The sequence below is a fragment of the Asterias rubens genome, chromosome 8 (genome assembly GCF_902459465.1).
Source record: "Asterias rubens chromosome 8, eAstRub1.3, whole genome shotgun sequence".
Classification (NCBI taxonomy): Eukaryota; Metazoa; Echinodermata; class Asteroidea; order Forcipulatida; family Asteriidae; genus Asterias; species Asterias rubens.
In genome coordinates, this window is record NC_047069.1 from 8,790,554 (window position 1) to 9,367,269 (window position 576,716).

The 576,716-nt window shown below is 38.3% G+C and overlaps 22 protein-coding genes and 2 long non-coding RNA genes across 43 annotated transcripts in view; 10 read left to right on the top strand and 14 right to left on the bottom strand.

Moving 5' to 3' along the window:
- Positions 1–4,197: 4,197 nt before the first annotated feature.
- On the bottom strand, positions 4,198–8,169 carry LOC117293566 (plexin-C1-like). The gene is made up of 4 exons (XM_033775926.1): positions 8,101–8,169; positions 5,509–5,658; positions 4,747–4,893; positions 4,198–4,278 (listed from the first exon to the last, which is right to left on the bottom strand). The coding sequence occupies exons 1-4, from the start codon at positions 8,167–8,169 to the stop codon at positions 4,198–4,200; spliced, it is 447 nt and encodes a 148-aa protein (XP_033631817.1).
- Positions 8,170–8,325: 156 nt separating this feature from the next.
- Positions 8,326–17,000, top strand: LOC117293660 (E3 ubiquitin-protein ligase RNF14-like). 3 transcript variants are annotated; one of them, XM_033776050.1, is made up of 7 exons: positions 8,326–8,416; positions 9,358–9,566; positions 10,378–10,532; positions 11,259–11,834; positions 12,567–12,795; positions 13,569–13,741; positions 14,746–17,000. In XM_033776050.1, the coding sequence occupies exons 2-7, from the start codon at positions 9,386–9,388 to the stop codon at positions 14,965–14,967; spliced, it is 1,536 nt and encodes a 511-aa protein (XP_033631941.1). In that variant the 5' UTR covers positions 8,326–8,416; positions 9,358–9,385; the 3' UTR covers positions 14,968–17,000. The 3 variants fall into 3 exon arrangements, with proteins under 3 accessions (XP_033631941.1, XP_033631940.1, XP_033631942.1); XM_033776049.1 differs by lacking the exon at positions 8,326–8,416 and adding an exon at positions 8,659–8,770; XM_033776051.1 differs by lacking the exon at positions 8,326–8,416 and having other exon boundaries at positions 9,485–9,566; positions 10,386–10,532.
- An 8,180-nt stretch (positions 17,001–25,180) lies between these two features.
- On the top strand, positions 25,181–26,173 carry LOC117293568 (octopamine receptor 1-like). Its single transcript, XM_033775927.1, has one exon. It carries the CDS (start codon positions 25,181–25,183, stop codon positions 26,171–26,173), a length of 993 nt encoding a protein of 330 aa, XP_033631818.1.
- A 9,318-nt stretch (positions 26,174–35,491) lies between these two features.
- LOC117293835 (macrophage mannose receptor 1-like) lies at positions 35,492–47,996 on the bottom strand. The gene is made up of 12 exons (XM_033776291.1): positions 47,760–47,996; positions 44,463–44,620; positions 42,885–42,988; positions 42,324–42,463; positions 41,605–41,759; positions 41,152–41,258; positions 40,695–40,834; positions 39,989–40,183; positions 37,885–38,184; positions 37,171–37,206; positions 36,607–36,639; positions 35,492–35,621 (listed from the first exon to the last, which is right to left on the bottom strand). The coding sequence occupies exons 1-12, from the start codon at positions 47,812–47,814 to the stop codon at positions 35,512–35,514; spliced, it is 1,533 nt and encodes a 510-aa protein (XP_033632182.1). The 5' UTR covers positions 47,815–47,996; the 3' UTR covers positions 35,492–35,511.
- Positions 47,997–50,516: 2,520 nt separating this feature from the next.
- LOC117293973 lies at positions 50,517–54,087 on the bottom strand. The gene is made up of 2 exons (XR_004519495.1): positions 51,912–54,087; positions 50,517–51,424 (listed from the first exon to the last, which is right to left on the bottom strand). It is a non-coding gene; the product is annotated as an uncharacterized LOC117293973 (long non-coding RNA).
- A 38-nt stretch (positions 54,088–54,125) lies between these two features.
- LOC117293974 (transmembrane protein 131-like) lies at positions 54,126–119,203 on the bottom strand. The gene is made up of 36 exons (XM_033776486.1): positions 118,980–119,203; positions 117,665–117,726; positions 117,291–117,331; positions 91,861–91,947; positions 90,597–90,720; positions 87,645–87,758; positions 87,042–87,164; positions 85,570–85,650; positions 82,812–82,983; positions 81,071–81,189; positions 79,808–80,019; positions 79,208–79,370; positions 78,467–78,637; positions 76,024–76,128; positions 75,240–75,362; positions 74,414–74,605; positions 72,971–73,126; positions 72,361–72,442; positions 71,620–71,737; positions 70,901–71,036; positions 69,255–69,364; positions 68,466–68,532; positions 67,796–67,971; positions 67,090–67,229; positions 66,059–66,254; positions 65,067–65,450; positions 64,180–64,831; positions 63,540–63,718; positions 62,762–62,910; positions 61,956–62,360; positions 61,132–61,258; positions 60,093–60,196; positions 58,350–58,472; positions 57,094–57,230; positions 56,222–56,407; positions 54,126–55,292 (listed from the first exon to the last, which is right to left on the bottom strand). The coding sequence occupies exons 1-36, from the start codon at positions 119,149–119,151 to the stop codon at positions 55,188–55,190; spliced, it is 5,793 nt and encodes a 1,930-aa protein (XP_033632377.1). The 5' UTR covers positions 119,152–119,203; the 3' UTR covers positions 54,126–55,187.
- Positions 119,204–120,144: 941 nt separating this feature from the next.
- On the top strand, positions 120,145–129,103 carry LOC117293426 (ELMO domain-containing protein 2-like). 2 transcript variants are annotated; one of them, XM_033775757.1, is made up of 9 exons: positions 120,145–120,352; positions 121,370–121,578; positions 122,057–122,183; positions 122,947–123,076; positions 124,574–124,682; positions 125,184–125,208; positions 125,553–125,621; positions 125,746–125,879; positions 126,346–129,103. In XM_033775757.1, the coding sequence occupies exons 2-9, from the start codon at positions 121,434–121,436 to the stop codon at positions 126,501–126,503; spliced, it is 897 nt and encodes a 298-aa protein (XP_033631648.1). In that variant the 5' UTR covers positions 120,145–120,352; positions 121,370–121,433; the 3' UTR covers positions 126,504–129,103. The 2 variants fall into 2 exon arrangements, with proteins under 2 accessions (XP_033631648.1, XP_033631647.1); XM_033775756.1 differs by having other exon boundaries at positions 120,146–120,352; positions 121,366–121,578.
- Positions 127,991–133,594, bottom strand: LOC117293427 (RING-box protein 1). The gene is made up of 5 exons (XM_033775758.1): positions 133,488–133,594; positions 132,355–132,433; positions 131,134–131,204; positions 130,060–130,145; positions 127,991–129,170 (listed from the first exon to the last, which is right to left on the bottom strand). Exons 1-5 carry the CDS (start codon positions 133,572–133,574, stop codon positions 129,158–129,160), a joined length of 336 nt encoding a protein of 111 aa, XP_033631649.1. The 5' UTR covers positions 133,575–133,594; the 3' UTR covers positions 127,991–129,157.
- A 974-nt stretch (positions 133,595–134,568) lies between these two features.
- LOC117293804 (putative defense protein 1) lies at positions 134,569–137,040 on the bottom strand. The gene is made up of 4 exons (XM_033776249.1): positions 136,281–137,040; positions 135,736–135,973; positions 135,284–135,351; positions 134,569–135,000 (listed from the first exon to the last, which is right to left on the bottom strand). Exons 1-4 carry the CDS (start codon positions 136,492–136,494, stop codon positions 134,927–134,929), a joined length of 594 nt encoding a protein of 197 aa, XP_033632140.1. The 5' UTR covers positions 136,495–137,040; the 3' UTR covers positions 134,569–134,926.
- Positions 137,041–137,965: 925 nt separating this feature from the next.
- LOC117293880 lies at positions 137,966–150,660 on the bottom strand. Its single transcript, XM_033776355.1, has 16 exons — positions 150,423–150,660; positions 149,093–149,193; positions 148,558–148,758; positions 147,997–148,085; positions 147,387–147,486; positions 146,682–146,803; positions 146,187–146,383; positions 144,197–144,261; positions 143,397–143,503; positions 142,145–142,347; positions 141,705–141,744; positions 141,484–141,535; positions 140,629–140,818; positions 139,608–139,725; positions 138,247–138,337; positions 137,966–138,071 (listed from the first exon to the last, which is right to left on the bottom strand). The coding sequence occupies exons 1-16, from the start codon at positions 150,631–150,633 to the stop codon at positions 137,997–137,999; spliced, it is 1,962 nt and encodes a 653-aa protein (XP_033632246.1). The 5' UTR covers positions 150,634–150,660; the 3' UTR covers positions 137,966–137,996.
- Positions 150,661–151,140: 480 nt separating this feature from the next.
- LOC117294000 lies at positions 151,141–154,510 on the bottom strand. Its single transcript, XR_004519497.1, has 3 exons — positions 154,277–154,510; positions 153,378–153,474; positions 151,141–152,345 (listed from the first exon to the last, which is right to left on the bottom strand). It is a non-coding gene; the product is annotated as an uncharacterized LOC117294000 (long non-coding RNA).
- A 212-nt stretch (positions 154,511–154,722) lies between these two features.
- LOC117293800 (replication factor C subunit 3-like) lies at positions 154,723–161,029 on the top strand. Its single transcript, XM_033776243.1, has 8 exons — positions 154,723–155,016; positions 156,155–156,292; positions 157,047–157,114; positions 157,794–157,891; positions 158,151–158,332; positions 158,527–158,663; positions 159,082–159,250; positions 159,690–161,029. Exons 1-8 carry the CDS (start codon positions 154,930–154,932, stop codon positions 159,879–159,881), a joined length of 1,071 nt encoding a protein of 356 aa, XP_033632134.1. The 5' UTR covers positions 154,723–154,929; the 3' UTR covers positions 159,882–161,029.
- A 5,617-nt stretch (positions 161,030–166,646) lies between these two features.
- LOC117293336 (neuronal PAS domain-containing protein 2-like) lies at positions 166,647–224,894 on the bottom strand. 4 transcript variants are annotated; one of them, XM_033775617.1, is made up of 16 exons: positions 224,824–224,894; positions 209,303–209,385; positions 207,255–207,380; positions 193,922–193,975; positions 192,903–193,051; positions 191,757–191,935; positions 186,630–186,861; positions 185,784–185,946; positions 182,072–182,178; positions 178,142–178,289; positions 175,437–175,657; positions 174,948–175,109; positions 173,629–173,729; positions 172,720–172,999; positions 168,339–168,508; positions 166,647–167,852 (listed from the first exon to the last, which is right to left on the bottom strand). In XM_033775617.1, exons 3-16 carry the CDS (start codon positions 207,299–207,301, stop codon positions 167,268–167,270), a joined length of 2,598 nt encoding a protein of 865 aa, XP_033631508.1. In that variant the 5' UTR covers positions 207,302–207,380; positions 209,303–209,385; positions 224,824–224,894; the 3' UTR covers positions 166,647–167,267. The 4 variants fall into 4 exon arrangements, with proteins under 4 accessions (XP_033631508.1, XP_033631511.1, XP_033631507.1 ...); XM_033775620.1 differs by lacking the exon at positions 224,824–224,894 and adding an exon at positions 213,872–214,054 and having other exon boundaries at positions 209,311–209,385; XM_033775616.1 differs by lacking the exon at positions 224,824–224,894 and adding an exon at positions 213,872–214,054.
- LOC117293337 (histidine--tRNA ligase, cytoplasmic-like) lies at positions 214,221–221,657 on the top strand. 2 transcript variants are annotated; one of them, XM_033775621.1, is made up of 13 exons: positions 214,359–214,443; positions 215,199–215,477; positions 216,043–216,132; positions 216,461–216,676; positions 216,915–217,040; positions 217,409–217,516; positions 217,688–217,786; positions 218,231–218,452; positions 218,980–219,052; positions 219,538–219,647; positions 219,919–220,095; positions 220,711–220,857; positions 221,396–221,657. In XM_033775621.1, exons 2-13 carry the CDS (start codon positions 215,373–215,375, stop codon positions 221,462–221,464), a joined length of 1,542 nt encoding a protein of 513 aa, XP_033631512.1. In that variant the 5' UTR covers positions 214,359–214,443; positions 215,199–215,372; the 3' UTR covers positions 221,465–221,657. The 2 variants fall into 2 exon arrangements, with proteins under 2 accessions (XP_033631513.1, XP_033631512.1); XM_033775622.1 differs by lacking the exon at positions 215,199–215,477 and having other exon boundaries at positions 214,221–214,443.
- A 1,705-nt stretch (positions 224,895–226,599) lies between the features above and the next one.
- LOC117293885 lies at positions 226,600–228,704 on the top strand. Its single transcript, XM_033776360.1, has 2 exons — positions 226,600–226,624; positions 228,015–228,704. The coding sequence occupies exon 2, from the start codon at positions 228,021–228,023 to the stop codon at positions 228,399–228,401; it is 381 nt and encodes a 126-aa protein (XP_033632251.1). The 5' UTR covers positions 226,600–226,624; positions 228,015–228,020; the 3' UTR covers positions 228,402–228,704.
- Positions 228,705–229,987: 1,283 nt separating this feature from the next.
- LOC117293925 (bifunctional epoxide hydrolase 2-like) lies at positions 229,988–249,938 on the bottom strand. Of its 2 annotated transcripts, none has more exons than XM_033776409.1 (20): positions 249,784–249,938; positions 248,488–248,588; positions 247,310–247,394; positions 247,009–247,168; positions 245,837–246,027; positions 244,333–244,455; positions 243,793–243,861; positions 242,286–242,381; positions 240,326–240,404; positions 239,404–239,438; positions 238,753–238,779; positions 238,077–238,162; positions 237,328–237,442; positions 236,507–236,581; positions 235,791–235,842; positions 235,460–235,562; positions 234,424–234,493; positions 234,193–234,273; positions 233,925–233,983; positions 229,988–230,233 (listed from the first exon to the last, which is right to left on the bottom strand). In XM_033776409.1, exons 1-20 carry the CDS (start codon positions 249,799–249,801, stop codon positions 230,143–230,145), a joined length of 1,716 nt encoding a protein of 571 aa, XP_033632300.1. In that variant the 5' UTR covers positions 249,802–249,938; the 3' UTR covers positions 229,988–230,142. The 2 variants fall into 2 exon arrangements, with proteins under 2 accessions (XP_033632300.1, XP_033632301.1); XM_033776410.1 differs by having other exon boundaries at positions 249,779–249,938.
- A 2,238-nt stretch (positions 249,939–252,176) lies between these two features.
- Positions 252,177–260,767, bottom strand: LOC117293927 (transmembrane protein 272-like). 3 transcript variants are annotated; one of them, XM_033776412.1, is made up of 7 exons: positions 260,517–260,767; positions 259,075–259,120; positions 257,836–257,937; positions 256,937–256,993; positions 256,039–256,266; positions 253,553–253,774; positions 252,177–252,217 (listed from the first exon to the last, which is right to left on the bottom strand). In XM_033776412.1, exons 1-6 carry the CDS (start codon positions 260,535–260,537, stop codon positions 253,569–253,571), a joined length of 660 nt encoding a protein of 219 aa, XP_033632303.1. In that variant the 5' UTR covers positions 260,538–260,767; the 3' UTR covers positions 252,177–252,217; positions 253,553–253,568. The 3 variants fall into 3 exon arrangements, with proteins under 3 accessions (XP_033632303.1, XP_033632304.1, XP_033632302.1); XM_033776413.1 differs by lacking the exon at positions 252,177–252,217 and adding an exon at positions 253,151–253,263; XM_033776411.1 differs by lacking the exon at positions 252,177–252,217 and having other exon boundaries at positions 253,151–253,774.
- Positions 260,768–263,425: 2,658 nt separating this feature from the next.
- LOC117293929 (transmembrane protein 272-like) lies at positions 263,426–275,643 on the bottom strand. Its single transcript, XM_033776416.1, has 6 exons — positions 274,288–275,643; positions 268,662–268,719; positions 267,666–267,770; positions 266,937–266,996; positions 264,873–265,094; positions 263,426–264,497 (listed from the first exon to the last, which is right to left on the bottom strand). Exons 1-6 carry the CDS (start codon positions 274,306–274,308, stop codon positions 264,283–264,285), a joined length of 681 nt encoding a protein of 226 aa, XP_033632307.1. The 5' UTR covers positions 274,309–275,643; the 3' UTR covers positions 263,426–264,282.
- Positions 275,644–275,796: 153 nt separating this feature from the next.
- On the bottom strand, positions 275,797–289,992 carry LOC117293928 (transmembrane protein 272-like). Its single transcript, XM_033776414.1, has 6 exons — positions 289,938–289,992; positions 286,639–286,768; positions 281,916–282,026; positions 280,807–280,866; positions 279,651–279,866; positions 275,797–278,606 (listed from the first exon to the last, which is right to left on the bottom strand). Exons 1-6 carry the CDS (start codon positions 289,977–289,979, stop codon positions 278,428–278,430), a joined length of 738 nt encoding a protein of 245 aa, XP_033632305.1. The 5' UTR covers positions 289,980–289,992; the 3' UTR covers positions 275,797–278,427.
- A 162-nt stretch (positions 289,993–290,154) lies between these two features.
- On the top strand, positions 290,155–316,268 carry LOC117293422 (copper-transporting ATPase 1-like). 3 transcript variants are annotated; one of them, XM_033775749.1, is made up of 21 exons: positions 290,155–290,340; positions 295,403–295,736; positions 299,617–300,892; positions 301,890–302,090; positions 303,078–303,247; positions 303,547–303,708; positions 304,196–304,278; positions 304,545–304,698; positions 304,988–305,221; positions 305,656–305,905; positions 306,441–306,565; positions 306,940–307,080; positions 307,797–307,988; positions 308,647–308,829; positions 308,952–309,177; positions 309,693–309,863; positions 310,525–310,667; positions 311,013–311,216; positions 311,827–311,944; positions 312,404–312,506; positions 314,828–316,268. In XM_033775749.1, the coding sequence occupies exons 2-21, from the start codon at positions 295,608–295,610 to the stop codon at positions 315,057–315,059; spliced, it is 4,497 nt and encodes a 1,498-aa protein (XP_033631640.1). In that variant the 5' UTR covers positions 290,155–290,340; positions 295,403–295,607; the 3' UTR covers positions 315,060–316,268. The 3 variants fall into 3 exon arrangements, with proteins under 3 accessions (XP_033631640.1, XP_033631639.1, XP_033631641.1); XM_033775748.1 differs by having other exon boundaries at positions 295,594–295,736; XM_033775750.1 differs by lacking the exons at positions 290,155–290,340; positions 295,403–295,736 and adding an exon at positions 298,634–298,750.
- A 1,684-nt stretch (positions 316,269–317,952) lies between these two features.
- LOC117293832 (proteasome maturation protein-like) lies at positions 317,953–379,530 on the bottom strand. Its single transcript, XM_033776288.1, has 6 exons — positions 379,472–379,530; positions 356,172–356,273; positions 332,156–332,216; positions 329,501–329,602; positions 327,667–327,760; positions 317,953–318,680 (listed from the first exon to the last, which is right to left on the bottom strand). The coding sequence occupies exons 1-6, from the start codon at positions 379,513–379,515 to the stop codon at positions 318,613–318,615; spliced, it is 471 nt and encodes a 156-aa protein (XP_033632179.1). The 5' UTR covers positions 379,516–379,530; the 3' UTR covers positions 317,953–318,612.
- A 16,639-nt stretch (positions 379,531–396,169) lies between these two features.
- Positions 396,170–450,212, top strand: LOC117293569 (hemicentin-1-like). The gene is made up of 42 exons (XM_033775928.1): positions 396,170–396,257; positions 397,271–397,600; positions 399,791–400,069; positions 401,149–401,291; positions 406,141–406,330; positions 411,564–411,890; positions 413,584–413,907; positions 414,724–414,996; positions 415,557–415,835; positions 417,237–417,379; positions 418,031–418,223; positions 419,613–419,942; positions 420,223–420,540; positions 421,024–421,299; positions 422,451–422,786; positions 423,014–423,337; positions 424,030–424,305; positions 424,667–424,809; positions 425,165–425,369; positions 426,268–426,546; positions 426,944–427,086; positions 429,097–429,289; positions 429,650–429,976; positions 430,238–430,564; positions 431,145–431,420; positions 431,860–432,002; positions 432,805–433,009; positions 433,585–433,896; positions 434,602–434,940; positions 435,590–435,898; positions 436,513–436,800; positions 438,346–438,621; positions 438,904–439,028; positions 439,521–439,653; positions 440,566–440,670; positions 441,053–441,163; positions 441,863–442,167; positions 442,966–443,088; positions 443,297–443,367; positions 443,861–444,001; positions 445,352–445,457; positions 445,981–450,212. The coding sequence occupies exons 1-42, from the start codon at positions 396,170–396,172 to the stop codon at positions 446,686–446,688; spliced, it is 10,122 nt and encodes a 3,373-aa protein (XP_033631819.1). The 3' UTR covers positions 446,689–450,212.
- Positions 450,213–452,695: 2,483 nt separating this feature from the next.
- On the top strand, positions 452,696–479,443 carry LOC117293570 (sucrase-isomaltase, intestinal-like). The gene is made up of 25 exons (XM_033775929.1): positions 452,696–452,838; positions 453,496–454,028; positions 455,016–455,270; positions 456,819–456,949; positions 457,486–457,634; positions 458,723–458,894; positions 460,813–460,909; positions 461,353–461,465; positions 461,654–461,779; positions 463,747–463,878; positions 464,552–464,665; positions 465,581–465,697; positions 466,542–466,626; positions 467,097–467,214; positions 468,804–468,937; positions 469,683–469,717; positions 470,295–470,411; positions 471,499–471,647; positions 472,583–472,667; positions 473,995–474,051; positions 474,688–474,818; positions 476,089–476,177; positions 477,176–477,225; positions 477,934–478,086; positions 478,885–479,443. The coding sequence occupies exons 1-25, from the start codon at positions 452,696–452,698 to the stop codon at positions 478,945–478,947; spliced, it is 3,348 nt and encodes a 1,115-aa protein (XP_033631820.1). The 3' UTR covers positions 478,948–479,443.
- Positions 479,444–480,927: 1,484 nt separating this feature from the next.
- LOC117293291 (E3 ubiquitin-protein ligase MYCBP2-like) overlaps positions 480,928–576,716 on the top strand; it is a 119,027-nt gene continuing 23,238 nt past the window's right edge. For 6 of the 8 annotated variants that reach the window (XR_004519415.1, XR_004519416.1, XR_004519412.1 and 3 more), the window contains exons 1-69: positions 480,928–481,212; positions 489,964–490,036; positions 507,202–507,432; positions 508,268–508,421; positions 510,476–510,678; positions 511,300–511,438; positions 512,340–512,449; positions 515,028–515,217; positions 515,794–515,861; positions 516,578–516,731; positions 517,550–517,626; positions 519,124–519,328; positions 520,263–520,430; positions 520,997–521,281; positions 521,642–521,828; positions 522,813–523,093; positions 523,567–523,695; positions 524,770–524,851; positions 526,889–527,003; positions 527,381–527,600; positions 528,918–529,068; positions 530,010–530,302; positions 531,092–531,219; positions 531,634–531,725; positions 532,982–533,116; positions 534,408–534,491; positions 535,595–535,691; positions 536,848–537,040; positions 537,561–537,838; positions 538,519–538,755; positions 540,094–540,186; positions 540,382–540,477; positions 541,287–541,490; positions 542,143–542,271; positions 542,720–542,898; positions 543,427–543,569; positions 544,205–544,305; positions 544,825–545,049; positions 546,552–546,777; positions 548,103–548,218; positions 548,888–549,031; positions 549,894–550,066; positions 550,348–550,492; positions 551,110–551,354; positions 552,185–552,300; positions 554,349–554,440; positions 554,793–554,909; positions 555,307–555,444; positions 556,218–556,553; positions 557,347–557,623; positions 558,477–560,735; positions 561,707–561,835; positions 562,432–562,622; positions 563,033–563,203; positions 563,883–564,203; positions 565,104–565,328; positions 565,797–566,025; positions 566,730–566,896; positions 568,159–568,239; positions 568,369–568,647; positions 569,346–569,753; positions 570,408–570,527; positions 571,118–571,225; positions 571,867–571,995; positions 572,388–572,523; positions 573,110–573,411; positions 573,904–574,011; positions 574,679–574,888; positions 575,536–575,643. Coding sequence is in view for 3 of the 8 variants with exons in the window: in XM_033775534.1 (XP_033631425.1) it covers positions 481,103–481,212; positions 489,964–490,036; positions 507,202–507,432; positions 508,268–508,421; positions 510,476–510,678; positions 511,300–511,438; positions 512,340–512,449; positions 515,028–515,217; positions 515,794–515,861; positions 516,578–516,731; positions 517,550–517,626; positions 519,124–519,328; positions 520,263–520,430; positions 520,997–521,281; positions 521,642–521,828; positions 522,813–523,093; positions 523,567–523,695; positions 524,770–524,851; positions 526,889–527,003; positions 527,381–527,600; positions 528,918–529,068; positions 530,010–530,302; positions 531,092–531,219; positions 531,634–531,725; positions 532,982–533,116; positions 534,408–534,491; positions 535,595–535,691; positions 536,848–537,040; positions 537,561–537,838; positions 538,519–538,755; positions 540,094–540,186; positions 540,382–540,477; positions 541,287–541,490; positions 542,143–542,271; positions 542,720–542,898; positions 543,427–543,569; positions 544,205–544,305; positions 544,825–545,049; positions 546,552–546,777; positions 548,103–548,218; positions 548,888–549,031; positions 549,894–550,066; positions 550,348–550,492; positions 551,110–551,354; positions 552,185–552,300; positions 554,349–554,440; positions 554,793–554,909; positions 555,307–555,444; positions 556,218–556,553; positions 557,347–557,623; positions 558,477–560,735; positions 561,707–561,835; positions 562,432–562,622; positions 563,033–563,203; positions 563,883–564,203; positions 565,104–565,328; positions 565,797–566,025; positions 566,730–566,896; positions 568,159–568,239; positions 568,369–568,647; positions 569,346–569,753; positions 570,408–570,527; positions 571,118–571,225; positions 571,867–571,995; positions 572,388–572,523; positions 573,110–573,411; positions 573,904–574,011; positions 574,679–574,888; positions 575,536–575,643 (13,845 nt within the window). In the remaining 5 variants the exon portion in view is untranslated. The remainder of the gene's footprint in view (positions 481,213–489,963; positions 490,037–507,201; positions 507,433–508,267; positions 508,422–510,475; positions 510,679–511,299; positions 511,439–512,339; positions 512,450–515,027; positions 515,218–515,793; positions 515,862–516,577; positions 516,732–517,549; positions 517,627–519,123; positions 519,329–520,262; positions 520,431–520,996; positions 521,282–521,641; positions 521,829–522,812; positions 523,094–523,566; positions 523,696–524,769; positions 524,852–526,888; positions 527,004–527,380; positions 527,601–528,917; positions 529,069–530,009; positions 530,303–531,091; positions 531,220–531,633; positions 531,726–532,981; positions 533,117–534,407; positions 534,492–535,594; positions 535,692–536,847; positions 537,041–537,560; positions 537,839–538,518; positions 538,756–540,093; positions 540,187–540,381; positions 540,478–541,286; positions 541,491–542,142; positions 542,272–542,719; positions 542,899–543,426; positions 543,570–544,204; positions 544,306–544,824; positions 545,050–546,551; positions 546,778–548,102; positions 548,219–548,887; positions 549,032–549,893; positions 550,067–550,347; positions 550,493–551,109; positions 551,355–552,184; positions 552,301–554,348; positions 554,441–554,792; positions 554,910–555,306; positions 555,445–556,217; positions 556,554–557,346; positions 557,624–558,476; positions 560,736–561,706; positions 561,836–562,431; positions 562,623–563,032; positions 563,204–563,882; positions 564,204–565,103; positions 565,329–565,796; positions 566,026–566,729; positions 566,897–568,158; positions 568,240–568,368; positions 568,648–569,345; positions 569,754–570,407; positions 570,528–571,117; positions 571,226–571,866; positions 571,996–572,387; positions 572,524–573,109; positions 573,412–573,903; positions 574,012–574,678; positions 574,889–575,535; positions 575,644–576,716) is intronic. The other 2 variants (XM_033775535.1, XM_033775536.1) reach the window with 2 other exon arrangements.

The following is a 576,716-nucleotide window of genomic DNA, read 5'->3' on the forward strand; positions in this document are numbered from 1 at the left end:
AAAAACTGTGCCCGGAAGTGCTGGAGGGCATTTCGGACCGCTAGCATTTTCAGGACGTTGATGTGGGTCGAGTGGTGTTCCGGGCCCCACACCCCCGCTATCTGACGGGGGTCGAGGGTCGCCCCCCAACCGTACAGAGACGCGTCGGTGACGACGGTCGCTGACAGTCAGGGCGGGCGGAACACTCGACCACGTGTGAGGTTAGCGTCCTCCACCCACCATTGAAGGTGGGGGGTCAGCCAAGGCGTGGTAGGCACCGGGAGTTTGACCGAATGACGGCTGGGCCGGAAGTAGGAGAGGAGATGGAGCTGGATAGGCCTCATCCTCAGCCTGCAGAAATCTACTAGGTCTACCATGCTGGCCATGAGACCTAGTATTTGAGCCAGGCTACCGCCAGCGCCACCGTAGCCCCAAGGAAAAGGGCTACGCACCGACGAAGGTTCTGTACCCGTTCTGCCGAAGGGCGGGCTAGCCCCCTCTGAAGGTCGATAGCCGCACCGAGAAAGGTGGGCCCTGAGAGGGGATCAGGTGCGATTTCTCGGTGTTTACGAGGAACCCCAGGCTGGACGTGAGGCGCCAAGTAAGTGTCAGCGCCGCGTCCGTTGCCTCCCGTGATCGGCCAACAATTAGCCAATCGTCGAGGTATTGGAAAATCAGCAGTCCTCGCCTCCGAAGTGCTGCCCTGATCGCCCGTACCACGTGGGTGAAAACCCGAGGGGAGGTTGACAGTCCAAAGGGGAGCACCTCAAATTCGTATAGCGTTCCGATGTAGAGGAAGCGCAGAAATTTGCAGTGTTCGGCCCTGATGGGGACGTTGAGGTAAGCGTCCCAATGGTCCAAGCTCGCCCCCCACGCAGGTGTATCGATTGATTCAGGGATTGTCCGCAGCGTTTCCATACGGAAGCGCTTTGGGCTTAAATTTCAGGATTGGCCACCAAGTGTCCGCCTCCTTCTTGGGAACTAAGAAGAAAGTGGACATGAACCCCGTCCATGTCCCCTGGTCGGGGACAACGCATATTGCCCGTTTGAGGAGAAGGGAACTGATCTCCCCTTCGAGGGCACGGCGCTTGAGAGGGTCGGACGGGGTGGGCGTTGGCCGCACCAGCATGTCCGACAGGGGGGATCCTCGTGAACTCGAGTGCGTAGCCGCACTAGATCGTTTCGAGGACCCACCTGTCGGACGCGATCTGAGCCCAGGACCCCAAAAATTCCTGAAGGCGGCCTCCCACGGGTCCGTCAGCAGGAGGTCGCCTTGAGACAGGGAAGTCACTTCCGCCACGCCCCGGGATACCGGGGGGCGGACGCACGAAAACCACGGCCCGACTGGGCCCGCTGTTGGCCTTGGGACGGCGTGCGTGCGTTTGATGGACCTTGGTTCACAAAGGAGGCTTGCCGCCGGTACAGAGGTCTGTGGCTTCTTTAAGTTGATTTTATCTGTGGCCTCCATAGACTCCTGGAATTTCCCTGCAAACAGGTCTCGTCCCGTTAGGGGGAGCGCATCAAGTCGATTGCGAGCCCCGACGGACGGGAGGAACAGAGCATCTAGGACCTTTGCCCTACGGGCAGATGTCGCTAGGGTGGATACTCTCGTAAATTGATCTAGGACAGTGCGCAGGCGATTATTTAGGCAATGGAGGGCCGCCACCATCATGTCCGCTGGGATCGCCGAGTCCTCATCGCCGGCAAGCGTGAGGTACTCGGACAAGAGAAGTAAAAAGGACGATGTGCGCATGCCAAAGCGCGACGCTGAGTCCATCTTCCTGACTACTTCCTCCATCTATTGCGTGGATGGGTGCCTAGTGGGTTGGAAAACCTCGCAAAAGGCCGTCACCAATCGTCGTGGGGAAATCCACCGTGTCGGTGCGTGCCGGGTATTCTGAGCCGTGCGGAGGGGGATGCCCTCCGGCTTCAGAGACCCCGAGGCGGTGCTGGAAGAGTGGGCGGTGTGCTCCGGAACGGAGCCACCTTTCGCCCTCTTCCTCTTGGTCGCTGCCCCGGCACCGGTTTTCTTGGCCTTCCCGGGCATTTGACCTTCGACTGGGTCGACCAACGCACACTGACCGAGGAGGGGGAGCGGGAAGCAACCCCTCTTTGATCGGTGGGTACTCCGGCCGACGCAGCCGACAGAGGCTGCGTAGGCCGGCTGGAGGACTGCAAGCCGGGCGACAGAGTGTTGCCGGCGCAGCCCCCCGAGAGCTCAGACTGTCCTGGGCTAATGGACGTAACCCCAGTACTGACAGCCGAAGCCCTCCCCAGTTTCTTTACGCTACTCATTATTTATCAACGAAATCAAACTATAGTTTATTTCACAACTCACTACAACAACAACAACTATAACTCTACAATCTTTTTTAGTCTTTTTATAAGCACTCTTAGCGAGGATAAGGCGTCTCTATTTTAACATAGACAACGGTGAACTGTGGAACAGATTTATACACAACCTCACCCATTCGCGGCTAAGAGAAAAGAGGACGACTCCGTGACAGGCATGTCGCGGGGCGTTATGGGTAGGACGGTGGAGGGCGCTATTGTGTGTGAAAGTCTTAGCATTTTTGCCTCGCGGCATAGGGAATATGCAAATTAGTAATTCGGCTCTACCGGTAAGTAGAGTGAAGTAGACTGCTGAGTTTCACAGAATGCCTTACATAAAAATAACAAAAAGTCATAGGAATAACTCCATATCAACCAAACACCCCCATCCCAACCCAGATTGTTCATACAATCTTTACTGTTGACATTCTTCATGAGGGACTGAAACTGACAGCACAAAATGCTGAGCAGTGACTCCCATATTAAACTCCCCTTACCCAAACAGGTAATACCATGAACGACATAGATTGCCAATAACAACGACTAATTAATACTTAACTCCCCCTACCCCTTCTCAGACTACACACAACAATCCTTACCTTGCCGAGTTTTTGATCGCTGGCTTCATGAGCATCATAGACCGCCTGAGCAATGACTTCCTTACTGGCCTCCACAGGGCGAGAAGTTATAATATCAAAAATGAAATCCGGACGACGGATGGCATTGGACCAGAACGGATGACGGATGGCATCGGACCAGACTGCAGCAGCTAACTGAAAAAATGAATTAATGTAACGGGAAGTTTGTTACCCAAAAAATCAAAGAGTAAGTTATATTAATTTATTGGCAATACACCAGTAAACGATCGGCTACTCTGTGAATGGGTCAGCAAGTGTGAGTCAGTGTCTGTGAGTCAACATGTAAAAGTCAGCAAGTGTGAGTCAATGAGTTGGTCAGAGAGTGTCTTTCAGTGAATTTATTTTTCCCAAATTAACGCTATTCTTCTTTTAGGGCATGGGTCGTCAAGTGCACCAAAGGGGTTTTCTTGTCAGTAATTTTGACATGGTCTTCATCTCTGGCATGAGAAAGGGTGATAAAAATAAAAGATATCCATCGTGTTTGATAAGGCATTACATGTACACAGGTTTGCTAGAACTCACAAAATAGTACAGACAGTGTTGTCATGTTTTGTGAATCTACATACCCCCTACAACCTCACAAACCCCCCCCACCCAAATTTTACTTTCTTAATTAATAAGCCATTTGCGAGTTAGATTTGAATAATGTCTGGTGTAATGACTTGCTTAGTCACAATGTACTGCTTACATTTGATTTCCTTCGACTAAAGACACATTTGCTATGTCAAATGGTTCGGGGCAAGCGTTTGAATAGCGACCTCCAGATGGGCAAACCCGGGTACCATTGGGCCATGTCGTAGCAACCTAATGTGTATGTATGCCAGGATTTAGTGTTCAACTAAAAAAGGCCAGCATGTCTCACACGTACTCTTCAGTCTCCTGACAATGGCTTGAGCACTCTAGTCCAAATGTTGGACCAATTAAGATTATCAGAACAAGTAAACACTAGTCAATTCTGAAGCCTACTCTGCGGCAGTAAAATTAGCAGAACAAGTTCTCAATCAATCTGACCAGCAAAGTTGACATAATATACATGGTGTTACCACAAGCCGAATATACATTGATACCTCGCCTTGCATTGCCTCAAATCCCATAAAAGATTTAAATGAAGAATCAAAATATTCATCCCCAAAATAGTAAAAATCTGATCCACTTCAATGTGACACTAAAATTAATATACGGTAACAAAAAAATTGTTTCTTACCTGGAGAGTCGCAAACAGTTCCTTGTCAAGTCCTTTTAAGGACACTCAAGGCATGTTATAGATACCTTCTGCGTAGCTCTGGTTTTCAAGGTATTTCTTAAACAATAGCTTCTTCAAGTCAGAGTCCTAAAAGAAAGAAAATCAAACAACCACATCTTCTGAAACTCACCATTTAACTCCCTAAACTAAGTGTCATAGAATGTAATGCACAAAGGACTGCCAACTTCAAAAGGGCTTAAAGAACCATCTTACTGGAGTCTCCCTAAGCCGGCCCTTCGTTACTCGTCAAAATGCTGACTTCATGAGTTTCACAGAATGCCTGACATAAACATAACAAAAAGTCATAGGATTAACTCCATACCAACCAAACACCCCCATCCCAACCCAGATTGTTCGTACAAACAGAATCTTTACCGTCGATATTCTTCATGAGGGACTGAAACTAACAGCACAAATTGCTGAGCAGTGACTCCCATATTAAACTCCCCTTACCCAAACCCACATGGGTCATACAATGAACATAGATTGCCTTTAACAACGACTAACTAATACTAAACTCCCCCTACCCCTTCCCAGACTACACACAATCCTTACCTTGCCGAGTTTCTGATCGCTAGCTTCGTGAGCATCATAGAAAGCCTGAGCAGTGACTTCAATACTGGCCTCCACAGGGCAAGAAGGTCTAATATCAAAAATGAAATCCGGACGACAGATGGCAGCGGACCAGAACGCAGCAGCTAACTGAAAAATAAATTATTGTAAAAGGAAGTTTGTTACCCTAAAAATCAAAGGGTAAGTTCTATTAATTTATTGGCATTATACCAACATGAAACAGCTCCAGTAAACGACCAGCTACTCTGTCAGACTCTGTCAGTGGTAGATTCAGTGAGCATCCGTTAATGAGTTTGAGTCAGCAACCATGAATGGGTCAGGGAGTGTCTGTCAGCAAGTGTGAGTCATCGTCTGTGAGTCAACATGTAAGAGTCAGCGAGTCAATGAGTTGGTCCAGAGAGTGTCTTTCAGTGAATTCAAGTCATCGTGATGAGTCACATACCTGTCAAGTAGCAAAGTCAGAAATAGGGACATTAGCTTGATCTGTGTCTATAGGCACCCACACCCACAGCCTGTGAGTATGTACATGTACAACACAAATCATTTGTGTGAAATGGGCACTGCTTCTCGTAACAAAATATTTTAATGTATTCAGGCATTTGTAACATCCAGAAAATTAAGATCATGGCACTAAGTTATATGGTCAGTTTCGTTAGCAAATTCACATCAAATTTTTAATATTACTTAATTTTCAGAATTAGTGACTGTCCCTATTTTTGACATTGTCAGTGAGAGTGAATAAACATCACCTGTTTCTTTTTCAGACATTGATGCATGCCCCAGAGTCTGCAATATCATTTCTGACTGACTATCAAAGAAGTCGAACAGATACTTGACAGCACGAGGAGCTTGGTCTGCGTTGAGGATGGACTCAAACATGTGATCAATGTACTTCTGGATGGTGGCAAAAGAAGAAACAAATAGTTCGGGGAAATTCCACCGGTACTAACAATACAATGACTACAGTTAAAAAATAATGGTTTCTGGCAAATCTGTTTAAAATAAAACAAAAAAGTAATCATAAAAACAACAATAATAACTTCAACCCCCATTTCCAACCCGAGTTCGATGATATAGACAAATTTGCCACAACGCTGAATAATAACAGGAATAAGCAGTTCTTATATAGAACACATTACAAAATATTGTTTTTAAGCACTTCTGTGATTAAAAAGATGGGGTTTAAATTTAGATATAAGTTGTTGTAAAATCGAATGTCAATGTGGCTTCTAAAGGTTTACTTTTTGACCAATGTTCAAATGTGAGATCTTGATGTTGATCATAAAACAATTAAATTGTTGGAATTGTTGCTAAAAAACAACAATCCCTACAATTTTGGATACTAGGTTTTTGACAATCATTGCCCATTTATAAATACCTCAGACAGTTTTGCTATTCCTATTTGTGGAGAGCGCCTCACGTGGGCGTGTATAAACCTTTGTTAATGACCAGTAAAAAGTGTTGAAACATGGGCGTGACACGCGGGCTTGCACCTGTGCTTATAAATAACACAGTTTCTTCATTCCTATTGGTCGAGAGCAACGGCCGGGACAGTTGTGCCACATCACGCAATACGCGCGACGCAAACAGCATTCCCTTATAAGGAGTTGTTCACCGGAGGGCCTTACATTTCATAGCTGGAGGGGTGTTGTATTGAAAGTAATCATTGAACAATTATAACTTTTGCATTTATTTTACTTTTGTCAAAAAGCGTTGATGTTTTTTGACCGAAAAGGTATTTATGGATGAATGGGAATCAAAGTGTGTTGAATCGGTTTTCAACTAGTGGTTTAAACCCGCCGAGGCCTGGTTCTTGATAACTTACCTCGACTTCGTCTCAGTAAAATTATCAAGAACCAGGACTCGTTGGGCTTAAACCACTAGTTGAAAACCTCTTCACCACATATTGATTCCCTTTAACTATAGCTCCATGCTTACATCATGGAGGAATAAATTAGGAATAATTTATTCCTCCATGCTTACATGCACCAGCACACGAACTCATGCAGACATGCTCTACTGTGAGAGTACTGTATCGTAGCGTCATGACCATGTTGACCAAGAAATGCACTGGTTAAAAGCAAAATGGTCTGTGTCTGTATGCTACTGTGAAAACTCCATTTGGTGGATATCCAACAGATATATAGCATAGAGTAAAGACAGAGAGGTCATAATCATATCGTAGCGTCATACGTTATCGACCCTCATATGTTTTCGGTCCCCAACTTTGATTCACATTTACCGCGAGATTGTGCAAGCTGCACCGGTGACAGAAGCTATGCAGTTTACTCACGGTCTGTATTTTCATCAGGCTTAATCATGCTGAGAATAAAGTTTCCTGTTGTTGGTTATGCTCAAACATTTATAAAATGATTGATTTGTGGTAACAATCACTAGTGCATTGTTATGCCAACATTCAATTGAGTCAAAGAAACATCATCCAACCTCGAAAGTTCAAAACAAAATTACTATCTGCTAGATTGAGTTTCATTCTGGTTTAGTCAGTAGATGGATCACGTGAGGTGGTTACTATTTGGGATTCTATGGTGTGCAAATGTGGGGAAAATATTAAAATATTTTAAGTGAAAATGAAAAAAAAAAAATTATTTTTATTTACTGCATACTGTGATAAATTATGATAAGCGTAATAAATATTAAGTCTACATTAAAGAGAAAATATCATAGATTGGTTTCTTATCTCCTGAAATCAAACATTACTGGTCTGAAATGGGGGAAAACGGACTGTTATGAAGTGTGTGTGCTTCAAGGGGGGTGGGGTGATTTACTTTCATGCCTTATGGTACATGTATCTCTGGATTCTAATATATAGTAGCCATATATAATGCCTTGGGACAAAAAAGTAATTAAATTTGTTAAGTAGTAATTGAATAATATTTTTGATTTATTTTGCACGCCATACTAGCTTCTGAATATTCAATAAAATACCAATCAATGAAAGGTGTGAAAACATATGACGTTGCTCCAATGTCGTGCATGCATAAGCACTGTTAATGGCGGACTGTCTCTCGCAACGTAAAACCAAAACTTTAAAAATTTCAACACACCATGAAGTGTAAGTGTTATTGTTAAAAAATTGGATAGATGATTTGAAAGAAAAAAAATTAGTTTTTGATTGTGAACAGTTTTCCTGTTATTCTACTGAAAACACATGACACCAGGATATCATCCATGGACCACCCACCACCATCCATAGTCAAAATCATCCGACGTACAAGGACCAAAATGGCCAAAATAAATTGGAAAAAAATACCAAAGATATAACTGAAGTAAATAAAAGATAAGACCACACTTTGGTCTTGGGTTTAATAATCTTACCGGGCAATACCATGGGCAACACAAAGCTTTCTGACTCTTTCGACACACACCAGACCGACCATAAGCCATTTTGAGGTGGTTGACACATTACTGCATGCTGCACTAAATTTTTCTATATGCAGCAACAACAGTGCTTGTGTGTCAATCAAAACTTCCGCAAAAAATAAATAAATACCGCCCTCTCTAGACGTTCAGAGTAAATAATTATCGTACAGTGACCTTTTCATCAGCTGGAATGGCGATCTAACGATTTCTAGTTTTTTATTCGGAACTGCGACGAAACTAGAACTCCAGCTTTGGCTACGTCAACATGTTGGTGAGTACGAAAAGCGTTCGTTCTTAATTTGACCGTACCCTATTTCTACCTCCATGATTTGGCGACTGATTCAGCAGCCTATAATATAAGCCGTAGTTTCGAAAAGGATCTTATAAGTTATAAAACGTTGATTGCATTTCGTTGTGTAATCCGTGCATCCTTCCATCCATGGTCACGGTGTAAAATGGTGTAAACGATCCCGTACGTGTAAACTGTGTTGATCCATTACATGGAGGTAGAAATGTTGATCATTCCTGTGATTGTGAACGTGTGACTGAAAAGTCAAAATTAAGTGATAATGATATTGATAGGAGCTGTTCCATCAAGTCAAGAACTAAATATTATCGTAATAAGGTAAGTGATCAGTGATTATACAAATGTTGCACGCTGTGACAAGGTCCACATACAGCAATTCGTACACCGGAACAAAACCCATGGACCCTCGTCACATGGTCACATTATGCAACCATTGTTTTGTTATACCTTTGTAACAATCAACAGTATTATTTCTCTTCTCAAAGTTCTGTTATTGTCGAGTGTCAACTTCAAATATTGTTAAGACGAAGAATGCATAGCTAACGGTGAGAACGATCCAGGTATTGTACAACATACACGGGTAAACAAAAAGGCATGTACCATGGCTAAGGATGCGCGCTACACCTAGCCACCAGGGGATATGCATTTTTGTATCACATCACGTTATTGGTTCTCGACAATTTGTTACCGAGGTACATGTTTCACAAACTTGAGTGTATCTATCCATACACAGCTGGTTGGTGCGCTGTGTAGTTCAACTAAATTTGTTATCATATCTCATCCGGAGGTCAACGTTAATGACCTTATGAATGGCACAAAAAGGAAGTATGAACTTTGCTTAAATCCAATCATATACTGTACTGTATGAAATAAACTTTTCCACTTGATAAAACAAATCATTTCAGAACTAAGAAGTGTTCAGTCAGTCTAAAGATGAGTAATGCTGATGGGGAGGCCCAAGCTGACGAGATAACGGCACTGGCCAGCATCTTTGAGGAGAGGATATTCGTTGCTGATGATAACAATGGCGGACAATTCTCGGCATACTTGGAGTTGCCCAAGGAGTTTTTCATCAAACTAGAGGGACCTCACATACAACAAGCCAATAAATATGGTACATTTTGAAGATGCAATGTCCGAATATTACTCAAAAAACAAAGACTGGGTTAATCCCGGGCTTGCACTCTTGCAATAAGAGTTTCAAAATTAAACCTAGTGTTTTATTTTCATTCTCAAAATATCATTCCTATCCACTATAGGAAAAACACTCTATTATAATAAATCAATATTATATCTCCTAATGAGTCTGCTTACATGAACATTGTAATCACTCTCTACTCTACAGAATAACTATTTCATGATGATTTGTTGGTGCAATACTCTGTAATTTACAGCAAAATGCAACCCAGGGACTAAACCAATGTATTGGTAGTTTGTTGTCAAATGTTGTTTGTGGAGCGGAAACATTATGTGTTATTTGACACCTCAATTTCTGGATGTTTTGTTTTGTTTGAATTGGACTGACCGTCACCTCATATAATCTTAAGGTTTGCGGTAACACCATGTTATGATAAAATGAACTGTTGGTTTCATATTTTTAACAGATTTGAAACCAGCGGATCTTTTCAGAACCACCCCACACTCATTTAGAGATTATATATTAATTAATTAATTAATTAATTAATTAACATTTATTTCATCGTTGCCCATTCATCTTACAGTACATAGATTAACATTACATTCAGTTACACAATAACATGTTTATGGTAAAGTAGGCTATTACAATGTATACGCAATATAAATAATAGATTAACAACAATTTTATATGTTGTTACCGCAGACCTTAATATCATATTTCCATGCAAAGTTTCAAAATCCTACTTGTATAATCTTCATAACAACATTCCATTTATCTGTTTTATTAGGAATCAAGTTGTTGGAAGATTCCGACGGGCATGCTACCCTTTTGAGAATAAGCTACCTGCCGCCTATAGTGCTCAACTTTCAGTATCTATCTGACTACCCCTCACACTCTGCTCCAGCTTTCACTATCTCATGCAAGTGGCTCAGTGTTGCTAAGGTTAGCATGGTGTGCTGTGGCGAAGCGAATAAGAACGCTGGACTCAAGCTCTGTTGTTTGTGATCAGCAGAGTGTTGGTTCGAGTCTCGATCCCGAGACTTGTTTCCTTAACCATTATTACTGCGTCCTTCGGATGGGACGTAAAGCCAACGGTCCTGTGTGTTGTGTAATGCACATAAAAGTGCACAGTGCACTTATTGTAAAGAGAAGGGGTTCGCCCCGGTGTTCCTGGTCTGACCGGCAGCAGATTGCACCACAGCATCATGTAGAGCAAAATACATACATGGTGTTATAAAGGACTACATGTAGGTCTCCTACTTCAAAGTCGTAGCTCCACATACCTTGCAGGACAAAATACTGAGTGCTTTGATACACCCCTAGAGATGTGATAGAATACTACACATAAGAATCTAGTACAGTATTATTCAGTTTTTGAAAGTCTTTCTTCAGTCTTTATCCGACATCTGTGACAAATTTGTAAGGAAATGAGCTTGTGGTGGGAAATCAGAAAATATATTTGAAAACAGTTTCTTGTGTCACAATTACATTAAAAGCTTGATAAATCACTTCTGCGATTCAGCCATCAACATCCCCAAAACAACTGTGCTGAAGGAAAAACATTGATTATTATATATTATTATTTACGAGATGTTCATTATGTACGAGATGTTCATCAATCCAATATGCGTTTTTTTTTCTCCTTCATTTGTTTGCCCAATTTCACAGCTATCTCAGCTTTGTTCTCATCTGGATCAACTCTGGGAGGAAAACCACAGTGAGGCTGGGGAGGTTATCATCTTTCAATGGGTACAGTTTCTCGTAGACGAAAGTCTTCAGCTGCTGAATGTACAATCCCCGCTTTCCCTAGACTTTCACAAGGTGTTGCGATCAAACTCATTGGAAGTTGCAGAGGAGGGTTCCATTGATAACAGCACAGTGCAGCATGCAGCCAATGCTTTTCATGAACCAGTCAAGAGAGCTGTCCTCGCTGAAAATGAGACAGATGTTAGCATCTTAGATACACGTGCCATTCAAGATATTGGCTGTGCAAACCTACTCCTCAGGACATTGATTGAGCACGACAGGGCTGAGCGGCAGAGAGTATTCAATACATCTTTCTACAATTGCCAGGTTTGCTTCAGCGATAAAACTGGCTCGGACTGCATGGATTTTCAAGGATGCAGCCATGTTTACTGCAAGGAGTGTATGAGAGAATATTTTCAAGTGCAAATCGGAGAGGGTAATGTGAAGGGTTTGAACTGTCCAGAAACAAAGTGTAACTCTCCTGCATTGCCATCACAGGTAAACACAATCAACAAAAACAAAATTAAATTCTTTATCCCTGATGCAAAAATTAACATCCATTGAATTGTTTGCAGTACCAGCTGCTAAGAGTTCGAACTGCCTCTAGCCACCGAGCTATCTCGGTGCAATGGTCTGTTGATAAGACATCTGCTCATTATAGCAATGCAAAGGTCGTGGATTGGAATCCAACCCAAGTGTTTTGCCTGTTGATTTTGTTCACAGAACTCGAGGTAAAGTACTGGGGGACTGCATTTATAAACATCGGTGTAAGGGTAAAAACCAAGTTATATTCTTTATCCCCAATGCAAAATTCTTCCAAATTTAACATGTATTAATATTAACAAAGACAAACATATTGAATGTTTAACAAACATTGTTTGTGTTTTTTTAAAGTCAGTTATGTGTAGTGGCAAAACTATTTTTTGTTTTTGCAGAATGAACTTCAAGAGCCCATGCTGATAAGTTGTACGACAAAAAAATGAGAGTCAATTTTATATCTAAATGGTAGTTTTTCTGGCATAAGCCTGAACAAAAATATCTTACACTCCTGTTAAAAAAAATTACTCAAAAGCTTGCTCTACATAATCTTTTCTTTTGGGTACCTTTCTGTTGCAGACATTTGCTGCATTCTTTCAATGGAGGTATAATAATTATTATTGAGTGATGCCCCTTAAAATAAATTTGAACAGGATTATAGTTGTTAATATTATGTGCTATTCCTTTCATTAGGTGCGAGAACTTGTTGGCAAGGAACTCTTTGCAACTTATGACCGTCTGTTGCTTCAGAGAACTTTGGAATGCATGGATGATATCGTCTACTGCCCTCGTGTGTCATGTCAATGTCCAGTAATGAAAGAAAAAGACTCAACCATTTGTGTATGCACTGCTTGTGCCTTTCCATTCTGTGTTAAGTGTAGGATGGCGTACCATGGGATATCACCATGCAGATTAAAAAAAGGTAATTTTAGTTTTTAGTTTAAGTTCGAACAATGCACATACACCCCCCCCCCCCCCCTAGATCAAATGTTACACTGAACAGCAAGCTGGCCCAAGTTTAGTGATTTTAGTGTCAGTCCATGATAAACAAGTGCGGTGTTCTGTGGTTTTTCAACTGTAGCTTGGGGAAGAATTTATGTTGACTTAATTTTGATTTAAGTTTTATAATTATCTTTATATTTTGTTAATGTTGAGAATCAAAAAGTACCCATAAAGACAGATGAAATCAATCTTATCTCACAATTCTTAGTGTTTGTTCACATTAAAACAGTTTTATATGCATGTTATAAATTTCAGGCATATCACAAAACATACACAAAATATCCAAATTTTGAAACAATTTCAAAGAGTTTTTCTTCTTCTTTTCTCTTTCTGATTCCAGTAAATACTTTGAGCTACCAGCCTTGTCAGATTATCTGAAACAGACTAGTAAATGGCATAACCAGATTGCTGAAAAGGGGTTTGTTCATGAACAATTCAGACAGAACTATGGTGTTAATTGGCCAGACATGCCCCCTAGAGAGACATTGGTGCTCCCCTCGTGCCCCCTAACATTTTACCACAATCTTAGTTTCAGCATGGAGGAATTCCTCCATGGTTTCAGGCAGCCTTTTTGTTTTTGTTGCGTTATGGCAGGTCAACACAATACATACTTGATTTTTTCCAACAAGTAATCATTTATATTATTGTTATCTTCAATTGATCCCTGAGGTTTTGTCTAAAACTTTGTTACAGATGAGATTTTGAAGCTTCGTAAGGAGTTTGAGGAAGGTGATGAAGAGACGAGGGCCAGACTTGAACAGCGTTTTGGAAGACGTGTTTTCCGAGATGTTCTTGAGGAATTTGAAAGTCAACGATGGATGGACAAAAACAGTAAAGAGTGTCCAAAGTGCCACACAAACATTGAGGTATTGTTTCTACACTCAATAACTGATTACTTAGCTTATTCCTGGAATAATACAGAATCCTTTACTCACAACTAGGATTTTGTCTCAACTGACATGGCTGTAAATTTTTAACTCAAAGGGAGACCGGTGATTTGAAATTTAAAATCTTGCCCAATAGCCAGAGGCAGTCTTAGACAACGCATTTTCAACACAGGCCAATATTAACTACAATACAAGTTTTTGTGGTGATCAGTTTGGACTTGATGTTCTGAAAATGAAGAGCAAACAATAGGAGACTTTCCAACGCTAGGCGGCAGCAGACATACCGGGTAAATTTCCATTGTTTACGTAGTTCTGAACATGCGCATAGTTCTGAGAACAATGGATTTACCCGGTAAGTCTGCTGCCCTCTATCGTCCCAGAAAGTCTCCCATTGTGTATATTGAAATAAATGATTCTTATCACTTCCATTGGTTTTACAATTGTGAAATGGCAGACATGTTTATAAGTAATCAGGAATAAGTAGTTCTTATAGTGCATTTTACAGTAACCTATCATTGCCCTTTTTATAACATTTGTTTAATCTTTCTCGGCTCTTTGGGGAGTATACAGCCATGGGCTGCTGTGAGGCTCTCTAGTGACTTTTCAAACTCAATATAAACTTCTACCCTCGCAGGTACCCATTTGTTCCCCTGGGTGAGAACAAAACATTATACTTGCGCTAAAGATGAAAACCAAACTGATCTACCCACCACCTTCACTTTGAACAAATGTTCAAACCAATTCCACTTACTAAATACATTTTATGATTTGTTTTGACCGTAATGTGTATAATAAGTAGGGTAGATGGCTTTAGCTTTCGATCCAAAACCAAAACTTCTTTTGAGGCATAAACGAGTACAAACAAATACATAAACACAATTTATATTTTTTATCCCGATGCAAAATCTATTAAATACATTTTGGCAACAGGTGTTTATTTTAACAAAGTAAAGTTTTTTTGGTTTTTTTTTCTCTTTTTACAGAAGATTGATGGCTGCAATAAGATGGCTTGTTCTCAATGTCGCTCATTCTTCTGTTGGATTTGTCTGAAGATTTTGTCCCACGCTATCCCATATAAACACTTCAATGACCCAAAGAGCAAGTGCTTTAACCAGCTCTTTACTGGAACAGTGCCTAATGCAAATAGGGATTTTGACGATGAGTATGAGGATGTTAATGATGTGGATGAATGGTTTCTTGTCTGATACTTCAATATAAATAATTTTGAAAAATACATAATGACGTGTGTACTCAAATCTTATGTTTTTAAATGAACTTAGGGTTGAATAAACCGAAACTGACGAAATTCAGGATTTGAACTTGCATCCTCCAGATTAATGTGCTAGTGCTCTACCAACTGAGCCATTCAGTCGTAAGATTGGCCCCGTTTATTTTTGTTTCAATATATCTTTGTCTGGGGGTGCCAGTCAGAATACAACCTGTAAATGCTGATGGTGCACCAGCACGTTAATTCCGAGTTTGCAGGTTCTAATATCGCTCTAGTCATTTTGTCTTTGTGTAGGGCAAAATTAGTTAGATTTAACCTTGTTGAACCTGCAATTTATGCAGGTACAACAAGGTTAAATCTAATTGGTTTTGGGTTTGGTATGAGTTACTTTGCAGTAATAGAGTGAGAACCAAGTGTGAGTGTCTCACATTGAGCCAATGCAGGATCACCCAAAAAAATCTTAAAATGTGGTCTAGTTGTACTGATATTTGTATTTAATGATATTGGCTTCTTATTTGGCACTCAAATCCATCACCCATCGATACCAACGCCCTCCAATGTTACCCCTGGCCACTGGTTAATTTATTTCATTCCATCTCGGCTCCCTTGGAGCTAATTTAATCACAAAAGCCATCTCACATACCCATTAGTACTCCTGTTTACAGAGAGGGGCACAAACTCATTACTGGGATTGGTGGTTTAGGTAGGGGCACCACTTGACCTAAGCAAAGCATGCAATCGAGTAGTTTTTGTAAAGATAAACCTTCAATTGGAATGAATGAATGGGACTAATTTACACTAAATTAAATACAGCATGTAGGCCAACTGGTCCTCATTGAAAAAAAAAAACTGAATTATCCTGGACTTCTCATTTAGCTTCTATTCAAACTAGATGCTTTATTGTTAAAAACAGGATAGAGTTTGGACTATTACTTTAATCGTGCCATGGTTTCAACAAAAACATAACATGCCTTAGAAATTTGTATTTTTGCTTTTCAATAATTTTGGGAATCGTAAAGAAAATTAAGAAAGAAGAAAAAACAAGAGACACACACGACCGAATAATGCCTTCAAAAATTTGCTTTTTGGGTTTTGTGATTTAACACCTGATTGTATTTTTGTTTTTGAATATTTGGTTTGTAACAACACAATTTATTCAGCCCTTGATACTCGGTTATTGAAAGTAATATTTAACTTGTAATATTTCCATTACAAGTAAAGCAAATGTAGTAGCAGCTTGTGTAAATACAAATGGAATAAAGCTGAATAATTTGAATTTTGTTACATGAAAAATGTGTTTCAAAGGAAGAATTTATCTTGAATAGACATGTAATATTTTTATGTTCCCGTATTTTCTTACAGTGTGAAACAAAAATATTTAGAAATTTAAATCAACTGTTATTTATCAATATAAAAAAAATTGACATTAACACACATTTACGGTTATATTTAATTAACATTTTAACTAAAAAATTTACTTTAAGTTTAATGTAAGCAACATTCAGTAACACAAATTAAATATATAAAGGTTCCATGGTAATAATGTTCATAATATATGAATATTACTTGTAAGCGGTTCTGGATAACTGCTTTCGTGGGTTTTATATGATCGCTTTGTTGGTGGAGAGGTATGTGCATTAAATTGTTTTCTATGAATTATAATGTCTGCAGTTTTATTGTTTTTATGTGAAATTTATTGCACACTTGAGTTTACTTAACATGAAAAGTTCACTTCAATAACGTCAAGTCAACATTAACCAAATAAAGGGGAATTTGTTAAAAGTGTTTTTATATACCTGTTCTTCTTATAATTATGTTATCAATTTAACATTGTGACACGTTACAGCTATTCACATCAGAATGTCTACACAACGTTGATGTTTCTGTTTTAAAGGCAAGGTGACCACTCTTACAGCAGGCAATGCAACATTACTTGGTCTAGAATTACAGCAGCTTTCGATATTATAAAGCATGTTGAGAATCACTTCACTTAAAAGTAATGTGGTTATGGAAAAAAGATCATGACTTATCCCCCAAAATTTAAACATAAGAAGCGTTACTGACAGTAACCTTTCTCAGATTGATTCCATTAATGGACCATTCTTCGTGCATGGCGGAATATTCGGCGGTATCAATGGGTGGGTTCGATAACCTTCCCTGGGTCGACCCCGCAGTGCTCACTCGGGTGCCACAAGAGCTAATCGAACGATCACACACGCCCTCTCGTGGTGATGGCATGCACCTCAGGTCACCCCAAGTGACCCACTCCACAATCAGGGCACTGAACCCGGGTGAGCCCCGTAAAAGCTATTCGAACGTACCGGGGCAGGACCCGGGTTGACCCAGGGAAGCTAAACGAACGCACCCTATGTGACGCAATCATCTTTTGAAATAAATGTTCACATTTTATATTAATTTGGACTGAAACAATCGAACTGTTCTGAAAACCAAAGGATTTCTCTCCCTTTAACTCGAATAAAATAAAGTGTTAGATTGATAAATAATACTTTTTACGTGTACAGTTTACTTGCGTTCAGGCTTGCATTACATCATACAGCAAGGACCAGAATGATGCACATAAAATTATTATAATACGATTTAATGAACGCTTGGATGACAAATTCAATATAGCTCATCTTCTACAGCATTAGTCTTCAATTAGTTTTATTTCCATCAAGGGATATTTTTGTGCTACCGTGATATATCTGCGTCCCCTGGGGGGACGGGGATAGATCAAGACAAAAAAGAATGAACCACGGCTTATATAGGCGTCACTGCTAGGGATAGAGTATTTCAATCAAGACATGCACGTTAATTAAAGTTCAGATTATATGTGGGAGCAATACACATGATGTGTATTTTTCAAGACTCACTCGATTGTTTGTGTTGGGTTTTGTTCTTGTTAATTTCAGTTTTTGAGTTGGGGGTGACAAGGGTTCTTAAAGAGCCAATAAAGGATGATCTCAATAGTCAACTATTACCTTTTTATGGCCAAATGGACATCGCAGATACCGGTTAATAACCATTTTACTCAAAATTTGCTTTTAGTAAAAAATAACTCGAGTCAAAAGTGCACCCGGCCACGCGGCTTTTTCAGCCGAGAGTCAAAAACGGATTATCTATTATAATGACCCTGGACGCCAGTGACGATTTTCCCCTATTGGTTTTGAACACAGTTCCCCAGCTTTGGCATTTCCACACCAAATAGCCGCCCTGACGTCACGATTCCTTTGTCACGCGGGTTTGTTTGACCCCACGTTTTTAAGAAATTTGGCTTGGAGCGTTCTGGAGAAAACCCATTTTTACCATGTTTTAACGTGAGGTAAGAGAGTCGTTATATTTTTTATGTTTCCTGGATGGACTGCAGCTGTTAGAAAACTGTAATATCTATATATTTGAGATCATCCTTTATTGGCTGTTTAAATCCCCGTTACGATTAGGCTGCATGTATTAATTGCTTGTATCAGAAATACTGCAGCATACACCACAACATTACAAGTATCCAAGACTTTTAATTTTGGGGGTTCAAGACTTACTTTGAATAGAAAAAACACCTGCAGGCTGTTCAGGTTAAAATTGTAACATTTACCTCTTAACCGTTTTTACAAGAACAGAAGTGTTCATCAGTCAAAATACGTTTAACATGTTCAAGAACAATTTGAACAAAACTGCCATGACGTTTAAATGTCAAGTAAGGTCTTTGTTTATAACGGAACGGGAATATAAACAAATACACTGAAATGTGACTTTGCCAAAACCTGGCGCAACACTGAGATGGAAGGATAATGAAGCGACATGAGGCGCCGGAGGCCGATTGGTTAAAGTGGGAACCAAACTACATTAAGACTTCATCGTGAGGGGATTTATTGTTTAAGTGCCTCACACCGGAAACCTGTTTTTCTTATGCTTGTGTCTGGATTACCTTTCTTTCTCAATTAATGAAGTAGACGTTATTTATCTCAGGACGGTGTGCAGACGCATTGCAACACGGCAAATATACATACAGGTACATGGTTGTTTTCTTAAAAGCATGGATGCGACATGGGGGAAAAAACAACCTTGGTGAAACTAGATCTTGGAGGACTGTTGTTCTCTGCTCTTGATTTCTGATCGAGGTTGAAACTAGGAACGAGAAAATGTTTTCTTTTCAGACAGAATTGTTTTTGTATAGTTATGGCAAATTCCATTCAGAAAAGGGTCCCCGTTCAATAAGGGAATGTATACGAACACAATGCAGTGCCTATCCTTCTCAGAAAACAGCGCAGTTAGAAAATTAATAACCATTTTTGCAGAACTTGCTACTGAGAAACATGACCTCGTGAGTCAAAATGTGATCAAGGAAGAGAAATTGAATTGGTAGTTGACATGCCAAATGGAATAGACGTTATTCTGACACTAACCAATGACATTTCACATTTCCAACGAGGTAAACTTGACTGCCGTCCTTGAATGGCTGTTACCGCGAATGGGTGACACTTTTTTTGTTTTAGAGAAACACTTACATTTGCAGATCAATTAAAGGAGAGTCTCTTTCGAAGACAATTAAATTGTTAGCCAATGCTGAAATGAAGTCAAGTAGACGGTCAATTATTATAGAAGGTAATAACGATTTCAATTTGGCTGATAGCAGCAGATCGATTTAAAGGAAAAGTACCTTTGGTCTTTGGAACTGTTCGACTGTAGCGATCTTACAATGTACACATTAGTGTACAGAAAAAAACGTGCAAGTTTAATTTATGATGTGCACGCTTGTCTGAAGAACGCAGGAAGAATAATCACTATAAGAAACAAAACAATCTGATATACGTTACTGCATTAACAGATTCATACTTTGGGGATAAAACTTACTATTTTACCATATTACTTTGAAGTGAATTGTGTCTCGATGATGTTGTACTATATATATAAAGCTGCTGTTGTAGGCTTTATCATCATAAACAAAAGTGTTGTTATTGCCATCAACTACATGTACTTTAAGAGTGGTTACCAAACGGATACCTTCCCTTGAAGGTATGTTTTGTATAATTGGTGTGATTTCAGTCCCCAGTTTTAAAATAACCCGTAGTATTTAACATGTTAATTTGAAAGCCTACACTTTTCATATTTGTTGTTTTAATAACACTTTTCGCGAACGTATGCGTCCAGTTCCTTTGTTTTCGATCTGGGCCTAAGGTGTTTTGGGTTTGTTTTAATTTTGTGTGGTGGTGACGGTGTCCTTGTATAATTGACATAGCTGTCTAAATCCGCTTGAGGAGTTCAAGGCTGTACTTGATTTTCAATAGACCCTTCCCATGAAATATGTAAATTGCACCTAGCGCGTGCGCACTAACGTTTTGGTTGGCAAAATGAGGGAACTGCAAAATGTTTTGCACACTGGTAATGGGTGCGTGACGCAGACGCGATAGCGCGCCTGCTTAGTGCACAACTCTATGGCGTTTGCCAACCAACAGGGTCTGTACGCACGCATGCATGAATGTAATTAGCATTTCATCGGAAGGGTCCATTCTATATACGAGGAGTGTACAGAAATCCCCATCAAAACAGTAACCTAAAAACCTCAATGATTCGTTGACAATTTATGGATTGGGAAAGAGGGTTTTTCATACCTTTAAACAATAGCGGGTTGGTTGCCATTATCCATTAATGTCCGATGAACGATGTTTTCGTCTCAAAAACTTCCGGTCAGCCCGCGGTTAGCAAACGATTTGTATTCGTAAAAACACTTTTCATGCACTCAAATATGCTTCGAAGCGCTCGTGGCAGATTTTGACACAGATACACATGAATTGTAAAGCGACATATAAATGGTTGCAACGTTACATAAGTAAAGTACCGTCCCTAAAACTACTGAGCTAAAATCTAAAGATCTTCTAATTATTTACTTCGGTTTTACACAATTCAAAACAATTTTACGGCACAACAAACTGTGAGTGTACGGAAATCCACACCAACATATCAACATATTTATAGACAATGATTTGGATACAACTTGGTTGGTTGATGTGTTCTTTGACAGTTTAAGTATTGGTAACAAAGGTTCTTTTCCAAAGACCAAATGATATCATGCCTTTAAACAAAAATGGGGTTCCATTATCCATTAAAGCCATTTCGGTACAGAAAAAAAAAAGTTCACAGATTTACAAATAATTTACAGGGTTTACAGAAGGTAATGGTAACAGACTTCTCTTGAAATATTGTTCCATGAAATGCTTTACTTTTTGAGAAAACATTAAAACAATATAAATTCTCGTTAGCGAGAATTACGGATTTATTTTAAACACATGTCATGACACGGCGAAACGCGCGGAAACAAGAATGGGTTTTCCCGTTATTTTCTCCCGATTCCGATGACCGATTGAACCTAAATTTTCACAGGTTTGTTATTTTATATATTAGTTGTGATACACGAAGTGTGGGACTTGGACAATACTGCTTACCGAAAGTGTATAACGGCTTTAAATGGGCTAAAATGGCATGAACGATATTTCCGTCTCAGTCTCATTCCGCGCTTAGCCCGCGGTCACCAAACGATTTTTACTCGTATAAAATAAATACAATTTCCAACCAAGCCTAATGCTTCGAAGCGCCATGGGCAGATTTTCAAACATTAAACATTGATTCTAAAGCAACATAAACCAAGTGGAGGCAAAGTAACATTACCATTTTACCCTAACTAAACTAAACTAAAGATTTTCCACCTATTAGCCTACTTCATCCCGTCTGATTACACAAGTCAAAAAGAAATTGCAGCAACATTTTTTAACCATATAATATTCGAGACAAGTCAATTAATTTGTTTCGTTATTATAGGTTTTCTCGGTCAATTTCGGTAAAGGAGCAGCCAATTTAACCACCGAAGCTATTAGTTTTTCGCGCGAAATCGAATGCTACTGAAAAGGGTCATTCGATTTCGTTTTGTGATTAGTCAAATTTAATGTTGCGTCATTCGATTTAACAAAATAATCTTTCAATTTAACAATTCATCAAAGCAGCATTCAAATTCGCAGACGCTTCTTGAGGCGTGTGTGTCACGAAAAAGAATGACGATACGCTAAATTTATCTTACTGCTAAAGGAATTTGACTCGACTCAAAACGAAATTGAATGGCCGATTTCTGAATTTGAAACGCAGTAACAACTGGACAGGCAAAACAGCTTTAATTCGAACGCATGGAAATGAAATTGGCTGCTTATTTGCCGAATTTGACCGAGAAAACCTATATTACCATGAGAAATTATGCGGGAGGCTTGAATCTCCCGTGTGGTCCACGAGGGGGAAATATCTCTCCAACCTACGATTTTTACCCGTGTTTTGTCAATAGTTTTAAAAGGAGAAATGTCACAAACAACTCACCAAATACTATTGTCGGTGATGCCTGCGTTTGGTGGTCTCCCAACTGTTATATCAGCTTTTCAATGTCCTTGTGATTGGCTTCCTGTGATTGGGAAGACAATTTTTACAATGAGGAATGTCACAAACAAACACCAAATGGATTCATGTGTGTGAGAATACAATTAACTGATAATTATAACAGCAGCAAGCATTTGCGGATATTTTTCTTACAAATTAAAGGGACACATTGACTTGGATCGGTCGAGTTGGTCTTTGAAAAGCATTTTTAACAGTTTTTAGCAAAATGCAGATGATTAGAAAGATATTTTAAAAGTAGAATCAGTATCACTCCGTGCATGATTTTCCTTTTACCTCGTCGACTAACACAGTCGGCCATTTGACTCCCATAAATGGCCGACCGTGTAAGTTCGCAAAGTGAATAGAAAACCACGCAATTCCGAGGCAAATTTGTGTGGATCAATGTATTCTACATTTAGATCATCTTACTGACCATATGCATTTTATAACCACCTGTTACAAACGCTTTCCAACGACCAACTCGACCTATCCAAGGCAACGTGTTCCTTTAATTGACAAGTCAAATATCTATGAGTTTAATATTTGAGCATGCTAGCCTACTTTATAAATCAGTTTCATGTGTAGGCCTAATTGAATAAAATTGTGTGTTTTCGCAACAATCCTTTTTCTGCGCTTCCGTTTCGCAGAGATGCAATCAATAAATAAAAACATGCAGAAAAAGAAAACAAAGCCCTGAAACATGGCACAAATGAATTTCAAAATTCAGACGGTTAGTCGCATTTAATCATTTTTTAATTAGTTCTTATTTTTATATAATTTCAAAGGTTTTTGTTCTGGGTATTGAGATGCTTTATAACAGAAAGGGAAAATTACGATGATTGAATAAATTAGGCTGTTGCTCCAACGCAATAGATGCAAAGGAAAGGTTTCATATAAACTATATTCATTGTTTTTGTGTCCTTTGCAACGAAGATAAACGCAGAACAAAACATAACGGTGCCAGTACAATAAGTTATTAAGACGTTACATAACATCCGTGTACTATTTTACTTTACAATTAAGCTGCTTCTGCAAATAGCGCCTACACTTTGTATATAGCAATTACGCGGTAGTAACTAAATTACTTAGCTAATTTATTTGGCCCTTCAGTTTACAGGACAACGAAGACACAAATTTCAATCAATTTACACTTATAACTGTGACAAAGACGATTAGACTTTATATTTTCTATTGGTCAAGTTGTCTCACGGGACGGGGTGCTCCGGTTAAAATAAACTAGGAGCAACACAAAGGACCATGGCCTCCGTGGCCTCCGTGTTATTCCTGGTCCCAATTTCATAGAGCTGCTTAGCACAAAAAATTGCTTAGCATGAAATTTCTTCCAGCGGTAAAAACAGGATTACCTACCAAATTTTCATTTGTTGCATATTGCTTGTTAAAGGTATTCAGCTGTTGTTTGCTTATCGTGAAAATCACGTGGAAATTTGGTTGGTAATCCTGTTTTTTTTTCAAGGCAAAAAATGTCGTGCTGAGCAAATGTTTTTTGCTTAGCAGCTCTATGAAATTGGGCCCAGGTCTGGTGCTGTCCTACAAAGTTAAGAATCGGTTTTATTAATACCAATCATCGCATTCAACTGAACCTTTTCGCGAAATATCCTCATCAGACGAACAAAACCTTGAGAACTTTTAGTTCCAGCTGAGCCTTCTGAGCCTAATGTATACAAATCAAGTCACCAGCATTTTGTTTTGTAAAATGATTGTTTAGTTGTCTGATAGGCCCGATATTTACCCAACTCAAGCAAGACTGGCATTACATGCTACAAAAAAGGCTGATTTCAAAGTAATTTAACACGGCGTCCAAATATACAATTTAAAAATCCCATTAAAGACACTGGACACTATTGGTAATTGTCCAAGACTAGTCTTCACAGTAGGTGTATAAATATCTCAACATACGCATAAAATAAAAAACCTGTGAAAATTTGAGCACAATCGGCTGTCGAAGTTGCGAGATATTAATGAAAGAAAAAACACCCTTGTCGCACCATGGTCACACGAAGTTTTGTGCTCGAAATCAAATTCGTGGAAAATTACTTCCTTCTCGAAAACTACGCAACTTCAGAGGGAACTGTTTCTCACAATGTTTTATATACTGTACCCATTACTCGTAATCAAGAAAGATTTCATGGTAATAATTATTTTGAGTAATTACCAATGGTGTCCACTGCCTTTAACAGAGACTTTGCTTTTGTATGTATATAATAGTATCCCTATCATTAGGTTACAACTGGTGGAAAAATTGAAAGAAGCTAATTTCAACTGATAACTATAGTCAGATGTGGTATCAATATCCAACCCTAAAAAGGAAGGGCATCCATAAATCAACAGCATTTACTTTGTATATAGACGTCCAAGACACAGTAATAATAAGTATGGGTGTTAAAAAAAAAACATTTACTGCTCCATTAGTACTATCTATTTATTCAATTATTCATGCATTGTTAAACTCAGCAGTAATCAATCGGCCGACTGTAACAATTGGTTATTTAAACGTTTGGGCACTTTGCTCATTACAGTTAGAGAAGTTACATTATGCATAAATTGGCGACGGGGGCGTTGGTAAACGGTCACTGGCAGGCAAGGTATTGGCGTTGTTGCGCAGGCATCCACCAATACGTTTTTGTAACTTTGGAAACACACACGTACAAATTGCGGTTGCTCTTTAGACGTTCAGCAGATGGTAAAGGATCTTCGATGTGGAGCTAAACTCACACGCACTGACCAGAGAAAACGAAAACATTTCTTCATTCAGCTCCAGCATGGATGGGTCATTTTCTAACGAAACCGACCCTTCATCAGGTGGCGTTATTATCCGGTCCACAATCATGGCTCTCATTTTGACATTTGCTACTGTCGGTAATGCATTAGTACTACTCGCACTAGCAAACTTCCGTGTGATAAGGAGCAAAACTACAGTTTTCATCGCTAATTTGGCATTGGCAGATTTTGCTGTTGGTTTGACGGGCATGCCGTTCATACTCGGCTCTTCAATTAGTGGGAGATGGATTGCCGGTGATGTTTTCTGTAGCATTAACGGCGCTTCAAATGTTATCTTCTGTGTGGCAAGTATGCTGACCTTAGCTGGTATAGCTCTCGATCGTTACTTTGCAATCGTGCACCCATTCCGCTATCTGGAACTTATGTCCATGCAACGAATTTCTATGGTTCTTCTATGGATTTGGCTAGAACCAATAACTTTGGCCATCCTGCCAATTGCAACCCCTTGGTCTCGATACAAATATTTCTCAAACGAGTATATCTGTACGACTGACTGGGGTTACAGTGCCAGTTTCTCTTGCACTGTGTTCGCATTGGGTTTCTTTGTACCCCTAGCGGTGATGTGTTTTTGCTACTACAAGATTTTAAAAGTTGCGAGGCAGCAGTCGAGGAAGATCTGTGCGACAGAAACCATTGTGTCCGGCGTTGAGGCAACTTTGGCTGCAAGACGAGCCCGCCAATTCAAGCGAGACGCGAGGGCGGCCTTTCTGCTCCTTATCCTCATCGCCAACTTCTTGTTCTGCTGGCTGCCTCATTTTGTTGGCATCCTTTGCCTCGTTTTCACTAACAATGAGTGCATTTTCTCAGACACATTTTTCACCACAACAACGTGGCTTGCCATGGCAAACTCTGGAATGAATCCCGTTATGTATGGTTTGTTCGACAGAAGACTTCGGCAGGCCGTATGGCTGATTCTGCGGTGCAAGATTCACGAAAGACTGGATGATCCAAATACTTCGCAGGGCGACCGATAGTCAGAAAGCTATTCTAGGAAAACGGGACATGCAATGATTGCACGTCCCGTAGGTAACCACAATTCAAAGCTTCCAAGTACTGGAACCGTTGTTTTTTTCTTGTTCTCTTCTTGTTAAACTACTTTTAGCTAAATAGAAATGTGCACTGTAAAGCCCTTTTCAAACGACAGCAACTTGAGCATGGTTGTGAGATTTTAAAGCTTGCACTTTGTGTAAAAAGACAATAATTTGTTGACTGTCTATAAGGTCCCCAGTAAAATCTCATTTGCAGTCATATAAGCAAATTGTTGTCCTTTCACTCGAGGTGCAAAATTTATGTAGATATCCATCCCTGTAAGCACTTTGATATTTCGTTTACACGATTAAGTTAACGCGTCCTGATACGACAGCAAAGGGGCATTGTGATAATTATTTTATCTATTAAAACGTTTAATCAAATTCTATGTCTTCTTAATGGTATAAATCACTGACACACATTATTAACACGTTGGCCTATAGAACTAAACGTTTATTGTACAAAATAAATAGGCTTCATGGATGTGCCCCCCCCCCCCACCACCAAGAATTTGTGTTCTTCTTTATTTTGATGTTGATGTATCAATAAGTAATTGTCAAAATATTCACACACACAAAAACGGGACAAAAACGGGATAAATATGGAGGGCAATTTAATATTGTGTATTATTGAAAACTATTTGACTCTTGGCCGATGTATTTTTTGGCCGATTTCGATGATACCTTGCCTCGCTCTTCAGGCTTTGAATGTAATTTGATATTGTGATTTTAGTTGTCTTAGGAACCTAACTCTAAGACAATAAATAAACCAATTTACATGTACTGACCATTTATGTAAAATTGGAAAAGAAAGATAGCACATTAGCAGGCATCTCACATTCTCAAGGCACAAGGAAGTAATCTGTAGAGAAAATATATTCTATAGGTTAGACTACTTTCCTCACAGGTCATTCTTAGAGCAGTCTCTAAAATCTTGCCAGGTTTTAAATCTGATCATTTTATGATCTCACTCTTGATATAATGAAGAAAAGAAGGAAATGCTCATAGAAAAACTTTTTTTTTTTTAAGAATTTAAAGGCAGTGGACACTATTGGTAATTACTCAAAATAATTATCCTCATAAAACCTTTCTTGATAACGAGTAATGAGGAGAGGTTGATAGTATAAAACATTGTGAAAAACAGCTCCCTCTGAAGTGGCGTAGTTTTCGAGAAAGGAGTAATTTTCCACGAATTTGATTTCGAGACCTCAAGTTTAGAATTTGAGGTCTCGAAATCAAGCATCAGAAAGCAAACAACTTCGTATGACAAGGGTGTTTTTTATCTTTCATTATTATCTCGCAACTTCGACGACCGATTGAGCTCAAATTTTCACAGGTTTGTTATTTTATGCATATGTTGAGATACACCAACTGTGAAGACTAGTCTTTGACAATTACCAATAGTGTCTTCTGTCTTTAATGAGAACCATGTCAAAATGTTTTCTTAAAGGCACTGGGCACTTTGGGTTTTTTTTGTCAAAGACCAAAATTCTCACTTGGTGTATCCCAACATAGGCATAAAATAACAAACCTGTGACAATTTGGGCTCAATTGATCATGGAATTTTCAAGAGAACAACGAAAGAAAAATACCCTTGTTACATTACTTTGTGTGCTTTTAGATGCATGATAATCAAAGGCTTCGCGAAGTATTTCATTATTTGAGTGAGAAATTACATCTTTCTGTGAACAACGTTACCTCAGAGGGAGCCTTTTATCACACTGTTTAGTCAACAGTTCTCCATTGCTCGTTTCAAAGTAAGTTTTTATGCTAAAAACTATTTGAGTAATTACTAATAGTGTCCATAGTGCCTTTAATGTAAAAAAAATAAAAATCACAACTTGTTATGGAAAATGGGAACACTTTTTGCGATACATCTCTTTATTTTGCAGGAAGAAGTGAAGTTTTATTCAGATCTTTACAAAAGCCATAAAAGGTGAATCTAGGAAAGTGATTTTCTTCCAACATGATTATTAATAAGAGCACATGTCTTGTTAAATTATATAAAAGGAATAGTTATTTCGATAAAGATGTTGTCTCTTGTCAATTCTAAACTGTATCTGCAAGCTTCCTTCTTACAATTGCATTCTTTAATTGTGGACAGTGTTATTTTTTCACCAGTATTTTTTTTTAATGGTTGTGACCGTTTTTTCCCTGCAGACCTTTGGTCATTATATTATATTTTCTTGCATTTTATTTGACCTCGTGTATACACTACGGGATTTTGTTTACCACATCTGAAGGTTTCTTTTAATAGCATGCTAAATTGCATGCAGCGGAAGCGAATTTCTACACAAGTCCTTCACAAGTGACCGTTTTTTCCCTGCAGAACTTTGGTCATTATATTATATTTTCTTGCATTTTATTTGACTGCGTGTATACCGGGATTTTGTTTACCACATCTGAAGGTTTCTTTTAATAGCATGCTAAATTGCATGCAGCGGAAGCGAATTTCTACACAAGTCCTTCAAGGGCATGGTGCGTTGTGTAATTAATGGATTATAATTCATTCATTATAAAATGAACGATACTTAATTTTTAAACGGATTATAAAATGAACAATACTTAATTTTTAAACGGATTAAATAAACTGTATGGGGGTCGTGTTAAAGGCAGTGGACACTGTTGTTAATTATTAGCGTAAACCTTACTAGGTAACGAGTATTAGGGAAAGGTTAATTAAAACATTGTGAGAAACGGCTCCCTCGGAAGTAAAGTAGTTTTCGAGAAAGAAGTAATTTTCCACGAATTTTCAGGTCTCGAAATCAAGCTTCGAAAGCACACAACTTCGTGTAACCAGGGTGTTTTTTCCTCTCATTATTATCTCGCAACTTCGATGACCAATTGAGCCCAAATTTCCACAGGTTTGTTATTTTATGCATATGTTGGGATACACCAAGTGAGAAAAATGTCTTTGACAATTACCAATAGTGTCCATTGTCTTTAAACCATTAAAAAATTTACGTTATGAACAACTAAAAACAAAAATCTATGTGTTCGTTTTAACCATTGATCTCCATTACACTGTCAGAGATCAATGGTTTTAACTGAGTCCTTATCGAGAAAACAATAGCTATGCATGAGATACTGTGTAAAGAAATAAACTGTATACACAATATTAAATGGAAGTGGTATTTTGTCAAAATAAAGCCTTTGTCACTAATATATGTGTTTTGATGAGTGGAATGTGAATAAACAGTTAGCTAAGGTTCTAAAAAATTAGTTCTTATCTTATTTACAACTTTAAGAAAAAGCCCCGACCCGAGAGGGAGCTGTTCGTGACGTCAATCGTGGCGCGACATTGATCTCAATATAGTAGAGATCAATGAGGCGCGATACTGGAAGAGAAAAATGCTGTTACAGTGTTGAAAAAGACGTCGGACCGGACCACCAGTACTATTGTTTTTGCGAGTCTGACCAGCTATGCAGACTAACCCCATCTTTAGTTATTTTGCTGCATCCGGCAGCAATACACTTGGTCGGCTTTGCCAGAGAAGTGCAGGATTTTTTTTTTTTTTTTCGAAACGTACAAACTCACGACTTGGATTTCCATGTACTTTGCACGTGTGTTTACCATACGCATAAAGGCAGTCTGCCTCGATTGACGTCACAAAAGGGGTAGGCGGAGTCAACCCCCAAACAACATTATCTAGTTTTTAAACATATAAATCGTTACAAACAATTACTAAACAAATTGTTTTATTGTTACTAAACATATACTCTTATGTTTGAAAAAAATAAAAATTCTATTTCCAGGTATTTTTGGGGAAAGGCTTATTTACTGGCCGTGTCTTGTAAACTGCCATAACTCTATTTTCATTTGTAACCGGGTTAATGTGGAAACTAAACTGGGGATTCTGTGCAAACGATGACACAATATGGTCGGATGGTTTTCAATGGCCCAAAACTCATTGTTAAAAATTTTTTAAATGTAAAGATAATCTCACGTATTACTTGCTGAGGTGCTGTGGTTTTCAAGAAACTAGTAAAAACAAGTCAGAAACTATAATTTCAACAATGTAAAACGTATTTACCAAAATACGTGTCATTCTAAAACAAAGACCGTGAAAGTTATTTTCGTGACATTGGTTTACTCATTCCTCAAAAACTACAGCACCTCAGCAAGTAATATTTTACGGGAAGCTTTCCACCATCATTATCTTCAGACGTGTAGTGTAATGTAAATCGATGGATATTGTGTGTTGTGTTTTGAAAAAGTACCCATACTATAATTGTAATAAATTATAAGTCTAATTTATCCGTTTTTGTCGTTATTACTAATCGATTTATTAATTATTTGACTGGAAAGTCCACCGACGGCAGTGGGTGTAGCAAGAGCAGTGACGTAAATGGGGTGGGGTGGGGGATGTGGGGGATGGATGGGGGGGGGGGCGTTTCCGTATGGCGCCACCACTGTACCAATTAAAAAAAAAAGGGATATCTCATTGATGTAAAATGAAAAAGTGGTGGCGCCATACGGAAACTTTTCAAAAATAATACATCAACAACAATAACTCAAACGGAAACTTGGCCAGAAGTTAGTGTCCCCCATCCCTAGAAAAAAAATGGTACACCACCATGCCCTCCAATAAAATGTTACCCTCGACATGGCGCTGCGAGGTAAACCAGAAATTTTCATAAGGGAAGCAAAGAAAATGTATGTTTTTATGAAATTGTCAACAATATCTACCCCGATTCAAGGAAGGCTAACTCAGTCATGTCAGTAACTGTTCATTCCAGCTTCGATAGAACAGGATTAAATGAACAATTTATAAATAATTTGCCATTTATAATTAGCGTAAGTTTACCTTATTTTGGGTGATGCTTGTTTGGCTGGTGACACAGTCTCCTTCACATAAATTTCCTTTGGGTGCCACTGCAGATGATAATACCAATAGTTGTAGAAGTGTCAATGGCCGGTTAATCCTTTCCTGCCCAGGCCGCCACAAGAACCTTGCTGATTTCTACCTCCATGTTGTTTAATAGGTGGTACTGCTAAGTGTGTCACGCTTCCACTGCACTCAGGAAACCCAGCTACTGAACGTCATTTTTTAAACAATGCGCACTTGTTCGAAAGGTCTTTACTATTTCTACCTCCATGTTTATACTAGCCAAACGGCCCAGTTAAATTGTTACAACTAGTTTTTGACTTGTAACTGCAGAAGACATCTAGTATTCCAAGGAAAATGCTGACGGTTTTGTCACAGCGAAACATTGGCCGACATGCATTGTGCCAAACGTTGAGGTCACTCAAAGTGCAAGCGTTCCTATACACAATTGCGTTATGCAATACGCGTGTGCTGAACAAAGCCGTCTAACGAATGCTCTTGAGGCCTCAACATAAGACAGTTTTGCGTACACATACCAGAGTAAACAATGTCACATCGTTAACATCTAAACCAACATTGCCTTTCGAGCTCAGTACAGATGTTTGCATTGAATTGCATGAACTTATATTTGAAAAGGCGACACAAAATTCCTTCAAATATTGGGCTTGCTTAAACTTATTTTCAGCTATTTGCTCAACTTAAAGATTAAAGTTTTTGGGAACACAAGAAACCGTCCGGCATCAACGTGTGCTGCGGACGACTTTGATCGCAAAGATGAATGGGAAGTGGCACGCGTGTAACTGGGCCCAATTTCATGGCTGAATTCTTTGCTTACGGTATGCAAAGCCATGAAATTGTGCACTGACTAGCTAATCAAAACACACACTCTTGCATTCTTGTCTCATCTATTCTAATACTTGTTCATACGTTCCCTTCCACGAGTCTTTACAAATGAGAATTTTCTTGCCCAAAAAATATATAAAAACAGCGATTGTTGGTCCTCTATCAATTCTTGCCCAACGAAACTTGCTTCGCATTCGCATGTTTTAAGTGCACTTAAGTTGCTTTACAGCTCATAAATCTCGCTGTCCTCGGTGGCATACGGTGCACTAATTCCGACGACCACATTTTCAACCGTCCTGAGGCTTAATGAACCCCGGAGTAAATTTCAATTAACGTGTCAATATACGATTGATGCTTCCAATGAAAATCTTATTCACCCCGTCATTATGTATGACATCTCTCACAATCAAATAAACTAATTCATGGCCGGACTAGATGCTGCCCCCCCCCCCAACCCAAAAGGTTCTGATAGCATCCTCTCTTGAATCAACCTCCTAGCCCTGAGGTGCGTTTTGGCGGTCGTAACCAATAACTGTTTCGGTCAGTGGCCATTGATTAACCAAGGCAAGTTCAACTAAAACTGTTATTGGTTAGGACTGCCAAAACGCACCCCATGTTAATTTCAAATGGGGTCGGAATCTCAGGGGACAGATTTAAATGGGCAGTGTAGGCATAATTTATTTCGACCGGTGTGTTGGTTGTAACACTAAGACAAAGTGTGTTTACACTACGGGGTGGTGGGTGGGGGAGCAAAGTCATGTTGACACTTGTCCTGTCCTCCCAACCCCACCCCTCCATGTCATCCCATTTCTGTTTTTGAAATAGATGGCGCCTTAAAAATGCTGTGAATCATCATCATAATCATCATTTTCCCATCAAGGTGTTGCTCACTTATGGTTCATACGTGATCTGCATTTGACTCCCCGTGAAGGACAGGATCACAAGGTAATGTGAATTGTTTCGTTGACATTTGTTGGGTCGGTCATGTCCTCTCTCATCGTTCTCTATCATCCTATTCCTCCAGTCCATTATGGGGCCTACATATACGTCGGTCTTCGTGATAAATTGATACTCCAATTTGTCGCTCGCTAATGGCTCGCTCCCGGCTGTGCAAGTTTCGCCTGCTTCAATCCGAGCATTCAACTGAACGAATTGAGACTATTTATCACAAATCAAATCTTCACATTAAATGTACTGAACACGTTTGGTAAATGTCTCACTGTGTGTATCTCGCCATATGCATAAAATAACAAACCTGTGAAAGTCTGAACTCAATTTGTTGTCCAAGTTGCAAGAGAATAATGAAAGAAAAAACACCCTTGTTGCATAAGTTACTTTTTGTGCTTTCAGATGCATAATAAAAGGCTTCAGCTGAAGTCTTTTATTCTTGAGGAAAAAAATCCTTGAGGAAAAACAAACATAGCACGAAGTTAATAAAATCATTTGTTATAGTGGCCCCAAATATGAGTTCGCTACTGGTAACAGCTGGGTCTACCTCGACTCAAATATTCGTTCATGTTTGTGGTAATAGCTGTTAAATATTGAGATGTAGTTTGTTGGTAGTCCTAACATAGAGACGTGCAAATGGAAACGTGAATCATTCTTTACAAAAATAATGTTTATTTGTTCCTAAACATAATAATTGACCAAAAAGGCTTTGAAAAATGTGCTGCTGCTGGCGATTTACATACTATGTCTTATTTTACTCACCATATTTACACCAATGAGGCAAAAGCTATACGAATATTATGTATAATAATGAATAGGGTAGATGGCCTTAGCTTTTGATCCAAACCGGACCTTCTTCAGAGGCATACAAACAAATACATATCCATTTATAGGAAAAGAGAGGGGAAAGGGATTAAGAGAAGGATTCAGAAAGAAGCGGGAAAATAACAACCAATCAAAGTTTCTATTTCCAGAGACAATTGGTGGCTATGAACCAATAGGAGTAAAGGGGCGAGGACAAAGGATGTTTAGTATAAAAGGATGGGTTACTGGACCATATTATGTATAATAATATACAGCGTTTATCTCCAATGGTTAATGTCATGTTTTGTGTTTGAAACCGGCAGAAAGAAAATAGCACGGTCATTCAATTAATTTGGGCACAGTGTTCCCTTGTAATTATGTCACATCGTAAACCTAAGACCAGCTGGAGCAAGAAGTATTATGACAACAGTTTGAGTGTCTGTTTATATCTACTATTTTAAAGTTAATACCCTTTAGCAAGAGAGCAAAGAAAATGTTCACTAATGTTTTTACTCTTGTTATTGCATCTATCTACCCCGTTTCTATGTACATCGGTGTTGCTATAATTATATTGTTTTCTTGTCTTGAATAATGCACATAAATCAGTTGTTCCTAATTTTATATAAATGAATGAATGAATTAATGAATTAATTGAACTGAGATATTGCTGGTTGACTGATAGACTTCATGGGGATGTTAACACTTCATGTCTCAATGTTAACACTTCATGTCTCATTTCAGTCTGATCCATTGATGAAAAGCCGATGGCATATTATACCCTATAGTTACTGTGTTTAAACGATAACAAGCTATTTAAAGTAATTAGTGGATCAAAACTAGTTTTCACTAGATGTCTTCCTTTGAATCGTAAATTCCAATGGCCATGTTGAAATGGTGTTTTCCTGAGAAAGATAAGGACGACAAGACCGTGATCAGCCATAAGGTGTCAAAACTGCTCTTATTTCTTCACTCAATAAGTTCGAAATCACACTTTGGGTTCCTCGTTTGTGTACTGAACTAGAGTTTACAGCACACCCCTTTCCCCAACAGAGATGCATCTTTATATTAGGCAAAACTCAAATCATGTGTTGAAAGCACGAGGTAACTGTACATTAATAGGTTCAAATGACACTCTTCGCAACGCAGTTATTGCATTCATACTCACTGTCCAGAGGGAGGTGTATCTGTGAATTAAAGAAAGAAAAATGTTGTCACAAATTTTAAAGTATCAATTAACCAACGTAACAAATATCGAGCCGAAAAAAAATGAATCTTTGCGGGGGTTTGTTTGGTGTGTTTTTGTAAGAATTCATTTAAAATCATAAAGATTGTACAAAGATATAATGTCGCATAACTAGTGTAACACGTTAACTGTGGGTGTCACTTAGTAATATAATAGCAGGATAGTAAGCATACAAATGAAACTCCAAGACACTGTTCTCTAATTGCTAAATACAGTAATGTTTTATTTATAACTGTATATTTCTGAAGCGATACAATGTGATCCAGAGAAGTGTCACGATGAGTGTGTAAGACAAGAGTGACCAGGCAAAAGAAAATAAGGCTTCTATATATTGTTTAAGGATGGGGATGATTGAGGATGAGTATGTTGGGAGGTCCTAAGGAAAACACATAAATTGTTATGTCCAGACATGGTCCAGACAACCAGTCTACTGGTGTCTGGGTGGGGCATAGATTTATTGAGATGGCCTTGTGCATGGGGGCACAACAAAGTCTAAGCTTACACTAGTAACAGAAAATAGTCAAGTTTAAGCACTGTATGCTTTGTACTTGGAGTTAATTAACCACAGTGATGCCTGTTAATTTTCACATTCACACATGTGGGATGAGGTAGGCGGTCTAAACGCTCAATATACGTACTCTATTCACTTTAGCCTTGATGACGATAACTGCAAGTACACAGCCAATGCAAAACGCACCAATTCCAATTAGAGTCCCAACAACAACACCTGTAAAAAATAAAAGTACAAGAAAGATATACAATTCGTAGCCAAACAAAACCTTCTTCTGAAAGAGTTTCTGCATACTATTTTATATGACCTCATTTGGTTAGAAAAAAGTAGTTGTTCTTTATGTTTGTGGTTTTGTACACAGTTCACTGCATTGGGGTCAGATTTTCCGGGGGACACCACACCGGTGTGGCGGTTTCAACTTTCCGTCGTGTTCAGTTTTCTGAATGACCAAATACGGTAACATTACGTCATGCGATGCCTGCGCACAGCAAGCGAGAGTAGTCAATTTTTAGTGCCGTATTGAGTCATCCGTTATACTACCCTCCGGTAGCTGTCATGGCGGCGTCCACGAGTCGATTACAAGGAGCGGCAAACGCGTGGATCTTATGGGAAAATGGGGTTTGTTTTTTATACAATCAGAGTGTGACCTGCTTAAAGTTGTACGCATGAATACGTGTAAAGATGGGGCAAGAGAATATGTGACTAAACAGAAAAGAATCGTAATAGAAACAATTTGGGGTCACTGAGAGAACTACAGTACTCGCCAGGGTACTCGCGGCGGTATTTTTGTCAGACTACGTCACCCGGAAAACTGAACACGCCGGAAAGCTAAAACCGTTCGAACAACGTGCTGAAATGTTCGGCTACGTCACCCGGAAAACTGAACACGGCGGAAGACTGAAACCGCCACACCGGCTCCGGCTTAGTCTTGGCCCGACTGGGCTCCGTCAATTAACAGTGTGCACTTTCCACGGTGTTTCAAACATAAGAGTCCTTAGCCGGAACCCACAGTTAAACTTTGGAAAAAAAAACTTGCAAAAAAAAACAACAACTGGAATACACGCCTTGGAATGTCATACACTGCTACAGCAACAGGCCTATTCTTAAAAATTGAGTCAGACATTAGTATTTTTTGTATATAGTGTGTACACAGTTCCCGTTACTCATATAGGCTTGTAACGCATCAGAAATAATATTTTACCTTGATTCACCGCATCCTTGTTCCCTTCATCATCTGCCAAATAAACACATAAGTAATTGATATGTTATCAGTAGTGTTGTACTTGCAGATCTAAACTTATATTGTTGTAAACGTAGAAGACGCTTAAAGACATTGGACACCATTGGTAATTGTCAAAGACCAGTCTCATCACTTGGTGTATCTCAACATATGCATAAAATAACAAACCTGTGAAAAATTTAGCTTTATTGGTCGTCGGAGTTGCGAGATAACTATGAAAGAAAATAACACTCTTGTCACACGAAGTTGTGTGCTTTCAGATGCTTGATTTTGAGACCTCAAATTCTAAACTTGAGGTCTCGAAATCAAATTCGTCGAAAACTACTTCTTTCTCGAAAACTATAGGTCAGTTCAGAGGGAGCCGTTTCTCACAATGTTTTATACGATCAACTTCTCCCCATTACTCGTACCAAGTGAGGTTTTATGCTGATAATTATTTTGAGTAATTACCAATAGTGTCCACTGCCTTTAAGATGTTGTTCAATTAACATTATAATTTGTAGCCTAACTCATGTTTGATTTTACCTGCGCTTTCAGCCAAAATCGGGACGGAAGTAGCAACTGAAAAGAAAGGAAAACAAACCCACAAATTATTGGCAAATACTCTCTGAATGTTTGAAAACTGTATTTAACAAATCGTAGTTCCGTTTGTGTGAGGAAATAAGTTACTTATTGTCAGAACTGCGAGAATGAATATGACAAAAATAGTTAGTTATTTTTATTTAGAAAAATTATTTAGAAAAATCATAATCTTTAAAGGAACGTTACAGAATTGGTAAGAAACAGATATCGTGAAGATCACAGATTTACATAAAACTTACATGGTCTAATGATGACGATAGTATAGAAAACATCCCTTGAAACATTTCTGTCTGAATTTTTATATTTGATGAGGAGTAAATAATCTAATTTCGCGTTTGGAGATTATCGCTCGTGAGCGTTTTATTCATTTTTATTTTGGCATCGATGCAATGCAAAATTTATAACCGGTGTTTCACTATTCTTTCGTGACCCAGATGGCCGATCGATCTCAAACTTGTACAGGTTTGTCAGTTTATTTATATGGTGGATTACATAAAGTGGATACACTGCCAGCAACTGTTTTGTTAGCAACAACCAATTCTGTAATATTCCTTTTGAAGATTATTATTTTTCTAACCGGACTTGAAGATTATCACATAGCTGAAAATATGCACTAATTGCAACATTATCCATTGTTGTGTATCATTGGTTTCTTACCTACATCCAGAAGGAATGTGTCCATTTTAAGAACGCTGACTTCGCCCAAAAGCGTGGATGCAACACAAACATACGATCCGGCGTCCTCGATCTGCAGGTTTTTAATCGTCAGTTCGTAGTCCCCCTTTTCAGAAAATACTTTAATATCGGTCTTTTCATGATTTAAAGTAATCTTAGTGTCGATGTCCTTTTGCCACACGACTGTGACGTCAGTGGAGGGTATGTTCACGTGACAACGCAAGGTGACACTTGACCCCACATTGTATTGATCAGGCCCATAAATTGTCACCGTCATGTCATCTGCAAATGAACGGCATAACAAAAACAAAATCAAACTTGGCATTATCGGTCATGGTAAAGGGACACGTTGCCTTACATCGGGCAAATGGGTCCATGAACAAGTTTGAAACCGTTTTCCTTTTACTTTCCGCCAATATTAAGAGCAAAAATGCGACCCTTCTGTCAGAATCGCGCCACGTTTATTTATTGTCCAGTTCTTTGGCCAACCCTAAAACACATCGGTTTAGTCTTACCGTTGATCTTTACTATATTGTCAATATAGTATACAAATATTGAGTGGCTCAGAGTGGAGTGGGAGGAATATTATCGCAAGGTAAAATTTGGACTGTTCCATTTCACGAGGCGAAGCCGAGTGAACTGGAACAGGTTTGTTGTGAACTGGAACAAGTTTGTTGTTGGCAAAAGGAAATTCAGAAGTTCTTCAATTTACTGAGATTATCTTACGGAGATTATTTGTAAATATTTGTGGTTACTGTTTTGTGAATTCATTCAATGGCATTCATTCACTGTATTCTTTATGTTGAGATATGTCCAAAAAGCTTGCACTGTTTCGGTTATTATTTTACTGTTTCGCTCTCCCGTCATGTGACTCCCTATACTATTTTGATGATGAGCTGAAAGCAGAGGTCCGCTGAACTTCTGAATTAAAGGCAGTGGACACTATTGGTAATTACTCAAAATAATTATTAGCATAAAACCTTACTTGGTAACGAGTAATGGGGAGCTGTTGACAGTATAATACACTGTGAGAAACGGCCCCTCTGAAGTAATGTAGTTTTCGAGAAAGAAGTAATTTTCCACGAATTTGATTTCGAGACCTCAGATTTAGAAGTTGAGGTATCGAAATCAAGCATCTGAAAGCACACAACTTTGTGTTTTTTCTTTCATTATTATCTCGCAACTTCGACGATCGATTGAGCTCAAATTTTCACAAGTTTGTTATTTTATGCAAAATTTGAGGTACACCAACTGTGAAGACATGTCTTTGACAATTACCAATAGTGTCCAGTGTCTTTAAGTGGAAACTAAACGTGTACCTAACGTCTCCTTCGTGACGTCATTATAACACTGCGTGCCATTCATTGTACGTGTGAGCGTACAGGGAGAGACTATAGATAGAGACGAGCAATGCCGTTTATACAGTCTTCCGCCGTGTTCAGTTTTCCGGGACTCAGTAAAGCATATAACAGTTGACTTCATTCGCTTGCTGTGCGCAGGCGTCGCATGACGCAATGTTACCGTATTTGGTCGTTCGGAAAACTGAACACGACGGAAAGTTGAAACCGCCACACCGTAACTTGGAGTATCACTGCTTTAGCTAACTGAATAAGTTTAATAATTGATTGTGGGTTTAAAGTTATAATCATTCCAATATATTATCTAAATTCAACATGGTCTCATCATGCATTGTCATTTCTTCAGTCGTCTTTTAATTAATTTTACTCTGGGTCATCACTACATTAGTTCTTAATATATAATATTGTTAGTTACATTGGTGGTTCACCATGTCACAGTAGAACCACGCAGATGTGAGGCATGTGAAAAGTGTTGATCGTTTCAACCACAAACGGTTTCAAACGCTTTTCATAGACTACTCGCCTCCAAGCCCACGTGTCCCTCCAAATACATCAACACACACAATTGCGCCCCCTGGAACGCTGCAATATACTTTTCCAAACAACTGCTCTGTATACTGAACATGGTATAAACACACTCTGAACTAAAAGCATCGACGCTGAGCTGACCAGATAACATTCGCAATAATTGTATTTATTAAAAAGATATAAAGTGAAATATAGGTTACCTTTATGACAAGCCATATCAGCAAACTGACTCTCACAAAGACACGTGCCATCCTCCGTACTGCACTGACTACCGGTTACACAACTTGTGCATCTCCTATCAGACTCAAACTCCCAACAGTTATCACTTTCATCTTTGCCGACTGATGCCCCGTCACCACCATCCCCAGATCCAATGTTACCTCCTTCATAACACGCTGTGGGGAAAAGAGTAATAGTAAGCAAGATGAACATAAAACTGGACATATTGTTAGATACAAAACAAAAACTCGCAGTGGGTCAGTCAGTTTGTTTTTTGGAATTGTCAGCTTGTTTTAATCCATGTAGTTGTGTACAATAAAATTAGCATGTAACAATTTCATTCTAAAAGGTTGTCGCGTTTTTGAGATAAAGCCGAAACTCCGGAGCGAATAATTATGTCCACGCGGGAAGAATAAATATGAATACACAATCTGAGAAAGGTTACCGCGGCTACAAACTTCTAATATTCAATTTGTTGGGGATACAACAAACTTTTAAGGGGGAAGTGTTGCATGGTCACAGTTTGTACCTTTAAACCTGTAACCAGCGTGTGTGTTTGCAGAGCCGTATCTTCGTTAATGGCACTTACTTTCATTCAAGACGTGGTCATGTTTGAGGAATCATGCGGTATAAGCTTATAATGCCTTTTGGCATTGTATACTGATATTAAGACAAACGTTATCTTACGTTGCAGGGCACACACATAGCGAGTCCACCGGTCGCACGACTGATCTTTCCACAGTCCGGATGAACTACGGGTGACGAGCACAGCACAGTCATCAGACTGGGTCACATTTTGAGGTTTGCCTGCCATCCAGTTTTGGTAACTTCAAAAATAAAAGAAAGGCTGTTTATTTCCCTCTTAAATGCTAAGATATGAACTATGGGTGGTTACGACAGACAGTACAACTTGTCCCTGTCCTTGGATTTAGGGAGAAAATTGTGCCACATCACCTTATAAACCATAAATTGTGCTTTAAAGGACTATGTCTCATACTTCAAAATGTAGCTCCACATACCTTGCAGGACAAAATACTTGATGCACCCCAAGGTATGTGACAAAGCGCTATATAATAACCTATATTTTCACTGCACTTCACATTTTTTTCCATTTAGATACCAGCGGAGGACATTCAAACTATACCTGGTTTCTTGAAGCGGACTTCCGTTCACCCATTCCCATTTGCCTTCTATTCCACGATCATGCAGGCCTATCCATATACCAGGGTATATCAATCTACCTAGAAATGCCTGCAGAACAAGAACACAAAGTATAATTATGATCTGGGCCCAATTTCATAAAGCTGCTTAGCAGAAAAAACACTACTAAGCAAACTAATGCATCATAAGCATACACAACTTGGTAAGCACAGAAAAATCTTGCTTTTAACAGAAACTGGTTACCAGCTAAAGTTCCCTACGGTTACATTGTTGCAACTGGTGGCCCACTCATTTTTTTCTATATGCAGTATTTTCTGCATATAACAGCTTTATGCAATTCGGAATCTGTGGTCGATATCCTGCTAATGTTTGAAAAGAAGAGATTCGTTAAAGCAATACTTTTTGTCTGAGCAACTTTTGGGGACCAAGTCCTTACATTGAGTTCAGGGTCTTGAACAACTGCAATTTTGACTCCATCTCCGAATCTTGTTGCACAATCCTCGTTTGCCACAGACCAAGCATTGACTCCACCATACCAGTAACATTGATCCCGAAATAGTGTCCCTCCATTAGGGCAATGAGTGGGACTGCCTGCAAATGTCATCATTAAAAAAATAATATTATGTAAACAAAAACACTCCATAAAAAGCGCTTGACATAATATAATCAGTACAAAGCGCAGTTACAAAGAAATATAGAGACAAAGGAGTCAAAACAAATAAGAAATTAAGTGATTGAAGGGTGATTTCTAAAATAGGTGGATTTTTAAAAAGGTTTTAAACAGTAGATTAGATTTCCCGGCAGCCCATTCCACAAATAACATATCACAACATTCTTCCATGTAGGCTAAATACCGGTAGTGAAACTTGGACGGAAAATCAGGTGACCCGCTGCTAAAAATAGGATTCGAACTACCTCTAGCTATACCGGGCAACCTCGGTAGTCTAGTTGGTAAGACACTGCTCTAGAATTTCAAAGGTCCTGGGTTCGAGTCCCTCCCGAGTAACATGCCTGTGATTTTGTTCACAGAGCTCGGGAAATTACCGAATATACAGTGCTAACACACATCCGTGACTGTAAGGGTAAACCCAAATTAGTATGACTATGAAACTATGAAACAACCAAGCAAAAAAAATGGACAAAAAAGTGACTCACGCGGCTTGGCACAGATCATCCCTTTTCTATCACGACACCTCGAGTCTTTCCACTTGCCGTTGCTAATCTGTAATGCCACACAGTTATTCTCCAATGATTCGACTCCAGACAGCTCAGTTTGCTCTTCTTCGATGAAGTTCCTGCAAACACAATCGGACCATTAGACATAGTTTCAGCATTACAGAAGTTAATTTTAATGTCCTGAGATTCATTATCATAATTGGATCGCTTTCGAAATCCACAAAGAATGTAGGCCTCAAACTAGGTTTTTTATTTTTATAAAGTCGCCCAAAACAAGGCTAAAAGCAACTCTAGGTTAAGGGCTACAAGAAAGAAAACATAGAAGTGCAGAAACTCAGTGGAGCTGAAGGTAGGAATTGACATTCATCTTAAAAGATGGAAGATCATAGGATGAAGGGAAACATGCACCAGGCAAGGAGTTCCAAAGAGATGCAGTACAAGGGAAAAAGTAACTGGAGTAGCTCTTTGTTCTACATGTTCGGTAATTGGCAATATTACGTAATATTGTATAATGTCACAAAAGATTAGTGATATACTAACGTGTAGTTGACGGGGGAATCGTTTGACCATTTCCAATCGCTTTCGTTGTGTGTATCATGGAGCCCGATCCACACGTCCCTGTCAATTAGGTCGGTAAGAAAATCCTAAACATCGGGGGGGGGGGGGGGGGGGGAAATAAACAAATCAAAAAAATCGGGGTAATCTGCGAAAGGATAACACCACACAAAACACAACAAACAAACAAACAAACAAACAAACAAACAAACAAACAAACAAACAAACAAACAAACAAACAAACAAACAAACAAACAAACAAACAAACAAACAAACAAACAAACAAACAAACAAACAAACAAACAAACAAACAAACAAACAAACAAACAAACAAACAAACAAACAAACAAACAAACAAACAAACAAACAAACAAACAAACAAACAAACAAACAAACAAACAAACAAACAAACAAACAAACAAACAAACAAACAAACAAACAAACAAACAAACAAACAAACAAACAAACAAACAAACAAACAAACAAACAAACAAACAAACAAACAAACAAACAAACAAACAAACAAACAAACAAACAAACAAACAAACAAACAAACAAACAAACAAACAAACAAACAAACAAACAAACAAACAAACAAACAAACAAACAACAAACAAACAAACAAACAAACAAACAAACAAACAAACAAACAAACAAACAAACAAACAAACAAACAAACAAACAAACAAACAAACAAACAAACAAACAAACAAACAAACAAACAAACAAACAAACAAACAAACAAACAAACAAACAAACAAACAAACAAACAAACAAACAAACAAACAAACAACAAACAAACAAACAAACAAACAAACAAACAAACAAACAACAAACAAACAAACAAACAAACAAACAAACAAACAAACAAACAAACAAACAAACAAACAAACAAACAAACAAACAAACAAACAAACAAACAAACAAACAAACAAACAAACAAACAAACAAACAAACAAACAAACAAACAAACAAACAAACAAACAAACAACAAACAAACAAACAACAAACAAACAAACAAACAAACAAACAAACAAACAAACAAACAAACAAACAAACAAACAAACAAACAAACAAACAAACAAACAAACAAACAAACAAACAAACAAACAAACAAACAAACAAACAAACAAACAAACAAACAAACAAACAAACAAACAAACAAACAAACAAACAAACAAACAAACAAACAAACAAACAAACAAACAAGCAAGCAAGCACCCCAACACACACAAAACATTATAAACACAAACAAACAAACAAAACACCCAAATAAAGGTTTTACTTATCTTTCATCAGTGTATATTGAAATCAGACTTTTATTAATAATCATGTTTTTTTTTGTTCTACGTCTTGGACCTTTTTATCAATTTTTTTTACATGTAAATTTTCTTTTTTATCTTTTTAATGATGGACAAATAAATTATTGAATTGCATTTAATTGAACAAAACAAACGAACAAACAAACAGCAAACACCACTTAAGAAATCAAATTTCAACCCCCCCCCCCCAATATTAAAATAAAACTATTGAACACCCAAATAAACGAAACTGGGTATTTACATTAATTTCTTGGTCAGTGATGGCGACCAGCCTAGCGCCTTTGTATTTAGTGCACTTCTGTTCAGCATCGACCCAGCGTGCTACATCGTCTGGAATCCAGAAGCATTCATCACGGAAGAGATGGCCGTTGTTTAGGCAGTACTGTGGTTGACCACGTACTACAAATGCAAAAAAAAGACATCATCGGAGTCAAAAGAAAGGGTTATAAAATATACCTGTACTTGGATCTGGATATGGCGAGTTGGTCTACAAATAGAATGTTTGTAACCGTTTGTTTTGAAATGCATACGGTTATAATAGAAAGATGTTTCAAAATACAATGATCCACACACATATGCCTCAAAACTGCACGGTTTTCCTTTTACTTTGCGAACTGACACGGTCGGCCCTTTGGGAGTCAAACATTTTGACTCCACAAAATGGCGTGCCGTGTTAGTTAACGGCGTATAAGGACAACTGTACAATTTCGAGTCATTGTGAAGATCATTGTATTCTTCTGCAGGGTGTCATACCAGTCACAGATCACATGCCATTTGCATTGTAGACGGTTTTGTAGTAACCTTTATGGTCTTATACTTTTGAAGTGCTTAGCTATTTTGTGTGTATATCAAATATTGGGACAAGAGGACTCGCCAAAGGATGTTACCATCACATAGCTGGCGTAAAGCGCATATATTCCTTGACCATTTTCGGGCTAACACGTATCTTGAAGATTTCAAATCCGTTATTTTTATCAGCTACGAAAACCACACTGAAAATAACTATGTGTTTGCATCCCTGTTATGTAACTGCATCCCTGTGTTTTTTTCTCTTTCCTTTGTCCCTATAGTTTAGAACCTTCCATAGACTTTAATTTGTACACAAAATTCCCCGTTTTCCCCCTAGAATGAGTTTCCTTTTGTGTTGTGTCCTCGGTAGTGCATATAAAATGACTGGAACCTGGCTGTGAGACACAAAGAAAAGTACTGCCTCGCCTCTCCCATAAAGGAAAAGTGCCCTTTCGTGGACTTCAGTGAATTATTTTCCTTCACGAGGTTTATTGAAAACCATACAAGATGCGAAAGAAATTCCTTGTGGTAGTTTGAGTGAAAAGCACCGACGCACAGTGGGCCAGAATGGGATGAAAGCGCGCCAAACATATAAATCATTAAGTTTTGTGCAGGAAGGTTCAACTACTTAGCTTTTTCCGACCCGTAGAATCCAATGGTGATAATTAGATCGGAGTATGACGTCAGCAAAATACCGATTTTTGATTGGTCCTGATGTAATGGACTGTTTATCGCGGTTAAATTGTGACTAATTGCTTGCATCTGTGAATAATTCTAAGCAACCACGACAAGAGTTTTCAATGTTTGATGCATCATCAACAGAACTAACAACTTCAAATAATCGCTTGCTTGGTAAAGACGCCATTGTGCACTGTGGTACAGCTGACAGATACATTTAAAGACAACTAGCGGCAGTATCCCTCATCACAACATATAAGACACCAAGTACATTGAAATTTCAACTGCGCAATCAGACATAAATAGGGGTATCATATTGCACCTATCGGCGAGCGCAGCCTTGCTCGGGTGTCGTGTTTCTCAATGGAGCGCGCCATATGTAATAATCAGAAAAGGGCGAAAACGTACAGTGATCGCTTCAGAAAAACTGCTCTAAAATCGTGTATCGCAGGTTGTCGCAGCTACATTTGGTACCAAAATGATGCAAACAAGTTGCTCTATTAGAAATGAGTAGACTTTAGGCAGCAATCGACGGCAATCTTTAGTTTCCGTATTGCTGAACACAGAAAACGTAAATTTCATGTCAATGTTGACACAATTGTCAGTATTTATTCATAGAAAACTTCAACAAAAATAAAAACTGATTTAATTTCCTTCAAATATGAACCCTAAACTAGAGCCAAGTGAAAGTTTAGCTCCGTAACTCAATACAAGGTGTCTAATTTTGCTTTATGAAGATGTCTGCAACTATTTTCATTTTATGGTTAATTTCTGTGGATTTGCATACCTTTAAGAGGTCATGACAAGTCAATATATATATATTTTGCTTAATTTCCTCATAAAATTGTCCCATGGGGTATAAGCAACCTCAAAAGTGTTGAAAAAATTAAAACTAGCAGGGTCACGTTTCACCCTTTTTGGCGCACTTTGGTTTCGGCCTGGCCCACTGTGCGACGGTAACTTCTTTTTTTCAGGGATTTTGCTTATTTCAATTGCAATAAATAATTGAAATAAGCAACGGTGACTTTTGACTATGTCTCCAGCTTGACTGGCAAGTAGATGTTTCTCTGGTAGATTAGTGAACAACTTTATAATCCACGTTTTTAGATTGAAAGTAACGGTTGTTTTTGACAATCGATTAGATGAAGAACGTATCAGAGATGACACATTCAGGACATTGTGCAAATAGTGAAATTAAACAAACTCGTGTGACATATCCTGTAGTAAATCAGGACTCTCTGCGTCAGTTCACACCAACGTTTCCTGCAGTACAGGGGTGGCATTTCCCTGTCAGTCACCTTTTTATATTACAATTTACGTGCTTCCTTTTATTAAATTTGAGGCATAGAGCATCAAGGACTGTTCCTTGCCCTATGGTATTGGGGAAGAAGAGCCTATACTTGAGTGAGTACGGTCCACTCGACAAACCATTTGCACATTATTTTCGCAGAACTTGTAAACATTTCGGCTGCTATGTTTGGTCACATTCACAATATCGTACCATCCACATTGTAAAGAAAACTGTGGAGAGAGAATGCCCTAATATGCCCAACCCTTTCACAAAAATAAGTAGGCCTAAATATTGTAAAGTAACTTGGGTGAAAACTTTTTAACGGTTTGATTATAGGCAAAAGAACAACTGAAACATCAAGAAATGTATCGAAGTGTTATCACATAACATCAAACGTTGCTTGGGGTTCATCAGTAGTATTCAGTTCGGCGCATTTTGTCAAGAGCGTTTCTCTTTAACGAAATAATGATAGCCACATCAACACAAAGAGGAATGGTAAATAAATATAACGAACACACAGAGGAAAAAACCAAACCATGTTTATCAAAGATAACGTCTTAACTAAACTAACAATAAAGCAACAATTGTTTAACAAATCAAAGTAACCCTATACCACGGCTCATCAAAACAGAGAAAGATGATCAAAACAATTATCTTCCTTTGTATTAAACATCTTTGTGATGTTGGCACTCCAGCTCAAAGAAGTTTCGCAAATGTCACAAGACAACTCCCCTATCGTTTTTGACTTAAAATGTGAGCTAGAGGGAGACGTATGCCTACCTGTTTGAAGAAGATGAGCTGACCCAATAACCATCATCATCACGAATGGAATCATTGTGAATTTGTTTGAGATACGTCCGATACGTCCGTCCGTAGATGAAAAAACTGCCGAAGTCTCTCACATAATTCCACCAGGCATTGTTGATGCCTTGCTGCTCTATGGTTGATGCTTGGTGGCAGTCCACGAAAGAATGTGCAGTTAGGGAAAGTCCAGCTTGTATATCTCATTTGCTTATCTAAAATGGAACAAACTCGAGAGAGTACTTCCTGGTTCTAAACCAATACAAATCAAGGGGGTGGTATGCATGAATTCGGATGTAGGCAGCTACCACCATGTGTTATGTAAATTACCCTCGTTGCCTTACCTCGTGACCATGTGTACGAAGAGATAAGGCGATAGGTCGCCCTTCAAGACGCTGCGCGCAAGACCCTCGAGGGTAGTAAAATGAACAATCGGTATCGAGGGAGGCAAACTTTTCAAGGCTATTTTAGGATCTCTGGTTACGGAAGTAACAAAGCACCGCCCCTCACTCCCACAGTTTATGGTAACACCGTGCACCGTAGTAGCACAGGATCAATGCCTAAAATTCACTGATAAATAAATTAGTGTTGCTTCCAGTTTTCTATAATGAAAAAACAAAAACATTCCCGAATGCATGACACTGTGGTATAAAGTTATCTCATTTGTGTACGCTGTGAAAGGGTCTATGGCGTTTTGTACACCCGAGGGGGAAAATGACACCAAAGACGAAGTCGAAGGTGCCATTTTCCCCGAGAATGTACAAAACGCATGCAACAATTGTTTTGTAATACCATGGTAACATGATTATTTCTAAAAGTTCTGTTGTCAACTTCATTGTTTACGAAGAGTAATAATTCTTCACTGTTCCCTCGAACCCGCTGCTATTTCGTACTAAGCACCGCGGAAATTGACCGACGGTAGGAACGGTAGGACCGGTGTACAAAACAAAACTCAGGTATCTCGACCAGCAAAACTTCACAACTTTTTTTTACCGAGGTATAGACTCGACCAAGGGTAGAGGAAAGAAAGATAGTTCGTGGTTGACCACGGAAATACACATACACACACACAATACGCTGTGTTTAACGTCCCTATTGGTTTTGAACACGAAATCAAATTGAGGACGTCCTCGGTGTGACTTTTTCCCGGATCCCTTTTGTTATAACCTTCTCCAAGTCCTCGGTTTGAATGCGTAGACATGCCCGCACACACACACACAAAATCATTTTAAATGGCCCATGAATCTATTCTGAATTATTGGAATGCATTCTGACTGTCAACAAAGACAATCGTAGATCATATAATAGAGTTAGATCTCTGTCCTTACTCTATGCTTAGATCATGGAATGCAGATTTGTGTAGTGCAAGTTTTACATGTGCTTGAAACAGAGGGCGCTATCACAGTTTAGTTGTTCAACCATAGAGATTGAATAACAATCAAAGTAACAGCTGAAAACAGTCCCTTTCTTCATTTATAAAAAGTACACGAAACTCAGATAAAATACACGATTGTATGTGTTCTCCGTTGGGCTATGTACAAACTATGCATGCTTTAAGTCCAGGCTTTGTGTCCCTTTGAAAATATGTGAGGTCACAGGTTTACAGATTGTGACCAGTGCAGTCCTGCCAGGAATTGCCTGGGAATGAACAAGGTCACTCTTTTTGTAAACAAGTTTTCATGAACAATAGAAGGAAAACAATTCATATTAACACAATGGGAAAGCAAGACAGAGGTTAGCAAGACAGAGGTTATCAAGACATCCAAAGTTCCCTAAATTGTGGCAAACAATTGAAAATCTCAGGGAAAAATAAAATATTTCTTAAAAAGAAGCTAAACAAATAAAGTGCAGTTATACAATAAATACCATAATTCAAAATCATGATTAAATCAAATAAATTAAGTACCATTCTTCAAATAATAAATAAATATTCACCATGCTGCACACAGGGGAGTTTTATTTCTTTTCCAAAAACTTTATTGTTTTCCGTCTGTATCAAATTTGCCATGTAACTTGTTGTAAAGTCAAGTTGGCAACACATCCCCATTGGGGTATAACATCAAAGATGTTTCATAACTAAACTGGTGTGTGTGTAGGTGTGTAAATGTTTAACAGCGCTGTAGCAATTCCTTTTATGGCCTCTTCTTTTCAGAAACACAAAACATTAACTCGGATAGAGTAACCGTTTAGACTGTTTTAATAACAATTAGTAACAGACATCCAGAGGGTCCTCATTAAGCAACCTAAACACAAGATACAAAGCATGCCTCACACTCTGAGCCCAATGTCATAGAGCTGCTTAAACACAACAAAGTATCTAAGCACAACAAAATTATGCTTACCAGGATATGGTTATCAGCCAAACTAACCCGTCACCCATGTACAATTTGTGACTGGTATCCTGCTAATTTCTGCTAAGCAGAAAATTGTGAAGCAATATTTTATTTGATCAAGCAGCTCTATGAAATTGGGCCCTGTTCAAAGCAGGGGGGTTCACATCTCCATCCCCTCCTAAAGAACCAGTAGTTCCAGCAGTTTGATCATTTCATAACAATACGTGCTACTAATTAGCTCTAAACAAGCTCAGAATGCTTCCCAGTCACCAGAGCTTTTTTTTCTATTAAAAAGTGAAACACACTTTTGTTTGTAATAAAAATCAATAAAACAGCAAGCGTAATTTTTTCAAAAGCAGGTCCAACACCCTGCATTATATAATACCACTTTTTTCCATCACTCTGTTTCTTCTGCTTCAGTAAGTAGAATCCGTTACGCCTCTTTACAGAGGACACTTTTTCCATGTGTTGTAATACGAGAACTAAGTTGGCAAGAAATAATGCTTCAAACACTTTATCAGCATTTTTTAAATACACTTGTTAAAAAGCAGATCAATGAACCAATACTCAATCCGACAACTACAGCAAGTCTACTGCTTTGTGAGAAATACTTTTTTTGTAGATGTTCTCCTTGTAGAGTTACTAAATCACAGTTATGTGAAGTATGCATACAAGGCTGTGAAGTCACCAGATACAATTGGAAATGGTTTATCACACTGGAATGGAATTCATGATCATGCTTTTAAATCAGTGAAGTCAATATAAGGTATAGACCTGTTGCACAACATCACCCATGGCTACTCTGCCATGTACGCCATTTTGGGAGTCAAATTACACGTACAAGTTATAGTAACTAGTAAAAGCCCTGTCGCCTAAAATGTGCACTTTGTTTTTACAATGCACAGGGACACCGACTCCAAAAATGGCGCAACCAAGATTATTGTGATAGATGATGGCAAGTGAACTGGATCAATAGAAAGAGGTCATTTGATGGTATACATACTGTACCTAGATACTGGAAACCTTCAGAGAAAGTTGATTGTATTTCCATACGGTGTTGACTTAGTCTCAAATTACACAAAGTCAACATTCAGTCTGTGCCTAGCATATCCTCAAAGGGATCCGCAGACAGTACAGTCGTGATCCCTTCCTTTGTTATGAATCAGGGAATTTGGGGGCTATGTCCATGAATGGCGTCCATGGCTAGGGCATCAGCTGCAATGGCAACATTAATGCATGAGCATGAGCATCCAGCCATAGCCAGACACAGCCTCTGTCACAATCGGTAGTTTTGTCAAAATAAGTTTACACCTACAAATTACACGTACAAGTTATAGTAACTAGTAAAAGCCCTGTCGCCTAAAATGTGCACTTTGTTTTTACAATGCACAGGGACACCGACTCCAAAAATGGCGCAACCAAGATTATTGTGATAGATGATGGCAAGTGAACTGGATCAATAGAAAGAGGTCATTTGATGGTATACATACTGTACCTAGATACTGGAAACCTTCAGAGAAAGTTGATTGTATTTCCATACGGTGTTGACTTAGTCTCAAATTACACAAAGTCAACATTCAGTCTGTGCCTAGCATATCCTCAAAGGGATCCGCAGACAGTACAGTCGTGATCCCTTCCTTTCTTATGAATCTGGGAATTTGGGGGCTATGTCCATGAATGGCGTCCATGGCTAGGGCATCAGCTGCAATGGCAACATTAATGCATGAGCATGAGCATCCAGCCATAGCCAGACACAGCCTCTGTCACAATCGGTAGTTTTGTCAAAATAAGTTTACACCAAGCCAAACCAAGAAGTGTGTTTAGATAAGATAACTAGAGGTGTGGAGCAATTTGGTCGAATGATATATTCTTCGTCCTCATACATTTCACACACCTGCAGTTTTTTCCTGGTACAAACACGCCAGGGACACTCATCTCCTGGTATCTAATCAGATTCCTGTTTGATGAAGTGGTTTTCTGAAAATCCTGTTCTTGATTTGGCATTCTTGGTACACTATTACTCTCGTTAGATAGGGCAAATGACTGTTGTTTCTGAACAATAAAAGCCTCATCCTCACAAATCACCACAAATATCCTGTTGACAGCTTTCAGTGATACCACTGAACTCTACAAACAAAATCAAGGACCTGTTTAAATGAAAACAGCAACCCTCAGAAACAGACAATCATTTGCTTTTAATCGCCAATCGGCTTAAAACCTACACTGTATTTCCATATTTAATACAGTAAATCATAATAGTAGTAGTACACTTTTGTAGCATGAATGCAAATTGAGTGTTGGTATATTTAGTAGGAGTGACTTAAAAAAACTCCCAAAATAGTTTCAGAAATGATACTTTTGTGTACACAATCCTTGAGTAAAAAGAATCAAAACAATATCAGCTTACCTGTGTTTCACTTTCTCTTTGTGTCTCCGCAATTTAAACAAGTTTCTGTTTTTGTTTTCTTTGTACTTCCTCCGACTATTTGAATGAAACTTATCCTTCAAAAATTGTTTGGGGGTCTTTGCTCTGTTCGATCCAATCCAAACTTTACCCAAGCCATCCTTAAATGAAAACAAACTACTACGAATATGATTCACAGTACCACATTCTATAAGCCATCACCTAGACTCTACATACACTAAAACCCATCAACCAACAAAAATCTGATCAACAAAAAAATCAACCAATAATCAAAAAGTAATCAACAAAAAAGGTGCATTCCTCTGTAAAAATCTATATCATTAAAAACATCAGAACAAAATAGAATTAGCTGTTGCAAACTGCTTATCAACCAAAATGACCTATGTTCAATGCCAAAAAAAATAGTAAATGGACTGATGTTTCGACCCTCGCAGTCTTTCTCGAAGGCTAACAAATCATTAAAAACATGGAGATAGGTACACTGATTTGAACAAATCTGAAATTAATTGCTAAATATTGTTTGTCATTCATAAAAATCAGTATGTCTTTTTAAATCCCCCCACCCCCGATTTGGAAAAGTTGAAAAAGTACAATGGAAATTGATTTGTTAACATTTTAAAAACTGATATTAAAATACCTCTTTCAGAGATTAAAATCTTCAACAAATCTTTCAAACTTGCAGAAATTTTGTTGAATCATTATCAAGAAAAACAATAGAGCTTAATGCAATCTATGTCTAGTGTCCCTGGAAAACAGATAGCATACACCGTTTTATTGATTGGTATCTAGAGATTTGTTGATCAGGTAGTGTTTTTTTCCTGGTTCAGGTGCAGGTTGAAAAAAAAACAGGAAGTGTTGCCGATAGCGTGACAAACTGTGAACTACTTATGCCATTGCAGTACCAAACAAAACAACTGGTCTAAATTAAGCCTAAAATTACTATCAAATAACTAACTTATATTTCAAAAGTTCTGAAATTAACAGAATTTGCACTTACAGATAACGAGAGATTAATGTCTAACTAGGTTGTTACGTTTAGTTTGTGTATCAGCTAACTATCAGAAACAATTACAATAGATTTTGTGTGTATGTTAGATCAGAAATAAATATAGTAAGTCTAATAAAATTAAGGTAACAACACTGCAATTATTGCAAACAAAATCGGTTAAACACACAAAAACATTATAAATGTAATTTTCATATTCATCAAAAGTAAGAAAAGGTACAAAAATATAACTTATTTGACAATATAAATTAAAACTATTCTATATTTTGAGTAAGCTGATACACATGTACAATAATCAACTTTGTTGCTGAATTTCTAGACCTCTTCTTGAATAAAATAATTATATCAATTTTCTTCAAGACCTACTCTCTGTGAGTGAAAATTTTCTCAAAGTTTAACATGAAGTTAACATAATTTTGAAAATGAAAAAAAGTGTTTGAATGGAGTGAAACAACTTTTTTTTCTTTTTCGCTGGACATCTCAAATCAATTGGTTTGATTGACATAACCTACATTGTTTTGAAAGTTACATTGCAAAGAAATCCTCCCCCGACCCCCTCCCTCCCCCCCCCCCCCAAAAAAAAAATATGCAGAACAGGGATAGTATTTTTTGGTATGTAGGTTATCGCTCCCTTTGGAAAAAATATCCTATCATCTGGTTTCATGAATACAGGAAAAAATGTACACCCCGGCTTGATACTTCAAATTCATATCTTTCTAGTCCACCTTTGATGGCAGCTGAAAACAATGCTACCAAATCCTTTGGGTTCAACCAATCACAGATGTTTATGTCAACAAACTGGACTGATACAACAAGGTAAATCATATTTAAAAAATAAATAACTATTTTATTCAGAAATTATCTGACAGATTTATGTGAAGTTGGTATTGTGGAAAGTCTTCCAGAAAAAAAAGTATTAAAAATTGTTTTAAAAAAACAATCAAAAATAGTTCCCAAAGGAGTTCAGCTGGAATCAGGTTCCTGTTACTTTTGATTGACATGATGGCGAACTTTTAAGTGTATGTGGCAGTGTGTGTTTTTCCATCCCAAGACAATGCTATTGAATTTGTTTGATACTTGTTTTAAATGCCGAAATAGCAAAATTGTACAATTTTACAGCCAATAACTCATTGTTTGAAAATGGTAGTATTTCTTGTGGATGACCTTAAGAAGGTTGTACATCATGTTTTCTATAACAGCCCCCCCCCCCCTCCCAAAAAAAACCAGAAATAAATAAAAATAAACAAATAAAACATTTATCATCAAGAATTTACACACTTTCACAACTTTATTTACAGTGTACGTTTGCCTACACTTGTTTATCACGCTATGGCATTCTGTTTTCCCTGTCAACAAACATTTGCTTTTCCTGTTCATAGCCCTACCTGCCAATAACAGGAACACAATAAAACAAAGAAAGGAACGCAATTTCATGCCGCAAAATTACCTGTTCAGAAAAGGTAAGATTACATAAATTGTTTGGTAAATAGTACATTCCCAACAAAAGGCTTTTGGATGGAACCATTTGGTTGGTATATTTTTTCAAAAACCATTACCCTTGAGCTTATGTTTGGTTGACAGTGACAACCTGAATAGTCTAGTTCTTACATAGTACATTTTCTATGGTGATGGCTAACAGAAGTCTAATGTTTTGGATCATTGTTACCTGAACTCCATGACGACCCAGCATTACCGAGCCCCGAGAAAGTATTGCTCCACAGGCTTCGGAAGCTGTTGAACGGCGAATACTGCCAGACAATCAAAACAACAAATGTTTAACTCTCCTTGTTTCCCCATTTAAAAGGTTGTATTAGTTACTTGGGTGGGATCGCTAGCTTTACAAGTTAAATGGCTTCTGTTGCATGCAAAAAAGGAGTCCAACCTGGGCCACTCTGCACCATGTGGCTAAGTGCATTTTGTTTTTAATGATTGTATCCGTATTCCAAAATAAACGATAGCAATTCCGATAGCGCTCGCGGACAAATTAGTAACATCTAGCAAATATCCAGCCTTGTCACAGTTACTATTCTAAAAGCTGTAAAAGCTTTCTTTGGGATTTTGCCACGGTACCCTTATTTATGTGAAAAGCAACAATTATTGGACGTGCCTGGCAGACAAGTGAAGGAAGATTTTTGACTCACTCGTTGCTATTTTCACTCGCATTTGGCGACCGCTTATTTCAAACCCTGCCAAGCCAGTGCTAAGTTGCAAGTGTTCTATTTTCAGTCAACTTTTTTGTGTGAAAAATAAAACCCGGTTTATTCTAAGTAACATAGGTTTCAAACACTCAGAACCCTTGCCTACGCCCCCCCCCCACCCCACACCAAATGAGACAGAAAAAATGCACAAATTAATGGTTTACAGCATCCTAAATTATGCCTTTTTTTATTTCAAACCCTGCCTAGCCAATGCTAAGTTGCAAGTGTTCTATTTTCAGTCAACTTTTTTGTGTGAAAAAAAATCCCCAGATTTATTCTAAGTAACATAGGTTTCAAACACTCAGACCCTTGCCTACCCCCCTTCCCACCCCACACCAAATGAGACAGAAAAAATGCACAAATAAATGGTTTACAGCATCCTAAATTATGCCTTTCTAAAAACTAAAGTAATCAAAGAACCAGGTTGGTCCTGGTTGAAGTTAGAATACTCACAAAACTTGCAGTCTCTATTGACTTACCTGTGACTCCTGTGTGCTTATGTTGGGTGTTCCATCCAGCAGGGAGCTGTTGTTAGAGCTACTTGGATTGCTCCAGATCGATGATGGAAACAGCTCACTGCTGCTGTTCCAGCTGGTGTTGCTTGGTGGTGTAGTCGGCACATCATCAAAGCTCCATGGATTGCTGCTTGCTGAATAGAAGTTGGTCTGTATGTACAAATGTCAAAAGATATGCATCTTCTTTCAAATAGTGTTCTCTTGAGAATGCCTAGCTTAAGTTTTCATAAATTGCTTCAAAATTCTTTGCTGTTCTTACGCAAAATATTGTACAATTAGATGCCAGGTCTGATTTAGGGCTGATTTTGATTTAAATTCTAAATAGATATTTTTTATAGATTTAAGAAAGTTATCAGCTTTCATTCATGGTGCATGTAAGGTAATGCACATTGCATGAAAGGAATCTGCCAAAAGTGGAAGTGAATGAAACACTGGCTAAGAAGCAAAACCAACCCCAACAGAAATTTCTATGATGTCACAACAAAACTCCAATGCAAAGTTTCATATCACTACCATGAGCCAATAACTAACTTTCTGCAGATATTAGAGATACATTGAGCTTGTCCTGTCATAAGTTGTATAGACCTTATGCATTGACGTCATCCAGCCGCCATCTTAAAGGTAAAACAGTGACAAAACAATCCAATTGCACAAATTTGTACGCACAACGCACAGGATCAGCTAATGAACAACCTTTGTTTGACCTCTAGGTGAGGGCGCCCTACTGAAATGACATCATGTGCAGAAGGTCTATATTTTCTCTCAGTTCCCACAATTTATTCCTAAGTGATTATAAGGAACGAAGGGAGGAGGAAGGGGAGGGGGGTCTTGCTTACCGCTTGAGAGGGTGCTCGTGGAGACCCAGTCTCAGTTGACCAGCTAGCATCAGTGTAGCTAGGTCCTGGTTGCCACAGACTATTGGTTGAACTGCTAGGCATGCTAACCCCTAGACCATGCCAGTCACCAATCGTACCTGGTAGTTCAGACACAAAATAATTACTTGGACGTCAAACAAGGACTAAATGAACTCTTATTGCTACTCCATCGACCCAAGTGGATACTGGAGATGAGCGCAAAATCAAACAAGCAAAAAGATACATTTAAAATGCATACTGAAATACTAATTATACTAAAAGCCAAATTTAATAACAGTATTAATATTACCATTCTGGTTTATATAACACGAGTGAGGAAGCTACAAAAGAGTAGCTGGTATAACCGCGTATACACTAAATAGAAATAAACACTTACATACCAGTTAAAAAGAGAAGAAGAATAAAATCACGACAAGTTTTTGTTTTGTTTTTTGTAAACTAACCTTTGCACCAAACGGTTAAAGGTTAAACACGCAATTGGTACTAAGCAAGAATTATCAACCAATACGATACCATTAAGAATGTGAAATAAAAACAATTTACACAATCAAAGGTACACATTGTTGATGGAAACACCATCATTAAAGGCAGTGGACACTATTGGTAATTACTCAAAATAATAATTAGCATAAAACCTTTCTTGGCAACGAGTAATGGGGAGAGGTTGATCGTATAAAACATTGTAAGAATGTAAGAAACGACACCCTCTGAAGTAGCGTAGTTTTCGAGAAAGAAGTAATTTTCCACGAATTTGATTTCGAGACCTCAGATTTAGAATTTTGAGGTCTCGAAATCAAGCATCTGAAAGCACACAACTTCGTGTGACAAGGGTGTTTTTTCTTCCATTAATATCTCGCAACTTCGACGACCGATTGATTTCGAGACCTCAGATTTAGAATTTGAGGTCTCGAAATCAAGCATCTGAAAGCACACAACTTCGTGTGACAAGGGTGTTTTTTCTTCCATTAATATCTCGCAACTTCGACGACCGATTGAGCTCACAAATTTTCACAGGTTTGTTATTTTATACATAAGTGAGAAGACTAGTCTTTTACAATTACCAATAGTATCCATACAGAGCACAGAACAAATTTTGAGAAGTACTGGGTAGATAAAAAACGAACACAAATAGCTTGAGGCCTCGGGATGCAAGGGATGAAAGTAAGAAGGAGAAGAGATCAAAGAATGGGAGTGGACGAGTATTTAGGCATATATACCTTTGAGCGGCTGGGTCCTAGGTGGTTGCACCTCCCTAGGGGTAAATCCTGTCATTGGAGTAGGTGGTATGTCATAACGTTGCTCCCTGGTGTTCTCCCACATGTTGGGAGGATAAGTATTCCCTAAAATACAAGAGATATGAAGTAATCATTAAAGACAAGTCGCAACAGATACCTAGGAAAGATGCTTCAATTTCTTTTTCATTTCATTTGAGTCACGAGCCAACAGATTGCACAATGATGCCAAAATAATGGCAATAAAATGTCCTTGGTTAGAAAGAACAGCAGCTTTAATTAGTATAAAGCATTTTGAGAATCATTTAATGTTGAAATAATGTGGTTAAGGACAATTATTTCAGTTTTTATACCCCAAAAATTTGAATCTGAGAAACGTTTCTGTCAGATATGTTGCTCAGATTGTGTATTCCAGTTTCTGTTTATTCTTCCTGCATGAACATATATCCTGGTGTCATGTGTTTTCAGTAGGATAACAGGAAAATGGTTCACAATCAAAAACTAACAAAAAAACAATTCAAATCATCTATCCAATTTTTTAACAATAACCATTTCACTTCATGGTGTGTTGAAATTTGTAAAGTTTTGGTTTTACGTTGCGAGAGGCAGTCCGCCATTAACAGTGCTTATGCATGCACGACATTGGAGCATTGTCATATGTACCTTTCATTGGTTGGTATTTTATTGAATATTCAGAAGCTAGTATGGCGTGCAAAATAAATCAAAAAAATTATTCAATTACTACTTAACAAATTTAATTACATTTTTGTCCTAAGGCATTATGGCTACTATATTAGAATCCAGAGATAGCATAAGGCATGAAAGTAAAACACCCAACCCCTTAATGCACTCGCACTTCATAACAATCCGTTTTCCCCTATTTCAGACCAGTAATGTTTGGTTTCAGGAGATAAGAAACCAATCTATGATATTTTCTCTTTAATGTAGACTTAATATTTATTACGCTTATCAGAATTTATTACAGCATGCAGTAAATCAAAAAAAAAATTGTTGTCATTTTCACTTAAAATATTTTAATATTTTCCCCACATTTGCACACCATAGAATCCCAAATAGTAACCACCTCACGTGATCCATCTAGTGACTAAAGCAGAATGAAACTCAATCTAGCAGATAGTAATTTTGTTTTGAACTTTCGAGGTTGGATGATGTTTCTTTGACTCATTTGAATGTTGGCATAATAATGCACTAGTGATTAGTACCAAAAATCAATCATTTTATAAATGTTTGAGCATAACCAACGACAGGAAACTTTATTCTCAGCATGATTTAGCCTGATGAAAATACAGACCGTGAGTAAACTGCATAGCTTCTGTCACCGGTGCAGCTTGCACAATTTCGCGGTAAACGGGAATCATAGTTGGGGACCGAAAACATATGAGGGTCGATAACGTATGACGCTACGATACAACCGCTCTGAAATTTTTGCAATATTAAACAAAAAACGTAACCACCTTTTGAAATGAGATTTTCACATGCTAGTTTTATTGTATATAAATAAACTAAAAACGGGACTAAAATAATCCATAAATGAATTATTAAAACTTAAAAGACATGATCCCTTTCAATTAGATTGTTAAATTTGCACAATCCACATAATCATCTGGTAGCGCCCTCTCTTGACTCAATAAGGCCAGGTCATGATTAGTCACTCCCCTAACTGGATAAACTGTTCCATGTTTTTATGAATGTTTTAATGGGACTTACCTTGATTGGCAAACGGAAACTTAGAAGATCCTCCATTGAAGCCGTCAGCTGACATTGGTTTCCTCATCTTGGGTTGAGATTGTGGCAGGACAAACACACCAGGACTAAAAGAAAAGGAATGGGCGATGGAGAGTGAATGATAGATTCCAGGGTGCTTGGCTTTGCTCAGGGACTGCAGAGCTGCCTAAATTTGCATCTTGCAATCAGTTAGATTTTGTACAACAAACATGGACATATTAAGAATTAAATTTTTATGTATTAGAGACAAAGTTTCAATAATCAGAAAGATTTGTAAACTTTCATCAGGGCATGGACAGATTGATTTATTTTCAGGGAACTTGTTGCAGAATCGGGGAAAGTTGGCAGCTCTGTGGAGGGCAACAGCCTTATGAATAATAGCCTGGTCCCTAGTAGTACACGATTCACGCACGACACTGAACATTCATCACTCTTGTGGATGCACGACACTGAACTTTCATCACAATCTTGTGGATGCACGACACTGAACTTTCATCCCAATATAATCTTCTTGATCCCCCGACACTGAACTTTCATCACAATCTTGTGGATGCACGACACTGAACTTTCATCCCAATATAATCTTCTTGATCCCCCGACACTGAACTTTCATCACAATATATTCTTGTGGATGCACGACACTGAACTTTCATCACAATATATTCTTGTGGATGCACGACACTGAACTTTCATCACAATATAATCTTCTTGATCCCCGACACTGAACTTTCATCACAATATATTCTTGTGGATGCACGACACTGAACTTTCATCACAATATATTCTTGTGGATGCACGACACTGAACTTTCATCACAATATATTCTTGTGGATGCACGACACTGAACTTTCATCACAATATAATCTTCTTGATCCCCCGACACTGAACTTTCATCACAATATATTCTTGTGGATGCACGACACTGAACTTTCATCACAATATAATCTTCTTGATCCCCCGACACTGAACTTTCATCACAATATATTCTTGTGGATGCACGACACTGAACTTTCATACATACCTGCTAGGTCCAGTAGATGTAGTGCTGCTAGTATCAGATGTACTGTCCAGAGTCTCTGGCTGGTTGGTCTGGCCTGGCCAAGGCCAAGTCTTGCTCTTCTGGGACATACCCTTACTGCCGATAGTTCCTGTCATAAGCAAAACAGTAATATGTCAACACGTGCATGAAATCAACCAAAATCAAACCAATTTAAAAAGGTTAATATTGAGAGTCAACTGCTCAACTTTTAATTGACTAACTCATTTGATTGCCATGAGTTCTAAAATGACCCACATTACTTATTTCAGTGATGAGAGTCACTGCTGAGAAAAAATGTCTGAAACTGGTATCCAGATCATAGGAGCTACTGTACATTGAAATGATAGAAATTGCACTTTTTGGTCACCCCTGGAGTTAAAAGATTCAAATGAGCTTTTTGGAATAGTATGCATAGTGCCAGAAAAGTAGATCGAAGAGTATAACTTATTTAATTTTGAGAAAAATACAGCATCTTGATTACCAGGCAGACTTTAAAAGTCTGAATTCAGATAAAAGTCTGAACCATCTTATCCCTGTAAATATCAGGCATGCAACTGTAACGTCAACTAGAAAGAGGAAATTACAGAATCGCAATGGTTTTGTATGTCCAGTATGTTTTTTTTCTCCCTACAAATGAGAATATCAGGGAAAAAAGGAAATTAAAGTTGCTGATGTGAGGTAAAGTTGCATACATGAAATATTAACCAACTCCTCCTAGACATTCTAGTGCATGCAAGAAGCCATTGGTGAACCCTACAAAAATCACACAAGACTTTCTATTATGTTGTGATATCAAATCTAATTACCTGGATGACCAGTGCTATCACCAACAGCGGTAAAAGCAGACGTCTTCTCCGGCATGGACTTAGTCTTGACCAGTTTGGCTTTCTTCTTTCCTTCCTGTGGAGGAGTAACGTCCAAGCTGTTGTTGTTAGCTGCTCCGGCCACAGCCTTGCTGTAGCTGCTTGGCCTGCTGCCAGCACCACCAGCTGCAGCAGACTCTGGGAACTGACTGGACTTGCTGGAGCTCTTAGATCCTCTACGGCTACCTGAAGGTTGGTCTGGGTGTTTGGCCTGTACTGGGAGCTGACGTCCCTGGCTACTGGGCATGGGTTTGGCCTGCTCCCACAGGGGAGGAGGAGAATCCTTGTCGACGTCACTGCTTGGGGTGCTGGCAGTCTCACTTGCACCATCAGTAGGTTTCGTAACAACTAAATAGAAGAAAAGACAAAACGCTCTTATAAAAATTTAAATTATAGCGTGAGACAAGATGACACTAGCTGCATGATACAGACCTTGCTTAGGTTGATATATACAATGTTTAAAGTATGTTTGATAATCACTCTTATATTAATGGCAATACAAATTGTTGGTTAGAAGCCTACAGCAGCTTTCGATATAGAGCATTTTGAGAAACATTTCATATCAAATTTATGTGGTAATGTAAAAAATATCAGTTTTTACCGTCAGTAACGTTTCTCAGATTGTGTGTTCCTATTTTGGATTTTTGATTTTTTGTGGACATTTTCGCTAAGTATTTTCGGTGATATCTCAAAAAACGATCATTTGAAATGTGTGTTTTACTGTATACATCTTTTTTAGCTTGACATACCATGTTCTAGTTTGGCGGTCTTGAGAGCCTTCTTGGTTGCTTTAGCAGCGACCTTAGCCGCGATTGAATGAGGTGAGGTCGGTTCCTTTGAGTTCTGCTTGACACGACGCCCGGCTTCACTGTGGGGCACATATGGCAACTCCAAAGTACTGTGGGCCAAGGAATCAAAGAAAATATGAGCTCTTTAACTTGACAAAGTTTTAGGTTGGTTATATCTGAACACACAATTGTCAAGGAATAAGTTAATATTCATGATGGTTGTCAGTGCTTGGTGACCACTAGAATGCAAACACCTTTTTTTCAATAGTTATGCATTAAAAGAGTTGATACATTTTTATTTATAAAAAGTAGCTATTGGTCTGACATTTTGACAACAGCAATGTATTTCTTGAAGGCTAAAACAAGACAACAACAAACAAGTATACTGGTGTAACAGAAGCAGTGTAGTGAAAAGAATGACAACAGAGTGAGAGGTAGGAAGCACCAAGAAAAAACAAGGGTGGACAATGAAGAAGGAGACATGGGGGTGGGTAGAGGGAAGAGACTGGTTTAACCACAAGAGGTAGAAAACACGAAATCAAAGGTGGGAAGACGGAGACAAAATTATAAATAAGTGAATGAGACAGGCTAAAAAGGAAGATATGTGTGTACAATGGAAAGGCAGAGACAAAAGGTTACTAGTCATTTCCTTCTTGGATGTTCCGGTTGGTAAGCAGTTTGCCACACCTCAATTTTTGTCCACATTTTAAATTGTATTATTCCAGGCGGTTCTTCTTACCTTGGCCTACAGACATCTCCATAGAATGCTGGGTCATCTTTGGTATTTTTGCGTGGCTTGGTACGGCTCTTGACATCTTCAAACTTGAAGTCGTCTAAGCCCATACCTCCCGCTGAGTGTGTCTTGTGTTTCGGTTTTGATGAAGCCCAGGCTGGCTCACCATCAGCTTGGTGGAAATGCTAAGAGATGGAGAAAAATCCATGATTAAGAAAGAGTATTTTGTTTTACTCGTTTATACATCTTTATCATCTCGGGTCAACAATGGTTCCGAAGATGACCTTCATCCAAAATATATGCAAACCTTTTTACTAGTTTCCTCATCTTATAATACTTCTAGGGGTTTAAGTCATTGCTGGGAAAAAAGTTTAGAAACTAGGATCCACATGTTAGGTATGTTGACATTATTGTGTTTCCACCTTTTGGAAACCCTACGATTTAGTTTTCACTGAGTTTTTTTTAACAGTGTCATCAGAACTAGAGACAAAGATCAAAGAGGATTTCTTTATTGCATGAGGGAAAAAACATCTGATTTTCTTTGCCAGGCGGCATAACAAGTCTAAAATCATATAAAAGTTTGAACTTTCTCATCACTGTACTGATTTGGTATTGTCTGTACAATTTCATGAATAGAAAGTCGTACCTGTTTTCCACTTTTGTCAGATGGATCTGATTCCGTGTTGGAGCTCTCAGTGGAGATGGAGGAAGAGTCGTCTCTATCGACACCTTCCCGCATCATCTCCTCTTTACGTTTGCTCCCTGTCATCTTCTTCTCTTGCTCGTCTCTTTTGTTAGTCGTTGGTTTTGATTTACGCTTGCTATTTTTAGCTAATTTGTGCACGCTGGTGTCTAGGTCTAAGTTTTCTGGCTCGTGTCCATGAGGGTCCTCGACGGTTGCCGACGAGAGTTCCTCCACGAAGGTTGAGGAATGGTACTCTGGGTGTCTGTTATTGTTCTCTCGACTATTCGGGTAGTCACTCCAATCTGCTTCCGCAGGTCGGCGACGCGACTTGCTGGACTTGCGGCTTGGAACGTCACTCGGTGATGGCGTAGTGCTGCTGTTTGGTGTGTTAAAACTGTTGCTTTGTTTAGAGGAGTTGTATGCGTTGCCGTTGACCCAACTGTTGACTTTAACGCGGTCCTTGTCAGGGGACAGTCGCCTTTCTGACTGACTTTTGGGTTCAGAGTGGCGTGTGTTGTTTGCAACAGAGCTGGCGTTTGATGATGGGGAGGAGGAGCGTCTTTGCCGGAAGGAGAACTTCTCACCAAGACTTGAAAGTACACCGCCAGATGAACTGCCAACACAAAAACCAAGATGAAAAGATTGTTAGTTGTTATAAATCAAATTGAAAACTAATGGTTTGACTCAAAATTTACTTGTATAACATGTAGCTGTTTGAGGCTGAAACTGACATATGAGTAAATAGAATAAAAAATACCCAACTCCCCTTACCTTAAGAGAAAACAATTAAAAAAGTACAGAGAAAAAAGGAAAAGGAACTTTTAGAAAACAAGAAGTCTAAACCTTACCCTGTCTTTGCCCCTCCTCCCCCACTTGCCCCGCCTCCACCTCCTCCAATCTTAATACCAGATGCAATGTTTCTCAGATCAAACCGTTTCAGCTTGCTGACCTCACCGTTCTCCTCAGCACTGACCCGAACAGCCATGGGTTCAGTGAGCCGTAGTGCCTCTAGGTAAGACGCCGTCAAGATCCCCAGGAAAAGAATCCCCATGAGGATGACGGAGATGATATAGAGGAGGTGTTCCCACTGTGGGCGGGGCAATGCTGAGGAGCAGATGGATAACATGTGCAGAGGCAAAGTAGCGATTAGAGTGTACTCTAGTTCCTCCTGGCTGTAGGTTAACACCTTCAACTGACGAGTAATGCGAGACATGGTGAAGTCCGGAGTAAACCTGAGAAACAAGCGAGATAGAACAATTTAACACCTGTCATTGAGTATAAAGACTTTAATCATCTGCCATCTTTGTTTTATACCCAAATCAATGGCAAGACAATGGCAACATTGCCGGCTTTGGCAGTGGCTATAGTTGGAATGTCCCGTTCTACAACACTACTGTTGCAGCCAATAACCATAGCTGTTGTCAAAGTTGCTCGATTCCAACAGTACTGTTGCGGGAGCCCTTTAAAAATAACCCCAAGTCTGTGACATTCAAGGTTATATATTGCCCAAAATCTGCAGACAATATGTTTACAAAGGAAAAATAATCCCTAAGAGGAACACACGATCTGAGAAACATTACTGAAAGTAACTATCTCAATTTAAAAATTTTGAAGATAAAAAGTGATCTCTTTTTTACATAACTACATTACTTGGAAGTGCTGCTATAGGCTTCTAACCAAAAGTTTTCAACACCAATAATTTTGTGTGATTACCAAACATATACCTTTCCTTTGGACATTTCTGTCTTTGATATCATCATTACAAAAAAGAAAAAAAGAAAAAGGAAACCACAAACTGAATTTGAAGGTATAAAGGTTAGCAAAACTCTGAAATACTCACGCTATATCTAATCTCTTGGTTTCATTTGGCTCCAGCTCCATGGGCCTACATTGCAACACTCTGAACCCGTAGCCATCGCAGTCATACCCGTTGATTTTAAAAGTTTTAATGTGAATAGGCAACTGCCCTGTGTTTTTCAGTGTGAAGGATCGCTTCACCGTAAAGTTTGGGGGAACCCTGGCTTTTGGAGATGATCCTGGATGAAAAAAAAAAACCATTAAAACAATTTAATCTGATGTAAAAAAAATTGTTTAAAAAAACAGGGAAAGTTTATTATTATAATTTGTATTTTTTTGACAATTTAAAATCTGATTATTGCACGCCAGTCTGAATTACAATACAAATTCTAAAACATAAAACATTTCAAACTGCATCACATTTAACAAGATTTCCGAACATAACATGGCATGAGCAAGCTATGGGAATAATTCAGGTCTGTAAGGAAGAATCAGGACTGTTCATATGATAAGATGAAATATGGCTTGTTGACTGCCCAACTTCATAAAGCAAGTATAATGCTTTTAGCAGAAATGGGTTACCAGTCAAAACACTATACAGTTTACATTGCTGCACCTGGTACCGTACCCCACTCAATTCTTGCTTAGCAAAAATATAATTCTGCTTAACAGCTTTATGAAATTGGGCCGATTTCACAAAGCAATATAACTCATTGCAAAACAAATTGTCAGTATTACCACAGTGATTTGTATTGTGACATCACATTTAACTAGGCAACTACGATTGATCTTAACTCTTTGTGAAATTGACCTCTGCTGGTCTAAAGGCCATGCCACACAGAGAATTTTTTAAAGGTAACTTGGAGGAAACCAACTGCACTGCATGCACAACAAACACTTTGCCAGATTAAGAGATGTTCACCTTGCAGCAACTCACTATCCCCAAGAAAATAGGGAGGTGTTTTTTTTTCTTTCTTTGAGAATGCCTGGAACTTGTTGCCTGTAAATTGCCCCATGTGACATGCGCTTTAGATTTACTGCAGCATGAGCGAAATTGGTTGACAAAATACTCACTATCACAGTCTACTAAATGCGTAGGTTTCAACTCAAAGAGTAGATTGCTGCTAGCGCTGGGGATCTTACTGTTAAACCTCAGCTCCCCACGTGCCCCTTGTCCTCTGACCATAAACGCATCCAGAATGGTCAGGTTATTCCTGCAAAAAGAAGTAACCATTACCAAACACACTCATGAGTAAGGAAACAAGACCACTTGTACACTGATCATTGATAATACATTATGTCTTTGTTTGCTTTATCATTAACACAATCTATTTCCTTAACACTTCTATCAATAAACCTGCTAGCAGCCTTGGTGATTCTACGAAAGCTTCATTAACTTTTTATTAGTCAGTTTATAGAATCAGACAATAATTGTCTCTCTGCATAATGTGAGCATACTGTTTATTTGTGCGTTATTGTATGCCTATGTGGATTAATCGTTTTCTGTATTTTTGGGTAATCTTTAAATATTTTTTTACTTGCAAGCCTAAGTAAATTTCACTGGTGTGACAATAAAACAATTGAATTGAATTGAATTGAATTAATTAAATTAATACAAAACTGATTGACGAACACTTTGGTCAAACAAAAATACATTATCACTGTCCAACTTAAAATATCCTTATTTGCATAAAAAATACAGCTGTTGGTTAGTTTTGTTATAGTACTATTGCTGGGTAAAGATGGCTCAATGTATGTTTCTAGCACCTTCCACACTTACCTGATGAGAACTAATGAGATGCGCTCCCGGCCATCGCTGGGTTTAAAGCCAATGGACACTGTAACATTCTGACGTGGTTTGATAGCAAAAGTCAGCGCTGTCCTATTGGGTTTCACACCAAACGTTTCTTCTATCGCACCACATGAAGTATTTTTAAGGCACTTTCCCGGTGAATCCTAAATGATCAACCGAATGAGGAAAGAAACAATCAAAACTATTGTTCAAAATAATATATAAATATTAGATGCATTTATAGCACATTGTCACAGAATATAATCACAAGTTGAAATTTTTCACAATAAACACGAATTAAACACAAGCTCATCCACCCCACACTCTGAAAACTTTGGAACCCTTCTGAATAATGTGGATGGCTCCATGCTGTCCACCATAACACAACCTTGCATTTTTTGGATAAAAGAGCAGGTTTGACCATGAGAATTTATTTAATCATCCTATATCCATTTCCATATAAAACAGTTACGGTAGTGAAATATCGCAGCAATAAATAAATGCCATGGTGGAGGATAACATGTGACCCATGTTCCAACAATCAAATGTCCAGGTTCTTTGTGTGAGTTACATGACAACAAATACATTTTAACAGGCTGTATGTAGCATCAACATTGTCCCATCCGATTCAAGTGTTGGCATTACAATCTTACAGTACCTTGTCTGTTTTGTTAGCCAAGTAGAAAACACCAGGATCATCTGTTTCTATCAACTCAGGATCAAACCTAACCACAAATAAAATTAACAATAAGAGTCGTAGTATAAAAGGATTGCAAAGAGTCAGTGGCAGCCAGAGCAATTAATATATACAAAAAGGAATATCTAATATCACTTTGCACAAAAAATGGAGTCATACAAATGGTGTGGGATCCAAATTTAGTAATTAAATTGGAAATGGTACAACGGAATTAAAGCGTGACAGGCAAGTGCATGCCTCAGACTTTTTCAATAAGGGAAAAGAAAATTAGAGATCACCGCCACCTGATTACCCTTTAGTGACTATTTACTACTGTATAATCATCACAATAAGCTAATAAATGGCTGAAATTGTCCAGTGTTGGACACAATTTTTTCTTGTATAAAGTGTCTAAAAACACAAACGAAACAGAAGCTTTGTCTTTTGTGTTTGAAACACGGATCCTTTGTTAACAAGGGAAACATTAGGAAAATGTTAATTCCAGTAATGACCTTTACTATGACTTTGAATGGAAGTACAAAGGTCAGATCTTGCAGTTGTTTGCAGTTGCAATGGGCATTTGGGTACATGTTTCAGCTGCTATGGTATCTAAAGAGTTAAAATAAATAAGTACTAAGGATTTCAAACAGACAAGAAGGCTAAAGCAATGGGCCTTGGAAGATTATCTCCCATAGGCTCAATGCCTAGCAAGGACAAACTGACATCAGTCAATCAGGAAACATGTATGTAATAAACAAACCACAAACCTACCTGTCTGACAAAAAATCTAGTACTGATGTTGGTTCCTGATATAGTGCTATGGGCAGAAGTTGAACTATAATGAGTGTATCTGATGGGTTTAGAATCTGCACCTCAGATATCTGGGGAATCAAAAACATTCACAAATTTGCTTGAATTAAAAAAAAAGAAAAAAAATAGATAAAACGCAAAAACAAAAAGCATAAACAGTCATATTTCTAAATAAAAAACTAACACATACAATTGTAAAACATTTGTAAAAATAAGTATTACTATTTAAAAAGAGTTTGCCATTTTATATTTTGAAGTTGTACATTTAATAATAATATAACAATATTATACATACATGTTATGGGGGGGTCAATTAAATTAAATTCAATTCAAGAAAAACATATATTTCCATACACTCATAGAAAAGGAAACAATTTAACAGATCAAAAACATAGTCAAATAACCAAAATGAAGACACTGTTAACAGTATAGAAGAAATAGGAGTATGGCTGCTGATTAAGTTTGTCAAAACTTGTAGAAGTATGCCCTAGGCCAAGGCAGACAGCCAAAGAGACAGACATGTTTACTACATCGACATTGTAGGTAGGTTTTCCCCGGGTGTTGTCTATGATCCCTTTTCTTTAATCTTTCCTGTTAAAAACAATGTGGGTGCCAGCTGTGCACCTTACAATGTAAAAACACCCCACAAGTTACAGCCCCTACATGTACCTAAAAAATCACCCCACAATGTCTAAGCACAAAATACTAGACAGACACTGAGACTGGGCAGACAAGGAGGGGGAAGCTAACAACAAGTATTATTTAAAGGCACTTGACACCTTTGACAATATTGTCAAAGACCAGTATTTTCACTTGGTGTATCCCAACATATGCATAAAATAACAAACCTGCGAAAGTTGTACTTAATTGGTCATCAGAGTTGCAAGAGAATAATGAAAGAAAAAACACCCTTGTTTCACAAAAATGTTTGTGCTGTCAGATGCATAATAAAAACCTTCAGGCCTGAAGTCTTTTAAAATTTGAGTGAGACTTTACCTCTTTCACAAAAAATTTGTACTTCAGAGGAAGCTGTTTCTCGTGGCAACAGCTCTCCTTCGCTCTTCACCAAGTAAGTTTGAATGATAACAATTATTTTCAGTAATTACCAATATTGCCCAGTGCCTTTACACAACAATACGAAAGAAATATCTAAACAACTACAAAGTAGACAATGAGAAACAGCTTAAGGAAAGAAAGTGACGTCACGAGAAGGAAATAACTCTTAAAATTAATGCCAATAAAAAAAAAATTTGGTTAGAAGCCTACAGCAACTTTTGATAGTATAAAGCATTTTACTTCAAAGTAATGTGGTTATGTTATATTTGACTTTGAGAGTTGTTACTGTTGTTAATATTTCTCAAATTGTGTATTTGTAGCAGGAATTATTTGCTCCGGTTTTCGGCGATATCTCAAAATGCAAACACCTTTTCAAATGAAAATTTCACGTCACTTTTAATAATGAACATCTACATTTATATAGTATTAAAACGGTCAAACAGTTTTAAAAACCAAAGCCTCTAAGTTATTCAAAGTGACAAGAGAAAATCCTAAAAATATGTGTTGTTTCAATATTTAAAGGTATGCAGAAAAATCAAGTGAAAACTTACACTAGCATTTTCTATGTAGGTGAGGGGAAACTCTATCTTGTCCTTTCGTATGAGTCTTGGCCATTCTAAAACCGCTGTAACTGGTATCTCCATATCTTTCACCAAGTTGCTATTTATCTTCAGCGTTGTATTAAATCTGGACAACAAAGAGAAATACAGCTTTAAAGAAATGTCCAAATAGACATGCTGCTGTTTGTAGACACAGCATCCTCTGGTGTTTCCAAGTAGAATAACCACTAAAGATGTTCATACTGTGAATTACCACAATTACTTGTGTCCTTGTGCAAGTCAATTTAATATGTATTTGCTTCTCTTCAGGGTGCATGGGTACCTGTGAGGACTGAGATGGTTCTTGTGATCGATTTAGCTTACATGTAGTGTGCAGCACAGGCTGTAGTACTAAAAATATTGCCCCCTGAACGTGTCAAGAAGTATCGCCACGAGAAAAGTTAAAAAAATTGGAAAATTTTAACGGTTTATTTTGTTAAAAAGGTTTTTATTAATGGGAATAACAGTGCGAGGACCCGGTCTTCCTTGGTTGGTGGCTGGCGCTATCAACGGACCTTGCCTCTGGCTCGGTCTGTTAACAGCACCAGCCATCAACCTTGTTGTTACTATGCAGTGAAGATTGGGTCCTCACACTGTTATTCCCTAATTACCGCAAACCTTACTAGATCGTTATCCCACCATGAAAAGTTTCAAACCCTACTAATACTTACATGGTTTTTCCCATCTGCTCCAGACCAAGCCACCTGTTGTGTAGATGGCTGTAGAACAGCCTATCAACATCCTGTGTCTCGTCTGGCAATGCTAAAGATGACAGCCACACTTCACCATCTGAAGGGAGAGGGGAAGAAGGGGAAGGAAATCATTGGGTGTGGATTTAGAATCTTAACATAAAACACACGGCAACGTGTAGCTTGCAACACTGAATGGGCCAACACTTCCAAATCAAACCTACACGCCCTAACAATCACACACTGATGTTTCTGCACGGTCTCTGGGCCCAGTTTCGTATAGCTGTTATACAGAAGCAGAAAATACTTCTTAGGAAAATGTTTTGCGAAGCCAAAAATGAGTAAGGCACCAAACATTTCCGGAATGATACCTCTGTTGATCTAGCTAACTGACATGGGCCCAATTTCATAAAGCCTGTAAGCATAAAAATTTCCTAAGCACAGACAAATCTTGCTTTACAGAAACTAGTTACCAGCATAAACTCTATGATATGAAGTTTAGATTGTTGCAACTGGTACCTCACTCACTTTTTGCTTAGCGAAGACATTTATTTGTTCAAGAATTTGGTTCAAGATCAAATGAAAATTAAAGTACTGCAGTGCACAAACACACATAAAGAACTTGTTCCAGCTTTATAAGAAACATACAATTGCAATAATCATCTAATTATTAGCAAGGATGGTAAAATCACGATTAGCAAATATTTGAAGTTTAACACTTACTTAGTGATTGCGTTGAAAGACCTACGTAACACATCTCTTCAATGTCACAGGCTAACCTTGGATCAAAAACAATCCTTCCAACCTGTGTGCAAGAAACAAATGACCAGTAATAAATTTTAAAAAGTCTTATTCCTAAACATAAAGAGAGAAACATTTCACAAGCAATTTGGAGAAAAGTAAATAGTAAAACAGTAAAACAATGTCGACTAAAGTAAAATAAATTTGTTGCAAAGCATAGTGTTTATATTGAACGATACCATCATAAATATCTGTGATGCAAATTCATTATCTATTCAATTGATGCACACCTGCTGCTAAAATATAGGATTTAATCTTCCTCTAGCTACCCAGCAATCTTGGTGGTTTGGTGGTAAGACGTCTGATCAAAGGTTGTGGGTACAAATCACACCCAAGTAATATGCCGTGGCAGGGTTTTTTCTTCACAGAACTTTGGAAATTCCTGAATACAGTGCTTCATACACGTCAGTGTATGGGCAAAACCCAAATAGCATAACTTTAGTATCAACAAAATGATAAGTTTGATTCTCGTTTGTGTTGGGAAATTTATTCAAAATTGTCTTTAAAAACAATTACAAAACAAACTACTCACTTTCTGTTTTTTGTGTGGCTCTATTTCGACAACAGGTGTCTTCTTAGGCGGTCTGTGGTGAAATCTTTTATCTGGTGGATCTGGCACAATGCTTTCTAATTTCATGCGGTGACTAAAATTATTTATCAGAGTGATGCTCACAGACTGTGGAGAACCCTGCAATGGTTGATACAAATTCATCGGTGACTGGTTTGTTGAGTATCATACAAATATTGGATGCATATATGACTACAATACAGAAGAATATCACATCCATTCTATGTTTGTTTTATATACAGCGCACATAGGTCCTTGTCTCCAATACAAAGTCATGAACAACAAATAATTGATTCCAACTACTAACAGATTAAACAGCTGAAAAATTTAGACTGCTTCGCGAAAGCGCATTTGGCGTTCATAGCCATGCGCGTGTTGGTGTGCAAGCTTATGCACATGCTAATGACGCATAACACATTCAATACATATGATACTCCTTGTAAAATCTATTAGTGAAAATTACGGTTAGCTGAGAAGCGTCCTAAGCGTCCTATATTTATCTACAAAGTATAGTATGGCATGTGACCTGTGTTCCACCAATCAAATGAAAAGGATCTATAAACACGGTATATAAAATAATCTATTCAACAACAATTTTGAAGTACTGGAAATTCTAAGAAACAAAAATATACTTTGTATATAGGTCATATTGTGAGCATACATGCACAAATGCTGTCACAGTTTAGTCACAGTTTAGAATAATTGTTGAGCAACCATTTGAAATTATAACACCCCTTGCAAGTATTCTGCCTGCTCATTGGTTTAGAGCGCGTCACATGACATGTCTTAGTTTCGCTAGACGACGGCCGTGTGATAGTGTATCGGTTTGCCATGCGCTAGTCCGAAGACTAGCACACGGCGCCGTGCGCTAGTCCGACAGACTAGCACACGGCGTACAGTACCCAGACGTCCGTTGCGTGTACGAGGATGATAAATTAATAGTCTGTAACCATTTCAGATTGCACGACACTACATGCAACACAGTAAGTAAAAGTGTTTGCAATCTGTATTCGCGTCGTCCGTGGATTGTAGCATTCAGGTCTGTAACTTAATAATAATAGTACAGTATTTAGAAATGTTTGGGGTGTTATAAAACAAATATTGACTGCTTTTACTCGTGCAATGGTTAAAAACTATGACTCCCTTGGTGATCCCCGGAGCGTTCTATTTTAACCATAGCACTCGAAGCAGTCAATATTTGTATACTATTTAACTGCATGGGCTGTGTATGGTGGCACAATAGTTAGAAGAACTACATGTATACATGTTCATACAGTTGTAGTATGTAGTTCATGTATTTTTCAAAACCACGGGGATGACTAAATGAGTGGTCAGAAAATTGGAGGGTTACAGAGTTTGGGAATATTTCACCTTTTGATTCAAGAAAAAGGAAAAAGGTAAACTCACTGGAAATGCAGGCCTTAGAATGATGTGTTCTGGTTTGACAGCGAGACATCCTTCCACCGTACGTAGTTTGACTTCTATTGACATACGATTATGAGGCGTTTCTACTACCACTCCTCCAAAGTATTGACCCTCGGTGAGTGGAGCCTTCACGTCAAGACGTAAGACAGCAAAGTGGTTTTTCTGAATCACCAACTAGGAAGAGGAATAGACAAAGAGGATTTAAAGGAGAAAAAATTTTGTGTTTGTTTTTTGAAACCAAAAGGGTAGGGAAATACTTCATGCATTGGCAATAGAAAAGTTGCACCTTGACACACATTCGTGGCTTGATGTGGTGGGGTGGTTTAGAGCATTGGACTCTGGTGGTTAAGTCATCATGGTGTGCATTGAATTCCAGTCATGACACTTATGTCCTTGAGCAAGATTGATTAAGCTTGGTGCACTACATATTTGGCGGCACAGTCTGTATACTCCAAATGGAGCTGAGATGGTTAAAAGAATTAAATGAACGGCCCAGTGACCTGGGTTAATAATGTTGGAGTGCCATGAGTGTCAATGGGTGATGGATAACAAGCCACTGTTATTACCAGCTGATAAAACAACCACAGATTTGTAATTTTTTTAACAGAGGAAGTAGTATATGTTTTTATCCCCTAGTAGTTTGGGCATCTGATTGGGGGATCAGCGCGTACTGGAAGATAATACAAATTACGTTGTGCATGAAGAAGACATGTTAACAATTTCCTAGACAATTCCAAATGTATCAACTGTTGACCAAGATATGAACGCTTCCATTGCCTGGACATTAAACATCCTCCTCATTACTCACCGATCTCCTCTTTATACTGAAGATATCTTCCTTGTTTGTATGATGTTCAGATTCCACCACTCCCACACCAAGTACCATTGCTTCGCAGTCATCTAGATCACAGCTGAAAGATTGTATGGGTATCTATAGGAAGACAAATAGACTCTGTCAAGTACTTTTACAGAACTAGTCGTGCACACACACTATCTCACTAGTGACCTTTAATTAGGGGGAGTGAATTTTTCCCTTTTACCTCCATGCTTGTGCAATATGTAGCGGATATTGTACTTTCAGTTGTCTATAAAGTTTAAAAATATGTTACACTTTCAAAGTGTTTTTGTGACCTTTTTTAACACAGATATAGTTCCACGTCTTCTACAGTTATTTTGCATTTTTGCTGTTGTCTCTGTATGTTTGTTTTATTCTAATGTGTGACCAAGTGTCCCCATTTAGTGGGCCTGCATGCCTGTTCGGGGTTTCCCTTTTGCAACACAATGTACTTCGATGTTTGTGTAATAAAGGTAATAAATTAAACAATCAATGTTATACATGGTGTAGGCTTCAATACACTTTTCAATAATAAAGTTTTTGATTTACCAAGACTAAGACAATCGGAAACAGACTATGGTGAGGAAATTATCAGTCCTGCAAAATATAAAAGGGAATCCACTGTACCGCATAACAAATTCAGCCTGACTGTTCCCAAAAACGTGCATACAATTAATCATTATTTCTTAAAAGGTTAAAGAGAGACGGTCACAGTAAACAATGGGTTTTTTTTTATAGATAAATGAAAAGTACTTACATCTATGGGGTTGTTGTTTATTAATGTGAAGAGCATACTGTTTTGATTTCCTATACTCATGACTCCAAAGTCAAAGCTTATCTCATCCTCACTATGAATAGAGTACTGCAGCAAGAAAACAAATTAAAAAATAGGAGAAAAATTCATATAATTTTGTTTTTCTTCACTTTTCTCTGTGATTAAATTTTGACAGATTTCACAATGATGTACAGTAGGCAAAGACACAGCTGGGATATTTTGTTCAAGCGATAATACATGTGTCTTTATAATGCATTGGCAGCATCTACCGGTAAACCTATCATAGTGTAAATGACAACTTAAATGATGGGTAAAGGTAAAAATAATGGTGTAAATGATGAGGGTAAACATTGCGATGAAATGATGATCAAACAATGAAAACGCAAATCTTGGTACGCATGGCGGACTGGATGGGCCAATCAGCAACCTTTTATTGGCCTCTTATTGAGGGCGCCCTACTTATGTGACGTTATCCGCATAAGGTCTTGCTTACAGTGCATGAAAAGTTCCAAAGGGAAATTGGTTTATGATGAACATTCATATCTAAATTTAGGTTTGTTAACTGATTTGGATTAAGTCAAAGACTGCAGCTGTTCCCAGCCACTACGGGTATAATTTATACAATTTTATTCACAACTACTTTTCAAACTAGTCATGAATATCAGGGGACACAAGGGTTCCTTAAATTTCTCTGGCTCTTAGAATGTAGATCCTGTATGACCTGCTCTTGAAGGCACTACCAATTATCTATGGTCCATATATTCTTGATAACAAGCAGTATCATATGTACATTCGTAGCAATCATTACAATAAATTATTAGTAGAAATTGCACACCAAATGCGACTCTAGGCAGATGATATATGTAACCTCTTGATCAAATCAAACATCATACAAGCTCATGTAAGACTTGCGGTAACGTATATGTGTAGCCATTAACTTCTCACATGTCATGCAACTCATAACAGTCTGCAATATCAGGTATCAATTTGACAATGTCAGAGATGCCAACATTGAATTTAAAAAAAGAGTAGCATCTCCCAAAAGTTAAGGGCGAGCGCAGCTTGGGCTCCCTAAACCGATCTTTCTATTACTCTCTACAATGCTAACTAGCTCATTTTCAGGCATTGTTGTGAAATAACAATTACCTCTGTATGCACCAACAGAACAGCTACAAATGTTTATAATGGCCAGTGAAAAAAAAAACTGAAAAAAAAAAATCCCTCATCTTCTGACTTTGTTTCAAAAATAAATGTAACATAACAAAGGGTGGCCTTACTTAAATGTTTTTGTTTTAATGATCAGAAATGCAGCAACAAGCTATTGGGAGAGAGAAAAAAAAAAAAAAAACGTGTCCGGATTTTGGGCAAAAATACGTGTCCGTATTTTGGGCATTGTCTGGACATCCGCGCTACAATTACTAGTAAGAAAACATGGAAACTGTCTAGCTTATATCTCACAGGCCACTCAGTTGAAGGAATTTTGTGCAGAAGGTCTCCTTTTTTGTCGCCATTATTTCTTACTTTTTATGCCAAGCTACGATGAAGTACATGTACAGACAGCGTGGGCACAATAATAGTGGATTCGTGAGGAATGAGGTTACTGTGACACGTTAGCTCACACACAACCTCTTTCCCCAAGCAAGTGTGCACTATTCCCCATCGTGTAATAGAGATCAATGGGTACGATCTTGCAGCAATGCACTAGCATAAAAATACTCATCCGGCCAGCCAGCGGGGGATCAGAGGGCACGCAACAATCATTACGTCGAGACGCGTACATTGTTCGAGTGAATTCGCCGCTGTTATTCAACAGTGCGTTTTAAAATTAAAAGTGTTTTTTCTTTTCTGTTACAATTATTTGGATATTGTTCTTAATTTTTATTTTCACTTAATAGTTCATTCGTTGTTTGCATGTATTGTACGATTAAATAAAATTATATTGGGCGGCTTGTTTAGCGTGTTTTATTGAGTATTATCGTAGCGTCGTAGTCACGGCTCGAAATCGTATTTGCTACGCCCAAATTGTGTATGTTGGTATCTCTGCAATGTGTATCAATTTGAAACATACTGGAAACCTATACAACAACAAAGGAACAATGAGAACATTTCCAAAAATTCTCGAATTAAATTAAAACAATCCCCATGGATTTTTCATAAACTATGCTTCGCAATTCTTGCTGTTTTGCTGTGTTATTTTGTAACAGTACTTATACCTATTGAAGTGTTCATGTAGTTTGATGACAATTGGCACATTAATGGTTTCAATTTAATTTACTGCGGATTGTAATTATTCTTGCAATGTTCTTGTAAAACCAGACTAAACTGTACCTCACAAGTTTCACAAATATTTCTTAGTGTAAACTTTCCGATGATGTTAGCATTTCTTTAAAATATTGCTTTAATCAAGTGTGAAAATATCACCTACCTGTAAGTTGCCTGTGTATACATGTATTCCCATAGAGAACATAGATGCGTTGGTACCAAGCCTAAGTATTGTCTCAATGGGTTTTGTGGATGCGTTGGGCGAAAAGATAATGGAAAGTGAAGAATCCGTCTCTTGAGGCTTTATGGTTAAGACTTCTTCAAAGCCAGACACCTAGGAGAGACAGTATTAATATGCATCAGAAGATGACCAACAGTGACAGTTTTTTTAAAATTAGAAAAAAGGTCAACTGACCCTTTTCAAATTAAAACCTTAAAGGATCGTTCAGTAGAATCTAAAACATTTCCAGCCTGGGCCAAATTTCATAAAACCTATTATTAGCACAACTTGCTAAACACAGAATAGTATTACTTAGCAGAAAAAGGTTACCAGCCAAAATTACATAAGTTTGCAATGTTGTGGCTGGTGCCCCACTCAATTTTTGCAGTATTTTCTGCTTAATAGCTTTATGAAAGTGGGCCCAAATGTTTTGCTGTTTAAAGGGCAAGGGCATTACCAAACAGTAACAAATATTAGTTTTATGTAATGTTACGTGTCAGTTGAAATATTGGCTGAACACATAATAAAAATGAATATAATAATAATCATCATAACACAAACCAGGGGTGAGGTGGGGGGGGGGGGGGGGGTTGTAATTTAACATAATCAAGACAAACCTACCAGTGGATTCTGATTGGTTTGGGGGCAGTATTAGGGCTGAGGTTTGTTTTATGGGATTCTTACCTTTAAAATACTATGGACCTCTTCTGGAAAGCTGATTTGATGTATGACCAGTGTGAAGTTAAAATAGTTTGTTAGCACTAAGGGTTTGATGACTGTTTCTCCAGAGTCTACTAGTTGAGATGATAGCTGGAACAGCTTACTCTGTTGGTCACAGCTCAACGTGCTGAAACAGAATCCACAATTGAAATTAGGAAATACCTGAAAGAGTTTATGCACTCTGATCGGTTTAAGACTGACCACGTGGGTATGTATTAAAGGTACTGGATACATTTTTTTCAAAATGTATTTCAGCACAAAAACTTTTATGGTAACAAGCAACGGAGAGCTATTGACAGTATAAAACATTGTGAGATACAGCTCCCTCTGCAGTTACTTTGTTTTGAGTAAGAGGTTATTTCTCACTTGAATTCCAGAAAATGAAAAGTCTCAAATTCTTATGATCTTTACATATTTGTTTCTTTTTAAAGGATCAAATCTATTCAAAGACAATAACAATAACTGCAGGAGTGGACTGTTTAATATTTACATTTGGTGACTGCTTTTCTTTTATCAAAAATATCCCAAAAAAAATCTTGAAAAATCCTGCAAGTATTTACTTACCCTTGTAACACATGTGACTGGTAGGGGATCTGCAGTTTGAGATTTTTATCTTTGGTTTTAACAATGATTTTGCCCGACCACAGACGCGATGTATTTGCCTTGAGGGGGTGAAAGGTGACTTCGGCTACTTTTGTGTGGGTGTCTGACGACTTGAGAACCTGCGGCTTAAAATCTATCGTTATTGCATTGTTGGCTCTCATTGACGATATGCTCTGTGGGGAGAAACAGAAAGGAGTTTACTACTGAAGAAAAAATAACCCCCTCCTTTCGATTGTGTAGGCAGTATGTAAGTAACATGATATCATGCGGTGAGTATATCTCATTGATACACATATTATTCTGTGTTCGAAGTGCTCCCTCATTCAAGACAAGAATGTAAAGATTTGAATGAACAGCGGTATAATTTGGAAATGCCAGGTGGGTCAAATGTTTGTACAGACATAATAAAACGCCATTTAGGAAAGGTGACTTGTTCTGAAATATGAACAAAACTAAAATGTTTTTATCAGCTACATTAAAAAAATGTATTGTCATAACTGTATCTTTCTGATGTGTTCATACTCAAAATATATGCTTTTTCTAAAAAAATTATTTACCACGGTTAATATTTTTTTAGTTGCCTATGCGACAAGTTGAGAAGTGGTGTTTACTAGCCCATAGCAGTTTTTACTAGAAAATGTACGCAGGGCTAGTGTTAAGAGCGACTCATGGTTTTTGGTAAGTTTATATTGATCATCTTTATCAACTGATACCATCCTTAAAGGAACACGTTGCCTTGGATCGGTCGAGTTGGTCCCTGAAAATCGTTTGTAACCGTTTGTTGTAAAATGCATAAGGGTAGAAAGATGTTGTAAAAGTAGAATACAATAATCCACACAAACATGCCTCGAAATTGCACGGTTTTTCTTTTACCTCGTTTACTAACACGGTCGGCCATTTTGACTCCCATAAATGGCCGACCGTGTTTATTCGCACAGTAAAAGGAAAACCACGCAATCTCCAGGCAAACTTGTGTGGATCATTGTATTCTACTTTTATAACATCTTTCCAAACATTTTTTGCATTTTTTTTTTTTTTTTTTACGGTTACAAATGCTTTTTATAGACCAACTCGTCCGATCCAAGGCAACGTGTTCGGACTATATATACAAAAGTTGATGCAAACGAAAGTTGATAACGCAGAATGCCGAGTTCAACAATAAAACAAGTTCAACTTTCAAGTGAAAAACTAACAATTGTAAATGAAAAGAGAAAGGACACTCACCACTATTTGAACACTTTTAGGACTCGTATTGAGGAGGTGCAAAGGGAGAACCTTGGGTGCATCTAGTGACCTCAGTGTACCAAAATCTAACATCTCTAATGACGAATAAATCCCTGGAGCTGTTCAAAAGAGTAAATAAAACATGCAAAATACTAACACTTGAAACATCAGGAATACCTTTGGCTACATTGCATTAACTTGAAGATGTTATACAAATATTGAATCATAAATGCATGTGAGTTCATTGTCGCAGATTATAATCGCCAGGTGAAATCTGGACTATTCCATTTCACGAGGATTTGAGTGAAATAAAAAGGCCAGATTTTACAGAGTATGTTCTGCGACAATGCAATAACGGGGTTGCATTTAATATTTGTACTATATGACACACACATAGATCCTTGTCGATTGAAATGCTTGGCCACAAACACAAACTAGATTGGTTATTAGTTGGTATTAAATATTAGTGTAACATGCATCATGCATCATCTTTTGTTTTGGAATACATTAGTCCAGATTTCACCTCATGACTATATTTGGCAACAATGCTCTCACATGCATCCAATTGTACCAGCGGACACATTCGGATTTCATCAAATACTTGGGCCAAATTAAATGAACTTAAAAATTTAACTTAATTGACCTAGGTAATCCAGAATTTGCATGGAACTGATCACAACCTGAACTAATGAGAGTTACATAGTTGTATTACGGCAGGCAGTTTGATACAAATTTTAAAATTGAATTCTGAATAAGGCATGGAAGAGGTTTCAAAATTGTTGGTCTATTTTGATATGTCTTGATTTTCTCATGGAAAATCAATTTTGTGGTGTACATATCTCATTGAGACATTGTGTCACTAAATTCAGGGCGTGTTGAAAACATCCACCTGATCATTTGATGAATCACATCAAACTCTCTCTACTTCGAGCTTGTGTAGGAAGCATAAAGGTGAATGACCTGCCACATTTTACATTTTGTTCACAGCACTGTTGTGTCAGTCTGTCCGGATATATCTACTGATAATCTTAAAATGAAGACTTTAACCATCTGTTCGTCACATCTGGACTCAAAATGGCTAAGTGGCATTTGAGGATAAAACACTCATTCTGCTTGACAAATTTCATAACATTTTCTGCTAAGACGAAATAAGCAGGATACCAGTCATAAGTTGTACCGGGTAAAAAGGTTTGTGAAAGGATATTTTACTCAAATCTTCTGTTTGCAAAAATCAACCCACATTTGCGATCAGTGGTATCTACAGTATCATGAACATATCAGTAAGCTTTCGACGTGTGGGTTTGAATCCCGGTTGTGACACTTGTGTCCTTGAGCAAGATACTTTACTATAATTGCTTCTCTTCACCCAGGGGAATAAATGGGTACCTGCGAGGGTGAGGTTGATATTGTGAATGAAAAAGCCTTTGGAGCGATATAAACTGTTGCCCAGGTTGTATACTCCCAAGGGAGCTGAGAAACATTAAAAAGGGATGTTATTGGCCCTATGACCAGGGCACTAATGTAAAGCGCATTGATACGGTTATTGTGAAATGCGCTATATAAGAATTTGTTTAAGCGCTTACAGAATTAAGTGTTAGTTATTAGGCGCTATATAAATCGAAAGTTATTATTATTATTATTATTTATGACTTTCTAGTTCTTTTTCCTTATCTTCATGGGTTATGCATGCTCCAAAGCTTTTAAGAATTCATGGTTTTGAACAGCAAAGGAATCGCATTACCTGATGAGACTTCTACCTCTACTGGTAACATGAGCAATTCATTTTCTTCTTGATCCACTCGTCTATTCCTTGTGTGATTGGTCTTGATGCGAATGAATGCTGTGTGATTGCTCTCTACTCGCCCTGTGAAACTTGCCCTCATTACAGATCTTGTTGTATAAGGTGGTATCTCCTGATCAGGACAGAACGAAATCATTGCATATAATCAGTTACATCAATAAAGACATCATCAAATGCGCTTTAAAGGCACTGGACACCTTTTGTAATTGCAAAAGACCAGTATTCTCACTTGGTGTATCTCAACATATGCATAAAATAACAAACCTGTGAAAATTCAGCACTTAATTAGACATCGAAGTTGCAAGAGTATAATGAAAGAAAAAACACCCTTGTTGCATTACTATGTGTGCTTTCAGATGCCTAAAAAATGCTTCAGGCTTGAAGTCTTTTTAATATTTGAGTGAGAAATTACCTTATGCTCAAAAACTACAATACTTCAGAAGGAGCCGTTTCTAACACTGTTTTATACTATCAACAGCGCTCCATTGCTCATTACCAAGTAATATTTTATGCTACCAATTATTTTGAGTAATTACCAATAGTGTTCAGTGCCTTTAAAGAGGAACTCTAAGGTCAAATTAAGTATTTTGATTGATGCACGCATTTCCCAATAGACTTCCTTTTCAAAGTTTGTTAAAATGGTGTAAAACATCTTAAAATTGTTACTCTTTCAGTGCGAAATTTGAAACACAAAGTCATCCGATATTAAAAACTAATGGGTCTGTACATTGCAAAGGAAATTTCTGCGCCAGTCAAGAGGTCAAATTCAATGCTGTTTTGAATCAAATTCAGCAATGAACTAAACAAAAAAATGTTCTAAAATCTGTCAGATTTCCTCCACTCTCCAAAGAAATCACTGAATGGAAAAATAAAGAAGAAGTAAATCGAATAGATTGTCCTCCACGAAATAAACAAGCAATGATTTTAAGTCAATTTATCATGTGTCACATTGATAATGCCTTATATTTCTTTCCTACTTGTACTTCATGAGAGTTTCTAGAGACATTGGATATGATATCAAATGACAGTTTCATGGGAGAGCACATCCATTGAGATTGCTCCTGAATGTCTACCAGATCGCCATCAGAAAATGGTTTAAAATGCACACATTGCAGAGTCATGCTGATTGGGTCTTGGCCTATTACATTTTAGACAACTGTCCAGACAGTTGATCATTATTTGTGAGTAGGGAAACGTTCCCACAATAAGCACAGTTTCCTGAATTGTTGTTCCTTTGCAGTCAATATCTCAAAAACATTAAATTCAAACAAGTGTTTGCTGAAGTACTGTTTTGCTGCAGTGACTCATAGTTACATTGATAACAGTTATAACCACAGTGCACATGTAAATGAACAGCCTGATATCAGTTTCAAAATGTGTCAACCATTCATCAAATCTGTTTTGCAGATTTTGTTCTCATTGGGAATTTTACTCAGGTGAAAAAAATTATATGAGATACATTGCTTAGTGAAAAAAAAATGTAGTTTTTACCCTAGTACCGATATGTTTTTAGCGCCGAGTGATTTGCCTGTAGATATTTTCACAGAGCCGGAAAGTACTGAGTAATAATGCTGAATACACATTTGTGTAAAGGTAAAAACTAATTATATTCTTCATCCCAATGCAAAATTAAAATTTGTTAAATCGTTCGGGTTTGAACTGCCTCTAGCTACCGTGCTAGCTCGATGGTCTAGTGGTAAGACATCTGCTCTAGCAATGCAAAGGTCAGAGGTTCAAATCCCATCTGAGTGATATTCACCTGAATGATATGCCTGTGGATTTATTTTGTTTTTATTGGCGGGTTTTTCTTCACAAAACTCAGGAAAGTACAGTGCTTAATACACATAACTGAAACTGTAATTTAAGCAAATTATATTCTTTATCTCTGCTGCAAAATTAACATCTATTAAAGCTAGGGAGCTCTGCTTTGACAGTGCTTTATAAATACATGTACATGTAGTCCGGATTTCATAATACTACAGGAGCCATGAATACCGTCTCAAGACTACAATTCCTGAGAGATATAACGACTACTATGCCGTTAACTAGACCCGCATCCATTCAGCAGCATTCAGTACAAATCCCTGGATAGAAGATCTCTATAGAAACTCCCAAGGATTTCAGCTGCTCAATAAGTCAGAGAATTAAATGCTAATTTCACACCCAGATTCAGTATCTATTGAACTTTAAAGTAGTTCCATAAATAGCATTTATTCCTTCATCTGCAGCTAATATGATGTCTTCCGTATCAATCTACATTGTATACACCATCAACCACTGCTTGACAATTATTTTAAAAAGATGCATGGCGTAAAACCTTTATTGAATATCATTTCACATGAAAGGATGATTTTTGTTATGCATTGGCCGAACTGAAACACTACCCCTATTTATGAAAATTGTATGAGTAATGTGCACTAAGAATTTTTGTTAAAGTTTTTCACAAGACGATTTTTCTTTTTTTGGGTCAACATTTGATTGTTTTGAATTTGTTGTTTTTTACATACAGTGAAATAACCTTTTTTAAACCATACTTCATTGAAGTATTTGAAACTTTCCCTGACATATGTCAATAATGTTTCTTTAAAACCAAGTTTGGGTTGCAACTTCCAGTGAGTTTTGGCCCAAAGAATCAATAGTTGACAAGAGGAACCTGAAACTCCAACTCAATGTATTTGGTCATGGATTGCTAACGTACCCATAGGTTCTGTGGAGCCTCTGGTGACCCTGTAGGTAACTCCAGATGTAATTCACCACCACTGGAGTACATCTCTGTTACCTATAAAGGAAAAAATATAACATGGAATTGGGTCAGCAGGAATGAGCACAAACAGTAGTCAGCCCCAAACCCAAACAAAACTACTTACATTGGACACGTTTGGTAATTGTCAAAGACCAGTATCCTCACTTCGTGTATCCCATAAAAAACACCCTCCCGTGTTGCACAAATTTGTGTGCTTTCAGATGTCTTAAAAAAACTTTAGGCATGAAGTCTTTTAATATTCAAGTGAGAAAATATATTTTTTTCTTCTTTTCTATTTTCTAGCTATATTACTTCAGAGTGAGCTGTTTCTCAAATTATTTTATACTATCAACAGCTCTCCATTGCTTGTTACCAAGTAAAGTTGTATGCTAAAAATTATATTGAGTGATTACCAATAGTGTCCAGTGCCTTTAAGTATGTAAATTTGAACTTAAATCTAAGGTCAAAGTGACAAAACACTCAACTTGTAAGTTGATACCGCACAGGAAAAAGGAAATCCTTGTAGAATATACATACAGCTATATTGTATAGAAGCGCAGTAGAATTTCTCACTATTTCCCTTTTTTTATATACGTGTGTGGAGGGTGAACCAACAAATTTAGTTGGGTAGCACTTATTTTAAGACAATTTACATGCTTCAAAAGAAAATACAACAAAAACAACTTGTGTCAAGCATTTGAAAGAGGGGCTCCAAGGTCAATTGAGTTTAGTTATGCACTTATTTTCCAATAAATGGAGAGATCATGAAAGTGGAGAGAAAGTCTCTTACCTCTTGTCATTGGCTCGTATTTTACATTACCAAGTAACATTTATTTAGTTCAGAAGTTTTACTCATACATTGTGTATTTGTATTTCTTACTTGTATTTTTGAGTTGCCTCCAGGGGGCCTTCTGCGCTATAGAAGATCTTTTATGATTAATATTTTTAAACTGCACGTTAAAATGGTGTACATGTAAAAGATCATTTATTTGATACTCTTTTAGAGCAAATGTTGAAACATGACGTCATTTGACAACATACACAAATAGGTCTATACTTTCCACAAGTAAATCTTTTCCCATTATCATAAAGGACTCCATCTATTGGATAGTGAGTGAATCACAAAACTGAATTTGACATTTGAGCCCCTCTTTAAGAGAATAATTGAAGTATTCATCTTGAAGTGATGTCTCCCAGCCATGTCTTTCTATTGACAGGATACAATGTACAACAATTCAGCTAGAATCATCAGGACTGAGTAATCAAACTAAGCAATCACTCAGATGCCATGGGACGTAAGAGTTAACTGAGAGTCACATGACTCACAGCATACGCTCCACGTCATCGCTCTGTGATCAGTGTCTGGAATCAAGGGTTGTGTCTCACCACCCCCCCCCCCTCGCCCCCTCCCTCCTTTGTTAACTTACCATGAGTCCCGAACTATATGGGTTGTGCATTGTGATGAGAGGTGAGTAGCTTGTGTTGATGGGGACCCTGGCCCCCAAGAAGGGTCTTAATCTGTATGGATTGGGGACACCAACACCAAAAATCTGTAGGAAAAGAAAAACCAAAATACTTGACTTAAATCATCAAACGTGTCTGAGAAACAGTACATACTGGAAATAAGCCAAACCAACCACACACAAAAAAACACTGAAACTTGCCCGATTGTTGTTTTTCAAGGCCCCACCCAAACATAGGAAACAGAGCAGGATTTTAAACAAATCTTCCGGCAAGATAAGTCTAAGCCTTTGTCAGTTTGTGTTAAAGTTTGTCTCAACATTGTGAATATTCAATGTATGGTTCCCTTTTATTTTCTATTGATGTCTCACAAAGACAACAAACATTACTGCATAGTATATATCGTGACTTGGGTTTAAAAACACAACTTATATGGAGAAAGTTAATTCCATTTTATTTGAGTGTGCCATCAGAACAAGGATGTTCAATTCTTCTTAAATCAATGTAGTGGGAATAACGGGTTTATCTGACCTCTAAAAAAAATCCAGTTTTACTTTTCAAGCCCATACCTGATATGGACAGGTTCCTGCACTGGTGTGAATAAATATAGTATTTTCTGCATTGCCTGGTACCCTTGGCAGGAAAACAATTTCAAATGTTGTATTGCTCCCTGGTGAAACTACCTGAGGATTATAAGAAACAAAACAGGAAAAGGTGTTAAAGTGTTTTATACTATCAATACTTCCAACCAAGTAAGTTTTTATTGCCTTTAATTTGAAGAGTAATATTACAATGAACACCTTCTCTTTGATGAATTTTCAAGGTATATAGTATTATTTCAATGAAGGTTAAACAAAATAAAATAAAAAAAGCTAGGAAGCAGATTAAAGTAGGAAGAATACCATGCCCATTACTGGAAAAGATAACATTCTATTTGTTTTAATATTTTCATTTTGAAAAACGTTGCATGCTCCCTTCATAAACTCATTCTTTATCATTTTTCCCATGACAATAATTCTGCTGTTCTCATGCTCATTTAGTTGCCTTGTCATGTTAATGGGACTTCGCTATTCTGTATTTTTCTTAGACTAGGCATTTGTTTTGGGCTTTGTTGATTCTGATTTGGATTAGTTCCTGGATTTGCCTTTATTCTCATTGCATGGCGTGATCGAATAAGTAATGACGACAATAAAGGGCAAACTAACATATAATTTCCTACATGCATTATAGACCTTATCGCAGATACCAATGCGCAAGCGCAGACTGTTGACTGAGGTGCATTGTGGGATAGATATGGATCAAATTTGGATACCAGCAAGACCACAATGCACCTAATTCCAAGCTTTACGCGCGCGCCCCGGTATTTGCGAAAAGGTCTATGCAGCAGGAACAAGGTTTGCAGAAAACATTGGTTGTCATTTTCTTATATTTTTTGGAGACTTGCTCTAAGTGCATACTGTGGATACATAACTGGCCTTCATCTACATGTAAGATTGAGTCAGTCTGCTTGTTAATATGATCGTCTCCTAGAGCTGCAATTGCACTTTCCTGAGTGTACAATTGCAGAGCATAAATCAAATAAACTGCTGGTATTTAGAGGACGGTGTATTATGATAGTCAGATCATGATATGCTTAAATAAGTATTCTTCGGCTGGAGTTATGTTTTCATAGATCCGAATTTTAGAAAGGTTAAATTTAAATCCCTGGTACTCACTCTACCCCCCCCCCCTAAAAAAAAAACGGCTTGTTTTGAGTTAGAAATTTATAAAGAATCATTGGCTCTCAGCACTGTAAAGACCTCATCTTTGAAGATGTAATTTTGTGTCACCTTTGAACAGGAAAAAAAAAAGGTCCCTTTACGTGATGAAAGCAAACTGAAGTCTAAAAATAATGTCAACAAAGTATTTGCAAGAAGTCAACTAATTTATTGCTTATGAAAATACACATCAGTACTTTATGTTTGTGAAGGAGATAACATTGCTTAACAACTTTGTGATCAGCACAATTTAGTTGTACCTAAATGTAGCTACATTTGTGTTGAAGCAGCTCTATTAAATTGGGCCCAGGTGTACGTGTAGTTAAATTACTCATAGATAAATTGTTTTTGTTTTCCCTTGAAGGAGGGCAAAGAGGAAGAAGGGGATATTTTATCAACTGAATCAGTAGTTGATTAAGATTTAACTAGCAGGAAGGTTGACATTTAAAATCATCATCCACTTTAAAGATGGGGTCAAAGATAGGGTTAAAGGTAGGCTTAATACTTAAATATGTGGGCAAAATTATAAAGAAAAGTACCATGAAAGCCACATGTAAACGTTTCAGCTTTTTATTACAGTGTCTACTTGCTGAGAAAAGAGAGGAAAAAACCTGTCACCATATTTTTACGAGAACATTGAACCCATCCACAATTAGTGAGGTGACAGCTGGTACCTCTGGCTGCAGCATTTGCTAACACAGACACCAACCCTCAGAAATCTGAGAAACGATTCATGCATGAACCATTCTCAAAATCAAATGTTTTTCGGGTGAACATTTATCTAAACAACATAGTACTTTTGAATGAATACTTTTTCATCAACAGCTTCTCACCGAGTAGGTTTTTATGTTACTTAACTTTTGGATTATGTACCATCTACATATGAGCCTATTTTCAAGTACTGGAGGAAGACAACAAAGTTTACAGGTTTAACCTGTTGAATTAAGGGATAAAATTACAGACTTAACCATTTGAGTTCAGTTTACTATTATGCATAAGTACATGAGGAATCATCAAATCTCGATACAGCACAACAGACAACGTTCGCATGAAAATCACTTACTGTGCGTGTATATATTAGGCCTACAGCCATAATTTAAAACAAGTTCTGCCTTTTGTTCGAAACCTGTATAAACGCAACAAGTTATTCAGCAGAGTGCAGCAAATGGACAGGTAATTACCATAACTACAAGTGTAATTTATGTTTAATTTTTATATATTTCTTGTTATCCTTGTACTGACAATTACTAATCTGCAACCAGGCAATTGAGAATAACATCTTATCACTGGTATCAGTCACCAAATATTTTGAGGTTAAACCACTGTGGTGAAAATTGTCACAAGTGCAAGGAGCGTGTAGCAGACAGGACAGGATGGTGGGGTGGTGGATGGGGGGTGTCTGGGTGACACAATATTGACACATCTTTGGGATTTATGTGCACAGCTCTCAAATTTCCTTTACATCTACAAATAGATGGACTCTGGACCTGAGACTCAATGAGTTTAAGCATCAATGTTCGTTTTGCCTCGACTATAATTGTGTTAGCATTATGGTGCATTGACCTTGCTTTCTTTTCAGTGTCAATTATTGCCGGTACGAAGCTACATGTAGTATAAAGAGTTCGGAATAAACATCATATTGAATTGAATATATTGTGTTGGGCATCCTGACTTGTCTAAGCAAACCAAGAGGGAACATAAGTCTGTACATGCTCTTTCATAGGTAAAACGTAAATGATTTCAAAACAAAAGTTGAAAGGCTACCTTCTCCTGAAAGAACGAACAATGAAAATGCGGCGTACTCCCCGATATAGAGAGCATTCGCAATGTGTTTTCTGGATGTGGATTGAAAACTCTCACCGTTGCTATTTCAGGCATACCAATAGCACTGCAATGAAATCAAGAGATAAATATTAATGATCAGAATACAATAAACAATTCAGGCTTTGCCTAAGTACAGACTGTTCTCGTCAGAATATTTACCTTTGGGTTATCGGATCAATATCAATAAATCCTTATCACAAGCTTCCTTGAATTTTGTGAAAACCAGATTTGAAATGTTTGTACAATCCATTTACAAGTTCACAATTGATTGGCTACTAAACTTGTTCAAATTGGCTTGAAAATTTGGTGTCCTGTAAAATTGTTCTGAATAACTAGTTAAAAAGGACCATATAAAGCAAATACATGCTCTACGCAGGTGATAGTTTAACCCTTCTGCTTTCAATTACAAACATTTACACAGAGTGACATATTTGAGCAAACTGAGTCACCACGGAAACTAGTTCCAAACCTGAATGAATCATATACATGTACTATAGAGATAGGTACACGTGTGCTCTTGATCATACTATTTATTGTCACTGACACTAAAAGAGTATGTAGTTTTGTTGTAGCATGCTGGGGTGACAATCAATACAAGTACATGTTAATTTTTAATTTAAATTAAGTTTTCCGTTTTCACATTGATTGAAAAGTATTTCCTCATATTTCCTTTACACATGACAAATAAAGAAAAATGTTGAACCTTGACCAACATTTTGCAGAACTTCACACAATTGTTTGTGCACATACTTTTCAATAATACTCCTTACAAATGACATTACTCTCTGTCAGACTTATGCAACCAACGCATCATCTACGTGCCAAACTGCACTTCAAGTAGTCAGTACACGCAATTGAACGGTAAATTTGGACATGTATGCGCATGCATGTTAGAGAGATTTGACACATTTGTGTGAGCTCTGAGTATTAAGCTTCTATTTTTAGCATTAGTGGGGTTTACTTTTACAATTCATTCTTCTTGAAGTGTAATTGACAACTGTGTTTATGCTCACAAAGGTCAAAATAATCGAACAAGGGTGTTTTCAAGGAATCGGATCTTATCATCTCATCCCGTTTTATTGTCACTTTCACTCCAAAGCCCTGGGTTCTTAATCAGGAATTAAATTGAAATTCTAGAAAGCAACCTCAGGATTATATAGGTCAGTATCTAACACTAGATTCATCTAAAAACAATCATACTTACTGTTCCCCAAAATCTAACATTGGAGGTTGTAAACTTAAGTCCAGGCTCCATTGCTTGTAAAGGCCTAGACCCAATGTTTTAACGGAACTGAAAGAAAAAGGGAAAAGGAAATTAGCATTAGATTATTATTTAATGAGGAAATTATACAGACTTTCACTCAAACAAAGTATGATGAATGGTAAGCAATGTGTTCCTTCCAACCCCTGTAGAAAAAAAGTCTGTCGGTTACCCGGTTGGGATTTGAACCAAGGATACCAGCATTCTGTAGTAGATGTCTTTTCCTCTAGGCCATCGAGTGTGGTGACCAGTAAGCTTGGGCGATATCGATTTATTTTATTCACGATATATTGCCGACAATATATCGCGATATATTCGATATAATCGCGATTAATTAAATTTGACATCATCAGTCTTCAAACTCCCAGTGAACGTTGTAGAAGAGACAGTCATAGCATAAGAGAGGTGTTCTAATGACCTGTTCTTCTGGTTTTACTCCAAACCTATGGGGTGCAAGATGTCTCAGCTAAGAAATACATCGCGGTATTGCGATACTTAATCGATATCGCGATACATCGCGATCGATATATCGATTAAAACCAAATCGATCCGATATCGAAATGGTTTCCAAATTAGTGTCGCAATATTCGATAATATCATGATATCCCCCAAGCTTAGTGACCATAGGCAGGGTTTACCTTGAACTGTTTCAATAACTAGCCAGTAGGACCAGTTAGCATGTCGTTTCGCTGGTCCATCAGCTTTGTCATTGGTCTTATATTGGGGTTTCCTTTCAACATTGTCATTTCCATGGATCCAGGAACGAACTTGTAGTTATAACTACATTTATATTGTAAGTACATGAACAATTAGTGTAGTACTGGCATGCAATGAATAAGCCAGCAGGATTTAGGTGGAGAGAATTTTGACTGTCATCTGGCTAGCCATCACAACGTTGCTAGGCTTTTTGAATCATTTAGCAGCAGGCACAGCAACAATTAAAAATTGTTCAGGGACTGGATTTTTTTCTTTTTCGGGGAAAAAAACATCAATTTGTGTTTACATTGATTATTCTGGATGGCCCATACCTGGGTTAAGGTTGACTGATGACAAGCTTACTGTTTAACCTCTACTAATTAGATAAGTTGGTAGAACTAGTACTGGAAGATCAAAGGTCACTTCCAAATTGGTGGATGCAGCTATGGCTATGACTGATGGAAAGTGTGTTGCTCAGGGTAGGCCTATACATGTACATATACATACGTACATGTAGCCAGGCTGTACATTGGACACAGCCTACATGTATGCTTCCTCAGAATCTAGAATATTTCATTCAGTAATTTTGAATTTGTAAATTATCTCTCCGCACTTCAATACAATTTATTACAAAAAACAGACTTTATCACTGTGGAACTATATGTAATTCAATTTGTGGTAACAATATCTAACTCTGCTGTGAAGAGTGCTTGGGCTATTTATTCTACTCCTTTGGAGAAGATTTTGAAATTGAGGGGGGGGGGGGAGACACACTATAGTTACTACAGTTCTACTGAAAATAACTGTCCGTATTGAGTACGTGTACCTGGAGAGATAGGAAATTGGCTTGGACTATAACATGTACATGTACTTTCACTTTGTGGGTCACTTGTGGAATGACAAGTTAGTACAAATACTAGGAAGTGGCAGTAAAGTTATTTCATAAAATGAAATAATAATAAAAACCTCTCTTTTTTTTAACATGCATACTTCAGAATGGTTCAAATTGGTCAAATAGGGCCTATATAAAGGAGCTTCTCACACCATAAATTTATCAACTTTCGTTTCATCACATTATGAATAAACCGTCACTATTCAGCTTCACTCAGCTTCCTTTAAGTCCATCAGTCCAAAAATAGATTTTACTATTTATCATTACCCATAACAGAAAAGAGCTTGGCACAAAGGCTTTGACTGTTTATACCAAAAATGGTGAAAATTAGCATAAAACAATCATGTGACCCTATTTCAGGGCTGGTAAAACTAAAACAGCTACCCTCATAGTAACGTAACGAAGACATGAGAGCAAACCCGTTGTACACAAAAAATACAATACTAATTTCATAATGCTTCCTCAATAACAATACAACAATATCAAGCTAAAATGTGTTTTCTAAAATTCTACATTGTATATAATACAAAAACCCATTATGCTAAAAAGAAGTGCGTGATGGCTTGGACTAAAATGAGCACGCCTCCATTAGATAATGGTTGTAGTTTTACTAAGAAAAGCTTCTTATCACGAGCCCCTTGTGATCAACACCAAAACTCGATGTCCTATTGTTTAGAGTCTAAGCATCCATGGTACCCGAGTCCGCACATTTTTTCACCTACACTTGAAATGAGATTGCTTTAGTAAAAAATATCACTATGTAGACTGGTCGTAATATTTAGTTGCATATTGTGACGGTGAAAGGTTCTGCATTAAATGGCTGCCCAGGCATTAAAATACTTCAAGCATACTGTAACAACTAGTGTTTTGAGGTGATGTGTACATTTTTTTATTTTTTATTTTTTTTAATAATAAATGCAGCGGAATTAGATCGGCTGTTCTTTTTTTTATTGCTCTGCAACTCAAAGGCAAACAAGCATCAATAACTTCTTTCTCAGTTGTTTACAATGTACTGTTCAACATAAAAAACCTAATTGGAAACAAACGATGTACATGTAACACTACAGAAGTCAACAAAAGTTGCAAGTGTTGCTTTCAGCGTAGAGGAGTTTAGTTTGCTGTATTACGCACAAACCCTGTAGGCCTACAGCAACAGATTGAAAATGAAAAAAGTGTCAATACCAAGTAAAGGTTTCTTCATCTATTCATGGCGTATAGTATGAATGCAACCCTTCATATTGAACAACGTTTGGTTTTGATATAAATGGTCCCTTGAGTAAAACAAAAACGCTACAACAAAAAGTTTAAACTGCATTAGCATGTAGTCATGGCAACTTATGGACAGATATCAACATGCCACACAAAGGATTTGTTATTCCATGGTTACATATTATTCTTCTGGCAATGAACAGTACCAATCAATAAGCCAACACCTTAATGGAAGCAAAACAAAAACACTCTCGAGGAGAAAAGTACTTAATGACCAGATTCATCAGTTCCAGCGAAGTATGATCATATGGTATTTTCATTTTAAATGCATTAGTGTGTAGTCATGGCAACTCGGGGTCAGATCACACTAATGGTAACGTTTACCATGATTGTACATTTTAGTAATATAGTTCAGACTTTAGCCCCTTTAATACTTTCCCCTGCTAAATTGTGGCATAAAACTTTTACAAAATGTACCTCTTGTGAAAGGATGAACATTTCTGTTGGGTTACTGTGGTGTGAATATAGCTTTTGACATTGACAGTTCCCCTTCAATCAACCAACACCTTGAAGGGAAGAATAGGCAATTGTTGCATCCATGACAACACAATCCAGTCTGACAATGTGTTGCCTCAACGAGAGCCACACAACACATGGAGGTTCCTGATTGGCTGAGAGCTTAATGGCGCCCATCTCATAATTGACCTGGCTGATTTTCCAAGGGACTTCAAGAAAAACCGATCAACCATGCAACACTTGGTTAGAAAATGGTAATTTCACGAACGATTAATATCCCTACAATGAAAACTTCAGCTCAGGGTAATTATTTACCTGGACTAACTATCTTCTGAGTACTATACACACGCACATGTACGTGTACACAAAATGCACTTACACCAAATTTGTGGCTGTAATTGCTACCAATCCAATTAAGAGTTAACAATGCTGTTGAAATTTTATGGCAAATTGTATCGGCCAATTATTTAACTGGTGCCTGATTTCTCTGAAGAAAATATTACACGTTTGTACCGATATTCTGAAAAATTCTACTTCTTTGAAGCTTCATTTTGTACATAGTGAAAATTGGAAATTCAATGCATAATAAAATAATGTACACATATCATACAAACACACAAGAAAACTCAAATACTGCACATCATGTACTATATAATCATTATTTACGAGCTGGGATGTTATCGAAACAAAATATTAATATTATAACTCAAATAAGGAAGCAAATGTAAACAAAAGCCATTGGGTTAAAAGGGCATAGGTTTCACACTGTGTGTGCTTTGTACACAGACTTCCTATTGATTTTAATTTGCTCTTCAAAAAGATAACAGTCATAACATGTACAGTAGTCCAATAAATCCATCCACATAACCTGTGCATATATAATGAGAATGAGACTGGAAACTGGAAACTATTCACATAAATACCAGTTAATGTGTGTGCTTTCCTCTTCTGGAAGAGTTTCTGCAAAAATAGACTCAGAAATGAAGCGGAATAATTTCAAAGGTACATCACTTTCAATGTCAAACAGTAGAGTCATTTTCACAGTAACATGTACGCATTTTACTTAAAAGTAAGCCTGTGCCTCTGCGTTTAATAGCTTTCCCTTCAATTTATTTCAAAAATCATGTTCCGTCCACACAGATTGTTTGTTTTGTTTTTAAAACCTAGTGTATTTGTGAACCTTCAGACTTTGTACAACTAAATTTAATGAACAGGATTAAAAAGGATCATAAACATCATTATCAAAATTTTGGCTGAAAGCTTACTGATAATAAAGTACAACCATTTCCCCCCCTGTGAAAACTGTATCTGAAATCCTTTAAAAAAACAGCCGATTTCAGTTGATTGAACATGTACAAAAAATGTGTTTACAAATTGCATGCTCAAACTTATCCATGAGTTTTCATTACTTTCTCATGACTCACACAACGGATTAATTTTAGACTCCAAATTGCACAGGTTTGTTACTCCATGTACTGTACATGGTTGATCACACAGAACATAAAAAACTGTCTACGACCTTTTTTGTCCCCTCTACCAATCCTGTAGTATACCTTTATGCATCTTTAGACCTGCATTCATTTAATTTCAAGGAATCAATGTAATAAATGCCATCTGCTGCATCCTGTTGTTAATGATATCTCACATGTACATGACAATTACTTCATATTTGGAAGAAAAAAGAAGAAAGAACGCACTGAAAAAAATCCTTTAACCTGCTGTCTATGAGTTTATGTAGTAGGTGCAAGTTCCTTGTAGTGAATATGAACTATATTAATGAGGGGAACCCATACAGTAATCAATCAAACCATTGTACATGTATCTGCTGGATTTTTTTGTATTTTTAATTCATTTTCCATTTAAAACAGGGAGAACTATTATTTAAAATTTGATAGGTTTAAAAGGTCTACTGACAAGAAAAAAACCCTGATTTCAACAATATGTGTATTCATGTGATGCGTATTCACAGCGTCCACACTTTGCATGGGCGTTAACAATATGGGAGTTCATACACAGATGCTAAAATAAACGAATACCATTTCGCAGATTTTATTTGTATTTTTGCCTTTTAATTGTGTCGTTCATACAAGAAATATGTAAGTCGATCTGTAAACAAACATAAGAAAAATGCAATACAGGGTCTGTATTTCACTGAGTTGTTGGAAACTTTCTTTACACACATTTTACATGTGGGTCTGAAAGTGAAACTACTAATCAATAAAATCTCTAAATGAACGAAGAACATATATAAATAATTTTGGATAATTTGTTTTGCTCACAAAAACTTTACCAATGTGTATAATTTGGTCAAGGCCTGACAACTCAATGATTGCTGAACAAAATCTAATGCGCATCCAACAAGATTGGATAAGGTTATCATATTTATCTGTATCTGTAGGCCTATCCATACATTTTGGAAACCTCTCTATTGAATGGGATACGTGAAAAACACTTGAGGAGATCCCCGAATGATTGATCATTCAAATCAGTGATAAAAAGGAAGTTGACAGCTTTACAGTACATGCAGAACAGTTAGATAACAAAACGAAAGGTATAGACCTACGTATGCATTAAAGGCAGTGGAAACTAGTGGTAATTACTCAAAAACTTACATATGTACATGGCAACAAGTAGGCCTAATGGGGAGCTGTTGATAGTATAAAACATTGTGAGAAACAGCTCCTTCTGTTGAAGTAACGTAGTTTTTGAGAAAGAAGTAATTTTCCACGAATTTGATTTCAAGACCTCAGAATTAGATTTTGAGGTCTCGAAATAAAGCATCTGAAAGCACACAACTTCGTGTGACAAGGGTGTTTTTCTTTCACTGTTATCTCGCAACTTCGACAGCCAATTGAGCTCAAATTGTCACAGGTTTGTTATTTTATGCAAATGTTGAGAGACACCAAGTGAGAATTGACTAGTCTTTGACAATTACAAATAGTGCCTAGTTAGTGTCTTTATTTTAAAGTCACCTGGAAATAGAATTTTTTTCTTACAAACATAAGAGTATATGCTTAATACGAACAATAACACTTTTTTTAAAGTAATTGTTTGTCACGATTTATATGTTTAAAAAATATATAGTTGTTTGGGGGCTGACTCCGCCTACCCCTTTTGTGATGTCTGTAATGCATAGAGTAAACACAATTGCAAAGTACATTTACATGTTACAAGTCGTGAGTCTGTACGTTTAAAAAAAAAACACAGCGCCCTCTCGGGTCGGGGTCTACTCTTAAATTTGTAAATAACAGAACTGATTTTTTAAAACCTTAGTTAACTGTTTATTCACATTCCACTCATCAAAACACATACATTAGTGACAAAAGCTTTATTTTGAAAAAATACCACTTCCAGGTGACTTTAAGTACAACAAAACATTTCCTTGGGTATGCACTTACTCCGGACTATGCAATCCAACAATTGCCTAGCTTTGCCTGCAATAATATGTCATGTTGTAATTATCACTGGCAATGTGTTTAATCACAACTGATTTGACCCATGACATTGCCAACAGGTAAACAGTTTAAAGGGCAGATGAGTGCACAAGTCCATGGAAGGAACCATCGATCTAGTATTTTGAGCAGATGTCGGTGTAAAAGTTTGACAAAAGTTTTAGAGGAAGTACCATGGATAGTTGTTTATCATGTATCTAGTAATCCATTTCACCATACTTTAGCAAAATTGCTTGTCCTTTTATGTAAATTTACAGCAGTATATGTACACAAAATCGTATGCAAATGAGCTCACCTATAATGTACCAGAAAATGCACAGTAACAAGTAAATCTTTATGTGAACAAAGAAATATTATCTACTATATTCAAAGAGCGATATACGAGAAAAAAAAATCATTTTAATTTCTAGTTTTGGAATGGTAAATATGGGACTCTGGGATGCAAAATCAAACATGAGAATGCTTTTTTAAAAAAATGGTTAGTACGTAGGCCTACATCACAACACAATTGTCCTTGGTCCTTATCATAATGTAGAAATCTAGGAATGTTATTTAATATTGTTGTGCATACAAATGAAGTTACCACTATTTTCAGTTTTTAACCGCTGCACCCAGATTCCAGTGTTAATATCTGAGCAGCACTGCTAAACAAAGCTGCATCAAAACACTGATTTTTTGCAGCAAAAACACACTTTATTTTTTGCATCAAAAGAAAAGTGTCATGAATTTGAAGGTCTTGATTTTAGTAAAAAACTGTCCCCAGCTTACAGACCATGTAACCTGTGACATCATTTGTGCACAGCCCAATAGAAGGAAATATCAAATCTGATTAATTTAAATGGGGACACTAATTGGAAAACATTTAATCAACACTCAATAAATGTAAGAAAAAAGGTGCACATTAAAAACTTCCATGCTTGTAATTTTTTTATTGATTTTTAGGGTTATTATGATATCAATTGCAAAAAATTTCCCTGCCAGGAAATGCCCTAAAATAGTACAAGGTCACTCGTTTTGTAAACAAAGATGACGTGGCCTATACGGTACACCGCCCAGTATAATATAAGACAACTTTCACGATGTGAGCTTGAAAATCAATTCGACAGGGCTACTAACAACTTCTAAAAAATATTTCAACACACTCAGCCAACCTCTTCCAGTGATCTACAATTTTGTCTAATCAAAGGCAATACTGGTGTGAAAAAAAACACAATATTCGTTGGTTCAATTGGCTGTCCTAGATTATGTGATAATTCAGTTCCTAGTAATGTACATGTGACTCAGCCCTTTAATAAGGATGTGATAGTCAAAACAAAACATGGGGGTTCTTGTGTACTAAACTATTAAACATATATTTTGTACTGTATTTATACCAATACTTTTATAGAGGGGCACCAATGCCAAACTCAGTACAGTACAGGAAATGATTTTTCAAGCAATTTTGCATCTACATGTACATGTAGCTAAGAATTTAGACTGAACGTGTTTCGTTCACACTACATGCATATTGGGTAGCAAGCTTTTTAGAAGTACCTGAAAACATTTTGTGTAGCATTCTGCTTTGCTATTTTCAAGGGAAGTTGTTCACTGCAATAGCAGAAAAATAACAAAGCCTTAATTTTCAAGGCAATCAAACGAAAGAGATGCCTTTTAATTTCGCCATCGAGGCGATACCTGTAATGGATCTCAAGTAACACCCATAGAAACTTACTCAGGCCTGATACTTCAAGGAGGCGAGGGAGGCAATTGCCTCCATTGCACCCTGGTTATTGCCTTGATGTAACATTATAAGTAGAACCATTCCAGTATCATCCCAACATTACTGAGCCTGGGGGTGGGGGGATACATGCTCTCTTTATTTTGTATGTTTAAACTATTGCTCTTTGTTAATTTCGCATTTAAACTTACATGAATCTAAAAAATAATAATAAATAAAATTACACGCAGCTATTGCAAACTGCTTACCAACCAAAATGGTATAAATTTGTACCACTGTTTCTTATTGGCCTGAATTTGACCCTTGCAGAGTCTTCCTAAAAGGCTAAAGCCGAAATCTTCGCCAGGCCACTCAAAAATATTTGCCTGAATCTAAATTGTCAAATGGCAATTTCTCACACTTTACAGGGGATGGCATTGTGGAGATGGGGGGGACGACTGTGCTGGGAGCGACTTTGATAGGGGGCGAGTTGACTGGCAACCAAACATTATTTACGTTTAACATCAAATGTATGGTGTGTAATCTGTGAATTATGTGTTTGTGAATTCCACAGAAGTTGTTACCTTTCGACACTCAGTGGTGAAGTGATGGAGTTAAATGTATACGTAATATATTTGGTTTATTTACTAATGAAAAACATGAATGCAAAAAAAGCAGCCCACGAAGCCCTACAAGCATTTATAATAATGTAACACATGAAACCATTGATTCTCTAGAAACTGAAACTGTTTTCTTTAAAAACAGGTGGCCTCCTGTAAATGCTTTCATCAAGGATGTGTATTTGACTACAACTTGTTGGGATGGGGTGGTTTCAAAGCAGGTACCAGATTATGGTCCAGGTATACTACATACCAAACAAAGGAAAATTGTTAACATTGAGTTTTCACGGAAGTTATTGCAGACTATTTTGTTGTGACCTAAAGTTCCTTTGTCAAGTTTTCTTTTCTGTATTAACAATGGCTTGAAAATTTGAAAAGACCAGTCGATAACCCCTCAATCTTTGTAATTGTTGGCTCGCAGGCAATTTCTGCAATATAGCCAGTTTCTGCAATATTGCGGGGGCTTGTACATGCTTACAAAAGAAGTCTCCATAAATGCATTTTGGCGAATGGTTTTTAAACATTTGTTACTTTTTTTCTTCTACCCTATACACCTCTCAACCAAAAAGTTAGTCAGTCCGTTTCTGTGTATAAATTCTCAAACTATAAAACATTTAGCGATCTATTTTCTATATATGGACACTGAATGAGCACCAGCAGGTTATTTTAAGACCAGTATGAAAGCCGAAGAGCAGGGAAAGGGACACTAGAGGAAACACGAGAAGATGAAATGACGGGAACCGAGAAAGAGGAGACAAGAAATGAGATGTGTACAAATAGGGAAGACGGAACTAACAAAGAATGTCAATGAAAAGAAAATCACAGAAAATTGGAAGGAATAAGGCAGAGGACACTGTAATTTTCAATTTCTGTTAAATGCTTTCACTGGATGAGGTGACATTCGGTACATCTATTACTTTTAGCATTAAATGATGGTGTACCGATGAAGAGATCAGATGCTCAACGCTGAAATTATGGTAATGAAGCTTACTGGGCAGTTAACAAGCAGCCACTCATGCATACCACGTCAGTGCGATAGTAGCTAGTGTCGAGGTTACGAATTGGACAGTCAAGGCACATGTTTAACGCTGCGTGCATCTCATATCACCGTTAATGTCCTGCTGTGGATTGAGGGTGGGGTAGGGGTATACAGTTTATCAAGGCTTTGGATTGCGCACAACCCTCAAGCAATGTCTAACCTTGACAGAGCAATGGCACCAGTGTGCATTTTAGCAACAACCCTGTGCAGTACAGATTTTATATTATTGTATGCCTCATATAAGACTGTATGTTGATGCATAATCAACCTGCAAAATTCATTGTATTTGAGGAGGCAGTGTCAAAAAAATAAGGATACAAAAAAAAACGTTTTAAAATAATTTGTATGGTACATACATGTACAATTGATGTACATCACTGTACACAGTACAATCTATTTTGAAGCATCACAATTAAGAATTGTTTTAATTCAGGCTGCCTTCAGTGCAGCTATTCCGTGGTTTATTTCATGCATAATGCAAAGGCACAGGGTATGATCTTCTGCCTGACACATCTAGGCAACAAAACGAAATTAATTTCAGCTAAAATGTTTTTTTACTTCAGGCAACTCGTTCATCAGGAATTTCAATTTTGGAACAACACAATTTCTAAGCATTTGGCTTCACACACAGGACTATATTGGTATGCACAGAATGGATTGTATGATAGCACCCATATAAAACAGGAGGGCAGTTTTAAAACACAAATGAACTAAATGGCTCTTTGTTATGAATAAATAATAACACTGCTCGCTACTCTAATTTAATATTGCATACATACGTACATGTACAAGTGTATACATCGCGAGGCAACAGACAACTTCATCTAAGTGCTTTTCAACTGAAAATTGCTTGCAGAATGTACTTGGCGTGCGTGTGTGAACAGTGTTTTTTCCTAATTACAGTTTTTTTAATCACTAATTTATGATTGACTAATTATAGAACAAATGGGGAGATCTTGGCGTGTGTGTAAACAGTGTTTTTTCCTAATTACTGACCTAATGATTATTTTAATCACTAATTTATGTTTGACTTATTATACAACAATTCCAGCGTCATAAACACGCAGGCTTGAATACAGGCTTGATCAGGTTGATTATCAAATTTTGAAGGGCGCCAGCATTGCATACATTTTTGAGATGCAATCATTATCCAACAGAAAGAGTCCTTGTAAAAATGGGGTGAAAATACAATGCTCCTCTAGTCTGACTGGAATATTGGAATATAAGTCCACCACAAAACTGAGTTTGACCTTGGAGCCCCTCTTTATTGTTGTTTGTTCCATTCCTACTTTTCCTTAGCAACTGCACATATTATACAGTGCCTGACATTTTGATGTCACACAGAAATTGGGAAATCTCAAGACAATCTCAACGCCATGGCATTTAGTTCGGTGCATTTCATTAGGTTTGCTGGATTCTAATCAATGTCTTGATCATAGAATGGCTTGTAAATGGATGAGGCAGTAAACTAATCAAGGAGAAAAGATAGGGACGGTGGCCCTTGCAGTTTGCATAAAATAAACTCCAGTATCTACCACAGGGTCCGGTCTCACAGCTACAATGTAAATGATTACAACATATATACTGTATGTAGTCTACATTATGATCACCAACCAACCTCGTTCCCTTCCCAGTGTTGCACTATTTTCCCACGAATGCCTTACTCAATCATAACCCCTGGAAGTGTGAAATTGATATTTGATTTAGTCCTTTGGTCCATCCGTCTGTGTTTAAAGACGTACGAAAAGCGCTATCAAAATCAAAAAAGGCACTAAGTCATTTAAGTGTCGATCTTTTGAATATATGTCTAACCACGGTCCAACTGTATTCTAGCTAGAGGGTCACAATGTAAAAACATGATTCATTTGTCATGGATTGAGTCAAACGAATTGCATTTTGACAAGCGCGTGCTATGCGCCCACGTCACTTTTGGTTAGCCAACCAGATTTGTCTTTCAGCACTTCCATTCCAGGGGTTAGTGATGAAAGGTATCATCACTGCCCGTTGTAGCAAGGCTGGATCACTGACTTTTACAACAACAAAAATGTACAGAATTGCAGTTCTACATTTTACAAGGAGATCTTTGTGTACTCCGAATGAAGGCAGGCATCATTCAATATTTAAGTATCTTACACCCGGTTCAGACAGGCGCCGAACCAAATAGATTAGCAGCGATTCTAGGTTCATCCAAATAAATTTTGGTTTAAGACAGAAGAACTTAATGTAAAATTGGCTTGACTTCTAGTAGTTAGGATTTCTCTCTGGTCAGACTTTTATCTCTCCAAAATGAGATTATCTAGTACAAAACTGCATTGCAGTTCCTTGTTCCTGCATTCTTTTCAGTCTAGAATAAATGTTGCCATTTTGATGTACACATGGTCATTAAATTGACTGCTCCGCCTAAATCTCAGAGAATCTGTGTTTTGCCTGATGTTAATGGATGAGCCAACCACGAAGATGATGATGATGTGTGTCGTTAATCCAGCAGTACCATACTGTACGTAGCTTTCTATTGGCGAACACTTTCCCATGAGTACCAACCATGAAGAGTTAGCTTTTGGTTTCGGCTTGGCTTGGGACATGACAACCTAAATCCAAAGGCTTGGATGTTGATTGAAGTTGCAGGATTCAAGAAGCTCTATATGTACAGTTAGGATTCACAAGTCAAGATACAAATCCACGTACATGTAATGTGTTCACTTCGCATTTGTTATTGTTAACAACAAGCTTGTTTCAACATCTCTGTATTGGAGTACAGTTTGATACTTTGCCTGCATTGCCCCTTATCATTGGTGAAGCCTCGGTGCCCTTTAAAATGTTCCAATAGAAATTTACAATTTCCTCATAGAGGTGCTCTTAACCACAAGGAAGAAAGCTTTGGTGCCAGTGGCCTTTTAAAAACAAAGCATCAGGCCTGAGAGTTCAAGCGACAAACATCACAAAATTTAATTTTCCTCACAAATGCATCGGGTTTAATTAAATATCCAGCTAACAATTTGAGCCAATTCCAGTTTAAATACCCATCAAATACAATCATTGGAATACAATTCGTGTATGGGGATTAGAGTTTTGTCCTAAACCAATTAAATTGCCATCCCAAGCAACTCTACTGGCAACTTGTCATGGGATTAGATTCGTACTTTCAGAAGAATACCACAATTCTTAGTCAAAAATACATTACAACTAAACTTTGCACGGCTCATTAATTGCTCAACTATTCAAGGGTTGCAATGGCCATAATGCTTTTGGTCTTGATAATTTCACTTTCAATATTTGTTATTGCAGAGAAATGTACATTTAATATCAGTTTCTGTTTGGGAACTTAAACTGTGTTGCAGAAATTTCGACCAACTTACAACAATTTTTATGCAGGCTTGGTGCTTCATTCTTGAAATGGCACCAAGGCATTTGATCCTTTGTTAAGTTATGGGAACCCTCTGGGAAAGTTGTACATTTTGATTAACAAATTTCAGGGGGCACCAAGGCAATGATCAGGGACATGTGGGTAATTGCCTTTGTTGCCATCTTGAAGAACCAGATCTGATAAGGTGGCTTAAAAGATTTGTTCATAAAAAAATAAAGATAAAAACATCCAGTGTCAGACTTGATTTTTCATTGAGGCAAAACTGCTCCAACTTTAACTATTATTACATACATATGTGTAGTTTTTTTCAGTTTAGAACAACCTCTTGATACAAATATTTGTGAGTGTTTCAGTCAGCATTGCTAGATCTGCATTGCGAAACTTGTTGTGCGGATGCTTTGACCCGATGCCTACATGTACATGTATGATAATCTTTGAAAGACAAGAGTGAAGGATATCAGTTAATACAAAAAAGGGTCTGTGTTAAAAGACAATATTTTTCATACAAAAATTTTATATTAAATATTCAGACTTATAGACACTTAGAAAGGTGAAGAACAATTAAAGTAAAGGTGTAAAATACATATTTAAGAGGTCAACTTCACATCCATGTAACCTTACATGTAAAACTGCTGACCTGATCTAGAAAATGCACAGCTAGATACACATGAATAATGCATTTATGTATACATGTACTGTACAAACAGTACATGTAGGAATGTACCTCTACCTGTGTATGAAGCCATACGTTTGTCTAATGAATAATTTATGTGTAATCCCCTCATTCTGTGTAATTTTTCAATTGCAGTTCTCTAAAGACCTGTGATAACTAAACCTACAGAAAGCATTAAGTACAATGTATCAAGGAAATGGAATACTGACCCATCCTAACACGCTATTCATGGCCTTAAGTACATGTTCTATACGTACATCATGAATACAAGTAGAGCACATGTGAACAACATACAATAAAAGTAGGCTTACATGTTTTTGTAGCTTAAATCCTCGTATGTACATGGTATACTGTGGATCGCAAGTGAACAACAAATTATCTTGATTACATTGTACAAACCCAAGCTGTGCGTCCTTTCCTACACACTACACCTACATGTAACCCCCACCATCTCGATTGTAGAGAACCATTCAACAAAGTTAATGCACCAAATAATGATTGCCAATCAATTTTCACCTGGTGTTTTCTCCTCAGAAACAAATCTCAAATAAAAAGTATAATTACTTGTTTCTGTTTTGCGTGTGTGTGCTTTGGGTTTTTGTTGTTGTTTTGGTTTTTTTTTTTGGGGGGGGGGGGGGAGGAGGCTTGAGTTGATGTCAACTGTTGATGTTTGCTACCCTTTCCTTTATTCAGATCAAGTCAAACTATTTACAATACTAGACTTGCCTTTGACCCTCAACTACATGGCATGAATCAATCCTGAGCAATGCAAATACTTAATAGAGTTCGCCTTGCTCGAGAAGGCAATTAAGCTTTCTTTTTTATTTTTGTGCCGTGCCTGCGAGCCCTACGTCATATTATCACCGGGAGTACAGTGTATCATATTGATTATGGTTGCATGTCCATCGCTGAACTGGGTGGGTCGTCAAATCTACATGTACTCCATAACCGCAAGGGACTTATAGTACATGTATAAACCAATGGTTAGATCAGATCTAACATTATACAGACTACTATCCACTTGAATGTAATCATTTGCATGACAGATTGTGTCTTCACAAATTGCAAAACAGTTGTCTAAATGTAGTTGCAACTAGAGCATGATTTCCATTAATTCTGAGGCAGCCCTTACAAGAAGCCCTAAGTGCCGTTTGCCTCATCTTTCATTTATGAGCCATTTTAATTTGTTTGATTCTCTGTATAATGCCATTTAAGCATTAACAAATCTTTTCTATGAACTAGAGTGGAATGCTGTATTTATAATGCAATTGCCGGCACAAACATTTTTACAACCCTAACAGAAACACATGGAAATTATTAGTGCTAATTTGATCTAATGAACGAAACCGTCCACAACTGATTTCTAAGGAAGGAAGTTAAACAATTCCTGAAGAATTTTTTTTAATTTGTTATATCGACCTTTGCCATTTTAGAGAGGCTGACAAAGAAAAGAGAGCTAAATGCCCAATTAGCTGAGTGCTAGTGAATCCGGGGTCATGATATGACATTTTGCTTCAAACAGAAGTGATCTGAAGATGGTACGATGAACAATGTGTATGGTACAATGTTCATCTCATGAGAGATGTAGTTCCATACTACATGTATAACATGTCAACGACACTAAAATCTAAAATTGATTATCAACTCTTTAATGTTTAACAATCAGTTCATTTATTTTTAAGTCTTCGCTGTCTCATTGCATGTGGTACTATGAACCCTCTAGTGTTTTTGTAAAAAGTGCACTGAATAACTTAAATAAACTGAATACAATATTTTATTTAGATCCAGTCCACTTGTCCACCAACATAAGTAATCCACATGCCCTGTGGCTACATATTCTAGCCATCAAATCCATCTCACTCCAATTCCACTATGCTGACCCATTGCATCAATAGCACTGCATAATACCAAAATGAATAGCAAGACGGTCAGATTAATCAAGTCGTTGTTGTTCGTCTTGGTCAGCATGATTGATAATACAATAAGAAAAGAGACTACTGTCTAGTTCAATTTGTATTAGGTATTAGAAGTGATTGTGAGCACAATAAAGCCATAGGTACGGTGTCACCGTTTTCAACCAAAGGCAATGCAATTACTTGAGTGTTCTCCTTTAAATATAACATGAGACGTTTCATGCCCAAACCAGGCACTTCCTGCCAAACATAACACTATAGGCCATCAAATAGATGAAAGCATGAGCTTTCAAATAACACCCAAATTAAGGGATGTAAGGGAAGGATATGTACTTCTCAATATGAATGTAAGATACAATGTTTAAGGTATCAGATCACATTGATATCAAGATTGATGTTTCATCTGTCTTCACTTTTAATGCCATTTCTCCATTTCCGAGTACGAGTAAACTAAATAAATGTTAAAGGTAGCATACAGGATTTGCGGGGCTGACAAAATAATAGTCATGTTCGTGTTTCTGTGATCAACCATACATGAAATAACAAACCTGTGAAAATTTGGGTTTAATCTGTTAGATTGAGTGGGGTGAAAAACCATGCACAATTTTCAGCATACAGTTGTGGTTGTAACAACCCCCCAAAACAGCTGATTGCGTTTTTTAGGTTTCAGTTTTCTTGAATATCTTTATTACAGAGGGAAACATTTCACGGAAAAACAGTTCTAGAATCAGTAAGCTTTCAGACTAAAATTCAACAATGACATACTTGATCAAACCCTTTATATAGCCTTTTTAAACTTAATCACATTAGTTCTACAGCTTGTGTGAAAAAATGTAGCACATGTAGATATATACTATTCTGTAGTTCAAAGTTCTTTTCAGTATTAGTTCAAAATGAATGGATGCAAATAAAAATTTCTGACCGCACAGAATATTCATAATGTCAGCTCGGTTTATCTTTATTTATTAACTGAAGTGAAAGGTGTGTTAAATGAATGGCGGCACTCCTCTGGATGTTTGTCCCCGTTGACGACAAAGGCAGGTTGCTTGGTAACTGTTCATTCCCAGTGACACTAAAGACAGATTGCATTGCAATTCCTGTGTATGATTATCTTCATCCAACAGTTCCATCTGAACCTACATGTATGGGTTATTGACGGTTTGGGAAGGTTCAGTTCCTTTCAATAACATTGTCAAAAAAAAAACCTCACAATCATCTACACATTGTTGTGTTAATGGAAACTTGAATTATAGCAAAGAGAACTTATTTTATTACAAACACAAGAAGACTTTGCAGGTTTTTTACTATTTGAAAACCAGCCCTAGTACTTCACAGGGGCAACAGTGGCAATAGCATCCGATACCCCTGGGTATTTCATTGGTGCCCCTCGAAATGTTCTGATTAACATTTACAATGTCCTCATATGTAGTGTGCCCTTTAACCAAGGAGAAAGTGCCTTAGTGCACATTATTGCCCTTTCAAAAATGAAGCATCAGGCCTGGACAACACAATAGCAAAGAGAGAAAACTACCCGAATGTCAATTTACCATGAAGTACAATGCACTTCTTCAAGAAACTGTACAGACATTTGTAAAGTGAATGAAGAATTTGTCTGGGCTAATCCCCATTTCACATTTGAGACAATTTTTAAAGTTACACTTGGGCTGACCTTTTAAAATAAAAATTCTCAAGCTGGCAAACTCTGTGGAAATAGCCATTTCCAGGGAAATGGCTACCTCTAGTTGGGGTGTGGCAGAAGGTTAAGGGGCAGACTGTATACATTTTGTCCCCAAGAAAATTGCATCAAGTGTGAAACAAACAAGAGGTGACAGTAAAATTATAAGTTATCCAGGATTTTCCTAGGGTTTCATTCCTTGGAAAGCAGTGTGAAACAGGATTGTGTTTTTAAAATCTAAAGTGTACTATTTAGCATGGTATCAGGAATGCTAACTCTTCAAGAGAGTCTAACCTTCAATCAGTGATATCTCATTAACTACAGTCTTGAAAATAACACATTTCCACAACACCAAACAAAATCCAGAAATCCTAGACTAAAGTTCTGTTGTCCTCAGGAATGGAACGCATGAAAAGGGGCTTTTCTCAAAGCAAACACAATAGAAGCCTGACTACAACCCTCAACAATTGTTGATGTTCCTCTTTGGAGATGACAAAGTGAAATCCTATTGATGGCCAACAATAGAACTGTGTATGTCCTGACAAGGTCCTGTTGTTTACTTATAAATCTCTCCAGTCACACTACTGGCTCTACATGTAATCTAGTTTGCAAGTAACTGTGCATAAAATACACAAATCAGCATGAATTACATGCTGTGGCTTGTGTAAGGTGTAAAAATGCCTGAGCAAAATTGATTGGGTTATTACAATAAGGTTCTTCTTTTTCTTTCAATGTTTACACTTACATTAAAACAGTTTAGATCTTAATACAACCGTCTTAATAAGAATTAACTTGGGAACAAAAAACACTGACAGTTCATGTCATGTAAAGAAACAAACTTGTAAGTTTGTTTTCTCTTTGAGCACTTTGGATATTTGGTTATTAAATATTATGGTAGAGTATAAATAAATTAACAAAAAGGTAGCTATCTTATCAAAATACTCTTTCAGCAAATGATTCAGTGCATCAAAATTATTAACTTTAAGTGGTTGCCAGACGTTCTCAACAATTTCACTGCCATAAAAAGTGTATGCATTTATAAGTATTTTTTCATGTTTTTTTTTTCATGGTGTTGGAGTTGGGAAATTTATTTATTAAAAAGTAATTTATTCTAATTTGCAAGATTTTGATGTATCAATGTTTTTGGGAGGCTATGTTCAGTCGCATTTTGGGGTTGCATCAAAATTCCAAGTCCAAACAATTTCATATTATGGAGTGACACGGAAGGAGGATAAGGGAGAATTGTGCCCATTTACCTTGCACATAAATATGATAATTACCGCTGCAATTAGGAAGTGTGTAGTAGGGGAACAACCATAGCCTCTTGCGACAATCAAGGTGGGATCCCATACTTCAACTCAATGACTCTACTTACCAAAGTTAACCTAAGATCTGAGTATGGACCCTAGATCATTAAGGGGCCGTCTTAAGCAACGGAAACTATGTTAACGACCATTGTAATTGGGTAATTAGTCAAATCTATCTTCATCCCAACCAATTTTTAATACAGGTGGATATGTACATCTTCATGGCTAAAAATAAATTAAATTAAAAAGTGATTTATTTTGTCAGCTAAAGGTTTTTTTATAAAGGAAACCAGTTCAAATTTATTCATGACATTTCATTTGCATGTTGTATAAATGGCTAGAATGTCAATCTAATGTAACTTGTAAACCAATTCAATAAAACTATCAATGTTTGAAACAGCTTCTTCAATTTAAAAATTACATATTCCCTTAGTTTGGACAAACATTGTCTATGAATTCAAAATCTCCAGAGTGACTTTTACAGTCGATACATGGTATTCCTGAGGAGCAAGGCAAGCTTACACACCCTCATGACAACTGGATATTATGCAAATAAACAGCTACAGCTGCTACATGAATGTGACATTTCCAACCAAGGTTATTCCTAACATTGTTTTCCTTGGAAAATCGAAACACACACAGAGGCATGTATTATGTGATATCACCTTTGCTTTGTATAGCTATGGCAAAATGTCAGTGTTAATTTGTAGTCTTTTTCTACAGGGGGGGAAGTTGTCTCAATTTTGTATTTCCTGTTGATTAACCAGTATTAATAAATACCTTGGAGAGTTTATGGACTGTGATATAAATGGCCTCATTATGAATTAAGCATGCTCCAATTCCAGTAGAATTCATTCCATATGACACAATCTTGAAGAGTTTACAGCACTGGTCTTGAAAACTGAAATAGTTATTGCCTTAAATTATAAACTAAAGGAATATTTGGATGACGTTGTTTTAGCTTTGCTTTCAATCCATAGATGAAAGAAATTAAATATTAACCCACAACCTACATTAAATAAATTTGTGGCTTCTACCTGAAATGGATGTTGGTAAATACAGATAATACCAATTATTGATACAAAAAAAAATTAAAATGATAATAAATAACCTGATTATTTGGGGGTGTGGGGAATTAAACACTTGATGTGAACTTGCGACACATCAGTCAGAAATCATTTGCATGTTATATGAGTATACAATTTACAATGAAACTAGTTGTTTTTTATGGTTAATGTGAAATTGTTCAAGGATAATGGATTTTTAACACTTTCTTATGGATCTATTTTTTTATTTAATTATATAAATACACCCAAAACCTATTAAAAACACAGGCTTTTAAAAGTGCAAAATGGGATCGAATCAAAACTGTATTCAAACGATTGACTCTTTCCTATACAAATTCATTGTATCGCGCCAAAATTTTCAGCTTGGTCGACTGGCAATAAAAAACAATCTTAACTCTTTGTGACAACGCCAACTGCCATTTGCATTGTGTTTTCAAGGGGAAAATTAACAAATAGCACTGAAGATTGTGTTTTTTTAAGGCGCAAACTCACAATAGGAATCTGGCATAATTGTATTATATAGGTCAATTTATTATAAATTGCACTTCATGGATGGAGTGTTGATATTACTACAAGTTAACAAGTATTGTGCGTAAACAGGTAAATGAATAACCGCTGACCCTCAAAACTCAATTTTAAACCAAGACTGTTGTATATCAAGGAATCTCTTAAATACATTACATGTCATACTTATGTACTTAAAAGCCAATCTTATGGTGATAGTGTTTGGTCGTTTGGAATTCCTTTTCCCAAAAAACCCTCCACCTGCCCTTTAGGTTTGTTCTGTCAAAGGAGGGGGGGGGACCTCTCAATGCTATTGTCATGCTATGGAGAATAACCATGGACCTTTTGCTTGTTAACCAAGGGGCCTGAAAGCCTACATTGTCTGAACCCAGTATGCATTCCCAGGTCACTGTGTATGAAGCAGGTGTTGGCTTCCCAGATCAGATGAATGTAGAAATAACTGTACAATGCATGGCAATCCTCTCAATTTTATATGTACTGACTATACTGGTACCTAGTACAAACACTTTATGTAATCTCATCAGAATTATCAATTTTATCATAATTTCAATTTTGTTTCCCTGGGAAAATTTGATGGGTGTGTCAAAGAAAATTATTGGAAATCAAAATTTGGATTTCAATTTGACAACAAACGGGGAAAATAAATTGAAGTCACATACTTCAGTGGATGGGTAGGTCAAATGAAATTTGTGGGAAGGTTTGTGTTTATATTGAAATCATTGATTTAATAATATGTTTGTAAATATGTATAAAATAATAAACAATAATCAAACAGTAAAAAAAAATGCATTAAGTTCTTTCTAAACATTGGAACAGGATCTTGTCGGGGCGTATGGTGATTATTAGAATGAACAGGTCTCTATAGGGAACAGCAAGAAATAAGCACAGGTGTGGGACTTTAATTTGTGAAGACTTTCTTCTCTTCAGCTGTCCCAAAATTTCTATATTACTCAAGTACATGTACAGGAATTATGAAGTGACATTTCTTTAGCAAGAAAAACCCTATGTTTTCCGAGGGTCCAACAATGAACCCTTAACCCTTAAGCCTATGTAAGCTCCTTCATGGTTATGTAACATTACTCGCTAGGAATTACAATGCACATCACACTATATAACTTTATATCTAGGCCTAGTGCCATGACTGATGGAAAGGTTTTAATTGCACGTAGTTCCAATAAGCCATGGACCTGAGTACTGATGACATTATACAATTGTTGCACGCTGTGACAGGGTCCATGGCGTTTTTGGACACCCGAGGGGGAAAATGGCACTATTTCCCCTCGAGGGTGTACAAAACCCATGGACCCCAGTCACAGCGTGCAACAATTGTTTTGTTATACTGTTGTTTAATTGTTATTCCTCTTCTCGAAGTTCTGTTGTCCTCTTCAAACATTATTACGACGGTCTATTCATTGTTTAATAAGCAGACGAAAAAGAAACAATGCCCTCGAACCCGCGGTTGTTTCGTACACAGCGCTGGAAATCGACCAACGCTGGGAACGATCAAGGTGATGTACACCGGTGTACATCACTTTTCATGTTGCCCGGCCCGTCGAGCCATGTAACATGCGTTTTTTGTTGCGCGTCACATGATTGGTTCTCGACCAGTCAAACTTCACAGTTTGTTACCGAGGTATAACAACACAGTTTGTTTACCACTTTGCAGAAGAATATGAACCATCTCTGCACAACTGTCCGAAATGCAGCTGCCCAGTCAATACATGGTAAACAAACTGTGATGTCATCAGTTCAGCGGTCTACTGCATGTTCAATTTGTAAAAACATTCACCGACTTTCTTAATCACTAATAACAGCTTAAATTTGAATTCTGCAAGCTTTTCTACAGCAAAGCGATACACATTAGAGCTGCAATTGTTTTCTTCAGAGGGCATGGTCATTTTCATTTGTCAAAGGGCATTTCCATTAGAAAATGCTAAGTAGTCTATTGGAGACTTTAGAAGGGGGCACCGAGGCCAAGACCAGGGCAACAGAGTGGCCTTCATGTAATTCAAGCCCCAGCACATTCATTCAGAAAAAGCTAAAAGCTACAAGCCCCAAACCATACAGCAACACAGTCTTTAATCTGGGGAATTCTAATTTAGGTATTACTTGTGACTAATAAATTTAGTGTACCATAAATTATAAAAATCTAACCGAGGACAAAAACAACTTTTTTTGACAGAGATATGTGTACAGCAGTCACGAAGACTGGCTTACCATAAATCAAATAAAAACAGCAGGATTCAAACAAACAGAACAATTATTTTAAGAAGATGTGATTGGTGCATAAAAGTGGTAGTTTTGGGGTGGGTTTTTTTTAAGTCACATTTATAGAGCCCTACAAACATAATTAGTTCAGGATGTTGATTATTAAAATGTTGGTTGAGTATATTGCGGGAGAGGTTTAACAAGTTTCATGAAGTGCCTGATCCATGTGGTTGTAAACACTTTTTTCCCATTGTTTATTTCTGTTTAAGTACAGTATGCAATGTTTACAAATGAAACTCCATATTTGTTTCCTAGAATTACCTAAATTTGTTGATTTGTATTAGTCATAACCGTCAGACAGCCGTCAGAAACCATTCAATTTTATATCCTCACAATTACAATTAGTCTGACTTGGATGTACATGTACATGTACACAAGTTTTAAACAAATTCAAAACAGGATGGAAACTCAGTGATGGATCGAGTTTTAGATGGTCCCTTAGCTCTTCCATTTCCTAACCAATCAGAGGGCTCCATTGAACACACCCACTACCCTCCTTTATGGACAGTTCAAAGTTCAATATACTAACTGTTGGGGAGGGCCTTAGAAAATGTAAACACTCAATTACTAAAACACTTCATTTCCTTGCTCTGTGCTGTACATGTACACATCATGCATTGAGTATTAGGCAATATCATTCAATGTATTGTTAATGCACAGAATATATTTTGTTGAACATCTGTTGATGTTTATGCTGACATCATAAGTATTTATGTATTGTTCATATCTGGGCTGCTGTTCCCACACACGCCAAACAAAAATTACATATGACTCATAAAGTCTGCCAATGGTGGCAGACTGGAGAGCTTGCAAAACCTTGACAATAGCATATTAAAGGAGGCTTTTTATACCTTTGAGTAAATATGTATTAATATCAACAGAGAGTATCGTAACAGAAACAAACTCTTAATTTATAGGTAAATGTTCATCTTTTAAACTTCTGTGCTCTGACACTGAAATGTATTTGCACAAACTCTAAAGCGAGATTGGATGAACAGCAGGTGATCTTTTGTACAGACTAATTCCCCTGATAATGACAACAAATATGTATTGTATTGTCAAGTGAAACACCTTCAGATATTAAGTATTTCTACTATCCTTCTTGATGAGCCTAATAACCGTTATAAGTTTCCCTAAACACCATTGTTACACTCACTACTGTTGCTTTTTACAATGCTGGATCATAGTCTGGCAACTGTTTTCAAAAGGAAACGGTTCCTGGTTCATTTCTGTAGTTGACAATAGACTTGATCATGTGTATCCCTCATCATGATAGAGTACATGTTTGCCTGTCATAGAACAGAATCCTTGGAGCCTTTCAACAAAGTAGTTTTAGGATTTCAGTACAAAGAGTTCAATTTACATACCAAAGAGACTGCCAAGGCTACTCGACAAAGAAAAACAAGTTCTAGGCAAACCCTGACTTTTGTAGTTCACTTTGTTGGCTACCCATACAGCTAAACTTGGAAAAGGATCCAAAGTTGTTGGGAATAACAACTTCCATGAGCTTTTCCATATATGAGTGGGTGCACAACTTCAAAATAGTTCGACATAGTTCAGTTGAACGTGTTGAGGTTTTTCCCCACAATTCAATAACTATAAACTATGGAAATTTTCAAAAGTTCTAAAATGGAATGATAGTTTTTACCAATTCTGTTGAAGTATGCATGTAGTCATGTACATTCATGTATACAATTTTTACGAGTTAATTGTCCAGTTGAAAATACTCCTAAAATATTTTCAAACCATGGACTAAGTCAATTTAATGATGTGACATTTCAAATGCATTTCCCAACCATTACTCACGAAGTACAACTGTCAACTCCCTTGCACACACCCCCATGGCCGTCACAAAAACAATAGAAAGAGACACAAGTGGGTATTCGCACCACACACACATTTACCATTCTCTACGCAACTACTGACCAATAGGACATCTTCCTTTGACTTCAGGCGTTGTTTGAGCTCCTATTACATTACATTATAATCATATGCAAGGGGTTTACGAGGTATTGGGTACCTTCTTTTGACCCATGTACATGAGCTTGTGACATCATTATATGCAAGAGGTCAACAGACCATTTAACCTGTGACATCACTTGTATACAAAAAAGCTACATAGCCTGGACAATTAGAAAACACGATTTGTATTTGTGTACACAGTTCAATGGTGGAAAACATCAAGTCTTTCATTTTAAAGATAACGCATGTTACAGTTTTCATCAACTAATAACATAAACAAGGGGTATATATCCCAAGCTTATTTACAACTCTTTTACAAGTTCTGAATTTGTGAAAGTGTACAATTGTGCATACACCACTATCTTGCCTGCTAAAAATGCCCTGGGTGTCACTCTTTTTTGGGAACAAGTGTCAAGGTTTGTAGGCAACATCGCTTTTTTTAAGATGAAGAGAAACATTGAAATAATATTGATAACATACAAAATAAAAATACACTTACTTTTTATCATGAATGTTAAGACCCTGGTTTGTAAGATCGCCCTGAATACATGAAAGAAAGATAAAAAGCATTTAGTGACAAATTTTGTTTCCCAATTACAAAACTAATATTCTACTTGCTGTTTACAGGAAAATTACACTGCACTACAAACCATTAAGTTCAAAGGTTTTAATAGTGGAATACAGAGAGCTGTATTTCATTTCATATTTGGGTTGAAATGTAAAATGTTCATTGTTTTTAAGTTCAGTAGGGGGCCTACAGATTTGTTTATTAGTTTCATTGTAAATTGGCGAATTCATACCCCAAAACAACCAAGTTTTGTAAATATGTACCACATACATTCTATATGTAACCTATACTAATTTAAGTCTTACCTTGTTTAGTGTAACTTCTTCCACAAGATGACGCAGTTCATTGAAGTCTGACTGAACAAATGCTGAAAAGGTAAATAAAGAAATAAGGTTAATTTACCTGACAGCTATTAATGGTTTTCTCAGCAAACTTTGTTACAGTGGATGCAAAATACTGTTTATTTAATAAGTAACGACGTTCAGACTAAAGATCCTTTTTATTTTAACCATGTGCAAAACTAGTTTAATGCAAACTCCCTTTGTGTAAATTTGTTTTAACCATGGTTTACACCCCACCTAAGCCTAAACCAAACCAACACCAATGATTGTTTCACTTGGTGACACAAACAACAGTTAATTATGAACTCTGTACAGTCATGGGAAAAAACCAAGTTGCTTTTTGTGAGTGCTTTTTCCAAACAAACAAATATGTGTGTTGAAAAAATGCACTTAAAATAGATTTAGACAACCGATGTATGACGACAACCAATCATAGAGCTAAATTCAATTCAACCCTGGCATTACATGGAGGTCACAGAGGCCATGACCTCTGTTTCCCCATATCTTGGCCTTGGTGCCCCTTCAAAAGTCCAGGCGTGGTGGAAATTATTGTTTAAGTTTATGCATTGGCACCATGCATGTAAGTAAGAATATTAAATAATTTATTAGAGTCTTGCGAAAAGAATACCGATTTCCTAAACTTGTTTTCACACAAAGGTTGTTAAATTTAAATAGCCATCATAACTTATTTAACTTATTAAAATAAGGACATCCCAAAGAAGATATTGTCGTTGACACTTAAGGTCAATTGCATGTGCATTGATGACAAGGAATTTTGTAATGCCCTCATAATTTGACATAAGCATAGAAGGATTAATAAGTTAAAAATTACTATACAATTTTATTTTATGTGCATGAAAGAATAATCAGCAAAACAAAAACAAAAACATGTAAACACTGCCAGGTTAGCCAGGCCTGACTGATGACATTTGTTTCTCTGAAAATCCCTGATCATTTTCATTGGTCATCAGTAGAAACAATTGAATTCATTTCATCAAACACTTTAAAAGCTTTATAATAATATTTGGATACCCGTTTTTTAAGAACGATTGCAGTTTAGCAACGGCCAACTATGTTGATATTGCATATCGATCGCGCGCACGTTATCAACCACAAGGCTGTGCACAAAGCTCCATGATGACATGCCATGCAATGAATGACATGCCAATGCCTTGCTTGTCGTGCTCGCTCGTGTAGATCGTGAACAAAAACACAACAAATTTTGTTCGAAATTTCCACCAATTTTATCCATATTACACACTCTAAAAATAGTTCTCACCTTGTCCCTGTGCTTTCGCTGTGTCAAAATGTGCGGGCAGAAGTTGTAGGATGCTCAGGGCGAGGGTAAGCCACATATGTGCCATCCCGTTCGTGTGTAACTCATTCCTCCCGAAAACCGCCATGATTGTAATAATTACATTGCTCTTCACACACACACAGCTAGCATGCATTGAGTGTAGTACACACTACACACACAGGCCGTTCGTGTGTAAGCAGACTTCAACGCGCGCCAGTGAACCACTGCACAAAACTACATACAGCACAGGGGGGTTGAGTCGAGTGGGGGAGCCCTTCTTCCCAGCAACACGCGAACTAATCATCACAACCGAAACGATTTTTCTCACACTAATTTACATGACAAAGAACTGAAAGTAAACATGAAACTGTTATAAAGAAATAAACTAATTTTACTAATTCAGTGAGTGGATTTCAACAGAATTGTTATTAGTATAACAGTTGAAGATAGCTATAAATAAAATCGTTTTCATTTTCAATCAATAATTGATGCATAAATTAATTGGCAAATGAGAGGTTTTCTCAGGACGTGTCCATTTTAAAACATATCAGTAAGATTGTTCGATTTGAACCTTTTAGTATATAACTGTATACATTTCTTTTTCACAATAGTATCATTGCTCTACCTCCATGCTCTATATGTTATAATACATAATAAATGACTTTCTTATTTGGAGGATGTTATTATTCAGACTGTATTTATAATTTATTGTTCCAACTTAAAAGGGAGTCTGCGTTATAGTTAGGGATTAAACATTGCAGATATATCCCGGATTGACTCCCGCTCCTTCTCTCTTTCTGTATCAAGTTGAAATACAATGCGATTGCATTGTTAACTCTGCGGTGCATTGTTAACTCTGCAAACCATGGGTTAATTCGAACCCCCCCCCCCAAAAAAAAAAAAACAACAACAACAACAACAACAACAACAACACCAACACCCTAATTACTAGCATATTTAATGAAAGGACCTGATGGTGATTATAATGATGATGTAATCATTGACAAAAATTAATTATGCAAGCGACGATGACAAATGTAGACTATGACAATTTAATTATGACGATATTTTGACCTTTTATTCCTTAGCATGACCTACTTCTTCTGCGCCCTCTAACGATGCAGCAACAATGCACAACGCGCAGCACAATACATTGGTTTCCTTTGCATGATTGGATCCATTACACGGCAGCAGGTGCGGTCTAGACGGATACCAGTGATAGCCGGCCCAATGTTGACATTTTTGTCCTCTAAACTACAATGTGTGTAATTGATCTGTGATCTTTCATCTCCTCTCATGTCGCTGTGGTTTTAGGAGGACTCTGGAGAGGTATCAACTGTGTGTGGTGTGAAACGGTAAATTATACAATTGATTGTCGAGTAATAGTTTGTCATGTTGCAAGTTGTACTAAACCAAAGATATCTGTGACTAAACTCACGAGTCATATGAACTGAGAAAATTATCTAACTAAATATTGTTTTTTGGAAGTTAAATTAGAATAAAACAAAATAGGATAGGCCTACAATGAATACGATGCCGATGGGAGAATGATAACCCCATAAATTGGTCCAATCCATTTAGGGGCTACTACTGCTACTGTAACTACGTACTACTATCTAGGACTCAGGAGTAGGACTTGGACTCAGTCAGGAGAGTGGAATCAAAAGTTCCACTCTCCTGAGTCCTACTCCTAGCCCCATATGGATTGGACCAATTTAGGGGGTTACCATTCTCCAACCCATCGTTTGGTCCTCCTATGTTATTATTTAAGTAAACCATGCATGAAGAAGTTAAGGTCCATTGTTAACTAATTAAGTAAATCATCATCATCATGATCACCGTCTTGTCATCTTATGGCTAGTCTGAACAGCGCCATTGCACACAGATTGAACAGATCTCCACTGGCTGCCAATATCACACAGGATTCAGGAAAACTTGGCTCTATTCATTTTCAAAATCCTTCACAACAATGCTCCAGAATACCTCATCAAGCTCATCCACCTATACACCTCAGCACACACCGGACTGCATTCTAATTTCTAATGAGTTAATGATGCTTCATCAGCCAAGAACTTCCCCTCTTTGGGGCAATACTAGGTCATTTTCTGTGGCATCAGCCCAGGTTTGGAACCAACTCCCACTGACTGTCAATTCATCTCCATCCATCACAACATTCAAGACAAACTTAAAATCTCACCTGTTCAAACAAGCATACTCACACAATCCTGCAGTCCTAATTTGTCTTTCTCTCCTCAAGCGCCATGAGCACCTTCCTGAGGCGGATACCAACGCTCTATTAAGTGTTCTTTATTATTATTATTTGTTGATACAATGTTGTTAATGGTGTGTTTGTTAAATTTTATTTCAGATAGTTTTGAGTAAACTTGGGTAGTTTAGTATCTTCAGCTCCAATTCTGATGTATTCCACAGAATGAGATGTTTTTCAGCTGGGTTTATGTCTACTTTGCATGGGTGTATCACCGCATGTTTAAGTGGGTAGTTCGTACATTGACGGGTAGGCATGAGTTACAGCGTATCTGTGCTGGTGAAGGAGTTGGTCACAAGCGAACTAGCAAAATTGGTGAGTGGTAATTCAGTAAAGTAATGTCAGTTCTTTTCAGAACTGAGAAGTCTCCCTAAAAACCCCAAAAATCTACTCTGTGGTAGTACGTAGTAGAACATATAGCAAGACAGTTCTCTAAAAAACAAACTCTACCTGGCAAGTAGACACACACATGGTGTTACAGCAGATATATTGGTAACTCACCATGCAATGCCTCAAATCCCATAAAAGTAAAGTCATTATTAAACAAAACTGCAAGACAATTTATGTACAAACACCAGCGGAAATAATGGGATCTAGTCCAGTCAAGGTCCCGACATTTATAAAGATATTTTATTATAAACTTATTTCAGTCATGATGACACTTTTACAATGGGGTGACAAAAAAGACTAAGTGAATAATTAACCCCGTTTTTCAAGGTTCTAATGTATACACACGTAGTATGGTCAGTTGCAAGATATATTTTAAACAATGGTCTCTGATTTCCATTTGCAGAAAGCTCGTTAAAAAACTCCAAACTCGGTGCTCTGAGAAGAATAATAGAAGAGAATGTTAAAAACATCAATGATGCAGTGGAAGGTGTCATAGCTATCAAAGGAATCAACATACTCACATGCCCTAAGTAAGGCTCTATCCAAATTGGTTGCTATAGCTACGGCTATGTTGGTAAGGGTGTTGCCAAGGAAGCACTAGGCTATAATTCAGCACATGATAATACGGAAATCTAGTTGTAGCCGTAGCTGTTGCCACCATTTCCGAAACGGCCTAAGGTCACTATTATTGCTGCCATTAAAGATGTGGGACAAGGTGTGACCATGTGTGACAGAGGTAGGGATAATTTGGTGTGGCCCGGAGAGAAGGTTACAACCCTACTGGCACAGGTCGATATTGGATAAAACGTGATAGCATATCAGGCCTGGATGCTCATCTTTGAGACTAAAAGACCATTTTCACTTTGCAATAGGGCACTTTGATTGCAAAATGTTATGGGAAACTTTTTTGAGGTGGCACCATTACCAAGGGAGGCCAATGCCAGGCCTGGCATATATGCACTGTTTGGCAATGTAAAGAACTTGCAGTAGTAGGATGGTTGTGGAGGGAGGTGCCCAACATTGATATTGTTTAATAGATGTTAAATTTGCATTGGGGATAAAGAATATCAATTTTTTGTTTTACCCATACACACTGACAAGTGTTAGCACTGTATACTCGGTGCTTTCTGTGGACAAAAATACAGGCATATTACTCGGGTGGGATTTGGACCCACGACCCTTGCATCTAGAGCACTGCAGTTTCATGCCAACTAGATATTGTTATAAATATATCTGGAGGAAATTTGGATGGACAAAGCTTAACCCCCAGTCAATTGTTGTTTGTTATTGAAGCTTTGCACCGTGTCTTCTACGATGTGTGGAGCAGATCTGTGGCTACAAGACTCTTGTTCAGGATGTAGAAACATTGAGAAAAAATAAATATCAATCATCAAAAGAAGACCATGAGGAGTTGCTTAAGAAGGTAAATTTATACATACACTAAAATACAGAGGTTTACTAAGCATTCTGAAATACTTGACCATTGATCCAAAATTCATTTGATAAATTTTAGGAACTGTGTAAAAACGATGTAAAATCCACAGGGCTCAAATTTACACTGGACTTGCTGACCTGAGGCCGGTAGTTTCAAGTGTATCATCTTTGTTTAATAATTATGATCATGGATAATTGCAAAACCTTTATTAAAGAGTGAAGTGAAGAGCTTACTTATCCTACTGGCTACCCCTAGTCACTGAAAAAGTAAAAGGCAAACCCTGCGTTAAATGAGTCATAAACTTAAAACGTAATTGAGCTAGTGAGTAGTAACCCTGGTAGCAACTATCTATTGATAGAGTGATACCTAGATTGTTATGTGGTGAAGGCATGCTTCACTGTCATGTTATATTTACACTAGGAAGCATCTTATTATAGTGACAGTTAAAGGTTGGTGTTCGATGCACTGAGCTGTATAGTGACCAGTAGTGACTATCAGTCATTTCATGCTGTGGTCAGCACTGCCAATGTTAAACACACATGGGAAGTCTATTTAAAGTTGGTCATCCAACCACAAAGTTTGAAATCCTGAGCTTCACTGTGATGCTCATTAACCTACTGTGCATTAGAGAAATCAAGATAGCATACTCATGGTCATGGGATATTGTGTAAAATTTGGATTCATCTACATGTACTAACTTCAGAAGACTTTCATTGGTAAAAAGAATTAGCTGGCCGGATGCTTTGTTTATGAAAGCCATATTCTCCTTTATAAAGGGCAATGAATTATTTGAGGAAACTGTTAATTACTATTGGAATTTTTCATTGAGCAGCAAGGTAATGAACAGGGGCAAAAGGAGGCAGTTGCCTCCTAGAAGCACAAGGCCTGTGTTTCAAAGCAATGAAGTTCACTGAAACGTAAATTAGTCAACTTTAACTCAGTCTGCCAGAGATTAGGATCAACATACTTTGAGTGGGCAGCAGTTGTACAAGACTGTTGAACAATTGGGTTTGCTTTTTATAAGCAAACCCATATATAGTTTTTATTAGTGGGTTTTATCATAGCTGTCATACGTGGCTGTATTTGATTACTAATTAGGGTTACAATTTATTTAATCAATATGCGTTATTTTCATTTGTATCCTTTGATTGTTTGTTTGTATTAATGCACAGTTCTTTGTAAAGTTTAATTTAATTTCCCAAGTGAAAGATAATGAAGTTTTAATATTTCAATTGATCTGATTCAATGTCTTCAATACACAGAATGTTATCTTATTTTAAAATCAATTCTTAGGTGTTTGTAAAACCTGAACCCAATAAAAGTTATTCAACCAAGAGTGAAATTCACCATGACTGTTAACACAGGTTTTAACTCTGTTTTGGTGGAGCATTCTAGGCGTAACCATTCTGACAATAACTACCTGCATTAGGCAGGTGACTCAGATGCCTATAAATCTTTCCCTTGTTATTATTTTCTCTTTTACAGTTGTGGGACCTTATGATGCCGGACACGCCACTGGAGAAACGAATCACAAAACAATGGGGGACCATTGGGTTTCAGGGTGACGATCCAGCTACTGATTTTAGGGGAATGGGTAAGCTTTCATGGTCTTCTCTGTGCCAAATATAATAACATTGGGCGAGGAGGGAACATCCACAGAGTGGGGGAAGTGCTGGAATGAAACAAAGGGAGTGTTTTATCTTATGGTTCTTTTGCCAACATCTTGGGTGGGGAAAATACAAGAGAACTAGACTATAATAGATAGGATAGGAAATAAAAAATAATATAAAGGCAAAGTAACCTTTGGTTTTGGAACCATTTTGATTATTTTCCTCGGAATATAAATGTAGATGTACACAATAAAACTAACTTCTAGGTAGTTGCGTTAACTATAAGGTAGTTGTGTTTCTGAGAAAAAAATTCTGAAAATCCAGAGTAAATTATGTCCTTGCAGGAATAATAATCCCTAACAGAAATACACAATACATGTATTCCTTTTAAAGAAAGAAAGAAGAAAACCCCCACAATTGTTGTTGTGTCTTGTTTGGCCTAATATCAGGGTAGTAACTATTTGTTTTCACTCTGTTCATTGAAGGTATACTGGGTCTACTTAACTTAATGTAAGTATTGATTTGGATAAATCCAAATCTTTTTAAATTTTATTTTCATTTCCAAACATAATATAGTTTAGTGACAGTTTATACATTTTCAAGAATTAGGCCAACGATAATTTGTACGTACTACAAGAAGAAAATATGACGAGGCTCTGTGATGTATGTAACCCACAACAACCATACACTTCAAAGAGGCCTACGTTAATACATTACGATATGGTAAATGACTGAAGTCCAGATATACAGAAGTCCAATATATTGGGCAGTGCAAAGATTTCCATTGTTCAAAGGATATGTTGTTGACTTTTTAGTGTTGTTTCTAACTAAGTATTGTTCGGTTCTGTTTCTAGATATTTCGCAGAGACTTACAACAAAGCTGCTAGACATGTTCTTTCACATTCTCACCATCCTAAATATGGGTGAGTTTTAGCGTATTTTGTTTGCAGTTAAAATCCAAATGAGTTTGTTTACTGAACTATTCAATGCAAGTATGTTCAGTGGGTTACAGACAGCCTTTCAATGTTATCTGTTCTTTTGCATCAGGTATTCCTATGCAGTTGTGGGTATTAACATGACCAGTACAGCATACCATTTGCTCCAAGACGGAACACTCAAAACTCACCTATACAACCATGTGGAAAGACAACCAACAGTGGAAGATTTCCATCAAGTATATTGTAAGTTTACATCAATCCAGTCTATGTGCATAATGAGTCCACATTCTAGTTGTTTAATCACCAATCCACTACGACCAAAGGCCATTGTTTTTCCATCTGAATTTGTTAGCAGCACAGCTTTATACTTGGGCATTACAGTCTCCATCACACAAGGTCCACAGTACATGTATATTGTAAGCATGTGTGCAGTAACTGGGTTAGAAATCATAATTCCATGTACATGTACAGCCACAGGTGCTCTATGATGACATGACAGTCCCCTAAAAAAAGGGGGTAATTGTTTGGTTTTTGTCCACCTAATTCTGATTTGAAGACAAAATGGCGTTATTACCAAAGTATGACCCTACCCTAATTAGAGGGAGACTCTGATCGACAAATTAAACTACACATTTAAAACACCATAGACTGTCATCACTTACAGGACAGAGTAGTGTTTACCTTAATGTACCATCCTCCATTCTTTCAGGTTATGTGCTTTTCAACTTTGACCAATTCTGGTTGGCAGAGAAGCCACGTGACATCATGGAATTTAGTCATGTCCGAGACAAATTCGAGGAGAAACTAAGACGAGATCTCAGAAATCCAACAACAATCTTAAAGTGTGACTTTACCTTAGAAAATTGAGATTTGTATTAACAGTGTTCACACCAGGCAGCTGCCATTTTGTTTCTTAAGACCCATTGCACAACGCGCAGCGCGCATACACGCGCATCACCTGTCTGCCATTTTGGGGGTCAAAATGTGCACAAAAGGATGGTACACATGTTTACGCAGCAATGCGCGTGTAAACATGTGTACCATCCTTTTGTGCATGTTTTGACCCCCAAAATAGTGGACAGGAAACGCCTGGTAAGTGCACAGCGCGTTGTGCAACGGGTCTGTTGCAGTGTAAATTATGGGTGCGTTCGTTTAGCTTCCCTGGGTCGACCCCGGTGTGCGACCCAGGGAAGCTAAACGAACGCACCCAATGAAGTTGACAAAAGTGGGACCAGGAGAGAAAAGACTGGCACGATTCATGTATTTAGGGTATAATATTAATATCAGTCCGATCAGCTAGTTGTTCTTCTATCATGGTGTCAATGCAGGTTCTGCCATAAATTATTTTCAGGAAACATTTACTTAAAGTTACTCATTGTGAGTGATCTTTTGATACACAAACGGGTTGAGATTTCATTTTAAAAGTTTTACATAAAATTATATTGATCATTTATTAGAGTTGACAATTGTTTCAGATTCCTTGATTTATATACAGCACGTGTGCTTTCACTAATTTTGAATAGAATATCATTCTAGATTATCAGGGAAAGTTTTCACTGAAATATTTTTTAAATCCAAGTTGTTGTATTTTCAAAGAATGGTTGAAAGATGAAAAGCAAGCCACAGTCATCCTACAACCAGATATTTGTTTGCAATGTACAAGAGCTGTGTACAGCTGAATACTTTTATGTGTGCCAATTCTTAAAGTAAAACTTGTGGGAACAAATAAATCGAATACTATGTAAACAGTGACATAATGTGAACATTTACCAGATTTTTGTATGCACAAGACTGCAGTTTCTTTCGAATAAATAGGTTGCCAAAATAATTTGTGCAATGAAGAACAGCATTCAAACACAGTTTAGCCTTTACTAGTGTGCTGGGAGATAAATAGTGTGTTATAGTTGGTGTATGGTAAGACTTTACTTTTGATGTGTACTAGTGTGGTTTAAGTTTGGGTTTTTTCCATTCAGTTTTAGGGTTATTTATTATGGAAAGAGGTATTTGAGATATTTAACAGTTCGTTAAATTTGTATTGGGTATAAAAATATCATTACACCGATTTTAAGTGTACATTTTCACATCATTGTAAGGATGAAAACCAAACAATTTCGGATACAATTATTTTGTTTGGCATACTCTTTCCAATAGATAATAGCACAACGAATTGTTGGAATTATTGGAACATTAATTTACCTTCACTGTATCATTAATACTGCAGGTCAATAAATCTGTGTGTAACTTGAAAACTGACTTTAAACTTTGCCTTCACAACAGCTTTTTTGTAGCACTCTCGTTCAAATCTTGACATGAAAAAAAGAAATACATGGGGCCACTTTATTAATTTTTAAAGCACTTTATTAAGTTAAAACCAAGTACACGTAATAAACAAAAGTGTCTTTTTCAAAATCACTACTTTACAATAAACAAGTCATTTGTGATCAACAAAAGATTTAGTTTCTATTGTCACAAAATTTAATCTTTAAGATAGTCGTAATCCTTCACACTTGGAATATGCATTTTTTTGAGAGTTTTGAAAAACAACAAAGCAAAGTTTATGGCCTCGCTATATTAAAATTTAACCAAAAGATATTGACAAAGTTACTATCTAGAGTTGATTTTGTGGAGGACTTGAACAAGTCCTGCGATTGAACACAGTCATCTACAAAAAGACAATGACAAAATGGCCACAAAATGTATCTTATTGCAGTCAACAAAAACAACTTGATGTCTGTTTCCTCTATCTCTTAGTTGACAAAGCAATGTTTTGCATGGCCCAGTTTCAAAAATAAGTAGGATACCAGTCACAAAGTCAGGAGATAACTTGTTTTCTGGTTAGCCAAATTGATTTTTGTACAACTATTGAGCTAAAAAAAACATTTCTATGAAATTAGAACATGGTTGACACAGATAAACCACACAGACATTGATTATTGCTGTTCCATTCAAGGTTGAATTTAAACCTTGGCCCAACTTCATAGCACTGCTTTCCATACACCGACCTTAGGCATTGACATCATCAGGCCTCCCAACTTGGAGCTAAAACAATGACGCCAAATTGAAAAAGCACATTTATGTGCGTGGGTTGTACAGGGTGGCCCAATAAGCAACATTCTTCTGACCTCTAGCAGAGGGCGCTCTATTAATGTCATGTGTGACGTCATTCTTTACATGGAATTTCGCATTTTGCAGAGACATGAAATTGAACCAAGTTGCAAAACCGGGAGTTTTTTATAGAAAGGAAAAACCAATATCACAAGTGTTGTTTTCCAACCGACGAACTGGTGAGGGAATAATTAAAAAACAAGAAGTTGTCCTGATCAAGTGTTCAGAAAAAAAAATTGTCATTCTTGATAACAACACAATGTTCTTGACATGACAATTCAACGTTGTTGAATCTAAATATTTTTCACACTTGTAAGATCCTTCATGTTATAGTTCCCATGAACAAGATTGTAGGTTTAAGGTTATACAACTTAGGACGATCCAAATGGTTATGAAGAACAGCTAAACCATTGCTGCTAACGACCATACCTGAAAAACACAAGAAAATACCAATTAAGTCACTCACCCAAGTGTGTATACACCTGCAATCAGGGACCTCCTATACATATGTTGCAATATGACGTAAATCGGCAATCTTTACGGGCAATTTGGAGCATACAGTAATGCGTTACGCGTGTGAGAACGGCGTGCAGCATGCGCGCATTCCACAAACTCATTGCATGATTGGTTAATGAACGACGCGGCCAGTTAGTAATTTGAGCCTTTGACGCACATGCAAGCCCAAATTGCGATTTGCCAATAAAGGTGGCATCTACTGGGAGCTACCTATTGTTCAACATTTGCTTGTAACTCTTTTGGTAACACCTCCCATTGGTTTTTCCCCCTTTTCCAACTAGGGACCTTTAACCAATCTGTTGTACTCGTGTTGTAGGTTCCAACCTGGAATGGGTGTACCCACTCATTACTACATGGTCTATTGCCCAACAGTTAAACCTGATAAAGGAAAATTAACTCATACAGATAAGGCCTATGCCCTTTTAAACCAAATTCTCAAAGTTTCATATGGAATATTATATGTTTTTATCAATACAGCAATATGTGTTAAGCACTGTTTACTCGGTATTTTCCGCAAGTCCTGTGGACAAAATCCACAGGCAATAATTTATCGAGTGGGATTTAAACCAACTAGACCACCGAGCTTGTCTGGTGTGTCAAAATTATTTCTTTTTATTATTTTTCATTTAGGCCTCACTGTTACATATGGAATTGTTAAATTTTGAAATGTCTGCTTCACAATCTACATCTAAAAGGTACGATGGCATGTTTTAAAAACATGTGTACCCTTCTTTGTAATTCTCTACACTTTTTCAAATTTTGAAGCTTAGGTAAATACTGTAAAAAAAATAATTAAACTCACTTTTGAAATTCCCATTCACGGTTATCCAGAGGGCAAACTTGTCTCGTTTTCAACCAGCGAGAGATACAATGGAAGTGAAAAGCATGCTGAAACACAAAAAAAACAAAATGTCCATTAAATGCATGTAATCAAACAAAATGAAGAACATGGAATTAGCTGTTGCAAACTGCTTACCAAACGAAAGGACCCTGGTATAAATCGCAAACAAATATTAATGGCCCCAATGGTTCGACCCTAGCAAAGCCTCTTCGAAGGTCTTCCTCCAACCTTCCCTTTTGACTATTTCCTATTCATTGTTTATTCATAGTTTGGGGAATTTGACGATCGTGCAGGAATGGTTTGCACAATTTGACGCACGCTCATGCAGGACTTAGTTGTGCCGGACAAAATTTAACCCTAGTGGAGAACCAGCTGAGTATGGCTGTGAATGCAGTTCAGACCATATGTCTCAGACAATATGTCTTGAACAGCACAAGCTATGTCTGTATCAGCTGTTAAAGGAACACGTTGCCTTGGATCGGTCGAGTTGGTCTTTGAAAAGCGTTTGTAACCGTTTGTTACAAAATGCATATGGCTAGAAAGTTGTTTTAAAAGTAGAATACAATGATCCACACACATTTGCCTCCACACACATTTGACTCCCATATATGGCCGACCGTGTTTGTCGACGAGGTAAAAGGAAAACCACGCAATTTCGAGTGATACTTATGTGGACCATTATATTATACTTTTAAAATATCTTTCTAATAATGTGTATTTTATAACAAACGATTTGAAACGCTTTTCAGAGACCAACTCGCCCGATCCAAGGCAACGTGTTCCTTTAATACCTAAGAGTTTAAATAAATGATAGCTCCTTTTCAATGATATCTCATTTAATGGTTTGTATTACTTATTCTTGAAATAAATTGTGTGAGGTACATAAAACAAATATGAAATTCATTTTATTCCTACATTTCACTCCAAATGGCCACGCGTAATGGAACAGTCCAGATTTCTTCTTGTGATTATATTGTAATCTTACAATGTACATATCAAACATTCATATCTAAACTGATTGTATTGAGCTCTTACATTACACACTCCCCATGCTACTGTACATTCCTCTGATGTTGCGGAGGCTTGATTGGCTTGACATTCTATACCTGTAACAAAATAATTAAAAACCAACATTTACAACCTTGGTCTAAGCAGGTCCAAAATCAAAATACATAAGTATCTCCTTTTTTTAATAAAGCTGATTGTATTGCCAAATAATTTTTTTTTAAATCATGCTACATGTATCCCTAAATCCCAACCAATTTCTTTATTCATACTTCCCTTTTGTGTTAATGTTGATATACAAAGTTTTAAAAATTCACTGGACACTATTGGTAATTACTCAAAATAATTGTTAGAATAAAAACTTCGGTAACAAGCAATGGAGCTCAGAGATGTTGATAGTATAAAACATTGTGAGAAACGGCTCCCTCTGAAGTGACGTAGTTTTCGAGAAAGAAGTAATTTTCAACGATTTTGATTTTGAGACCTCAGAATTAGATTGAGGTCACACAACTTGGCGTGACAAGGGTGTTTTTGCTTCCATTATTATCTCGCAACTGCGACGACCAATTGTGTCCAGTGCCTTTAAAAACCACTACACGTGGGACGACAACTTTTCAGACAAATTTTTCCAAACGGAAGTTAATTGTGAACGTTTACGAACAGCTTTAGAGAGCCTCTTGTGGTTGCAGCTTGCAGTCGGTTGCACCTACCGTGATAGGCTTCATTTCCACCAGATAAAAAGTGAGACAAAGCGCACTGGAACTCACGTTAAAAACATAAATTTCCGAGGTTGTTTGTGTAATCCCTGAATCCAGACCTTCATCGTTTTGTCGTCGATTGGGTGCCACCGCTAATTATCATCGAATGCAGTATATTGGAAGCAAGTCATTCCAGCATACCATACCATTTGATTAATCGGCTGTCCCAGTGCATTTTAAAAAACACTTTTTGTCGTCACTTTGTTTAATCAGGAATTCATGAAAACAATTATTCTCAAACAGCAAATGAGATGCGAACAAGGTAAATGAGTAATTTGAACGAAATACTATTATGAAGAAACAAGCCAACAGGAGTAAAATTTTCACAAATAATTTTTCTTGTAAATCTAAATGCCAAAATCTTATTTTATTTTGGTATATTCCTTGCTGATAGATAACAGGGCTAAAACTATAGACGTGATGTTGTTTTAAACATGAACTGTACTTTTAATTAGAATATTTGAGGAGTAGAAGGAAAAGGAACTTAACGTACATAGATCCATAATATGATTTCTGCAGATAGCACAGTTATCCACAACGATGTCCCATGCCCATAAAGCAACAGCATTCCACTGAAAAAAGGGGAAAGAATAATATATTATAAGATGTGTAAGTACACAAACAACTATTTATTATTTTATACTAATATCAAATACAATTGTTCCTTCCACAGTTTCCTATGTTCTCAACTTGTCGTTTGCTATCCCCTATTCAGGCCTTAACAGTAATAACGACCAGTAACAAACAACCCCAACTGGCATTTGGCCAGCAGAGCAGTGTTAAGGGAGAACCCTGTAAATGTCATATGTGTTGATCGATGCAGCATGTTTCCGACCAATTTATAATGACTGAAAAGTATTACGACACTATCAATGTTCATACGGACCAGACTGACAGTACTACTATACTTGTAAAATTGGCTGATTTGATATAGATTTTCAAACAATTAACATAAAACACCTTTAATAAGTAAAATTGGTCCCCCAAAACTAGTTGTGATATTCCGATAACGTAACCCTCCTGTTGACTAACGTTATCGCAACTACCCCAAAACCAGTCACTGCCCCTATTTTATTCCATGCTGACAAATTTATATGCACTGCTTTAAATCTCATTCAGTTAGAGCTACCCATGGAGGAGGAGGAAGAACATCTTCCTCCATGGGCTACTACACTACACTACTCCATCCACTAGAGTGACTAGTCCTACCTCCATGATCAAAATAATTTTTTTTTTTTTTTTTTTAAATTGAATGAATTGAAACTGTGAAAGTTTCATCTTTCCCTACCCCTAGCTAGATTTATTATTATAAAATATCTGTATTTGCCTTCTTCTCCATACCAACTAAACAAATACACTTATTTAAAATACAAAAGAAAGCACTGATATTCAAGCATGCCATAATTAAAGATACAATTAAGAATAAGAAAGGAAGTTCTGCATGCCTCTCCAGTGAGTCTCAGCATGAGTCACGCCGCACGTTCACAACAAAGTCAATAATTTATCACATAATTTATAAAAATAAGGGTTGTCGCGTGCATTCCTTGGTTAGACATAGACACACATCAGAGAATAAATAATACGATAGAGTTATTCCACAACATATAAACTTCAGTATGGTCTCACCTTTTTCACTTCGAATCGCTTCTTGTCCCCTTTTACACTACTTCCAGAACTCGAGGATGGTGGATCAACATCCATTGCAGTTGCCATTTTGTTCTTTAGTGAATGATGTGTCGTGGTCATTTTAAGCCGTTAGTGGCGCTATTGCAAATTAACGGTGGGGCGCGCAAGCTCGATTTCGCTTGGGGTTTTGTCGGCTGTTTGGCTGGTAGAACTTTTGGAGGAAAAGTTACTTGTTTCCGATCCGAGAGAGAAGGGCCCGCACAGTTCAGGTACGGGTTAGCTCTAGCCTCGGGTAAGAGATAGGATTACAGTGAGGGTGCGGAACATCGTGTAACATCGGTACTTATTGGGCCACGGACTGTTGTTGTTGGCCAAGTCAAAATGGGACTGTGGTATAATGCGAAGTTGGCAACCCACCTCCTAAAATTATTTACAATAAAAATATTTGTTTGTATGGTCTACTGATGTTAATTTTGAGTTTGCGTTTCGGTTGAACTCATGTTCAAGGGCCACATGTGTCAAAATGAGTTCTGCTAAAATGTAAATAAGACCATATTTGGACATGGGTTTATACGCGTGCACCTGTTACTTTTCGTGATCGGGTTTTGGCCAATCACCGTCCGTAAACTGTCCGAAACAGTGACTTGGGCTACAGCTACGGCTAGATCAGTGCGTCTGTGCTAGACGCGCGTGATCGACTAGCTGTAGCCGAGAATACCGGACACTTCGGCACCTGGCAAAGTCGGCACCTTGCACACTCGGCACCCACTCGGCACCAAGATCGAATGTCGGCACCATACAAACTCGGCACAGGCCTTTTTTTGACTAACAAACTCGGCACCAAGCAAAAAATTAATATCACCTCGAAGAGTCAAGTGGTTACAAATAAAGTAACGTGCGTGTACTTACACAATAAAAAATGGTTTGGTAGTTTTAACAGTAGCTTTGTAAAATATGTTAAATAAACTATGCGGGGTAATTGAGCAATGAGCTGTAGTAACAATGTTATTTCGGTGCCGTTATAACTGAGACAAATTCATTTGACATTAATGTCTCTTTTATAGAAACTATGGGAAAAAAACTTGACAGAAACTTTCACAAATAAAGGTGCCATAATTCTTACAGACATAAAAGGTATGTTTCAACAAGAATTCGTTTATGACCAAGCTTAGTCTACATTTGGTTGCTAATGCACACTCAGCATTCTCACGAACATGATGATAAAACAGAAAATGTACATGCCCTCAAATCGACAGTCTTCTAAAAACATTCTCAAGGGGCGTTGATTAGCGATAATTAATCAAGTTTTCAAGGTTAACTTTAATTAAAATGGGAAAAAACATGTTGCTTTAAATTTCTTACTGCTACAAAAGAATGTTCCTTATATGGTATTGAACCACCTCTGAAATATTAAGACTTATTGAACTGTACGGTTATTCTTAATCTTGGGCTGTTGCCATGGTTACGACTAGAAGTATAACCAACAAAGGAATACTCAGCGCAGTAACAGGAGCTGAAACAAAAAAGAAAAGCACAGTGTTTGCTGCAATAATGTGACTTTTATTCATGTCAACAAATAAAAGTGGGAGGGAATCATTCTTTGAGAAGATGTATGGGCTGCTAAAGATAATATGAAAAAGACAGGAAATTCAACTTCAAACAATAATAATTGAGAAAATAATTGTAGAACTTGCTCAGAAATTTGAGGATTTCACTCTTTTCCTGTTACTTTATTTCATTATAAAATTTCCTACAAAAATCAATGTTGTATAGTTGGGGCCTTGTTTCATCCATACCTGATGCAGTCAGTGTATTGGACTCCATTCTCACCCAAAAGACGTCATGATCTTGAGCAACTGTCAATCTGTATTGGATAGGATAGATATAGATTTTATAGATAAAAACAAGTTTATTCACAAAAATCATCACAGCATACAAACCGACTTGCAACTAGCCTACAGGGCCTATACTAAACGCTAAAATTTCTAACGCACAATGATGCTCATTAAGTCCATTCATCATGATATTATTTACAAACAATTTCCTTCCACGTTTCGTCGTTTTATGCATGGTCACTTTTGGGGGCAATGATTTATAGAATATAATTATAGGCCTAACCAGAGGATAGAACTGTTTCCGTAAAACGTATCCCTATTATCAAAATAGTATGGATAACCTTACATAACAATGACAACTTTTTTTACAAAATCAACTCAAAGACATCTAATGGTACTGAAGAATTACTCACAAGAATTTGATGTCGCCAACACCTGCGGTTGGAGCTTGCCACATGAATGACATCCCGCTTTGCTTCTCAGTAGCTGCCGTGTGTGTGACGGCATCACCGGTAGCGTTGCAAGTGATGAGTTTGCTTGCCCCGTCCGAACCGGCTAGGAAGGTACCCACTGGATCGGTTCGTCCGATGGCACGGGCTTGCAGAAGAAAACCCTGGAATGTGGCGGTCGTGGGATCAGCGGTGATAGTCACTGATGAGAAAGTGTTTTCATATTAACAATTATTAATTTAGGGAGCAAACAATAAGGAAGGCAACTTTTATAGATGTTATTTTGACAACAAAGCCGTATAATATTGTTTATCTGCACACAAGCTTTGTGAGATCCTATAGTGGAAGGTGAAAGGCCCAAATCCGGAGTGCAGTAATAAAAACGCCATAGGCTAATACAAGTTTTTTTTTAGGGAGCAAAGAGGCCAACTTTTAAAAATGTTATTTTGACAACGAAGCCGTATTGAACTATTTTATATTTCTATTCTAAAAAGAACAATTATTTTTACCTCGCACCATTCCGCCTGGGTTGTACTCGGACCCGTCTGCTACGATACTATACGGGCTTGCAGATTCTTGTGGAATGATTGGATTTCCTTCCCCAGAAACGTGTCCTGGGACCATCTGCACACAAGCTTTGGGAGATGCCCCGCTTGGGAAGGCATCTCTTAGGCCGCAGAAGGCCAAAATCCAGAGAGCAGCAAAAAGAGCGCCAGAAGACATTGTTAAAACTTTGTTGAGTTCACGCAACGCGAATGTTTAGTCGTCTGCTCACTGTTTGACAGTGAGTGACCACAGTGAAAGTAAGAACTTATAGACTGCGTGCAGAAACTCCAACTTGTTTTAAACATCATTTCCGCATACATGTAGTTTGGTCTTTTGTCCTAATGTAAGAAGTGATTATATAATTGACATTCTAAAGCAGTAGACATTAAGCTTTCCACTTCCTTGTTAGGTGTGCACGATGCTACACCTGAAGGTTACCACTCCCACAAGAAACACAAACATCTTACAAACAGATTGGGACCCGCGATCAAATACATTTCGCACAAAGAAAACTGACCACCGGCTTTGTCCAGAATTTACCAGGCATTAAACTGGTTGGTCTGAGCCTGAGCACTGTTTAAAATTACTGAAACTCTGTCCTATTAAAACGGAACATTTTAGTCGGGTACACTTCAATCTAAAGCATCTAGATTTCAAATGGGGGGCGGGGCAGACATCAGTGAGAAATTACCTCTTTCTCAAAAACTTAGTTACTTCAGTGGGAGCGTTTCTCACAATGTTTTATATTATCAACAGCTCCAACTTGCCAAGTAAGTTTTTATGCTAACAATTACCATGAGTAACTACCAATAGTGTTCAGTGCTTTCTTAAAGGCAGTGGACTGGACACTATTGGTAATTGTCAAACTCCAGTCTTCTCACTTGGTGTATCTCAACATGTACATAAAATAACAAAACTGTGAAAATTTGAGCTCGAATGGTCGTCGGAGTTGCGAGAGCAAAAAACACCCTTGTCGGACGAAGTTGTGTACTTTCAGATGCTTGATTTTGAGAACTCAAGTTCTAAACTTGAGGTATCAAAATCAAATCTATGGAAAATTACTTCTTTCTCGAAAACTACATCACTTCAGAGGGAGCCGTTTCTCACAAGGTTTTATACTATCAACCTCTCCCTATTACTAGTTACCAATTAAGGTTTTATGCTAATAATTATTTTGAGTAATTACCAATAGTGTTCACTGCCTTTAATGACACAGTCAATGTATTTGTACAAAAAACCTAAACATATATTTTAACATTTTATATCAACTAAAAAAATTACATTTTGCTATGAAATAATAATAAACATAAATGATTGTCAGTCAAAAAATACATCCTGATTGACAAAGTAATAAATGAGGTGGTCACAGGCACTAATAATACAATCGTCATGTACAGTTCACAATGTATGCACAACCGCTGAGTGTCCATGCAATTTGACCCTTTGCCAACAGTCCCAGGACAGGAATTGAAAAACATAACAAAAAGACAAGTAAAATTTAAGTTTTTTCTTCAGTTTGATACTATTTCTCATTAAACAGTTTCATTTCATGATCAGACATAATTTAGTTTAAAAAAATACTGATAAGCTTAGTAACACCCCGAGTCAATAAAATATAACCCTCCGATAAAATGTTGTAATTTTTAGGGGGGGGGGGGGCAAGTTTGGTTTGATGATGACTACTTGGTCATGGAAACTAAATCTGGAACATTGGTGATTTGGATATCCAGTAACATCTGTCCATAGCCCTTTCCCTGTAGCATAAACAAAAATCATACACAAACAATCAATTACAAATCTCAATACAAAAGTTGGCAGGATTACAACTCAATATTTCTTTAAAAATAATAATATTAAACTAGTTGCTCCAGAATATTCTGCAAAATGTGAAAAAAACTAATTATTTGTAAGTAAGTTTGTGTGGTTTACCTGTGGATCACTAAGCAACGATGCCACGCCACCACCTCCAAGGGAATTCCTCAACAGAAAACTGAAACCATCAATTCCTGGGAGCTCATATCTGTCGGGATGTGAAAACATTATCTTAATTTCTCCATACCAATATGGTTCTTGTTTACTTAGCCACCAAAACGAGTTATATCAGCTAATTAAATTCCTAGTCAAAGCAAACACTTTTTCAAAAATATGAATAATTAAATAGAGATGGAAAGAACAAGAAACGATAGTAATAAGTCTAATATTAATAAAGCACCAAATTTCAAGAAAACAAGCTTATGAAGATTACAATTTTCATTTTCAAATGTACCCAAACAAATTCAAATTAAAGTGTAGTCTAAACATTAAAAAATAGATAACTAGATGGTAAAGAAAAAGAAAAAAACATCACATTCAGAAGATTGAATGCGCCTTAATTTACATCTACCCAATAAAAAAATTCATTAAAAAATTACAAAATTACTTAATCAATACATGGCTGGCATTAAAAGAAAAAAGGCACGTTAGGCAAATGCACTTGTCAGAAAAGGGTCCTCAATACTTCCTGCGAATGCGAAGCGAGTTTTGATGCTGCATGGCTGTTTTCCACAGCAAATGTTTTACAGGAGTCGAACACAGTTCAACTGATGCAAGTTATTCATTGTGAATTTAAGATTTCAAAATTTGCTTCGCATTTGCATTCGCGGGAAGTATTAACCAAGCTTGTCAGTTATCAAAGGGATACAACGTTCATAACTGTGGTAAAAAGATAATGATATCAAGCTCAAGAATCAATTAAAAAGCCATTTCTGATGTAAAAACAAGTCATCAACAAATAATCATAAAAAGTGGCAAAGATACAGAGTACCATGTCTTGCCTGCAGGGCTCATTCAACCTCCTATGAAGAAAAACAAAGAACAAAACTAGCCCCCCCAAAAAAAAAAAAAAAAAAAAAAAACCACTTCATTTGATATAAGACAACCAGACGATTTGAAAGGATTACATAACATTGATTAAATAAATGACATAATGTATTACACTGTGTTTGAATTAATTAAATACGCACAAGGTCAATGGAATTACCACCAATAGGAGACTTTCTGTGACAATAGGTGGCAGCAGACTTACCGGGTAAAGCCAGTGTTCTCAGAATTATGCGCATGTTCAGAACTACATAAACAATAGAAATTTACCTGTTAAGTCTGCTGCCACCTAGCGTTGGAAAGTCTCCCATTATATTACAATTGTTCAAGACAGGGCATTAACACACAAGAAATTACACCTTCTTAAACTTATGAACATTTTCAAATATAAAAACACCACAATAATTTTAAAGGCAAGACTTTATGTTTACCTGGTAACTGGGTCCACAGTTTCTGGGTCAATGACATGCTTGAAGTAAGAGTGTACAGCATCTGCAGTTAGATGCCTCCTAATGTAAGGTACATAGGACGGATGTCTGGCTATAACACCTGTGAATCAAAACAACAATAACCAATCCTTTCAGAAAGACACTTTGTTTAGTTCTCACAGGTCAACTACTCTTTAAAGAAACAACTTCACAACCTCAAGAAAACTTCACAATGGCACAGAGATGCTAATGCTATTATGAAACTCATTTGGCGCTCAATATGTGGCATGGTGTACTCCAACTCACCTCCGAGTGTCTTCATTGCGTTTTGGGAATCTTAGGAATTCTTTAAAGGATATTGAGGCGGAAGGGGGAAGGGGTAAAGAAAAGAGTGCGTTACAGCATGGAAAAAATTGTTTGGGGGACACACCCTCTGCCATATATCGGGTCTGCCATATATCAGGGTAGGGTGTCGTGGCTGAGTGGATAAGAACACCGAACTCAAGCTCTGGTGTTTCTGTTCAGCAGAGTGTGGGTTCGAATCCCGGTCGTGACACTTGTGTCCCTGAGCAAGACACTTAACTATAATTGCTTCTCTCCACCCAGGGGTAAATGGGTACCTGTGAGGGCAGAGATGGTTCTTGTGATTGATTTAGCCGAGTAGCGCATATTAATGTTGCACAAGGCTGTATACTCCCCACCAGGAAGCTGAGATGGGTTTTAGGAGTGATTTAGGGCCCAGTGCCCAGGGGTAATAATGTGAAGCACTTTGGGACGCCCTCCGGGTGTGAAAAGCGCTATATAAAAACGGGTTATTATTATTATTATTATTATTATCAGGGATGGTAAAACAAATGTTGCTTAGCAGACATAGTTTACCAGCAAAAGGTCTATGTTACATACATCATCTGTGCTAGTTCTGTGTTTAATTTTCTTAGTATATATATATAGAATGACTAAGCACCATGCTCTGCTTAGGTGCTTAGGATGCTCAGTGTATTGTGAGATTGCCAAGAAACTCTACCTATAGTTGCATTGTTTCCCTTGTCACCACTCCTTGTGTATGCTAAATCCATGAGGCTGAATGTGTGATCTCCTACTGGTAGAGTCTCATCTTGAGTTACTGTCTCCTCAGAGGAGGCGGCAGAATCTTCGGAAGACTCTGGTGATGATGCAGTAATGGTTTCCTCTTTGCCATCAATATGTACAGTAGCCTGTAAGATGACAATTAAGTTGGATGTTGTAACGCATTCTCAATTCCTGCACAGTCCTACTGTAAAGCCAGGGTTCTCCCTTAACACTAGCCCAGCGTACATTGTCTAGTAAAAACTGCTGCGGGCTTGTAAACACCACTTCTCAACTTGCCCCGTGGCTACTAAAAACTGTGCAACCTACGCTTCTTTAACCTGCTCATATTTCTTCCTTTTCAGATGTTAATAATGAACTTTATAAATGTGTGAATGTAAGTTCATTTGATAAAACTGGTTGTTATTGCTATTATTGAATACACAAGAAATACATTTTTATTACATATTTATGTTTAAAATCTGTGTTACTTCAACTTCCTGGGGGAAAGTAACTTATGCAGATTACTCAAGGCCTGAAAGCCATTGTAGTGTAGACGATGCTCATGGCTATGTTCTCACATTCGTCTTGTCTTGTCTTGTCTCGCCTTGTCAATACTGAACAAACCACTAACTGCTGGACGTCAGTGAACATGCATTTAAAGGCTGCACTCTCTAAATGTTGTTTATGAGGCACCGTTTTTTACAGGTTTCCTCAGGTTTGCAACCTTCAGTAATCAAGTTCACTTGTGAGGCATCCTTGGTTTCATTACAAGAAATAGATAACAATAATCAAATAAAAGTCACATTTTTACCTGCACTTGGTCCTTTGGATACAGGAAAGAAAACAACTTCAAGACTGGTGACCTGGAAGATAAATCAAAATTATTCTTAATTTTCATACTTCAGAAAAATTATCAGGTTTCACTTGTTGAGTAAGAACATAGAAAACTGTGAAGACATTAGAGGTGTTTTTCTTAGACTTCATCCAGTCAATTTCCCTTGTGGTTTATTACTTGATAGATCAATGACTTACACTCTTGGGCGACCTCCAACAATGCCTGTCAAACCTGGAGCTGTGAACAGTAAAAACAAATGTGTAAAAAGTTACTCTTAACAGACAGTAAAAATCTAAAGCATACCATCATAGATTAATTGAACTGATAACAAAAAAATTATTACAATAATAATAATTATACCATCAACAGCTCTCCATTGCTCGTTACCAAGAAAGCTTTTATGCTAAGAATGATTTTGAGTAATTACCAATAGTGACCAGTGCCTTTAAGGTAATAATGAATTTTTTTAAAACTATATTTTGAATGGTTCCGCCTTCCTGTATTCTCCTATACTACTCAATATATTCAACCCGAGGCTGAGAGTAAAATAGTCTGCCTCAATAATGGAATAAAGAGAATCATATGTCATGAATGCTGACAGCACACAGGGAACATGACAAACATGAAGGTAGCATACCCATTCCTGTTCCAGCTGGAGCAACCTCTCTTGCGAAGATCTCCATTGCCTTTTTCTGCGAGTGCTGCGCAGCAATCCATATGACCGCCTCCCTTGGGTTGACATCCCTTGCGTGTGGACCGTAGCTTTGCTCTGAGCCCAGAATCTGTACATTAGTCTGGGTGTAGTCTTTCAGCTCCAACTGCTTGAAGATGGTCCTTGTCCTGTGCACAAAAAGTTTTCACCAATTCCAAAATATAAATTTTATAAATTTTCTCTTTAAAGCCATTGGACACTTTCGGTACAGAAAAAAGAAGTTCACAGATTTACAAATAACTTACAGGATTTAAAGAAGGTAATGGTGAAAGACTTCTCTTGAAATATTATTCCATGAAATGCTTTACTTTTTGAGAAAACATTAAAACAATATCAATTCTCGATATCAAGAATTACAGATTTATTTCAAACACATGTCATACACAGCGAAACGTGTGGAAACAAGGGTGGGGTTTCCCGTTATTTTCTCCCGACCCGATGACCGATTGAGCCTAAATTTTCACAGGTTTGTTATTTTATATAAAGTTGTGATACACGAAGTGTGGGCCTTGGACAATACTGTTTACCAAAAGTGTCCAATGGCTTTGAAGGGTTTTGATACATTTTGTAGATCAAGATTTTGGCCCGACATGAATTTTTACTCACTGTAAAGTGTAGGTGATATACATTAAAGTAGAAGTTTCAGCCTCATAAGTCGTCAAGTTTTTGAGAAAAAAAAAAGTTAAAATCAAAAAGCACTGTTTTCAGGAGAGTTGCGTAAATACAATGGTACATGCTAAAATAATCGTCTCCTGAGGCGAAAATTATTTCTGTGGCATTGTTTTACTCATTTCCCAAAAAACTACAGCACCTCAGTACTATTTTAAGGGATGCTTTCTACCATCAAACTATGTAAGTTTAATGTAAATCTGTGGACATTGTGTTTTGTGTGGTACAAAAACCAAACCCTTAAAAAATAGAAGATTTATTCTGTCCTATCTGTCTATTAATCTCGGTTCCATTATTACAGGAGAAAAGTGAAGTAACATTTGACAACAAACATTGACACAACAAATTCCTCAACACCACTTCAAACTACAAAGTGATGCAATATACATTTAGTTTATATTTAGCAATGCATGAAACAACAACAACAATAAATGGATACATCAGTGATACAGTACAGTGTCTTGTTTGACTTTAAAAAAACACACACCATTATATAAAGTTTGAGTACCTTTTCAGAATACTTTCCGCCGTTTTTCTGCCTTTCTCCGCTGCATTTGGGCCAGTGATAGGAGACACTGAGGTTGCTCTGAAACCGTCTGCATAAGTACCACTAACCTACGGTACAAAACGTTAAAACCAAAATATTTAATAGATGTAGTACTCCGAAGGACTTGAGAAAAGCACAGAGTACAGAACAAAGCTTATGACACATTGGTGTAGGGTAAACAAAAAAATGAAGAAACAATGAAAAACAACATTGGTGATTTTTCTACTATGCTCATTCATCTGAATAATTTTGTATTAAATGTTACTTAAAAAATGTAAAAAATAACAAATTTATTAAGCACAGTTTCAGAAACCTACCTATGGTAGACTAAACAACACAATGACTCTTAGTTAACAAAAATAATAACATAACTGTAGCTTTTCTTTAATGAAACTTTCTAAAAGCAAGAAGAACGAGTTTAACATAAAAACACATCCAACTTGATCAGTTGCTAAAAAAGAGGGAGCTTCGTGTGAGGATGCTGTGTCACATTACCATCACCGACCCCATGGACTGAAACATTTTTAAATATTTAGAAAATGTTAACAGAGGCCTACAAATTCATTAATTTTCACGAATTCAGGAGCTTTAATTTTTTAGTTATGATAATAAGGCGTTGCAACTTTGCACCAAAATTGATAATTTTTGTTGCCCTGAACTGACACCAAGGTTTAATTGACAGGTAAGACAGGGCTAACTGTTTTCTTGAGTGATGACATTTCGAACTCCGGGGCAAAGAATCACTGATTATTCTAGAATACCTTGAACTGTGTGGTTGGTGGTAAGCCTTTGGCCCCAGTCACAAGAACAGCGCCATTTGGGTCACCTGTTGAAAAATAAACCATGATGAATCTATAATATAAAAGCGCTTAAATCGCATGGGCGCCGCCATGTTGTTTTCACGTAAGTGGTGCCCGCACCCTGCTAAAATGATGCGTTCTGGAGTCAATTTCGTGGTACCCGTGGGTTGGGGATATGTGTTGTTTGTGACGTCACAGTCAAAGCGCGAGCGTGTATAACTTTGTGGTTGAGTGCAGGCGTCATTTGTGATGTCACAGTCACAGTGCGACCGTCCAGTAACTTCGCGCGTACATACAGTAAAGAACAATGCATGGGGGGTGGGGGGGGGGGGAGCTAGGCACGACGACAGGACGTAGGATGGTGGGGGTTATTAGAGCTAGTTGTGGGACAGGGAGAAGGAAGGGGTACGCAGTGTGGTACGTCTGTTTGAAGGGGGCGGGGGAATGGCAAAAAATGAAGGGAACATAGTAAAATGGCTGGGAAAATAATACGGAAAGGGTAAAAAGAAAAAGGGACTAATGATGACATGCATTGAACAGGAAAAAATAAACTGGACAGAGAAAAATACACAAAACGGAGAATTACCTGACTGGCGGGACCCGCGCGAAACGGGGAAAGTTATGGGCCAGAAAAAGTGCAAAGAACAATTCACGGGCGGGATGTAGGGAAGGAAGTACGGGTTAGATTTAGGATGGGGACAGGAGGAAGGGGCACAAAGTGGTATGTCTGTGTAATGGGGGACGGGCGGGGGAACGGCAAAAATAAAATGACGGGGAAAATGAACAGGGCTGGGGTAGGGATTGAAAAATGAAAATGGACTAACATGATTTGGGACATGGAACAGGAAAATATTAAACTGAATGGGGGGATCAAGCCCATGAAACGGGAAAGAACCAAAAACAGGACCCGCGCGAAACTGGAAAATATGAGTTATGGGCAAACAGTGGCACGCAAAGAACAATGCCAATGCACGGGATCGCGGGGACGGGGAGGCGCGCAGGCGTGGGTTAGATAAGGGACGGGATAGGGAAGGGGCACATGGTGGGACAGGGAAGTGGGGAAAAATGAACGGGGCTGGTGAGGGGGAAAAAGAAAGCGATACAGAACAGGAAACAAATAAATTGAACGGGAACAAAGTAAACGAAACGGGATATAAACCGGACTTAAAGAACCACTATCGGGACCCGCTGGAAACTGGAAAACACTGGATGGGATTGACAAATAATGCTGAAACGTAAAAAAAAACGGACAAGGGTTAGTGTACGAATTCACAAAGCACTAAGATTCGTCTTAACTTTGGATGGGTGGTTTTCCATTGTGATTTGTATTGTGACCCTGCCCATCCACTTTAACCCTCCCCTGTACACAACGCAGCATTTTATAAGTAGAGCTTTCTAGCGGGGTTGCCGCGCGAAGCGCAGCATCCCGCTAGTCATTTATTAAAGTAGACTTCAGAATTTACTTCATTAAGAGCATGTGTTCCTGAGATGTATAAAATGTTTCTATTTTTAGTATTATCAATATTATACATTAATTGGAATAAAACCAAAGATGCCTCATAAGTGAAGTTAGTCACTGTAACTCGCAAGCATGAGAAAACCTGTTAACTAGAGCACTTGCTAAGTGAACCAGAACCACCCGGGTAAACCCCTATTCTTCCATGACAAATGTTCTTGGTTCCTTTACATGCGTGCACTACCAATACCTAGTACACAGGACCTACGGCTCAATGTCCCATCTGAAGGACAAAGCAATAATGGTAATATATCTTGCTCACGGACACCAACGCCACGACAAGGACTCGAACCCACACTCTGGTGATCAGAAACACCAGAGCTCGAGTTTGATGCTCTGAACTGCTCGTCCACGACTGCTTTGCTTAGCTTGAACGCTTTCCAGTGCTTCAAAAGGTCCACTACAAGCTTTAAAAAGTAACCTAAGAGTTCTCACCTTCCACGTTTTGAAGTGTAACATTTCTAAAGTCACATATAACATCAGGGAGCATGTATCTGGCAGGATCACCAAGCTCATAAACCAGTTGCTCAGCAACAGTTTCCTTAGAAACCAGCCCACCTGTATTTGGAGGTTTTGTCACAACAAAGGCACCTTCCTCCCCACATTCTATGATGGGAAAGCCAATGTTGTCCCTGTAGATGTGAATGAGAAAGTAAAAGAGTAAAAGACTGGGGTCAGCGTTTTGTTTTTATCTATCCACGTACAAGAAGACTAAAGGTGCATCATTTATAGGAGCAACATGGCAATATCACCGAATACATGATACTTCATGCAACAAACTCAAGACAACATTTTAAATCCAATAAAGAAGGGCTTCAAGGTCAAATTCAGTTTTGTAATCCAATCATTTTCTAATAGATATAGTCCACAGGAAAAGGGACAACAAATTACAAGCAACGAACTATGCAACATGTTTGAGTGTTAACATACCAATCTTGAACCAGATGCCAATCAGTAAAGACACCCCCTGTAGCCTGTGCCCCACACTCAGCTATATGACCAGCTAAAGAGGCAGATGCTAGACGTGTGTAGTCACTTTGATTCCAACCAAACTACAAACAATAAGAACATTCGTTTTCATACTCACTACAACATGGAAGTGAAAATATACATCACTACTTATTTGTGTTTATACTAATGTATTCTAACTGTACACTGAAGGCCAAGACACACAGGCCCGATAACGAGAACGAAAACGATAACAATACAAATGCATGCCCTCGATTGGTTGAATGAGCCTGGGCATATTCTGCGTGGAGCATTTCAACCAATCGAGGGCGCGCATTTTTATCGTTTTCGTTCGCGGGGCCTGTGTGACTTGGCCTTAACTAATTTCCCTGAGCACAGGGACATTTTAGTAGGTGGGACTTGAACCCACAAACTAAATTGGCAAAAGATTGAGTTTGAATCCCACCCATGGTTAGGCATGCTGCAAAAGAATCACTCCAGTGACCAACCATAACAAAGTAATGAAAAGGCTCCTTATCTCATTGAATCCTACCTAAACAGAGAATGCTTTGGAATAGTATCCCCTGTTTGAAAGAAGAAATCAAAGGATTGTTTTCTTCATATCCAGAAGATTACAACTTGTTCTTTGTTTATTACATTATCACAATTCTAGCAATGGATACTTACCGTATGCATGAGAGGTCCAAGGACCACAGCACTATCTACACATCTCCCTGTTACCACAATATCTGTACCCATATCCAGTGCTTTTGTGATTGGTCCAGCACTGTCAGATACATTAAATGATTAAGATAATCAAAACAGCCATCAAGTTGTTATTTGATTCTTGAAAACTGGCTAACAATAATAATAATCAATTTTATATAGCGATTTTCACACCCAAAGGCATCTTAAAGTGCTTCCAACATTATTAACCCTGGTTACTGGGACATTTAATTCATTCCTTGGGGAGTATACAGCCTGTGCAAAAAATATGCGCTACTCGGCTAAATCAATCACAAGAACCATTTCTGCCCTCACAGGTAACCATTTACCCCTGGGTGGAGAGAAGCAATTATAGTCAAGTGTCTCAGGGACACAAGTGTAATGACCGGGACTCGAACCCACACTCTGCTGAACAAAAAAAAGAGCTTGAGTTCGGTGCTCTTATCCCTGCGGCCAAGACACCCCATTTCATATGAAAACACAATCCTGCAACCAATATAGTTAAACAAATACTTTGACATTGACAATGTGTGAATGAAAATGGGGATCCGAAGAATGGAAAGTGTCTCACCCAAGGTAAGCGTTCATACTGACTAGCGTCTTCGGTGCTGTAATCCCACAGTCAATATCTTTTGTTCCTGATTTAATAATCTCATCTTTCTGCAAAGGATTTAAAAATGCAATGACTGATGTTACATAAATGTTGTTGTAATTTTGTTATTTCTGGTAATGACACCAAGGTGAATTTAATCAATTTTGCACGCACTTCTCAGGAAACCTACAAACAAGGATGCTTGATTGATTGATTGATTGATTGATTGATCGACTAATTGAATTTATTCAGATAAAAATACAGCTAAAACATGCTAAGGTACACACAGAACAGAAGAAAGGCAATGAAACAAGATAAACCACAATAGAACACAAGATAGAAATACTGCACAAAAGGATAGCCCAAAAGCTATAAATTGGTATCATCCATCTAGAAATATAGACAATTACAGCCATCCTGCAATGAGTGGTCAAAGGCTGAAATATACATTTCACAATACTTTTTTTTTTATGAAGTGCAGACATTTACTGTTAGTTTTTGAGGTTTTATATGACTAATGAGTAGTGTTTAGTATAGTACCTTGTGCATGAGATCATCGCCAGTAACCACAGCAACCTTGATATCAACACCAGCTTTCTTGGCTGCTTCTTGTAATGCTGCAGCGCAAGCATGAGGGTTGACTCCTCCTGCATTGCTCACCACACGGATGCCTCGTTTCTTGATCTCATTCAGAAGAGGGCCCACAGCAGCTAGAACAAAATCTGGGGCGTACCCCAAATCCTGCAAAGTATTATCAATCGTATGTTATTCAACAGCCAAAAATGTCACGTTAAAATGGTGTAAATGCAACTGTGTTTGGTAGCCTAGCCTTCGAGTTCATTCATGAACTTTGATGGATATCCAATAAAACCGCATTGAATTTTACCATTTGCATGTAACTAATAAACACAAATTTCTCCTTTGAATCTACAGACCCATTTGTTTTTGATGCCCTGAAAGATTATCATATATTATACACGCGAGGTTACAGACTTGAATTTTTTTTATGCACTTTCATAAGGACTTTATTGGTTGGAAAATTGTACTTAATGATAATGAAACTGGGTTTACTTACAGGTTTCTTGTGTCTGGCAGCAGTAAGAAGGGACATGGTGATCTCAGACAGATAGTCAAACACAAGGAAATCAATGCCTCCATTATGTACAAGCTGGGGAGCTAGAAAACAAAGTAAAAGATAATAAATAAAAAACACCTTTTGAAATGAAATTTTCACAAGTTTAACGTAAATTGATTTGTATACAACTAGAATGCATTTGTATAGGACTAAAACCATCGAGATATCAAAATAAAACAAAGGTTATCAATGCATTTAACTAAAGTTTAAGTTGAAATGGTTGAACTAAAAATAAAACTGCTTGGCCAAATTTGATTAAGTTTAACTTTGAAAAGTTTCTGTACTATCATGCCACCACTTTTTCATTTGATATGATTGCGCAGGCCTGTATTCATTTTTAAAACAGTAAGGGCACCAAGGCATGTTCTCTTTGGCGAAGGGCACCCTATGAGGAAATTATAAAATTCTACTGGAGCACTTCAAGGGCACCAAGGCAATCCCCTTCGTTGCCTCCATGAAGTATCAGGCCTGATTGCCGAATATGAAATATTGTTGTATCTTATTTACCTCAATGAGATGCCCCTTTTTCAATTTTGTAAAAATGAGTGAAAAAGTGGTGGCAGGATATGGAAAGTTAACCGATAACTTGTCTACAAACATGTATCAGAGATGTTAAATTTGCATCGGGGTTAAAGAATATTAATTTGGGTTTTTACCCATACACACCAATGTGTGTACTGTTACGTGTTAGCACTGTATACTCAGTACTTTCCCAAGTACTGTGAAAAAATATCACAGGCATATTACTCTTTAGGGATTTGAACCCACGACCCTTGCAATTCTAGAGCAGTGTCTTACCAACTAGACCACCGATATTGCCCGATAGCTAGACAGCTAGAGGCAGTTCGAATCCTATGTTTGGCAACGGGAATAAAGAATATTAATTTTGGTTTTTACCCATACATAGGCCATAGTACCCAGCCATACACGATGTACTTTACTTTAGTCAAAGTATAATTTATTGCGGAAAAGTTTCCGTATGGCGCCACGACTCTTTCATTCGGTATGAAATAATATAGGAACTTATTTACCTGATTGATATATCCCTTTTTGTAAAAATGAGTGAAAAAGTGTTGGCGCCATACGGAAAGTTATCCTTTATTGCTCCATGTTAAAACCTAGCCAACCTAGCCCACCTTGTTGAGCTGTAAATGGCTCTCTATTATAAAATTTAACATCGGTCTCATCACTGTGCTAAAACCATGCAAATAAAACAACAATGGATGGAAGAACCATCTACAAGTACAATGGATGGATGTAGCTAACCTACCTGCACATGCAGTGTCTCCCCAAAAACCGGACGCATATCCAATTCTTACAGTTTTATCTCCTAAAACATCGCTAAACTTGCGAACACTATGTTGAAGGATACATGGTGGACAATATTTGTTGATAAATTGCTTGTAACTTTGTCTAGAATACGCAAATCTACAAACAGATTTTGCTCCAGGGCAAGATTTCCGAAGTAAGGAGGCTGCCATTATTATTGTTGACGTGAGGATCGATTTATTTAGAGCGTTTTCGAATCGAAGGCTCAGGCTTGAGGCTTGAGGCTTGGGATTTTCAGGCTCCGGCTCAGTGAGGCTCAGGCTTCACAATAAACAACATGGCGACGAAATTGTTTCGAACACTTCGGCTTCACGGACGGCGGGATTAGGCTTCATGTGGCCCTCGTGGTGGATCATGGGGGAAATAATAATGCACGAGAACAAACGTGCGTCGTCTGCTTTTTGTGTGTGAGGCATTTATTTAATGATTGTATAACAAAACAAAAAATAACACCACCACAAAACACATAATCATACCATTTGTATTGTAACAAACGCATATTTGCTCATATTTGCTTTCTGATGGTTTAATATTGTAAAAATACCTCAATAACTTAGAGCAGCCCACTTTTTAGCTTCACTTGATTGTAAAATGACTTATTTTAGTGAAAGCCAACAAATGATGGTTGTTTTCATCAACAACGAAACGGACCAAAAATGTTCTGAAAACATAGCTTTATTTTGTTGTAATATATGTCAACAACATGCCTTGCATTGAAACTGGAAAGCAGGGAAATTTCGAAAGGTATGTTCTGTTATTTGAAAACTATAGTATTCTTTTAGAATAAAAATAACATTACTCTGACTATCAAGTAAAAACTGCATACAAGCTATACTGCACTACAATGAAAACTTTATTTTATCATAAATTGAGTTACTTTTAAACAAAAGAAGTATCAATTTACAGCAATTGATTGTTTAAATAACTTTTTTTAAGATTACAAAGACGGTGCTAATAAATAATTGTTTGTGTTCTCCCATGAGGCTGGGAAAATGTTAGGTTACTTAACAACTTTTAAGTTCATTGCAATTATGATGATCTCCACTTTAAAGTCAAGAAACATGATTATTTCGTCAACTGTTAGGTTAGTATTTCGGAATTGTCAAGTTTTTTCTAATTGTATTTTCAGCTGTAGAATAGTTGCTAGCAAAAAATTGCAAATAAGGACAGGTCAGCTTGCTTTATGTTACTTTACAGAGTTAGAATTGAGCTTTATATCTTTATCGACACTGGTGAAGTTTCTTCTGCTTAATCACCAGTGATGTTTCCTCTACTGATGACTAAGCCTGAGCGACTAGTGTGACAGACAAGTGTCGAAGTGGAGACTATTGATTGCCTTGTCGAGTTACAAATACCATTTTTCAACTACTCACGTTACTCGACGTGCTACCATGACTACTACAAAAACAGTCACGACTAGGAAACTTTCTAGGACGATAGGTGGCAGCAGACTTACCGGGTAAAGCCATGTTCGCAGAATTATGTGCAAGCTCATAACTACGTAAACAATGGAAGTTTACCCGGTAAGTCTGCTGCCACCTAGCGTTGGAAAGTCTCCCATTGTGTCGCTCTTGCCTATTCCCTACAACTTCAATCCTTTTAGCACAAATTTTACTTGATTGGGCCTGCGGCAAAGAATTTGCCGCAATGTATCTTAGGAGTTTAAAATAGTCACAACTAGTGTCAAAGTCGTGACTACAATGTTTTTGACACTAGATGAGTAGTAAACTTCACTTGTTGCCCAGGCCTACTGGTGACATCTTATATTGTTCTGAAATGAACTAACAGGTCTTTCGCTTTGATGCGGAACTGGCTAGCACATGTTACGCTTCTCACATTGATGCTTTTCTGCAGATCCTTGTAACTGAAATGAGAAGAAGATACAATCTTATGAGTATGATCAAATAGTCAATGCTTGAGTAGGATCAAATAATCAATGCTTGAGTATAATAAAATAATCAATGCTTGAGTACATGTATGATCAAATAATCAATGCAGCCCTCAACATTATAAATTGCAAAATTATAGCATTATCATACCATTTGGGTGATCATTGTACAATGTATCTAAACAAAATTTATTTTTAGCTCTTGGGATTTAATGTTGGTTTAGAGAGTTTACTTTCTATTACCCCCCCCCCCCTTAGATATAAAAAACAAAGGTTAACATTCAAGAGGGGATTGACTTGGAAGTCTCTCGAACTCCAGATCACCACTGATTATCGGAAACATCTCAAAAGGATGTCGGGTTAGCCTTGCTAAGCCTTGCTAAGGCAGTCAAATTGTCACTCCGAAAAAAACGCAACTACCGTATACATTGTACACTGAGCGTAAAATTAACCACATCCGGCACATCGCACGACACGACGCCCCCGTACACAGCCTCCGCATGCGGTTAGTGGTACGAGTGCGGATTACTTCAGCAATGTGACAGTGTATACGGGTGGGTCGTGCGGTGTGATTACTACGCACAGTGTATACGGGTGGGTTTAGACCGTCGTCTTTTTCTGAGTGAATAATACCACAGCCTTGATATTATAGTATTCATTTTGGTTTTAACCCATAAACACCGATGTGGTGTTTGCACTATATACTCAATACTTACCGGAGTAAAAACCAAACTGAATACTCGTAACCTGGTGCAATTTTAATATCATTTGCAGTTCCGGCTGCTAAAATTTAGGATTCAAACTGCCTCAGCTACTGGGCAAACTCGGTGGTCTAGTTTAGCATGAAACTGCTCTAGAATTGCAAAGTTTGTGGGTTCGAATCCCACCTGAGTAATTTGCCTGTGATTTTTGTTTTCACAAAACTCAGGTAAGTAGTGAGTATACAGTGCTTATATAACACACATTGGTGTATATGGGTAAAAACCAATTTTGGGATTCATACCGTACCTGACAGATATGGGCAGTGTTCAAGTATCCTTTTGCCCCTATTAGACTTGAACCTCGGCCGGGTGGTTTTCCTCACACCAAAGTCACTCTTCCAAATCTACATTGTACAATGAAAGTTAATACAAGTAAGAATGTTGATGAATGCCAGTCCTCTTCTACAAAAAAGTTGGAATCCTTAGTCCACAAGCAAAAGGTGTTTTTCTAGCAAAGTCCCCCCCCCCATCTCAACACCCAACCCATACTTATATAGCCTCTGCTTAATAAGTTGATGCAGGTGTACATGTATCATCATTCATTCATTCATGGCTAATATTTAAATTTATGTAATCATGTAACCTTTTTTTTTTAGTTGCCAAGAAATGTATTTCCCTTCAGAAAACTCAAATAAATTACTACCCGGTACATCAGTCAGAAGTAAACAATATGAAATATTATTATTAAAAAAGTAGGCCTACAACAAAAACATTCTTGAAAAAAAGGAACAAAGCGAAATATTATTCATAAGTAACAAGAGTGTTCAATGTAATGTTTATATAAAATAATCGGTTCAGCTTAAACGAAACCGCAAGATTTATAACTAATAATATCACTATCCAGCTCTCGGCCTTGGGATTATAAAAAATAATAAACAACTGTCGTTTTTAATCAGCAGACAAGGAATTTTAATTTTCTGCCAACGAAAAATAAACCATAACCAAGTTAAGAAGACAGGCCCTACTTTCACAAATATTATCCTGTCAAATAATTCCCGCATGTAGCTTATCTTCATCAGTAAATGTTGAGAATAAAACCAAAAGACAATTTTCACGAATTAGATGCAGCACTAAGTTTATGGGCACACGTCATGTTTAACGCGAAGTAAATTATCATACAAATTTACATTATATATCAAAACTTACCTTAATATCATTGATGCAAATTGTTCGCCTTCTCATGGGTGATATATCAGGTGAAGACTGTTGTTATTAATAGTAAAACACAATCAAAAGAGCCAAATTTGTCAATTTTATTGAACGGTAACCGAGGATTTTAATGGCTGCCGCAAGAAAAAGATTTATCATCACGAATCTGACGTCATGAAGCCTGGCGAAGCCACCTCTTGAGGAGGCTTCGCCTGGCGCTGTTTTCAGCCAAAATCGAAGCCTCAAATTCGAAGCCCGATCCGGAGCCTCCGATTCGTACGCGGCTTCAAAATGGCTGCATCAGTCTGAAGCCCAAGCCTGAGCCTGAGCCTTCGATTCGAAAACGCTCTTAGTTAACGGTCTCCTTAAATACCGCCCCCTAGAGATTGAGTTAGTTTAGTTTAGTTTTAGGACGTCGTACGCGGCGCGCAAGATCAATCTCGTTCCAGCCTCGCTCTATTCAAACAAGGGTTCGAGCAGCTCAACACCCCGTCAAATATGAGGTCGAAGTTGCCAATTGACATGTTCTACACGTTCGATAACTAAAACCCTGTAAACCCCGCGAAATCTGGAACTGTAGTCAGTGAGTAGTTCATGTCTGTGGTTCCAACAAGTGGTTCTAACTTCGAAAGACCCTTCAAAAAGTCATAATGAGTTTGTGGGTTGATAAATACCGTCCGACATCGCTTTCTAAACTCGATTTTCACAAGGATCAAGCAGCAAACCTCAGAAAACTGGTAAGTATTGATTTAAAAGTGTGAGCTGCTGTAGTTGCGATAATCGTAACCCTCCATCCTCCCGACGGTCGGAGACCGGAGGGTTACGACACAAGACTGATATTATCGGTGTAACTAGCAGTTTTGACCAGTTTTTGCCAGACTCGTGATCAGATTCGTCCTTTTTTTCCACTTTCCAAATTCATGACAGACATTCTAAACACATGGAGTTGATCTTTATTGTATGACAACGTCATCTGGAACCCTTAAAACAACATCATGAAAATATTTGGCAGAAAAAACGACAAAAACTTACCAAAAGACTGACCGAATATATCCATAATCCATAGCGGGACAATAATATTAATAATAAATATTAAATATAAACAATAACATTAACAAACATCATTTATAATCAATTATAGTGGAGACGATAGTGGAACGAACCTCATCATAGTTCAAGGTCGGAGTACCCCGTGAGCTAGACCGGAGGGGGGCGGGGGAGGCAGTAACTGGGGCGCTGTACTCCTTTTTCCGAAATTTGTCATTGTTGGTCGCGACCGATAAAACTAGGGCTAGACTAGACTAGAGACCGATAATGACAAATTTTGAAAAAAAAGGAGTATATTATAATAGCGCCCCAGTGCAAGTGCAATGTTTTATTCAAAGCAAACGTTTCCCATTTTCACCAAGTCAACATTTGAAGATCCATGACCATGTATTTGTTTGTATTGAAAATTACACACAGTGAGGTATCGTTTTTTTAGTTAAATAACACAAGGCCAGCCATCACCACTGGACTTGTTCGGTTGCAAGTTTATTGGCCTGTTTCAGTATTCAGTAAAATGACTGGCCTTGGACCTGCAGTCCAGTAGATTAATTGATAACCTCAGGGTTTCCGTATGGCGCCACCACTTTTTCACTCAGTTTTACAAAAAGGGATATATCAATCAGGTAAATAAGTTCCTATATTATTTTATATCGAATGAAAAAGTGGTGGCGCCATACGGAAACTTTCCGTTTTTTTTACCTCCCCCCATGTTGTGTTGTAGAACATCAGATTCTCTATTTCACTTGCAAAAAAAAAAATATTACCAAATTTATTTTGGAAATAACATTTCTTTTAACTGTCGGAGTGTCTCTATTCTGTCTTATGAAGGTACAAGGAGGAGACTTTCCTCATCTGCTGATCTATGGCCCATCAGGAGCAGGCAAGAAGACAAGAATCATGTGCACTCTCAGGGAGCTGTATGGATCAGGTGTTGAAAAACTACGCATTGAACATCAGAGCTTCACAGTAAGAGTTAGAGGCTAATGTTAGATTTGAATGTTGTCTGGTACAATGACGTGCTTGATCACAAGTCACCACTTAAGTGAATTCAAACTTGAATTCCTCAGACTACCTAGAAAGTTGCTTTGTCACATGATTTGGGAAAGCTTTTACGAAGTCGCGTAAGAGACAGACAGTGAAGAATTCTGAATGGATGTGTATGGCGCAACAATACCAGGGTCTGCTCATCTGGCGGTTGCTATACAAAAGCTTGTCCCGAATCATGTGACATAGCAACTGTCTCTGTAGTCTGAGGAATTCAAATGTAAGCAGTGGCTTGGCATTATTCAAGTCTAACTCACAAGTTAATGTCTTATTTGCAGCTACTACCACGGCTATTTCAATTTCCAAGAGCATTGCTAAGAACATCCTATACCAATGCATGATTCAGACATGGCCAGAAAGTCATCTTTGTGTACGGATGAAGAATCAAACTGCCAATCATTGAACTAAAACAAAATCTTATTATCTGTATACGAAAAAATTCTGGTCACAACAAATGAAACTTAACAGTCAGTGCTGTCAAATACAAAAGATTTTCCTTACAGACAATATTGTACACATGAAAAATGCAATCCTATAAAATGTAAAAGTAGAAAATGGAATGAGTGATTAAATTAATATTGATCATATTTAAATCAATAGACCAAATTTACCATTTCGGTAAGCGTATTTTCTGCACAGTTTTATCACAAATTCTTGCTTTGTTTCCAATTCTTAGACTCCATCCAAAAAGAAGATTGAGGTATCAACAATAGCAAGCAACTATCATATCGAGGTTAATCCCAGGTTAGTATTAAAAACACATAACACCGATCCATTAAAAGCTCAAGCCCATACTGTATGGACAAATGTCAGTGTTGTTGTCGAGTACTTATCAGTTGGGTATCAAGTAATACCGAGTTCTAGGGTGGCCAAGTAGTACTCGAGTACATGTACTGGGCCATCGAGTATGAGTACAATTGTCTGAGTATTTTGCTACCGAGTAACAAGTCACAACAGATGGGTACATGCAGTGGGTTGGCTTGATGTATGGAGGGATGCATGTTTCATCTTGGGGTCTGTCTTCGGCTTATTTTGAAGATTTGTGCTTTCGGTAAACAGCTTCAAACAGGCTGTAAGCCGGAGCCTTAGCATTTAAGCCAGAGCAACAGCTGTGGTTTCCATTTTCTTTTTTACACATCCAACAGCTAAACTAGCAAAAATAACAGGATTATTTCGGAAACAAGAAGAAAAGTTTAGTGTTAGATGTGGGTGGAAAACCCCAATGACGAAAACTTGGCAATCAGGTAGCTGGACTGAAAACTGAATCCTTGTACGAGGCTCTGGTCTGAGGTTGGATTCGAACAGAGGTCCAAAGGTTAAAGGCAGGGAAAGAAACCACTGAGCCAACCTGATCCTGGAAAGTACCTGGAAAGTACCTGGACTGACAATTTTTTTTAAATGTTTGCGTTCTTGTGTTTTGTAGTGACGTAGGGATTTATGATCGAGTTGTCATTCAAGAACTTTTGAAGACAGTGGCACAGACACAACAGCTAGACTCTTCAACACAGAAAGATTTCAAAGGTAAAAAAAAGCACCGCCCATATGTATCAAATTTTGTGCAACATCCCACATTTGTAGGATTTGAAACGTTGCATGGTGGAAATCTCACACAGGCTTTATGGATGATGTGCAGCTAAACGGACCATGACTAGTGCGGGTGCATAGTACGTCATCTTTGTTTTGACTTCCATTGACGTGCAATTATTCTGAAGGATTGTGATGAATGTTATAACATGCTTTGGGACAATTCCAACATGTCTCTGTCTGGTTTACATTGCAGTGGTTGTGCTGACAGAAGTTGACCGCTTGACCAAAGATGCACAGCATGCACTGAGACGTACAATGGAGAAGTACATGGCCACATGTCGCCTCATTCTGTGCTGTAACTCCACCAGTAAAGTCATCCCGGCTATTCGCAGTAGATGTCTAGGAATAAGAGTGGCAGCGCCCTCTGTTGATGAGGTGAGTCAAATGGACTTTGATAATTGCAACGTAAAGCTATTCTGTGATGTCGGCTTTATATTCATGCAAGGAAACTGGTTAAAAATGACATATGGAAGCTTACAACTTAGGCAGTTTGGTGAGATTACAAACTTTGCAGTGCACATAGTTTTAAGTCTATAAATTCATTGACATGTTTTTCTTGCAACTTGTAGATTTGTCAGATTCTTCAGACAACTTGTCGTAAGGAGGGTCTGACCCTGCCTGCCCAGCTTGGCAAACGCATCGCTGAGAAATCAGACAGGAACCTCAGAAGGTCATTACTGATGTGTGAGGCGTGCAAAGTGCAGCAGTAAGTAAATGCATTTGATCAGATTTTTCAACGTGAAGTAACATTGGGTTTTTTGGAACGAGATGTGTTTTGATCAGCCCTTCTACTTTTGTACCATTCAATATCGTCCACATGGTTTTCAATGATAAATAAACCATCCAGCCTGCCTGGAATGTAATTACATGTGGTGGATGCATCTACACAGTATAGTTCTGTGCTTAGTTGTGCCACCATACACTACCTGTGGCTTCTGATTGTTGGTAATAACGGAAAGTTATACTCCAAGAATGGAAGGGTTATTTATTCAAGTGTGCCAGTGCAGGTGAACTAATGCTCAATAGCACAGTCTGTGCTAAGACAAAGAGGAGACTGTGACTACATTTTCTGGATTATTACATTTTAAATATTTATACAATCACACCCTTGATATGTTTCCCAGGTATCCCTTCAGCGAGAACCAGGAGATACCAGTTCCCGATTGGGAAGTATTCTTGCGTGAGACAGCCAATGCAATCGTCCAAGAGCAGACACCACAACGCCTGATGCAGGTCAGAGGTCAATTGTATGAGCTTCTAACCCATTGCATTCCACCTGACATCATCATGAAGGTAAGGCACAAAGAGTCTGGACATTTTACATATAAATCATGGGAAAAGGGAGATTTCAGGCATGAATTCCAGTACAGTCTGTCCCTCTGCGAATCGGGGTACTTAAGTAGACCACAGTACAGTAAGTGCATGAATGTGCATGCTACACAATGGAATGGGGGTCTAGAAGATGTCAGCGCCCAATTCCATAGAGCTGCTTAAGCAGAAATAGCAACTCGGCATAAAAACAGTTTACGCCCGATTTAGGTTACCTGCCAAAATACCATGTCACTTACATCATTTGTGACTGGTATCCTGCTCATTTTTAGTAAGCATACATTTGTTAAGCAATATTTCTGCTTAAACAGCTCTGTAAACTTGATAGAGTTGCAGACAACATTTACCACTTGCTATCATCTCTTTGTACTCAATACTTGATATTTACTCATTTTTATTCCAGGGCCTTTTAAAAGAGCTGATAAGTAATTGTGATGGGCAGCTCAAGTCCGAGATCACTCAGGTTGCGTCCTTCTATGAGCATCGCCTTCAGCTCGGCTCCAAACCCATCTATCATCTGGAAGCATTCGTTGCTAAATTCATGAGCATCTACAAACGCTTCCTGGAAGAAGGATTTGATGATATGGCATTTTGAATCAAAATAAAAACATATATGGATAGGAAACTAGGTGCCAAGACCTGTTCATAATTCAGGCAAACTTTACAAGGAAACTTTGCAAGCAAAGCAATTTTCCTTGCGTCACATTAAATAACAAGTGCGTATGTGACCGTTTCCATCACATAGTTTGCTTTAAAGTATGAATGAAGCTAAAGCCAGGATTAAGAAAAAGGGAGTCCACATTAACTATGTATTAAAAAACAAAAATGGGGCGTCCAATCTTTTTTGTTTGGATACTATCGTTGTATATATTCAGCGCCTTGAGTACCTTGTTGGTAGATACGTGCGCTATATAAGACTTTGATATTAGTTGGAAGAAATAGAGAAGTTGACATAATATAGCTGTATGTAGACCTTATCCAGCCACAATCTTAGAGGTAAACCATTGATGAAACGATGAAAAGGCAAAGATTTGTATGCACTGCGCATAGGGTTGCACTGATACTTTGCCTGTCAGAGGGAATCCCTCCTAATGTTCCCGTGTTCCTACTATAAACAATAATTTTTGAGATGATAGAAGGTTAAATTACACACAAAGAGATGCTAGCTTTGGAGCGGGAACTAGCATAAATCCAGAGTGTGCAACAAGTATAATGTATTGCACCAAATGTTGTTATAAGGGCATGGTTCATACTTCTACTTATTGCAAGAAACTTTAGTTTTGGACTTGCCTTTCACCATGTTTGGCTCCAGGGTTCATGACACTGTAACTATCCGTCTTCATTCCTGAACAGTAAAACAATAGGTTAAATTACACAAAAACATGCCAGCCTTTGGAGCTGAAAGTAGCAAAAAGCTATAAGGGACCAACCAAAGTTTTCAAAAAATTTCAGGTCATATAGAGAGAATTACTTTTGAGGACCCCCCCCCCAAAAAAAAAAAAGTACTGGTAGTCCTTATCAAAAACATTCTTTCAAAACTGAGGCACATTATTTAAATATCAACATTTTACACACCTGTTAAAGTCATACATGGTCTCCAATACATGCTTACCAAAAAGATTTGCAAATTGGTTGAAGCAGTGTTCAGCCACTATTAACGAAACAAGTCATAGCAATACAAATATATTCCTTGTGTCTTGTAACTTTAACTCTGGAATGAATAAAGTCAATATATAAAGAAAACTACTCTTTGTATTTCAAATCATTGTATTAATATTTATTGACATTCATCATGAATCTCAAAAATCAATCAATGCACAAACAAGCTTGTTTATAATTTATTGTTAAATTAATGTGTTCACTGTCAATGAAAGACCACACACATGGCATCCCTTAACTCTCATATTTACAGTGCAACAAAAATACAGTTCTTTAAAAGATATAGTTATATAATATATATTCTCAAAATTCTTAATGGACGATTGACATACATACAAATGTTTCTGTACATACTTTTTTCCTGCCGTTAAAAGGAAAATCAAAGTTAAAAACATTTTCACACCATGATGGTTTTTTAAGAATCTATTATTACGACTACTAAATAATAGGTGTTATAAGCTAGGGCCAAGCTTAAATGTGGGGTTCAAAGATTGTTTTTTGTCAACATAATGCTTAACCGATGTTTAGCGCGGCGACAGCGGGTTACCAAGGCATCTCTTAGACACCGACCCTCGGAAATCTAAGAAAAGATTCAAGCATGAATCGTTTCTGATACTCAAATGTTTTTTTTTGTGAAAAATAATCCACACCAAATAACTTCACATGGAATCCTTTCTCAAAATAGTTAATAGTTTCAAGAGCTGCTGTGCTTCTCAGCAAGTAAGTTGTCATGATCATTAATTTTTTTACCAATACACGAGTACTTACCAATGTATGACCCTAGTTTAATGATGCTGTTAAAGCGGCACCATGTAATAAGACTTGACCAATGTCACATAAAAAAAAGTGGTTGAATAAAAGCAGCCACCTTTATGCTATATTAGTGCACATCTTATTGCAAAACAACGATTCTTACAAAAGGATTGCGAAGCTTTAAAAGAACGATTTAACTCAGAACTGTGCTCTATCAAAAATACTTTGTGAGTATTAACTTCATACTAAAAAAAGTCAATATTGTCTGGTAAAAATAGTACCATAATCTCCTGATCAGTGTGTAACAGAGACTAAATAAGGCTAACTTAGTACAGACATGGTACCTAAACTCGGTAGGAAAACGAGAAGTGTTTTTAAGAGCCAACCAACATATTATGACCCCTTGCACCAACATCACAATTGGATAGTCTGCCACACTTCAAATTTAGCGTAAACATTTGTTTAGCTCAGCTGAAAATCAGAGAGAAATTCCTTAAGGGAAGACCAAGAGTTGCCGTCTGGCCAACCTTTATGTCAAATGACCATTGTCAGGTACAGTTTTGTTGTTGTGGACAAACAAACTGAACCAAATGAAATGGCACTGCTAACTGTGCTACTAACATTCAAATTAAAAAATCAATGTCAATACCAGAAAACTTAGCAAAGGAGGTTTGCTTGTACACTTGTACAAACTTCTTCGCGTACACAGCTAGCGCAGAAATTGTCTTAGTTTAATTTGTTTTAAAGGCAGAGGACACTATTGGTAATTACTCAAAATAATTATTGGCATAACACCTTTCTTGGTGACGAGTAATGGGGAGAGGTTGATAGTATAAAACATTGTAAAGAAACAGCTCCCTCTGAAGTGCCATAGTTTTTGAGAAAGAAGTAATTTTCCACAAATTTGATTTCGAGACCTCAGATTTAGAACTTGAGGTCTCGAAATCAACCCTCTAAACGCACACAACTTCGTGTGACAAGGGTTATTTTTCTTTCATTATTATCTCGCAACTTTGATGACCGATTGAGCTCAAATTTTCACAGGTTTGTTATTTTATGCATATGTTGAGATACACCAAGTGTGAAGGCTAGTCTTTGACAATTACCAATTGTGCCCACTGCCTTAAACACAGGTTGCTTGTTAGAAAGGGACTTTTGCTTGTACACGTGAATACTTCTTCACTGAACAAAGCTAGCACAGAAAGTTGGCACTAACACTGTACATATGTGGAATAAAACAAAATCTGGAAGTAGAAAGGTTTATCAACAAGCACCTTGACAGATGTTTGTACAGCAATTTTGCTGCCATGCTATCATTTACCCATTTTATTAAAAAAGACTTTCTTTTTCTTTTCTCTCCACTTTGTTTTTATAAATGGTTCAGAATATTTCCCATTTCCTAAAATATCACCAGCATCTCATCATGAGGCTGGTACGCTTAGTTGGAGAAAGGCAAATCAACAAAGAAAATCTAAGAAAAATGTAAAAGGCAGATTTGATTTTGTAGAAGGAAAAAAGTATATGTTTCAGTTGTTTTCTCATATTCAATACATGCAAGACTTGCACAATCTATAATAATAGTAGCTAGCACATAAACATTATGAAATTTTGCATTCACTTTTAAATTTACTTAGTATTTAAAGAAACAAAAACTACAGTGTGCATAACATACATGGCATTGTTACATAACAAAACACACAATCCAAAAAGTCTTCTCAACATAAGGTAACTTGGAGGCAAACAACTGCGCTGCATGAAAAAGGACAAAGAAACATTCTTCCTAACAATGTCTCATTAGCTCAAAGAAATATTATGTGAATTTAGAAATTGTTGATATTACTGGGAACTGCAGCTGATTTCATGAAATGCTAGGATTAATCCTAACTCGAGTTAAGACGAGTAACCCATCCTAACTTAGGATGGGTTCAATGCCGTTGGAGAAGGGGTTCGCCCCGGTGTTCCTGGTTGTGGCTGCTTAATGCGCCGTAGCACCTTGTAAACCCTTATAAGGTGCTAAATAATTGGGTCTCAGAATTCATCACTGCAATAACCTATCTTTCTGAAAATTTGTATATACTCAGCGCCTTGAGTACCTTGTTTGGTAGATACGTGCGCTATATAAGACTTCGATATTATTATTATTATTATTATTATTATTAATGCGTGCTACGTATTTGGAAACGGAAATGAACCCATCCTAAATTGATCCTAAGTTAGGAAGAGTTTGGTGAAATCCACGGCTGGTTGCTTGATAATTGCATTGTGTGACGATGCCGCAATACTATGGTTATACAGCTACTTTAGAAACGATGAACTGCACAAAGTGTGACCTGGGCCAAATTTGATAAAGCTGAGGGTATAGGGTCTGGACAAGGGTGACTGTGCTGGTATCCTCTCCCTCTTATATCCCATTTGTATCCATTATGCTCTTATTTTCAATGTTTTCTGTAACTTAACTGAATTAATTACTTATGAATAGTCATGGTATATCAAAGTGTACAACAACATTCGCTTTATGCTGTAAGTTGACCCATTTCATTTTAATTTGATATTTCTTTCTTTATAAATGGGCTCATTTTTTTTGGAGTAGGCCATATTTAAGACTACAAAACTATAGACGATATGACCTATGCTTACATTCAAACCGCCCTCTGTTGACAAAACACTATATACGTCATGTTTCGCCGGGCACTGAGTTGAGTAGTCATAGTAAGATTGCGTACACTTTCTAGCTGGCTGCCAAAACACAAAGGTTTTGCCCGGCGGTATGCGCGCGAATCATGTTATGGTTTTCGTGTGACGTCAGAGGTCACATCGTCTATTGTTACATCACAAAGTGAATAATTGAGCACCAGTTTTACCTCTTACCCATTTCTACTTCCCTCTTCTCTCCCATACAAAAATTACCTGTCCATAGGAAGCACACATTGTTTACCACTTTTGCTGTTTGCTCCAATACAAAAATACATTCATGTAAATTCCCAGAGTAGATCTTGACTGGTGGTGAGCAGACAGAAAAACAAACAGGATGTAAGTGCATGTAGAATCTTTAGACTCAGTGACAATGAAGAGCGGAACTTCTGATCTATTACGACAAATCAAGAAATAGCCGCATTGGCAAAGGTCAAACAACAGACCATATCGAATATGACGTTACCATTAAAATACCTGCCCACAACATGGCTTCTTTGTGTTCATGTATGGTGCATGCTCATCGATGTACGCGTTTAGACTCACATACGGCCTGCCCTACAATATGTGTGTACATGTAGGTACACAGCACAAAGAACTTTGAATGGTTTAATAATTATTAATTGCACAAATCAATTAATTGTCACTGGCGACCAAACTTCTTCAGTCATTGTGAAATCAGTGGTTAGCTTTGCCAGATTTGAACCGAAGTCCTGCAGTCTGTTTAATTGACTGAGGTTTTTTTGTTGGATGTTACACCGTATGTATATATGGTGGATTGCATTTGCAAGGCCACCTGGGCCCAATTTCATGGCTGTGCTTACCGCCGAATTCTGCGCTTACGATCACAAATCCCCGCTTACGTGCAAGCGCCGAATTTCTGCGCTAGCCTTGTAAGCGTAGAATGCCTAGTAACGTGAAGTATGCACGCGCAGAAGCCCAAATTCGCCGCTTACCCGTGGAAAATACGCTTGCCGTAAGCACAGAATTCCCTGCTTCCGTAAGCGCCGATTCTGTGCTTACGAAAAGCAGAGCCATGAAATTGGGCCCAGGTGCTTACCGTAGCAGGGATTTGTACATGAGCACCAGAGAACTGATGCATGTGTTAGTTCAAAACGGATTCATATTGTTGCTAGTCATTCATCTGCATCAGAAAAAATACCCCGAGTCAGCTTTAGCTTTGTTAAGCAATGCTCCATAAAAAGTTTTAAAAACATTTGCTTTAAAATTGCAGAAGGGCCAAGGCACACTAAGTACGCATGCAGTGCTTTGTGGTGAAAGGCAAAGCTACAAATATAACATCAATTAATGGTGCCTGTTTGTTTTGTTTTCATTTCAGGCTGAATTTCAATTCTTCACCAGGAGTTGATCTTAATACTGGCCGAACAAGTGGTGCTGATGCGTTCAGACTTGAAAATCTTCTTGTCAGTGGAAAACAAATTTTGAAAAAAACCCTGTTGTATCTCAAGACATACTTGTTTTGTGTGCATCTGGACTACTGTACACTAGATAACACACTTTTACAATTTAAAACTTGTGCACAACATAAATGCTTTTTCACAAGACAATAAAATAAACTTTTGGGAATTTTTTTATACAAGACCTTGAAAAAAAAGTTCTCAAGTAATACTTCCTTACAGAAAAAAACTTTCATGGAAAGGAAAAACTCATTATTAAAAACAACATTTAAAGTTTAAAATACCACCCTCTCATATATCCATATAAATTATACACATGCATGTATGCATGTGCATATATCCGAAATCACACACATTGGATCCTTCAGCAGATTGTGTTGGCACCTTTATAACAAGGAAGGCAATGGGGACACAAGAACTCCCATTAACGAATGTTTCATAAGAGACTTGGCTTGTAGAAAAACACAAATATGTTTGCAAGTTAACAGCTTTGCATACAGGGTTTTGCTGCATACTCATGCCAGCTAAGCTTGGGCGATATCACGATATTATCGAATATCGCGATACTAACTTGGAAACAATTTCGATATCGGATCGATTTGGTTTTTACCGAAATATCGATATATCGTGATATATCGCGATATCGATTAAATATTGCAATATCGGGATGTATTTTCTAGCCGAGACATCATGCTACCCATAGATTTGGAGTAAAAACAGAAGAATAGGTCATTAGAATACCTCTCTTATGCTGTGACTGTCTCTTCTACAACTTTCACTGGGAGTTTGAAGACTGATGATGTCAAATTTAATTAATCGCGATTATATCGAATATCGAATATCGCGATATATTGTCGGCGATATATCGTGAATAAAATAAATCGATATCGCCCAAGCTTAATGCCAGCTTTGTACTGCAAAAGTCGCATTTCGTAGCAGACTCCTTTAGTTCTGAAAAAAACGCTGCTCTAAAGGAAAAAACAACTTCATGCCCATCCTCTGGCTACTTGAGTTTTTAACCTCTGAAGGCCATTTTCAGTTCATCTTCAGCACGTCACCTGGCAGAATTCTCTTTATTTCATCTCGTGTAGACGTGTAGGTACTTCATAGCTCTTTCAAAGTGTCTCACGCCTTCATAGGCACGGCAAAGGCTCGTCAAACCACCTCTATCAAGGCTTTATGGCAGATTGCTGATCAGTAGACATGACAAAAATTGTTTTCATTACAGGGCGTGTTTATCAAGAAGATGTTTTAAAAGGGTGAATTTTTCTTTTAAGGCAGAGCTTTTTTTCTATGGTGGGTCTTTATTGAGTCACTACTTGCTGTTGAATCACTGCTCGCAACTGAGTCAATGCTCCAGATGAGTAAAAATGACCAAGTCTCCATATTCGAGAAGAGTGTATCAACTCTTAGATATATTATAGGTCATTTTAAAATATTGACGAGTCTTGTAAAGGATGTCAATGCTCTGTTTGCGTGCTAGGGGGCATCAAAAGTTGCTGCATGAGTTCCATAGAAGATTGGTCCATATCACTTGGCATGTTTTGCATCTGATACTGGGAAAGAACCCCAAATGGGGAATGCTGCTGTTCCCTGGGCGAGGTCTGAGCATTAGAGGCACCTTGGAGTTGAGGGTTTGAGGGAGTTTGGGTGTGAGACAAACGAGACAGCCCGGCACTTGTGGGTAAAGAGAGTCTGGAGGAGTCCAAGCCACCCGGGGCAAGGAACCTTTCGTCGTCCATGGTGGTCATTCTGGTGACATTCAAACCAGGCGAGGATAAACTGGTGGTGGTTATACTGGGGGTGGTGAAGCAGGATGCCATGCCTTGATGCATCAAGGGGTGCATGGCAGGTTGCATGACGGGCAGCGCTTCAGGAGGTTGGAACATGGGAGCTGAGGAAGGCATTGGCACCCTGGATAATGATGGGTCCACTGAGACACCCTGGAACAATGACTGATTCCTTATTGCTACCTGTTGATGGTGTAGCGCTTGCTGTGATTGCCCTTGTTGCTGGTGTCCTTCTGACTGCTGCTGTGGTGGATCCTATTAAACGAACATTACAGAATTGGTAAGAAAACAAAATCGTGAAAATCACAGATTTACATCAAACTTACATGTCTAATGATAATGATAGTAGAAAACATCCCTTGAATTTTTTTTGCCTGAAATGCCATATTTGACGGGAAATAAATAATTTAACTTTGCGTTTGGAGTTTATCGCTCGGTGAGCGTTTTATTCATTTTTTGATTGCATCAATGTCATGTAAAATGTGTAGTTGTTTTTTTATTATTTTCTTGTGACCCAAATGGCCGATCGATCTCAAACTTCTACGGGTTTGTCAGTTTATGTATGTGGTGGATTACATAAAGTGCTTACACTGCCAGCAACTGTTTTGTTAGCAAAACCAATTCTGTAATGTTCCTTAAAAAAAGTAATTTATAAGACATCAGTAGAATCTGCACTAAAAATTAACAACTGCCTTCAATCAGCAGAAACAAATACATGAGACTAAATGCATTTCCACTTACTGAAGCCTGCAACATGTGTGGGAAGAATGCGGCTGCAGCCATGGCCCCTGTATTTAGCATCTTCAGACGTGATGCAGAGGATGGGTCCGTGACTAGACCAGGTTCCTCAGTCGTAGTTCGGACAGAACTTGTGCTGGCAATGGCTGGTTGGGAAACAGCCATGGTAGTTTCTGTGAAATTGGGCCAAAGGATTTCAAATATTCTCAAAATGAGTCATAGTGTTTCCTTTGTTACAGTTTTGTTACATGACATTAAACTTAGGTAAAACAACAAACAATTTCCTCAGGCGTAATTTTAACCCATGACCTTCAGATTAAAGTGCCGGCACTCTCCCAACTGAGCCACCTAGCCCTTATGTTGGTGAATGGCGGTCTCCCTTTTTTGTCAATAATATCGTTTTCAGTGGGGTATAGGGGTACCAGTAAAATGCCATTCAACCTGTAACTACCGTATAGCCAGGGATCATACCTAAGTTTGCGATACAACCTAGGAAGCAGAAGGACAGATATCCCCTTAAGACAAGGCAACTTTTTATTTCAAATATCAAGTAACCTACACCACAAGGGAAACTGATTAGGTAAACTCAAACCTTTTTTTTTATTGAACAAAGAAATAAATTACTGAAGGAGCTATGAACCGGTGCAAACTCCGGATTAACATATCAGCGCTGTACCCTACTGAGCTGTCAAGGCAGAGGAATCAAATTCTGCCCGAATAAATTTGTCTTTGTATAAACTTCACCCAGTCATATTATATACTTGATAACACAAGTTAAGACCTGGCAACATTTGCATCTTTTTTTTGCATCTTGCAATGAGGGTGTTTTTTCACAGCAATCGGAGAGAGATAGTTCGTCGTTCAATCTATTGAGGGAAACGATTTCATAATCAGGGAGATCAGGGATGAATACAAAAAATATATAATTATACATGTATACGAACAGCCAACATGGAAAGATTAAAGTAATTTTCAGGGAACTCTCTGCAGAGTCTGTCAGAGTTGGGAGCTCTGCATCCCAAGACAGATTTTGACAAGAGACACTATTTACTTTTTACCTACATGAAGTAATACTTTATTTTCATGCTACATGTATAGCAAAATAAATCAGGCTACTACATTTCCCACTCTCTTTGTCTGTTTTTTATTTTTCAGAAATGGAAAAAATTGCAAAACAAATGGGTCCTGCGCCGAAAGCAGAGCCCAATTTCATCGCGCTGTTTAGCGGCCAATTTCATGATTACTGCGCGATTTCCATTTCATAGCGCTGCTGACCGTAGGCACACGAAAAGGCATGCTAACCTTCCGGTGCTTACTGCATGAAAATAAATGATGTCACAATGCAAATCCACGGTGAACGCCCAATATATATGGCTGCCTAATTTTTCTGCTAACTTGTGAAATACGCCTGTACCACTGACAACATTTCTGCTACAGTAAGCACGCAAATTTGCTTACTGTTAAGCAGCGCTATGAAATTGGGCCCTGGTTACGGGCCTGGAGGAGAGTAAAGCAGCCTTATACATGTAGCCTCCTTGGCTACATGGCTTGATATTTTAAAGAAATAATAAAAAGATAGGGTGCCAGTGACGCCTGTTATAAACTTAGCATGGAGAGCATGTTGGTGTAACAATATAGGAATACACTTTTTAAATGTAGGAATGGCGCTTTCAAACATGGGAATAAAGTTTTGAAACATAGGAGTGGGATCTTTAAATATAATTAAAAGCAAGTGAATGGCAAGTAATACATGTACAGAAATTCTATAACTATGTTTTGTGTGTGTGTGTGTGTGTGTGCATTGTCGATAGTACTGTGCAAGATGAAAGATGCAGCAGGAGACGGCATGCCTACAAACCTGAGTCCATCGACTGAAGATTCAGTATTTGATCTAAGATGTTTTCATCCATCAGATGATTCACCTCTGCTCACAAAGTTATTTCAAGTAAATTTTGAAATGTACACCATCAGTTATCATTGTTTTTTACATTAATATGCCTCATATGTACTCAATGTCATGCAAAATGTGTACATGTAGTTGGTTTTCACTATTTTCTTGTGACCCAAATGGCCGATCGATCTCAAACTTCTACAGGTTTCTCAGTTTATGTATATGGTGGATTACATAAAGTGCTTACACTTCCAGCAACTGTTTTGTTAGCAAAACCAATTCTGTAATGTTCCTTAAAGAAAGTAATTAATACCAGAGTAACATACCTGTGAAATTTGTTCACAGGACTCGGGAAAGCACTGAGTATACAGTGCTAACACACATCGGTGTATGGGTAAAAACCAAAAATTAATATTCATTTGTACTCATTTCAAACAAAGCAAGCGGACATATCCTGTTCATAAGTGGTGTTAGTCTAGCGTAAGCCACACCCATTTCACACAAACTGACTCCACTACACAGCCCAAAAGGAGTTGCATTGGAGTTGGCCGCTCTGTTCTTCGACCAGTCTTTTGACACAATGAGATGTACAGACACAACAATGCAAGTACCCTTTCATTGCAGATAGTTCAATAAAATAAAAAACTTGTTTACAAACAATAGTTCAAACGAAACTTTTTTTTGTATTTGAAAACAAATATCAACAGGTTTTTAATATTTCATACTTTTAACATCAGAAACAGTTTGGCTTTCCATGTGACTTATTTCAGAAAGTACATAGACCCCAAAATTTGGTGTGAATCCACACATGTGCCTTGTAAATTGTAGTACATAGTTTCAGGAAATTGTGTATGAATGGGTATGTTCAGACAGCGTACTAACTTAGACCCGAACCGGTTTAACTTTTACGAGCAGCGGGGGGTGGTCGTAAAAGTAAAACCCCCTTGCGTTCAGACAGCACAGAGTTAAACCCGATCCGGTTTATCTTCGGTTTTAAGAGGTCAAAGCAGACGCGATCCCGTTGCTCCAACATCCGGTTTTATTCATCAGATTCACGCACCGAGCATGCCGATATACTGAGTGCCCCATGCCCTGGATGATCATCAGAGCATATTATTGGATACAAATGGCTCAATCGAACGCGGAAAACAGTTTTACCGCTGGGAGGATATGGGCACTTAAAACAAACATGAACACGACTCGAACAATTTGTTTTAAACAAACAAAATTTTGATACAAACCGCAGAGAAAACTCACCAAAATATTGTCCATATTGCATGAAACAGAACACGTTTCATTTTTGTGTTTGTTACCACTGTTTCCGATTTAATAAATACTTTAAGTTTGTACTCAATCGATTGGAAGTTGCTATCTCTCAAAAGCTGGTGCCGCGATTTTTATTCCGATTCGTTCATAAACACAACTACACACGTGCAAGTTACGTAAATACATGTACTTTGCAGTATTTTCCCAACTTCCCAACAACGTGGTGATATTGCTGGCGTAGGGAATTTCCCATACACACAGCCTCGCACCCACTGCAGTTCATTCTCCTAGATTGAAAGTACATCACGCTAGTAACGGTGACGGCAATAGAAAGGTACATCCACGGGATCGGTGATGGATAACTATGGGATATCAGAGAGTGATCACCATGGGATGGCAGCGCTGTGCATGTGAGAAGCATTAATACGCTTCTTCGCTGCGCTCGTAGTATACGCATGAAAAACCGTTTCAATTTATTGTAGGACACTACAAAAAAGCTTGGAAAATATAATTTGTTTCAGAATTAAATAAATCATGGGCGTGGGCCGTTGTTAAACTGCATACACCGATCGAGAGGGTTTCGCCAACTCGGTAAGCAGCAAGAAAGTAATATAAATACTCGGTGCTTTTTGGCATCACAGGCAACAAAAACCGTATGCAAGCACTCCGGGTCCCGGGCGTGTGCATTGAACCACACAATGGGTCGTCCGTTGTGAGTTAAAACCGGATGTCATTCTGTCCACACGCAGTGTTAAAAGATAAACCCGAACTGGTTTAGACTTAGACCGCCTCGCTGGACGGTTTAAGTTTTGGGGTTTAAACCCGATCCGGTCTAACTTTATTTGCGTTCACACGGACAAAAGTTGAACCCGAACCGGTCTAAGTGGACTTAGACCAACTTTAGTACGGCGTGTGAACGACCCCAATGTGTCTAGCCACTGACATCGATTTTGCTTTTGTGTAAACAAGTAATGGGGGAGATGCTTAAAACACATGCAAACAATTGGAGAAAAAATCAAAGACCTTGATAATACAGGATCCACAACAGTGTGTGAGGATTGATACCCAATGAAACCGAGAACAAGTCCACACAATGGGAGAAGAAAGCTTTGTTGCATTTCACAAGAAAAAACATGACCTTTTGAACTCTGAGGGGAAGCTGTGTGTTAAAAACGAGGTTATGAGCGATTGAAAACCTTTAAAGAAAAATCAAATATACTAAATTACCTGGTTTTGGAACCGTTTGCTGCATAATACTTTGCAGGAATGGATTGCTCTGTATAAGAAACTGCTGCGCCACAAGCAACTGCTGCTGCACCTGCTGCAGCTCTTTCTGCTGCTGCACAATAGCATCTTGAAGTTTCTGATGCCGTTGTACAAGCTGCTCTTGTAGCTTTATCTGGATCATGACCAGCTCAGGTGCTAAGGAATTCTGCTGCTGCTGTTGTTGCTGCTGTTGTTGTTGCTGTTGTTGTTGTTGTTGCTGTTGTTGTTTTTGCTGCTGCCGCTGTTAAGAATAAATGACAAGTATTGTCAAAACCACTTGAACCACTTGGCTTAAGAGAGAGGTTTTATAAAGTGATTGAAACAAACACAGCTACACTCATCGCAAAGCAAGCACAAAGGTGCGCACAGGATTATTAGTGGGATGGGGTAAAGTGGGAAGGTTGGGTGGTGGATGCCTTGGGGATCAAGTCAATTTGTTTTGTACGGCTGTTACCCTGATCTAACCGTCTGATCTGATCTAACACGGGAAGACAAAAGCTCAGTTATACAGATGTAGCTGCTAGGGACATCAGGGCGCTTCCAGCTGATCTTCCAAACAATGAAGGATAGACAAGAATGTGTAAATCTCAACATGGTTACGACCTTGGTCGACTGGAGATAGAGAGAGAGAACCATCTGATAAAGTGGAGCCATCTGTAGTTTGTAGCAGGCTTCAAGTAGCTTGCTGACAACCGTTGCTAGGTTCTGAGGTATCCCAACACCCTTTCCCCATACCAATCAGGCCGTTTGGCTAACTGGGGTGTAAGTAACTAGTGGAACCTAATTAGTGCAATTCCTTGGGTTACTCCAGCACTTAAACCAGAAGACAAATTGACTGGGTAAATGATTTAAGTTGTCCTTAGCTCTTACCTGTAAGTGGTTTTTGTTGAAGTCATGGGCTGGCTGCACACTGATGTTCGAGGAAGAACTTGGAAAAACTTCTTGATCTGAATGCAGGTGGCTACTTGTGTCTGTCCAAAAAAGGAACAAATTTTGTTGTTAAAGCAATTACTGCACACTTGGTTCACAACTCAAGTGCATTAATGACACTCAATTAGAAAATGTGCAACATGTTAAAGTATTGGGAGTGATTATTCAAGACAATTTAAAGTGGGACAGACATGTCAATGAGATAATCAAAAACAGAAAGTTGTACATGTTGCGTTGTTTACGTTCTCATAATCTACCTGTGAATGATCTATTGGCAATTTACAAGGGTTATGTTAGACCTGTTTTAGACAACTGTGTTCCTTTATTTAATGGTAATCTTACTAAAGAGCAGGTGAACAAATTGGAACGTGTTCAAAAAAGGGTGTGTCAAATAACTTTTGGAAAGAACTATTCTACTTAAAGGGATGCTTTAAGTGTGTGCATACTTGAAACCCTTGAAAATCAGAGAAACAAACTGTGTAGCGATTTTGCTCTTTCAATCAAATCCCATCACATGTGTAGAAATTGGCTACCTCCCCAAAGAAACTGTCAGATTAGTACAATTCCTCAAAACGTCAGTCTTTTAAATGCCTTTAAATATAATTATGTGTGTATATATAATTAATGTGCATACTGGGTTTTTACCAATATATTTTTGCCAATTTATATAGTAATAATGTCTTGTTTATAATCCTTTTCTTTGTTAATTTCTATTTGATGTAATTTTTTTAACATGATGTTGACATGTGCAATTCAGTTTTTTAACTGCGAGACATGTTTTAATAAACCATTTTTGAATTGAATTTAATTGAACTTCAGGCTCCAAGCACATGTTTGTGATAATGACATCACTTTTTAAAAACAGGACACATTCAGTCTTTCAGGCATGGGAATGGGTGATGATAAAAAAAATAGGAGTGGGATTTTTAAATATAATTAGAAGCAAGTGAATGGCAAGTGTGTATGTACAAAAATTACACAACTATGTTTTTTTGTAAAGGTAGAATTAAGTGAAATTTGTTTAGACCCCAGTCGCAGTTTTATTTTTCGCCAGTGCTGTAGAGTGTTTAAGAGTGTACACCAACGATGTGGGTCCAACTTCAACTGTTCGAATGTCAGCAAAATATGATGGAAGATCCTGGTTGTTCCCAGGGTTAAAAAAAAACATCCGCTGTACGCCTAAAAAAATAATAATAATACTTGCATCTACATGATGCCATCCGATTGTGTGAAGTGGTTAAAAGCCGAGCTTGACTAACCTGTACAGGTGCTCTTGGGACTGCTGATGTTGGACTGAAGTGGGGGTGGAAGGTAGTGGGGCCTCGGTGGGTTTGGCTGGTGAGATTGGACGGTAGGTTGGTGGGATGAAGGTTTATGTGCTGGCTGGCTAGACTTGCGGATTACCTCAACGCTGCTTCCACCTGTTAATTGAATGATGAGGAGCTTGTATTTAACGGTGATTGTTGTTTTCTGAGACAACTTTTCAAACTCAAAGAGGCAGCTAAGCACAACAAAATCATGCTTACCAGAATAAGGTTTCAAGCCAAATTACCATGTTACATTTACAATTTGTGACTGGTACCCTACTCATTTCTGCTTAGCAGAAATGTGTCGAGCAATATTGTCTGCTTAAGCAGCTCTATGAAATTGGGCACATGTCTTTTGTTCAGTGCTTGTGTTTTGAAATGCACTTGTAAAGGTTATAAAACGCAACATATTCTCTGCAATAGAATGAATAATTATCTTACTGTTGTGAAAACTATCTAAAGACGTCTTGGTCTTCTTGTGCTTTTTAGGGAAGTGTTCTCCATCGATCGAGGATGCTGGTGAAATGGATGCCGACATACAAGTATCAGAAGTGCTGGTATGGGAGTCCATTGTCGCCCCGCTGTCAGACTTGTCCGCGGCTACTCTCGAGTCCTCGGTAAGGTTCAGAGATGTGTTGACATCATTGCGAACTTCAGCATAGCTGTAATGTATGGGACATGTAAAAACTGAAATGTAAGGGATATAGTCTCGCACATAAAATAACAAAGACTAATCTAAATAAACATTAAAATATTACATAAACATTAAAATATTACATATCCCCCCCCCCCCTCAGCCTGCTACTTATTAAAGACAGAACAGATTTCTATGCAAAAAAAACAACAATTTGCAGTTTCACATTGTTCTCAAATAATCATTTTTCTATATTAATTTAAAATATATTTTAGCTTGTTTGTAACCTGTTTATAAACAAAATAGAGGACCAGCTAAGATTCTGAGTGACTTCAAATATGCAGATGACAGTGCCATCTGTGAAACAACCCTGGACGGTGTGAGATCGCAACAACAAGATGTGTCAGAAACTGCCAGACGAGTCATGATTGAGGTACACACCGGGACAACCAAACTGATGACTACTCAACCATGTACCTAACACTCAATGGAGAAGTCATCAGACATGCATATATCATTTTGGGTCAATGATGGCATCATCAGAGAGTGACGTCTGCAACATAGATCTGTTGAATAACAGGAATTCTGGAAACTAGAAACAGTATGGATGTCCTCCACCGTGACCCAAGAGATAAAACTAAGTATCTTCAAGACAGCCTTACCTACTGCGAGAAATGAACCCTTAGCAAGCACCTCGCTGCATGTCTCAACAGCTACATGTATCACACAAACTGTCTTCAGATCATACTTGGTATAAAACGTCTTGACATGATTGCCACTACCAAGCTGTACAACATCAGCCAGCAAAGTGCATTAATACAAACCATCCAAAAACGGCAAACTCAAATGGGTTGGACTCATCTTACGGAAACCTGTTAATAAGCCCCTCTATACCTATGTTCTCTACTCCCCATCTTATGGTCGGCACAGAAAAGATCATAAACGCCCACTTTACGCAGAGTACATCGCAAGATTAGTGTCACAGGATGATCTGCTCTACCAGCTGGAGGTTTGATAACTAGCACAAGACAGGATAGAATGGGGAAACCTTGTGTCCGCCTGCTGTTCAGTGCAGCCGACTGATGATGATGATGCACATTCATTAGTAATACATTCTTGTTGTGTAAGTCTAACAAGGTTGTGACCCAGTTTGGATACTACCTTGAAATCATACAATTTTCCCCAACCATTGTATTAGCACAGCGGTTGAAAGCATATTTCCTCAAATTCATTATGAAAAAAACAGAACTCATAGCCGCCGAAGTTGCATAACTGTCCATTAAATTTTAAAATAGACATGTTGGACCTCGACAAACTTAATGAAAAATTGATTCTGTAAAAGGGTCAATTGTATGTTTTCAAGTGTGCAACGTGTGACCTTTGTCCAAAACTGGGTTAAAACCTTAGTACTTATTACAAAACTTGGCCGTTTGACACATTGATTTTGTGTTTCAGATCATTATCATTCCACTATTACAACTTGCACCTTAGGGCAGAAGCTCAGATTTTATACTGGACCACAAGTCCGATCCCAATAGTTTTAGTGTCGAGCCAGTAAATTCATAACTGGACAAGTCCATGGGTCTTGTATTTTTCAATGCCTCACTCTGATCACAAACAAATTAGGTTAAAATCTTGACTTTGAGTATGACAAAATACCTTTCAATTCTACCGAGTAATGAAGTGTACTTAATACACAGGAAGACAAAATATTCTTATACATAATATCTTATTGTTTGTTTAAAAAAAAAGTAGTTTGAGAATGCATGCTTAACTGTAATAGAAAGTTTATGCTCATTTAAACTCTGGTCTTGTAAAAACGAAAAAAGAAAAAAAATTCTAAGCCAGTAAACCATTTAACAAATCCCCCCAAATTTGAGCCCTATTTGAGGAAAAACAATGATGAAACAATGGCAGAAAATGCACATGATTGGCAAATGGCCATTGAGCAGCCTTCTTATGACCTGTAATCGAGGGGTGCCCTACCCATGTGCAGAAAGGTCTCATGTAACATGAAATACTCCTAGCACAATGTAAAGGCTTTTAAGATGAGACATTTTATATAGTAAAACCGAACAACATCTGCTATTTAACACCCAAATCCCTATCTTTTGTTTAAACTTGATCGGTCTCTCAATGCTTAATCTCAACATATCAAATTTTAAAAAAACTTAACACAAAATGTATTTTTGTTATGGCAGTAGTCAATGTACCTTCATTAACACCATCGACGGGGTAAACACAATTTTAAAAGGCAATCTATCTAATAAATAAATTCAATTTGACCTGGATGAGACATGGTGGACACTTTAGTACTGCACTGTTCAGTTCTTGTTTTTTTATTTTTTATTTTTTATCTGCAATGGTTTATTCACAATTAAAAATATTTCCGCGTCCAGAGGCTGAATTAAAACATTTGCTTTACCAGCAAAAAGATTTAACCAAACCAAACAGTGCCCTTCCCCTGTCAATGTATCCACCACATCTCAAAATGGCTAAAATTGATACATACTTGACCACTTGATGCATGCATACGATGAATTCTGGCTTGCAGTTCCATTGGTTGTACGTGATGTAATTACGTGTCTGCAGCCAGATCCACTCCTGTCCCTTGGTCAAGAAACGATAGTAGCACGATATCCCCTCGCTGATTTGGATCACTGTCACCATGGAAAATGAAATGTTAACGCGAGGTGTGAGATGAGAAGGAGTGTTTTAAACAACAAGTATTTTGGTGGGTGATAGATAAAGCCCATGGGGGTAGTTATATATCTTCGTCCTGAATACATTATCACGTGTTCTTTTTCCCCCTTTACAAGTAGAATTACCTTATTCCTGTGCTCCCTGCTGTTTCGGCCACTGCATTAAGGTAGACATGTAATTTGAAATGTAGATTTTTTCAAATTTCAAGATGTGGATTTTGGAGCATAAGCGACGAAGGGCCGGTTAATTCAAGAGTGTTATTTTCTCTCTCTCTCTTTTTTTTTTTTTTTTAAGAATTGATGGATGACGTACTCAAGAGGAGAAACAAACAGATTTGCTGTTGGAGACAATTTGGAATTCAGATTAACAAATCTTTGGAATTCAGATTAACAAATCTTCAAGAGGATTTTTTTTTCATTCAAACAGGAAACAGTATTACCAGAGGCCAATCATAGGTGCTGAAAATATGAGTACAAACTTGCCAGGAGAGATCTTTCCTACCCTAATTCAAAGTGATGAATCTTATTTGTGACTAGTCTCCCAGAATATTGAGGTTTCCATCAAACCTAATTTATTTTCATTTATCATGTATTTTTCTAAGATCTGGATAATGTTTTACTTGAAGTTAAGGAGATATCCATAGAAATCAGAAAACTCGACAGTCGTATAAACAGGGGTGAGATTCATTACTAACGAAAACATCTAAAACTTGGATACAAGTTCAAAGGTATGTTGAAATGTTGGCATTTCTACTGTTTGGTAATGCCTGGGGTTATAGATTCCAAGGAGCTTTTGGGAACAGTATCCAAAGCACTAGAGAAGTAGACCAATGAGCAGGATTTCTTTATTTGTGGAAAAAAATATTGTCTGATTTTCTTCACCAGGCTGACATAAAAAGACTGAACTCAGCCAAAAGACTGAACCATCTCATCCCTATATAAAATGTTTTGCTGTGTTTCTACACTCTCTGTATCTCTGTAGCAAAAGCCATTCAGACATGTCTCCTTGTCATAAATTTGATTTATTTACAGGTTATAAAACAAGAGTGGAAAATGCACACAGGCTTGACCGGACTGGTGAGAGTACGGTCAGTATGTCATGCATACCAATCAGACTATTTTAATAGAATTTTGTCAAATCCATAATGTGTCTTCTGCATTTAAATTGCTTTTCTCCATTCTGTTTTTTTGTTTAACTCTTTTAGAAACCAAAGTCACTTTTTCAATTGAACTTTCTATGAATTTCATTTTCAAGAGATTCATGACTATTGATCAAAGAGAGAAAGAAAAGATTTGATAACAATAAATATGAATGGTTCAACACTGTCACAATAATACAATGTTGAAGTCAAGAACAGCATCACCAATCACCATTGCTTATTTCATTTCCTTTTTCATTTTCTACTTAATCCTTCAGAGAGCTTGTTTGTTTGTTAGTTTGTTTGTTTGTTTGTTTTTGTATACGGGTACTAATATTTGTATCACTTTTTTCTTCACCAGGCTGGTGACCCTTTCAGCTACAGCTGTAACTACTAAGGTACTAAGCATGGTTAACCACTGTCAGGTTAACCACTCTGTGGTGTAATAGATGTTAAATTTGCATCTGGGATAAAGAATATTAATTTTGGTTTTTACCCATACACCGATGTCTGTTAGCACTGTATACTCAGTACTTTCCCAGAGTCCTGTGACAAAATATCACAGGCATGTTACTCGGGTGGGATTCGAACCCACGACCCTTGCAATTCTAGAGCAGTGTCTTACCAACTAGACTACCGAGGTTGCCCGGCAGCTAGAGGCAGTTCGAATCCTTTGTGGTGGTATTCCAAAACATGCCTGTGCCTCTCTGTTTTCTTTTGGAAACATTTTTGAGTTTCCAGAGTACTCATTTACCTTTTAAAATATCACTGTTACCATGAAACCACAATTTTTATATAGGTTTTAATAATAAACACCGGGATTTGATGTTCACATGTGAGAAAATGTGTGTATGCATCCACCATGAATAGCAAGAACCTAGGCCGAAGCAAAGGCTATAATAATCTGTCTTGGTATGCTGGAATCTCCGACTGCTTAGACTTTCCTCCAATTGAACCGAAACATTGTAATGATAAACATAGGTGGCAGCCTGTCCTTTCTTGAATGCCATATTTTTACAAACAAAAATGGCAGGGCTAGTATTGGGATTACACACTAATCCCCTTTGAAAAAAGAGAAATACATAACAGCATGATATGTAATACCTTATGTCCGTCTTTGTATTGGTGAAACAAAGCGTAGCATGGGGGCTCACCAAAACCCCATGCCACCAGCCAAAAAAAAAAAGTTTAACAGATGTGCATTACAATGGTGAGATTAAACAAAGACATGTTCACACATTTACACATTTCATTTACACATGGTACAAAGACAGTCACTGTGGGAAACTTCCTTGGATATTTTTGATTGAAAACTTTTTCCTACGACCAGCCATTCACAGGCAACTTTGACAAAAATACGGAACACTACATGTATATCAGCTACTTCTTGTGCCCAGAGAAAACTACATGTATTGAAAGTCAAAACACTCTGTGCTGGGCTGCTGGCTAACTTCGACCATGCCTGGTGTAAACGCAAGGTACTTTTTTGCTAGGTCGTTTTGTCAAGCGAACCCCAATATAGAGTTTATCTTCAAGTCTGCGCTAATCCTCCAATCAGATTGGCAGAATGGAGTGGTGATAAAAACCTATATTGCACGGCTAATATCACTACCTGCATCTTGTGTGTTCTATTTCACGCACCAAGTTTGCTTGAGGATAAATGCATTATCACACACGCGCTCGAGGAAATACAGAAAATATAGCGCGTCCTCGTCCCATATCCAACTCGGCCTTCTGTCTCGTTGGATATGGGACGCAGAAGCGCTATATTTCTCTGTATTCCACTCGCGCTTGTGTGATAACTTATATTAAGTAAGAAGAAATTAGCTACTTGTGTGAACATTCCCAAATTCATCTTGGCTGTGGGTTCGAATCCCAGTCATGACTGTTGACAGTGCCCTGCATGGTTCCCAGCAAAACCCATAAAAATGAAATATTATATTAAACACTGGGTCTGTGCCTCCGAAAACCAACATTACGGACTGGATGAAGGTGGTTTGTCTTAGTTGTATGCATATTCCATTGTCTTGTTAGAGTGGAGCCCGTAGTATGACGTCATGGTGATGTTTACAACCCCAGGGCCCTTAGGGGCTTTTTCTAGAAAGTTAGCATTTTTGCCCAGCACCAGACGGATCGAAGTTGTATAATTTTTAAATAATAGATCAATTTTGTACTGAGTTTTACTCATTTACATGTAATCATCAAACACGCGTTTACCTTTCTATAATATACGAACAGTAACTGTACCTCCAAACCCCTAAGACACTAATCATAAGTCCCTCAGACAGTTTCGCTTCTCCTATTGGTAGAGAGCGCGTCACGTGGGGATGTTTAAACAGTTGATAATGACCAGCTGGAGCTGTTTATAACCGGTTGTTTTTGGATACTACGCGCTAGTCTTGGTGCAAGACATTTCTCGTTAAGGGCGATGTGGGCGCTGTTGGTGAGTTGAGCGCGCCGAGTGTGAAAGGAAAACGAGAAACGTCTTGCACCAAGACTACTACATGCACTGAGCATATCAAAAAACTGTGTCAGTCATAATTCCCTTATTTAAAGCAGTTCTAAAAACAGACAATGTCAGAGAATTTGTCATTGACTTACATGCTTCATGGCAGTGTGCAACTTTCTCCAGATCATCTTGATGGTAGTAATCATACACAGATGTACCCAGCACTTCAAATGGCAAGTATCCGATTATCGGAGGTCCTCTGCAAAAGAACAAGGGAGTTCCATGTACTTTAATGGTGTAGTAAATCATTAATTTGGGAAAAAGAATATTCTCAATCGATCCTCTATGCACTGGGTATACACATAATCATGAATGTTTTATGCTTTTATTATGATCACAAAAATAGCTTGGCAGGAACAGTCTTGTCATCTGTGATATCAATTTATTTTGATTATTTACTTCTTATTTAAGAAAATTAGAGTTTTCCGAAAGTGCTAAGAAACAAAGAAATACACAATTTTTTTATAATAAGAGTTAATTTATACACAAATATCAAATACTATACACCACAAGGGAAAATTACTGGTTAATTTAAAATGATTTGGTGTTGAACATAGAAAAAAATTACTAGAGTGGGACTCAAACCTACAACCTCCGCATTAACGTGCTCTACCGCCTGCAGCCCAAGGTCTATGTTGGCAGTCTCCCTAAATTATGATCCAACCTGGGAAGCGGCAGCCAGAAGATCACCTTCAGGGGATGCGACTTTTTCTTTCAGATATCAAATAGTGTAAACCACAAGGGAAATTGACTGGGTCAATTTTTCAATGATTTGGGGTTGAACAAAGACAAATTTCCTAGAGTCGGACTTGAGTCGACGACCTCCTGATTAACGTGATGGTGCTCAACCAACTGCAGCCGTGTAGTAGCCCTATGTTGGCGGTCTCCATATTTTGTTAATATCTTTGTTCGGGGTGCCAGTCAGAAGCCATTCAAGTTGAAAAGCGGCAGTCGCGACACGACATAGCAATCAATGGTCAGGACTAAGCTTGGGCGATATCTCGATATAATCGAAAATCGCGATACCATTTCTTAAACGATTACAGTATCGTCTTGATTTTTTTGTTAACCCTTTCAATACCATTGTTGAGCGCGCAGTGCAAGCGCTTCCTTACCAAAGTCGAGAAAACTCGACCGTGCGTTGTGTAGTCGCTCCGTCCCAATGTCGAGAAAACTCAACAGAAAAAAAAAGCCTTGCCTTTGAGAGATTGTATTTATTTTGTTTGGCGCCCTCTGTTGTTAGGTTTTATATAGACGGGTTGCTTGTTTACCAAGCATTGCAATGGTATGTATTGTATAGGGGGTCGCCATTATGATTTTCCGAGAAAAGTACACCTCAAGATTTCACGCTTTCCCGGGTTTTTTTTCGACAAAAATCACCATCATGTCTGCTCACTGCACGGAGGTTTGGGCTTATATGTTTGCCTATAGTGACTCTATAAAAAGACTTGGGAAGTTCTGACAAAGAATCAACTGAACATTTGGCAGCAAATCGTGGTATTTTGTCGCCAGACATGCAGTCAGATGACGACAAAACTGGACTATATACCAACGGTAGCTAACTGGACCAAGCACGTCACCCGTTCACAACAGTTTTATGAATGAGAGGTCACCCCATGTGCATTATGGATGCTTATTGGTTAGCTAGAATAAAATGGGCAGGATATACACACATGTAAGCATAGTCATGCGCAGTAGACACTTTAAAAGATACTTTATGTGTGTGTAATAGAGCTATAACACCATGGGTAGACAGTACACCTCACAGATCCAACCCTCGATTTGTTTAGATGTCAGAAGTATTAAAATAAAAGCAATATCGCCCAAGCTTAGTCATCACTTTTCGACACTAGTGGGACTAGTCGCTCAGGCCTAATTAGCATTGTTGTGTGCACAAGTTCACTTTTTGTGTGACGCTAGAAGTGAAATCCCAATCCGAATTTCCCAACACATTGCATAGCAAAGAGCTTTAGCAATGGTGCTCAGATATTGCCTCAGGGTATCTCACTTTTATTCATAATCTCAAATATAGTCTCTTTTTACAAATACTCATGAATAATTGTATAACATAAAAAACAGAGTTGAATCGGGTGCAGAAACTAACTTTATACAGCTGGAAGTAAATTTAACTTGATAGATCAGGTGGTTTCTCCAAACCCAGAAATTTGGATAAATAATGGACCTTAATGTTTCATAAAATGCTTAAACTGGCAAAATTGTTTGGTTTCTTTTTGGAATTGTTCTACTCTACTCCTGGAAGACCATAAGCGCCATGCTTGGGTCTATTTTGTAGTCAACATAATGTATGTTCAGACAGCTGTTACGTGCGCCTAATTCATTACAATGTCAAAAAGGAACTAAGGCACGACAGAGACATTTGACAAGGAAGAGTGAAACCTAAACCAGCGATTATATTCACGATGATAATTTATTTTACTCAAACAACAATATTTAAAGCAATAGAACCATTAATAATGCACATGGCAGATTTAATACAATTCAAATGAGAGACCCTAAGATTATAGCTACCGGAAGTTTGATGACTGGGTTCGATGTGCTGGTTACACGGTGCCTCTTCTAAACTGACGTCTGGCACTAGATTGGTACATCTAGGGAGAGCCTCAAACCTGGCATGGGTTTAGGCCATCTAGGAAGAGCCTCAAAACCGGGCGTGGGTTTTAGGCCATCTAGGAAGAGCCTCAAAACCGGGCGTGGGTTTTAGGCCATCGGAGCGCAAGAACCGGGTGGTTCAAGCCATCAACTTGAAGGAGAAAGAGCACAGTTTTGGCTGACTGTCTCTGTGCAAGAACCGGTTGGTTCAAGCCATCAACTTGAAGGAGAAAGAGCACAGTTGTGACTGACTGTCTCTGTAACTGGAATATGGCTGAAACACCAATACTGGACAATGGTGTGGCCGATGGTTGAAGTGGTGACACCCATCAATGTATGAGTTGGGCAGAGCCCCTGGCTGACTCAGTGGTGGCGGAGTGATGAGTGTAACCCAGCAAGAGGCATACCCAGTATTTTATAGGCTAGAAACATCACACAATGCAGTGGGCAATTATACTAAACATTGTGTCCACTGCACATTAATAATAAGTTTGGAGTGTCAACACATTAAGGACACAATGTTACATTATGACCGTTGCATAACATCTAACAATACACATTGTGAAACAGACTGACCTGTTTTGCCAAATACCACAGATGTTCTTAAAGACCAACAAATATGTCATAACAAAAGGAACAGGATAAGGGGGAGAGAAAGCCCATCTGTAACACAGCATACTAAGTTATACCTGAACCGGTTTAACTTTTGAGGTGGTCGTAAAAACAAATTCCCCTTGCGTTCAGACAGCACGGAGTTAAACCATGGTTAAACCTGATACGGTTTATCTTCAGTTTTAAGAGGTCATTGCAGGCGCGACCCCCATTACTCTTACACCCGGTTTATTGTCGCGTTCATGGAGGTCAATGTGTAATCTGTTGTGAGTTAAACTGGACAGTCTAACTTTTATGGGCTGAACCCTATTCTAACTTTGGAACCGTTCAGACACACAGAGTTGAACTAGATCTGGTTGAACCATGAGTTAAACCGACTTTAGTACTGTGTCTGAACAAACTCAAAGCCTACTGAAGGTGGTGTGTACCTTAAACATCAATAAACACAATGCCTACAGGCATTTGGATAACACCATCTGAGTCAAAAGATTGACTAGCTTTGCTTGCCAAATTCCCTTATTGGGAAGATAATCTAAAACAAACATAAAAACAACGGCACAAGGATAGATATGGATTGCCTACCTATGGTCCAGAAAAAGAAACTTCCAATCTAGACTGTGTCTTGACATGAACTTGTTTTGTTGCTCACTGAATGTGGCCATCTCACGACTGAGTTGAGTTGTCTGTAAACGAACTGTCCCCACAAAGCAGTAGCGCGTTAACCCCACATCGAGGGGTAGAATGCCTGCAAGAAAATTGCACAAAATAGAAAATGCTGAGGGGTGATTCCATGGTTGGTCAACCCTCCTATCCACAGGTAGCACCAACTGCCAGAAAGTTTTACATGCTAAAATTATTTGTGTGACTTGTTTTACTTATTTCTCAAAAACTACAGCACCTCAGCAAGTACCATTTTAAGGGGAGCTTTCTACCATCCTTATCTTCAAACTGTGTGAGATAATGTTAATCTGTGGACATTGTGTTTTGTGTCCTACAAAAAGTACCAAGACCCTTTAACCAGTTTAGACAAATTTGACAGACATAAGACTCCATCCAACAATGAAGCATTTATTAAATAACCTAGTGGACTCATCACTCAGAGAAGGGTTTTGCCCAAGGGTTCCTGGTACACAGCAACCTCTAAGCCCTCCAAGGTACTATAATGAGTGTCCTGTAATTCAACCATACCACACATGCTATACCTGCTCAGCATTTGAATCTTGAGGCAAAGACCAATTAGGGAATAACAGTGTGATAACCTGATCTTCACAGCGTTTTAATCACCGGGTTGGTGGCTGACCCCTATTAACAGACCGAGCCTTCCTATTTACAGCGTGGCAGCCACAAACAGATCAGATTGCATAAACTATTTGAGGTATTTATTAATAGCTGATATAATTATCATTATCTCCTGCTATCTTCACTCACCTTCCTCATTATTGATAAGGGTGAAGTTGCCATGGAATTTAACAAGCTCATACTCAGCGAGATCTTTGGAGAGCAGCGATCCCCTTCTCATCTGGCAGTGGAATGTAAAGCGTTTGCTGACAAGATCCTCCTCATTGCCCTGGTTCGTCTCCACCTCAGACAGAATCTTGAAGATCTTGGGTCGGTCGTCTTCGTGGACTAATTCATATATTGTACAACTTTCTAAGTCTTTCTGCAAAAGACAAAAATCAAGGCAGTTTTGTTTAGATTGTTAGTTCTATTACTATCATTTTTAATTATCAACAATGTCTAGTAATAAAATGAAGGATGCCTCAAAAGCTAACATGAAGCCTGTGGAAACCATAAAGCAGAAACAATAGACCTTTATCACGGTGTGGCCATCTTGATTTAACTCCATTCCAACTCATTGTAACCAAACTGAGGCTGGACGAAATAATACTTAATAGTCTGGTGCCATATTTGCGCAATGAATGTCAGCATTCATTACCGTTATTGGAAATAGGAAACATGACCAAGATAGTGATAGCGTGATAAAGGTCTAAAGACTAGATTAAGCATCCTCTATTAAGTAAGAAAACTTTTAGAATTCTGGTTTTGTGGGAATTATTTATGTTGGTTTTGGGACCTGGTTCTGACACTATTAATCCATCAAAGACACTTAGCAATAGCATCCCCTGCAAAAAAGGATTTATAAAGCCTAGTTATCATGTATGTCATTGTATGTGTATAGGTCCATTTAAATCACCCTCATATAGACAATTTATTTCTAAACAGAAGTCTGCTTGTCAAATGATGCTTGCCAGTTAAAACACCCGAGGACCAGTTAAAATTCTCTCTGAATGGTCCTGCTGTCTAGTTCAGTGTTAATAAACTACCCTATTTGATTTGAACTATTACTCGTGAAAAAAAGACAGACTATAAATTGACAGGCCAACAGGTGCTGCTGGCCAGTCACTAAAAAGTTAGAGGCAAACCCTCTCATCTGTACAATTGGAAGTAGCAAAATTTAATGTGGTTCTTGTACTTATATTTTTCTAAGCATTGAGAAAAGCAGTCTGCTGCCGACTTTTTAAACAGCTACCTGAGCGGAATGTTTTCAACAGAAATGGTATTTTTACTTGTTTATAATGCACTTGTTCACCACTTTAATGTAATTTTGATATGTGTACACTTCTGAACTTTTCGTAATTATCGATTAAAAAATCAGGCCCCTACCTAAAGGTTTTTTGAAAAACTAAAAACACTTCTGCCGTTGAGAGCGGGCGTCTAAGGACAATGCCGCTGACGTCATTTGTGGGAGTTTGCTTGGTTATACATCCACGCTGCAACAAAGCGGCTTTATCTACTTATGACGTTTTGAGAGTGATTACGTAACAGGGCTTTTCGCAAATCTCGCAGAAAAGCTGTGGATAAGGGCATACAAAATGATTGTTTTTTTACACAATTGAAACCTATTTATAATCATATGACTCGATTTCCTTATTCATCGAAAAAAATTTAAGTGGAATTCAGCAAAGTTCACGACTTGAAATTTTCGTCCAAGCAGGTCTTTAAATAAAATATTCACCCCCTTTCCAACAACGCCATCCCTGATGCATACATCCTTAAAAGAACCACATCTAAACATATTAGGTATGCATTTCTTGTTTAAAGGCAGTGGACACTATTGGTAACTACTCAAAATAATTAATCGCATAAAACCCGTAAAACGAGTAATGGGGAGCTGTTGATGGTATAAAACATTGTGAGAAACGGCTCCCTCTGAAGTAACGTAGTTTTCGAGAAAGAAGTAATTTTCCACGAATTTGATTTCGAGACCTCAGGTTTAGAATTTGAGGTCTCAAAATCAAGTATCTGAAAGCACACAACTTTGTGTGACGAGGGTGTTTTTTATTTCATTAATATCTTGCAGCTTCGACGACCAATTGAGCTCAAATTTTCACAGGTTTGTTATTTTATGCATATGTTGAGATACACCAAGTGAGATGACTGGTCTTTGACAATTACCAATAGTGTCCACTGCCATTAAAGGTATTATACTGGTATTATAAAAATCATTGTTTAATTTTTGATAATAAAATTCATACTAGAACCATTTTTTGTGTGAAATATTTTCTACTGAAATAAAGTCATATTTGAGAAAACTGTTGTGAAAACCTTAACGCAACAGCTCAATTCAATTGGTACAACCAAAATTTTAAAAGGACAATGTGTTGACATGCTGAAGATTGTGCATGGCTTGTCACTATTTTCTCCTGACTCACACAACAGGTTTGTTCTTTCATTTTCATATTGTTGATCACACAAAAAATGAGCACTGCCTGCGAAATTTTTTCAGCTTTACCAATCCTGTATAATGCCTTCAAAATGGAAAAAAAGACCCACATAAATGTATCAGAGCACTAACTCGACCCCGTCACTATAGGAGTACAAATGCATAAACATGTTGTCCATCTTGGAATATTTTCAGTGATTTTACATAGAATTCCCAACCCAAGGTCTTAAGATGGACTTTGATTAACCACTGACATTTCCAATCAACCGTTATATTTCCTGCATATAAAGAGCCTCATAAGGACTGATAAATGCAAAAAAAAAATAGCTAATGGCCTGACGTTTCATCCCTACCAGAGTCTTTCTCAAAGGCTAAATGACAACACAACAAACATGAACAGGTAACTAAATGTAAAATAAGCAGTGAAGTGGAAAAATACATAAATGGAGTTAGGAAGCATATGGAACATAGCAAGGGGTAAACAATGAATAAAGGTACAATACATGTTAATGAGAGGGAAACAGCCATTCAGAGAAATCAAGGTTTAACAATTTTTTAGTTATTTACAATTTGTTTTGACCTGACCATCCTCCCTAAATTTGATTTTCAAATACTTACAGACTTCCCTAATAAAGTAAAGACTCAAATGAAGCAAATAATTTTGAACAATGTTCTCCAAAATAAGGATATTTCATCGTCTTTTCCTGGCTTCCAGTATAACACAACGTTTAAGTTTTATATAGCACACGTATCTACCAACAAGGTACTCAAGGCGCTGAGTATATAAAATATAAACTAACTCTCAGAAAGATGGGTTGTTGCAGTGATGAGTTCTGAGACCCAAATTATGTAGCACCTTATAATGGTTTACAAGGTGCTACTGCACATTCAGCAGCCACAGCCAGGAACACCGGGGCGACTCCCTTCTTTTTTTCAATAAGTGCACTGGGTTCTTTTACATGCATTACACAACACATGGGACTATATGTCCCATCCGAGGCACGAAACAATGGTTAAGTGTCTTGCTTAAGAACACAAGTGTCATGGCTGGGGATTCAAACCCGCTCTCTGCTGATCAGAAACACCTGAGTTTGAATTCAGTGCTCTTTACCGCTCAGCCACGACACTTCCATAATGCATCTTTGCAGTTGAGGAAATTAATGCCATCTTGCGTCAGGCACAGAGGTCAGATATATAATAAACAGAACAGACATGACAGAAGATCTGAAAGAGCCTGCTGTGTATTTTCCCCCTTAAATATTTCTGAGGGTTTATTCTCTTATTCTAATTGCAAAATCGATTTGATTTTCAGTTATTTGATTTTGCCCAAAAGACTTATACAAACAACCCTTCATTGTTTATGACCCTTTTACATAAACAGACCATGGAGGTAGCTATTGACTATTGACCACAATGATCAAGGGGGGGGGGGAGGAGTGGTGTAAAATCTGAAAGTTGTACTTTTGATGAACATCATGCCAGGGTAAAACAACCTTTTTCCTGGTGCACAAATTTCTGTCTAAACTCAGCAGGAAAATTTGCATCTGGGCCAGAGTGTATTTTGTTAATGATCAAGAAGATTTGACAGTGCCTGTGTGAGTTCTCAATGGTTTTGCACTATAGTGTCACTCATTTGCTTAAACCAAGAACTGCTGGCAAATTAGCATGCTGTGTGTTTCCCTTACGATAATGACATAGGGTTTCCTACATCATTATGTCATGCCGTCCTGTCAGGGAAATCGTTGAGTTAGACAATTAATACGCATAAAAAGTAAAATATTTGGGTACAAATCCTTGCCCTACCAGGGAATCAGAAATGGCGGTGCAGCGTGAATCACTTGCCGGTATGGATTTGGTCTATAATAAGGAATACAATTGTCCATCAGAAAAGCACAATGTACCCAAAGGAAGTCTTTTTTAGGGATGAATACCAGAGCTCTGCCAAATTCTGAGCTTGTTAATAACTTTAAGTGAAACTGACCAGCTGACTGGGTCAACTTTAAATAATTTGGAATTGAACAAAACAAAATTTACTGAGGAAATGTTTGTCAAACTAATTCTGTAGGGTGTCGTGGCCGAGCGGAGGATAAGAGCACCGAACTCAAGCTCTGGTGCTTCTGTTCAGCAGAGTGTGGGTTCAAATCCCGGTCGTGACACTTGTGTCCCTAAGCAAGACACTTAAATAAAATTGCTTCTTTACACCCAGGGGTTAATGGGTACCTGTGAGGGCAGAGATAGTTCTTGTTATTGATTTAACCGAGTAGCCCATATTAATGTCGCACAGGCTGCATACTCCCCACCATGGAGACGAGATGGTTTAAGGAATGAATTAAGGCCCAGTGACCAAGGATAATAATGATGGAAGCGCTTTGAGACGCACTCCGGGTGTGAAAAGCGCTATATAAAAACTGGTTATTGTTATTCTTCTTGACAAAGGGGATTGTTAACTAATGTTTCTGCTCGACGTGGGTAAGTAAACACCTAACGTGACCTTACACGATTGGAGCTTGCATCAGAAATGCGAAACCTTTAAAGGAGGATACATGTATGTCGTTTGTGTTGCCATATGCATTCTGCAATATGGTGTATCTATTATCAACCACGTCTTCTTTAGTAGCATTTACAGTAACTGTGATATTATTAGACTCGCCCTGCTAAGTTCTAAAATAACTTGCCCTTCTATCAACTACCACAGAGTAAATAGGGGCACGCAGGACTTCTATTTTTGCCTGATGAATCAGGAACTTATTGTACTTATATTTGGAGTCAATACAAGGGCAACCCATTTTATTTTTGTAACAAAGAAATCACTGCATTGTTTAGATACTTACGGGTAAATGTCTTAAGAGTGAGGTAATGCTGCAGGATGTGTATAAGATGTGCCCCTGTTGTGAGAAGACAATGAGGAATCCATCCAATGCTTCCAGCATCAGCTGACTGAACTCGTTGTCCGACAGAAAGGATGGCTTCCACTTCTCCTTGATTGAAGTCTCTGATTTGAGAGCATTGTCTGTCGATTTAAGGGTGGAAAAAAGAAACAATAATTCTGATTAGTAGTTTAGAATTTTAAGGATGATAAAGCCTGGTTCATACTTCCTGATGCTTCGTGCGAAGCCAATTTCCTTGCGTCACAATTGTAAAGGGAGCGCGTAGCGATTACTGCGACACCAACAATCGCTTTGCATTCGCATTTGCACTGGGCTTAAATGTGGTTTTCAAAACATATTGACCACACACTGATGAGTGAGAATCAGTATCAAGAAATGGAATTAATAATGATAAAAATAACTAGAGCTTATATCTATATGCTTTACCTAATAACAAAGCACTTATTATTATTTTTTCCATACAGGTTTAAAAAGTTTGTGAATTATTAGAGCCAATAATGTAACAGCGCACTCGGCAGCCATTGCCAGAAATTCTGAGCATAGCCTCTTCTCTTAGAAATTTGATTTAATAATTTAAACTGTGTAGGGCACCTTTTGTTCTGGATAGTGGTGCTATATAAATTGTTTTGATTACTTGATTGATTGGCATTCAACTGTACCCGTATGCTCATAACTCATGAACACTATTACCCCAGGGTTACATGTACTTATGTATGATGGCTTACTTATCATGATATTTCTGAAACAAAAATCATTTGCTATTATTCCCGAGTGTGACTGTACAAACTGAGAAGAAAAAAACCGACGCAACGGTTACTGTGTGGAATTGAAACCCCTGAGAATACAGAACGTTACATCCTGTAAGATGTTTAGACTCTCATTATCACTACAAATTGCAAATTAGATGTTTGAAAATGATGTAACTGTGTACACTTTTCTCCCTCAAATATTTCAAGAAAGTTTCAAAGAAAGGGGATATTTCCAGAAAACCCTCCTAATAGGAAAAAACCTGAAAAACACAAAGTAGTTTGTATCATGGTCTAGTGCACCCTAGTTTCTAGAAGCTACTTGAGAGGTTTAGCCTCTTACCATTATGAACTTTAAGGAAGTTGATGGTCGAGCGGAGAACCGCTGACTTGTCCATCTTGCGGTTCTTGGAGGACACCATGCATCCAAGTTCCTGGATAAGACAGTTGAACTGATCTCGGCGCTTCTTTTCACTTGCATTGCGACACTTTCTGTAAGAGGTAAAAAAAAGTTGTTTTAAATTACTCCAGGCTTGAAATTTCATCTGCGAAAGGGTGATTTTGATGACGTTATCATCCAGTAAAAAGTGCGGTTTTATCTATGCACTACTTGACATACCATGTTTCAAGTCTGTATAACCAAAGCTACGATAACATATTTTCTTTTTGCAATTGAGACAGATGGATCAGGGGAAGGAAGATCAAGAAAAATGTTTTATTTATTTTAAATCACTTTTGGTTCAGACAGCAAGACAAGATCAATTCAATTTCAATTGAATTCAATTTATTTTAAAAATCACATTAAAAAACATGGACATTTTTCCCCCATTTTTTGTGTGCATCTTAATAATAATAATAATAATAATAATAATAATAATAATAATAATAATAATAAGACTTGTAATGCGCACATATCCACCCTGCATATCCACTACTTAAGAAAACACACAATAATAAAAAACACAAGATCAAATTGAAAAACACAAGATCAAATTGGAATTATGTCAGTGCAATTTCTATACAATATAATATAATAGTATTTGACGTAAAGATTTTTAAAATAGCTAAAATGTAGGTCAGGAGATATGATTTTATTAATTTCTAACAGCACTAAAAAAATATGTGTGAACTTAACTTGGCGTACAATTGCATTTGTATTGTAATGAAAGGGTCAATAACAACAACAATATTAAATGGCTGTGAATACGAACAAACTAAAAAAAATTAACTCTCTTCCTGATTTTCAAGGGGCAAAAAAAGATCTCAAACATAATTAATAGAAGAGGAAGAATAGACATACATGTTACAATCGGTCAGTGGTTTATGATTCTTCATGAAATTACCAGAACTTCACAGGCTTACCTTTTACACCCTTGCTTGTCACCTTCACTGGATTCATCGTACATTTCAAGTTTACTGCAAGACAAACAAACAAACAGGCAAAACAAAGTTAAGCAATATTAAAATCATATTGGTAAATGCACAGTTCGATTATTGTCATACTCATTATATCCATTGTGTTCCTCAAATTGCACAATGATAACAAAAAAGTCAGCTGCACAACAGGTCCCCTTGATTTAAACAACATATTGTGTAATAAAACTACAAACATTGTAAATTGAATCTACGTGAATTTCGAATTTCAAATTCCCGACATTGAAATGATGAGATTTAATCTAAAAAGTTTGACAGCCCAAAAGCACTCTTCACAGTGATGTGGCTAGTGACTTAAGTTTGTTCACATTGGATTAATATTCAATTATTATCACAGGTGCCTTGACTTGGATCAACGAGACTGGGCTCCTGTCTTTATCCGCAAGGATCCGTTAGATCCAGTGATTCCATTAGATACTAAGTGCAGTGACATAGATGCCCAAACAGTCACTGCTGTCACTTTCGCAATAAAATTTACTCTATGTGAAATGACTGAGGTCAAAGGTTAAACTACACGCCGGCTTTGGATGCCGGTCTCTGGCATTATTCACGAGCCTCGAAGTGTGACATCAGATATTCAGGCTAGGATTAACCAAGACAATGATGAAACAAACCGACTGACAAAATATGAACCCATGAGGGCGCAACGCCAGTGACTTTTACCCAGATTTTTACAAATTTCGTGAACCAAGGCTGTGAACAATTGTTGAAAAGAAGCACAGCAAATAAAATTTAGAAAAACAAAGCAAGTACAGGGGACAATGATGTGCCTGCACTGGACTTTTTGGCTGGGTTATAGATCAGGTAGTTTGCCTGGGCAGAAGGTGGCCGGTTAAACAAGCCAGTTAAGTGGGTGAAATTTTCCAGCAGCCAATTTCACGAAAGAAGTGCTCAACTTGCGCCATGTCAGGAAGATTTTGTGAAATCGGCTGCAGGGCTGTTTAGAGTAGGAATAATGATCCACACAAATTTGCCCCGAAATTGCATGGTTTTCCTTTTACTCTGCAACTAACACGGTCGGCCATTAATTTGACTCCCATAATGGCTGACCGCGTTAGTCGACGAGGTAAAAGGAAAACCACGCAATTTCGAGGCATATTTGTGTAGACCATTGTATTCTACTTTTACAACATCTTTCTAATCATTTATACATTTTATATCAAACGGTTACAAGACCTTTTTATAGACCAACTTGTCAGATCCAAGGCAACGTGTTCCTTTAAGGGGAGGGGGTCGTTGGGGTAAATATTCTGCCGGTCAAATGCCAGTAAGAACACCAACGAACCAGTGGGGAAAATATCAGTCAAAGTTTACCTGCTCGCTACTATAGATACACATACGAAAAGTTCATCCCCTCTCACAGCTGCATTTAAACAAAGAGCCAATCCCTGTCTGGCTTGAATTAATGCAAGTTCAACTCACAAGTAAGTAGCTTGGGAAACAAATTTTTTAAGATAATAGACTAATAGTAACAAAATCTTTAGGTATAATTATGTGAATTTTTATCAAGAAAAAACTTTTGACTTCACATTTTGAAACTTCAAGATTACAACAATTTTTTTTTTAGTAAACCTTGCAAGGGAAACTTCAAGATTACAAAATACATTTTTTCCCACCTTGCAAGGGTGCAAGACTCCATGCCCTAATATCATCAAAGCAACCATTCTTGTATGATGTATTGTATGTGACATGAAATGATTCATGTGGACTATAGCCTTTAGTCAAGGCGCACGCGGCACACCGGATAGCACGCACAACCCCAAAAATGTAACGCACGAAAAAAGACTATCTTTAAGCACCCTGTCAACAATTTCCTCCTTGGCATGTAGGTTTTCAATCTCACCAGTTTTGTTTTAATGAACTTTCATTTAAAAGTATGTCCCCAGGCACCCTCGATCCAAATATGTAACTAAGAACGCTGATTAACTCTTTCCCCGTGCAAGCCTCAACAAAGCTGCATTTGGGCAATTCCACAGAAATGATACATCAAGGTGAAAAATGAACTTTTTGTATTAAAAGCTTAGTTTTCAGCGGAAACTCAATGAAGACAGCCTTTATTTGATGATTAAGTTAATAAAGAATAAATTGCATAATTGTCCAAAATGCTCCAAATGTAATGTCCGTAATGTCATGTTTTGTGCTCTAGAGACCAAACATGCGACAAATTCTGTCAAATGTACCTCAACATCTTTTACACAATATCTAATTAACTATTTGGTACCAAAAATACTTGATGATGGGAATCCAAAACTCACAGACTTTTGTACAAATAGATGGTGTGTCAACAAATGTTTATATTTAATAAATGAATGAGAGATACAGACTGAAATTCACAGTGTATGCTCTCTATACAGACTACTATGTTGTGGTTTTGAAAGATTTTAGATAAACATTTGGCAAATGTGTTTGCTGAGCACTCTAACTTCTTAAAACTGTCTGAAATGTTATGTCCGTAATGCTCGAATTGCCCATTTCCCCTTTTGTAGGTTCTGTGTTTTTAGTGCGTATTCAAAATTAGCTTCTAACATTATCGACTTGCCGATGGCGGAGTGGGGAGTCAGCAGATCAGCAGAGTGATCAGCAGAGTGTGGGTTTGAATCCCCAGCCGTGACACTTGTGTCCTTAAGCAAGACACTTAACATTGATTTGTCCTTCGGATGGGACGTAAAGCCGTTGGTCCCATGTGTTGTGTAACGCATGTAAAAGAACTCAGTGCATGCACTTATCGACAAGAAAAGGGGTTCACCCGGTGTTCCTGGCTGTGGCTGCTGTATGCGCCGTAGCACTGTGTAAGCACTGTGTAAGCCATTACATGGTGTGCTAAGGATTAGGATTATACAAGAGCTGTGGGTTTCTGGATGGCTCCTCTCATCATTTACTATTATCTACCAAACTGTTGCTATATTATGCAATCTATTAATACACAAGTGAAAAATAAGCCAACAAGCCAACCATGATACAGTTCTGGAAACATTGGCTTTCTCAGAATTTGTCAACTCTTTTAACCTGGAACAGCTTCTCAATGTTGCCACTCACCAACATGGCGACATGCTTGAATTTCAGTAACAATTTTTATTTTTTATTTGAGAGTCTTATCATCCTATACTGGCAGCTAAGACCTGAATTGCGAAGGACACAGCTAAAACGCGTTCGAGAAGCAGGCATGCAAGGGCTCCTTTGGCAGCCAGCCATATCAACCCATTATGACCTTGGAGCACAGCCAGAGATTGAAAGTGTTTGATCATTCCCTAATTTGTCTCTAATGTTTCTTCCACGCTCTACTTATCATCAGACCATGCAGCATTGACGCGTCTGCTTGTTATTGGCACACCAAAATGGAGATTCAACTCCGCAAAGTTCTGTGATAAGAAAATTGAAGCATTCCATACAAACCTCCAACTTTGACATCTTGGGAACAGCATTTCGAATATCAGAGAAAACCTTTGATGTTTTTTCACCAGTTGATGAACAGCAGAATGTTCAACCAATATTGCAAAATCAAAATCAACAACTTGCAGTCTTGATCCTGTTCCAACCTCCCTGTTAAAACGTTTTCTTTCCCCCCAGGAACATTAAGACTTCTTAAAAATAAACACAGAAGCGCAGTATGAAATGAAAAAAAAAACACATTATTGTTAACTTTGTAGTCACAATACTCTATAGTATCTTTTGAACTCGAAAAGGCACCAGCAGGAAGTCTTCAAATACTTTAATTTTTTGATATTAATTATTAAAAATCATTTGAACAAAACCCTGACTTATGGCCAAATGTAAATTTCTTATAAACCATGCGGGTAGCTCTGTCTCATCCATTGTTGTTAAGCTCAACCATTATTGTGATGTCATTGTCTCACTCGTGAATATGCCCATGCAAGACATGGCAAGCTTGTTCCCCATAGTTCATGATTTCACTGTCTTATTATAATGTTGAGAATGCGAACAAGCCCGCAACATGTCTGCTTGGCTAAATACCATACTAATTTGTCAATTTTATGTGTCTCTTCAGGAAACCTAAAGAGTAAAATGTCCCACTTAACCATGTATGCCCAACTGAAAATGCAAAATGCAATGAGTTACATATAGGCCCAATCATGTATTAATCAAATTTGTAATTTTTAGTTAAGTGGCTCTTTGTGAAATCGGTGATGATAGATGTAATAGTTTGATTTGAATTCATGGTTTATTTTTTTATTCTTCCCTCATGAAGCTCCATTACACAAATTTATAAAGCATACCGGAATACCTTTCAACAGGTCAGTGCATGATTAAACCCAAACGCGAGATCCTCAATGCAGATTAACTAGCCAACGGTACGGCTGTGAATGTATACATGTACACTGTACATGTACAATTAGATAGCCCTGAAATGACTATAATTAGTATTACAAAATGACAAGACTTAGGTTTTGTAGAAAATTATGACTGCATAATTCTTTGAAGCACTGAGGTTTAATTCCCTTCATGAGCAAAATATGTAGGAGTTCTACGTTAATCTGTCATTACTCTTCATTCCTCAACTTATGAAAGACCCAACTGTAATAGTCAGCTGCAGCAAAGCCCTTCTAACATTACAGAGACATTTAAAAGAAAATAAAACCCCAAGAAATTCCTTTTGAGTCTTAACCCCACCACCACCCCATGTTAATTATTTATCACTCAATGTAATTTTCCTGACTAGAATGCACACTCCCCATGCTAAGTCCAGGGTAATCTGGCATTAACCTCACTACCAAGCAGAGGTACCTATTTTCAGGGAGTTTGCCTAGGTAAGTGATTCAAGTGTGAAAAGGTCTGCGAAATGTTCTTAGGAATTTCCTGGGAAATTTGTCTAGTGTGAAAGGGGCTTGAGAAGGAACAGAATTCATTCTTGTATCTTGCCAGCAGTGAGGGCAAGGCCTAAAAGGACACATCGATAAGACAAATTAAAATTTTGACTGGAATTTTTTGGAAGTCTATACCCATACGTACCTGTTGTAAGCTATTCAGTCGATTTTTGAAGAAGTCAACTGAACAAGTAATAATTTTGTTCTGCTAACAACTAATCGACACAGGGCATTGGGCAAGTTGCACACTAGATGATAAATTTGTTACCAGTTTTTGTTATACTTTTGCCCTTTCCTGGACAGCCTTTACTTGTTTAATTGCATTGTCCGAAGAAAAAAAGAAAAATACAAAAATTAATCAATAAACACAATAACCTAAAAATGGAAATATTCAAGACTTTATTTCATTCACCTTTATCAAATGACTACCCAATGAGACTAGTTATGCGATTAGACAAGTCCACAGCCTTGTTCTCGGCTCATTTGATATTTTAATGTTATTGTATGGGACTTGAGTTAGAAGCCATATGAATGATCTGTGCAGAACATCCATTGTCTTTTATGTGTTTTAACTGGCATTGTGCCTGTGGAACGCTGTTGGGAGAGCAATGTTCAGAATGATTGGTTTGTATATACAAATTAACAACGAAACTTGTGCATCCCAGACTTGTACACGTATGTGAGACACAAGAGTGCTACATAGCAGAAAGATTAATATAAAATATACATTCTGTGCAGATTTAAATGAATTCTTCAAGATTCTCCCATTGTAATAAGTACTCCTCTTGATATTGGGTTGATTTGATAAATGTCTAGACATGAAGACAGGGTTTGATATTTTTAAATGTTCAAAACAATCAAATTTGTTGAGGACTATACTTTGAAGGAAAAAAAAATAACTTTAAGAACTTACAGTTTTCTCAAAAATCATATACCAGACCTCTTTTTGTTTTTGCTAGATACACAAATCTACGTGTAGCATTCAAGAAAGGACAGAATTCTGCCATTGTTTGTCATTGTATTCGGCTCAATGCTAGGTTAGTCTGAGTGTTCCCTTATTCAAGCATACCATATGTAGCAGATTACCTGTTGTGGCTTACGGCCGAAATGTTTTACGATTTACCATTAAAACGCATCTATACTCATATTTTTTCACCAGTAAACAATAGATTTGGGTACTTATTATGAGAACCTACATTTTCTTTGTACCTTTGTCCAATCAGGTTTTCATTGTTGTGACAGCAGTATTTTCAGTCAGAAAGTTCAAAAAAATAATATTGTGCAGAGGCAAAATTTGTTTGAATACTGACCCGAAGTAGTTCTAATGCAACATAATATCTAAAAATGTTCAATGCCGTATTTTACGTTCACGAAAACAGTGCAATATACTTGCACTACACATTTTGTAAAAAAATTATTTGCGTTGACCATAATACCACCAAACCTTCATCTCGTTATAAACTTCCTTTTTTGTCTTACAATCATGTTTAATTTAAATAGAAAAAAGTGTACGTGGGCCTCAGGTGAAAACACTTCAGACAACCTGTCACTTAATACATTTTGAAATATCAGTTTGTTTATTCCCCTACACGAAATCTATAATGGTTATTATAATAAAATATTTCAATTTCCCTGTTTACATGTACGGCATGATTATAACCAACAGCCTACGTAGCATTGACGTATACACATGAAGGGCTATGACAACTGACATAAATTTCTAGTGTCAATAGAATGTAGGTCATTCACCAACTATCAGCAATTCATGTGGGAACCTTAAGGAGCAATATGAAGACTTCATCCAAAATGGACTTGTTTACAAAAAGCACGTGAAGTTAATTATCATGTTCATAACTAATTGTGTATTAGAAACCGACATCCTTTTAAGCAGCAAGCACTGACTAACGATGTGTTTTACATAAATTGTAATTTAAATATTGCCGTGGGCCCTCTTCTCAGCTCACACATCGGTCACAATAAACGTCATTGAGACAACACCTTTTCTTTTTGATAATCACTTGTAAATTACATGTTTACATGCAAAAAGTACAACTACTGGAAAATGGGCAGAGTTGTCCTCTTTGCCTACAGATCAAACCCCCTGAGTGCCCAGAAACCGCGACAACAATACTCGACTGATGTAACAAACAAGGTGTCAAAGTCACCGTACATAAATTCTCTGTCTCCTAGTATTTTCTTTTGTAGAATATGAGTAACATTTTTAAAATTATAGGTGCTTTTACAACAGCTCAGTTACTTGTTTTGCTGTCTTTAGTTTTAGAATACACTAATCAGTATAGAAGACAATATACTAGATTTGCCATTCCCCGGAGTAAAAATCACAATACAATTTTTACGAAGTGACGTTCAATGTGTTCAGGAATAATTAGGTGTTCGGGCCAACAGCCCGGAACACCTCTTATTTTTGTTCGTTTTTTAATTTTTATTGATACTTCTTCTTCTTCTTCTTCTCTACGCCCCTTGTCCCCCAACAAAAACATCTTTCCCAAACTCGTATGAACTTGAAACTTCGCACACAGTTAGATATTCACTAGGAGAGGAAAAATGTGTAGTTACGTCATGATGACGTAATCTATTCTTGAGTTATGAAAGTTCAAAGTTTATTATTTCAAAAAATCATAACTTTTGATCTAAATTGAGCTTCAAAAATTCCACCATTGGTCGTGCGTAAAGATTTTACACATAAAACACGTGTAGCGTCACGCTTCAGTGCTCATCCATAGAGTGCAATGCTTTGCGTATAATAGTCTTCATTCAAGGCGTTTTCAACATACAGTTCCCTTACAATTAGTTAGTCTGTTCTGTACATACAGTCGTCAATATTTCGTAAGTTCATATTTTCTCAACCAAACAAGCTATTTTGACAATCTATACATCATATTGAAGGGCTTTACGTACTTTACAAAAACGGATATGTTGGTGACCTTCTCGTGACCTTTTGACCTGTCTACTGGTAGTACCTGTATAATATGCTTTGAAAAGGCGTCATGTAATGGCTTTTGGGTTGATACATACACCTTTTGATGCTTTACCTTTACAGAATACAACTTTGGCAAAGGTCTGGTTTAAAAAAATAATACCGATGTCACCAAATGTAAAAGCGGCCTCTAGCGGCAGATTAAAAACATCTCAAAATACACTTGTACTACATATAGATGTCTGTGGCATAGTTTATGATAATTGTTTCAAAATTGATATACATAATCTCCCTCATAATAGCAACTTATATGTGGAGTCTTAGCTTGATGACGTCATCATGTGTCACGTGGTATTGCTTTAAAGGTGCACTTTTCAAAGCTGTGTGTATGCCAAACCAAAAGTTCGACTGAGGTGAAACTTGGTGTATTGTTAGTCAAGGACAATTTAACTTCTTGAACTCGGAATGACGTCATGATGACGTCATCGTGTTGTTTCCACAATTTTTGCAGTTTTGATCATTTGTTACATATCTTGAGATGAAGCAAGTTGCAACATTTGTTTTTTACACCAGGCTTTTACTCCCGGAAACCGAACACCTAGAGTTTGTTCACAAACTCTCAATGTCTAGTTACTCATTAAAATAGTTGCAGGAATAAAAAATATCTTGAATGTTTTGTAAATAAGTTCAACAGCATTATTATTTGTTTTAAATAAACTAAAATTTGAAAAATACTGCAACTTCAATCGCGATTTTCTATTAAGAATTTGTTATGTTTTTTTGCTAAGGTCACTTTGTGGTACGAGCAACAACATCTGGACAATAACTTACAAATCACACACCTCTTACAGGCTAAACACAATCTCAAGTTGATGGCAAGAGTTTCAGCGTGAAACATGCTTGAGCCCTTTGGCAAAAAAGCTTAACTAAGTTTGCCAGTCCCTTGTGTCGTGTAATGCCTTTTCAAGGTTGTCCCCTGCAACCCTGGATGTTGTTTTACCACTGTAGAGAGTTTGCGTTTGACATGTTCATTGAGGATAGACCAGTGCAACAAGAAAGAGCCTCTGGAAAGTTACCTGATTTAATGCTCTCTAACTTGTGTATTTTAAGATAATTAGGCTCTTGATAAAATGCCTTGTACATGTCAGCTGGTGCCATTTAATAAATCTCTTCAACTTTCATGAAAGTATCTGTGTACATAGAGTAGTCTAGTTAAGATGAAGAAACTTGTGATTTCTCCTCCAAACAGCATTGCACATTGCAAACATTCAAGCTTTATGGACCGGTATATCAGTATATCAAGAGTTAACTTCCCAAATAGTTAAAATAAATTTTAATAATTTACAGCTGTTGACCTGGTAATGGATCTTAAAGCGTTATCATACCCTAACCCAAAAAGAATATTCATTTCAGTATTAAAGCTAACAGCTGTCTGTAAATAAAATATTAAGAACAAGTGTTTAAATTAAAATAGTGCTTTACAGGCATCTCATAGTGCTTGTTATTACTTTTTAAGACTGGTTTTTGAAGACTTTTATTTATGAAACCATTGTATGTATCCGATCGGCATGTGTATGGGGTCGGCCATTCTCTTAAAATGGAGCCTTAACGATCAAAATTTAAACATATTAGTACACTAATGCTTTAGGTTTTTCCCCATATGTCCATGTTTATGAAATTTTGAAGAAGAAAAAAATAAATAATAGTAATTTTCGGTGGCATTTCAGTAAAAAAAAAAAACATTCATTTCTGTGAAAATCAAATTTTCCTCAAAATTTTCTTAATTTTCATGCACATTTATTACAACTGGGCATACATGAAGTCTTATGCACCTTGCTCTAGTTCTGGTGTTGTCAGAGTATGGGTTTGGCACTTGTTTCCTTTTAAAACTCTTTAACACTTGAACTCTGCACAGAAAGTCACACCCTATGTACTACACCTGAAATCTTTAGATAACTTTCAAGGTGATTATTTTCTTGTATAAGAATTTTAGTTTATCTTGTAGAGGATAAAATTACCTTCCAAATGATTTGAGCAGTGCTTTTCTTCACTTTTGATACCAAATTAAAGCTTTGAGGTTGCAATGGAAAGATAAGATAGAGCCACTAAATCTAGAAACCAATATTTTTGAATGAAGTGAACATGTTATACATGGAAAGTCGTGCACAGAAGTCTGCTCAACTTCTGACGTCTCCAACAAACAATGTTTTAAACAAAGCATTTAAAAAACACAACACAATGTAACTTTGGAAATAAACACTGAACTATAGATGACTTCTGTATCGAAACTCTCAGCAAAATTCTCTCAAATGATGGTATTCTGTGTGTAAAAACATTGCACATGGTCTGATCATAGAGTAAGGTCTGATGTTCTCATTGTACATGTATTGCACATGTTGGTAGGTTGTTGATAGGATTTCCGACCTTTGAACCTACATGTATTTTCAGACCATCGTTATCTTGAGATTGTGCCCTTGTTTGGCTGTTTGGTGTTGAGTAAGGTTGCATGTGGTTTGAGGTACGCCTTAATACCTTGTTCACACATAGACGCAGTCCTTTATGCTTCGCTTTTGAAAGGGCAAGAGCACCAAGGCATTTTCTCCTTAGTAAAGGGCACCCTATAAGATTTCTACTGGAGCATTTGAAGGGCATCAAGGCAAACACCAGAGGGCATCGAGGCAATCGCCTACAGTACCTCTGTGAAGTATCAGGCCTACCACTTCTACTACGATGGAAAAGTAGCCGAGAGTGTGGCCAATCGCAGACCAATCGTGGGCCAACAACAGCAAACAACAGCTGGGAAAATGCCAGTAACAAGCAATATGCATCAAATTAAAATTTGGTTGGTAATCTAGTGTTATCAAGGAAGAAATTTCGAGATTTATAAGCAATTTTTTTTGCTTACAGGCTTTATGAAACTGGGCCCAGGTTGAAGAGACCAGTAAACAAAATCTGAAGATTTAAAGCCAAAAATTGAGTCAATTGATCAAGCCAGAAATTGGTCAGATTGCACCACAGAGCATCTAGGATCAAATTATTTCCGGGGCTCTTGGACAAGCCCGCACCCCATGCTGTAAGGGCAACATGCTTTGGCAGGTTCAGGAGTCAATATAACAAAAAAATGTGATGATTTAAAAACAACATTGATTCAAACGATTAACCAGACATTGTTCAAATCCACCACAAAGCATCTGAAATCAACAAATTTCCTGGGCCATTGGGCGGGCCCATACCCCATGCCGTAAGGGCAACCGCTTCGCCCTTGCTCAGTCCTTTGACAAAACTGGCTACTTACATTATATTTTTTCTCCTGCTACTTCAAAAACTGTGGACAACCCTCCTATATTCGACAGAGAATTATATACACTAAAATACGTACAATGTACACCACTGCACAGCATAAAATATGTCTGGGTTGTAGGGTTCATTATAGGCAACCCTAGGGGATAAATCCAGAGGTGATCATACACTGTCAGATAGTAAGATTACAGATCTACAATTAAAAGAAATCTGCGCAGCATGTGTGTCAAGACGTATTCTATTATTATGTTCTTGTAAAATTGCAATCTTTTCATCAGCCCCAGTGATATATTCAGTGCTCTATAAATATCCGACCTCTGTTTACGTCAATGGAATTAATATTAAAATTCATCACTTTTAAAGGAAGTTTATTTTGGTCATACTTTGGTGATGACCTCAGAAGGAATTGTGTAACTTGTAGACAGAAAGCATAGGGTAGTTCTAATTGAAAATCTTTAGGTCTATGGACACATTTTTGAAGGGGCACCAAGTCCACCCAGGCCTAGTAATCATTTCAGGACAAATAACTGCTTTCTGGGCTTGATGGTCTTTGGTGGAAGATATGGAAAGACGATTGACTAGTAACTGCATTGAAAAGACATTTAAAAGAACGACAACAAATCAGACCTTACACCAAAGAAACATTCTTTGACACCAGAGGCCAGAAAAAAACTAATATTGCATCCAGAATATTCCAGGCCACATCAATACTGATCCTCCAGAGGACACTTAAAATCTGAAATACTGCCAATGTCGAGAAAACAACCTTTCAAGATGCCACAAATCTGCTGACATCATATTAGTTACAAGTATCTGTACGTAAAATGTATGCAAATTATCACTTACAAGTAAATGTTGTCTACACAAAAACTGACCAATGAACTTTATGACTTTTCACGAAAAATAGAAGAAGTGAATAAATTTTCTTTAGAAAAATCAATGCTGTACTTTCCCTTAAACAAGAAAGAGACAATTGATGGAAGCTTAAAAATGCACATATCAAGTCAAGGTACACATCGTACTGAATACACAAACATGTTTTAAGAAAACTGTGCCTGCTGTATGTATTTCTATGTCCCACTTATTCTGATTTGAGTATGCTTTTCTGAGATTTTAAAACACAAGACTACTGAATTTGCATTACAATCAGGTGACCACACATTGTACGTACACATGTGTACAGTATATAACCAGAAATTTGGAAATAATGTGATAACACAATCAGCGAAATCAGTCATTTTCCGTGAGGAATATTATTGTACCTTGTAAATTAAAGGAACACGTTGCCTTGGATCGGACGAGTTGGTCTATAAAAAGAGTTTGAAACTGTTTGTTATAAAATGCATTATGGTTGGAAAGTTGTTTTAAAAATAGAATACAATGATCCACACAAATTTGCCTCGAAATTGCGTGGTTTTCCTTTTACTTTGCGAACTAACACGGTCGGCCATTTATGGGAGTCAAAAATTTGACTCCCATAAATGCTTGACCGTGTTAGTCGACGAGGTAAAAGGAAAACCGTGCAATTTTGAGACATGTTTGTGTGGATCATTGTATTATACTTTTACAACATCTTTCTACCCATATGCATTTTATGACAAACGGTTGCAACTGCTTTTCAAAGACCAATTCGCCCGATCGAAGGCAACGAGTTCCTTTAATGTTCTGGAGTGGAAATGTTTCCTCTAAGTGGTCTGGAGAACGCCTGTCCATCTCTTGAGAAGAGATTGTGTTCGTCAAAACGCACTTATTGCAATAAAGTGTAAATACGTGTAAGGTAAGGGTTTTATCATACTGAGTTTCTCATGCTGAGCTACAGGGTTCTGAATGGGAAAATGTAGAATATGAAATTGAATCATCCTTTTCACGACTTAATCGTGCTTCAACATTAATTCTTCATCCAAGAAACTTATTTGCTTTCATTTATCGGTACTTTTTTCCACCTTCCTCTTCTAATCCCCCAATATAAAATGAATAATACAAAATATAAATAAAACATATTTTTCAATCATGACCCTAACATGGGCCACTGCACAGTTACTTTCTGACTCAAGCTACGTGGGGGCGTCCCCCTGTCCTCCCCAGGATTGACGCCCATGATGTACATAGTACCCCCAAACAAGTTTTTATTAATCTGACAAATCAATCCAACAAATCAAATAAATTCCAATACTGGTTATGATTGTCATAGTATACTCACACTTTTGTCTTGAACTTTGGCAGAGAGATCCTTCTGCCGTAGTTCATATTGAACCATAGAAGACGAAGTGGTTGATCATCACCTTGTCAATTCACAAAGCAGTGCAGGCCTGGGGTTGCCTTCAATCTGGTGTTGGTATTGTAGTAGGGGTAGAAAGTACATTGCGTTATTATTCAAGTTAATTAATTCCAGGTTCTAGTGAATTGCCCTTTCCTGTTTACATTGTCCCTTCAGCTGTTTTATTGCACCCCTGTACATGTAGTTTGTTATTTCTTAAAAGTCTTTTGTTACATGTTGGTAAACAGTTTCTTAATCCTTTGGTAGTGTATTCCACCCATCCAGTGCATTGTAAATAATCAGATAGCAGCCTGGCAGCGCAGGGAGCACATGTGTTCTTAGCTCTCTTCTTAAGTGTTGATTTTCTTCAGCATGTAATTTTGCCATCTTCAAGTGTATTTTCTGCTATTCTGGACTCGGTAAGCATATACTTTCATAATTCTTTGTTGATAACTTTGACAATTGAGGCATTGTAATTTTCCTGTGATTCTTTAGAAGTTCATTTCTAAAGTTATATTGTTAAAATTCTGTCTTGGAATTAACCTTTCTTAAACATTGGATTGCATTTTTAAAGACCATGTATTTCTTCCTAATTGATAGAACTGTATTTTAATCAATTGTATTTCTTGTTGTTTTATTTACACAGGTATCCTAACGCCATTTTGATTTTAATTTGTAACTTTTCTTTGGCAGTGTTTTAGTTTTAATCGAGTTTAACTGTGTTTTGTATTTTAGTTTTGGTTTTTGAGTCTCAGTTAAATATCTTGGTTAAGGTTTGACTGGTTTAATTTAAGGTTTATAATGAAGAAGGTTTAGATCAAGAGTTTTCGGTCTAAAGGTGTTTGGTTTATAGTCAATAAAGTTATTTTGTTTTGTTTTTGTTGAGAAACCTACACTTTGAGTCACTGTTCCTATTTTTTGCATCTCCTCGCGTCTTAGCCCTCTCCGATCTTGGTTTTTCTCATTTGTTCAAGCGAGTGCCCCCATAGTTAGCATTTTTATTTAGCTTTATTCATTCTTTTTCTAAGTGTACCCATTTTCCGGGTTACATTTTCAACAATTTTGACGAAGTAGTTTTTAATAATAATCTTAGACACCAACCGTGGGATATACTGGAACAATTTACAGATCCTAATGCAGCATGGACTATTTTTAAGGAAATGTTAATGAGTGTTTGTGATATTTGCTGCCCAGTGAAAAGTCTGAGAGTTGGCACAAAGAAAGCAGAATGGATCAATGATGAATATTTGGAACTCCGACGACAATCTATGAGGGTCAAGCATCTTGCTAACATCAACAGAGCCAATAATGACGAACTTTATAGAACAGCAAAGGTTCTTCGGAATAGACTGAATAATCTGGGTGTTAATACATACACCCCTACCGAAGACAAAACAAAGGAGCTTGAAATTGCATTTTAATGAACATTTTGCTAGGGTGGGCCAAATTCAGGATAACCAGTTTGACACTATTTCCGTGGTTGAAACTGAATTGAATGAGAACAACAGTCTCATTATCGATCAACAGAACTTTAAATTTTGTCCAGTTTCTACTGGTGAGGTAATGAGCTTCTTAGAAAAATACCTACTGGGAAAGCCTTTGGTATGGATGGGATTAACGGCCGTTTTGTAAAATCTGGTGCTAATGTTCTTGCCAAACCGCTTGCTTTAATTTTTCAGTTGAGTTTGCAGAGTGGTATTGTTCCTGATGAATGGAAATTGGCCAAGGTTACTCCAATCCACAAAGGTGGTCCTATTGTGCTTGGATCTAGTGCTTTTTTTAAATGAATGTGCAATGTTTTTCTGTGTAAATTTGTAATATTTTTATCTTAAGTTCACTTCTGTAGTTTGTTAATAGCTTGGATCCATGGGAGATCAGTGAGTTTTTCTTACTGAATGGATTTCCCAGTATAAACAAGAAATAAATAAATAAATAAATAAAAATAAATACTACACGATGCAAAACTATAATGATACCGATGATATAATCACCATCGTACATGAGCAGCAAACTTCACTCATCGTTGATGGTATGTGATGTTGTAGAAATCCCCTCACCTCTGAACCTCCATTCACTACAACAAGAAACAAAAAACACAAAATCAAGCATTTAGAAGTTTGTACTTAGAATTGTTGGACAATGGGAAGTAGGGGGGCCCTTTACCTTTATATCAACTTACCCAATGACAATTTTTACCAAAAGGGAAAGCCACCAAAATGTAGCCTAATATCAGGTATGTCATTCAATTAACAAATATATTTTTAAACAAGCAAAAATGAAATTAAAGTGATCAACTTATCTCAAAATGACAGTATTGCACACACTTCATTTGAGCTGAAAATGAGATCACGTGTCTCTTGTGAAACAAATTTGGAAGCAGCAGGAGAGGGCTCACCTTCATTGAACTTGGTATTTTTTAAATAATAAAACAAAACGAAAAACAAAGAAATAAAAAATATCATATTGAACCTTGATTCTTAAAGTGATTTCAAGCACTCTATACATTGTACTTTTCTCAAGTCATGTGCAAAAACAAAAGCAGAATCGGGCAAGCTCGAATAATAAAGGTTGTTTGTTTCAAGCCATTACCTGTGGATGTTGTATTCACAGGAAATGGAGCTTATCACATTGTATAAAAAATAATGACCTAGACATAATGTAAAGACTAAGAGTCAAAATCCTCTCCACATTCATGATAATGGTCTGACTTGCTCGTTATCCCTAGGTAATACGCATTCACTCAGTTGTTAATTCCTTTTCAACATGACTTGATGAGTTGTGCCCATCTGTCCCTAGACTAGTGAGGAGGCTGTTAGTGAAACAACAAGCTAACCGATCTGACTGCTTATCAATGAAAAGGCTATGGGCCAACCCAGAGGAACTGTAGCGGGTAGGATACAGTATGATTATGTTGTATTGTATGATCATAATGAGCCTGGTCAACAATATTCCCACAGCTAATTGCTTAATGCGTTTCACAAAAACCTGAACAGATTAGTGAATGATAATAGGCTATTAGTTGATTTAATTTTTTGCTTGTGGGTTGGGAGAGATGGAGAGTGTTAGGCCGTGTCCGAAACGACGACTTCGGCTACAGCTACGGCTAGATCAGCGCGTCTACCAGTGTTGAAGAATAGGCAGAAGCGCGCGATCTAGCCGTAGCTGTAGCCGAAGTCGTCGTTTCGGACACGGCCTTACAATCATACTCACAGGCCTTTTTAGGTGTAATGGCAAAATTATGAAGGTTTTTTTTTTGCCAATATGCTAGTTTAAAGTCACCTTATAGTATATGTTTCTGAACAATAAAACAATTTTTTGAGTAATTGTTTTTTGACGATTTATATGTTTAAAAAAATAAATAAAGTTGTGTGGGGGTGACGTCAATCGAGGCAGACTTTGCCTCCATCGAACATCGAACACACAAACGTACAAAATTACACCTGCATCATTCAGAACATACTTCACAAACTGACAGACCCTATTAATCCTTTTTTTTTCAGGTGTCTTAATTCCGAGCTTTAAATGCAGCTGGACCTAGTTTGAACTTTTGTTTACATTTTACATAACAGAGAAATCAATTTTATTAGGAAAATTTGCCTTTTTTTCATGAAACCCAACAAGTTTATACTCATTGGAAAGAGGATAGAAAAAGGAATCCAATGCCGTTATTTTATTTCAATAGCTTAAACTTATGGGGAAGCTATACTCACTAAAATGTGGCAGAGGTACGTTTTTGGTCTGTCAATTTCTTACTGATTCAAAAAGCGTGGAAACTGGGCATATATCAGACATAATAAATTTGATCTCGGTATTCATTTTCAATGGGAAACTAGGTGAAAATTGTGTCCAGTTTACATATTTTAAAGCCTAATTATATATTTAAAAAAAGGTAAACAAATTGAAATACATGTAGCATGAATATATAAATAAATAAATTCATTTCAGGTACCTCAAGGCTGGAAGATTCAAGCAAGTCAGTTTCAAAGACATAAGCTGCCCATTTAACCATGGCAACTGAAAACGTGCATTTTATGTCAATAAACAAATGCTGGTAAAACCAGATTTTTTTCTTACATAGTGACGTTGTATTTAATTAAAATTAATATTGAGTCTTGGAGTAGCTATGTTTACTTCTCTGTTTATTATAACGCAAACTTTAAGTCCTTGTTTTTTGAAAAGTTCAAATAAACATTGCCTAATAGGATAGATCTCTCATTTTACACAAAAAACTTTTTTTATTTTTTTTTATTTTGATCATTTGTTTATCAAAACAAAATAATAAAAGTTAAGTTTGGAAACAATGGAAAGAAGTTTTTAAAAAAATGCCAATCAGAACATAATTTATTTTAAACCACTCCGAATCGAACCCAATAAATCCCGGGCGAAATTCGCCATGTGTTTCTCATTCGGGTCTATTTTTGGTGTATCAGCGCAATGAATTTTGGTGAATGCGCAATCTTTCACAGACTAATGTCCATCACTAGCGCCGCAACCCTTGCTGAATATGCCTTTTTCAAGTCAGGGAACACGACCCTTGAAATGGCAATTTTTGCAGACACGGTGTGTCGGAATGCGCAGTGCCATGCTGTGTTTAACATTATCTATAAATTTGCTTTGCGATTTTTTGCAATAGTTCATAATTCAAAAACAAGTACATAGACAACCAGTTCAGAGTCAAACCTTTCAACTAATTAACTGTCACAGAACTGTTAAGACCGATATGTAATTTCGCAGCATTTTCAGAAGAGAGAAATCTACATAATATGTCCGTATTTCATGTGTTCGAAAAACTGGGCAAAAATTACATTTTTATTCACGTGAGTTATTTTAAAATGGTAATATTGGAAAGCTGACAAAATTCTTCATCACGTACTTTGGTTTCTTACATTATCTCGGAAGAAAGAGCACCCTCTAGTATTCTTGAGAATATACTTCTTGTGACAGTGACAAAATGGGCGTTAAGAGATTTAGACGCGTCAATTTCTGGTCCCAAAAACGCAAAAGTAAACTAAATTTTTCACAATTCTACTTTTTCTTTTTCCAATATATTTTTTTTTCTTCGGAATTATTCATCTTTATTCTTCTAGAAAACTGAATATCGTTTTATTTAGACAAGGTTAACGTTATCAAATGGTGAGTATTCACAGCTACTTTTCACACACAAACATACGTTTTTACAAAACTGCCTTTTTGACAGACTCGCTAACTTTATTATTTTTAACCGTCCGATTACTCAACATAAAGTTTTCATTTATTTTTATAAAATACCCGGCCCTTGTGTTATGAAGCAAACAAAACAAAAGGCAAGAATTATCGTAGCGTCATACGTTATCGACCCTCATATGTTTTCGGTCCCCAACTTTGATTCCTGTTTACCGCGAAATTGTGCAAGCTGCACCGGTGACAGAAGCTATGCAGTTTACTCACGGTCTGTATTTTCATCAGGCTTAATAATCATGCTGTTAAAGTTTCCTGTCGTTGGTTATGCTCAAACATTTATAAAATGATTGATTTTTGGTACTAATCACTAGTGCATTATTATGCCATTATTCAAATGAGTCAAAGAAACATCATCCAACCTCGAAAGTTCAAAACAAAATTACTATCTGCTAGATTGAGTTTCATTCTGCTTTAGTGACTAGATGGACCACGTGTGGTGGTTACTATTTGGGATTCTATGGTGTGCAAATGTGGGGAAAATATTAAAATATTTTAAGTGAAAATGACAACAATTTTTTTTATTTATTTACTGCATAACGGTTATAAATTCCGATAAGCGTAATAAATATTAAGTATACAATAAAGAGAAAATATCATAGATTGGATTCTTATCTCCTGAAACCAAACATTACTGGTCTGAAATGGGGGAAAACGGATTGTTATGAAGTGTGAGTGCATCAAGGGGGGTGGGGTGTTTTACTTTCATGCCTTATGATATCTCTGGATTCTAATTGAGTAATATAGTAGCCATAATGCCGTAGGACAAAAATGTAATTAAATTTGTTAAGTAATACTAGCTTCTGAATATTCAATAAAATACCAACCAATGAAAGGTGTGAAAACAAATGACGTTGCTCCAATGTCGTGCATGCATAAGCACTGTTAATAGCGGACCGTCTCTCGCAACGTAAAACCAAAACTTTACAAATTTCAACACACCATGAAGTGAAAGTGTTATTGTTAAAAAATTGGATAGATGATTCGGAAAAAAAATATTTAGTTTTTGATTGTGAACAATTTTCCTGTTATCCTACTGAAAACACATGACACCAGGAATCGAGATATGTAATTTTTTAATGAAACAGGATGAAATGGGGCAAACGAAATTAGGTCATGGTAACTCGAGTAGAGTGGGGACGTGTACACACACAGCACAGGCACACCATATCACTCACAGAAAAACTGGTGCGTGCGATGATGCGATGTTGGCCTACGTAGTTTGTGTATGTGGGCAGCAGGCAGAAAAGAGCCCTTTACAAGAATACAAAACTCTTCGGATCCCTTCTTGCTATGTTACATAATCCCGGTAGAAATATTACTGTACAGTGCATTAATCTTACTTTGCAAGTATCAAATAAGATTTCCTACATCGTCGAACTTGTCGTTACATCCAACATTGCAGCCCAAGACTTGAAAATGTTATCCTTCGTTCCGTTCAAGGAGGAGACAGGCGAAATTGTAGAAAAAACGCCGGCATCTTCACCCCGCGATGCAGTCTCAAAATATCGCTCAGCATCAACAAATCCGAGATCGCCGCTGTATGATCGTTCCCAGGTTCGGTTTTCTATGCTACACTGTCACTGCAGTGAAATCGATGACTCTGGGAACAAAGTTGTTGTGTCGACGGCTAATCATAGCCGATAGAGGGGGTGCTCTCTTTTTTCCATTACCCATCCTTCACCCAACCCATGTGTTTGTGAATTGTGATGATGCAATTTTAATGTAGCAGACAGCCATTTCACTTGTGTTTTAAGGTTGTGCTTCTCTCGTCAATGCCATTTCTTCAATAAGGGCATATATCATAGACTGATTAATAATGGCAGAGAGCGACAAACAAGCTATTCTAGACCAGATCAAGCAGCAGGGTGAAATTGTAAGAACACTGAAGACGGAAAAGGCAGAGAAGGACAAGGTAATTTCAACCAATCAACAATATGACAATCAGAATCATCATGGAATAGGATTTTTAGAAACTGGGTCATATGAATTGGTTCATTTCTACCATGTCTACCTCAATGATCATATGGATGATTCGATCCTCCTCAGGACAGTAGACCAAACTAGACTTTGGAAAAGTTTCCATATTTCGCCCACCAATTTCTTGACGTTTTTTGTTTCTGGGGATTTGCGTAAATTGACTTCAACTAGTTTAATTCAAGGCTAAATTAAAATAAGGGCGGGCAAAATTTGCCCGAATGTGAATATCATGTGGTAAAAACAAAATAACACGGCATATTGTATGTATAGTGTATACAATAAGTAAAGGAAAATTATATCTTAATTCATCATCAATTCAAAGCAAGCATCAGTCTCACCCTGTTTCGGCATTTGCAAATGTTTCCATGTATTTGATTGATTACAGGGACAAGGCTGGCTCGCGCAGGTATTTACTGGGCAAGAAGAGTTCTAACACTGTGTTCAGCCACAGACAGGCATAACAGGCCAGCGCTGATAATGATGACACAGCCAGGCCCTTTAATTTACTCATAATCTTATTATTGTACACAACTTAATTCAACTCTATTTTCACCATTTATTTGAAGAAAAAAAAAATCTTTAATAAAAGCAATCTAGCAATAGCATTGCTTGTTATTGGAAGCCCCCTTTAATTAGTAATGCCTATTCTCTGTTCCATCCCTTCCCCTGTACATCGTGATTGGTTTTTAGACCTACTAAAGCCTGACTTGCTGACACGGTTTTCTTTCATCTCTATGTCTAAAACGTGTCCCCTCCCTGTGGCTGTCTGGAATCTGGATACAACAACAACTGTCTGGTCACTTGACGACGGGACTTGCTTTGCTTTTTGATTGGAAAAAACTGATTTCTAATTGGGAACCCAACATGGCACTGACGTGGACCAAACTTGTATTTCTGCATCGCCTTGGATACCAACATTTACGCTGCACCGCCACTCAACGGCATATGTGTCATACTTCGAATGACCAGGTAATAAAAATTGTACAATTCTTAAAATTAATTGACCGCGGAGGAGGTGATTAGAAAGTTCCATCCCCCCCCCCCCCCTCCAATCACAAGCTAAATCCTACCATTTCGACAGCTGTTAAAGATATACAGGTTAGTTGTTGGTTTTGCTATTAATTGCATTTCCAGCTACAAATCGGCGGTTAAAAAAAATTCTAACTCTAATCATTCACAATCCTCAAAAATAAGCAGTCAAATCTTTCTGAAGCTTTTTAATGCAAAGGACCCCAGGGTTGCATAATAGTCGCAAATTTAAACAGTACCCTGACAGGAACTTCTACTAATGTACCAGTTGCTGAGAGTTAAGTGTGGTCTGTGCACAAGTGCATATATATTTGAATTGTTTGCCTTCAGCAATGTTGGTCTGTACAAAGAGGTGCATACAATATATGCAAATGACTTGGATGGTCAATTCTAAACAGTATTGTTTCCCACACCCTGCATATAAAAATATTACCTGGTGCATTTTTTTGAAAAAACATATTTTACTAACCGGAAGTTGTTAAATTTTTCTTTTATCCTAAAATAGATTACAGAAGAAGTCGCAAAGCTTCTTGCGCTGAAAGCTCAAATTGGAGATGAGGGCAAGTCAAAAAAATTTGTCCTCAAGACGCCCAAGGTAAGGCTATTTCGAAAGACTTTTTACAAATAATAAATATTTTTTTAATTCGATATTGAAAAATTTCGAGACAGCTCATGACAAGTTTAAAATACTCTAAGATTTTGTTTTTACTGCATGTAATTTTAGAACTATTTTTAATATTTTACCTTTGAGTACATATCATAATTTGTTTAAAAAAAAAAAAATACATCTGTTCCACTCCGCCCTAAAATTTGAAATTAATCTTAGTACAGCTGTCACTTTCAATTGCCATTATCAATTATTCTTATTCTCTTCTTGACAACCAAGTCTGCAAAAATTTTTCACTTTATTTGAAAATCTGTAGGGAGCAAGGGACTACAACCCAAAACAAATGGCCATAAGGGAGGGTGTCTTCAAGACGATTGTAGAGTGCTTCAAACGCCATGGAGCTGAGACTATTGACACTCCTGTCTTTGAGCTCAAGGATACACTGACAGGAAAATACGGAGAAGACTCCAAGCTCATCTACGATTTGAAGGACCAAGGAGGGGAGATGCTATCACTGCGATATGATTTGACCGTATCCTTTATCATAAATACCAACTCTAGCCCACTGGGAATTGTAACTTAGGATGCAATTCTATTCAACTGGAATGGAAGTCCAGACCTTGTCTGTAATTCCTTTGGCCATTGTAGCTTATGACTTAAGTCCAGTGCACTTGATTGCTCCGCCACGACTTGTCAAGGCTTGTCATGTCACTTGTAAAGACATGGTCAGATTGTTGGGTTGTTTATTTCCTGAACAGAAATCCATAAAGGTACCATTTGCGCGGTACTTGGCAATGAATAAGGTCAACAAAATCAAGCGTTATCACATTGCCAAGGTGTATCGTCGTGACAACCCTGCTATGACACGAGGCCGTTACAGGGAGTTCTACCAGTGTGTAAGTATGGGTTTGTTATCAATCCCTAACACCTCCTCATGACCGGAGATAGACTAAATGAAGTGGCAATCTTAACCGCAAATCTATAAGGGCATCATTTTCTGCCGAATTCCACTTTGAGGAAAACTCGCTATTAAGAAAAGTACCAACTCAGTATCCTTTGTTGCTAATTACTTGAAATAAGTGAAATTCCCAAGACACAACATACAGAAGCAGCAACCAAGTGGAAAAAGATTAAATTTAATTCAGATAATACATCATTGACAGGATTTAAATACCTTAAGGTATTTAAATAAATTTACAATGTTTTGTTTCTAAAAGAAAAGGTTAATTAATTTTTGCCTGTATTGTTATTTTGTATCTGTCAGGATTTCGATATTGCTGGCCAGTATGACTTAATGATCCCAGATGCAGAGTGTATTAAGATTGTGCACGAGATACTGACTAACTTGGGGTTGGGCGACTTTGTCATCAAGGTAAGCAAATTATAGTCTCTTTTTTCCCAATTGTTTTGAACCAGGCGGGTAGTTTTGTGGCGTTATAGAGCAGTGGACACAAGCTGTGGTGTTTCTGATCAGAGTGTTTCTGTATAGAATGTATAATTCTTGTAAAAAGTGAACCTCCAATTTAATTTCTCCCCCATGCAGGTCAACCACAGACAGATATTAGATGGGATGTTTGAGGTCTGCGGCGTGCCTGCTGAGAAGTTCCGCACTATATGCTCATCCGTCGACAAATTAGACAAGGTTTGGCTTAGTTTGGTTTTAGACACGCTATAAACATACTTAATGCATTTTCATGATCCTGCCACCATCAATAAAGGTAAAACGATTATGAAACAATGGGAAAACCAACCACTATTTATGCATGGCGAACAAGATGGGCCAATGAGTAACCTCCTTGCAACATCCACACAAGGTGTCGCCAACTACAGTGATGGTCGTTTACACTGTTGACCCTTTGTGTGTAGGCCTACCTATACTTCTAAATCTTGAGAGCTGCAGTAATTTCACTTATTTCAAGGAATATTTATTACCGGTACCAGAAATAGAAAGAATTCATGTTAGTAAGTGAAATAAAGTTGCCTGGGAACAATCAAGGCTCAACACTGAAGTATTTTTGAATCTTGGAAAATGAGATGTTGACCTATTTCACATAGAAGACAATTTTAACTGTGATCATTTTTGCAGACATTTTGGGAAGACGTCCGTGCCGAAATGATCGACGAAAAGGGTCTGGACCCAGTGGCTGCTGATAAGATCGGCAAGTTTGTTCAGATGAAGGGTGGTCCAGAACTGATTGATCAGCTACTCAAGGACTCCCCCTTGACTGGAAGTAAAGCCGCACTCGAGGGACTTGAGGCCATGAAGTTACTCCTCAAGTATTGCGACATCTTTGGAATTCGAGACAAGGTATTATTTATTTTGATACATCCAACAGCACCATGAGCGCCAACAATGTGTAGCATGGGAAACATGCAGAAATGTGACTTTCAGTTGTCATGGGTGTAAGGAAAACCCTGAGTGGGGAAAACACATGCAATCAGATAGAGACTGAAAATACAAATGCAAGTTGGGATTTATTCTGTTATCGTCATAACCCTACAAGTTTCAGTGTGTAAACACATAATCCTATTGTCCGTCTTGGTTGTACATGTACTTAAATTTTTTGCAACAGCTCTCATGGTTTTGTACACACTTTCTAACTGGGGATGTTAACCAAATCAGGGACCTTTGCCCAACCAGGGACCCTTGCCCATTCAGGGACCCTATTTTCCTCTTTTGTTGTAGGTCCTCGGTTTCAATGTTTATACCTACATACACGCGTAATGACAAGGCAAATGCTTTACTATTGTCGGCGGCACATAACAGCATATTTGTTATACATGTAGTTGGTAAATGTCAATAAATACACATTATTTTCCTATTTGATTTGTCAGGTGTCATTTGATCTTAGCTTAGCGAGGGGTTTGGACTACTACACTGGAATCATCTATGAGGCCGTATTGAAAGGTCAGTTTCACCGTGACAAATAAAAATGTGTTTCTTAATCACTGGTACTAGTAATAATAATAACAAGTAGTTCTCACATGGTTTAACAGCAAATATGTAGAGCTATGTATACTATGAGATTGAGTATGACACCCATTTATATAGCATGTTTTAAAGGTTGACAAGGTGATGCAGTGCAATCTGCAGCTAACCATGCCAGAAACAACAGGGCATTGAGGGCAAATCCCTTCTCTTAACAACAAAAGTGTACTGTTTTTTTTTTACCAGCATTACAAAACAAACAGGACTTATGGCTTTACAAAAAGATGAAGTTGTTCTAATTAAGTTTCTTGCACAAGGACACAAGTGCCATGGTCTAGAACTGAACCCAGGTTTTCAAATACTACACTTCCATGTATCTTTATACACTAATTAGTTAATGATAAATAGTGAATTTATTGAAGAAGGAAAACATTCAAGTGGGTTTGTTTTGCTTTTCCTTCAAGGTGCGGAGACCCTACCCACCAAGACTGGGGAACAGGTGGGTGTTGGCTCAGTAGCAGGAGGTGGGCGGTATGACGGCCTGGTTGGCATGTTTGATCCTAAGGGTAAACAGGTATAGTACAAAAATAATTTTCTCCTAATTTTGTTACCATGGTTCTTTGCAGCTCTTGATAGTAACATGGTGTTATTTAGTCACTTACTGAACTTCAGGAGCCTTTTACATATTCCATTAAAGTGTTTGAGTAGACTCAATGCCCAATTTCACATTTTGAATTTTAATTCATTGTTGGTTTCGTTCAAAGTTTTAGGAAATTTAGAAACTGTTTTCGCTGTTTTTCTTCCCAAAAAGCCCAACCCTAATAAGAGCATTGTGTTATCTGCAGGTGCCATGTGTCGGTGTTAGCATAGGTATTGAGAGAGTGTTCTCTATCATGGAGGCCAAGGCCAACGCCATGAAGATAAGAACCACTGAGACGGAGGTACTGGTAGCGTCTGCTCAAAATGGCATGCTGGAAGAGAGACTAAAGCTCTGTAAGGAACTGTGGGATGCTGGAATTAAGGCAAGTAGTTAAGACTCTTTACATGTGACTAGAATTTCTTGGAGAGCAAAAGAAAGAAGGACATGTTTGAAGCAGATGTTTACTACCAAACACAGACTCAGGAGCTCTATACATCAGTATGAAATGGAAATACTTTGGTCATGTCAGTTGAAGAAACTGACAAAACCTTGAAAAAAGATCAACAGTTAAGGAAGAGTAGAGGAGACAAAGGGGAAGACGGAAGCCGAGACGATGAGATGGGTCAAGGGATATGACTGGTCTCAATGTGAATACATTAATTTGCCTTGAATAAGATTTGAAGCTTTACTTTGTGTAGGTAGTGAGAGCTTAACTGGAGACAACTGTGTAACAATAGTAGTCTCTGCTTGAAAGAAAAGGTGGTTCTTAGAAGAACCAGAGGCAAGAAAAGTCTTAAGGGCCTATGCTTGAAAAAGAAAAAAAACATGCTCCATTTTTTTCAAAACAGGCAAATTTCCACTGAAGACTTTTTAAAACTGGCATAAAACTAAGCACACATTGTGCCTGTCGCCCTTCAACTGAGTTCTTTCGTACACGATTCAATTTACATCATCTTAATGAGTTGCAGTAATCATTTGTTCTTCTTTGGTTGTGCAGGCAGAGGTAGCATACAAGAAGAATCCAAAGATGCTGAATCAGTATCAGACGGCAGAGACTTCAGGCATCCCAATCATTGCTGCCATAGGGGACGCAGAGTTAAAGAACGGCACGGTCACAATACGAGACACCGAAACAAGAAAAGAGGTGGGCAACAACGGCTAATCATTTTACACATAAACATCTTTTTAAACACCTCCTAATTTCAAACAATATTTCTATGAGAGTTTATTTGCAATTCACATGCAGGTGATTAGTGAAAGATCAACTTGGACAAATTTAACATTTAAAATCTTTTTTTTTTAAGAAAGGTTAATAAGTGTGTTATGATTACATATACTTTAGTAAAACTTAAGAACAATTGTTTCATAATTTAAACAACACCACATTATGTTCAGTGATGTAGTGCGGGGGAAAAATCTTGAGTTTCATGAAAAGCCTCGACGTGCCTAAGAATCATAACGGCCGTGTGTGATGTTACACTATGGACTGGATCCAAATGAGGAAATGGAAAATACAGGAAGAAAAAAATCCTTCATTCAGTCCAGCACAGACTGGTTTTATGCTGGTTTTCTGAGCATTGATACTTAGGATAAAAGTCAATAATGGTTTGAGTGATTTTGTTCACCATTTTTAAAATTTGGTTCATGTTATTAATTCTTGTATTTCTGTTTATATCTTTCAGGAGCAGGTATCTCGAGCAGACGTTATATCCGTTATTAAAGATCGATGTAAATTATCTGCGACGTGTTAGGCATCAATTTATCTTCATCAAGCTAAGGAGATGTTAATAACTTCTTCATCATAGTCAGAAACTATGTCATTGTCAACATCCATAAGAATTTAGGAACATAGGCCTTTTAAACCATACCTTTCTTAAAGGCACTTGACGCTATTGGTAATTACTAAAAATAGTTGTTAGCATAAAAACTTACTTGGTAACGAGCAATGGAGAGCTGTTGATAGTATAAATCATTGTGATAATTGGCTCCCTCTGAAGTAATATAGTTTTTCAGAAAGAGGTTAATTCTCAACCAAATAATAAAAGCCTTCAACTAAAGCCTTTTATTATGCATCTGGAGCACACAAAGTAATGCAACAAGGGTGTTTTTTCTTGCATTATTCTCTTGCAAATTCGATGACCAATTTTATGCATACATGTTTGTTGAGATACACCAAGTGAGAATACTGGTCTTTAGCAATTACCAAAAGTGTCCAGTGCTGGATGAGGCTGGAAGATAAACTAGTCTGGTTGGCAATGCCTATTTATGTTTTAAGAATTACGGTACTCTAATTGTTATTGGGGAATGTGATGTAAGCAAAGTTGGGTCCTAGTTTCAGAACTTATTGTCGGCAATGAATCTTACCCCTGTCAAGTGAAGACAGCCAAAATATCAGCCATGATATAAATGTGATGTGCCGTCTGAAACATTCTATTTACATAATAATAATAATAATAATAATAATAATAATAATAATAATAATAATAATAATAATAATAATAATAAGACTTGTAATGCTACACTTGTGTTACTGGCCTCAATGAGTGTTATTTGAGAGCTCTTATTCGCATCTATTTGATGAGCAAAAAAAACACACACAGTTTTGAGTTTATACAGGAAGTGCCTGGTTTGGCAAGGAACGCCACATTATGTGTTAAGTCTGCGCTGTCAGGTGATTAATAAAAATATGAAACACAACTAGGGCATGGCCATGTTTTGGCTGCTCTAACCAGAATCATAATGGAGCTTTGGTCATTGGTTGTAAATGTAGCTGCAGTACATTGTTTGCTGTGTGATGCGTCACATTTGAACAACTTTTTTAGAAAAAAATAAGACATCTCACTCTAAGCCAATCACAAGGCAGAATCTTTGTACAGGGTGTTATAATATACAGAATAGACCTTAGTGCTGATGACATTACAATTTGCAGGTTAATGAAAAACTAGTTTTTTGTGCTCAACTATCGGCAATGCAGTACCCATTTGATTGGCCAATTCAAAATCAGACATTGAACCAATATGTTTGTATGAGATAGATTGGCTGTTGCCAGCTTTGTGTTTTTCCCTGTGTTGATGTGTGCCAACTTCGCTTGATGGGAATATCATCTGAACAAACGAATCAAAACTGCACTAAAGCAATGCAGTAAACAAACTCCGACCAGTTCAGGGGTCTATTGAAAGTGGCAACAGAAATAAACATGACAAACTGTTAACTGTTTGCAGGAGACATTTGATATTCGGGCATTTCTCGCCGACTTCACAACAACACTGCACTTAATTACATGTATGAACTGTTAAAAGAACTGAATAAAACCCCATTTATCAAGATTAAACTTATTCAACTATGTGTTCTTTACGAATGGTTTTATTAGCTGTTCCAACCCTTTAAAGTATATCAGAGTCGAAACGTGTATCGTATTTTCTGTTTATGATTTCTTAGGGTCATGTTACACGAAGCAAGTTACACGCAACCACTTCGGTTCCTGGATACGATAGACACGATAGACAATCTGACAATGTGACTTGTGTAGCCCTTTGTACAAAAGTATGATATTGATTGGCAGATAGCAGTGTACTTTTTAAATCTTTTGATATGACGAAAAAGGTACACATTCCTGAACCCATTTTAAAAATTATTTGATTGTAAAATTGAAGTACATTTTGTTCTAAATGAAACACTCTTTGACTTGTATAAATTGTATCATGTCAAAGCTCCAGAGTCACAAAAATAAGCTCCCTCAACATTTTAATGAATTCTAACTTAAAAAATGATACATTAGGGCTAGGCTATGGTATGTATGAGTGATTGAGTTTTTGCACACGTATAATAATAATAATAACCCGTTTTTATATAGCGCTTTTCACACCCGGAGGGCGTCCCAAAGCGCTTCACATTATTACCCCTGGTCACTGGGCCTTAATTCACTCCTTAAACCATCTCAACTCCCTGGTGGGGAGTATGCAGCCTGTGCAACATTAATATGCGCTACTCGGCTAAATCAATCACAAGAACCATCTCTGCCCTCACAGGTACCCATTTACCCCTGGGTGGAGAGAAGCAATTATAGTTAAGTGTCTTGCTCAGGGACACAAGTGTCATGACCGGGATTCGAACCCACACTCTGCTGAACAGAAGCATCAGAGCTTGAATTCGGTGCTCTTATCCGCTCGGCCACGACACCCCATATCTACCAATTATTATTGTACTCGGACAGTCAAAGCACTGGATATAGAAACATTTGAGACAGGTTTTTGAAGTAGAACAACAAGCAGACAGGTAAAAGGTGCAAAGTGGCATGAAACCTTGCAGGAGACCTGGACCTGTACGGGCAGCTCGGGCCTTTATCGGTGCAGTTAAAAACAAAGTTTCCCACCCAGTCAACTAAGAAAAAGAATACTGAGTAAGGACCAAGACCGCGGGCTACTCTAATTTCTTTTCTTGTTTTTAATAATTGTTTGATTTGATGACTTCATTTAATAATAGGAACCCATGAGAGTCAGGAAGAGTAGAATACATTTAAAATCCAAAATGCACTAGGCACTGGCTGGGCCCCCTCGTCAAAAACATCTCCTGCCTATCTTTAACTGGTAACCAAAAGACAAGACAGTACAAAGGTTCGATGATTTCTTTGGATGCAATGATTTCATTGGATAATTTCAGTGACGTAAGCTTTCAATTACACACTTTCGGTCGTCTGCGTGTTTTGTGATGTGCTGGTGTGCATAATTTGTGTATATATTTCATAGAAATAGTTATTTTTTGACAGTAAATGATACCTTCGACAGTTGTTAAAGACTTTGATTGTCAAAACCGATCACACGCGCGTACGTGCTGAAAATGTATAAATTTTGATGTAGCAGGTGGCCTAACAGGTGCGCGCGTATAAACATGTCCATAAAAATACGGTCTTACTTACAGCAGACCTCACACAGACTAAAATGTGGCCTTGAACATGAATACAACAGAATTTAAACATAATTTTGTCTTGATATAATTAGACTTAGAACAACAATTTGCAAAGCCCAGATTTTTTTTTAAAAGTTTGCTCCCCCAAAAGGCTAAATAAAAATAAATAAAAAAGAACATTATAATAATACAGCGGGAGTCTTACTTGTTCTTTAAGTGGCTTGGTTTTCGTCCACCCATACGTATATCCACCCGCTGGTCCTTGCTATATTGCTCTATGCCAAAACTGAGTACTACCGCACCGGTAAGCCTTTGCGACTTGCGAACCATCAACCCCCTTTCCCCCGTCGCCTGAACAGGTTCCGTACGTACACATACACACTCACGTCTCGGATAACTTCGGCAACCGTGTCTTTTCATCATTTTTAACGGTCCCCATAAATAGCGCTCTCATTGGTCAGAAGTGTCTTAGTTTAGTTAACGGTCTCCTTATATAGCGCCCCCTACGAATAAGGTAGTTTAGTTCTCATTATAATAAGATGCACATGCGCACTGGAGGCTGCAAGTATCGAAAGTGTGCAAGTCACTGACCGGTCCCTCAGACCAATCACAACACAGATATGGAAAGCTTACGTCAATACACGTAATCCAATGAAATCCTTGCATCCATCCAAGGAAACTCTTCAGCCTGTAGCATGTCGTTACCATTGCGGATCCCAGTTAAAGATACGGGACCAGTCAAAGACTAACGTCCTTCGTTGAGGGCGCTATATAAGGAGACCGTTAACTGAAATAAACTACCTTATACGTAGGAGGGCGCTATATAAGGAGACCGTTAATTAAACTGAGAAAATAGAATTAATTAAACTAAGACACTTCTGAACAATGAGAGCGCTATTTATGGGGACCGTTAAATAAAAAGAGAGTGTTGCGGATGATTACACTGCAGTGTTTGTTGGTTTGTTTGTTTGTTTGTTTGATTGTTTGAATGATCTTCCCATCGAGGGAACTCGGCAAACTCCCACAAAGGGAATGTATGAGTATCTTTGGGGGCGGGGTGGGAACACTACACACATGTCTACAAGCAGTGGACACTATTAGGTAATTACTCAAAATAATCATTGTTAGCATAAAAACTTACTTGGTAACACGCATTAAAATGTAGAGCTGCTGATATAAACAAGTGAAAAACGGCTTCCTCCGAAGTAATGATGCTACTATCGTAAAGAGTACTAGTAAATTACAGCATATCCTTGTTGATTTATAGTGGATATACAGGAGTACACACCGTTTGATCTGGGTGTAAGCAAACAAATTTACACACATATACTACGGTAAATTAAACAACTTTACTGCATTGATCTACCTCCATGGTTATACAAACATTATGCACACGCTGCATCCAAAATAAGCAGACGACCAAGAAAGTGTGTGGCTGCTGAAAAATACATCACTGTCGGACCAATCAAAACACAGGGAAAGCTTACGTCACCGCACGTTATCCAACGAAATCATTGCATCCAAAGAAGTCATTGAACCTGTGTGTGCACTGATCGTTTAGATACGTATTGTTAAAGCAAGGGAGGGGACCTGTTTAAGTTGACCCTTCGTGACCGTAAGATATGAGGGCGCTATGTAAGGAGACCCTTAAATAAACTAAGACACTTCTGACCAATGAGAGCGCTATTTATGGTGACCGTTAAATGAAAAGACAGTATTGCCGAATCTGACATGGAGACTGTCACGTATCTCTGGTACTAGTCTGTTCATCCGACAATTTGGGGGTGATGCTATAGCTACGCCGGACCGTAAAGAGAAGAGGAGTTGTGAGAAGTACACCGTTTGATTTGGGTGTAAGCAGACAAATATATTTACACACAGATACCATCCTCCATGCAGATACTCAGTGGTCAATTTAACAACATTCCTGCATTGTCCTCGGTGGTACTAGTCTGTACATCAGGCGATTGAGGTCATGATGCTACGGCCGTAAAGAAGTGCTATCAGTAAGAGCAGATTATTTTTGACGGACAGTATGTTTGACAAGTCCTCCATGGTTTGACACTACTGCTGTACCGTCTGATGGGTGTAAACAGACAACATGTACATGATGTATTACGTGGTCAATCAAACAACTTGAAAGTTTACTGCATTAATTGTTTAATTATACAACATTGTACACATACGCTGCATAACAAAACAAGCAGACGAGAAAAAGATGTGCTGACTATGACTAACCACTTCACAGGGCGCGGACCAATCAAAACACAGGAAAGCTTACGTCACCGCACGTTATCCAATGAAATCATTGCGTCCAAATAAATGATAGCACCACTGTGTGTACTGATCTGTTGGATACCAGTTGAAGACAGGCAGGGGACCAGTTTAAGTCGATCCATTAGGAGATGGGAGGGCGCTATATAAGGAGACCGTTAACTAAACTAAGACACTTCGGGCCAATGAGAGCGCTATTTATAGGGACCGTTAAATACAAGGACACACTCACTGTGGAGTTAATCATCTTTATATTTGTATAATACAAAAACATAAAAACATCGTTAAATTTAATTAAAAGGACACTTTTGTCCAAATGATAGAAGTGGCAGATGACACCACAAAGCTCTGAGACCAAAATGGCTGCTGCTGGATACTTTGGCAAGTACATACACAATGTATATTAATATTTTTTAGAATCTAATCAAAGTTCTAAAAAGAACTTCTAATTCTGTTTAGAGTTCTACACGAGTATGAATATAGTCTACCTACAATAAAAAAAAAGGGAATGGGTTCTAGTTTCATTCTACTACGAGTCTAACTTATTAGTTCTGAATTCTATGCAAAATTTAATTAATCATGTGCTTTCATCACATTCATAATGAATACTCCCTTGTCCCTTCGTATACAATAAAAACTGTCTCCATGAGCAACCGACTTCAGAAATGTGTGCTGGCATGGACACATAGACTTCCTTTTTTTAAATAAAGTCAAAGAACTTGTCTTCATCAGCAGCACAGTTAGTCGGCGACATACAGCGCAGGCAAACAAAAAAGTTTGTCCAACACATCTAAAATTTCTGACCCTTCACTATTCTAATCGCACAACAGCATCAGAGCTTTGACTTTTTTTCGTGGGGGGGGGGGGGGGGGGGGGGGCGTTGCTCTAAGCTGGGGGGTCGTAGGGGTGTTGATTTGTCAGGGGGGGGGGTTAAAATAAGTTTTGTTGATTTTGATTTTCATGTGATCAGAATTGCATACAGTAGCCGCATAAAACAAAAGTGGTTAAGTGTGCAAACAAGTTTGTTGAATGAATGGAAAAGATTAAAAACTCACCACCAAACAAGTTTTGACCTCCGACCTGAATGCTTACATTCATTTTGTTTCCTTTAATGCTCTACAGGCTGACATGCCTCAACTGACCCCCTCGCCCACCAATAAGCACTTGCATGCATCCCAGCTTGCCTACCAGCTGCGCAATCCAAGCTTGCCTACCAGCTACGCAAGCCCAGCTTGCCTACCAGCTACACACGCCCAGCTTGCCTACCAGCTGCGCAAGCCCAGCTTGCCTACCAGCTACACAAGCCCAGCTTGCCTCCAACCAGCTACTCAGGCCCAGCTTGCCTACCAGCTACACACTCCCAGCTTGCCTACCAGCTGCACAAGCCCAGCTTGCCTACCAGCTGCACAAGCCCAGCTTGCCTACCAGCTACACAAGCCCAGCTTGCCTCCAACCAGCTACTCAGGCCCAGCTTGCCTACCAGCTACACACGCCCAGCTTGCCTACTAGAAACAGCAGCAGCTGCAGCTAAGACAAAACAACAAGCAAAGCAAGCCCTCCAAAACATGCCAGTGGCAAGGGAAAGAGCACACCACATCAACTCCACCAAAGAAACGATGGTTTGGAATGGGTGCATCCTTTCTAATTCTCTGAAATAGTTAACTTAAAACGACTAAAAATATATTAAAAATATAAAGTTTGTATACAGCGCTTTTTCACTCCTGAAGGCTGTTCCAAAGCTCTTCAAATTATTACCCTGGTCACTGGGCCTTAAATCATTCCTTAAACCATCTCAGCTCCCTGGGGAGCGTATACAGCCTCGTGCAACAAATGCACTACTCTGCTAAATCAATCACAAGAACCATCTCTGCACTCACAGGTACCCATTAACCCCCGGGTGGAGAAAAGCAATAATAGTTAAGTGTCTTGCTCAGGGACACAAGTCCCGACCGGGATTCGAACCCACACTCTGCTGAACATAATTAGCAGAGCTTGAATTCGGTGCTCTTATCCTCTTGGCCACGACACCCCACTAGTGCCAATATTACAAACCAAGTCATTAATAAAAAAACAACCTCCTTTTCACTAGTTTAAATAGAATTGAAAACATTTTAATTGCGAAGTTTAAAACAATTTGTTTTCCATTCAGCAAAATACAAAGTTGCTGAAAAATCTCATCTTTTCATTAATATTTCACCAATATTCTAACTTCACACACTTTTGAATTATTTACAATTACATAATGTTAACAATCTGTCAACAGTTTCACATATCTAGTCATTTAAAAAAATAATTTGATTAAATTTACATCTGTAAATAATTAACAATAATTTAAATCGTTAAAATACTATATTAAGGATTTGTTGGCATAATTTTTGGTTGGCATAAATCAGAAATAAAGTTAACAAGGTGGTCGAGAAAACATTGTTGGAGCAACACTACTTTTTGTCACCTGAGAAACTAATGAATTGATTAATAAGTAATTTTGCAGGTACTAGTAACTTTCTTTCTAAAGTACTAGTACTCGCCACTCGGAGATCCAAGAACTTGGTACTCGGCTTTTGGACTTTATACTTGTGCTTGTACCCACTCATTTTTTGCTGAACAAAGAAATCTTCTGTGCAGTATTTTTTACTGCTGCACAGCTGTATGAAATTAGTGATGCAACAATGCAAATCCATTGTGGACAAATTGTTTTACCGGTAAGCTAATTTCAGACCAGTATGTATTAGTAAGCAAAGGTGCATTTTTATAAGAAAAAGTGTGTTTCACAACTGATCACGAAGATTTACGAACATGTGTGCACATCCACAATGTATTTGCATTGATGCGCCACTCATCTGTAATTTGATTACGGATAGCACTGTGTTTTAGGAAAAAGAAATTCTGCTAATGGCCGCTCTGTAAGCTGAAAAAGCATGCTTGCAGGTTTTAAGAAATTAAGACTAGATCGGCGAGACGCAAGAAGACTGTTCCAGACTGTAGAAGCAACAAATGAAAACACTCAGGCCTGAGCCTATAGACCTTTATCATAGCCATCTTTAATTTCTCCCATTGATATCAATGTAACCAAAACCAGGCAGGAAGAACAAAATAGTCTGGTTCCTTTTTGCAAAATGATTGTTAGCATACATTATTGTTCTTTGATATGAGGAACATGACCAAGATGGGGGCATCATGACAAAGGTCTATTGCACGATTTTTAGAGTAAATTTTTAATTACTGTCTGTAAGATGGTGGGCGCACATTATTAAAGCTTGGCGTCAGGACTCTTTATTGATGTTTCATTCCCATGGAGATCATTCAGCCAGTTAAGCAGACCATCATTCAGCTCTTTGGGTCTGGTCAAAGATTAAAAAAAGATATCAGCAAGGATCTGTACATCATTAATAAAAGCAGTAATAGGCTAACGACTATTTTTATGTAGCCTTTTATTTACATTATGTAAGTGCTTGCTAATATTTTAAAGACATGTTTTTATATAGCAACTTTTACATAGGCAAATTCAGCAGCCACTACAAGAGACACTGGGGCATTCTCTCAATGCTTAAGTTTACCTTGGTTCTTTCACTTTAATTAACCAAAACACGGGCTTTACGCCCTACCTGAATGACAAAGCAATAAGTGTAGGGAGGCCGGCACTTTTCATGTTTTTTTTTACGAACCCCACAAGTTTGGTACCATTGTAAAGAGAATTTAAAGAGAAATTCAATGGTGTAAAAATCAGCTTCATAGCTGAAAGTATAGAGAAGTTATGGTAATTTAAAGTTCAAAAATAGGCGTTTTCTGTCTGTAAGTAGGGAGGCCGGCACTTTTCATGTTTTTTTTTAAAGGAACCCCACAAGTTTAGTACCATTGAAAAGAGAATTTAAAGAGAAATGCAATGGTGTAAAAATCAGCTTCATAGCTGAAAGTATAGAGAAGTTATGGTAATTTAAAGTTCAAAAATAGGCGTTTTCTGTCTGTAAGATTTTACTGACGCAAATCCAAAATCACAAAATTGTATGTTGGGTGGCCATAACAAAAATAACTTCAAATTCATCATACATGAACTAAATTACCTTAAAAAATAATTTGGAGGTCTCCTTTTCTGTAATCTTCCATTAATTGGTATGTGTACAGCTGCTCATCTTCGTCATATTTGATGTTGAACCAAGATGGATATCCAGGGACCTATTAACAAAATTGTTATTTTAACAATTTTGTTAAACAAGAATGTGTGCTTACATTGTACCAGCCTTTATTTTCGTCAATATATATATGCTAGCCACATGGAGTCTTGCTCCTCATCTGATATATCTGACTCCGAAATATCTGTATATCTGCATATTAATTGTACAAAAAAGGTAATTATTAATTGTACTTGATTTGTCAGGGCCCTTGAAAAAGTTCATCATAAACCATAGATGGGAAGCAAATTCATCCTCTTCTAGTCTAGAGAAAATAAATAAAACAAATTATAAATAAGAAAAATTGAAGTTTGTTTTATTTATTATTGAATTAAATTTAAATGTTTATCATCAACAATGTCATTAAATGGTAAAGAAATTGTGGTATAAACAATGTAAACAAAGAGTATAGGCCTTACAACACATGCACTGTGTTGACTGTTGTCAACAAAGCCTGAATAAAATTCCACTCACAACTGCAACGATGTTTTTGGCGTTTGCCATTAAGGCCGAGTTATAGTCGGTCGCGCGATGGTCGGGCGTCGGAAATCTGGACGCGCGATCATAAAAAGACACGGTTTTTAGGCCTCAGTCTTAGGATTGCGCGCAAGATTTCCGTCGCGCGACCATCGCGCGACCGACTATAAACCGGCCTTTAGACCTCCCCATTAAAATCGCCCATGCGCCCATTTTGCGCCTTCGTTAAAAAAAATAAAAAAATGTATCCTTTATTGGTGAATGTATAAGTGTTCAGAAAAACATAGTTTCATATAAGTTTCATCGACTCCTGATGTGTGTATTTTGGAGTTCTTTAAGTAAAAAACATGGTAGAAAACTGTACCTTTTTTGGCCTCTTGCAAACAGTCTTGTTAAGGAGTCACCACATTCGCGAAAGTTGGCATGTCACACATCAAACGAAAGAGCTTGCTTTCTTCTACAAAATGATGACATCATCTATGCAAACCCCCCTAAATCTCGCGAGATCTAGCCTAAAACGCGAGTTGGCATTAGGACCAGAAATCAAGATGGCCGCGCCCAAGAGTTGACGCGTCGGTAAGTCAGCGCTGATTAAGCGGGATTTTCTTGAAATAATTCATCTCATAAACCATACCCATTGGGACAAAAAATAACACAAATGAAAAGATCAATCTTTCATCTACTGAAATATTGTTTAAATTCCTACTTTTGATGAATGAAAAGGTCAACAAACGCTGATTATAAATTTTGTTTTTTACACGCTTACAGATATAAATCTGAAAACAGTCGTTTCACTGGCCTCCCTAATAAGTGTCTTGCTTAAGGACACAAGGTTCAAGACTCGAACCTACACTCTGCTGATCACAAATCCAGAACCGAGTCCAGGCTTCACATGCCATTAACTGACATTAGTTCAAATTACCCAAAGTAACTTATCATTATCAGAAATTAAGTACGGTTATGTTAACAATAAATAACCATAAACACTAAAAGTTACCTTAGATTACTTAGGCCTCTAGCTTTTAACTATATCCATAACAATAGAAGATATTGAAACATAATAATAGTATTTCATAAATACGGCTGCTGTTAATGCTACTACCAAAGGCTAATTCATTTGTGAGAACCAAATGTCACAGCAGTTCATGAATCAAAATATGTACAGAGCAAGACTCATGTTACAAAACCACAAAATAAATACACATAAAAGAGCAATATAATCGGATCAAGAAAAAAAGCAACATTTACCCTTTAGAGACCAATCGTTCATTTCTGTATTAAGCATCACAAAATGCCCAGACATTGCTAATAATGTTCACCATCTACATGGTTTTTACCGCAAACCTTTCTTTATTGTATTTCAACCATGCAAAGTTTCAAATCCTACTTCACTCCTTCAGATTTTGGCAAAAATTTCAACAGAAATAATTTTGCAGCTGCTATGGGTATTTAGGTACAAGACACTTGTAGCAACTATGGTCTCTAAAGGGATAATATACATGAAATCATATAATCACATCAAACATGAGGATATACAAAGCATAGGGAAAATAGCAATTCTGGTGACCTTGATCATGTTATAGAGGGGCACGTTCGGGGGTAATGTACAAAAACAAATGTGATATTGAAGGAGAAGTAGAGGTCATGGTAAATTGTTTCAGGCAGCTTGGGGAAGGGAAGTTGGGAACCTCGGTCTAGGGGTAGGGATGGTGGAAGGCCCAGGATAGTGGAAGGCCTGGGGGAGGGTGGAAGGCCTGGCAAAGGGGAGGGTGGAAGGCCTGGGGGAGGGTGGAAGGCCTGGCAAAGGGGAGGGTGGAAGGCCTGGCAAAGGGGAGGGTGGAAGGCCTGGCAAAGGGGAGGGTGGAAGGCCTGGCAAAGGGGAGGGTGGAAGGCCTGGCAAAGGGGAGGGGGGAAGGCCTGGCAAAGGGGAGGGTGGAAGGCCTGGCAAAGGGGAGGGTGGAAGGCCTGGCAAAGGGGAGGGTGGAAGGCCTGGCAAAGGGGAGGGTGGAAGGCCTGGCAAAGGGGAGGGTGGAAGGCCTGGCAAAGGGGAGGGTGGAAGGCCTGGCAAAGGGGAGGGTGGAAGGCCTGGCAAAGGGGAGGGTGGAAGGCCTGGGGGAGGGTGGAAGGCCTGGCAAAGGGGAGGGTGGAAGGCCTGGCAAAGGGGAGGGTGGAAGGCCTGGGGGAGGGTGGAAGGCCTGGCAAAGGGGAGGGTGGAAGGCCTGGCAAAGGGGAGGGTGGAAGGCCTGGCAAAGGGGAGGGTGGAAGGCCTGGCAAAGGGGAGGGTGGAAGGCCTGGCAAAGGGGAGGGTGGACAGGAAGGTCTTGGGATGGGAGGGTTGTTCGGCCTGGGATTTGAAGGCCTGGGAAGCCATTTCTAATCATCTCACCTTTCTATCTGAGTCCAATGACCGCAATTCTTGATGTGTAAGCGAGACAAATTAGGTACCTGAAAGAGAGGCAAAGTTTACTTTTAGGATGCATGTCAAACTCAAATTGCACAGCAGTATTATTCTCTGTTAACATTTTGGGAGCATCCAAGTTTGGTATGTTCTCAGCACATAAGAATGTTCCAGAGAGCAAATGCCTGCAATCTATTGGACCACCAGAATGTTCCGCTAGACATCATCATGATACTTCTGAATGAGTGCTACATACCCACGGTTCCATGAAGCGGCTACTAGCTGGAGTTAGAACAAGATCCTTCTCTGCTGTGACCATCAAGGCTGGAGCATAGATCTACGAGGGACACATTTACAAAGGGATTAGATACAGCAGTATGGTGCGAGTCAAAAAGTGGGGTTGGAGGACCAGTAGGTGAAAGCATCATGAATCACAGGGTTCAAATTCAACCCCAAAAATGTTTTCACTAATAAAAGAAATAGTCACCTTTCGGCCAGCAAACTTCAGCGAGTTTCTCCAGTTTTCTTCAATATTTCTGTACCAATTCAGTGGGCCCCTGAACGTAAAATAAACCAACAGGACACCAGTTAAATTAATCCAACAGTCACTTACTTCTCAACAATGCATGTTTATGTTCAAAGATTATAAGCAAATATGGCAATGATTATTCAGACAAATATAGCAAGATAATATAAATGCTAATACACATTCTACCAAAACTACACATTTGACAAAAAAATAATAAAATAATACACACATATTTCATTCATGGATATGGAAATTGTTAAACACATTACATCAAATACAACAATGAAAAAATTATATCAAAACAATATGAATTCACATACAAACACAAAAGTTTAAAAATATTTAGTCGCACATTGCATCAAGGATATTGAACTGTTAAAACACAATTTGCAAAGTCACACATTTTACCCAAGGTCACAGAATATTCAAGCACATTTTATAAAAGTTAAGGAGATAAACACATCTTAGCAAAAGGACAGACAAATATAGTGTTTTTATAAAGGACAGAATTTCTTTTAACACATTAAAAAACATATTGAATTGCTAAAGGGAAGGTACACATTTGGTAATCACTGTTAAAATTAATAACAAATATTTGTTAGAAGCCTAAAGCAGCTTTCAGTAGTATAAAGCTTTTTGAGATACATTTCAATTTCAAGTAATGTGGCTAGTAAAATTATAGCAGTTTTATAGTCCCAAAATTTGAATCTGAGAAGCAGAAAGGCTTCTCAGATTGTGTTTTCAAATCAGGGGTTATACTTCCTGCATGGACATATACCCTCCGGATTTTCAGCGATATCTAAAAAATGCAACAACCTTTTGAAGTGAAATTTGTTCACATATTAGTTTTATTGTTTATATAAATCCACGATTAAAACAATTGAATGGTTCACGGCGTACTTTGCTACACATCTTGTAAAACGTAGGGATGGGTTCGTAGACATTTTCCCATTCCGAAGCATCTGTATAGGTATACATGTTGTGAGTTACTAACCTGAATCCTGATTTCTTAAACTCCTTCACATAAAAGGCCAGTTCTTTCTCTGTGATCAGGGATGGCATGGTAAGATCATCAGGAACACCAGCCAACAATCCACCTGGGAATCAACCATCAACATGTTTTTAACATAGAGCTACATATATTGACTAGAGCGCTAACTCTGGGCGCAGACATGTTTGATGTGGTGCTTGACTATGGAACGGCGTGCGTGCTTACAAACGCGACTGCCCATTCGCGTGCGTCCGTGTTATGGGCCACTTCATAGCGCTGACTAAGTGATTGTGCTTAAAAAATAAAATAAATAAGAGCCAAAATGTTGTGTTACCTCTTTCCCTCACATTATGGACTCCTAACTTCTCCCTTCCTGGAAAGTAGTCCTACAATAAAATAAGTAGGGAATAAAAGAGCAGATGTGGTATTAAGATGACATCTTTTAAAAACACCCAAAACCTTTGAAAGTTATTATAAACAAATCTGACAGTTAAGCCTCAGTTCGCCTCGACTAGACTCTTTGTTGAATTTCTGTGCATCTCTTGAGTGCTAAATAGCGTTACTCGCAAGTTTTGAACTAAGGTGCTTAAGTTTCATACTTGCATGCCAAACATGCGCCCTCCCAACTCAGATTTGGCCTCAAAATTTGAATGGTGTGCGCAATCATCTGATGGTGACCTCTTTTGATTCAATAAGATCAGGTCATGTTTTAATATGGCTAATGACATTGTATAAAGTAGCCATCATGGAATGTACATACATGTATACATAAATAAAGCATTGCACGCACCATACACTCTCCATGATCTCTGCTACACACCTCAATGTATGTTTGTTTGTTTGTTTGTTTGTTTAATTGTTTGTCTTTATATTTCCATTCATACTTAAACATACAGATGATTCAGTACAAAATCTACCATCAATTGTAGGACAATAAAATACAATATAAATGGAGGTCACTGGTTAAAATCCTGATCTCATCAACTTTTCTTTGTTCACCCCAAAATGGAAGGTAGATCTTTAAAACAAGTCAAAATCAAATCAGCTCACCTGCCTTGTTGGCGCTCGGAAGAAATACTTGAACAGCTTCTCCAAATTGCTCTCTAATTCAGCCTCTGCCACACCCTAAGTAAGTAGAGCAAAGAAACAAAGGGGACACCAGATTTTATTAAAATAAAAAAATAACAAACAAAACGGTTGTTATAAATTGATTGCACATGACGCCACTGACCGCCATCTTTGATGACGACAATGGAACAGTGCACGCCTGTATGTGCTGTGCATCACTCTCAGCATGCAGGTTTCATCACTACTGGCGGCCAATGCAAGGGGTCTTAACAGCACTGTTTTAGACCACTCCATGTACAGAGTATAGAGCTAACACACATCGCTGTAAGGGTAAAACCAAATTAATAATCTTTATCCCGATGCAAATTTAACATCTATGAAATCGTTACAGTACCCACTGCTAAAACATAGGACTCTAACTGCCCTCTAGCTACCGGTCAATCTCGATGGGGAAGACACTGCTCTAGAACTGCAAAGGTTGTGGGTTCCAATCCTATTGGGAAAGTACACAGGGCTATTACAATGTAGACCATTTGTTTTGCCCTTGGGTGACTGCTTTACTCCTTTCAAGAAAATCTCAAGCTTGAAGTTTTTTTGAATGGAAATCCTGAAATCAGTAAAAAGAAATCCCGAGAATGCACGCCCGTTTTAAAGCTATTTTTAATATGTACCCAATCGTTGATTGACTTATTCAATTCAATTCAATTCAAATACGCATCTAGTTCCATACTTCCATGAAAAATATCGACAATTACATGTACTACGGAGTAAGCAAAAATATCATTAAGTAACAGAAAACTTACCGGTGTCTGAAAGTAAAGCTGGTAGTCAAACACCCCTGGCTTCTTGTGCATTTGCTCCAGAGGATTAGAGTTGGGGTTCGGGGGGAAGTATGGAGTGTTGACACCAACAACACCTCTGAATAAGAAACCATAATATACAGCATTGATTGCTTGCAATTGGTTCGGGATAAACATACAGTGTTTTTGCACACAGAATATCATGATATATAGATAGATAGATAGATAGATTATTTTGTTGTTTTTACACTTGTGGCCTATGACCAAATTACAGTAAAGATTACAATTTATACAAAAATAGTTCACATACAAAAATAATTTGAAGAGATTGTTTTACACACAGAATATCATGATTTGAAGAGATTTTTATAAAAGTTTTAGGTATCTGTTGGTAACAAAGACACTCAGTTTTTTAATTCCAAAAGGTAGATTACACTTGATTTCATTCACTTTTTTTTTTAAATTTTCTTTGAGATATACACCTGAGAAAGTTTGTGTGCACAACGTTTCACCTGGTGAACATTTAATTCATACATAAAGAATGTTCCCTGATCTGTTTTTATTCCCAACCTCAAATCTTTTGTCAAGCAATAATTCCAAAGGTAATTTCAACCTACATACAAAACAAAATGTTTTCAAAGGATTTCTCGACACAGCAGAGTTACAGTACGAGTTACTGTGGAGAAATTGTTCCATTTCTCAAAGCGATCAACTGAAAAGCAAAACCACAAAAATGAAGAGCCGAGTCATACCTTGTACGTTCCGGGTAGCCAATTGCCAGCTTCCAAACTATCGCACCGCCCCAATCATGCCCGATAAAAGTAGCCATTGGGATATTCTGAAGTAACAAAGATTAACATTTTTAATTAATTTCCTTAATAGTTGTATTAGTAATTTTGGTGTACATTTTGTGTACTAATTTAACTATCAGTCATAAATACCTCAGACAGTTTTGCTATTCCTATTGGTGGAGAGCGCATCACATGAGGGTGTTGAAGTGGTTGATAATGACCAGCAACGACCCTGCTGGTTTTAAACAACCGTTTAAGAACTCGTTGCTATCCTTTAATTCCCTTAGTCAGGTATAGACAGGGTAGGCCTGTGCCCAGTATATGAGTGGGGAGGAAAGAGGAACGGTCCTCTAATTAAAGCGGACAAGCATTCACAAGATGGGCAAAAACAGGAACTGAAATTGTCTGTGCTGCTGGGTCTGCATTGTGCAGGGTGTTTCAGCATCATATGGAGCCTGGAGCCAGAGCCGAGGTTTGGAACAGGCCCTAAGATACGGAAACTAAGGCCATGTCTGAAATGGCGACTTCGGCTACAGCTACGGCTATGTTCTTTGACAATGGCAGACATGCTGATCTAGCCGTAGCTGTAACTAAAGTCGCCGTTTCAGACTTGGCCTGACTGTCTGTGATAACTCACCAAGGAATCCATAACTGCTATGACATCCTGTTGAAATAAAAGAGAGAAAACAAAGAGTTGAATTACTTCATTAGAATTATATGGGATGTAAAACCGTTGGTCCCATATGTTGAGTAATGCATGTAAAAGAACCCAGTGCACCAATTGAAAAGAGAAGGGGTTCGCCCAGGTGTTCCTGGCTGTGGCTGCTGTATGCGCCGTAGCACCTTGTAAACCTTTTTAAGGTGCTACATAATTGGGTTTTAGAATTCATAACCATCAATAACCTCTCTTTCTGCATAAAAATGTATATACTAGACTTACTTATTATTATTATATGTATAAACTTAAAGTAAGTACATTGACCCCTTGCACTAATGTCACAAATGGCTCCTCTCTTGCCATACTCGTCATTTTGGGAGTCAAATTCAATGCAAAAAATATGGTGCAATTAAGTGTGTAAATGTAGCATCGCCTAAAAACGCACAACACTGTATACCACAAGGGGACCTCGACTCCTAGGTGAATTGGGTCAGTAGCTGATGATTGGGAACAATTTGACAATGCTGGTGTAATTTTTGTTTTATAGCTGCCATTAAAATCATCTAGAAAGCACATTTCAAATGTAAAAATACATTGAACTAATTTACATTGAAAGGTATGAGTGCTCACCTTGCATAAATGATCATGACTGTAAGCTTTAATATCTGTACAAAACAAAAAACATAAAATATTCCACTTAGTGTACTACTGTAAGCGGATCGTGTCACTACTTCATTCAAGTTCAAATTAGAAAGTGTTTTAACATGGGGAACGTTACAATGTGGCCTGTCGTGGCCGAACAGTTAAGCGTGCTTGACTCAAGCTCGAATGTGGTGTTTTTGACAAGCAAAGTGTGTGTTCAAGACACCATGTGTCCTTAAGCAAGACGCACAACCATTACTTCTTTGTCCTTTGGATGGAATGTAAAGCGGAAGGTCCAGTGTGTTGTGTAATGCACCTTAAAGAACCCAGTACATTGATAAGAGAAGGGTTTGCCCAGTGTTCCTGGTTTGAATGATTGATTGATTGAATTTGTTCGGATAAAAATACAGCAAGAACATGGCAAAAATACATACACAACAGCAGGAGAAAAGAAAGTGAAATAAGATAAACCAAAAAAGAACACAAGACAGAAATACTGCACAAAATTATCCAAAGATAACCCCAAAAAGCCAATATCTTAGGCTTATTTTCCGGCAATCCTGCAGATTGTGCCACAGGACCTTGTAAACCATCACATGGTGATAATGTAAAGAAACTAGTCTTTATAACTCGAACATACAGCTCCACATACCTTGTAGAAAAGAATAATGAGCGCTTTTAAGATGCCCTTGGTGCGACACTGTGTATAGACCTTATCGAATATGAAGTCACCATTCAAACACCTGCCCTACAACATAGCGTCTGTAAATGTCTGCGTGTTGGTGCAACCGGGAATGCTGCAGGCTGCGTGCTTCGTTGATGTACGTATTTAGACGCGCATATGACCTGCCCTACAAGATGGCCGCTTCCATAGCAACTAACGGGTTGTTTGATGCGGTCGATTACTTACCAGGTGGTGATGAAGAATCTCCATAGCCTCGTTGATCAAGGGCAATCACTCGGTACCCCGCCATAGCAAGTGCAGGAATCTAAAAGGAACATAAGTTTACATACATGTAGCATTCATCTATTGTATATATATATATATACCGTAATTTTCGGATTATAAACCGCGCGGCGTATAAACCGCACTTCCTCAAAATATACAAAAAATATTTAGATGTCGGCGTATATGCCGCGCGGCGTATAAACCGCGATCAAAATAAAAAAAAGACATGAAAAAACTAACCTCAAAACACGGAAGTGAAGTACGCAAACCTGCCGCGTTACGGGTGATTTTTTATCTCACACTATCAGTCCTGAGTTATATTTTGTTTCCATCAACAACCCTTTTCAAGAATTTGCGATTTGATGATCGGTTGTGTTGACCATATGTTTTGTGAACTTCTTTGGCAACAATCTCCGTGAATCAAAGATCGGTCTACAACGCACACCGAGAAATAGTTGAACTTTGCCCTGCATCGCATCGCCCTCTGTTGACAAAAGTTGTTCACGTTTGATTAGACTGGGCCCCGAGCCTCAAAGCGTGGGTCAGACGTTCAAGCTCCCCGTTGTACAATGGGCAGCCGCTCTACTCGATCCGTCCGAAGTCTAGCCAAGATTTTATGAATGGAACTATCACCGGCCAATCAACAACGGCCAATCATCAAACGGCCAATCACCGCATGCGTGAACACATAGGGGCCGTGCTTGTTTGCGGTCCCCGTGTGGCGATGTGCAGTGACAGGCGGGCGGCACATCACTCAGTCTTGTATAGTTGGCCGCAATGTGGAGTTGCGTCGTAATTAAAGTGGAAATGTATTAAAGTTTACACTATTGATCGTAATTGAAATGATCTATTATAGGATAGCATTCTTTTGGGTTTTTTTTTTTTTTTTGGTTGGCCGGTGTTTCTCCCTCCCTTTTATTGTAGTCCCACAACGAGGATCCACACAACAGATTATTGCAACGACGGACGGGCGGACGGACGTAGCGTGTGTGTATGCAGTAATGTATCATGCAGCGTGCACATTAAGCACATGTACACACATGCGAGTTCGTAAAGCTAGCAATCTGTTAATTGCGCTGCTCAATCTCGAGATTGCACAACAGATGTTGGCTGCACCGTACTGAGCGATGTTCGCTGACGGATTGCGCTACGCCCTCGCATTTGCGCCGCCTGGAAATAAAATTCCCAATGTTACTGGACTCAACAATCAGGGCAGTTTGGAAACGTCTAGTCTAACCCGAGTTGCGCTGAGCGGGGGGAGCTAGCAAGCTGAGGGCGGCTGTTAAACGTTTTACAAAGGAAACATGGAATACAATTGTGGTGGGATTTTCAACAGGTTTTTGTCATCACACAGGCAGGTTTTTGTTCTCGTTTAAGAAAAAAAAAACATTATTTAGAATATTTTACAAACGATCTTTCTTTTTAAAAATGCCGTTTTTCTCTTAAATATTTATACGTCGGCTTACAAGCCGCCCGGAGAATAAACCGCAGGAGTTCAAAAAAATGTCAAAATCAACATATAAACCGCGGTTTATAATCCGAAAATTACGGTACATCGAGATGCACATCTCCATTAAAGCCTAGTTCATACTTCCTGTGAATACGAAGCAAATTTTTGCGTCACACGGCTGTTTTCGCAGCGAATGTTTCGCAGGAGTTGAGCACAAGTTAACTGATGTGAATTTTTTGTTGCGAATTTGTGACGTCAAAATTTGTATCGCATTCGCATTCGCAGGAAGTATGAACCGGGCTTTATTTATTAGTCACTCTAATTAAAACCTTCTTTAGCATAAGGGGGGAGGTGTTTCATTAGTTTTGGAAGAAACCTCTAAGGTTCAAACTCTTGAAATTTTTGTTATTCCTGATCGAGAACCGAATACTCATAGCCTCATAGATACATTTATCGATGAATGGAACTAACCTGTTTCCTCCATGAATACCAGGATTCTGGGAAGCCATGACAAAGGATAATAGCAGGCCCCTCTCCCATCTCCACATAGTGCAACCGAACACCTTCCTAAATAATCAAAATCATCCGAATGCATGTTAACAAGAAATGCAAGCATGGTTATTCCCATACCAAAAATAGCGAATCAAGCAGATCACACAAATTGCGGCTGATAACACGGAATTTCTTTTAGGGTTTTTTGGGGGGTGGGGGAGGGCTTTCCATCAAGTTGTAAATTAATATAGATACAACCATTCAGAATGCCGAAGATTGTGCATGACTAAGGGCTTTTAAAACCAAATATAAACACCAAGTATAACATTCTGAGGACCTGAGATTTTTTAATATTCTACTTAAAAGTATAATTGGCTACATAATGCTTCACTCAAATAGAAAACAACAATAATACACATTTTTGAAAGCAAATGATAATAGCACCATGCAAAACTTCAAATCTCACCTAACACAGGAATTATTGGAAATTACCGAATCAAATAACAGTTAACAAGAAATTACAGAACATTCCAAACAAATTATAAAGTCAGCAAGTTCAAAAGATCCAAAAGTATACAAATGGGTGAAGCAAATATAAAGAATGTGCAAAATTAGGCAACAACTACACATTGTACACATTTTCTAGTGTCCAGACAACATTGCTAATGACACTATAAATCACATTGTATGCCAAATTAATTTCAAACTGGCAACAACAAGGCATTTTGAATACATTTCATGTTTAAAAGGAACATCAAGCCAGGATATTGTGCACACTCAACTTGTACTCTGCTCAATGGAAAAAGAAAATCAAATCTAACACTTTAACATTGCAAAACGATTATTCATTCATTCATTCGTTCGTTATTAAAAATAGTAAAAAACATGTCCAAAGACTAAATGGTACTCAGTTTACAAAGAGTGACATAATAAACAAGTGATGTCAATGAAATTGAATTAGAGATAAAAAATTAGTCACATACAATAGGAGACTTTTGAGACTCTGGTGGCAGCAGACATAACGGTCCTATACTGGGGTTCCGAGTGTGCTCGCGCATGCAGTGAAAAAAGGACCGCCTAAGGTCTCCAAATAAAAATTCAAGAAAAAGCGGTTGACAAGACTTAAAAAGGGATGAGCTTACACAGAATAATGCACAATTAGAGGGAGCTGCATGTAAATGGCTTTATAATCATACAAGGGATGGATTCATGTTTATAACTGAAGGTTCTGGTTTTGGGAATATCTAGTTGCTGAGAATTTCTGAGGTTATGGACCTAATGCTGTTCGACTAGTTTGTGCAAACGAATGGCAAAGTTTCCTACTTCCAAGGCGGGGCTTGTCAAATTGCGAGATTAACTTATTACATCTGTATGAGAAAAATTTGACCTAAAGGAAATATAGCACATAATTGCAAGATAATTTGTGGGATTTTTTTTTTTAGCTCGATATTTTGAGATTAATGGATGACCTTAGCGAGAAACATACCTTAGTAGTTACTAATCCATGACAGACTCTATCTGTGTCAACTGAGATTGGGTCAGCCTCCTGATAAACCTGAAGTCAAATGTACAATAATAATTTAAAATATGGATTCAGATTCATCATAATATTTATTATCATTGTATACAACAATTTATAATAATGTCATTCAATTAAATTCAGAAAATGGTTTAACATGAATCGCAGTTAACGACTGAATTGCACATGCCAACATCAAATATGTTAAAAAATTAATCAAATAAAAATTAACAAAAAGGAGATAAACAAGAAGTAAATATTACATACTTTGTAAAAAAATAAATTGGTAAAACCCAGACGGCACAATAACAACTACAGTTGAGTTAAACAAAGAGAAATTTACTAGAGCCAGACTTTAACCTACGACCTCCAGAGTTTTGATGCTATATATAAATTATTTACTTATGATTGATTGATTGATTCAGCCCAGGGTCCAAAGATATGAATGGCGGTGGAAGAAACCACTTAGCCAACCTGTGTGCCCAATGATAGATAGTCCATACTCACATCAACACCTGTAAGTTCTTGAAGCTTCTTGAGAGTGGACTGTGCATCTTTGAACAGCACAGTGGTGATGCCCAAAGAATTAGCCCCCTTCAAATTACCACCAAGATCATCCACGAAGATAGTCTAGGGAAATAGTACAACATAATGGGATAGCAATGGTAACAACTGAATAACAAAATGATCCCCAAAGAATATTACATCTCAGTTATAATATTAATAGCCTTATTTTGGCTATCTGATATTTTTTGTTTGTGTCTATTACTTTTTTGTCTGTACCCATAGCAATATCCAGGATTTGAACTGACCTCCTGTCACCACCAGGCATCCTGCTTACTACAGAATTGTGTGCTTCAGCGCCTGTAAAGCACATAGTTCTATGGGCCCTACGCGCAGAAGAGCTATAAAATTAGGCCCTTGTCTAGCAGTCAAGACAGCTGCTTTAGAAAAGAGGAGTTGCGAGTTTGAATCCCACCTGAGCCAACCTCGTTCCCAGGGGTGATCGATCTCAACCCGCCATTTTTTCCCAGCATGCCTTGCTCGATCATAACCCCTGGAAGTGTAACTCTAAAATACCCAAATATTACAATTAGTCCTGTGGTTTTGATCCGTTCTGTGTTGGGCGTTAGTCGCGCACACGCTGGATGCGCTGTGTGTAATAAAAGTCATAAACTTGCCTTGACGTTCAGTGTTGCGTGACATAAAACGTGAATACGTACATCTTTATACGCATGTGTTTCGGGGTATAGAGCTTTTTGAAGACACTCGGCGTTTCATATTTTGCGCGTATATGATAGCCAATCAAATACACGGATCGGAATGTTTCCCTCCCAGGGGTTAGAGACGTACACAGAGCTAACGGGTGATACCGCGCGCTGCCCATGGTAGCGAGGTTGCACCTGAGCAGCCTAGAAAAGCACTGAGTCTACATTGCTTATCACACATTAGGGTTATACACAATAATACACTTTGTTTATTTGGGACACGCTTTTGAAATGCTATAAAAGGAGCCGTCAGCTTACAGCCATGGGTTGATCTAAAGTTGCATGTATAAAAGCACTCATCTCTAAATATTTAAAGTATTGAACAAATATAGAATTCAAACTTCCTCTAGCTACCGAAAAAGCATGTTGGTCTTGTAGTAAGACATCTGCAGCCGATTTCACGAAACGCTAGGATAAATCCTATCTCGAGTTAGGACCAGTAACCTACCTTTGTAAAAGGGGTAACCCTGTTTCAGCCCTAGGAATAGGTGGCAACGGCCTCTGGACAAAAATAATTGTAGCCCACACCTTGAAGTGGCCTTCAGGCTTTGTGTGTCTGGCGATTTGCATAACAAATTTTTTTTTTTAAGTTCATTGGTTTGAATCCCACCCACACAATGTGCCTATTATTATTTTTTTTTTTTTCCACAGGACTTGGGAAATGATACAGTGCTTAACACACATCTCTGTAGGGGTGAAACATAAATAGTCATCTTTATCACCAATGCAAACTTAAGGCTTACCTCTTGAGGAGCAACGCCCAACCTCTTGCAGGCAAGATCGTAAATCTCTGGCTCTGGTTTACGCAGGCCAGTACGACACGACTCAACCAAATCATCAAATACAATGTTAAGAGAACGGAAACACTCTGGCGGGCTGTTCATAGTTGGCAAGTCTACAGTGAAGTCATTAGTCACAACGCCGATTTTAAAACCTGAAAACCACAACAAGAAATGTAATTAAGTTTTCCAGTCATCGGTTACCAAGTACAGTTTGCTCATAAAAATCAGTTGATCCAGCCCATTGAAGAAAATAATACCTCTCTATACATGCTTCAAAGCTGAGGTTCACATCAGCGCAGTGTTGGCTTGATGACGCAATACTCACACCAGGAGGGTCCAGTCATTTAAAATTTAAACTATACTATTCGGGTAGGGCCGTGACATGCCAAGCTCCCCTATGTGTATCACCAGATCCAGCAAGTGATTTTCCTTGTAAAGCAGAGCAAAGTGCTACACAAAATGCTTCAATTGCTACTCAAAAACAGGATTTGCTACTCAATATTAGCATTCAGTGTACAAAATTGTTCCCTAAGATCCGACACAACTGTGCCGCAGGATGCAGGGAAGAACTTTATATCCCACACTAACCACTCTGTTCACTCACTGGACACCAGTGACATTCCCAAGACATTCCTGGGGGACTACGCCCACAGAACAAAAGAAACATACCTTAGCAATGCCTTTGTACTTGCATTACAAATACAGCTGCTGCACAGTAGCATTTGCACACCTGACGAAACTATTTACAACAAAGTACCTGTTGCACATAGAAAATCTTGGCATTCAGTTTAGTGGACAGAGAAAACACAAAACAACCATTTCAATAAACTACCAATGGTCTAGCTGTGAAACCATATAACAAAACCGTTAGAGGTTTCATAAATCTTGGCAACCACATTTTTAAGTGAGTTCTTAAAAAAGAAAAAGATTTTGTGTAATTTTGTGCATGCGTTATTTTAGTGTTTTAAAAGCTTTGATCTAATTAATTGCAGCACACATTGACTACATTATTCTTCCCTTAACCCAAGAAATAAAGAGTGGTCTAAAAGCATACCTGATCAAAAGGGATAGTTGATCTAGCTACAATGATATAATGTGAACTGTAGAAGAACCAAGTATTATTGCTATATTACCGTTGTTCTTTAAATTAATAGCTGCATTGAACATCTCTCTCTGGGGTCGGAGGTCACAAAGAAGACCCTTCATCATTTCAGTGACGCTGAATGCACTGGGGATGGAGAGATTTTGCTTTTTGGCAGACTCAGTGGCACCTTTGTGCAGTTCCTCAACGAGCTATACAACAAAAAGTTTATTTATATTGTTAATTCAACTGCTTTACTTCTTACAAGAAAAGTTTGGAGGTTCCAGGGGATTTTGAGAAAATCATGAAATCCGAAAAAGTGTTAAGTAATCACACGTCTAGTTTTGACATACCTGTGAGACTGCAAGTTGGCCTCTTTCACATTGGCACATAGCATTATTTGGTGCACCTTTTCTCATTTCATCCAGCATGAAAGTCCTACATGTTCACATCATAAAACAAAGAATACAAAATATCTAGAGATTAATTAATGATTTGTATAGCACTTGTTGATGCCAAGTCATTTAATGTAAACCATCTCAGCTCCCTGTCCAGAAGTGCAGCCTATCATGTTTTTAAAACATCGAGCTTAGACAATTACAAGAACCATCTCTGCCCTGACAGACACCCATTACCTGCAGGGTGAATAGAGGCAACCACTTTGAGGCAAAGTATCCTGCCAAAGAACATGACTGCTATGGCCAGGTTTTGAACCACTACTACCAACAATACAGTGCGGTGTCACATCCAAAGGTTGTTTCAAAGCTTAATATTTTTCCTGCAATGTATGCAGAGCTACGGCTTTGAAGACCTTATGGTTATCCAAGTGGCTTGGCCCACTAGTTAATTGGCTCAAAAAGCTATGTTATACCGAGCCTGATACCTCAGTCTTGTAAAGCCAATGCAATGCAGCTTTCTTAAAGCCATTGGACACTTTAGGTAAACAGTATTGTCCAAAGGCCCGCACTTCGTGTATCACAACTTATATATAAAATAACAAACTTGTGAAAATTTAGGCTCAATCGGTCATTGGAGTCGGGAGAAAATAACGGGAAAGCCCACCCTTGTTTACGCACGTTGCGCCGTGTCATCACATGTGTTTAAAATAAATCCGTAATTCTCGATATCGAGAATTGATAATTGTTTTAATGTTTTCTCAAAAAGTAAAGCATTTCATGGAATAATATTTCAAGAGAAGTCTTTCACCACTACCTTCTGTAAACCCTGCAAGTTATTTGTAAATCTGTGAACTTTTTTTTTTTCTGTTCCGAAAGTGTCCAACGGCTTTAAATAAAGAGCACCTCTATAAGGACAATTTGAATTTCTAATTGAGCATTTCAAGGGGCACCAGGTCAAGCTCTGCAGTCTTGCAGATTTTCCCAAAATATTTGAGCCCTGATTTCATATTGGGCACTTTCCCTCTACCCGCCACTCCTGCACTCTTGATTGAGGATGTTTTACGATTAAACCCTGTACAAACATAACTAGTACAAGATTCACACTGTACAAATGGCACTCACTGATTACTTACGGTGGCAAGCCATGTTTAGTTGCAAACTCCATCAGGTACTTGATGGGGCTTTCAAGAAGGACGCCCCCAATGTCAAAGATCACTGCTTTGAAAGCCATCGTCTGCAGTTGAAAAAACAAACAAATTTGAACACCTCTAACATTTAGTGTATTTTGATTTATTGCATGGAGATCCGGTGGCCATGTTTTAAGCGTGTATACACAGCGAGATATCCACGAGCAGATTGAGTGAAAAGAGGGTGCGTCAAACAACTTCGCAGAGATGTGGCTCAGCTGTGGCTCTTTTGTAAACATGGTATGTCACAATTGTTACATGGTCTTCAATCATTGTATGTGTGACAAAACAAAATCCAACACAAAAGTTTTAGTCCCATTGGCCTAAAAAATTCAAATTGGTAAAAATAAGTGAACAAGTGTTGGCAGAATACATACATTTTTTCCACAAACTTTTATTATTGTTGTTATCATTTATTCGGCCATTTCACAAAGTACAGTCAAATGAGGAGTCCACCCTGGGCTAAGTCAATACTTGCATTTTGCAAACAAAAATTTAGCTGCGGGGAAAAAATAGAATTAAGATGTGTACAGGCTATACATATTATATATAGCAACTAAAGCAGTAAAGAATACAATTCACCTGCGATCTGGGTTCTTTTGCCATTGTTTACAATGTACTACAAAGTACATGGGGACTGTCGCCAAGGTTGGACTCCCGCGTTGTACTGGTCGCATAGTCGGTGCATTGGCACAAGGAGTAGGCTTTAAGTTTAAGACGACAACGGAACAAACGTGCAGACGACATAGAATGAGTGTGGAGATGATAGCTGAACGTACCTCTCAATCTCATATCATAGTTCTAAATGACTATGATATGAGGAGTAGGCTAATTAAGTACTAATTAGTATAGTAGCCAACCTCCGGGCTGTCTGTATTATTAGTATTATGGCTCTCTTTTAAACATCGGTCTTATCTATCATTCAAAAACCAAAACAAACATGGTTTTATCTATTTGATCTCCACACTTTAAAGCCATTGGACACTTTCGGTAAACAGTGAACAGGGGGCGACTGTGTCGGGGGGGGGGGGGGTGACTGTGTCGGGGGGGCGACTGTGTCGGGGGGGGGGGCGACTGTGTCGGGGTGGGGGCAACTTTGTAGGGGCGACTTTGCCATGGGGCGACACGTGAGGACTGGCATTCATTGAAACCATGACTTCACTGTTCAGAATCAGATCAGACTTGACTGAGGTCTCTTTCTACTTAGGAGAAAGTGCCACTATGTTATGTTACTCACCTCACCTGTGAGATAGTTTTCATCGGTAAAACAAAACCCAGAGACCTCACCCTATCACTTTGTAAACTACGCTGTGAAGGTTCTTTACTGCAAGAAGGGCCGGTGTACGTAGCATGCTATGGCAATGGCGTGTACTACCACACATGTACTGTCCGTCCGATCCCCGTTGTTGTCCGAATCGCATGGACCATTATTTTTTAGAAGTGAGCCCTCTACTGCCTAGCCTCAACATCGACGTCACACTTCGAGGCTCGAAATGCGCCCCCACTGGATAAAAAATTCTGTGCAACGTCGTGTGCTACGAGGGTTCCGTAAGCGCAGAATTCTGTGGTAAGCAGCGCCATGAAATTGGGCCCAGTAACTTTTCTCACTTTGTAACCGCTTATTTATTTTTATCAAAGCTCAAAGAACAAAGAGCTCATCATGGACTCCATGGTTTTCCATCATGTGAAGCACCTTAGTTTGATAATTATTTTAATTGGCGAAGGCGGGGATCACTTCCAGTATAAAACCAAAATGGGGCGGGGCAGGGCGGGGCTGTAAAGTGTTTATTAGTGACTGTGTGTCTGGTGACTTGCATAACATGAATATAAAAAACATCCACCACCAATGACATCGACAGATTGTAAATAGAGCATAAACATAATTTACAACGATTGCTTATCTCCACCAATGAGTTTAATGTCGGACAAAATAAAACAGTACAACTGTGTTCTGCTAAGAAGTAGGCCAATAATAAAATGCCAATGACATTATTTTATTATTAAATGCAACATATTATGTTATTATGGCGAAGAGAAGCAAACATGATTAAATCGTGTTTGCTTCTCTTCGCCATGGAGGATTGTGCATGCTTTTTGTATGTTTAATCTAACAACATTAATAATTGTTATCTAAAAATGAATCTAAATGTATCGTTAATGAACTAAATGTAGATGAATTTTATAAGTGTAAATAACAATCAAGTTAAAATAATCATGATGTTTGCCTTTCTTCGCTTGCTTTTATAAACATAACAAAATTAACAATGGTTAACTAAAAATGAATCTAAATGTATTTTCTAATGAACTACATGTAAATGAATTTTGAAGTGTAAGTAACCAATCAAGTTATTATAAATTGATTAGAAATTACGAAAGAGACCGAACGTGACCATTGTTTTTCCCTTCGGTGTTCATTCCCTTTACCAAGTCATGGAGGCAGAAGACCAGGTTAACCTTTTCATTTAGACACTGAGTGTTCCTTACTGGCGTAAGCATTTCACCGAACTGTCATCAATTCATTTATTGGTCATCATTACATTTGTAAAAGCGTCACTTTCAGGTGATTTCTACAACATCAGAGTCAAACATACGGTAATACTTATTTTCTTACAAAATGTTATACTATGTCCAAACATTCTAACTACGTCGTATAAACCAAAAAATCCAAACTTCAAATTTTCGAGATTAAAAAGATTTTGTACAATGTGAAGAGAACGAGTATGATCAGAGAACAAGATGCTAAACAAAATAATATCTTGAATAATGTTTACCCTTTACCGATATTATAAAGCACTGTATTGTACTCGGTACCTTCCCCGGGTCTGTAAAAAAAAAAACCGACCCAATCCACAAGCAAATCACTCGGGTGAGATTCGAACTACTATTACAGCCCTATACACTTCAAAACCGTTAATTCTTCTGGATTTTGTACCTGTAGGCTACAGTATTTATTTGTGAAGTATAATTGTCGTTATAAAATAATATAACAACTTCCGAATGATAATTTTAATGAACTTTATGTAGTTATTCATTCATCATGTGTTCATTCAACACAGCTCTAACTCATTCTAAACATTTACAAAGAGATTAATTTTTTCTTCTTTTTTTTTCTTTCTTTTCCAAAAATAAACCACTATAAATTTAGGGCTTTGAACTACCACAAGTATTTCAAGTGGGAATTGTTGTACATAATGTAAGAACATTTTAATACGGTTAAAGAAGTGATATAATAGGTAAAATAAAATTAGAGTAATTGAGTTAATTTTACAGACACGAAATAACAAAAGTCCAATTATATTAATAATAATAATAATAATAATAATAATAATAATAATAATAATAATAATAATAATAATAATAATAATAATAATAATAATAATAATAATAATAATAATAATAATAATAATAATAATAATAATAATAATAATAATAATAATAATAATAATAATAATAATAATAACAATAATAATAATATTGAGTTTTTATATAGCGCTTTTTCACTCCCTATACGGGTGTCTCAAAGCGCTTCAAGATATTATCCCTGGTCACTGGGCCTTAATTCACTCCTTAAACCATCTCAGCTCCCTGGGGAGTATACAGTCTCGTGCAACAAATGCGCTACTCGGCTAAATCAATCACAAGAACCATCTCTGCCCTCACAGGTACCCATTTACCCCTGGGTGGAGAGAAGCAATAATAGTTAAGTGTCTTTAGTATGTGGCATTGCTATTTCATTTTTTTGAGAGCAGTTATATTTGAGAGCAGTTATATTTATTTTACAGGGAATCCGAGTTAAAAGTCCCACCTTTTGACCACTTCTCAGGTCAGTCTGGCCCATAAATGGGTCAGGTGCCCCAAGTCAATTCTGACCAGGATTTATCTATAGTGAACCTTCGGCCCATCTTCTGATTGTTATAATAAAATCCGGTCGGTACATTATGCTTTAATGGGAAGGTACACATTTGGTAATTACTCAAAACAAACATCAACTTAAAAACTGACTTGGTAACGAGCATTGGAGAGCTGTTGATAGTATAAAACATTGTGAGAAACGGCTCCCTCTGAAGTAGCATAGATTTTGAGATACAGGTAATTTCTCACTTAAATAATAAAAGACTTCTAGCTAGAAGTCTTTTGTTCATGTCTGAAAGCACACAAATTCATCCAACAAGGGTGTTTTTTCTTTCATCATTTTCTCTCAACTCCGATAACCAATTGAGCTCAATGTTCACAGGTTTGCTATTTTATGCATAATATGTTGAGATACACCAAGTGAGAACACTGGTCTTTGATAATTGCCAATAGTGTACCTTCCCTTTAAAGGGACATGCTGCCTTGGATCGGTCGAGTTGGTCCAAAATGCATGAGGTAAGAAAAATGTTGTAAAAGTAGAATATAATGATCCACACAAACATGCCTCAAAATTGCATGGTTTTCATTATGCAAACTAATACGGCACGCCATTTTGTGGTTGATTCCATGAAATGGCCGATCGTGTTAGTTCGCTATAAGTAAAAGGATAACCACGCAATTTCGAGGCATAAATATGTGTTGATAATTATATTCTACTTTTAAAATATCTTTCTTACCATATCAGTTTCATAGCAACAAACGGTTTCAAACGCTTTTCATGGATCAACTCGACTGATCCGAGGCAACATGTTCCTTTAACATGCAGTCAATGCATCTGACATGTATAAAATGTAACCAAATCCCGGTTGTCTGAGAAAGAAAGAAATAATTCAATATGTCACTTTTTAAAAGACATAAGCGAAAATAAATTCAAGTTAAAAGCCTGCCAGAAAGACAATCTAAAAAGAATCTGATTCTATATACTAATTTGTTATCGAAGTTAACAGCATTTGGCTCAAACATTGTTATCAAGAAGTGGCGTCACAGACATTTTCATTTGGGGCCTGTGGTAGCAAATTAAACAATGGGGGAGGCTTCCGATAACAGACCCCGCCCCCTATACCACCCACTGGTTACACCACTCCGTGTAAAAGCTTACTTTCTTCAAGAAAATGCTAATGGTTGTACATCTCTGGAGTCTTCCCTACTTTGAAGGCAGCCACACAGCAACAGCAGCAGCACAGGACGATTCCGAGTGCTACGAGACCGTACACTGCTACAATCGTGCCGAAGGTAAACCAATATATAGAGTGCCGACAGTAAGTCACGGCTGTTGGGTCGGTAGTATTCGGAGTCAACACACGAAACACCCATATGTTGCCTTGAGAGAGAAACAAAGAAGAAAAGTAAGAACAATATTCAGCTCCAAGCGCTTCACACTCCGAAGAGCCGCGTCCCATAGCACTCATTAATATTATTTCATAATAATGCAAAGTGGGAAATTAATAAGACTTATTTCACATACAATGTAGGTATACAGTAACACAGCTTTGAAGCAGCCCTGTCAGCCCGTGCCAGAAGCCCGCGTCTTAAGGAGACAAGCCGAGTACTTCGAAACGTCGAGACCACACCCGGTCCGGTTCTTTTCAGAGCCAACAAAGCGTCTATACACGGTGTGGGAGGAGATTCTGTGTGCCCCCCCCCCCCAGAGATTCGGCATCCGCCCCCCCCCCCCCCCCCCCCCCCCACGGCAAACAAACTATGTACAAACTTCTTCTGATACACCCTCTTTTGAATCAACATCTCAACCCATGTTAGTTTCCCATTGGGGGACCGAATCTCCAGCGGACAGAATTCCCTGAGACGGCGTCTCTTTTCAGGGCCAACACTACCTCAAAAGAGATATTATACAATCATGATCGTACCCACAACTTTACAATACGGTTACTTCTTGTTCTCCACACCAAGCAAAGCACCATTCATACCAAAGTGACAGTTTGGTTGAATGCTTACAAACGGTCGATGCCGTTCTCAGAGTTTAGCTCTCTATGAACCCAAACAGCACTAAACATTTTAACTACGTCGTATAAACCAAAAAATCCAAACTTCAAATTTTTGAGATTAAAAAGATTTTGTACAATGTGAAGAGAACGAGTATGATCAGAGAACAAGATGCTAAAAAAAATATCTTGAATAATGTTTACCCTTTACCGATATTATAAAGCACTGTATTGTACTCAGTACCTTCCCCGAGTCTGTAAAAAAACCACCAAATCCACAAGCAAATCACTCGGGTTGGATTCGAACTATATACACTTCAAAACCGTTAATTCTTCTGGATTTTGAACCTGTAGGCTATACAGTATTTATTTGTGAAGTATAATTGTCGTTATAAAATATAACAACTTCCGAATTATAATTTTTAATGAATTGTTCTTGAATTTTATATAGTTATTCATTCATCATGTGTTGCTTATTCTACAAATTTAACATTCAACACAGCTCTAACTCATTCTAAATATTTACAAAGAGATTAAATCTTTTTTTTTTCTTTTTTTGCACTAAAAATAAAACCACTATAAATTTAGGGCTTTGAACTACCACAAGTATTTCAAGTGGGAATTGTTGTACATAATGTAAGAACATTTTAATACGGTTAAAGAGTTGATATAATAGGTAAAATAAAAAATTCTGAGTTAATTTTACAGACACGAAATAACAAAAGTTATACATGTATGTGGCATCGCTATTTCATTGTTTGAGAGCAGTTATATTTGAGAGCAGTTATATTTATTTTACAGGGAATCATAGTTAAAAGTCCCACCTTTTGACCACTTCTCGGATCAGTCTGGTCCATATGGTCCATAAATGGGTCAGGTGCCCCAATTCAATTCTGACCAGGATTTATCTAGAGTGAACCTTCGGCCCATCTTCTGCTTGTTATAATAAAATCCGGTCGGTACATTATGCTTTAATGGAAAGGTACACTATTGATAATTACTCAAAACAAATATCAACTTAAAAACTGACTTGGTAACGAGCATTGGAGAGCTGTTGATAGTATAAAACATAGTGAGAAACGGCTCCCTCTGAAGTAGCATAGATTTTGAAATAGAGGTAATTTCTCACTTAAATAATAAAAGACTTCTAGCTAGAAGTCTTTTATTCATGTCTGACAGCACACAAATTCATCCAACAAGGGTGTTTTTTCTTTCATCATTTTCTCCCAACTCCGATGACCAATTGAGCTCAATGTTCACAGGTTTGTTATTTTATGCATAATATGTTGAGATACACCAAGTGAGAACACTGGTCTTTGAAAATTGCCAAAAGTGTATTTTCCCTTTAAAGGGACATGCTGCCTTGGATCGGTCGATGCCGTTCTCAGAGTTTAGCTCTCTATGAACCCAAACAGCACTTAATATGTAGTTTACAGTAAGCGATTAATAGCTCAATTTTTGGCTAAGCGTTTAATAACTAAATTTTCGACGTCAGACGCCAAAAGTTGAGGTAGGCCTATTACTCGCTTACTGCAAACTGCGTACACATGACATAATTTGACAAGTATAGGTTAATAGTGCTTGCCACCAGCAGTGGATTCATGCTTTTGGATCCAGAAAGCAATCCAGCAATGATTGAACTTACCAGCAATGAAGAACGCGAAGATGACCAACCCAATCAAAGAGTTGATGCCGCCAATCACCTTTTCAACTGTGGTGCGCTCTTCCATTAAATTTTGACCCCTCTTCTCACAGCACCTCTTAATTCGCAAGGAATGAGTAATCATGATTTGGAGTGTGCATAAACTTCCTTGCACAATCATGTAGATGGGGATGTATGGCTCGACGGGGCATTCATCCAAATGAATAGCGCCTATCGGTGGGAAAACCGTCAAAATTGTTAAAAGTGAATGAACAAAATCTGCACGGCCTATCTATCTGTCGTGGCTTTTGCTTAAAGCTTTACCAGGCACCGTTCGAACGCGTTCGTGGTAAGCAGATCCATGACATTTGACCAAGTTGGATATGTTACAAACTGGCCAGTGCACTCCGTACATGACGTCACAACATTGCAAATCAAGAGTAGGCCTATTATATTGCCTACTTGTATTTCAAGTATGCGTCCAACTAATCACCAATTTGCAGAAACGGTATCAAAATAGTCCGATTATTATAAATCCGATAATAACAATTATAGAACAAAGCCCCGGTTGCCAAGCAACACTAGCTGCATGTGATACACGTTTAGATCAAGGCTATGTTACTTATATTTTGTTCAATGTTTGTTTTTAATAAATAGGCCTACACACAATTATCTGCTTATACAATTGTTACTCGACTTTGTGTTAACTTTTTTAATTGTTCCTTTAATAAACTTGTTTTTTGGTTCAATGATTAGTGGTTTATTCCATTCTGCCCTTTAGTATAGAGTCTGTAAATGTAAAAATTGCTTTTGTGCTACATTTCCATCATATTCAACCCACAAAAATGTTGTCACTAAAATGCACTCACAATCGTCATGAATTATAGTGTTCAATACTTACCATTGATGAGCATAGCTATTGGAAGTCCCACAAAAAATGGCAGTAAAATAACCGCATCTGTAACAAATGAGCGAGCGAGAGTAGAATCAAATCAATTATTATTTACAGGCGTCATAGATACTGGTGTCTTCACTGCTGTACTTATGACGTCGTGGGTTTTTTCCCCGGCTACGGGCTTCGGTTGATATTGGAAAATGCTTGTACACTGCTCCAAACTTTATGAAGGAGCCCAGCAGGCCAAAGGTTGGAACTCCCAAACTCCCTCTCCATTGTTTTCATATTCTTTTCCCCATTGTTATGGCGATTTGAGTAGGAACATCGTGATTATACGCCACATTCGTACAAACTCCTCCAGCCATTATTATTTACCGAAACTGGGGCAGCCACGTAGGACACCGGCTACTTGTGTTCGTCATAATATAGATGAAATTGTCAAAAGCCCTTGACTTTTCATGTATGAACCATTTTTTCCACAGAGTGTCCTACGGCTAAAAAGTCCGCAATAGACCTTATGCACATGACGTCATTTCAGTAGGGCGCCCTCACCTAGAGGTCAAAAGGAGGTGGTTCATTGGCCAATCCTGTGCGCCGCGTGTACAAATCTGTGCGTTTCGATTGTTTCGTCACTGTTTTTCCACTAAGATGGCCGCTGGATGACGTCAATGCATAAGGTCTATAGTCGTAAAGCGTCCCTTTTCAAAGTGAGTTGATGGACTATGTTATTATGAACCTTCCTGCTGGCTAGTCACTGACAATTGTATAAGGCCAAACACGTGTAGAGCAAAGCAAAAAGAAATTTCCGTAACAAAGGTACAATTTAATTAAAAAAATTAATGGGGGTAATGTTGATGCTTGGAGATAGTCACGGTAAACACTTAGACATAGAATGGTGTTCTTACGTGAGCCCATGATCTTGGCAGCATTGCCGGCGTATTTTGCGTTGTTATCAGACTCGGTCTTTGCATCTTGAATTTGCAGGAAAATAGGCTTTTTGGTGGGGCCTGCAAAAATAAAAAATTACATTATAATAACAAGCATTGTTAAGTTATAAACGTGTTATAGAACCAATTTCACCTGTGTGTCAATATATGTGTTTGCAGGACCAGATGTGAAGGGGGACAAAACGTGAAGGGGACATAATGTTTAGAGATATCATTTTGTTAAAGTAAATTATTTGCCCCTTTCTCCTGTGATTGTGTTATAGGCCCTATAATTAAATAAACGGAACTGTTTTCCGAAATCGGCAAATCCTAAAGAAAGCGAATCGGTGCAAGGAACTCGGCAGGGAAGACTTTTAAAATGGAATTGAAAATGTGTACACCAATATTGTTTTGTTGTTGCTATCGTGGAACGGATTTAAGAAAGGCATTTTGAGCTCAATAAATGCACACACCACCACAATGTATCTTTATCTGTTGTGTTCTGGAACTTCTGGGAATCTCAAAACTTCTTATGATGATTTTAAGGGGAGGTCCCTACTTTGTTCAGTAAAAACATTTGGTTTGTCCACCAGAATTATCCAACAGGGGTGCGGTTAGGGCTTGTGGTCTTTGGCTAAATTAGGTGCCGTATTGCAGACTTTTCATTTACATCAATAATGTATAATGATTTATAAAGCCACATTTTCCATTATAAAATATATTTATAAAATACATCTAATGAAACAACAAATAATGCTCTCAACACGTACGCACACTTTTGTCTCACCCCAACATTTGAGGACTTCTCTTGTTCTGTTTTTGTTTGCATTTCATTTTTTTCTCTAAACCCCCCCCCCCCATTTTTGTTTTTGTTTATAGAAGCTGTTTTTTATACAAAGTGAATCTGAAAACTTTATCTCTGTCAAATTGGATCCGTTTTGTTATGCTTTCAGTGTCATAGGGTAGCCCCATGCTCACCTTTTCCCCATGTATTTGCCCACATCTCCAAGTCCTAGTGAGAATGCTTTTGATACAATCATAGAGCTAGGTCCTATACTAGCTCCATGATACAATGATGGGGGACCTTGAGACACCCTCGTATACAAAGGCCGATCCACCCCCACAAAGTTCTCAAGACCCGAAACAAATTCCCTCACTGTTAAAACAAGAACATAATATGGGACGTGTGACCTTTGTCAAATATAACTATATATATACCTGAATTGCATTCATCCTTGCTTGCTAACTGCATAGAACTCGTATTCTGAAAGGAATATATAAAGCAAACTCAAAGATAGAAGATGTGCTTCAAGTATGTGGATGTCAGACCTCCTCTTTGCTACTACTTTGCGTAAGTAAACATTCCAGACAATGGGCAAACAGTCAGAGCGAAAGCAAAGAGCTAGCTCTATGGTGAAAGTTAATGGAAAAGGAAGCCTGGTAGTGGTTGACGGACGTTTCGCAAGGAAAGTAAACACTTCAAACAATCAAAGTTAAGAACTGGTTGCGTAACAACGATGTGTGCATTTTGCGTTTGGTTACCATGTTGCTATTTGTCAACTACATGCAATGGGTCTGCCATATTGGGCATTAAAGAAAGGCTGGTAGCCTGTATGTTCAGAAACAAAACTGTTACAACGGTTATCTTCATACTTCTGCCAAATTTATTTTCCAGCGAAATATTACCTGCATGTAGATTCTACCATCGAAATATGCTTAGCCAGTGTTGCTATTCTATAATTTGGGTGTCAGGACACTTCGTATATATGGACACTTCGTACCCTTTGCAAGGTACGAAGTGATTTTGGACACGAGACAAGACAATTCGACTATTTTTCTACCTCGTACTAATTCGGGATGACTTTTATACAACAAATTATGTTTTCCATCCAAAGGGAAATAAATAAAAATAGTCTTTCAAAAAACAAAACAAAAACAAAAACTGTATCTCAAATGAAAAATCGACAGATTTTATTGCTATGATAAGTGACAGCTGGATACGAAAGTTCTTTCCTTCTACTTTCTCCAATAACTTCAGATATTGTGTATGAATTTTTCGGCAATTTTGTAAGATAACAGATAAGGCTACAGTGGGGGAAGATTGGACATAAACAGTTTTTTGATAATTAAAATTTATCATAAAAAAAAAATTGTCACATGTGCTCACTGATACTAAAGGTTGTTTATATTTTCACATTTTAATGAAATTTCAATAGCTTTTGACAGTTTCCAGATACTAAAACTTGACTTTATAAAATTTAATTTAGTGTCCCGTTTTACCCTATCATTTGAGGTAAGATGGGATGCATGCATTGTATCAATGCCGGGTCAGCGAATTGTGAAATTGGCTTATCTGTTTGGGTTAATCCTAGTTTCATAAATCAGAAATGGACGAAACTGTTATGCATTTAGGATGGGTTTGCCACAAATGATTTTGTTAAATGTATAACTTATTGATTAGCCAATGTCTCATCTTACCCCGTGTCACATCTTCCCCCAGTGTACCCTTAGCACCGACTGAACTGCGGCACACGTATTGAAGTCATTGCAAAAAAAAAAGGAAGTTTACTCTAAATCTAGACCACACGTAAGTTCTATAGTGCCAATGCAAACTATAATCAAATATATATTTTCGGAATGGAGATAATGATGTTATTTACCTTTTCTTTGTTTCCGTCCATGTTGATTGTTTTGCTGTGGCTGTGTGATGGCTGGATTGGGTTGTTGTTCTTAATACAGTGAGCAGCAGAATGTGAAATGACGACAACGCGAATACAACGGTCGCTAAATATAATGCCGTCTGTTGACTGACATGCGCTTTTATAATAAAGGGACAAGGGTCAGTGAGGCGTGACCATATCATTATACATGTACCTTGAATAAGAGAATATACGGAAACAAACGATCCACTCTGCTGCTGATGACTAACATCCACAAAAGATTAATGTTGCCTGACAATCTGATTCTGAAGATGGAATTTTCCATAATATGCCTCCGTCGTTTTCATTGAAGCACAAAGGTGTTTATGGCAACATTCATCTTGTATGGATGTTATTCATCATCAGCAGAGTGGCAGAGTGTTTGTTTCCGTATTATTCAAAGGTATACATGTACATGTATAATGATAAAAACCACGCTGCTCAGTTTTAATCTGAAAGCTTACTGATTATGGATCATATAGGCCTGCTATAACCATGTGTGAAATAATTTTCTTCTGAATAAGAGGAAATCCGAGAAATCAAGAAAACTGTAGGCCCTATGTCTGTCAGCTCTAACAATATCATATTTTAAGTGTTTACTTCTGCTGTGTGTATTAAACCTTTATAACTTGATTGAACAGTTAATATTATAATTGATTGATTGATTTATTTGTATGATCCATTTGCATACAAATTCATTACTTATTATTTGTAGCTGAATAACAAATATAAAAAAACCAAGGTGCGGGGAGCACAATTTCGATCCTGTTTCATTTGAATGGGAGATATTGATCACTGATATTGATCACTGCTATTGCAAAATGGAATACACGCTTCTTTTAACTGTTAACTAAAGTTTAGTATGGTTTAAAGCTGACTTTATGTAAAATACAATTATAATAAACATACACGAAATAACGAGAGTCCGTTAGTGCCCGTTGATATTTTATTTTTTAGAGCACCAGTTATTGATATTTTTAAGACTTTTTTTAACTCCCTAATTTTGTTATTTCAAGAGCACCATTTATAGTTTTCATCTTAATATTAAAAACAACTGCTCTTGAAAATAAAACTAAAAACTAAAACTACTTTCCAAAATAAAGCACCGATTGCACTTGCGGACTTTTGTGCGAATAATAACAATACCATTATATTAAATACATTGTTAGGAGTACTGTAATAACAGGGTACAACGAGAGGTTATACTCGGACTCCAATAAAATAAACAAGACACAATTGTTGGAATACTGCCACAGTCTGAAGACCACTGACTTTAATACGGATTTAAAATGCGCACTTATCAGAAAACTGATCAAGGCGCCCACACAAAAAGAAAACGTACAATTGAAAATGAAGAATAAACATAATTGTGCCGGATACCGAATTGGGCACACCGGACACAGGAAAACAAGCGGGGTACACCTGACCCCTATACCAGGATGCACTTGCACCCAAACCTGGGTTTAACAGACCCAAAAACCAGGATGCACTTGCACCCGAACACGGGTTCAATTTGACCCCAAAAATATGTCATCCCCCACACACAGAACGTATACACGCAAAAGTTGAAACATTTTCAAAAAGAAAGTAAATGCATTACTGATTCTTTTCATATACATTGTACAGATTTTGCCAGTTAAACCTACAAAAGAGTACATGAAATCACCGTTTAAGAATAGTATGCTTTCATAGTTACGAACTTTGTGAAACATCAACGGCTGTTTTGAAGCTGTAAACGAACATTCTATTCAAAGCTCTGAAGCAACAAAATTGTTAGAACGCAGTTTGGTCCGGACTCAGGATGTAGATTTTGCCAAATCCGTTTTGTATTAAGCAATCGGCCGTCAGGTTTTGTTATCGAAAGAGCCCTCATGTGCAGCTGAATCGGGTACTTTTTACGAATTTCTCCATACAAAATTAACCAAACTGGCCTACAAACCCTTAAAACAACAAGGCAAATGTTTTCTGAAAGTGAATTAAGTGAGAGGATGTAGGGGTAGCTGGCATACAAACCCTCAAATAAGTGAGAGAATGTAGGAGTAGTTATTAAAGACCAATAAAATTACCGTTTCTATTATTTTAGTTTGTATAGGGTTCCACAGATAATTATGATAACATATACAAATTGGATGTTTTATCAGGGGACTTCGTCACGCGGGGCGCGCGCCCCGGCGGATGTTGACCAGAAAGTTTACATGAGAATTAATTGATATGAGAATAAACTAAAAATTAATGAGGCCGACGCTCTGTTACTCCCAAAAGCGGTGGTAAAAACAGTAGATAAGATGTTGCACAGCATGTTCCGAAAACTCGCTTTATTTGGTGCTCAGAAAACTGTATGCGTCGTTGGACGTACGCCTTAGATTCTAAAATCGTGTACACGTCATTGGAAACAAAGCAAAAATCATTCAACAGTTATAGCAACCAAACATTAAATATATTTATTTTCAATACAATTTTGCAGAAATTGACTTTGTCGTTAAAGTCCATACCAACTGGCGCGTTTTTTTTAATCTGCTGTATACCAGAACTTCTTCGAAGCTTCCTTTTCAGTCAGATAAACTCCGCGGCTATTAGTGGCTGTGATTATGAGTTTGTTTTAAAAGAGGGTACCACTTTCATACAAGCCTTTTTAGTCGGATTTCTCCTCTGCTATTAGCAGCGGTGATAAGTGATGAGGGGGGGAGACCAGTCTTAGACCACTCAAATCCGTGGCTATCGGTGACTATGGATTTGTTGCTAAGGGAACCAAATACCACTGCTGATTCCGAATTCAGCGTGTTATACATTGTCCGGTTGGCCCATCTCCATATAAATTAACCAAACTGGATGTACAGACCCTCAAAATAACAAGGCAAATGTTTCACAAAGTTCGTAACTATAATGAAAGCAGTTTGGGCGGGACTCAGGATGTACATTTTGCCAAGTGTAACTGAATTATTCTTACCTGTAAGAATACCTCCCTTGCCCCCACATTACCTTTTACAACATTATTTTGTATACTAGAATCCTCCTCATCTAGCGGGGTGCCGCGCGAAGCGCGGCATCCCGCTAGTATATATTATTATGCCCTGTGTATAAAGCTGGGAACATGCCAAGTACAATGAAGGTTGCGCTGAGTATAAGGCCTTTTATCCTTTATGGTGATAAAAGGAATTATTGGAGTACGAAGCTATATACCCTCAACCCAACTCACATTTTATTAAGAATAAAAATATCGGGAGAGCGCGTGGAGGCAAGGCCCCAAATATAAGTCAGCTAGCTGTAGCGACTTGCCTTTACATAATACATAATACATTGCTCAAAATACATAAACAAAGGTAAATTCTTAGGACAATAACAGACGGCCAGACGGACAATGACAAAGTACGCAAAAACTTAAAAGAAAAGTATAGAAACTAATGCTATCATAATAGGAAATAATGATCTTTTTATAAAATGTTTTGAACCTAACCACACTGAGGATGAAGCTTTGATAGACTGGTTAACCGAATTCCAAGTAGTGGTACCCGGGAATTGACACGGTTTAAATTAATAATTGCGCACAGTTTACTGTATTTTAATCGGATTTAATACCAATATCACTAATCGCAGCCTATGAGTGCAGGCGTTGATGCTCAACGCCTGGGGGCAAACTGATTTGAATGAGCGAAAATAGAGATGTTTTTTCACAGTTCTCAATGGTTGTATAGTGTCACTCGGAAGTGGTAGTCTTGGCTCAAGTCGTTTAACTCTTATCTTGAGAGTTTCCAGCCGCCTTCCCTGCAGCGTAAGCAGCCGCACAGCAGCAACAGCAGCAACACAGGAAGATACCGAGTGCTGCGAGACCATACACTGCTACGATCGAGGCGAATGCAAACCAATATATAGTGTGTTGGCAGTAATTCGCGGCTGTTGGGTCGTCAAAATTCGGAGTATACACACGAAACACCCATACATTGCCTTGAGAAAGAAACAAAGAAAGAAAGTAAGAACAATTCATACTAATCAGTTCAAAGCCCTTCGCACGGGTTCATGCTTACACACCAAACGGCGGATCTATGAGAAACCAGAACTTTAGCCCAAAGACTCAAATATCATACCAAAGTGATCTCCTGATACCGCTCTCAGAATTTAGCTCGTTTTGAACAAAAAACAGTTCTGTGTAAGTTTACAATCGCTGACGACAAAAATCGAGTTATCAATCGCTAACCGCGAATCACGCGCTAATGACATAATATGACAAGAGGCCCATTTTATATATAGTGCTATTACTTAAGTCCACCAAGATCTAGTGCTCTTGGACCCAGAAAGCAAATCAACAATGATTGAACTTACCAGCAATAAAGAAAGCGAAGGTGAACAACCCAATCAAAGAGTTGATGGCATCAACCACCTTTTCAACTGTGGTGGCTTCATCCAATGGTCCCCTCTTCTCACAGTACCTCTTCATTCGCAAGGTATATTCAATGATGAGTTTGAGTACGGAGAAACTTCCAGCCACAACCATGTAGATAGGGATGTAAGGCTCGACGGGGCATTCATCCAATCGAACAGCGCCTATAGGTGCAAAACAATTTCAAAATGGCCACGTTGAAGAGAATAAACGGTATCTGCACGGCATACTTCGTGCTTATCTAGTGTGTGCTTTACCGGACACCGTATGATAACTTAAGCAGATATTGTTAGCAGATCCATGAAGTTGGACCAAGTTGGATAAGTTACATTGCAAATCAAGAGTTACATTACAAATCAAGGCCTACAGTATATGTAAAGTATGCGTCCGAACACATTGTTGCAGAAGAAAACGGTATCAAAATAGCCCAGTAATGATTTTATTGCCAAAATTATGAAACAAAATCCGGGTTTAAAGTACGGAAGCGTATTGCCGCCACATGGAAAAAAATTCTTCTCCCTTATCGTGTACGTATGCGATAACTTATTATGTACGTTCACAATAAATCCAAGCTTATCGTGTACGTACATGATAAGTCTAAAAACCTTAACGTGTACGTACAATCCAAAGTTGTCGTACCGTACACGATAACTTATTGTGTACGTACACGATAAATCCAAACTTTTCATACACGTACATTTTGACATGATCTTGTCATGTACGTACACAATAAATCCAAACTTAACTTATCGTGTGCGTACACGATAATTTTCACCATCTGTTCCGTTTTCAGGAACGTATTTCTAGCTGCGCATTGCTCAGTCAATTAATTAATAATCTCGGGTCGGTAATTAGGCGTTTGCTAAAAATTATGTGATGTTGAGGAAAAGACCGTGGTTTATTTCCGTGTAGTAATGAGTCAAAGAGAAATACTGGAATCCTCATGACCGGGCTAGGCATATCAATTTTGTAAAGTTTTGAACCTCCCTGAATATCTCCTGACCTAGAGGTACCCAGTCCAAGGCGTTACACACCAGTCAATAGTGCATAATACGCACGTAACTTTAATTAAACAAATTTAATTAAAACATATTGGCACCTTGATACTTTGAATAGTTAATACATTGTTGCGGAAGATTCCCTGGTTCCAAGAGACATTTGCATAAAAATTTGATATGAAATCATCAATTCTACAACTATCAGGGCGTGTGCACACATATATTAGTGAAAGAAGAGGCGAATATGGCAATTTTTGATTTATGCAAACTATACATATTTTCCGTAATTCCTTTTTTCTTACTTTACTTTGGATGGTTTTCAGTGACATTAACATGATAAGTTGTTGTGTACGTACACGATAAGTTTGGATTTATCGTGTACATACACGATAAGTTTGGACTTATCGTGCACGTACATGATAAGTTATAGTTGTTTGGATTTATCGTGTACGTACACAATAATTTATCGTGTATGTACACGATATTCATGTGGCGGCAATACGCTTTCGTTTAAAGCAACTCTAATAGCTGTGATGCAAGTTTCAGCACAAGCCATTTTACTCTATTTTTTAATGTTGTAATAATCCAAGTGCACTCTAATCTGCTTATCAATAGCTATATATTGTTACTCTGTTTGTATTGACCCTTTATTTAATTTCAATGTGTATAAATGGTTTTTAAAACAAAATGGTGTAGTTTTGCTTTTGAATGGACAATTCCATCTATCTTTATATCTAACATTGTGCCCATACACAATACCACAAAAACACATTGAACGACCCTTTATGTAAACATTTTACTCACAAAAAGCGGAGCATGCACGGACGTACAAATGAGCTGCGTGTCGTGGAATGGGCTATCGGAATTTTTTTTTAAATGAGAAGAAATTTGCCGCATTCTGTGCTAAGGAAAACTATTTTCAAATCACTGAAAAATAATCAAGTCCGATTCAACTGCTCTGTGCCTGCACCCATATAGTCATCATGCATTGTATTGTTTAATACTTACCATTGATGAGCATAGCTAGTGGTAGAGCCAACATAGATGGCATTAAGTATAAAATCACACCTATGAGCGAGAATAGAACGAAATCATTATATTATAGAAGACGTCAGCAGTATACTGAGGTTCGTTTTTAAAATGAACTGACGGACTAGTCATATCAAGCTTCGTTTTGGCTAGTCACTCACATTGTTAATAAGGCCAAACTTGTGGAGAGCGAAGGGTGACAGCAGAACGTACATAAGTAGCCCCCCACCCCCCCCCCCCCCCCTCCACATTGATTTAAAATTATTAATTTGTTCATGGTGTTGTTTCAAATGCGAGGTCCGGAGATATTCACGGATAAAGCCCGGTTCATACTTCCTGCGAATGCGAATGCGAAGCGAATGTTGACGTCACAAATTCGCAACGAATAATTCGCAGCAGAGCAACTTTGCTCAACTCTCTTGCGAATATCGCTGCGAAAGGAAGGTTATGACATCAAATTTACGTCAAATTCGCTTCGCATTCGCATTCGCATGCTTAACCGGGCTTAACGCTTAAGCATGCGAACGCGATACGAATTTTGACGTCACAAAATTTGCAAATAATTCGTCACAGCTGAACTTTGGGCAACTCCTGCGAAACATTCGCTACGAAAACAGCCATATGTGACGTCATACGATATAGCATTCGCAGGAAGTATGAACCGGGCTTTAGATAGTCTTTATAGAGGATATAGAATGGTGTTCTTACGTGAGCTACCCACTATTTTGGCAGCTTTGGCGGCGTATTTTGCGTTGTTCTCAGACTCTGTCTTTGCATCTTGAATTTGCTGGAACATAGGCACATTTGGGGAGCCTGTAGAAATAAAAATGACGTTGATAACAAGCCTTATTAAGTTACAGTTTATAGACCAAAATCACTAGGGTATACATTTTGTTTCAGCAGACCTGAAACATATCCCTTCCATAGGAAGGAGATGAAAATAACATGTACATGTTTAAAGATATCTTCTACTTCTTCTTCTTCTTGTTTTTTTTTGTATGTATAAGCAGTTGCGCCTTTCTCACTTTTGTTTTGTTTTAGGCCATCATTAAATGAACAGAACTAAAAATTCCCAAACCCCAATGCTTAAAATATCCAGGATGCTGAGAAAGTTGCGTGCTTGATACAAAATACCATGATATGGACCTTTAGACACTCTGTAAACGTACAAAAAACGATCGAGCCACCCAGAAAAGTTATCACTTAAAGATCCCGGACACTATTGGTAATTGTCAAAGACCAGTCTTCTCACTTTATATGCATAAAACAACAAACCTGTGTAAATTTGAGCTCAATATTGGTCATCGAAGTTGCGAGATAATAATGAAAGAAAAAACACCCTTTTCACACGAAGTTGTGTCCTTTCATGCTTGATTTCGAGACCTCAATTAATTCTAAATCTGAGGTCTCGAAATCAAATCGCGGAAAATTACTTCTTTCTCGAAAACTATGTCACTTCAGAGGGAGGCATAGTGTCCACTGCCTTTAACAGAACACATTCCTATTATCATGCCGAAAAAATACCATTTAGTTGAAAGTTAGTATATTCCCTAGAAAGCCATCCGAGCAAAACAAATCACATTTATAACTATAATAAATACAAAGTGTAAAATGATGAAGTTATATGAAGTATCTTTTTTTAATGATTACACTGGAAAGGTAGGCAAAATATAACTGTGACATGTGACTTAAGTCGGAGATTACCTGATTTGGATCCCTTCGAGCTCGTTAGCTGCGTAGAACTCGTAGCAGTCATTTTAATCTGAAAGGAATGTACAAATAAAGCAAACTCAACAGTTAACAAAGGCGCTTTAAGTGCTGTACAGTGAAGGTTACAGCTCCTATTTTGCATAAATAAACTTTCCATACAAACAGGCATATCGAAAGTTAATGGAAGAAACCTGGTTCGTGGGGTTTGAAGAACGTTTCGCAGGAAAGTAAACATTTCGAACAATTAAGTATACTAATGGCTGATTTTGAAGGGTTGCATCACAACAACGGGGGTCGCATCACAACAACGGGCGTGCATTTGGGGCTCGGTAATACTATGTTGCAGTGTGTACTATTCAAACAACAAAGAAATGATGCTTGTTGTATATTCCAAGTTGCGTAGATAGTTTTATGGGTGTGTGTGTCTGGGGACAAGCGGAAGAAAGTTCTTTTTTTACTACAAGTAAGAAGACCCTTCTACAAGAATATACACGTGTAGGCCTATATGCCTATAATTTGCAATACCATTTGTAGTTTACAGGTAAACAAAACAAAATGCAAACAGAAAATCTATATTATACTGTCTTATTTATATTAATTTTTCTAAGCAGACTGATGGTCGCTAAATGTGATTTTGAACTTTAAAACTGTCCGTTTTCGTTACGCTCATCAAGGTTAATAAAGAGATTAGAACAACCGTTCGTAGTTTTCGAATATTGGGTCCGTTTAAGTGTCTGTATAGGAACACGTTGCCTTGGATCGGACGAGTTGGTCTATGAAAAGCGTTTGAACCCGTTTGTTATGCAATGCATATGGTTAGAAAGATGTTTTAAAAGTAGAATATAATCATCCACACAAGTATCACTCTAAATTGCACGGTTTTCACTTTACGTCGCGAACTAACACGGTCGGCCATTATGGGAGTCAAAGTTTTGACTCCCATAAATGGCCGACCGTGTTAGTCGACGAGGTAAAACGAAAACCACGCAGTTTCGAGGCATATTTGTGTAGATCATTGTATTCTACTTTTACAATGTCTTTCTAACCATATCAATCTTATAACAAACGGTTACAGGACGCTTTTCAAAGACCAACTCGGCCGATCCAAGGCAATGTGTTCCTTTACGTAATGGTAATAAAAGCTTGTGAAAAGAAGTAGGCCTACACCAGCTTTAATAGTATATTTTGAGATACATTTCGAAGAACACAATTGTGAATAAAAATATCACTTTTTCATCACAAATTTGAATATGAGAAGCGTTATCGCGGTAATGCTCCTTTAGAGTAGGGATTATTATTCCTGCACTGACATTTCGCTCTGGAGTTTCTGCAATTTTGTAAAAATCGCGACCTTTTAAAATTAAATTTGTACCAAGTTAATTATATTGCATACTCTATAGATTTATACAAGATACAAAACAATCGAACGGTTCCCAAAACCAAAGGTATACAATATGCATGTGTCTATCTTGGCCAGCCTTTTTAACTAATGCGCATCATACGATGGATGTGGTTCCACAAAATGGAGACACATGGCTGTAGTTTAAAACGCGTTCACTCGGAAGTCGGGATCGATTCGACTGCGAACAGAGTTTAAAAATGCACATTAAAAGGGATTGGTATTAAATTTCTCAGAACTTGATTATAAACAAATAATTTCTCTTTGATTACGAGGGCATAAGCCTTGAATATGTTATCAGTGATATGGATTTGAGCAAACTCCACTATATAAGTGAAAATAACCATAAACTTAATGTTGCAAAGTGTTTGCCGATTCGTAAGAGAAATGCTTCTCTATTCTTGGTAATTTGTGGGATGCTTTCCCCATTAAACATAACAGTGAATAAAGTAAGGTAGCGTATTTAAAACCTTTTGTGACAATGCTGCGGTGACCTAATAATGTCTTTGGCAAGTAATGGCGTTTAGTGTTTCATTTTCATATTTTGAAAACATTTGTGTGTGTGTTTTTGTGCTTGATGATGCTGAGAAAACCATACAACTATTATTGACTGACACGGCGGGTTATTGAAAAGTATGAATGACTGTCAAATACATATTGTCATGTTCAAAACAACTATTGCAGCTTTTCCTACAAAAACAATTAGGCCTACAATCGGAAGTTGGAAGTAATTATGAGCAATGGAAGGTGGAATTTTCCGCGTCTGATGAAACGCCTACGCTGTTAACCGCATGTTACCATGGGGGCTAATTATGTTTGTAGGCGAAGTGTTACGTAACATAAGTGTGCGCTGCGGATGAGCACCAGCCTGCTTTCAACCTCAATGCTGAGCTTTCAGCAAACACCCCTACACCCTCTGGATTGTATATACAAGGCCACGGGGTTCCTCTAGTTTCGTTTTCTGAATACAGCTTTGCGTTCAAAAAAGCTTATTTAAATTCACAGGTTTACAGTTAGAAAAGTACATTTTATGAACTTTGTGAATGGACTTTTGTCAGTTAAAAATCGTCATTATGTTTTAATGTCCTCAAATGTTTATGCTGCCAATGCATCTCACAAAAGGGTCTGCAACCGTTTGAACATGGTTTGATAATTACTCTTGCAATTAATGATAATACAAACTGAAGTGGTACATCAGCTTTGGATATAGTTAAAACACACTTTGATAAACATTTCAATTTGAAGCACTGGGAAAAAAAAATTTTTTTATCACCAACAAATTTACTAAAAGAGGCGTTACCGCAGTAATGCTTATCAAATCGTCCGTTCCTATAAATAATAATAATAATAATAATGAAAACTTATAAAGCGCACAAATCCACAGAAGTGCTCATGGCGCTAAAATTATAAACAATAGCATTAATTAATATACAATAACAACAACACAAATTAAAATGTAAACCTAAGTTGAGAGAAATCTAGAACATGTGGTATAGAAAACAATAATACAAATGCAATATTTAAGAAAAAACATCCTAAAAGGTAACAAAAATAACAATAATTAAACCATTGAATCAAATGCCTGTTTGAAGAGATGTGTTTTCAGTTGTTTTTTAAATTGGGTCAAAGAAACGGATGATTTTACTAGTGCAGGCAGTTTGTTCCATAGACGAGGGGCAGCATGTGAAAAAGATCGGTCTCCCCATGAATGTTTGGAAATGGGCTCAAGAAGGAGGCTAGAATTATAAGACCGGAGTTTTCGAGGAGGATTGTATGAGCTGAGAAGATCATCAATATATGCAGGGGCATTACTGGTGAGCGATTTATACACGAAAAGCAAAAGGCTATACTTAATCCTACTGCTTACTGGTAACCATGTGTAATTCTTTTAAAATCGGCGTTATATGGGAGGACTTTTTAGTTAAGGTAATAACACGAGCAGCATAGTTTTGAATACGTTGAAGACGTTCAATTTGAGTACAAGGAAGGCCATATAGAAGTGAATTGCACATATCCAGTCTAGAAACTACAACAGAGTGGACTTTCTGCTCAGTTGCATTTTGTGTCAAATATTTCCTGACTTTGCCTATATTACGGATATGTAATGTTGTAGAGCGTGAAATACTAGAAATATGTGAACTAAGTGTCATGGAAGAGTCGAATATAACACCAAGATTGCGAGATTTTGCAGCAGCGGTGACTTCGGAGTCACCAATATTAATGTGGGGAATAGTCATTTTAGAAAGTTGTTGCCGTGAACCGAGTATAAGAAATTCTGTCTTGTGATCATTTAGCTTAAGGAAGTTGTCCTGCATCTAAACACGAATTTCAGAAACACATGTTTCAATACGATTAATGCTCTCATCAGCAGAAATTTGTGATGGTTTAAAAGATAAATATAACTGAGTGTCATCAGCATATACATGATAATTTAGATTGTGTTTCGTGATGATGCTATGAACTGGGTTGGTGTAAAGTGTAAACCACAGCGGTCCAAGAGCTGACCCCTGAGGGACCGAAAAATCATGAACAACTGGGTCCGATGTGGAATTGCCATGCGAACATGTTGTGGTCTGTTTTGCAAATAGGATTGGCACCATTTAAGGGCATTACCTTGTAAACCAATAATATCACGAAGTCTCTTGAGCAAAATAGTGTGATCCACAGTGTCAAAAGCCGCACTCAAATCAAGCAGAATCAGGGCAGTCACATAGCCGTTATCCATAGCACATAGAATGTCATTTTGCACTCCATGAGTGCCGATTCAGTGCTATATTTGCACCTGTATGCTGACTGAAATTTATCTGCAAGGCCATCAGAGTCAGAGACAACAGTATTCAATCTGGATGCAACAATGCGCTCGATGGTCTTGCCAATAAACTTCAAATTAGACACCGGTCGGTAGTTAGACAAAGTCTCAACATCTAAACATGGCTTCTTGATAAGGGGACGAATGTAAGCTGTCTTAAGACTGTCTGGGAAACTACCCTGCTCAAAAGACTTGTTCACAATAGTAGTAATAAGAGGTGCTGCAACATCAATACACTTTTTTAAAAGATCAGTAGGTATGGGGTCCAGTTCACATGATTTAGAAGGAGAACTTCTTATCAACTTCTTGACCTCAAACACAGTAGCGGATGCAAACTGGGAAATATTTAATTCCTGAGCACACACAGGGAAATGGTTAGTTTGCGACATAGTAGAGCTAGTTGATACAGGGAAAATGCTACGAATATTAAGAATTATGTTACTGAAATAGCGAGAAAAACTATCAGCCAAAACCGCATCTGATACACTACTGGGCAAGACAGGCGTTTTCTTGGCTTGATGTAGTAACCCATTTACGACTTTAAATAACTTTTTCTGATCGCCTGAACAATCCGTAATTTGAGAGGAGTAATATTCAATTTTAGCGACAATAATTAATTCATTAACTTTTTTCCTTTGATTACAATGTAACTGTCTATCAATCTCTAGCCTTGCGTGCCTCCATTTTCTCTCATGAACCCTGCGCAGTTTTCTAGCAGTCCGTATAGCAACATTAAACCAAGGACTATGAGGTCTTACACGAACCATGGAGGAAGACCTAGTCCGAGCTGGCGCATGCTTATTCAAAAGACCACTAAGGATATCCTCATTATTCTGCACACAAGCGTCAAGATTGGTAGAAGTCATATCAAAGTCAGAGAGTAACTCAATCAGATCATTGCGGAAAACATGAACATCAATAGATTTAAGGTTACGTGTTGTAATAGTAACTTTAGGGGGTTGTGGTTTCTGAAGTGATAATTGAGACATAATAGCAAACTGATCAGATAAGCAGGTTATTCAGAAATATATATTATACCTCCATGCCTATATACGAAACTTCTTCCCTTCCACTTTCTCCAATAAGTGTCGGCAATATTGTAAGATAAACGATCACGCAAAAATACGGCACACCTTGATGAAACAGGTATAGTGTCACTTTAACAACAATAGTTATTTGTAAGGCGCAGAAACTTATCCCCAAGGTGCTCAACATGCACTAGGGCAGACAAGAACAAACTTTAAATCTACTACCACACGTATGTGTATGAATGTAGTGCACTACCACACGTATGTGTATGAATGTAGTGCAAACTACCTCGCAAGGCATCAGTTTTATGAGGTCTTGGTTATTAATCTTGCAATAAAATCATACACTTTTTTTTCGGAATGGGGATAAACATTTTGATTTACCTGGTCTGTGTTGACGTCCATGTTGATTCCTTAAAAGCAGCAGAGTGTGAAATGACGTCAAGAGGGAACAGTCGTGTGACAGTGATGCGATCTGTGTGCCCTTGTGCCACGGCTTTAAAAGGTCTCAAGGTGGGCGGGGCAGAACAGCGATGCGTGACCAAACTACGATGACCGACAGCTTGATGGGTGTGTCACATGGGAAACGTACTAACGAACATTAGAACCGACGATGGAATTTTTCATAAAGAAGGGAAAAGATGAACCCGTCGTTTTCATTGAAGCCCAAAGGCGTTTGTGTCAACACCTTTTTGTTTGGATGTTATTCATCACCAGAACGGCATGTCTGTTTCGTTTGCTTATACAAAGGTTGGGAATTATGCAGGATTGGCAAGGATGAAAAAACACAATTGTTTAATTCCAGTCTGAAAGCCTACCGTTATTCAAAACAAGCCTTTAGGAAATAAACTGTAAAAGCCCCAATATTGGTTTGCTATACGTCGTACCCATTACATATATTTTTTCATTTCATGTTCGTTTCTTCTTTTCTTGATCTGTTCTTGACTGTCTCTTAACTTAAATAATTGAAGTTGATAATAAATCGCCCTTTTGACCAATATGGAAATAAATGTTGATTGCAATGAAACATTTAATTGAGTTAATATGAAGTTCATCTGGCCTACAGTTGATAACACGCAAGAACACTGTCTGTGACTTTATACTTTGTCAGTTCCACAAATCCTGCGTAATAATCTATAAGTAATCGAGGAATGTATACAAATTTCAAAAAAATTGTGATCGATTTTCGTTTAGGCCTCTATTTATTAATTTTGGTCGATTCATCTGCTTATATATTAATTTATCAATAAGTATTTTTACCTGAATCAAAATAAGCAAACCAAATCCTGTTTAAGTATAGGCCTAATGGGTGATATTGATTACTGCTATTGCAACATGGAATCAAGTTTCTTTTCAACTTTTCTATAGTTTAATCAGTGTGCTTTGTTGCTTGTTTTGTTTCCTCTTTTTATATTTATTGGGACATTTTCAAGTATGAAAACAAACCAAACAGGTCTTTGAAAGTAAATAAAGAAGTACAAAAGAGTCAATGCAGAATAAAATGAACGACTCGTTTTAAGATCTACACAAGTAACGTATATTGCGGTCTTTATAAAATAAAATTTAAGTTTCTTCATTTCTTTAGTACTTCACTCTAGAAATTACATCAAAATTGTATAAAAATGTATTATATCTCATCCTAGAGAAGGGACTCGAGCAATGGGCGTTTAAAGGCAGTGGACACTATTAGTAATTACTCAAAATAATTTTTAGCGTAAAAACTTACTTGGTTACAAGTAATGGAGAGCTGTTAATAGTATAAAACATTATGAGAAACGGCTCCCTCTGAAGTATTATAGTTTTCGAGAAAGAAGTAATTTTCTCGCAACTTCGACGACCAATTGAGCTCAAATGTTCACAGGTTTGTTATCTTATGCATATGTTGAGATCCACCAAGTGAGCAGACTCGCGTTTGACAGTTACAAATAGTGTCCAGTGTCTTTAACGACCTTATTATATATTTTTTTCTCCGGGTAGTAACAACTGCATTTAAACATACAGAGATTAAATATATACAAACACCAACTACTTACAAAAATATCCAAATGGGTATCAAATCGTTGAACTTGAATATTTTTATGCATGCATAAGCAATACAAAAATTACAAGTATGAAACTGGTAATATCATAAAAAGTGCGACGGGGTCGGCCATATTAATAAACATTTTTATTCTCAAAAAAAGTTGAGACGCTGAGATTATCCGCTGCTTTTGCATGGTGGGGTTGAAAATGAGGTGACTCTTAAGAGTGATTCATGTCACAATGTTTTTCAAAGGATAGCTATCTATTCTCCAATGTTGCAACCAGTGTAATGACGACTGTGACCAAAAATTAGCTCCCTTTTTTTTTTTAGAGCAGCTAAGCAGAATTAATTTCTTTTAAATATTTAACATCACGATATGTTGGGGATATTAAGTCACAGTGATTAATACTTTCGAAAAAAGGGAAAAGTTGTTAATAGTTGTATTTTTAAAAGAGTGTCAAACTTGTTGCAAGGCAAACTCAGTGGCCAAAATATCAACTACAAAATGAGGATAGTTTGAATTTGAATCCATCCCAAGTAGCTCCAGCTTTTTTTGTTAATACGCAGAATGTATAAATCACTCAAAATACATATTACAAATTAAACTGAATTTGTTGCCCAAAATTACACAAACACTGGGTACAGATGAGTGCATTGCTATAGAACATAATCAAGAGGTAAAATCTGGATGAGGCGAAGCCAAATGAAACGGAAGAGCCTGATTTCACCGAGTGATTGTATTCTACGACAATGTACAAATGAAATGCATTAAATATTTGTTTTATATAACACACACATAGACTCTACTCTAGTCATTTGAAAAAAGTTCACAACACACACAAAATGGACATGGAAATCCCAAACTGTGTTTAGCAAACCCTAAAAATTATTTTCTTTTGAGAGAGAATCTTTTTGTTTTATACAGCAAGGATGAATATTGACTCCATAAAGACACCAACCTTATTCCTATGGCAAACGACCTTGCCTCATTTAAATCAAAAGGGTGGGGAACAACTATTTGGGGACAATTAAAGTTTGGAGCCTTGCAGCAGTAGATGCATAGCAAATTAATGGAAGAAATGAGTCATGTTCCACCAATCAAATAACAAGGATTTGTGTGTGGTGTATAATCAAAATATAACACCACTTGAATAAACAAATCTATCATTACCCATATAGAACATAATCATCGACGTTGTCATCATACAACGTTTCATAAACAGTCAAGAGTCAAACAGTTTTTGCTCATCATGAGCAAAGTGTTATGTAAACTTTCTAATATGCAGTACAAAATCAGTCACAAATAATTGTTGCACCTTCTGATCATAATGTTGCCGTAAGGCATTATTGAAAGAATTAAATATATCTTTGGAAAAAGAAACAAAAATAAAATCTATAATTTGAAAACACCATATATATATCACACTAATTTGTTTAAGATATCTAAGATATCTTTATCTATATGAGTAATTTTTGGGGGAAAATGAAACAAACTGCACTTGGCAGATTCATCAAGGCCATATAAAAGAAAGAGATGGTTAGCATCCCCAAATTGGTCCTTTTTCAAATTGACCTTTATCAAATACGAAAAATACATGCTCTGAGTACAGTGTGAAGATCAAACTCAAATCAAAAAGCCATCAAATTCAAAGACTTGAATTAATCTATTCTCAGCCTAATAGACTGTGCAAGTCTCGCAGCATTCAAACTCCAAGGACTACGAAGACTAAAATAAAATTGATGCGCTTAGCAGCTCAACCAATAAAGGATCTTGGAGCGATTTTATTACAAGAGCGGTTTAGCAGGAAATATCTAACAAAACGCCAGTATATGAACAAAAAACTCATCACTCGTGTGTTCCTCGTGAGTAGGTGCGTATAGCAAGGGGACTTTTTTTTGGAAGGGATTAAGGAAGCCTGTATGCCAACAGGGGTGGGGGAGGGGGTAAAATGTGCCAACATTCTCCATCTACTTCAAGAAAGGCTATTCGGCTCAGCAAGGGACCCACTATATACAACCGACTCAACTTGGCAAGTGACTTTCAGTCTGGATGCCCTTGTTTTACTAAAATTAGTGCTTCAATTGCGAGCGAAGCTCAACAATGCTCACTGAGAAGTACTTTTTTTAGGAATTACCCCCCCCAACTCGCTACGCCCCTGTTTTTGAGATTTATACAGTAAGAACCCAGGAGATACTGAGATACATTGTATATACTACCCAAGGATGTGCATCTATACCTCTACACTACACTCAAGAGCCATATCAATCCTCCACAATAAAATTGTTCACATAGAATAATCATGTTATTACACCAAAAACTTTTTCTACTAAAGCTCCTGTACCCTTCGCCCAAATCTTAGGCCGTATCCAAATTGGCGACTACAGTCATGACTCTCACTGTTGCAAAAGGGTGCAGCTAAAGACATCCTAAACTTCGATGCATGATGATGCTGTCTAACCTTTGCCGTAGACGCCAATTCAGATATTGCCTTACTTACAATCTATTCGCTTACAGCGGAGGTAACTCCAGCAGCGCAGCAAACACACAAGCATCCACATGCCACCAGAATATAACAACTTGTAATTATCCAAAATGCAAAATAGTACAGGGGTCCGAAACAGTACTTGGGGTCATCTGGATTAGCACTTGGAGGGTAGTTACTGTAAACCCACACGTTTCCTGAAATGAAAATGGTTTAGAGGACTTTGTAAATTACTTTGTGTGACTTCTTTTAAGACTTAAACAGGGGCTTCAACAACAAGTCAAAGAAGGTACACATTATTGGTCGGTACATGAGCGCAAATTGAACTATCCGACCTCACTATAACCTCATGGGCAAGGAGGTAAGCTTAAACAGTACCCCCAACAAGTCAAAAGAAGGTACATTACTGGTTCTTAACAGTTGTAACTGGTCGGTACATGAGCGCAAATTGAACTATCCGACCTCACTATATATAACCTCATGGGCAAGGGGGTAAGCTTAAACAGCACCCCCAACAAGTCAAAAGAAGGTACATTACTGGTTCTTAACAGTTGTAACTGGTCGGTACATGAGCGCAAATTGAACTATCCGACCTCACTATATATAACCTTATGGGCAAGGGGGTAAGCTTAAACAGCACCCCCAACAAGTCAAAAGAAGGTACATTACTGGTTCTTAACAGTTGTAACTGGTCGGTACATGAGCGCAAATTGAACTATCCGACCTCACTATATATAACCTCATGGGCAAGGGGTAAGCTTAAACAGCACCCCCAACAAGTCAAAAGAAGGTACATTACTGGTTCTTAACAGTTTTAATTGGCTGGTGCATGTGCGCAGGTTAACTATCAGACCTCACTATGGCCTCATGTTCAAGGGAGTAAACCTTAGCAGTGCCCTGAACAAGTCAAAAGACACATTACTAGTGTCATAGCTGTAATTATCAGACCTCACTATGGCCTCATGTGCAAGGGGGTAAGCCTTAACAGTGGCCCAAAAAGTCAACAGGTACATTAGTAGTTCAAAGATGTAATTGGCCAGAACTTGTACAGTTTCATTATTAGACCTCATTATGAAAGCATGTGCGAGAGTGTAAGCTCAAACAGCATTCTCAGTGAGCCAAAATGCACAATACTGGTTTATAGTTGTGGCTTGCCCTTGCACACATACATGAATAAAACCTCCAATAAAGCCGCTTACTTTGCAAAGAAAACTGCACAAGATGTGAACAAGAAAACTCACCTGCGATAAAAAATGCAAAGAGAAAACATCCTATGAGACGGCTAAAATTGTTTTTCTTGTTTATGGTTTCATCAGACGCCTCTCCTTCGTTTTGATTTCTCTTCTGACACCTCGTGATGAGATCAATAAAGGATTTCAGGATATAGAAGGAGCCGGTCACTACCAGGTACACAGGGATTTTAGGTTCAACGGGGCATTCCTTCATATAAACAGCACCTGTGAGTTTGAACAAAATAAAGGATTTACTTGGACGGAAATACTTTAGGAACTACACACACATGTATAGGAATCCACTAGTGGAATTATGAGTGAAAGCTGGTGTGGTGTGGGGAGGGGGGGTTGGAATGTCAAAGTTGTATTTCCTTTTTGTTTAGAGTTTACGAACTGTAACTGAAATAAATAAATAATCAATTATCATGACTGATTCTACAGTGTTGCCGTCACTCAGTGTTGGTGGTCAATAAGGTCAATCAACTTGAACCTAGAGCTTGGTAGCTTGATCAGTTAGGTCAACTATCTGGAAATAGCTCATGGTGGTCAGGTCATATAGGTCAACTAACTAGAACTAGCATTTAGGGGCTAAGGGAAATATTTGAAACTAGTACTTGGTGGTTAGTTCTATTAGGTATGCGGCTGCCAGCGAATGCCTTGAGGCACATAAAGACACATCCAACAGATGACTTAAAGCAAGGAATTCAAAAGATGCTTTGAGGCATCCAACAGATACCTTGGGGGCATCAAACAGATGATAAAGGCATCAAACAAATATTGACTGCTGTGAGGGGCACATTTAAAATTATAGGCCCAAGGTGATGTCAAAACCATGTAGTCAACTATGATAGTTAACTATGACGTCATCTTGATAGACTCATTGACTCATTGTTTAACCAGTCAGATTAGAGGAATCTATGAGGTATATAAATACCTGAGGCAACCAACAGTTGCCTCAAAACATCCAAAATATGCTTTGAGGCATCCAACAGATGCCTTGAGGCATCAAACAATTGCCTACATGCATTGCTTGTTGATTCTTTGGCCAGTCATATAAATTTTTCTTACAGTCCACAGGGTTTGCTGCTGAGCCACTGTATATTTGATGCTGGTGAATTTTTTTAGGGTTTCATTATGTATTGTTGTTAATCAATTTAATACTTACCAAGTACAATCATGGCAATGGGAATGGCCAGCATTATTGCAATGACAATGGTGACCAAGACTGTTTAAAGAAAAAACAAAGAGACATCAATTCAATATTTTCCCATCAAGTGTCTTGAATGATGTTTATTTGTTGGTGGTTAAACTGCTCGAGTTCCTTTTTTTTCCTTTGCCCTGTTATCATGGTAATAGGCGACTACTGTATTCCATATAGGATTTGAGGCATTGCATGGTGAGGTATCAATGTATACTTGGTTTGCGGTAACACCATGTGTGTATCTACTTGCCAAGTAGAGTTTTGATCTTAGAGAACTGTCTTGCTTTATTCTACTGTCGCGGAGTAGATAATCGGAGGTCCGGGAGACTTCTCAGTCTCCTGACGATGACTAGAGCAAGCTAGTCAAACTGTTGAGACCAATTTAGAACCGACTCCGCGGCAGTACAGTTAATTACAATCCTATAAGCTAAAGTAGTAGTCCAGTCTATTTTCTATACCATCCGCCCTGGTAATAGTTAAAAAGCAGGACAGTTCTTTTCAGAACTGAGAAGTCTCTTGAACCTCCGATTATACTCCCCGGCAGTAGAATAAAGCAAGACAGTTCTCTCAGAACAAAACTCTACTTGGCAAGTAGATACACACATGGTGTTACCGCAAACCAAATATACATTACTGTACTCCATTGTCCAAAATCCTCGCACATTCTAATCATTCTGATTGTTATTGCTGTTCATTGCTGTAATAGAATGCTACATGTATCTTCTTGACTTTGACAGTGTTCAGTGTTTCGGATGAAATCATATCTCTGGAGGTACTTTATCTTTAAAGGGGAAATTGCATTATTGTATTACTTGAGAACTAAGCAATGATGGTATGAGCGGTCTTCAAATACCATTCTCTTGACTTTGACACAACATTCAGTGTTTTGGATGAAATCATTTCTCTGGAGGTTCATGACATCCTTTAAAAGGACAAAAAAACCTTGTGAACCAATTTCACTAGCTACTTGAAATCAAAGAGTCAACAAATTGATAAACTTTTTGCATACTACTCTTACTGCAGTGGGGATGGTCCAGGTAGAATAAGAAACAAATAGCTTCTGAAATACTTACGTGTGTTTAACAAGATGCTGATGATTCTGGCAATAAATTCCATGGGTGTGGAAGAAGACTTCTTGGCATCTTGCATCTGCCCAAATATGTCTTGATAAGAAGGAGGGGCCTCTGCATATCAAGAAAGAAAAACAAAACAAATAAACTTAATTTAAAAAACAAGTGTTGGGAGATGTGTGTTTATACCACTGCTATATTTTTATCTTTATTTATTTGTTGTTGATATCCAACAGCAGATGGACGCCACATACAGGTATTATTAAAAACAGATAAAACTATGTATAAATATATATATATAATGGATATGTATTTGTTTGTACTTGTTTTATGCCTCTGAAGAAGGTCCGGAAAGCTAAGGCCATCTACCCTATTCATTATATATATATATATATATATATATAATGAATAGGGTAGATGGCCTTAGCTTTCGATCCAATCCGGACCTTCTTCAGAGGCATAAAACAAGTACAAACAAATACATATCCATTTATAGAAAAAGAGAGGGGGAAAGGGATTAAGGAAAGGATCCAGAAAGAAGCGGGAAAATAACAGCCAATCAAAGTTCCTATTTCAGAAACAATATTGGTGGCTATGAACCAATAGGAGTGGAGTGGCGAGGACAAAGGATGTTTAGAATGAAAGGAAGGGTTACTGGACCATAAAAGTGGTAAAAGTATTGTTCGACAACAATGCAGGGAGACATGAAAGGGTAGGATTAGAGAGCAAGTTGCATCATGATGCAACTAACAATGGTCAATTAATAAGAATAGCAAGATCAAAGGTATGATGATTTTTAAAAAAAGGTATGAGGGACCTGTGGAAAAAGGGGGGGGGGGTTACTTACATCAGATAGTTACAGTGATGAATTTAATAAAAACAACTTTAAACTAGGTTAATTTATACTTTATGTACAGAATATATACAACATATAAGTTCTTAGGCAGAAGTGAAGTGGAGGGTAATGAGAAGTTATTTAACACCAGTGTTTATGTTAAGTCCAAAGGGTTTGACTGTCTTGAGTTGGTGAATCCAGTGTGATTCTCTATTCTTGCGGTGTGTGTCATCACCATTGCAAGCTTCAATCACCAGAAGTTCAACATCAATGACACTATGATTGGGGCTGTTGAAGTGGATAGAGACTGGGTACGGTTTCTTAGTCTTTATGGAAGAGACATGATTCGCAAAGCGAAGACTAAGTTTGGTCTTAGTCTCTCCCACATATTGTAGCCCACATCTCTTACATGATATGACATAGACTACATTAGACGTGCTGCATTCAGAGTCTGTCTTGATGTTGTATGAAGAGCCAGTGGTATGACTCTTCACCTTAAGTGAGGGCTTAATGTGCAGACACGTTTTGCATTTGGAACGGGTACATTTGTGACAGCCCAGTATATCTGTCGGGGGTTGTGTTTGGACTGTACCTGGGGGAAGTTTGGCCCTGACTAGTATGTCACCAAGGTTCTTAGGGCGGCGGAATGCAACCATGGGAACCTCAGTGATTGCTGAGTGTAACCTGCTGGAGGAGTGAAGTATAGGCATGTTATTATTGAGAATTGAGGGAAGTTTGGGTAGTTTGGGGTGGAAAGTGGTGACCAAAGCAACTCTATTGGTAGGAGCTTTTTTAGCTCCCGTGTTAGTCAACAGAGTATGACGAGGTACGTTGAGAGCCCTGTTGATAGCAAGTTGGACCCTACGTTCGCTGTGTCCCCTAGATACAAGGTGTTTCCTTAGCTCTGATGAGCGCCTCTTGTACAGGGTATCTGTGGAACAGATACGCCTGATACGTAAGGCCTGACTATAAGCAATTGCCTTCTTACAGTGACTAGGGTGACAGCTATTGGAGAGAAGGTACTGGTGGGTGTCGGTGGGTTTACTGTAAACATCTGTGACAAGGCCATTAGGAGACTTGGTTATTGTCACATCTAGAAAGTTCACACTGGTGAGAGATTGTTCGGTAGTGAACTTTATGGTGGGGTGAAATGAGTTGATATGGTCAATAAACTCATCCAAGCTGTCTTGGTCACCACACCAGATGGAGAAAATATCATCAATAAATCTCCACCAAACTAGTGGTCGGTTGGGGGCGGAGGACAGGAGTCTGTCCTCCAACTGAGACATGAATATGTTAGCATATGAGGGTGCCATTTTGGTACCCATGGCAGTACCCTGTACCTGTAGAAAATGCCTGTCAGAAAATGTGAAATTATTCTTCATTAGAATGTGGCTCATGAGTTCCTTAATATGACTCACTGAGGGGCGGGACTGATTACTAGCATTGAGGGCAGAGACACATGCACTCATGCCTTCATGATGGGGTATGTTAGTATACAGTGATGAAACATCAAAAGTAACCAAAATAGCAGAGTCAGGTATTTGGTGCTTGACCTCATCTAGTTTGTGGAGAAAGTCTTTGGTATCCTTGATGAAGGAAGGAATACGGCAGACTAAGGGTTTGAGGAAGCTATCGACAAACTCAGAAATGCGCTCTGTGGGGCTACCATTCCCAGATACAATAGGTCTCCCCGGGTTATTGGGCTTGTGTATCTTAGGTAGAAGGTAGAACCTTGCTGTACGGGGGTCATGTGGGAGGAGATAGTTAAATGTATCTTTCTCAATATCATTGGCATTATAAATCTTAACCAGGGTGTCGCTGATATCTTGGGAGAAAGATTCAGTGGGATCAGAAGCACATTCAATGTAATGATCAGTGTTACTGAGCTGTCTAAGGCCCTCAGCAATGTAGTCATGTGTGTTCATGACTACAACTGCGGACCCCTTGTCAGCCCGTTTAATCACTATGTCACTATATATATATATAAAGTTGAAAATTACAGTTAAACAATAATTGATAAAAACATTATTATTTTTTATATAACACCCAAGCAGATCCTTGCCATTTGATTGGAGGATTGTCCGTCACGTGATAGCAAATAAAAGTACCATTGCACGCTGAGTCACTCACCGTGCTTTTTCGTTCCATCCGAAAAGTACCATTGCACGCTGGCACGCTGCCAGCGTGCAATGGTACTTTTCGGATGGAACGAAAAAGCTGAGTAAAAACATCACTGCGTGCGCGTGTCTTTGGTAACGCAGCAGGTGTTACTGCAAGAAGGCATAGTAAAATTACTAGCATTCGGCTTCTACAGTTGAAATTTTTTGTTTTGACAGTTGTTTCTTTCAATCAAAATGACAAAGTTCTACTTGGATGTTATATAAAACAAATAATGAATGTTTTTCATTCGTGCAATGGTGCGAATATGTTCATTCGTTGAAAGCTGGAATGTTCCATTCAACTCGGCTCCGCCTCGTTGAATAGAACATTCCATCTTTCAACTCATGAACATATTCGCACCATTGCACTCATAAACATTCATTATGTGTATAATATTATTACTTTTTATATCAACAGACTTGATTATGGCCCCTCTTGATCAATGGTTTTGTTTTAAAACGTCTCGAGTGTGCCCTGCTGTGACTGGCTTTTCTGCTCGTTGAGCCACAAATTAGAGACACTGATCGCATGGGGGGTTGCCATGTGCAGCAACCTTATCTTTGCGGTACATTAATGATACAGAAAATGCGCAATAACACACCAATGTGACATAGACTTATGACCTCAGAATGAATGTCAAGTTTCCTTTCCTCAAGGGCGACCTCCCCCCCCCCCCCCAATGACAATGTACATTACGAATGTCACTTCTAATTGGACAGGAAATCAATGGGAAACTTTAGACTATCTGCCAATCACCAAGAGAGGGCACTCTTCACCAGGTAATGTCAACAACTTAGGAGTAGGAGAAGCATGAGTGACGGTCACTGACAGCAAATACCTTGTGTTTTGCGTGTTTTTGATTTTGTATTTTAGATTTAGCCAAACTGTATTTTGTATACACAATGCCAGCATGAACCAAATTATTCTTGAACAGGACGTACTGGACACGAGTTCCCCAAGGATAACAAGCGGTGTGCATGAGTTTTTGCGAGTGTTTCTTCTAGGGTAATTAGCAAAAATTCCAAAATGCTGACCTACCAAAGAAATCTGAAGATTAGTTGTATGACAATGTATCTGATTTAATTTTCAAGAGGCTGAGAGACTTCTTAATATTTTGTGAGTATTTTTTGAATTTTTAGCATTTACCATTGTTTGCTATAGGAGTTGTGCACCCTTACCTGGTAGGTCTGCTGCCCTCTAGTGGCAGAGCTTTCAAAAAGTCTCCCATTGGTTTCACTCACCACCATGATGTTGACCTTTGACCTATTCACCCTAAAGCAATCCAAACTGCCATAAGCCCCAAGTTTCCTTCTACCAAACGGCAACCCCACCCAAGTTGCAATTCTAACTAAAGTTACAGACCGGACACAAAGGTGCCTAGCCATTCATCCGGTCATAATCCAGACAACACAATGACAACACCCCTTCAGCCTATGGGGATTAGGGTCCAAGGTTAACAATATTAATTTTCATTATTACCAGAATTTTGTTTATATACCATTGCCATCATGTATCTTATCTTTAAGGGTCGTAAGGCCAAGACGTGTGATGGCCCTGCTTACTTTGGCATTTAGCACTTACAATACAGAATTGTGCACGTAACGTGCCCTGTAAGCGCAAAATTAAGTGGTTAACAGGGCCATAAAATTAGGCCCTGCTTTGCAAGTCTTGCCCTGGACTGGTGCTACAATATACATTAGTTTGTAAATTTTAAGCGAGTCTACTTACCTTTGGCAACATCTTCGTACCTTGGAGGTGGTGCTTCATTCTCGTTTGGAGATGAAATATTCACACTGGTCCCATAATCAGGGGGAGGGGGTAGATTGTTTGTAAGACCCAATTCAGGATCTCCATTTGCCTATGCAATGAAACACCAAAAGAGGAAGTTTTACCATTGTTATCTCTTATAATCCGTCTGTTATCAGTCTATGTAATTGATTTCATATTTTGATCAAACAAACCTTGCATAGAATGAAGAAGGGGGTTATACTGAGCTTGACAACAAATGTTGTTTCCAACAACATTTAAAAGCCAATAATGTATAATGCACGGCCTTATCGTCAACACTTTTTGTTAATCAGCCTTTACAGATTGGTGTATTACATAAGTAGACAAATGTTTATTTATTTAATCGCTTGAGGTTTGTGTGCAAAGTGCATACAGGACATTCAACCCACAGAACTATCCTAATGTCTGAAGTAGAAGTCATACACAATATGCACGGTATAAAGTATCTCATTACATAACATGGTTGTGTGGGAGCAGACATACCCACTGAAACACCTGCACTGAGTGAAACCAAGACATTCACTCAGAGGTATCTGGGTGTTTTCACAGTGAGCACGTCATTGTTTCCTTTTCATGTAATATAATAAGAATATAATATACAGTTGTTATATAGCGCTTTTCAAACCCGAAGGGCGACTCAAAGCGCTTCAAACTTTATTACCCCTGGTCATTGGGCCTTAATTCATTCCTTAAACCATCTCAGCTCCCTGGGGAGTATACAGCCTGTGTAACTAATAAATGTGCTACTCGACTTAATCAATCACAAGAACCATCTCTGCCCTCACAGGTACCCATACACCTGGTGGAGAGAGAATGTAGTTGAGTGTCTTGCTCATGGACATAAGTGTCATGGTTCCCGAACCCAGACTCTACTGCACAGAATCACAAGAGCTTGAGTTCGGTGCTCTTTTCCGCTCAGCCAAGACACCCTACACGAAGGGATAAGCAGAAGCCAAAAAACGTGCGTCTACATTGGAGGGGCAGGGTAGAGCTTAGTTAAAATGTGCTCTCAATCACATTACACTCTGAATAAAATATTTAAATCCTACTTGGCAACATTTGTTGTATCACGGTAAATAGATTTTATTGGTCAAGAACCATTTAAGCAATGTGCTCAGGGGAACATGAGTGATACACCTTGATCGTGCCCACCATTTCATTTCATTTTTCATTTCATTTTATTTGCCAGCAAACATGAAAAAACACAAACATGTATTAAAAAATTGCACATCAAAGATTTACAAGAAAAAGCAATACAATTATTTTCTGCAGCATATTTTGTCAATACAGTCAACAGTAAAGGGAAAGGCTGTTCTTCCAAATCTCTTTACTCCATAGTCGGTGTGTGTGCTGCAAAAAAAATTGCCGGCTGCGGCGCCTCCTCCGACTAAATCAGTCTGTAGCAATTGATTGTGTCGTTGTCCTTATTACGTTGAGGTAAACCGTAAAAACGTTATTATGAGAATGTAGCATTGGCAATTGGAGGTTGGCCCCAAATGGGGCTATCTGCGTACTCTTCTAGAAACTGCATACTTCTAGAAACTAGGCCCCCCTACCTGTTTATCCCCCTGAGCCCTAACTAAATGTTATGGATTCTTGAGGAATCGCGACCTCTACTCTAGCTCTAGCAGTCTAGTTGACACAGGACGATCTGCTGGCTGGCAAGCTATATAATTTTAGTCGTAACTATACTGAATGACGTAACCATCCGCTTATGGTATGAAGTAGTAGTTTTTCTTGTAATTGCATACATGAATGATACAGGGGCCTAGCTAGGCCTAGATTCTAGAACTGTTTTTAGTGTTTCAATCATTAATCAATCATCAATGTTTTTACTTTAGTTAGGTAGGCCTATAATTTATCGATGAATTTGGGCTCTCGCATTTCAATTGATTTTTAAACACATAATATTTGAGAGCAATAATTATATTGTAGCGTCATATGTTATCAACCCTCATTTGTTTTCAAACCCAAACTTTGATTCCCGTTTACCGCGAGACTGTGCAAGCTCCACCGGTGACAGAAGCTTTGCTGTTTACTCACGGTCTGTATTTTCGTCAGGCTTAATCATGCTGAGAATAAAGTTTCCTGAATCCTGTTGAAGGTTATGCTCAAACATGAATAAAATGATGAATTTTTGGTATAAATCACTACTATGCATTATTATGCCAACAATTAAATGAGTCTAAGAAACATCATCCTCAACCTCTAAATTTCAAAACAAAATTATCATTTGCTAGATTAAGTTTCATTCCGCCGTCGGCAGGAGGGTTACGTTATCACAACTATTATTTTGCATGCCATGCTACTGCTAGCTTCTGAATATTCAATAAAATACCAAAATGAAAGGTTTGAAAACATATGACGTCCCTCCAATGTCGTACATGCATTGGCACTGTAAATAGTGGATTATCTCTACTCTCCTAAAAGTCCCAACAGAAAAACAAAACTTTTAAGATTTCAACACAAGATTAAGTTAAGTTAAAGCCATTGAACCCTTTCGGTAAACAGTGTTGTCCAAGGCCCACACTTTGTGTACCACAACTTCTATATCAAATAACAAACCTGTGCAAATTTAGGCTCAATCGGTCATCGGAGTCGGGAGAAAACAACGGAAAAACCCACCCTTGTTTCCGTGCGTTTCGCCGTGTCATGACATGTGTTTAAAATATATCCGTAATTCTCGTTAACGAGAATTTATATTGTTTTGTTGTTTTCTAAAAAAGTAAAGCATTTCATGGAATAATATTTCAAGAGAAGTCTTTCACCATTGCCTTCTGTAAACCCTGTAAAGTGTAAGTTATTTGTAAATCTGTGAACTTTTATTTTTTTTTCTGAACCGAAAGGGTCCAATGGCTTTAAGTCAGATTGTAAACAAGTTGGATAGATGATTTTTTTTTAATCGTTTAGTTTTTGATTGTGAACAATTTTCCTGTTATCCTACTGAAAACACATGACACCAGGATACGTTTAAATCTATATTTCAGTTGCTTCACACCACGTACGTCCACGGGGGTTTTCCGAAATGACGTAATGTCATGATGATTCAGATTTCAGCAAGCAAATCAAAAACGTTCAGGTAAAAAAGTAAAACACAACTCAACCAAAAACCGTCGTAAGTGTCGAATACTAAATAGCAACAATATTTTCACACGTCCATTTGTCGCATTTGATAAGACCCTCAAAATTTGACTGGAGTTGGAGTGAAGATACTTAGAGATTTTTCTTCATGATCTTACCCCCTCTCTCACAACGATTAGACCTTCTTCTGTAGCAGCCATGGTGATTTTGTCGTAAAATATTCTTGATACCAGACTAAATTCCTAACTTATGATAAATCAGCTATGAGACGTCCGGGTACAAGACAAGACAGACTCCTAGTGTTCTTGTTAACTATTTAAACGGAAAAATACATTAGTTGTTGAGGTATCTGACTAAACGAGCTACGTGCGGAAGGAAGATGGAATTGGACTTTTTGTTGACAATGTGATCTAACAACAGTTACACTTCTGCTGCTTTTAAATTTAGTGTTAGTTACAAAAACAGGTTGAATGGACTTCGACTAGACATGGGAGACATGTAATCCCAGGTGCAGTCTGGCTGATTTGATACTGTAAAATTGATCTTCCTGACTGAGAAAAGGTAGGCATGCATGGAGTTTCAGATTAGATTGGAGTTGTGCAATGAACATCTAGCCCACCTTCATCTTGTTTTGCTTGGGAGCCGTAACTTAAACTTGTATTATTGAGCTGTACATTTAAAAATGGCTCTATCTGTCTCACCACAGTCTGTAATAGCGACTGTGATGAGACCGATGTTAAGGGAGAGTAATTTACAGTTCAACAAGGTAGGTGGGCTAGGAGGATGGTATGCACTACTACAATACAAATAGGCAGTTTCATCAAGTTGATTTCACGTGTACCAACACACACACATATGAGGGGCCGTTTATGACTAAATGAGCAAACCCATATATATAAGAGCAAAAGTATATATAATAAGAGCAAACCCATATATATAAGAGCAAAACCATATATATAGGAGCAAAACTATATATAAAGGAGCAAAACCATATATATATAGGAGCAAACCCATATATAATATATAGGAGCAAACCCATATATATAGGAGCAAACCCATATATATAGGAGCAAACCCACATATATAGGAGCAAACCCATATATAGGAGTAAACCCATATATATAGGAGCAAACCCATATATATAGGAGCAAAACCATATATATAGGAGCAAACCCACATATATAGGAGCAAACCCATATATAGGAGTAAACCCATATATATAAGAGCAAACCCATATAAAGGAGCAAACCCGTATAAATAGGAGCAAAAGCATATATAAGAGCAAACCAATATATTTACATGTAAGAGCAAAATAATAAATATATAATGATCAAAACAAATATATAGAAGACCACCGAAAATATATAAAGGATCAACGGCAAATATATATAAAGGACCAAAAACCTCAAATATAAATGACAGACACAAATATATTTAACAGCGCCCTCTATATTGGACGTAGTTTCATATATATAAGACATGTGCACCCATATATATAATACATAAAAGTCTCATACAAAGGACGTCGACAGCCGTCAAAGGTTAAAATCGGGAACGAAAATCATCGAACCGTAAATTCAGCCTTTGTCTGACACTTGGTAATCATTGCGCATGTTTCGCTGGGAATGGGAAAGGGAGAGGGGGACCGACACGTCGCGACGGCGTGACTGACCGACGCTAGCACTCGGGCTAGCTGGAAATGGGCAGCCGATCCGATCTGATCAGTGTGCATGCTGCACGTACACCGACAGCGATTCCTCTCTTCAATACTATCTCCATGATACTATAGTGTAAAAAAAAATTAGGATAATAGGAAAATTGTTCACAATCAAAAACTATAAATCAACTATCCAACCTTTTTACACCGTGTGTTCGAAATATTAAAAGTTCTGGTTTCGCTGTGAGGTAATCTTCAAATTTTCTGAAGCAGCACTTTAAAGGAAGAACTTGACGAGAGATAGTCCGCCATTTACTTTGCTAATGTATGGACGACATTGGAACGACGTCTGTTTTCATTACTTTCATTGGTTCTTATTCTTATTCTTATTCTTTATTTTGCCATTAAACAGTTACAAATACAAGCAGACAGTATGTCAAATATAAGTACATGTACAAAAGTAAAGCAAGAAAAACAATAAGGGCACAGGAAATTATAAAAACAACCCTAATGTGATGGCCAGGATGGTATTTTATTTAATATTCAGAAGCTAGTATGCCGTGCTAAATAAATAAAATATCTCATTCAATTATATTAAACAAATTAATTACAATTAAAGTCACGCCGTCGCGACGTGTCGTTCCCCCGAATCTCCGGTCCCCCTCTCCCTTTCCCCCTCTCCCTTTCCCATTCCCAGCGAAACGTGCGCAATGATTACCAAGTGCCAGACAAAGGCTGAATTTACGGCTCGGTGATTTGACGTCCTTTGTATGAGACTTTTATGTATTATATATATGGGTGCACATGTCTTATATATATGAAACTACGTCCAATATAGAGGGCGCTGTTAAACATATTTGTGTTTATCTTTTATATTTGAGTTTTTTATCCTTTATATTTATTTTTGCATCGATTATATATTTGCCGTTGATCTTTATATATATTTTCGGTGGTCTTTTATATAAATTGTTTGCTCCTATATATATATGGTTTTGCTCTTATATATATGGTTTTGCTCTTATATAAAAATTTATATGGTTTTGCTGGTTTGCTCCTATATATATGGTTTTGCTCCTATATATATGGTTTTGCTCCTATATATATGGTTTTGCTCCTATATATATGGGTTTGCTCTTATATATATGGGTTTGCTCTTATATATATGGGTTTGCTCCTATATATATGGGTTTGCTCATTTAGTCATAAACGGCCCCTCATACACACACACACAGCCCCGAAAAAAAAGAACGAAATGTATTAAATCATAACTCACATTTTGTACAACTCACAACTATGAGACTTGACGGCAGGCAGGAGGGAAACATTTCCGTATGGCGCCACCACTTTTTCATTCGATATGAAATAACATATTATCTAATTTACCTCAATGAGATGGCCCTTTTTGTAAAGTGGAGCTCACATCAGTTCTCAACAAATAGCCACCAGGAAAATTAGTGCAAATTCCAGGCAGGTCTCATTCAAAATTGAATGCGACTTTGTCAGTGCTAATTCCCATACTTTTAAGATTAACTTGTGAAAATTTGGTGTAATTTGATTATGTATTCTTCTACCTCCAAGAGGTTTTGTTCAACCATTTCTTGCAAAGTTGTCCTAAATACGCACGAATGTACATGTACGTCGTACATCTTCGTGTTTCCGTTATGTGCCACCACAAGAGGGCGTGTGTTACAATAAGTTTGATAGGCCGGGGCTCTAATTATGTTTCGTCTTGGTTGGGGGAAAGCTGACCGATCTTGCTTTTGGTAATTTCCACGTTCTGAATTGATAATAACAGACTGCTCATCTCGAGTCAAAAGAAACTAGTATTTATTATCTATTTTTTAAGGCCTACTAATTGAAACGAAAGTAGAACACAAAATGATTGTATTTATTGTAGCCACTAGTTTTTAGAATGTGTCTTTGTAAATATAACAACAATAATTGATGTGTACCAATGCCTTCATCCTCAATTTTTTTAAAGATTGTTCTAAATGTTTACTTTATTTAATACTACAATAATTACTACAAGGATCAACTGATCTTAAATTAAAGAAAACATTCCAGTCATAAACTCTTCAATTTTATTCCATTCTGGTTAATTTAATAATGCTATTTGTTGACATAGTTAATAAAGAATATTCACACAAACACCTGCAAAACTTAACACATATTTAATATTTATAGTTAACAATTTCCCCCACAATGCTGCTCCTCAGTTTGATTCACAAAATATCACTGATTGCCGTTCATAAAAATCATACTAGCGCCGCGCAGCACAGTCTGTAAACCTCCCCATTGGTAGAGGGCGCTCGTAATATAGTGCGCCCTCTATTGCCATAGGCTGTGCATTAAACTTGGCCGTAGCCGATATGAAGAAAAACATAACAATTGAACTTGAACACAGTACGTTTTTTGCACGATCCACGCCCATTAAAAATGGTATATCTCTGCAACCAAACATCCGATTTCAAAATTTTAAATTGATTTTTACTCCTTAGAATACACCTTAACAGACCACATCTTGTCAGCGAAAAAATCACCTGCATTAAATTTCACTGAAACTGCCTAATACAACACGCAAAGTAGAGTCATCTTCCTTTTATAATAAGGGGGGCGGGGAATGGGCGGGGAAGGAAAAAACCTGGGGTGAGTGGAGAGGGGGAGGGAGGTATGGAATTGGCTGGATATGGGAATTGGACTATGGTTTAAAATGGGCTTGTGTAAGGAATGGTTGGGGCTGGTATGCAAATGGGTTTGGTGAGGGGCTTGGACATATGTTGGATGGCCTTGGTTTGGATGGCAGGGACAGGGTATAGCCCAGGTTGGACTCCTACACCACCTGGCTAGATCACTCACAGGGCAGGGAAATGGCTATTTATGTCTTTGAGGCGATTGGAAATTACTGCTTAGAAGTTAGACTTAGAGTAATTAACTTAGATTTTTAAAAAACTTCGGGAAACTTTGCGTATCCTGCCACCACTTTTCTTACAAAAAATTAAAACTTATCTCATTTGAGTAAAATTATTTTAGTTCGTAACAAATGAGAAAGTGGTGGCAGGATACGGACACAAACCTGGTGTATTACTAATAGTAAAACACAAGTGCTTGTTATTGTTACAAAAGAAATGCACTTTCTTTGCAGTGAAGATTGAGTTAAAAGACTCTGTAGCACCTCAAACTGATCATGATGTTACAATTTGATTCGCTGAAATATGCTGCCAGTGCCAACCATGCCAGACACACCAGGGGCAAACATGTGCCAAATTTCATAGAGCTGAACATTGTCTAACAAAAGACACCGTTGAGCTAATTTTTCTGCTTGAAGCAAAAAATGAGTGCAGCACCAGTCACATTCAATGTTAACTTGACTGGGGTAACCTGTTTCTGTTGAGCAATATTTCTCGATGATTGGCAGCTTTTATGAAATTGAGCCCTGAGCCCGAACACACACATTGGTGGAATGTGGTATCTATTGGAACTTTTCAAAGGCTCCAACATGGCAGCAGACGCAAGGGGGTTAAAGAGGCATTTACAAGGCAACTGAGGCTTAAGTCATGGTCCCATCTGACTTTTTCTTCTGATGCCACACTGAAAGTTACCGTTCAACTGGCTTTGGTGTAATTCTACTGTGCATTCCCTCCTGGACTTATATTCCACAAAGTTTGCATAGCGTTTCAGAGTGTGGTCGCCATAGGTCAACAGCGCGGAGCTGTTCCAATTGGACTTTGTACATGTAGAGCCATGTTAATTTATACCCTGGTCTAGGGTAATGGTTGTGGGTTTGAATCCCAGCAAAGTGCTTGCCCTCAAATGAGATCCACAAAACTTAACAACAGAGATAGCTGATGGCCCATTGCCTCTGTGAAGTATCATGCCTGTTGTAAAGTTTCTAAGTTCTATTGGAGAGTGTCCCTTTAACTTGCAGAGTGTCCCTTTAACTTGCAGATCATGTTTATTCAATTCCAGGCCTGAAGTCTGGGTGTCGGACTCTTGAGACTAAGTGATCGTGGACTGAATATTACAAGGTGATAGAACAAAGGCTTCACACATCCCAACAGCCCAAGGAGCCACTATAAGCAATCAAAAACGCCTTTCCACTTGTACGTCAGCTGTTGTGGAAACACCACCTATAATTAAAATAATTTTTCTCTCAAAAGTTTATACCAGCTCTATGAAGATGGACATATTTGACGAGCACTATCACTGCGTTATTGTCAGTGTTGAAGGGATGACATGTGGGTCTTGTGTGAGAAACATCCAGGAGCAAGTGGGAGATGTGGAAGGAGTCCAGCATTTAAAGGTTAGTGTAACTTCTGAAGCCGTATCCATGCTCTAGATGCTAACTTCAATTAATGATTAAATCTTTCATTGAGCTCAATTTAATTAAATCTGAAGTTTAGTGAAAATGAGTCTTGAAACCTGGCACCCAACCCAAACTGTTGGACTCTTATTACAGTGGTTTACCTGGATTCATGACCAACTCTGACTAACAGGATCGTGCAAAACTTCACATTGAAGTCTTATATAATGGGTTTGGGGATTTCTTTTTTGAACAGAACTTTCAGCTGAGGCCAGAAAATAAAATTTCTTAAAAAGCAGCATTTAATTATGTGACCATAATACCCATTTTAATCAGGTTTAAGTTCAAAATGATAACAAAAAATGTATCAAATTTATAAACAAATTCTTGGATGCAATAGTGTTTAAAAACATCCTTGCGCACAAAGTGAGCATGATGATAGCAATAAAATGGATTGACCATGAGTCTAAAAAGCACAAATTAATACATTGGATAGTTTATTCACACTGGTTGGCAATTCCAGTGTATTAACACGAGATCAAAAGACTGGCTCTGTGAACTAGCAAATAAATGTGTCATGATTTGATGTGTCACAGAACAACAAATAATTTAATTTTCAATTTGGCAATTGTGTAAAGTGGTTTTGACAATAAGTGATACTTTTAAATTGTAGGCTACTTAAAATGTTTATTATTCTCCTTTTTTACCAATACGAAAATAAATGTTGATTATATTGAATTGAATTGCTGATATTGAAAAATAACAACAATAAATATATTTTTATTAACCAGATCAAATTCACAAAAATCATCATGATAAAACATTCTAGACAGTTCCAGAATTGCACAATAGGGCTTTTTAAACCAAGACAAATGCCCGGTAGAAAGCTTTCCAAGGACCTTGTTTTAATAAGACATTTGCAAGTGAGATATCACAAGTTACCATCTAATTTTTGAATTCCTCAGTCTATAGAGACAGTTGCTACATGTACATGTACGTATAGTCAACTGGTTTAGGCCAAGCTTTTGTATGACAGCAACCTCCAGATGAGGTTACCCTAACTACATGCAACAGCTTGCCCCAAATCATGATGTGACGTAACAACTTTATAGTCTGATGAATTTGAGTTAATTAGTTATAGCTAATGTTATCAAGCAAGTCATTGTACCAGACATTATGGAAATCTAACCCGCAAAAGGCCAAACTTCAACCAAAATTTCCATCTATAGTGCCACACAGTATAAAACAATTCTGGGGAGAACCCTGGGTGCAACCAGGTTTAAATCTCTTTGGAGGAGGGGTGTTGGCTTCGAGGGAACAATATTAACAACATTGACAATCTGTTAAGGTGGCCACAGAAAGAATTGAGACCCCTGTAATGAGCAGCTGTTTCACTGGGCTTTTACTAACACAGACCACAGTATATCAGTTTTTAGATCATGTACATGTATGATGAAATACAGTTTTTATTTGGATTGTTCCCTTAACGATGTACTTGACGCCTGCCTGAGGCGTAGGCTAAGACGCAGGTGCACCATGCAAGAAAGACATTAATTATAACTCCACTGTGATTCTGAAAAAAATCCATTATTTCCTGTGAGATAAAGGCAGTGTCTTGATCATTTTAATCAACTTAAAAGTTGATTGCAGCAAGAAATTGAATGAGATTTAACTAGTCATTTGTACTATGCATTATTGTCGTCATTGTCAGGAGACTAGAGCAGTCTAGTCAAAATGTTGATACTAAATTTATAGGGGGCCTATCTCTCGGGATAGCGACAATAATTACAAGAAGTACCCATGATCCGCTATTTTAAATCTACTCTGCTTTAGGCATATGTAAAAAGGTGTAGGAATGTGCAGGGCAGTGTTTTTTAGAACTACATGTAACTATCTCAATTAGGGATAGTGACAATTATGAACCCTTTTTTTAAGAGGTATTTCTAAGAACTTGAGTCTGATGCACTAGCCCACTCGGCCACCACATGCAGTGCCTCAAAACAATATCAACCATGTTTTCAGTTGACTGTAGAAATAATTAGTCAGTCGTCAACCATTAACAAAAATAGTTGGATAGATGTAATTATACAAAATAGAATTTATGGTAATCTCTTATCTAGACTTTCAGAAAGGACTTTGAATGTCTAATTATGAATTTAAAAATTAATCAATTAAATTTAATATTGGCCCTGCATTCAGATAGTTTCATCACCCATATGTTAGCTTTTGCAACAGTAGAGAAGGTGTGTATTAATTTCTTATTTGATAGAATATGGTGGAACATAATCAAATGCCGATTTGATTATGGGATGCAGACACGCTATGTTTCTATAAATTTATCTTCAATTAACCTTTGCGAACAGCTTATAGCACAATACGCAGAGTGGCTGATATGGACCAAGCAATAATATAACATCACACTTGTTGTTGGTATGTTAACGACTCATCAGAATTGAGGATTCTTGAAGATAAAAAGTATAGGCAACTCTTGATTGAGTTTGAGTTTTCTTAACTCTCAGGTTTCTCAATTGTTGTTGGTGTTTTTGTTGGCATTCAGCTACAAGCAGCTTTAAAAGTTACCAGTGAAAACAAAAGTTGTACCCTGCAATTGAAGCATACTTTTTCATCATACATCCGTGCCTTTGTTTGTGACTTGGGGTGGGTGGGCTAGGTGAGCTCACAAGAAGGAACTGGAGTATGCAAATGATCTAACAAGGAAATAGCGGTTCGTAGAAATCATTTGATTTGATATTCTGTACAAGGCAGACAGGTGTAAAGGGCAAGCCATTTTGTTGCTTACATCCTGGTGGGACAAAAGGTTTACATACAAAACAGGTAGAGCTAGAACATATTGTGCACACAGTACTTCTGTACATGCTCTATAAGTTTGCATCAAAATACTGTAGGGTTATGTCAACTGGAGACGTTCTGGTTTATTTCACCAACGGATGGTTTATGTAGCTCTCAGATTTCGCATTGTTCTGAAAACGGCAATAGTGCAAAGTAAAAAACCTGTAAGTTTGAAACTGTATGACTGCTTGTGCCCATTATGCGTCTTTATTATTATTATTATTAATTTTTTGCGATTACCAGCAAAAATTAACAGCAAAAATGTAAACGGACCAGTACAGGCTTATTCCAGTTTGTTGTGTGCACATTTTTTAACCATTTTAAATACATTTTAAATGTCTACAAATTTTAAACTTCTCTTTTACAGCATTTTTTACAAAGTGAAACACATTGTTGATGTATAAACCACAAATTACTGTACATTTTAAGTAAGTTCACACTCTGCATTTATTATGTGTGAGCTAAAATGTAAATTAGTTGCACGTACGTATTGGCCTTTAATTTTTGTTTGGTTAATAATAATATGCTTTCAGCCTGGCTTATCTACCCTCCAGCTATTCACTAATAAATGCAGTCAACATAATTGAGTGAATTATCACTTGAAAGTGAACTGAGGAATGTGGCTCAAATGTTTAATTAACGAAAAATTCACATTTATTGTACCCAGCAATAATTGTTATTTATCAGCAGATGGTTTGGTGCTGGGTTAATAATTAGAGTCCCATCCTGAATTTGGTTTCCTTTTTTTTTTTTTTTTTTTCATATCATTTCTTTCTTTATTAAGCCAGTCAGTTTTTAGTGGAAGCTTTCTCCAATTTCAGATGGACTTGTCATGACTTATCTGATTGATACTAAAATGAGTATGGAATTTTGATGGGGCATAATGTCACTGGAAGTTGTACAAAAGATACGTGTTATTGTGATGTCTTATGGAGTAAAAACAAGTTGTGTCAAAATTAGTTTTGTCTCAGGATGTTTACATGTGGTTTTATTGTTTCTGATTATTGTTGTTCTTTTTTTTTTTGTACAGGTATCACTTGAAGAAAAACAAGCTCTCATAATCTTCGACCCGACAAAAACAAATCAAACAAAGCTGAGGGACAGAATCGACGACATGGGATTTGAGGCTTCACTTCCAGACATGTCACTTCAGACCGGTGTCCAAATGATGGTCGTTAAGATTGAAGGGATGACGTGTCAGTCTTGTGTCAAGTCTATTGAGGGAAGAATTGCCACTGTTAGCGGTGTTTGTGGGATAACAGTTACCTTGGATGCAAAACGTGGTGAAATTTGGTACCGGCCAGTGGTCATAACACCGAAACAACTATGCAGTGAAATAGAAGATATGGGTTTTGATGCTACAATTGAGGAGGACAACAAAATGGAGAAATTAAAAGAAGTTGTGATTAACATCAGTGGGATGACATGCAAGTCGTGTGTGAGATCTATCGAAGGGCAGATATCTGACATGGATGGGGTGGAGAGGATCCAAGTGTTGCTGGAGGAGAAACTTGGGCGTATACATTACATATCTTCAAAGGTCTCTGCTGAAACCCTCAGAGATGCCATTGATGATATGGGATTCGAGGCAACTCTTAAAGACACTGGGGTTTCACTGACATCGGTTTCAATCCACGTTGAAGGAATGACCTGCAACTCCTGTGTCCGCTCTATCGAAGGGATGATATCAACATTTGATGGTGTCAACAAAATTAATGTTTCTCTCGACAAGAAAGAAGCCATGATTGAGTTTGACTCTAAGAAGACCACCTCTGAAACATTACGGGTAGGAATTGAAGATATGGGGTTCGATGCCACTCTTCCTTCGAGCTTCTTTTTGGTTGATTTGAGCAGCAGCTCAACTAAAACAGTCACCTTAGGGGTGAAGGGAATGACTTGTAATTCGTGCGTCCGAAACATTGAAGGAATGATCTCGACACAGCCCGGTGTGCAAGTTATCAAGGTATCCCTTCAGGAAGAAAATGCAACAATTACCTACACATCGTCTCAAACTAGCCCAGAGACTCTGCGAGATGCTATTGATGATATGGGGTTTGAATGCTTCATTCCATCGGAAACTAAACGTGAGACCCGGTTTGAAATCGTCACCATTAATATCGTGGGGATGACCTGCAACTCGTGTGTGAAGTCCATTGAGGGGGAAATCGGACAGAAAGGCGGGGTGAAGTTGATTAAGGTCTCTCTTGCTAATAGTTCCGGGACTGTTGAGTATGATCCTGTAGTAATGACGCCTAGCCAGCTGGTGGAAGCCATTGACGATATGGGGTTTGAGGCTTCCTTACAAGGTAAGGAGTTTGATATGGACCCAATTTGTTGATTGGATAGAAAAATGATTTATTCAAAGTTCAATGTTTTAGAAACTAAATTAAAACAAAAACATGTTGGCATTTTTGTTTCAAATTGAAATGTAATATTGAGAGTGTAGTTACTTTTGGTGACAGTAAAGTTTTGATTGTTCAAAATGTGTTATCAAACTGTTATCAACGCTTCAATGCGCCAAAAAAGACATTAATATTTTTGCTATAATATACGTGACTGAAAATAAACAAACAAAATTGAAAATATGGGTTTTAAGCAATCTCATTTAAACACCAATATAATGGCTAGAGCACTAGCTTGTTAACCCTGAGGTGGCAAAAACAAGTCCCACTCTAGTAAATGCAGTGCATAGAATACACTTTCTTACTGTACCAACCAATAAGAGTTGAAGTGAAGCTTTTGCTTTACAAGCTTAGTTTTTTTCCCTAATTAGCCAAAGGAAAATGCATTTTATATTGAAGCTTTTTTTTGTTGTTGCAATAACAACAGTGCTCTACATAAATGCCCTGGTCATTATGCCAATAACATTCTTGCGATGGAATGGGAGACTTTCTGGGACGATAGAGGGCAGCAGACTTACCGGGTAAATCCATTGTTCTCAGAATTATGCGCATGTTCAGAACTACGTAAACCACGGAAACTTACCCGGTATGTCTGCTGCCACCTAGCGTTGGAAAGTCTCCTATTCTCAGCTACTGTGGCGCATTACAGGCTTTTTCAAACACTCTGCCCTCGCATTTACCCATTTATACCCCTAGATAAAGAGAAGAAAGAAACATCCTGCTTAAGGACCAGGATTTGAACCCACACCCCAATGACTTCACCACCTGAGCTTGAGTTCGGTGCAATAGACAGTCTCGCCATCATTCATGACTCTCTACATTGTAGCTTACGAGTTATGAACTATAAGTCAAATTCTGAAACCTTATAAATTGTTGTTTTGATCTGACATCAATCAAACAGAGGCTCTTCCCAGTAAAACACTCATGCCTCCAAGCCGGCAACAAGGTGCTCATGTGACCTTCAAGCCGGCCCAGACTGGAGATGAGATGGCTATTGTAAGCTTGACGGACGGTGACATTGAGAAGTGCTATCTCCATGTTACTGGGATGACATGCAGCTCATGTGTGGCCCTCATTGAGAACAAACTCGGAAAGAAGAAAGGTGAGATTCATACAAGTTCATGTTCGCTATGTGCTTCACATTGTCATCTGGGATTAAATATGTCAGACTTTCATCTGAGTTTAGACTTTTTTATTAGACTGTTTTATGCCTGCTGGGGTCCAATTTCATAGAGCCGCTTGTTTTTAAAACTAAAAAATTAAATAGTTGAAAAGTAGTTGTGCATCCCAGAAATATTCTGTGCATCCTCAAGAGACAGCAGAGTATACCGTTTGAAATGTTGAGACCTCCTCAAGAGACAGCAGAGTATACCGTTTGAAATCTTGAGACCTCCTCAAGAGACAGCAGAGTATACCGTTTGAAATGTTGAGGCCTCCTCAAGAGACAGCAGAGTATACCGTTTGAAATGTTGAGGCCTCCTCAAGAGACAGCAGAGTATACCGTTTGAAATGTTGAGACCTCCTCAAGAGACAGCAGAGTATACCGTTTGAAATGTTGAGGCCTCCTCAAGAGACAGCAGAGTATACCGTTTGAAATGTTGAGACCTCCTCAAGAGACAGCAGAGTATACCGTTTGAAATGTTGAGACCACACAATTACTCTTTCCAGAGCCAACACTCCTCCCCAAAGATATTTACACATAGTTGTACCCACAGGTCTACTAGTTATAGGGTACATGACTTTCTGGGTTGCTGGCTCAACCCTCCCCCCTAAAGAGATGTTAAACATAGTTATATACTTGCAAGTTTACTAGTTATAGTTACTTCCTAGGGAGTGTCTCAAGACTCCTCCCTAAAGAGATTTTATACATAGTTATACTTGCGAGTTATAGTTACTTCTTAGGTAGCATCTTAACACTACCCCCAAAAGAGATTTATACATGGCTACATTGCCGTTTGACCTGCAAGTTTACTAGTTACAGTAACATCCAAGGCTTCCCAAAAGAAATTTACACTTGGGTAATATACTTCCCAACAGAACATGTGTTTTTGACAAATATTCCTTCAACAAATATTTTACTTTCTGATAGGTATAAAATCAGTCATGGTTGCTCTGATGGCCCAGAAAGCTGAGGTGACCTTCGACTCTTGCCATTTGACCCCAAGTGAGATTGCCACCATGGTGGATGACATGGGATTCGGTGCCACGGTCATGGAAGATCAAGACAAAAGAAACCAAGAGGGTTTGCTGGAATTACATGTAGGCGACATCTTAATTCCAACCTTTCAATATCATCAACTTTTGAAAGATGAATACATAATTATGCCAGCCTACAATGATGTTGTGGTGAATGCATCTACAGTACACAGTCAACCCTCCTTCTGTGGGACTATTTAATACTGTTGATTTGAATGATAAACAAACTTTGTTAGCCTGCAGCATATGACATTATGTGTTGAAACAATCTAAATATTACACAGTAAAAACAAATAGTTTGATAATTATATACCCTACAATTTTTCATATTTGTTTGTATTTATTTTATCTTAATGAGACAGATTGCTGGTATGACCTGCGCATCTTGTGTTTCCTTAATCGAGTCGTCCCTCATCAGAAAACCAGGCATCAAGTCCGTTTCGGTGGCCCTAGCAACCTCTAGAGGGCGCTTTGAGTTTGAACCGTCAGTTACAGGACCAAGGGATATTATCAAAGCTATTGAGGTACCTATAAATAATAATAATAATATAAAATAATATTATCAAAGTTTAATATTGGGCACATATTTACCAATGAGGTACTCAAGGTGCTTAGTGTATATACAATTTTACAGAAAGACAGTTATTGAAGTTATGAATTCTGAGAATAAATTATTTAGCACCTTGTAGGGGTTTACAAGGTGCTACGGCCCATTCAAATGGATACCTTCAGAACTCAAATACATCATTTTAAATTTAACGTTATTTTTTAAAATGAACTGTGTAGATGTTTTTTCTTGTCTTTATTTGAGTCCAATAGACAATTTTCCGGTCTCAGACAAGCTCTGCAGTCTTCGCCCCAATTTTGAGCCTTGAAATATTGGACTGAAAAAATAGAAAACTGCGTGCAGATTGGGACAAGCAGAGCAAATTGTATACTGGACGTTGAGTGGTCCTTTGAGAAGTTCTTATTTGTGTTTGGTCATCCACATTTACATTTGTTTTGTTTAAGGATGCTGGTTTTGAGGCTGGTCTGATCACTGGCAATAACAGGGATAAAAGTGCAGCTCTGGATCATTCCGATACCATCAAAAGGTGAGTTGGAGAGAAAAACATTGTTTGGGTTTGGGTTTTAGGGGAATGGAGAATGTATGTGTGCTAGTTGGTGAAAAAAAACATTGTTATGGTTGGGGTAGTTGTTGGGAAGTGGAAGGAAACACTTTGTTAAAAATGCTTCATATTTGCTTTCGGGTGAAACTTATTTGTAACCAAAATTCACATGGAAAAACAGACCATCGAAAGTATGTAAAGAAAAATGAAATTCCATTATGATTTTTTAAAACTTTGTTTTATTATTGCAGATGGCGTCGTTCCTTCCTATTCTCGTTGGTCTTTGGTCTGCCTGTCTTTTGTATGATGTTATATGACATCATAGCCCATCCCATACATGCCTGTATATTTCCAGGCTTATCACTTCACAATCTCCTGCTCTTTGGTTTCTGCACTCCGATACAGGTAAAAATTGGGGAGTTATCTTTCTACTTTTCACTTCAAAGTTTCACAATGTTTATCAAGAAAAGAGAAAAGTTGTAAAGAAAGAGATGTTGAGAAACTCCTGATCCCATTTCCACTAGATCCAGAACGGCGGATCAGATCGAGCCTTGGAACTGAGCAGGTTCTTGCCAAGTGTACCTTGACCTTGCATACCAAACACACTACACTCAACACATGTGTTTTTTATCACTGTAAGAATGTATCTACTTATTAGTTTGAACAACCTTTCAAACATTATTTGTCAACCCAGGTGTTTGGAGGCCGTTACTTCTACATCCAAGCCTATAAAGCTATGAAACATGGTGCAGCCAACATGGACGTCTTGATCGTATTGGCAACCTCTGTCTCCTATCTCTACTCTGTCACTGTGCTTCTCATTGCCATCTTAGCGGGAGCGACCACAAGCCCAAGGACATTCTTTGATGCTCCTCCCATGCTATATATCTTTGTAACATTAGGGAGATGGATGGAACATGTTGCCAAGGTGAGTTTTGTTCTTACAGACCTATGGTGGGAAAGAGGGTTGTAATGTTGATCCCAACCCGTCACCAACAAGATTATCAAAACACTTCTGCTGTCTTTCTAATAAAGACAAATGACAGGCAGAAGCTCCAGCCCAAATGTGACAAGAATACTCCATTATTAAGGGGCTTATTGCTATCTTGTACAGATAGAGAGTAGCATCAGGAGGTAAGAACTTCGAAGCTCGATATATACAACCAACTCGCATGGTAGCTCTTCTTGCAATGTGTGTGATATACCTCTCCCAGCTGGTGCAGCATGAGTGGAGAAGTCAAGTCCAAAAGCAGGGACCCTCTTCTGTGAGATCTTACAACATATCAAATAAACTGACTGGTTACTCATCTAACCAGACATATCTGTACATTTTAAATTTATTTTTTTCTCTCTTGCCACCAGGGTAAGACTTCTGAGGCCCTGACCAAATTGATGTCAATGCAAGCCACTGAGGCTCGTCTGGTAAACTATGACGATCTTGGCCGCATAGAGAAGGAGACATTGATTGATTTAGACCTCCTGCAGAGGAATGACAAGGTGAAGGTCCTGCCCGGAGAGAAGATCCCAGTGGATGGGGTCGTAGTTGAGGGGTCGTCCATGGTGGATGAGTCTCTGATTACGGGAGAGTCCATGCCAGTGACCAAGAAAGTTGGTGAGGTTTTTAATTTGTTTCAATTTTTACTAGAATAAGTATCCAACAAAACTAAACAAGAAAAACCTAAGTGCCAATAAACTAGAAAACCAGAGACAAAAGAGAAAAAAAGGACAACAAGATGACTAAGAACTAGACAATCCCAACCAGATGTCTTGGTGAGTTGCAGACGTTGGCACAGACATAAATCATGGGGGTAACATGGAGGATATACCAGGGGTGAGAGTCACTGCTGACAAACAAAATCTGGAACTCTGATGTAATTGTTAGGAGGTGTGATGAAATAATGGCAATTCCACCTTTTTGTACCCCCTAGAGTTACACATTGTAAGGAGCTGTTTAAATTTAGGATTTCTTTTCAATAACGCCAACATTGTTTCACCCTCGGACAACAGCAGATTTGAATCCTTGAATACTAATATTTCTTTTGACACCAAAGTTTTTCCCACCATTTTCATATTCTTGTTTATTTTCCTTTGGTCTGCTGTCTTTGTTAAAACATTTTCATTCGGGGGTTATTTTTTTACAATTCCAGAGAGCACGGTGATCGGAGGCACCATTAATCAGAATGGTGTGTTGCTGATTAAGGCCACCCATGTTGGTGCAGATTCAGCACTGTCTCATATTGTCAAACTGGTAGAGGAGGCACAAACATCTAAGGTAGGTGTTATGATAATCTATTAAAAAAAGATGCCTTTCCTAAATTCCACATTACACTGGAAACAAAACAGAGGCCTTTCAATATTATGCTTTGTAAGCTACTGATTACACTGGAACAACACGGAGGCATTTTCACTATATGTTTTGTAAGCTACACCACATATTAACACTGGAATTTGACAGTAAATCACTTTGAACAAATTCGAAATTTTATAATGTATTTTACAATTATCACTTCAAATTTTGAGGTTCATTATCCAGCTAATGTGAAGCCGTCATAAATAAACAAAAACTATACTCAGATTTGTTGATAGCCACAGAGAAAAAGACAGTTTTGCAACAGTACAATATTTAAAATTTGTTTCCCAATGCAGGCGCCTATTCAGAAGTTAGCTGATCGCATTGCTGGAGTCTTTGTACCTGGTATTGTTATCATCACCCTAATTACTCTGGTAGCACATGTTGTGACAGGATATAACAACCCTGACATGGTTCATCCGACATTCCTCTTAAATGTAAGTTCAGTATATTTCTACAAATTAATTGCTGTGTTAGGGCTATTGTATTGCAATGAACCAAAACTGTCCTCTTAAAAAACAACAGCGTTGTCTGAGACTAGCAGGGCACTCATACATATACATCAAAGAACCTGTTTCTCAGCTTATCACCTGGCCACCAAAACATGGAAGGAGAAATAGGGGATGAGAGAGGGTCAGCTATACAGCTGTAGTTGCCGGGGACACCAGGGTGTTTCCAACTGATCTCCTCAACTTAATGAGGGCTAATCTCAACAAGATTTTGACCTTAGTGGACTAGAGAGAGAGAGACAGAGGGCTATTGTACTCATGACAACGTCCTTATCGAATGACTTTGGCTAAGGTTATGACTCTTTGCCTCAGTGACAATGTTGAAGAATAGACCTTGGCATCAGTCATGCCATAGTCACTGCCAAAACCGTTATTTCAGTGGATGATTTATTTCTTTCTTTCTCGAATACTCCATGTCACAAATGTACTCGCTCCTGAGTTCTTACTCCAAATGAGTGCATCAGGAAATTGACATTGAACTCAAAACATTTGATTATGTTGGCATCTCAATAATGAGCACTTTGATATTATTAATAAAACCGACCATTTTGAACCGATAAGCTATAATGGCATATTATTCCTTCTTCTTGACCAAGAGACTTCTAATTAATGTCTCTCTCTCTTTCAAATTATTTCCGATCCAGAAAAACCACAACATGACCAACACCCAGATGGTGTGGCAGTACTCCTTCCAATGTGCAATATCTGTCCTGTCTATTGCCTGCCCATGTGCCCTGGGTCTTGCCACCCCTACTGCCGTCATGGTGGGGACCGGGGTTGGGGCAATCAACGGAATCTTAATCAAAGGAGGGGGACCTCTGGAGATCGCACACAAGGTGAGAAACTATCATATGTTTTTCAAAATTTTAATAAAGAAGTAGCACTTTTCATGAAGAAGGTAGTCCTCTCACAAATTTGTGCTTAGCTGAAATGGCTCTACAAACGCAAAAGTGAACACATGCCCTGAAATATTTGTCTGTATATAATGTACATATATTGTTATTCTTAAAAGTTGCGGGGCATGTTGTGGCCGCGTGGTCAAGCACACTGGACTCAAGCTGAGGTGTTTCTGACCAGCACAGTGTGGGTTCAAGTCTCAACACTTGAGCAAAACACTTAAACAATTTGTTTTGTCCTTCAAATGGGACGTTAAGCCATTAGTCCTGTGTAATAAGTAAGGTGCATTAAAGAAACCTGGAGATAGGATTAATCCTAGCGTTTTCGTGGCTACAGATTGTGCCAAAGGACCTTGTTAATCATTGCTAGGTGCTATTTAAATAAATGGGTTTTATATTTCAAAGATACATGTAGCTCCGCATTCTTTGTAGAAAAACAATGAGAGCTTTGAGACACAGTCGGGTGTGATAAAGCCCCAAATAAGAACTGCGATATACAAGAACTGCACAGTATACAATTAAAACTGCAATAAAAATTCCATGACACATCAAATTCCGTCACTAACAGAAAACCATTTTCTCGATTGCAATTGCCCAGATAAAGACGGTAGTGTTTGATAAGACTGGGACTATCACCCAGGGAGCTCCGAGAGTCATCAGGGTCCTTCTCTTCCTCCCCGAGTCCCTCTGCTCTCAGCAGAAGCTGGTTGCTCTGGCCGGCTCGGCTGAAGCTAACAGTGAACACCCTATCGGAGCAGCCATTACCAAGTTTGCAAAGGAGGTAAGTATAGCATTTCTTTGTTGCGTTCGTCGTCATTGTCAAATCACTTGAATGAATGCTATATTTTAATAGATTTTATTAATTTAATAGATTTTATCTGCATTTTTGACATCCTTTTTCAGATGTTTCACTGTGACATGCTGGCCAAGTGTTCAGAGTTTCTGTCCATCTCAGGATGTGGTCTGAAGTGTAACGTTCACTCAGCGGAGGTGGAGCAGCTGCTAATGAAGGCAACCAATTTTGACATTACGTCAGAGGTGGAGAACGGCAGCCTTATGGTTGAGATTGATCGTCAGGTGGTGGACGTGCTGGACAGTGGTCCGCCGGTCATTCCACTCAGCGAAAAGGGTAAGATTTGACAAATGGGTCGACCCTGTTGTGTCTCTTGTCTGAACAGAATCTCCGTTTTCACACTACAAAGCCAATTCCCATGAAATAAAACTCAAGGAAAGGGAGTATTAACCCCACCTTAAACCTATGTTTGATTCACACTTTATACAATGGTCTCGGGGAAAATTAACACTCGGTGTACTAACTCTGGGTTATTTGCCATAACCCTACACAAAACCTGGTGTAGGTTTGCCCAGAAAGTGCCTTTTTTTCTGTGAGTTTGCATGGGTAAGCAACTCAAGTGTGAAAAGGTCTGCCAAGTTTTCCTAAGAATTCACAGGAAATTTCTGTAGTGTAGCAGGGTCTAATTCGTTCTCTACATAGAACAGGTCACCCATTCAGTACAAAAAAGATGTAAAGAAGTCATGTTTATATGTATACTACATACCAAGGTCTTTCCTAAGTCTCAAAAAAATCCACAGGCAAAACAATGTCATTATTCTTTTCAGTAAAATAAATGTCTTTTCCTACAGAACAACTGCCTTCCAACCTAAAACTTCCAGGAAAGGGTGCTCAAGACAAGGTACTGATTGGCAATCGGGAATGGATGAAGAGGAATTTCTGTGATGTGACATTGGAAATTGACTGCCAAATGAAAGATCATGAAGAAAGGGGTCAAACTGCTGTGCTCGTTGCTGTAAATGGTAACTTTACTGTCACACTTTATCAAAGAAAATACACTGTGCTATTATTATTAGTAATTGACCAAGAATTATACATGACTGAGGTCATTTGACAGTGCTTGAAGCTTTCAACTCTCCAGTCTTTATACTTAACCCAAATCCAACCATTGTACTTATTATTGTTAACAGTTATTGACAAAGATATTGATTGTTAACAGTTATTGACAAAGATATTGATTGTGACTCTCTGAGTCAGATCAGAGTGTTTGTAACTGTTAACAAGGCACATGAACAAAGATAAACACTTTTTAAGACAAGTTTTTAACATAAGAAATTATGAGACTCATTAAAGTATCACGCTCAAAATAAGGGTTAACAAGGTGCGACCCGAAACACTTGGGCGAACCTCTTTTCTTACATCCCATCCGAAGGACACAGCAATATTGGTACAGTGTCTTGCTTAAGGTTCAAAGGTCAAGACTGGGACTTTCCCCCACACTCTGCTGATCATGAACACCAGAGCTTGTGCACTTGACTGGTCCGCTAAGACAAGCCACTTGTATAAAAGTGTAATGGCATGGAAAAGCTGGTGCTTTTCAGATGAAGTTAATCTTTGCCATGCACTGAATCAACCCCTATACCATAATTACATAATATCTCAATTCCTCTGTGATATATGCAGATGTGATAGCTGGTATGATCGTTGTAGCTGATGCAGTCAAACCAGAGGCGGCATTAGCCGTGTATATTCTCAAGAAGATGAAACTTAACACAGTACTGCTGACTGGAGACAACCGCAAGACTGCCCAGGCTATCGCTGGACAAGTAAGAAGTTAAAATGAATAGTTTTAAGAAGCAACTGTTGTCATTAAATCAGATGGAAACTCAAGATGGGTTTTCACAGCATGCCTTTTTCTTGCACAGTACGTTATTCAGCATGAAAGAACACCTGCAGCCTTTAGTGTATGCAACATAAGAAAACCTGATTAATTACCAGGCGTACCTCGGCAATTGTAGATTAATCTTATCCAAAGTACATCCTGAGCATACAATGTGTATCAAGCATTGGTGTTGGGTAAAACCAAAAAACAAATTAAACGTTACATTCTTGAACTGTGTTTTCAATCAGTTTTTTACATCACAGTTGACTGTTTTTGCCTATACATGTAGGTTGGCATCGGGCAAGTGTTTGCAGAGGTCCTACCGCAGAACAAAGTGGATAAAATCAGAGAATTACAACAGCAGAAGCAAATCGTGGCCATGGTTGGCGATGGTATTAATGATTCCCCAGCGTTAGCTCAGGCTGACATAGGAATGGCAATTGGTACAGGAACGGACGTGGCTATAGAGGCAGCTAATGTGGTGCTAATCAAGGTACTCCTATTTTTCTGCATTCAGATTCCCTTTTAAAACGGTGTTATCAAACCTGATGCATCTTGGAGATGATGGAGGCAATGCCATGACAAGACTGTATGCTTCGTTTTTTAAAAGGGCAAGGGCACCAAGGCAATGACCAGGGTTCATTGCCTAAATAATAGTACTAATAATAAAAACGAAGAATGACACATGTGTTTGTTATGTTACAAACACTGGGGATTCGATTGGTGTAAAAAAAAAAATAGCATTTTATATCATAAATGTTTAGTTTGGTCGAAAAACCCTGACGGAACCTTAACTACGGAATCGGGGATCGCTGTAAACAAGTAAATTAACCCCCTGCTAAAATATAGGATTCAAACTGCCCCTAGCTACCCGGCAATCTCGGTGGTCTAGGTGGTGAGACACTGCTCTAGAATTGCAAAGGTCATGGGTTTGAGTCCCACCCGAGTAATATGCCTGTGATTTTGTTCACAGAGCTCGGGAAAGTACTGAGTATATAGTGCTAACACACGGTGTATATGGGTAAAACCAAAAATTAATTTTCTTTATCCCTGATGAAAATGTCCATCTATTAAACTACCTTTTGTTCTCTCTTTATTTTCAGGATAATTTACTGGATGTCCCAACAGCCATCCATCTTTCCCATAAGACTGTACAGCGGATTAGATTCAATCTTGTCTTTGCTTTATTCTACAACATCATTGCCATACCAATCGCTGCAGGTAAATAACTCTCTTCACTTTAAACACCATGCCTCCATTTCAGTACGTTACCAAGACGGAACCATGCCAATACATTATTTTGTAGTACCTGGGTGAGAGTTCATAACTCCATTAGAGAGGGTTCGATTCCCAGTTGTAACACTTGTGTTTTTGACTATAAATGCATCTTCTATCCAGGGGCAAATGGGTACATGCGATGGCAGAGATGGTTCTTGTGATTAATTTAGCTTGTAGCACTAGGGAGCTGAGACGGTTTAAGAAATGACGTTAGTGGTCCAGTGATATGGGGTAATAATGTTGTAGTGGCATGAGCATCACTAGGCGACTATTTTTAAAGCTATATAAGAAGCCACTATTACTATTGTCCTTATAGACCATGCGATACTGCAAATACCAAATTAGATCCATTACCTCAAAATGTACTTTAAAATAATTTTGTTTTTTTAATGATGTTTCCAGGTGCTTTTATGAGTTTTGGTCTTGCCCTACCACCATGGATGGCTGCGGCTGCCATGGCCATGTCTAGTGTCTCAGTCGTCAGTTCATCACTTCTACTTAAGTTGTAAGTTGCCGAAAATACATGTTTTGTTTTTATCCAATATACAAGTCTCTCGCATTCAAATGTAAATATATGTTGACCAAACCAACAGCGGACAAGCCACCAGTTACATTCTGAGATCCCAGATTCCCAGCATACCATGTTGGCAGTGGCTTACGACCGAGGTTCTGCGATTCTTGGCAAGTGCCTACTCATATTTCCTCACATATTTGTCCTTGGTCAAGTCATAGTTTTATTGTTTAAATGTTTAAATGATTACTCTAGAAGTTCACAGAAGTTCAATAAAAAATGCCATGGGTGGGCACAGAATGTTTTTGTTTCAGAATTCCGACTCAAAGTTATTAAAAGCACAGGGGTGTCATCCAGTATAGGGATATTCAAGCTCACTGCCCTCATTTAGACAATTTGTCAACATAAATTCTGGTTTGTTTTAGAAGTTTATGTTAACATGGGGAATTGTCAATGTCCTTCTGTAACACCATCTAGTTCCAAAGTAGGTCAAATCTTGGGGTCCTTTGCTATGCTGGTTTATTTGTACAAACTGCTGGTGTTTGCAATGGTCTCTGAGAAGCTTAGCTTGTCAACGAGTGAGACACTATACAGACCTTTGATTAATTAAGGTTTTTGGGGAAGAAAAAATATAAGAAATCTCCCAAAGAACCATATGAAATGACACTTTCAGTTTATCTATATTCACTTGAGGACTTCATTTCCCCCCTCAGGCATACAAGTGACCTTAGACAATGATGGTGGCAGTGTGTTAAATTAATTAAGAGTTTTAGGGGGAAGAAATTAATAAATTTTTAAAGGAGCTGTTGATTTAACTATTTTAAGTTAAAAGTGTTAGGGTTGGACTTGGAAGTAAATCTCCAGAGGACTTGAAGAAGTGCTCTCCCTATTAGCAGGATAATGAGTAAAGCAGTGTTTAAATTCAGACTAATTAAGAGAAGGAAGGGAAGAGAGTAATTAACCCTCCTAGGTCTGGTAACATTTTGTTCCAAGCTGACGAGACCCTCAAGCAAACCGTTTGAAATCCGTCAACTGCACCGGTGTATAGCTTAAAAATGCAAGTCTCACATACATGTACATATATATAAACAAACATTACGACGTAAACAAAAGTACGTGAGTATTTGGCTGTGTTTCTTAGAAAATACATTTATAAGTTGATATTGTACCAGCCTGATGAACTTCTTTCATGATTACAAATGTGCATTCAGATACCAATGGGGACGTCGCTTCAAAAAACAAAGTCCAAACCATAAGAGATTAAAGGGAAATTCTTGACTTACTGTCATGGTGGGTATAAGCATTCAAACTGGGAGTTATAACAAAAGGGACAATAGGGTTCCCCGTAAAATGAAGGTCCGCAGTTGGAAAGAATGTTCAAATCTAAAGAAAGCTGCTTCTAAAGAAACTAGTGTCCAAAAAATAGAGGGACAGTAGGAAGGTAAGAATTGGGGGGGGGGGGGTAAGAAGTAATATAAAATACCTTTTTGACGAACATCCCTATGCTGTCAAGCCAAGTCTCCTACATGCGCTAATACAATCAGTGAGGGGTAAAATGGTCACCAGGGGCAAAGTGGGATTTATATGGGATTGACTCATTACTATTTGGCCGTCTTGGGGGAGGGTAACTTATTTAACTAGATGAACTGAAGCTCCCCGAAACATGACAGTTGGGGAATTCCCTGTGCACATGACTCAACTCCCACTAAGGAGATTGTTTAGGAGATTGTTTCTCCTTTGAGTCAAACATGACTTCTTGTTTGGAGTTGTGAGGGGGTTGTTATTCATTAAAAACAAAATACAAAATGCTCTTCTTGGCAGCCAGAGAACTTTTAGAGACCCGTCAGCCAAGATTCATTAAAACAAAACAAAAACCAGAAAGTTCTGATTTCCTGTGGGCCTTTCTGATTTTCTTCCTGTGAGAAACTGATTGGATCAATATATTGCTATTTTTGATCGATCTGAGGAAGTTGTCGATGGGATGAATGAGACACTGAACAAGCGAATTCATCATTAGGTTGTGACAAAAGTAATCATGCTGGGATAGCACTTATTTGAAACGAACAGAATTAATTTTGTTTTTAGCCTTTGAGAAGACTTTGCTAGTGGTCGAAGCGTCAGGCCATTAGCAATTGGTTGCATTTATACCATCTTTTTGGTTGGTAAGCAGTTTGCAACAGCTAATTCTATTTTCACAATTTAAATAAGTGTTTGCTTTAATTTGACATGATCCAAGCCGCTTAGTCTCATTTGAAAACGCCAATATGGATAGGTCTAAATTAATTCGCTTTCTGTTTTTGTTATTTTATGTTTAGTTACCATAAACCTGATTACCAAAAAATGGCTGAGAAAGACATGGCTAGTATCCGGAGCAGCTCAGGGATGTACTTCGGAAACGGAAACACAAAGACTCACAAGAGGGATTTGGAGATGGACGAAATGGCCTCACAGAGTATGCTGAAACGACTACTCACAAAAAACAAACCAATTCAGAAGGACAAGGGAATGAGCGTGCATCTCTTGAGCGAGTCAGATGAAGAAGAGTAACAGGCCACCCTTGTGAGATTCGATGACAAAGAGTTTCACATAAACATAAATATTTTTTTACTCCCAAAAGCATGAACGCCAAGAGTGTGACACGATAGGTTTTAACCAACAGTGTATTCCCAAATTGGTATTACAAATTAGGTTACATAGGACTATAATTACTGTAAGAGTTGCAATTGTATCGCCTTGTTCAAACCAACAGTGTATTTCCAAATTGGTATTACAAATTAAGTTACATAGGGCTATAATTACTGTAAGAGTCGCAATTGTGTCGCCTTGTTTATAAGTCGCGTGACATTGTGCATTTCAGGGCATCTTCTGATATGTTACATACAAAACTGCCGATATTGGATATTTTAAATTTTGTATTGTAATTTCAACATGAAATCCGATATTGTTAAAGTTGTTTAAAACAGGTTTTGAAACGTGATTCCTTTTTTTTTTAACGATTAACTGTCACCCCTGTGAAGTTTTATGCCTGCAGAAAACATGTGATTTCATCAGTAACATGGTCTTTACTTGGGTTAAGAACAATCATCATCCCCCATAACATATGACAGAAACTGTAACAGGGCTCAGTGAAAAAATAATAACAATAATTGACTTTATATTAGCAACAGTGTCCACCAATGCTGATGCTCATGGTGCTCCAATTACCTCTGTTCACTGGGCCATTTATTTAATTCATGAAACCATCTCCACTCCCTTGGAGTAAACAGCCTCTGCTGTCAAGTAAACAGCCTCTGCTGCTGCCAAGTATGTACATGTAGCCCACCAAGCTAAATCAATCACAAGAACCATCTCTGCCTTCACAGGTACCCATTTACCCAGTGAATGAAGAGAAGCAGAAGTGTCTTGCTCAAGGATACAAGTGTCATGGACAGGAATTGAACTCGCACACTTATGCTTTTACCACCAGAACTCGAGTCCATTGCCAAGATACACAATAAACTGCCACCATTATGTTCTCATGTCAAATAACATTGGTTACAAGCAATTTCACGTAAAGTAAAGTAACTTATGCATTTGTAGCCGATACTCGGATAGTAACACGCATGATACCCATAATGCAACATTCATAGTGTAAGTAGTATTGGATGTGTTTATATATTTAATACATTCATAAAGTTGACATTCTTTAAAGCCATTGGACACTTTCGATAAACAGTATTGTCCAAAGGCCCACACTTCATGTATCACAACTTCTATATAAATAATAAACCTGTGAAAATTTAGACTCAATCGGTCATCGGAGTCGGGAGAAAATTACGGGAAAACCCACCCTTGTTTCTGCATGTTTCGCCGTGTCATGACATGTGTTTACTATAATCCGCAAATCTCGTTGTCGAGAATTGATATTTGTTTAAATGTTTTCTCAAAAAGTAAAGCACTTCATGGAATAATATTTCAAGAGAAGTCTTTCACCATTACTTTCTGTAAACCCTATAAGTTATTTGTAAATCTGTGAACTGTTTTCTTTTTTTCTGTTCCGAAAGTGTATAATGTCTTTAAAACAGTCACTTGTTGCAAGAATAGATTCGATCATTTTGTTCTTTTACATCTACATTCAAAATAGCCTGAACAGGTTTTTTAAAATCATGTATTCGGCAGTTGATCCTTTTTAAATGAAAATCGCACACAAAAAAACTCTAATTATTATAAGTACTCTTTCTTTACAGCTCTTGACTTTCAAAGATTGAATGCAAGTTTTATAGTTGAATAATTAGATTGTATAAAGCAGTGGTTTAGAGTGCAGATTATGTCTATATTTTCTCAAATTTCTACAAATAATATTAAGAGTATTTTTATATGAAAAAGAATTCTGTTTTGATTTTCCGATTGTTTTTTTGTTATAGAGGTATAGTTACAAGTGTAGCCAAGATTTGTGTTTAGTGTAAATGAAAAATAGTCTTGGGAATCAAATAATTTTCAGAAGTGACCACGAAAAGCATTTTGCACAAACTACTCCATGTAATATTTGGTGTTTTTTTTTTATAGAGTGCTACATAGACCTCTTGCATTAAGAGGCCACAAGTTTTAACAGTGCCCCAACTGTTAGGTCAAAGGGAGACTTCTCAACAGCCAATAGTTGAAGCATCAGCTGTACCGTATGCAATGGGCCGTTATAACTTATGAATTTTATAAATAGTTAATTTTGAAAAGGTAGACCACTGTTGGTCCGATTCCTTGTATAGTTACATGCGTATAATGCTTATGGTACATGTATTTAAGGGACCAGGCCTCGCCCGGTTTCACAAAAAGTTAGGACCGGTTATAACTTAGGACTAGTCCTAGGGGACATTAAAAACGTACGGACTAGTCCTAGGGGATATTAAAAACGTACGGCTAGTCCTAAGTTAGGACGACGTCCTATTAGCCGTCCTAACTTGAGATAAGACTAGTCTTATCGCGAGTTAGGACCAGTCCCAAGGACTACAGTCTTAAGTTAAGACTAGTCATAACTCTTTGTGCAATCGACCCCAGACCATTTATCTTTCAGCCATGGTTACATTTCAATTATTTACATATCACTAGTTAACATAATAGCAAAAGAAAATAAATGCTGAAAAAATCTATCACCTCAAACTCATTACAAATCCTCCTTGTACAAACTTGACAGAGTGCATTTCACAGCCAGACAAAACCATGTGGACATGGGATCCAAAGGATTGGAAGTTGAGAGACATTCAAGTTTGATGGATTCAATACTGCGCAGCCAAACTTACAAAGTTGTTCTTTTAGTAACCCAATTTAAAAGTCTTTATTTTCAGTTACTGAAGACTGGGATATGGGATTACAAGCCACACTACCTTCGCAATCAGGGGGATAGAAATGGAACAATAAAATGTACTAACAATCATTGGAATAAGAACAAAATGAAACAGCAACAAGATACTTTCAGAGATTCAAGTAATTTTTAATCACTGGATTTACAGCATTGTAATAAGAGTATGAAGTACTATTAACGGGAAATATCTTAAGGATATCACGTAGCTTGACTGCCAGATATTTTATGGAACGATACTCAAAGTAGAATTGAATTGGTGCATAATGTATGTTTTGTGAAGTGTGTACTAATATAGAAGCACAGTGTTTGCAATATAAGATACTTTAACCAAATAAACTTGTTCCAAAACCACCAATTGAATTATTATTCTCTCGTTTCCAACTTTCATTTTTGTGACTGAGATCTAAAGTGTATACCTAAAGCAAAATGTCTATAAATACAACTATAAACCACTCCATAATATTGAAACAAAAAGTTATGTACTGGCCATCCAGTAATTTCCTTCTTTGTCTTCCTAGGGTTAAGAACCGAAAGGTGTGAAAATGTATCGTTTGTAAATACAGTTTGTATTAATTATGTACTACATGAAAGTAGTCCATAAAGTATGAAGGGTGCCCTCAATTTTGAGATACAATTAGACAACAAACCATAGGCATGATGGGAAAAGTGCACCAGGAAAGAATGTGGCGTCCTTTACAAACATGTCCCTAACTATAATAAAAGAGAAGTTGATTAACTCTAACTACGAGAATGTTAATGGAGTCATCAAAGCAGACCCAGTCTTTTCTCCATGAGAGCATGTGGATTACCCATCACTTCAGCATCACCGGGAGCTGCAGCAAAGACAAGAAAATAACAGGACAACTTTAAAATTAATATTCAACTCCACTCTATCTAGTATCATGAGACACCTCATACTGATTTAATACTAACTGTGATTGTTAAAGCTATTTATATAATTGGAACAATGGCTGCTGCAAACCCTATGCTAACAAAAATGACAATATTATTCTTATAAGGTGTTAAATTTATTCTTCTTACTTTAATTTTATTATTCAATGAGTAGGGGGGTGGGATTAGCTTTCGATCCCAACAGGACCTTCGTCAGAGGCATAAACAAGTAAAAACATATATATTTATAGCAAAAAGAGGTCCCAGTTTACAGGGAGGTACATTGTGTATTTAAACAAAGCGGGAAAGTTTAATTATTATTTATTTAATGTTATAATAGTTCTAGTAATGACACCAATGCTGCCGCATAAGTGAACTTAATCCAGGAATATCCTTGTAGTTTGCTAGACTAAGGAAACCTGTAAACAACTAATATGAACGATTAGTAGTCCGGGTTCTTTTACAAATGACCCAACATGTTTTTATCTGCCCATTATCTATATTTGACCAGTCAATCGTCTGGACGCATTCAAGTGAAACACAGACCACATTAAATAAAAAAGGCAAATTAAATAAAATTAGCATCAGAACTTGCTCCTAGTTGAAACGATGAGAACTACTCTCCCCTGAGTCACGTCTTCCTATAAGAGAAAAGATACACTGTGTACCTGAACTAATTTTAATAACTGAATGAAACAAATCTAAACAAATTATCATCTGTGTTCTTCGGGTTAATACGTGATGCAGGTCATTACAGCTGAAACATCTACACATCTGCTCTTTCAGATACAAGGAGAGAGAATAACCGATTAGTAAACATTGATGCCACAGGAACAGATCCAAACCCTTTTCTTTTGACTTATGTACAAAAAAATTAAAAGATGAGAAGCTAAACTTTGAAGTATGCGTTTACGAAGTTGAGGCGCAGGCTGCAAGTGGGCCTTTAGTAGCCAGCCACATCAATCCATATATGACCACAGAGCACAGCTAAGTGTTGGATTTTTTTCCGGATGGAGGAAAACCGGTGGTCCCGAAAAATCCTTGTGACACAGAAGAGAATCAACACACAGCTTTACCTACAAATGGCCCTAGCCAGGAATCGAACCAAGACCACAGTGATAAGGGGCCAGCACTTTACCCGGCCGCCACCCATATAAATGCCTATGGGTTGGGGCCTTGTAATAGAAGACAATTTGTCTAGGCGACTCAGAGGCAACCACCTGTTGCATGACAAAGGAACACTTCGGCAGCACAAGGAACATCTTTAAAACGGTCTTTCGCTATGCCACCTCAAATTTGTTTAAACTGAAATGCAAATGTGTTTTTCTTCTAAAAGATTACCTAGAACAGGTTGCCTGTTATAATTACCTCGTGTGACACGCACAGCCCTCAGGGCAATACTAAATCATATTGACTGCTTCTCACTACAATAATTAAATAAAAAGTTTATTGCAGGTACTAAAATGCACGATATCTTAAACGCTTTACTTGATGGAGCTGCGGACAGGCCGGCTCCATGACGCATCACCATGAGGGGATTCAGACCTTATAATGGTCACCCTTGACAATCACAACTGTGTTTAATCTTCCATTCAGTCAACCCAGCCGCCTATTGTCAGTACTGGTGACCCTCAGGACAGAGATAAGATTTAGTAGGACACCAAGAACGAACCGAATAGGTTAACATTGACACTTAGCAGTTGTACACTTAGCTCTTCAAGTCATCAACTGTCCTGAGATGTAATGCATCAACATCAAGAATATGAATGTTCCTGGTTTATTAAATGCTATAAGGTCCAAATCTGTGAACATTTATATTTTCGCTCAATGCGAATGCTGCGCATGCTCCGGGGAGTGATAAAGCGCTACATAAGAACTGTGTGTTGCTCTAGCAGACAAATGTTTTTCATTCGTGACCCTTTCACTTTCCCAAGAAATGTAGCGTTTTATTTCCAGCTTGACAACAGCTGCAAGAGCTCTATAATGACAATGCGCCCTACAAGTGCCAGGTACACTTTGTCAGTCACTTTCCTCATCCAAAATACTTAGAAATATTTCAGCTTAAACTTGACTTTTGACGGTTATAACCCTGAAGATCATATTGGGGGGGAAGTGAACGAATCGTTGGTCAGTTCATACGGTCAAATAACAGGTTGAGGTTGTCAGGGTTCAAATGGTTTCGGTCAAGATCAATGGCGTGGTCGTCTAGTGGAAATCCTGCCGGTCATTTCTGATTGAAATCATATCCGTGTGGTTTTAGCAATGCAGACCGCCTCTCTCTCAAAATAAAGAGACGCAGGAAGAACTCCGCCCACAAAAAACAAAACAAAACAACAAGAACTTCGCTCACACACAAAAAACATAACAACTATAGAGCTTATACATGTTTTTCACTTGACAATTAACAAAGGTCAACAATTATTTTGGGACAGACTTACGGCGGGATTTGTTGGGAACAAGTTTAGATTTTCCTAATTTTTTTTGCTGGCAGCTACGGCTGACAAACATACCAACCCAGAATTTCAAGTGTATTCTGTGCAGTCATGCACCTACCCTGATAAGTTTCGTTTCACCTGTGCAAAGAGGGAAAACAGGTTCTGGAGAACATGCCTTGTAAAATCACTTTCCAGGGGGTCATTGTGTAACCCCTGATTTCAGACCTTTGTCCAAATGTTGTACAAATGTTCTAAACAAGAACGAACAGGCCTTCACCATCTTTGTCATTATATTTGACTTAGTGGAAGGCAAGTCCAAGCGTTCCGAGATTCCAGCACACACAATGGCAGATTATCGGCCAACAAACTAGAAAGGTTATCTGCTGTACTTATGTTGTACCGTCCCGTTAAGTATGGACCCCAGACACAATACGCATTTAACTTTACCAAGATGTTACCACAAAGAGGTCAATTAACTCAGTGAAGATGCAGGAAACATACACTACATGATTCATATTCAATGCGGTCATCTACAGGGTATTAAAGGGGCATTCACTGTTGCTTAAAAGTGCTAGGGTTGTTGCTGCAGAATAAGAGGTGGATTATAAGTACAGCAAACAGGAATGGTTACGGCACAGTGGGGGTCTTCAATCTGAAAGCTTACTAATTAAAGATCTGATTTGGGGTTGAACAAAGAAAAATTGACTAGAGTGGGACTCGAACCACTGACCTCCGGCGCCCTACCAACTGAGCTATCTAGCTCTATGTTGGCGGTCTCCTTATTCTGTCAATATCTTTGTTTGGGGGCGCCAGTCAGAAGCCATGCAACCGTTAACTGCCGTGTAACTATAGATCTCATACAAGTACCAATCCTTCAGAAAATTATTTATGTTTCAAATAACAACACCCCAGGTGCTTATTTCAATTTCTGCATTTGCATTAAGCCTAACATGCACCTGCACAAAATACTTGAATTCTTATTCAAAATGTTTAACAGAAAGGCAAGAAGCACAGACTTATTATAAACTGGTACATGTATATTTCCCAAACTATAGTATAATTCAGTATATAAAAATATGTGCAAAAAGATAATTCAAACGTTGACCATGTGCTTGTTCATTCTGCCACCCACACAAAGATCAAGCCAGTCTTTCTGTTATCCGCAACTGTCATTTCTAATCAAGATACATCATACTCATCTTCAGTTAATTGATTAAACAAATAATATAACTGTACACAAAAAAAGAACAGATTCATTGATATCAAGCCATATCCTCCAAAAAATGTTCCCTATTTCCTGCTTAGGTTGCTAAAGATTGCTGTTATAGCGATCAACAACAGGAAATTCAATTTTGAAAATCGGACATCTTTTCGGCAGAAATTCTTGAAAACATGTGTTCGGAATCTTGCAGAATTCAGTTTGGGAGAATTAGGACCTACAAAGCGGCAGAAGATCTAACAGAGTCAGACGTTTGGTCTTAGGTCATTCTCAAAAAGTCTTCAGCTGTATTTTGAACATGTAAAATAGCCATGGTTAAAAAAATGAGGTATTTCATGGTGTTGTAAAGGAAACATGTCTGACTCAAGACATGATTTTGGTGACTCGGATTTTACTCTATTCACATCGGCAAAAGACTCAGACTTCGTCTGGAATCTATTAAGGAGTCATGGACATGAAAAAAGCATACACAAACTTCAGATTTAATTTTTGTTATCAACTTTCCGCCATGCAACTGCAGTTTTATTCTGTAGATTTTTAAGGGACGTACCAATCACATTGTTTTTCTAATTTTCAACAGCACAGCTGAGAAACCAAATACTAGGAAATCCGCTGATCAGCTGAAAAGTTGCATGCCTGGACCTAACATCAAGATCGAATAAGGTCAACCCCAAGAATGAATTGTCATTATCAGACAAAGTAATTCCGTCTCAAGAACCAGCCAACTTTGACACAATTTCAAGGCAGAAAAAGTCTCTCATCACGAGAAGTATATGAAATTCAATTTGGCGATAAAACGTCATCGCTAGACAATTTTCCTGGTCGACCGCATTTTTTTTACAAAGTGCTATTTTCAGACGTGTTATCTGAGGGAAAAGCATGTTTCTCCCTTGTCTGGACTCTCGGATGTCTCAGCTTACCCCTAAGACTTTATTTTACCACCATACCCGAGAAAGTGATGCCCTAACAAGAAGCATGTCCCGCCCTGACAAGCAGGCAGGAACATTTCAGTTGATCCGAACAGCTTTTCCAGAAGATCCATCAGGCTATGATGTTAAATAAAAATGGAGCCACTCTTTAATAGCCAACCAGAGTGAAGCCATCTACAGGTCATGTTTAAAGGGATGGTATTCAAGTGGAGATTTCATCTTAACTCTTTAGTTTACTAAAAATAACAACAAATTATAAAGATTTGAAAGGCTAATCAATCTTACTTGCAGGCCGAGTAACCGAATTGCCCTGAAAAATAATACAACATGGTTGAACTGCAGCCAGCCTCATTGACCCATATATGACCACAGCCCGAGATCAAAAGTGCCCACAGAAAAAACACTTCTGGCACAGAAGAGAACCACTGAACATCTCCCATGATATCTTTGATAGTTCATTCAATGGGATATTAAGAGCAATGGTACATCCCTTTTAAGCAAAGTGGCAGCGGCTACCAACCGCATCTCAGGCCCCAGCATTGTGAGCGGACACAAACCATCAGAAATCTCAGAAATTATCTCTGGAGCTAAAGGGGACGCCTTGAATGCTCACAGTCTCTTTAAGACTAGTGTGTTTCACTCATTAGAGACTAGGTTATCGCCGGCTTGGGTGTCCAATCATCGCCACATCTGCCAGAGAACTATAATTGAGCACAAAGGGACCTCAAAGTAAAATACCTTGCATGACTCTTTTCCTAAAAAAGTCTTTCAACAAATTATTTTCAAACCCAGAGAATGATTTCAGAGCAGAGGTACTTTTTGTGTTTACTCACAATGTAAAAGTGCATTGTGAGGCGCTGCAATATACTCAACTCTGGCTATGAAGAGCACTTTAATAAAAAGATTTTGCTTGTAAAGAGTGCATTCTGAAATTCCGAGTCTCATTTCTGCTTTGTTTTCTTTCTTTTGCTGTCCTCTTATAACAGCGTTCCCACATTATAAAGAGAGTCGACTGTCATAGATTCTACCATCCTCTCCATGTTAAGCTTGATAAACAAAGGCACCTCGATTACCAAGTCACCCCCAGCCCCCATGAAAGAAAAAATAACAGCAATATTGAGACATAAAAAAAACAGTAAAGACAAACCCAGATGGGTTTGTCACATGGGCGTGGCTAAGAGATTGATCACCACCAACGTCACATTTTTTCGGTTGGACTTTCCAGGACCTCTGCAATTATCTTGAAGAAAGTACAGTGGCACTTGACATCCGTGGGGTCCTTATATTACCACCTGGAAATCCCTGCGATTGTAACCCTCACAAGCAATAGCTCTCAGTGTGTCAAAGACGCATGTGACGTTAAATGGGTGTGTCGGGGCTGAAAGATATCATGGACTAAGGTGGACAGATCCTCCAAGCGGACAAATTGGGTTTAATGACTTTGGGAAATCAGAGTCAGGTTGGAGGCGAGGGATTAAGGAGGGTATCGGCTCTTGATCTGGCTCGGGGTAGGGGTAGGGGGAGGAGTCGAATAATGGATATTGGAGTTTTCCATTCATTCAGACGGTAGTCACCAAGGGATATATTACATTACTGTATGGCTCCTGCTGCTATATTTAGTTGCCAACTTATGTTCTGGGGGTCATTTCCACAGCAACTGATTTGCTGCGCTCAAAAATCAATCTGTGCATTATTGTAAAGGGAAGTTTTTAGATCCCGCTGCTAATTACCTGAATCAAACTAGCCTCTTAGACAACAGAGTTGAAGCAATTACTCTTGAAAGTTTGGATTACAACCGAGTCCCTTGTGGATTATTTTCTGCAACACTTGCACATTTCTGAAAAAGTAACACAGGAACTGTATACACAGGAAGATACAAGTAACTGGTCAAAATCATGTCATGATTTGCAGTATTTGAGATTGCATTCCTTGAGTTTAGTTTTGACCCATAGTCAAATAAATCAATATTGAAACGCTCAACTCATTTGGTTGACTGTTATTATTGACAGACTTTGGAATGCTAGGTAATAATGGTTTACGTAGTTCAGAGCATGTACACATTACTGAGAACTATGGATTTACCTGGTTATATGTAATAAAAATAATAATATCGAAGTCGTGGTGCATTCAGCAGCCACAGCCAGGAACACAGGGGCAAACCCCTTCTCTTTTCGATAAGTGCACTGGGTTCTTTTTATGTGCGTTACACAACACACGGGACCAGCGGCTTTACGTCCCATCCGAAGGAAGTGATGGTTAAGTGTCTTGCTTAAGGACACAAGTTTTACGACTGGGACTTGAACAGAGTTTGAATTCGGTGCTCTTAATCGCTCCGCCACGACACTTCCACAAGTTTGTCAATCAGGCTATGGTACCCTCTGTTCAAGTTCTACTGACAGACAAACACCTCAACCAATCTCCACCCCACTACCTCCAAGTACTCATTAATCCCTATCCTCAATTCCTGTCTTACCATCATTGCTTGCTGATCAAATACTGCATCCCACCTCAGCATTTTACAGCAAACATCTCATGCACCACATTACAAACTCCTCCAGAAATAGGGAAACTTAAGTGGAGCACTGGTTACTATAAAGTTAGTGTACCGTAAATTGAGACCCTTCCTGCGACATGTTTTTAGTAATCCATTGAGGTATGAGTACAATGAACTGAGAGATTTACATTGTATATCTCCTCCCACAGGAATTGCATAGAATTTAAGGCGATGTCAAACCATGGCATAGTTCTACACATGATGCAGCAATTTTGTTGTAGCTACAAATTGGATACTTCAAGATTTTAACCGGTTCTAATCCATCATGAGAATCAGAAGTTCGGAACAACGGAAAGCCAGGGTACTCATGATCGTCTATGCTGGCTCTCTAAATTCTGGGTGTATTTTAAGCTGACCTGTAAGGGAGGACTAGCCAGCCATACCAGAAAACACCAGGGCGAACCCCTTCTCTTAACGATTAAGTGTACTGGGTTAATAAGGATAAAGCAATAATGGTTAAGTGCCTTGCTTAAAGGAACACGTTGCCTTGGATCGGTCGAGTTGGTCTTTGAAAAACGTTTATAACCGTTTTTAATAAAATGCATATGGGTAGAAAGATGTTGTAAAAGTAGAATACAATGATCCACACAAACACGCCTCAAAATTGCACGGTTTTCCTTTTACCTCGTCGACTACCATGGTCGCCCATTTATGGGAGTCAAATTTTTGACTCCCATAAATGGCCGACCGTGTTAGTTCGCTAAGTAAAAGGAAAACCACGCAATTTTGAGGCAAATTTGTGTGGATCATTGTATTCTACTTTTAAAACATATTTCCAACCATATGCATTTTAAAACAATTGGTTACAAACGCTTTTTATAGACCCACTCGTCCGATCCAAGGCAACGTGTTCCTTTAACGACACAAGTGCCAAGACCAGGACTCAAACCTACACTCATCTGATCAGAAACACCAGAGCTTGACCACTCGACAATGACAAGACATTTGCTTCTGCCCCATTTTACATTCTTAAAATCACTTTACTGTACACAAAGCCATGGAGGGCAGGTTAGTTTGGAACATGTTCCACTGTGAAGCATGTAAAGGGAAGAGCAACTGGGTCCACAAACAAGGAGAGCATAATAATCTATTTCCTCTTCCTGTTTGAGTACAATAGAGAGCAACTGAAGCCTGTTGTTACAATGTAGAATTATTGATGTGAGAATAACAATGAGGTGAAGTGAAAGTATGTCCAATTGGATGGATTGGTTGGTTTGGGTCTCTTCCTGTCATGATCCAGTGAGAAAAGGGATAAAGTCAGTAAAATTAGTGCCTTGGAAAATGCTTACTCTTCTCTGCTTTTCTGAAATGAGAAAAAAAACTATTAATAGTTGAACGGAAAGTTACAGGTAAGCAGTTTTGGGTGGCACAAAATATATATTAAGGTTTGCACAGCCCTTCCTTCTCCTATCGTGAAGTTCACTTCTGTTACGAAAAAAAGGAAAAAAGTGAGTTATATAAGAGGGATATTGGCTCTGAGCCAAACACTTGGTAATAATTTCAGGTCTTGTGAGAAAAGAAACCAAACTTTACCTCAGGCTTCTGTGTTGTTCCAGGCCCAGGTAAGTGAACATGAACAAACTTATATCGCCATTAACAATGGTTTCATATTGCTCAATAAACAAACCTGAAGTCTACTTGACTCCAGTCAACTTGCTCTAAGATTGTGTGTCTGCATGAGGTGCAGGATATGCAGCTCTTTTGTAAACAGATGATGTCATGAATTGCACTGTCTGTAGCAGTTACTTTAATCTTACATCAAAATGGAAGCATCATTTTTGTTCCTCTTACCGTTGAGAAAATCTTCAAAGCCGATAGATTCATCCCGTCCAAGCAATGTATCCAGGGAAGCATATGAGCTCATCAGGCAGGGTGCTCTCTGGATCTAAAGAATGCAAAATTCAATAGAGTGTTTAAAAGAGTTGTTTTGGTTCTCTTTTTGTAGTGTTTGCTTGTTTGTTTGCTTGTTTGTTTGCTTGTTTGTTTGCTTGTTTGTTTGCTTGTTTGTTTGCTTGTTTGTTTGCTTGTTTGTTTGCTTGTTTGTTTGCTTGTTTGTTGGGGTGTTTGCTGTGTTTGCTTTGTATTGTTGGGTTTGTTTTTGGGGTGTTTTTTTTTTCTGGTTTGTTTTGGGGTGTTTTTTTTTTTTTTGGGGGGGGGATAGGTTATGCCAGTACTTGAGAGGGGCCAAATCATGGATCCTACCGTATTAGGCCTGAATGTGCTAGCTACCTGGTGTAAACTTAAAAATAAATGAATAGTTATCCATGTCATACAACATGCCTAATATCTAGCAGAGGGAGCCCCCCCCCCACACACACACATTGATAAATTTGACAAAATATTTCAAACTAATATACTGTATATCATAATGAAATCAAGAAAAACAAAGATGTGATATAATCAATAATATATAGGCCTATAGAAATAACATGTATCACATAAATTCAGACACACAAAATGTATAATAAATGCAAAATCATGAAATTACAAAACATGAATTATAATAAATGCACATTCACACATCACGTATTATAATAAATGCAAAATCGCAAAATCACAAAGCATTTATAATAATTGAACATTCACAACATCAATAAATCAAATCAATAAATGCACTTCATAAAATCACAGGTACATGTACATGCACACAGTATATGCAGTAATAGTAAAGTTTCAAAATGTAGCTAGATGAAATACTGCAAATCAATCACAAATCAATTAAAGGACAATATGAACATAACAAAATTACACTTTCATAAACAATGTCATTGAGAATCACAAATGAATAATAAATATTGTTAAATGCATTGACTGTTAAAACCAGGGAAGCTGCTGCAGTATGATGGTTTGCAAAGTGGTTTGTCCATATGGAAAACATTTGTGAGCACACCATGTGAATATTGTCTCTCTTGAATATGGTGGTTTTTAATAGATGTTAAATTTGCATCGGGGATAAAGAATATTAATTTTTGGTTTTTACCCATATACACCGATGTATGAAGCACTGTATACTCAGTACTTTCCTGAGTCCTGTGAAAAAAATCACAGGCATTTTACTCGGGTGGGATTTGAACCCACGACCTTTGCTATTCTAAAGCAGTGTCATACCAACTAGACCACCGAGATTGCCCGGTAGCTAGAGGCAGTTCGAATCCTATGTTTTAGCAGCGGGTACTGCAAACGATTTAATAGATTTTAAATTTGCATGGTGGTTTTTATTTCAAAACCATGCATGTTCAAAACAGGTTATTCCCATGGTGTTACCCAAAGCTATCCATTAAAGACAACAACTCGGGCCATGCTAGAATCAAGCCACTACAGCTATGGATTTTGGCTGCAGCAACAATGATACATAAAAGGAATTTTCAGCATTTCAGCCAAAGCCGTTCCTGTAGCGGCTATGGACTTGGCTCCAATTTTATAGAGCTGCTAATGCAACACTTGGCAGGATACCAGTCAGAGACGGTACAAGTGACATTGTACTTTGGCTGGTGACCTTAAAGTGGTAAGCACAATTTTGTTATGCTGATAGCTGAAGAAGCTCTATGAAATTGAGCTCTGGCCTTAAAATGATACTTCTATGAGATTAAAGAAACGGTAAATGAGGACCCTCAAATGAAGATACCTGTTTCGCTGCATGGATCTCCATCTGTAGTTTCAGTGGTGCATGAAGGCCCTGGGTCTTACGTAGCATCAGAAACTCTTGCTGCTGGCTTCTGCTCAAATGCTACAAACAAACATCAACATTTCAATTTTTCATTAGCTTTTTGTTTTAATGAGATGATATTTCACAAGAAAGAACACAGGAACTTCACAACACATTTTGTATTTCATTTTATTTCATTTTATTTATTATTAATTTTGGTTAGGAAGCCAATGACCCTCAGAAAAGCGAACTCAATCTCTAAATTAGCCAAGAACCCCATGAAGAGAAGACAAAGAAGGAAGTTTCAGTTTTACATGTAGGAGGAAAACCACAGAGAATTGTTCCAGGGAAAACCCAGGTAAGGACTGAAAACCCAATCCACACAATGCCCTCGCCGTGATTCGCACTGGGGTCCTAGAAGTGGAAAGCGAGCAGGACAGATACCATTAATAATGCCAGCCCAACCGACACAATGGTTTTGTAGGCCATTACATGGTCAATCCTCAACAAATTTAAACGAGTAAACACAAAACTTGGTATTCCATTAGTTACCAAATCTCCCAAACTATTAAGCAATATGGGGTGACTTAACCCATGTTACCAACAGCGATTGCCGCGGTGCCCTGTTCTTTTTGCTGTGGTGCCCTGTTAAAGTCAATACAAGTTAGTAGGCATCTACTTATTTCCTATCATAGAAGTGTCACTTTTACTTCTCAATAAAAAAAACCCGGAGGATTTCAATTTTTGATGAATGACTCAACACAATTAAGGTTTTAAATCCAGTTAATACTTATACACAAAGGGCTTTACAGGTGACAAGATCGGCATGGTTAAATTTGACATCATAATTAGAAGACTTCCTCTATCTCTTGACTCATTGCTATTGTTTATGTTGACAATCTGGTGTTAATATATGACTCCATGTGCTGGACTGCACCAGGGTGGGGAGTTTTTAATTGGAGGGAGTGATGCTGCGAGACTGATAACATTTCCTAATGGGTAGTGGGCGGATTGTACTTTAAACTAATTACACAAGGTATCTTTGACGACAAGATTTCATTTTTTCATACAGGGCCGATCATTTCCTTTCGACAAGGGCCCAATCACATAGACCTGCTATGCTTAACAGAGCAGATACAATTTGTGACTTGCATCCTGCTCACTTCTTCTTAGAACATTGTTAAGCAATATTTTCTTTTTAGCAGCTCTATCAAATTGTGCCCAGAACTCGAACCGACACTCTGTTGATCAGAAACACCAGAGCTTAATTAAAGGCAGTGGACACTATATATTGGTAATTACTCAAAATAATTATTACAATGAAACCTTTTTTGGTGACAAGTAATGGGGAGAGGTTGATGGTATAAAACATTGTGAGAAACGGCTCCCTCTGAAGTGCCATAGTTTTCGAAAAAGAAGTAATTTTCCACGAATTTGATTTCGAGACCTCAAGTTTAGAACTTGAGGTCTCAAAATCAACCATCTAAACGCACACAACTTCGTGTGATGAGGGCGTTTTTTCTTTCATTCTTATCTCGCAAGTTCGATGACCGATTGAGCTCAAATTTTTACAGGTTTGTTATTTTATGAATATGTTGAGATACACCAACTGTAAAGGCTAGTCTTTGACAATTACCAATAGTGGCCACTGCCTTTAAGTCCAGTGCATTTGACCGCTCAGCCATGACACACTAGATCTTTCAGACAGTCATGTGGCTCAGACAAATGGTCAAAGAAGTTTGAATTACTCGGGAATTACCCGGCCCCTGTTTTAGATTAAATTATAAAGTTATAAAAAAAAATGGGCGTAACCTGAAGACACTTGGTTGGAACTCTAATAAGACAACCATCATATTGAAAGAGTAGGCGATAATTTGAGCCATTGTGTGGGCGTTAAAGGGGAGGGGAGGGGGGAGCAGATTCTCCCACATCCTCAAACAAATACATGTGTGGCCTGATGCTCTTGTAAAATTAGACACAAAGTAAATTGTACACATCCTCCGGGTTGCCATCCTTTTGATGTCAGCAGATCTAATTGTGCATGAGACGGAGCAGATGGACCACAACCAGAGGGGAAGTTGTAGTCTTCACTCATTAATCCGACAAGACATTGCAATCTAATTTAAAATGTCTTTAATTGCTGGAAGAGTTCAATCTCCTACACATGTGTATAGACCACTATGAAGCCATCACCACTCCTTAGGAGTATGCAGCATCGGTAGTCACACAGGGTACTAGTCATACACATTGACAACCTCTACCCCCTACAGGGCACCCATTTACTTCGATGTGATAAGAAGGTTATAGACCTTTATCACGGTGTGGCCATCTTGATTTTACTCTATACCACCTCATTGTAACCAAACTGAGGCTGGACGAAAAAATAGTCTGGTGCCATGTTTGCGCAATGAATGTTAGCATTCATTACTGTTATGGAAACAGGGAACATGACCAAGATGATGACAGCGTGATAAAGGTCAATTGCCATGACTGGGATTCAAACCCCACACTCCGATGACTCAGCCTTAAGATGTTTAGCCTGATGTGCTAGACGGCCTCGGCCATGAAACACTATTAGGATAATTTAGTATGATCGTTACAATAATCCCTTCAAATAAACACAGGAACACTTACAAATTTCTCAGACTCTTCAAGAGGATGCGATGATGTTAACGACTCCTTGATACTTGACGGCCTGCAAGTATAAAATTTTTAAAAAGGAAGACTCGTAAATAAATTTAGCAGATCATAACAGATATTAATCATGCAGTTACCAACTTTACCAAAACAAATATGAAAGGAGGGAACCAGAATAGTATTTTCTCTCAGCCCGATGCTGCGGCCCCAGCCAAGACCTCCCCCTCTGCCCCCAGTTACGACCTTTGGCCAAAGAGCAACCTCCTAACACGAGAGCAATACATTTCACTCTGCAATATAGTTTCATCTTGATATATCGCTACTGTATTATATTCTTTAAACTGAGCGCTCTCGATAATGTCTTTAATTTGTTGATACTGTAGAAATAAAAAAAAAGGTGCATGCAGTATACTGGCATACTTCAATGACTTACATTGTGCACAGCAAACAAAGTGCAAATCTTCAAAGGTTTGTCTTTTCATGTATATGATTGACCACACAAAACATGCACACTGTCATAAGACAAATTTGTCAGCTAGCTACAGTGGATACCAAACATTTAAAACAGTGCCTTAATACAATGTTGACGAATAAAAAACAGAAGTTAAACATTTGTAAATTTGCTTTGATTGCACCACAGAAGAAATGTTGAAACAGGTGCGTCATGTACTGGACATTAATAATACCCCCAGCCCATGCCAAGATATAATTGTATGGTTAACAATTAAGACACACCAGCCGGTTACGGTCACATTAAGAAACCACCAAGCAAAGAGTGAAGATGACACCTGACACATTCGGACCAGCAGGAAATATAGAATTTGGGAACTTGTTACATGGGGGCTCATTGACCAGGGATGGGGGGGGGGGGTGGTGAAGAAAGGGGTGGTGATTTATGCTGTTGCTTGCCCCCAAGATGCTATCTATATTTTTCCTAATGAATTAGTTAATTCTTCTTTCAGTCACTTCTTATAATAGATTTTTTAACAAAATGTGAAAAAGTTGACAAGCTGGTGACTGCAGAAGAATGAAAGTTTGCATCAGGATAAAGAATAAATTTTGGTCCAGTAAAGGTTTTGGAGCTAGAGCGCTGCTTTCTTGTAGATTTCCTCCCCAAACTTGTGGCTTTCCTCCCCAAAGTTATGGCTCTCGTGAAGGGGGGCCACCCACTATCCTATCAAGTACTTGTACCATCATAACCTTCTAATATGAATGGTGACACCTGTTCATGTTAGCATACTTCATACCTTACCATGTTCGAGAATGATGTGGTTTTTTTTTGGGGGGGGGGGGGGGGTGACAGCTGCAACAATCTGCGAGCATTTGTTATTTATGTTGGTAACACCTGAATCATATCACTTTCATTTTCACCTTGTACTTTCACTTTTGCCAGACAACTTCCTCATTTCCTAACCAAAATAAGTAATACCATAATCCCTAACCCACCCTCCAAAAAAATACAAAAAAAACAACGCACAGAAAAAGGAGATTGAGTTCTTTCCAGACTAAAAATTTATTTAATTTTTTTTCAAGATGGCATGATATGTCCCAGGACACTTCTTGAAAGACTAAAAAGTCCAGGTAGGTGTCGTTAACCAGATTCCTAATGCTTTTCACACAATTTCAACTTGCATGGATCTCTTCTAGTGCCCCCAGCTTAGAATCCCCCCCCCCCCCCCCCCCCCCATCATTCATCCCCAAATGATACCAAAGGAAAATAATAAAATCTGAATATCGGTTATAACTGTACAAAATCCTAAGGCAGGAATTCGATTTTGTTCAAAAGAAGTCTGTGAACTTTATAACCCAACCATAATAAATGGCAGGAAATGTGCACACGATCGGAATTTCCAGTATTTCCTGTTTGTGAGTGCTGTGGGTAGCCAGTGCTTTTTTAAGACAGGACTGGTCCTTTCGCTATGGGCAGTGCGTGCTCATAACTGCTTGTCGTGGCCGAGCGGATAAGAGCACCGGATCCAAGCTCCAGTGTCTCTGTTCAGCAGAGTGTGGGTTTGAGTCCTGGTCAGGACACTTTTACTATACCATTACTGTTGGGTCCTTCAGATGCGACAGAAAGCCATTGGGCTTGCGTGTTATGTAATGCATGGGAAAGGACCCAGTACATCATTTATCAAAAAGAGAAGGGGCTCGCCTCGGTATTCTTAGTTTGATTGGCTGAAGATTGTGCCACAGCATATTGTAAACCATTACGCAGTGCTTTGTATAGGAATTGGTCTCATACTTCAAAAATGTAGCTCCAAAATACTTGAATGAAACACTGAATGTTGAAGCGCCTTGAGCGTTACTGAGCGACGGATATGAGCGCATAAAAGAAGCAACTATTAGGGGGCCTAACAACCTGTATTCCTTCTGCTTTTTACTCAATAGATTACTGGATCCCACACTGCACAGCCAAACCTATAGCAATGGGTATACCAATCTCAACTGAATCATCCAAATGTTCACCCTAAAGGCTTCAGATGAACATGGGACAGCTCCTAGCACCAAAAAAACACATTTTAGAACATGATATGCGCAACTGGTAAGCAATATTTTTCAGACAAGAGCCCATATGACTTCCTATCAGGAAGTGGTCTACACCTTTATTACTTACTAACACGTGGGGGGACTGGTATTCCTTCATAAATCAACCCAGCTGCTATAAAATTTAATCTATAACTGCTTTACTCTATAAACTTCACTTTTATCCTATTCTTTCTTCAGATACAAACGTAATGCTATTCATACCAGTAGTACCACATTACATGTGCTTTTTTTTCCCCCTTCTAAACAATCTAATTGAGTTAGAGCACTATCCTAGTTCCCCCATGATGTATTTCCCATGTAGACACTACTTTCTTTATACCAGGGAAGGAAGACATTTTGAAGTGGGTGTAAACAGGGATATCACACTCCACATTTGAAAAAGTTCCTTCCCCAAAGTATACTTGTGACTTACAATCCCCCTCCATGGGAGGAAGCTTTAATGCTGCTGTAAATTGACAGATAACATCCTTTTTACAACATGTCAAAATTGAAGTTTCTGAACAAAAGCCAGCCAAGGAATATTTTCTAAGCATTTCATTGGTTACACATTAGGACAAGAGTTCCCTTGATCCGCTAACAGGTAGTAGTAGTCCCAAAGTATTAGTCCCAGCCGATTTCCTACCTTCCACCCAGGTAGTAGTTAATAAGCAGGACAGTTCTTTTCAAAACTAAACAGTCTACACAATTCCGAAATCTACCGACAGATAGAATAAATAAAGACAAGTTCTCAAAGAACAGATGTATTATCATGGTGTTACCGCAAACCGAATACATACATGTAGATATCACATACGCACACTAACATGTCCAAGATTTACATTTGCTCGTGTGCATTAACTATATTCTTGGGGGTTGGGGGGGGGGGGGTTACAAAAACAGTAACGAGGGAAATGCCCCACCCCATCACCATACTGCCGCCCGTTTAGCATGTGGATTATTTTCATGCACTGAAACAATTTTGTGCAGGGTTTGATTGACCTCTCGTCAAATAAATACCAATTGACAACCCAATCCAGCTTTGCGCCTAAATCACCCAGGAACTGCAAGTGCTCCTAACCCCCCCCCCCACAGTGACCGAGCCTCTCTAAGCACCTCTCTTCTAAGCATATCAACAGTCCAATGCAGTAGGTTTCCTGTACACCACTTATTACATGGGGTCCCCTGATGTTTCCTACTGATAAGCACCCTCACATTATCCACTCACTTGCCACCTATTTGGTGCCCACCGTGTGCACCCGTTTTTCGTTGTTTGTGGTCTACGGACAATAAGTTTATTAACAACTGCCAACAGGGACAGGTGTTTTCATACTTGAAGTGACTTTTTTAGTTAGCATTTTTTTTTCTTTTCTTATACCAGCTTCATGTAATGACAATACTGTTTCCTTTGCTTGGATGGAAATTATTATCCATCTGTAATGATCATCTTGTAAAAAGTTACACGCAGATTTGATGAGGATTACAAGACCCTGGCATCATGCAGTAGCTCCAGAACACTTAAGATCCAACCCCAGTAATGTGTAACTATTTTTATTGACGTGATTAAATGACATTGCAAAACACTTCCTTAAACAGCCAACAACTCAACGAGTTGGACATTCTCCAAAACACATTGTTTCTTCCCCTACATTCTTCATTGAGACTTTGCCTATTTTTATTTGGAGGTGTTATATAAGATTGGTAGAACTGACAAAATAGTTTCAGACAGTCTTCATGTTTTGTGTGATCAAACACTTCATGAAATAACAAAACCTATGTCAGTTGGAAAATACTAAAACAAAACAAAATAATTTTTTTCAGCATGTAGCTGTAATCACATTGTCCTTAATTTTGGTTGCAAAAATCAAAGTGGCAGTTAATTAAGTTTTCAGATACAGTTTTCCTGAACATGATAGAGGGAAATATTCCGCAGAGAAAAAAAATGTCCTTGTGTGAACGATAATATTCAACAAGCAACTGCAACTGAACAACCCTAAAAAATCTCTCACACTAAAAAAATAAACCCACTGAAACCCCAAACATGAAACATTTTCAAGATAAATTCTTCCCTAGAGGAAAGTGGGGGAACAGGATGTCGGAGTGATTAAGAGCACAAGCAGTTACAGCTCTTCCTTCCTTCAATTAAGACGCAAACAGATACATGTTAGGGTTGAATTGGGTGGGGTTAGATTTTTGCCTACGCCCCCTAGAGACCACCTTCCTAGTGCTCCCTTCCCGAAACTGGGCAAAAATTGCCAAGGTTAACTTATTTGTTTGAACACCAACAAAACCATCAGAAGTTTGGCTATTTCCGAATTAGCGAATACAACTGCGACTGTGGCTAGGCCATTTCAGAATCATTGCCTACAGCTACAGCCTGAGACCAGCTTCAAAGACCAGTGTGAACACTACATGTATGTAAGGCCCATTAAACAAAAACAAATAACAAGACGCGAAGTTCAAGTTTAATCAGTCATTGGAGTCATTCATGAGAAAGTAGTGAGAAAACCCCCATATAAAATTGCACGCATCAGGTGTTGGACTCACAAGTATCTCGCATTAAAGATTAAAACTAATTGTCTTACTCATTTATCAACAACTACAGCATTTCTGACAAAACCGTTTCACCATGTCAATCTTCACGATGTGTAAATCTGTGGACATTTATCTTACAAATGTTGAACACACATTTTAACATCCAAAGAATGAGGAAAACAAAGCCACACCCATTTTAACAAACTGATTTCTTCTCTTCTACTCACTTCTTCTCTTCTATTCACTTCTCACTTCTGAAGCCTCCCCAAAATTGTATGACATTAAATTGCTGCGTTAGCCTGTTCACACAGTTATAACCAATTTACTCATTACCATCATGTGTAAGTCATAAGCAAAAACTTGTAGGTCTTTCAGCATGTCTGGCGCCCTCTATTGGTTGCATAGGTTCCTTTTAAGATTATGGAAACAAGTCATGCCAATGTACCATGTACACATTTCAGAATGAGTATTGTGATGAAATAAAATGCCAACTAATCATTTGACACTTTATTAGCCGATTGACCTGAGGTTGAATGGTTGGTACCAAGTGTAGACATGTTTACAGATCTATACAGTATTATCAGTAACCCACAGCAATTTCAGCCTGCACTGTGTGGCACTGCATCTGCCTGATGACCATGGAAGCAACTCCGCTGTTGAATTAGGCCCCTATAATGACCACTATCAAACCACAGTTCTCTTAGATGACATCAAAATAAAATAAAGGAAACAGAATCAACATTCTTGCTACATAGATTTCAAAGCATTTCTCTTACATGTAGATGACATCAAAATAAAATAAAGGAAACAGAATCAACATTCTTGCTAACTAGATTTCAGCATTTGTTCAAGTGTTTCATTTTCTCCATTGCCCATTGGAGAAATATAAACATTGTACAACTCCTCAAATTATTAATGGCATCTGACGCCCCCCCTTTGGTTGGCGCCTTAGTTAAGTTAAAAATTGCATGCTCAGAGTTGTGCCAATGACGATGGCCTCCATTTACTTCCATGCCTGAAGTTCCCCCACCTTGCTAAGTAAAATCAAAACAGCTGAATCGAAGTAACGAAAACCATTTCCAGTTTTGTTTCCTCATAATCACACCTTATCAGAAAGATGACATCCTCCAATCCCCCCCCCCCCCCGCCCCCCGTACAAAAAAAATTGACACCTCCAGCTCACTCATCACTTGTTTTCAAGACCAGCACCAAAATCAACGGGAGACGACAATTCATGGTCCTGTCGGCCGAGACCATTTCTCAGCACCATCCACCACTCACCTCAGATCCCGTTATCAGAATTCAATTCCTTGACGTGGCAGGTCCTCCCCCTCATGTCATCAGAGGGGGGGGGGGGGGTGCTATCTTACGCAAACGCTGGCCGCCTACCACTTGTCTCGAGTGCTTCCTCCAAGAAATGGGTTAGAAAAACACCAGCCGCTCAACCCCCAACCATTCCATCTTTCACTCCTTCAATCTATTCACAACATTTATTTCTGATTTCAGGGTACCTTCACAATCACATCATGTAGTATAAACAAATAAGAGATCCAATGGATGGGAACCATGTAATCGTATAGTTGCATAATACGAAACGCTGAGAATACATGCTTCTTAAAGGGATGGTAAACCATCATGTTTTGGTGGGTTTTTTTTTTTTTTTCTCTGCTGTTTTTGGGGGAATAAGAACATTTAATTCAGCCATCAGATTTTCAAGTAAGAGACATAGGATGTATGTACACAATCTGCTATTCATGTTTTATGAAAATTAAAGGTGCACAACAATTAAATATTTTTAGGCATTCGGGCACTGACAAGAAACTAACTTTCACTGGCCTAAACCCTGCTAGTAATAATATGATAATAGCCTTATTTATATAGCGCTTTTACAAAATCGATACAAAGCGCTTGGTACCCAGACACTACCTGCAAGATAAACAAACTCCCTCTCACTCAACATAATATTACCTCCTCCTTCATTTGGACACATGTCCCTTACAAAGCCTCCAATTACCCCCTCCTCCATTCCCCATTCCCCATTCCCCTGTCTCAAGGTCACCTTGAGATTACCAGGTCCTGAACTAGGCTGACCATTTCTTATCCAACAACAACTTTCCCCCTTACCCCCACACCCTAAAATTGGGATGTCACCATCACTAAAATTTGCAGACCACACCAAGGATGTCTGTGCCAACTCTGATGATGATGGGGGCCGATGGCAGGGGGCAGTGAAAGGACCACTCAGGAAGGGAGGTGGTCACATCAGCCTTCATTGATCATCCTAATCATGACAGACATGAAGATGGAGGCAAGGTAGAGAAGGGTAGGGGGAAACATTTTTGGATTAGGAAGCCTAGCTGTCTGGAGCTCCTACAGGGGAAGTTTTCGTCTGGGTTGTACTGTAGATGAGGGGTATGGGAAACCTGTTGCCAGGGGGTTCAGTTGATTTAGGTGAAAAATTATATTTGTCTTCACTGATGGAAAAACACCCTTGGCACTCAAGTTAGCATATATTTTAATTGCAATCATCAAGAGGTCAATAACCGCTTCAGTACAACAGTACATACAACAGACTTTGCAAACTCTGTTTGTACAGATGTATCAACCAGGGCTACTGCTTTTACCGTTGTATGCATACAGCATATCAAATCTTCCGACCAACCTTCCACCAACTTTCCAGGCACTGATGATATGAGCAGTTTTCAAAATGACTAGCACATTTTTGAAAATATATTAACTCTTCAATCAAGCCTGTTCCCATGATAACCTCCCTTGCTTTATTTTTAGGAACACCATTGGGACAGAGGCGCATGTTCAGCTTACATGCATTTTGAGGTAAAATGCCTGGATTCGGAAAGAAAGATTTCAAGACTATTTTTACTAATATCAGATCATAAACCACAAGGGACATACCCTGGTTGCTGCTTCCCAGACTGTATCTTAAATTTGAGTGTGATCCCTGGCTACAAGGCAGCTAACAGTTATATGGCTTCTGACTGGCACCCCCGAAAAAAGTTACTGACAAAACACGGAGACCGCCAACACAGGACTAGTAGCTCAATTGGATTAGTAGAGCGCTGGCATGTTAATCTGGAGGTCGTTGGTTCATACCCTGCTCCAGTCAAGTTGTCTTTGTTCAACCCTAAGACATCCCCAAGACATTTTTGACTGTGTACTAAAATGTTTTGAATTGATGCTAATTTTGTTAAAGCACGGCACCTCCATGTATGTTTTGTACACTCGCTCTAAAATTGGGTGAACAAATGTTATCAATTAGCAGTAAATAACACACACATGTATGAACATAAACAGAAAGTTCAAACCCAAAACATAAACATCCATTCCCAAACTGTCAACCTGTACTTTCACCTGTTCATTTGTTGTTTTCTTGTTTTTGCTAGTGCCACTGCCACAGTCTGCTTATCCGCCTCATTATTTTTACACATTCATGCAATTTGACATGTAATAATGAGCCGAATTCCCATGAAATATGCTATTTACAATACATTCACATACTAGAAGCTATCAGTGCCATAGTTGTGCACTAGGCAGACACATAAGGCGCAATTTCCCTCAATGTCCACCAGTATAAGGTAAGTGCGCACGCGTGATGTGCAATTTCCATATATCCCAGAAAGGGCCTATTGAGCATGTGCAGACAAAGCACGGTAACATATTGTAGCTCTCCTGACAGCTTTTTAAAAAATTCAAAAGTTTTCATTCAAAAGATCAAAAACTCATTTTGACACACACAGACTTATAGCGTCCTACAAGCGCCATACAAATGCTTAAAAAAGATTTAAACAAACGTGTGCGCAAATCAGTCACTATGGGGAGCCAATCAGCATTGTGTGCCAGTACATCTCTACCTGGGGGTAGTGATGAGAGGTATCTATATGGCGCGCAGCCAATGGTAGCATGGTCGACACAAAACCTAGTTATCTGCAGAGACCTTGATGGATTCAAAAAGGAAAGGGTGAAAATTAAAGAATTTACCTGCAGGTACGGGGTACAGGAGAGGGGTAAATGTGGCTCATGGCGTAACTCAATCATCATCGAGCATGATTGAGGAGGGGGGGGGGGGAGGAACATCTTTAAGGATATTGCTCTATAGGCTTTCCTGTTTTGAACATGGCCAGACACCCACCTGTGTTATCTCTGTATTGTCGGTGGGCCAATTGTTTTATGTGTAAATGTTTTCCTTTCTGCACTGTCTTTGTTTGTTCATGGGACAGCCTCCTGGGATCCTGTGCTTGCTTGCTTTATTTATGAAGTAAAAAAAGTCTGTCTTTTTAAAATCTCAGAATTGCTTCCATTCAGAACAACAAGCACTTGCTCTTCCAGGAAGAGATTACTTACATACACGATGTTGACCATAAACCAACTTGCCTTCCCTAGGATGACATCTACTCGTTCAGTCAAGAAAGTTATCATTTACTTTGACAAGTGAACAGTTCAACCCCCCCCCCCCCCCACCAAAAAAAAAAAGAAATAAAAAAAAAAGAAAACTCAAACCAAAAAGATGAAAGGATCGCAACCAAATTTAACAAGGTTGTCCCCCCCCAAAAAAAAATCAAGTACTACCAGACCTTGCCCGCTAGCTTTTTGTAAAGTAGTCCACCGGACTACTATACTAAACTGTGCATTTTTGCCTCTAGGTTTTTGTAAAGTAGTCCACCAGACTACTATACTAAACTGTGCATTTTTACCTCTAGCTTTTTGTAAAGTAGTCCACCGGACTACTATACTAAACTGTGCATTTTTGCCTCTAGCTTTTTGTAAAGTAGTCCACCGGACTACTATACTAAACTGTGCATTTTTGCCTCTAGGTTTTTGTAAAGTAGTCCACCGGACTACTATACTAAACTGTGCATTTTTGCCTCTAGGTTTTTGTAAAGTAGTCCATCGGACTACTATACTAAACTGTGCATTTTTGCCTCTAGCTTTTTGTAAAGTAGTCCACCGGACTACTATACTAAACTATGCATTTTTGCCTCTAGCTTTTTGTAAAGTAGTCCACCGGACTACTATACTAAACTGTGCATTTTTACTTGCTCCCTGGAATTTCAGTGGACCAGATTTAAAAATGTATTTTCATAAATGCATCTCTCTGATGTATTTATGCATGTGGTAAGGTTCAACTACAAGTTTAATAGTCAAATGAAATTACATTCACACACTCAAAAATAGCTTAACATGTATTTCACATTAATTTTCTTTATTTATTTTTCCTAAAAAGAAATTAACACCGAGTATTTTAAACAAGTAGGCTGTACAGTTTTTAGTAGCTTGCCGCTTGAGAAGTAATGTGTGCCTTTTATATTTATAAGATACTGTACACGGGCTGGCGTAATGGTGAGACATAATTTAGGATGAATGTTTTTTCCCCACAGCATTTGTTCTGCCACAGTATTATTCAACGCTGTTATATTGATTGAGTAACACTGACATAAATATCTACCCATCAATCAATCAATCAATTAATCAATCAACCAATCTATCTTAAGGTACACTGTACTATATTGAAAAGTTCATTTTCCATTATGACCAAATAAATTTCCCAGAGGATCTTTCCCGTATTCCCTTTCCAAATCCACAACAAAAAACCATGAAGCTGTTGAAAGTAGGACAACCACTTGCACTTACGCTGACTCCTAATTAAGTGCAAATACCTGGTACTTTGTATACAAATTTACTTGAGTTTGGGAGTCGCTGATAATGGGTCTGGTGAAGACCTCAACACGTTCAGCGCCAGAAGATTTTGTGACACGCTTCGCCCAGAGGGGGAGAGAAACTCATCAACAAAACAAGTTGATTGACTTTCCATTCATTCCTCATTAGGATAACTGCCAAGGACCTTCTGCTGAACCCATGCCCTGATGCTAAAACGCATCAGAGTCTCTATGGTTATGTTACAAATGATATCAGCAGATGTTTTAGGCTGATTGAATTAGGGACACAAAAATTATAAATCCATTTTCACCCCCCCCCCCCCCCCAGAAAAGAAAAGAAAAAGTTTCCAGATTTACTTTGACCATTGACCACGCTTTTGAATGACCATAAACATCAAGTCTAGAGCAACCCCAGATTTCATGAGGAGGCATGAAGGTCAATTGCATCTGCACACTGAATATTGCTTAACAATGTACTGCTAAGCAAAACGAGCAGAATACCAGTCACATGTGGTACAAGTGACACTATATTGTTTTGGTTGGTAACCTTATTCAGGTAAGCATATTTGTGATGTGCTTTAGCTACTTTTTGTGCTTAAGCAGCTCCATGACATTGGTCCCTGGTTGTGACCTTTCTAATCCCTTCAAAATGTCCTTCAAGATGCATTGTAATGTCCCAACTTTAGAATCATCCCAACTGTAGATAGCACCATGATAGGATTGGTACGATCTTGAAAGTTACCCAGTTTAGGGCAGCCCAGTTTTAGTTGGGATCAAGATATCTGTTACTCTACCAAGCGATTGTGCCTCTGCTTAGTGCCCATCTCTACGGCGTTTACCAACCAATAGGGTCTGTACAGATGCGTGAATATATTTCATGGGAAGGGTCTATTGATGCTGCTAAAGTTTTTCTCAAGTTTTGCAATGAGAATTACTATATAATAGATGTTTTAACAAGAATTACTATGTATGACACAATGATCAAACTCAGGTCTCGCGGTAGTCCAAAAATACAAAGCATCTAAATTTACTTCATCAAATAAAGCAACAGAGCTAAAAAATACCGCGACATAGACACGTAAAATTAAAAGCAACACATTATAAAGGCAGTGCAAATTAAAAAGCTGAGTAACAAACACAGGAAGACAACCCTTATGAGAGCCTGCTGGCCGCCAATGACCGGAACAGCCTGATGGCCACCTGAAATGCTTACCGACTAGAAAACAATGCCCAAGGGATGAAGAGACAATAGAGGGGGCCTGGGGCCTGGACTTACTCCCTCTGCGCTTGTTTCAGACAGGGGGGTAAATTTGAGACACTGTGCGCTCACAAACAACCAGACAGACACAGGAAATCATAATTAAAAGAGGTAATGAAATTTGATTAGGACTGAAAGAGATGAAATGTTCATTTGCAACAATGCAAAAACAGAAAATTAGAAACACAGACAGGTGCATGAAATTCAATCATCAAACAGCGATAGCAAATAGGTTACAAATAAATTTTGCGTCTTTTACCTTTTATTTAAAGGTGAGGTTTTCGTTTGGTATTCCACAATGTAATGTCGATCTACCGGCAAATTTAACGAGAACAAACAGTCACCTGTGGAAGTTTTAGTTTAATACTATGCCTGCTTATTGAGAAAACAGCAAAAACTGTCTTGGCATTTTCATCAAAAACATTTGTTTGTTTATTTTGTTTAGATGATCTTCCCGTCAAGGGAACAAGGCAAACTCACAAAGAGGGATATAAATGCCGAGGTGGCAACAGCCAACCTCTCTCACAAAAACATTGGTTTAACATGAATATGAATGGCACAAATCAATAAATTGTGATTCAGTAACTAGACGACAATACTTATTCTAGTAATTGTGAAATCAGAAGTTAGCTTGGGGATTCGAATCCACAACCCTAAAATTGCAAGTCATGCAGTCTAACCACTGAACCACGATGACCGTCAATGTTTTGCAAGGTGACAGTGGGTACCAACCGCATCCCTGGCCACAGCATTCACAAATGGACACCAACAAAATTTGAATCTCTAAAAGGTGTCTTTATTGATTTTAAAATGTTTCCAGATTGTTATTGATTTATAATCAACTGGGTACTTCAGATGAAAAACCAGGGGTTTAGAGTCACTGCTGGAAAAAATATGTCATACATGGATCCAAATTGTAAGGTGGTAATTTAGATGATGGCATTTCCACCTTTTGGTTACCCCTCGAGTTATGGATTTCAAAGAGCTTCTGGGAACAGTATCCCCAGCACTGGAGAGGCGTAGATCAAAGAGCATAATTTTGTTTAACCTGAAAAACAACAGCTTTTTATTTTAGACATAAAGCGTGTATGAATTCAGATGCGAAATTCTAATTGTAACTTTTCCATTGATGAATTTTGGTTTGTCATTTCAAGGTTATTTTCCTTATTCATTGTTGCTCTTTAATCCAACCCTTAAGTACATGCACGTGCCATTGGAAGTCTACAAATAATGCTTGATCAATGAAGAGGGGGAGAAAAAACGTATACTTTTATTTTTCCCGCAGGGAGCTATTCCACGAAACCAAAGAGCCAATTCCCCTGGATGACTGACACAAAGGGGTCAGCAGTTACCACACACTCTTACCATTTGCTAATCCATCAAGTCCTTTTACTCCCCTCTCTTCATGACCTCACCGATGAAGACCTATGACCCAAGGAAGTAGGAAATTACCTTAGTGTCCCCCAGGCTCTGTGACGCATTGTAGTTTACGAGCAATGGGTATTACATTGCACAGCTTGTACACAACTTAACAAAACGGCTAAAAAAAGGAAAGAAAAGCAAAAGTGCCCTGGACATAAACTTCCCAGGTGTTAACGAACACCCCCCCCCCTCCCCCACCCCCAACTTAACTCAAAAGTTTGCCAAATTTTCACGGAATCTCCCAGGGTTTTAACATGCGTTCCTGTACCGCCCACAAAAAAGGGAGCGCAAAATATCTGCTTGGTTTGATAGAAAGTAGTGGCTTGGGACCAAAGCGTAGTAAAATGTGAGATTTGATCACCGTAAGTGGGAGGACAACTTGGAGAAACGCCACGCTTTAGCTGCAGGGGTTTCTAGATAAGAAAATCAAAAGAGCATGAACTCGCTTGTTGTGCCATAAACATGTCATAGTCAGTAAAACCTTAATGCATACAAGTTCTCCCTGGGCCTGAGACATCACATGTCACACTTTTTAAAAGCAAGTACAAACTCTCTCTATTAAAGAAGACAGGGTTTAAACAACTATTATGGGAAAGAAAACATTTCTTCTCTGGGCCATCTCATCGAGAGGATTAAGGTTAATAATAATGCCATGAATAATAAAAGCACCCTTAGAAATATTTAAATATATGCAATGCTCTCAAAGTAAACGATCTTTCACCCCATGCATGATGTCCAATCTTTTGGTCTTTTATAGGTACATGTACGCCACTGAATCGTCACAGATCCAATTGAAAATATCCTTTTTATTGCATACTACTTGGAATTGTTAACACATGTTATTCTTGAAATTATAAATATAGTTTGATTTCTTCATACGGGGTCATTAAGTTTCTACTCATGATCACACAATAATTAGTGCTAATAAGTGAGTCAAACCTTTCCGCCTTGCCTCAATGGTGTGAATGACATCAACGTTTTAAGGAAACTTGACCAACAAGGAGAAAACGCCTACACCTGTCTAGTGACGGGTTTATCTTTACACCTGCTTTTGGTCTTTCTGACTGGTGTTGTGTGGTTTATTTTAGACTCGATTGGCATTTCATTTCCTATTTTTACTCTTCCTAATATAATAAGTAATTTCCCTAGAGAGGACTCACCGTCATCTTGTTCACAAATATTTCATCCGAATGGAAGTCATTCCTTAACCCAAAACAGACAAGGCCCTTTTGCTTACACATAGCCCAATTCATCCAATATCCTTCAAAAGTAGAGAGTTAACAAGCTCAAAAGCACCAAATCCTTTAACCACCAAGTATATAGGCTGTTTTCCAGTTGAGATGCAGGGAATTTGCTTCGCTTTCATATTTTGCCTGAAGTATGAACCAGCATTAAATCTTCCCGGAGCTCAAAAATGTTATGTTCTACACCATCTTTCTGAATTTCATTTAAAATGACGAAAGCAAACCCATACTGGATGAAAATAATAAACGATTGGCCCAATAATGTTTAACAAAATCGTTTAAAATAGCAAATAAATAAATTCCACAAAAATATTATCAAGAAAAAAACAAAAAAACATTAGGACTCGGAAAACTCACAGACTTTTTACTAAATTATCTCAAACGGTTGAATGGCCCTGAGAGGCCACCTGTTAAGTCCGTGTCTGGGATGTTGGCAAAAAATGTATATAATAATAATAATAGAAAAAGAAATCCCCAAAGACTGGGGGGAAAAAATCTGAATATCATATTTAACCTTTGAACATCTTGTAGATTATGTTTCCGGGACCCAGCTGTTGTGTGATTGCTAAATCAGTTGCTGGACAATGCCACTGGAAATCAAGGGGAACAAGAAAATAATCGGCAGGACTTTTCTGGAGGAAATAACAAGCAACCCATGTCAGAGGATTTGTTAAGATTGTGGTTTGGATGTCGAGTGGAACAAGGAAGCTCCACTATACACCTGTTATGGGTGTTAGGGTTACCAGGAGTTGGAAGGGAACACAGACCCAAACCTCAACCCTGACCAAAACCAAGCCAAAAGCACACACGGGTTGTTTAAATGAATGCAATTTGTTGAACTGTGGTACCATTGACAGAATGGCTTCATTTTAAACTTTTAGTTTATTAAATGCTTGATCAAAACTTGTCCTAGATATCTTTCCAATTTACGTCATATCACTTTTTCTTTGGTCCACACTGGACATCACCCACTTGAATGCTCCCCATGCAAATAAAGTTCTTGGTCAAAAGGCACAGCATTCAGTGTGGCTGGACCAACGATTTGGAGCAATCTTTCTTCTGTCGCAAACCCACTGTGCACAGTCTTACTGTGAATTCAGTGAGGGCACTGTATAACTTTGAACCTCACATGCAAGGGGTTTAAAGTCAGATTTAAAGAATAGATTTCCTTGATGACAACTGGTTTATAATTTATTTCACTGTAAAACATCTGCCAGAGGAAGACATCATCACAATCGTCAACAGCTATCTACTGACAAAAAAATGTGACAGGAATTAACAAGTCAGTACATCAAATCCCGCCCCAACCACATGCTTCTAAAACCCCAGAAGCTTGTTTCATCAAATCCTTTACACTTGTTTGTCACATCTCCCCACCTACAATGTAGATGTGCTGTTCTACTCAGGGAACCTGATTGTGGACTGACAATCAACAGAGTGTCCAGGGGAGAGGAAATTTATATCTTGAGGTGCAATGAATGGACATTTCGGGGCCAACAGGATAAAAAGGCCATAGTTTTGGGAACTCTGTAGTACCCATCACCTTGCATAATTCGTAACAAGGACAAGACAGTTAAAATTTAATTGGTTATCGGAAAAATTTGTTATAAATTTTTGTTCGAATTGACCTTAAAAGAGTTGTCATGTTGGCCTTCAACTTTTCGTAATTTATTGACCCTAATAAATCAACTTAAATGCAGGGTCAGGTTTGGCTTTGAAGTGGTAGCGTGCAACATTGTTACAAAAGAGTTTAACACAAATGCTTTTTTTTTTTTTTTTTTTTTTTACACAATTAGGAAGAGCTCAGTTGTTTCAATTGCCTCATACATTTAATGGTTTTTCGGTTTTTCTGTTGTGTTTTTGGTGGGTTTTGGGTTTTTTTTTTTAGGGGGGTTGCACCATTTCTTTTGTGGGTAATTACCAAAGTATGACCCTACCTTCAAAGACCTAGATACATTGTACCTTGTAATGATGGCCACATTAAATGTTTAGTATTCATGAGCAGACCCTTTACACACACAGACCCCCTCCGCGTATTTTTCAAGAAGACATACTTGTGTTGTACAGTTCATTACTCTTTAATTAAACTCACTATGATTAAAGTAAAAACAGATTTGCATGATTTAACACATTTCCACTGTCGTGCTTGGTAAAATGTCAACGCTTAATTGGCAGACGGTGTCCAAAACAATGGTTTAAAAAATAGTTTAAATTTAAACGAGGTTTTCTCCAAACATGAAAGTTTGCGTCTCTTTGTGAAAATGGTGACGATATGCTTGCATACTTTATTTAATTTTTATAATATCCAGTCCTGTACTTTGTTTAACTGGTTCACTTTTCGTTATCGGAGTTCATCTCCCTCCATTTTTTGGGGGAAATATTACAATATCATCGCGTGCACCCTCGTCCAATATTAACCATTAAACCATATGACAAGGTCTGGCTGACGCCACCCCAACCTCTTTCTTTCTCTCTCTTCTCTCACTCCCACCTGTTGCTGCAACTCTGCCGGGGGTTTGTTGACAGAGTTTTCTGGGCAGGTCCCCCGGGAAGGGGTGGGGGTTAGAAGAGAGAGACCTGTCCAGACAGGCCGCTTAACAAGTACTTAATAACTGAATGGAAATCTAACGATGTCATTTCTTCTGTTCTGAGCAAAAAACAATGTTACTTATAGCATAATGTAATGTTTGATGAAAGAGTTCTGGCTGAAGTACCAACCAATATACGTAACGCAATGAAGTGGCGTACATATCATTGTGACAAGATAACAAATGTCAGTATAGAGGGATGTTTAACTTGTTCATTGTTCTTATTTGTGATAATGCCAACTTTAAAATCGATTGCCCCTAACTGGGTAACTCGTTGGTAAGACGCCACAAATCATTCCAAAAACTTTTTTTGTTTGTTTTTGGGCCCCTCCTAAGTTCATGTATCATGGACCAAATAATTTCTTCTTTTTCCCAACTCTTTCCAGTTGACTGCTTCTGTTACACCAGTATACACGTTTACAAATGTTTGTGTTGTCAATTAGCTTTAAAGAGAAAGACTCTGCTTGAGTCAAACGGCCAGGACGCTAACTATTTTTTGCAAAACTAAATTGAGTAAATAATTTTGTTTCAAAAAAACTTGATTGTCCATCTATTGTTTGTCAAGAAAAATATCCGGAGGCAACAACAGGGAAGCCAAATTGTAGAGGGGGGGTGGCTGGAGAGGTGGGTTTTCGAGACAAATCCTCAAGGACCACGTCTGGGGTAGAATCTTAATCCTCAAGCTTATTCCCCCTAAATGTTATGCTTGATGTAAGGACAGAGTGAGAGGGTGAAATAAACCACATGTACTATATGAGGGTACATTTTATTATGACCTCTATTGGAATTCCATATGGCTGGCTAGAGAGTGTTCCTCTAGAGCATGCCTCAGCAGTAGAGGTGGGCAATGACCGCCGTTTTGGATGTCGTGCGATCTTGACAACTGGTCACCACCACAAGGGGTACCAGTGATAAGTGCATGAGGGCAGCTGCAGGTCAGAAATGGCGTAACAGGTTACCAGGGTTATGCTCATTGTCAGAAGGTATTATGACCAACGATGACCAATCTGTGTACAAAGGTTGCAAGGACATGTGCAGAATGGCGAATCCACCTGTGACAATTTCTTGCTGAATTCGCATACAGCAGTACGAAAATCGATCACCTGAATGATTTTCCTAACTAAAAGAAGGGGCTCACCGGTCAAATTCAATTTTGTAATGTACTCATTTTACAAAAGTTTGTTTTCTTCCTACTTTTTTAATTGTTAACTGAATTTTAAATTTTGAACCACATACACAATTTTGAAAAAAGGAATGTTCGAGAGGTCTAGAGCATAAAACTCAAAATGCCGATGGTTGAGTCATTGGACAGTGGGTTCGAGTTCCGCTCATGACACCAGTGTTCATAAGCAAGACACCATAACTTTAATTGCTTCTTATCACCCAGGAGTAAATGAGTAGGCCCTACATTAGAGGGTAAAGATGGATGGATGTGCTGCATACTCCTAAGGAGTTGAGATGGTTTAAGGAAGGCTGAAGGGAAGAAACAGAGTATCCACTAATACATGAATGACGTACATGTATCTCGCCTAAAGATCTGTATACTGTCAAAAAAAACAGAGACAGGTTTTTTAACAAAATTGGAAAATCTGTTCAGATTTACCACAACAAATCTCCTCCAATTGCTCAACCCAAAGCAAAGTTAAACTGCGTCGAAAGCGACAGCCAAAACAACAACAAAGACCTCTTAAGGCCTCCTAAGGTAGGGTCTTGACTTGATCAAAGTCCATCTGGTTCCAACAATCATTGATCAAAAACTGAAATCTGATAATCTATCCAAAGTGCTTCGGGAAGTGGGTCCCAGTAACCCCTAATTTCACTGCTCTCTCCCTGGGCAAGCATCAAGGACACAAACTCCCAAGAAACGGTTCAACCACAGAGTAACCAACAACTGTTTCAGTTAATCCTTACAGGGTTTTGATACCTTTTGTGGATCAAGTTTTGGCAATGCCATGAATCCCTACTCATTGTAAAATAATTTACTTGTAGAAGTTTCAGCTTCATTAGACATCAATCTTTGACAGGGGTGTCTTGTTAATAGGTTGTACATGCTTTGAAAAAATTAAGCTCCTGATGCCACAATTAATTTTGCGACATTGTTTTACTAATTTCTCAAAAACTACAGCACCTCAGCAAGTAATATTTGAAGGGAAGCTTTGTACCATCATAACGTCAAATTGAGCAGAAATTTTCACAAGCAAAATGTAAAATGTTATGGATGTATTGTGCATCACAAACATTGAACCAAAAATGGGTGCTTTCTATAACAATGAATCAAATAATATAGTAAGGATGGTCCATGTGTTTTGGAGGAAGGGGTAGTCATCAACCACCCTACACAGATACTTGTCACAACTGCCGAAACACACCCCTCCGACAATGATTCAGTCCAAATACAAATCTGCTGGAAGTGTGCCAACTATTGATATTTTGGGAAGGGGGGGGGGGTGAGGTTAGGGACTAGACCAATAACCACTGAGTCTGTATACATATGTTAAAGATATACCACCACCTGGTTCTGTTTTGTACAACACACTGCATGTGACACTCCGAGTAACATTTATCCGACCCTGGGAAGGAGGGTGAATCATTTCTCTCTCTTTTTTTCATTTTTTAATTTGTTTTATTGGGGGGGGGGGGGGTGGGTGGGGGTGAGGGGGACTCCACACATGCATCATCAAACCCTGATTGTTACTAGCCTTTGCTATTACTAAATTTGCTTGCATCTTTCGAAAAAGACAACAGACAACAACTTGCAACAAAGATAAAGATTTGTATTTTTTAAACTCATGTGCAATGCACTGTTAATTAAGTATGTTTGTAGTCACAGGCATACATGTACTACTTGGATGGTATTCGAACCCCAGACCCCCTAAAAAGCTAGACGATTGAATAATTGTACCCAATAACAAACTGTAAAACTTTAACCAACTCTCAAAGTTTCCAAACTCCCTAGGGATGTGTACAACCTCAAGCATAGTGCAAGTCAAATTCAACTGAAAGACTTTACCATCGATATCACTATTCAAAATCTGCGAATCAAATCAAACAAGTGTACATGTGTGTACTCAACAAGAAAGCTGTTGCATTTGGTGTGAACGAACAAACACCTTTGCTTACAGCTAAACACATAAATGGATACATAATATTGATAAATTGTTAAACATGGAACAATGGACTTGTAACCAGTGCGTCACAGTAACCTATCGATAACCCCTTAACAAATCTTCCGAACAGCAGCCATTGTCAACAGACAGGACCCACACCTGTTTTGCCTCCACGCAGGTCAAGGTAGTTCATATTGTGGTAAACCAGCCTATATCCATAATTCCCCCACAACTTCACTTTCCACGACTCCACCCATCGCAAAAATATCCGAACCACGTCAAATTTGTCCTCTGAAAAAAGCCTGTGATTATACACAGATATCCTGATTTTAAGCTACTCTACTTCCTCAATAATCTCCAGCGTAATATGATCCGACTTAACCGCCAATAGTTGTACCTTATTCATTGTGTAATTGCGACAAATGCTAAATTTCCTCACCAGAATTTGTTAAGGAAATACAGAACATGCACACGTGCAGCGGAGAGACAGAAGGAACACGTAGTAATTAATCAATTAATCAAGACCTGTAGTGAGCTGTTTACTTGTACACATCCTCCAATTAAAACTTAGTGGCTCAGAGGTTTTACTTCACCTTGTGTCAGTGGCCTGCTGATTTTAAGCCATTCATGATTGAGTCTATCTGGACAACTTCCTTTACACTCTTCCAGGCCTGATGCTTCGGTTCTGAAATGGCAGGGGCACCAAGGTGTTTTCTCCTTCGTAAAGGAGGAAATTGTAAATTTCTACTGGATCATTTTAAGTGGCACCAAGGCAATCACCAGGGGAGAGTTGCGCCCATGAAAAATCAGGCCTGCACTTCTTACAGCGGAGGGCGGAACTGCCAACATTTGCATTTTGCAATAAAGGGAGATTTTATAAAACTACATGTACCAGGGAGATATTTAAAATTAAAAAATAGGGAAAATAATCCTTAACTCTTAGTTACTCTTTGTACAGAGGAACCAAAGTGTAGCCTGGAAAGTGCATGCCTGGAGAGTGCATGCCTGGAGAGTGCATGCCCCATACCATGCTAGGTATACCTGGGTATGCCAAACAACTACCTCACATACAACTGAGCCTTCGGGGTATGTAGGACACAGACACTACATTAGTCCATGTTCCACTTATGCTCACGAGATAACTAACACCATTGCCCTTAACCGCACATTGCAGAGTAATAAATACCCACACATCTTAACAGTCATTTTACTGAGGATGACTGAAGCGAAGTATGATCTAGTCTTTTCTCACTTACAAACCCACCCCCCCCCCCCTTTCAACAACCCATCCTAGGATATGAGTCGTCAAGGCGCACACACGCTAATGACACAAGACAGAGTCCGGATAACCTGTGCGTGACAACCCAATGGATACGAGTGAGTTTTGGCTGTGCCACCGAGACCTTCCTCAGCTTGTTCTGATTTACGAAATCTCTCTCCACTACCGGTTGATGTTGTGTCCATTTATCCTCAAGACGACTTCTAGCGTCTAGTGTCTGCTAGGCTTGGGGTAACCCCCTCGCCTAAAACCGCAACGGTGCGCCTTAGTTTTAGTAGTCAACGTCAATCACTTCCATTTTCGTTATAAACCTGGAGGTAACAAGGTTGTGTGAACAGACAAAATCCCCTGAACCATCTAAAATATTTAGCAACAGGCTATTCCTGTCTGCTTTGATAAAAATGGAACATTTAAAAAGGATACACCTGGAACCTTACAAAAATTCTCTGCTTATCATTAAAAAAGTGGAGCCTTTGTACACATAACAACAAATTTAATTAGGTTTTTGTTGCCAATCAAATTAGCAAACACCAAGTTCCGAAGCACAAGGGTACGTGTGTACACAGCACACACAATTCATTGTTCACAATTACAATAAAAAGGAAACTTAACCATGGTTGTTTACAGGCATTCAAAATTAAACAATATCAATTTGACTGAAACTTATAACTACAACCCCAAAGCAAATTTTCTAGGACCAATCAAAACAAAATCCATGGTGAACCTGGTAAAACGCACACAAAGTTTGACGTGAAACAAAGTTGGATACCAAAACAGACGATGTTGGAACTGTTTGCTTCATGCATGGCACATTGCCAATTCTGCTAACGTAGCAGACATGCTCAGAGTGTATTTATAGCATCCCAATCAAGCGGAATCAAGAAACAAAAGCCACTTTTAGAAACGGCACTCATGACACATCCCTCTCGCAGCAATCCCAGAAGCCCTTGGAAAAACTTTTGTTTAATCACGTCCCCGGATCTCAGGACTGAACCTGAGCGCTTATGTCGGTAATAACAAAAACCTGGTCCTAATATTGTGCCTCAAAAGATACAGAACTCATGACAAAAACTGCAGAAAATGTTGTCCGCCCTAATCCCGCTATTTGTTTAAGTTTTATGAATATTACATACCTGTAGAGAAACCTAAAAATTTGACAGTTGGGTCCAACTCAAATCTTTTAAACTTTGCAGGGGAAATGTTTTTATGTTAAACTGCTGATGATAAGTGCCAACAACATTGGTGTTCATCCCAACTATTCCAAGACTATCTGACCCATTTCATAAACAATACTGAATAAGTGTCTGTCGCACAATGGTACCAGACTTTCCTATCTAGAGGTTGCTATACAAAGGCATGCCCTGAACCATGTGACGTAACAACTTTCCTATCTAGAGGTTGCTATACAAAGGCTTGCCCTGAACCATGTGACGTAACAACTTTCCTATCTAGAGGTTGCTATACAAAGGCTTGCCCTGAACCATGTGACGTAACAACTTTCCTATCTAGAGGTTGCTATACAAAGGCTTGCCCTGAACCATGTGACGTAACAACTTTCCTATCTAGAGGTTGCTATACAAAGGCTTGCCCTGAACCATGTGACGTAACAACTTTCCTATCTAGAGGTTGCTATACAAAGGCTTGCCCTGAACCATGTGACGTAACAACTTTCCTATCTAGAGGTTGCTATACAAAGACTTGCCCTGAACCATGTGACGTAACAACTTTCCTATCTAGAGGTTGCTATACAAAGGCTTGCCCTGAACCATGTGACGTAACAACTTTCCTATCTAGAGGTTGCTATACAAAAGCTTGCCCTGAACCATGTGACGTAACAACTTTCCTATCTAGAGGTTGCTATACAAAGGCTTGCCCTGAACCATGTGACGTAACAACTTTCCTATCTAGAGGTTGCTATACAAAGGCTTGTCCTGAACCATGTGACGTAACAACTTTCCTATCTAGAGGTTGCTATACAAAGGCTTGCCCTGAACCAAGTGACGTAACAACTTTCCTATCTAGAGGTTGCTATACAAAGGCTTGCCCTGAACCATGTGACGTAACAACACCCTGTGACCAATCCAGTCATATTACCAGACATAAATCAGAAAAACAGCTTACTTTGACTCCCATACGCCTCTCTTAATACTTATGCATGACATCATAGCTCTTACCCAAAATGAGGCTATGGGCGCACGTTCCCCATCACTTGCAGTGGCTGCGCCCATCGCCTCGTTTTGAGTTAGCATTGTGACGTACCTCATGCATAAATATTAAGAGAGGCGTATTATCATAAGTTCAAAGTAGTTTTGAGTAACCCTTTTTTCAACATTCTCAGCTGCGTATTGCAAGGGGGATACTGTAGGTTCACCATTACATACTCACCCTTTCAGCATGAGGTCTGGTACCCCGTAGTTCTTACTGTCATGCTCAACTTCAACTGCTCCAACTGGTGCTGCTTGGAATCCGGCCATGTTGTTAGTGTTTCTGTACACACATTCAAAAAGAGGATAAAAACCACAAAACAAATCATTACAAATCTGAAAAATTTACCTTTTGGAAAAGCAAAACGAATGGATGGTAAATTTCACTCATTCTGAAATGAGTCTGCGCGATTTATTTCAATACAGTCAGTATTTCACTTAACCACACTCCCAAGCAGGTGAAGCTTTAACCCCCCCAAAAAGGCCATTTCCCAGGAGTTTGCCAAGGTAAGTTAGTAATTTAAATGTGAAAAGAACAACTGAATTTACTGTTAATTGGGCAGTGTGACAGGGGCTCACGTTGACAAGCTGGGATATCTGACGAGTACAACGCTACAAGAGTACATCACTACTTGTAGCTTTCACATGATGCATGGTCTGATCGTTTGCTAGTGTGCATTCCAGTGATATATCAGTCTAAATAAATTTACACCTCAAACAAAGTATGAACGATCGTCATTTGAGAAAACCGGCAGAGCACATTTAGATTTCCTTCATCACCTCCATAGAATCACAACACACAGCCGCAATTTTGAAAATTAAGTTGTCGCCTTCGTATCAAAACAATTTATCAAACGCAAAGTATACCTTTGGTTTTTGGAACAGTTCAATTGTTTTAATCCTATATAAACATCCTATATAAACGGAGCTATATACAAAAAAACTAGTATGTGAAAATTTCACCACAAAAGGTGGTCGAGTTTTGCAGGGATCGCCAAAACTCAAGAGCGAAGAATATCCATGCAGGAAGAATAATCTGTCCTCAGATTCCCATAGAAATTTATATCTTTTACATTTAACCACATTGTTTTTATAATATCTAAAGCTGGTGTAGGCTTATAACAAAAGGCTTGTATTGCCATTAATTTTAAGAGTGATCACCAAAGGTATACCTTCCCTTTAAGAAAATTATTTTTAATTCAAATAAACAATCTTATTTCCTAATTATTCAATGACTGATCACACGCAAGAAATTGAAGTTCCATTTGGTGTAACTCATCAATATTATGATCATCTTTAAACCCAATTAAAAGTTTCCTTTGGAGATTGAATACAGTAAAAACATTTACAATGCTACCAATACAGTCGCCATGCTGTACTCTACAGGTAAGGTTTGATAGTTGTGCACTGCATTACTTGCGCCTTGATGGTTGTCGATGTTGCTTGACTTGGATTTCATCTAAAATTCTTTACGCGCTGATCATGCCCATTGGGACATGCATGTGAGCTGTTCCATTCTGATCAAAGGGCAACTTGGCTTACTTGTTGGTCTATAATTGTAATTTATTAATTTGCTCACTAAATGTAAAATGAGAGTGTATGACATTAATCAAGTAAACAAGTTGGATGTTATTACTAGGACCTCTTCCTATACCCGCCCTCTCCCCACCCATCTCAAAGAATTATGGACTTACTAATTGATGTGTTGCTAATTTGTATGAGGAACTGAACTGCCAACCGGTGATCCATTCAAGGCTTAAAATACATCTTATTTATCTTATATTATGACAACATTTTGTCGACATACATTATCATCGATGCCGGCTTCATGTTTTACATTTATGAAGGAAATGGAGCAATGATAAAATTGGTCCCCTTTTTGTCAAACACATTTGGTTTTTTGCATGTGGCAAAGAGGAAATTATGGCACTGGCCATATCAGGGACTCTGATTGTGGCTGTAAACTGCCATCTACAGTATATCCTAAGGTATTTTTAGTAATAGGACAAATTAAAAATTAAGAAATACACGCATCATCTTCCGATATGATTCTTATTAAACCTAAATGATGTTGACAAACAGAGATGTTTACACATTTTTCTGGTATTGAAACCAAGGTATAAATAAATTGCTAAAATAGCACCGTAGCCTAAAGGTCTGCAGAAACCTATGCAGTGGCGACGATCATGAAATATGTTGAGCCTCAGGTTGAAGTGGGATTTAAAACTGTGGGGTCAATAAGGTCAGAGAACGATATCACTACCTTATCTTGAACAACTTATTAGTTATGCTTGCACGTAATGTTGACAAAAACTATAATATGATTACAATAATAGACTATATTTGCATTTCCCACTAAAGAGTGAGACATCCACACCCACACGACAAAATCCCAACGGTGTGATTTCATTAACTCAATTCTTACATCATACCCACAAACAAAAACAACATATGCCACAATCAGTTACTGAGTAAGTCACCTCGACCAGGAAAGTTAACCTTGAACTTGCCAAAATATTACACAAAATTGCACGCTTGTCATACACAGTTTGTGCAACCAGTTGTGATTTGTCCAGAGATTACTTCATGAGTTACAACCGACGAGAACTATAAGATTAGTCAGATTTCCATCAACACCACGAGAAACGTAACCTGTCAAGAAGCATCTTTCTAACCCCGAGTAGTAGAGCTCATGAAAGTTAGACTTGACCTCTTAGAATCAAACTTGAAGCGCATCGTAGAGAGAACTATAAGATTACTCAGATCTCCATCAATACCACGAGAAACGTAAACCTGTCACGAAGCATCTCTCTAACCTAGAGTGGTAGAACTCATGACAGTAAAACTTGACCTCTAAGAATAAAACTTGAAGCGCATCCTAACGAGGCAGTCTTGTCCATCCTGAGTAACAAGAGAGAACGGCAATATTACTCAGATCTCCGTCAATACCATGAGAAACGTTGCCTGTCACAAAGCATCTCTCTAACCCTGAGAAGTAGAACTCATGACAGTTAAGACTTGACCACTAAGAATCAAACTCGAAGCGCATCCTAACTAGGCAGTCTTGTCTGTCCTCAGTTACTTGGAAAAAAGGAGAAACGTTTCATTGAGTAGAAGGGCTGATATACATGTTCCATGGCTTCATCACTTTTCAGGGTATTTTATAATTAAGAAAACATTCTGATTTTTTTCCACGGGCAAAATAAGAACAACATGCGTGCACATAGTTCAACAGCCACCTAAAATCTCCAAAAGTATTCTCTACAAGCAAAATAATAAGACTCTCTAATAATGTGAAGAAGTGCACGTACACATGCAAACACCTTCATGTCAGTGCAAAAACGTTGCACAATGTATCTCCTAAAATAGCACTTACGCTACGCGTGAGTTTGAAATTGTCAAAACTTTGTGTCTCACTTAAAGCAGCACCCAATATACAATGCTTTTGCAAGATCAAGATACAACATTTTGACACTGATGCGATGACATTTAAGTCCAAAGAAAACATACTTATTATAGTTTGATCAATATTATTGCAATGATACTTAAATCATTTCCCCAATAATCTTCTTAATCTTGCTACATGTACATGATTCTGTTTCTGATCAAGCTGAGTTGTTATGTTCCTTTTCACTCCAATGTGATGGCAAGAAGTTCCAATGTAAAAAAGACTGCTGAACAAAACATGTAGAATATACAATTTTACAAGCCAAAACTTGCCTTGCATTTTTTTATTTTATTTTTTTTTTACACGAGGTATGCATAACTGTGAACTATGAGAACCATTTTTCCATCATCTAAGCATCTAAGTTGAGTTTTACAAGGTGGTGCAACACCTTCAGCCAAAATGCGTGAAAAAACTGAGGCGTTATTATTAATATTTTAAGTGTACCAAGTTCTTTTACAGACATTGCGCCCCATCCGAAGAACAAAGTAATAATGGTTAAAGTGTCAGAAGTGTTCAAGCACTATTCAAGAATTGAGGGGCATTATTAGAAATCTTTTCAGATCTTGTATTTGACAAACTTTTTTTCCATATTCGTTGACAAAGAGCTGGACAGTTGAGCAGGCTGGACACTTCAAGGAGGCAACGAAGGTGATTGCCTCCATGACCTGGGGTCATTGCCTTGTTACCCTTGAACTGCTTATTAGAAATTTACAGTTTCCTCATAAAGTGCCCTTTAACAAAGGAGAAAATGCCTCGGTGCCCTTGCCTTTAAAAAATAAAATAAAAAATCATACAGGCCTACAATCCCGACTATATCTCGTTGGGCCCCCCTTTGGTTCTCATTGTTGCATGGTCTTCTTCTGCGTTCAAGTGAACATTGAGCTGGGGGACAGGGGGGAGAGAATGTTTATTGTCAGGGGAAGTGGACAGGGGTGGCACAAGCTTTTCGGCCGTGATTGTAGTTACAACTACAAGAGACAAATGTCTGTAATAATTTGGAACGGTTTTCACTGTGTAACCCACAGCAGGGGCATCACTTGCAAGAAGAGACCTAGAAAGCACTGAAACACTCACTGAAGCAGAACATGCTCACATTACCCCCCCTCCTACCACCTTCAGGGCCAGGTACGTTCCCCCTCCCCAAGGATGTACAGAACAGCTACCACGTCAACAGAGGAAATGAGACAGCGATGGCATCAGGGGCGGCAGTGCATTGAGTCACACTCAGGTGCTCTGTGTGTCTTCTAAAAGGTTGGGAGGGTGAGGTAAGGGCGGTCTCTTCGTCACCATTTTGTTTGACAAAGTGGCCCTGACCACTATGACCATGACAGGAACTGACAAAAGTGAGTGGACATGGCCTCTTGTATACAAGGTAATAGGCAGGGTCGCATACACAGGAGGTTTTCATTTACCTGTACACGTAATGTACCATGGAATTTTGTTCTCTCTCTCTGTCTCTTCAGGAAGGCCAGGATGCACAATTTTAGTATGAGTGGGCGACAGTCTAAAATGTAAGCCGCAAAATGTAAAAAGGAAATAACCTACCCGACTAAACGCTAGTAGCTGCAGCTATTTTGGGCGAGTCATAATAAAGGCAATACGGGTTAACTGTAATGCACATATGTATTTATCATATTTGGTGCGTATTTCTTAGTCAAATATCCAAGCCAAATGACTATTAATGGCTATTCTGTTTGTGACATTTGGTGCAAACTTAGGTTTTTATTAGTCAGCAAGAGTTGTCAAGAAAGTCTTGACTCAAGTCGACTCAAGTCGAATACCACATCCATGCTTATAAGTTCCATAAGCAAATTTCATGTAAAGCGCACCTGCATTCAGATGATGACTGTGGGGCTACCTATTACCATTATCAATTAGTCGTCTATCAAGGAAACTCAGTACATTTATTATTAAGCTAATCAGAGCATACTCGTCAAAACATTGTACACAACTGGATCGTTTTGGAACCTAGGTGGTCATGTCCATGAGGCCAACCACCTTTCCTTAAAGGTACGGTCATGTTCATTATGGAACCTACATGTAGGTGGTCATGTCCATGAGGCCAACCACCTTTCCTTAAAGGTACGGTCATGTTCATTATGGAACCTACATGTAGGTGGTCATGTCCATGAGGCCCACCACCTTTCCTTAAAGGTACGGTCGTTGTTTGGTTTTTTGTCAAGGTAACATCTGCTCAGAATCTTCATGAAAATGTCGCCAGCTGTCCTACCCATTAAAAAGTCCCGACATAAATGAATCTTTTCTGAGAGGAAATACTCCCCAGAAAGCAGTACCAAGTGATCCCTACAGAACAAGGGGATGAACATCGACTGGGGCATCGGTCATTGTACCAACGTAATTTCATGGATCATGACTGTGTTCTGGGTCCCCGCTCCGAGAGTCTGTTTCAGGAGACAGGGAGGCCAGGTACCAAATAAAACAAAGGAGAAGTCCTCAATAAAGAGAACATCATGTTTAAATGCCAACCAGACGCCCACTTTGATTTTCCCAAAGAATCTGTAGAGCTTGATAAGTTGAGGCAGTCACAGGTAACGGTGAGGTGAAGGGTTTATGATTATGCAGATCCCATGGGTGGTAATGACTGAACGTACTTCAGTGTGAAAATTAAGTTGTCAAAATAGCTGTGAGGCAAGCCTTATTAGTTATGAATCAGAGACATGTCCATGTACAGGGTGTATGCATGATAACAATCTTTACTGAATAAAAGGTCTTTCCTATGCTTTCCAAGAAGGCTCATAGGTTTTCTTACAAAACCTTTTTTTTTACCACCATACCCTATCTAATCTTGATTCAAAAACGTTTGTATACCATAGCAGTATAATGTTGTACCTTATCTTGATTCAAATAAGCTCAGTCCTTCCAACATGAAAAAATACTTCCAAAAAAGATTCTAAAACTAATCGACAATGAACAATTAGACAACTAAACAAATTAAAGCCATTATACACTTTCGGCACAGAAAAAAAAAAGTTCACAGACTTACAAATAACTTACAGGGTTTACAGAAGGTAATGGTGAAAGACTTCTCTTGAAATATTATTCCATGAAATGCTTTACTTTTCGAGAAAACATTAAAACAATTATCAATTCTCGTTGTCGAGAATTACGGATTTATTTTAAACACATGTCATGACACGGCGAAACGTGCGGAAACAAGGGTGGGTTTTCCCCGTTATTTTCTCCCGACCCCGATGACCGATTGAGCCTAAATTTTCACAAGTTTGTTATTTTTTATATCAGTTGTGATACACAAAGTGTGGGCCTTTGGACAACACTGTTTACCAACTTTACCGAAAGTGTCCAATGGCTTGAACTACAACTGATGACAATCCTACTGTTTATGTTTTAATGCTTTGAGGGGTTGTCTTAACACATACATGTACCCATCACCCAAAAGTCCCTCCTCCCTATCCCCCTACCCAGTATTAAACCTTTCAGAATATTAAACTCTACCACTTGTTATTTCAAGCTAGTGGGCTTAGAGTCTGTAGGTCACAGCAGCGCAATATATCAAATCAAAGAAAAACTGACGGAACTAAGAAAGAAGCTTGTATGAGAACTTTGGATAACATCCAGTGAGGTCACTACGGTACATTTTCAGTCACATAAAAACCTTTATAATTTCATGCGATAAATCTTCTCTGCAGTTTAGGGAGTCTCTGCATATTGTCCTAAATGTTGCTTTACAACATGCCATGAGTTATGGCTCTGTTTTTGCGCATTTCAAGGAAGGATGACGAACTTGACACAAGTGTATCCGGAATAGATTACCATCTTATTCTGGAAAGTCCCTACTCCTGTCCCGCTCTTTCTGCGTACCATACTATAGACCCAAGAGTCTCCTCATATAGAAAGCCATGCATTTCTGCAAAGTGAAGACTTTTGGCTGATTCACAACAAACCAAGATGCAGTATTTCAAAGTTTTTCAATCTCAAGAAAATTATCTTCATGTACTTCAAATCCTCCTTCCCAATGTCATTCATTGCAAGTGAAAAAATCCCTCCCCAATGGATCTAATCAATGGATTAATGGCTTTATGTCCCATCTAAAGCCTTGCTGAAAAAGGACACAAAATGCCTGACCAGGACTCAAACCCACACTCTACTCATGTGCAAAACCCCTTAGTGTTGACACTCCACATTAATATCAATGATTTTTTTCTGACAAAACCAATTTTAAAATGGCATTCAATAAAACATGTGGATGATGGTAGGTAAATGACCTCATCACACTGTCTCCACTTTGGGGAAGAAAAAAAACCTGTCCTTGGTTTAATGCCCCTAAAGCATAGAATATCATGACCTATAAGAAGAAGTGAGACAGATCTCAACAACTTCCACTTTTTTTGTTTTTCCCTTTAACACACAAACCGGTTTTGCCTTGTGGACTTTTCTTTTTGAACGCCCAGCTGTTTCCCATTGAGCGGTAAACGGAATCATCAGAACAGAATATAATTTTCCGGTTGATCAAATTAGAAGATCTTTCAACACACTTTTCCTTGATGAACAGTTTACAGTCCCTACCACTGGTTTGACTCTCAACACATCTCTAAATGGGTCAATGATTTTGGTCATTGTAAAAATAAAAGGGCGCCCCCCTCCCCCCCTCACCACCTTGGACCAAAAAAAGAAAGGGGGAAAGAAGAAAAAATATTTGTAACAGGAAATCAACTCAAATTTGTAAGTATTTCAACATGCCCATTAAGGCACTGTCACTTTCTTTTTATATAAAATTGGAGACTATAAATTTAGTCGGATATTTGAAGTCAAAGTTTAAGGCATTATTGCTCCTCGAACTGTTATAAAAGTTTGTGACATCGAAGAAATTAAAACAGACATTTATTGACTAGTCCATAAGTCTAAGCAATAAGAACATCAGCTCAGATCACATGAGTATTTCAAACTTGTTGTCAACATGGATTTACACAAGCATCTCTCAGACAATCAGTAATAAACGCAGTCTCGAAAGTAATGCAACCATCTCGACTTCCAATATTAGCATCAGGGAAAGACAGTTAATCCTTGGTGCTGGATCAAGTGGTTATGAATCACTACCAACAGACATGGTACAATTTGGGTCAAAATATGCAAAGCTGACATTTTCTAAACCTGCAGGTAACAAGCATGCTTTAAACTAGTTTTCAGCCTGAAATGCTGTCATCTGTGATTCACATGCTTTTTAGTTTTTACATCAGTTTGAATTTGTATGGCAAGAAAAAAGTAGATCAAAATTCATTCTCTGACAATTTAATGAAATGAATGTAGCACAAGTGGCATTTGTTGCAGTGATACCTTGTTTTTATACAGAGCATAACATTGCATTTCTGCAATGTATTTATGCAATGAATTACATTGTATGTCTGCAATGGTTTTCTGCAATAAATTACATTGTATATTAAATTCTACATTAAATAACATTGCATTTCATGGAATCACAATATTGCATTATTGTGTTATTGACTGTAGTGTATCCACTGTATATGAAGATTATCTGATACAAAAAGGTTGAGTTGTAATACTCTCTGAATTGAACTCTGGAACAACAATGAAAACCCATACACATCTGAATTGGATCGCAGAATATTTTTGTTTTCAAGTATCATCTGACGAGCAAACAAATTGACATTGGCAACACTTTTTCATTGTGCTGCCATTTTCAATCTTATTTTTCACTCAATCAAATCAATGTAACCAAACCAAGAATGAAAGGATAAAGTCTTGAGACAAAGTCACCAGAGAGCGGATTGGAATCCCGGTCATGACACTTCTCTTCATCATGCAAGACACTAAAATTGATTCTCATCACCCAAGAGTAAATGGGTACCTCAGAATGATTAGAAAATTGGCTGTCGATACTGCATACTCCTAAGGAGTTGAGATTGCCCAATCAAAATATCAGTGAGATTGCTAAGCAAAATATCAGTGTAAAGACAAATCACAAACCAATATTCATCACACAGCATTTTGGATGGCTATCAACCTTTTGCTAAGCAGGATTTATCTGTGCTTAGCCAATATGCACGTGTGCTCAAATACTCCTGGATACACACCTGCTTTACGACTACATACAGGTTGGAGAAGTGTTAGTAACTATTTCCTGAGCCCTAATTTAATGGGTGTCTATTGCCAGGTGAATCACACACACACAAAGTGGCCATTAGTAGACATTTTCTTTTGATGGGCAAGGGAATTTATTTGAGAGAGACGTTAACTTCTATAAAGAGAAAACAAATGTAAAAAGAGCAAGACGTAACACGGACATAGTCAACTAGTGAATTGTACATTTAAACAAACATTATTTAGCATGCAGCATATAAAGTATAATTTAATTTTATAAAACATTTCTATTTATTTGTAGAAGATTTTCCCACTGGATATGAGGATACAAGAATTTGTATCCTCGTAGAAAGTGGCAAGAGGGGAGGCAAGAGATTCTATAAGGGGGAGCCCCCATTTCCGCAAAGTTCCACTCTACTCTAGGGGCCAATATTGTTTCTATGTTCCCCCCTCCCAATTTCCCCAATATTTTCCCCATGTTCTTTCTACATTTCCCCAAAGATTTCTTATCCAATGTTCCCCCTACATTTCCCAGTATTCTCCGCCCCCAAACAGTGGTCCACTGTCCAAATAACACCTGAGGATAAGTTAAAATTCACTCAAAAAATAGTCTGGCTGGCTAGTTCAGTTTGAAAAGCTTCCCTATTCCTTTTGAAATATGGCCCAGTGAAAAAGGTGATGGACTAGTGAAACATTTCTCCAAGTTCTCTCAAACTTTTCTCCAAATTTTCCCTTGCATCATTGTAATTGTCCCCTTGTTTTCCATCCTATGTTAACCACAAGAACTCTATCACAATCCTAAACTCCCAACCAGGCACGTCTTTCCCCAGATGGCCCAAGCTGTTAATAATAATCACCAACTCATACTTGGCAGCATGTCACAACCTGCTTTTCTACCCTGCCATGCCCATCTACTTCAGTAATCTCCTCTGAAACATAGACTGTATTTTTATCACTAACTAAATGGGGATGGTAGGGTAATGGCTTTACCACTCGTAAACAGTTCATAACCTTGATGCTGAAACAGGTGGCCTGGGGTCCATGTATACATTATGTCTTTGTTGCTACTGGCAACTATATGACGCAGACACTCTGCTGGAAGAAGTTACCTAAACAATTTACAAATATGGACACAGAAAGTGCTCACAATACATCTTGTCCATAAACAAAAAATACATTGTCACCAAAACCTTCAGTTACTCTTATAAAAAGTATATTTCTTTCTTGTAAACTAAAGCACAAGAAAAAGAATTGTATCTTAAGATAAAAAGTATTATTGTCTTAAACATCTGCTTGTACAGCACCTTTGGTGCAAATATGACATCAGTCTTGTATTGAAAAGCGCAGGCTTTATAAGAAAGAATTCTTCCTCCCTGACGGGGTGGCTAAAAAAAAGTAAATTGGGGCTGAACAAAGAAAAGGTGACCAAAGCAAGACTTGAACGACCGTCAGACTAACGTGCCAACACTCGACTCACTGAACTATCTAGCCCGATGTAGATAAAAAGTGTTACTGTCCCATTATGTGCTTGACAGAAAAGAAGAGCAAACAAGACAGTTCTCCAACACTTACAGCACCTTTACGTTAAAATAGAACACCATTCTTTGTATTGGAAAGATTGGATTTATAAGAAAGGTTTTCTTCTTCTACGAAGGGGTGGCAATATAAAAAGTGTTACTGTCACAAACATGCTTGACTGAGGGGTCATCAACATCTCCACTATTACAGCACCATTATTGTGTTCCAATGCGAAAACCATCCTTTGTATTGGAAAGACATAGAATGTACATAAATAATAATAATTAAAACTTATAAAACGCCATCTAACTAAGACTAAACTTATTCCGAGGCGCATAAAACAAACAAAGAGAGCAAAAAAACAAAAATACAAATTACGAAGCTTGGAAAGAAATAAGGGTACGTTGAATAAAAATGTTGAATTACATAAACGTGTTGGCAAAAATAAATGGTTAAAAACAGACAGAAAGTCAATCATAAGAAATTTTGAATAGGTGGGTTTTTAGCAAAGTTTTTAAAATGTCCAGAGACGTTGTAGCTCGAATATGTAAAGGAAGAGAGTTGGGACAAGCTTTTTGTCAAGGCCTTATGGGCTTGGAGAGCTGCAATCCCAAGCGACTGGTACAGGAGACCAAGCATGCGAGTGGCTCCCGTCCCAGTCGCTCAGCTGTTTACACCACTAAAGCATTGACAAAAGGCCAACATTGGGGTGGCTACTCAAGGACTTCCTCTCAAACAACCTGGATCCCAAGCTTTCAGATTTGACATACAGCAGAGTGCTGTTAACCATCATCAAAGTCCAGCACACAAATCATAAAGAGAGTAGGCATTTCCCAGTGTTGGTCATCATTAGTTGCTCCTCATTGAACCACATGGCTTTTTTTTGTCAGCCTTAGAAAAACACCCTTCACAAAGGGTTTTGTAAACATTTATGTTCAATTTGTTAAAACAAATTACTGAAGATACAAAGTATATTATGTTTATTTTCTCCTGTCAATCTGGAATCTTCAAATGTCTGTTTAGTCCACAGACACAGGGGTCGATTTCAAAAAGAGTCAGGACTAGTCCTAACTTAGGACTAGTCCTAGGAGATACTAAAAATGTATGGCTAGTCCTAAGTTAGGGCAAGTAACTCGTCTTAACTCGAGATAAGACTAGTCTTCACTCTTTGTGAAATCCTCAGGCAGCATACAGTCGCACATCCCACTCCAACACCAGATATTGAAACCTGCATATTTTAACCACTTAGTGACAAGGTTTTCCTAAATTTGTCTGTGCCCAGGGATGGAGTTAATGTTTTAGAACTGGCGGAATGATTTGTTTTTGAGAATATTGTTGTCATAAAGAAATCCTGACTACACTAAACAATGCAAAGACAAGATAGGTTCTAATGCAACACACCAGGATTTATTTAGATTCTGGTCTTGTAAAAACAACTTAGGTCTCGTAAAACTTGGAGCCTACAAATATCCCCGCGGTATTGTGGAGCTTTCCCTCCGAATTCGAGCTCTGCCTAAAGCATGCAAAGATGGTAGATATAAAACAATACGCCATGGAAGAACTCTGAATGGCGTTTCATTTAGTCACTCTCCTCGGTTAAGCTACAACTCTGAGTCATTTCCGTCAGAGTAAAATGAAGACAGTTTGTAGTCCTACGGGTACAGATCAGTTTGCAGTTTGCACTCAACTGTCACATTCTCAATTGCACCTGTCTTTATCCCCTACTAACTGTACTAGTCTGAAATGATTGTAAGGTCACAAGTAGTTTACATTACTTGTACCCTTGTATATTGTGATCAGAACAGTTGGATGGGTTCCAGTATAGAAGACCTTTTGGGTAAACCAACTGTTCTCAGAAATACTAAAGCACACATAACTTTGTTTATGTAAACACAAAATCATCCATTATGTCCCATCAAACAAACCCGATGGTTGTTGCCCAAAGATAAGGTCAATTCAGCCCAGTCCGACAAATTTTGTGTTTATTTTATAAGACAAAAATGATAAATAACCCTATGTTTGCTTCTCATAGTATACAAAGTGATGTAAAAAGAAAAAATAGAATGAATGTCAGGAAACTTGTAACAATAACTAGTAAACTTCTGAGTAAAGGTTTTGAGCCTTGAGGTCTAAGTACAGACTTTTAAATTATCTTGAATTTTGAGTTTTTAGACATACTCCAACAACTTGTACTGTGATCGTGATATTGATGATCCTTAAAAAAAAACAGAGCCATTAAATCCACACAAAAATACTTTTGGTGATATGGAGCTCACTTCCAAGCAGGACACCCATCAATCATCGTTCAAGACCTCCTCAACATTACCAAAAATATGTACGCGATGTTGCCATCGCACAACCAAAAGATCTAAACATTTGCGCACACATTTGCAACATGTTTGCGCAAGTGGAACGGACTCAGGACATCCCACAGGTTACAGTTCAGGTTTACAGACGTTGTACTAAAACCAAATTATAAAACTGTAGGTTTGGACACAATGTGGATTTTTTTATTTCTCCATTTGATTGCTTCACTCATACCTCTTTCAAGAACAGTAGAAGGTGTGAAGGCTCAAGGAGATTTTTTAGAAAATCCTCAAATCAGAAAAAAATCACAGGCCTGCCGTGTATTATAATATGTTAACCAAAGAAAAACACTTTTTAGGGCGAACCCTGCAATCATATCCCTTCCCCATTTCCTGTTGCTCAGAAAACAACTTATGTGCTGGAATGGTGGTTAGACGGTGGAAAGAGAGGTGTGAGCAATTGGATACTCCGATCAAGAAACTACACAGATCTTTTCAAAATCTCCACAGGGAAAAATATAAAGTTTTAGTCCCTGCCTTGGAATTCCCTTTCCCCCACTTGTGGTATTGAGGGCCAGAGTGGTGCATTGAGGGAGGGGGTATTTAGGCCCCAGCAATCTGGGGGAGACTTTTGAAGAGTACCCTGATTATCTCAGGTCTCTGCATGGTCCCTTCTATCTTATGTTCTGATGCTTTGACAGACAGATTTATGTCCGCTGGGGCTAGACCCAGGATAGAATTGAGGTCACAGGAGCCCGCCTGTAAAAGTCATCACAAAGATTCAGTGGATCTGTTGGGGAGAGGGGGGGGGGGGGATATTGCTGAAAGTGTGTGGCCAATTTTTCATAGGAGTAACACCACTGATGATTTCTTAATAGTCACCATTAATAGTGCTTATAGTGCACTTCTTATACATCAATACTCTAGTTTCTATGGCTACTAAATCATCTGCAACAGCATATGTAACTCATTCTTCTTCTATTTGTTTGAAGTAGCCACATGTTGAGGAAGTAATGTCATATCCACATGTGGGTTTTTATCAGACAAATGAGTATGTATCATGACACAAATCTACAGCCAGTAGTGGCAACTTTTACTCAAGTAACATCAAATTAAACTTAAAGGATTCAGCTCTTTGCAAACAAATGTATTATTCAATTGAAAAACACAAGACAACCAGATGTTCCCTAAATTTGTTTTTTGTGAAACAGTCGCCACTCTCAGAAATACTGATGAACCTTTGTTAACGGAGGTGAGAAATTTTGTGACCGCGTCTCAAAATGATGAATGTTTCCCTTCCTAACCCTTTCAATCACAGCTCCCTCTTTCCTTCCTTTAGGATACCTGTTAATATTTCTGTGGTTAGTTCTTACTCCGATGGAGATTTCTCTGAAGGGCCCCAATTGTCCTTATCAGCCGAGACAGGCTCTGCTATTCTCAGCTGGCTGTTCTACACATTGCAAAATATGATCCCCTAACAACTATTGTAAATTTTAATTTACTGCATGGCAAGTGTTCATACTTTCTGTTTTGACATAAAAGGTTGATTTTTATGGAAAGTGGCACAGCATGTTCAGGTATTCTAAGGAAATACATGGGTATTTGGCAGTGTACAAAATAATGTACATTGCCAAACACGTTTCTACCAAATTATTGTTTAAGTTTCATAATTTTGCTCTTATACCCGGTAAATTGCTTTGGCGTTGTATAACCCATCTACTAAAAGGGAGGTGGCATCACGCCACAAACTAGCCAAGTCCATAACATGGCTTTAACGTGGTTTGGGGTCACACTTACAGCTGACAACAAATTTGATAGACTGGCGACAGGGTTGACGAACAAATTAACTGTTACAAACATTAGCATATATGGAGAGAGGAAGTGTGCATGACTGTTATCTTGGCTTTACTTTAAAAAATTTAAACAATCTTTCCTCCTTCAAGTGCTATTTTAATCTCTTCAATCTCTCATATCAATGTTTAGTGTATTTAATTGACTGGTCTTAAGTCTTTGCGGAAGTTGCTTTTTCTTACGGAATTTACCTCGCCCTAATCAAAACTGGGGTTCGGGGGGGGGGGGGGATCTTCTTTTTAATCACACAGATTTACCATATGAAGACTATTTTACAAACATTTTGCACAAGATACATTCAAGCAAAGATGGGGTAAATAATATTTCCCTGAAACTTGGTGTTGGTATTTATAGCAACCTTGCATTGTCTAAATACAAGCCTGTGAAGAACAACCATAAATAATTACATAGCGACAAAGCTGAACATATTGTTTATGTTTTACACAAATGCAAACATTGTTTATTTTCTTTTGTATTGTTTATTTCTTTCTGCCGAAAAAGGGTATGCCTTCAGATAAGAGTTAGGGTGGGTACCCGGAAACAGACGTATTTTTGTGGGGGGAGGGTTTATAAAACTATCACAATAACTTGGTCTTTAGAAGATTCGTTGATCAGTGATGTCTCTGACTTTGTTCTATCCATTCAATGGGGGAAAAATTACATTCCTTCACTTCCAAAACATGCCTACCCTTTCAGTAAGGCTCATTACTATAATGTAAACCATCATTATTTAGTTATTGTTGTTTACTACAAAATGCAATATTAATTCTATGGTTGTCAGTGTGATAGGAACGCCCAACAATCAATCTTCCGTTGGGACCCTATGTAGATGTCACATCCACATAAACAAATCACAAATCCCTAAAACAGATTGGATGAAATTTAGACGGCACTCTGCGCTTTAAACTTTAGAAGAAACTTGAGTAGAAACAGTAAGATAGAACAGGTGGCTTGTCATGTTTACAAACTACCTCCAGAGACAGCAAGCTCTAAATTGGAGGAAGCATTGGGTGGCAACAGAGGGCTGATGAGGCAGGGCCTGGGTGTCTCCCCTGAGCAATTCAGCTCCAAAAAAGCTACAAATAAATATGTCTCAGAATAGGCCCAGTCTATGATAGGGGGAACCCAGAGAACCTAACTTTGAGATATCGTGGTCTCATAGAACTCTGTGAACAACTACCGAGCCATTCTCTCAAATTGAGCATCAGGTGGGCATCAAGCTACTGTTAGTTTTACATGAATTTATACAAAGAAAAGATCTTTTTAGTTGTGTACTTACTAAGAATCCCCCCACCCTCCCCCCCCCAAAAAAAAAGTCCAAACTTAACTGAAAATCAATGAATTTATACAAAGAAAAGATCTTTTTAGTTGTGTACATACTAAGAATCCCCCCACCCTCCCCCCCCAAAAAAAAAGTCCAAACTTAACTGAAAATCAAGGCCACAAAGAGCAGAACTTACAAGACCCTTGGAGACCCCTTATCCCTTGTGATTTCTTCGACCACAGAAAAAAGGAGTCTGGAATTGCATGGCCCCTCCTTATTGAGTGGTTGAGTAAGTGGATTAAAGTTTTGTCCCGAGACCATTATGAAAGATGGGTTCCTCGTCTGTCAAGGCCCTCAACGAGGGTAGACATCTGTGAGTCTCATCTCTTGTGCTAGGGTAGAGTTGTTGTCCCTGAGTACAGATTCCCTTATGAGTGCCCCGTGACCCCACGCCAACCTGGCAATCTGGCAATCTTATTATATACACACAGACTTGACAAAATGCTAATACGAAACACTCTTGTTTGTTGGCCGGTGCTAAAAAGAAGAAAAGATCACTGAGAAATGGCTTCCTGGTTCTGTGTGATTGTGCGATGACGAAACACAGGAAATATTTAACTTCATTGGCCAAACAGAGTCAAGTGATAACATCTCGGTAAATTTTGGGGAAAAACTTTTTACAGATAGGCATCCCGTGTTTGTCCAAGGAGAAACTTCAGCAGAAAACAAAACAACAAACAAATCAGTATCGGAAAGAAGCCTACAGTCCAGTGTTACATTCAAGCCATAACTCCACATAAAAAGCAAATAACTTCATGGTTTTCCAGCACGTTCTCTCCGCAGTCAGGATGTAGCCCTAAGTATCTACACTCCATTCAAGATACTTGTGTCCTTGATGTCAAATTAAATGTGGTTTGACCTTTCCAAAGATTTCCCACATCCTCTTATCTCAAACCCCAAAGTGAGGTACGTTAGGCATCTTTCCAGACTCTAACCTCTCGGCAAAAATTGTTTTCCCTATCCAAACATTTCCTTTGACAAAGATTAGAGCATAAAAAATACATCAAAATTATCTGTAGTGGGTCAATATAAAAGGTACTCACAACACACAGTGAAACAAAATGGAAACTTTTAGGTAACTGACCTCAGTAATTTGGAAATACATAATCCGATAAACGCTTCCAGATTGAAATGTTTTAGAATCCCTCTCTCTAAAACCGAATTCGTTTCGAGGATAGTATTTTTCAAAATTATTAGCAGTTGCAGTTCTTCTTACCAAGTAAGTTTTTATGGTCATTAATATTTGGATTAATTACTAAAGGTATACTCTCCCTTTAAGGAATGGTCGCCACAAAACTGTTTTCTTTCATTGCAGTACTTCAGATAGAAATCAAGTGTATCTCAAGACTTTCGGTACTGATTTCATTTATCAATTCTGGTTATTTGAAGCCAAAGGGCGTTCAGAAAAGCAAACTTAATCGGTATATCAGCCAGCAACCCAATAGAGAGAAGACTAGGAAGGAAGTTTCAATTTTAGGTGAGGGAGGAATACCCCAGAAAATTGTTCCGAGTCCCCCCCCCCCCCCCCCCCCCCCCCCGGCATGATTCCAACCAGGATCCTACAGATGGAAGGTGAGGAAATAATATGCCACTACGCCAACTTAACCACCCTACTGATATCGAGGTTACAAAAAGTCATCTTTCTGAGGGAAGAAGACCCTAGAAAATGGTTTTACAAAATATTTTAAAAAGCCATCAGGAAGGGACTAAAAACCACAATCCACAGAGTGACGTCCCCTTCCACAACATGATTCAAACTGTGATCCTGCAGGTGGAAGGCGAGGAAATAATATGCCACTATGCCATCCTATTGATATACGGGTAACCAAAAATTAATATTCTTTATCCCGATGCAAATTTAACATCTATTGATATCGAAGTTACAAAAAGTAATCTTTCTGAGAGAAGAAGACCCCAGAAAATCGTTCCAAAGGAAAACCAACGCTATCAGGTAGGGACTGAAAACCCAATCCACACACTGCCAGTCTCCCTCCCCCTTCCCCGACATGATTCAAACCGGGATCTTACAGATGGGCAGCAGGGAAATAATAACTATCTTCCACTACGCCAACCTAACCATCCTACTGATATCAAGTTTCCAAAAATTAATCTTTCTGTTTCAAAATCCTTCTATTATCATTACAAATTTGTTTCATACCTTTAATAAATGTAAGAATCTCTATTAAATTTGTATAATATTGTATCATCACAGCAATGAGCAGGGTGCTTTACAAAATGTAACTTTAAGTGTAGAACTTCATAACAAAAATTTAAACAAATAAATAAAACATCAGACACAAGTTAACTAGTGTCACAACAAGTATTTTCAAAGAAACTGTTTCCCCTGAACAACAAAAAGGCATTAGTCGAAGTGAGAAGATTCCCACAAGGGAAGTATCACAGACACAAATAATTTAGATGGATTATATAATCACCAGTTTTGGATCAAATGTACTCTCCGGACAACTAGTTCCTCAATCATTTAAATTCAGTAAATTACTAAAGGTGTGTCTGAGAGTGAAGGCACATGACATCCACACACCCATTATTGGTCCTTAGTTGTGCGGACTTGCGACAATATTTTGGGGTAGGATGGACAGGGAATGTCTTCATATTAAGGGTGCTACGGATGTCCGAGCCTAAAGATCTGGCGTCAGTCTCCAAGGCTCTTGAATAACACCAGAAAGCGGCCTCTAGCCTAGGTCAATCCCCATCCTTAATGAACTATCAGTCACCTACATGTATATTCATATGCAAACGACCCTAAGTGTCTGCCAAACATCACCTCGGACCTTGATTGTCACTTACCAAAACACAGAATATAGAAAGCTTACGCCAATGCACGTTTCAGAAAACAGAAACCTAAATAAAAAATTGTTCTAACATCATCAGGCCTTGCCCTGAAGCCCGCTGTAATTGCCCTGTGGACTACCAACAACCAACAAAGGCTTCAAGAAAATTAGCTTTGAACTCTTCCTTGTTTTTGGACACAACACTTGATGTGGTTCAAGATGTAAAGTCCTGCCCTTTTTTTACTGAAAGTTTTAAATTACTATACAGGTCAAACAAGATGACCTTGGTTCCCACATTATTTTCACTCTACGCTTGTTTCCCAGGACAAACAAAATGCCTGATGTACTCAATTGCTTTTAAAATCTCAACTATTCCTGACTCAGCAATGTCCACTTACAAACAAGGTTGGGAATTGTTCATGTTCATAAACAAGAAACTTGAAAATCAAAGAATGTCGTAAGACAGGAGAATGTTAAGAGTGCCACTTAGAAAACACCATTAGAATCCTCCGAACCTGACATCCTTAATTTGTTTGGTTATTTTCAAGACACTCGTGACATAGAGATAGATTTCTGAGAAGGGTGTTAAAGGCAAAGTATACTTTTGTGTTTCGGAACTGTTCAATTTTTTTTTTTATCCTATAAAATTATAGACAGATACAATCAAATTGAAAATGTGAAAACTTCATTTCAAAAGGTGGTTACACTTTGAGATATCACCAACAACGCCTGAGTGAATGAACCATAATAAACCCGCGCCGAGGCCTGGACTTGATCATTTTACCGAGACGAAGTGGAGGTAAATAATCAAGAACCAGGCCACGGCGGGTTTAGCAACACCGTGCTTGAATAATACCATGACACGCAATAATACCATGACACGCATGCTTTAAGCCCCGTTATTTATTTTTTTAAAAGTCAACCATATTAATATTATCATTATCATTTGAAAAAATACTGATTCGTAGAGTGTCACGGCCGAGTGGTTAAGAGCATCGAATTCAAGTTCTGGTGCTAATTCACCGGAGTGTGGGTTCGAATCCCGGTCGTGACACTTTTGTCCTTGAGCAAGATACTTAACTATAATTGCTTCTCTTCACCCAGGGGTATAAATGGGTACCTGCGAGGGTAGAGGTTGATATTGTGAATGAAAAGCTTTCGGAGCGCCACGGCAGCTCGGGGCTGTATACTCCCTAAATGGGAGCTGTGAAAGATTAAAGGGATGTTTATTGGCCCAATGACCAGGGGACTAATGTAAAGCGCATTGATACGGTTTATTGTGAAATGCGCTATATAAGAATTTGTTATTATTATTATTATTATTATTATTATTATTCGTAATTCATTGATTGTCAATGCCAGTGTCACACACTCACAATCACATTCACATTGAACTGAAATTGATCCTTGATTATAAAAAAAAATTTGATGTAAATAAGAACATAAAGAATATCATTTGTAACTTTATTTGGGGGGATTTTTAAACCCTGAATTGCATGTGGGTTTTTAAACAAACACTAAACAGGGACAATTATATTTACAATACAACGCTACACACAGAGAACTGCAGAATCATAGAATGACATGCAAAAACACACATTTCAAGATGGCGGCCCCCATTGACCACAATCTCGACGAAATAACCAAAACTTAGGCAGCGAAAATGTCACCTAAATATCAATGGAAATTATAATCAATCATATGAATGTCCTAAGTAGAAGTTAATGATCACGTTGGACACCAATCGTGCTTGTAAAACTGCATAAATCAGTGAGAAACTAAACGTTATATACCAAGAATTAAAAAGCTCACCTGTGTTTCGTTGATGACAACACTCGACTGAGCATGCGCATTAAGTCATTGCACGATGAAGGCAAGTTAAACAGACGGCTCTTTTATCATCACTGCACGACCATTTCTACTGCTGTTTTATGTTTGTTTTGTAACTTTGGGTGTATTTCGATGTGTGTTGTGTTTTGTAATGTTATTTTAATCTTTTTAAATGTAAGAATGAAGTAAAATACCAAACTAGGCAAACTGACTGACACAATAATACATTTTGGAAAATTTTATTGACACTGGTGCCTCTTTGGGCCTACGTCTTGAGGGCTGTGGTGTGCGGTGCATGATTCAGGAAATTATGCAAAAAAGATTACGTTATGATTGATAACGAGCAGATTTAAATTTGCATACAAAAGTACACATACACGTGTTGGAAATGTGTCAAACTTGGTAGGAATGCTTCTTCTTCTTATTTTTCTCACTGCAAATAATTCACTTGGAAATATCGAATAACATTTTCAGACTTGGGTTGGTAACCCAGGCAACCCCCCCCCCCCCCACCCCTTTGTACTACTAGTGCATACTACAATTATCTACAAATACATATTCAAGAGGTGCTGTTTCAGTTTCTTTGAGAACAACGAGACTTTTTAATATCAGAGTTAAAGATGCTATGTCAGATTTTTGGCCGATTTGACCCAAAAAGTTTGATTTAAAAAAATTCAATAGGTATTTTGATAGGGGTCGAGAAAGTTAAAAGCTTTCATTTGAGCCATTGCTCGAAAAAGTCCGACAGTTATTAGTAGCAGTGAAATAAAGTGCTCAAAATTATTTTTGGCCGGGATCCCGCCAATATATCACGTGACCAATTCTTATGTGTTTTTTAAGAAATGTTTTAAATTGTTGTCATGGTTCCTGACCATTAGAAGTAAAAGTTAAACTTTTTTTCGTTAGAGTGGGTGATACTCTTTGAAATACAATTCACTCAAAAAAATATATTTTTTAATGTTTGGGGCCAAAAATCTGACATAGCATCTTTAAGGTTGTTCCAGATTAGGGTGCCATGAGATACAATGTTGTTTTTTGAAAACGTTGTTCGGTTATTTTGTAATCACTACTTGAAACTGCACGAGTTGAATAAGTATGTATTGATGAACACAATGTAAGATCATTAAATTCGTTGTAGAGCCACTTTTGTATCTATACATGAATTTACCTAAACAAATAAAATTGTACAAATCGAAACAATGTAATACAAAAACTTGCCACAGTTTTGCCAATTTACATGGTAGGTCTGCAGTTGGCCATATGAGAAATATTTTACTAGCTCAATAAATCTTTTAAATATACACATAGTCATTAATAGACAAGTTGTAATCATTTGTTTGTTTATAATTTGTTTATAATTTGGGGCGTCCCCCCTCCCCTTTAGTCACGCCACTGGCGAATGATGACATCTTATAGGAGGTCGACCGTTACTATTCAGTTTTTATTACCGCTAAAGGCACTTGTTTGCCACTGTAAGTTCCAAGTTCAAGGTCGGAATTCCAACAGGGAGACAATAATGATTGATCAGGCCACGGGAGAAAAAAACAATAAATAGATTAATTCAACAATAACAAACTAGAAATGAAAAAACAACATGCTCCTTCCAACTTCATCTGTGATTCCATCTTGAACTACAATAATAATTTATAAGAACTCTTCTGTCTCTGCGATTTGATGTCGAAATTCAATCATTGATATGATTCTCCTTCGCAACATGAGGTGCATGGAGGTACGCGTGGTGTAACAGCATGGGGACTCACTGGGGTCCTGCCTCAGACCCAGACGTAAACAACCTGCAGGCTGTGAACTGGCACGTGTCATACATTCATTGACAAGTCGTAATGTCAGAATGTGCGCGTGCCATCCAGGTCCGGTCTCCTGACATCGGCGTGAACCCCTTGCTTATGTTTTCCCTTGAAAGTTTCTTCGCATCACAAGCTAAAACTATAATATTGTTAAGGTATAATGTAACACTTTTAAGTGTAAATTCGATTTCGTTGACTCTTTTTACCCGAACATTAACGTTTCATCTAATGGATGTTTAGATCTGGAAAAAAATGTTATAATAAGCATTCAGCAGGTGGGCCTACAAATTAAACAATTAATTTGCACATTCATTCAGATAAAACAAATAAACTTAGCGTCGAGAATTAACTATATAAAAACACAAGTCAGTTTTTAAAAAAAATTTCGGGACTAGGTGCTATTAAAAAAAATAGGCCTACATCCAACAAAATTCATCGAGATTGTCTAGGCCGCTGTTTTGTCATGAAGGCTGGGATGGGCAGTCTTTGCCATTTGGGTACCTAAATATTTACGATAGTCGAACCTGACCGCTTGGTAGGCATTAGTCCGTAGTGAAGGATACGCCGTCCCATTTCTTGTGGCTCATGACTAGTGCTGGACTAATTTACAATACTCGGCAAACCAAACTTAGCCGGCTATATAGCCGTATAGCTGCCCTGTACTGAATCAACAAGTGTTCTGCAGTCACTTTGGTTGAGTTGACGACCCTAGTGGAATTCCATCAAGAAGTAAGAACGACCTTGTCTGTTTATCCAAACAGTGTAATTATTAATGACCATGTTTTCAACTTCGTATAGGACTATGTGGCGTTATCGTCATGCACTTGCATCTATTGTGGAAGAAAATTTATTAATGTCACCGTTCAAACATTCATCAAAATATTGTTTTCTTCACATCAGAATCTGTGTAAGTGCAGACATGATGACCTTTACCATCTATAACTGTTGATTTGAAACAAAATTAAAGCATTCAATTTGCTTTTGAGTGTGGTGATTGAATTATTTAAGTGTTGCATCACTGAGTGTTTCTCCGGGTTATAACCAAAATAATCAGGTTATAACGACTTTTGTTCTTTGTCACGTCTTGGGAAATCCCATGTCGTTCTCTCTCTTCCTAAATAAAGATAGCTAAGTCTGATTGCCTTTTATTACAGCATATTTATTTTCTGGACAAAATAAATATAATGTCTTGAAGATCCATAATCTAACCTCACGACTTACAAAATTATTCTTCTTCTTTTTGTCTGTGGGTTTTCTTACAGCAAACCTTGCCCCTAGCCAGTTCCGACTCAAAATTGAAGGCATCCGATGATAGCTTCTTGATGCAAGAGTTTAGGGATGACCTGAAACCCGATATACATCATCAGTATGTATACCTTTGTACAGTTTCAATGGGGTCACCATAGAATATAAACAAATATTGTTTTATTGAAAAATTAGACTAAATACAAATGTCCTGACAAATATTTGCACCTAAAAAATTGACATGCAACTGTTTTCAAGCACGTAGCTTATTATGATTTGCACAACTATTACTTCATAATAAAGAAACCCCTGAACAAGAAAAAATGCTAACTGTTTTTTGTGTGTTTTATTTCTTTCTGGAGTTTAGTAACAGCTTGCTGGTGATTTTTTTTTTTCATACAAAGAAAGATAGGTTGGCTGAGTGAAATTGTTTACTCAAAACTATACATCTTGCTCTACTGATGATACGAACGTATTATGCTAACAATTAAATTGCTCCTTCCAACCCATTTTTTTCTGCAATGGAGACATGCATCTCCTTTTATTACATTCCATCAAAAACCTTTCAACAAAAAAACAACAACACTACATAACAGATCAATGATTAAAAGACCATTATATATACAAAACTAAAAAGAAAATATACAAAACATGAGGACTTAGAACGAAAATACAACTTTTTGCCCAATCATGTGGCACAAAGCCTGGTTTTTACAAAACAATTCAACAAAATCCTGGTTTTTACAAAACAATTCAACAAAATCATCATCATTAAGTCTTTGTTTTTCCAAAAGAATCATTCGTTTAAGTTTGTGCTGGAACAACTTCAACAATTTTTTATCAGAGACCGGATTGATTGCAGGGAGATTTCTGCATCTGGAGTTCCAGATAGTTCTGTGAAGTTTAGCTATTAGGAACAAACATATGTTGTCAATTTGTTTGCCGTATCCCAATATTTTGTTACTATCGTTGAGATAAAAGTGTTTATTACCCTTATACTTACGAAGAACATATTCAAAAAATAACCAAGAAGTCCAAGTACATTTACAATATATAAAGACGTGTTCTATAGTCTCTTCCTCTTGTTTACATAAACCACATTGATTGTCCTTAGGTTCAATTTTGTTCATTTTCTGTAAAACATCACAAGTAGGAAGAATGCGATGTCGCAACCGAAACCAGAGATCTCTATCGTCATAATCAATACTTTGGGTGGTAGCTTTTTTCCAAACCTCTTTCCAGTCAATAATGTTTTGACGAATGTTAAGCTTAATTGGACAGGTCTTTTCAACAATTGGCTGAACAAAGCGGTCTATAACCATGCTCTTATAAATAGTTTTCACAATAGTATCTGAAACATGAACACTCTCATCATTATTTTCAAAATGCAACATACTACTGACGTGACGTGCTGGACCTTCTCTGTTTTCTGTTAACAAATCATCACTTACATGTTTCCTTAAACCTGACATAATTTTCCCTGCATTAATTGGTTTGATGTGACATTTCTTGGCCAATTCCTGAGCAGTTAGAAGGTTGCCATTATTGATGACATGTTTCAGACATACCATACCATGCCGTTTCAAGATTTTAGTATCCATTTTTTTGTCTGTATTGGTAATGACAGTATTGTTCCACAAAGGTATTTCAATGGCTTCATTAATACAAGTCACGTTTGGTTTCATCACACCATTGGCCTTTTGAAAGGCCAGCACAAGCTCTCTATAAAAAAAGGGCAATTTAGAGCCAATCAGTTTAGCATTGTTAAAGACAAACCACCCGAGTGATTGATCGGTGTTTGCCTGTTTGATCCAAAACTCGAAAAGGAATTTCCATTTCCCAGGTCTCGAGCTGTATTTCTGAAGCCACTTTAATAACAAAGCATCAAGTTTACATGAAATGTTGATTAAACCAGTTCCACCTAATTCTGATGGACCTCTGATAGTGTCTCTTCTTATTTTGTTAGGTTAGAGGACCAATAGAAATCAAAAATACTTCTATCCAATTCGTCTTTCAGATATTTGGGGCAAGGGACCACTGAACCATAATACGCTAAGCTGCTACCAATGAAACTATTCACAACAACAGCTTTCCCTTTCATAGTCAGAGACCTTTCTTTCCATCTATTCAGAACATTTTTCGTTTTGTAAACCCGTTCCAACCAAATGTCTTCTGGTTTGACACCATTTCCAAAATAAATGCCACGAATTTTAATCTTTTGATTATTCCAATTGAAATTCCCTGGCTTATCTGTTCTGTTTTTCCACGCACCAAGCCACAATCCTTGAGTTTTTGAAACATTTATTTTAGAGCCTGACCCTTCTCCATAACTGTAAAACAAACTTCGTAATGCATTGAACTCTGTGTTGTCAGTAATAAAAATACTGGTGTCATCAGCGTGTTGAATAATTTGATATTGAACAAGTTGCCCTGGAAGGATCACACCTTTAACTCCATTGTTACCTCTGATCAAGTTAGCTAGGCCTTCAACACATATGGCATATAAAAGAGGGGAAAGCGGGCACCCCTGTCTTATACCTCTGGTCGCTTGAAAGGGCTCGGTAATGAAATTATTGACATTGATGGTAACCGTGGGATTGCTGTATAAAATTTCAATCCACCTTCTCACAAACTCGGGAATACCCATTTTTTGCATCATGGCAAACATATATTTCCATTCAATACGGTCAAAAGCCTTTTCTTGATCAATGCTAACAATGGCTGCTTCTTTATTATGTAAATTCACATAATCGATGACATCTCTAAGAATCATCAAATTGTCCTGAATATTTCTCCCTTGAACACCACAGGTCTGATCTTCATTGATTAAATTAGGTAGAATGATTCTAAGACGTTTAGTGATGAGTTTAGAAATTATTTTATAGTCAACGTTCAGTAGGCTGATTGGCCTCCAATTCTTCAGATCACTTCTTTCACCTCTTACAGGCCCATTATTACCGTCCCCTTTAAGTGCTCAGGTTTTATGGCCGCGTTACCGTTCAGGTGGTTGGTAGAGGGCATTTTGCCAAACAAGTTCCCCGACAGCATTCTCCAACTTGTTTCCGGTAAACTTTGGGTCAGCACCTGGCACTGTGCTTCATAAAAGTCACGAAAGACCAACGGGAGTTTGTTTATTATGCTCGTAAGTAACGTATGAAAGACAAGTAACTTGGAAATACCCTCTAAAACAAAGTAAAATATTTGTTAAAAACCGTAGGCCTACGTAGAATGATTAGTATTAGCTACAAGAAAATGTTACACCATGCTTAGAAATATACACGTGATTATGGCCACTATTATTGTAGAGCACTGTTTTTTGTTTTTTTGTTTTTTTCAAGAGAAACCCAAAATCCCTAGCCTGCGACCAAAAGAGATCGTGCTACTATAAAAATCCGAAATGTCTTTACCAGAAGTGATGACGAGCATAGACTATTATTAAGAAACCCTATTACTTCCTGATGGCAATTGTGAACGATTTGAAGTGTGCCCTCTATTGGACGACGACGCACTTTTCTCATCGTGGATAAATTTCATTACACCACCCGCAAAGTGTAAACAAACTATATAAGGCCCAAGTTAACATATTCTGAACGTCTTTAAAAATACATTCTCAGCCAAATTACCTGAGTCAAAGTGAAAGGATAATGGGCAGTAATGGGGGGACCATGACTGTATACAATCCAAACGCAGACCGCCGACCGGTAGGCCTAGGCCTACCTAATTTTGTTAGAAGACAGTATTTATTGCTTATCTCAGCTCAGCGTGCCGTGGCCGCCGCCGGCACGCGGCACGTGTCACCTTTCTTAGGGAGGGACAGTTGTATGCAAATCTCCAAAAGATTTCCCTGAAGTTTTCACTTTGATTGATTGATGGGTTGCTTTTGTCCCCCTAAAAGTTTGGCAGCACTCCTCACACTTCAAGCGCGTGCGTGGCGTGACTTATTATTATTATTTGTTGGCAGGGGTAGATGACTCCGCCCACAGCCTGCTATTACTTCTATTGCGCACTACCCTCTTAAAAGTAAGAAATTGCTGTCTAAATTTGTAATGAAACTGCATTTTAAGACTCTGATTTTTCACGGTAACACTCTCACAAATATTCAATGTTCAAGTTACGCTTTAAAAAGTGACAGCATGTTTATTTTTGAAAACCAAACCAAAGATGAGTGCATTCACAGGGAGAAGGTTTTATAAAAAGCACAGCAGTATGCTAATGAAGTAAAAGTGTTCAAACTCTTTTGGTCGAGTCGGTCTTGTGTGTTTGCCCCAAACTGCCAAGATTTCCGTTCTGAATTTCAGAAAGCAGACGCCGTGTGTGTGTGTTTAGAACATGGATCTATGTTGGAAGGTTTTACGCCATTCTAAAATTCCTCCGTGTTTTTGTGTCGGCAAAGGAAAATGACCTAGCGTTACCTTCTCATAAATGGAATGATATTGTACTGTGGAAATTTTTCTCGGATTGGATTAATTACATAGACTAAAAATGCCTGGATTTTACACAAGACTGTTAGTTTTAAGGGACACTGGTCCCGTCGGTGTGTTTCGATGGCAGGCGTCGTTGCTATTCATTCTACAGGTTGCATGTTGTCTGCTTTTTGCTGGTTCAGCTTTTGGTAAGTTTTCTGTGGGGGCACCACCACTAGTAACAGTTTTGTTGAGTTTGTTTGTTCACGAATAATCATTTGAGTGAATCATTCAAATGAAATCAATTGAATTTAGTCAATTCTGTTACTGTATTGTTTGTAATTCCCAGACATTTTTTTATCTTCATAGAAACACATAGTAACGCCAACATACTCAACAAATCAACAACAAAACAGCAACGAACACACAATACCACTAAACACTACTATTGGAGCATTTGTCCTAATGACAACAATGTTCGTGCTCAACTTTATTTTCTTCGTGCCATGCTGTGTATGTTTGGTTAAAATTAAAACCAAAATAAACAAGTTTTCCTTGCAAAGGGTAACTGAAAGTGGTGTAAAAACCAGAGTTCATAAAAAGGTCGACAAGAATTTGGACTGCTGCCAGCAGTCTTTTGTAGCCGGTTTTATTTGGTGGAAAAGTGTGGTTGTTGGGTGTACAATGTATGGATGTGTTGGGGGTGGGGTTGGGTACGTGGGGGTTACTGGTGCTGTGCACTTCTTTTTGAAAGGTTTACTTTGAACGACTATCGCAGTCAAACTTGATTAAAAAAACTGTATGGTGCCTAAATTACTGGGTCTACTCCTACCTACTACTACTAGGGTGCGGTAAGACTGAGGTCTGAGGAGGGGTGCGAATAACAAGGGGAGGGATGAGACTACATGTAGGTAGAAGGCGATGTTGAAATAAAGATTTAAAAATAGTATTCGCTGAATGCAAAATGCCTACCAATAATTAGTTTCATTTTTCGACCCTAGACTATCTAGCCAAAGCTGACAATCTGTTTGTTGTGTTGTCAATGTCGTTTTAACCTTTGAGAAAGACTGCTATGGTCGAAACATCACCACTAACTTTTTTTTTTTGGGGGGGGGGGATTGTAAAATAGTACAGTAGAGTTCTCTGGCATTGTAGTTATAGCTTACGTGATGTTAGACAATTATTGTTTTTAAATTAAACTTTATAGCAGCCTATTTGAGCCTACACATACCTGTATTTATTAATATTATTAAGTTTATTCGTTTAAATTGATTTAGAAATTTGATTGTTGTTAATTTTGTCATACCGGGATAGTAACCTGTATGTTAAATTATTTTCATTTCAAAGTAAACTTTCATGAATGTGAAATAAAGGGCTAAATAAAAAAGGAGCACAATTTGGCAAGCTGAATATAGAAAGAAATTTCTGTTGACATGTAAGGGAACACATTGAAGTGAGCACAGAGAACAACCCGTTATTTGCCTTTATGCTTTTAACTTACAATCATGCAGAAAGTCCTGTCAGAAACTAACTATGGTTTTGAATAAAATATCAGGGTTGATATTTTATGCATATGTTGAGATACACCAACTGTGAAGGCTAGTCTTCCGAAAACCAACCCCTACTTGTTTCCCCAAGTTTTGCCGTTTCATGACATGTGTTTAAAATAAATCCGTAATTCTTGCTATCGAGAATTGATATTGTTTTAATGTTTTCTCAAAAAGTAAAGCATTTCATGAAATAATATTTCAAGATAAGTCTTTCACCATTACCTTCTGTAAACCCTGTAAATTATTTGTAAATCTGTGAACTTTTAATTATTTTTCTGCACCGAAAGTGTATAATGGCTTTAAGAAGTGAGTTTAATAATGTTGTAAAATCTAAAAGCAGAGGCTGACATGTGTGGACAGTAGGGCCTACTAGTCTGCCATAAACAGGTTTGTCAGGTGATGACAGTTATACAGGGGAAGCCATTTAAGCTGTATGTTGACATTCCAAATTTAAGAATGTGCACTATTGTTTCAACTTTGATAAGAACAATGAAAAGCATGTTTTTGTTTTGTCAACAGTTACATATTGATGCCAGCTTATGGAATGGCAAGCTTTTCAGAGTCTGAGAAGAAATTCACTGACTAGTGACTACTCTTCCTCCCCCCCCCCCCCAACAAAATTCACACAAAACAGAAACATGGATTGAAACAATAATTGCCATTGGGTTAAAAACTGTTGATACATTTATTCCGAAGAGCATTTTGCACATATTGGAAAAATATTGGGTTTTTTTCTTCATTGAGATGAGATGATAAGATGAAAGAAAATTCTCACCATGATTGAGTTTTTAAACATTGTCATCATGGTATGCATACAAATAGGCTATAATCCACAATAGTGAAACATGAAAGCTAAAATTGAAAACGTGGTAGTTCGACAAAATTACTAAGTAATGACAGTCATTTCTATTGAGTCAACTATCAACTTATACAACCTGTGTGTAAAATACTGTATGAAGCTCTTGCTCATGATAAAAATTAGGCCACCACCACATATCTCATCAAGATCAAGATCAGGAAATTACTTTTATTGTCGAGGGAAGGGAGTCTCAGCCAATTTGCATGAATCATCTTTTTACTATCTGGTAATGGATCATATGCAGCACAACTCACTACTTGGCCACCTTGGGTAACCTTGGCGAAAATCAGGTCATTACAAAGAATTAAGTTCACAAAGGTTTGACCTTTACAAATTCTTACAGAAGTAATGATGCATAAATGGCATCCTACAATGTGTCCATTTTGTTCAAGTTCGTTCCCCCAGGTGGTGAATAAACATGAACCTTTCATCAGTCCAAGAGATTAGGCAAGCAATTTTTTCTTTTTCTTTAAGATTTTATTATAAATAGTAAAGATGTTGAAAACTGTGATTTTTGTTCAATAGGCTTAAATAATTTTTTGTACAACAGAGTCATTAAATCAATGAGTTAAATATTTGAACTGTTTATCTCACGGGAGTCACATTACACATTTCTTACCAATTCCAACAATTTTGGTGTATGAATGTAAACAAGGCTGACAAATCTGTGCAAATATTAACTGGACTGACTCTTTACTCAATGGACTCCTACATGTAATACACATACTTCTTAAAAGTAGTATGCTTCCCCAATGCTTTATTCACAATGGCAGGAAGAGGGTAATTACCTGCAATGTGTATTGTGAAGATCACAAGTACTGGTTTCCACCTGTTTACAATAAAAAAGGTAAAACAGGCCACAAGTATAGTTGATAGTATCAATAGAATTACTTGGCGGTAGACAAAATGGCATAAAGGTACACAGGGCAGCTTTGTTTAGTGGTCCACTTGGACATTTAGAAACAAACTGTGTAGACTGCTAGTATGTATTTCTAGAGAAATCTTGATTGGGAAGCCAGCTGATTGGCAGCTGCCAAGATTATGACCCATCAGATTTCTTAAAATAGGAACAATATTTAAATGATAAATGGATGCCTTAAATGTACTTGTTCCCAGGTTTTTTGGGTAATAAGTTGTACCTCTTTATGCCTCATTGAAAAGTTCGAAAGACATGAGCACAAGTTTCCTTGTCAACACAACTTCTACTTCTCCGTGGCCTGGGATGCGTGCAGCAGACCAAAACATAACACAATAATCACAAAGCATTGGAATACTGTTAAAAATGATTCGACCACTGCCAGAAGTTGTAGGCCGCCTAAGATTAAAAATTGAATATAATCTTATCTGCTCCCAACATCTGTTATCATAAATCCCTGGGCAATTTCACTGTTTATTTTATCCAGTGGAGTGAGCCTGCCATAATTGCCCAAATCTAAACATGTCTCAGTCATTCACGGTAAACTTAGGTAGGTTTTAAAAAAAAAAAGGACCCCACTGCTATTAAGCGTCACTTATGCTCACTGCTTTGTTTTGGCCTTGTTCTATTATTAGACTAAAATCAGTTTGTTTGTTCAAAGTTTGTCCTGTGAAAAGTTTTACTTTTGCTTTTTCATAAATGTTTTGCTTTATGACTTCATAAAATACAAGTAGGTTTATGGCAATATTCATCAATTTACAAACTTGAGCATAACATTTAGGGCCCATACGCCTCTCTTAATATTTATGCATGACGTCATAATTCTTACCATGGGCGCACGTCCCCCATCACTTGCAGTGGCTGCGCCCATCGCCCCGTTTTGGATTTGCATTGTGACGTACCTCATGCATAAAATATTAAGAAAGGCGTATATGCCCCGTATAAGTTTTATCATATTTGGGCCAATCAAAGCCATAAATTTATTCCATTTCGATGTCAAGTTCGGCGGAAATATCCCAAACACTGTTCTTTCTTAGAAATGACGTCTCAGCATAGAACCTACATTTAAATGGCGAGCATGGCTAGAGCACCACCGATCCCAAACCAACCGATGGTGCATGTTCTCTTTAGCCTTTGATACACAAGGGGTTACCGTTATTACATTTTAGCCCTCGGCTTTTAACACTTGTGATCAGAAGGTTCTCCCCTCGGGATGTATTATGACATTAGAATGCCCTTATTCAGAATGTGTGGCCACATTTTGCTCTAGTAATAATACATGTAAATGTAGTAGTTGACAGTTCATGTACTGGGAGAAAAACTGTTCTTGTCTTAGTCACCATCAGGGGAACATAGAACATTTAAGACCATTAATGCAGACGAAATGGTTGTTTCATAATAAAACAATAATATATTGTGCAATAATTCATTTTGTTGTTTGGGTTGGTTTTTAGTTGATGTGGACGTGTGTGTAGGTAAAATGGAAGACATAGCTTTTAAATTCTAAATACAGCATGATGCAGTACATATATTTAGGCATAATATCTGGGCTGTTTGAACCTAGTTTAAATGTATTTTCAGCTTGCAATGCAAGCTTCAGCAGTAGGCTTACATGCTACACAGTATTGCACTAATTTGTAAAAATTGATTTATTTTAATTTGTTCGTCAATTCTTTATATGGCCTAGTTTAACAAAATCTTAAAAACATGATCACCTATATTGCAGGAACTTCACTGGCTTCCCATTCGACAACGAATTCAATTCAAAATTTGACTTAATGCATTTAAATCTCAGATCGGCTTAAAGGTGGTTTTCAAGAGATCAGCGGAACCCACCCCGCCCCTAAAAGGGGCATAAACGTGACGTCATGTCGGGAACCCGAGCCGTCGGGCCCCCTGGCTGCGTGCATATAAAGACGTGTGCACTGTGTGGCCTGGTACCTAGGCGCGTGTAGTTAGGGACCAGACTCTTTTTGCCGACGATATGTTTGAATTCCCGACGTGACGTCGATGGTAGGGGGCGGTAACAATCCACAAAAGGGGGGGCATGACTTATTCGCTAATTACGCAAGTGAGATATGTCGGGGAAAAAACAACACACATTTTATTGTGGTTCAATACATATCAGAAATAAATGACAGCAAAATTAACTGTTTTATTTTAATTCACTGCAGCATCCCTTTAACTCCGTCTTACATTGCAAATCTTCTTGTACCTTACGCCCCCTCTCGCACTCTTCGTTCTCCTGCAAGTCCCTTTTAACTATCTTCCTCATCGTATGGCGATCGTGCCTTTTCCGCTTGTGCTCCTAAATTCTGGAACGCTTTACCTAATAACATACCATGCTGTAGTTGTCTCCCATTGCTTAAAAACTTGCTGAAAACTCATTTATTTAAATCCTTATACACTTGGCACGTTACATGTCTTGACAGTAGATTATTCATTGTATAATTTGTTATTGTATTCTATATATATTTATTTTTTGTTGTATATTGTTTTTTGTTCTGTGCCTCGGAATAGGGTCTTGTACACTAGATAGATGGCGCACTATAAATACATTATTATTAAAAAAAAATGCATTATTATTAGTTCTTTGGTGTTCCAATGATCCCCTCCCTGATCCCCTCCCCAACGCATGGAGGCACATCCACCCAAGCCCCAAAGTCAGAACAGAAATTAGGAGAGGTGAATGAAATAAATGTACAAATGTAGTAAAGTTGAAGTCATTCAACGATACATGTACATTGAATACTTGACAAGTAAGTCCTTCCAAACAATGCTAATACACATTTTGTAGCTCTTAAAAAGACCTTAAGTTGACTGACTCAAAACATGTTGGTCCTGTGGATCATTAGGTTAAAAGGTAAAGATACACTTTCCTGAAATTAACCTACTGACTGTTGCCCTGTTGTCCACTTGTTATGGTTTACCGCAGAGTGTCCAGTACATTCATTATTGAGTGTCTTTGCGGGTAGCTTTCCAGAAACCCAAACTGCCCCTAGGTACAAACAGGAAATCCTCACAGGGGATATCGTGCAGAAATGCTGGGCCTGGTTCCAAGCTTGGTCAAAATATTGACAGGGTTCTGTAGGATGCTATCACAACCTCAACAAATTTAACATAAATTGCTTTAGAAATGATTGGGTCAATGGACTGTTTTTTTTTTTTTGCATTCATGCACTGTTCATCCATACGATTTGTAGAGATATTCAGTCAGTGAGAAATATTTTTGTTTAAATCTGTTAATAAAAATAGAATTAAATGTTTAAATGAATGTCTGAAACCAATGCTTGCACAGTGGTTTAAAACCCTATGTGACCCCGACATCGACAAGTTTCTGTACAATAATCGGTCAAAATACCTTCATAATCGGTCAAAAATACCTTTATAATATCTCAAGCATGTCTCAATGTCATCTTTAGGTAGATAAAACGTGGTTGTCCATTAAAATAATCCACAATTTATCGATCCGTGTCGTGATTCACGAATTATTGTGACAATTTTTATGATGTGGTTTTGAAGTCAACAGAGGGCGCTATATCTTCCGTGTGTAATGTTAATGTACACGATGTTTTTGGTTAAAAACAGCGTTCTGAAAACTTAGTTTTTGGGAGTGAAGGCGATCTTGCGGGATTTCGGCGCTATTTTATTTTCAAAGCTAAGTAGTCACTCTATCATTTTATGGAAACAAATACAAAAAATATGTTGGCCGTTGGTGCCCGATTGGGAAAATAGCCAACGATTTGATTTTTGTTTATTTTCCTTAATTTTGCGATGTAAACAATTGCTTTTTTGAAAATTCTCATTTTCAGGAATAAAAACTCATTTTCGCTAATTTACCGTGAATTTCTAGCCACAACGAATGGTTACTTTACTAATCTATTACATATTTTTAGCATTTCGTCCAGGCCCTTAATGGCTTATTTTAAAGATGTGTGGCGGTATTTTTTTTTATAAGTAGCATTTTTTGACATTTTAGTCGAAGATTTCAAAGCATTTTTGCCGTATCATCAAAACTTCGGTCCGTATTTAATTTTCTACAGTGCGAAAGGTCACTTATACAGGTAATTTAAAAACAATATTTGTTTTCTCAAACAATTTGTATATGCCTACCCTGGTATTTTTTTTAACATAAGGGTTTGTGATTTTTGCTGAATATAAGTGTATGTCACAATATACGAACTACAAATCCTTAAAAAACCAGGGTCATAAATTTCAAAAAAATAAAAATTCTTCAACAAATTAGTTCTTCTTGTTCAAGTCACCAAAGATATGTAGTTATCTCAGAAAAAAAAATCGGACCTGATGTCTGGGTCTTAAACCACTGTGGCTTGGTGAATTTACTTGGCAACTTGCAATTGAAGCCGCTATCATTGAGAATGAGATTGTGTAACTGTTGTGTAAAAAGAAGAAGACTTCATTTGGTTTTGAGAAAGTACATTAATTCTGATCCTACGGGTTTGATGAAGTTTCTCTAAAAATTATTTTATGACACTATTATTTTCATTTAGGCCTACATCATGGTAAAGTGAATGTGTATTGCACTCGGCTACAAGCTTAGCCATGGTCTGTCCACAGACATTGGGCCGTATTCATAAAAAATAGCAATTGCTTTTTCTAGGCTTTTGCTTACATCTTTATGCTTTCTAGGCTTTTGCGTACATCTTTATACATACATCTGTATAAAGATGTAAGAAAAAGCCTAGAAAAAGAAATTGCTATTTTTTATGAATATGGCCCTGAACCATTAGGGCCTATTGCTTGGCCCTTGGAATGGGATAGCTGTTGGTCTCTTTCATTGATTAGCCACTTTGTTGTTTTGTTTGTATTTGCTCTTTCTATTGTAAACGCTGTGACATGGTTTTACTATGAATAGCGTACCTAAATGCATATTAATAATATAGTAGGTTTGCCCCTGTGTTTCTGGTTGTGGCTGCAGAGTGCACCACAGCTCTGACCCTATATTATAAATACCGTGCTACACGAATGGGTCTCACAACTTCTTAAAAAGTACTAATTATTGTTCAAGTCCCTTCAAGAGCATCTTCATGGTGGATATGTGCGCTTAAGACTCCAATAATTTTCATTTTTGGTGAGAAACATATTCTAAATACACACAAGCTTCAAATTGCTAGACCCAGTTTGTTATGAGGCTGTAGACATTAAGTTGTGTCCTTGCTCTACATTTAGCACCCTCACAACATATTATACATTCACATCTGTACACTTCATTCCTGATACCATACACACTGACCAAGACATAGTCAAGACATCTGAAATTATCATCATCAGGTCAAGGTAATTCACCCCTGACTGCCTCAGAAAATTAACTTCTGTGGTTTATAACCACTTAGCTGACAAATGTAAAGGCTGAGGACAGACATTCTTTTTAATATTCCTGCTGATTATTCCTGGATTTGGATATTAAAAAGATGACAGAAACTAATTGATGAATTAATGAACGAGAAACTTCATGGTTGGAAGATACAGCTCATTGAGTTGGAATTTGCTGAATCTTAGATTCTATGCACGCTTCAGTGGACCAAACTCACAACATCTAATTAATAAAAGAGGAGATTATCTTATAATGCTGGCTAAACATCAATCTATTACTACCTCCATGCACACAGTTGCATGAAACAATTAGATAATGCTATTGAGGTACAATAAATAAGAGGGACTTAAATGAACATGATGTTTGTTGATTTGGCTTTATCAAGTAATTAGTTTATTGAATAACCCCTTTTGTAAAAGTCTCTGAGGTTTGTTATCGTCCTTTAAAACAATTAAAACAATTAAAACTGAAAAAGTCCTCATTGACGCAAACAGAGTAATACAAGTTTGAGTGTTTGCCACTCATAAAATTCTGCATAAGTTACAGGAGGAAAACCTAATCATACTTTGTACAAAGTTACATCTTTACTCCACCCAGTGTATATTTGCTTTTGGATACTTAGTTTCTGGTTAAAGGCAGTGGACACTATTGGTAATTAGTAAAAATAATTATTAGCATAAAACCTTACTTGGTAACGAGTAAAGGGGAGAGGTTGATAGTATAAAATGGTGTGAGAATTGGCTCCCTCTGAAATGACGTAGTTTTTGAGAAAGAAGTAATTTTCCATGAAATTGATTTAGAGACCTCAGAATTAGAATTTGAGGTCACGAAATCAAGCATCTGAATGCACACAACCTTGTTTGGCAAGGGTGTTTTTTCTTTCATTATTATCTCGCAACTTTGACGACCAATTTAGTTCAAATGTTCACAGGTTTGTTATTTTATGCATATGTTGAGATACACCAAGTGAGGAGACTGGTCTTTGGCAACTACCAATAGTGTCCAGTGTCTTTAAATCTATTGCGGGTAAGTTTTGCCATCACATTTAAATCACTGCGGAAAGAGTGTTTCCTGTTTCCTTCAACTTCCACTTGACTGATAGTACCAAATTGTTTCCAGAGGCAATATCAGTAGCTCAAGGTATCGAGTAATGTTGGATATTTTACTGGCTTCCTGACTTCGGAACCGTGACAGAAAATGTAGACGCAAACAGCATTGGGCCTTGAATATTGTGTGAAGTCAAGTGGCAATTGCTGTAATTTCACAAACCTATTTATGCTGGATGTTAAAGTGTTATTATCCAACTTAGATGTTTTAAGATTCTAATAACAGAAGCTGGCTGATGTTCAGAGAAAACAAGATTAGAGGATCAGGGTCAACTTAAAGGGAAACTATATCATGCTTTAGCACTAGAATATTTGATGTGTAAAAAGAAACCATCATATGATGATGATGATGATGATGATGACCATGTTTAAACTTCTGTTTGTGGTTGTGGTTGTCCGATTATTAATATTACAAACCAATCGTTAAGTAGGATTTGAAACGTTGCATGGTGGAAATAAGATATAGAAGAGTTTGCGGTAACACCATGTAATAACAATCTCTAAATGAGTTGGGGTGGTTCTGAAAAGAACCGTTGGATTAACTTGACGTTTCGATCAGTATGCTCTGATCGTCTTCTGGAGAATGCTGGACTCTGATGCTGCATGCTGCTTAAGTACTGGGCGGCGGATCAGCGGTGATGCACGAAAGTGTTGGTGTTGTATAGACTGTCACATTTATACTTTTCACAAGTTTCCTTTAAAAAATGTTTTAACATACAATTAAAAGTTTGTGAAAACATTGATAAAGCTAAAAATTTATACCAATATTTAAAAACAGGGTTTGAACATGATGAAAATGTTCAGTGTGCTTTTATCTTTTTGAAAAGTGATCAACTAAATATGAGTAATTCATAATGTAAGCTATGAATTAAAAGATTTTGTCTAAGCCAGTATAGTAGTGGGTTTGAGGTATGAACTACATGACATGTATTTATTCCAATCTTTCATCTTGTTACTGAACTTGAATGGTATATTATAACATTAAGAAATAATACTAAAACGCAAGCAGTGAACATTTTTCTTCACTCAAATGACTAGGTCACACTCACTCCCAGCTTCAATACTTTGTTTTGAAGACGTGTCAAGTCAAAACAGCTTTAGCTTTGAAGAGTAAGTTCAAGATCACAACAGCTGTGATCTATCACAAGCTGTTTGCAAACCACACCATCTATACTAACTAGGCTTGGTTTGACTCCTGTGTTTATATGTTTTGTACAGTGTCTACTGTATTTATAATCATTTTAAGAAATACCTGAAACAGGGCAAATTTTTGTTAATCATATGCCACCATTTAATTTGATGCAATAGCCTGTATTGGCTAAAATGCTCTGTCAACCAAAAGACGAGTGCTTAATTAAATGACAGTGTAGAGTTTAAATGGATACATTATAAATCCACGTTATGATGCAGAGATTTTTAAGGGGCCATAGGCCTACCCTCCATTATGTTGTAACAAAAACATGTATGAAGGCTAAGACATGGCTCTCTCAGCTCCCTTGACTTTCTTGATAGTGTATCATTGGTTCAACCTAGTCCTAATTACTCTAAGTTGAGGGGATGAGGTTCTAAATTTCACTAAAGTGTCATCGTTATTAGTACTTTACTGTTAATTGGAATAGTAATTCAGACATGAATTTCAACTTCATGGCTCTTTTCATGTTAGTGATACTGTTTTGAGGGGAATGACTACGTAAACAAATTATTACAATGGGAAAACACATAAAAACCATGTATTAGGCTATTCTGCAGAATTCTTGTTCCAATTTGGTCACTGAAGAAACATTGTTCCTATGTAATAGCATCTAATATCTATATGATAGATGCACAATATGATGCAGACAGTGAAAAGAATGGGATTATGACTAGCATCTTTGGCTATATCTGTTGGATTCAATATCCGGGTCAGTGGAGGCATCAACATGTCACAATAAAGGAGGTATCCTCCGATACAAATCACCACCTGATCTAAATCTCTCTCTGGTTCATCAATAAGATAGAAGGAAGGGTAGGATGACTAGAGTGGAGCTGACACTCTGACAATGACTTTTTTTATCGGCGTCATTGCAAAGGGGAGGTTTCATCCAGAGAGGCTCGTCATCATCAGTGTGGACACCTAAAAGTCTTGAGATGATGACATCATCTTAGGCCAATTACTACACTCATCTCTGAAGTTTCCTGCTAACCTGTTTAGGTGTAGACATACAAAAACGGGAGCGACTGAAAAAGAGCAACATGCAGTTTGGTGAAGAATGATGGTGTAATGAAAGGGGGAAAACACAAAAATGAAAACATTGGAAGAATAACCGCAAGGCATGAACTTTCAGAGACACCACAGTTAATAATGCTCAACAGGTGTTAACTGTCCCTCTTTGTTATTTTGTTTTACTTCAGTGATCCATTTTGTAGACAGGGACTTCCTTTTTAAAGGGAGTGTAGGCCTACCGTGCTTCCATTTGACCTACAATGTAGCCAATCTATTTTGAAGAGTGGACAGTTTTATAACTATGGTTATGTTTGAGAATTACTACTTAGAATTTACTTTGTCACACCTTGCTAAAAAGTTGCTTACTGCTGCAGATATCAGCTAATGCTGGGTAATAGTAGTACTTAATTATTTAATTATATTGTTTTACTAATACTTGATATTTGGTATTCCAATTATTTTACAAAATAATTGATCACACTTCCTCCGCTATCAACAATGGTGTAACATTGTCAACGGCAAATTACAGTGCATGCCAAATAAAACTGTACATTTGCTTTGATTGTGATTATATGCAATGAATTACCGAAACATCTGAGTGCAAGATTTACATCAGTGCATTCGAGTATCAGCAAAATGATCAATAAATTTTATAATAGATGTTAAATTTTAATGAGAGTTGTATTTTTTTTATCGATTTGATCCCTTTAGCTGGAAGGTTAAAAAAAGTTGGCCCACCAACTATACAACCACTAGGATCTGAACTCACACTTGTTGAAAACACAACACTGGAAATATCTTGCAATGGAGCCTTCGTTCTTGAGTGGATTTATCCCGAACACTTAGCTGTAGAAAACCGAGCAGATATTACGAGATTTCCCTGCAAGGATTGTGAACCCCAGTTAAAACATTCCAGTGTACTCCGAGTGGAGTCAGCACAATATAAGGATACTGGACAGTATTTGTGTGCCTACCTGAGATACTCGGACAATTTGACCAGTGATGTGTCTTCTCAGGTGTATGTTTATGTCTCAAGCAACGGTGAGTTTTGGAGAGTTTCAAACCATGTTTTATATCTTTAACAACCCTTTCTTCACTCCAATTGGACCTAGAGTTTAAAAAAAGTAGTGTCAGTTTTAAATCGGACATTGCATTAAAAACTAGTCACACTTCAATCAAAGATGTTAAATTTGCATCGGGGATAAAGAATATTATTTTTAGTTTTTATTATTTTGGGTTTTAACCCATACACCGATGTGTTTTAGCACTGTATACTCAGTACTTTCCCTCAGGGTCCTGTGAAACAAATATCACAGGCATATTACTCAGGTGGGATTCAAACCCACGACCCTTGCAATTCTAGAGCAGTGTCTTACCAACTAGACCACCGAGATTGCCCGATAGCTAGAGACAGTTCAAATCCTAAGTTTGGCAGCGGGCATCTACAATAATGTAGATGTTAGGCCTAAATTTGCATTTGAAAACATCATGATAAGACACTTCTGAAAAGGTAAACCAATGCTTATTGCCATATTAAATGCAAATATCTGAACTAAATTTGGTTATCATGAAAGCACTGCTTTTAGTGTTCCAAACACTATAGCAGGTCACAATACATTTGCAGCAGTGGATTGATGGTCATGGGTAAGGGGTTAAGGGAAGGGGAGCCTCCTGGCAAAGCCAGTGTGTAACTTCCACTTAAAAACGTGCATGCCCTCAATTTAGATTCCCAATTGCTTAATCATCCTTGTTTTCAACAAGGATTCTTGTTTTCAGGAACTTGGAACTTCCACTTGAAGATATACACTAAAAAAACACTGTAGGCCTCATGGGAACCAATGTTAGAATTATAATGTGCAGAGTACATTAGCTGGGTGTGTGAGTTACTTTCATGAGAAAATCTATTTTGCTTCTGTCTACTCTTAATTCCTGTAGTTTGATGTATTTTTTTGTTATAAAGAAACCTAGAGTGTGTCATGTTTGTAACAGCATTTATACATTTAGTAAAGACATTCACAAATTCCTCAAAAGAGAGCAACAAATTCCGGTACATTTTAAGATAATGTAACTAGTCTTTACTCTGTTATCAAGTCTGGGTTTGACTGCAACAATGATGTTCTAAAAAATATTCTCAAAAATTCCTCAAAAGAGAGCAACAAATTCCGGTGCATTTTAAGATAATGTAACTAGTCTTTACTCTGTTATCAAGTCTGGGTTTGACTGCAACAATGATGTTCTAAAAAATATTTTTTTGGGAGATCGAAAATAGGTCTGAAAAAAGCATGGAGCCATGGTAAAGTTTCTTTAGAAAAGTTGTGAAATGGTTAAATAAAAAAGTAGGGAAATGAAGATGAGCATAGGGCATACTCAAGGGAATTCATAGAATGAAACTTTGCAAGGATGTCTTCTATTATCATCAAACACCGTTAAAAAGTATCTTGTTTTGATACATTAATGATTGATAACCCCACACCTGTCCAAACTTTTTGTCACTTTGTCTGGTTGTTTGTGATGGGCATGTTTTTTTGGTTTTAAAATCAACATTGAATGATGATGAGCATGCAAGGCCATGTAGAAACCCAACAGCCAAAATTCTGAGTTTTTGTGGCTGTCCATAGTCTGTTTTTTTCTGTTACATGATACCATGGCGCTCCATGGTATAACAGAAAAATCCAGCTACCACTAAATTTGCACACTTTGCAAAAAATACCATCGCTTCACATTGAGGTGGGGGCTGTAATTTGTGTCAAGCTAGTGCATTGAGTGCATTTGTGTTTAAAACAAACAGTATGGTGGAAGATTGATGATGGACACAGTTTATGGAATTGTACTCATAGACTTCAGCCTTCAACTGAGATCTCAGAAAAAAGGGCTGTCTGTCTATGATTTGCCATTTTGGGAGTCAAGTTACAGGCAAATACCCATTGCACACAAATACCTATTGCACAAACGCCAACTGTTGAATGAGGTGCATGCTGGTCTAGCTAGTGATCAAACTAGATTGCTAACTGGACCAGCATGCACTGCATTCCACACCGAGTATTTGCGATAAGAACTACATGTATGGTGCGCGTGTTAACTTTGCTGCGCCACCTATAATGCACACTTTACAATAACACATGGTGAATCTGACTCCCAAACATGGGTGATAACAGCAAATAAAATTTTGGCCCATAGATCAACTTAGATAGTTTCAAATTGAACAATCTAATCTCTCTGTTTCATTTAAAGATCCTGAGAAACTTTTGCTACCAGTGGCTGATCACAATATTTATACTAGTGGTGAATCACCATTCACCATTCCCTGTCGGACAACTAACTCAAGGACTGAAGTTTCTCTGGTCATTGGATTTACGACGGTTACGAACCAGGATGAAAGTACCTTAGTCTTCGATCCCAAGATTGGATTTAATGTTTTGGCTAATCAGGAATTGTACAATGGATTTGTTACATGCGAGGCACGCCTGGGAAATATGCTCCAGCAGCAGATATTCACTGTGCACTATGAAGGTGAGTAGAAAGAGGCAGGATTCGAAGCACACCACATTTCAACCATAAATCTGACCCTCAATTGTCACAAGTTTGGTCCAAACTTAGTAGAAGTCCAAACTTAGTAGAAGTAATTTGAAGTACATTATTGGCTATGACTCTTAGAGGAGCACATTATGGTCAAGTTCTTTATGAAGCATACAATGTTTGTAGATTGAAATCAACTCGCTGAAATGTGACTTAAAATCACAGTCGGTGCGCATTGGCATAACCAGAGGGGGGAGAGGGCTCCAACCCTGGCCCCCTCCCCCTCCTGCCTCCAAATGACATTAAAACAATTTAACAAAATGAGTTGTTTGAAAGGCCCCCCCTCTTTTACTTATGTCTTGGCCCGTGCTTGCCCCCAAAGTAATAATGTCTGTATGCCAGTTTCGGTCTGATATTCTCCATTCTCTTGACGGGAACATCACACAGAGGAGTATGAAACTTTTATTTGTTGAATACTGAAATTTAGGCATTAGTTAATCAATTCGATAGTGTGTCTTCTTTTTGACCTAGGCGTAATCTATGGGATAGATTTATAGTGTCTCCTAAGTTTGGGGCTGGACTGAATATTGTGGAAACAATATTGACAGTTACTTTTAGAGAAACCCAATGATCTAAACTTCCCTTCCAAAAGCTTCTATCTGTGCAATTAATCTGCATTAGTTAAACATTTATAACTCAAATTGGATTATGTAAACTTGTCCTTTTCTAAAATAGTTGAAGTATTACACGGGCATAGAGGAGACTTAAATTAGAAAAAAGGAAGTTGGTAAAAGTAAGCTTAAATAAATCTTTTTTTTCTTGACAGCTTGCATGGTTGAAAGATTGCATACCCGAACGTTCTTATACTTTGAGAAGATGTAAGGAACTCTTGCTGTTAAAAACCTCATCATTTATTTACATCTTATAATTTGTTATTTCCTGACATTCTTCATAAACTTCAGATATTTTTATCACTCTCATTGAATTGATTGATTACTGAATTGATCGATCGACTGCTCCCTTGATTGATGAATTGGTCACTTGATTGATCGATTGATTGATTATTATTTCAGTCCATAGTTCCCCAGTCAAGCCTGAGATACACGCCAGCAAGACTGAAGTGATACAGGGCTGGGAAGGGTTTGATGTGATGTGCGAGGTGGACGTGCCATCAAGAAGCCATATTGAACTCAGCTGGGAATATCCAGGAAAAAGGGTAAGATAATGATTCATCATTTTATTTCTGTAGTCAAGCTTAGGGCACAGTTTCAAAGAGCTGTATGTATTTACTTGGTACAAGCAAATCCCTGCTTCATAACAGGTTAGCTACCACACAATATTAACAAATATTGGATGTGTGTGAGTGAATTGTAGCTGACAATAAACACGAGTTGAAATCTGGACTTATCCATTTCCTGAGGCAAAGAAAAGACGAATGGATGACAAGCACTCCTCTGAAAATTCAAAAAGTTCTTAAACACTGTGGTTGTATCCATTTATCTACACCAGCCTTATCTACTATTTGCCCCCTTTTTGACAAACAAATTCATTGGCATCAAACTTTCCAAAGTTTTTTCTTTTTTAATTAACAGAACTTTGATTTGAAAAATCAAATCAAGCAGTGAGTTTTTCATGGGCAGTTTCTCACACATGACACAATTCAAGAGTAACAAGTCTTATCACAACTAAGACTAAGCATTGTAGATTAAAACAGTATCTCATTCGATGCACTTTTTAATGAACTACATTCAAAAGAAACATTGAAACACATGGATAATTATCATGTTAAGTTTTACAATGTGTGTCCTACTTTTAAATCTTGTACTTAGTACTGTAGCAGCAACTAATTTGTGCACATCACATCCTGCTTGTGAAAGTGTCACATTTAAATGAAGATGGAAACAAAATACTCTGAAAAGTTTTGATTGATGTGTGTTGAATTATAACATTCAGCCATCATGTATACTTTGTGCATCAATTTGTGGCATAGATTAATCTTGACTATAGTATGGGATGGAAGGAAACTTGATGTCTTGATCTTCAAACTACTGTCTACTAACAGCTGTCAGTTATGTTTGAAAAGTGACAAATACTGTCACTTTCACAGCTTAATGGTAATGAGGTGACGTTTTCATAAATGACGTTTTCATAAATTGCACTGCAGTTGCATTCTGTACTGTACACAGACTTAAAATTTAGACAGTAAAAAAGTTAAAGGCAGTGGACACTATTGGTAATTACTCAAAATAATTATTAGCATAAAACCTTACTTGGTGACGAGTAATGGGGAGAGTTTGATGATAGAAAACATTGTGAGAACAGCTTTCTCTGAAGTGCCATAGTTTTCGAGAAAGAAGTAATTTTCCACGAATTTGATTTTGAGACCTCAGATTTAGAACTTGAGGTCTCGAAATCAACCATCTAAACGCACGCAATTTCGTGTGACAAGGGTGTTTTTTCTTTCATTATTATCTCGCAAGTACGATGACCGATTGAGCTCAAATTTTCACAGGTTTGTTGTTTTATGCATATAATGAGATACACCAACTGTGAAGGCTAGTCTTTGATAATTACCAATAGTGTCCACTGCCTTTAAGCGCAGTGCAATGTATAGTCAAGTTTTTTAGATTTAGTCCCCCTGTATTTTTTGTATTGCTTGTTTTGAGATGCAGAAAGCTGATGAAATTTAGTTCTGTCATTTGTAAATTTGAATTAACCACATGTAGACGTACATGTATGGTGTCTGTTAGTCACTTTGACCACTCTTTAAACAGAAATAAATCTAACTTTAATTTTAAATTTTAATTTTTAATTTAATTTATTTTTAATTTTTAATTTAATTTATTTTTAATTTAATTAATCAAAAGAAATCAAGCCTCAAGGTTGCCTGTCTTGAGAAATTAATTCAATCAACACTTATCATCTTCCATCAAGGAAGTATATCCTTGACCCAAATTAATCGTTTCCATTAGCAACCCACAAGTTTATAAAGTAGTTGTAGGTAAGCAAGGGCTATCCTGAATCGAGTCATCACATCCCACCCAGTCTTCTTCCCTGTTGACCGACAAGGACTTCTTACTACTAATACAATAGGAAAGAATCAATCTATCTTATAAAGTTGACTTGAGTTTTCTTTGAAAATAATAGCAGAATCATTTATTCTTGACATACATTTTGAAAACCTTAAATTTATATATTTGTTTACATAGGCTCTATAAGTATCAATTTCTTAAATCAGCCTACAGCTCAGATGACGCTTTTATTTACATAAATCATTTCAATTAAACTCAGTGCAATTTAGTCACGATTATTTGTTGTTTAAAACACTAAGCAATTTACAACATAAAATCTATATAAGGTAGACTGAATGCTTACAAACATTGCTAAGCAATGTTTAAAAAAAAATTAAATTAGGCCCAATGTAATCCACACTAAAGCTGACTGCTCCCTCATTGCATCACTTAATTTCCCCAACAAAACAAGGACGAAGTTGCCAAAACACATTTCCTGTTAAAAAAGCTTGGGAATTTGAAGTCCTATTCCCTCCAGGGAAATAATAGGAAGGGCAACCATGTAATACATAATTTGGTAAATGGCATCCTGGAGAAACTATTATTGAAAATTAAGTAATAAATCACAAGGGAGATTTACTTTGAAATTCTTTAATAATTTTGAGTTGAAAACAAAATTAAAATAACTAGAGTGTGACTTGAACCTGTGATCCCCGGCTCTTTACCAACTGAGCTATCTAGCCCTACATTTTTGTATCTCTCTATTTTGTCAATATCTGATTGGTGGTGCAAGTCAGCAGCCATACAACCTATAGCTGCCATAGCTAGGGATCAAATCCAAGTTTAAAGTACAACCTGTGAAGTGGCAGCACATGTGATCACATTTTAAGGGGATGCAACTTTTATAAGAGGAAAGTTTTCTTTGCTCAACCCAAAATAAACAACTTATAAAAAGGAAAAGAAAAACCCATTTTTTTGTACATTCCTCCACTAGTTATCTGTACTATTGTGTACAATATACAATTTTCTTTTGACAAACACTTTGATATGTGAGCATCTTGAATATTCACAATTAAATTTAACTGCAATGTACTTTGAGAACAAGAATCCAGATAAGATTGTACTACCCGTACATTGCATGGCACCAACTTGTTTTGACTTTTTTCATTAGAAAGTTCAAGAGAAAAAACAGCTACTCTCCGTCTACTGGAACGGATCATCGGCTGGTGATCCATTTCAGATTAAACGTTTCAGGCAGAAAAATAAAAAAATCAGGATGTTTTGTTCTGTTACTATTTCAATAAAGTTTGCTTCATTGTAAATCACTTAATGTCAAGAGGGTATGTAAAACAAGCACTTCTATCGCTATAGTGCAAGACACTCTGTTGACTTATCCTGAGAAACTCTTGTGTACAATATGTAACTCTAAAGAAGACGACAACACAACAAATTTAAGATTATCTCAAGACCAACCTTAAAGAGATGGTACCGTAATTCACTCGGGGGTCTCCCCAAGATTTGTCAGAAGTGTGAGACATTCTGGTCCCAAACTTTTGAAGTTTGACCAGAGCATGCTGAATTTGAAACAAGGTACTTAGAATGTTTTCAACTTGGTGTTTGTCTTGGTTTTGAATGAATTTGGATCATTCTGAATGGTTTTTATCTTGATGATTTAAAAAAAAAGTTGATCTGGAGAAACAAAACAAAAATAATAAAAAACAAATAATTTTGTCGGTATATTGGCACGTAATTCACACGCATTAGCTTGTGCATGGGAAGTGCCCTGTCATTGTAAGGCACACAGTACAGAAAACTCAACCTGTGGACTTTCCATTTAAATAGGTTTTCACATAGAGAAAATGGCATATATAACTACATGTTATTTGGGATTAGAAAATGGCATATAAGTTTACTTGTTTAGTTCTTTACATGTTATGATACCTCTACAAATTGACACAACAATCCAAGAATATTTTGATGGTTTAACCTTGACCCAGATCTTACTCCTCTTCCCCTGCAATGATATATTCCTCTTTAACTTCTAAAGATTTAACACACATTTTCCCAAGGATTTCTTGAAATCTTAAGGATGTTGTTAATCAGGTACAGACCTTAGTGTAGATGTGTTTGAAGAACTGTCCCAAGGATCCCTGCTTATATTATTAAAGATGAATGTATCCCTTCAGGTTTGCTGTTAACCTTCATGCATGGTCTGTCATGCCGACAAAATTAAAATTGTCCAAAATAATGAAGAAATTAAAGCTTCCTCGACTTATTCTGTTGTGAATGACCATCTTTAAATTAAAATAAGTGAATATAGGGGAAATTTATGCTGGTCTAGTAGCAGAACATGTGTTAAGCCTGTATGTATGGACAAGATTTTTTCCTGATTTCAGGATTTTAAAAACTACTCTAGAGTCTCATTAAAAACCAAAACTAATATTCGTTATCCCCGATGCAAATTTCCATCTATGAAATATCATAGAGTCACTAAATTTGGTGAAAGAAGTTTTTCGCCCCCGTACTTAAACAAAGTTTTGAGTCAAACCATGTACAGTATAAGTAGAAGTGGACCTCCATGACCATTTTTTGATTGATAAAGTACATGTAGGTTATAATTCAAAAGTTGATATATTAACAGTGATTTTGTTGTAATAGCTTGTGAAAGAGTGGCACATTTTTTATGAAACTCATTTGAAATATTGAATTGTAGAGACTTCATGCAGTGATTCAGTATGCCCATAGCATATTATTCTTGTAAGTGCTTATCACACTAAAATTAACAACTAGTAATTGCTGGTGTAACCATGGTGTAACTAATCTCTATTGGGAGGGGTGTTGGCTCTGATAAGAGCTGCCGTCTCAAATAGTCGAATAGTATGCTCTGCTTGTCTTCAGGAGAAATATTTAAGATTAATTGATTCATGGAAATGACGACTGGTGAGTCAAACAAATGGACAGGCCTATGTATCGCTTTTATTTGAACAGCCTCCGAATGGACAGTGTTCACATTTGCTGTAAGATTAAATTTAATTTTATCAAAATTTGCTTCAGATTTCAAGTTTGGAATTCAACTACCGAGAGAAATCTTCCCGTCAGATCAGTGAGTCTGAGCTACATCCCCGCAGATTCAGCAGCAGACTATTCATCCAGAATGCCACTGCCTTTGACAATGGAACCTTTACTTGCATAGCCAGCAATCAGATTGGGAGTCTCTCTGCAGCAGTTAACATAACCGTCTTGCGTAAGTTTATTTTATGGTCTTGACACTTCTTTCAAAACAGGAATAATATTGTTGTAGGGCTTTACATGTGTAGCTGTGAAAAAAAAATTCAATATATTATTATGTGGTTTTAGTCACACATCCAGTGTGGCTCTGAAAAGGGTTCTCAGGTACTCGGATGGGATTCAAACATTTGCCAATACAGTGTATAGATGTCTTAATACTAGACTATTAATTGCTTATCAGTAAGGGGTAGTTCAAATCCTGCATGGGAAGAGCCAAATAATATTCTCTTTTTCCGATGCAAAACGTTCTTTGAATACCAATTGACGATTTATATGAGAAGAACAAGACAAAGGTGGAAAACAAAATTGGTTTGTTAGTGTTTCAATCAATCAATCATAGAACATTTATTTCAACATTGTTATGATAATACATAATACATACACCATTAAGTTAACACTATTATAACAACATATTTTAAAAGACGAAATAATCATTTATAACAATATTAACTTAACGAAGCTTAGTTTAAACATTATTCACATAACAACATTGGGCAAAGGGTGAAGCAAAGCTTTTGTACCCGTACCCTTGACAGACAAACACAGACTGGCAAATGACAAACGAAAAAAGGACAATGACAGACATATAGGAGCATAATTGAGCTATTGCTAAATGACAATTTTTCCATTACAGATTAAGAATATGATTGGAGCAGTTGTGTTTTTAGTTGTTTGGTGAATGTAGATAAACTTAATGATGTTTTAAGAGGGGTGGGTAGACTATTCCAAAAATGTGTACCTCGTTGAACGAGGCCATTTTTAAACATTGACGTTCTGTTAAAACTAACATAAATGTTCTTGTTCGAGCTGCTTCTAGTGTTATAAGAATGCACATCTGAAGTGAGAGTAAAACATGAACTAAAACAGGAAGGTAACAAATTATTTATATACCTGTACATGAATTTTCCAAGGTTGAGGTTATAGAGATCATTAAAGTGTAGTAGTTTCAGTTCGGCAAACAAAGGAGAGGTATGGTCCCGATAATGAGCGTTGAAAATTATTCGAACAGCTCGTTTTTGTAAAATAAGAAGTTTATCACAGGATGAAGAGCCACCCCAAGTGAGAATTGAGTAATTTAAATATGGGAGGACTAATGAGTTGTAAAGAGTTATTAAGATATTCTTTGGTAAGAAAAACCTCAAACGATTCATTATACCGATGGTTTTTGATATTTTGCTTGACACTACATCAACGTGACTCTTCCAGTTAAGATTTTCGTCAATATAAATGCCTAGAAATTTTGTACTTTTTACTTTTTGCAAGTTAACACCATTTAATATTAAAGGAACCGTTTGAGTATATTTCTGCTGTCTCGGACAAAATATTATATAATTTGATTTCAGTACATTAATACATAGTTTATTTGCCAACAGCCAAGTGCTTATTTTTAAAAGTTCAAAATTAAGGTGACTAACAGCTGTATCTACGTTACTATGACTGTACACTAAACTTGTGTCATCTGCAAATAAAGAGAAGGATATTGTATCAGAAGTATTACATATGTCGTTTATATAAATAATAAATAATAGAGGACCCAACACAGAGCCCTGTGGAACTCCACAGGAAATATATTGTTCTTTAGACAGCGTTGACTTAAACAATACAAATTGTTTTCTATTAGATAAATAACTTTTAAACCAGGCTAATGCTATTCCACGCACACCATAATGTTCCAATTTAGAAATTAAAATGTCATGGTTTACGGTATCGAAAGCCTTTGAAAGGTCCAAGAATATACCAACGGAAAACGTTTTATCGTCTATGGCCTTGAGTAGTTTATTTACTACGTATGAGGTTGCTAACTCTGTAGATCGGTTTTCCCTAAAGCCAAACTGCGACTCAGCAAGAATGCTATTTTTATTAATGAATGATATTAGTCTATTATAAACTATCCTTTCAAAAACCTTTGAGAACGTGGACAAAACTGAGATAGGTCTAAAATTTCCAATATCATGTTTATTACCCCCTTTATGTATTGGTATAACCTTACCTATTTTTAACGCATCGGGGAAAATACCAGAAGATAAGGACCTGTTGAAGATTTCAGCAAGTGGTTTAGCAAGAATGTACCTAGCCTGTTTAATTACAAACGGACTTAACCCATCAAAACCAGGAGCCTTGCTACATGTAAGTTTGTTGAGAGAATCTGCAATTTCTTCTTGCGTAACTGGAGTTAAAAAGATAGAGTGTGAACATCTTCCTGCAAGAAAAGACTCACACGAAGTATTACATAATGGTAGATTACGTGTAAGCTTCGCACCGACGCTAACGAAGTATTCATTGAATGCATCTGCAATTTCTTTGTTATCCTCTAGTTTAACACAGTCTTCCTTAACAACATAAGACGGGTTGGAATTCGGCTTACCCTTATTTAGCAAAGAATTTATAAGCTTCCAAGTTCCTTTGATATTGCCATTTTCCTGTTCAAATTTCTTGTTTAAGTAATTTTTCTTTGATATTTTAATCAAAGCATTCAATTTATTTTTATACAGAGTATAGATGGATTTATTTTGGTTATTAGGATTTCTTAGAAATTTTTTATACAAGTGGTTTTTCCTCCTTATTGAATTGTAAACGCCATCAGATAGCCAGGGTGATTTACAAGAATCATATCTGCGTTTCACCTCTTGCAAGGGGAAATGTTTATCATACAGTTTAACAACATGCTCCTGAAAGTTACCATATATTTCATGCAAATTATTCAATGATGTTATAAAACTCCAGTCAATTTGGTTAAGTTCGTCGACAAAATTATGAATATGGTTACTGCTAAAGTCACGCTTACTGTTTCTTCGTTCGTTCTGCGGGTTTTCCCTAAGATTATCAGTAACTAGGAATACCGGTAAATGATCGCTTATGTCAGTAACTAAAACGCCGGCATGGTGGTTGTTGAAATCATTTGTCAAGATATTGTCAATTACTGTTGCAGTGTCAGCAGTAATTCTAGTTGGTTTGTTAATAGTGGAATAAAAAGATTGGGATTGCAAAGTGTCCATAAAATTACGTACACCATTGTGTGTATCATACTGCAATAAATCAATATTAAAGTCACCCATAATATAACACTTTTTGTTTTCATTGTTAACACAAGCCAATATGTCATTAATTAGTTCTATAAAATTATTTAACGGGGCGCTTGGTGATTTATACACAACTCCAATAACCACGTTGCTATTGTGATTATTAACAAGCTCAATAAAGCATGATTCTATATCTGAATTGTTCACTGATATATCGTTACGAGTTTTGTAAACGATGTCATCTCTAATATATAGTGCTACCCCACCACCTCGTTTATTTTGTCTACAGAAGCCTTCCATAGAAAAATTATGCATTTGGACTAGCGGATCTTGAGTATCTTTCAACCATGATTCGGATATCCCAATAATTGAAAATGTGTTTTCCAAGAGGTTTACATAGTTCCTAATACAAGTAATATTTCGGGGCAAGCTGCGTGCATTTATATGTAATAATTTCATATTTGAACATTTTTTCTTGTTAAATGCATTCAGGAATTGATCTTGATCATAGTAATCACAATTTATGACAGGAGCTTGAAAGTTTGTATCTGGATCTAGGCTTGGAATCATAGGAGCATCGTGGTTAGTTTAGTTTTGATAATAAGCACATACTGTATAGCAATGCCTTACTCCTGTACACACGGACAAACATAAACAAATACATAAATATATCATGATGGAAACACTTTAATTTACTTGAACCAGGAAAATCAACTCAGGTTTTATGAATGATAAACGGCACTATTATACTGTAACAATCTTAGCTGGATGGGGTGGGTGTATACTTCCTGCCCTGGATGTAGAGCTCGCCATTCTTGAAGACGGGGCGATTGCCGGCGTCGTACGCTTTCTTCATTACATCTCGGAGGGATCTTTTTTTGGCAACGTCAGCGGCAGGAAGGTCTTGCAGGATAAACATCCCGGTGTTTGCAAGACTATGTTTGGCTCTCGACAGGACAGCCTGGCGCTCAGACCGATACAGAAATCTCGCGATGATGTGGCGGGGCTTGTCCGATGGGGATTGTGGGGGTCTTCCTGTACGATGTGCAGCCTCAACTTCAGCTTCCGGCATGTTGTACCGCTCCGTCAGGATCTTCTTGACTGTGTCGTAGGGGAAGGTGGTGGGTTCTTTTGGGTTTTCCGGGATTCCCCCAAGCCGGAGGTTGAAGCTTCGGGAATGGCGCTCCAGGTTAAGTGTGTCGTCCTCCAGGTGTTTAATCTTTGTAATGGCCGTATTGAGCTGCGTCGTCAGGGTGGAAACGCCATCGGATAAGTTCTTTTGTTTTTTTTGGATTTCCTCGATGGACTTTGACGAGAACTCAATGGCCTCCTCCATTCCACGTTGTTTTGTTTCCAGGGTTTGAATTCTTTTCAAAATGGAATCTTGTTTGTTGATCACTGTGTCCAGTTTGCTGCTGAGATCAGACGCCATTGACCGGAGTTCCCGACGCAAGGTGATTATGTCATTGTCTGATGACGCAATGGGCGAGCAGGGGTGATCACCTGATGAGTGTGGCGCGTAAGTTGACTCTGATGATATCGAAGTGGATGCCGACTTAGTTTTGTCTTTTTTGGGGGGCATACTGCTTGACTTTAACTTCGATGGTTTGTGAAAGTGATGACAAGTTGTTTATACTCACGTTTGGAGGTTATTGGTGGAAATGGAGGAGATATTAAGGTAATTTTAGCTGATTTTCAAGGAGCTGATTTTCACATGGTGTGGTCGTCTGTTTTCCTTTTCTACACAGTTTGTGTAGTGTTTCAGGAATTTGATGAACTGTTTTGCTTTTCTTTGTTATTGATCGCACCCCTATCAATGTCATTTGAAGAATGTTTGGCACCAAGTATCAAGTTTGACACTGAACTTAAAGACTTCATTTTGAATTCGCTTCGACAGCAAAATCTTAAAAAGAATTTGCCTTGGAAATAGTTTACCAAATGTGTGCCGCTAAGTTTCAGTTATTGTTTTGGGGTTACTAGTTCCTTAAATCTCAGCCTTATTTGATGTCACATGCCTTTTCTCGCTCATGGTAATATGCTCATCATTTTCCATTAATTGTAAGTTTTTTCTAAGTTATTGTATTGTATTATTGTAGGCACCTCGGGCACTCTATCGGTGGATATGTGCGTATTAAGTTCTGCTATTATTATTATTATTACTACTATCAGCGGGAGAACACTTGTTCAAATACGGCCCTCCTAACATCCAAGGAGCCCCTCTCCATCTGAACATCAGTCAGGGTGAGATGCTGGAACTCAACTGCTCCGGTGCCTACACCATGGAGTGGAGTTACCCTCAGAGCATCCAGACTCATGTATTATTATCCTCTCGTGCTTGCCCAACGTGCCTCCCTGCCTCCCAGCACACCAGCATCCTCCGTGTTGAGAACGTTGGCTACAGTGACTCAGGGACTTATCAGTGTATCTATAGCCGATATATGAATCATATCAACAGTGGAACGGTCAGCCAGGTGGATGTGGCAGTTATTGGAAATGGTAGGATTTAACAAATTGGCATTTCTATCATATGTTCATAACTTTTATTCTCGTCCAATCAATTCATCCCTCCAAGATCAGACAGGGCCCAATTTCATAAAGCTGTTTTTAGCAGAAAACGCTGCTCATTTCTTTGCTGAGCAAGATATGAGTGGGGGACCGGTGGCAACAGTATAAAATTTATTGAAAGTTAGCTGGTAAACTGTTTCTGCTAAGCAGGATTTTTCTGTTTGATGTATTTTTTTATTTTTGTAGAACTCCCTTTTGATGGTAAAAATGTAACTTGTTTTTTACTAATTGGGCCGTTCGGTTGCAATGTGATTTTAATCAAGCTTTAAATGATCAAATGAATCTCTGAGAAAGCTATTAAAGCAAGGATGTAAAATATGTTACACAAATTTACAGTAAAGTAATCACAATGGAAAGCAATTCAAACACAACTTCAATTCCACAAACAGCAGTCTGACAAACAGGCTTTTAGTTACATTGTTAGAAAAGAACTCTGCTAGGGTCGGAAAGTCAGGCCAATAAGTCATTTTTGCAAGAATTCTTGGGTAATACACTCAAGCTCATCTTCACCAGGCTTGGTCCAGGAAGGCTTACTGGCATTTAAAGGTCACTGAAGATCTAAGCTCACAGTATTGTGCAGTGATTCAGAAACTGATGAACACGGATTTGGTTGGAAGTTGTCTGAACTCCTTGTTTTCTTTGGGTCGGTATTGGTTCCAAGCAATGATCCAAGGCTCTCTGCGCTGTAATCACATATTTCCTGTGTGGTTAGAAACCCTGTGACCTAGGCTTTGCAGCCTGAGGAATAACCACACCCCGTTGCATTGAAAAGTGGAGTGTGCAAAGCGCAGATTTTAAACTGTTTCTTCGTACAGCCCTGTATTTACTAGGATTTAGGGAAGGATTAAGTGTTTTTGTGGTGGATTGTCTGTTACATCTTTACAGCGAATTATGTAAACATCCCTCCCTCCTGAATTGTTGAAATAACGATTGGGAATAAAACTTTGATCATCCCACAAACACCTGCTGACTTAAAACAAATCAGTTCTTTGGAAATATTTGGAAAGTAGGGAAACCTAATTTACCGTATTTCTAACCTCGTGAGGGCGTACGTGAACCGAATTCATGTGATGCAAAACAAGTAAACAAACTGGGTTTTTGTTCATTGTTGTTATTCTTATTTTTACGTATTTCGTCATTGATGCAAGAAAACTACGTACAGGTAATTAAATTAAGATGAAACTGTAATTGTGATGCAAGACAATTCCCTGATGAAAGTGCCCCCATGCGATCAAAAATATGGTAAATTCATGTTTCAAAATGGCTTTACATTTTTGTTTAAATTGATTTTTTGGGGTTGAACAAAGAATTGACTAGGGTGGGATTCGAACCAACGACCTCTGGATTAACGTGCCGGCGCTCTACCAACTGAGCTATCTAGCCCTATATTCCCTATTTTGTAAATATATTTGTTCGAGGGATGCCATTTAAATTGTAAGACGTTTATTTGCCTTTTTGAGATATGGCAGACACTATTCGGTGCACTGTTTGGTTTGTGTTCACAGATTTACCCAAACCTACTAGAGACATCATGATAAGTCCACCAAATCTCAAAATGGCTAATTGAGCTATAGTTTTGCAGTCAAAGCCCAAACAATTTCCGATTCTCTTGTTTGCTACTTAGATGCCAGCCTTCTCCAGGTTGGTCCCCCTCACATCGATGTCGACTCCTCTGAAGTCGTCACAACGGAGAACTCCACAGTGGAAGTGAGTTGCACTGGGGCCTTCACTCTCGAGTGGCTGTACCCAGACAGTGTAGCACCCAGAGTTAAACCTACATCAGCGGCTTGCCCAACGTGTCCGAGAGCACTAAGGCACAAGAGTGTGCTGAGGATTGAGACCATGGAGTACACAGACACAAGCCTGTACCGATGTGTGTACGGCAGAGACTCTGATAGCATCTCTGATGAAACATCGGCAGAGATTTATGTGTTTGTAAAGAGCCCAGGTGAGGACTGTTGTGTAGAGGATGTCCAGAAGGAAAAGGCGGGTCCATCGGTGGGGAGGAGGTTTTGATTTCAATTAAAACCTCTCTGCCCTTCTTTTGGGCAGTCTTTCACTGACATCAGACTAGTGTTACTAGAAGGAATTAGTTACTTAGTTCCTTGTCATGGACCCCCTCTTAACACCCTGTGGATCTGCCACATAAACACTAAGTATTCTTTTCCGTTGTGGTTTCTTACTTGATATTTGAAATCAAAAGTCATGTTCCCTTAAGGTGATCTCTCTGCTGCTGCTTCCCAGGTATAACCATAAACTTGGGTAGGATCCCTGGTTGTCTGACAGTTGTCTGAAATGCTAGTATGGTTAGCCTGGGAATATCAGGTAAATGAAGACCATATTTAGACGACATTTCAAAGTTTAAAACTGCAGTGACTCATGGTTGCGCCCTGCAGACCTGATGATTCAATTGAGTTTCCACAAAATTACATCTGGAAATAAATGCAAGTAAATTGGAATAATCTCTTTGAGTTAGAGTCATGAACATCAATTTCAGTTGTACGGTACTGTTGATTGCATTATTACATGATAGGAAACTCCAGATTAAGTTCCTTTTTCGTAGAAGTGCTAGAGCCTTGAACTTTTCATTAATTTTTCCTCTTGATAATTATGCATCGTGATAATCATTATGGATAGAAGTAGCATTTTAAACAACATATGAATAGATTTTTCATATGTATAGACTAAAAACAAATTGTTATTGGTCTGCTACCTTTATGTCAAATATCTGCTAATGCATTTTTCTCTTGGATTTCTTGTGTAGACAATTTGTTTCTGCCTCTTCTTGACAACGAAAACTCCCTCATCATTTTCGGAGACGAGCCATTTGTTATACCATGTCGGGTCACAGACCCCAGCGCCACGGTCACTCTGACCTACGAGCAGGACACTGTAAGAACAGGGAAGAGGCATGGGGTGACCTTTGACCCTCGCATCGGCTTCTCCGTGACTGGCCGAGATTGGGACGGTGTAGTGGCTTGTGAAGGAGTCGCAGAGGGCCAGTCGCACCTTCAGCTGTTTGAGGTTCATCTCGTTGGTAAGGGAATTACTCAAATCTTAGTCGAGTAAACTAAATTCAGGTTTTTTTTTTCTCCATTATTCAGTTTTTTAAGTTTGAGTTAAAAGAGGAGCTGAAACATGACATCTCCACTGTGGTTAAATTTTCTGAAAACAATCTTGCAGAATGTGGCTTGGGCACATACTACTCTACACTTGTTCTTTAGTATTGATATTTGAGACCATAAACTTTTTGGCGTTAACGCTTACCTGTCGGAGCCATGAAATGGTAAACAATTTACCCTTGGGAACAATTTGAGATTTTTGTATTACAAACCATACAGTGTATTTTGCCTAGATTCTGGTGGGAAAAGAAACATTCTGAAACATTGTTTGGAACACTTTTATTTTTCAACGATAATTCCCAAATTTAATAGTTGAAATTTGAACAAAGTTTTACAATGAATTTGTATCCAAAATGGTGAAACCAAGTTGGTTTCTCCAGACCTATATTGATATTTCTTCACTGTTTCTATTTGACAATTATCCAAAAGGCAAATTATCCTACAAATTCCAAAATTCTTCCACTCCACACCCCAGACACAAAGAACCTGTTCCTGCCCATCAGTGATCAGAACCTCCTCGCCAGCAACACCGAGCCCCTGATCATACCGTGCCGCGTTGCAGATCTCCGCACCAAAGTCTCCCTGATGATCGAGTACAACACCCTGGTGGAGCAGGACGGGGTAACGGTCATCTATCACCCAAGTGTTGGCTTTAATGTGACGGCTAACCAGGAACAGTTCCATGGATTCGTCTTCTGCGAGGGGCACCTTGGGAGGGTCCAACAGCAGCAAATGTTCACTGTGACTTATGAAGGTTTGTTTTCGTCAACTTGAAGTGTACTTTTGTAAGAAGTAACGTAGGATCAGTGAACTAGTTTATTATGTGACACAGTTAGTGTTTTTTTTTGCCCAGTCAGATGTAAGGTGGCCCACATTCAATGACTCTTTTGCTCATATATTTGTCAGAATTACTGCACTGTGAATAGTTTTCTTGAAGAAAAAAAAATGTTTTAAAAAGTCCTTTAACATTAATAGATTGTTCTCCTGTTAAAAACAACACAACAAGAATCCTCTTATGTCTTGCTTAAACTTTTACTAACTAAAAAGTATGTCCGAAGTCAACCTTATAAGCTTGCATAATAACCAACAAGTTCTTTGTTGTGTTTATTGAAAATTGGAGCAAATATATTCTTCCACAATCCCCCCCCCCCAAAAAAAAAGAAAAGAAAGAGGGCCATTCTGTTCCATGCGTTTAATTGGTACTTTGTCAGGAAGAAAGGGAAGTAGAGTAGTATACATATGAAGAGTGAAGGTCAATGGAAGGAACAAAGGAAAAGGAAGGAGGTAATTACAACCAAATATAATCATGCTGAGGGGAACCGGTAGGAAGATAAAATAAATAGAAACAACTGGCATTGTAAACCTTGCCCTCCTAGAACACCAGACAATGTACCATTGTAGTGAAGCAAGAAGTTGTGTAGCGAAAGATATAGATGTCTATCTGAGGTCATGTGTGCTTTATATGGGATTACAGTGGCATTTGACAGTTTCCGGAATGTCGGTTTATGGATTGTTCGGAATATAAACTTTGCAACTGTACTTGAGATCGGCCGAATAAAGACTAGACACATTCATGTGTTTAAACGATTGGTGCTAATGGCAACCTTTAACGAAGAGGAGCATGAGAATAAGATTACATTTACTGCATCAAAGGGTTATACATCTTCCTCATAAGGGACAACAATTGATTAAACTTGGTAACAGTCAGTAAGCCATGTGATTTTGCAGGATTTCATCTTATTTCAGGTTTTTCTTAAAGCAGGCCGTCAAGTTTTCTTGGGAGAAATAAAGCAGTCACTATAAAAAGTCCACATTGTGTCCATACTTAAAGTACTATACTTTTTGTGATGTGCACCAAGAGAATTGTAACATTTTGGAGGGTCTGGGTCTAGGGGGGAACAAGGACCGCGAGCCGTTCTGTATCAATGTTCACATTCATCAAATTCATCCCTGTGGTAAATTTTCAACGTGTTATACTGCTGCCATGAACTTTTCTGAGTATGTTTTTGCCGTGTCATCATTAAGGGAAAGCCATGTCATAATCCCTAGAGGTGGAATTTGATTGACTCCAGCCCAGTTCCATTGTTACTAATTGTTTACATCATTAACACAAACTTAGGAGACTTTTCAATCTTTGGATTCCTACTTTATGCAGTGAGTGGGCCGATACCCAAGCCTGAGGTGTACGCCAGCAAAAGAGAAGTGATCCAGGGCTGGGAGGGGTTTGAGGTGACGTGCGAGGTGGATATGCTATCAAGAAGTAGCCTAGATCTCATATGGGACTACCCAGGAAAGGGGGTAAGAGCACAAAGTTTCACAGCCTCCTCTCTTATGATGACTCATCAGGGTTTAGAATACACAGCGTCAGTCCCTGCGTAAAAAAGCTTAATTGTAAACAGAACTCTATTTTTAAGATTCCGGACGGGGCATTGTCTGAGTTTGTACTTTTTATGTGTGTTTGTGGGTAAAGATGGAGCGATAAAACACTTGAAACGTAATTGATGGGGTGTGGTACTTGCAGGACTCTCGAACGTCTTGATTTAAGAGGAAACACCCAGTGATTCAGTTTGAATTGTGCATATATGACTAATGCATTTGATTTGAAACTGATGTTTCTCTAGCTGCCTCCTTTCTCTAACCATAATTGGAAATTGCAAAAGGAACAAAGAAAACAATTGTTTGATCTTCAACTGTTTATGCATACCTACTACTTTTAGACAAATTTAAAAACTTAGACAGAGAGGTGGTGTCCTGGCTAAGCGGTCAAGTGCACTATTGAATTCCCCCTCAACCCCAAATTATTTGTAAATAGTTACTATTTTTTCAGTGTTGTGTCGAGAAAAGCCATTAATCTTGACTCAAGGTCTGCCAGTTTAAAGCTCAGTATAAGGTGTTTCTAATATAAATCAAATGTGAAAACTGTGTTTTGAAATTGTGTGTTCTCTAAAGATGCCTGATGTGGAATACAACTATCGAGAGGAGAAAACATCTCTCTTGATCAGCGAGCCGTTGAGTATCTCTCGCAAGTTCAGCAGTACCCTGTACGTACTGAACACCACTCAGCACGATAACGGCACCTACTTTTGCACAGTGCAAGCCAACGAGGAGGCTGTCACATCAGAGATAGACATTCATGTTTTGTGTGAGTTGGTTTCCTTATCAAATTGGGTATAGCAGTGCAGTCATAGAAATTATTTGCAAAACTACTAAAAAGCAGTGCTGTTAGCAAATCGTCCTTGACAAATATTTTGACTGTATTTACCTGACATCATCACCACAATTTATCTGGGTTGCAGTCTATTTCATGAGTCAGTTTCTTTCTGTGTTATACTAAAAAAATGACATGCACATGATTACAAGCTGATTAAACCTTTACAAACTGTTTTACTCCTGAAAGGGCAGACCTGGGCAGACAGTAACATTTAGACACATGTTTTAGACAGCTAATTTAAATAAATTTTTCAATTTTGTGTGAATGTAGGCAACACAAATAAGCTGCATTTAGGTGTTTTTCAATTGATTTAAAAAGAATTGCTTTTAGACTTTCCGTTTTTTTTTTTTAAGTTTTATTCAAAATCTGTCCCAGCTCCTGGCCTTAGGATTACAAGGGGTTATGTCCTCTGTTGCCCTTGGTCTTAGCAAAGCCTTTGTGACCCCTTAAAAAGTTTCCCACCAAATAAAATTCCATGCATGCAGCTTTGTTTGTAGCAGTTAAAAACAAAACAAATCTGTTTTCCCACGGTCACTTACAATCACAAGCCATTCTTCAAGCAGGCAAATTGTTATCCAAAAGTATTCCGGAGACCCTGGAAAACTGTTTAAGAAGGTAAAAGAATGTGAACTCCGTTAAATGGACACCAATACGCCCTCTTCATCTGATACTTGGTGATCAGAGAATGATGAAAGTCGATTTAGATCCCCCCCCCTCTTCAGAACAACAAAACACTGCTTTCGAAATGGCATTCCTTTTCCTGTAAAAGTCCTTGGAAAGTAATCTGGAAAAGAGTTCAAGTGAAAGTATGTGAACTTGTAAGTTTCAGGTCACACTCTTGCCACAAACAGTAATTTCCACTGACTGTGAATACAGTCAAAGGATGTCAAGCAAATGGCCAGATGTAAATTTACATTTCTGGCTAAAATGGATACTTAAATTTGTGGATAGTTTAAGAAAAGGACCACTAATGAGTTTTGGGAACTATCGCCCTGTGAGGGTTTTTTACCTGACTTTTCTTGTAGAATAACTTGCAAACTGACACTTTCACTTCTACAATTTGATCATACTCAAGTAACAGTACAATAATGCATCATAATGACAGTTCTGTATAATTGTATTAAGTTCTTTCTGTGTAGTGTAGTTGATGGCCTGACGTTTCAACACTAGCAGAATATTTCTAGAAGTCTAAATGACAACACAATAAACATAAATAGGTAACTAATTGTTATAAGCAGTGAATGTTAACTTGAATGTTAACTTTTTCTGTCATTTAATCATATCGCTCAAGAAAACATCTCCACATTTGTTTTTTTCCAGCTGGAACCCGCCTCCATGAAGTGGGTCCTCCACATCTTCAAGACGTCACATCCTCTCCTCTTAGCATTTCCAGGGGAGAGGTCCTGGAGCTTACCTGCTCCGGCGCCTACACCCTAGAGTGGATCTACCCCCAGAGTATCCAGTCCCATGTCTTCTTGTCATCCAGAGCTTGTCCTATGTGCTCTTCAGCAACCAAACACACCAGCGTCTTACGGGTTGAGAGTATTGAATACAGTGATTCTGGTAACTACCAGTGTGTGTACAGTCGCTACATGAACCATATCAACAGCGGTACAGCTGTGCAAGTTGATGTTCTTGTCACTGGGAGAGGTATGTTACCCCCCAAAATATGTTTTTTATTTTTTTATTTTAGCCCTGTTTTTACTTTTTGAATAAAGATATATTATTTTCCAATGATACATGAATCTTTGCATGCTGGACAATGATACAAGGAGAAAGCTTGTCATTTTCGTGACGAACTTAAAAAAAATTAACCAGTTAAAGGAGTTTTAGAGAACTTACTTTGGAAATAAATTAAAAATCTCTTAAGTATTCAGTAAGAATATCTTTGCAAGATAGTTATCTTCATTTCTGACATTTGTCCGAATAGATGGCAGTCTTCTCGATGTCGGACCCCCACAAATTCTGACCAACTCTTCCGAGATCGTCATCACGAGCAATGACACGATGGAGTTAGAGTGTACAGGTGCCTACACCCTTGAGTGGTTATTCCCAGCCAGCGTAGCCCCCAGGGTCATATTGACTGCAGTAGCTTGCCCAACGTGTCCCCAGTCTGTCAGATACAGGAGCATGCTTCAGATTGATCGAATGGAGAGTCGAGACACTGGTTCATATCGATGTGTGTACAGCAGGCAGCTCAACAGCATCAGCAATGAGACATCAAGTGGGATTTATATCTACATCAAAAGTAAATAGTCAAGTTCTTTATTTCAAAACCTTTTGAAAGAATACCCTTCTGGGGATTGAGACTGTTTTGTTTTAGCATCAGGGAATTTGTTTGCTAAGCAAAACTAAGCAGGATATCAGTTGCATTTTGTATGTGTTAAATGGTATTTTAGCCTGTAACATTATTTTCGTAAGTATCATTTTGTTGTGCAAGGGCAACTTTTTATGTTTGAAGCAGCTGTATGAAATTGGGCCCTTGGTTTATGTACAGCTTAAATGATTTTATTTCTTTTTTTTCAACGCTTTTACTTGGTAGCTGTTTCAATATCAAAGAATAAAGCTTTCATAGTTTGTTTTCCTTTCAGTTGTCAAACTGGTTTTGTCTTTTACCCTTTTTTCAGTCATTGTAGAATTTTATCAATACATTTATTTTTGTAAACAACCTTGCCACCCATTGCAGTCATTGGTTGAAATTGTCTTTCTGGAATTATTTTGTTGTGATTAGGTTCTGACAGCTTATTCCTGCCACTTCTGACGAATCAGAACGTCCTAGCAGTTCTTGAGAATGATCCTTTTGTCATACCGTGTCGTGTGAGTGACCCTCAAGCCACTCTAACCCTGGACATCAACGACCACCAGATGCTTGGTGCAGAGGTAGGGGCGTGGTATGATCCACAGGTAGGCTTCACCATGCCACCTGCCAGCTGGAGTGGACGTGTGGTGTGCTATGCTGAAGCTGGGAATGTAATGGATGAACAGGCTTTTACACTCAGCCTGGAAGGTGAGTGATCAAGTTGTAAACAATTCTTGAATTACTTTGAAGGACTCAATGCAAATCTAAACATACTTGTCCCTAATTCATGCAGTAGAAAACATTGTTTAAAATGTGTTTGCTTAGAAGGTGAGTGATCAAGTTGTAAACAATTTCTGCATTACTTTGAAGGACTCAATGGAAATCTAAACATACTTGTCCCTTAATTCACAGTAGAAAATATTGTTTAAAATGAATGTGATTGCTTAGCTAAAACTAAGCAGGATATCAGTTACATTTTGTAGTTTAAAATAGTATTTCAGCTTGTAACCTTACTCTGGTAAGCATCCATCATTTTGTTGTGGACGTGTTGTGTGATATGCTGAAGCTGATAATGTAAGGGATTTGACTCAATGCAAATCTAAACATACTTGTCTTTAAAAAAAAAACAAGCCGCACATCATTTCCCTATATCCTTGTGAGGAAGGTCATTAATAATCACAGTGCACCACCCACGTCGACCTACCCCTTAGGTTTGGGACTTCTTTGCTTCTTTACCCCTCATGTTTGTTCCCGACTGACACAGTTCAGTCAGCGCACACTTCCACTGGGATCCTGCCTTTACATTTCCTTGAGTGGATCTTCAAATTAATTACATTATATGAACTTACAGCATCATGGTCCCTTTTTTCCCCTCATGAAGACAGTCGGAGCATGATCAAAACATCCAGTTACTCCACTGGTTCCTTTCTACACAACTCTTATAACAGGTTGCTTCCACTGTCAAACTCCTTGTAGGCTGTGCTCCAACCATGCCGGTTTTCCAGTTTTACTTTTCCATTTGTTGTTCTGTTGATATTTCTTTTCCTGTTGTTTTCTATATTCCTTTCCAGCGCATAGACACTTAGCAGTGATATGTGCTATACAAATTTTGTTGATTATTTGTTTTAATTATTAAATTTTTTCAAAGAATGGTTTCAGAGGAACTTTCTCAAATATTGACCATTGTTACTTGTTCATTTTGAGTAGGCTGAAGAGCAATTTTACCTCAGTGTTTGATGATGATAAGAAGATCATTGATTCACACTTGCTTAATAAGATTATGAAGAATATTCCTTTTGACTGCTATTGATTGATCTTTTTTGTAAAATGTTATTCTTCATCTCTTGGTCTGATCACAGTCGGCAACGCTCAAGATCAGCTCAACATCATGGGTCCTCCTCGCTTCCAGGGTACCCCGTCCCATATGGCCATTGTCGATGGAGACACCCTGGAGCTTACCTGCTCTGGTGCCTACACCTTGGAGTGGAATTACCCTCAAAGTATCCAGGCTCATGTGCTCCTCTCTTCCAGGGCTTGCCCGACCTGCCCGACTCACTCTCAACATACGAGTGTTCTTCGTGTTGAGAATGTTGGATACAGCGACTCTGGGAACTATCAGTGCATGTACAGTCGGTATTTGAAGCATACTAACGGCGAAACAGCCACACAAGTTGCTGTGATTGTAACCAGTAATGGTGAGTTAATATTCAGTAAAAGTTAACGCCTGCTGTTCTACAGTTGGCAACAAAAGAGATGGATATCATTCGGCTGGTTTTAAACAAACATTCATGATGATTTTGTTTTGTTTTTAAAGTGATGTTACAATATCGTTTTAGGTGTAGATTCTTTCCAAGTTGCTGAATGTGAAGAAATATAAACAAAATAACTTGAAATTAAAATATTTCTCCAACTTTGCTTGTAGATACCAACCTTCATCATGTAGGAGCCCCCATCATCCACATTGAAACCCCCGATCTTACAGTCACTGAGAACTCAACAGTTGAGCTGAACTGCACCGGAGCCTACACCTTAGAATGGAACTATCCTTCCTCTACAGCCCACAAGATTACCTCTACCTCCACAGCTTGTCCAACCTGCCCCCCTGATCTGCGTCATCAGAGTATCTTGAGGATCGAGGACATGATGTCATTTGACACCAACGCTTATCAGTGCGTCTACAGCCGCTTCTTGGGTAATGCGAACAACGGTACATCCGCCGAGGTCTATATCTTCGTACGGAGCAACGGTGAGTTTGTTATGTATAGATAGTAATTTTAGTTAGATAGCGCTTCCTCTCTGCCTGCCTGTATGACAAGACGCATTCTTCTTGTATAGAAACTGATAACAATATGCTCACTTTGACACATGTAGATGTAAGGGGATATGATGTGATGCGATGACCTGACAAGTTGGCAGAGTATAGGCTAAAACTGTATGTAGTTTTTATGGGGTTGGAAGCATGGTATGACAAGGTAACTTTTGCAAAAAGATTGACCAGGGGTCGATTTCACAAAGAGTTAGGACTAGTCCTAGGAGATTTTAACAGATAAATGCTAGTCCTAAGTTAGGATGAGTAACTCTTCCTAACTCAAGATAAGTCTAGTCTTAACTCTTGGTGAAATCCCCCAGGTTTTGAATATACACAGAGGCTTTGGTGCCAATTTTTAAAGTTCTCATAGACTTTAAGATTTTCTAATGGGGTGCTAGGAGTTGTTAACATAACAAGTTTATGCAAAACTTTTTCATTTTGCTATTGTGTGTACCATACTTTCAAATCTGCTTTCCTGAGGATGCATTTGAACTAAGTAAAATTGAGTTGCTTAAACTTAACTATTTCAGGCATTTTGAAGTTTAACTTTTTCCCTGACTACTTTTAAAAGAAAAAATAAACCCAAAGTGAACAATTTGAAATGTTATTTTGATTTGATGTAAACACAGATCCTTCAAAGCTATTCTTTACTGAGTCACCTGATATGTTCACTTCCCTCCACGTCCTGGAGAATGAGCCGTTTGTCGTCCCGTGTCCAGTCAGCGATCTAGAGGTTCCTGTTAGACTCCTCCAAGGTGAGGTAGATGTAGGGGAACAACTGGGGGCAGTGTTTGACCCTAAGGTGGGCTTTAAACTCCAGCCCAACGAGTACCATGGACTAGTATCATGCTCTGCTTACTCTGGTGACAGTCACACCGAGCAGATATTCCTCCTTTTTTATGAAGGTAAGTTGAGGTTATTATTATTAATATTATTATTTATTCAGCTATTTTAACGATACAAGACAATACAAAAGTACTTTCAGATGGGCTAGGAGAAACAAAAGCAAAGTAATTACTGTAGTCTGTAGACCTGCCTCCCCACATCTGGTTGAATGGGAAAAGGAAGATAGTGTTTCTATAGTTTGTATATTGTCAAAATCGCTGGCTGGTATGTTTAAAATGTCTACAACAGACTTGGGGAAAAGACATTTAGAGCGGAATATTCAAATAATTTGTAAAAGTAGCGATTGAATATCTTGAATTTTTTTGTTTGAATCTTTGTTTTTATAAGTTATTTAAACCAATTCAATTGTTACCATTGCAGCTAAATCAAGCAATCCAAATCCCCATGTAGTTGCCAACAAACAACAAGTTCTTCGAGGCCAAGAGGGTTTCAGGGTGACATGTACAGTAGACTTGCCACTCGGGAGCTCTGTGACAACAACCTGGTCCTACCCAGGCAAAAGGGTGAGGCTCTTTGCATTGATCATCTCAGAAATGTCAAACTTGAGAAGCAATTCGTCTGCTCAGAAATATAAGGTCATATTGCAAATTGTATGGGTTTGATTAAGTTGCTTTTGCAGATTATGTTTTTTTTTTATCAAGAGTGGTCTTCAAAGATGTTTGGCTGAAGTTTCTAAGTAAAATATTTATTTGTTAGTTTTTATTTATTTTTTTTAAATGTATATATCTGCAATTTTCATTGAATGACCCTTTGATTTAACGAATTGACCGACGAATAAATAATAGTTAGCACACTAAACTTCCTCTGCAATATTGCTTTGCTTCTTAAAATTAATTTGACTTGTTCACCCATTTTCAGAGCAACCCATCCAGTTCTAACTACAGCGTTAAAACAGCCACTGAAGAAGTTGAGGAATCTTACGAAGGACAGAGCAGAACCATCCATCGCTTCACCAGCGTGCTGCACGTGAAGAACGCCACCCTGCATGACGATGGAGAATATACATGCACAGCTCAAAACTACAAGGGAAAAAAGTCTGTCTCACTCAATGTTACAGTTCTAGGTAAGAAATGGACGGTAAACTGAGTTGCTTTTCAAATTGTCCTCATTATGGCTTACCAAATACTTCCATAAATTAGTGTAGTTTTTTTTTGTTAACGGTCTTTCCGAATTCAGGATTAACAGAAAGAGCTTTTTGTAACACTTGTGTCAGGCATGCAACGTTTCCTCGGATCTGCTAACTTCCTTGATTTTTACTTTTGTAAAACACTGTACAAATTCTTGTGTGTTTTGGAGTTTGTGAGGTTTTCGTAAAATCCCAATTGCATGCCTGTATTTAATGGAGACAACCCTAGCATTTTCCAGCCCGCTCCAATATTGTGTAAACCTAGATGGAAATTTTGTTTACAAAATACACACACATTATTGTTTACTAGTCCATTCGAATTTTATCCTGGATGGTGGATATGAACTCACACATTTGAAAACTCTTCAGCTACAAATAAACATTGTAAGGTCAGCAGGCCTGCAATGCAGATCGAATTCTGGGACTGAACTCAGAATTTTTTATTTGAAAAAGCTCTAAGATTCATCCACAGATGTGCTAGCCATGTATCAATCATAATTGCCAAGTAAAATGTTTTGTAAAAAAAAAAAAAATCATAAATACTTATTTTTGGAAGAGGAGTCTTATATAAGCCCAGTTCATCCTTCTTGAGGTTAAAGCCATGTTTTTTCTGCGAATGTTCCACAGGAGTCGAGCACATTTCAAGTAATGCAAATTATTCGTTGCAAACTTTTGAGGTCAAAATTCGCTTCGCATTCCTAGGAAGTATGAACCAAGCTTTATCGCTTTTAGAAATCCAGTCCTCCCTGGGTTAGAAGAGACAAGATTTTAAAAAAACAGAGCTGAGATGTTTACGTCGATGTGTAATCCTGATTCTGATTCATTTTTCCTCTAGATCCAGGGATGTTATTCCTACCGTCTAGCGAGCGCATTGTCAAGGCAGACGACCTCTCACCCTTTGTTATTCCCTGCCGCACCGCCAACCTCAATGTCCAAGTGTCCCTGGTCATTGGCTATGAGTCTGTGGTCGTCCAAGATAACCACACGGTCATCTATGACCCTAAGGTGGGCTTCAATGTGACAGCCAATCAGGAGCTGTTTGATGGACTCGTACGCTGCGAGGGACAACTTAGAAACATTCAGCAACAGCAAATATTCACAGTGTATTATGAAGGTAAAAAGTCCAGAACACGCTTGGCAGGATTTTGGTATTTGTTTTTTTAAGTAAAACAAAAATATGAAAATTTGTGATTTATTGATGTTATGAAGACTTTCTACTTTCCGACCAGGTAGTAGTTTAAAAGCAGGACAGTTCTTTTCAGAAATGGAAAGTCTCCCGAAATCCGAAAATCTACTCAATGGTAGTAGAATATAAATAGCAAGATGGTGCCCTAAAGAGAAAAATGTACCTGGCCAGTAGACACACATATCGTAAAATATATTTTTAATGTTGGTCCGGATGTTCACTCCAAAGCCAATCTGCGGACACTATGGAAAAGCCAAAAGTTTACAAGCTGAAAAACTCATTTGAAATAAAAAAAAAAATTTGCAACAATTTGTTTCAACCACAGTCAACAGTCCGCTTGCCAAACCGAAGATACAAGCCAGCAAAACTGAGGTGATCCAGGGCTGGGAAGGGTTTGAGGTGACGTGTGAGGTAGATATGCCATCAAGAAGCAGTCTAGATCTCATATGGGACTATCCAGGAAAGGGGGTAAGTTGTTCCAAAAGATTAACCCCTCTCTCCTCCTCTCTCTCTGTCCTGGAGTGACAGGGTTTGGAATAAACAAAACAATTCTGACATTGTACATGCTGATTGATTAGTCTGCGACAGGGGGTCGTTTTCGTTGGTTGTTGAGAGGCCTGCCAACAACAAAATTGCAAAAACGTTTTTTAAACTACACAGAAGTCCCTAGTGAAGTACATTTGGAGGTACTCCAAGTTGTTGTTTGGCTTGCTCTAGGCATGGGAGCCCGGAAGTCCACAATGTGATTTGGAATAAGTTTGACAAAACAGCACTGCGGCGTACCTTTAAAAAAGCCAGTGATGAGAAGATGCAAAAGGTTTTATGTGATGGATAAATTCCTGTTTTCAAATCATTCTCAAGACAGTTTGTTAGATCATGCTATATGTTTTTACAGGCGCTCACAGTGTCATTCAAATCTGTAATATTTCATTGCCAACTTGATCCCCTTGCTGCATAAATCAGGTAATTCTGTTCTAGTTTTATCAGCTTGTCCCAGGAAAAGTATGAGTAACGTTTTGAGTTAGATTGAAAACAGACACGTTCCATTTCTCAGACGAGGGTTTGTTTTGATGGCTGATAACTGACTTTGTATGTTTTGAATGAGTAAAGTGCAATGTCAAAAACTGTTAGCCGTCAGGGAGTTTGAGTCTGCCACGAAGGCACTTTATTATTTAAAGGTTAAGTACACTGCAGTTGTGAAAAATTGAAAGGGTCTGTATACATTTGATAATGAGACTGAAAATTATTGCCAATAAAAACTTACGTGGTACGAGTTAAAGCAGCTTTGGATAGTACAATGCATTTTGAGAAACATTTCACTTCATAGTATTACGGTTATAGAAAAAGTTATCTATTTTTTTATCCCCTAAAACCTGATTATAAGAAGTGTTACAGCGGTAACAGGTCCTCACAAAAATCTATTGCAAGTGTTTCCATACCAAGCATTTAAGCTGTTTAACAGTCTATGTATATCTTGTTCTATGTCATTAATAGGGCTGCCAAATCTCCTTGATTCTGCAGAAAGGTTCCTGAAAATAAACTATGTTCTGATGAATAAATTTGAAAGTCTCCCTGATCATGGAAATATTTTCCTTATTATAATGAATGTAATTCTAAATATTTTCCGGATTGTTGTGCAAAATCTCCCTTCTCGCAAGATGCAGCTTTTGGCAGCTCTGTATCCATCCATCCCATACCCTTTCTTTAAAACAATTGCAGCCAAAGTTCACAAAATGATTCATATATAGAATTGTGTTCAAGGTTAAGAGGAAGGAAATAATGGGAAATGAAGTGAAATTGAGCTTTGTGTAACCTGGGAATTCAGTTTCCCCATGTCCATCATTTAGTTTTCTCTTTGGAGTCTGCAAATAGACATTTGGGGGGAAAAAGTTCACGATATCAATTGATGTTGACTAGGCAGTTTTTAAATACATGTTGGTCGACAGAATAAGTGGTCCATTCATCACAACAACAATATTCTTTGAGTGGTGTTACAAGTTCTTTATACTTTATAAAAAAAGGTAATGATTCTTAAAGCAAACTCAACAAAATGATGAACAAAAGACTTTTTAGCCACCTTTTCCAATTGCATCAGGTTTTTCTTCTCATGACATAATTTGAGAACACACAATGTTCATGTTTACTTTAATAAAGGTCTCATTTTAATTAGTTTGGTGATGTTTTTTCAGAAAAACCTAAAACGCATAATATTGTAAGTTTATTCATTGATATAAATAGGATTCGAACTGCCTCTAGCTACTGCGCAAGCTTGTTGGTTTAGTGATAAATTTCCGCACTTGCAAGGCGAAGGTTGTTGGTTCGAATCCCATCTGAGTAATATGCAGGTGGAATTTGTCAGAGAATTCTAGGAAAGTACCGAGATTCAATGTCTAAGAACACATCTCGATGTATGGGGCAAACATAATTAATGTACCTGAAAAGAGTTATCTGAACATTCCCTTTCTCTTTGCATTTCAGATTGCAGACTCTGAATCCAACTATCGAGAGGAGAGAACGTCACGTCACATCACTGAACCCTCCAGGATCTACCAGAAGTTTGTCAGTCACCTCTTCGTTGCCAATTCTACAGAGTACGACAGCGGGTTGTACGTATGTATGGCAAAGAAAAACCTGGAGAGTGTTTCAACAGAGATTCACATCAATGCAATACGTAAGATCTGCTTTTAAACAAGTTTCCCCTGGTATCAAAATATTGTGTAAATTTACTGAAGAAACATGGTGTTTCTAAGGAGATGCCCAGAAGCCACTATGGCTAAAGCTATGCCACCCTCATTTTAACTTGTCGGATTCTTGACAGAATGTTGGGCAATTATATGCTCAGACTCTAAATTATAAACAACCAAGCTTTGTTGTGTGTATACAAGCCACATTCGTCAACTAAGCTTTTTGTTCATAACCCCCAGCAAGCATACGTAGTTGTGATTGGACAATGTGCTCATGAGATTGTGGATACCGAGAAGACAAAAACTACGATTCAATTGACATCCTCTTTTTGTGTTTTTGACTGCAGCTGGAGATGAGCTTCGAGAGAGGGGTCCTCCCCGCTTCCAAGGTTCCCCGTCCCATCTGACCATCATCGATGGAGACACCCTGGAGCTTACCTGCTCTGGTGCCTACACCCTGGAGTGGAATTACCCTCAGAGTATTCAGGCCCATGTGCTCCTCTCCTCCAGGGCTTGCCCGACCTGCCAGACTCACTCTCAACATACGAGTGTTCTGCGTGTTGAGAATGTTGGATACAGCGACTCTGGGAACTATCAGTGCGTGTACAGTCGGTACATGAAGCATATTAATAGTGGAACGGCCAAACAGGTCACCGTGATCATCACCAGCAATGGTTAGTTGCATCCTCATCTAAAGTTTAGTTTGATTTCAATGTTAACTTTAACACACTTATTTGTATTTGAAAAATGAAATTGTAATTACAACGACTTGCTACAGGGTTTTTTTATTTTCAAGAATATAAATCAAATTTAAAAAGGAGGTTTTTCATACACAAATATGTATGCTTCGTTGAGCTTGTTTTGGATACGCCTGAGACTTCCTTAGTGTTTGTTGACAAACAATTTCTTGATGGTTATTTGAATTATTTGTTCAGACACTCACCTTCACAAAGTGGGAGCACCCATCATCCACATAGACACGCCTGACCTGATAACCACTGAGAACTCCACTGTCACGCTTACCTGCACTGGAGCCTACACTCTGGAATGGCTGTACCCTTCGTCCCTCGAGACTGAAAAGATTACCTCTACCTCCACGGCGTGTCCAACCTGCCCCCCTGCCCTCCGTCATCAAAGCATCTTGAGAATTGAGAAGATGATGTCGATGGACACCAATGCGTATCAGTGCGTCTACAGCCGGTTCTTAGATAACATCAGCAATGACACATCTGCCGAGGTCTACATATTTGTACGTAGCAACGGTGAGTTTTTTGTACACAGATTACTCTTTCTTTGTGCTCAAGTAACAAGAAGCACCATGCTTGTGCCACCTAACAAAGATAACTGGTGGTAAATAACAACTTATTGTGGCAACACATTTTATACTGTAATTATTCTCAAAATATGTGATGTGTTTGCATCTTTAATGCACACACACACACACACTTTAAATAAAAGTACAATGTATGTGTACAACATAGTACCAAGACGGTGCCAAGACAGTACCAAGACGGTACCAAGACGATGCCAAGACGGCGCCATGAGGGTGCCAAGATGGTACCAAGACGATGGCAAGAGGGTACCAAGACGGCGCCAAGATGGTACCAAGATGGTACCAAGACGGTACCAAGACGGTACCAAGACGGTACCAAGACGGTACCAAGACGGTACCAAGACGGTACCAAGACGGTGCCAAGACCATACCAATGCAATACAAAGATGGTACCAAGACGGTACCAGGATGGTACCAGGACGGTGGCAAGATTGCAATAATGTGTTATCTCTGTTAAGTTAACTAAATAGTTTTGTCTTCCTACCACTTTCCTTTTATCCCCTCAACAGATCCAAGCAAACTTTTCCTGTTTCGTAAACCTGACATCCAACCCGCTCTCAACATCTTTGAGGGTGAGCCGTTTATTGTCCCCTGTCAGGTCAGTGACCCCACGGCTCACGTCATGCTCGAGAAAGACAGCAGGAATGTTGGGGAGGAGGTTGGAGCAGTTTATGACCCTAAGGTTGGCTTCAGAGTCCAGTCCAGCCAATGGCAAGGCATCCTGGCTTGCACTGCTTACTCTGGTGTTAATTACACCAAACAGATATTCATCACATTTTTTGAAGGTAAGACCTTGGAGGGGATCTAAATAGATTTTCTTTGTTAAGGCAAAGAACGTGGAATTTAGAGAACGCCAACAAATTGTAACAATTCCAAAAAAAGTGCCACTAAAAACATATGGATTGCATTTGATGCTTTTGAGATGTTATAAGTTCATGTTTGAGAAATATTTTCAATATATTCAAGAGTATATTTATTTTCATGTACCTTTGTCCAAGAGACAAAACAAATTTTTCGAGGGCATTTTGGTGAGAGTGATAATTGTGTTAAATTTAGGAAGAGGAAAAAAAGTGGCCTTTCATCTGATCCTAGCAGAGTCTTTTTCCAAGGCTAAAACAAAATTGTTGAAGGACATTTTTATAAGAAGAATTACAATTAAAAATGTTTTTTCAAAAACCTTCAGAAATTTCAATGCACTTAATGATTGCAATATCTGTTTGGCAGCAATATCCTACATGCCAAGTCCACAGGTTTTTGCAGATAAACAGCAAGTTCTACAAGGGCGTGAGGGTTTCCAAGTGACATGTGTCGCAGAGGCACCGCTCAGCACCTCCATGACAGAAACATGGTCCTATCCCGGCCAGGGGGTAAGACGTTTGTTTCCCTCTGAGAATATTTTCCCAAACTATTATTGTTGTTGATAATAAACTACACAGTCAAACAATTCTTTGCCAGTTGAGTAAGCCAATAGTGATCATCAAAGGTTTTTTTTATCTACTCTAAAGGGAGAGTAGACTGTTGGTGTTCTTCTTTCCCCCCCTCATTGTTTTATCATTTATGTTGCGCATAGAAGCTCTTACATTATCCGCCATATAAATTTGTTGTATTATTCTAATTATTATTATTATTATTATTATTATTATTATTATTATTATTATTATTATTATTATTATTATTATTATTATTATTATTATTATTATTATTATTATTATTATTATTATTATTATTATTATTATTATTATTATTATTATTATTATTATTATTATTATTATTATTATTATTATTATTATTATTATTATTATTATTATTATTATTATTATTATTATTATTATTATTATTAAAATATTATGGATCATGAAATCTTACTTGGTAAAGAGCAATGGTGAGCTGTTGTGATTATAAAACCTTATTTGAATCTGAGAAAGGCTTCAGTCATATGAGGCTTTTCAACAATGGTGCTATTTCTTGCAATAATTTCCTTTCAAATTCGATGATCAATTGAGCCCAATTTTATAAGGGTTTGTTATTTCATACATATGTTGGGATACCCCAAGTGAGGACAATACAATACAATAAAATATTCAAGTACCAAAAGCATACCCTGCCTTGAAATGTATTCCCTCCTCATCTTGTACCTGTTTTGTATTATCCTTATTTGACTCTCTTCAGAGAAACCAATCTGAGACCAGCTATGAGATACAGCAAACCTCCTCAGAAGAGACCCAACTCCACAAGGGTCAAAGCAGATCATTCCGTCGCTTCACCAGCGTGCTTCATGTGAAGAATGCCACAAAGTATGATGATGGAGAGTATACATGCACTGCGCAAAACTACAAGGGAAAGAAATCCGTCTCACTGAATGTAACTGTCCTAGGTAAGCCCACTGAATTCTCCTCACTTTGTGAAACCATAGGGGTAAGGTCCAGCGTTTTGCTGAAAGATAAAAAAATTGACAAGATAGAGAAAATTGACAGGAAGTTTTCATGAATTATTATTATTATTATTTTATATATCTGATGATGAAACTAAGAATACCTCACTCCGAGGCCTGCTTGCTCTGTGATCCAGGAAAAAACAGGGTTAATCCCTACTATTCCATGAGTGTTGCGGGTTCTTTTACGTGCACTACATGTACCATCCTAGTACACAAGACCTACAGCTTAATTTTCCATCCAAACTACAAAACAATATGGTAAAGTAACAAGGACACAAGTAAAGTAACAAGTGCTTCGACCGGGACTCGAAAACCACACTCTGCTGATCAGAAACACCAGAGCTTGAGTCTAATAGACATGATCAATTCAAACAAATACTAATCACATACATCATAACCTTTTCTTAACTTAAATTTCACTTTGTGTATATTCAAGACCTACTTGCAACTGTTATTGTGTTGATGACAATTAAGAAACCAGAACAAACTTGTGTGTTTTCCTCTCCTACACAAAGAGCATGGTTACATCCGAATCAAAGCTATCCGAAGTCAATCCAGCGAAGACCCGATGGAGGTTGTACGTGACAACTACGGCTTCCGTATCTCCTACTACTTTGAGGGCTACCCCAGGCCAAAGCTCAACTGGCTGAAGGACGGCAAGAACCTCTCAGAGAGTAATATCCCCAACGACTACAAGACGAGGTTCAGGGACGACATTGCCCTGGTGCGCTTCTTCGAGGTGACGGATGCGCACGCAGGCAACTACACATTAGTAGCTAGCAACAAGGACGTTACTGTTACAGAGAATGTAGTCGTGGTAGTAAATGGTAAGATGAAAGTTGAACTGTTGATTTGTACTATTTGAACAAATAATAGGATCAAATGATTTGCGTGAATAACGAACCAAATATTTAGTTAATTTTGTATTTATTCTGAGTGGGCTTTGGATACGTAGCATCATGCGCCGTTTGCAAAGTATACAGGCCTGGGCCCAATATCATGGCTCTGCTTACCAGGGAATTCCCCGCTAACGGTGCTTATATGGTTCCCTAAAGCAGATTTGGGCAGTATAAGTGCATAATTCAACGGTATACCAGAAGCAGAGCCATGAAATTGGTCCTTGGTACTTGGTTCTTGTTAGGGCAAAGCAGTTTTACCTTATTAACAGAACAGGTGCCTCTATGTGGGAAAATTGAAAAGTTTTACTGGAACATTTCAAAATGGTACCAAGGCAAGGATCAAGCCTGCGTTAATATAAAAGATTCTGTGCAAAAACTTACCTCATGTGAATATTCATCCACAGGGCAAGGTTGCTTTTGCTAACTTGCACCTCAGTATAGTCCAACAAAACCTTGCTACAAACCAGAGTCTGTGATGATCAAACATTCCCCTCATCTCAAACAATTCTTACTCCTCAGTGTGCAAAACTCACACAGGCCTGGGCCCAATATCATGGCTCTGCTAACCATGATTGCTTTGGCTCCTTAGTACAACATTAAACTTTCCCTCTTTTAAAACTTCTTACTCCTCAGTCAAACCAGAGGTGAGCATCACTTCCTGGCCGCTAACGACAAACACTGATCCTCCCCTCTACACGCTGGATACAATGTACCACTTCAACTGCAGCGCCACTGGACGACCCATGCCGACAGTACACTGGAAGTTCATGGTGTGTCCCAACATCTCCAACGTCTGCAACAGCAACAAGAAGAACAGTCGCTGGACCCCGGTGGAGAGCGACCAAGTGCCGGGCCAACAGGCATTGCTTCAAGTGGCTGCCTCGTACCCAAGGATCTATCGCTGCTGTGCTGAGTCTCCTAAATTTCCCTCACCTGATAACAACTGTAAAGACATTCACTTCAGAGTTACTGGTGAGTCTTTCAAACCCAGGACCATTTATTCAGGGAATGTTTGATAATTTTCTCAAAGTCTTTAGAGCTTGGAACTTCAGAAAACGGTTCTGAAACTTAGACATTTTTGTGAAAAGTATTATTAAGTTTTTTTATTTAATAACGACATGTAATTCTTATATAAAACTTGATCACACCCAAGGGAATCTTAAATTGCTCATTACTTTGTCTCAGGGTTTGCAAAGCTATGTGTGCAATATAAAAAAACAAATTATTTAATTAGCACCATGTAATGGTTCACAAGATGCTGTGGCACAATATACCAGAAAACAAAAGTCTACTGGACTTTTTCACGCACATTACACTACACACAGGACCTATGGCTTTTACATCCCATCTGAAGTATGAAGCAATATTGGTTGAGTGTCTTGTACTTTAGGACTTAAGGATTAAGGGTCATGACCAGGACTTGAACCCACACTCTGCTGATCAGAAACACCAGACTTGGGTCCAGTGCACTTGACCGCTCGGCCAGGACATCCCAAAAAACAAAGTAGAAGTGGACCATCCTTAGAAAACTCAGTTCATCTCATTATAGCATTGTCTTTTACTTTGCAGTTATATTTAAGTGGAATTGATCTTGTCATTTTTGTATTGTTTTTACCCTCAGATATACCCATGGGATTCTCAGTTGTAGCTGACAAACCCACTCCATTCCAGGGTAGTCTTGTGACCCTCCGCTGTAAGGCAAGCACCTACGTCTTCAAGGGGATCCAGTGGCAGTTTGTTGGTCCACACAATCAGACTCGGCAACAGCAAGACAACTGGCACATCGAGACCAAGCCGGAGGGTTTCTCTAAGCAGTCTGTGCTGACGTTGAGTAACGTTACTGGGAGTGATACTGGGTACTATCAGTGCTATGCACAGGAACGGAGAGGAGAGGTGAAGAGGATGGAAGCGGTGTATGTGGAGGTCCAGGGTAAGTCATTATTACACACTTCTCAAAGAACAAACTCACACTTATTCTTATTTCAATATTTGCAATAATCAGTGTATTTTTAAATATTCTTGCTCGCTTCTCAAAGAACAAACTGATATATTTTATTCTTATTTCAATGTTTGCAATATTTAGGTGTTTTTTTTAACTGGGTGGCTGGTTTAGTGGCAAACATTTCTTTTCTTAGTGTCTTAGTACAGCCAAGAAATTAGACAATTAAAGCAAATAACCTGGGCTCGATTTCATGGTTCTTTTTACCGCCAAATTTGGCAGTTTTGATTGTCATTCTTTACTTTAGGACTAGCTGTGTAAGCAACGAATGCCTAGTAAACAACACCTATGAAAATGTTTGCAATTTGTGAATGCACAGGTAATCCAAATAAAAGCACAACAGAATGTGGAATGGTTGTTGTTTTCATATGGCTCCAATTGTTATTGCATCAGTAGCTTCTTCACAAATTTTGTAATTTAATTTATCCAGATTTGAGCCCACTCAAAAAGTTGTCTACCTTTATTTGGTGCATTTTATATATTACTACCCATTCAAAAAACTGACAGACTATTTTGTTGAACCTATGTTCTAAATTACTCAACAGAGCACATAGCGCCTGAGGTCCGCACATCCCCCAGAACCCTGGAACTTGACAAGGACATCGACAAGATCTCCCTGAGGTGTAAAGCCACCGGTACCCCTCTACCCACCCTCAGCTGGATCAAAGACGGCAGGAACCTAACGGCCGATATCCATCTAGAAGAGACGTCTCATGGGCGAGTCTTGCGGCTTGAGAGAAGGCGTATCATAATCAGCGATAGTGGGTCGTATATTTGCATCGCTACAAACCCTTCCGGGAGTCAAAACAGCACAGTGGAGATAGTGGTCCAAGGTAGGTTGACTTATGGTCTATGTGTCGTCATGTCAAATGTTTTTTAAGCTAGGAGAAAGAGGTCATTTCAAGGCAATTTTGTCTGAGGACAAATAGTTCTAGCAACTCTGCAAGTTCTCTTCATCAATGCAAATGTCTACAGTCAAATGAAATATATTGTTATACGGCCTAATTGGTTTACTGAAGTATGATGTTATGATTGGTTTCTTAATAAAAAAATTACACACTTTTTCTGTTTTTGAATAAAACCAAAGGGCCCATACCTCTTAAAACCACAGAACTTGTTCACCCCTTTATAGAAACTCGTTAAGTCTTGTGATTTATATCTTAAAGGAAAGAGTACTGCTGTCTGACAAGCAAGTCTAACTGATTTCTTAACAGGGGAGCCATTTATCACCCCACTAAGTGAAATAAGCATGAATGAAAATTTGAAACTGTTCAACAGGAGTGCGTTGACATTTCATCAATGTCAGAATGTGATTCATGGATACTTAGGGCTGAGGATTCTCTCAATTAATTTGTTTTTGTGAAATGAGGGCCAGGTCTAATTTGATGTCATGGCTAAATTAAGTCTGAGACCCGGGGACAACTGTGATTATTTTTCATTCAATATTTTTCAAGATTGTTCAAGACAGGTGTCTTAAATGAGCATTCTCTATCCCTAAATGACAATCAATTAATTAATCACGAACTGTCATAGTGGAAACTATCTCTTTAAACAAAAACTTTGTTTTAGAAAAACAACTTTCCCAAAAAACTTTCCAGACAATACGTGTACCAATACATGTTCCATTTATCATTGCTTTCCTTGAAATCATTTTCATTAATGGTATTATTTTTTGAAGATTAAAGATGAGGATAACTTACTCTTTTGAAACCCACTGATGCACTTTTCCTTTAATGGGAGCATTTCCTCAGAATAGAATGAGTCACACTAAAAACAAGGTGAAATAAAGCATGTCACTCACAGTCCCTGCCATGGGATGTTATGGCTATAAACAGTGTATTCTCCCAGCTCTCAGTCTATGTTTTGATCCAACTTTGCTATACCGTCATACCACCAGCCAAAAGGGTTTTCTTTCTCTTGAGCAGATTCTAATGTTTTGAAACTGGATTGCTGGTCTTCAGTTCTATCAAACCTAGAGGTAGAGTCTGCTACTAGTTGAAGAAAGTTTTGTTGAGATTATTTTAAAAGGAACTGATTGAAATAATGGTATCTACTGATTGAGAAGGCGTGTCATACATCACAGCAAATCACTCTTGATTTAGATCATCAGAAACACATTCATCAAGAAACTTGACTGTTGAAGTCAAAGCCTTTACTCCATTCCTATCATTGTTTGTTCACTTCGCAGTGTTGTCCAGAAGTGCCGGCAATTGTCGGCTACTCTGTCCTTTGCTGCCAGCTACTTTTTTCTTCTTGTTCCCCCCACCTTTTTCCCTCTTCTACCTTAAAAACTGTGGACAACCCTGCTTTGTGGTTCAACACATATGAAACCTGAAACTAAACTGTTTTGTACTACTCTCCCACCCGTCCCCTTACAGAAAGACCTAAATTTGAGAAGAACCTTCCCTCTACCATCAAGGCAGTACCAGGCAGCAACGTTACCCTCTCTTGCTCAGCAACAGGCACCCCCAAACCCTCCGTGGTGTGGACCCGTAACGTCAAAGGTGTCATCCAGCCTGTGCTCAGTAAGCTGTATAGCAATGAGGAGAATGAGTTGAGGTTTGTTGGGGTGTCACTGAAGGACCAAGGGTTATATAGCTGTCTTGCTGAAAACAACAGGGGATCAGCGGTCCGGAATATCACCCTTGAGTTAGGTGAGTTTTGAGGAAAGTTACTTTTACTAAGGGAGGTTTGCTGAAACAGTATGTGAAGATCTCTTTTGAGTAGTGTTGGTTCTGAAAAGAACCCGTGGTTTTCAGAACCAACACTACTCAAAAGAGATATTCACATGGTGTTACCACAAACCTCTCTCAGTTATACATCCATACGTCTGGCACGTAAATTTGAAGTGACTTGGTGTTGGTTTGTTTTGTTTGTGATAATAATTTCACTGAACTGGTTAGTCTTTAAAGCGATGTTACTTCTTTTGTCCCCAGATACTTCACTGCAGTTGCCGTATACTAGTGGGACCTCTCCGCGTGACATTGTTGTAATAGGCGTTAGTTGTTTCGTCGTCCTCATGGCTGTTCTCTTTGTTGTTCTAAGAATAAGACGGACAAAGGTGAGGCATTGGCAACATTTTTAACATTTCATCAGAAGGGAGAGAGATTTTGAATTGGAGATTTTTTTTTTAACAACTTATCATAAAAGTCTGGTGAGGATCTTCATTTACCCTTTCATTACCATGGTGACTTTGGTCGACTGCACTGTTTAGGCCAAATTAAATTTTGTTTCCCCTTTTTCGTAAAAAAAAAGGAAAAAAAAAAGATACATTCTAACAAGCTCAGATGAAGAAAAAAAAATTTGACAAAAATAGCCCAACCGGTTGTCTTTAAGAATGTGTCGGGCGACCATTTTTGGGGGAGTTTTTCTTTAGAAAGCAGGACGCTAAACGTGTTGTTTTTTATTTGGCCTTTATACACCCGTCTTTTTGCCGATGACCACTTTCAACCAAACTTACAACACACAAAAGTGCACTCAAAGCTGAGCACAAAGGCTGTTAGTTCATATGTTATACATGTTTCATTATATTTTTCCCCCCTGTGCATTTTAGCAAAAGTACATTGCTGGAGGTGATGACATGTTACTGCCAATATCACTGGGTCAAGTTGCTGATCTTGAAGATATCTGTGACCACCTACCATATGATCCAAAGTGGGAGTTCCCTAGAGAGAGGCTGAAACTAGGTGAGTACACACTGAACAGCAACTCTATACTTCTTGTTTTGCCTTTAATGACAGATTCATAAAGACCTAGGTAGTAGTTAAAAAGCAGGACAGTTATTTTTAGAATTGAGAAGTTCCCCGAATTCCGAAAATCTACTCCGCGGTAGTAGAATATAAAGCAAGGCAGTTCTCTAAAGAACAAACTCTACCTGGCGAGTAGATACACACATGGTGTTACCGCAAACCAAATATATATTGATACCTCACCATGCAATGCCTCAAATCCCATATCTAGTGATGCCTTCATAAGTCCTGTTCAGGAATGGGGTCAACTGCTGACTTGGGTAGAAATTTAATACAAGACTTTCACTGCAATAAACATTTTGTGCCAAACAAAAACGAGCAGGATACCAGTCACAGATGGTCTTGTAACATGGTATTTTAGCTGGTTGCCTTATTTTCCAAAGTTGAATGTAACAATGGGGGTAATTACTTGATTTTTCAGTTTATTGTTTGTCATAATTCCTCCTTTCATTCTACTGTAGAAACATAAATAATTGTAGGCCTACAAACTTTTCAATGCTGTACACTCTTACCTCCTCCTCCATCATTCCAGGTTAACAAATTTGTACAAACAGCCTTGCCATATTTTTTCTTAAGGGAAGAGGTTCTTAGAAGTAAACGTTTTGCTTACTGTAAAAACATTTTGGATTATACTTTTAATGATTTGCTTCTTTGTAAGTCTTCCTTTGATTCTACTGTAGAAACATAAACACATTTTCCCTAATTTTACATTCTTGATTACCCCCTCCCCCATCATTTCCTGCTTTTTAGGACAAATAGTCTTGCCCTTAGTATGTTTTCTTTGCAATAAGGAAGAGGATGCTTAAAGTGGATTTTTTGCTAATAATAAAAATACTTTTTTTTTACCAGGTTCCATCCTCGGCCAGGGAGCCTTTGGTAGAGTGGTCAAAGCAGCTGCCTTTGGTATTGACAAGACTCAGAATTGTACGACAGTTGCCGTTAAGATGCTAAAAGGTTAGAATAGTTAGACACAATATTTATGGACTCAATTGTCGTGAAGATGGACTTTTTCATTTCTATCTTGTCCTGAAGACTAGAGAACTTTGCTGCAGCCAACAACACCGAGTGGTCATGTTCATTGTTTGAGCAATTTACATTTTATAGAGCAGTTTAGAAACTTTGAAACTATGCACTTTTCTTGAAAACATTTTCATTGTAGCACCAACATAAATCCATTTATCAAAAAAATGTATCAGTGTGACAACAATATTGAAGAAAATAAAGAACCAACACAAAGAAATCCTTAACAACCCTTAAAGGAAGGGATATCAAAGGGGAGTAGTCACTCATAACTTGAAAGTTACATACTAAACTAAAGTATACCTTCATTTGACAGAAAATGCAACTGATCTTGAGCGGAAAGCCCTGATGACCGAGCTGAAGATGTTAATCCACATCGGCCCTCACCTCAACGTGGTTAACCTGATGGGTGCCTGCACAAAGATGGGTAAGCTATCAAGACATATAGACAGGGGTCCAATTTCATAGAGCTGCTTAAGCAGAAAATATTGCTTAACAACTCTTTGCTGAGCAGAAATGAGCAGGATACTAGTCACAAATTGTCAAGTGACATGGTAGTTTGGCTGGTAACCATATTCTGGTAAGCAACATTTTGTTGCGCTTAGCAACTTTTTCTGCTTTAGCAGCTCAATGAAATTAGGCCCAGGGTCCAATTTCATGGAGCTGCTTATAAGCACAAAAACTTAGCACAGCAAAATTTTGCTTACCAGAATAAGGTTACCAGACAAAACTACCACGCCCTGTGTACAATTTGTGACTGGTATCCTGCACATTTCTGCTCAGCAGAAAATTGTTAAGCAATATTGTATGCTTAAGCAGCGCTATGAAATTGGGCCCAGGGTTCGATTTCACAAAGATGTGTTTTCATTGTATTGCCGTTGGGATTTATACTGTGACATTTAGCTTGATTCACAGTTGAAATCAATTTTAGCAATTTATGAAATCGGCCCTTCACAAAGCACTAAGATTCATCTTAAATTGTGTTTCAATGTATTGCCATTGTAAGGAATTAAATAAATGACCCAGTGACTGTGTTTTGAAAACCAGGAGTGACCATGTGAGACGGATTTGAACACTATACAAGAAGTCACATACAACTTTTTACGATTATTATTATCAACTCCAGATCTGCTGATCGTTGTTGAGTTCTGCGCATACGGTAACCTCTCAGACTACATGCGAAGCAGACGTGACTCCTTCGTGATTGAATCCAAGACCCCTCAGCGTCTTATCCCACAGCTCCTTCCGGGACCAAGCAGTAGGGGTGCCTCGGCAGAGCCAGACAGCCCAGGGCTCTCCCTGGATGTAGAGGAGGATGAAGACGATGACGTCTTCACATTCTGTGAAAAGAAGGAACCCCTGACGCTCAAGGACTTGCTTTGTTTTGCCTTCCAGGTTGCTAGAGGAATGGAGTTCTTGGCATCCAAGAAGGTCAGTATTTTTTCATTCAAAAATTTCATGGCAACGTTTTATTGATATGAAAATTTGTTTTTGTAAACAATAGTAATTTATTTAATATACTTTGGTGTAAAATTTAGTTCAGAGGAAGTTGTATTATTGTCAAAGAAATGTTTGATGTGAAAACTCTTTTTTCGGGTTTTCTTTTTCCATCTTTCACTTTTAACCCATTTCAAAAACATTGACTCTCCAAATAAATTTTCAACTGAAGACGGTCAAAACATTCTTACAAAATATTGAGTTGCCAATCCACCAGTTCTTCTCAGAGCCATCACTAAATTTATACATTTCGTCCCCGCAAATTACCTCTCACCTGATTGTACTCCCACCATGCAAAGTTTCAAAATATAATAGCGCAACCGAGACTTTTATGATGAGGACATTGGATAAGTTGGTCAGGAGGAAGACACTGACAGTAAATCAGGCATGATACTTTTCAGCTGATTACCTGATTTGCTCCTTTTTCTTTTTTAAAGGAAAGGCCATAGAAAACCCATAAGTTTATGCGGTTTGACCATTAATTAAACAACTTGTTTTTGCAATTATACGGTTGTATGTTCGGTAAATCTGTGGAACTACCAATGTGTTTCCTATGGCTGCAGTGCAGTTGGTTGCCTCCAAGTTGCCTATAAAAATTACCTCATGTGACTAGGCTCTGAGAACCTTGAACTCTCGAGTAGAGATCATGAGATAATCACATAGTTAGTAAACAACAAGGCAATCTCATGGCCACATGTTGAACAATCGACTTTCCTTTCATTTCCTGTGCAGTGTATTCACAGAGACCTGGCTGCTCGCAACGTCCTACTAACAGAGGATAACATCGTGAAGATCTGCGATTTCGGCTTATCACGGGACATCTATCACGATCCTGATTATGTGACACGAGGAGGGGTGAGTCATTAAAGAAATCACTTCATCAATGAAAATCCGACTACAAATAATCCAAATGTAGCAAAAAATAACACACATCGGGTGTTGGCCAATTATCTATTTCTGGTCTGCAAAACATTCCTGTGCCCAGTGAAATAGATTGAAATTTTACGACTTTGGAGATGTTTTTGTATTTCTATAATTTGTTTGCTTCTGCTCTGCTTTGTAGGGTCGTCTTCCAATTAAATGGATGGCACCAGAGTCAATCTTTGATAAAGTCTACACAACATACAGTGACGTGTAAGTATGGCTACAGCATACACTATGTTTGTTGAATATATTCCTATATTTTTTATATTTCGATGATGTTATCTTTCTGGAATGCTCATTTTTACTGTTGTTTCCTTGCTTCAAAGCAGCAACACTTATCTCAAACAAATATGGGTATAATCAACTAAATTTTACACAGTTTATAAATCCGCCACTCCATTGCCAAAGATAAACGTAACTTTTTTAAGGCTCATGGATATACGAATTGATTTCTTTAAAGTTGCTCTGACGATACAAGGTTCACAGAGTGGCTATACTATTCAAAGTCTTTATTTTCATGCAAACTATAGAGAGCGTGCACTTCCCAAGTCATAAACGCAGTGCATATGACATTCTCCCTTTTTTCATGATTGAAAATAATAACTTTTTCCCCAGTACTTTCTCTTAAAATAGCTTCTCTCAATAGTTATAGAGTCTTGAGCTTTAAATTTATAGAACATAATTCTTGCCATTCTCTTTCCAGGTGGTCATACGGCGTCTTTATGTGGGAGTTATTTTCACTCGGCGGATCCCCATACCCGGGAGTACAGGTGGACGAGGAATTCTACAACCGCTTAAAGAACGGCTATCGTATGTGTGCACCCGAACATGCACCACAAGAAATGTAAGAAATTTCTACTACTTTCTTTCCCTTTTTTCCTGGGAATTATGGCAAATTCAGCACACTTATGAAACGTTAAGGGATCTGGAATGCATTCAACTTTTTTAAGAAGTCAAGATTTGATCACATACAAGTTTCTCCAAACAGCAAGAGAAAATACACTTTGGGTTGTACCCGCAAGTTTACAATTCATAGTTACTCCTTATTTTCCATACTCTGCAAAGCTCCAAATATCTCTGACCATAGGGGTGTCGTAGAGCAGTCACTACTCAAATCCCCATACTTTCCTGACCATCACAGAAAATTTCCACCCAACCACACCCAGTTCCAGTTCCAGTTCACAATCACACAAAATATGGTTTTGATTCGACCTCGCCTTGTGGACTTGCCTCTTCCCTCAGGGTTACACATATGAATCAGACTTCCTTCACCCTAGCCAATGACACCAGATAAAATTCTCAACCCCCTCCCCCTCTTTTCCCCTTCCCCGTCATGGGTTCATTTCCTGCTGAAGCCTTGTGCGGCTCTGTCATGCGGAAGCCATATAACTTCCTGTTGTTTGTGGTTAGTCCTGGCCGTGTGCCATTGACTTTTTAAAAATGCTATCAGCTTTCGTGGGATTGAATATGTCTTCATGAATGACAACATTGTGGGTATTTTGGATGCTGCTTATCTCATCTTGACTTATGTCAGATTCTTTGTAAAAGTAGGCTACAATGAAAAGTGTTTATGTTCCCCAAACTTGGCACAATCTTCTGAGTTTGGGTGAACCTTAGACCAAATAAATATTGACTTTGCTTAATCTAACCTAACATTTTACAGGCAAGTTTGGCAGAGTGCGATTGAAATCGAGGCTTTACTCGGGTTTGACTAACAAACCTACCAAAAAGAATTACTTTTTATTATGAATATAACTTCACTTTCAAAAGTTTAAACGTTAAAGATTGTAGGGAAATATTTCATTATGTGGAATTTATGTCATATTTGTATGTATTTTGTTCACACTTTTCCAAAAATTAAAAAAAATCTGAATTGTGTGTACACAAATACAAACTTATTATTCAAAATTCTTTAACTGTTAAACTTGATTTGTGGTTCAGTTATGTATTATAAACAGACAGTAAGGCTCAGAGTTCCAAAGAGATGTGCAATAAAGGCATTGTATTGAAATGACCCTTTATAGTGCGTGATTTTGTGGGCTGCAAATGCAGTAAGCAGTTTCATGAATTTGGGGTTAGATGCTTCAAACACTTTGAGTCCAGAATTTAACCTTTGTTGTCACTCCATGCCCAATGATTCATTGCTTATAAGGTCTCCATTGATATTTATAGTGTCCTTGTATTGTTATTGCAGTTATCACATCATGTTAGAATGCTGGAACACAGAGGCTAAGGACAGACCAGACTTCAGTGATCTAGTCATTAAGCTGGGAGATCAACTGGAGGCTAATGTCATTCAAGTAAGTCAAATGGCTAATAAGATAGATTTCCTTGTCATAAGAGAACTATTTTATAGATGTTAAATTTGCATCAGGATAAAGAATACAATATTGTTTTAACCTTACACCGATGTGTGTTATACGGGTACATTCCCAAGGAATGGGAGACTTTGGGACGCTAGGTGGCGCAGCAGACTTACCAGGTAAATGTCCATTGTTTACGTAGTTCTGAGCGTGCGCACATGCCGAGAACAATGGATTTTACCTGGTAAGTCTGCTGCCACCTACGTCCCAAAAGTCTCCCATTGGAAAAAAACAAACACAGACATATTTAGATGAGATTTCAACCAGGCTTAAGAAACTGGAGTAATTTTGCCCCCAAATAGTAATGTTTTAATATTTTTTGGTTCAATATCTTTACAAAAGCACTTTACAGGGTGTATTTATTGTTCCTGGTTTAGGTTGCTTGTTTCTTGTTTAAGTCCTATGTAGATTATTAATATGCAAAAACAATAAAATGTTTCATTTTTGTTGACTTTACTAGGAGTATTTGGATCTGAATGTTCCCTTTGAGATTGAGAATGCTAGTCGTCCCTCCACACAATACATTGAGAAAGATCCTCAAGAGCTGGAACCAGTAGTCACTCTCCCACCAGAGATGGTCCAGGCAGAGAAATCCAGCAAGGATGCAGAGCCCGGCGCCAAGGAGGACGGGGAAGCAGTTGCAGCAGAGGGAGCAGACGCAGTGGAAGTAGAGATTCAAGATCCAAGACCAGTGTGCCCAAGCTTGGACGGACGTTTTAGATTAGCCAACCGATTACAAGAACCCAGCAAGGATACGCAGTGTGTGGTGCAAATAACAAACAATGAGGCTAAGGCCATGGAGCAAGCAGGAGCATCTTCGGGTGTGGTCAGTGCAGAGATTGCCGTCCGCAAAGAGCAAACTCATCTCACCGAAGCCGTAGCGGGCAGTGAGAGTCACTTGAACGATAGCCACATCAGCGAAACCACTCTCTTAATGGAGGAGGGACGCGACTCCCTCAGCTCTCTGGAGAAAGTCGAACTAGAAGGACTTGAGAGCAGTCGGGATGCGTTCCACAGTCGTAGCCGCGGCAACAGTAAGAGTGAGGAGTCAGTTTCTTCAGACTCCTCCAGCGGGTTTCGCTCTGGTGGTTATATCTCAGATGCAAACGAAGATGAACCTCCACCGGAATACAATAAAGTCATGCAGGTGGTGACTGTTCATTTCTGAGTATTCAAATTATAAGATATATACAGATATATATTATATTCTCCATCCACATGAGTTTTCCTTGATGTAAAGCAGCTTGTTTTCATTTGTCCCCGACAACGGTGGAGTGGAGAAAGAAATCCACTGTTTGCCTTAAGATGTTACTTCCATTTTCTAATTCAAATAAATCATGATATTTGATGCCACTAAATTGCCTGCTTTTGTTCTTTGATATTTTTTTTACATCAGGTTTTTTATAGAACAAAAAACTGCCGACATCTCAGTGATTAACCCATGGCAGTGGTTGAAAGGAACTTTCACTTCCCTTTTAGCCCTGATACATGTAACTTCTTGATCGTTCATCATGCTATTTTCGAAAAAGAGTTACAAGCCAAAGGTGTTTTTTAAATCTATCAACTTGTATGTCTTCAAGAGATTTATTTTGCCCCCCCCCCCCCCACCAAATGAAGATGTTTTACCAGTGCCTGTTTCTTGTTAGTTTTCACTGACAGATTGTGTATATATTATGATTGTTTAGATGCAAAAGCAACAAATCTGTCATCCCACACACTGTTCTAAAGATAAGAGTTAATTCTCACATAAGTGCCTTAACAATTTTTCAGAAATAATGTTCTGATCTTGAAGTGTATTTAATGTCTCCTTTCTATGCACATCAATAAGCTTTTATAAAAAGTACAAATTTTATTGACTTTTAACCATGTTGGAAAAAACCCAGCTATGGGTTTTTTTAATTTACAAACAACCATTCTTAAAAGGTGCCTAATCATGGAAAGTGCTTATAAGCAATTATATATTTTATACAATTAGTTGAGAAAAAAAATATTAATTTGAAAAAAATAAATGCCTTTTCAATTTCCTTTTTTAATGAATCTCAACCCTTATATTATTCAAACATATATATTTGAGATTAATAAAAGAAAAAATTTCTTCTACCTCATGTGTTATCCACTGCCACTTAAAAAGTTATCTACATTAGACATTAAAACTGAAGATAAAAGTAAAACTAAGATAAAGAAACCTTAACTACTGGGAGAACCAGTTTAGGGGAAGATAAATATTACTGTTAAATTGTTTCATTCCTGTATGAATTGCAAGATGTTTGGCAACTTACTCCACTGTCAGTTATAATATCACCTACAGAAATACATGTAGTTTGGCAGTATATAATTAGTTTTGTTTCCAATATTTGCCAAACTTTTTCCCTTTGCCAAACTTTTTCCCATTTTTGTTTGTGTTCACTATTTCTGGACTAAGATTAATAGCCTGTTTTCAAACTTTCCTTCGCAGAAAAGTAAACAATTACATATCTTTTGTTGCTTTGCCTGCCAAAGAAACACAGTTATTGTTAAGCACTTGTCTTGAAGTAATGGTTGTAACGTTTAATGGCAAACATTTTTTTAGACTTCTTACTGTTGATCCACCTGAAGTACACAACAATTCTTAAATATATTACTTATTTTGTTCGTACTAGAAAATCTAGTGAATACATCCATTTAAACACATATCATCTTGTTGAGAAATTATAACCCCACAACCAACTCACTACAGGAATACCTCAAATGAGAAAATCACCACAATAACCAGTAACTAATTACTAATAATTTGTAACTGATAAGCAGCTATCAAAGTTTTTTGAGCAATGAGTCAAAGTTTCTTTTGCTGGGGTCATTCACCGTTAGTGTTGTTTTTTGTGTGTTTTTTTTAGTCACCCCATTGCAGACACAGAAAGCACCGCTGCAAAATGCGCATTTTCTACCTTCACCATTTTGGGGTCAAACCCTTTGTGTATGTTTTTGCTCTTTAAATGTGGGACAGCATAGGTGCATAGACCTTATTGGGAATACCCGGCATGCCTGATACCCGGTACGTGCCCGTTGGGTGTGGAATGAGGTGCATGCTGGGATAGGTAGCAATCAAGTTTGATAGCTAGCTAGACCAACATGCACCTCATTCAACAGTTGGCGCTTAGGTAATGGGTATTTGCCAAAAAGTCTATGTAAGTGCGCTGTGCATCAAGCAAAGGGGTCAGTAGATATGATTACCAATATCTCATTAACCTTCATTCCATGCAACTTGATTATAGGGGAGTGTGCAATAGGAGCTGGGAGCAACTTCCGGCTTTCTAAATCTTTAAGATATCGTTCCTTTGCTTATTTACCGCATTATATTTCAGAGCTGTTTTTTAAGCTCAACCAGCCACTGAAGCTGCCATGTTAATTACAGTAGTACTTTTTAGCCCATCATTTTAGCGAAGATTAGATCTTGTTTTTTTAACTGTGTGATTGTTTATTCAGTATAAAGGGTCCATTTAAAAAAGAAAATTATAATGCTCAACTTTTCAACCTTTTGAATTTGTACTTTATGTTTTTCTTGCCCAAAACCCACATTGATGAAATAGGAACACTTGATTCTTTGACATTGGTTGACAATCATGTTAATATTACAAAGTATTATAATTCTCATTTTTGATGTTGCTTTTTCTCACATGATCATAAACTACAGGTCAGAGTCCAAGGCATTTTGAGGGTTCCTTTGGTTTATGACCAGAAAAATAATAATAATTTCTTCTTTTCTTGCGTTTGGCTGATATACAGTTTGAATACAGACCACAACAAGTTTATTAAAGTTACAAAGACCCACTGTGCCAAAGATGTTTTTGAAGAATCCTATTTTAAGCCTCTTGTGTTATTATGCTGCAGATATTAGCACAAACATAATTTTATCTTACATTTGTTGGTTAAACACCTATACATTCAAAATATGTTGTAAATTTTACTTGCTCTCAAATCAAAATTTAAAGGGTATTATTATTATAAATGAGAACTTATAAAGCGCACAAATCCAACAAAGTGCTCATGGCGCTAAATACAAAGAATAATATTTACATGTACAATAATAGTAACTGTCTGCCTAAAAAAACACGTTTCATTAATAGATACAGGCTTTTCTCTGTCAATTTCATTTTAAAATCATTCAGTTTAGCACCTCAATTCAACACCCAATTAGGTTTCTATACAAGTGTATCAGCACGTATCGATCAAAAGGAGTAGTTCAATTTCAAGTTTCAGTAATCCTGGGTCAAATAAGATCAATCAATTTCATTGAGTCCCATTGAGTTTTAGAATTAATGAAAAGAACAAAATCATGTGCATCCGAACAAACGAAATTGGATGCAACAGTAGCTAAAATTAAATCCCAACATGAAAAATCTAGGAAAACATGAATGAATACGAATGAGTATTGATCAAACTGAATTTTTGCTAAAATTTACCAAGAACAAAAATATTGCTTTTTTTACGATAAGAAAAACGCACTCATTTAAAGTTGTCTTGTATTTGATTGTCCCTCTTTGAGGCTTACTCATACAGGTTGAGAAAGATATGTCGACCCAGAAAAGGTTTATTATGCAGCTTTTGTTATGGTATGTAAATAGAATCTCATTCATACATTGAATGTTCACAGATTTACAAATAACTTACAGGGTTTACAGAAGGTAGTGGTGAAATACTTCTCTTGAAATATTATTCCATGAAATGCTTTACTTTTTGAGAAAACAGTAAAACAATATCAATTCTCGTTAACGAGAATTACTGATTTATTTTAAACGCGCGGATACAAGGGTGGGTTTTCCCGTTATTTTCTCCCGACTCCGATGACCGATTAAGCCCAAATTTTCACAGGTTTGTTATTTGATATAGAAGTTTTGATACACGAAGTGTGGGCCTTGGACAATACTGTTTACCGAAAGGGTCCAATGGCTTTAAGTGCTTTACTTATTTGTGTTCACCCACAAGAAACAGTTGTCTTTAAAAACAACTCTTTTGTTCTCTCTCCACTAAGTATTTCCTAAGAAATGTTAAGGAAGCTTGTTGTCAAGTTATTATTGTTTAACTTCAGAAATTTCATTCAAATTCAGTAGTCTTTATGTAGATTTACTCTAGAGAGCTTTGATTAGTCCTTTTGAGATGGTGTATACCAACAGATTACCCAATCCAAATAGTGTCCTTGTAATATTACAATTGCTCAAAAAGGCTAATTAGGTTTTGCCCCAAGTGAGTTTCACTGTAAGAACACATTCTGTGCACCACTTTTTTCTCAAAGTCATGGTATACATATCGGTATTTCGGACACAGACCTCACTGGACAACTTAAAAATAAAGAATTTATCAAGATGTACTTGTAATAGTAGACCTCTTGCACAAGGCGTCACAAGCTCAAAACAGCGCCCTCACTAAGGTCACTAAAGACCTATCATTAGCTGAGTAGCGGTGTGTACATGCGTTAAAATTTCCATTGTTTAAAATCAGTGATGTCGGCATTTCCATTGTTTAAAATCAGTGATGTCGGCAAATGCAAGGGGGTCTAACCACAACAAGGTTCAAATTGAACTTGAAATTCTTGTTTAAATTTGTGTTTTAAAAGAAAGTACATCCCACGGTTTGAGTTTTTTATGACTGAAGCCGGGTTCATACTTCATGCGAATGCGAATGGGAAGCGAATTTGATGTGAATTTGATATCACAACCCTCCTTTTGCAGCGATATTCTCAAGTGAGTTGAGCGGAGTTCAACTGCTGCAAACTTTTAGTTGCGAATTTTGTGACGTCAACATTCGTATCGCATTCGCAGGAAGTATGAACCGGGCTTAACTAAGATTCTTATAATATATTTTTGAGAGATATTATTTAAAGGACCTAAGTTATTTTAGGTTGCTGATTCCCCTCCCCCCCCCCTTTTTTTTGACACACTGTATTATATAAATTTCACTGTACAAATATTACTTGCCTGTATTATTGCTTCAACAATTTGTTAGCTGTTGATGTAAATGTTTGTATTACCACTCGATGTAGTGGATTCATAGCATGCATGCTTAGCTGTAAACTGTAGGTTGTATTAGCCATGTATACTTACAAAGCAAGAAAATTATCATTAAAGTGATCTTGTTAATTTAGTTTTGTTCCTGCAGGCAGTGTGGCAAAACAACGCATGTTTTAAAGGCATTCTTTGAATGAATAGTTCTCTTAAATATTGTATTGTTGTCAATTACTAGATTCAATAAGGACAATGCAACCATATTGTTTTCCTAAGAGATGAAAACAATAATTATACAATGTATTATTTGGTTTTAATTTTTAAAGCGGCTGGTTCGTTTTTGCTCTTTATGCTTACATTTTTTTAACTTTTTTTTATTATAAACTTCTGTACCTTAAGAAAAAGGTCTGATATCAATGCTTTTTCATTTTATTTGATATTTTCTTTTAAAAATGCACAAAGTTCTATTGTTCAGCAGATTTTGCTTCTTTGTAAATTGAATTTATAATAAATAACGTGAAGAAATTTGACAAGTGTACCTTTTATTTTGTTTTTATTCAAGTGGTAAGAGATTATGTTGGTACTGATGGCAAGTGTACTCTCTTTATGTGAAATAGTGGGGTTTTTTTAACTATAAAAAAAAACTGGTTTTGTTACCCATACCACTCTTGCGAAGAGCCATATGGCAGACAACTCTTTCTGGAGTGAAAGACGGGTACTTTCAACTCGATTTAGAGTGAAGTTTGTTCCAATTTCATTCAAAAAGAGTGACACAGAATGACTTTCACTCTCACAAGGGTGAAACTGACAACACTTGGGCAAGGGAGTGAAATTTTCACTTGTTTACATGAAGAGAGTACGGGTACTCAAAACCAGGGAGACAAACTGAAATGTAATCAGGAGTCGAGAACACTGTTTCCTTTCCTTTGTTTGACCTGATCTATCCATGTTTTTGTAACAGTGCAGTGTGTTGAAACATAAAGCTGCAAATCCTTAAACCTACAAATAACTAGAAACAACTGTCTTTTTCCCAAGCAGATTTGCTCATAGCCCCAGTAATTACACCTAAAACCTAATAATTAATCTGGAAGTCGACAACAAACCGATTATATGATAGTAATACAAGATAATGGAAGTTTCTTTTAAAATCGGGTTTGCTTTTCCAAGAGTCCATTAATGATGCATGTAATGTGGAGTATGACACCTGTGTACCTGTTGGTCTTGGCTCTGGGCGTCTGCTCAGCCTATGAGCCATGGCTCTGCCCCACAGAGTTGCTGGAGAGCGAGAGGGTCGACTGCTTTGAGGAGCCTGGAGCAAGTGAAGCTGGATGTATACAAAAGTAATGGTATTGGGTATTAAAAGGGTTTTCAAAGAGGGTTGGGGGGGGGGGGGTGAGGGTGAACAAAATATTCATAAACTATTACTTTATGTGCATAGGTCAACATAAAGTACACAATGGTATTGTTACTGTGAGTTAACTTAATAGAAAAGTAATGGTATTGGGTAAAGGGAGCCATGGCTTTGCCCCACAGATAATAATAATAAATTCATATTTTAGGGTGTTCTCAATTCATGTTAATTTTTAAATTTCAAAAGGAGCTTGTCTGACATTTTTTTCACCCCTTTCCCGTCAGGTTCTTTGGTTTTGATATAGTGTACCACTCCAATAAAAGGGACAACTGACTTTTGGTTGTAGCCAAACTGCAGCTCTTACCATCTGTCCAAGTGACGCTTGTCAATTCAGAACAAGGGTCCTTGCTACTAAATTACAGCAGATCTACATGTAGTGAGAACATATTGGGTGGGGCTAAACTTGCTGGATGGGCAGATTCGTGAACATGCTTTCTCTCTTCATTTTTTTCTTTTTTTGGAATCATTCTAGGCACCATGTAAACTTTTCCTCCACAATTACTTCTTTGAGATCTAATTGAGAATAGTGCCAACATTTTTGGACTCACTTGTGATAATCTCTATTCATTCATTAAAACACATAAAGGGGGTGCACATGGTGCCGGGCAGATGATGGCAACGCCCCATGGTGTTTCAACAACACCAAGCTGGGCTACAACGGGGTGTGTCCCTCCAGCATACCTCCATCCAAGCGAGCAGATTGCAATAAGCGTACCAATAGCGAGTGCGTTAACACCGGTTGTGTGTGGTGTCCCGAATCCGGAGGACCATGGTGTTTCCACGATGACAATGCCGTCAACCCACCCCTGTCGACTACTCCATCACCCTGGACGGATAACTCCACCAGGGCAGATTCACCCATTACCGTATCCCCCGGTTGCCCTTCCACACTCCTCCCATCTGAGCGTATTGATTGCTATCCGGAGCAGGGTGCCAGTGAGGCAGGGTGCTTGGCTCGTGGGTGCTACTGGTGTGAGGAAGCTCATGGAGTACCTTGGTGTAGCTACCCAACACTTGACCCAGTGTACCCCACTACTGATCCAGTTGGTGGTGATGATGGTGATGATAGTGGATGTTGGTCTGATATTCCAGAGCAGAGCCGGCGAGACTGCTACCCTGGTAAGTAGAATGCCCTTGATTGCAGTTGCTCCCCTGCAGTATCACAAAAGTGTAAATAGTATTGCCTGCATAATTTGTAACTGTGGAAACAAATAAACCTTGAAACCTTGAAACTTACAGCTTTGGTGCAAGAACATGGATGAGATTTCAGATGTTTCTTTTAAAAAAAAGACAAGGTATACCTCAATACCACACTTCAAACAATATACTAGCTTTGTGATTTTCATTGTGCACCCTCTCAGCCAGTACTGGATAGAGTCACACAAAACAAACTTTCACTGACAAGTTACAACATAAATCAGATGCAACACTTTTCTCTTTGCATGCCTTCACATTATTCTATAAATGCCCCTTTGTAGTCTGTCTCATTCACTAATTACCTTTTTTTACACCCTATTCCCACTTTTGATATTGTCTTGTTTGTCTTTTTGGTTTATAACTTACAAGTGGTTAAACCATTTCCTCGATTCCCTCTTTCTTTTCTTTCCACTTGGCACGCTTCTATTACTCACCAACCAGGCACTTGTTCGTGTGTGCTATCCTAGCTAGTCCACAAATCTAGGCATTTTCCTGTTTCCTCTTCGAATAGATGTGTACTAAGAGTTTCCCTATAAGTTTTTCAAGAAAACTGTGATCACATGAACAAGACTTTTTTTACTTCAAACATATTCTAGTATCGCGTTCGTCAAACTTGCACATAAGGCTCCCCCCTCACAGGGGAACCTTATAGTTTCTAGAACTAAACAATGATTGTGGGCGTGGTGCCTTAAATGATCGACACTTCAACTTGTGTCAGGTGCTCTAAACACGGTCAGGTGCTCTGAACACGGCCAGGTGCTCAAAACAGGCACCGAGAAGAATGACATCTTGTAAAACAAGACTTGCGTTCTTCATCCATGACAATAATTACTGTCCACATTTCTTCTGTACCTTTGTTCTGGTCGTGATGAAACAATGTTCCCTGTCATTTCCCCCATCAACCAAAAGGTGGAGGTGCTTCCAAGGATAACTGTGAAGCACGCGGCTGTTTCTGGTGCGCATCCACCCAACCCGGCACCCCATGGTGTTTCTTCAACATCACCGGGGAATCGCCTGATCCAGCCCTGGATGTTTACCGTGTCGACTGCGCTCCTGACGGCCGCTACGACGAGTGCTTGGCTAGGGGATGCGAACTGGCAGGGACAGACGTCGTGGGTGCACCGTTGTGTTTCTTCCCCGTTGATATGGGATACACAATGAGTGGTAAGCAAAAGTACAATTTTTAAAGATACCAAGTGGGTTGGGTTAGATGTTGGCTCGGCTTGGGTCGAAATGTCAGGCCACTTACTAGCACTAAATCACGCGGAACTCATTTTCCTTAGTACAAACAAAATGAGTCTGTGATTAGGGCTATTCACTTACTTAAAAATAAAGACACACGCACAAACACAGTGCCTATCATGCTATTGAACATGGCCTGTACAGTGTTACTTTTTAAACTAGATCAGCATGGTATTTCGGGTAATAAGGAAAGAGCTACATTTTTGACAGAAAACAAGTGGTATAGGTGCAATGGTGAAGTTTCAAGTCCAAATTATATTTCAGTTGGAGTACCCCAAGGAAGTGTTCTTGGACCGATCCTATTTGAACTTTATATCAATGACATCATACAAAGTGTTAATTCCAAGTGCACTTACTAGTTGTATTTTTTTCAGTATTTCCCATTCAATACATAAATACAATGTTAAGAATTTTTACTGATGATGTTTTTATTTACCAGTGAGCATATGATAGATGTTTTCATTTCTTGCAATCTAATAAATGTAATCATCTTGCCATCAATCCTTGAAATCTAGTCGTATTAATAATGTGCACCCTCAAGTCCAGCACTTCAGCATCAGCATTCCAGCACTCTCCTGGGGTGGGCCGATCAGAATATACTGTTTCAAAATTTTGAGACCACAAAGGTTCTTCTTTGAACGAAAACTTCTCCCAAAAGTGATTTAGTACACGGTTGTTATCTTAAAGGCAGTGGACACTATTGGTAATTGTCAAAGACCAGTCTTCTCACTTGGTGTATCTCAACATATGCATAACAAAACTGTGAAAATTTGAGCTCAATTGGTCATCGAAGTTGCGAGATAATGATGAAAGAAAAAACATCCTTGTCACACGAAGTTGTGTGCTTTTAGATGGTTGATTTTGAGACCTCAAATTCTAAATCTGAGGTCTCAAAATCAAATTCGTGGAAAATTACTTCTTTCTCAAAAACTAAGTTACTGAGAGGGAGCCGTTTCTCACAATGTTTTATACTATCAACCTCTCCCCATTACTCGTCACCAGGTAAAGTTGTATGCTAATAATTATTTTAAATAATTACCAATAGTGTCCACTGCCTTTAAAGCCATTGGACCCTTTCGGTAAACAGTGTTGTCCAAGGCCCACACTTTGTGTACCACAACTTCTATATCAAATAACAAACCTGTGAAAATTTAGGCTCAATCGGTCATCGGAGTCTGGAGAAAACAACGGAAAACCCACCCTTGTTTCCGCGCGTTTCGCCGTGTCATGACATGTGTTTCAAATAAATCCGTAATTCTCATTAACGAGAATTTATATTGTTTTGCTGTTTTCTCAAAAAGTAAAGCATTTCATGGAATAATATTTCAAGAGAAGTCTTTCACCACTGCCTTCTATAAACTCTGTAAGTTATTTGTAAATGTGTGAACTTTTTTTTTTTTTCTGAACCGAAAGGGTCCAATGGCTTTAAAGAATGATTGAAAACAAGATGATGTTATAATCTCCTTATAGGTTTCTCTGAAACGCCGACTGGATACATCATCTCTCTCAAGAAGGAGCATGATTTCACATTATTTGGAGACGACATGAAACAACTTGTCCTCTTTGTGGAGTTCCAAACAGATGATCGCCTCCACTTCAAAGTGAGTTTGTAAACCACCCAAACTCATTCCTCTTTTCGCCCCCCCCCCAAAAAAAAAAAAAAAATAAATAAAAATTGTGTTTTATATTCATTCAAATTGATTTTGAAACAGTTGTGGTGGGGTACTAAATGGATCTGGGATGGAGTTCCAACTAACATCCATGTCCTTGTTTTAGGGTTTGTCAATCTACTGTTTTTTGTCTACTTCTTGGCTTTTGTACCCCACCTTGGAGGATTTGAAAGTTAGCTTAGAGTGATGGTGGGGATTCTGAAGGCTTCTTGAAGGAGTTACAAATTAACTAAACTTTTCCCTGTTCATTTTTAAACTATATTTATTCAGTTGTTTTTGTGGGTTTTTTTTTTGAGGGTGGGGGGGGGGGGGGTTCCACCTGTCATATCTTTAGTTTTCTTTGCACATTCCTGTTCAGTAGAAATGGAGTCTTGAAGGTCTATGCAAACAATGAAAAATTACTTGAATGTACCAACCGACAAATGAGCAACTCACTCATATTTTTTTATATTTTTTGAAACTGCAAGTTCATAGATGCTATGCAGTCTCGCTTTGAGGTTCCCCTCGACATACCTGCTCCTACTGTCAAGGCATCAAGTCTCAAATATGACGTGGTTTTCTCCAATTACCCAATCTTCAACATGCAGGTTATCCGTAATGCAACTGGTACTGTAGTGTAAGTTTGTTTTCACTATAATAGTTTGCTCAAATGTTGCAGATTAGGCAGAGACTGTCTATGGTGCTGTCAAGTGCTTACTATTTTATTTTTGGTGGGTTTAATAGGAAGGTACACGTTTGGTAATTACTCAAAACAAATATTTTAACTTAAAAACTGACTTGGTTACGAGCATTGGAGAGCTGTTGAAAGTTTAAAACATTGTGGGAAATGACTCCCTCTGAAGTAACATAGTTTTTGAGAAAGAGGTAATTTCTCACTAAAATAATAAAAGACTTCTAGCTAGAAGTCTTGTATTCCTATCTGAAAGCACACAAATTCGTCCAACAAGGGTGTTTTTTCTTTCATCATTTTCTCGCAACTTCGATGACCGATTGAGCCCAAATTTTCACAGGCTTGTTATTTTATGCCTATGATGGGATACACCAAGTGAGAACACTGGTCTTTGACAATTATCAATCATGTACAGTGCCTTTAAGTAAAAAGAAGAGTTGATGCCCTGGCTGCTGCTTTCCAGGTTGTGTCATTAACTTGGGTGTGATCCCTGGCTACACAGCAGTGAAATAAAGCATGGCTTCTGACTTGCACCCTGAACAAAGATATTGCGAGACCGCAAACAGTTGGTTGAGTTGATTCAGTTGGTTCAGGTTCAGATCCCGCTCAAGTAAATTTGTCTTTGTTTAACCAAAAATAATAGAAGTGTCTGCTCATTGATTGGCTAGCTGTTTGTTGTGCAGTAAACTGGTTTAGGTCGGTTGGTTGTCAGGTTGATTGTTGATTGCTGCTGCTGGCTGTGACGACTTTGGTCATCTTGACTAAAATTTAGGGTCAACTTGACTCTGCATCTCTCAGAGACTAGGGCCCAATTTCATAAATCTGGTAAGCAGAAAATTAAGCAAATTTCTAAGCTAAGCAAGATATGACTTTTTTGTGCTAAACAAGTTTTTGTTGCTTACAGGCTTTATGACATGGGACCTTGATCTCTCAGACCCAGATCCTGGCTGACCCAGTATACAGTGCTAACACACATCAGTGTATATGGGTAAAACCAAAATTACTAATATGTAATCAATGTTATTTTCCCATAGGATTGACACTTCACTCGGTGGCTTTGTTTACTCGGATCAGTATCTGCAGTTTGCTACCAAGCTTCCAGAGAACAGTGAGCTGTATGGGTTTGGAGAGCATGAGCATCACTCCTTGCGACATGAGATGAACTGGCAAACCATGGGCATGTACTCTCGTGACCAACCTCCAACGGTAACATTCATAATATCTTTAATCCTAAAGGACCAAAATCCTTCATTATCCTCATTGCCAAAGTGCATGATTGATAAGGGTTTGGGCTTTTAGAGATCTGCAGCACAGGAGGTCATAGAAAGATTTGGGTTACAATGAGTTTTTGTTGTGGTAGGATTTAGACGGACTTGGGCTACATGTTTTTACATAGGAGGATTTAGAAGGACTTGGGCTACATGTTTTACATAGGAGGATTTACAAGGTTTGATGCAGCTTGGCCATAGTAGGATTCTGAACGTTTTGAGCAAAACAAAAGAAGAAAAAACAAAAACGCATCATACACCAAGGACCCAGCAGAACACCTAAAGTAAATCATAAATTTGACTCCCTAACTTCTGTCACAAAGGGATGTAGAAAGATTTGGGTATAACATTTACAATAAAGAGAAGAATTTTGGCACTTTAGGTTTATGTCAACTTTAATCTGAGGGATATAGAAGGATTTGGGCAGTATGTTTACCTACGGGTCTAGTCTGTAAAGAAAACTTTATCTCAATGTTTTTTGTTTAAACTTCCCACCAACCAATAACTTCAGCTTGCTCAAAGCCTTTCCAGGGTGCTACAGAAATGTACATGTAGACTGATCCCCTGTTTCTATTACTGATATTAACAGATGTTCTGGCTACACCATTATCAATCAGTAATGAGCTCGATCTCAAAATTAGTGACAAATAAATAACTAAAAGAATTAATGATTTAAAATAGTAATTAAATTCACTCTAGGCCCACTGCTCTCAGGGGAACATTAAAATCTTATTTCAACTCATCAGTGCTGGAGGCTATTGTAGAACATACCTCTATTTCTCTTAAAGACACTGGACACTATTGGTAATTGTCAAAGACCAGTCTTCTCACTTGGTGTATCTCAACATAACAAACCTGTGAAAATTTGAGCTCAATTGGTCATCGAAGTTGCGAGATAATAAAATTTTTAAAAAACCTTGTCACACGAAGTTGTGTGCTTTCAGATGCTTGATTTTGAGACCTCAAATTCTAGTTCTGAGGTCTCGACATCAAATAAGTGGAAAATTACTTCTTTCTTGAAAACTACGTTACTTCAGAGGGAGCTGTTTCTCACAATGTCTTATACTTTCAACAGCTTCCCATTACTCCTTACCAAGTAAGGTTTTATGCTGATAATTATTTTGAGTAATTACCAATAGTGTCCACTGCCTTATATTTAAAATACAACAACATAACTTTACTGTTATGATACTTCTGGTAATGAACCAATGATGCCTCATGAGTGAATTAATCACTGTAGCTCCCAAGCCTGAGAAAACCTGTAAGCAAGAGTGCTTGTGCTAAGCAAGAGTGCTTGCTATGAGAACCAGAAACACTGGGGTTATCCCCTACTCTTCCATGATAAGTGTTCTGGGTTCTTTTTATAACCTACAGCTTAATGTCCCATCCGAAGGACAAAAGGAATTATATGGTTAAGTAACTTGCCCAAGGACACAATTGCAAGGGTGGGACTTGAACCCAGACTCTTCTGATTGGAAACACAGCAGAGCTGATGAGTCTGGTGCTCTTATCTGCTTTATTACACAATAAGAGGAAAGTGCCAAAATATAGCTCATCTGTACACAGCTTATACTTTTGATAACATTATTAAAAACCCAGATAACAGGTAATCCTCTTAGAAAGTAACCGGATTTACTTTTTGCTCAGGATTGTTTTGGGTGAAATGAGAGATGGTGTTGCTTGAAACGCTAATTTAATTAATAGGGAACTAGTGTGCACAACTTTTGTGATGTTGGCAAAACCACTGCTTCATCCCTTTAATTCATGTTTTACTTCAAATAAGTTGAACAACAAATTGAGAACAACACAGGAAGCCATGGGATAAATTTGAAAAGACATATATTTTGTTTTTTTAGGCCAATGGTAACCTGTATGGAGTACATCCCTTCTACATGGTGATTGAAGAGGATTTCAACACACATGGTGTACTCATTCTCAACAGCAATGCACAAGGTACTGTGCACAAACATTACAACTCAAAAATAAGAAAGTTTGGTAATCACTCTTAAAATCAAATTAAAGAAGTCTACAGTAGCTTTCGATAGTATAAAAGCACTTTGAGAAACATTTCACTTTGATTGAATGTGGTTATGGAAAAAAAAATTATTTCTCCCCCCCCCCAAAAAAAAAAAAAACCCCAAATAGTTTGAAGTGGGCTTATTTATCACAAAATCGCAACAAATAATTTGCATTAATTGACTCAGCTCGACTTCTACAGAACATTCAATGCAAAAACATCCCTGTGATGTCAAAATTCATATCACATTCGAATTCCCAGGAAGTATAAACCGGGCAGCAGCTGCCGTCACAGCTGCCAATTCGAACAGGCCCTTTACTTTTTAAATAAGATGATTTACCATCCAATTTTCCCCACTGTTTTTGTTGCCACCAATTAGATGTGACATTGTCGCCTGCACCATATCTGGCATATCGTACTATTGGAGGCGTGTTAGATTTCTATGTTTTCATGGGTCCAACCCCAGAAAATGTTGTGCAACAATATACAGAGGTGAGTTTAACTTGATGAAATTGAAAAAAAAAAACCCCATCTTTATATGATAATTTGTTTAGACTTGCAGGCCGGCTACATATTCAAAAGTCTGGAGTGTATTATTTCCTGTATACTATTGCATAATTTTAGTACATTGAAGTTTGATAGGCCTACATTAGCCCCTTCAATATCAATTTGTTTTGCAGACCATCGGACGAACTTTTCTGCCACCTTATTGGTCACTTGGTTTCCAGCTGTGTCGCTATGGTTACAACAGCTTAGATACGGTCAAACAAACAGTGTCCAGGATGCAGTCTTACAACATACCTCATGTGAGTATCAGAAAAAGTTGATTGTGAAACGTTATTATCTGGCCTGGGCTGGATTTCACAAAGAGTAAAGACTAGTCTTATCTTGAGTTTGGACGAGTCACTCGTAAGAACTTTAATTTTTATATATCTCCTACCTAAGTTCTTTGTGTAATCGCCCTCAAGTCTCGGCAACGGTTACAGCAATGACTGTGAACTGCTCACTGAAAAATCCTATTCTTGACATTAATGCTTTCAGTAGTCCATTCTCCATCGATTGGAACCATAAAATCACCGGAATTTTTTTGACCCCAAATCTGAAAATTTGACCATGCTGGCATGGCAGATTTTTTTCCATTATGAACTAGAGATGCAAACCCACGAAATTCTCTTTAAATCTAAAAGTTGTGGTTGTATACCCAGTCTCCACTGATACAATGTCTTCAGTAGTCCATTCTGTATCATTTGGAACCATAAATCACCGGAAAATGTTTGACCCCAAATCTAAAAATTTGACCATACCGGCATGGTTGATTTTTTTCATTTCGGACCAAAAATACAAACTCACAAAATTCTCAATAAATCTAAAACTTTTGATTGTATACCCAGTCTCCACTGATAAAATGTATTCAGTAGTCCGTTCTGTATCATTTGGAACCATAAAATCACTGGAAACTGTTTGACCGAAAATCTTAAAATCTGAAAATTTGACCATACCTGCATGGCAGACTTGTTTCCATTTCGGACCAAAAATCCAAACTCACAATTTAGGGTAAAAAATGTCCTGATGATTTTATGGTTCCAAATGATACAGAACTGACTAATGAAGACATTTCATCAGTACAGACTGGGTAAAAACAATTTTTTAAAGATTTATTTAGAATTTTGTGAGTTTGGATAATAGTCCATAATGAACAAAATCTGCCAAAGCCTATAAGCAGAAAAACTTGCTTAGCAAAGACTAGTATTGCTAAGCAGATTAAGTTTACAATAAATTTGCATTGTTGAGGCTGGTGCCCGAATAAACTTTTGCTTTGCAAAGAAATTTGTCAAGCAGTATTTTCTGCTTATGAAATTGAGCCCATTTTATGACGGCGCGCCGTTTTGTGACGGCGCGATCTTTGTTTCTTTTCGCGATTTTACAATTTGCGTAGGATAGCTCTGGCGCAAACATTGAACACTGCCCAATCTTTTTTGTTCAACCATGATTCTCACTACTTATGTAAAGTAATTCTTTTGTTGAAAAACTTGGGAAGAATGTTGAGAAACAGGTCTGCTCACAAACTGTAAATTCAGAGTTTCTTTTGACAAAGCATGGGATAATCGTGCTCAATCGTGCTGGCGGATGAACTTGAATTATTCTTACAAACCACTAATTGTGTTGGCACTCCGACTCTAGTTCCAAAATTATGCGCAAGCAAAGACAAGTTCAAACAGGTCTTTAGATTAAAAAGGTGGGTGGTGTCTAAGCCAGAGCAACAGCCAAAGCCTAAGCCAGAGCCAATACCTACGCCGTAATATTAAAAACTGCCTTTAATTGAGGCATTATTTAGGGAATAAAAGGGTAGCGACGAGTTTTTAAACTGCCGTTTAAAACCGACAGGGTCGTGGCAGTGCAATAAATCTACTCTTTTATTCCCATTCATAAATGCCTTTTTGGTTAAAAGGTGTAATAAACTAAGAAACTCGGTAAAACTTATCCGTTTTCCGACGTCCTTTCCGTGAGCTGTACACAGCCGTGTGTTGCATTTTTATGACTGAGACAGCTTTCGGTTATGCATCGATCACCACTGAGAACGAAGTGGTGGGCTAAATGTATCCGAAAACAACCGGTTATAAACATCTCCAGCTGGTTATAATCCACCGTTTAAACATCCCCTTCGTGACGCGTCGTCCACCAATAGGAATAGCGAAACTGTCTGAGGTATTTATGAATAAAATATTTTTTTTTTTTACAAATGTGATAAGAATGTTCCTTGCTCTTTGCACAGGATGTCCAATACGGTGACATTGACTACATGGATGAACAGAGAGATTTCACGTACGACATCGTCAACTACAACGGCCTCCCTGAATATGTTCAAGAGCTGAAGGCTCAGGATTATCATTACATCATCATTCTGGTAAATGAATACAATATTTTCTTTCTCTGTAATGGAATAACTGTTTATGAATAGTACCTCGCATTGATGCTGAAAACAGAAGCTTAGCTTAGCCCATAGCGTCCACAAGGTTTGACCTACTTCCATTTGAATTAAGAGGTCAAAGTAAAGGACAAGTCCGGTTAAGAATTTTTCCAATGTAGAATGTTAACATAGTATTCCAATTTCTAAACTACTTTTTCTGTTTCATGTTATTTCTGTTGGGAATTAACTTGAAAAATTTGATTAAAGCAGAACTGAACAACATTAGCAGTGTCTGTGCATTTTGTGATGACTGTACAGAAATAAATGGTCTTTAAAGGGTTTAAAGTTTTTCAATTGCTCAAAGCCTTTCCAGGGTTTAAAGTTTTTCAATTTTTCAATTGACAAGATTGCTTGACTTGTCCTAGTGAGTTTGACAGACCTGACACTAACGTCACTGGCCATAGGTCCAGTGTAAAATTCGAGCCCATCTTCAGTTAAACTGATAAACTTATGTAAATATATTTTTATATAAATACAATTTAATTTTAATGTGTTTGTAGTTGCTGGGCACCTCTGAAAAACAGTGTTTCAGTGAGAGGTTTCCCCAGGGTAAATAAGAAATAAACAAATAAATAAATATTGCATTATTTTGTTACTTTTACCCAATCAGGATCCTTGCATAGGAAATGACCTTGCGCCAGAGCAGTATCCAGCCTATGATTCCGGCAATGCCAAGAATGTGTGGATCACTGAGAGTGATTGCGTCACTCCTGCTGTTGGAAAGGTGATTAGACAAAGGGAAGAAAAACAGACTTTAAAAATGTATATTAATCATGAAGCTTGCGAAAAGAGAATGAGCTTATGCAAACTGCTTACCAAGGACCTATGGTAGACATTATAAAAAAATTGTTCAATGGCATAGGCCCAGTTGCATAAAGCTGTTTAGCAGAAGTTCTGCTTGGTAAAATCTTTTGCTGAGCAAGAAATAAGTGGGGTACCAGTCACGTCAATGCTAAATGTACATGTACGGTATTTTGGCTATTTTTGCTAAGCAAGAGTTTTCTGTGCTAAGAAAGTTTTTGTGCTGACAATTTTTATGAAATTGGGCCCTGATGTTTGGTCTCTAGCAGAGTCTTTCTCAAGTTTGCTTTTTCAGCTTTTCGAGAAAGACTGCTAGGGTCCAAATGTCTGGCCATTCACTATTTTGTGCATTGTTATGCACACTTTCTCAAGTTTACTTTTTCAGCTTTTCGAGAAAGACTGCTAGGGTCCAAATGTCTGGCACTATTTTGTGCGTTGTTATGCACACCTTACAATGGAATTTGGAGATGATGCATTGCCATTGTGAATATTGCTTGCAAATACTCAAATTCACTATTGCACAAAATGGGAGAAATTACACAAGAGTTGAGATTTGTTCATAGCCTCTGTTTTAAAAAGTTTGATGGGACTCTTGCAATTTGTATGCATTTCGTGCAGCGTGTTTCTCAGTAGCAAAATGTGTTTCTTTGTCAAAATAGTACTCATGCTGACCCAACAACATATCCCAATAAGCACCTATTTGACATTGTGTTGTCCCTTCGTGGTATAACAAATTTGTTAAACTCTTGCCAATAAATGTAAAACCAGTCATAATGTTTTTCCCAATTTGATTTATCAAGCCGATTGTAATTCATAATATATTAATTTATTTGTTAAGGTGTGGCCCCCAGAGAACTCGGTCTTCCCTGACTACACAAACCCCGCCACCGAAGAGTGGTGGATCGATGAATGCGTCAAGTTTCATGGAGTCATCGAATATGACGGGCTGTGGATCGTACGTAGTTTCTTAAGAATACATTTACTGAACCAAAAATGGACTGAATTATAATGGATCGTAAAGAGATTTGTAAAAACATAGTTGGGCTTACCGAACTTAAAGACACTGGACACTATTGGTAACTGTCAAAGATCAGTCTTCTCACTTGGTGTACCTGAAGATATGCATAAAATAACAAACCTGTGAAAATTTTAACTAAATCGGTTGTTGACGTTGCGAGATAATAATGAAAGAAAAAACAACCTTGTCAAAAGAAGTTGTTTGCTTTCAGAAGCTTGATTTGGAGACTTCAAATTCTTAATCTTAGGTCTGTATATCAAATTGTGTAAATTTACTTTTTTCTCAAAAGCTACGTTACTTCAGAGGGAGCGGTTTCTCACAATGTTTTATACTATCAAAAGCTCCCCATTACTCGTTACCAAGTAAGGTTTTACGCTAATAATTATTTTGAGATATTACCAATAGTGTCCACTGCCTTTAAATAGGATTGGAGATATCTCTACGTAAGACTTCATCTTACTTCCAGTATGCAATTATATCAACATTTTAAGAGTACTGTAGAATTGGACCATTTCTGTTTGCAACTTCTTCTGGATATTATTTCTCTTCAAGACAATCGGAGCATACTGACCGAAACGTTGATTTGTCAACCACGGGTTCTTTTCAGAACCAACACTACTCAAAAGAGATTTTACACAAACCTCACCTGATATTACTATTTCTTGTACTCGGCCAAAACTATATACATTTACTGCTTGAGAACTCTAAACTTTCCTCTGTGGCTAATTGAAAACAATTTATTGTTTGTATTATTTGTTTGATTTGTTTTGATTGATTTTAGGACATGAATGAACCAGCTAACTTTGGGACAGGTTCTGTGACTGGCTGTGCCATTAACAAATGGAACAATCCCCCGTACTTACCAAGTAAGAAAGCAGAAAAAATCTGTTCAGATCTTAGGGAAGTTTTAATTTTGTTCATTGGTTTAATTAATGAGTATTTATTTAATTAAAAGAGTTGACCCTTCGAGAAAACTGCACAAAAATGTAGAATTATTTAAAATGTGAAAATTTTATTTAAAAAAGTGGTCGCATAATTTGAGATATTGCCGAAAATTCAGATTGAATTATGTCCATGAAGGAGGAATAATCACAAACAGGGGGATAAAACTTTTGTTTTTACACAACCACATTACTTGTTGAAATGTTGATCAAAATAATTATAGACCTATTATTGAAAGCTGCTGTAGGCTTCTTACAAAAAGTTGTTATTGCCATTAATTTTAAGAGTGACTACCAAACGTAAACCTTCCCTTTTATCTGGAGGTCACACCTACAGAAACAATCCTCTGCTCCTAATTTTTGTTGTTCTTCCGTTGTTATAATTTCTTTCTCAGAAATATTTGGTGACGTGCTAGCTGACAAGACCCTGTGTCCTGACTCTTGCCAATACCTTGGCAATCATTATGACCTACACAGTCTGTTCGGATGGAGCCAGTCTATTCAATCACTACCGTAAGTATGACATTGAGCTATGGCTTAGGCTGACCTATGTGACTGCCTATTGTTCAACATTAGGGACTTTTCGTTTTCGACGACGGATGGTTCTGCGACGGTAAAGATGACATTTGGCGTCATCTGCGCATGCGTCGGCTTTGAGGACGGTCGTCCCTCAATTTCTACGACAGTACTTGGGATGAATCTTCGTTGTGCTGAAAACGACAACGTTTAGCTGAACAACCGTCGCAGAACCATCCGTCGCCGAAACGAAAAGTCCCTATTTACACTTTGTGACCGACAGCCACGAAGTCATAGCAAATGGGCCATATTTTTGACCGCGTGAGGGCGCTCTCAATCACTTCCGGGGGTATATTCATTCATACGCAAAACAGTTTTTAAAGATTGGAACACATTATAACCACAGACATCTAATCCATCACAGACAATAAAACTTTTAAAGGAGCCGTTATAATCCACCTCTAAAGCAAATTGAAACTACGGCGCAACAAAAGTGACAGAACGCCTATTAATTTGTGCAGGGCGAATCGCGTGTACCCCCGGAAGTGATCAAAATACTATTTATAGAGCCCTCGCGCGGTCAAAAATAAGGGGCATTGTTCAATTCAAACACGGTTTGGAAGCAAGAAAAACCTGACAATGTCGCTTTTTTTGTTACAATTCTGTTCACCACCATACATTTCCACATAAACAAATAGACTCAAACCTCAGACCAGTGCATGAATCTGCCGAGCGATTTATATTCTTAAAACAATTGTTTAAATCTGTCCCTAGTCATTCAGGCTCATCGAGCTGGTAATAATACCAGGTTTCCTTGGTATTGACTGAGAATATTTCTATTCCCTCAGGACAGGATGCCAGGTTAGTCCCCAGCTCTCCCCAGTATCCTTTTGTACCCCTGGGTGAAGAAAAGCAAAAAATGATAGAGTGACCTGCTCAAAGAGCACAAATAGTGCGACTGACCTGGCCAGTATTTGAACCCAAGTTTGTTTCAGCTTTTCATTCAATGCAGGTGCTCTTTATCAAATAGGATCATGAGAACAAAAAAACCACAAGCTTTGTTTAAAGCTATTGGACATCCTCCTCCATGATCCATCTTGAAAATATATGCAATGTTATCAACAGCTGTGTTGGATAACACATTCTTTTAATTTGACAAGTGATCCATTGGACCCTTTCGGTAAACAGTATTGTCCAAGGCCCACACTCGTGTATCACAACTTATATATAAAATAACAAACCTGTGAAAATTTAGGCTCAATCGATCATCGGAGTCGGGAGAAAATAACGGGAAAACCCACCCTTGTTTCTGCACGTTTCGCGGTGTCATGACATGTGTTTAAAATAAATCCGCTATCGAGAATTTATATTGTTTTAATGTTTTCTCAAAAAGTAAAGCATTTCATGGAACAATATTTCAAGAGAAGTCTTTCACCATTACCTTCTGTAAACCCTGTAAATTATTTGTAAATCTGTGAACTTTTTTTTTTTTTCTGTACCGAAAGTGTATAATGGCTTTAAACACAAATTATAAAAGACTATTAGTTTGACTCCAAACTGCTGCACATATCTTTTCAATCTCTCAGAGCGGCCCAGGCTGCAACAGGCAAACGTAGCATCGTCATCAGTCGCTCAACATTCCCGGGTAGTGGCAAGTATGCTGGTCATTGGTTGGGAGACAACTACAGTCAATGGAGCAATCTCCACTACTCCATCATCGGTATGTTACCAACTTATACTTCTCATTAATGAAGGCTGCATAAAGAAAGGAACGTTTAGTTTTTGCTGGTTTAAATTGCAATCATGATACGCTGTGCGGTTAAAAGCATTTGACTTATAGCTGTGGTGTTTCTGCTCAATCGGCAGAGTGTGGGTCGAATCCTGAGCTCAATTTTACAGAGCTGCTTATAAGCACAAATTATTGCTTAACAATTTTCTGCTAAGCAGAAATGAGCAGGATACCAGTCACAAATTGTTCTTTTGACATGGTAGTTTGGCTGGTAAACTTATTCTTGTAAGCAACCTTTTGTTGTACTTGGCAATTTTGTCTGCTTAAGCAGGTCTATGAAATTGGGCCCCGGTTTTGACATTTGTGTCCTTATTAAGCAGTTAGACGCTTAATCATCATTAGTTTGTCCTTTGGGTGGGACATAAAACGGTAGGTCCCATGTACTAGGATGGTTGTGCACATAAAAGAGTCCAGAACACTTATCGTCGAAGAGTAGGAAATTCTGATTCCAGTATAAAACAGCCTTGTGGCAGTGATTAAGCTCACTTATGAGGCACCCTTGGTTTCATTACCATAAATTTAATATAATATTAATAAGATTCATTGAAGAAGGTCTGGTTTGGATCGAAAGCTAAGGCCATCTACCCTATTCATAATATTAATAAGATTGATATAAACAAGTATTATAATTTGCCAGGCCTAAATGTTTTCTTGTTTGTTCCCCCTCTCTTCCAAGGTTCTCTTGAATTCAACATGTTTGGTATTCCATATGTAAGTATTTATTACCCATTTTTTTCATTTTATAAGCTGTTAAGCAGAAAATACTGCTTAGCAAATTTCTTTGCTTATAAAAAATTGGGTGCTTAGAAAATTTCTTTGCTTATAAAAAATTGGGTGGGCACCAATTGCATCAATGTAAGATTTATGTAATTCTGGTTGGTAACCTGTCAGGCAAGGTTTTTTTGTGCTCAGCAAGTTTTTATGCTTACAGGCTTTATAAACTTGGGCCATGGTCTGTGGCCCATCTGGAGGGAAATAATGACTGGCCATGAACAGTGGTCAGAAGGCACCCCAAGGGATCTATAATAATCTCCTTAAAATGAGTTGGTAAAGCATCTGCTCTAAAGTGGCAAAGGTAGTGGGTTCAAATCCCACCGGAGTAAAATGCCTGCCAATTTTTTAAAAGAACCTGGGAAAGAACCGAGTATACAGTCCTTTCACACATCGGTGTATGAGTACAACCAAATAATACTCTTCTTCCCTGATAATTTTGTTAAACATCTATTCAAATGAGTTATTGTGATTCTTCAAAAGCAAATTAACCACCTTTGGATTTCCTTTCCTGTAGATTGGTGCTGACATCTGCGGATTTAATGGTGACGTCAATGAGAATTTGTGCCAACGATGGATGCAGCTTGGAGCTTTCTACACGTTCTCTCGTAACCACAATGGCAAGGGATACAAGGTTGGTCTTGTAAAGTTACATTCATAAATACCTCAGACAGTTTCGCTATTCCTATAGGTGGAGAGTGCTTCACATGGGGGTGTTTAAACGTTGATAAAGACCAGCTGGAGCTGTTTATAACCGGTTGTCTTCGGATGCGTTTAGATTGTATACCACGCGCTAGTCTTAGTGCAAGACGTTTCTCGTTACGGGCGATGCGGGTGCTGTTGGTGAGTTGGCCGTGCTATGTGTGAAAGGAAAACGAGAACGGTCTTGCACCAAGACTAAGCGCACGAATGCATATCCGAAAACTGTCACACTCTTAAAAATAAAACACACATAAAGCAGAGCTCAAGAACGTCAGAAAAGGGATAAGTTTTACAGAGTTTCATACTTTATTACGACTTTGAACCAAAAAGGCATTCATGAATGGGAAAAAAGAGTAGTAACCTGCCGTTTAAAACCTTGCAGGGTCGTGGGGTGTGTGATAAAGGCCCTCGCCTTCGGCTCAGGCCTTTATTGCATGGCCCACGACCCTGCCAGTTTTAAACGGCAGGTTAAGAACTCGTTGCTACTCTTTTATTCCCTTATTAATATTTGACCTAACCACCATCTTGGAACAGTGACATAACTTTGCTAGTTCTTAGTTGACTAGAGTAACAGTAGGGTTGAACTAGAGTGGGACTTGAACCTGCGACCTCTGGGTTAACTCCTTGCGGTTTACCAATTTGACTAATGTTGGGGGCCCAGTCACAAGCTGTCAACTTGGAACTTTCATGTAGCCAGGGATCACATCCAGGTTTATGATACAACCTGGTAAGAACAGGATGCAATTTGTCAATCAGATTCAAAATGCTATTTGTGGTTTAGCAACTGGAAAAAAAACCTGAACAAACCAAAAAATCAGCGAAATTACCTCTGTATGCAATTTTTTTCTGGTTCATATTATTGCCACTCTCTTCATGCTTTTCAATGGGAAATTCCTTACAAAAAAATCCGGACAATTTTTGTGGATGGTAATTCTATACTACCCAAAAAAAATTGCCCCCTGTGTCTATACCCAAACATTTTTATTCTCTAACTTTGATTCTTCATTTTGCCTTCAAAGGAGCAAGATCCTGCTGCCTTTGGGGATGAGCTTGCCCGTGTGAGCCGAGAGATTCTGGAGGTTCGATACACGCTTCTACCGTTCCTGTACACACTGTTTTATGAGGCTCACACACTGGGATCAACTGTGATGCGCCCCCTTATGCACGAGTGAGTAATTCAACTTTTTTAATTTTAAAGTATACGTATACGTATATGTTTCAGTCCTACATAAATGCATGAGTGTTTTAATGTAGATGTAAATTTACCATGAGAAAATTTAATTTCAAAAGGTGGTCGCGCAGTTGCCCTGCAGGAAGAATGGTCTATAATAGAGTGTCGCGGCCGAGTGGTTAAGAGCATCGAATTCAAGTTCTGGTGCTAAGTCACCGGAGTGTGGGTTCGAATCCCGGTCATGACACTTGTGTCCTTGAGCAAGATACTTTACTATAATTGCTTCTCTTCACCCAGAGGTATAAATGGGTACCTGCGAGGGTAGAGGTTGATATTGTGAATGAAAAGCTTTCGGAGCGCCACGGCAGCTCGGGGCTGTATACTCCCTAATGGGAGCTGAGAAAGATTAAAGGGATGTTTATTGGCCCAATGACCAGGGGACTAATGTAAAGCGCATTGATACGGTTTATTGTGGAATGCGCTATATAAGAACTTGTTATTGTTATTATAATAGGAACACACAATCTGAGAGATGTTACTGACAGTAGTGCTTCTCAGATTTAAATTTTGGGGCATAAAACTTGATATTTTTTTACATAACCACATTACTTCGAGGTGAAATGTTTCTCAAAATGCTTTTATCGAAAGCCGCCGTACTTCTAACCTTTTTATTGTCATTAATTTTAAAAGTGATTACAAAACTGTTATCTTCCCTTCAGGCATAACGCAATCTTTTAAATTATTATGTCTGTTTCACCTAAAAAAGCAATAACGTTTAATATTCCTTAGAAGGGAATTGTTTCTCAAGAGCTGCAGTGATTTCGTATCAAGTAAGATTTTATTGTAATTGGTTGAGTAATTACAACCTTAAGCCGTCTCTTGAGAAAGGGGTAATGATTTAATATGATGTATTTGTTTGTAATTGACTGAAGGTTCGTTGGTGACAAAGAAACACATGTGATTGACAGACAGTTCCTTTGGGGCCCCGCCCTTCTTATCACACCTGTCCTTGATGAGGTGAGTTCATCAATATAATGTTATTAATAAAAATAATAATAGTTTATAATAATCATGATAATATCGAAATGTTATATAGCCCTGTGTCTACTGGCAAGGGACTGGAAGCCCTAATATACAGTTTCTTCAGAATGGTTATTGAGGTTATAAATTCTAAGACCCAATTATGTAGCACCTTACAAGGGTTTACAGGGTGCTATTCATTTATATAGCGCAAATTCCAATATAATTTGGTTCGAATGCGCTGAACAATAAAATGTTTTTAATTTTTTATTTTAAATACACTATAAAAATATACCCATTTGCGCTATTACACACAATAAAATGAATAAATGTAGCAGCAATAAAATTACTTTAAAAAGGAACAATGAACAAGAATGAAGCTGTTAGGGGTTGGAGGTAAAAGAATGAAGGTTTTATTTTTTGTGGCTTTACAAATGAATTGGTATTGAAAAGAAAGCAGTTAAGATCATCAGAGAAAAGGCAAAGAATATCTTGGGTTTTGTTGGAACCGTTTGATTGATTTAATCCTATATAAACATAGATGCATGTACTAAAACTAGCATGTTAATGTTTAATTTAAAAGGTGGTCACGTTTTTGAGATATCGCCAAAAAACCTGAATCCAGAGCAAAATAAATGTCCATGCAGGAAAAACAATCCCTATTAGGAGTACACACTCTGAGCAGCGTCTCATATTCAAATGTTGGGCCATAAAAAGGTTCACAAAACCATGTTACTTTGAAGTGAAATGTTCCTTTAAAAAAAATGCGTTGTACTATCAAAAGCTGCTGTTAAAGGCACTGGACGCTATTGGTAACTACTCAAAGTAATTATTAGGATAAAACCTTACTTGGTAACGAGGAATGGGGAGCTGTTGATAGTATGATGATGATAGTATAAAACATTGTGAGAAACGGCTTCCCATGAAGTAACGTTATTTTCGAGAAAGAAGTAATTGTCCACTGATTTGATTTCAAGACCCCAGAGTTAGATTTTGAGGTCCCGAAATCAAGCATCTGAAAGCACACAACTTTGTGTGAAAAGGGTGTTTTTTCTTCCATTATTATCTCGCAACTTCGACGACCAATTGAGCTCAAATTTTCAGAAGTTTGTTGTTTCAAGCATATGTTGAGATACACTGGTCTTTGACAATTACCAAAGGTGTCCAGTGTCTTTAAAGTGGTATATATATTTTTAAAGTGATTAACAAGCATATTCCTTCCTTTTTAAGAGGGCGAATCAAATTGAGTGTTGTGATGCACAAATGTTTGAATAGATAAATCGACAAACCTACATTAATCTTTGGTCTTCTTTGTGTTTTGCAGGGTTATGTCTCAGTCGATGGATACTTTCCCGATTGTCGTTGGTACGACTACTACACGGTAAGAAGAACTCTGGGTTAAGGCCGAGTCACACTGCAGCGATAACAAAAACGACAATGATAATGACACAAAGAGAACGCATTTTATTGGTTGAGTTGCTCCTCGCAGAATACACCCACGCTTACCCAACCAATCGAGGGGGTGCAATTTTAACGTTCTCATTTTCATTCTCGTTATAGAGGCCTGTGTGACTGGGCCTTTAGAACTATGGTGTAGTCATAAAAAAAACATCACTATAGTTGTCTTTAAATTTGGTATACTCGCGGGCACAATGTCATAGATATCTTTCTTTGTAATGTCATTGTTCGTATTGTCTGTCTTGTCCCTGTTTCATGATTCACTGTTTGTTTTTTCGTCTATATATAGGCTGTTTCCCACAAGCTAAATACTTAAACAGCCCCATACTCCCACTCTTCTCTTGTAGGCCTACATAGTTCATTCCTAGTTAATTATTTTTTATTTGCTTCAACACCAGATCTATTTTGTATACTTGTTTTAAGCGCTTTTGGTTTTGTTGCCATTCTATGTACTGATGTTCATATTGACTTATTTTCCAAAGAGAGTAGGGAATAAATGTTTTGAACTGAATTAATTTGAAACAATTGGCTATAATACCACTTATCTCTGAACATACAGGGTAAAGAGATGGCATATGCATCACGTGGTACGTACGTCACTCTGTCTGCTCCTATGGATTATATGCCTCTTCACGTTAGGGGCGGGCATATCTTACCCACCCAGGAACCAGCCGTTAACACAGTGCAAAGGTAAAATGACGAGCGACACCAATTGGGGTGACATGGTCATTCTACAAATTTACATTTAAAGCACAATTACAAGATGATTCATTTAAAGTGAGGCGACAATGGCAAGATATATTTGACAATGACATTGATAAATAGGACAGTTATGACTGAACTTACCCTTAAACTTACCGTGAACCACATTTAGCTCAATTAAAGGCAGGACACTTTTGGTAATTGTCAAAGACTTGTATTCTCAGTTGTTGTATCCCAACATATTTTGTGCATAAAATAACAAATCTGTGACAATTTTGAACTCAATTAGCCATCAAAGTTGCAAGAGAATAATGAAAGATACCTAAAAAGGATTCAGGCCTACAGTCTTTTAATGTTATTTGAGTGAAAAGCTCTGTTACTTCAGAGGGAGCCATTTCTCACAATGTGTCATACCATCCACAGCTCTCCATTGCTCGTTGAGTAGTTACTAAGTAATTTGTTTGCTAACAATTATTTTGAGTAATTACCAATAGTGTCCAGTGCCTTTTACCCAGCTGAAGCTAAAGGGAAACAATTTGTTTAAAGTCATCTGGAAATAGAATTTTTATTTTTTCAAACATAAGAGTATGTTTAGTAACAATAAAACATTTTTTTTAGTAGTTGTTTGTCACGATTTATATGTTAAAAAATTAGTTAAAGTTGTTTGGGGGTTGACTCCACCTACCCCTTACGTGACGTCAATCGAGGCAGACTTTGCCTTGATGCGTAGAGTAAACACGCGTGCAAAGTACATGCAAGTCCAAGTCGTGAGTTTGTACGTTTCAAAATAGTTGTTTTCTTGCATTCGTATTGCTGCTGGATGCAGCAAAACAACTAACGATGGGGTCAGTCTGCATGGCTGGTCAGACTCACAAGAGCAATAGTGCCTACAGGTCCGGTCCGATTTCTTTTTCAGCGCTGTACAGCATTTTCTCTTCAATTATCACGCCTCGATTGACGTCACAAACAGGGCCCTCTCGGGTCGGGGTCTACTCTTAAATTTGTAAATAAGATAAAAACTAATTTTTTAGAACCTTAGTTAACTGTTAATTCACATTCCACTCATCAAAACACATATATTAGTGACAAAATCTTTATTTTGACAAATACCACTTCCAGGTGACTTTAAAGAAATACCTTGAAGATGGTGTTTGAATTTTGTTTTACAGTTTTGCTGGTGCCCATTTCTCTTGTGTCAAACGACGCTGTGCTTATAAAAAAACTATTTTTGTATAAACTTTAAATCTATTTTTCTTAGCCGAACCAACCCAATGGGTCTCATTGTAGCTCTTGATGATAACAATGAAGCGAGTGGCAAGTTGTTTTGGGATGATGGAGATTCAATAGGTGAGACAAATTGATCTATTTTTACAATATAATTTAAATTATTATTAATTTAAGGCAGGGCTCTCAGGTCAAATTCAGTGTTGTCAGCCATGATATTTTCCCTATAACTTTAGTATGTTTTTAAAATTTGTTTTCCCTCGGAAAAAATTGTTATTAAATTGCCTGAAATGTATATTAGAACCTACACCAATTTATTTAATTAAAAGTAGGAATATTATTTAAAATCATTCTTAAATCATTCCAAAGGACCCAATATCATGCCTGTATTGTGATCCACTCCTTTTACAATAGAGTTCTCTTCAAAGTGGGGAAACCAATACTACAAGTGTCTAACCTCGCATTAACACGGTGTAAAATGCCTTTGTGTTTAAAGACACTGGACTCTATTGGTAATTGTCAAAGACCAGTCTTCTCACGTGGTGTATCTCAACATATGCATAAAATAACAAACCTGTGAAAATTTGAGCTCGATTGGTCGTCGGAGTTGCGAGATAACTATGAAAGAAAAAATACCCTTGTCACACGAAGTTGTGTGCTTTCAGCATGTTCAGATGCTTGATTTTGAGACCTCAAATTCTAAATCTGAGGTCTCGAAATCAAATTCGTGGAATTACTTCTTTCTCGAAAACTACGCTACTTCAGAGGGAACTGTTTCTCATGATGTTTTATACTGTCAACATCTCCCCATTACTTGTTACCAAGTAAGGTTTTATGCTAAAAATTATTTTGAGTAATTACCAATAGTGTCCAATGGCTTTAATACCCTTCAAGTAAATTCAACAATGTTTGAACTTCACATTGAACATATTATTATGTTCAATACACTTTTTTGACAGATATTTATTAATATTTTAAAATTTTACTCCTGGATTTTGATGATATTTAATCGAAACTGCAATGAATTTGACCTGGCACATACCCTCTTTTCGAGAGTATACCATTTGTTTTTGTCGCCCCATGACGTCATGTTTAAATTTAGCCTCTTTTATTTTTTTCAGATACCTACAACAAAGGCGAATACTTCCTCATGGAATTCAATGCGACTAAGGTGAATCTTGCTGACATTCTGAGGTTTCCAACCCCTCCCACAGCCAATCAAACTTGTTGGCTTACTTGAGCCAGTTCAGTTCAGTTCAGTTCAGTTCAGTTCATTTCATTTATTTCCACAGTATTCACAAGTATAACAGTCCAATACAATACAGTATTATGTAAACAGGGAGTGAAACTGTAGAGGAACCCATAGAAAAGCACAGCTTGTAAGTAATGGGTCCCTATAATGAAGCATAGTGCTTTGACCTAAATAAATAATATTACTGAGAGTAGTCTCAGAGATAACAAAAAATCAGTTACTAGTGAAACCTCCCTGTAGTTGTACGATCACTGGGGTTACTCCTGCACTTAAAGGTTCTAAGTAATGATCATTATTTCTTTCTTACATCATTGAGGACCATGAGGACCGTTATCAAAATTGTGATTTTTTTTTTTAAACACAACTTAAAAGGCATTGCATGTACCTTTGAATCTTTTACTTGTGGTGTTATAGTCTTAATGACTCTTATTATTTGGTTTAATTGTATGAATTTGTGTCGGTTCTATTGTACACTATATTTTTGTCAGTATTCTAGCTGTATTTTTGCTTATCTATTTTTAGCTTAATGTTAATCTGAAAAACTGTCTTACAGCGTTTTGATGTTTTTAATGTACAACTATATATTTTAGAATAAATTGTTATTGTAAAAAATGAACTTATTTTCAGGGTCTGCTGACTAGTGCCATAACGAGAGACGCTTACAGTGGAGCAAGCAGTTTGTCGTGGGGGACTCTTCGCATTTTGGGGGTATCCTCTGCATCGGGTGTCACTGTGAATGGAGTTAACCATCTCGGTTTCATCTTTAATCCGAGCACTAAGGTGAAGAACAAATTTGAGTTTTGTCTAATAAATGGAAACCTTGTTTATGTCAACCAAAGAGCCAAGAAAGGCTATTGGAAACGTAAGCTTGCCAATAAATAGCATCTGGCCGTGGTTCTAGTAACTGTCGATCAGATGTTACGGCACGTTAATCCGGAGGTCGTTGGTTTGAATCCCACTCTAGTCAATTCTTTGTTCAACCCCAAAAATCAGATGTTATAGAACATTAAGGAAAAAACCCAAAGAAACTATCTTAATTTGTATAGGATTAGAACAGTCAAGCGCTAAAAAGAAGAGGGGGTAATACTTTGCCTTTTAGCCAATACTCAGATGGACACTGTAAATAATCAGAGCAGTCATGCTAACACTCTTCATTTCTATTTTATGGAGAAGGTTATTTTACTTAAAGATGCTATGTCAGATTTTCGGCCGGTTTGACCCAAAAATTTTGATGGGTATTTTGATGGGGGTCGAGAAAGTTACAAGCTTTCATTTGAGGCATTGCGAAAAAGTCCGCCAATTATTAGTAGCAGTGAAATAAAGTGCTCAAAATTAGTTTTTGTCGGGATCCCGACAATATATCACGTGACCATTTCTTATGTGTTTTATAAGAAACGTTTTAAATTTTTGTCAAGGTTCCTGTGTGATGACCATTAAAAGTAGAACTTTTTTTGTTAGAGCGGGTGGTACTCTTTCAAATACCATTCACTCAAAAAAATCTATTTTTAATGTTTGGGGCCAAAAATCTGACATAGCATCTTTAAATCTTGGTTTACATTTTTTATAAAACCAATACAGGAATTGCGGATCGAGAATGTTGGACAGGGAGTGACGTCACCGCTCACCATCACCTGGAACTAATCTTTGGATAAACTCCCCCCAAAACGGACGGAAGCAAACCTAAAAGGAACCTTGATAATGATGTCACTTACAATGATTGACACTCATTCATGAGGACGTACTATTTAAAAAATGTGATTTATGATTTTTGCCTTAATAACAAATGTATTATAATCTTTTGTTTTCTTAATAACAAATGTATTATAATCTTTTGTTTTCTGAGTGTTTTCAAATTTATATGAGAAAGATTCTTAATTCACAATACCATTTTGCATTCACTTCACTGTATGAAATGTCAGGCTAGATTTTTGGATTAAAAAATGTATACATTTGTGAAACAATTGTAGAGTCATAAAGAATATGACTATTGTAATAGTTTGAGTTTTACCGAGTACTTGCACCAATGTGTGATTTAAGCACTGCATACTCAGTGCTTTCCAAGTGCTGTGAAAAAAAGACAAGTAATTCACAGTGTACTCGGGTGTACAAACCTATAAATTAGACATCAATGCTTGGATGAACATTAACAACAATAAAAGATAATTACTAAAAACAAATGTTGTTTTTGTCTCAAATTCTTGTCATAATGATTGCGGCCCGTCGTGGCCAAATGGTTATAGCAGCACCAGACTCAAGCTCTGGTTGTGGGTTCGAGTCCCAGTCGTGACACTTGGGTCCTTGAGCAAAATACATGACGGTAATTGCCCTGTTGTTAATATGGGACATTATGCCGTAGGTCCTGAGAAGGCCTACTAGGAAGTTGCATGACAGAGTCTCGGGTGGGGTGTCCGAAACTGGTGATCATGGAAATTCGCGATTACGAGAGGGTTCTGATATTAAATATTGTTCACATATGTTCCCCAAGTTAACTTATAAGAGCACAAGTGTGTTATCTCAATACTATTGATCTGTTTTGTTCGCCAATTAGGCCTCTAAATGGCCTAAGATTGCACCACAGAGTGCATCTAGAATGCAAATGTTTCCAGGACCCACGGCGTAAAGGCATGCTCACTTTTTGACAGATTTGCCCCCTAAAATTTGTGTAATAGATCCACACCTGAAGATGCTGTTTACCCATAAGGTTCTACTGCTGCTCACATTTTAAAGGCTTTATTTTCTGTTTAATTCATTATGCCTCTTATTGGCCTAAAATGCAAAATTGTCCTGGGTCATTAAGCGGGCCTCACGCCATAAAAGGCTTCGTGTTTCCACACTTGAACCATCTTTATTCCCCCCACCCCCCTAAAATTTATTGTCTGGGTGACTGGATCCACCCTTGACAATGCTGGTGATGATTGGGCATATCAATTACAGCTTTGTATCCATATTATTTCTGCTTATTTAAAAAATATGCAGAAATAATATGGATACAAAGCTGTAATTGAGTTTTTTATATATACAATAACCAATAGCCCCCAAAATGTGCATCATAGCTTGAAATATGCCATAAATTCCAACATGAGAGGGGATTTCGCCAGAGAGCATCAACAGCCTCAAATTTTCCAGGGGGCCCTAAAGCGGGCCCCAGACCCCACGCCGTAAATTTTATGACTAACGATGTCCCCCCATCTTTCAAGGATTGACACCCATGCATTAATATTGAGCGGAGGGCCATCTAGAATCCAAAAGGGCTTGTAGTATTGCTGACCCTATGTAGGTGCTAACTAACACTAACAGACTAAATGGAATTTATTTATATTTTCCAAACTCTTGAAGAAAGCAAAAGAAGCAATTAAATAAAATAAAATGTTTGCTTCTTCAATATATATTACAAGGTGGAGAGAGAGGTACGTTAATTTCAGTTTTGCTCTGTAAAGATGTAGTCAAGTTCAGTGCGTTGGGTAACCCCTCCCCCTACCGGGCGCCGCCACACCCCGGCCCTGCACAGGAGGGAAATTCCCTCCCTGACGTTTTTGAGCCCCGTCTTTTAAATCGCCCGCCCTCTTTCGTTTCATTAACATTTTACCCACAATGCCCTAAATGCGATCCAACATGGCGACAGTGAGTCGAGGAAAAAATACTGCGATAACTCGGAATATTATATCTTAGATTGCATATTTTGTGAAAACCATTTCTTTTGGAAAACGAAAACGTCAAGAAGATACAGGTCTGAAGGTTGAAATCTGAGCCTCTTCTCCTCCAAAAGGGTGATATTTTGGCAGGAAAGAGGTCAGTCATGGCTGTTGTTTTGGAACAGGGAGGCCGAGTTCAGGAGTTCTTGCATGGGCGTGATTCTGCTGGTTTGATCTTTCATCAGTTGTTCGCACATCCCGAAGACCAGGAAAAGTAAGATTTTTTGAGGAATATTTTAAGAATGGAAATACATTTTAATACTGAACATGTTTAGAATATGTTCCACAAGTCTTTATAATCAGCATGACCACCGCACCAGCAGCATCATCATCAGTTCAGAGGGAAAATTCCTGGTGCATTTGACCACTTCCAGATCATTGACCTGTTGACCAATTCCGGATCACTATTTAATGCTTGCAGTTCCTCTTGTTGAGTGAAATTAAAAAACATTGTCTAAAAATGCAATTTTCTCCTCATTACTCACTGTTGTTTTTCTGCCGCATCGCATGTTTTTTGACTTCTCATATGCAGCCTACTACATGTAGCGGTCCTACTAAAAGCCGACAACTCGCCGACAACGCCGACAACAAGTCCAGAGCGCCGACAACTCGCCGCCAGCAAGTTTTAATTACCTCAAAAATGGCCAATAAACCATAGATGTATTAGAACTATATGTGTTCTGTAATATAAACATAAAGTTAATGGAAAAACTTCACAAAAAGTGTGAATTTTTAACCAGAAAAAAACTTCACTTGCACGAAAAGCGGTCGGACGCCATCTTGGCTTAAAAACCGTGTTTGGACCAGACCATTATGATACGGGTAGATTTAGCACTTGTCAACAACAGAGGGCGGGCTTCATGTGAAGACCTTCACTGCAGTGTGCACAGTGCATGACGCCCGCCCTCTATTGCTAAGTCTGACTCACCCGCATCATAATGGACTTGTCCGAACACGATTTTAAGCCAAGATGGCGTCCGACCGTTTTCCGTGAACGTTCAGTTTTTTTTCTGGTTAAAAATTCACACTTTTCGTGAAGTTTTTCCATTAAATTTATGTTTATATTACAGAACACATATAGTTCTAATACATCTATGGTATATTGGCAATTTTCGAGGTAATTAAAACTTGTTGGCGGCGAGTTGTCGGCGCTCTGGACTTGTTGTCGGCGTTGTCGGCGAGTTGTCGGCTTTTAGTAGGACCCACATGTAGATGTAGAGCCGCGGCCGAGTCAGACTACACCATTCTGTGAGAGGGGCATTAGGCCTACAAACCCGTGCGGCAGTGCATGGGCGCTTTATGCGTGAACGGCAGGTATGATTGTAAACAAACAGTGCACGCACTGCCACACGGGTTTGTAACACCCCTTTCACAGAGTGGTTTAGTCCAACTCGGCCGCGGCTCGGCAGTTCGTCGATCTACATTTAGTAGGCTGGTGCCCGATTTGTAAAGCGTTGAGCATATTGAGAAGTAAAAAAAACGTGCGATGCGACAGAAAAACAACAGTGAGTACCAAGCATTATGAATGTATTATGTGGGGAAAGTTTTGGAAGTGTAGTACAAAAGAACCTTCAGTTAGTGCTGGCTACTGGTCGTAAAACTTTCGGATAACTTTCCGTATGGCGCCACCACTTTTCCCCTCATTTTTACAAAAAGGGATATCTTTTTGAGGTAAATTAGATACTATATTATTTCATATCGAATGAAAAAGTGGTGGCGCCATACGGAAACTTTTCCAAACTTTCACCTATCAACGCTGATTTGAATAACGTATAGCGTTAAGGAGGCCCAAAATATTAGACCTCACGGGGGAGCCTTGTAGTTTCTAGAAGTAGTATAAAACATTGTGCGAAACAGCTCCCTCTGAAGTGCCATAGTTTTCGAGAAAGAAGTAATTTTCCACGAATTTGATTTCGAGACCTCAGATTTAGAACTTGGGGTATCGAAATCAACCATCTAAACAAACGCACACAACTTTGTGTGACAAGAATTTTTTTTTTCTTTGATTATTATCTCGCAAGTTCGATGACCGATTGAGCTCAAAGGTTTGTTATTTTATGCATATGTTGAGATACACCAACTGTGAAGGCTAGTCTTTGACAGTTACCAATAGTGTCCACTGCCTTTAATGAGCAGTTGTATTGTTTTTTTATGAGATAAAATTACCGAAATCGTTTTTTGGGAGGCATCGTACCCGTACCCAGTTCCGGATCACTTGATAATGCCGGGGAGTCAAATGGTGGCACTCAGTTAGGTAAAATCATGTGGCTGTTATAGAAAGTTTAGTTATGTGATGTAGTTGGCACTGGAAGTGTGCATTTAAATTCAAAGAATGTAAAACTGTTATCCAACACAGCTGTCGATAACATTGCATTCGACGGTTCAGACAACTCGACGGTTGAGACAACTCGACCGTTCGGACGTAGCTCGACCGTTCGGACGTAGCTCGACAGTTCAGACAACTTGACTTTGAGACAACTCGACCGATGGCCAAGACACGTCGACAGTTGAACGGTCGACCTCCGTTACTGACATGTTTACACAAATTTCCTGAATATCCTAACCCTAACCCTAACGCCCTTCCCCTCTTCATGGCCCCGTGCGCGCCCCGTGCTGAGGCCCCCGTGCTGAGGCCCCCGTGACGGCCATCCGTCGTTTTGTCTTGGTCCTATGTCGAGTTGTCTGACAGTTGAAAAAACAGCGGTCGAGTTGTCCGAATGGTCGAGCTGTCTCAACCGTTGAGTTGTCCGAACAGTCTAGTCACATGATCCACAAGGGTGATTTGACACGGAATGACCCTTGCCCGACGGACGAGTTGTCTGAACACCATGGAAGGTGCTACTGTAGTAACAAACCACTAAACAAAGACCAGTTATTTAAACTAAATGTTTGTGTAGATTTTCATTTGATTAGACATACCGCCCAAAACAATTTTCATACCCATCCGATTATTATTTGTATATTTTATATTTTTTGGGTACATTATGTAAGTGTGTTTTTGACCCTTGAATAGTGTGTGTATCCGCCGACCTACGTCAAAATCCGTACCAGAAAAAAACCTGCTACAAACGCTGACGTACAGATTTTTCCGTACTTGATTTATGCCTCTTTGGTTCTTCATAGTTTAACCTCTTTGGCCGTCTATAGACCAGAAATGTATCCCACAATCCTTTGCTTCAATACACACTATAGTAACACACACGTTTCGCTGAGTTTCATGACGATTTTAATCAATGTTTTGCCAATAAGTGTATGTGCAGGTGCTTAGGCAAATACGGCCTTTTTTGCAAATAATTGTTAGGCGGATATGGGTTAACAAACAGACAAACAAACAAACAAACAAATACCCAAACAAGCAAACAAACAAACAAACAAACGAACGAACAAACAAACAAACAAATAAACAAACACTAACCGTTTGGCCACAGCATGCATGATACTGAAAATACAATAAACCGCACTCACATAGTCTGCATACATTTGCACATGTACATGTACCATACTATACTGTATTACTGTTCTTAAAGGAACACGTTGCCTTGGATCGGACGAGTTGGCCATAAATGGCCGACCGTGTTAGTCGACAAAGTAAAAGGAAAACCGTGCAATTTCGAGGCATGTTTGTGTGAATCAATGTATTCTACTTTTACAATATCTTTCTAACCATGCATTTTATAACAAACGGTTACAAACGTTTTTGAAAGACCAACTCGACCGATCCAAGGCAACGTGTTTGCCAGGCAATGTTGCCAGGCCTGCATGCTTCGTTTTTGAAAGGGCAAGGGCACCAAGGCATGTTCTTCCTGGTAAAGGGCACCCTATGAGGAAATTGTAAACTTCTACTGTAGCATTTCAAGGGCACCAAGGTAATGACCAGGGGCATGGAGGCAATCGCCTTCATTGCCTCCGTGAAGTATCAGGCCTACTCCTGGCCACATCATGCCACAGCTTGTTGCTGAAAATACTACATGTGTGCACTGTAGGGCCTACTGTAGGCCTAATCCTTCTTAATGTTTACATTGAAATATTTGAATTACATGTACTCAAGGCATGAGTGACTCACAGAGTTCGATAAAAGAAATAACGGCTCAAAGGGGAATGGTGAAGTACAACAGGAACTATTATTGGCACAACATCAACTATTCACACATATAAATCATCAAGTAGGACATTCAGGGATATGATTATCAATTTCAATTAGTTAACTTTCTATTTATTCGCTCCTTTTATATTTGTTTTTCTATACTACATGTACAATGATGATGTACGGAAAACGAGTGGGCTTCTCCAAGAGCAAAGTTCAAGGCCCTGTCAAGAGATTGTCAATTATGACCAGAAGACAGACCCATAACAAAACATGTCTATTATAGTATTGTTTACTGTTGGGTTGTGTCTATTGCACTTATTCAATTATTGAGACCTGTTCGAGCATGTGATTTTGTTTTCTTTAACACGATGAGCCAATTTACCTGGAAACCCAGGGTTCCCCAAAATGTTTGGTCTATTCTCATAAAGCCAAATAAAAAAAAAATACTTTTTTGAGGCCGCACCTTTTTTTCAACTTTTTTTGTTTTACTTTTTGTTAAAAAAAAAAAAAAAAAATTGTCAGTGTATTTCTCGTTGAACTTATTTATAAACTCTTTACGAACTTGCTAACTACATAAAGTAAGTGTGACTTTAAAATGAAGAATTTTCGGCCAGTTTGAATTAAAATGCTTGGCAGCCACCTTTGAGAGAGAAAACAAAATAAAAAAGGCCCTCAATTTTGTTTTACTTGGCCTCATGTGAACACCTCTTCTAAAGCTATGCTTTCAACCTACATATTATACAAGGTGGTTCACTTATGCATTGTTTTTCTAATCCATCACTTTGTATGAAATCTATACAAGTCAACGACTCTCAGCATTAGGCCAGAGGATATCAATTTTACAAAGAGTACAAACATCTTATCTTTTTGAGTTACCATAGTATTTTGATACTTCCTGACTGAAAGACCTCAGGTTTTGGGGGGGGGGAAACCCCCCCCAAACAATTTCAATCAATGATGTGTCTCCATCGTATTTGAAGTGCAGGGAGTTCTGTGAAAACATTATAAAACCATGCATTTTGTTATCTTGTATCACCCTCATTATGTAAACAATTACTAATATTGCAAGGTAAGATTTCATCGACAGCAATTTGCATTGCAAAATCCAGCAGAGGCACAAGGGGATTCACCAATTTTTCTAATTGGCTCCACTGGTCAATTATTTCTTTAGTTTCTTATCAATTGAATTTCTCACAATCCCCTTTTCATTGTCGTGACGTGCTTTCCACCAATAGGAGTAGCGAAACTGTCTGAGGTATTTATGAATTTAAGTAATAGAGTTTTACCTATTGAAAGTATGGTTAAAGTTCAAAGCACAATGTACAGGTATACTTTGCAATTTAACTGTCAATCAATCATTATCTTTTTGTAACGTTTTGTCATGTTGATTGGAATAAAAAAAGAGACTCCTTACTTTTGGACAGTTCTTTTTCACAGTTCAGACCTACATGTACATAGACTACATGTACTGTACTTGCGTAATACTGAACATGTGCGTGCACGCTCAGAGTCTCAAAAAAAAATATACATCTATATGTCTGCTGCTTAGTGCTGAGTCAAGTCAGCCTGACTAATTATACATGTAACATCAGGAACATGATGAACATTAACCACCTTTAACCAAGTCCCCCCACCCCAACCACCACCACCACCACCACATGAATGATATACCGATCAAAAAGCCACAACCAAAGTATCAAAGTGATAGCTTGAATCCATCCCCTCGCTTTAACCAGTCATATTCAAGTACTTCCATGATGACGTTATTGTTGGAAACAACTGGCAACGAAGCGAAACATGAAAGATCCCCACGTCCTCTCTTCGTCTATGCTGCGGCAATGGGATTATGTGACAAGCATCTATACAGAAACCCCTGAAACAGTTGGTGCCGTCCATGAGCCTGGCTAAGTCCAGGCAAAATGACAAGTCATAATTAGTCAATGCCCTTCTGATCGGGGACCGCAACTGGTGCAGATCCAGTTGGTTTCTGACTGAAGGCAATTTGTGGTTTGTGATAATTTGCAGGTTTTTTCACTTAGTGCAATTTGCTCAGTCAAGATTCATATTCGTCTACATTAACATTGATGTACATGTAGTATGGGCACTTGTTCATAAAGGTACTACATGAAAATTTGTTTGGACAGCACTTGTTGAATACAGTTGACCCTCATTATTGCAAGGTTCCTGTGACTGGCCAAATTACCACTTTTTAAAAGGAACAATATCATAAAGAGGATAGCAGAATAAAGAAACACAAAGCATAACTGAGGTTTTGGAGTAAACATTGTTCTTTTTGTAAGCAGGAACCTTTTTATAATGGTTCTTTGATAACAAGAATTTACCATGTTTACTGCACAATCAACAGTCTGACACATCACAATACACTACATATAATTGGAGACAGGTGTGCGTTGTTTCTTTGCCCAACTTCATACACCTGTACATGTATATAGAGCTGCAATTTGCTAAGGAAATTTAAATTGCTTGACAAATTACCCGGAACAACTTTGCAGGGAACCAGTTATTAAGAGAGTATATTTGAATGGCCTTTTGAGTGGCCTTTGGATGCAACCAGCTGTTAATTTTTTTTTTTGAGTTTTAAAAACAAAGAAAAATTGACTGTGGTCAGAATAGACCGATCCAGTAGGCTCCGCCCACGTAGGCTCCGAACACGTGGGGCTCTCCGATGCCTTTCTGCACAACTCTGTCGCGCGCGCACCAAGCATACGCGCACGCATGTCGGACCTTTGTTGCGTTGTGATCCGGCAATACGCAATGGGGCAGAGCATAGTGGATCGGTCTATTGAATAGATACGACAGGCTCCGAATTAATGTGCAGGCGCTCTAGCAACTAATCTACTTATATCTACATTACATGTAGCACTAATGTTGGTGGTCTCCTTGTTTTGTCAATATTTTGTTGATGGGTGCCAGTCACTCAGAAGCCTTTTAAATTGTAACAGCCTATTAGGTCTAGACAGCTCAGTTGGTAGAGCACCAGCTCATTAATCTGGAGGTCAGAGGTTCACAGTTCCATTCTAGTAAAGTTGTCTTTGTTCAACCCAAAATTAAATAAAATTTAACCGGGAGTTTGTCAGTAATGAAAACTATTTAGCCCAATCCTGTGCGTTGTACAGTATTGCATGTTGTACACTAATAGACCATATTGAATAACCCCTTTGTTGCTATGAAAGTCGCCATCTTGTAGGGCAAACCGTTTGCGCGTCCAAACGCATACATCAATGAAACACACAGCACGCAGCATTCCTGGTTTGATTTCAACGGCACATGCATGCACACACACACACACGCACACGCGCACAGATGCCATGTTGCAGGGCAGATTTTTGAACGGTGATGTCATATTCAGTGCGGTCTATAAGAGGCCTTTATGCACATGACATCATTTAAGTAAGGACAAAAGAAGGTAGCTCATTGGCCGACTCTGTGCATTGCGCATACATGCGTTTTCCATTGTTTAGATGGTGTCTTGATGGAGTGCATGAAGATCTGTTTGAAGTTTAAAACAAACATGAACACTCAATAATTTACTTTCATCATTATACAATAACCCAAACTGAAACAAATTGTCTAGACTAGATATAATAAATGTCAAGAGGTTTATTTTCTTTGAATTCAATTTATTTTTACTCTTTAAACTACACACATGTCAAAATGTCACGATTTGGCCCGAATTCTCAGAGGACCGTGTCATAAAATTCCTATGGTATGATTGCAGCGTGGGGAGATCTTTTGACAGACCACGTATTTGTTGATGGTGTTCCACCCTGGGCTTAACCAATTTCCTTGGGAAGGAAGCAATTTGACTTCCAGAAAGAGTAAACCATAGCCCCAGCTCAAATTTCCATCCAAGATATTTTTGATTTCCCCTGAAATGTTGATATTTTGCTTTGAATCCACCAGATCCCCTTTTTCCCGCTTACAGTAAATTAAAAATTTTGTTCTATCCCTGTTTTGTTGTTATTGAGATTTACTAATTAAAAACCTACAAACCGGTGGAGATCAATTGGAAAAGGAAAAGCAGTGATCTATTTCTCGCCTCGATGATGGTTAGTTGACACATCTCTCTGATTTGTCAACGATCTATTTTCACTGATAAAATTTACTGTTGTGGTGTGTCGTGACCGAGCAGTCAAGCGCACTGAACTCAAGTCTGATGTTTCTGATCAGTAGAGTGTGGGTTCGAGTCCTGGTCTTGACACTAGTGTCCTTTGGCCAAACACGTAACCAATATTGTATTCCTCCTTCGGTTGGGACGAAAAGCTGTTGGTCACAAGCGTTGTGCAATGTACCAGCCGTCGATTTCACCAAACTCTTCCTAACTTAGGATTAATCTTAAGGACTTGGTAGGAGTTCAGTTCCGTATCCGAAGACGTTAGGACACATTTAACCCATCTTAAGTTAGGACGGGTTACTCGTCCTAACTCGTGATAGGATTAATCCTAGCGTTTCGCGAAATCGGCTGCAGTACACTTTTTGTTTTGTCAATAGAAGGGGTTCAAACTGTTGTGTCTGGCTTGTAGGCTGCATTCAGTTTGAACCACCTTGTAAAATGAAACATGTCCATGTACATGTACGTAAAATGGGTCATTCAAGCGTAGCTCTGCAAACTGTAATACAAAAATAATGGGTGTCTTGGGATGTGCTTTGGATGTGAAAAGTGTGATTATTATATCAGGCTGGTTGCTTAAACTTCTAATGTAATAGGGATGGATTCAGGGGAATCAGGGTCACATTTGACGATATTTTTAACATGGAAAGCACTTTATTTAGCAATGGAAAATAATTGATTCTTTAAAAACTGTTTTGTGAACTTTCGAAATTTAAGTGTTTTTCCGTTTTGTTTTTCTTCTGAAGGAAAAAGCCAACACAAGCCAAGAAGAATAAGAAGGATGGAGGTGACAAGGCGAAAAATACTGAAAAGACCAAGGTAATTTGAATGAACTTTGACCTTTGAACTTTATGTACAGTGATTGACCAGCTTCGCTACCGTGGGCAGTGCATTGTATGGATCCCTACTGTCACTAGACTGGTACCCTGTCTTCATAAAGGACAAGGATAAAGACAGGTACTTGCTCTTAAGAACCAGTGATTTCATTGGATAAAATGATTTCATTTAGTGTTTTGATTGGTTCGAGGTGACGTTTGGCAGCTGCACTTTTGGTCAAAGGTGAAAGGTGATTATGGACAGGGAATTGACCTAGGCTTGAGGTCACTCTCTGGTGTAATAGACCGATCCATCAGGCTCCGCCAACTGCACACGGGTGAGCAAGAACACGTGAGCCTCTCCAATGCCGTTCTGCACAACTCTGTCGCGCGCGCCAAGCATACGCACATGCATGTCGGACCTTATTTTATCAGACTTTTGGTTGCGTAATGGGTTGTGATTGGTCAATACGCAATGGGGCGGAGCTTATTGGATCGGTCTATTCACAAGCCTAGAAGTGTGACATCAGATTTTCCTAGGCAGGCTATATCATCACTAACTGCTGTAAGGGAACAACTGACAAACAACACTGAATACATGTGGCTCCAGAAAGTGACTGATTAGCAGTAGTGCTTGTTAAAAACTTTTGAGTGCTTATGTAGGAAGGCTTAAGGGCACTTACTGTACATACATACTGTACATAATGTAGTACCTGTATGTCAACATGCAAGTAATGCGATCACACGTCAAATCGTGTTTATATGCAGTCGCCCTACTGCATCGGTAAAACATGTAGTAGGTTCAAAGAGGAATGGGAGGATACCAGGGCCCAGTTTCATAGTGCTGCTAAGCACAAAAATGTGCTTAGCATGAAATTTCTTCCTTGATAAAAACAGGATTGCCAACTTGCAAGTTTTTATTTGTTGCATATTGCTTGTTACTGGCATTCAGCTGATGTTTGCTTATCTTGAAAATCACGTGGAAATTTGGTTGGTAATCCTGTTTTTATCAAGGAAGAAATATCATGCTAAGCAAATTTTTGTGCTTAGCAGCTCTATGAAGTTGGGCCCAGTTGCTCTGTGACTTGATGCCTTTTTTGTCGTACATGTAGACTGCGCTTGAGCACACGCGTACATGGTGTAGAGAAGATCACCAATACAAATGTGCAATACATGTAGTGTATATTTGCACAGTCAAAGAGATGCTAAGAAATATTTTCTGCTTATGAAATATCTGCTATATGAAATTGGGCTTATATTGTAGGTCTACGCCTTATTGTAGATCCTCCAAGGTACATAATGGAACAAATGTTTACACACTGTTTTGGTAATTTGTATAACATTTATTTTTCAAAGGTTTTTAAAACAAATGTCTTTCTTCTGATAAAATTGCCTGAAATTCCCTATGTTTCCTGTCAGCTTGCCTGGTATTCCCTCCCTTCAGCGTAATGGTTTTATTGGCAATCAATTTACAATAAACCAAAGTGTATTAGGATCTCTCAAGTCTGTTTCCACCTCCGTTTTTCAGTGAAGGGGGGAAACCTCCAGAATGGGTGACTAAGCTGCGAGTTACAGAGGCGAAGCATGATAAGAGTGACAAGCCTTGCACGCCGAGCTTAATGTCCATTTCCCTTTTGAGTAATCAGCGTAATTGTTTGTCTGTGTCATCTTCTCACCCCGAATGAAAGAGAACAAGCGAGAAGTTAAAATACCATGGATGAATGGAAAGTTATGGAAAAGTTAATTGGTGTGCCTTAATTATTGCATTAACAGGCCTTGAATTTCATTCGTGAAGGGACATAGCAATTTTCATCTGTTACAGACACTTCTTCGTAGTTTGAGCAAAATGTTACTTTGGAAAAATTGGAACTTAGCAAAAACACAGGGCACCACGTCAATTGCTGTGGGTACCATGGGTTATTCTAGGCCTCTAGAATTATACAGTTGTCACACACACAAATTTGGGTGATCTGTTTCATGTGCTATTTATTGTACAAATTAAAAACATCCTAACAAATTATTCAAGATTACTTGGTATGGAGGCCTAGAGTTCTATTCGCGAAAGGGCAAGGCCATTTTCATTTGCAAGGGGCAGTTTCCCAAATCGGTACCTGCGAGGGTAGAGGTTGATATTGTGTATGAAAAGCCACAAGAGTCTTACAGGCAGCTCAGGGCTGTATACTCCCGAGGGAGCTGAGAAAGATTTTGGTGAAAGAAATTCTAATAAATTATCTCCCTCCTACTGTACATGTGGCTGTACAAAATCTCCTCGATTGCAATATGCAAATGTTGTCAGTTCTGCATGGCAAATAATCTCTGTAGTGAATGTAGCAATTTATCAGTTAAATGTTTTAGTGAAAATTGAATTAGCTGTTAGCAAACTGCTTTTCAATAAAAAGGACCAATGGTATCAATGCAAACCAATCTGAATTAAATGGCCCCCACATTTTGACCCTGGCACTTTGTGGCAGAGGTTTTCTTGAAGGCATTTGAGAAAGACTCTGCTACATGTAGGGTCGACTTGCCAGGCCATTAACTATTTTTTTGCTTTAAATATTTCAGATCGAATATTAAGTTATCATAGAAACCTTTTTACCAAATATGTGCTCTAGTCATCAGGAGACTAAGGGACTTGGAGTGTAGTGGAGGTCTTATAACTTTATCAATCACTGTCATTAAAAACATGCACTTTACAACGTACACATGCTCCATCTTGAAACTAAAGGGCGTGTACACTCTTGATAATTAGAATTCCAATTTTTTTGTTGAGTCATCGTCCCGAACAGTTCCGAGTGGCATGATGTAAAACAATACTACAGTACATGTATGTGTGTTAATCACTGATCTATCTTATTATTATCATGGCTAATGTAACTGGATAATACCCTTACCTGAAGGCACTGGTTGATACAGATTACAATGTACAAAAGATCTTGCCTTTGTCCTGGCCTTACTGCCCATACTTGTGACCTCATTACATTTGTTGTCCTCATTTTGGCCTTTGTTTTGGTCTCCCTGCCCCATAAGGCCATTGCTTTTATTGCCATTGTCTTGGCCTTACTGCTCATAATACATCTGTTGTCATTGTCTTGGCCTTTGTCTTGGCTTTCTTGCTTCATAAGATCATTGCTTCTAATGCTGTAGTTTTGGCCCTGACTCTAATACCATTGCTTCTATTGCCCTTGTATTGCCCTTCTTGCTCTGAGTCCTTAAGTCCATTCATCTGTTTGTCCTTGTCTTGACTATTTGACTTGGTCTCCCTGCCCCATAAGGCTATTGCTTTTATTGCCCTTGTCTTGGCCTTACCGCCCTTAAGGCCATTACATCTATTGCCCTTGTCTTGCCCTTCTTGCTCTATATACATGTATAAGGCTGTTGCTTCCTTTGCTGTTGCCTCTTGCCTTCCTGGGTTTCGACCTTCCTGCTATTGTCCTCTTATAATGACCTTCCTGTCCCATTCAGAGTGTCCCCAATGTGTTATGGATTGACTAGTGGAAGTGCCACTGCCAAATGGAATTGGCCTTGCCCCTTCAAAGATGAGATTCAAGGTATTCCCCAAAAATGTTGACTTAAATTGATCTTCAAACTTAACACCCTACAAATTGTATTGTTTTGTTACAAAGTTACCATTTTAAATATGACTATTACATATGAAATAGATTAATTTTGCAGAACTGCAATCATTTAATTTTTTTCTTCAACTTCATATTGCAGAACATAAATAAACCAAGAAATAAAACCCCCAAAATATTTTGCTTTTCATGTTAAAGGGTCTGGGTACTTTTTGTAGGACAAAAAACACAATGTCCACAGAATTACATTAAACTTACACAGTTTGAAGATAATGATGGTAGAAAGCTTCCCTGAAAATATTACATGCTGAGGTGCTGTTGTTTTTGAGAAATGAGTAAAACAATGTCAATGATCGTGAGGCGAAAAATATTTTAACCTGTAAAAACGTATTTTCATGACATTGTTTTACTCATTTCTCAAAAACCACAGCACCTCAGCAACTAATAATAAGGAACGCTTCCTACTATCATTATTTTCAAACGGTGTAAGTTTAATGTAAATCTGTGACATTGTGTTTTGTGTTACAAAAAGTACCCAAATCCAAAGACAAAAACAAAGAAGTGAACACACTGTTCATGATTGTTGCTGGAAGCTTGAATTAAGGCTAGCTTATTTAAAGGTAACTGCATGTTAATATAACTGGCACCCTGTCCAACACTGCAGATGAGTGATCTAGAGTGATTCATTTAGTCATGTTTGTTGGGGGGAAAGAAGCCTCTCGTGTGACTGACCAGAATGTGTTTGCCTGGACTGCAGTCAGAGAGCTACGAGTCCGTCAGTCAGTGATTGTGATACAGTGATAATGAGAGGGTAGCCTCGCCCTGTTTGGCTCTGATCATCATCGCAGTGGCATGTCACATGTCACCCTGGGAATCAAAGAGGAAAACAACTTGTACGTTCGGATTGGTTGACTTGGATTCAGGCCAGTCTTGGGTGTAGGGCCCACTTGCACAAAGCTGTTTGTTTACCTGGGCCAAATTTCAGAATGCTCCTTATAAGCAGAAAATAATGCTCCTAAGCAAAATTTATGAGGAAAACAACGTGTACAACGTACGTTTGGATGGTTGAGGTTGACTTGGATTCAGGCCAGCCTTGGGTGCAGGGCCCACTTGCACTAAGCTGTTTACCTAGGCCCAATTTCAGAATGCTGCTTACATGTATTAAAGCAGAAATATTGCTCAGCTAAATTTCTAAGGAAAACAACTTTTACAATGTACGTTTGGATGGTTCAGGTTGACTAAGATTCCGGCCATTCTTGGTTTAAGTGTGGGGCGAGCACTTTTACAAAGCTGTTTACCGGGGCCCAATTTCAAAAACGCTGCTTAAGCAGAAACAAATTGTTCCTATGCGAAATTTCTGCTAAGCAACAATGAGGAGGATACCAGTCACAAATGGTTGGGACTTTGCTTGTCCCAATGCGCATTAATGGCATGCAAAGGATTGTGGGTAAAATCCAAGTTCAAATATGGCGAACTGATTTTGATACAATGTGGTACAAAAATATAAAACCTTACATACGTGCACATGTAGAACATCCATCTTGGCAGCTCGATTTTGTTAAACTGTACCGAGTTTTTCAGGACGCTTTGCAGCAGTATATTTTAAGGGTGGTGCTTGCGCAGATGGGCTATTACATCGCAGTCAAAAGAACCTGTATTGTACCACACAATCTTGTATTGGATAAAATACTTCACTATTGTCATGGCCCATTTGGTAATGCCCTTTAATATTAATAGGGCCAAATGGAAAAGAAAACATGGAAGGAGGAGGACCCTTTTTCCCTTTTTTTTTCCTCTACACAATAATGGCCGTCCGACACATTTGAAAAGATTTTAAAGGCTGGGCTTTTTTTCAAAAATTATTTGTTGTTGTCTGAGATCGTTAAAATATATCCTTTATTTGTAAAAGAAAAAAGAAAAAAAAAGAGGTGGCCTCTAAAAAGGAAATGGGCGGGAACGCTATAAACATAAATTGTTTTTTATTTGCCCCTGCATCATTGAACAAATCTCATGGTGAAGTGGCGTGTACATAGTAGCAACATTGAGTGAGTGTGACACAGTGGTAATGATAGAGTGACCTCACCTACTAGCCTGAGTGAGGAGTGCATGAGATGTCATACCATCAAGGAAGTCATTTATCCGTCAGGGGAATAATAGGGGAAAATGCTTAAATTTGGTTAATTTGTGATTACGAGTACTTGCCTAGTTTTAGTATTGGTTGTATAGGGATGAGATGGTGACGGGGTGTCGTGGCCGAGCTGTTAAGAGCACTGAATTCAAGCTCTGCTAATTCTGTTCAGCAGTGTGTGGGTTCGAATCCCGGTCGTGACACTTGTGTCCCTGAGCAAGACACTTAACTATTATTGCTTCTCTCCACCCAGGGGTAAATGGGGACCTGTGAGGGCAGAGATGGTTCTTGTGATTGATTTAGCCGAGTAGCGCATTTGTTGCACGAGGCTGTATACTCCCCAGGGAGTTGAGATGGTTTAAGGAGTGAACTAAGGCCCAGTGACCAGGGGTAATAATTTGAAGCGCTTTGAGACACACATTCGGGAGTGAAAAAGCGCTATATAAACTCAAATATTATTAAGGAAAACAAAGTGACCCAATTCTGTTACACTGGATGCACTAGGAATGTACACATTATGTATTTGTCCACAAACACAAAATGTACAGTAATCAGTATGTAATATCACCCAAGCCGGACCTTACACGTACTTCAGGTGTATTCACATGTACACGTTATGTCACTGAAACTCATGCTGTACGGATATGTGTAAACATTTAAATACACTATGTGACTATGTACTGAACAGTGTATGTGAATTGATGCTGAAAATTCAAGCTTGAATGTTGCTTTTACAATGTATACGTGCTCCATAAATTCTTTGCTGTTAAAGACAGACATATTGAGTACATTAAATTATTACTACATTGGTCATTGTACAACAAATAATGTAACAAATAATGTCACATACATATGCATTATTTTAATTATTTTTTAGTACAAGCGAGCATGTGTAGCCCTATAAAATTGGCTATTACTACTAGGCCTATGTAATATTTCTTATGTGTAATGTATAATAAGTATGTAAGTGCACTTAAGGTACCCATGTGTGCATACTGTATGGACATTTATGTGTGCGTAAGTGACACACTGGAGACCTCGCTAAATTCAACGAAAGTCTCCAAGACTGCGTTCAGTTTTAGCTGAAGAAACACTACATCTACAATATTATGTGTGGACATGATATTGAAGAAGTACATGTAGTATGATAATAAATGCATTTTCGCGTACACACACTGCTGAACTGGTTTTTTTTTAAGCCACTCTTGTACACATTTCTTGCACAATATGTGTAAGTAATGCTGTGCAGTTCACAAATGTGAACGCCCTGAATGTATTCTTGCTTGCTTGGTGGTTTTACCTCATTGCTGAAATATTGTGGCAATTCTTGTACGTACATGTACAACTAGAAAAGAATGGACTTACACCGTGCAAATAATCCATGTATAGTGTACATTCCATGTACATGTAAGGCCGAGTAAAAAAAGAAACATGTTTAGAGTCCCCGCCCGCTTCCTTTTTATAGGCCGCCTCCTTTTTTATTTTATTTGTTATTTTATTTTTTTATGCACATTAAAAAAAAAAAAAAATCTGAATGTCTTGTCCAAAATGTTTCATTTATGTATTGTGTGTTTGAGCAGTAGAAAAAACAATGGATATTTGACATTTTCAAAGCATGGCGGCCATCTTGAAATAAAAAATAAAAAGCCCCTCCTCCATCCTTTTTTTTGAGAAACCCAGACGCTAAACATGTTTCTTTTTTTACTCGGCCTAATGTGATTGTTGTGTTCATGCCTGAATGTGGTTTATTTGCCGTGGTAGAATGATGAATGAACAGCAGGCTGCCTTGGTAATGGGGCATGCATTTTCACCTGAAGGAACGAAGCGGGGAAAAACCACATCATTGATTTACAGAACTGAACTTGGTGTATTTCCACCTGAGATGGCACTGTGTGAGGAATGACTGCACTGTGCAATTTCCCTCTGCCCTCCCATTGAACCCTGAACGCCATTTATAAAAGTGGCTGACGGTGATAGTGGTGAAAACTACTATGCGGTGTTGGTTTGATTTTAATACATAAATTGAACCATCTTTAATATTATAGCACCATTAGTTTCCTTGCATCACACTATGATGAAAAGCACTATGCAGCGTTGATATGATTCTGATATTACGTATAAATTGAACCATATTATAGCACCATTAATGTAGTTTCCTTGCGTCACACTAAGGTGAAATGAACTATGTAATGTTCATATGATTTGGATACTAAAACTTGAGCCATCTTTAATATTATAGCACCATTAGTTTCCTTGCGTCACGCTATGGTGAAATAAACTATGCAGTGTTCATATGATTTGGATAATATAAATTGAACCATCTTAAATATTATAGCGCCATTAGTTTCCTTGCGCCACACTGTATCGTCGTACTGTCTGGGAACCTCTACATCCTGAGGGGTATAAAGGAGGGACAATTCACATTGATGAAAAGGACGTCTGCCATTCTTTAATCATCTTGAGTATGTTGTAAAGTGTGATGTGATTCTGCAATTCACCGTTTCACAGTTCAGTTCCATCAACTATTAGAAGCCCTTAAGAAATTAGGATTGATTATTATTATTATTTATTCAGCCATTTGAACGATACAAGACAATACAAAAATACTTCCAGATGGGCTAGGAGAAACAAAAGCAAAGTAATTACTGTGGTCTGTAGACCTGCCTCTCCTCATGTACACCTGCCTCCCCACATTTATGCAAGAATCTGCAGAGTTGCAATTCAGGAGGGACAATTCACATTGATGAAAAGGACGTCTGCCATTCTTTAATCATCTTGAGTATGTTGTAAAGTGTGATGTGATTCTGCAATTCACCGTTTCACAGTTCAGTTCCATCAACTATTAGAAGCCCTTAAGAAATTAGGATTGATTATTATTATTATTTATTCAGCCATTTGAACGATACAAGACAATACAAAAATACTTCCAGATGGGCTAGGAGAAACAAAAGCAAAGTAATTACTGTGGTCTGTAGACCTGCCTCTCCTCATGTACACCTGCCTCCCCACATTTATGCAAGAATCTGCAGAGTTGCAGACTGCATATATAATAAATGCTTCGCAAAATCCCCAAAGTTTTGTGTTGCCCTCGGTCATTAGAACCACTTGTATTAATGAGTTTAAACAATTGAATTCAGATGAAAATGTGATGCCCAGCAGCAAAATCTGGCACTTCTGGCATTATGGCATTAGAAGTGAAGCCAACCATGACATCAGCCTTGATCTTAATGTGATGTGATGTATTGTTGAGAAATACATACTATAATTTATCACACAAGTGCCAGTGGATTATGGAAATATGTCACGTAGCACTTTACTCCCATATCCAATCAACAGAAAAACGTACTTACTGTACAAACATGTATCATCAATACAGTTTTACTCTGAGAAAAGGGAGTGCCCAGCTGCCAACTGGGCCCAATTTTATAGCTCTGTTTTGGTTGTTAGTTTTGCATCTGGGATAATGAATATCATTTTGACATACCCTTACAGTGTGTGTTAAAAGCAATACTCAGTATTTTCCTGAGCTCCTCGGAAAAAAAAACCCCACACAAGCAAATCACTTGGGTGGGATTCGAATCCATGACCTTTGCATTGCTAGAGCAGATGTCTTACCACTAGACCTACGGAGCTAGCCAATTGAATTGGCCAGAGACAGTTTGAATCCTTAACAGCGTGTACCGCAACTAATTAACAGGTTTATTTTTGCATCGGGATAAAGAAAATAATTTGGTGTAACAAAATTACATTCTTTACCCCTGATGCAAAAACAATAATGGTTAAAACACTTCTGCTGAGCACAAGTTAGCAGGAACCCGGTTGCAATAGTTTCATGTTACTCATGGTAATCTTATTTCTGCAAGCAAAATCGTTTCATGCTAAGCTACTTTACTTGCTTTAAAATAGCTGAATGAAGTTGGCCCCTGGCCTCTTGGTACTGCGTATGAACACAGTGTACTGAGACTATTTGAGTTTGGGGTATGCAGTGTTTTTACTATCAAAGCAAACAGGGATCTCACATGTTTACTTGTACTATACAAATATGGGATGTATGGAATACAATACAGCATAATATAATTTCAAGATGAAATCTGGACTGTTCACACATTGTTGAATGGAATGGTCCGAACAAGTGATTTTGATTCTACTGTATTGTACAAATATTATGCATCCTGTTTTATATTCCCTCATGTCATTTCATATTAATTCATATATAATTCATAGTTACTATTTCCAAAATAAATTTTACACTTTTTGATACAATTCCTGTATTAAAAACAGCTGATAACTACATAGAAGGAGCTGTTTAAGACCGATTGGCTAAAGCGCGCTCGGTGTTCATAGCCAAAGGCGTGTTGGTGCGCAAGCTTATGGGTGAGTGTAATGTGTAGCGCAATCAATACATGATACTCAATGTTATAAAGATCTATAAATATGTGTGAAGGTTAGCTGTAGAGCGTCCCAAACGTCCTATATTTACATGTATCAATATACTAACGTCATATTATTATCAATATAGGACTGAGTATTAAATTGATGGGTGTTGGAACAGTCGTGACAAAATAAAGTATGACATGTTATGCATGTTCTTTACATTTGTAAATGACAAGGATCTATTCAGTTGTGTAGTTGGAAGACACAGGGCTCCAATTCAGGGGGAAAATCCACTGGGCTTGTACATTAGGTTACAATATTGACTAGACCAGCATTTATTTCACAATGACCAGAATGTAATGAGATAGAGAACTTTCTACACAGTTTAAAATGTTCCGTTATTGTACTGTTTTTATTTGAACAAGCGCTAAGATAATATCGATGCTTCAATACTCCACAACATTGAAAGATATTTAAAGATGTTATTACACAGTGAGGTACTTTTAATAATAAAATAGTATTCATAAATACCTCGGACAGTTTCACTATTCCTATTGGCGGAGAGCACGTCACGTGGGGGTGTTTAAACCGTTGATAATGACCAGTGTTTATAACCGATTGTGAGCGGAGACTCCGCGCTAGTCTTGATACAAGCCGTTTCTTGTTACGGGCGATGCAGGTGCTGTTGGTGAGTTAGCCGAGCTGTGTGTGAAAGGAAAACCAGCGAATATGCACCAAGACTATATGCGCATGCGCACGAACGGAACCGGAAAACACACGTGTACGGACGTCGTCGTACATGTACATTCAACATGTATACTGAACTTACCATGGAGGTGGAAACATACAGAGCTCAAGCACTCGAAAACGGATTAGTTATACAGAGTTTCTTACTTTATTACGCCTTTTAACCAAAAAGATTTTTATGAATGGGAATCAAAATGTGTTTAATCGGTTTTCAACTAGTGGTTTAAACCCGCCGAGGCCTGGTTCTTGATAATTTACCTCGACTTCGTCTCGGTAAAATTATCAAGGACCAGGCCTGTTGGGATTAAACCACTAGTTGAAAATCGCTCCACCACACATTGATTCCCTTAGTAAAAGTTCTTAAATATAGTACTTCACACAATTGAAAAACACACAAACTTGTCCGGTCATGAGTTTAGCAGCCTAAGGTTGTAATCACTGGCCTCAGGTCTGCTGTCCAGTGTCATTTTCGAGCCCTGAGACAGCATAGCAAGATACTGAGTGGATTCATCCTATAATGAGGTTTTTTATCTTTAAGCACCGGGTGGATATTACTTGAGTGTAGTTGATTGATGATCAAGTTGATGATGATGATGGCGATTCAGTTGGTTTGCTTTGGCATACATACACAAAGTATGTATAAAGTATGAGGTTTACACTTGGGCAGGATCCTTCTATTTTGAGTTGAATGAAGAAAAATTTACCAGAGTAGGATTTGAACTTGGGTCCTCTGGTTAATGTCCCGGCATATCCATCTATTCCTAATGTGGGTGGTCTCTCAATGTTGTCAATATGTTTAATCGGGGTTGCCAACTAGAAGCCAATCAACCTGTTAGCTTGGGATCACACCCTCGTTTACGATGCAAGACAGGAAAGCAAGACAGAAAAGCGGCAGAACAGTGATCACTTTAAGGTCTGCTTCTTCACATACAATGTACATGTACATGTACAAGGCCTTGATGCCCCCTTGAAATTAAATGTTCCGGTACCCAAAGAAAATTCTGTCTAAAGGCTGGTTTATAGTCGCGATGGTCTCGCGATGGAAACCTTGACGTGCGATCTTAAAAAACACAGTTTACAGTCATCGGTGAGGCCTTTAAACTGTGTTTTTATGATCGTTGCGTCAAGACTTCCATCAGGCAGATGACCATCGCGTGACCATCGCACAACCGACTATAAACCAGTCTATAGAGTTGCTCTTTACTAAGAAAGAGGTCTGACATGTACACTTGTCCTAATGTCCTTACTACTTACCTTCAGGGCATCTTTATAAGCTTTCGGATAGGGAAAAATGGTCATGAAATTATCACTCCTGCACTCCAAAATTGTCCCTCTCCATTGACTTCAATGAAGCATTGTGCTAAGTCAACCTTTCTCAGAGGATAGGCCTATCTGTCTACAACTAAATAATTTTCCTTCCAATCAGATAGTCAGAATCTAACGCTAAGAAAGATATACAATGTAGTTCCAATTACATGTATCAATTCAAGTTTGAAACTCATCTAGCAAGGGAAAAGAAAAAACTACAAGTCTGTAGTTACATTGTTAGTGAATGTGTCCCACATTCTTAACGCATGAACACAATAAGAAAGAAATGTACTTTGTCCTTTGGAGTCAAGAAATGCGAGAGTACAAAAGAAGAGGTCGTTCTGAGACGTCATCGGTTTTCCAAGATGGGAGATATTTGACTGAGAGTGACCTTTACAAGACTTAATTTATTCAGTATGATTTATGAAGGAGTTCATATTACATACATAGTACGCTTCAGCGTGTGTACAGCAACAATGCCGCTAGCTGACTCATTCTGAATATAAAGCCAGGCAGTTGAAGTGTGCTGCCCGACTACAAACTTGTCTCCATCTAACTGCCCTGCTTAAAAGTGTCTGCCAATTAAAGCATGGATTCAATTCGGGATTAAAGTCGGCTTCTTTATCGTGAACATTCACCAACATGTACAGTTGTGTTCTCTTTAATAGCATGGTGAAGCAAGTACAATCGTGCACGTACAACGCTAGCTTTTGGACAATATCATATTATTCAGTTTATTACAATAAGCAAATCCATCTATCAAATCGTTGCGATACCCGTTGCTACATAAATTCGAAATGCTTCTAGCTACTGGGCAATCTCGCTGGTCTAGTTGGTAAAACACTGCTCTAGAATAGCAAAGGTTGTGGGTTCGAATCCAACCCTACGGGTGATTTTTTTTCTTCACAGAACTCAGGAAAGTACTGAGTATACAATGTACAGTGCTAATACACATCGGTGTATGGGTAAACCAAAATTAAAATTCTTTATCCACGATGCAAATTTCCATCTATTAAACAAGCCAATTGTCTTAAGTTTTCGCAGTCTTGCTCACATTTTGAGAAAACTGGATTACCTTCTGGTCAAATTTTACATTAGTCCACTTCAATAAACCACGTCTAGGATCATTCCGACTGGCACAAACAACTATCACAGTCCCATATGGAACAACACTGCACGTGCTCATAATGTTAACTAGTAACATGTCAATATCTTGGCCCAATTTTATGGAGCTGCTTAATGCATAAAAAATAGCTATGCACAAGAAAACTATGCTTAGCAGAATAAGGTTACCAGCCAAAAGACCATGCCACATGTACGTTTTCTGACTGGCATCTTGCTCATAGTTTCTTAGCAGAAAAATGTTAAGCAACATTGTCTGCTCTGTAAAACCGTGCCCTAGACTCCCCTATCGCATCGTGCTTCAAAGATTCTTGATCTCAAACTATGACAGTAAGCTGTTCTTACTCTTGAGCTGGCAATTATTGACACAGTCACACACAAACCTACAGATGCCAGATTTGGGACAAATTATAAAAACCTTCATACCCAACAACTACATTGATGAACATGTAAAGCACCAACATGATTACAGTTCAATCTTTGTGTATAATAGACCGATCCATTAGGCTTCGCCCATGGCGCAGGTGTGAGCAAGTACACGTGAGCCTCTCCATGCCATTCTGCACAACTCTGCCGTGTGCGCCAAGCATGCGCACACGTGTCGGACCTTAATTAGTTGGACTTTTGGTTATCGGTTGGTTTTGATTGGTCAATACGTAATGGGGCGGGGCTTAATGAATCAGTCTATTATGTCAAAGACCTACATTTACTACAGCACTTAGGGCCGAGTCGCACTGCAGCGATATCGAAAACGATAACGATAGCGAAGCAAAGAGAACGCATTCTATTGGTTGAATTGCTCCACGCAGAATATGCCTACGCTCATTCAACCAATCGAGGGCGTGCATTGTTAACATTCTCATTGTTGTTCTCGTATCGAGGCCTGTGTGACCGGGCCTTTACCTGCCTGTTACATGTATACTAACTCCCTTCCTACTCCCTGTTATCCACAAAGTTTTTAAAAAGCCTTGTGGGTGCAGACATGTTTCATGTGTACGTGTGTGTGACAACAGAACGGTTTTAATTTCGAGAACTTTTTTGACAGTGAGATGTTTTGCATTAGGCACGCTCTACTAATGCGCGTAATCACCCATGATAAATCTTATTTGGGCCTGAGATTGCCTGTGTGTTACTGCACTGTCCTGTGTGGGGCTATTAAAGCTATCAAATGATAAATGATCGTAGTGCTTTTTACTCGACAAGTTCATTTTTTGTCAATGGGGAGCAAAATCTGCTTTACAAAAGATGGCACTAGAATACATTTATTTTCAAAAGTCACTACACCGTTGTACAGACAAATGGCAGGAGTATGAGCGTTGTCAAATCAGCTCCCTGTCGCACAAGGGTGGGTAACGTGTACATGTACATTGTAGCTCACAGTCTCGTACTTACATTAACAAACTGTGCATTAACCCTAAAAGAAAATGTCATTCGATGACGCATAGAAAAGAATAATCGCACTAGTATGCAAATAGCTGTACAAATGTCCAGCTTTTACAGGTGTGGATGCAAACATGGATTAGATGACAATGCTGTCAATCTTCATGGTTTAGTGAACTCATTATCATAAAAGTATTATTTGCACTGGGACATCATCTTCAATGTGATTATTTTTTCTAAAGTGAGGGTACATAACATACCTCACAAACAATTTTTGAGTGGTTATTTAAATATTTAAAATCAGCTTTCAGTACTTAACATAAGAAAATTAATTTGTGTTTTTTCATTCACTCATGCTATAATTGTTCATGCATAGTGCTGGTTGAGTTTTGCACCAACATTCTTCCACAAAGAGTTGATGTACAGTATTGTAGTGGATTAAAGATCTGTCTGCTGGGCTTGTACATGTACAATGTATAGTATAAGCTGGCCTTATTCACAAGATTTGGTCTATTTCTTCCTTGTTGGTGAAGTGTTGGGATCAACGTTCCAACCTCTTTCCCGCTGTAGACCTACATTATAGCCTGCCTCTGTTCTTCTTACAGATAAACCAACGGTTCTTTTCAGAACCACCCCCAACTCATTAGAGATAGTCATTACATGGTGTTACCGCAAACCTTTCTATATCGTATTTCCACCATGCAAAGTTTCAAATCCTACTTAAATATTTTCTTGGTAAATATGCCACCAGTGTGTCTGACCTAGTTCCACCTATCAGAGTTTTTGAGCATGAATCCAGAGTTTCTGCTTCTTCTCACCCATGCACTCTTGATCTGCTGAGATGTAGAACAAGGAGCTATTCCAACTGTTTTAAGAGGAATATCAATATGCCTCTCTTAATACAAATGCATGACGTCATAATTCCTACCCAAAATTAGGCTGTGGGCGCACGTTTCCCATCACTTGCAGTGGCTGAGCCCATCGCCTCGTTTTTGGTTAGCATTGTGACGTACCTCATGCATTTAATATTAAGAGAGGCGTATTCATACCTTCAGCTCCCGAGGTCTTTCCACTAATTTTTCTTCTTGTAGCCCATAACCAAGAGTGGCTTTACGGCTTGTTTGGGGCGAGCTTGAAATTTAAAAATAATGCCCATTTTCATTCCATGTACAGACTATGGATTTGTGTCAAAAGTGAAACAATCAAAAGAGATAAGTTTAGCGCTCAAAACTTGTATTTGACTTCGAAAGGATCAGATGGACGTTGGGTGAGAAAAGTCCTGCAACACTAAACCATGGGCTTAAGAAAAGAAGAAAAACACCCGACACCAGGGGTCAATTTCATAGAGCTGCTTAAGCAAAAAATATTGATTAACAATTTCCTGATAAGCAGAAATGAGCAGGATACCAGTAACAAATTGTAGGCATTACATGGTAGTTTGGCTGTTAACCTTACTCGGGAAAGCTAAATTTGTGTTGTACTTAGCTACATTTTCTGCTTGAAGCAGCAGCTCTATGAATTTAGGCCCTGGTGAAGATCTATTGGTTATTAATAGATAGTGGAGATGGGGAATATTACGTCTATGTAACCAGGTAGTTTCGGTCAGTATGGCCGTGATAAGATCAGTATGACAGAAGAGCGGACGCAGTGAGTCAGAGGTGACATTTATACGTCCACATGTGGTGACATATCACTAGCCTTTAAGCCTGTAGTTCGGTTACCAGACAGAGAATGAGCTTTTGACTGTTATGCTTATAATGTAATTTAAACACACACTGTATATGGGATGAAAATGAGGCTTGGGGGAAAATAGACAAAGTCCAATTACTTGCAGATGAGTTTAGGCCATGTGTTACATCCTACCATTAATGCCATTATACCGTAATGGCACTTGGCTATCATCGTTTATAAACTGGGAGCACATTTTGTGATAGTTGCCTGAATCTCTGTATTAGTGTTTGTAACAAAAATCGGTACCATGATGAAGGCATTTGCCTTCACCCCACATGTACCCTTAACATTACGTCCAAACTTATGGATCTTGCTGAGTCAACCAATGTAAACATAAACATTAGCTTCAGAGATCATTTAGATTGGTAGAGGAAATGTTTGTGCAAACACTCTGTGTTATCTTAGAACTTTTTCAAAGAACATAAAACTCCAAAACTTCGTCAGAAACCAGCTTTTTAAATTGGTCCCATGAAATGTAAGATAAGTTTAGAGTATGAGTCAAAAGTGGACACTGACACCCAAAAAGGTCACAGATGTACATGTAAGAAAGTATTAGTTGGAGCAGGCCTGATACTTCACAGAAGCTACGAAGGCGATTGCCTCCATGCCCCCTGGTTATTGCCTTGGTGCCCTTGAAATCCTTTTAGAAGAAATGTCTTACGGTGCCCTTTACTAAGGAGAAAGTGCCTTGTTGCCCTTGCCTTTCCAAAGATGAAGCATACATGCCTGAGTTTGGTAAATACATGTACCCTTTATACTACTTCTTAACAATCAATAATTTGTTTGTCTTTCTCCATTTCCCTGCAGAAGGAGATTAGTCCAGACTCTGTACGATTCCAGCCACCCAACATCGAGCTCCAGGGCAATGCGTCTGCCTTCAGCATCTACGCCACGGTACGGGAGTACGTCCTGGAGAGGGACATGATGGAGAGGGCGCTTATCCTGATACGAGCAAACTCTGCTGCTAGTAAGAGCGACGAGGCGGGACACGAAGATGAAGACATCGGCAAGATGGAAGACGCTTTCCGGTTACCAAAGGTTATTTTTTTGTTATTGTTGATATCTTTCTGGTAATAAAACCAAGAAGCCCTTAAAAATGTCTTGGATTTAACGCTTGGCATGAAGTTTGAAGATACTTGTGAAGAGAAATGTTTAGGGCCCAATTTCATAAAGCTGAAGGGCGCCCTCAACTACATGTAGAGGTCAGCAGCAGGTTCTTCATTGGCCCATTCTGTCTACCACGTAAACATAGTTTTCTATTGTTTCATCATAAATTTACCTCCGAGATGGCAGCATGGTGACGTCAATGCATAAAGTCTTTTCGATCAAGTTCTCTACACATGTGCTAAGAAAATGAAAATGTAAACTTTCAATTTTACGCTCATGTAATGCTCTGCGCATACTTCCTCCAAATGCGAATGTGATACAAATTTTGACACAAATATGCAACGAATAACTCGCAACAGCTGAAATGTGTTCAACTCCTGCGAAACATTTGCTGCAAATGCAGCCATGTGACGTCAAAATTCGCTTTGCATTCGCAGGAAGTATGAATCTGGCTTTAGACTGCTTTAGGCAGAAGTGGTCGAAAGTTACAAGTAAATGCATTCATCTTAAGCCGTTTTTTGTTCATGGAGTGTTTCATGAATCTTTTTTTTTTTTTTTACAACAGTTCCCTAGAATAGATACATGTACATACATGTACACTTCTTGGTTTGGATTTGAATTTCTCTCTAAATAAACACAGTCTACATTTGCAAAACCTAGATCTGTAGAATGTTTAAAGGAATGCCCGATACATGACCTACATTTATATTGATCTTGTTCAGCTATTCAAGCTCTATGTCCAATATTTCTTCTATCTATTCCACAGGTGGTTGGTATTGGATTACGGAGTGTGTTTGTTCTGATCCGAGATACCCACAGCTCTCATCCGATATTGTGCGCTAGGGCACTTCAAGCTCTCTTGGATATGCTACAGGGACAGACACCCGAGGGGCTAGCCAAGGAGCCAGATGATATGATCGGTAATTTAGATAATTATTTAGTAATGTTTAAAGCTTCGCATGGTGTGGATAAATAAGAAGCAACTATAAATAAATAGTGACCTTTTGGGTACAACCATATTTAAATCTCTTTTGTGGGAGGGTTTGGTCTCGATGTTTCAAACATTATACTCTGATCGTCTTCAGGAGAAAAGAAGACAAGCAGAGTATACTGTTTGAAACAATGAGACCACACCGGCTTTTTTCAGAGCCAACACTCTGAAAGATTTACATATGGTTGTACCCGCAAGTTTACTATTTATAGTTTCTTCCTAGATAAATATTACTCGCCATCCATATAACGTTAGGGCGCTTACTTCCTGCTGATTGACAAGCTTCAAATCGTACTCGAAAATGTTCTTTGAAACACTCAATTAAAAAAAGAAAATAAACCTAAATGCATGCATCTATTCTTTAATTTATTGTACCCTTTCACAATCAAAAAGGTCAGCAGAGATAATGCCACTGGGATTTACGTTGAGCTAGAATCCAGAAATAAGAGGGGTGTGGCGGGAAATCAACAAGAAAGGCTTGAATGTAATTTCCTCACCTGATAACCTTTTCCTTAATCAAAAGCTTATTGAAATAAAAGCTCTGAAAACAAAAATAAGCTGAGCACCTTGCAATCGCACTCCTGCACACTGTTTAACCTTAAATGAGCATCGCAACGCGTTGTACTCCTCAAAGGCACTGGACCGTTTGGTATTTACTCAAAATAGTTGTTAGCATACAGACTCATTTGGTAATGAGCAATGTAGAGCTGTTGATATATGTAGTATAAAACATTGTGAGAAACGGCTCCCTTTGAAGTAACGTAGGATTTGAGAAAGAGGTAATTTCTCACTCAACTATTAAAAGACTTCAGGGCTGACGCATTTTATTAGGCTTCTGTAGGCACACAAAATTGTGCAAAATTGTGTTTTTTCATTATTCTCGTGCAACTTCGATGACCATTTGAGTCAAAATTTTCTAAGATTTGTTATTTTATGCATATGTTGGGATACTCCAAGTAAGAATACTGGTCCTTGACAATTACCCAAGGTGTCCAGTGTCTTTAAACTTTATAGTGGATTTAGAACATTTTGAAGAAAATCAAGTCGCTTGTCTTCAGCGATCAGCTGGTTCACTCACTAGTACACCCACGTGGTGTTAGGTTCAAGAATGCTTAAGATTTTTGTAAATCTGGGTCAAGTCTGATTCAGATTTCAAGCCATTTGCCAAATTGTCTGTCTGCGCTTTACAGCACACCGGTTGCCGGATCTCTATTTATTTGTGTAAAGTTCTGCAAGTTGCTGCTTTGGTTAATATCTTACCTTTTAAGGGCGGGGTGAGGGATGAGGGTGGGGTTCAAATTTAAAGTACCACAGTTAAGATTTCATGTACATGTTCAACTTCATTTTGTGTAAAAATCTGCAATGTACTACTTTGGGTGATAACTTTTTTTTAAGGGGTGGGTGTGGGGAAGCTGGAGGTTGGGGTAATTTGAGTACATGTACTGTGGTTTAATAAGTTCGCAAAAAACATTAAAAATTACACAGACTTTTACAGTAAACTGGCTGAGTGCTTTCGGTTCTAAAAGGTATACTTTGCCTGTAAGATGTAATTGGCTTATAAACATTCCCCCCAATTTCTGACTATGCTTATTGAAAAGTATGAGCAGAGGGAACATTTATTATATATTTGGCTTGCGGAACATTTATTATTTTATTGGATGTTAAGACCATTTTTTTTTTAAATCACAGTTGGAATCACTTCTCCTTAAAAACTGTTTCGTCAATTTTTGTTTTAACAAACCTTTGAAGAAGCCTGATACTTCACGGAGGTAATGAAGGCGCTTGCCTCCATGCCCTCTAGTCATTGCCTTGGTGTCCTTGAAATGCTCCTTACAGTTTCTTCATAGGGTGCCCTTTACCAAGCAGAAAATAATGCCTTGGTGCATTTTTTTCCCATCAGAGTTGGAGTCACTTCTCCTGAAACCATTTCGTAAAAAATCACCGCTACTTTTTAAAACAAAGCTTTGCACAATTCCCTTCCAGATTCTTTGTTTGAGTTGCTGTTAGACCTGTCGATCGACCACAGATTGGAAAGCCAAGAGCCCCCAGGCACTCTGTCCATCTCCTCCTTGAGCTGTGCCTGCCTACTCAGTCTCATCATTGCCAGCGGCAATACAGGCAAGATGCTCTCTGGGATCGCTGCAATCCTTATGGGTACTGGCAGGCTCTCCCAACAAGCATTCAAGGTTAGTCAAGTCATTAAAGCCGAGGTTGCGCTTGTGGCTGTGCGTGCTTTATAAGCCTGGGCGACTTTTACTACTAGACTAGTCCCACCTCAAATATGTGCGACTTTGACACTAGTCGCAACTAATTTTTAATTCCCAAGATGCATAGCGGCATATTGTTTGCCACAGGCGCAATATAGTTAAATTCGTGCTGAAAGAATTGAAGGATTGTGTCATTGATGTCTGATTGTGTTTCGTTTGTAAATTATGTTGTTGTTATAAACCGAGTAGTTTAATAGTCACGACTCGACTTAGCAATCAATAGTCAAGACTTTGACACTAGTCGCACTAGTCGCCCAGTAAACTTCTCAGTACCTAATTCTTTTTATAATAAAAAACAACTAGTTCTTACACAGTTCATTTTACAAATGCACTTTCCATTGACTGCCCTGATGAATGGGCCGATTACATTCCTGTAAAAAAGACCCAAGCATATTTGCAATGCAGCTATGGTAGACTTGGCAAAGAGGGGAAGTTAAGAGATGACCCAGTCGGGTCTCAGTTTCATTCTGTCTGATAAGGAGAATATTTCCAGGTAATGGAATTTCATCTTGCTTCATAATTCAATACCCAATTCTCCAGGTCCCCTCCATCCTGTCGGCTCTACAGCGAAGCGTGCTCGCTGTACTCCTTGGCAAAACCCACTTTCCTGATTGGCTGACGTCGGGAATCCCTAATCAATCGCAGCTCGACTCTTGGCAAGTCAAGGAAATCGAGATCGGTGAGTGGCTTTTTATGTCTTGGGTTCCCTCTTTAGCCTCAAATAACTTCTTCCAGGAAGGCTGTAACAATGGCAGGTAAGGGGAAAGTCTGTGTTTATTTCATAGTGCAGTCTTTCCTTGTGCTTCATCTGCTTCTGTTTGATACTGTGCAAACACCGCCAGTTGGCTGGTTATTACGCACAGATGTCATTTTAATGTCACTCAAGTCAAAATAAACTAAATGAAGGCTTGAAAAAAGACCAGCCCGGCGTGCTACTTATTGATTACAAGTCGGTGTGCGTTTCTGCTATTGTACATGAGGAACATGATGATGTTGGTGGAAGCATTATAGAAAGTCTAATATAGCTTGGCAAGGTCACGCCCTTGCTGTTGCCTCCGCATCTAGCTTGGTATGCCAAGTTTGAATTGTTATGTGGATGTGAAGTTGAAGCAAACTGCTCTCTTCAGACATAAATCGGACTTGTATTTGTGTGCCAAAGACAACTGTACCACATTGTACAAATAATGTCGTCCAGGATAGTTTTTTTAAATTATTTGCAATTACCAAATTGTATATGAACTAATCAATATGCACTCATCGGATAGCTCCCTCTTTTGACTCAATTTCCTCAGGTCATGTTTAAACATTCCTTAGGCCTTGTCTGAAACGACGACTTCGGCTACAGCTATGGCTAGAATTCGCGCGTCTGCCTATTTGCCAACACTGTCAGAGGTGCTGATCTACTTGTAGCTGTAGCCGTAGCCGAAGTCGCTGTTTCGGACATGGCCTTATTGTACTTATATTGCATGTTTAAACATGGCCACGTGATCTCCTCTTGACCAATCAGAAGGAATTCAACAGTTCCAGGTGTTTATGACTTTTAAGTAACAGCATTCCTTAAACTTTCTACTTTGTTGCAGATGCTTGCTGTGATAATAACAGTGCAATAGCCAGCGATGGTTCTTATCTCTACATACATACTGGCACTGGCCTGTATAAGATTGGCTCTGGATATTCCAGTACGATTAAGGTAAGATTGGCACTAACATTTCAACTTGCAAAGACAGCCCTGATACTTCACGACGGCAACGACGGCCCCTACCGATTGCCGCAATGCCCTTCAAAAACCCAATTTTTCACGGTAATGATTGCCGGGCCCTTTTCTCATCATTGCCGCCGTGCCCTTCCTCCCGAAAACAAATTATATTCAACGTTGTCAAAGTTCGAAAATAAGCCAAAAAGTCCCGATGTCTGTGTAAATTTCACGCAACGAAATAGATCCCAATTTCACGCACGTAAGGCACAACAGCAGATTTCAGGCCCGTTAGTCGTTGTTCTTTGCGTGCGACAAAAAAATACTCGAAACATCGAACGCTAGAGGGCGTTTCGAAACAAAGCGATAGCGTGAGGTTTAACGCCCTCTAGAGGTAACATTACGCGAACCAACGCTAAACGCCTTGAGACAAAGACTCGACGTGTCTGTGCATGCTGGGATAGTGGTTTTCCCCATGCTTGGTACATGTGATGTACCATCATGTACAGCATAGTCGTCGCGCACCGCATGCATTTATTCTGTCAACATCGTGTCAAAATGGAGCAGTTACGTGGGAATTTTAGCGTCTCTACGAAAAACTACACAACGTGCATGACCAATAGTAGGATTACGTATGAACAAAAATTATTTATTGTGTATTGTAAGTAGTTCTTTATTTTGTTGAATTAGATGAATGCTTTCTTTTTTTATTGGGTAACAGTTAGAAAATGGAAAAATTGGAAGAACTATTTTTTACAGGCAACAACTTTTTTTCAAACTGCCGTCGTGCCCTTCGCAACTTTTTATGATTGCCGTGATGCCCTTCCAAATTTTTGAAAATTGCCTTGGTGCCCTAAATTTTTACAAAAAGTCAAGGCAAAACTGCCGTGCCCCTTAAAAGCCGAAGTATCAGGGCTGCAAAGATCACACATGCAAGCATATCAAGATTTTGGCGTATACTCATAGGTGCGCATAAAAGCGACTAGGAGTTCCTCGCTCCTGACCTGACCTCATTAAGTGTTGTTCCTAGTAAGGAGCTGTTCAATAATTGGATCAAGATCAAGATCAGAGTACAAAGGCCATTTTTTATAAAGATAAAGTTTTGTCCATGTTCAACCTCCTTTGCCAAGGATGTTCAACCTCCTTTGCCAAGGATGTTCAACCTCCTTTGCCAAGGATGTTCAACCTCCTTTGCCAAGGATGTTCAACCTCCTTTGCCAAGGATGTTCAAGCTCCTTTGCCAAGGATGTTCAACCTCCTTTGCCAAGGATGTTCAACCTCCTTTGCCAAGGATGTTCAACCTCCTTTGCCAAGGTTGCAATGGTTAAAGGCACTGGACACCTGTGGTAATTGTCAAAGACCAGTATTCTCACTTAGTGTATCACAACATATTTATGAAATAACCAACTTGTGAACATTTTGACTTAGTTTGTCATCACAGTTGTAAGGGAACAATGACAGAAAAAAAACACCATTGTTGCACAAAATTGTGTGCTTTCAGATGCCTAATAAAAGGCTTCTAGCCTGAAGTCTTATATTTGATTGAGAAGTTACCTCTTTTCTTGTGAAAATACCATGACAGTTTTTTTCGGTTTTCTCAGCAAGCAGCACTGTATTCTGCTGAAACTTTAGCATGTGACTTTATTAGTAACTTTACAACCTTGGTTATAAATTGGTATGTAACATTGACAGTTACCAATACTCTACCTTTGAAGTGGCACAACCATTCAGTCACCAGCGTAGCGGTTATTTTTGTCCAAATAGTTGGGCGAGGAGAAGGTTAAAGTGTAACAAATTTCCAATGATGATTGAAATTTTATATCCCTGGGGGTTTTACGCAGGATGCACGTTTTGGGAAAAAGTTTTTAAAATCTCACTCGATGACAAATTGTTACTAGAACAGATACATGTACCTGTCAGTTCTGAGAACAGTCTCTGCTTGCAGATTGTGGATGGGTGAACATTGTGATGAAAGCAGCTGTTCAAGTTTATTAAACAATACCGGAGGAAATTGTTAGAGTGTAGAGTGTCATGGTCGAGTGGTTAAGAGCATCGAACTCAAGTTCTGGTGATAATTCACCGGAGTGTGGGTTCGAATCCCGGTCGTGACACTTGTGTCCTTGAGCCAGATTCTTTACTAAAATTGCTTCTCTTCACCCAGAGGTATAAATTAGTACCTGCGAGGGTAGAGGTTGATATTGTGAATGAAAAAGCCTTTGGAGCGATATAAACTGTTGCCCAGGTTGTATACTCCCAAGGGAGCTGAGAAACATTAAAAAGTGATGTTATTGGCCCTATGACCAGGGCACTAATGTAAAGCGCATTGATACGGTTATTGTGAAATGCGCTATATAAGAATTGGTTATTTGGTTATTATTAAATGAGAGCATGTACAGTTTAAGCATCAAAACCAAATTTGTCTACTTGTTTACTTGAAAGCTACTAATGTATGCCCAGTTCTGTCTGATTTCCTCAAAACATGCCAAATGTACTTGTTAAGTACATGTTTCCCCAGATCAAGATAACTTGAAAGTTTTTGTTGGTTTTATACAAGTTTGCTCCGTTTTTATTGAAGGGTCACATCTATGCGGTCAACAGAGATTTTCATCTTCATGAGCGAGGTTGGCTTGGGGTAGCGAGGGGGCAGCTTCTTTACAAACCAACCACATTTGATCTCAGTGGGTCGTCATCATCAGTCAACACGGTGGTCACAGTCAACACAGAGACCCTGGTGGAGACTGGATCAGTTGACATTCCTGCCACCGGTACGTCTGCTTTATCAATGATTTATCCATCATTTATTAGCCTAGTGCAGTTGTAAGATGGACAAACTGTTGCAGTGGTTATGGACTTCATTGTGAAGGAGGGAAAAAATACCTGAAGCATGCAGCGAACTATTTTGATTTGAATAAAGCGTTGTGGTACCCGCTGCGAAAATAAAGGATTCAAACTACCTCTAGCTACGGGCAATCTTGGTGGTCTAGTTCGGAAGACACTGCTCTAGAATTGCAAAGGTCGTGGGTTCGCATCCCATCTGAGTTACATGTACATGCCTGTGTTTTTTTTCCACAGAACTCGGGGGGGGGGGGGGGGGGAGGGGGGGGGGGGGTGTACAGTGCTTACACATATTGGTGTAAGGGTAAAACGAAAATAAATATAGATCAAAATGACCAGGGCACTAATGTAAAGTGCATTGATACGGTTATTGTGAAATGCGCTATATAAGAGTTGTTATTATTATTATTATTATTATTATTATTATTATTATTATTATTATTATTATTGTTATCATCAAATGTATCAATCCAAGATTCATCCTGATTTAATTTGTTTCTCTTTAGGGAGCACCTCTGCATCTCTACTCTTCAGCGACGGTGAAAACTTTGGATGTGTATCAGCGTTAAATGATGTAAGTCCCTTAAGGGTGGAATACACAGTAATGGCTTTAAGTGATACCATATGAAAGACATCACCCATGACTAAGAGGCCCAAGAAGTTAAAGGCGCATTTGCATGGCAATGGGGCATTAAAACTGACCTTTTTACCTAACTAAATTACTTAAAAGTAAAATGCTTTTGTTAAACGCGATATCGAAAGCTGCTGAAGGCCTCACACTAAAAGTTGTTATTGCCATTAAATTTAAGAGTGATTACCTAACATGTACTTTCCCTTTAATATCCTGTTGTAAAACAACAATAAACGCTTTCATAAGCCCAGAGAGGTTTGATAAAATGCTTTGTCTTCGAGCAGGCTTGAGTCCTTGATTCTAATTGGTGGATCCATAGCAACATGAGTGTATTATAAACATATTGCATGACCCACATCACACCCTGCGTATTGTGTATTCTAACTACGCGTATTGGGCTTCTGTGAGCTTTACACAAGACGTAGGCCTACAGCTTATATAACAAGTTATTGTTGATTCAAAAGTGGCGCGTTTGCGCCAAATGCTGATCGTCACATGCGTTGCTTGAAGTGTGCTTGAAGACAAATCCGTTATCACCTGCTATCCGATATTGATATGATACGCAGAAGTGCTATATTTTTTGGCATTCCACTCGCTCTGGTTTGATAACTCATAGTATAAGAACCCAGTATTATTATTGTTATGATTTGTCATTCTAGGATTCCTTTGTAGTTCAGAGTTTCAACCCTCAAAGTTCACCGATGTCTAAGATTGGAGAACTCCCAGTGAAACTTGCCAGAAAATCATTACTCGCTTACGGCCCTTCAATGAATGGCAATGGAAAAGAGTCCAACACCGAGAAACAAGAAATTGGTAAGTATTGACAAAAATATCATTTGTTTGTTGCTTCTGGGCAAAGATAAGTAGATTCTTTAAAAGAATTCAAAGGATTGTATGTCTTTTCTTTCAGGCAATACAAGTAAACATTTTAAGTAAAATTAAATCATTTTGTTTGTTATCACTGAATGGAGTTATTAAGTCAGTCAAAAGGAAGTTGAATATAATTGATCGATGCGGGTGTTGGGGATAGTAATGGTATTGATATGATGACTATTGTCAATAGACCATTTAACTACATGTATCTAGTTACCGAAGCGTCTTGAAGCCTCCCTGCTCTTTCATCATGATACTATAAATCAGTTTTTATGCCGAGGATTATTGTGAATAGACCGTTTATCTATCTACATGTATGCAAAGGTTTGCAGTAACACTATGTAATGACTATCTCTAAATGAGTTGGGGTGGTTCTGAAAAGAACCGTTGGTTTCAACTCTTGAGTTGAGTTGAAACCAACTCTTATTTGCACCATGCAAAGTTTCAAACCCTTCTTATCTACATGGTCTCTAAAGGGTTTCATGGTACTGTCTCACAGGGTAACCTTGGCCCAATTCCATGAAGCTGTTGAGCAGAAAATACTGCATGACAAATTTCTTTGTTAAGCAAAAAATGAGTGGGACACGAGTCACAACAATGTAAACTCCTGTGATTTTGGCTGGTAACCCATTTCTGTTAAGCACTATATTCCTGTGCTTAGCAAGTTTTTTTGTGCTTACTGTCTTAATGAAAGTAGGCCAAGCTCTGTTCATTCCATTGATACAATGTGGTAATTTCTGTATGTTTTGACTGTGTAGAAACTGGAGTAAGCGATGAATGCATGTATATAGCAGCTGGTAAAGAATTCACTCTCATCCGGACTGTCTCTGGAAAGGTAAGCAGGAGCTTTAACAGATAATGGCAATTAAAGACCTGCTTGAACGAAAATGTCAAGTCGTGAACTTTGCTGAATTCCACTTAAAATGTTTTCGATGAATAAGGAAATCGAGTCATATGATTATAAATAGGTTTCAATTGGGTAAAAAAAAAATCATTTTGTATGCCCTTGTCCAGAGCTTTTCTGCGAGATTTGCGAAAAGCCCTGTTACGTAATCACTCTAAAAACGTCATAAGTAGATAAAGCCGCTTTGTTGCAGCGTGGATGTATAACAAAGCAAACTCCCACAAATGACGTCAGCGGCATTGTCCTTTGACGCCCGCTCTCAATGGCAGAAGTGTTTTTAGTTTTTCAAAAAACCTTTAGGTAGGGGCCTGATTTTTTACTCGATAATTACGAAAAGTTCAGAAGTGTACACATATCAAAATTACATTAAAATGGTGAACAAGTGCATTATAAACAAGTAAAAATACCATTTCTGTTGAAAACATTCCGCTCAGGTAGGGTAGCTGTTTAAGTACACTCATACTGTGTATAATTTGTTAACACCCTTACAATGACGTGCTTAAAACACTGTATACTGAGTATACTGAGTGCTTCCTGAGTTCGTTTTCCAAGAAATTCTTTATCCCCGATGCAAAGCTATAAAACATCCAATAAAGGCACTAGACACTATTGATAATTACTCAAAATAAATGTTGGCATAAAAAGTTACTTGGTAGCGAGCACTGGATAGCTGTTGATAGTATAAAACATTGTGAAATATGGCTCCCTCTGAAGTAACATAGTGTTTGAGAAAGAGGACATTTCTCACTCAAATATTAAAAGACTTCAGGCAAAATATCTCTCTCATGACCATAGAGCTATATATATTGCCTAGAGCGCTAACTTGCTCTGCGTTTTGAAGCCACCCTAGGTGCAGACATGTTTGATGTGTTGCATGAATTCGGAACGATTTCAATTTTTAAGAGAACACACATTGCAGCGATTTTTTTAAATATTCGTCGTGTGCGCTTACGTACGCGACTGCCCAATCGCGTACGTCCACGCTACGAAAACTGTAACTTCGACTTGATTGACGTACTAAAAAAAAATATGCGCCTTTTAAACATGACGCACATGACGCTCGCAGTTTGTGACGCTGAGCAGTAGATTGTGCGTTCACATTTGCTGCATTTTTTTGCTTCGATGACACATAAAAAAGAACAAACGCACTATCATGCAAATAGCCGTACAAATCCCATACAAAATTTCAAGCTTTTGCATTGGTTTGTACATAAACATGGATGCGCCCACACGGCTTCAAAACCTTAGTGCGTGTATAACAGGATGTTAGCGCTCTAGTCAATATATATAGCTCTATGCTCATGACATACTCTGACTGTGTATCATTAAAAGCACAATCCTATCACCTATCTGCCGTACTGTCAGGCTAATGGGGCTTCATTACCAGAATTTATCATGATTTATAATACAATTCTCCCCCACCCCTAGATGCTGTTTGCAGGGAAAGCACAGAGTCTGGGCATTAAACAGAGTGCTCAAACTACCACCAAGTGGTCGGAGCTCCCTATCACGAAGTCGCCTAAGATTGTGCAATGCAGCGTTGGACACGATGGATACCATGCTGCCTTACTTGGGGATGATGGAAGTGTTTACTTTGCAGGGACGGCCAGGAAAGGGGAAGATGGTGACCAGGGTATGCATTAGAATTTGGCATTATCATTTTTGTTAAGCTCTGCAGGGCTCCAATTTTAAAGCGGACCACGGCCCCAATAATAGTGATGTTAAGAAATACTTCCCCTGATAGGCCCTTTCTACATCTACATCATAATAATAACTATAATAGTGGCTTTTTATACGGTGTTTAAGTCCGTCACTCGGTGACGCTTGGGGTGCTCCAAACATTCAGTCTTTTTCCTGCAAGTTATGTGGAGCTACGATTTGAGGTATGATACCTTTTTCCTTTATAGTACCATTTACAAGGTGCTGTGGCGCAATATGCAGCCACTCAAACCAGGAACACCGAGGCCAACCCCCTGCTCTTTATGATAAGTGCACTGAGTTCTTTTACCTGCATTACACAACACGCAGGCTCCGTGGCTTTAAGTCCCATCTAAGTGTCATGACAGGGACTCGTACCCACACCCTGCCCATCAGAAACACCAGAGTCCGGTACTCTTACCAGGGCCCAATTTCATAGCGCTGCTTAACGGTAAGCAAATTTGCGTGCTTACTGTAGCAGAACAATTTGCTTAAGCCTTAGCGTATTTCACAGGTTAGCAGAAAAATTGGGTGGCCATATTGCGTATTTACCGTGGATTTACATTGTGACGTCATCTATTTTCGTGCGGTAAGCACCGGAAGGTTAGCATGCCTTTTCTTGTGCTTACGGTTAGCAGCACTATGAAATAGAAATTGCACAGTAAGCACAAAATCGGCCGCTAAGCAGCGCTATGAAATTGGGCACAGCTCGGCCACGACATGCCACATGTATGTATCATTCGAAAGCTGTTATTCTCATCTATTTGCTGAGCAAATAAACCCAGATTTTAGTTTTGTTAGAAAAAGATTTATGCATGGAGCGTAATAAATTGTGACAAATTTTTGTTGTTCCATTTTTCTGTTTTCAGTGAAGGGTCGCCGTCAACTCAAACCCTCCAAACCCAAGAAGATGTTGAAGATGGATGGGAAATGTGCAGTATACATAGCGTGTAATAACGGCAGTACAGCGGTAGTCACGAAGGATGGAGAGTTGTATGTGTTTGGCAAGGACACCCACAATGCTGACAACAGCACAGGTGAGAAAAGATCCAATCATGTCATTCAATGACAACCACAATTCTGTTTGGACTACTGTTGAAATATTATGATGGGGAAGTTAAGTCTGAGAGTTCCAGAATGCCGCTGCCGATAATCGGCTGTCGAATATTGCCAAATGTTTGGATGATTCACAGTGAACATAAGCCCCATATTCTCGGCAGAGAAAAAAGAAAGAAATCCAGGTCATTCGACATATTATCTGAAACTTCTGGACTGTCTTATTCATCTTCCCATACATCGGAAGTCCTCGCTTCATCTCCAGCCCCAAGCAGCAACAGAAACAAAACCATCTTGGCCTCAAAATGGAAATAAAAAACAAGGACAAATTATGGACAAACAGCTCTTTGCCTTTGAAATTTATTAATTATCAAGAATAAGATTTCCCCTTTATCTTTTCAAAACAGTGCCATAGGAAACTGAAAAACACTGTACAAAAGTTAAGTGTAATCGGCCATTTCGTCTTTTTTTTGCAATTAGAACGTTGCATGTCTGTTTAGTGTTACAATGTTACTTATTCCGTAAACTCCTTGAAACATCTCTATAGGTTTGTTAACTGATCTGAAGAATGTGAGGGTAACAGGGGTTGCCCTCGGCAAGGCACACACCTGCATCCTGACCAATAACGGCATCGTCTACACCATGGGCATCAACAACAAGGGGCAGTGTGGCAGGGGCCCCTCGCTTGGGCAGGGCACTGGGAAGGACGGTAAGAACGCAAACATCTCTGGGAAGGAGGCTGTGAGTCCGGACGATGTATGCGGTAATGGTGTACAGCCACAGGGCGGTGAATCAGCGGTTGCGCAGTTCATGGGGAGACTCGTCACAGAAGGCAAGTAACAGAGGAGCTATCATGCTAGTTGCTCAATATTCTTTTTATATTGTTTTCCCCAACATACAGAACATGTGAAAAAAAAATTCTTTCTGAGTGTTGGGGAATTAAAAATAAATCTGTTATCCCCAAAGCAATTATGTACACATTAAATTGTTTGCGGTAACTGCTGCTATTTACTGAATTCTAACTGGCCTACAATCACTGGAAGTGATCTCATGTGTAAAATCCATAAGATAAGATAGATTTGCTAGAAGTATCTAAGATGTAAATTGTTACCTTCTACCTCCACCGTTAATAAATGGAATGTTGACGTTTTCACTGATGATAACTGGAATTTTTCTTTCTTAACCATCTTAGGTGAAGCAGTAGCAGACATTCTTGCTCCTGGTGCTGAAGATGATGCAGAAGAAGATGAGAGAGATGATGAGCAGTGTGATCATGAATGGAAGGCGGATCAGTGCAAGATCTGTTCGTTGTGTGGACTGTGTACGGGATACGGTGATGCATGCGTCAATACCTACCAGCCAGGCAGGAATCCCGGAATGTGAGAAATGTTTCATCTATATCAACGCATGCAAAACACTTCTGCTTGTGTGGTCACCTTAACAACAAAATACTCTCATATCAAACCTGTTCTTTTAGATCTTCACTGGCTCCCAGTATCTTCTAGAATCATCTATAAACTCTTGCTCATTGTCTTCAAATCTCTAAATGGGCAAGCACCTGCTTACATCCATGACATGCTCAACATCTGTTCTTTGTTTGAAGTTTCTCTGCAATAGCGCCCTGAGCACTTTTGTAGATTTGTGCGCTCTATAAGACCTCGTTATTATTATTATTATTATTATTATTATTATTATTATTATTATTATTATTATTATTATTATTATTATTATTATTATTATTATTATTATTATTATTATTATTATTATTATTATTACTATTATTATTATTATTGTTATTATTATTATTATTATTATTATTATTATTATTATTATTATTATTACTATTATTATTATTATTATTATTATTATTATTATTATTATTATTATTATTATTATTATTATTATTATTATTATTATTATTATTATTATTATTATTATTATTATTATTATTATTGTTATGTATTAATTTAACCTTCAGACAAAACTTGCACCCGCATCATACCAAATGCAACAAGACGCTGAAAAAATAACGTTAAATAAAATTAGAGACCATGTTGCTATTTACTCAATTCTGCTTTGAATCGATCTCTCATGCTTAAGTATCAAAAAATTGCACACAAGTTTCAAACTTATGCAAGCCTGAAATGTAACCTCCAAAATTGAATAGGGTCATGAAGTTTGCATGCTCTGTCCAATCATCTGACAGCACCCTTGTTTGACTCAATAAGGCAAGTTAATGTTTAATCACTTGTTTTCATTGCAAGTTTAAAAAGAATCTCTTCTTGGACAATTAGAAAGGATAAACTGTCCAAGGTTTTTATGAATAAGAATTATTGTCATTGATTATTAATTTTCCTTTACAGGGTTTGTGGTTGTGGCTCTGGTGACTCGGGCTGTACCAAATGTGGCTGCTGTAAAGTATGCGCTGGTGAGTCGCAAGAGCACCGTCGTGGCCAAGGGGGCGCTCTTCAAGCTGCCATACCCGGGGCAGTACCCGACGGGGGTAACTTCTTCGGGGCGCTAGTTCAGCACGGTAACATCTTACAACACAAGCTGCTGGCACAGCTACGGTACGGGATGAACAAGCAGCAAGACGGGAAGCATCGACGACTAGGGTTTATCATGAAACAGGACAAAGGAAAAGGTAATCAGGGATGTGATTTTTCCGTTTTAAACCGGAAACTCCCACCCCCCCCCCACCAAAAAAAAAAAATATATATATATATATTTAAAAAATTGAGATAAAACCATATGGAATACCCCAGATTGCAGAGTAGGGCTTTAAAAACCAAAGATAAATGTACATTGGCAGGCTTCGTACCCGCAAGCTTTCAAACTCGCAAGCTGTTACGCTTTCCGCTAATAGTTCAACTTTTTTATCAAACAGCCTATCACAGCCCTGGGTAATTAACAAGAGAAGTATGTGTGTAACAAGAGTTATAGATTATGAACCTCGCTGGTTGAGGGGAGAATGGAGAGTAGGCTAACAGAGCCCGTTCTGTAGCTTTCTGTTACTGCGTTCTGCACCAATAAACATGATGATTAGGATAGTCTTAATTGATGTGCACCTGACAAACTCACTACAGTTTAATTCAATGGTGAATTTTTGTCCATCAGATGAGGGTAGCACCAGCGGTGATGATCGTGAGTTAGAGAGAGACAACAGCCAGCATGTGATGCATCCAGCAGGGCCTATTACACTCCCATCAGCTGCAACCCAGGTAGCTTGTGGCTTGCACCATTCAGGTATGAAGGCACATTATGAAAACGGGTACAATATTATTTGTCTTGGATTCCCAGTGTTGGTATTGTGGCATTTTTTTAAGGTGCAAAATTCTCAATAAATCTCAAATTTTGGCTTATTTACCCATTCCTCACCGATCAAATGTCTTTTATAGTAGTCTGTTCTGTATCCTATGAAACCATAAAATCACCAAAAATGTTTTGACCCGAAATCTGAAAATTCTCAGTAAATCTCAAACTTTTGCTTGTTTAACCATTCCACACCGATAAAATGTCTTCAGTAGTCCTTTCTGTATCATAAACCATAAAATCACCCCCAAAATTTTGACCCGAAATCTGAAAATTGTGTGATGCCGACATCACAGATCTTTTTTTATTTTGGACCAAAAACCCAAACTTACAAAAATTCTCAGTAAATCTCAAACTTTTGCTTGTTTACCCATCCCACACTGACAAGATGTCTTCAGCCTTCATTTCTGTATCTTATGAAACCATAAAATCACCCAAAATGTTTTGACCCGAAATCTGAAAATTCTCAGTAAATCTCAAACTTTTGCTTGTTTACCCCTTCCACACAGATGAAATGTCTTCAGTAGTCCTTTCTGAATCATTTGAAACCATAAAATCACCAAAATATATTTTACTCAAAATCTAAAGATTTTGTGATGCCGGCATCATAGATCTTTTTTATTTTGGACCAAAAACCCAAACTTACAAAATTCTCAATAAATCTCAGACTTTTGCTTGTTTACCCATCCCACACAGATAAATTGTGTTCAGGAGTCCTTTCTGTATCACTGATAAATTTCACATGGCGTGTGTTAGCGTAATGAGTAAATATGTTGCTGTTTTGTATGTGGCTAATGGCTGCAGGACGCAGACCAGTTGTACGTCTGCTTAGAGCACATTTCCATTGCTTTTGGCAACCAGTAGGGTCCGTTTGCATGCGTGAATGGAACATGCATTTGTCAATGGGAAAAGTCTAATCAAATATAATCTTGGATTCCTACATACACTGACATGTACAAGGTCAATCGTGATTAATGATGGGTTTTCTACTGTTTGGTTATTTTGCAGTGGTACTATTGAAGAATGGTGAGGTGTATGGCTTTGGTCTGGGTAACCATGGTCAGCTGGGCCAGGGAGATTCTGGAAGCAGGTAAAGTCACCCCCATAACCCCCCCCCCCCCCCCCCAAACCCCCACCCCCTGATTAACCCAGGAAATTCATTTTTGAATTGATCACATGGCCAACTCCCCTGCATGTCTGTACATGCAAACTGTGGTCTAAGACCGCACCACTTTTTTATTCCTCAATTCAAGGCCAAGAGTTGGACTCTTCACACTATTTTAATTTTTTAAAGTATTACAGACCTGCTTGAACAAAAATGTCAAGTCGTGAACTTTGCTAAATTTCATATCAAATGTTTTCAATGAATAAGGAAATCGAGTCATATGATTATAAAAGATTTTAATTGTGTAAAAAAAAGATCATTTCGAATACCCTTATCCAGCGCTTTTCTCAGAGGTTTGCGAACAGCTCCATTATTTAATCACTCTCAAAACGTCTCAGTTGGGAGCTCGAATTTGTATAGCCGCTAAAAAATTCAGAAGTGTACACATATCAAAATTACATTTAAATGGTGAACAAGTACATTACAAACAAGTTAAAATACCATTTCCGTTGAAACCCATCCGCTCAAGAAGCTGTTTAATAAAATAGGAGAATCTGTAAAAAAAAACATTGCATTTTCCGTTTTGGGAAGTTTAAATTGCTGTTGTCTTAGCCATGTTTCACAATGGTTGATAAAAGTGCACGACTCTCGGCAGTTAAATTGTAATCAGTTTATTTTGTTCATGGATTTTAGGTATGTATTGATCAGGCATTGATGTTTTTTCTTCGGATTTTTGTTTGTTAGCCTAATATATGCCTGTCAACAACAGTGTACAACTACAATCATGTAAAATAAGCCTAGTACATGCTAACACTGCACCTTAGAGCACAATAAACCTCAACATTTTCTAGGGTACCATTGTGGGTATCATGTCCCGTGGAGTTTCGGCTGCCTCGCTCCGCACTTGCGTTGTGCCTTTGCAAATTTTCCTCTTTTTTTTCAACGGGCAGTTGCATGCCTGATTGATTGTGTAAGGCCCCATGTGGTACATCACTTACGTGCCCCTAGGCCATGTACATGTACATGTGTCTTTGTCATGTTTGTAGCACAATACGTTATAGGTTCTCTCTACCAGTAAGAATTTACAATCTTTTACCGTGGTTTATCAATAATATTTATAGCCACAGCGTGATGAAGTGTTTTAGATCTGAGTAGTGTTATTATTTGATGGAAGTTGTGATAACTAAGCCAGCTTGGTGTTCTAAACATCTTCTTGGTGACGGCTTAGTGTCGCGATCATACGGCTTTACTTCCTACATTAACCATGGGGGTTTCTGAAATCATCGCTGGAGCCTCTGTGGTGGTTTTCGTTCCCCTCCAGACATTCTTAAGATCTTAGTTACACATTATATTGTTCTGCTCTAGTGCATCGTGGTATAACAATATAATTTGTAGCCATAATCCTACATCTTTTTTGCTTCCAGTTTTATGCTACCAGTTTCTATTATGACTTTCCCCAAGCTTACATTGTTTATTAAAGGTTTTTGACACTATTGGTAATAACTCAAAACAATTGTCAGCATAAAAACTTACTTGGTATCAAGCAATGGAGAGCTGTTGATAGTATAAAACATTTTGAGTAATGGCTCCCTCTATGACATAGTTTTTGAGTTTTTGAGAAAGGGGTCAATTTCTCACTCGGATATTAAAATACTTCAGGCCTGAAGCCTTTTATTTCAATGTTTTATTAAAACATTTTGAGAAACGGCTCCCTCAGAAGTGACATAGTTTTTGAGTTTTTGAGAAAGAGGTAAATTTCTCAATCAAATATTAAAAGACTTCAGGCCTGAAGCCTTTTATTAGGCATCAAGTTTGTGTAACAAGGGTGTTTTTTCTTTCATTATTCTCTTGATCTTTCAATGACCAAATGAGTCTAAATTTCACAGATTTGTTATTTTATGCATATGTTGGGATACACCAAGTGAAGTGAGAATACTGGTCTTTGACAATAACCAATAGTGTTCAGTGCTTTTAAGCATGGTTTATGTTGTGTAATTCCTCTTGTTCGATCTTGATTACCAGGACCGCCCCAGTGCAGCTACAGGTACCTGAAGCTGTCACCCAGGTAGCTGCTGGTAGTAATCACACTGTCCTGCTTGGTTCATCAGGGAATGTATACACATGTGGAAACTTCCAGGTACAGAATCTTGTTTTACTGTAGTCTAAAAACAAGTAGAATCCAGGGCCCAATTTCATAGAGCTGCTAAAGCAGAAATATTGCTTGAACATTTTGCTGCTTAGCAAAATATGCAGGATACCATTCACATATTGTACATGAAATTGGGCCCAGAGCACAAATACTGGATGTACTGGAATTCATAAAGGAAGAGTCAGCAATCATAAAAATGTTAACCTCAAAAAGTCATCAGAGAGTGCTCTTTGCACTTTCATTACTAGTTCATTTGTAGAGGATCAACCTTAGTGGTCAAAAAATTTCTTTCCTACTTTTTCAAAAGGATTAAATAATATGCCTTTTTAGAAATCTTTCCCATCACTTTTCTTTCCCAACACCAGAAGGGTCAGCTTTGCCGGGCCATCCTGGAGGAGTCCAATGCCCAAGGGGCAGTGTCCCACTCCAGGCCGGGTCCCGTGCCCGATATGGGTCCCCAGTATGGGCGTAAGGCTACGTGGATAGGAGCTAGTGGGGATCAGACCTTCATTAAGGTAGATGAGGCATTGATCAACCCAAGGATGTTGGAGAACTCACTGGTCTTTGCAAACCAGAGTGTCATTGGTAAGTCAGTGGTGCCTGTTGGTTTCTTGGTAAGGTCGTGTCCGAAACGGCGACGTCGGCTACAGTTACGGCTAGATCAGCGCGTCTGCCAGTGTTGAAGAATCTAGCCGTAGCTGTAGCAGAAGTCTCCGTTTCGGACTTGGTCTAATTCATCGTCATCGGTATCAATATTATGGGTGCACCACACTCGAATCTTCTGGTGTATACCTGTCTTCACTAAATGTCTAGGGCCAATGAAAACAATCACTGCACCTGCGTTCTGTTTACATTCAGACAGCCATGGTATAACAATATTATTTATTGACACAGCGTAATAAAGTGATTCACAATCTATTGTGATGGAATAGATGTTTAACAGTCATTCCAGTTTCTCTGGGAGAAAGAATTCAGTCATTGATTTTTGCTTTGTAATAATAGTCATTCCAGTTTCTCTGTATCGTGGTATTACAATATTATTTGTAGCAACAGCTTGATCAGGTGTTATTATTATTTGATGGAAGTTGTGATAACTAAGCCAGCTTGGTGTTCTAAACATCTTCTTGGTGACGGCTTAGTGTCATGGTCATACGGCTTTACTTCCTACATTAACCATGGGGGTTTCTGAAATCATCACTGGAGCCTCTGTGGTGGTTTTCGTTCCCCTCCAGACATTCTAAAGATCGTAGTTGCACATTTCATTGTTTTGTAATAGTTCATCATGGTATAACGGTATTATTTGTAGCCACAATCCTACTGTTCTTGTATGCTTCCAGGTTTTAAAAAAATGTTGTGATGTAGTGTCCATTCTCTCTATCAGATAGCGTCTGACATGGGTCCACAGTATGGACGTAAGGCAACTTCTCGTCTCATTGTGATCGGTGAACAACACAACGCAATCTTTGTGACTTTTGAGAATGGCAGTTTTTGTCTTCCATTTGAGCTCATTCAGCCATGAATTCACGGACATCTTTCATTTTCACACAACACTTAGGAAACATGTCATAGAGTTATTTCTTAATTAGTTGCATTGGTAAAATGTTTTACCTTACGATGTTATGGCGAATTGTTTAGGGGGGGACTTACTTTTGTTGATGTGTTTATGTCCAGTGCCTTTAATGAAACATGGCATACAACAGAAAATATTGTCCCAGCCTTCAAAGAGGCTCTTAAGACCCACCTTTTCCCCGAGTTTGTAGCTGGTTGACAGCGTCTTTGTACTGTCTTGTTTTCCTTCATTCTTCAGCGCCTTGTATCCTTTGACAATTTGGCGCTTTATAATTACAGTTATTATTATTAATCTTATTATTACCATTTCAACTTCTCTAATTCTTGTTGCAGGTGTAGTCCCACGTAACGGCCTGACAGGTGTGAAGTGCCTAATGCTGAGTAGAGTGGACGGCACGTGCAATAGCTACAGCGAGCAAGAATCATCTTTCAACTTTGGCGACTCAAGTGTCTGTCTGGATCCACTGTATAATGTACTGTGGTGGTAAGTTAAAATCCCCCCTGGTATATCTGTCCTCTTTAAAGGCAGTGGACACTATTGGTACTAACTCAAAATAATTATTATCACAAAACCTTTCTTGGTGACGAGTAATGGGGAGAGGTTGATGGCATAAAACATTGTGAGAAACGGCTCCCTCTGAAGTGCCATAGTTTTCGAGAAAGAAGAAGTTTTCCACAAATTTGATTTTGAGACCTCAGATTTAGAACTTGAGGTATCGAAATCAACCATCTAAACGCACACAACTTCGTGTGACAAGGGTGTTTTTTTCTTTCATTATTATCTTGCAACTTCGACGACCGATTGAACTCAAATTTTCACAGGTTTGTTATTTTATGCATATGTTGAGATACACCAACTGTGAAGGCTAGTCTTTGACAATTACCAATAGTGTCCACTGTCTTTAATAATCATAATCATAATGTGCTGAAATATAGGATTCAAACTGCCTCTAGCTACCAGGCAATCTCGGTGGTCTAGTTGGTAAGACACTGCTATCTAGAATTGCAAAGGTCGTGGGTTCGAATCCCACCTGAGTAATACGCCTGTGATTTTTTTTCACAGAGCTCTGGAAAGTGCTGAGTTTACAGTGCTTACACACATCGTTGTATATGGGTGAAACCAAAATTAACAATGCCGGTATTCTCCTGCATGGTATGTGGGACTATGTTTGAATTTTGAGACATTCTCCTTTTACATAGCACCATGTAATGGTTTACAAGGTGCTGTGGCGCAATATGCAGCCAATCAACTGGGGCGAACCCATATGCAGAGATATGCAGAGATATGTTCAAACCATAAAACCAAGGTATTTTGTGACATAACCTGAAGCAAACCCTTTCTCTTAATGATATCTAGCAAGATCTTGCATTAAGAACTTATGATTCTACTTTTCAATTTCTGTTTTCTGTTTTTCTTGTTATTAGCTTCCAGCCATCCACTGGCACAATCACCTGCCACAGTGTCATCAAGCCCTGCGTGCGTCCGATCCCCACCCTACCCTCCACCGCCTCAGTCCTGACCCCCGAGCTAGCCCTCCCTTCTACCCCATCTATACTGGTCTCTCGCTCTCACTGTGCCCTTCACATGCTGGCATGTCTGGATACGTTGACAGCCTCACAGGAGGCCCAGTTGACTGTCACAGCGGCACAGACTGAAAAGCAGTGCATCACCAAGGTGTATACCAAGGAGGACTTCAATGCTGTCAACAGATTTGAAGGTAAGGCCGTGTCCGAAACGACGACTTCGGCTACAGCTACGTCTAGATCAGCGCGTCTACCAGTGTTGAAGAATAGGCAGACGCGCGCGATCTAGCCGTAACTGTAGCCGAAGTCGCCGTTTCGGACACGGCCTAAGGGAGAGTTTACTGACAGCCAGTTCCAGGCAATCTCAAGCCTTGAATTACATGGCCCTCTGTTGCCCATGTTCTTAGCCTTGGTGCCCTCCAAAAGTTTCATGCGGTCTTAAAGACTTTCCAGTAGAAGTGCCCTTTGCAAAATTCCAGGCCTGCAATCTCCAGGCAGGACAAATAATGAAACCAAATTTTCAGGCAGATTGTGAGATGCTGTTAACAAGAAATGTTTCTTAAGCGTTCTGCATGATTTAGCCGTGCATAGAAAGTCCTAACAGCGGTATGGTGCATATTAGGAAAGTGCAGTTGTAACTGTTCAACAAGTAGAGGAACAAGACCACAAGGTTCTAGATACATGTACATGTACTGTAGTATTGCATTGTGCGGACAAGTTGGTAATTTTCCTTGATGTGTGTCTTTTTTCTTTTTTGTACTTTTGCTAAATATTGGTGTTTCAGACTGACTTGGACATTCTCTGGAATTTGGCTGGCAGCCGTCCTGCCGGTTGGCCATCCAAAGGCATCCAGCTGGCCAGCCAAAGCCCTCTAAAATCTTTTCTAGGTCATACAATGGGCTGCCGGACATCTTGCTAGATGAAGCACTAATAGGGAACAAAGATTAAGGACTTATAATGATTTTGTTTGATTCCTCCCTCAGGTTATGGTGGAGGCTGGGGTTATTCAGGTCATTCTGTTGAAGCTCTTAGGTTCAGCGTAGACACGGATGTTGTACTCGGTGGTCTGGGACTGTTTGGTGGACGAGGTGAATACAACGCTAAGATTAAGGTAAGACCAATAATATTACACAGTTCTTATAAGTGCTTTATCACAAAAACCAGTTCATCAAAGTTTTAGACTTTGGGAAAGACTCTACTAGGGTCGAATTGTCAGGATATTAAGTGTGTTTTGCATTTGTACCATATGTCCATTTGGTTGGTAAGCAGTATGCAACAGCCGATTTATGTTATCATTTATTTTTGAAACAGTAACATGTAGTTAGAGCTATGTTTGCATTATACATGTACATGTAAGACCCATTTATTTAGCACTGTGTAAATAGTTTATACTATCAACAGCTGCAGTGTTCTCAGTAAGTATATAAATTCATAATTTTGTTGAGTAAGTACCAGTCTATGACCCTACCTTTATTTGTAATATGAGGTAGTCTAATGGTATGTGTTGATTCTTTGCTCTGTACAGCTGTATGAGCTAGGCACCAAGGCATCAGAGTACGAGCCTGATGGAGACCCACTAGCAGAGAGTGATGATATCACCTTTGAGTGTGGAGCACGGTAAGAAAGGGATACAATTGTTCTTAAAGAGGAAGGCAAAAATCAAATTAAATTTTAATTATTATTTTGGTTTATTTTGTTTTATTTGAATCAAAAAACAACTAAAAGGTTAATACATTCAAGTTTACAAAGTTAAGAAAATTGAAATTAACAATAAACAGGTTAAATCAATACACACACACACAAATGCATAGTTAAGAACATTTCGTGATGTATTCATTTTCCAATATAGAGTCTGCATATTTTGTTAAAATCCAAAACTTCCGATGACATCATTCTGAGAAAAATGGGCCTGTACCTTTTGGGGTCTGTACAGGGCTTTTTGGTTGATAACTGACCCTTTCAGAGCGAAATTTGAAACATGTCATCATTGGTTTTCAACAACTAACTGGTCTTTACATTCCACAGAGGAATGTTTTGTCAGGCAAAGTGTCAAATTCAAGACTGTTTGATTAAAAATCATTGAAAGACAGGAATGGACCAATAGTTCCCCGTATAAAAAGATACAGAAATTTTTCTCTCAGAATGATTGCATCAATGGGAGACTTTTTGAAAGCTCTTCCACTAGAGGGCAGCAGACCTACCAGGTAAGGGTGCACAACTCCTACAGCAAACAATGGTAAATGCTGAAAATTCAAAAATAGCCAAAAAATATTTAGAAGTCTCTCAGCCTCTTGAAAATTAAATCAGATACATTGTCATACAACTAAACTTCAGATTTCTTCTCAATTTTTGGTAGGTCAGCATTTTGGAATTTTTGCTAATTACCCTAGAAGAAACACTCCCAAAAACTCATGCACACCGCTTGTTATCCTTGGGGAACTCGTCCTGTTCCAGAACAGTTTGGTTTATGCTGGCATTGTGTTATGAAAAACAAAATACAGTTTGGCTAAATCTAAATACAAAATCAAAAACATGCAAAACACAAGGTATTTGCTGTCGGTGACCGTCACTCATGCTTCTCCTATTCCTAAGTTGTTGACATTACCTGGTGAAGAGCGCCCTCTCTTGGTGATTGGCAGATAGTCTAAAGTTTCCCATTGTTTTGGATGTTTAAAATATTTGCATTTTTAAGCACATGCTAGCCGAGGGCTGTATACTTCCAAGGAATGTTATTGGCCTAAGGACCAGGGCACTAAAGTAAAACACATTGATACGTTATTGTAAAATGCACAATATAAGAACTAGTTATTATTATTATAATAGCTGCCATGAAAACAGCATTTTGTGTCATGTTTATTTGTTTGTGTTTACAGAGAAAAGTTCCCTGTACTATTTGATGAGCCAGTACCTCTGACTGCTGGATGTTGGTATGTAGCCTGGGCCAGGGTGAATGGTCCAAGCAGTGACTGTGGCTCAGGGGGGCAGACATCCATCACCACAGACGACCAGTGAGTAGATACCAACGAATAGACCCTTCCCAGCAAATATGTAAATTGTACAGAGCGCAGGCGCACTAACACTTTTGGTTGGCAAAATGAGGGAACATCGTGCTGTTTTGTACACTGCTAATGGCTGCTTGACGCATCTCTATGGCGTTTGCCAACCAATAGGCTCTGTGCACATGTGTGAATGTAATTCGCATATTTTATGGGAAGGGTCCATTGAAACTTACAGCCCTGTTTGTCTGTTATAGTACAGCTATCATCCCTAACCTAATGGATGATAAGCCACAAATGCAGACATAGAGTAAACTCCTGATTGTTATTTTATGTTGAGTTTCTACTCCATGATGGAAATCTCAATTACGCATTGACCAGACATTTATATTAAAGAAAGATACAATCTTTATTGCAGTGTCATGGCCTAGTGGTTAAGAGCAATGGATTCAAACTCTGGTGTTTCTGAACAGCATAGTTTGGGTTCGAGTCCCAGGCGTTTTACCCGTGTCCTTAAAGGCACTGGACACCTTTGGTAATTGTCTCACTTGGTGTATCCCAACATATGCATAAAATAATAAACCTGTGAAAATTTGAACTCAGTTGGTTGTCAAAGTTGCGAGAGAATAATGGAAGGACAAAATACCCTTGTCGCACAAGTTTAGTGTTTTCAGACACTTGAATTCGGGACCTCAGCTGAGGTCTCGAATTCAATTCTAATATTTTAGTGAGAAATTACTTCTTCCTCAAAAACTACGATTCTTCAGAGGGAGACGTTTGTCACAATGTTTTGTACTATCAACAGCTCCCCATTGCTCGTTACCAAGTAAGTTTTTATGCTAACAATTACTTTGAGTAATTACCAATAGTGTCCAGTGGCATATGGCACTATTGGTAATTACTCAAAATATTTTTTGGCAGTGGTTGATAGTATAAAACATTGTGAGAAACGACTCCGTCTGAAGTAACGTAGTTTTCGAGAAATAAGTAATTTTCCACGAATTTGATTTTGAGACCTCAGATTCGTGTGAAAAGGGTGTTTTTTCTTTCATTATTATCTCGCAACTTCTATGACCGATTGAGCTTAAATTTTCACAGGTTTGTTATTTTGTGCATATAAATGTTGAGATACAGCCAGTGAGAAGACTGGTCTTTGACAATTACCAATAGTGTCCACTGTCTTTAACCATGATGCTTCGTCTGTCGGATGGGATGTAAAGCCGTTGGTCCACCTCAGGTTATGGTGGAGGCTGGGGTTATTCAGGTCATTCATTATTTCATTATGATATTGTTGTGATTGCAGAGTGACGTTCCAGTTTATGAGTTCCAAGAAGTCAAATAATGGTACAGACATCAACGCTGGTCAGATCCCACAGTTACTCTATAGGTAAGATCTGTCAAAAAAAATATTGCAAGTATTCATCTAGAAGTCAAGTAGGAAGATTTCTGCTGCGGTTACTTAACAAGAATAAAGCATATTGACTTCGGTTTTACCCTTACATGATGTGTGTTGAACTGTATACTTAGTACTTTCCTGAGTTCTGTGAAAAAAATCACGGGCATAAGACATAAAAGACAAACTTTATTGATCTTCAAAAGAAGAAATTGCTTACACTCAAGTGGGATTAAAACACACGACCATTGCAACTCTAGAGCAGTGTCTTACCAACTAAAACACAAAGATTGCTTGATAGCTAGAGGCAGTTCGAATCCTATGTTTTAGCGGCGTTTTAATAGATGTTAAATTTGAATCAGTGATTAAGAAGTTGGAGATGTCAGTAAATGTTTGAAATTGTGTATTGTTTGTGGGTTGGGAAATGACAGCTTAATAAAGTTGACATGTAGACCCATTGCAATAGCGTCAAGCATGAGTACTGTCTGCTAATGGTCTGCCATTTTTTTGATGAAATTGTGTGTAAAGATATGGTCCCAAGAATTGCTTAACAATTTCCTGCCCTGCTAAGCTGAATTGGGCGAGTACCAGTCACAAATTCCACATGTGACATGGTATTTTGGCTGGTAAACTCAATCTGGCGAGCATAATTATTTTGTGATAAGCTACTTTTACCCATGCTTAACAAGACTCCATTTTTAATTTGGTTATAAAGCATTATCTAAGAACCCATTCTTCTTATTATTTGATGGAAGTTGTGATAACTAAGCCAGCTTGGTGTTCTAAACATCTTCTTGGTGACGGCTTAGTGTCATGGTCATACGGCTTTACTTCCTACATTAACCATGGGGGTTTCTGAAATCATCACTGGAGCCTCTGTGGTGGTTTTCGTTCCCCTCCAGACATTCTTAAGACCTCAGGTCCACATTTCAGTGTTCTTAGTTTGAAATTGTAGAACAACGTTAAAAAAACATCGACCCTTCAAGTTTCACAAAAAATCTTCAGTGAATAAAATGTATTCATATGGAAGTGGATTAAATTTTTAACAAATCAGTGACTTTTGCTTGACCTCTGCTTTCTGTTCTATCATGTTTTAGGCTACCTCAACTTGACGTTAGTTCATCAGGAGGAGTGGCGTCCCAGACAGAACCTGTTCACATTCTCACATCAAGATTCAGCAACACTGTTAACTCAGTAAATAAATCTCTTTCCAATTTTTTTCCACTTTAAGATAACAATTTATTTTCCCCTAGTTATTGTCATCTTTTAAAAAATGTATTTATAGGGCGGTTCAGTTTTTAATTGCTAGGGTACCCTGTTTTTTAGGTTGTTTATTTCATAGTGGGGTTTCAAGGTATAAGTGGGTTGCCACAACACCCTGTGCATTTTTATAGTGCCTTTTAGTGATTTATCAAATTTATATTGCTATTTGTTGTCATCTTTGTAAAAATGTATACCTAAGACAGTTTATCCATTCTGATTGGTCGAGAGGGCATCATGTGTTTTTTTTTATTGAATGATATAACACCAGTAAAAAGTGTTGAAACATGGGCGTTACATGCGAGCTTGCACCTGTGCTTATAAGACAGTTTCTTAGTTTCTATTGGTCGAGAGCAACGGCTGGAACAGTTGTGCTACATCACGCGATACGCGCTGACACGCACAGCAATCTCCTTATAAGGAGTTGTTTACCCGAGGGCCTTACCATTTCATAGCTGGAGGGGTGTTGTGTTGAAAGAAATCATTGAACAATTATAATTTGTGCATTTATTTTACTTTTTGACCAAAAAGTATTGATGTTTTTTGACCGAAAAGGTATTTATGAATGGGAATCAAAGTGTGTTGAATCGGTTTTTAACTAGTGGTTTAAGCCCGCCGAGGCCTGGTTCTTGATAATTTACTTCGACTTCGTCTCGGTAAAATTATCAAGAGCCAGGCCTCGGCGGGTTTAAACCACTAGTTGAAAACCTCTTCACCACACTTTGATTCCCTTATCTATGTACCCCCATACTGCGATTGTGCAATTTATGTCTTATTTGTAACATTTTTGACAAATTTGTTTACCTTGTAATGCCACATAATTCAGCTCTGTGCTGCCATTTTAATTTTTTAAATTTTTTTTTATATATTATAAATGAAAATTTTTTAAAATACAGGTTTGGTAGAGCAGACAAATTAGTCGCGGGTAGTCTGTATATTTGAGCCTACATAATGTGTACATGTAGGCCCTTGTACTCAAATAAATTGTACCTACTTTTTTTCCAACATGTCCAAGGACCAAATTTCATGCATGACAAATATATAAATGAATAAATTGATTTGTATTTCCTCTGTATCTATCAACCTACAGGAAGTGTTTAAGTCACTCCTCCGTCTCCTGAACTGGAGCTGGAACAAGCTAGCCGAAGGCATTCTCGTTGCCTTGAAGCAAGGAGGGAAGAAACTGGTAGACTTCACTCTGGATCTAGAGAGACTCATGTACATCGCTACGGCTTGCCTACGGTTGCTACGGAGCTATGTGTGCGAGGTCTACCCAAGCCCTTGTAAGAAAGCTTTTTATTGCTCAGGGAATCTAATAATGCTTGGATAACATTCACTTTCTAATGAAGACTGTTTACAATGCTTAGAAAATCAATCTTGTTGGTAAAGACTCCTTGCCGATGCGCCGTGCACTCACACAAAAGATTTGACTCTCAAAATGATGGAAATGGTGGACGCGCATTGTTAGGAGGTAAGTGCGGCATTGTGGGAGGAGTCTAAAGAATCAATAAAAGACCACGTGCATCAATTTGAAATGCTATAGGTACCTTGAAGTCACGTGTCCTTTTATGGACATCAGCTATTATCACATGGGATGGCCTCGGGATGGCGATTTTTGAGAGTGTGACATCATATGCACGGGGTCATAATGCAGGGGGTCATTGTTCCTGTGACAAACTCATTTTTTAAACCCTTCAGCTTTTTCCCATACGAGAAAAAAAGTAAATGTAGAATTATCAAAGGGTTCCAAAAACCAAAGGCATTACTTTCCAACTAAGTATGATTTGTTTATCTTCCCAATAGCATCCATCTCCAAGAAGCACTCCCAAGATAGTTCCCAACTCCCTGAGTCCATCGCCTCTTGCTGTGATCTCCTGCGTGTCATCCTGTCTAACTCCACGCAGCCATCCATCCAGCATCTCATGAATAGGGTAGTAATGGAGACTCAACGGTTCAGGGTGCTCTGGGAGAGCATCTTGGCTGAGTGCCATCGTACCTTTGTGGCCTGCTTTCATGCCTTCTACCCGTCGTCCCAGCTCAAGTGGCTGTTCCTGTGCGACTTGCTCGGCTCAATGAGCTCGGTGAGTTTGGGTTGAGTGTCTTTTTCGTCTGCTCAGAACTGTTCAATTAAATTCAAAGCAGCTTTTATTTCCGAATGTTATCATCAAAAGTATAGTCAATATAATATGGATGTGCCAGCGCGTTCCTAAAAAGCAGGGCTTGTCTAGGAACAGCCTACGAAACGAAACAAAGCAAAACAACAAATGAACAAAAGGCGAGTAAACAAAATAACACCTACAACAACACACGTGTGTGTTTACGTGTACGTCATTGACTAGCAACAGAAGGAAGATGGTCATTAGTGAATATTGTATGGGTTTTGATAAAATTGCTTTTACATATTTTGGAACTCCTGGTAATTGGGGTTTATTGCTCAAGAGTGGTCTTCAAAGTATTTGTTTGGCAAAAAGAAACTTTCATTTTCTAATTTGTTGGTTTTGGTTAATTTTGTTCTCCAAATGTAAACACATTTTTCATGTATTGACCTAGCATTTAGTGTGCTCAAAAGTAACCTGTTTTAAAACAGCACCTCAGCAAGTAATGTTTTGAGGAAAGCTTTGTACCATCATTCTCTTTAAACCGTGTAATTAGAATGTAAATCTGTGTACTTTTGTGTTTTTGCGTCGTACACAAAGTACCCAAACCTTTTAAGATGCCAACAGCGCTCTTTACTGATACTTTGTTCCTCTCCATCTTGCAGTCGGATCAACTGGAGCCCAATGGTAACCTCTTAGCGGCCGTCTTAGAAGCCCTCTGCCACCCCTCCGTTCATCTCTCCAGCGTTCTACCAATCCTCAGGGATAGAGACTGTGAGCCCAGCATCGTCCTGACTAAGCAGTGCTCCATGGAGGATGCGTCACCGTCTGCTGCCACCGCCGGCACCGACGTGAGTCCAAACCCAGTGGCACTGGTAACCTTAATGGAGGAACGAATTCAGGTTTGCATGCACTAACCCTCTATGGCCCTTTTTCAAATCCACAGCTTTCGGATTCGGCTCAGGCTAGCTAGGTCCTTCAGTTGTTTTGACTGTACGCATGCTATGCGTTCAGGGCTTCAGAACAGAGAACAGAGCCTGAAGCCGAATCCAAAGCCAAGGTCAGGGATTGGAAAAGGGCCTATGTTGAGTTTCTGTGGATGGGTAGGTTTAAGGGGCCATCTTCATGATCAAAGCATGGCCCTCAATCTCATAGACCTGCTTCAACACAAAAATAAGCTAAACTTGAAGCAAAGTTATTCTAATGAGAATAAGGTACAATTTGTGACTGGCATCCTGCTCATTATTGTTAAACAGGAATTTTTTAAAGCACTATTTTCTGTTTGAGCAACTCTATGAAATAGGGACCTGGCCAGTGGCTGTATATACATGTAGAATTATAAACTCTTACCCAGTTACTGTTCTTGCTTGCCCTACCTCCGTATCATAACTATGAAAGGTGTGCGCTTGCGTCGCAGTAACTGGGTGAGAATTTATAATGATGCTTTGATCATGATGACACGATCCCTCTAACTTACCCATGTCTCAAAAACTCACTGCTCACGCTGTTACTAATCTAAGCTAACCTCACCAAAACTAACTTCACACTTCAGATCACCTTACCACAAAATAAACAAGAACGAAAATTGTCAAATTATTTTGAATGATTTTTTTCAAGTTGATCTTTTGCAACACTGGACACGTTGGGTAACTACTCAACATACACAACTGCCTCTGAATTAACATAATTTTTGAGATTGAGGTAAATTCTCACTTAAATATTTGAATCTGAGAAAGACTTCAGGCCTGAAGCCTTTCTCAGGGATCGGAAATCAAGGGTGTTTTTCTTACATTATTTTCTTTCGACTTTGATGACCGAATGAGTCAAATTTTTCAAAAATTTGTTATTTTATGCATACGTACGGATACACCAAGTCGTGACTTGTAGAGGCAAAAGTGATGCTGAGAACATTTCCTGCTGAAACAGGCACACAAATTTATTGACTAGTTAAAAACAATCTCTGATTTTAGCCCCTTTGGTTTTATTGTTGTAATTCAACTCATTCAAAAACAGTTTACTTCTGCATTTCCTGCATGATTCTTAACTCACTTGATTCTTAACTCACTTGATTATGATCTTCATGTAAGTGCACAGTTAAATAGTCTGCTTCACTGCCACTAACAGTTCAACTCTGTGTTCTATTTTTCACATAATGCATAATGTTTAAATGCACTGGACACTATTGGTACTTACTCAAAATAATTGTTAGCATAAAAACTTCCTTATTATTCTGTTGTCAGCTTGATGGTGTCAGACAAAGTCCAAACTTTCATGACATTCTTGACAGGCTGTTGAATGTACTCATCAGTCCCGTACAGCAAGCTTTGGAAAAGGTAAGAATGGCCAATGGTATTCAATGTTTTTCATATCAGTTATGTACGACACAATTAATTGTCTTTGTTCTACCCCAAATCATTTAAATTTTGCAAAGTCAGCTTCCCTTGTGGTTTATTATTTGATAACCTTTATATTTTAGTGATTAATATTTGATGAAGATTTTATTTGTCATATTTGATTTCAATTCCCAGAAGCAGCCAACCAGTTACCCTCTACTAGTCTCCAATACCAGCCGTCTTCTTGCTTGTGTCATTGCAGAACTTTCTGCCTCGGCCATCTCCTCGGATGTAAGTATCCAGAAAGTGAAAGGTCTGGAATTTCATCTTTGACTGAGCAAGGCCATTTTCAAAAATGTTTAAGTCATTTGGAAACTTTTAAAAGGGCACCAAGGCCAATACCAGGAGCAACAAAGGCCGTGGCCTCTGTGACCTGCGTGTGATTCCAGGCCTGTGGAGAGCCAGATTTCATGTCGTCAAACATTCACTGTTTATGTACAGCAAGAACGACATTCTGGTCGCTTGTTGTTCATTGTCTATTATATACCACACACATACATCTTTGTCATTACATTGGTGGAACAAATGTCATATATCGTACTTTTTTGCAATGTTTTTGCTGCCACGATTCTTGACACGTGACGTTCCAAAATTTTATAGGATGCTGGGGTCACTTCATAGTGCTTCTTCGCAGCAGTGTTTCACAGCATTGGTTCTTAATAAATACTCCCCCCTTTTCGTCCCCATTAAACAAGGTTGTGTCAAAATGGATAAGGTTGGTGTCTACACGGAATTGTCCATGTTGTTTAGAAGTTTTTAACAAGTTTGTTAAAGAATGTTCACATTGTTAGTTGAACAAGTTTCCGTGTCTATTTTGTGTGTATTTAAAAATTTCAATTGACAAGGATCTATGTGTGAGTTAAATAAAACAAATATTGAATGCTTTTCATTGATGCCGCGTTGCAAAATCTGGTTTTTTCATTTCACTTGGCTCACCTCTAGCAATGGAATAGTCCATACTTCACCTGTGATTATATATGCAAGTACCCAGTTCTACATGTATATCTCTGTATACAAAAAATGATGGTACTTTCTTTCAGGGGGAGAGCCAGGCTACAGGGCGGCCTCTATTCTGCACTCCATCCCGCTACACCAGGGTGAGCCAGGGCAGGGGATGGAGTACAGGGAACGGTACACCAGACGCTGTGTGCTTCAGTGTGGACAAACCAGGGATACTCATTGCAGGGTTCTGTGTGTATGGAGGCGGGGGACACTACAACTACGAGTTGGAGCTGCTTGATGGGGTATGCTGTGGTGTATATCAGTTACCTTTGGGTTGGGGGTTGTGCATCCGCGTCTGTTTTCGGAAATGGTTTGAAACCGACTTGTGACTTCCGTTTTACCGTTTTACCAGTTTCTGGCAATTCCAAGCAGGGCTCAATTTGGAAGAGCTGCTTAAGCGCAAATAGTAGCTTAACACAATAAACTTACATGTATGCTTATCAGAATAAGGTTACTAGCCAAATTACCATGTCCTTGTACAAATTGTGACTGGTATCTGGCTCATTTCCACTAAGCAGAAAACTAGTAAAGTTCTGCTTGAGCATCCTCAATGAAATGGGGCCCAGAAATATGGGCTGACCAGTAAAATAAAAGTACTGTAATACTGGATGCTGCTTAAATACTTGGCTCAGTGGTGCGCGAGGGCAGAAACTAGCAACAGAGTCCACCATTCTCCTGAAGATGATCAGAGCATACTGATGGAAACGTTGAGTCGCTAACCACCAGTTCTTTTCAGAACCAACGCTACTCAGTTAGAGATTTCCACATGGTGTTACTGTTACCGCAAACCTCTCTTAGTTATACTTCAACCATGCAAACATTCAAAGCCTACTTATTCCCATGGTGTTACCGCAAACCTTACTAGAAGCTTTGTTTCCTTCTTCTTTTGTTTAGAGTGAGACAGGAGCTGATGGTCACAGCCATCGTTGGAACTCTCTAGAGATAGTTAAGGGATCCTACGGTCCCAATGATCTCATTAATGATGTTGCTGAAATCAAGTTTGACAGACCTGTACCCATTAAGGTAGGTTCCAATTCAATCAATTGTGCACAACAAGTTTTTGTTGCAAGCAGAGTACAATAGTTTATCTTGCCACCCCCCCCCCCCCCCCCCCCCCCCCCCCGACCTGTTTTCTTTCTCTTTCAGCACCATTTCGATTTTTTGCCCAGACTGCAACTTTAAAAAAAAAAAAAAACCATAATTGAATTGAGGTTTTCTTTGAAACCTTGCTACTGTTAAACCATTCAATATCATCTACATTGTTTTGAAGAATAAAAAAATCCAAAAAATAATAGGGGCTACAAATATTTCCCTCAATTTGAAGTGTTTCAGACACAAATATTTCTCTTGTGGATTGGTACTGATATGAATTTCTTACTCAAACTAATAAATATTTGTTTAGATTACCGTAACTGTACTTTTTTAAACAAATGAATGAAAACTTTAATTCTTGATACCAATATCAATGCAGGAGGGTGTGAAATACGCAGTGAGGTTACGAAACCACGGTAACAGAACGGTGAACGGGGACGGTGGCACAACCCACGTCAAATGCCACGACGGAGTTGTATACACATTCAGCACCTGCCCACTGAGTAGCAATGGCACCAGTCAGACGAGGGGACAGGTCCCGCAAATTCTCTACTTCAAGTAAGTATGGGGATGACTAAATTCATTCCCATCCTTTGCATTCAATAACCACCTAGGGTTGTGCATCTACATTTATTTCCTTAACGGTTAAACGGAACTTGTATAACCGTTTCCACTCGTTCCAATCCAAACTATGAGCCTTTCTGTTTTAAAAGCACTGGACACCTTTGGTAATTGTCAAAGACCAGTATTCTCACTTGAGGTATCCCAACATATGCATAAAATAACAAACCTGTGAAAATTTGGTCTCAATTGGTCATCGAAGTTGCAAGTAAATAATGAAAGAAAAAACACCCTTATAGCACAAATTTGAGTGAGAAATTACCTCTTTCTCAAAAACTATGTTACTTCATAGGGAGCCGTGTTCCACAATCTTATTATACTATCAACAGCTCTCCATTGCTTGTGATCAACTAAGTTTTTATGCTAACAGTTATTTTGAGTAACTACCAATAGTGTCCAGTACCATTAAGAAAGAAAGTCATCAACACAGGAAATACCATGAATCTTTTTTTTCCTTCTCGGCAGTTCAACAGCAGACAGTGAACACACACAGACTGAGTCCAGGTCTGTAGTCATTGAGAGACAGGCCCGTAAGAGTGCATTATCCATCACTAGTACCATCATAAAGGCTGCTACTGAACTCCTATATCTAGCCCAGGGATTACAAGGTAAATAACTCATCAATCTAATAGATGTTAGATTTGAATCGGGTATAAAGAATATTAATTTTGGTTTTACCCTTGCGGTACCCACTGCTAAAATTAGGGTTCAAACTGCCTCTACTTGTAGCTACAGGGTAATTTCGGGGGTCTAGCAATTTTAACTTTGGGAACAGTTGTTAGACTTTTGGATGTGCAAGGAACGCACCTTGGGCTTATTGTGTTTCTAGTTGTCATCAACAATACACATGAAAACAGCTGCAAACATTATTGGGAATATGTTGATGACTCAAGTGTTGATGAAGCTCAATCCAGTATGCAAGAATCTATCGACTTACTTGTGCAGTGGCATAAATGTGCTCTTTACTGTATGAAGCCTGGTTCATACTTCCTGTGTTTGTGAATGCAAACAGTTGAACTGTGTTCAACTCCTGCAAAACATTCGCTGCGAAAATAGCCTTGTGACGTCATAATTCGCTTTGCATTCACAGGAAGTAAGATCCAGGTTTAACACACAAGGACATTGACTCTGAAAATGGTGCAACCAAGATTATTGTGATGTTGTCATCAGATGAATTGGGTCATTTTGCTCTACTAACACATCTATTAAGTTATCTTTTTTTCTCTATTTTATTTCCACATAGATGCAGAGTTGTCTGAAATCTTAGGCTCAGCTCATCTATTCACCAGCTTATTACCCCTAGTGTTGGCCCATATTGGGCCTGTTGCTATTACAGATCCTAAGGTAGGCACTTTTGTCAATTACAGTGATTTTTTGTATCAGTTTTTTTTTTAAAAGATCTTCACACAAAAAGTCACTTGTTTTTGGTTGGATTTGTGTTGTGCTTTGATCTTGTCTTAAAAGACACCGGACACCTTTGGTAATTGTCAAAGACCAGTATTCTCACTTAGTGTATTTGTATTCCAAACCTGTGTACATTTTGACTCAATTGGTCATTGAAGTTGCAAGAGGAAAAGTATGGAAAAACACCCATGTTGCAAAAATGCGTGTGCTGTTAGATGCATAATAAAAGGTTTCAACCCTGGAGTTTTTTAATATTTGAGTGGAAAATTACTTCTATCTCGAAAACTACGTTACTTCAGAGGAAGCCTATTCTCGCAATGTTTTATACTATCAACCTCTCCCCATTACGCATTACCAAGTAGGGATTTAGGCTAACAATTATTTTAAGTAATTACCAATAGTGAAGGATATAAGCATAACAATTATTATAATTGTTTACCTTTTTTTCTTTTTTGGCAGAGTGCTGTTCAAATCCTGGACCTTATACAGGAGCTCCTCCCCCCGGTGGCAGATGTCAATCTCCAGTTCTCCCCGCCAATCATCACTGCCTCGGCAACTGCCAATCATTCCATGGACAGTGCAGCCAGCCAATCAGGAGAGATGGGCGGAGTCACCACATCACCTCATTATGCGGTGGTGGAGAGTGACCATCCGTACAAGCCGGCTACTGTCGCCAACTACAGGGTATTTATTTAACCAAACCTTTATTTCTGAGAAAATGTCTTGATCGTTTGATACTCTTGGTTTGCACTCTCTCTCGCTGTAAACGACCGAGGTCCGTCCGAATCTTGTTGAGATTTGCCCATTCTTGTCTAGCCCTCATTAAGTTGGGGAGATCAGTTGGAAACACCCTGGTGTCCCCAGCAACTACAGCTGTACAGCTGACCTTCTCTCATCCCCTATTTCTCCTTCCATGTATTCGTGATCAGGGCCCAATTTCATAGAGCTGCTAAGCACGAAAATTTGCTTAGCATGAAATTTATTCCTCGATAAAACAGGATTACCAACTAAATTTCCATTTGTTGCATATTGCTTGTTACCGGTATTCATCTGTTGTTTGCTTAATCCTGAAAATCTTGTGGAAATTTGGTTGGTAATCTTGTTTTTATCAAGGCAAAAATTTTGTGCTAAGCAAATTTTTGTGCTTAGCAGCTCTATGAAATTTGGCCCTGGTGATAAGCTGAGAAACATGTTCTTTGATGTATCTGTATGAGTGCCCTGCTAGTCTCAGACAACGCTGTTGTGAACAGTTTCGGTTCATTGTCATACAGTGCGGTGTATGTCATATGTTGACTCCAGTGTACATTAAAGCAAAAAGTTTGCTGTGCGAATAAAAAAAGTTCCACCAGCAGCTCGTTCTTATACCAGGGATGAGATTGTTCAGACTTTTGGCTGAATTCAGACTTTTTATTGTGGCTTGGTGAAGAAAATCAGGCAATATTTTTTTCCACAAATAAAGAAATCCTGCTTATTGGTCTACTTCTCTAGTGCTTTGGATACTGTTTCCAAAAGTTCCTTGGAATCTATAACCCCAAGGGTTACCAAAAGGTAGAAATGGCATTATTTGTATAAAAGTTTCAGACTTTTTCGTTCGTAATGACTCTCACCCCTGTTATACATGTAGGTTATTATAAAAGACGATTTTTGTTTGAATTGTGCAACTGAGAGATGCAATATCTTGATAAATGACTATACAGGCACACTTGGTTGCAGCCTAGCAATGCCTTGTATTAAATATGTGTGTAATGGAATGCACTAAACTGAAACTTACTGCCTTTTCCGAAACTGCAAATGGAACTTCTTTTTTTTTAAACAACGACTGCAATCAAGGCGTTTGAGATAAACTTTGTGTTAACGAACAAATAATCTGAAGCTTTGCATGGTATGATAAGAATAGGCTATAAATAAAAGTAAACTTTTGGGTACAACCATGTATTAAATCTCTTTTGAGGGGAGTGTTGGCTGGCTCTGAAAAGAGTTGTTTTTCCTTTTTAATTTTTTTTCTTCTGAAAACGAGCAGAGTTGATAATCAAAACGTTAAGACCAAACCGGCTCATTTCAGAGCCATTACTCCCTCAATTAATTATGACATGGTTGTACCCACAAGTTTACTATTGTTTAAAGTTTATTCTGAAGAAAAATAATGTATTGCATCAAGTGTAAGTATTCTGGCTCCTTTTCCGTAGGTTGCCTTTCCAGAGCATGTCCAGTGGATGTTACTAGAGTTTGACGCTCAGTGCGGCACAGCTCAACCTGAGGATGGACTCCAGCTCTACATCCCGGCCAGGGGGGTGCCCCGGCCCAAGAAGAAGGGAGAAGAGACGTCAGATGATTTACAACTCACTCATTGGCCAGTACTCGGCCGTTTCCACGGCAGCAATAATTGGCCAACTTCAGCTCTTATTTTGCCAGGTGGGTTATTTGTCAGACTTTTTACAGTATTGGTTTTACTAACAAAACAGTTGCTGGCAGTGTAAGCACTCTATGTAATCAACCATATACATAAACTGACAAACCTGAGATCAATCGGCCATCTGGGTCACGAGAAAATAGTGAAAAACCGATAACACATTTTGCATGATATCAATGGAAGGAAAAAAGTAATAAAATGCTCACTGAGCGATAAATTCCAAACGCGAAATTACATTATTTATATTTCAAGGGCTGTTTTCTACTGTCATCATAAGACCGTGTAAATTTGATGTAAATCTGTGATATTCAGGGTTTTGTTTCTTACCAATTCTGTAACGTTCCTTTAATAAAAAGAAATTATTATTATTATTACATTATTTTTTTATATATTTTTTTTTTGGAGGTGGGTGACTGCTTTATTTTGATTAACAATAATTGAATTATGTAGGCCTGTTATTTATGAGGATATTCTTCAAATGTTTACATGGCCACCCTAAACTGCACACAGTTAGACATGTCACAAGATCAAAAGTAGAATGAGAGGGGACCATTTGTCTATGTCTTGGTGCCTCTTTTGATAGCGTGTGTCTTTAAAGGAAAAGTACACGTTTGGTAATTACTCAAAACAAATATTAACTTAAAAACTGACTTGGTAACGTGCACTTGAAAGCTGTTGATAGTATAAAACATTGTGGGAAACAACTTCCTCTGTAGTAACGTAGTTTTTGAGAAAGAGGTAATTTCTCACTAAAATATTAAATGACTATCTGAAAGCACACAAATTCGTCCAACAAGGGTGTTTTTTCTTTCATCATTTTCTTGCAACTTCAATGACCAATTGAGCCCAAATTTTCACAGGCTTGTTGTTTTATGCTTATGATGGGATACACCAAGTGTGAACACTGGTCTTTGACAATAGACCCTTCCCGTGAAATATGTTAATTGCACGTAGCGCGTGCGCACTAACGTTTTGGTTGGCAAAATGAGGGAACATCGCACTGTTTTGTACACGGCTAATGGGTGCGTGACGCAGACGCGATTGCGCGTCTGCTTAGTGCACAACTCTATGGTGTTTGCCAACCAACAGGGTCTGTACGCATGCGTGAATGTAATTAGCATATTTCATCGGAAGGGTGCATTACCAAACGTGTACAGTGCCTTTAACACAGACTGGATCTTATTAAAATATCCAATATGTGGATATATCAAAGTCAAACTTCCAGGGTTTATTATAAGGCAGACTGGGAATAGTGCGGCAAGATGATTCACTACTGTAATTGAGCTTGTTGAACCCCTAATGATATATTTGTTTCTTTTTGTCGTAGGTAATGAAGTAACATTTTCTTTGGAGACTGCCTCGGACTATATGAAAGATGAGAAGGCTACAACGTTTGGCTTCAAGTGCGCTGTCGTCGGTTACGAATGGTCTTCAGATGAAGAGGTATGCGTAACAATTCAAACTACATAACAGGGATGGGATTTCTCCGATTTTAACCGGAAATCCAATTTTTTTTAAACCCCCACCCCAAAATAAATAAAAAATAGAATCTTCAATATTTCATAAACAAGATAAAATTCGTTAAAAAAATGAAGATAAAACCATATGGAACACCCCAGATCGTAGAGTAGGCTTTAAAAAATCAAAGATAAATTTATGTAAGCAGGCTTTCCATTTGAAAGCTTTTGCGCTCGCAAGCTTTAATACTTTGCGCTCATTGTTAAATTTTGTTTTCTTCAACAGCCTATCACATCCCTGACAAAAAGAAAGGATATTTTTAAATTTTCTAGAAAGGTGCGAGGTCAGAGCAGAGAAAAGTATTAACGAAACCAGTTTTTGTCTGATACATTTTGTCTGATACATCACATGGTCTATATGCCTCTTGTAGTAGTGACTTGGTTTACATTATCAGTGTATAGACCTTATGCATTGACGTCATCCAGCCGCCATCTTAGAGGAAAAACGGTGACGAAACAATCGAGATGCATAGATTTGTACGTGCGGCGCACAGTAATGGCCAATGAACAACCTCCTTTTGATCTCTAGGTGAGGGCGCCCTACTGAAATGACGTCATGTGCATAAAAAGGTGTATTGTTCTATCTATCTTACAGGGTCTTGTGCAACTAGAGAAGGAGCTAGCCTACCTTGGTGGGATGTGTGCCGGGTCACTACTCAGGAAGGATATTGTCTTACCTCCGATACTGGGAGAGGATGGTGAGGAGGAAGTTGAACCCATTGCAGAGGTTGCACAACAGGTCAGTCTTAGAGTTTCATTTCAGTTATGCTGTTTGTGAAGCCAGGAATGCTTACAAAAGCGAACTTAGGCCATGTCCGAATTAGTGGCTACGGCTGCGGCTACGACCGTTGCCAGGGGTGTTGCTAAGGGCGTCATATACTTCAATGCATGATAACGCGACGATCCGGCCCTAGCCGTAGCCGTAGCCGCCAATTCGGATACGGCCTTAATCGCTGTACCAGCCATAAAGAACCCAATGGAGAGAAGACAAGGAATTAAGTTTTAAATTTAGATGTGGGATTTGCGTTTGGTTGGAGGTAAAACATATATGTAGCATTATATATGTAACCATCACATATAAATGTGTGAATGAAACTGCTCCCCCTTACCTTACGGAGCTTATCACTCCTTACCAGCCAGGTTGCACGCTCCAGCTCAGATACAAGGAGTCTCACTCATCCTAAAACCAGATACACTTCATGCTCCAAAGGTTTTTATGCAGCAGCACCAAACCTTTGGAACACTCCTCATTGTCAAATACGTCATGCTAATTCACTTTCCGTTTTCAAAATATCACTAAAAACACACCCTTTTCCATACTTATTTTGCCTCCTAGGCTATTTATTTATTCCTCATTGCTTTGTATTGTTATTTTTTAAATTCCTTGTAATTATTGTTGTAATGCGTTGTGATACCTTTTTTGTGTAAGAACGCTATATAAATGCTTAGATTATTATAAATGCAATGTTAGAACAATGCAAGTTACTGCATTGCTCTTGATATCGCAGTAATGTTGCTATTGATTGACCAATTGGAATAGAGGATTCACTTCACTTCAAGATAAGTTAAGTATACTAATCTGTCATATATTTCTTATGCAGGTATTTGGGGCACACTCGGGACTTCTCGGCAAAGGTTTTGCGTTGTCGCATCCACCTACCATTCACCAGGCACTAGAGGGCAGTCTTCCACTGAGTACGCAGTCCAATGAGAGGGCGTTCCTGAAAGACTTTGTGCAGTGTACGCACGGCACAAGTGGTGGACGACTGGCAAGGTATGTAGAACAGGGCCCAGTTTCAGAAAGCGTGTAGGCATAAAAACATACTAAGCACAGAATAGTATTGCTTAGCAGGAACAGGTTGCCAGCAAAAACCCCCATTAAGTTTGCATTGTTTTGGCTGGTGCCCTACTCAATTTTTACTCAAGGTCTTGGCCTTGGTGCCCCTTCAAAGGTTTTCCAATGGAAGTGCCCTTTTCATAATGAAAATGGCCATGCCCTTTTAAAGATGAAATTCCAGGTCTGAAAGTTCAGCTGTTTGTTTGGTTTTTCTGTAGATGGATGCAGCCCGAGTCCTACGTGGATCCCAGACAGTGTGATATTGTATTCCAGCGTGATGACATCCGATGTAGTATGCCTACCATAGTAACCATCATGAGTAGAGATCAGTACGGTAGCCTGGTTTGTGTCTCGAATCTTAAGGTATGTACACTCTTGTAGTAGACCCACAAGCAGGAGTGATAGCACAAAGGCTAATTTTTTTATTAAAAAAGGAGGCTACAGGGCCCAGTTTCATGGCTCTGCTTACCGCCGAATTCTGCGCTTACGATCACGATTCCCGGCTTACGTGCAAGCGCCAAATTTCTGCGCTAGCCTTGTTAGCGTAGAATGCCTAATAAAGTGGAGTACGCACGCGCAGAAGCCAAAATTTGCCGCGAGCCTGTGAAACACGCTTGCCGTAAGCACAGAATTCTATGCTTCCATAAGCGCCGATTCTGTGCTTACGGTAAGCAGAGCCATGAAATTGGGCCCTGATTGGGTTACAGATATTGGTCACACCATGGCTATATCTTGTCTGTTTCCCTTTTCCCCCTAAGGTGATTGTTTTTTTTTTATTATAGCAAGCGAATAAAAAGAAATAAATTTGTTTCTTTCCGATAACATACTACAATTTGCGTTACTTTTACAAATAGTATCATAGATTGTTTTTCTCAACACATCATACATTGGACAAGCAGCATTCAAAATGTCAACTTCTATAAACAAAATTTGCTTGTTTGTCAGTGCAGTCACAATTTCAACCTCTCTCCCAATGTTAGGTGGAAGTTGAAGCCGTACCACTCGGCAAGCGAGAGAAAACCTACCACGGGGCTAAACTCTTCAAAGCCACACCCCCTGGGGAGAAGGATCTGACCTTTGGGGGTCACCCTCCTCCCAAGCTGGAGTCTCCGTATGAAGCTACGATACGCAAGGACAGCATGGCGTATAACTCCATCACAATGATGAAAGAGTATGAGTTGTATTCATTTGAAGAGTTACGATACGCTTCACTGCCGGTCACAAGGTAAGAGGAGTTAAATTGAAATGGTTTATTGATACAACAAATCGTCATCTCAGCCTCGGGCCTTATTAAAACAATTTTTACAGATAAGAATATTTACAAAAATACATAATTAAAAAATACATAAAATATAAATTTCTACAAAATAATTGTAAAATTTTGTTAGATAAAAAAGTGAAAAACCCAGAGAAGTGCTTTCTGGAGAGTCGCGTAAATCCGTTTTACATGATTAAATAGTTGTCCGGCTCACTGAGGCGATAGTATTCTTGTGAAGTTATTTTACTCATTTTTAAAAAGCTACAGCACCTCAGCATGTAATATTTTAAGGGAAGCTTTCTACAATCATTATCTTTAAACCGTGTAAGTTTAATGTAAATCTGTGGACGTTTGTATTTTGTGTCGTACAAAAAGTACCCAAACTCTTTAAAATTGAAACTTCCAGTTACTTAAGGTACTTACTTTAATATCTGCTTAGCACAAGGTGTCCCTTGGCCTCCATGGCTAACCATTCCCATTCAAGTCTATTTGTAGCTAAATGCTCTGCCTAATGAAGTGGAATAGACCAATCCATTAAGCTCTGCCCCATTGCATATTGACCAATCACAACGCAACGAAGGTTTGACAAATAAGGTCCGACGTGCGTGCGCGTATGCTTGGTGCGCGCGGCAGAGTTGTGCAGAAAGGCATTGGAGAAGCTCACGTGTTCTTGCTCACACGTGCGTCGTGGGCGGAGCCTAATGGATCGGTCTATCTTGACATCTTCCTGGACTTGAGGTGTGATGAAGTGACTTTTCCAGTTACTTTTTTAAAGTTTTGGTTTCCTCTAATTACAGGCCTCATGAGAGTATGCTTGTACGAGATAACAGTGATGGATGCTACAGTGCTAACTGGACACCAAGCTCAATGGGCCTATATGCCATACATGTTACCATTGATGGGTACATGCTAGGTAGGTCTACCTATGACCCTCTAAACTATTAATTCAGCTTAAAAAAAAAATATGTATGTCTCGCTGCGAATCGGAATGGGAAGCAGGAGTTGAATATGAAATTGCTCATGAAGGAGTTGTGCACACGTTCTCACAAATACGTTCAAAGATTGCTTGTCAACATTATCGTATAACGGGGTCGAACATCTTAATTTATTTGCATCATGTGTTTTTTCTTGTGCGCATGTGTGGTAGCTTCAGCTAAACAAACCAAGGTCCTTGATTTACGCTTGCGATTGTGGTATTATTTACACAACATTGTGTTCTTTTGCCGCTGGTCTCGCCCCATGCTTATGCAAAGGTACATTTTACATGTTCCTGCTGATTTTGCTCGTGTGAAAAGGCCTTTAGATTTAAATTGTTACTTATCCACCTCCACCATACTACTTTTTAAGCAACTTGATTGGCTCACATGGGGGGATATTTTCATCCTGGGATTTTCAGAATTTATCTCAAATTGGATCTTGATAAAAAAAAATGATACAGTTTTCAGAAATTTTTTCTCCAAAAAGGAATCCTCCAAATTTTGTTGATTTTTTTTGTACACTTCCATAACACTACTAGTACATCAGACCTTGAAGAAAATGCCTGACCTATCATTTAAAGGGAAAAACATGCCTCAACTATCTTATGAGGAATAACATAGTCACTGTACCTGTCTTTTCCTTGTATGATAGTTAAGGAAATCCCCAAACCATCCTAGGAGGAAAAACAGTCACTGTACATGTTCTTATTCCTAGGGTGGTTAAGGAAATGCCTCAACCATCCTAGGAGGAAAAATACACTTACTATGTATTTTTTATTCCTATGATAGTTTAGGAAATGCCTCAACCATCCAAGGAGGAAAAAACACAGTCACTGTGTATTTTTTATTTCTAGGATAGTTAGGGAAATGCCTCAACCATCCTAGGAGGAAAAAACACACAGTTACTATGTCTTTTTGAATCCTATGATAGTAAAGGAAATTCCTCAATTATCCTAGAGAAATTTTTTATTTTTTTTAAATCTTAGCTAAGTTCAGGAAAACCTCAAGCTTATTAGGAGGAACATTGGATGCACCTTTTTGTTTAATCCATCTTACAAGCAACCTGATCTAGCTTCTAGGATTTGTGTGCTGTACAAGAACCTTTTGTTATTATTATTTATTAATTTGAGGACGGGAAATCTGAGGGAGAAACATATGGAGAACAGTTAAGGGTTTTTTTAGGGAAAAAATACAATACTTTCTTTGAATTTTTATTTTTCAAAGTTTAGATAGACCCATGTGAACTTGAAATTTGGATTGCTGCTAAATTGTATTTCGTTTTCTTGATTGATGGTAAATGCTATGACAGTCTCTTTCATAGGCCTATTGCTTATGATACTATATCCTTACCAGCCATTAGAAAGCTGCAACAACTTTGTTACTGATATTACATATATGAGTCAATTCACAGTAAGCAGCATTCTATTTTGGACAAAGGCCCAAATTCATATGCTGCTTACCACTAAGTTCTGCAGATTTCTGTGTTTAACAAATTGTGCAGTTGGTGCAGAATTATGTTTTATTTGATAGTATTGATAGTATAAAACATTGTGAGAAACGGCTCCCTCTGAAGTGGCGTAGTTTTCGAGAAAGAAGTAATTTTTCCACGAATTTGATTTTGAGACCTCAAATTAGATTTTGTGGTCATGAAATCAAGCATCTGAAAGCACACAACTTCGTGTGACAAGTGTTTTTTTCCCCCATTTGTATCTTGCAACTTCGACGACCAATTGAGCTCAAATTTTCACAGGTTTGTTATTTTATGCATATGTTGAGATAAACCGAGTGAGAAGACTGGTCTTTGACAATTACTCATAGTGTCCAGTGTCTTTAAAAACACACATCATGTTAGTATTGGGCCCAGATTTTACCTACAATATATCTTTTTATATGTTGTGGGTGCTGTCAACTTTTAATTTGATCTTTGATTCTCTATTTCTGTATGAATTTTAGCATTAATTTGTTTCCCTTGTTAACTTTTCAGATGAGGTGCCCCAGATTGAAGTTAGTGAACCTCCACAGGGAGTGCTACCGCCTAATCCAACAGCCAAGAAACCAGCGCAACAAACCAGCAAGGTATGTTTAAGAAAACATTTACAACAACCAACTTTCTTATTTGTTACCAAGGTTAATAACGGACGCAATATTTGGGAAACCGAGAACATTTGAAAATGCATTTAAGCTGCCAAGATGGACGCCATGCTGTAGCTAACATGTTACTGCGCCAGGAATTTTAGGTTTTAAGGTTTGCAGGTGTCGCTTGGATTCTGATTTTCCCCAGAATCCTTTGTGCATATGGCCTATTCATGTGATCCAAAACAAGTAACTGAGCTGTTTTGTGTGGGTTTTTTAATCATAATTTAAAATTTGTAGCGTATTTTGCTGGGACGTGTTTGTCAATGTTAAAGTAATTTAATTTAATCAACAGGTGCGCAAGTTTGTGATGAAGCAGAGCAGAGGTCTTCGTATCCGGAGCAGTCCATCGCTCCAGAGCGAAGAGATAGGAATCGTAGAGGTCAACGGGGTCATCACCTTCATTGATGAGGTCAGTGTGGGGTCACTGAAGTCATTAGATTTTCATTATCACTACTTTGAGGGAAGTGTAAAGCTTCCTCTTATGGTAAATTTTAAATTGTAATTGCCCTATGTTTTAACTTGATTTTAGTTTTGCGTTACTCATTTTTGATGTCACTCTTTGCAAACTGAATATCTCCGGATACGAACGCATGAATGAACGAATACCATTCCTGTACAATATTTACAATCAAGCAGCTGCTCTTGCAGTTGCACTTTCACAGTAGCAACTCGCATTAGCATATATTTACAGACGCAAATCATTGCCCTTCAGTTTAGTGGACAAAGACCATACAAAATAAGAATTTCAATCAACTTCCATGGGTCTAGCTTTGACACTTTTCCTTGTTGTTGTTGTTGGTGTTCAGGTTCACAATGAGGATGGTGTGTGGGTCCGTCTCAACCCAGAGACCATTGAGAAGTATTGTAGGAGTAATGGACACAGGGAGGGATGGTGTCTACAGTACAATCAACACATAGGCAAGACCATGCTGGTACCTGTTGAGGTAAGGGGACATCAAGAAAGACGTATCACAACTTTCAAAACAGTTGATTTTGAAACCTGTTTAAAGGCACTAGACATCTTTGGTTTTTTTACCTAGTCGATAAGCTGTGTCATGTACATATACGAAGGAAATGACAGCATTATACATATCTGTACGTTCTTTATGTACTTCTTCTATATAATCTGTGCTCGTTATAAACAAGGTTTGCCTGTAATTCACATTCAAGTTTATCTATGTAAAATATAGTGAGAACAAAATTTTCTTTGTGCACTTTTAGTGGAGAGGGAAGGGTTTTGAAAAAGTGTACGGTCTGTGCACTTGTAAACATACTGATAATTGTGAATGACCCCTAACACATAACGTAGGGACTTGAAAGACTAAGTGGACTTTTACACCTCTGCGAGTATTTTTAATATTGTTGAAGAACAGATGGATTGCACATGATGTCATTGACCCCCATATTTGATGGAACGTGCATGCGTGAAAGGCTATCATTGACAGAGAGTTGTGCGCAACAAGTACACGCTTGCACTTGTCCATTGTCTATCATCAATAGGAACCAGCGCCCTTGAATGGCATTTTTCTTTGTCAGAAACTGTGCGCTCTATTGGTGCTGTATACTATTATTATTATTATCAAATATGGCGGTTGGAGATGCTATGTACAATCCATCTATAAGATATCTCTCACAGAAAAAAGGGAATGATTTTCAAAGAGTATGATAGACGGAGTTGCGTGTTTTCTTAAGGTGTAACTCTGAATATTTTATCCAGGAGCCCAAGTCAATTTACGATGAGAAGCCAAAGGAAAACAAAGGTACATTGACAACCTCACAGGTTCAAACTCCACCGTCCTCAGCAGCAGCAGCAACAGCACCAGCAGCATCACCTCCACCAGCTGCAGGTGCAGCAGCAGCAGCAGCTGCTACATCGCCGAAGGCAACAGCCCACGTTAGTCGTCTGCCAACCAGGCCGTTGACAGGTGGCCCCGGGATGTATCAGGTCACTAACTGTGGAGCCTCAGGTCACAATATTAGGTGCAGGGCCAGCATCAAAGCCACCCCTATTGGTATGATGGTTCTTGGTAATCAAGTCAGTGTCACACAAGAGGTGAGTAACTTTCTACAGCAGTATTATTTTTGGTTTTACCCTAAAACCGATGTGAGTTAGCACTGTAGACTCAGTACTTTCCTGAGTTATGGTGTTGTGACTTGTGTTTGTTTACACACTTGTGTGCGTGCGTGCGTGTGTGCGTTGTGTTATGGTGTTGTGGTGTGTGCGTGCGTGCATGCATGCATAAAGGCCGATTTATAGTCGGTCGCGCGATGGTCGCACGATGGAAATCTTGATGCGCAATCACACAGTTTTTAGGCCTCAGTCTTAAGATCGCGCACAAGAATTCCATCTCACAACCATCGCGCAACCGACTATAAACCGGCCTTTAGGGTATGTTACAGGTTATAACTTAGGACTAAAACTTTTCATGTGTCCAACGCACAACATTGCACAACACTGGCTTAGATTATTTGTGGGAAAAAAAACCCACACTCCTCTACATGTGTCAAACGGCAAGAAACGATTCTGGCTTGCAGGGGGTTTGTGTTTTTAAACACAACGTTTCTTGTTTCCCTCAATTAGTTTGCTTAGCCAACAATTGTACTTAAAGCAAATTTGTTGGGTAGAACCCTCGATATGTTGTAACTGAGTTAATGAAATAACACTTCCAGATTCAAATTTTGGCGCATAAAAACTGATATATTTTTACATTAAACCATAGTATTGCCATTAATTTTAAGCGTAATTACCAAACCTATACCTTTCCTTAACACAAGTGAAATGCAAAAATCTTTGTAAAATGGAGTGTTTTGAATAAATGACACTTACGCCTCCCCCTAACCCTCAGATGGCACAAGTTGATGGTTCACTATGGGTAAAGTTGGACAAGGAGAGCATGGCCCACTACTGTGAGAACACCGAGGGTGAAGCCTGGTCCCTGGCCCAGGGTAAAGGTCTCATGTACCTCATCCATGAAGCCGACTTGACCTCTGCGGATAGGGAGAAGGCGCGCAAGTCTCGTCCGTTCTTATTCTTCGGTGATAGCAGCAAGCATCGTAACAAGGTGTCCGGCTTTGACTTCAAGAATGCGCAGGCTACGCCGGCCATGGGGTTTGCGCCTACGAGTAAGTGCATTATCTTTGAATTTCAAAAACTAAACAAAACTTCTGCTGATATTAGGGCCAATGATTTTTCATTTCAGAAAAGTGGAAATTCCATATAAAAAACAACAACAAGAGTACCGTTTCAGACACAGTAAATTCCCTTTCAGAGAATGCAATTTGGGTGGGAAAAAGTGTAAAGAACATGCCGTGAACGTGCTTGCCCTCTGTGTAACGTATACATTCATCTTGAGTCAACGGTTACAATCTCGTCAGATGCTGCCCGTTTACAATATGCTAAGATTTTAGTTTCACTTTAGAAATTTTAGATTTCATTTTAGAAACTCACTTTGTGTGCACTTAAAAGGGGTATTAAAAAAAGGTTGTTACAAAATGTGTTATTGTAAACATGTGTTATTGTAAACTTGAGTGTACTCCCTGGCAGTAACAGTGTGAATTATGATAATATTAATACAGAGTACTTGTAATGGTTTTTTAATGGCACTCCCGAACAAAGATATTGACTAATTAGGGAGACTGCAAACATACGGCTAGATAGCTCAGGTTGTAGTGTGCCGACACGTTAAGTCATAGGTCGTAGGTTCAAGTCCCACTGTGGTAAATCAACCTTCAACCTTAAAAATTAAACAAGAACAAAACCATTTTTTTTGCAATTCTGAATTATTTGAGCGTCTGTTTCAATATATTTTAAAGAAGAAGGGAAATAATGCATTCTCATTTAAAATAAGTCTAGATACCTTTTCCCTACAAATGACTTTTATCGCTTTGTATCGCTTTTGTTAAAAGCGCTTTATAAGTAAGGTTATTATTATTATTATTATTATTATTAAACTCTGCCTGTTTCTTTTTGTTCTAGATCTAACTCCCTTTATGTTTGGAGCCTCTAAGCCACGCCCACCATTTGACCAAAATGGAGAACAGGAGCAGATCGGTGTCGTTGAGAGGGAATCAAGAATGTCTAACTCGGTCCTAGATACCCCCAAGCACAAAGCCCAAGGTCCCTGGCCGCACGGAGGAGTCGGTATGGCAAACGGTTTCGCCGGCAATGGAATTGACCCACTGGATGATTTCGTAGCAGGCGGTGGCGAGGCCATTCTCAGTCCTCGCCACCACGGAGATATGCCTAGCTCGGCGGTACCTGGTGCAGGAGGTCACCAGGGAAACTTTAAACGTTCTAGTATTGATTCCGAAACGGGGGCCGAGGAGCCGTCGCCCTTTCAGAACTCCAACCACAGGGATATTATTAATTCAAACAGTATACCTGAGGGAATGTCCGCTCTGGATAGGGAAAGCACTTCTCCATTGAAGGCAGATACAGCGACTCCTGAATCTAAGGATCAACAGGCTTCGGGATCGGACGGGTCAGGTGCTGCAGGAAGTACACAATGGACTTCAAAGGGTCACTTCTCAATTGGTGTGAGCGACGGACAGGGGTCACCAAAGACTGGAATGTCCCCAAAGCAAGGCAGGAAATCACGAACTGTATTCGGAAAGCGAGATCGCACAGCGTCGCCGTCTTCAAAGGATAGATCCCCTGCCAGGATCAAAGCCAGCACTGCCAAGACGGAAATCAAAGAGAGTGCCCAGGCGGCCATTGCAACATCTGTTGCGGAGTGTGCTAGGTGTGTATTTGCAGCCTTCCTGTGGCATGAAGGATTGGTCCATGATGCCATGGCGTGTGCCTCTTTCCTCAAGTTCAACCCCCACCTCGGTAAACAGACTTCCCATCAGCCGAAAGACCCCCAGAGGGAAGCCAAGTTGAAGAACAGACACTCCATGGATTTCTCAAAAAGTTTAAATGATGGAATGTTCTTTTCGGAGACCAGGAACTCAAATCGTGACGTCTTGAATCAAAACGAGGCAGACTTGCCAACTTCTCCAGGCCCTGTTATTTCTGGCGAGCAGAGAGAACATGTTCAGGACATTGCTAAAGCACCCATAGAAGAAAGCCCAAAGTCTACTCCAGCATTGCAGCATCTGGCGGAGAAGCTAGCTAAGGCTTCTCCGCTTTCCTCCCCCAAGCATTCACCAAAGCACTTCCCAAAGGGCTCTCCTTCCCGTAGCCCTAAGGTTAGGAAACAACAGGGCACAGTACTAATCAAGGGAGAAAACGGGGTCTCGTCCAGTGACTCTGATCAGCGAGAGAGGGCTTCAAGTACAGGGGCTGATTCAGTCAATCACAGGAATGCTGTTCGGGACTCGGAGAGCCTGAAGCCACCCATGGAAGCCCAGCTTCCATCAATATTGCCCGTAACCCTTAAATTTCTCCTCTCCTTCTGGGAGGAGTTGACTCAGGCGACTATCAACATTGCCTCCCAGCAACTCGTTCTGCCGAGTCCTGCTCCGATCACCAAATCACGCAGCCGAATAGAATCTAAAAGCAGGGATAAGGAGAAAGATCCGAAAGGCAAGAAGCGACGCGACAAATCTGTCCGCGGTGGACGTGGAAACCTTTTTGGCGAGGCTGCCGGCGTACCCGTCGGCGGAAGCGACCGAGAAACTGTTTGTGATCTTTGTCATGGAGTCTTCCCACACCCTGTGACGTACCACATGAGACAATCCCACCCAGGCTGTGGACGCCACGCTGGGGGACAGGGATACAACAGCAGTGGACATTACTGCGGTGGATGGGCGGGGAACTGCGGCGACGGTGGTGTCGGGGGAAGCAGTTGGTACCTGATGTGCGAACGCTGTCGCGAAAAGTACATCCGTGAGCGGCAGGACAAACTCAAAGACAAAGTAAAGAAGCAAAGAAAAAAACTTCCCCCGCTGAAAACCCCTAAGATGCTTCCACCGCTTGAAGCCCATCACGTCATGAAAGCCAATGCCATGTTTCTTCTAGACCTTGCCAGCGCTGCCGGTCCTACCTACCCAGGAACTAGCCCCATGAGGAAGGCCACGCGCTTTGATCTCCCCATCCTGAGCGAGACAGAAGCGCTGAGCTCTCAGTTTCCACCGGTGCCGTTTCAGTTTGTGAAGCTGATGAGACGCGGGTCTGTATCGGACTGTCATACCTTGATGGTGGAGGGACGCTCCATCCACATGATGTCTCGGACAGATCATGAAATTCCAGTACCTCTCACCAAATCTGCCTCGGTTGATGGCAAGAGACTAGGTAAGCTACCAGAAAGTCTAACCAATTATAAACTTATATTTCACTAAACAAATATTATTAAGAATAATAATGAACCATTCTTGTGTAGCGCATATCACATTCACAGAGAAGTCTCAATGTGCTTTGATATGAAAATATTTGAGACAAATATTGGATGTATGTGAGCGCATTGTCGCAGAATATGATCACTATTAAAGTGAAATATGGAGTAGTCCACTTCATGAGGCGAAGCTGAGTGAGATTTTAAAGCCAGATTTCACCGAGTGATCCAATTTTCAATATTTCACTGAGCATCCCATACCAGTCACTTGTTACTTGGAATTTGTTTCAAAATAAACAAAAAATATATACAAAAACTCAAAAAGACTTGTTACCACTAGACCTCCCAGCTCGCGCAGTTTGAATCGGTTTCAGAGGCAAGTTAATTCCTTTGTGTTAGCAGCAGGTACCGCAATGATTTAAAGGAACATTGCAGAGTTGGTTTCGCTAGCAAAAAAGTTGCTGGCAGTGTAATCACTTTATGTAACCCACCATATACATAAACTGACAAACCTGTAGAAGTTTGAGATCGATCGGCCATCTGGGTCAAGAGAGAATAGTGAAAAACTGATTACAAATTTTGCATTGCATCAATGTCAAAACAAAAATTAATAAACCGCTCACTGAAAGATAAACTCCAAATGCGAAATTAGATTATTTATTTCTCATCAAATGATATTTCAGAAAAAAATATTTCAAGGGATGTTTTCTACTATCACCGTTATTAGACCGTGTAAGTTTCATGTAAATCTGTGATCTTCACGATTTTTGTTTCTTACCAATTCTGTAAAATGGTTACAGAAACCCTCAACTAATTGTTTTAATAACTTTTACAAGTGTAATATCACACCTCGATATGCAACTTATACTTGTCAATCTAAATCTTGAGTCTAAATTTGATTGTCTTTTATTGCTTTTGATTTAAATCGTAGTGGATGAAGGTATGGACAGCTCCAAACGTGTTGCTTACTTCCGTTCCATCTCCATGACAGGGCAGGTCGGTAATCAAGCTGAGACTAAGACCAAGATGAGAAGGCGCAACAACAGTAGCAGCTCCTCAGGTAAGATTGGCAGGCAGGATAGTCTTCCTTCTTTTAGTTTGATTTCCAATTTGGTTTTTTTTGCCCTTGGAAATTTTTTTTTTTTTATTGATATATTTTATTAACATTGTCACATTGTGACCAAAAGAAAATAATTAAACAATAATTATAAATTTGAAAATAACAAGTACAAATCTAAAAGAAGGGAGACCATTATATTTTTTTAGCATGTCAACATAATTACGTGGCTCTCCTGAAAACAATGCTCTGTGTTTTTATTAATTTTCCTTCCTCAAAAACTTGATGACTAATTGAAACTGAAACAGGTAAATTATATAACATACATCTTCACTCACAGTGAGTAGGGTTTCATGCCATTACCTAAAACGTGATCTACAAAAGGTATCAAAACCCTTTTAAGTCTGATTTCCAATTTGTTTTTGCCTAACCTGGAAAATTGTGGTTAAATGGCCTTAAAAGTCTTCTAAAACTCATACCATATGGACGTGTAGGTCTGCCCTTATTCTCAATGAAATGTTACTTCTTTTTTCTAAAAACCAAATGTCGTATTATATAAAGTTATATATTCTCAAGATCTTGTCCGTTGTCGTTAACAGAAGATGGTTCATCATTACTACGCCGGCCGTCGGCCTTACTAGCCAAGCTGATGAAAGGTGGAAGTAAAGGCTTCCGGGCCCTCCATCGACCAGTCATGTCTTTCATTGTACAACGCCATGATCTTGAAGGGCTACAGCTAGCCATGAAGCAGGCGCTACGCAAAGCATCTTGTCGGGTCTATGCACTTCAGGTATGTGTACATCTTTGGTGTCTGTACACAATGTCTGGTAACGCAAGTTACTGTACAGAACAACATGTCCCATGCTAAACAAACCTAGTCTGTCTTGCTGCTTTCATTGCCTAAATTGTAATTTTTTGCATTTGTCAGCAAGTGTTCTTGATGGCCAAATCAAGTAGTTCAATGCCACTCATAGATAACCACAAAATTCAATTCAAGAATACATTTATTTCCATTCTCTCATAAAAGAATAACAACAGTTACATGTATTACGGAGTAAAGCAAAACATATCGTTAAGTAACAGTAAACATAAATAAATAAATAGATGAATAAATAAAGTTGAGACATCAAAATTGGTTTAGAATGGAAACGATTTACATGAAATAAAACAATATTATTTAAAAAATAATACTCTCAACAGGCGCTGAACTGGCTTCTACGCAGTGTAACCCAACTAACAAGTCTACATGACCTGCTATGGCACTATGTGGGTGCCTTAACACCACTGGGCCCTGAGAAGGAGGAAGAGGTTGCAGACGCTGATAAGGGCAAAGGGAAGGAAGAGAAGAAGGATAAGAAGGAACCAGAACAGGTAAGTCAAAGGCAAAAGGAGAAAGGGACGATAGATAGATATTGATAGATAGATAGATAGATAGGAACCAGAACAGGTTAGTCAAAGGCAAAGACAGAGAAGAAAAATAGATAGGAACCATCAAGTACTCCACGTTACTAAGCATTCTTCGCTTACACAGCTAGCTCAGGAGAATGTTGAATGTAAACGCAGAGTTCGGCAGTAGCAGAGCCATGACATTGGGCCTCGATTCAGGGTTCTTCTCGGGGAACAATCCTGCAAAATCGTCAAATTGCTTAAACAATTCCAGCACGATCGTCAAATTGGGCAAATATTCCAAAATGATCGGCAAATTGCACAAACTATTCCTGCACGGTAGCTGATTGCACAGACCATTCCTGCACGATTGGTGATTGCTTAAACTATTCCTGCAAGAGGAACTGAATGTACAACAAAATTTGCACAAACCATCTCAGATTTGCTTCCGTGTATTTTTTTTTATCCTGCTCTCCTATCGGTCTTGTCTTTTACCGCACTGCTTGTTTCAACTGCCATTGAATTGTCAACCTCAGGGCGCCCATCCAAAACTACACATGTACATGTGAAGAACCCTGCTTATAATGAAGCGTTAAACACTTTACTTTTTTCACATTACTTTGACAACTTTTTTGTTGTCTCATCTCTCCCTTCTCCCATGCAGCAAGACATCGATGGCTTAATGTGTGAGCATCCTCTCTCTGACATCTCCATTGCCGGCGAGGCAGTACACCCCCTCCCGACATCCTTCCACACCCTCCTCCAGACGGTGGCCGACATGATGATGCTCCTACCCCACGGTAGCGCTCTACAGCAGATGGCCATGAGGTGTTGGTGCCTACGGTTCCGCCCGGCTGATCACGTTTTCTTGCATCACTCCCATGTGTTCAGTAACATCAATCAGATCTTATCACGGTCGGATAGTCAGGAGGGAGAGGGGGAGGATAGTGTGGCTTCCAGTAGCGACTCCCTGCCAGCTAGCCTGGTATGTTGCTATTATTATTACTATGTTGCTATTGTTATTACGTCAGCGGTTAAGAGCTCCAGACTCCAGCTGTGCGCCAAATTTCATAAAGCTGCTTTGTACTTTACTTAGCACAATCAAAATATGCTTTTTAGAATGAGCTTACCAACCAAAACAGCATTCTACATGTACCATTTGTGGTTGGTTGCTCACTTATTTTTGTTTAACAGATAACTGTTAAGTAATATTTGCTACTTTAGCAGCTCTATGAATTTGGGCCCTGGTGTTTTTGGTTAGCAGATTGTGGGTTTGAGTCCCAGTGGTGACGCTTATGCCTTAAGCAAGACACTTAACCAATATTGCTGCGACAATCAATGTTGTAATTCTTAGGGTATAATCTTTAAGTATTGCCAAAATGCCCTGTAGTGGCAGTGTTAGGAAATTGTTGTTTCGGGGTCAAATCGGCTAAAAATCTGACATAGCATCTTCAAATCGGCAAAAATTCTGACATAGCAACTTTAAAGATGCTATGTCAGATTTTTGGCCGATTTGACCCAAAAATTTTGAATTAAAATTCAATAGGTATTTTGATGGGGGTCGAGAAAGTTACAAGCTTTCATTTGAGCCATTGCTTGAAAAAGTCCGCCAATTATTAGTAGCAGTGAAATAAAGTGCTCAAAATTAGTTTTTGTCGGGATCCCGACAATATATCACATGAAAATTTCTTATGTGTTTTATAAGAAACAGATTTTTGTCATGGTTCCTGACCATGAAAAGTAAAAGTTAAACTTTTTTTTATTTTAGAGCGGGTGATACTCTTTGAAATACCATTCACTCAAAAAAAAAAATTTTTTTTTAATAATAGCATCTTTAAAAATATAAACCAGCCATTTTGCATTTGTTTGTATTTTCCAACACCAGAACACAGCCAAGGTAGAGCTCCTACGTGATGTAACCAACGCCACTGAGCTGTTAGTCTCCAGTCGAGCAGCTATGCTCCCCAGTCTGACAGACGGGTCCACAGAAACATTCTGGGAGTCTGGAGATGAAGACCGCAACCGGACTAAGTCTATTACAGTTACGTGCAATGATGGTCTGGTTGCCAGGATGGTTGCTGTACATGTGGATAACTCAAGAGACTTGGGGGTAAGACTAACTTATATGGGATTTTATCAATGTATTGGGTTTGCGGTATTAAACACCATGTGTATATCAAGTTTCTACATGGTTGCTAGATTCTGTTCTTTTGAGAACTTGTCTTGCTTTATATTTTACTACCGCGGAGTTCTAAAAAGAACTGTCCCGCGTTTTAACTACTCCTTGGGCGACAGGTAGAAAACTGTTTTTGTTGTGCAATGTTTTCCTGATCTGGGTAGTGACAGTACTCTGATAAGTCTGTCTTTTTGTGTAATTCTGGGTCATTTGCCATTTGCCCTTTTATCTTGGGGGTTTAGTTTTAAATGTGCAATTTAATGTTTTCTGCTTGTCCTGTTGTACTGAGATACCATAAGTCATAATTGTTTTACGGCAAGTGACTTTTTTTTAAATCAATATTGATGAAATAAATAGACCATTAATAGTACAAAATTCAAATGCCCACCTTACTCCCAACAGAACAAGGTCACGGGCGTCACATTCTTCATCGGCCCCAACTCGGAGTTCCTCCTAAAGACCCTCAACTCTAACCTAGAAGCCAGACACGTTGGTTGGGTGACCTGTAATCTTGACCTCTGTACAGAGAGTCCCAAGATCATCAAGGTGGAGCTGAGGGGGCCGGATAGTCACCTCAGGGTCAGACAGGTCAAAGTACTAGGACAGAATGAAGGAGAGAATTTAAGCACAGGTATGTTGCAGATTTTTCCCGAGCAAGATTTTTTTTTAAAGAAAATAGAATTAGCTGTTGCAAACAACTTACCAACCAAATGGACTGATGTTTTTTCAGTGTACAGTTTGACTCTCCCGCTATCTCTCTGTTCATGTATTTCCACTTTACTGCTTTTGTTACATTTAGTTATGTATTCATGTTGTGTTGTAATTTAGCCTTTAAAAAAAGACTCTGCTAGGGTCGAAAAAGTCAGGCCAGGCCATTAACTATTTTTTGCAAGAATTTGTTTTTGGCAAACACGGCTGTAAATATTCAAATGATAGACACTTTTACTGAAAGTAGAAAATGTAAAGCTAAAGCAAGATTTGAACTTATTCTTAAGCAAACTATAAATATAAATATGAATAGTGAACTTGCGGGTACAGCCATGAGTTAAATCTCTTTTGAAGTAGTGGTGGCTCTGAAAAGAGCCGGTTTGGTCTTGACATTTCGAACACTATACTCTGCTCGTCTTCAGGAGAACTTATTCTTGTTATTTGTTTTTAGTTGTTGTTTTTTTAAAAGGGCCTCACCATCTTCTTTGGTTTCTGAACTCAGATTTTGCTTTTCACATATTTGGTATTTTATGCATCATATGTTGGGATACACAAAGTGAGAATACTGGTTTTTGACAATTACCAAATGTGTCCATTGCCTTTAACAATCACTTGAATCTTCTACAGGTCCTCAGCAGTCTGCCCAAGCCCTGCAGCAGAAGAACTGTGAAGCGGAGACGCTGCGTGTCTTCAGGTTACTGACGTCTCAAGTGTTTGGGAAGCTCCTTAGTGACGAGGAGTCAGGAGAGGACAGGCTGGAGGAGAATGGAGAGAAACAAGATGAAGATGCTGCTGTAAGTTGCTCTTTGGACTTGTTATACAAAAGGGAGGTAGAAGAATCACTTAAAGACTAACTTATTACATACAAGAAAGTATTGCTTTCGTAGCAACAACTAGTTCTCAGGACTCCATTTCTTGGCTCAGCTTGCCTGCAAGCAGAGAATGCTAATTGTGAGCTCAGAATTTGGCGGTAAGCAGAGCCATGAAGTTGGGCCCTGATCTCAAAGGGATTTTAAACAGAATGGTGATTGTGAGCTCAGAATTTGGCGGTAAGCAGAGCCATGAAGTTGGGCCCTGATCTCAAAGGGATATTAAACAGAATGGTGATTGTGAACTCAGAATTTGGCGGTAAGCAGAGCCATGAAGTTGGGCCCTGATCTCAAAGGGATATTAAACAGAATGGTGATTGTGAGCTCAGAATTTGGTGGTAAGCAGAGCCATGAAGTTGGGCCCTGATCTCAAAGGGATATTAAACAGAATGGTGATTGTGAGCTCAGAATTTGGCGGTAAGCAGAGCCATGAAGTTGGGCCCTGATCTCAAAGGGATATTAAACAGAATGGTGATTGTGAGCTCAGAATTTGGCGGTAAGCAGAGCCATGAAGTTGGGCCCTGATCTCAAAGGGATATTAAACAGAATGGTGATTGTGAGCTCAGAATTTGGCGGTAAGCAGAGCCATGAAGTTGGGCCCTGATCTCAAAGGGATATTAAACAGAATGGTGATTGTGAGCTCAGAATTTGGCGGTAAGCAGAGCCATGAAGTTGGGCCCTGATCTCAAAGGGATATTAAACAGAATGGTGATTGTGAGCTCAGAATTTGGCGGTAAGCAGAGCCATGAAGTTGGGCCCTGATCTCAAAGGGATATTAAACAGAATGGTGATTGTGAGCTCAGAATTTGGCGGTAAGCAGAGCCATGAAGTTGGGCCCTGATCTCAAAGGGATATTAAACAGAATGGTGATTGTGAGCTCAGAAATTGGCGGTAAGCAGAGCCGTGAAGTTGGGCCCTGATCTCAAAGGGATATTAAACAGAATGGTGATTGTGAGCTCAGAATTTGGCGGTAAGCAGAGCCATGAAGTTGGGCCCTGATCTCAAAGGGATATTAAACAGCTTGGGTTTTTTAACTTGTAACTTCAATCCCATCCATTCTTGGTTTCAATCTACACACCTTGCAACCTAGACACTTGACAATTTCATCACATTTTACTGAGTACTATATATTTCACTACCATTTTCCTCTATTCATTGTCGTTTTTTTTTCTTCTTGATGTTTTCAGGATATTGGAGATCCAGACCTTAGGGAGCATATGGTTGGGATTCTCTTTAGTCGAAGCAAGCTTACAAATCTACAAAAACAGGTAACATAGGACTCCACACACCGGTGTAGCGGTCAAACCAAAATTAAGATTTGTTATCCCTGATGCAAACTTAACATCTCTTAAAGAATGTTACTATTAAGAATTTTGTTTACATTTTTTTCATAAAAGGTTTGCTCTCACATCGTTCAAGCCATCCGCAAAGAAACCACCAAGATGAGAGAGGAGTGGGAGTCCAACCTGGCCACCAGGCCCGCTGCTGTTGTACTTAGCCCTGTGGATGACCCCCAGTCCCTCCTATCAACGGACGCCTACTGCTTTGAGCTTCTCTCCATGGTGTTGGCTCTGAGTGGGTCCAGCGTGGGGAGGATCTACGTCGCTCAGCAGGCCACCTTGCTGCAAGATCTACTGTCACTGCTGCATACAGGGACACCAAGGGTTCAGAGACAGGTGGGTGATCTGTTTTTTGTTTTTACTGAGGTGGTTTGTCATTGAATCTGACCTTCTGAGTGGTGCAAAAAAAAAGTCCTCAAGTTTTGTTTTTGAATGTTGTATCCACGTATCTGGTCGATCCAGTCTTCAATCCTGCCATAATGTTACGCTGCTGACAAAGCCTTCACAACTGCTGGCCTGAAACTGTGGAAAAGTATATACCATCTCACATTAGATCACTTGACACTGTTTCCTCATTCAAAAACAACTTAAAAACTCACATGTTTCCAGTTGCTCTTCAAATGTATTTGTTTTTTCATTGCGTCTTGTTGCTGAGTGCCATGATCTACAATCCCGGCCATATCCCGTTGGGGCCCCCTTCCCCCTTTCAAAGTTGGTACTCATTGTACGGTCTTCTCCGTTCTAGTCATTACAAAGCGCGGGACATGGGACGAGAGAATAATTATTGTCAGGGGGAAGTGGACAGGAAATGGTTTGGGTGGCCCAAGCAATTTGGCCGGAATTGTAGATGGAATTGCGCTATAGAAATCTTGTTATTATTATTACTTTTCATGTTTCAAAGTTCTCCCTGAAAGAGTATAAAATTACGCTTTAATGCAAGGTTATCTATCTAATGAAAATTAGTCCTTCACAAAAGTTCATTTGACCTCAGAGCCCCTCTTTAAATGCTTCTTTTTCACCTGTTTCCTCTTCAGGTTACGTCCATAATTCGACGCCTCCTTCCGGAAATCCCTCCCACCCACTTCGCCAAGCTGACCGGCGTCACCTCTCTACCTCCTGCTGACCTCAGCATCCTGACCCAGTCCAGCGACAAACCCAACCCTGAGTCCTCCACCGAGGAGAGCGTGGGCATCTTGGACATCTTCCTTGCCTGCGTGGCCAAGACACTGACTGTCCAGAGCAAGGTGAAGGGAGGCGGTGGTCAGATACCGGGGCTTGGAGGTAAAGGTACCCACTCCTTGACACTGGCTCGCCTGCAGCAGCTTTACCCTGTTGAGGAGAGCCCGTCCAAGAGGTCCAGTAAGGGACGCTGGTGGATGAGGGGAAGCATCTCACATAATATCGCTGAGAGGGTCATTGGTCTCATCAAGGATATGTCAGCCGTGAGTTATTCTTACCTTAGTCTAAAAAACATTATTTTTAAAAATTGATAATTAATGTTGTATCTCTCACAAAAGATGTACGGTGAAGGTACATTGTGTGTGTATCAAAGAAAGTTATATGTTTTTATCACACCTCTGAGTGAAATCTGCAATTTTGATTTGCTAATCACTGTTCTGATAAATCCTTTATCATATATTCTAAACGAGTATCAAACCTTACACATTGTGCACATGCACAATAGTATAGTTGCGTAGCAACTTTGTTGTATTTACAAACTTGGCATTTCAGTGTCGGGTAAACAAGGCCATTCCTAATACATTTGTGATAGAATATATACATTGTTATTCCCGCTTTGAAACGTAGGTTTGCAACCTTCACTCGGGCAGAAATTTACACAAAATGTTTCAATGCCGTTGCGAAAAGCACACCGAGGGCTTACAATAAAGCAGCAAGAGGTAATAAAGCAGTTCCTTATGGTATGGTAAAAACGCTATTAGGTTCGGTTTAGGGTGTGATACGAACTACATCTAGTCTCGGAGTCAAAATGTTTATCGTGACAATGGACAATCCAGCTTGCCAGGTAGCAATGCAGCTTGCTTCAATCCATTATGTTGTTGAGTAATCACTGGGTTTTTTTGTGATGTTATTTACAGGGTAAGCTGTCTGAAGTGTGGGCCAATGTCACCAAAGGTGCAATAGCTGAAGCAGTGCTTTCACTCACCAAGTTAGATGAGGCTAAGAGACAACCAGCTGAGTGCATCAAGACACACACTGTGAGTTTAGCCTAGGGTTTATTCTTAGAGCTGCTTAAACAGAAAAAGTTAGCTAAGCACAAAAGCAATCATGCTTGCTAGATTAAGGTACCAAGCTAGATGAGGCTAAGAGACAACCAGCGGAGTGTATCAAGACACATTCTATGAGTTCAGGAAATATAATTGATGGCAATAGAAACAGTCGGTTTGAAGCCTACAGCATCTTTCGATTGTATACAACATTTTAAAAAACATTTTACCGAAAGTAATGTGGTAATGTAAAAAATGTATCTGTTTTAACACCCCCCCCCCCAAAAAAAAGAAAGAGATGTGTATTCGTATTGGGGATTAATTGTCCGGCTAGGACATATTCGCTCCAGATTTTTGTGACATCTCAAAAACAAACCACCTTTTGAATTGAGATTTTCACATTTCAGTTTTATTGTACGCGTCTTAATTTATATCGGACGGAACCAATCAAACTGTTCCAAAAACCAAAGGTATACTTTGCCTTTAAATATATGAGTGAGATTTTCTCCTGAGTTTTGATTGGTGTTTATTTCTTCAAGTTTTGATTTCTTATAATTACCCATTTCCTCTTATTTCCTCAGCTATGGTTATCTTTATCCTCACTGTGTGTACTGGAGACGGAGCATGTTGAGAGGTTATCATCAAGTCAATGGGGACACAGTAAAGAAGCTGGAGCCATGAAACAAAAGGTATGAATGGTGTTTGAAACTTTGCATGGTGTGGAGAATAAGAGCCACTATAAATATAAATATGAATAGTAAACTTGCGGGTACAACCATGGGTAAAATCTCTTTTGAAGGAGTGGTGGCTCTGAAAAGAGCCGGTTTGGGCTCGACGTTTCGACCGGGTGCGCAGCTTCTCCTGAAGGCGAGCAGAGCATACTGTTCGAAACGTCGAGACCAAACCGGCTCTTTTCAGAGCCACCAATCCTTCAAAAGAGTTTTTACCCATGGTTGTACTATTAATATTGATATTTATAGTTGCTCTTAAAAGGTATGAACTTATCTGAAGCAGGTCTTTATAGTATGTCATGGCCGAGCCGTTAATAGCACCAGACTGTAGCTCTGGTGTGGGTCTTAGTCCCGGGTGTGGAACTTCTGTCCTTGAACAAGACACTTCACCATACTTGGCCTTCTAGAATATTGTATAATGTTGAAGGGTAGCTGAACCTGATAAAGGAGATGTCTGTCGTGCAGTGTGTCCCATCCCACCAATGTCGGCATGTCAGACATACTTGAATCCCAGTGGTAGTAACAAAATAATGTATCCTTGTATAAAATGTGTACCTTCTATTTAATATGATGTACTCCTTCTTGCTTTCTCTTGGCAGCCTACTTGTGATAACCATGATGACGGTGAGACACCAGCCATCATCCTGTGCAATGAATGTGCCAACCTGTGTGCTGAATGTGATAAGGTCTTACATCTACATCGCAGGACGAGATCTCATCAACGCAAGGTAATAATAATAAAAAATAACACAGAAGTCTGATATGGCGAATGTATCTACCACTTAAAGGAAACATTACTGAAGAAGTTTGAGATCGATCGGCCATCTGGGTCACAAGAAATTAGTGAAAAACAAATTACACATTTTGCATGACATCAACGCAAAAATTCATAAAACGCACTGACCGATAGACCCCAAACACTCAGTTCGATTATTTATTTCTCATCAAATATGACATTTCAGAGAGAAATATTTCAAGGGATGTTTTCTACTACCATGTTTTATGTAAATCTGTGATCTTCACAATATTTTTGTTCTTACCAATTCTCTAATATTCCTTTAATTAATATTGTGGTTGTTAGTTTTATAACGAGTGTTACTTGTCTACATGTTGTTTGTAGGTCTTTAAGGAAGAGGAGGAGGCAATAAAGGTGGATCTTCATGAAGGATGCGGTCGTAGCAAACTCTTCTGGATCATGACGTTAACTGATTCCAAGACCCTCAAAGCAATGGTAGAATTCAAAGAGGCTGCCTCAGGTAGGGTACAAACAAGTTCTTTTTCTCTGTTCTCATAAAATTTACTATAACTTACTTTGTAGAGTATGTAAACCATATTAGTTTTAAGTGTAACTGAGTTCTACGGCACCCATGGCTTTACATCCCACCTGAAGGACGCAGCAATGATGGTTAGGTATCTTGCTTAAGGACACAAGTGCCAAGACCGGGACTTGAATCCACACTCTGCTGATACTGCACAGCATCGACAAACGTTCTAAAAATAAGAAAAAAATATCCCCAATGTCACTACAATTTGACATCTGAATTTGATGACTTTTAACAGATTGATTGTTGGGATCTGAGAAAGATTGAAATAGTGTTGTTGGCCCTATGACCAGGGCACTAATGTACAGCGCATTGAGACAGTTATTGTGAAATGCTCTATGTAAGAACCTATTATTATTGTTATCATTTATTATGTGATACACCATTAACAGGTAACTCGGCTAGTGCTGCAGCAGGTAGCACCGTCGGCACATGCCGCATTGAGACAATTACTGTGAAATGCTCTATGTAAGAACCTATTATTATTGTTATCATTTATTATGTGATACACCATTAACAGGTAACTCGGCTAGTGCTGCAGCAGGTAGCACCGTCGGCACATGCCGATTTTGCGGCTCGCTAGCGACGAGCGGCCTCCTGGCCGTTGGCAGCGTCTGCGATGACCCTGACTGTCAGAAACACATCAAGAATGCCTGCACCAAGACGCTGCCTTGTGGTCATCTCTGCGGAGGGGTCAAGGATGAAGACGTCTGCCTACCATGTCTGCATGGGTGCAGCAGGGACGTCTCCCTCAAGCAAGATGCTGATGATATGTGCATGATTTGCTTCACGGAGGCCTTGGCGTGTGCTCCTGCTATACAGGTATTGTAGATGATTCAGTAATGATGATAACAATAATAGTTTACCCTCTTTCCTACAATAATAGTTAACCCTCCTACCATTTGATCATCTATATCATGCACATGGTTTGTATGATAGATATCTATTCTAGCATGCAATATGATATACATGTGGTGAATGCATCTACAAAGTACACATTCAACCCTCATACTCTCGAACCATTTAATATCACTCTACTTTGATTTTGAATGATAGACACACTATGCTAGCCTGCAATATGATATCATGTGGTGAATAAGCCTTTTTGAGGTATGGCGGACGTGATAGGAGTGCACTGTTTTTACCCAAACCTTATAGTATTGTGTCAATGTGTCCGCCCTATCTCAAAAAGGCTTATATGTTTGAGAGGTACAATGTAGCTGCATAATAACCTACAGCAGATGAAGAAAAGCAAGGTGTTCTGGCCTATATAAATTGTAACGCCATATTTTGTTGTACCCTTTGTTTATACAGCTTGACTGTGGTCATGTATTCCATCAACACTGCTGCCAGAATGTGTTAGAGAGACAGTGGGTCGGACCCAGGATTACCTTTGGGTTCTCCCTCTGCCCAATCTGCAAGGTATGAAAGCAGAGACTTCAGTGCAATATCAGACATGACTTTCAATTTGTAGAATTATCAATGTTGTACTTTATCTTGATTTAGAGAGCACAGCAGAAAAGTACATGCCACACACACTCGGATGTCGAGTGAAGGACCATGTGGGCCTCCCCTAGTCTTGGTCAAGGTGTTGGCTTTTAGTAAAGTGTCCTCTTTTGAGGTGACAAGACAATGACAAGTAAAATAGTGATCGCAAGGGCAGAGTTTGGCGGTTAACACATGTTTGGTCTGGGTGAAACGGGTCTATACACCAAAATCAGTAATCTTTCAAAAATGTTAAAAACTCCTTCCTTCATTTAAGCAAAATGTTGTATTGCTATGGTTTGAGTCCTAGTCGTGACACTTGTGTCCCTGAGTAAGACACTTAGCTTTAATTTCATCTCTCCACCCAGGGGTGTAAATGGGGACCTGTGAGGGCAGAGATGTTTCTTGTGATTGATTTAGCCGAGTAGCGTATGTTTGTAGCACAGGCTGTATACTCCCCAGGGAGCTGAGATGGTTTAAGGAATAAGTTAAATGGCCTAATGAGCAGGGGTAGTAAAGTTGGAAGCACTCTGAGACGCCCCACAGGTGTGAAAAGCGCTATATCAAAACTGGTTATTAATACTATTATCATTACTTCTTTCAGGCCAACATGGAACATAAAGTACTCCATGATGTCTTAGCTCCAATCACTGACCTACAGGCGGACGTGAGACGCAAAGCTCTGATGAGACTGGAGTATGAGGGTCTACATAACTGTGAAGCTATCACAACGCCTGGTGCTAGGTTCTATAACGATACAGCAGGCTTTGCTATGAATCGATATGCGTACTATGTGTGCTTCAAATGTAAAAAGGTAAGGAGTGCTCTCAGGCTATAATAATAATAGTGGCTTTTTATATAGCGCGCCTATCCGTCACTCAAGGCGCTTCAACCTTCAGAATTTTTGCTGCAAGGTATGTGGGACTACATTTGATTTATGAGACCTACTCATAGTCATGGCGGCTGTTGCTCAGGGACGAATTTCATAGAGCTGCTTAAGTAGAAAGTATTATATACACATTCACTGTTGAGCAAAAATTAGCAGGATACCAGTTGCAAATGTTACACGTGACATGAATGTTTTGCTGGTAACCTTATTCTCGTAGGCATAATTTTGCTGGGCTTAGCTATTTTTTTGTGTTTTAACAGGTCTATGAAATTGGTGCTGGTCCACAGACAGCAATTAAATGTAGATACATTAGACATGAAGGTTTGCATGGTGGAATGATAATAAGAAATTTTAAGCACATTTTAGAGCAACATTTGATAGAGAGGCATATATTCTTTTCCTGATGGCGGGAAGAGTATAGAGTCCAACTGTTGAGTCCTCCCACTCCTCTCACAACCACCATCAATCAAAATTTATTTAGATGGTATCATCGCAAATATGTTTCATAATTAAATGCATTTATGTTATTATGTTTCAATGTTAATGTTGGCCTTTTCTCCCTGGTTTCTTAGGCTTATTACGGGGGTGAAGCTCGCTGCGATCAAGAGATTGGGATACAGGGTGACTATGACCCAACTGAGTTAGTGTGTGGAGCATGCTCAGATGTATCCAGGGCTCAGGTAGGTGTTTGGTTACTTCTTGTTTTTTATGTATCGCATAACCCAGGAGACAAACACTGCTTTTCAATGGTGCCAAGTTAGACAATGCATTAAAGGCATTGAACATATGTGACCCGCTCTGACGGAATGAGGAATGTCTAGTAAAGTTTCATTTCGTGTAATTTGACACCGAACATAATCATAACAAACAATTAATGAAAATTATTGAATTTTTTAATTTTTTTATTACTACACTTTTAGGTTGCCTAAATCTTGATTAAACTTACTATGGTCTTACCTTTTCGTCAAAAGATTACTAAAGATGTAAAAACGGACGATTTATGAGCCATGTTCTTGACGTAATTATCCAAAAATGTTCCAAATCCCACGGGACAGACAGCGAACATTCATTGAAAACACCAAATTTGGCGAGCGTCGCAAAACTTTTCACACAACTTGCATAGCGCCACCAAGAGTACCATTGGAAAGCCAAAGATTAGAGGTGTCTAAATATAGCCACCAAAAACATGTGTCAACACTGAAAGGGGTTCAAAGGTCACCAAAGGCAAACCCTGTTTTATCAGCGATGACATCTCTCATTCATAAATCCGCGTCGCGAGATTTAGTATGGCTCACAGACCGAGGCGTTGTTTATCCATGCAGCGTGAGAGTCCGATCACCCGACCCGGTCTTGTTGCCATAGCTAGTTGCAGCGCTGGTAATACGACAATGTACACACGAACACTGCGCGGGTACCATGCACAAACTTTGCTACACGAACGACGTATGGAACAGTGGAATGTTTATCGAACGTTGGGAAAACAGTGTCTAATTTCCATCATTGTTTTGTGGTTTTTCAAGGTTGAATTGTTCCAAACCAAAATAATTCTGAATGTTAAAGGAATAATCTTTCAGTTAAACTTCATGCTGGGTAAGAAATTTCGCTAAAATCATGAGAAACATGCACGGGGAAATTGCGAATGTTCCCGGGTCTTCAAGCCGAGTATACCCGTGGGGGTTGATGCTATGCGCTGAGTGACAGCTGTCTTTACAATGTTTTGACTTGACGGAACAAAACTCGCATTTCAAGTTGG

Bases quoted from the DNA above. Each gene is read 5' to 3' on its own strand.
- LOC117293566 (XM_033775926.1), bottom strand. From the start codon at position 8,169: ATGGCTTATGGTCGGTCTGGTGTGTGTCGAAAGAGTCAGAAAGCTTTG. The intron at 5,659-8,100 runs GTAAGATTATTA...GCCACCATCCAG, and splicing joins GTTGCCCATGGTATTGCCCG to AAGTACATTGATCACATGTT. The intron at 4,279-4,746 runs GTAAGGATTGTG...TCTTTCTTTTAG, and splicing joins GCGATCAGAAACTCGGCAAG to GACTCTGACTTGAAGAAGCT.
- LOC117293660 (XM_033776049.1), top strand. From the start codon at position 8,715: ATGATATTGATAGGAGCTGTTCCATCAAGTCAAGAACTAAATATTATC. The intron at 8,771-9,357 runs GTAAGTGATCAG...AAATCATTTCAG, and splicing joins CTAAATATTATCGTAATAAG to AACTAAGAAGTGTTCAGTCA. The intron at 9,567-10,377 runs GTACATTTTGAA...CTGTTTTATTAG, and splicing joins ACAACAAGCCAATAAATATG to GAATCAAGTTGTTGGAAGAT.
- LOC117293568 (XM_033775927.1), top strand. From the start codon at position 25,181: ATGGATGGGTCATTTTCTAACGAAACCGACCCTTCATCAGGTGGCGTT.
- LOC117293835 (XM_033776291.1), bottom strand. From the start codon at position 47,814: ATGATTCCATTCGTGATGATGATGGTTATTGGGTCAGCTCATCTTCTT. The intron at 41,259-41,604 runs GTAAGGACTTGG...CTTGTTCTGCAG, and splicing joins TTCAAGACCCTGAACTCAAT to GCATTTCTAGGTAGATTGAT. The intron at 37,207-37,884 runs GTAAGAAACCAA...CTTTCTTTTCAG, and splicing joins CACATTCCTTCTGGATGTAG to TTGCTACTTCCGTCCCGATT.
- LOC117293974 (XM_033776486.1), bottom strand. From the start codon at position 119,151: ATGCATGCTAGCTGTGTGTGTGTGAAGAGCAATGTAATTATTACAATC. The intron at 91,948-117,290 runs GTAAGTGTATTT...TTTTTCTTTCAG, and splicing joins CTTAACATTCATGATAAAAA to TTCCGTTAAAACATTGGGTC. The intron at 79,371-79,807 runs GTAAGTAAATAC...ATTCTGTTTCAG, and splicing joins CAGTCACATGTGTTACAAGG to CACGTTGAGCTGTGACCAAC.
- LOC117293426 (XM_033775757.1), top strand. From the start codon at position 121,434: ATGTTTTTCAGCTGGGTTTATGTCTACTTTGCATGGGTGTATCACCGC. The intron at 122,184-122,946 runs GTAAGGCTCTAT...TTGTTATTGAAG, and splicing joins AACATACTCACATGCCCTAA to CTTTGCACCGTGTCTTCTAC. The intron at 125,622-125,745 runs GTGAGTTTTAGC...CTTTTGCATCAG, and splicing joins TCTCACCATCCTAAATATGG to GTATTCCTATGCAGTTGTGG.
- LOC117293427 (XM_033775758.1), bottom strand. From the start codon at position 133,574: ATGGCAACTGCAATGGATGTTGATCCACCATCCTCGAGTTCTGGAAGT. The intron at 132,434-133,487 runs GTGAGACCATAC...CCCTTTTTTCAG, and splicing joins AGCGATTCGAAGTGAAAAAG to TGGAATGCTGTTGCTTTATG. The intron at 130,146-131,133 runs GTAAGAGCTCAA...TTTGTGTTTCAG, and splicing joins TAGCATGGGGAGTGTGTAAT to CATGCTTTTCACTTCCATTG.
- LOC117293804 (XM_033776249.1), bottom strand. From the start codon at position 136,494: ATGTCTTCTGGCGCTCTTTTTGCTGCTCTCTGGATTTTGGCCTTCTGC. The intron at 135,974-136,280 runs GTAAAAATAATT...CTTTCTCATCAG, and splicing joins CCCAGGCGGAATGGTGCGAG to TGACTATCACCGCTGATCCC. The intron at 135,001-135,283 runs GTATGGATGAAA...TTTTTGTTTCAG, and splicing joins CAATACACTGACTGCATCAG to CTCCTGTTACTGCGCTGAGT.
- LOC117293880 (XM_033776355.1), bottom strand. From the start codon at position 150,633: ATGGCAGCCTCCTTACTTCGGAAATCTTGCCCTGGAGCAAAATCTGTT. The intron at 144,262-146,186 runs GTGAGAACTCTT...ATTTTTCAACAG, and splicing joins TACACTTCAAAACGTGGAAG to GTGACCCAAATGGCGCTGTT. The intron at 141,536-141,704 runs GTAAGTCATTGA...TTTATCTTCCAG, and splicing joins GTTGGAGGTCGCCCAAGAGT to GTCACCAGTCTTGAAGTTGT.
- LOC117293800 (XM_033776243.1), top strand. From the start codon at position 154,930: ATGAGTTTGTGGGTTGATAAATACCGTCCGACATCGCTTTCTAAACTC. The intron at 156,293-157,046 runs GTAAGAGTTAGA...TCCAATTCTTAG, and splicing joins TTGAACATCAGAGCTTCACA to ACTCCATCCAAAAAGAAGAT. The intron at 158,333-158,526 runs GTGAGTCAAATG...TGCAACTTGTAG, and splicing joins CAGCGCCCTCTGTTGATGAG to ATTTGTCAGATTCTTCAGAC.
- LOC117293336 (XM_033775617.1), bottom strand. From the start codon at position 207,301: ATGAACTACGGCAGAAGGATCTCTCTGCCAAAGTTCAAGACAAAAGT. The intron at 193,976-207,254 runs GTGAGTATACTA...TTTGTCTTGCAG, and splicing joins CCAAAGTTCAAGACAAAAGT to TAAACTTGAAATGTACGATG. The intron at 186,862-191,756 runs GTAAGTATCTAA...TGTCTTTTGCAG, and splicing joins CACTCTTAAGACATTTACCC to AAAGACTTAGAAAGTTGTAC.
- LOC117293337 (XM_033775621.1), top strand. From the start codon at position 215,373: ATGGCACTGACGTGGACCAAACTTGTATTTCTGCATCGCCTTGGATAC. The intron at 216,677-216,914 runs GTATCCTTTATC...AAATCCATAAAG, and splicing joins CACTGCGATATGATTTGACC to GTACCATTTGCGCGGTACTT. The intron at 217,517-217,687 runs GTAAGCAAATTA...TCCCCCATGCAG, and splicing joins TGGGCGACTTTGTCATCAAG to GTCAACCACAGACAGATATT.
- LOC117293885 (XM_033776360.1), top strand. From the start codon at position 228,021: ATGCCTCAACTGACCCCCTCGCCCACCAATAAGCACTTGCATGCATCC.
- LOC117293925 (XM_033776409.1), bottom strand. The intron at 242,382-243,792 runs GTATGTTTCTCG...TTGATTATTTAG, and splicing joins ATGGATTAGTAACTACTAAG to GAAGGTGTTCGGTTGCACTA. The intron at 235,563-235,790 runs GTAACACAACAT...GTTGATTCCCAG, and splicing joins CCATAATGTGAGGGAAAGAG to GTGGATTGTTGGCTGGTGTT.
- LOC117293927 (XM_033776412.1), bottom strand. From the start codon at position 260,537: ATGGACGGAAACAAAGAAAAG. The intron at 257,938-259,074 runs GTATATATATAG...TTATTTTTGCAG, and splicing joins CAAGGATGAATGCAATTCAG to GCCCCACCAAAAAGCCTATT. The intron at 256,267-256,936 runs GTAAGTATTGAA...TCCCACCGATAG, and splicing joins AATAGCTATGCTCATCAATG to GCGCTATTCATTTGGATGAA.
- LOC117293929 (XM_033776416.1), bottom strand. From the start codon at position 274,308: ATGGACGTCAACACAGACCAG. The intron at 266,997-267,665 runs GTAAGAACACCA...TCTCGCTCATAG, and splicing joins CAAAATAGTGGGTAGCTCAC to GTGTGATTTTATACTTAATG. The intron at 265,095-266,936 runs GTAAGTATTAAA...TTGCACCTATAG, and splicing joins ACTAGCTATGCTCATCAATG to GCGCTGTTCGATTGGATGAA.
- LOC117293928 (XM_033776414.1), bottom strand. From the start codon at position 289,979: ATGGCTGCTACAGAAGAAGGTCTAATCGTTGTGAGAGAGGGG. The intron at 286,769-289,937 runs GTAAGATCATGA...TTCATTGCATAG, and splicing joins TAATCGTTGTGAGAGAGGGG to GCAAATGGAGATCCTGAATT. The intron at 282,027-286,638 runs GTAAGTAGACTC...CTTGATATGCAG, and splicing joins GTACGAAGATGTTGCCAAAG to AGGCCCCTCCTTCTTATCAA.
- LOC117293422 (XM_033775749.1), top strand. From the start codon at position 295,608: ATGAAGATGGACATATTTGACGAGCACTATCACTGCGTTATTGTCAGT. The intron at 304,699-304,987 runs GTAAAAATTGGG...TTGTCAACCCAG, and splicing joins GTTTCTGCACTCCGATACAG to GTGTTTGGAGGCCGTTACTT. The intron at 309,864-310,524 runs GTAACTTTACTG...TGATATATGCAG, and splicing joins TGTGCTCGTTGCTGTAAATG to ATGTGATAGCTGGTATGATC.
- LOC117293832 (XM_033776288.1), bottom strand. From the start codon at position 379,515: ATGGGACGGCGTATCCTTCACTACGGACTAATGCCTACCAAGCG. The intron at 329,603-332,155 runs GTAAGTGTTCCT...GTTTGTTTGTAG, and splicing joins TTGAAGAGTCTGAGAAATTT to CATTTGAGCAGAAGCCAGCA. The intron at 318,681-327,666 runs GTAAGAGGAACA...TCTTTGCTGCAG, and splicing joins CTTTGAAGATTTTCTCAACG to CTCCCGGTGATGCTGAAGTG.
- LOC117293569 (XM_033775928.1), top strand. From the start codon at position 396,170: ATGATAGATGCACAATATGATGCAGACAGTGAAAAGAATGGGATTATG. The intron at 421,300-422,450 runs GTGAGTGATCAA...GTCTGATCACAG, and splicing joins TTTTACACTCAGCCTGGAAG to TCGGCAACGCTCAAGATCAG. The intron at 436,801-438,345 runs GTAGGTTGACTT...GTCCCCTTACAG, and splicing joins AGTGGAGATAGTGGTCCAAG to AAAGACCTAAATTTGAGAAG.
- LOC117293570 (XM_033775929.1), top strand. From the start codon at position 452,696: ATGACACCTGTGTACCTGTTGGTCTTGGCTCTGGGCGTCTGCTCAGCC. The intron at 452,839-453,495 runs GTAATGGTATTG...AAACACATAAAG, and splicing joins GAAGCTGGATGTATACAAAA to GGGGTGCACATGGTGCCGGG. The intron at 467,215-468,803 runs GTAAGTATGACA...TCAATCTCTCAG, and splicing joins CAGTCTATTCAATCACTACC to AGCGGCCCAGGCTGCAACAG.